The sequence below is a fragment of the Colias philodice genome, chromosome 21 (genome assembly GCF_061535455.1).
Source record: "Colias philodice isolate Cphi_HAF_F1 chromosome 21, ilColPhil1 Martin Lab GWU primary, whole genome shotgun sequence".
In the NCBI taxonomy this organism is placed as follows: Eukaryota; Metazoa; Arthropoda; class Insecta; order Lepidoptera; family Pieridae; genus Colias; species Colias philodice.
Genome location: NC_143106.1, coordinates 4,608,275 through 5,169,203, shown reverse-complemented (window position 1 = coordinate 5,169,203; position 560,929 = coordinate 4,608,275). Strand labels below are relative to the sequence as shown.

General features: G+C 32.8%; 29 protein-coding genes, 4 long non-coding RNA genes, 2 other non-coding genes and 4 pseudogenes across 44 annotated transcripts; 23 read left to right on the top strand and 16 right to left on the bottom strand.

The window, feature by feature from the left end:
• Positions 1 to 20,715: 20,715 nt before the first annotated feature.
• On the bottom strand, positions 20,716 to 70,315 carry LOC149478865 (uncharacterized). Of its 3 annotated transcripts, none has more exons than XM_089708516.1 (42): positions 70,070 to 70,315; positions 62,855 to 62,908; positions 53,003 to 53,172; positions 52,656 to 52,759; positions 51,423 to 51,625; positions 48,565 to 48,662; positions 45,962 to 46,187; positions 39,618 to 39,863; positions 39,057 to 39,220; positions 38,365 to 38,440; positions 38,044 to 38,157; positions 37,322 to 37,541; positions 36,795 to 37,014; positions 36,389 to 36,662; positions 36,059 to 36,157; positions 35,313 to 35,429; positions 35,031 to 35,153; positions 34,578 to 34,783; positions 34,093 to 34,272; positions 33,629 to 33,773; positions 33,160 to 33,262; positions 32,700 to 32,836; positions 32,113 to 32,290; positions 31,623 to 31,746; positions 30,381 to 30,538; positions 30,131 to 30,229; positions 29,621 to 29,736; positions 28,877 to 28,992; positions 28,611 to 28,738; positions 28,208 to 28,420; positions 27,545 to 27,690; positions 27,242 to 27,349; positions 26,452 to 26,533; positions 26,270 to 26,367; positions 25,570 to 25,793; positions 24,844 to 25,008; positions 24,338 to 24,493; positions 24,001 to 24,104; positions 23,356 to 23,506; positions 22,791 to 22,939; positions 22,300 to 22,419; positions 20,716 to 22,153 (listed from the first exon to the last, which is right to left on the bottom strand). In XM_089708516.1, exons 2-42 carry the CDS (start codon positions 62,876 to 62,878, stop codon positions 21,000 to 21,002), a joined length of 7,038 nt encoding a protein of 2,345 aa, XP_089564642.1. In that variant the 5' UTR covers positions 62,879 to 62,908; positions 70,070 to 70,315; the 3' UTR covers positions 20,716 to 20,999. The 3 variants fall into 3 exon arrangements, with proteins under 3 accessions (XP_089564642.1, XP_089564640.1, XP_089564643.1); XM_089708514.1 differs by having other exon boundaries at positions 70,074 to 70,315; XM_089708517.1 differs by having other exon boundaries at positions 28,208 to 28,417; positions 70,074 to 70,315.
• A 2,041-nt stretch (positions 70,316 to 72,356) lies between these two features.
• LOC149478864 (trichoplein keratin filament-binding protein-like) lies at positions 72,357 to 83,449 on the top strand. The gene is made up of 10 exons (XM_089709138.1): positions 72,357 to 72,658; positions 72,810 to 73,027; positions 73,602 to 73,712; positions 74,655 to 74,837; positions 75,259 to 75,403; positions 76,850 to 77,137; positions 81,060 to 81,221; positions 81,584 to 81,775; positions 82,079 to 82,294; positions 82,942 to 83,449. The coding sequence occupies exons 2-9, from the start codon at positions 72,813 to 72,815 to the stop codon at positions 82,268 to 82,270; spliced, it is 1,488 nt and encodes a 495-aa protein (XP_089565264.1). The 5' UTR covers positions 72,357 to 72,658; positions 72,810 to 72,812; the 3' UTR covers positions 82,271 to 82,294; positions 82,942 to 83,449.
• An 11,940-nt stretch (positions 83,450 to 95,389) lies between these two features.
• Positions 95,390 to 143,308, top strand: Lim1 (LIM homeobox 1). Of its 2 annotated transcripts, none has more exons than XM_089709140.1 (7): positions 95,390 to 95,635; positions 102,262 to 102,451; positions 107,537 to 107,745; positions 123,854 to 124,011; positions 124,656 to 124,874; positions 141,346 to 141,604; positions 141,928 to 143,308. In XM_089709140.1, exons 1-7 carry the CDS (start codon positions 95,620 to 95,622, stop codon positions 142,068 to 142,070), a joined length of 1,194 nt encoding a protein of 397 aa, XP_089565266.1. In that variant the 5' UTR covers positions 95,390 to 95,619; the 3' UTR covers positions 142,071 to 143,308. The 2 variants fall into 2 exon arrangements, with proteins under 2 accessions (XP_089565266.1, XP_089565265.1); XM_089709139.1 differs by having other exon boundaries at positions 141,916 to 143,308.
• A 23,094-nt stretch (positions 143,309 to 166,402) lies between these two features.
• TRNAF-GAA (transfer RNA phenylalanine (anticodon GAA)) lies at positions 166,403 to 166,475 on the bottom strand. The gene has a single exon. It is a non-coding gene; the product is annotated as a tRNA-Phe (tRNA).
• A 2,235-nt stretch (positions 166,476 to 168,710) lies between these two features.
• On the top strand, positions 168,711 to 168,783 carry TRNAF-GAA (transfer RNA phenylalanine (anticodon GAA)). The gene has a single exon. It is a non-coding gene; the product is annotated as a tRNA-Phe (tRNA).
• A 9,867-nt stretch (positions 168,784 to 178,650) lies between these two features.
• LOC149478860 (uncharacterized) lies at positions 178,651 to 180,358 on the bottom strand. Its single transcript, XM_089709063.1, has 3 exons — positions 179,588 to 180,358; positions 179,245 to 179,410; positions 178,651 to 178,967 (listed from the first exon to the last, which is right to left on the bottom strand). Exons 1-3 carry the CDS (start codon positions 180,356 to 180,358, stop codon positions 178,651 to 178,653), a joined length of 1,254 nt encoding a protein of 417 aa, XP_089565189.1.
• Positions 180,359 to 183,736: 3,378 nt separating this feature from the next.
• Positions 183,737 to 185,068, bottom strand: LOC149478859 (uncharacterized). The gene is made up of 3 exons (XM_089709061.1): positions 184,822 to 185,068; positions 184,358 to 184,525; positions 183,737 to 183,972 (listed from the first exon to the last, which is right to left on the bottom strand). The coding sequence occupies exons 1-3, from the start codon at positions 185,066 to 185,068 to the stop codon at positions 183,737 to 183,739; spliced, it is 651 nt and encodes a 216-aa protein (XP_089565187.1).
• Positions 185,069 to 205,177: 20,109 nt separating this feature from the next.
• LOC149478858 (uncharacterized) lies at positions 205,178 to 206,864 on the top strand (annotated as a pseudogene).
• A 17,106-nt stretch (positions 206,865 to 223,970) lies between these two features.
• Kdm2 (Lysine demethylase 2) lies at positions 223,971 to 246,604 on the bottom strand. Its single transcript, XM_089709137.1, has 21 exons — positions 246,445 to 246,604; positions 244,761 to 244,987; positions 236,755 to 236,866; positions 236,148 to 236,312; positions 235,611 to 235,746; positions 235,158 to 235,285; positions 234,739 to 234,888; positions 233,746 to 233,925; positions 232,653 to 232,812; positions 231,593 to 231,725; positions 231,289 to 231,412; positions 230,149 to 230,239; positions 229,764 to 229,918; positions 229,130 to 229,222; positions 228,726 to 228,816; positions 228,256 to 228,425; positions 227,757 to 227,924; positions 227,072 to 227,208; positions 226,421 to 226,709; positions 225,909 to 226,075; positions 223,971 to 225,214 (listed from the first exon to the last, which is right to left on the bottom strand). Exons 1-21 carry the CDS (start codon positions 246,490 to 246,492, stop codon positions 225,097 to 225,099), a joined length of 3,042 nt encoding a protein of 1,013 aa, XP_089565263.1. The 5' UTR covers positions 246,493 to 246,604; the 3' UTR covers positions 223,971 to 225,096.
• A 4,010-nt stretch (positions 246,605 to 250,614) lies between these two features.
• Positions 250,615 to 307,570, bottom strand: LOC149478851 (uncharacterized). The gene is made up of 3 exons (XR_016317389.1): positions 307,048 to 307,570; positions 306,355 to 306,925; positions 250,615 to 250,904 (listed from the first exon to the last, which is right to left on the bottom strand). It is a non-coding gene; the product is annotated as an uncharacterized LOC149478851 (long non-coding RNA).
• LOC149478854 (methyl-CpG-binding domain protein 4-like) lies at positions 250,903 to 291,772 on the bottom strand. Its single transcript, XM_089709143.1, has 2 exons — positions 291,627 to 291,772; positions 250,903 to 251,734 (listed from the first exon to the last, which is right to left on the bottom strand). Exons 1-2 carry the CDS (start codon positions 291,631 to 291,633, stop codon positions 251,007 to 251,009), a joined length of 735 nt encoding a protein of 244 aa, XP_089565269.1. The 5' UTR covers positions 291,634 to 291,772; the 3' UTR covers positions 250,903 to 251,006.
• On the top strand, positions 256,875 to 327,309 carry LOC149478850 (uncharacterized). 2 transcript variants are annotated; one of them, XM_089709141.1, is made up of 8 exons: positions 256,875 to 257,306; positions 292,802 to 292,881; positions 309,235 to 309,473; positions 312,040 to 312,229; positions 313,413 to 313,563; positions 313,975 to 314,238; positions 316,563 to 316,664; positions 326,179 to 327,309. In XM_089709141.1, the coding sequence occupies exons 2-8, from the start codon at positions 292,822 to 292,824 to the stop codon at positions 326,325 to 326,327; spliced, it is 1,155 nt and encodes a 384-aa protein (XP_089565267.1). In that variant the 5' UTR covers positions 256,875 to 257,306; positions 292,802 to 292,821; the 3' UTR covers positions 326,328 to 327,309. The 2 variants fall into 2 exon arrangements, with proteins under 2 accessions (XP_089565267.1, XP_089565268.1); XM_089709142.1 differs by lacking the exons at positions 256,875 to 257,306; positions 292,802 to 292,881 and adding an exon at positions 305,343 to 305,571.
• Positions 272,268 to 273,954, top strand: LOC149478856 (uncharacterized; annotated as a pseudogene).
• LOC149478855 (uncharacterized) lies at positions 278,039 to 279,725 on the top strand (annotated as a pseudogene).
• On the top strand, positions 297,005 to 298,110 carry LOC149478853 (uncharacterized). The gene is made up of 3 exons (XR_016317375.1): positions 297,005 to 297,588; positions 297,712 to 297,773; positions 297,848 to 298,110. It is a non-coding gene; the product is annotated as an uncharacterized LOC149478853 (long non-coding RNA).
• On the bottom strand, positions 302,819 to 304,145 carry LOC149478852 (uncharacterized). Its single transcript, XR_016317343.1, has 3 exons — positions 303,801 to 304,145; positions 303,613 to 303,674; positions 302,819 to 303,538 (listed from the first exon to the last, which is right to left on the bottom strand). It is a non-coding gene; the product is annotated as an uncharacterized LOC149478852 (long non-coding RNA).
• Positions 327,310 to 328,725: 1,416 nt separating the features above from the next.
• LOC149478849 (uncharacterized) lies at positions 328,726 to 329,291 on the top strand. The gene is made up of 2 exons (XR_016317388.1): positions 328,726 to 328,803; positions 329,107 to 329,291. It is a non-coding gene; the product is annotated as an uncharacterized LOC149478849 (long non-coding RNA).
• Positions 329,292 to 330,826: 1,535 nt separating this feature from the next.
• Positions 330,827 to 332,779, bottom strand: LOC149478848 (uncharacterized). Its single transcript, XM_089708595.1, has 3 exons — positions 332,309 to 332,779; positions 331,830 to 332,054; positions 330,827 to 331,494 (listed from the first exon to the last, which is right to left on the bottom strand). The coding sequence occupies exons 1-3, from the start codon at positions 332,599 to 332,601 to the stop codon at positions 331,335 to 331,337; spliced, it is 678 nt and encodes a 225-aa protein (XP_089564721.1). The 5' UTR covers positions 332,602 to 332,779; the 3' UTR covers positions 330,827 to 331,334.
• A 454-nt stretch (positions 332,780 to 333,233) lies between these two features.
• On the top strand, positions 333,234 to 349,339 carry Br140 (bromodomain-containing protein 140). Of its 2 annotated transcripts, none has more exons than XM_089709136.1 (23): positions 333,234 to 333,910; positions 334,122 to 334,361; positions 335,664 to 335,807; positions 336,094 to 336,187; positions 336,355 to 336,456; positions 336,740 to 336,878; positions 337,942 to 338,050; positions 338,131 to 338,217; positions 338,321 to 338,540; positions 339,519 to 339,615; positions 340,137 to 340,314; positions 340,854 to 341,017; positions 341,335 to 341,528; positions 342,155 to 342,237; positions 342,639 to 342,774; positions 343,994 to 344,122; positions 344,368 to 344,457; positions 344,954 to 345,068; positions 345,444 to 345,548; positions 345,970 to 346,077; positions 346,724 to 346,841; positions 347,241 to 347,338; positions 347,555 to 349,339. In XM_089709136.1, exons 1-23 carry the CDS (start codon positions 333,461 to 333,463, stop codon positions 347,883 to 347,885), a joined length of 3,531 nt encoding a protein of 1,176 aa, XP_089565262.1. In that variant the 5' UTR covers positions 333,234 to 333,460; the 3' UTR covers positions 347,886 to 349,339. The 2 variants fall into 2 exon arrangements, with proteins under 2 accessions (XP_089565262.1, XP_089565261.1); XM_089709135.1 differs by having other exon boundaries at positions 347,238 to 347,338.
• Positions 349,340 to 349,571: 232 nt separating this feature from the next.
• LOC149478846 (NADH dehydrogenase [ubiquinone] 1 alpha subcomplex subunit 7-like) lies at positions 349,572 to 351,099 on the bottom strand. Its single transcript, XM_089708586.1, has 4 exons — positions 350,937 to 351,099; positions 350,766 to 350,854; positions 349,979 to 350,077; positions 349,572 to 349,706 (listed from the first exon to the last, which is right to left on the bottom strand). The coding sequence occupies exons 1-4, from the start codon at positions 351,000 to 351,002 to the stop codon at positions 349,634 to 349,636; spliced, it is 327 nt and encodes a 108-aa protein (XP_089564712.1). The 5' UTR covers positions 351,003 to 351,099; the 3' UTR covers positions 349,572 to 349,633.
• Positions 351,100 to 354,517: 3,418 nt separating this feature from the next.
• LOC149478845 (luciferin 4-monooxygenase-like) lies at positions 354,518 to 364,086 on the top strand. The gene is made up of 11 exons (XM_089708604.1): positions 354,518 to 354,811; positions 358,720 to 358,927; positions 359,205 to 359,391; positions 359,472 to 359,615; positions 360,266 to 360,416; positions 360,900 to 361,034; positions 361,701 to 361,832; positions 362,281 to 362,361; positions 362,704 to 362,850; positions 363,113 to 363,278; positions 363,838 to 364,086. The coding sequence occupies exons 1-11, from the start codon at positions 354,725 to 354,727 to the stop codon at positions 363,963 to 363,965; spliced, it is 1,566 nt and encodes a 521-aa protein (XP_089564730.1). The 5' UTR covers positions 354,518 to 354,724; the 3' UTR covers positions 363,966 to 364,086.
• Positions 364,087 to 364,532: 446 nt separating this feature from the next.
• On the bottom strand, positions 364,533 to 369,855 carry LOC149478844 (luciferin 4-monooxygenase-like). Of its 2 annotated transcripts, XM_089708603.1 has the most exons (12): positions 369,378 to 369,855; positions 368,150 to 368,345; positions 367,663 to 367,870; positions 367,367 to 367,565; positions 367,054 to 367,176; positions 366,565 to 366,739; positions 366,251 to 366,391; positions 365,863 to 365,988; positions 365,610 to 365,693; positions 365,282 to 365,425; positions 364,954 to 365,119; positions 364,533 to 364,693 (listed from the first exon to the last, which is right to left on the bottom strand). In XM_089708603.1, exons 2-12 carry the CDS (start codon positions 368,300 to 368,302, stop codon positions 364,566 to 364,568), a joined length of 1,647 nt encoding a protein of 548 aa, XP_089564729.1. In that variant the 5' UTR covers positions 368,303 to 368,345; positions 369,378 to 369,855; the 3' UTR covers positions 364,533 to 364,565. The 2 variants fall into 2 exon arrangements, with proteins under 2 accessions (XP_089564729.1, XP_089564728.1); XM_089708602.1 differs by lacking the exon at positions 369,378 to 369,855 and having other exon boundaries at positions 368,150 to 368,992.
• Positions 369,856 to 370,260: 405 nt separating this feature from the next.
• Positions 370,261 to 382,525, bottom strand: LOC149478843 (luciferin 4-monooxygenase-like). 2 transcript variants are annotated; one of them, XM_089708600.1, is made up of 12 exons: positions 382,400 to 382,525; positions 378,869 to 379,037; positions 378,460 to 378,667; positions 375,870 to 376,068; positions 375,472 to 375,594; positions 374,653 to 374,827; positions 374,291 to 374,431; positions 373,930 to 374,055; positions 373,628 to 373,711; positions 371,449 to 371,595; positions 370,914 to 371,079; positions 370,261 to 370,563 (listed from the first exon to the last, which is right to left on the bottom strand). In XM_089708600.1, the coding sequence occupies exons 2-12, from the start codon at positions 379,022 to 379,024 to the stop codon at positions 370,436 to 370,438; spliced, it is 1,653 nt and encodes a 550-aa protein (XP_089564726.1). In that variant the 5' UTR covers positions 379,025 to 379,037; positions 382,400 to 382,525; the 3' UTR covers positions 370,261 to 370,435. The 2 variants fall into 2 exon arrangements, with proteins under 2 accessions (XP_089564726.1, XP_089564727.1); XM_089708601.1 differs by having other exon boundaries at positions 382,404 to 382,525.
• Positions 382,526 to 391,791: 9,266 nt separating this feature from the next.
• Positions 391,792 to 398,328, bottom strand: LOC149478842 (luciferin 4-monooxygenase-like). 2 transcript variants are annotated; one of them, XM_089708579.1, is made up of 12 exons: positions 398,254 to 398,328; positions 397,491 to 397,650; positions 396,408 to 396,615; positions 395,836 to 396,034; positions 395,531 to 395,653; positions 394,849 to 395,023; positions 394,235 to 394,375; positions 393,750 to 393,875; positions 393,314 to 393,397; positions 393,000 to 393,146; positions 392,359 to 392,521; positions 391,792 to 391,954 (listed from the first exon to the last, which is right to left on the bottom strand). In XM_089708579.1, exons 2-12 carry the CDS (start codon positions 397,644 to 397,646, stop codon positions 391,836 to 391,838), a joined length of 1,641 nt encoding a protein of 546 aa, XP_089564705.1. In that variant the 5' UTR covers positions 397,647 to 397,650; positions 398,254 to 398,328; the 3' UTR covers positions 391,792 to 391,835. The 2 variants fall into 2 exon arrangements, with proteins under 2 accessions (XP_089564705.1, XP_089564706.1); XM_089708580.1 differs by lacking the exon at positions 398,254 to 398,328 and adding an exon at positions 397,814 to 397,906.
• Positions 398,329 to 401,281: 2,953 nt separating this feature from the next.
• On the top strand, positions 401,282 to 409,126 carry LOC149478841 (fatty acid-binding protein-like). Its single transcript, XM_089709050.1, has 4 exons — positions 401,282 to 401,427; positions 404,761 to 404,930; positions 405,298 to 405,405; positions 408,989 to 409,126. The coding sequence occupies exons 1-4, from the start codon at positions 401,355 to 401,357 to the stop codon at positions 409,046 to 409,048; spliced, it is 411 nt and encodes a 136-aa protein (XP_089565176.1). The 5' UTR covers positions 401,282 to 401,354; the 3' UTR covers positions 409,049 to 409,126.
• A 6,050-nt stretch (positions 409,127 to 415,176) lies between these two features.
• On the top strand, positions 415,177 to 417,883 carry LOC149478840 (fatty acid-binding protein 2-like). Its single transcript, XM_089709052.1, has 4 exons — positions 415,177 to 416,016; positions 416,272 to 416,438; positions 416,995 to 417,102; positions 417,657 to 417,883. The coding sequence occupies exons 1-4, from the start codon at positions 415,947 to 415,949 to the stop codon at positions 417,708 to 417,710; spliced, it is 399 nt and encodes a 132-aa protein (XP_089565178.1). The 5' UTR covers positions 415,177 to 415,946; the 3' UTR covers positions 417,711 to 417,883.
• Positions 417,884 to 419,161: 1,278 nt separating this feature from the next.
• On the top strand, positions 419,162 to 428,074 carry LOC149478839 (fatty acid-binding protein 2-like). The gene is made up of 4 exons (XM_089709128.1): positions 419,162 to 419,282; positions 419,439 to 419,605; positions 419,917 to 420,024; positions 427,879 to 428,074. Exons 1-4 carry the CDS (start codon positions 419,213 to 419,215, stop codon positions 427,933 to 427,935), a joined length of 402 nt encoding a protein of 133 aa, XP_089565254.1. The 5' UTR covers positions 419,162 to 419,212; the 3' UTR covers positions 427,936 to 428,074.
• A 5,862-nt stretch (positions 428,075 to 433,936) lies between these two features.
• Positions 433,937 to 435,909, top strand: LOC149478838 (fatty acid-binding protein 2-like). The gene is made up of 4 exons (XM_089709051.1): positions 433,937 to 434,037; positions 434,203 to 434,369; positions 434,998 to 435,108; positions 435,853 to 435,909. The coding sequence occupies exons 1-4, from the start codon at positions 433,968 to 433,970 to the stop codon at positions 435,907 to 435,909; spliced, it is 405 nt and encodes a 134-aa protein (XP_089565177.1). The 5' UTR covers positions 433,937 to 433,967.
• A 1,024-nt stretch (positions 435,910 to 436,933) lies between these two features.
• LOC149478837 (fatty acid-binding protein 2-like) lies at positions 436,934 to 438,992 on the top strand. The gene is made up of 4 exons (XM_089709125.1): positions 436,934 to 437,147; positions 437,715 to 437,881; positions 438,315 to 438,425; positions 438,878 to 438,992. Exons 1-4 carry the CDS (start codon positions 437,078 to 437,080, stop codon positions 438,932 to 438,934), a joined length of 405 nt encoding a protein of 134 aa, XP_089565251.1. The 5' UTR covers positions 436,934 to 437,077; the 3' UTR covers positions 438,935 to 438,992.
• A 17,606-nt stretch (positions 438,993 to 456,598) lies between these two features.
• On the top strand, positions 456,599 to 459,521 carry LOC149478836 (fatty acid-binding protein 2-like). Its single transcript, XM_089708482.1, has 4 exons — positions 456,599 to 456,668; positions 457,779 to 457,945; positions 458,928 to 459,038; positions 459,408 to 459,521. The coding sequence occupies exons 1-4, from the start codon at positions 456,599 to 456,601 to the stop codon at positions 459,462 to 459,464; spliced, it is 405 nt and encodes a 134-aa protein (XP_089564608.1). The 3' UTR covers positions 459,465 to 459,521.
• A 6,552-nt stretch (positions 459,522 to 466,073) lies between these two features.
• Positions 466,074 to 468,240, top strand: LOC149478835 (fatty acid-binding protein 2-like). The gene is made up of 4 exons (XM_089708615.1): positions 466,074 to 466,208; positions 466,361 to 466,527; positions 467,352 to 467,462; positions 468,102 to 468,240. The coding sequence occupies exons 1-4, from the start codon at positions 466,139 to 466,141 to the stop codon at positions 468,156 to 468,158; spliced, it is 405 nt and encodes a 134-aa protein (XP_089564741.1). The 5' UTR covers positions 466,074 to 466,138; the 3' UTR covers positions 468,159 to 468,240.
• Positions 468,241 to 470,256: 2,016 nt separating this feature from the next.
• Positions 470,257 to 472,563, bottom strand: LOC149478834 (uncharacterized). The gene has a single exon (XM_089708612.1). It carries the CDS (start codon positions 472,368 to 472,370, stop codon positions 470,382 to 470,384), a length of 1,989 nt encoding a protein of 662 aa, XP_089564738.1. The 5' UTR covers positions 472,371 to 472,563; the 3' UTR covers positions 470,257 to 470,381.
• An 889-nt stretch (positions 472,564 to 473,452) lies between these two features.
• On the top strand, positions 473,453 to 488,827 carry kz (putative ATP-dependent RNA helicase kurz). The gene is made up of 19 exons (XM_089708967.1): positions 473,453 to 473,658; positions 474,083 to 474,265; positions 479,378 to 479,570; positions 479,816 to 480,307; positions 480,511 to 480,726; positions 481,161 to 481,402; positions 481,662 to 481,808; positions 482,015 to 482,161; positions 482,441 to 482,606; positions 482,942 to 483,161; positions 483,604 to 483,832; positions 484,204 to 484,329; positions 484,596 to 484,736; positions 485,022 to 485,177; positions 485,551 to 485,746; positions 486,215 to 486,439; positions 487,545 to 487,683; positions 488,061 to 488,263; positions 488,678 to 488,827. The coding sequence occupies exons 1-19, from the start codon at positions 473,584 to 473,586 to the stop codon at positions 488,752 to 488,754; spliced, it is 3,573 nt and encodes a 1,190-aa protein (XP_089565093.1). The 5' UTR covers positions 473,453 to 473,583; the 3' UTR covers positions 488,755 to 488,827.
• A 1,183-nt stretch (positions 488,828 to 490,010) lies between these two features.
• LOC149478832 (apyrase-like) lies at positions 490,011 to 506,723 on the top strand. Its single transcript, XM_089708472.1, has 11 exons — positions 490,011 to 490,184; positions 493,375 to 493,597; positions 493,959 to 494,156; positions 495,678 to 495,808; positions 497,253 to 497,403; positions 497,851 to 497,977; positions 498,440 to 498,597; positions 499,862 to 499,943; positions 500,360 to 500,518; positions 501,197 to 501,339; positions 506,543 to 506,723. Exons 1-11 carry the CDS (start codon positions 490,066 to 490,068, stop codon positions 506,666 to 506,668), a joined length of 1,617 nt encoding a protein of 538 aa, XP_089564598.1. The 5' UTR covers positions 490,011 to 490,065; the 3' UTR covers positions 506,669 to 506,723.
• A 3,391-nt stretch (positions 506,724 to 510,114) lies between these two features.
• Positions 510,115 to 517,710, top strand: LOC149478831 (apyrase-like; annotated as a pseudogene). The gene is made up of 11 exons (XR_016317353.1): positions 510,115 to 510,250; positions 511,543 to 511,765; positions 512,334 to 512,531; positions 512,807 to 512,937; positions 513,277 to 513,394; positions 513,797 to 513,923; positions 514,246 to 514,403; positions 514,838 to 514,919; positions 515,900 to 516,056; positions 517,036 to 517,196; positions 517,570 to 517,710. The product of XR_016317353.1 is annotated as an apyrase-like (transcript).
• Positions 517,711 to 521,165: 3,455 nt separating this feature from the next.
• On the top strand, positions 521,166 to 530,014 carry LOC149478830 (apyrase-like). The gene is made up of 11 exons (XM_089708463.1): positions 521,166 to 521,532; positions 524,191 to 524,413; positions 524,611 to 524,808; positions 525,059 to 525,189; positions 526,069 to 526,219; positions 526,501 to 526,627; positions 526,841 to 526,998; positions 528,361 to 528,442; positions 528,685 to 528,843; positions 529,147 to 529,292; positions 529,867 to 530,014. The coding sequence occupies exons 1-11, from the start codon at positions 521,411 to 521,413 to the stop codon at positions 529,990 to 529,992; spliced, it is 1,623 nt and encodes a 540-aa protein (XP_089564589.1). The 5' UTR covers positions 521,166 to 521,410; the 3' UTR covers positions 529,993 to 530,014.
• Positions 530,015 to 532,120: 2,106 nt separating this feature from the next.
• On the top strand, positions 532,121 to 543,603 carry LOC149478829 (potassium channel subfamily K member 18-like). Its single transcript, XM_089708906.1, has 3 exons — positions 532,121 to 532,485; positions 541,154 to 541,842; positions 542,029 to 543,603. Exons 2-3 carry the CDS (start codon positions 541,245 to 541,247, stop codon positions 542,820 to 542,822), a joined length of 1,392 nt encoding a protein of 463 aa, XP_089565032.1. The 5' UTR covers positions 532,121 to 532,485; positions 541,154 to 541,244; the 3' UTR covers positions 542,823 to 543,603.
• A 1,750-nt stretch (positions 543,604 to 545,353) lies between these two features.
• On the bottom strand, positions 545,354 to 551,287 carry LOC149478828 (uncharacterized). The gene is made up of 7 exons (XM_089708481.1): positions 551,066 to 551,287; positions 549,919 to 550,075; positions 548,334 to 548,451; positions 547,609 to 547,743; positions 546,946 to 547,159; positions 546,244 to 546,426; positions 545,354 to 545,930 (listed from the first exon to the last, which is right to left on the bottom strand). Exons 1-6 carry the CDS (start codon positions 551,226 to 551,228, stop codon positions 546,272 to 546,274), a joined length of 942 nt encoding a protein of 313 aa, XP_089564607.1. The 5' UTR covers positions 551,229 to 551,287; the 3' UTR covers positions 545,354 to 545,930; positions 546,244 to 546,271.
• Positions 551,288 to 555,381: 4,094 nt separating this feature from the next.
• On the bottom strand, positions 555,382 to 560,624 carry LOC149478827 (uncharacterized). Its single transcript, XM_089708963.1, has 6 exons — positions 560,462 to 560,624; positions 559,240 to 559,396; positions 558,037 to 558,151; positions 557,226 to 557,360; positions 555,775 to 555,988; positions 555,382 to 555,554 (listed from the first exon to the last, which is right to left on the bottom strand). Exons 1-6 carry the CDS (start codon positions 560,622 to 560,624, stop codon positions 555,400 to 555,402), a joined length of 939 nt encoding a protein of 312 aa, XP_089565089.1. The 3' UTR covers positions 555,382 to 555,399.
• Between the last annotated feature and the right edge of the window lie 305 nt (positions 560,625 to 560,929).

The window sequence follows — 560,929 nt, the reverse complement described above, 5'->3', positions numbered from 1 at the left end:
AGTTTCGAGCTTTATCAATCAAATTTCAAAAATCAAACATATGGTAGTAGGGAAAATTGTTAAGTACTATAAATACATGTTGTTCTGTAGTTATATGTATTTAAATTAACCTGTCCGTATAAAGAAAAATAAATTTTCTACCTACTTATCACAAAATCACAAATGAATATGCAAAATTGGTTTACCTACATAATAGTTTTTGGAGTTACAATAACAAACAAAAAAATAAAATCAAAGCTTTTAGGTAATTATTTCATCTAAATATAGTTTTCATCTTATATGGCATTCTACATACTAACTGTGTGAAACAATAAAAAGTGTTGCTGTTTGTTTTTATTGTTTCAGTTGTTTTTTACCTACATTCCAGTCAGAACTTGCTTGATTGCATATTTGTTTATAAAATAAGTCCAAATAACTAGTGGCGGAAATAAGAATTATAGTGCACGTGAAAAATGCGTGCAAGGTCGTTAGCAAATAGCAATACATTGTATACAAATGTATATAAATAAATATTATAGGACATTATTACACAAATCGACCTAGTCCCACAGTAAGCTCAATTAAGGCTTGTGTTATATAATAATATGATAGATATCACTATTATACATTAGGTACCTACTACACCTTAGTAATTCGCGCCTATGTTTGGACTTCAACTCCTTTCTCCCTAAGTATTATCTCCATTAGACTTTTATAAACATATTTTTTAAATATAAATACTATATCTTTTTCAGGCATTGTTGCAGGATATACAAATCTTATATGCCTTTTCAGATAGTTTGCTTTCAGATGACGCGGATGCGAGTCTCAAAGATGGAAATCGGTAAACTATAGACTTATAGAGCTAAATATAGAGATTTTGTGCAAAGATGTTTCGAAAAATAACCTAGATTTTGTGAATATGAGACGTCAAAAGTTAATTATACGTATAAGTTAGTTAATTATATAGATACCATCTAACATCTAAAAATGTAGGTTTAATACGATCTCATACAAAATACTTAAGAGAATCTATTATGTAGGTATGTACTATTATTTACTTTATTTAATAATAGATCAAACTGAACTTTTAAACTTAATATACTTAGGTACAAAAATGATATCCACGATTACTCATATTGACCACATATTATAATAATCATGTTCATATATTATAATTACACACTGTACGTCTTAAAACTGACACAGTGGTCTTAATTACACAAGTATGCGGTAATCTGTGACGTTTCCAATAAACTAGATCACTGAAACTGTAGCAAGGGCACTTGTCAGCGCGTATTTAAAATTATATGTGACATGTACAGCGAAGAATTTATATAAAATAGAAGAATATTAAATATTTTTATTAGCGATATTATTTTATAGGATTTATGAAATATTATTTAATATTATATGGTGAGGTAATCAGCCTTTTGTATGCTTCTGTGCTCTTACAAACCAAATTTTTTTTTTTGATACGAACTCTGGACCCTATGCTGCTAAGCTTAAACAAAAAAAAAAATCCAGCATTCTCCGTCTTTCACCATACAAACTACTTTTTCGACGTACTCAATGAGATTCACAAAGGAAGTCTCGCTAAATGTAAAAAATTGTTTAAGGTTCATAAAGAAATCGAGTCAATTAACGACTTAGTATTTTTTTATTTATTGACTCCTAATGGGCCTTTCTTTACTAGCTCTCAAAGTAACTGTTCCGCATCTATACACGCTCACAGAAGATCAAGTTCAGCTTTTGACGCAAGAGAGGAGATAGATTGTCAATTTTTTTTATTCATATCCCAATCATGTTTAGATCAGTGTACATTGTTATAAGTAACTTTTATAAAGTGAAATTTTGAGCGCCGTGAAGTCTAGAAAAAGGCTTCTTTTTTCTTATTAAATATAATAAGAAAAGCTACTGTCTGTGAAAAAAGGTCAAAATAAACTTAATTTTCAAGTGTATTATAGTTAAGTAGCAATAAATGTTAAGGACGTATCTCGTGTATGACATGTTATCTAAACATGTTAGACATGAAAAAGGCATGCGACGGTGTTAGAATTTATAAAACAAAATTGCTTCGCGCGAACAACACGATTACTTCATAGGTCAGCTATGTATCTAGAGCAATACAAATAAGTTAACATTATTGTATAGTGTACTTTTAGTTATGTTTGTGTGAAATTTATAAAAAAAATTGATAATAATTAAAGTAGAATTTTAATTAACCATATATGTATTTAGAGATATTTTGCCTTCTATTTGATTAAGATAGAGCTGTTAATTAAATTTTCTTATTTGTACCTAATGTGTCCATGCCACTGCTTGCCTTTTTCAAAAATCACAATATACAAACAAATACACAATATATTATGTACTTATAAGAAGATGTAACTACGTATATGAATATTTTACTAGGTATAGTTTTTTGTTGTTATTTTCTCGTCGTTAGTACTTATTTTTACAATTGAAAATAATATTATGTACCTATTTAATAAAATACCTCTGTGGTGGTATTCCAGCCCTGATTATATTTATTTTATTGTAGTTTTATGATAATAAAGTATTTTTTTAAGTGCGTTGAAAGGTATTTTTATGTTATCCAATAAACCTTAATAAGGCACTCAAGCGATGAAAATATTTCACTCAACTAATGCTATATGTCTATAAAAAGAATTTAACGTGTAGGCTTGTCATTTGGTATCCGTTGCATGGTGAATGATGTCTACCTTACAACGTGTGAAATACTGTGTTATAAAAGGGTTATGCACTTTATGGTTCCGTATGTCTAATAGAAAATTTTCTACCCAACGGCCAGCGTGCATAAAATTAAATGAATCTGTGTCCATATAAAATAAGAATACTCTACCTGATCATCATCATCATCATCATCAATACATATAATAAAATTCTAGAAAAGTGGTGTCTGTACAATGAAAATATGTAAAAAAAAATTAGCAGGGGTTATTACTAAATCGATCCCAAACCCAAAACTGTCGTTAAAAAAATTTTTGTCTGTTTGTCTGTTTGTCTGTTTGTCTGTATGTTTGAACACGCTAATCTCAGAAACGGCTTATCCGATTTGAATGCGGTTTTCACTAATATATTGTGGTAAGCTTCATTTAACATTTAGTGTTTATTTCATGTCAATCGGTTCATAAATAAAAAAGTTATGACCATTTAAGTAATCACAGCGAACATTTGCTAAGGCATTCTATACATGAATTACTTTATTACGTAAATTATACGCTAAAGTTATTCCTTGACATGTCCAGATATGATCATATCGAAAGTTCCCAAGCGTGGGGGGGGGGTGGTTATGCTGAGGGGGTAGTAGGGGGGGTCAAAGGAACTTTATTTAGATTTTTGCTCATAAGTCTAAAACCTGCACAAATAGCATTATGGTTACTTCTAGGTAAATTTTCTATATAAAAGGTCTTTGAAATTATGACGTAGGTATTATATTTTTAACCCCCGACGCAAAAAGAGGGGTGTTATGTCCGCTATGTGTGTATTGCGTGTCTGTCTGTGCCACCGTAGCTCGCTAACGGGTAATACGAATTAGATGCGTTTTTTTGTGGGAATGAAAAAAACGAATGTTAGTTGTTAATGTAGGTTGTAGGTTATACCCAAGTGATATATCAAATGAAAATAGACGACATGTCAGAAACAATTAGTCAAATTTTATCAAAATCGGTTCATCCATTTATTTGATATAGGGGTAAAAGTGGGAATAAATAAATGAATTTTATCAAATATACTCAAGTGACGTATCTAATGAAAGACATGACGTGTAAAGTACAATAAGACATAATATTTTATCAAAATTGGTTCATCCATTTACTGGATATTATAATATGTAGGTATAAAAGTGGGAATAAAAGTTGTCGAATATACCCAAGTGGCATATCAAATGAAAGGGCATGACCTGACGTGAGAAGAATAATGAGGCATATTTAATCAAAATCGGTTCATCCAATAATTATATGTAGGGCAAAAGTGGGAATGAGAAAAACGAATGCTGTCTGTTATACCCAAGTGATATATCAAATGAAAAAAGACGACCTGTCAGAAACAAATAAGTAGTCCAATGTTATCAAAATCGGTTCATCCATTTATTTGATATAGGGGTAAAAGTGGGAATAAATGAATAAATTTTATCAAATATACTCAAGTGACTTATCTAATGAAAGACATGACGTGTAAAGTACAATAAGACATATTTTATCAAAATTGGTTCATCCATTTATTGGATATAGGTATAAAAGTGGGAATAAAAGTTGTCAAATAATATACCCAAGTGGCATATCAAATGAAAGGGCATGACCTGACGTGAGAAATATGATGCATATTTAATCAAAATCGGTTCATCCATTTATTGATTTATAGCGGTAAAAGTGGGAATGAATAATCGAATGTGGTCAAATAATATAATCAAGCGGCATATCAAATGACGTGTGAATTACAATTAGTCATGTTTTATCAAAATTGGTTAATCTGTTTATTACATATAGGGCACCTTGGGGTGATAGTGGGGATACATAATCCAAATGGAGTACCAAACGAAAGGATATGACATGTACATAATATATAGGTATGATTAGACATGGTTTAGAATTTAGAACAAAATCGGTTCTGCCATTTACTAGGGGTGAAAGGGAAAAGTTGAAAGTCTGTGAAAGTAGAAGGAATATGGGAGCGGGAGAATAACCACATCCTGGAAATTTTGAACTCTTCTGTACCTAAGTTTTATAGCTCAGTTTAGTAATAAATTTTACTAACAGTTCTTTTGTGTTATTATTTATTTTATTTCTTAACTTTATAATAATGTGTAAGTATGTACTTATAATTTAGTTGTATATGATAGTACGTGTTTCAAGACGTGTTTACTCAATAATTGTGTGTTAAGTAGTAACTACTATGCAGTCACTATTCCACGCGGACGAAGTCGCGGGCACAGCTAGTTATTAATAATATCAGAACACTTCACAGTTTCTGTCATAGGTTCCAAGAACATCTAACAAAAGACAATCTTATTAATCCCGACATTCATGCAGGATATCAATAGGTACCTACTCATACTCGTTCTATAATAATCATTAATATTTAATACCATTCAAGTACTTTTTATCGACATGTGATTGAACCAAGTTTGCTTCGTGCTCTACAGCAGCAATATGATTTCTCAAAACCAGAAAATGGACGAATACGCAGAAATACGTTCTCTTCACGCCATTATTAGGCAATACCGGTCTACATTTTTATGTACAGGCATGTTATATAAACTATTTATTCGACGCATATTAATATTTTTAAAATGGAATAAAATAAAAGTCGAATTGTTAATTAAAGCACGGTTAAGCTGCGTGTCCTTAGGATACAAACCCGAGCTGGTTCCACCACTTTTTAGCAATCGATGACGCAATTTGATTAAAAATAATTATAAAGTAACAACTAGTTTAGACAAAAGCCAATATCGAGCGGTCCATGTACCTTCGGCCCAATAATTAATATACAGTTTAATAAGATTTATATATAGACGCAGATATTATTACTAGTTATTGTCATATCAATTAAGTAGGTAAGTATAAAAATGTAAGAGTATAATCAGCATACTTACAAGTATACTGTAACTGAATATCGTATGCATGAAAAGGTGATATCAATGTTATTATTCAAGTATTAATTAATATCTCTAGGCGGACGACAGTATTTCCTATTTATAAGAATTGCCATTCTCGGAGAAGCAAGGTTTGGATAATCTTTATTCATATATGGATGATATCAGTCAAGGGCTGTGCTATCTCCACGGATAAGGTAAGGACCGTTCGTCATTTTAATTAAAGGAGGTCTAATATTTTTTTAAAGAAGAGAGAATTCAAATATTCTTTTTAAGTTATTAATTAACTGTTTTAACTCAGACCGCTTCCTTCATAACATTGATTTACGAATGAGTGCTAAACCCCGAGACTCACTAATTTGTCTTTAGTAAGAATGTAAACTGCAATTTTCTTGTCATTTGTTTTGGTTTAACAAATTGAGATTAGATCCAAAGATAAAATATACATTAGGTCAATCCAATATAGAACAATGGTCGAAAGTGAGTATAGTTGTTAGTAATTAGAGTCCAAGGCTGTCGGGTCAGCAGTCAGCCGTCACCGCGACACGGGAAGCCATCAAGCCACGCGCGTATCAATGTCGACCTTTTAACTTATTCTATTCATTCATAAGTATAGATCAAGTACATAGGTATATCTCGATGGATCAAGTGCGGTTTTTATACTTTTTGCATGCGCTAAGATTTTTGCACATACCTACATGAATTTAGCGACAACTCTTATGATAGAAGTTATATTATCTACTGATATATGTGTGTTTCAAAATATGTATTTACTAGCTTTCCGCCCGCGGCTTCGCCCGCGTTTTCAAAGAAAAACCCGCATAGTTCCCGTTCCCGTGGGATTTCCGGGATAAAACCTATCCTATGTGTTAATCCAAGTTACCCTCTATATGTATGCTAAATTTCATTGTAATCGATTCAGTAGTATTTACGTGAAAAAGTAACAAACATCCATACATCCATACTTACAAACTTTCGCCTTTAAAATAGTAGTAGGATGACAGCTTTCACATTAAACACGACAAGATAGTTAAATATAAGAAACACAGAAAATTTCTAAGTTTATTTCGGCACATCGCACACAGTTATCTCGTAAAATCTTAGTTAAGCATAGGTTATTTATTAGACTTGTTAATTTGGCGACACACTGTATTTAAATGGAGACATTCCATTAGGTAATAGATCAAACCATCTCTGAGCTTGTATTTAGGTTTTCATCAAGATTGGTCCTGTACGACTAATCAATTTTCAAGACGTCGAATCCATACTAATATCCATACTAATATTATAAATGCGAAAGTAACTCTGTCTGTCTGTCTGTTACTCAATCACGCCTTAACTACTGAACCAATTTGCATGAAATTTGGTATAGAGATATTCTCATATCCGAGAAAGGACATAGGATAGGTTTTATCCCGGAAATCCTATGGGAACGGGTATTTCTTTGAAAACGCGGGCGAAGCCGCGGGCGGAAAGCTAGTATCCTATATAACAAATAGATATTTTTTATAAACAAGTAACTAAATTAAATATAATATAATTAAATCAGTTTTGTGACAACCCTAAATAAATCACGAATAATTATTAGGTATGTTGAAAAACGGCTTTTCCGGCTTATATGTCATTACGATTTTGTAAGTGAGGTGAATCAGGCAGGAAGAGAATGTTGGAATAAAACAAAAACGACAATTATTGTAATTTTGTCAATCAACGAGATATTACTTTTACTTTATAATTAATTAGTTGCATGTTGGTGATTGTGACTTGAACTTGGTCTCTGCGACCTGTGGAATGTAAATTGCCTTCTAAAGAATTGAGTGTGAGCGGTAATTCGAATTCGTAATAAATCAAATATATAACGTTCTTATAAGCGTTCAATGTAAATTGCATAAAGATTTTTACGTGAAAATTATTTTTAATTAAAGGAAGTAAGTTACCATATTTCCTGTTCACGACAGTGTCGACATTGGAGAAAATTTTTAAATCATTATTCATTTTTAACATGTACGTAACTGTATCTACTGCGTGAAGGGACCATTGGGGAATCGTATAGCGTATTTATTATTTATACCTACTAAGTACTAATAAATGAGAATGCAAACCTGAAGAGAGTTAATTTGAACGTACAAGATAATCTCAGGAACTACTGGACTGATTTCAAAAATTAATTCATTGTTGGATATTATGTGATTTCTGAGTGCTATAGGTTACGCTAATTATAAAAAAACTACCTACACTGTCTCTTGTTTTATAATATCCATAAAAGATGGTTCTTGGTTTATAAATTATAATTTAAATATGCAGGACGAGTTTAGGTATAAATTAACCTATTTTATTTACCAAAACAACATACCTAATAGGTACATTTTTATTGAAATTGTATAAAAAAGAGAACAATAATTTTTAAGCAAGTTTATTAAAAGCTTAAAGAGCAATAAATGTGTTTGCGAAACTCAATTACTATTGATACCTATAACTGTATAATTTAATTACGTATTTAACTTTAATGTTGCTGCAATATACCTAGGTACTTATGTAAAATAAGGGTTCATATTTTATTCGAGTAAGCTTTAGTCTTATATTTTATAGGTACTTATTAATATACCTATTACAATTAAATGTAAACAATAACAATGAAGAACAGGCAGTATATAGGGGATTTTTTTCAATTATGTAATTTAAAATTTAAAAAGTCATCTATAGAGTTTTCGTTGGATAAAATTATTCTATTTTATTATTTACTAGCTGTGCCCGCGACTTCGTCCGCGTGGAATATTGACTGCATAGTAGTTACTACTTAACACACAATTATTGAGTAAACACGTCTTGAAACACGTACTATCATATACAACTAAATTATAAGTACATACTTACACATTATTATAAAGTTAAGAAATAAAATAAATAATAACACAAAAGAACTGTTAGTAAAATTTATTACTAAACTGAGCTATAAAACTTAGGTACAGAAGAGTTCAAAATTTCCAGGATGTGGTTATTCTCCCGCTCCCATATTCCTTCTACTTTCACAGACTTTCAACTTTTCCCTTTCACCCCTAGTAAATGGCAGAACCGATTTTGTTCTAAATTCTAAACCATGTCTAATCATACCTATATATTATGTACATGTCATATCCTTTCGTTTGGTACTCCATTTGGATTATGTATCCCCACTATCACCCCAAGGTGCCCTATATGTAATAAACAGATTAACCAATTTTGATAAAACATGACTAATTGTAATTCACACGTCATTTGATATGCCGCTTGATTATATTATTTGACCACATTCGATTATTCATTCCCACTTTTACCGCTATAAATCAATAAATGGATGAACCGATTTTGATTAAATATGCATCATATTTCTCACGTCAGGTCATGCCCTTTCATTTGATATGCCACTTGGGTATATTATTTGACAACTTTTATTCCCACTTTTATACCTATATCCAATAAATGGATGAACCAATTTTGATAAAATATGTCTTATTGTACTTTACACGTCATGTCTTTCATTAGATAAGTCACTTGAGTATATTTGATAAAATTTATTCATTTATTCCCACTTTTACCCCTATATCAAATAAATGGATGAACCGATTTTGATAACATTGGACTACTTATTTGTTTCTGACAGGTCGTCTTTTTTCATTTGATATATCACTTGGGTATAACAGACAGCATTCGTTTTTCTCATTCCCACTTTTGCCCTACATATAATTATTGGATGAACCGATTTTGATTAAATATGCCTCATTATTCTTCTCACGTCAGGTCATGCCCTTTCATTTGATATGCCACTTGGGTATATTCGACAACTTTTATTCCCACTTTTATACCTACATATTATAATATCCAGTAAATGGATGAACCAATTTTGATAAAATATTATGTCTTATTGTACTTTACACGTCATGTCTTTCATTAGATACGTCACTTGAGTATATTTGATAAAATTCATTTATTTATTCCCACTTTTACCCCTATATCAAATAAATGGATGAACCGATTTTGATAAAATTTGACTAATTGTTTCTGACATGTCGTCTATTTTCATTTGATATATCACTTGGGTATAACCTACAACCTACATTAACAACTAACATTCGTTTTTTTCATTCCCACAAAAAAACGCATCTAATTCGTATTACCCGTTAGCGAGCTACGGTGGCACAGACAGACACGCAATACACACATAGCGGACATAACACCCCTCTTTTTGCGTCGGGGGTTAAAAATATAATACCTACGTCATAATTTCAAAGACCTTTTATATAGAAAATTTACCTAGAAGTAACCATAATGCTATTTGTGCAGGTTTTAGACTTATGAGCAAAAATCTAAATAAAGTTCCTTTGACCCCCCCTACTACCCCCTCAGCATAACCACCCCCCCCCCACGCTTGGGAACTTTCGATATGATCATATCTGGACATGTCAAGGAATAACTTTAGCGTATAATTTACGTAATAAAGTAATTCATGTATAGAATGCCTTAGCAAATGTTCGCTGTGATTACTTAAATGGTCATAACTTTTTTATTTATGAACCGATTGACATGAAATAAACACTAAATGTTAAATGAAGCTTACCACAATATATTAGTGAAAACCGCATTCAAATCGGATAAGCCGTTTCTGAGATTAGCGTGTTCAAACATACAGACAAACAGACAAACAGACAAACAGACAAAAATTTTTTTAACGACAGTTTTGGGTTTGGGATCGATTTAGTAATAACCCCTGCTAATTTTTTTTTACATATTTTCATTGTACAGACACCACTTTTCTAGAATTTTATTATATGTATTGATGATGATGATGATGATTAACCTTGGCTAGATGGTAATGATTAATGGCAGTACATATTACCAACTAAACTTTTCAATCTCAAGAAATAAGAAAAGGTTTTAAAAAACGCTCTGTGTGAAAGCGAAGAAACCTGAAACGTCTCATAAAAAGCCTAAGTTAGAATCTTTATATCCAAGTCCAGGTAGGTACATGAGGTATTTAGATGGACGTGTGTCATCACCATATTCATCTATGTTTTATATGTTTAAAAAAATATAAATAATCTAATATTAAATAAATATTTTAATAACAGCAATATTAGAGAACATTCAGAATGGAAAAATCGTGTGGCGCGTGGCGGAATGCACGCTGAATCGGACAGGGCAATTTGCTCATTAGAGGCCATGCATTCTATAACTCAATATACAACTTAATACGAAACATTAATATATCTTCTTATCTACGCAATTGTAGTATAATAAAAATGCTTCAGTAAGGTCAAACTTGATTTGGTAACCGTGCTCTGCCTATATATTGAATAATGACGTACTTTGTTCGATTGATTTTGACTAATATATCGCTTACTGTTGTTTAATAATAATCGATACATGTATGAAGAAAATTGTATATTGGCAATTATAATGATTTATAAATTATATGTTGAAATTATTCAATAAAAACGATAAGGCCTCCGTTATCCATTTGTGATTTATAGGTATAGTAGGTAGTGCGTAGAAAAAATGTAAGTAGATGGAGTGTCGTTTATATTATGTTCCATAATTGAATATTTAAAACATTACCTTATAGCTTAGATATTTTAGATTTTGCACAAGTAGTTAATAACTTTTGTACATTTTTTATCTATGATATATTTACAGAAGTGATAACATGAAATAAGTAATCTATACTAATATAAAGCTGAAGAGTTTGTTTGTTTGTTTGTTTGAACGCGCTAATCTCGGGAACTACTGGTCCGATTTGAAAAATTCTTTCGGTGTTAGATAGCCCATTTATCGAGGAAGGCTATAATAGGCTATATATCATCACGCTAAGACCAACAGGAGCGGAGCAATGCGGGTGAAACCGCGGGGAACAGCTAATAACCTATAATTACCAGCGCTCTACATATTACATATTAACATCTACAGTGATTTTAAAGGAATGTTTTATTTTTGAAATATGTTAATCAGTGCGGTTGTTTCATATTTCTTCCTTTTGTGTTTCTGTGTCCAAGGGATAGTTAAATACTATGTAAGCAGTATTTATAGAGACACAATAATTAATATAAAATTAATTTATTTACAAGAAAGTTTTCATTCACATTAATCATGCAATATGTATTTAGGTAGCTACATTATTTTTTTTAGGAAGAATAAACACTTACCAGTGTTTCAGTACCTATTAGTATTTCATCAAGAATCGATTAATATCATCCATTCGTTTTGTAGTGCGTTTTTGGCGTTTACGAACTGGATGGGACACTAGCAGTTGTTAATTTATGAAGATAAAATCAAAATCATCGTCAACCTTTTAGATATAACATCACACACACTTACACATCTATCTAATGTAGATAATATTATCTACAAAACGCTATTTTGTTGAAATTATTAAAATTTTATAAAAAAAACTATTGTAAGTAACTATTTCATAATATGTATGTGCATTAATAAATTTATAACATTTGTAATAGTTTTGTAAAGGCTTGATATGAGTAGTTAAAACCCTACGTATCAGGAACAATCAGCTGTATTGTACATGATAGGTAAGCAATGAAACCTACCACTTTCACGGTAACCGTGATATTTAAGGTCAACCATTTCACCATTGACCTTAACATATATTTTTACTTGTTTCCGATTTATTTTTGTAAAGCATTGGATTTAAACGAAAGAAATCGTGAGTATTAATTTCAAAAAAGTTTCTTACTTCTAGCTTGAAATTGAAAAGTTGAAATTATAAATTAAAGTAACAAGGTTATTGCACTTGAAATATTAAATTTGTGGAAAATTTTCACTAAAAAAAATGTTAACATTACATATTTTGTTAAATTAATTAATGCCTAAAGAACTTATAACACGTGAGGTGCCAGTGTGTGGGAAATATAATGAACTCAATTTGAACAAGCAAGGATACAAATGTACAGGTTTATTTTTTTCGAAATATCGTTACACATTTATAGAAGTCAAACCTATAATTTAACAAACAAATATTCGAAAGTAGTTCCGCACATGAAGGTGTGTGCGGCGCATTGACCTTCTAATATTCAAATAAATCAAGTTAGATAAATATATGTACTTTGAAATTATATGTTTAACAAAGTAGCGATTAAAATAGGCTCATCATGTCCGGATTGTTTATGATTCTGATCGTTTGGAATGATTTATGAGATTTGGTTATTTATTGAGCATCGCTCTAGGCATCGTGAATGGGAGCAAAATTTAAAATTATCTTCATAAATTTTAGGCTATTTGACATTTTCAATGAAGGTAAATACAAGTTTTTGAATGATTAAAATAATCAATTTAATTACATGTAGGTACTTAGTTATAAATTTTATTATTATTCAGCAATATCTCTAGACAATTTTTTGAATTATATATAGGTACATACGTATTATTTTTAAACTAATTAATATATTTCTGGACGTTTGCTTGAAAACTCACTTCGTAGCTATATTAACATTCTTGATAGCAAACGATTATTAAAGGATGATTATATAAACAACCTACAGACGTATGTTTTAAGTGCACTTGTTGACATTGTAAGTTCTGCGAGTACTTTTAGACCCACAATATTTCAATGTTAAAGCTATCTCAGATATACATAGTTATTACTTATTAATATCCATTCATTATACTATTATGTTTTCGGTGGCGAAATAGGTACTGTTAAAATAGTCTTAACTGGGGTACATGGTAACAACAAACAAGCGACAGGTCATAGTTTATTTATTATTACATTCTATTGTCTAGTATCTTAGATTTATGGGCTATATAGCAAACAAGTTATTTTTTTATATTTCCTGGTAACAATAGGGGTTTCGTTGCGGTTTAGTTGTTTATAATTTTAATAATACTTTACATACATGATACAGGTACTTAGTAAATTAGAATAAGCTAGGATTTAATAATAATTAAAAATGTATGGATATATGGATGTGTAAAAGCTTTTGTTTTACAGGTACTAGGTACATTTCCATCTCGCAAAATTCAGATTTCAACGAGTCCTGTTTGTAGAATGACGATAGTTCTTCTGTAGTTTCATCATATACAATATTTACGCATATAAAGAATAAAGAAATTATATTGTTATATGAATCTTTCTTTTTATACATACAATTCTGAACGAGGTTTAATGAGTATGAATTCTTCGCAATCAATAAAATAAATTGATGTGGTCATAAAAAGCTTTCGAAGCTTTTCATAATTAATTGGTCAAGAACACAGTTTACTTTGTTAATGTAGGTCATACATGAATACAATATACTTTTAAATATGATAAAAATTATTATGATCGTGTGCACTCTCCGAGACAATGCAATATTTGAGCTCACATTCAGAGATAAACAGGGTCACATGACACATCACACATGCTTTACTAAAAAATCTGACTTTAGATTTCCGCCTGATTGGTATAGTCGGCGTTGAATAAAGGTCTTAAACTTATGCCAATTCCTAAACATAATAATAAATGTACTCTGATTTCCGATAAAGAGTACAAAATAAAATAAAATAAATCTACCTACCTACAATTGTTTATACACATCCGGAATTATAGTTCATCCGGAATTATCTCAATTCCGAAGTGTCGATAAATTTTTTGATTACTGTTCGTGAAAAAGGTTTTTCCACTTTTAATTAACAATTATCTCTTTATTTATGGAACTTAGCCTTATAAATCTTTGTATATGATTATTCACATAAGACAATCACAATAGTTCTGAAATTGGTTTATGCAAACATGATTTACGTTGAGAATGTTATAATAATAATATAAAATAAATAAATAAATAAATAATAAAATTGCCATTAAAAGTGCGAATTCTTTGTTAGTTTATACCTAATTGGTCTATTGTCGTAGAATATTAAATTGACCTTGGTTACTTCACTTAATGCGGTAATTATATATGAGTACATAATTTCGATCGAAAGGCGAAAACCGTGCGAAGAAGTGTAGATATTATTATTAGACTTGCCACATTCTCTAATTATACCTAATCAAGCACTTTATTACAGATGATTGTAACACAAAATGGTTAAATTACTTAATTTGCCAATTTAATAATTTAAAAAGGCATTTTGTGAACGAATAAATCAATAAAATTGCTTTTAACAGCAGATGCATTTGACTGCGCTGTTAATAATTAATTTATCTTCTATTTTTGACGTATTTTTGATAATTCTGAAAAAAGAAACCACAACACCAAGTAGTAAATTCTGATAGAGTTCTGTCATAATATGTGACTTCATCTGCAACGACGACGATCACGATTGCAGTCACTAAGAATCGTTTATACCTATTATGTTATCAAAATTCCTATGTGAAGCTTAGTGCCCGGGGACATAGATGTTACAAACATAAATGATATTAAAAAAAACTGAAAGTAATCGGTGAAATTCATGTGAAATGTTCAATATCTATATGTCGTGGCCATATCGTAAATTTGCTCATTTCATGAAATGACTGATCATTTCGTGAAATGGTCGCATTTCATGATGTGGCCAATATCGTTTGACCATCGTTAAATCGTCAATGTTTCACGATTTGTCATCCACATTTGGCCAGATCGTATAAAATATAGGAATTCCATAAAATATTTAAAAATTAAGAATATTTTTAGAACTTGTTTATTGTCATTAAGATTGTCATTTACCTAAGTTAGGGCCGCGGCAGCGGTTGGCGAGTTCCAGAAGCGAAGCGAATCGAATCGAAAAAATAGATTAGGTACAAAGTGAGAGTGAGAGATAGTGTTGTTGGAGTAGGCTGTAGGAACGGCATGAAGAGATAAGAGGCAAGATCGCAACGAACGTACTTTATAAAGATATTTTAAAAGTAGATATAATATATACATAATATGTACCTATTTGTTAACTCGCGGTAAGAAAATTATTATTCTTTTATATAAGGTATCCTCGAGTTGTTTACGCCTGAAGTCCCGCGAACGAAGTCGCGACTCGCGGGCATCAGCTAGTCCGACATAATAAGGAGATTTTATATACCTATGTATAGTTTTTTGAACCATGTAAGTGTACTTAAATTTATTGATCCTTACGGAATCATACAAAATAAAAAGCTATATGAATAAATGATATTTAGTTTTATTTCCTCGAGACTAATATTTTTGTAGAGATAACCCACGCTTATCTTCTTATATATAAAAATGAATCGCAAAATGTGTTGGTAAGCGCATAACTCGAGAACGGGTGGACCGATTTCGATAATTCTTTTTTATTATATTCCTTGAAGTACGAGGATGGTTTTTATGTAAAGAAAACGTAAATATGTACCACGGGCGAAGCCGGGGCGGACTGCTAGTATTCAATATTATCGACTTATTTTTTCAAGCAAAGATCCATAAAAGTTCATAATACGATGTAGACGTCAATAAATAATAATAAAGTCAAAAGAAATGTTGATTGCAGATAATGTCGACTTATTCGCGCATTAATCACACGATAAAGATTTCAATGTAAATATAGCGACATAGTTGTGAGTGAGCCGACGCGCCGCACGCTTTTGGGTCACGACTTCATCTATGTGATGCAAAAAGGCAATGGGCTGAATTATGGTAACGGCTACCATACACTTTAATTGATTTATTAAGATAATTTCACGCGGTGATCGTTATCTCCTAAATGTAATCGGTTAGCTAAGGTCAGTTAATGTATGAACTGTGTAGAGAGGCTTTGAAATAATAATAATTATTGAATTCTGAATGATGACAACCGTAATAGTCCATTAGTGAAACAGAATTTAAACTTTAACAGACGTTGCATCCACCTAGGATACTCCTACACGTAGCAACGCACCTAGGAAGATTGAAGGATTGTTAGGGTGCTATTCAGTGGTCACGGATGAATTCTACACATACCCGTGGCCCCGTCGTTGATGCGGCTTGACGGAACACAGTGGGGTCGGTAGGAATCCGACATAACCCACGGCCTTCTTCCCCGGAGGCCGTGAGTATCTATGCAAGATTTCCCCATTAATAAAAAAAGGGTGCTATTCCACTGAATAGCACCCTAACAATCCTTCAATCTATTCTATTCAATCATTATTAGTGAATAATGTGGGAAAATTTGTACCTACTTAGCGAGAAATGTGTTTGTAAAGAACTAATCATGTCGCTTCATTTACTTTGAAGTTTGAAGCGTTTAACGTTTGAAGTACTATTGGTTATTTACAAGCACATCCCTCGCTACACATCCTCGGTAATTATTGGGGAAAAGCACCCTTATCTTTAAAGATAAAAAACGAAAGAATCGTCTGTAGAAAGGCTGTATCTTCTGTAATAACAAAACATATACGTACCTATACGAGAACGAGTTTTCAAATTGTAGAATTGTTTACAGATAAATAAAATTAATTAATTTTGTACAAAAATTTCCTTTTAGTACAATTACTAGGTAAGTACACCTAAATTGCACGTCGACGCTCAATAAAAATCATTATAATGAAATAGATTTATTTACTGGTGAATCAGGGGTTTTATTTTCAACACTCGGCCACGCATGCTTAGGTATCTGTAGAGGTATGCTCAACTGCAGATTCGATGTAGACTATTGGAACGAAGTCAAGGACACTTATGTAAACGCGACTTTATTAAATTTCTATTAAAGCGCGCGTACAGTGCGGTTTATTTGTAATTTGTTTTATTTTACATGTTCCGGCTATTAACACTGTTTTCACGGCTAAGAATTTCTTGTTAACTTAACCAATTACAATATCGTGATGAAACAATGTGTAAGCAAATTTCATAAAGGACAATTAAATTTGCATGCACTGTATCGCAATTTGTTTTAGTAACTAGTGAAGAATTTTAAGGTTAGTTGAACCATAGGTAGTAGGTACCTGATGCCTATTGATGCCCATTTAATGGTTTTTAGTGGGAAGGATGTTTCGAAATGATAAGCTTTGATTTCTGCATATTCATCATAGAAATCTAAATAACAAGACACTAGAAGTCGTAAGCGTGCGTGACCTTGTCGCCACTCAGGTGATTTGCACATCACCAGTGCATTCGTCACTGTTCAGTTGCTTTGGAGACGAATGAGTGTATACATGGTGTGTTTCAGCAATTCCCATTGCGGAAATTCTTCCACAAGTTGTAGTTATACTTATAAAGGAATAATATTTCATCGGAAAATATTTTTTTTTAGAAATAATGCCGTTTTTCCTTAAAATTATAGAATATTTACAAGTATTACGAGTGTCACCATAGTAATCGAAATAACAATGAATGACACAGTCGACCATTCTTATTATCACGTTTGTTCGTATTGGAGCAAAAAGTCTCATATACTTAGGGATGTTATTCTAAAATAAACCGTAAATTCGTGCGTTAGGATACATATTCAAAAGCTTAATTTAATAGATAAGTTAGTTTTCACTAAAATCAAGCTGTCCAATAAAAGGCATAGTTTACTTGTGTGTACTGTTTAGCTTTCGGTTTGAATGTGTTGATTTTGGCGACAGCGGTTTTCATACGAATTATGACATTATAGCCCTTCTATGTGTCTTGTTATTTAGATTTCTATGATATTCATCCTTATGAACGACCTTTCGTATTTCTACCTACTGCAATTAGTCTATAATAGAACTCTTTAATATGTTGTTGAAGTGAAACTTCTTTATCGGGGTTGGAAAAAAAATTTAGTGTAACATTTTTCCGTTACGCGCCATCTTGTTCTTATCTGTACCACGCGTGATTCAACGTATTTCTGTAAAGTTGCATGTAGTAAATTTTTTTTTTGAAAAATAAGGTCACAAAGAAGTGACCTTATTTTCGTGTGACCACTTCTTACGTGTGTACACTGTACCTACACGCAAACATTTTTTTTTTATTATCTTATCGCTGTATTTATAAAATTTTGTTAATTACATTAATTATGTAGGTATATTAATTTCTAATTTGATTTATAACGAAATAGTCATCAAAACATTGTTGTTTTGTTCGGTTCAATGATTTGAAAACAATCAAAAATATTTTCTGTTAGTTGTGGTAGCCGGTAGGTATGTTGGTATAAATACCGTTTACATTTCAATCGGAAGGTCGATTAAAAGCATGATAAGTTAAAAATGGAATGATTTTATTCATTATTTCATTGAGTCGCAATACAGACTAAGGTTTAGGTCTATTTACTTGACATATCTAGTTTTTGCCTCAATTTCTGAGTAAAGTATATCCGCATCTCATAGTTGAGTAATTGTCATTGCCAGTAGGCTTTGATTGGAAGGAGCATTTATGTATCAGAATAATTGTTGATCTTTAGATAAGAGATAACATTGCGCATTGCTATGAACGAGTTGCGGAAAAAATTTCACTTTATTATATATGGCTATTAGGGTAGGTACATAATATATTATAGTCCTTTTCAACTAGGATGATTCCTGTGACACTTCATCGTGTTCCGAATTACGTATTTTATGTTTAAAGCGCCAAAATAATTTTATCATATTTTATGGCGGCATTCTTACCAAAAATATAAAAATGAAACATCTTAAGCTTATAAATCAAAATATTGTTTAGTGGTATTGTTTAGTTTAATATAATGAAAAATAAAATAAAATAACACAAAAATATAATACTTACGCAATTCGTGTACATGAAATGGATCGTTGAAAAATCATAGAGTTGGAAAATCATATAATCGGCGCCTATCTTGTGATCGTTTGTCAATCGAGTCAATCGTCTGTACGAGTGCGTCAGCCTTGTATACAAGTTGCATTTTTATATTGATACTTTACGTAGTATTCTGTTATTGTTACTAATTGTTAATGTTGAATTTTTGTTGCTGTTGTTTGCTAAGTTTCCTTAGTTAATTGTTGGCGAAATGCCGAAAAAACTAATTTTGGTACTTTATTCAAATCGATTTCATTTCCATATAAAATATTATCGATTATCGAAAAAAATTGATATGATTTCAGTAAAGACATCTCTACACGTGTCAAAAATCGATGTGTCACAGAAATCATCTTAGGTGGAAAAGACTATAATTATTAAGTGTTCTCGAATTAAAGGTAAGTAGGTATATCAACCCTTTTCAATATAGTTAGTACCTTCACACTTTCACAGTATTACATAAAAGTGAATTGACATACCCTTTTGTGTGGTATGGGCCAGATGCATTATGTATGTAGATTGTAGATATTATATTTTACTGATCGATTTAAATTTTAAAATAACGGATAAGTGGTGATCCGCCTTTTTTCTCCAAAATCTAACCCAAGACCTTTCCCAAGACCCAAGAAATAAAATTGTTGAATATTCCGTAAATTTTTTTTCGGTGGATACAGAATTATTACCTAATGCAGTATGCTGACAACAACAACTACAAATAACAACAATGAGAGTTTGTATGTGAAATGTATGCGTAGGTCGCGGTCGCTTATAATAAAGGGCATGCAAATGAAAACTTGCAAACTAAAAACACACCTGTAAAATATTTAATTACTTTAAGGTACATATTATTATGTGTTCACTATTTCAATAAATTTGCATTTCGACCCCTAAAACAAATTGTAGATACACTGCTGAAAATTCATAATCTGCTATATTATCTTCGATCATAATAGAGCGTCATCTAGTGAGTGTATTAGGATATGTAATATAAGTAAATACGATATGAGCATGTCGTCACATGTCTTGTTGTAAATGTTACTTACTTAAGTTCAATTTATCACTCAATACCCTGTTAAGATTTCAAGCAACTTGTCAGTACAGAGTATTCATTAATTGCACCCTATATAGCTATAAATCATTGCAGAGATGTTAATTAAATTAATTAGGCAATGTTTTATATATTGGTTGTAGATAACTGAATAGCTTAATCAGTTTTTTGTTGTTGTTTTTATATTTTCTAGTTGATTACATTTATGGTATTAGTAACATTGAAATTCCTAGGTGCTATGTAAAGTCATGTTGACGAACGTATAAGCTAATTGTAGTTTATGTGAATGAACTTACATAGTAGGACCTTAGTGTTTTTTCTTTAGCTAGAAGGCAACAAGAAAAGATATGGGAACAATTGTTTTTGTACTGCTATACGATGTTGTCACTTGTCAACAGTATAGGTATGGGTAAGAAATAAATAAAAGAACAAAAGAAATATCAGAGCTGTTTATTAACTTATAAATATTTTTACAGACTTAATAATTAGACAAAATAATGGTAAGAAAGTGTTAAGAATAACACAAATACAAAAAATAAATAAACATTACTTGCGAATTGTGACACATTTACATGATAATTATTAAGAAGTTAAATATATTTTTACAGCAGCCTTAAATTTAAACAAGGACGGAATATCATAGCCAATACAACTAATAATATAATTTATTTTAAATCTAAAAATGACCTAAATCAGTTACATAATAGACACGTCCCAATCATTTATTCGGTGGAAAGTCAAGAGTAGTGTATGTAGGTCTTGTTCTTGGAACGGGAGGTCGTCGAACTCGCGGGTGAGTTTTTCCTCCTTCTGTGGGTTTGCTCATGCTGGTTTCACCTTCCTCGGGCAAGTATGGCGGCCGAGGGTTCAGAACCAGCGCTTTGTAAGAAGAATGCGAGTCGGCGATACTGCGGCCGTCACCTTCGTCTCTTCTGGAAAGCTCAGAGAAGGGCGACACTGAGCGCTTCTCTATCCCGCTGGGGCCCGGCGTCTCCTCTTTTGGTTTTAAATCGTACACATTTTCTTCTTTTCTCTTCGGTTCTGCATCCTTCTTAAACTTCGTCTGTCGTTCAATGATTTCAGCCGTAGTTAAATCGGAACCTTGCACGTCCGTCTCTAGCGGCGCGGCGGTCAGCCAAGGTCGAGCCGCGTTGTTGCTGCACCAGCGTTCCTCGTTCTCGCTCGCGTCGCCCAGCAGGCCTAACTTCTCGAGGTTCTGCAGTAACAAGTTCTCGCTGGAGCTGGCCGCTCGCATCTCCGTCTTGGTGTCTTCAGCCAGGAGCAGCTCGGCGAGCGGCGGCGCGAGGCCGAGGCCGATGTTCCGCTCGTGGTACACCTCGGAGATGGTGGGGGTGAGCTCGCCGCTCATGTGGCGCACTTGGGCCAGTGAGTCACGCGCCGCCGCCAGCTTGGGCCGCGCGCGCTTGGACGTGGAGGGCTGCGCGTCCGGCTTGTCGTCGTCCGTGCGGCGCGGCTGCGCGGACGCCAGCTCGTAGAACGCGTCCAGGTAGCGGCGGTCGGGCCGGCGGCGCAGCACCGTGTCGTGCCCGGACGACTCCCAGTCCGAGTCGTCGGACGGCGGGCGGCGCGTATACAGCGTGCGGATCTTGGTCTGGTGCGCGAGCGCGAGGGACACGTTCTGCGGGGCGGCGGGAGGGGAAGGTGTGAAGGCAGCGTCGCTCTCGCCGCGGTAGCGCGGATGCGGGTGCGGGTGGGGGTGCGGCGGGGCGGGTGCAGGGGCGGGGGGCGGTGCAGTGCGGCCGTCGGGCTCCCCGCGCCCCGCCTCGCCGGCGCCGCGCACGTACATGGTGAACGCACCTCCACAGGAACCGAGGGGTAGCGGCGGCGGCGGCACTGAGCTCATGTTCTCTTCTGTTGGATTAAATTTATATTAAGAAATACAATTTTTTATTCATAAGGATCTTTTTTATTGCAAATATTAATAAAATAAATCAAATAATAATATATCAAAATTGTTATTTGTTCTTACAACCGTGTACATTTCGAAATTTACTTACGTCTATGTTGCGTGGTCTCTCCATCTGAATGTGGTTCGAGGTCTCCGTCGTCGATAGATGCGAGCGACTCCACGCTGGAGCTGGATTCCAAACTTAGACTGCGAGGTGCTTCTTGAGTATCTAATAAATGATATATTTATTAATTTTTTATGTTTTCATTTCTCATTCCAACAAATTTACTATATCTAATTGACATGTTCTAAAAATGCATTACAACAAGTTGCAATAGCTTACTTCATCTATTATATCGAACAGTTCTGGAGCAATAAATAATTAAATAAGACATTAATCATAATTTTCTACAGTTCATTAAGTAATCATATGGGTGATTTTACTTTCATCTTATTTTACAATTTTAACAACTATAAAATACCTACTTTTGTCCCAGTCTGTAAAAGGAACATAACCCTTAATATAATTTCTTGCCTTCTTATTTCTATTATAAAATATAACAACGTCAACGTTATAAACATTCGAAAAAAAAAACTTACCAAATAATGCAAGTAATGCCTGTAGCACAAACTGAATGTGCCTTCTGTTGGTCGCTTTCCCGCGCAGAGTGACCTCGTCCTGTCCAACTTCGGCCAAGTCGAATCCAAGAGATGCGAGCAGTTCGTGGCATCCGTTGACCCGCCATAGCCTAAAAGTAATGAAATAAATGACGTTAGAAACTCGCATTTAAATAGAAAAAATGATTGTGAGTTTGTATATTATGTTTTAAATTCGTAGGAAAAATATAATATACCTTTCCCATTTCTTAAAAAGTCACACAGGAACTAAAATATTTTACGATCTGCAACATCTATGCACCTTATAACAGTTACATTCATCATGAATGTAAAGCTCTCATTTTTAACCAACTTCAAAAAAAGGAGGAGGTTCTCAATTCGGACGGTATTTTTTTTAAATAAGTTCTCGAATTGGATGCTTGTAAGTTTACAATATACATGTGCTAAACTGGTAGATAAATAAGTTTTAAAATGTGTGTTTGTAATGACACCTACAATAAATTGATCAACAAAAATTAACTGTTTTACTGAGCTTCTTAACACTTACCTAACATTAACAGCAACTTCGATAGTATCAGTTTCACAGTTCTTGACCGAGAACTGCGAGATGACGGAGCGAATAACGCCAATGATGTCGTCAGCGACGTCACCGTTCGATATTAGCTTCGATAGAGCTAGTAGTGTAGTTGAGCTTAGACCTGGATGAAGATTGCAATAAATTCCTTTGTAATTCACTCTACTTAACAGCTACATGGTAATTTATGAAGTAGTATATCTAGTACTTATCCACATCTATACTAATATTATAAAGCTGAAGAGTTTGTTTGTTTGAACGCGCTATTCTCGGGAACTACTGGTCCGATTTGAAAAATTCTTTCGGTGTTAGATAGCCCATTTATCGAGGAAGGTTATAGGCTATATATCATCACGCTACGACCAACAGGGGTGGAGCCACGGGGGTGAAACCGCGCGGAGCAGCTAGTGGTGAATAAAATTTGGTTGGTAAAGGAGCGATTACCAACATTATTTTAAGAAATAGAAATTGGAAAAGTTTGGCAATTCTGACTGTTGTAATGACTGAAGACTGATGTAAATGAATGTAAATTTTAAATGATCTCATTGAAAAATGTAGCACGAAATAAATAGTTTATCAATTTAATAATTTAATTTAAATTTTCTTCGGTATACATACCCAAAAGAGCTTGCAAACTGGCTGAACACTGTGTCAGTCTTTCTTCAGGGTCACTTTGTGGGAAGAACACGCTGGATGGAATTCCGTTAGCCGCTGGTTCGAACCTGGATAAGATTTATTTAATAATTAATATCTTACATTGTAAGTTTTGTAATTATTTTGCTCAGGGTATTGATATCTAAAAATATTTCTGTCAAGTTGAAAGTGATTAAATAGAGTTGTGAAAAAACACATGTAAGTTGGCGTAGCTACAATTTTTTATTTTTTGCATATCTTCATTATTTGCAAACCAGTTTCAGAATCTTCACCTATAACTAATTCAGAAACAAAAATTTACCTGAATCCAACACTCATGAGCAGTTCCCGCCAGCCCGTAGCAGGGCCGGCTTTGTTCTCGATACTCTTCTGTGTCGTGTACATCGCGTTCTTCTGTCCACGTACAATGCGCTGGAGCGATTTCTCCACTAGGTGAAGGCATACTCGTAACGCGTCTCTGTAATTAGGAAGTTTATTAGAAAATATTTTTTGGAACATCTCCCATATTATATTTCTTTAGGCTTTGGGCCTTTGAGAGTAAATTTGTTGGTTTTATGCTCTTAGGGTTTACCATGTAGTTGTTGTTTTGTGCATTGTTTTATGCAGAGTGACCTATAAGGGTATTCAATAAATATATACAATTACGATTCGTCGGGTGTAACTGGTTTTATTTTATGTGTTGTGTTGTGCTTTTGTTGCGTGTTTTGATGTGTGCTGTATGTACTGTTATGTGTGTAGTATAAGTGAACTGATGTGGTGTCATGTACTGTTTGCCTTATGTGCTATGTGGTAATTGATTGTGTGTACCGGCAGCGGTCGGGCGCGGCGAGCAGCTCGCAGAGCGCCTGGCCGAGCAGCGCCACCTTGTTGCTGAGCCGCACGTTGGCGCCGACGAGCGCGCAGCCGGCCCAGTGCGCGGGGTGCGCGAAGTGCTTCGTGTGACGCACTGTTTGCATGCCGTCGCCCAACGCTCTGAGTAACAATATCGTTGTTAAAGTATCAGTTGTTTGGTCCGAGTGAGCTGTTAGGAACGTCGAATTTGACTTTCGTGTTTGAAATAGAAATAAAAGTTTGTCAGTAAAATATCTCACTCATAAATAAGACGAAAGATTTTTTATTGTTTGTTGGAACGAAGTTCCTTATTGCGCGTTGCGAAAGGGCTAGACGGAAAAAAATTAAAACGAAAAGTTGTAACGACACTTTTTGCTATAGATGAGCGGCGTGCACGTGTTTCTCTGTCTCTCTCTCATAGAGAAGAGAATTTCGTTCCTTTCGGGTGTCTCTGTTTCTTTATGTGCGTCGAGTTCAGGCACAACTCATATATTTAGGTAGTCTAAACAAACAACAGACTATACTGACTCTAAAATTAAATTGTAATATTGACATGATTTTAAAAGAGCAACGATGGAGTTTTTTGCCGGTTCTTCTCCATTACTGCTTTCCGAATCGGTGGTAATTGTTAAAAATATGTAATAATATAGAATAAATAAATGTTTGAGTTTGAGTATATTTGTCTAGTGACGCGTGACTCACTTGGCCACGCGGCTGCCCTGCAGCAGCGCGGAGTAGAGCGCGCGGTACAGTATCTTGGCGGCGGTGTCCTGCGGCGGCGGCCACAGCGCGAGCAGCACGGCCTGCGCGCCCGCCGCCAGCAGCGCGCGGCACAGGCGCGACACGCCCGCCCCCGCCCCGCTCACCGCGCCGCTCTCCTCCGTGTCCTGCAGGACGGAGCTCGATGGCGCGCACGATATCACCACCTGGTTTATGGACATTTGTTTGACGCTGTTATTTGGCAATAAAGAAAGATAGACTTAAAAAACTGCGGAGATATTATTGGCTCGATAAGCTTAGCCTTGGGCGCACTATGAGTTGGTGATGTGATGACATAAGCAAGGTAAAAAATTGGCGGCAAGAAACGAACAATTGGGATTGAGGAGGCTATCGCTATCTATCTATCAGAAGTCTACCAGAAGACAGGTAAAGGTTCAAAAGAGAGTAAAAACTCAAATAATAATAGAATACAAAAAACGTACAATGACGAACGTAGGCACAATGGGCATCATATCAGTCTGTATTGGAAGGAAAGTTTTTGCAACATTGTTTACTTGCGGATGAAAACGTTTATTGGATTGTATAATATGTTAGGAAATTAGCGAATGAAATAAAATATTTTTATTAATTAAAAATAAAGAATATTCAAAAAATTTAGGTTACTTATAAAAAAAAATCTTACCAATCTTGCGGTCAGTTTTAAATTCATGATTTCTGATGCTGTTAATATAAATTCTGAAGCAGGCGGTAATTCTTCATTACTGGGTGGCAGCTCAGCATCTGCAGTAAAATTATTTTTTAATTCATATAAATTACCTACATAATTTTAATATGTTGAGTGTAATAATTTAAAACATGACTTACGTTCTTCCTCATTTTCTGTAGAAGTATCAGCGGCGTTGCTCCCGACACTGGTATTCAAGAGACGTTTGGCTTGTGAATCAACCTAAACAAAGTATCATTTGTTAAATAGTTTGATACTAAACTAAACACAATATAAGTAAATACCAATATCTTATAATAGTAGGGGAGGCCAAGAGGGGATTTTGGGATTTACTCGAGCGCGTCAGATTACTATAAGGGACGGTACCTTAGCTATTCATTAGTACCTCTAGGCAATATGAGCAGTTATGGTTGGTGGGTGCGCTCAGGGGCCCCGCTGGAAAATTTGAATAATCCATAATTCCCTAAGGTTGAGCTCGAATCGTCAGATTAGCGAAATGGGGACTTCTTATATTGTAATTAACCCCCCCATATATTAATCTGACGCGCTCGAATAATATTACTTTAATTTTTTACCCTTCTTCATAGCGATTAAATCGCCACTTAAATCGTCAGATTAACGTATACTTTTTTTCAGTGACGTCCTGGAGCATGCAAAATATCAATATCTAACGCGCTTGAGTATTTCCAAGCCAATTTTTTTCTTTTTTAAATTAAAAAAAATCAAAAAACCCTTCCCCACCGCTAAAAGTGAAAACATTATAGGAAATTTTTTTCTCGCTATGGTCTAATCTACCAATTCTAATAGGTTCCCGTGACGCTCGAGTAAATCCACATTTAGCATCCTGGGCTCCCCTACTATAATTATTTGAGGTGTATTTTAAAAGGGATATAAATTTTAGGGAAATAATCGAAATAATCTTAATCTTACCACTTCTCCAGGGCTGAGTACGATGCCAGGAGTCTTCCAGCACACGTGTGTAGCAAAGTGGATACATTCTGCTTGTGGAAGTTGAGCTAACACCGCTTCCTTTGACGCCTGTTTAAAAAAATAAAGTATTATGAAAATAATAATCAAGGAGAATATTTTTTGGGCATATTTATCAATTACGTGAAGCAGTAACAATTTTTGGATTTAATTGTGCACGAAGTCATTTTTCTTTATTTTGTCGATTGATTACTAATTTTACCAAAAATTTAGTAAAAAGTCACAATAATTGTTCATAAAATATACCTGATAATCAGTAAGCGGCGTGACTCTCAACATGTCGGCAACGAGTTCAGCTTCCTTTAGTAACGCAGGGTGAGCCGCCCAGCGAGTGCCACCAACACGCGGCCCTCCTACTACGAGGCAACGCATTCCAGACTCGTTGTTGGCACCTGTAGGAAAATGAATTAAAATATGTTTGTGAAAATCTCAAGTTTTATCATTATTACATCACGTCACATCTGTGTAGTAAATATTTAAAAAAAATTTGAAATTGTCCGCTGCAAAACTATGCTTTCGCGTGTATTAGGCAGACTTTTCTAATGGGTGATACAATTTTGAACATTACTTCCACGAAATAAGGTGCTAATTTCAATGAATATTCTTTAAAGGACTGGATATTTTTTTAACGATCTTTTGTAGGCGATTGTATCTCGCGGTGTTTTTTTATTATTTTTTATAGTACGTCAATTAATTCACCGTAATAAATCTGGACGTATAGACGATTCGGGGTATCATCAATATCTGGCCCTCCAGTGACAATATAGGCAACTCACCATACTAACCATGTTCATTGTGGGTCATGTATTATTTCCTGGTCTAGCGACAACAGAGATAACTCACACAACATACACGTTTACTATGGGTGCGTTAGTTCCTTGTCTCCTACACACACACACGCACACTCACTGTGGTCACCGCTGGGCCGCTGCGCCACGTGCGCGTGCCGCACATGCCGCAGGTGTCGCAGCGCGGGCGCGGCTCGCAGCGCGTACCGCTCGCACAGCGGCTCGCCGTCCGCACCGCGCAGCGCTCCCCACGGACACGCGAACAGCGCGCCCTCTACACACAGCGCCACCTCGCGCCGCCCGCCGCAACCGCGACCGCCTGAACCGGACCCTGCTGGTATTGGAAACTTATTAGTTACGAATACTAATTTTAACGACGGTCGTATACAGGGTGTCATCGATAAATGTGCACAGGCGATCATTCCAGAACTATAGTGACGAAATAATCGCCTGTGCACACTTAACGATTACACCCGGTAAACATAATATCGTATACTTTATTCATGATTTTATGTTACTCTTACCGTGATTATTATTACACGACGCTGGTAGAAGATCTTCAAAAGGTGCGAGCAGCATTTGATACAAAGTAGTGAGGCATGGCGGGCCCTGCCATGATGGTTGTTTCTTTCGTGGACAGTGTATACTTGATCTGGACAAAAATATTTTTATTTTAAATACACATTTTTAAACACATATTATTTTTTGTTCAGTTAGATTTTTCTGATTTCTAATAACTATTTATAACAGTGCTTGAAAGTACTGAAATAAAATTTAAATTTAAATATACCTGGTTGATCCTTGTAAACTGGCAACGGATCCGGCCACTGAGCCGCCGACGGATCCCACACTGAATAATGAACTCAAGGAGTAGTTCGACGAATTCAATAAATGGTTACGATTTACCTGCAATAAACAAAGATGCACATATTATATGGATCTAAATTATGGAAATGATATTAAAAACGAAAGGTAACAAGGATAGGGCAACACAAAACATAGAATATGTAAAATGAAAATAGAACGATAAATGATAAATTTATACTAACATTAAGGTAAGCTCACCAAAAAAAGGGCAATATATTATCAACTGACTGACTGTTGGCTTGGTTGGTATTATATTATTATGTTCATCACATTACCTGTCCTGCCTTCCAAGCCAGAGGTCATGGGTTCGATAATCGATTCCCGGGGCAAATATTTGTGTGATGAACATAGATGTTTGCTCTGTGTCTGGGTGTTAATCCATACTAATATTATAAATGCGAAAGTAACTCTGTCTGTCTGTCTGTTACTCAATCACGCCTAAACTACTGAACCAATTTGCATGAAATTTGGTATGTAGATATTTTGATACCCGAGAAAGGACATAGGCTACCTTTTATTGCGAAATATGTACCACGGGCGAAGCCGGGGCGGACCTCTTGTTATCTATATAAGTATTTATTTAAAGTTATATATGTATTTTTGTCAGCCATCTATCTGGTTTCCGTGTGTGAAAATTGTGCTGAAATATTTATTTATTTTAACTTACAATCCTAGCGAGCCCAGTGTTGGGTCGGTCGTCAGTCCTCTCATCATCTCCGCGCTCGGCCGCGCCGCGCACCCAGCGCGACCACTCGCTGATGCACCGCTCTAGCTTGCCGCTGTCTGTGAATATTGTACATATGTTCAAATGTACATTTTGCACGTTAGATGAACCAAATAAAACGATCAAGAACATATGATTTAGGATGCGGGATCGATAAGAAAATAAACTTGAGTGGTATCAAGGGATGGAACAAAAATACTAAAATAACTGTCTTGTTGTAAGAGAGAGAAAACGCGCACGCCGCGCAGCTTACAACTAATAGCAAAGAATGTTTTTACAACTTTTGGTCTTAATTCCGTCTTAAGCCCCCTTTCGCTCAAAAACTCGTTCAAAAATTACTAAGTTTTCACGTAAAAAAATTGAGATGGATTTGTTTTCTACGTCTTTTGTCATGAAATTATTTTGAAAGTGGTGTAATAGAATGGAAGATGACTGAAAACTGAAAGAACTTACTCATATTAGCCTGTAGATCATCTGGGCTGATGTCTGGTAAACTATTGTCGCCGTCTTCTGATTGTTCCATCAATGATACTTGGTGGAAGCGCACGATGCCTGGAATAAATCTTCTATCACACAAAGTTCGAAGCAAAGTATTATTTACAAATAACTTTAATAAAGTTTATACACAAGAATATAAACATTGTGTACCGTTTTTATCAAGCAAAGAATCGGTAGAAACAAGGACCTTATCTTATAATCTTACCTTTATGTGGTTGCAATAGCCAAGAATATAGTCTTCCAGCGGCCAAGCTGTAGTACAATATGGGTGCCTTCTGTTTGTTCACAACTTCAAGTATCTGGTCCACTGTGCTTGGGTTCCATTGATCTGGGACTTCTTTAGCTGATTCCTCTGCTACATTCCTATACAAAATATTAATTGTTAGTATTGCCTTATTTTTGCTCACCCACATCATATTTTATATTTCCTCTGATTGTTGGGTTGCCTGGTAGAGATCGCTACCTAGCGATAAGGCCGCCCTTTGCTGTTTCTGTAGTCTTGTGTTTGTTATATGTTTTTATGTATTTTATGAAAATACTTTATTGCATTGGCAATAATGTATTTTCATTCATTCATTTCATTCATTAATATTAAACAAAGGAGAATGGGCATTTTACTATGGAAGTTGGGCCTGAACCCTTGAGTTGGACCAATACACATAAGATATTGTTTTTATAATAGATCATAACACATACATAACGGGAAAAATATATATAAAAAAATAATCAACCGGGTTTTTGTACAGTCACATCAAGTTTTATTTCTTTGTGTATAATATTTTTTGCAATAAATAACTGTTATAAGACAATGACAATATCTTTATGTTACTCCAATTCACTTTCACTTACAAATACGTACTAATCTTAAGCCTTCTAATAAACGAAATACACTAATATTATGTTTTGTAACAGGTACCTATACCGTGTTTATTATAATTCAACGTAGTTAGACGTTTTTTGTGGTTAAACTCAGTCACTCCAGTGACATTTTGATTTATATTTACTTCACTCGAATTAAAAACACCGTTATTGTGCGCAAAATAATAGCCAAATAAATAAAACTTTTTGCCTTGACTGTACAAGAACCCGGTTGATTTATTTTTTTATTTTATTTTTTTCGTAAGGTATGTGTAATGATATATCACAAAAACAATATTTCGTGTGTATTGGTCCTAGCCCAAGTTTCAGGCCCAATTTGCCCATTCTCCTTTGAAAACGTTAGTATTACTATGTAACTCTTTACCGGTGCAAAATAATATTCAAAGTGATTATGATTTTGCTGGTATTAAAATTTTATTTATAATAATATAACTTGCTCTTGAATTCAGAATTACAAAATTTTTGTTTAGTTTGCAGTCTGTAATATGTACAGACTGCAAACTAAACAAAAATTTAGATTAGAATATTCTAATCTATGGAATTTTGAATTAAGTAAAGTTGAATATACCTCTGTTCATTATGCATATCCACGTTATTCTGATTGTGTGCTGATGAAGTTTTTTCAAGAGCATCGAATGAACGGCAACGACCACGCTCCGCTACAACTAGGGCTTCAGGATGACGACCCAGTTCTGAAAATTAATTTGTTATTTAATTACTTATCAATCGAGTCCATTTAAAATAATTTTTACACAAAAATGAAATTTCAATTTTGCCCTTACTGTTTCACTTCATGGTTTATTTAAAGATTTACACTTACGATTCATCTCTGTTAAATGATAATTATGTGAGTTATCCTAGTCCTCTATACTATCATTTATTTGAAATTTACATAAGAGAAGTTTAATTCTGTAACTGATTTAAGTGGCAGATACGTTAATTTTTTGAATATCATATCTAGTATTGTCACGGGCGAAGTATCGAAATAAAACTTCTTTTTATTAAAAAAAAAATCATTCTACATCATTCTCCTTATTTATACAAAAAAAAAAACTCACCAACTAATACTCTCTGCAGTGCGTGTTGCGTGGAAGTATACAGCGCGATCACTTTCCTATCTCTGTGTTTCTCGTTGCCATTCTCCAGTACAGTGAGAGCGGCTTGTAATTGTTCTTTCGCTTCTTCTAGTTCTCCAGAAGCCCATAGTGCAAAGCCTAGTCTATGACGGACCCGCGCCTGAATGGGAATTTTAATTATATCAAAGTTTGTCTTTTGATGGATCAAATTATTTATTCTTTTTAGGTTGTTGCTATGAGAAATATGGTGCATCAATATGAAGTAAGTACCTAAAGACCAATCCATGTAAATTCAAAAAAAACATTATAATATCTAAAAAATCTACCATAGTGTGTGTGTGAGACCATTAATACAAACGTTTATTAATAAACAGAGACATTTTTCGGTTCTTATGGCTTTAAGCAATTCGATAACATTTTATTTTTACTTTAAGTATTTTATGCTTCTATGGCAAATAATATCCCCAATTCACAACCAAAAAATGTATGAAAATTGTGAGAATAAGAAAATGTATAGCAAAAAATTCTAAATTAATATTAGCAAGTTTTAATCGACTATTACTACGCACCTCTTCATCAGCATCAGCCAGTCCCTCAGTAGCAGCGAGCGCCTGTCTCAAGTAGGATACAGCGCTACCACACGCGCCCATCGCAAGATGCGCTCGACCAAGATCTGCTAACGCGTGAGCTCTACCGCGGGTGTCACCTGGTATATGTAAAAGTTCTATTTTAAATAAGTGTTAAAGTTAAAACAAGAATACGTACATACACCAACAATGTTGTATTTTAAAACGGCTCATTGGACGGTATGGTGTTAGTTTGGTATTAGGAATTGTAGGCTCACAATGTGAAGTCGACGTGAAGTCTAAATTCTAATGTTATAATTTGGATGACGCAATAAAATGAATGCTTTGCTGCAAACTTTTTAGTTTTGGTTTTGACAGTTCATGTAAGTGATTACATGATCATACTGTTATTTTTATTTATATTAAAAACCTAAACAGTTATTTAATTTTTTTTAAATATTACCAGAAGCAGTAGCATGTCTTAGTCGCGATTCGTGCCATCGGGCAGCTTCCGCGTGCGCTCCCGTTGCAGCATGTGCTGCTCCTAGACCACCGCATGCACGAGCCTGAATAATAAACAAAAACCATAATATAAAACCATATACATAAATTAGTGATAAAAGTTAACATAGAAAAAACTTTTTGACTAATTCGAATAATAACAGCGGACCAAGCGTAGAACCTTGAGTGACGCTTACTCCTATCAAATACTAGGAGAAATTCCATAATAAGTAAGTTCCATAGTAAGTAAGTAATAATAAGTAACTACTAACTATCATTTATGTGCTTGCTTCATTAACAATCATTTAACCTACAGTTAAAAAATAAGCTTTTGATAGAATAACAATTAAGTCAAAAGCATGATAAAAATCACAACAATATTATTTCACGTAAAGTTTAATTATTTGTGTCTACATAATATGAAGTTTCACCTGTAAATGAGTAAGTCCCAATCTATGAGCAAGTTCGAGTTCAGTTCTGTGGTGTCTGATGGCAGCGGCATGTTCCCCGAGCGCCTGGTGCGCCACGCCCAGCGAGTGGCAAGCTTCTGCTTCCATTATTTGATTGTTTAACTCCCTGATGTGTAAAAATATAATAATTAGTGATATTATTGCTACAAGAAATTTACATTTTACAAATAGACCAATATTTTTAAATTCTTAGGTTTTTTTATTTGAGAATCAGATCGGATGTTTAAAAAAATAATCATTTATCATACCTACATTATTATTCTCCTGTTGCCATAGAAAGGAGATGTTTGAATTAATAATTAAAAAAACATGCAATTTTGTTCATTATTTGAGAGATTTTTAATTAATTAGGTATTTTAAATTCGTAGGGATCTTTTCCTAACCAAGTTTAGCATATTTTTTTGCTAAAATTAAATATAACGTACTTTGCAATGTTTTTCTGGTGTTCCAAGCATGATACGGCTTGCTCCAAGTTATTCAGTGCGATGTGTAAAGCGCCAAGTTCTCCGTACGCTTGGGCCTTTGCTTCTGGCATTCCCAGTTCGTGTGACACTACCAGTCGTTTCTCTAGACATACTAGTGCTTGTTGAAGGTTACCCACGGATCTACAATAAATATGAAAAATTTTATGTCGTTAGCAAAATATTAAAAACTATTTTATATAGCGATCGTATTCGTATTCTTGGATTGTAAACGGCTACATTCAATTAGTACTGAAAATGTCGCAGCAGATAAATTAAAGATAACTTTTCCGTCTTCTGCTACAAATATAATAAAAAAATGTATAAGGTAAACAATAAAAATTAATATCAATCCGAAGTTTTCTTTTAATTGCAACAATTTCCATATTTAATGACATTTAATAAATTAAACCACCAAATTCAATATCTCATTATCGACATTAACTTACTTGTGACTCAACCCAAGTCCTCTATATGCTCTCTCCTGTTCCCTTGCATTGTTCAGTTTAAGAGCAGCTGCAAGATGCTGCTCATGATACTTCACAGCTTCATCCGGGTCACCGAGAGCATCATAACAGTCTCCTAGTGAGCCAAGTGCTCGGGCCTTGTCTAATTGACATGTCGGTGTATTCACTCGCTCGAGGATTGCTAGTTGCTAGAAGGAAATTCTATTTTGAATACGTGTCTTACGTTTAAAAAGGGAATATAGGTATATTTATTAATAAGAGTTATGTATTATGAAAGTTATTGACTAATTCTCTCGCTGGATATAAAATGTTCAGTACCACATTTCATCCAAGGAACGAAACATTTGCAACAATCAATACAACAAGAGTAGTCAACTACGTATAATATCAGTGAACTAAAAAGTATTTTCAAGAATTAGATTTTTAAATTCTTACCTGTTCTAAGTAGCCAATGGCATCTTCATAGTGTCCCATGTTCAATTTAGCAATACCCAGATTGCCGTACGCCTGTGCTTCTAACGCGCAGTCTTGTAATTCTTGTGCTCTTTCTAGTTGCTCCTGTAATCATGTTTGAATATCAAAAATACTTTATACATATGATGACGCATATTATGATGCTATTAAGAAAAATGGTCTCAATTATACAAATTATGAAATAATATTTCATTTTAACGTTTAAAGTCATACAATTTAAAGTCGATGGGATTGGTTGCTTACCCTATAACATCGAGCTGCGTGTGAGTAATGTCCGAGAGCCATATGAACCGCTCCTAGGTGAGAATGAGCTCGGGCCTCTCCAGCTGCATCACCCGCTTCTTGGCGGAGAGTTAGTTCCTACAAACAACCAAATTATTGTTTTTTTTAACAAAGGGAATATTCATGTTTTTCTTTTTTGTCTTAAATTAATAGTTTACTATTTTATAACGTAGAAAAAAAATATAAATGGGCTTCAAAATACTCTAGATATTTTTAAAAATGAAATTTAAAACTGTTAAAAAATTTAAGCAGTTCAAACGCCGCCATATTGCGCGCGCTTTGCGTGACGTCACATGACACGTCCAGTGGGTGTTTATCAAAGTTTACTGTGGAGTGATGAATACAGTGTCCTGTCAGATGACGTCTCATTTAGTTCGTTGTGGCGCGTTTTGGAAGTTTGAATTTCGCTCCGTTATTTTGCACTTTTTGAATATTATTTTAGTGGTTTAAATAATAAGTAAATAAAAAAAAATCCTTTTCATTATAATATTACGATAATAAGTATTCGAGAAAAAAATATTTTAGGCCATTTCAAATTTTATGCATATTCCCTATTGTAGCTTAATGCATTGCAACTTTGCAAGGAGTTTCTTACATACTTATAATAAATGTTACCATTCTTTCATATTTCTAGAAGTTTTCAGTGGAACAAAAAAGTGTGATAACAATTATCAATATAAAAACAATTTTTTAACAAAAGTGGTTACCTGAGTATGATGTCCTAAAGCAGCGTCAAGTCTCCGCTGCAGTCTCCTGGCGAGTCCCAGAGCGCCACACGCTGCTGCTTCAAGAGAACGATCTCGTGCCTGCAAAATTAATTGGATATTCCATTAAAATAAAACTTATTAGTGGACTTATTTGGATAATTATTAAAGGTGGCATTTTTACTGAACACATGAGTGATGTACCTACACGAAGCTTTCTGATCTGATAAGTTCTAAAAATTAAAAGAGAATTTAATTAAGTAGTAACTAAAAGTTTTTAATAAAAATTTGATAAAAATCAGACCGTTGTAAGAGTAATCCAACATTATTCACCTGTCTTGCAAATCCAAGTTGCCGTTGGTACATTTTAACCGCTTCTTCAACATCTCCCATTTTTATCAGAACATCTCCAATATTGCCTAAAGCTCTGAACTTTCCTTGCAAATGTTGCGTCATATGGGCTATAGCTAGGAAGTATTTTTGACACTCGAGAGCTGTTTCTAAATTACCTAAGGCTAGATGTGCCAGCCCCAAGTTACAATAAGCCCTACCCATATTCATTTTATCTTGTAAATCTTTGGCAAGTGATAGGTCTTGATCGTAGTATCTGGGATAAAAACAAAAGAGACAATTAATAAAATAAGAACTATTAAGTACGTTAAAAGTAAAAATCATCACATAATTTGACATTAATGTAGTTCATATAATAGATTTAAATTGAATTGAATTAATATCTCACCTTACAGCCTCTCTATAATTCCCCAAACAGTAATGCGCATATCCCAAAAAATGGCAAGCCTTAGCTTCCGCAGTGACGTCACCAAGTTCCTGAGACAACATTAGATGCTGTTCGTAGTATGGAACCGCTTGAGCAAATTCTCCTCTTGATGATAAACAGTTGCCCAAGTTGAGGAGAGCACACGCTTCACCTGCTGCGTCTTTTAGTTCACGAGCTATGCCTGGAGGAAATGTTTGGAATGAGTATCGCTGTTAATCGACTGTATTTATTGGTAAATGTGAATAGGTCGGTTTAATTGGCATTCGCTTCTTTTATCACTTTGAACGTCTTCGGATGCGGACTATGTTTACTTCTAGATACGTATCTTTTTTTAATGAAAAGATTTTAAAATAAAGGTAACATGATGGCAACTAGAATATTGACTTTTAATAAATTGATCATCAACAGAAAAGTTTTGACAAAATAACATCTCTCAAGAATTTTATCAAGTATTTTAAATTCCTTCATAGTATCCTGCATAAACTTACCCAAATGAGCTCTATAATGAAACAGCGCCATATCATGAGCACCAAGTGCTTGATATGCAACCGCCAAGTTCCCATGGGTTGATGCTTCTGAACTTCTATCGTGCACCTCTTTAGATATCGTCAGTTCTTGTTTGTGGTACTTGATCGCTTGTTCGTAGAACCCCGCGGAGGAATATGCGTTACCAATGTTGCCGTATGCACGACCCATACCGGCTTTATCCTAGAAATTTAATTAATGAATAAAAATATATTTATTGACAACGATCATAGATATAGTTGAAAATACTGACTACCGAACAAGTTAAAAAATTATCAATTTGTTTATTTCAATAAGAAAACAAAAAAAGAGGAATGTACGTTGTTTGTATTATCTGGATATATAAAAATAATAATTAATGATTCTTATACTTACATAAACTTATTTGCATTCTAGTAGGTCGGTTGGTTGTAATGTAATAAGATAGTATTTTGTGATAATATTAATTAGGTATATTATTATGTTTTGTGATGAAATACAATTGTATAATAGGTATTAACTACAAACAACATCATCTAGAAATAAATTATACAACTGAAATGAGTTAATTGATAATCTCCAATTTCTAATTAGTCTATAACTGCCATTTGAATTGATTTTTTGTAAATAATTTGTGAAAAAACATTAATTTATGGAACCATTATAGTTTATTAGCATTTTATTGTAATTAATGCAAATAACAAACCTGTAACTGTCTGGCTATAGATAAATGAGCTTGATGCAATTTGAGCGCTGCGTCATGTTCCCCTAGCAACTGGTATACAATGCCTAGGTTTGAACAGGCACGGCCTTCGCCAACCTGTCGAATCAAATATGTAATTAATAATTAAGTTTTTTTGCTAATGATTTGCTATATATTCGAAAAAACGGCTCACCTTTATCTATACTAATATTATTATATAGTATCTAATAAATAAAATCTTAATAAAAATTCGGAAAATTTATCCGAGTAAAATAATGACATGAAAAGAAAAATTGATGGAAAAAAACTTAATTATTATAATACCTTGTCTCTTGCAGCGAGAGCTACATCCAATTGCCTTTCGTGCCATTTTTTCGCTTGTGCGTAGTCTCCTGCACATCTATAAAACAAGAAATTGAACAGATATTTTAAACGTTAAACATAAATAAATATACAATGCGAGACAACTTAATTGAATTCAGAATGAAGTGAAAGAACTATAACGATTCTAGTCTGGCACATTAATCTAGAACAATAATAAAATTAATTAAAATATAATATCATTATGTTTTATTTATCATCTTTAATAATAGCGCAGGAATTTCAATTTAATAATTCATTCCCACTGTTTTAATAACTTTCTCTTTTTCGCGCGTTTTTTATATTTTTTTATATCCAGCGCTCGTCTCTTTTCTTAGCGGCTAGCAACTTTTCCATACACTATTTTTTTCGACCTCTTTTGTCAAAAAAAGTTTTCATGCTATAATTAAACAATACTATTATAATATGTAAATACATATTTTTATAGATATATTTTCAAGTAGATATTCAATGCCATTAAAAATAAGTATATATTATTTATATATCTATAAAAAAATATAATTGTAAAAATATCATGTTCTCTGATGTTTAAAATTATTCAAATAATTCTAATAGTTTTTATTACTTTATAGTTTATATGCATTTCGTTCGGTACATTGAATGAACAGTTATCAAATGTACGAAATTTCCGTTACCTTGCAGCATGCCCAAGACCCGCGTACGCTCTTGCTTCGATAGCTCTATCTCCTAAATTCTGGGCTATCCTAAGCACGTTTTCGTGATAAGCGATAGCTTGCGAGAAGTTTCTCCTATAATGATACGAGGAACCTAGATTTGAATATGCTCGGGCTTCTTCAACCTGAAATACCATTAGTTAGATTAAGGTCATTTATAATGTATCTGTACAGCATTACTTATGTACAAGTTCAACGAACTGTACCTAATTTGAGACGATTCTAAGAATATGTGTTGCTTCTGTGCCAAGTTTCATATAGATAGGTACATCCATGATCTATTGGGTGAAAAGGGCGGTGACTCCTTAAGATGTTATTGCAAAAATAATTATTATTATTGCATAGCATTAGCCCATGATAGCTAATTCATATTTATTTCGCGTCATTGATAGTGAATAAAGTCCTCTATTTAGTATAAAGCCATGGATATAATATATTAAACACAAACAGACATTCAGTAAAAGCCAGTTACATAAATCTAAGGTGTTAACACATACCGCACTAGCAAAACAACCAGCCTACCTGATCGCCGAGCCGCCTCGCGAGCCGCAAGTGCTGCGTATGACAATCCACGGCTGAATCAAATTCCCCCATAGCCAAGTAAACAGCGCCGACATTCCCTATCTCCCTCGCCTCTTGTAATCTATCGCCCATTTGTTTAACTAGCTGTACGCATTGTTTGTGGCTCGCCAGCGCATTGGGATAGTCGCCGATAGCAGTGTAGACGTGCCCCAGGGAGGTCAGGGCTGCGGCCGCGGCCTGGGTGTCCTGCAAATGTTATTTATTTTTTGTCCCATTACATGGTAATTGACAGCTTTCCACATTGTTTATTTAACGCTAATAGGTAGATACTTAAAGGTTAAATGCTCGTTTAGCAGTCACAATTTATTAAAAATGACAGCGACCAGCGACATGCATTTTTCTGGCACAAGTAAAAGTTTGTTAATTTATAGACTGATTTTTTGAAGTGAAACTTCTTTATATTCTTCTTTAGTGGGGTTGTAATGTAAATATTGCAGAGCCTAATTATAGACAATGCTTTTATAATATCTGACGAGGATTTGAATTTAACAGAGTAGGTAGGCTGTAGATCCAGGTTATATGTATATCTTAATATGTAGGTATATTTAATTATAAATCTCGTGTCACAATGTTTGTCCTCAATGGACTCCTAAACCACTTAACCGATTACAATAAAATGTGCACACCATGTGCAGTTCGATCCAACTCGAGAGATAGGATAGTTTAAACATATAGGTACCACAGGCGAAGCCGGGGCGGACCACTAGTACTACAATAGAATGTTTACTACAAATACCCAATACAAAATTTTCAACGAGATGAAGATGAGTAATCGATGAAGATAATAAAGTTTGGAGAAACTTCAGTCTTGCAATTTATCAATTTCACTTTTAATTAACCAAAACAACTCTATTTAAGCTTTCAAATCACTTTCTCGATTTGCATTGTAAATATTTATTTATTCTATAGAAATGAACATTTTATTAAAATTTTCTACATAAAACTATATCTACTATTAAAATTTTCTAAACTAATGTATACCAGATCACCTTCCACATTGATTTAATATTCAATTTCAAAATGGATATAACAAAAACACATTCTATGTTGAATATTTCCAAAAATCACTTAAAATTCAATGCTCTGTCGACTGAGAGCAAACAAAAGGAATTAAAAACAAATAAAGGGCCGATTAGAATGCGGCGCATCCTTTTCACTAAGGAAATGGATGACAAAAGGAAAAAATATCTGACGACGGACCGCCAATAGGGACTTTGTCTCGATGAAATGAGTTAGTGATGTGAGATTTGTATCGATATATTTTTTGTTTAAATAAATTTATTCAAACGAGATAGGGATACGCTGTCAAGGTTGCTTGCATCGTAATCAACGTGAATAATTAGCATATAACGTTTATTAACGGTTCATCGCTAGTTTTGTATGACATTTATCAATAGCGTTATTTATTGCACTGTGCGTAATCCTTATATTTCCATGAAAGTTCCTGAAATTCAATTTTCCTATTATCAAAACTATTTCATGATGTATATCATGACACTCGACAACAGTCAGTGCTAAGCGATAAAATAATGCAATTCTACATCCGAAGCACATTGTAACATGCATTGCAATATAAAATAGTCTACAATTCGCACCGGGCATCTATAAATCGAAATCGTAAATGACATAACTTTGTCGTCTGAATAAGTTCGTAATCAATTCCTATTACGATTACTTTTTGTCAGCTTTAATTGCCGACGATGAATATAAGTCGATAAGCCGATATCGACATTAAAAGCCCGTCGGGACTATACTAGCAAGTCAGTCGGGTTGCAGCGATCTAACTAATTAAGTATGTGCAACATGATACGATAACGTGGTGATTTACATATTGACTCGATCTCTGTTGGACGTTTTCCAACTATAATAGTTTAGGCTCTCTTGAACTTAAGGTTCTGCCAGGTCACATTGCATTCCGCGCACTGCGAAGCCGTTTCTGCGCGTTCTTGGTGGCTACAATAAATAGAGGCAACTTGAATGAAGTTTGCGTTTATAAACCTTTATAATATTTCCTTTTGTGCACCTTGTTACGTCGGGTGTTATTTGTAGACAATGCGATATCGTGCGTTGTATAATAGAATACTGTTTGCATTTTGCAACTTTTTTTACAATTAATTGGCTTCACTCCTATCTATGTAAAATGTTATTATCTCAATGTACATAATAGCCAATTAGTAGTAAATAATATGGTCTAACTGTATACTAATATAAAATTGTTTATCATCATAACATCAGTGATAGGTCAATGATTGATAAAAGTATCCAATAATCCAATAAATTTAATTTTTCGGCTAAATTGTGGATATAATATGGTTTTGAATATTAAAATACAAATACAGTAGCACCTCTATAAGTCGAATATCAAGGGAGACGCCAAAAAATTCGAGTTATAGAGTTTTCAACTTATGGAGGATTTCGACTTAGGCGGATTTTGATTCGACATACAGAGTTTGAGGTTTATTCTTATAAATTTTGAGTTAGAGAGGTAAAGTACATTAAAATTCAACTTGCAGAGGTGACGAACATGTTTTTATTTATTATAAATCAACATTATTTCAAATCATTTTAAAATAAAAAATATGGCATTAAAAAAGTCAGTATTTTTTTTGCTTTAGATAATTTGGTTGTTCTCTAGCATTATCTAATCTATAAAGAACAGAAAATTCTTCTTCTTCAGAGATACTGGTTTGCTCTATAAAATTTCGTAAGGTATTCAATGCGGTTCTTGCCTCTTTGATGGAAACGCATGGAGCGCATGTACTATTCACGTCTTCTATGTCATCTTAATCATTAGTATCGGTTTTCTGAGCTACTGAATCGATAATTTCGTCATCAGATACCTACTTAATGCAAACACGTGTTTACGTGAGTCATAAATTTATTATCGTATACTCCTAAAATATTTTCTAAGAAACAATATAGTGTACTGCACTGTCGGCAAATTGTTAAAGTCCAAATGATCAAGTTATAAAGATTGTAAAATAAAATGTTGCCATGTTCGAGATACAGAGGTCAAATTTAATTTTTCGAGTTATAGAGTGAAAATATGTACCAAAATGGCTTGGAGGGACTCGGTGATTATTTCGACTAACAGAGGGCCGAGATTTCAAGTTACGGAGGTTTTCGGGTTTGAAGGGAAGGGAACAAGACATTTTTTCGAGATTTGGAGGTTTTTGACTTATCGAGGTTCGACTTAACGAGGTGCTACTGTAGCTAATAGCGTGGAATTCTCGATTTATGAATATTCATTTACGAGTAACTGGAATCTCGGAACGGTAAGTATCGATGTATTTATTGCTTTAGATTTTTGATGTATGTGTTCTATTTTGACTTTGATTTTAGTTATTGCAAATTGATAGTAAATTGGATTGAAAATGTTTGTAAATTTTATTCTGATTAATAGCGCACTTATTAATATTTTTTATAATGGAGAATATTAATAATTGTTAATATAAATATTTATTAATGAGAATTTTCTTCACAGACGCCTTGGAGTCGTATAAAGAAACATTTGATTAGTTCACTGAATCATCTAAAGCGACGCGACGGGAATCGCGGTCGTTTCAATAAACCTAACGCGCTTTCAATTGTGAAATCCTAGATAGCGAGTGTATTGAAGCTTTAATCATTCTGACTACAAAACTAATTATCGAGGCTAGACGAACATCGCCACAAATTCCCTTCTATAGCGTAATCCCTTTAATCTTTGACGGGCAATTCGAATCCCAGCTCAGATAGCACCTGCGCGACGGGTTGAATAGGCATCCGTTAATGAAGCTCAGTTACCTCACATGTTACTGTCAAATTATTCGCGGTTTCATCTAGTGACTAGTCGGCATCGCTTCGTATTCACAGATAATGTAAACTTTACATAATCAAACCTTTGTCGATGTGAGCATATTGTATACATGTAAACATGAATATTCTTTTTATTATTAGTGGTTAATCGCAAAATTTGTTTATGGGTGGTGTTCAAAAAACCATTAAACGAAATTTATTATAAAATTTATTACAAAATTTAGTAGAGTACTTAAATTCATCAGTCATCCATTTATGGCTTTTCTCCAAAATGGAATTCGCGCAGTTCACCTTATAAATATTTACTGGAGCATCCATAACGCGAGCATTGATTTCTTGCGTCGTAAAACAAAAAGGTGTCAAATATTAAGCGGTATAAAGTTGAATAAATCTGTAAATTGAACCCTTTCATATAGTTTTTTCGAAGTCAGTTTCGATTATAAAAATATCATGTTACTGACAAATCCTCACCTCCGCTACCATTTCTCGGTTACTTTTGAGTTTTTGTCGGTCGCCATTCGGTTGGAACGCGTAAAATATTTTTACGAGTATTTGTTCCACAGATTGTTCCATATGTGGATACTGTTCACATTGTACTTGGCAATAAAACTTGAGCTATTTATTTTACTTCACATAACTCGTTTGTTTTATGTGTCCTTAGTACAATTTCTATCCGCGTCTACTGGTTACTTATTTGTGGATTAATTTAATTTACCTAATATAAACAGACGATACCTGATTGTACGAAATTTCACCAAAATATCTAATTGCTATACATAATATGTACTTGTCACTCCTTTACGTCTTTCTTAAGATAGGACATCGTTGAATTTTTTTTTTAAATTGGTAGGTCGTAGGGGTCGTAGGGTATGCAATGCAGTCAGATTAAATCCATACTAGGTACCTAAATTATGAGATCGTTTAAAATTGCAGCATCATTTGAAAATTTTTCACTTTACCATGCATGTTTCCTAAGGTCTATTTAACGTCTATAAGCACCTATTCCATAGGTAATTGGAATCTGTGATTGCACCCATGCAGTACCATTTCATAATGCAGCTTTAGCGTTGCATAATCAGTTATCACTTTCACAACAGGGACTCTCATAGCTACGTTAACTGCAAATTAACATTACATACCCGCGGCGCTTGAAGGCTTTAATAAGAAGTGGTTTGACTATTAGAGGACGTGTAATACGGGCACCGGTTATAGCAAAACCAGATATGTAAAAGTGCTAAGTTTGAAGAAAACTATTCACACTATCGTAAACACTGAGCTTGGCAGATTTTTTAATGAATACGTTGTACTCGATTAACTCGTGCTGGACTACAAAATAGGAATACATAGCAGCTGGTGATTTATGTGATGGTATCTTTAAATAGAATACGATTTTTTACTCTTATTTTATATGTAGGTACAGCACAACATTCAACAAAACATCTAAAAAGGGAATCAAATTGAAGATGACCTAATTGAAGATGACTAATGAGGGTAGGATATTTTTTTAAAACATGCTTTACTAGACAACACTAAGCAAGCGTAACCAGAAATATTTCTAAAAAGCGTCGTTTGCTTTTTATTATATCTATCTGTTATATTTTATATCCAAAAAGGATTTCCAAAAATGTAAATTATAAAAATAGAAAATAACTTTCTTCCAATTATGTAATCCGTATAATGTTATACAGACTATAAATGTCTCCAATACATATTAAAGCACTTAAAAAGCCATAAAATCAAACATAGATACGGCCATCTATAAACATTAAAATATTCCTTGCTTTACTGCTCTCCCATGCTTATACATAGTGCATATCTAAATGCATGACATAAAACTACCAGAAAATAAAGATTTATTAACACCTTATCTCGTTTAATCTTTCCTTAAGACTGAATACAAAGTACACAAGATTACTTTACGAGTAAAACCACATCTTATAATTGGACGAAAGTTAAAAAACAACCACGAGGCAGGGTCACGGTCGGGGATTGAATTCCTATGCAAAATTAAATAAGCGAGTGCTGCGCCGCGTTTAATATTACAACTCTCTTGGGATTATATTTATATTATGATTATGATATTTCATTTGTTCGTACAAATCAAAGGCTTTGTTGTTTATGTTATGTAAATAAGTATCCTGCCTTTTGTTGGCTCTTGTTTGAGATATGTTCGTATGGGTGTGTCCGATTTTCGCTTCAAGGCATCTTGGCATTTCTTATTATTTGATACCAGTTATACTTTATAATATTATTTTAATTATTAGTTAAAAGGAGTGCGAACATCATTTGTAATGTTTGCAAGTTTACATTTTACCTCTCGTGATCGGTATATTTATTTAACTTCGGCTCATATTTAAGTAAATTCTTTCCTACTTCATGAAACTACTTACTTTTGAATTTAAATAAGTGTTTATACAAATAACATTAAGAATATAAAACGAAATCATACTTTCTGCAATCTCTCCAAAAAGACATGAATATCTTACCTTACACTTCATAGCCAACACGAGTTGGTATCTATGCGCAGTAAGGGCGTCCTTATACGACCCTTGGCTGAAGTACGCCGCGCCCAGGTTGCCGTGCGCCCTGCACTCGCCCGCCGTGTCCCCGAGCGACTTGGCCACGGCGAGATCCTGCTGCATGTAGTTGATGGCCGCGTCGAGTTTGCTCAACGCCCAGTGAGCTGATGATAATGCGCTGAACACTGAACCCCTGTGGACATGTTTTATGTTATTACGGCCAAGGATGGACAAGGCATGGATTTTGGAGTTGTTTTTAATGCTGTCTAAACTGTCGAATCTATAAGAATAGGATTTTTGAAACTTTTTGTTTTCAATGCCAATCTAAATAAATATCAACGAAACGTAAGGCAAATTGGCAAGCTTTGTGTAATTTAACTGAGTATCACGTATAGCTATAAAACACGATTGTTTCTAGAGCTAAGGTTAGTAAAACTGAATTCGAAATACGTTTCAACCGCAAGTGTTGATCGAATAATAAAACTTTTGAAATACGAAGATGAATTACTATATAGTTATTCTCGATTCAGCCTAACTGCATCTGAGATCATAAATTTTACTATTTTCGCTTAATAATGTAATAATTGCAGTGCAGACAATCTCCATAGTCATTATTCGTTGGTTGTTCTGTTGATGATAGTGGCTAATAAAACCTATTCCCTGAATTGATGTAACGACTAAGTAACTAGAGGATTAATGGAATTCGCTTGCTCGTGTCAGTTTGATGAGATTATATGAGATTTACGATGCCTATTTACTTATACGTGTAGCGTGTTGTTGTAACGTTATTAAAATATTAAGTGTTGCAAGATATTCGTTCCACTCTTATTTATATAGCTTTCAAAATTCATTTGGTATCGTGTTTCTGTACATTACATAGAATGGGATCAACAACATAACAAAGTAATATCACTACACACGTCACTGCTTTTATTATCCATTATAGATATTCTGTATTACGATACTTCCTTTATAGGCTATCATCAGTCACAAATAATCTCATATCGATAAGGATCAAAAATAAATGTCCGTATTTATACAGTTAAAGAGATTTCTCTCGCTCGAGTACAGAATAAGGTATCGATACGAATTCGATCCATCAAATTGAGATAAGATCATGAAGAGGTGTGGGTTTCGGCGCGATGCGCGAGTTTGACGTCGTCACTTGCCGACACTCGACAGGTAGGGGCCCAAACTACTTCAATTGGAGATGGTATTAAAGGCTTAAAAGGCACAGCATTAAAGATGTGTAGGTATATTTGTGTATGTATGTACATATCATGATTATATTCTTGTGGTAGGTAAACATATATCAATGTAAAAATATCATCATTCAACTATGACTAAAATTTCTCAGTTCTACAAGTTTATGCCAGTAAGTGCCTATTTTATTTATCGTAGTCGTAAATCAGAACATCTTGAATGCAGCGTACTGCTAGTTACAATGCGATAGACGTATTTATGCCCACTGATTATATCTATATTTTTCGGTAGTGAGGTAAACATTAGCTGATCGCAAACTATACCCTCAGTGCACTCGAATCGATATAATTGCATATTGCGTTCGTAAGAGCCATGATTACCCCGGTTAAGGAAATCAACAAAGCCACAGTAACTTTATTAGATCGAGTTTTTATTATTATGATTTTCAGGAATTTATCGGATATACTAGGTAATCATCCACGTATAAGATTCTACAAGGAAATTACCTAGTGTAACTCGCATTATAATGTAGTACCACAGGTCTTAGGCCACATATGAGAGAGATTATATTTATTACGTCGCGCTGGTATGTGTTGGCGGATATTGATTTCAAACTGTTTATAAAATACTGCAATTTCGGTATATAATAACGAATGTATCTTCTTCGTGTTTAAAAGCGGCTACATCCCATCGTGAAATTTCTTTAACCGCAATCGTCTGAGAAAGTATAAATCAAAATGTCGAAATTCCGCCACAGATAAGCATCCGCTAAGTACATATAAATTATTTCACTGTCATGTTGCAAGGGTTCGTTGATTAAAAATAATAATGTACCATTAATGAATGTTGTGTAAGAATCATTTGTCTTCCTCCTATTAGGGCTTCGAAAGGTAGAGTGGTAAGGTGTGAAATTGTTAAGATTAATCTGAAACAGGATATCTCACGGCGAGGGTTCGCTAAATTATAAATTAAATGGTTCTACATAGCGGTCAAGTGATGTGCGAAAGGATTAGGGCTGTGATTTTGATCGATGGCTGCGGTAAATGAAGCTTCGGGTTAATTGTTTTATGTATCGGTGACCACTTGCGGCTTCATAAAAACAAACAATAGGTGAGTATATCGATATTATTTGCTTTATTTTTTTAGCTATAAAGTGTTTTATTAAATTATAAATTTGTAATTGTATTAAACCAACGCCTAACAAATTAGATGACTAGGTACCTAAAGCTTACTATTTTCTGCAAAATACTCGAGATTTAGACAAGTTAAGAAATACCAGGAAATAGCTTAAACATTTTTAAATATTAACATTTCCAATAAACGCACTTTTTGATGTTGTTTTTATGAAAGTGGCAAATGTAACTAACCTTAGTTTTAATGAGCATGATCCGATTCTTAGAGCCGCTTCCAGCACTGTCACTGCTGCTTGATACTGTCCTGCAGCCAGTAATTCTTGACCCACGACCTAAATAAAAAAATATTTTAGTACTGTATTTAATTACCTTAAACAAATAAAAATTAATTGGCTTTATAAGAGATTTTTACAACATGTTTTATGGCATACCCAACGAAATCAAAAAATATTTTTACGTAAATCGGTGCAATAATTTAAGCCGATTAAAAGCTTACTGAAAATGCGTACTCGTTTATTTATAAAATCAATAAAATTTTATGTTTAGTTACCCCATCTTGGATACGCAATCTTGGATGTTTAAGAGTTTTCGTTATCTACAAAATTGCATATACGAGTATCGACGCAATTTATTATTATCCAGTCCACTGCGGGTAAGTACATAAAATATCTCTGAGACTAATATGTTATTAAATATCGCTGTGTCTTTGATCTTCTGTGCGGCGTCATCGTCCATTAGACTCGAAATAATAATGAGGTAACGTACATAAATGCGAATTTGAGTATCATTGTCCAAAGCAAAAAAGCGAGACGGATTTTTAAAGTCCCATTATTTTTTGTCGTATCGTTTCGGAAGCTGACATTTCTCATGAGGCAATAGTGGTTTGAATATTTAGTGAACACCCACGCTGTTTTACGATATATAGAGGAATCACAGCTTCATACTCGAAATCCTCCTCTCAAGAGCATTATACGACTACCGCATAATTGGATCTACGTATTAGCAAGCAGTTTTATGTCCTCCCGTGTAGGTAATTGCATTGAATCACCTGTGGGATGAACGTCTCAACTTTTGTTTTTTACTGGTAATTTTGCTGATATTATACAAAATTGAATTTTAACATAAAGTCACCGTGACCTTAGTGTCACGAACGGACGTGCAAAAAACTGCCGGATAAATAACAAAGGAATGTCGATGGAAAAACATAAAATCTAATATTTAAAACTGAACGATTGCAATAAGTACCTCTTTCAATTTATACACCGACTATATAGACGATAATAAGTAGTTATCTTCTCTATTTCGAAAGAGATAAAAAGTTTACCGCAAAAAGCAAATTAAGAGGCTTTTTTATCGGCGTTGTAGAACTTTGCGTATAAGGATAGTATAAAACAACTGCAAAGTTTACACAGACGTATCCATGTAAGAAATGCTTAGCATTTTATTTTCGTCTTACAATGTTCAGGTGCACGGCTAACCGGGGAAATATTTAGTGAATAGTGAACCATTTCGACCATTCACGTCCCCACAGATCAACTGTCGAGCAGATTGTATGTAAATGCGTGGGGTTCGTATTTATGGCGCTTTGATCACTCAGACCCCATTGTCCAGTCGTTAAATGCACCAAAAAATGTTAAGATGTCCGACAGGCGGTCTGGAATGTATGCAAATAAGTTTGCCGTTTCTTAGTTCTGCTTTATCTGATCTAGAATAGTGTATTGCTTGAAAATTAAACTGTGCATTAAAATAATTAGTACATTCAATTCTGTAGGCTATCTGCCTATCATTAACTCCCAGAGTCCGTTTCTTGACCTAATCTGTTAAGCTTGGCTTGGTCATTTCCGATCGTTTGGCACTATCTCCTCGCATGTATTTATATCTATTACCTCTTTAAGATAAAGGTGAGGCTAACAGGTTCCTTAATAGAAGTTAACATGGATGATATTTGCAAAATCATAGGTATTTATGTATTTTGTAAATAATGAACCGTGTTGAGATATAAATCTCTACGCGAGACTTGCTAATGCTTTTGTTTAGATAGGCTTGACGTGAATAATTATTTGCCTTCCATTGCATCACAGTAAGAAGATTTGCGGAATATATTTATCAGCGGAATAATTTATTGTTTCTAGAACTTTCCAAACTTTTATACAGGTAGGTACCTACTAAAGTCTAAGGCGTAAAATAATATTTTTATATAATGTATAGATAGGTATTATGAAAAATAATAAGTACTTTGAAATGTTTAATTTATTAAATATTAAGGATTTGAGGACACAATTTTAGGACCTTAAAGAAAAGCAATCATATAGAAGCACATGAAGATGCGGTATATTACAAGCGGTAACACAGAAATCAACCTTTTAACAACCACCTTATTTCCGGACGCAAGTAAACACTGACTAAAAAGAAAAACCCTCTCGAGCAAGTATCAGATGTCCTTTGCCCGGGAGACCGGTGACAGTTTAAATAAACTTAAATTCGACGCATCGACAGCGGTCGAGCCCCACGAATGACAATATTTTATACCCCTTTACCGCATACTTATGCCCCATTTTAACGAAAATAACGATGGCATTTCGGTTACTTCACTTTGAATAAAGTTAACATTGGACATGTCGTATGCTGATAATGCATAATATATAACTTGTTATCTTCGAATGTCTTAAATTACTCGATCTTATTCTTTTTGGATGTCGGATTTTTTAAATTAACAACAATGTAACAAGCATACAATTTGGTAAAAGTTTTAAGTGTTTAAAATGTAAGTAGGGATTTATAAGACGTCACCTTGTTTTGGGTAGGTTTGGTATGGTATGCTGTGAAGTAATCTCCCCTGAGTATATATTATTATGTTCTATGAAAGTAATGCGAATTTTTTACGTTATTAAAAATATCAAATAACATCCTAATGTCTATGGATAAAAAATATACTTATTTTTATGTGATCGTTAAAAGTGAATTACTTCTTTGACATCCGATCCCTTAATTATTTATACAATTTTATATGATACGCCCGGGAATTTTTCAAATGCTAAAACAAAAATTTTAACGAGCTTAACAATAGAAGCTTTTAAAAATTATACACCTACCGATATTAAAACAAACGGTGACTGATCCAACTTCATAGCTTCCAACTGCCTGAAGGTAGGTTCTAGTGTGGTCCGTAAAGGCGACTTGAGGGAGGCTTCAACCAGAGCCGCCAGCAGCTGCCGTGACGACGGTTCCACGCCGAGCCCTGAACTGAAGGCGGCCAGAGCTTCGCCATGCCTCCCCAGACATTGGAGAGCCACCCCTAAAGACAGTTTTTGTGTTGTTTCACATGATTGTGTTATTGATAATGATTTGTACTTATTGTATGCCTATGATTGCCATTGGCGCGATTTGCATTATAATTGAGACGGAGAAAATGCAATAATATGTATGTGCTATGGTTAGTTTAGATTGTAAAATAGAGTCGTATTTTTAAATAACATGCAAGGGACATTCATCTATTAATGCATTAAGGTTAGAATTATTCGAGGGCCAGCCGATGTAGTGAGATTCCCTATCATTAAAAATCTGTTCGTCACGATTAGATGGTAAAATATGTTATCATATTCATGTACGTATATTTCGACACAACTATCGGAATGCTGGTCATTATACTTATCTAGATAATGAATTGGAATGGTTTAAAATTTAATTTAAAAACCATTGGCGATACATAATAAATAGGAAGTATTTCAACACCCCGTGGCATTAACCTATCTTGAATCATTATTCGTTTGTGATATCGAATAGATGTTTTTCAATATTTTAGAAAGTTACTTACATCAATTTACTAGATAGGAACATCTTACATCTCTCTGGTTCAGTTTAATATAAGTTAATGTCAATATTCTAAGATCTGATAGTGGATAACACCTATAAATAGACCTGCATTTGTTTTAACTGTAACAGTAGGAAATATTGTGAAGACTAACAATCTCGTTAATCATTAAAAGCTATTTCTTAATTATTTATTTAACCACTTCAGTGTAATTGTAGTCTAATGCTTTACTTTAGTGGCTAGTGCATTTTAATGACGAAGCAGTTGTTTGATGACGAATTTTCTCGCGTAAACTCAGATATTATTGTTTATTTTAATGAATTTAATATGCGTTTGAAAATAAATTTAAAATTAAAATGTAATAAGTTCTAAACATAGCCTACGCAATGTTAATTTACACCATATACATACATTATATACCACAATAGTAAAATATCAATAGCATAACTGAACATTCTGTTGCTGAAATCAGTATTAGTGTCCAGAAATAACCAATGTATTGTTGAAAACTTACCCTGTCTATAATAGGCTTTCGGCCAATTGGGACAGAGTTCTCTCGCTCGAGTGGCATCTTGTAGAGCTGCTGCAAATTGACCCTGCTTTAGTCTTGCTGCTGACCTATGGAGAATAATTAAGGTTTTAATGCCTAATATATTATCGTCGTGTAAATCGGCGTGTAAACAGAATATAAGTGTAAGTTATACAAATAATGTATATGAATGTTTGGAGTTCTTACAATTTCATTTCTCCATTCATTTTGATTAAATCATTAATCAACTACCTACTAAAATAACATTTCATATCAATTTTCCGCACAAAGTTCAAAGTCTTATTAAAAATGCATTAGTAAAAATAATTTACCTATTACTGTACAATATATGATTAGCGGGATCCAAAGTCAAGGCGTCTGTGTACAAAGCAACTGCCGTAGAGAAGTCGCCAGCCTGACACGCTGCATTCGACGCTCTGACCTTTTCTACAAACAGCGCCCTGGATGCAGCACCCAGGGATGCGGAGCCTGTTGGCTCGACCTGCATACGAAATTAACATTTAAGTTTATTAGGGTAGAGATATTATTTCCTTGGACGTGTTTCGATGTGATGTTCGCGATTGTTTGTAGGTACTCCACTTTTTAATTCAAATTCGTATTAACCCATTGAGCCCCAAGCGGCCCGATCGGTCCCAGACACAATAGATTTTTTATTGTGTCTGTGGTTCCGGGGCCTGAGTTACTACAACGTTTTAAATTCTAAGATTTTTTAAAGAAAAATGTTTAGGAAAACTATCTACGCCAATGGGTCAGTCATACGCACAATAACTCCGTTTTATCGCGATAGAATAGGCATTTGGAAAGTAAATGAATGAGCGTGAAGCATTACATGTAAACACGACTTTCCTTTTATAATTGAATATTAATATCGATAATTGACATATTAGCATACGAATCGTACCAAGGTTTTATAAGTCGTTGTTTAATAAATAAATCAAATCCAAAATCAATGCGTCTTATTCATATCTTGTTCTTTAATTGGAAGGGACTTTAATAGTCTCGTTGATTTATTGTATTCCAGTTTGAGTCGGAACTCGGAATTGCCGACGAAAGTAACGTTATATTTATTATTTATGTTTTGTAAATATGTTTTATGCGATCAAGTATAATAGCGATTGAAGTTTGGTCGGGTCGCGTGAAGTCAGTGAAAACGTTGATGAAATATAGCTTTAGTTTCAAGACGACTAGATTCTCATGCTCTCAATGTTTAAAGGCTATTACATACTTGGTTCATCTAAGCTTGGTTTTTAATATCATTTTAGTAGTTGTGACTGATTATGGTTTGGAATTTTTCTCAGAGAATCTAGATTTTTTACAAATATATTTTATTTGATTATATCTCCATGACACGATACAAAACTAGTTTCGCGGAATACCTACGCATAATAAACAACCACAAATATCAATTCCTAATTCATAAGCACACGATCACGTAAAATAATAAAATATGAAATACAACATGTTACCAAGAAAGTTTATAGTATCGCATAACAAACACAATAAAATGATAAGTGTCTACGATAAGTGTGAAAGGGCTTCACGGGGTTTTTATTAATAAGGCAATAAAAACACAATGTCAACTCGCTACCGAATGCCAGCGTTCCTGAGCCGTCAAAGAATAAGACATTAAAATTAGTATTTTTTTTACGTTGGTTTGGAACAAGGTTTGGAAAAAGGGTTGGCATGTGAATCGTTTTTGAATAAGGAGAAGATAGTAAATTTAATATAAATAATGTTAATACTTAATAGAATTGCAGGAAACAAATTTTCGCGATTGATTTATCAATTTTAGCTCATCACACCTAAAACAATTATTTATTATGTCTTATATTTTTTTTAATGTAAGTAGCAAAACATAATGATATTATATTAACATGACGAAATGGACCATTTAACTCATAATTTTTTTTTAAATGATGCAGATGTTTTAGTTCTTTTCATGCTTAAATATAAGAACTGTTAGAAATTCAACATCAAGTGTTTGACTTGAACAAGTGTCGACAGGCTTATCAGCGTACAAAGGCCTTTGTTCAGTTTTTTGGTCTAGGAAACCCTTCTTTAGATATGCCTCGGAGGGGCTCACCACCTGTGCTATCTATCCGAGCGCATCGGAAGCTATATTTTTTTTCTCACGACCTGCATTCTCAAGCCTTTACCACAGACTATGTAATGGTTACTCGCTGACTGTGAAGTTATAAGCAAAGAGGTTATTGTTTCGTATGAATATTTGGTGTAAGGAAATATGATACATACAAGGTAATTAATATTAAGTAGTAGGTGTGCCTTCACACTTCACACGTCTTCGATGAATATGAAACGATATACAATTTCAAAAGTTAAGTATAAAATTATTAGAAAAGGTGTAACTTGTAAGTATTATACTTCTTATTCTTAACTGTTTTTTTTTTGTAAAACAAATTTTAGGTTTTTTTTTAATGTAACTTAAATGTAGTAAACATATAATATGTTTCTTTATTGTAAGTAAAAATAAAATCTTTTGATACCTTCATAATTGAGCCAACCATAAGTCACGCAGTCGAAAGGAACGCACGTCAAATCTTATAAAGTATTCAACATTTTCACATGAATTTATCGGCATGTGGTTAAAACGTAAGCCAATAATATATTAAGGTCCCGAGTTCATTACGAGAACGTTTATCAGTATCCCGTACCGTACAGCACAGAATCTTGTAATGACGTCAATTGTTTCGGCCATCTTGAAAAATGAGCGTTGTAATCGAGCCTTATTCGCTTTATTAAAATTTCGTTTAAGCAGGCGCCTGATAACCGAGACGGACGTATTGGGTAATTATTTTTTCTCAACGATCCTCCATTCATGTGAAATTTGAAGTCAGCCCGCCCTGCGATACTTATTAAATAATAAATTGGGAGTCAAACCTTCAACGTAGTATCATCTTATCGCGAATCTTTAATTGTTGCAAATAACACTTGTGTATTTTTTCGAAACGTCTGGGAAGAATTATCAAGTTTAAAAAAAGAAATGAATTGAAGCAACTTGAAAGTGTGTACCGATATTTTAATTAATTTTTAACCTTTTTGAAATGATCAATTAGTCTATTCCATAGAGTACCATAGAGTACCTACAAAATATGTTATTGTTTTGTTCCCTAAGATTTTGGTTTATATTATTTTACATCGTCGGTCGTATTATAAATCAATACAGTTAATAATTTAATTTTCGAAATCATCAAATCGTAATGAAATTGTTACATTGTTAACAACTTGGATATTGTATAAGACGATAACAATGTTAAATAAACGTACAAAAGCAGTTTTATCCCTAAACCACACCAAAACAAAACAAGATAAAAGCAATCACGTTGGCATCCAAATCTGGGCAGGTAAGGGCCGTGACTTAAAATAAAGAAAAAAATATCGTCGTCGGCCACCTTTGTCTATTTTTTTCCGCCTATTTTCTTATTGTACCTCGGGATAATTACTGTTCTATCTGTCGAGTATAAAACAATTAAGGTGGGTTTTGTATAAATTGTTTTGTTCTCTAAATTGCTATATTTGGCATTTGTTTCCCAAAGGGGCAACAAGTTGCTACAGATGATGTTGCATTTTTAACGCGACTTCCGCGCACATGCTTTTATCGCCTGAAGCCGGCCGTCCCATCACCGATCACGATTACAATTCTGGTAATAAGTTATCCGTCTAAATAAAGGATGTATTCCAGATAGTGGTTTTCATTTAAATTTAACCACATTTCACATTTCACCGGCTATTGTAACGAAGGAAGTCGCGCACGAATGTTGAGAATTCCAAACATTCTCTGACAATTACCGATTCGTGAGTGACCCCTTACCCCCCTAAAGCACTTGAATTAATGCCTTGGGGAAGCGACCTGTGACATGTGTTCCCAGATATTCAATATTGAATCATATAACTTACTGAATCATTAAAAACTTAGGTTTACATTATTATTTCGTTTTAATATTCAAACCACCGTCCTGTTAAACTCTTAATATTATTTAGTTCACCATTATACTATTTAGATAGAACTCAATAAATACAAAGACTTCCCCATTAAGTACAGGTTTAGTGCAATTTTCTTCCATTGTTCTCTATTTTAGGTAAATGAAATAGCTATCGAATAACACAAAGAATGGTACTGCAAATTATGGTTTCGCCATCTGCGTTAGTTCTATACGCATCAGCGTGATATCCAGGAGAAAATTACTTTCATATCATAGTTTTTGTTCCGGCACGCGTACGGCGCGAGTGGAATGCGCTCGTGACGATCGGTTTCGCGCGCAATCATCCTACGCCATGTTGTTTTTGCTGTCAAAATGACAGCCCTAAGGCCTATTGGTCAATGGCCGAAGAACTACCGCATTTTTCTATGTTGTTAAGATAATTTTGATCACGCCAATTTATACGAATGATAATGACATTTAATATTTTTAAATCAAGCATCATGCAATGTCGAAGAAGCTTATTAACTCACTACTTTAGCTAATAATTTTAAACATACCTACTCTTTTGCGAACCAACAGTTTGGGCGTGCCAGACATGTAGGAATTATATAGTAAGCCAGTGTTACATTGCAGCCATAGCTTAAATCCTTAAGAGAATAAATTGATGTCTATGGACCGCGAAGGTTCTTAATTTAATGGTCAAGCGGCCACGTCGTGCATGAATACGAAATAAAAGAATGCAAAGCGAAATTGCAAATTACATTATACCAATCGATTTAGAACGGATATTTATCGCGTAAATCATCAATTAAACTTGATACATGTTTTTAAGAAAAGATTAACACATACGTTCAATAATGTGATACTGCATCTATCCATACTAATATTATAAATGCGAAAGTAACTCTGTCTGTCTGTCTGTTACTCAATCACGCCTAAACTACTGAACCAATTTGCATGAAATTTGATATGGAAATATTTTGATACCCGAGAAAGGACATAGGCTACCTTTTATTGCGAAATATGTACCACGGGCGAAGCCGGGGCGGACCTCTAGTACTCTATAAGTCTAGAGGAATCGACTATCGAATATGAATATTATCGTGATATTATTTATGGGCAACCCAATTTTTGTACAATTTATAAAAATAGGTGCATTTTATCGATAATTATAATGTGAAAAATATTTTATTGAATTGTCTATCGACAGAAATCGAGCCTTCGCGCGCACGTTTAATGCTATGGAAAAGATAATAGAATTAAATCAAGACTAAACCTGTCTTAGCTATAGAAGAAAAGTTAATCATCTAGATAATAATGATACTTATGACATCCTCTCCACATACTCTATGCTTTAATTTTCTCTACATCAGATATCTAGTCGCTTCACGGGGAAGGAGGCGGGCTGGACCTTAATTACTTATTACACGCGAAAGAATGTGGTATAGCGCTACGGTACGCTTCTGGAGTAACATGAAGACCAAATTAAATGCATCTTGTTCCATTTCATACTATATAATCGATTACTCAAGCCATAAAACACCTTATTATCCCTAGATAAGACTCATTGTAAAACATCCTTTTTGAGAGTTCACATCTGTAGGCCGCGTAAGTCGTTTTAATTTTTTGATTGCAACATGTAATTTGCAATACTCACGTATACCAATTGCTTGAAATTACTCAAGTGTAATTTATAAGGCACCGTGAAAACATTCTTTGTTGTGGAATAAAGTATTTTCAATGAAATATATTTTCATGTTTGTACGTATAGTTAGCTACTTTGAAGGAATATGCCGAATAAATTATGCCGAGTATTTTATTCTGAGGATTGCACTTATTTCCATATTCAGTAGGTATACTTTTTTTCGATATATGAAAATATTAAATAATTTGTAAAAAAAATTAGATACATAAAATACAATGTTTCGCTATGAAGCGCACTGTTGACTCGATCATAAAATTACTAAGTAGCTCAGACAAAAACAATAAATTAAAATTTACCACGGCTCAATTTCAGAACAGGAATATCCGTCATATTTGTCACCTGAGTTACCTAAGTACCTAAACCTTGTAGCTTTATTGTGTGTAGACGACACACAAATTGAGTGTAAACTAACAATTTTATTGTTACCTGCAGTACCTTAACCTGTACAATACTTGATGATTGGTCGATAATTAATAATTATCGAGTTCTATCTGACTGTAGCTATCTCTGATTCCGAATCTGGTAATGATTTTCAAAAATACTCAGAAGTTAATAGATAAAAATATCATAGAGCCAATAAAATAATTGCATTCTTAATGTAAGGTACATTAAGAATATACGTTATTACATCCAAGATTCATCAGTATTCAATGCAAGTTGTTGCTATTTGCATTCAGCAGACAGACTTCAGCTTCTGCAGTTTTTGTTTAAATATATTCTATAGTATACCTACCTATTAGTATATTATGTAACTTACCCCCTTCAAAAACATTATACACCGTTCAGCATTATGATTCGGTCAATATCAACATCTCTCTTCGATTTAAATGTCTTTAATTCTAGCTTAAATATCAAAATCGTAATTTAAAAGGTTTTATAAACAGAGCTGGTCATGGATCGGGGGCTTTGTCGGCACGTACGCTTAGACCGCATTTACCACAGAAAGTATCGGAGGCGACGACCAGTAGGTCTACCATGAGTTTACGCACACGATACTCGCTAGCGATTGTAGTAAGCGGTTTGTATGAAATTTTGTACAGCGCCCCCTAGTGTGCCGTATTAGAACTAAAAAGCATACCATGAGGTGCATTATAGTATACTACAGTAGATAACGTATAGTAAACTATACTACACTCGCTGTAGTAACCATACAATTTTTGCACCATGAGTTCTAATTTTGACATATGTCATAGTTTATAACTATTCGATGATAGATACGTCATTCACGGAAAATAATCTCGTGAACTATTCACGTTTACTATTGTAGTTACGTCAGACGATTTAACTATGTCAACTCATGGTAGGGGTACAGACCTTGTTTTTAGTGCAATTCTTGCGGCTGCCGTAACATTAAAATATGGGCGCTCTTCCTGGGACGTTCGATTACAGTGAATTTAAAATGGTCTATTTAATACTTTTGTGTTATAACATCTGTACATATTTTAGGATGCAATAATGAAAGCTAAATGTAGCCATTTTTAAGACAATAATTGTCTGAGTAAATAATGAAAACCTCACTGTGATCTTTTAGCTATTTCTAATTAGACAGGTACCTATCATAAGGAATGGCAAAAAATACATTTAACCAACACCTGCAACATTGATTACAAATCAAGCAATTATGGAATTATTTAACATAAATATAATTGATAAATCCTCTATAATTAATTTACAGCTACTTCGATTTATAAAAGTCATATTCCCGAAGCAGTTACGCAAGCAAGTATGTAATTATGAGAAAATCCTGAACACATAGGTATTTAACACCGCTACTCGCAGACAGACCAATTTACAATGATTTCCACTTGGCCTGTTCCTTTATTAGATCTCTTATTTACCTGACAGTCAACATAATTCTAAGATAATTGTTGCATGTTGTACGTCTATGTATTATTTAGAAATTATCTTTTGCAACTGTTAAATGTTTCTAGAAAGATTAGTTCTAGCAATAATTGAAAAGGAGATACTTATATACTGGGTAGGTTAGGTAGGTACTTAATTACTGATATGCCTATATAGTATATACCCATTGCCTACACATGCCTTAAAAATAACTTCTAACTTTTGACCATTGTAAGAAGAGTTCAAAAGTAGTTTCAAATCAAATTTAATACTGCGAGGATGTTATATCCTAAACTACATACCAAATAAGTGTATACAATAAGTCGAATCACAGGTTTTACAAATAGTATTTCGCTATTTAAAGATTCTACAACATTCCTCGATGGAAATTTTAACTCGAATACGAAATCTTTTATTTAAGTGCAACTATATCGTCTGCGCTACACGTATGACGCACCCAACATACAGCAGCCGAGGAACTGGTTTCCCAACTGCTAATTTTTATCCAGACGTCTCGTCAACCTCTGAAATATGGCGTATTGTACGCTGTATGAGCTTAACAATCACTGTTGCAACTGCACACTTCAGCCCGACCATTACTATTCTCAGCCGAAGTATAAATAAATACTGAGGAGCTACGTATCCTTTCCGATTATATGGTAGGATTGTTTTACGTGACATAAAACTTAACTTAGGTTAGACTGTAAGTGCCTGCAGAATGTATTCTTCAACCTTTGCAACTAAGTTGATAATGATGACACTGGGACAGCAAAATTACAGAGCATTATTAGTTATATGTCCGAATCTGTTATTTCGTCTGGTTCAAAATCGTGAGTATAACAAACAATTATTGCACAATAGTTACACATTTTATTCTTCATGATGCTTTTTCGATTACGTTTACAAAATTAAAGTAAAATAAATATATTTAAATCGGTAATAGGTAAGAAATAGATTCAGTCCGATTGTAATCGGTAATACGTAACGGGCTCTAGGTACTCACTATTTACCTATGTATTCACTTTCTCCTATCTTCAGTTGTCATTTTCTCATGAATCGAATGAACTGATCTGTATACAATCGACGTGTTTACAATTATTACGTGTCTGCCATTGCCCCGTTTCAAACAGAAACAACAGCGCATTGATTGCGTGTGACTATTACCTAGTCACATGCATCCACGCTTGTCAGACATTCTTGCTTTCGACGGCCTTTATGTGGGCGAAATTTTATCGCTCACACTCATTTTAGTAATACAAAGAGTTGAAAAATATGCACGAGTCGTATCTTGTGTGGAATAGGGAGCATGCTTTGTGCTTTAGAAACGACTGCGCATATTTTCGTATTATTTATAGCTGCTATTTCCGTAGTGTTTGTGAAACAAATCTGCTTTAACGCTTTTGATATGTGCACTATTGAAGTCAATAAAAAAGATATGGATGTCTTTTATATCACTTTTAAATCGAATAGCATTAGGTACATATTTCAATGAACAACAAATATTGTTGGAAAGTTTTTGCTCCTCTTACGTAAACTAAGATGACTACAATATTCCGATATTGGTTTTTTCATATATTATGCCACTTGAAAATTAATCCTCAGAGTTTTGCCAGGATATGGCATCTCATAAGGCAGTTAATACTTGATGATTGCATTTTTATTGTTTGTCACTCTGGCAACGGCTATTCTTTAAGATCTTTACATGGAAACAAAGTTACAGAATATGTTAACAGCGGTCGAACAATGCATCTACAATCAACATGTGTTGCAGCCGCCTACTCCGACCCCCACATCTACACTTCAACACAATTTGAATTAGGTACATGACTTGGCCGTGTCATTGTGAAGTAAGAGTTTTAAGAGCTTTTATTTTCGACTTTATGTCTATAGCCATAAGGGTGCGAAATAGATAATTTACAGCAATCTTTTAAGCATTAAAATTTCGTACCCGAGCGTGGATATCAATAATATTATAAAGAAATTCAATAAATGGTTTCTCAGCAGCCTTTCAATTGCTTCAATATTGTCATTAAACTAAAAAATACTTGGCAATCTCAAGTGAGACTACATGAACCTAAGAATGTTGTAAGGTAGAAAGAGTAATTTATTTTAATGGTTTCTCTGAAGAAATTAAAATAGCGAAGAAAACATGCAAGTTATTGCAAAACATTAATCATGGCAGTAACATTATTGTCGCGTGCTTGGCGGTATATAAATGTGGTGTGCTATACTAAGAATGCCTTTTCAAGTCCACAGTGGCATGTAACATGGACCGTAGCTAATACGAACTAGTCAACACCATTAGTCTTAGAGTACAAAATACAAATATACTTAGTAACAATATCCTTTAGTGGAGCATAATAACGGTGAAGCCGTTCCACAGTTTACCTTATTTATGGGAAAGTAATTAGGCTTCTAATGGAGATTAGAGTATGAAACACGCTTTTACGCAGCTCATAGATTAAAATATCTGGTACTAGAGTCTAGAATGTTAAGTATAAAGCAAATACACAGGAGTTATGTATTTTTACTGAAATTTATTGATATCGTCTTAAAAAGCTTTTAAAATATTACTTCCGCCATCCAAGAACTTTTATCAATAAAAATTGATTTCTAATTATCTACTTACTTAGTTACATCTAATTTTATTTATGTGAATAATAATTTATAAGTACCTCTGAAAAGTCGCGCTGCGACATGTTTCTTCAGCTACATTATTTTCTTTGTATCTGAAAAAGAAAATTAATATTAGAGACAAAATTATAATTCACACAATTTTTAAACGGAAGCGATTGATAATATCAATTGTTCAATAGCCACTACGTGTTTCCACTTTCCATGGCATGGGTATTTAGCATTTGTTTCTATTTATCATGCAGGAATAAGTCAAACTTTGGTTTTTAGTTTCTACCTTCGCCATTAACTAATCAAAGGATGTTGCACGATGGCACCGGTTTATCGAAATATACTCAAATAATTTGGAAAATCCAAAAGTGCACGCCTCATAATTTTTTTTAAATAAATATTTATTAATTATTATTTTTGTTTATTTAATAACAATTAAACCACATCGAATCAGACCCTGAAAAATGAAAGGGTTCTATTCCTGAGCATACTCAAGCGTAAGAGAAAAAAAAAGACTCGATTAGTAAAGTATTTCGGTCGCTATCGTGTTAACAAGAAAAAGGATCCGCACATACAGACACACGGACGTCCAAGACAGAACTTTTTTAAACTGTTTTTTAACTAGTTTAAATAACAAAAATGACATCAAAAATATCATGAACGTTAAAAATAGTGTTTTTTCTTAATATGTGTGTGTATGTATTATCATACAAGTGCAATGTATGATACATAAAGACATTTTAAGTTTGAAAAATCAGATGTTTTGCGCGAAGTGACAGTAGTACCCACCTCAACGCTTCGCTTATGAGGCGTGCAATATGAAAACATAATCTATTAAGTGAAGCTGTTGGTATTATTACAAGATTGCGCGTCACACCTGACACAGGCCAAGCGTTTTGACCCGACGCGACGCATGTTTCATAGACTATTTTGCAAAACACGAACCTTATACTGGTAATATTGCGAAATTTGTATGTTTAGCATAGTGTTGCATGTAATGCAATAAACATAATTTTAGTGTTGGGAGCGTATGCCATAGGTATTTCAAATTCACAAAATACTACCTATCATAGTATAAAGTCTTCTCTGTTTACATTTAAATATTTATATACAATTTAATTAGACATGAAAATTTTATTATACATATATGTATGTCTCTTTTTAAATTTTATGTAATAAAATAAAAAGAGACAAAAATTTAAAGTTGTCTATTTTTTATAACAAAATAAAGGTTAGATATAATAATTATTATGATGCAAAATTGGTGAAACGTAAAAAAATACGTTCAATGTACGAGCCTTACGACTTACGAGCTTACATTTAGAAATATTAATGATGACCGTTTTGATTACGCAATTAGCTGATGATTTATTACTATCAAATTACTATGTGCACGTTCACAGACACACAGACAGACAAAAAGTCTTAATAAAAATCCCAGTAAGCAAAATAACTTGTTTGATAAAACGTTCATATTTCCTGCTCTGCTGATTACATCTCCCTGACGATGGCTTCCGTCAAACTTGGCAATTCTAATAAATTAACCGACGGTAACAGCTAAACACAGGATTTTTATAATCGAAGCCTAATCAATATATAATTTAAGTACTATTAGTTTTAGATTCGAATGAAGAATCAATGATCTATGAATAAATTACGACTTTTGACGTCAATGCTATAAAGTCCTACTGTGCTTAGGCCTATTTGAATTTTATAAATCTTACGAACAAGCTTTAAATGTCTTAATTAATTAGCTTCTAGTTGTTTTTTTTTAAATTCAAGTACATTTACATATTTGATACGATGATAATAGGTCAATTATAATTTCTATGAAATAAAAATACAGAAGTAGGTGTAAAAACATCATCCGGTGAATGGTTAGATTTGTCGGCATAATATGTCCGCACTCCGCAGTGATTTAACTACATTTCCTTTACTTATTTACTAAATCAATTAACATAGGAAATACATATGGCATATAATATACTTCGAGCTTGAGAGTGGTACCTATAAGTAATTATACATTAAAATATGAATGTCTATTGTAATATTATGTGCTTTGGAAAAATATTTATAAATCAGTAAACAATTTTCTGCGAATGAAAAGTAAGATATATATTAATGCAATATTTTAAATAATAATTTACAACTAAATTTTAATTTAATGTTCAGTTTGTACCTTTTACGTGATGTAATTTCGTCAGAAATAACTCCGAAGCCATAAAATATTATGTGCCATAAAAATATTAATAAACAGTGCTAAATTTAAAATAACACAAAACATAATTCTTGTCGTTAAACTGTCTTTATATTAATTATGGTAATATTTTCCACGTCTTATAATTGCTTGTAGAAACCATTTGTTCAAGACATGGTGAATATGTTTATTACGAGCTTTTTCGTTTCATACTGTTGCATATACCTAAGTATGTATATGTATATTAACTAAGTATGTATATGTATTAAATAGGTTAATATGCGAATAATAAATACCGCAATAGTATGCCTTTGAGGACCTTAATTTTATATATAACCTATGTTATAATGTAAGGTGTATCTACTTTAAATGTCTATTTAAAGTGTTATAATATATGACTATTTACTTACGTACATACAATTCCAAATGGCATTGTTTCTATATTTTAGTGTGAAATGTGAATCTCAAACTGTTACTACTAAGTTATACCCAACAACGAGCATATGTACCTAGGTAACAAATAATATTAGATCAGCGATGCACTCATTGCTAAGAGGTGCACAGATAAAAAAAATAATTAATCCGGTTTATGTGAGAAAGTGTATATTCACAACATAAATCATTACCGTCTCTGACTTCGAACGGTTCTTAGTAAGGAATTTATTACACATTCGAAGAACTATCATTCGCTTTGCGTTTGCGAATACCATGGGAATTTATAACATATGGGTAATTTTTATTAGGATCGAGGTATGTAGAGCTGTCAGTATAAAGTATTAAGATAATTAAATTTATTTCTATATGTGTTTTGGCTACAATCCACCACGGCCACGCTAGCTAATGTTAAGTTTCGCTATAATAAACGCTCCCATAGTATAAACTATAAATACGTACATCGTACGTTGTGTTGATATATTATATTTGATTTTTAGATTAACCATATACATATATATTATTTTCATATATTTAAGTAGCTATGTTTAACACTATTTTATGTATGTCTTAGTTAAGACAATCTGTAGGAACCTTATTATGTGTTAATATACTGAAAAATATTATAAGGAACGCAATCCACTACGAAAATACGGGAAGGGTTAATTTTACTCATTAGCTTACTTTGTTTTATACATTATTTTACACACCCAATCCAATCATGTCTAGTAAACATTAAAGTTGTTAATAAAGTTGTAAAAGAGTGGAATATCATAAACTCTCTGTTTATGATTATGAGTATATTCCTATATATAGGTAGGTATATGAGTTTAACATAGTAACTAACGAGCTGAAATTGATTAACTGATTCATCACCATAAAAGTGATGTACAAATCTCCCAATATACATAGATATATGTATGCAGAATGCAGATATATGAAAAAAAAATATATTCATTGACCTGCAAACTGATATAAAAACGATTTTGAACTTTTCAATATAAAGAGTAAATATTGTGCTTAATTGATTGTCATAAATTTAATGTAAACACCGATAATGAAAAATGCCTTTAGCTGTAGGTATATCTATTCGAAAATATAAAGTTGAACATTAAATACAATACCAAATATGTATAATGATAAATGCAGAACCGTTGGCTCTTTCTACATACGCCAATACAAAGAGCTTTAACTTCAAAACATATTTACAAAATCGATTATTCTACACTTGCTCAAATATTAGGCATTGTGAGCGCACGCGAACATTATAAGCCTGCTGAATTCTAAGTAGTTTGCAAATAAATTAACACAACAATAGAAAATTTAATTCAATATAATAAAAGTTAAAGACAGATTTGCTCATCAGTTGTATATTTACCAATTGTTAGTACTAAATATCAACTTCTCAAATTATTTTATTTATAAATATTATCTATATATTAGTCGAAGATACTTTTTTATGATATGTGAGCGGTAATGAAAACATATGACCCATCAAACAATGCCGTGATAATGATTGTTTATAAAACAAAATTATTAATAATTTTAATACTGTTTTGTGTGTCAGCTCTGAAAGAGTTACATGAGAGCTCTATTATAATCCAACTAAATTGATACATTTTGGTATAAACTATAAAGCCATGAAAAACTAAATCCAAGGTTCTTTTGTAACCCATGTATTACATATATAATATGACGCTGGCCTAAAGACAAATTATCATTTTTAACTCGAAAGTATAACGGCACAAAGCTCATACGAATGTCTATGTTAAACCTGACAGGAAACTTTTTATGCTCGTGTAATGTAGTGAAATTTGGTTTGTTAGCCTGAAGCTATTCCTCTTAACCAGTAGCCAGATGGGCAAGATTTGAAATTCTAAGTGCGTATGCTGCCATCATTAGGCGCACGTGATGTGGCGTGATTGTGAACAATCTGAATATTCTTTATTTTTTCCACCTTTGTTAGGCCTATTGTTCAGTACGTAATGTGGGTACGTATTACGCATATGAGGGTAATATTTTAATGATGCGTTCGTAAGTTGTTAGTCACATTTGTTGAGTAACTGACAATTGTTTAATCAAATTATAGAGATGATTTGCTGAAGTGGTGGTAAGGACCTTGTAGGTATAATAATAAATGTTCAATTTTTATTGTTGGAAAGCGATATTTTATGTTTAATGTCTGTACGTTCTGATTTTACGGCGATCTGTGTACCTAATTCAAGTGTTATATATATGCATTTCCTTATCAATATGTTTCCCTGTCGAACTGGTATTTAATGATTGACTTTAATAGGTTACATTAAGTAGATAATTAATTTATTTTTGGTATGAGAACAGATAAAAAATTCAACTGAAATTGAAATTAAACTAATATGTATTTTATTAATACTAAAGCTGTTAATAACCAGTCGGTACCTTTTATCTGTTGAAAGGAGCGTCGTTAAACCGTGGGTAAAACAAAAGAGTAAAGAAAACAATTATCCATAAGTTTTATGGAGTCCCACAGAGGTACTCGACCGTCACGCATATCATCTCCGTTCCGTAATTATTATGTTTGATTACCGCACGTTGGAAACAAAATAGTCGCCGGCGAGTTCTCATCACGTGTATTGTGCTGGTGGAATTCGGTGGAACTAATAGATACTGAATTAACGAACGACACGTCGCTGTAAAGCCGATTATCTACGCACGATACATGGAATCAATAAAGCTCTCGTAATGAAGGACTAATCAATCAATGGTATGACCTCTGTATTCCTTAGTCCTATGGCTTGCTTTACGAAGTTACAGATAAAGCTGATTTAAATCAATTTTATTACAAAGGGCAGTGTAAATTAATATGTATCTTGGTTCTGGTCTGTTTTATTTGCACGTTATTTTATTACAATTTTTCAAGTAGGTATAATAGTTTTGTTAATTTTACCATTATCCTCTTCATAATTAAATGTATCAGAGAGTATTTGTAGACTCCTTATAAGGGTAGGGAAATGAAGGAAACAAAAACAACAAACTTTCAAACAACTTGAAAATACATATTGACTTCGTAAAAAGAATAAATAAAAAATAAATTTCTTTCTACATAATTTATTTTATACTCTTTCAATATACGAAATAATGGAAATGGAATTTAACGCAATCTAGGAGTTTATTTCCCAAGTAATGAACGCTATTATTACACGTCAGAATGATCAAAGTGAGTACTTTTACGTGTATAATAAATATCCTTTAGAGGCATGCGCGTGCGCTGAGCCCGCGGCGAACCGCTTGATGCGATGATGGCTTATAAAATCACATTGCTACCTGTTACGATGGTCTAGAAATTAAAATTGTAATTTGTATTTCGTTTTATGTTTCCAAGGAGCGCTTTTTACAAGTCATTAGCAATTGTGAATGTGAACGTTTGTGGTTATGTTATGTATCTAAATTTAAAATGGCATAAAATTGTTTGCGCTATTAATGCTCTATGTACAGTACGTACACTGAAACGATACGTGTACTTATCAAAATATCACTTTTGATGAGTTTCAAAATTGATTAAAATAATCTATTGTCTTTCGTAAAGTCCAAAATCAGAATGATCACTTCAAGATTAATTACCTAGTAAAAAAATGCATGAATACAAATTTTTGTTTTCATATTAACTATAATCTTTGATTGAATCTGAAAAAAAAAATCGTGGTGTTTTTTTGAAATTTGAAAAAGTAATACAAAATAACACCATTGTCACATTAGGTTTTATTGTGACACAATAAAACCTAATTTAACATCTGAATTACGTAAAATTCTCAAGTATTTGTAAGATGATTGCCTCATTTAGAAACAATACGTTGTTAATTAAAATTTACCCAAACTCGACTCGTGAGCAAAGCTCTAGATAGCGACTGAACTTTGCGCGCGTTTAATTCGTTTTGTAACGTTTGTGGAACTTGGCTTCACTTGCAGTGCTTAAATAGGATATCCTACATAGCTACATTCTAGATATTTCTAGATCATTACAAGTTTTGTTTTTAAATAAGACAATATAATAACTATAGGTATCGATCGAACTTACGGATTTTCAAATCAACACATTTTTATTTTCATTTTTCTTCGTGATTGTAAATATTAGCAGCATTATTCAATTTGATTTACTTACTTGTAATTAAATTATAAACAGATGAGTGTTAATATCATGCAAAATATACAATTCTGTAAGTAGATATTATAACATTTTTAACAGTTTGATATCGTGAGTAGACGTCCTATACATATGTATAGTATATACATATAGTATACCTACATCGTATGGAAACTGCTTACATACAGACGGATCGTAAGGTACAATGATGGAACTATGCACACATTGATATAAAACAAGCCTTATCTACACGCGGTTTCACTCGCTTACTCTTATATCTTTATGAATGGTGTTTAGCGCTTTCATATAGAGTTTAATGAACTTCTACAACTGTCAAAGCTGTATGACTTCACGAACAACATAGATAGCGGCTATATCACGATATATCTTTAACTTTTATATATCCCAGTTATATAAACTAGTTATGTATAAGTACAATAATACCGCTTCACGTTTACATTATTCTATAACACACAAATTTATCTTAACACCTCAGTAATGTAGTTATAATGATACATACCATCCCAACCTTTGATTTAGACCAATTATAAACCCATTTCTTGGTTTGGAACTCGATTGTTACACTCGGACAAGTAGACCAAAAAAATGATACCAATCGTAGACACAAGTTCTATTTGATTAAACACTTTGAATAACGTTAAAACACTTGAAAACACAGTAGATATATTATAGTAACACGATCTATTTATTTGTAGTACATCTGAATATTTTAAAATGTTTGAATTTAGAAAGTTGTAACCGAATATGATTCAATTAATTCAATTCAATTTATTTTATAAATGAACCGAATATGTATAGCGATAAGCATGCGCAAGCGCAGCCAAGCGCAGCCTCCGTTGCACTGACTGCCGGCGCCCAGTGCTGCCAGTTTATACTTCGACACCGTAAAAGCCTACTTTGAAATGGTAGTTTTATTACTTATTTCTTAATTTGAAAAAGTCGTAAAGAGCCTAAACAGAACTTATTTTAAGGTATGTTGTATACGTAATAAATCTAATTAAATAAACTTCTTTAGATTGATGAAATGGTTCCATTAAATATATTTAATTATTTACCTATTGATTGTTTTTGTTATCGTGGCGTTGTATTTATAGTTGATTTGTTTAACAAACAAAATTTAAAACTATGTTAAAAAACATGTTAGTTATACCAAAATATTAATTAAATTCGATATGAGGTGGATTGTTTATTTAAATATTCTGCAATCGTACGTATACTTACTTAAATTCCTTCAACCTTCCATAAATAATATTTATAATGTGCATTGTATCCGATTTAACTAAATTCACTTAAATTTTCAGAACACAAAATGTCTTTATAAAGTCAAAAAGATAGTTTTAACGACCTTTTTTGAATAAATACTATCAGACGCAGATAAACCTAAAACTAAAAAAAAAATGTATGCGTGTACTAGAGTACACACGTAATAAGTGAAACTTCTTTATGACCTTAAAAATGTCACGAGTATGGCGTAACGCAAAAATGTCACGCGTACGGCGTAACGCAAAAATGTCACGCGTACGACGTAACGCAAAAATGTTACACTAAATTTACTAGTTTAAATTTACTATTCACTAGTTTCACTTCAAAAAAAAATGTGTGCGTGTTATGTACTAGTGTACACACGTAAGAAGTGAAACTTCTTTAAGACCTTATTTTTCAAAAAATAATTTACTATATGCAGCTTTACAGAAATACGTCAATCACGCGTGTAAGGGGTAAAAACAAGATGGCGCGTAACGAAAAAATGTTACACTAAATTTTTTTCCAACCCCGATAAAGAAGTTTCACTTCAAAATTTTTTTAGTAAATCTGAATATGTATTTGTATATTCGGATAATACCTACTTTACCTTTTATAAATATTTATAGATTGATAAATACCAAAAGAAAAAATATGTCCCGTAAAATAAACAATTTCTTCCAAAATGGTAAACAGATCCATAAAACGGGCAACATTAACTTTTCTTCTACTACAATGTACGAGTAGGATGTTTCTTGCTGTCTCACTCTTCGCGCCGGAATGTGACCCGCTATCACCTTGAAGGCCGTAAGCTTGCGGTCGCTTCACTCTTCAGTAGAAACAAGAGCTTTGAAAGCTTATTACATATTCGTTTCTTTATACCTTAGATCATTATGTATATTATATTACTACTTTAAATGTTGATTTATAAACAAAACATTTCTGTCTTTATAAGAACATTAAAGGGCCTATTTTTTAACACATTTCAAAATATTATTATGTAGTTCTACATAATAAAATACTAGTAGATGCCCGCGACTGCGTCCGAATTAAATCATCGTTTCTTGCCGGCATGCAAGACGTTCTACAAAAATCAATCACAGGTAGTTGTTTTTTGAAAATTTAAGTAGCTTACTCTTCATAGAAAGTATCTACATTGAAAGTACTGTTAAAATATTTGCCGTTTCGTAATATATTATAAATCCTTAGTTTACTTAAAAAGAATAGCGCCTGAAAAATTATTATGATAAAGTGCTATTGAACAATTGAATCTCACTTTAAGCCAGGCGAAATTATTTTGTAGTTCACGCATACTCATAAAATTCATAAAAAATATTGGTTATTTCAATTTATTATTCGTGTATTATGTATTCGTTATTGAAAAGAAAGGAGATTATTTTTTTCTATGTCACCACGTTTTTAATCTGTGTTTTTAATCGGTTCGATTCCGTTGCTTAGCAACACGATTAGCGCTTGACGTTTCTATGACAAAATAAACAACTTTGACAAGCGGAGACCGTTTTCTTCATAGATATTTGAACTGATTTTATGTAATGCTACATGTATCGTGATTGAAGATAGTTAACTAAAAACGGTTTGGTCAGGAAGTGAATTGAATGTAATTTAATCAACTGACTGACCTCATGCTCCAATTCCGACCGTTTTAGCGCCTACGCGATCACAACCGAATGCAAGGTTTTTGCAAGTAACCAACGACCAAGTATAGTCATAATTACTTGAGGTCTCATCGTGCACAGTCAACCGTGAAATATTATTGATCTCACGAATTAGTCACCGTATCCTTTGAAAAATATATTTATTATTTGGTCTACATAGTAACAGGTATGTTTCACAAAATAGTTTGTATTGGAATAAAAACTGTTAGTATTAGTAGTACTGTTAGTTTATTTTAAGTAGTTTGTTTATTTAATTAATGTGTAAAATATTCTCGCACTGATGCACTTAATTTACAATGTATATCTTATATTTTTAGATCATGTTTCGACCAAAACCACAGTGGCAGTTGCAAGCTATAGCAGCGCAAAAGCGGGACAATGAACTTCGTCGTGCAGAAGAATTGAAGAAGGTTGCCAACTATTTTGAGAAGAACACAAATAAATCAAGACACCATGAACAGTGGACAACTGAAGGATACTACGAAAAGGCTAAACGAGAAGCTGAACTGTTGAGCGAAAGAAAGATAAGAGCAGCGTAAGTAAAATAATGTAAATGTTCTTATAGTCATTGCCAGATTTTGTTGAATTATGATATTTGACTTTTATCATTCATAATCCTCACATTTTTTATTAGTTCATGAAATCTTTTTAAGTCAATAAATTAATCAGTGCTATACCTGTGTTCTGACCGCCTCCTTGATGCAGTGGTTGATGCGTGAGCGTAGAACCAAGGTTTGATTCCTGGGTTTGATTCCCAGTGGAGACGAAGAAAAAGAATGTCTCGATCTGGCAGCACACAGAAGGCTTATCACCTACTTGTCCCTAAAGAAAATCGATCCGAGAAACAGATTTATGAATAATCTGCCCCTTACCTCACTAGGGGACACGGGATTTCACTTATACCTGTGTTCTGCAGCATAAAGTTACAAATATATTGTATTAAAGCAAATAAATTTGTGTTCAGATGCTTGTGTTTTACTTATAAGGCAGGCAGCAGCATTTTAATTGTTGTTTAATAATTTTATATTTATGCTATATAAACTATTATAATCTTTGATTTATCTTTAAATATAAAAGGTGATTGATTTTCCAATGTTTTTTTACTTCAGGCAATTGGAAGAAAGGCGAAAGAAACTTGAATTAATGTTGTTTCAAGAAAATATGCAATATCAGCAGGAGTTGAAAGCTTTAGCTGCACAACCAAAGTTCTTTAAAAATGGGTTAGTAAATATATTTTAAATATCTTCTATTTGTATAAGTACTTACCAGTGCTGTTGCTAAAATTTATTGTTTCTAATTATTTTTGGATCTGTCTCAGTATTTTTTTCATCTGTTAAAACTGTGAAAACAATTTAGTTGATTCTTTTTAGGGTTGTAACGGAGGCCTACTTAGCGGAGGCGGAGGCGGATGCGGAGGTGAAGAGTTTCGCCTCCGCGGATGCGGAGGTTAACGGAGGCGGAGGCGGAGGTGAAATTTGTTGGGAAAATATAAATAAATTTATGATTTATAGAGTCAGCAACATTTATTTATATTATATATAATGTGTACAATTGTACATACATGTTCATGATTCATCTTAGTAATCAAAATTGACAAGAGACAAATTATATTTAATAATTTTTCCCGCAACTTTTGCATTTTGCATAATTATCGTCTACTTCTACAAAGTACTGCCAAATTTCACTAGTTTTCGGCTTCATCACGTTATTTAAATAACAAAATTACTTAAAACAATCACGGCTCAATTGCAACTACGCGGTACTGAACGGTTTGACAAGTTGATTCCTGTTATTCATATTTCATTCACTCACACTCCCACCACCCGCTTGGCCGTGTTCCCGCGGCTTAAGCAAACTTTCGAGTTTCGACCATTTCACTTGAAAACACGCAGCCGAGCGGCCGCGTCGCTCCTTGCGCGTTGTTTGTGATCGTAAATGAACTTCCGATATGACTCCGCATAAATTTTGCGGAGGCGGATGCGGAGGCGGAGGTTAAATTCTTTGCGGAAGTTCCGCAGTAACGGAGGCGGAGGCGGAGTTCCGTTACAACCCTAATTCTTTTACATAAAGTAGAATTAAACTTAAAAACAACATAAGTACTATGTATTATAATTTTCAAAATAATATTTGCATCTTTTTAAACAATTTTTATCTACTTTTAGTTCCTACCTCAACAAAGTACCAACATCAACTCTGCAAGAAATAAATCAAGGTATAATGGAAAAAGAAGAACAACTGAGGAAGCAAGAAGCAGAATTAAAATTGTATCATGCCTGGCGGTTGAGGCAACCAGAGTTGAGAGCCGCTTCATCTTATATGGCTAATGGAAAACTGAAGTCAGCTTGGTAATATTAAATATTTTCAATAATGTTATTTGTTAGTTTAGTACATTGGGATGTTTATTCATTTATTGGATTATTTTTCTAAAATCATTATTGGAAGAAATTTCTCAATGAAAATTAGCCTGTTGTCTAAGAGCTAGCGCGCACGAGCAACTTTGTCTCCGCAACTATTTTGTCTCTCCCATCAATTTGTATGGGGAGTTGCGTCGCTACGTGCGCGCACTTTCATACTAGACCATGGGTGGGAGAGACAAAATAGTTGCGGAGCCAAAAAAGTTGCGGAGACAAAGTTGCTCGTGCGCGCACTGTCTAAGAAACAGATTGTCATGTTACAGAGAAACAAAATGAAAAAATCCATATATAATTTTAAGATGTGTATTTGAAATGTTGTTTTGTCTGTCTAACTATTTTCTATTACTTTCAGGCTTGAACAAATAGTGGAAAAAGAGGTACAAAAGAAAAAGGATGATGAGGAAACCCGCAAGATACTGCAAGAGAGAGATGAGGCTTTGCAGAAGCAAATACAGCTAGAAGAGCAAAGACTTAGAGAGAAAGAGCTGCAAATGAGGGTATTGTATCTTTTACTAATGTACAACATATAGTCTGTTAATAATTAATATTGACCCATGTCTTTGTGTGACATGTTTTCCTTTCTCTATTCATTACATTTAACTATAATAATTATTGTCTTGTGTTTTTTTATAAGTGAAAAATGCCTAAGAATTGTACAATAATAAAATCAGAAAGATTTATCATTAACTAGCTACTCTGGCAGACATTGTTCTCTTAAAATAAAATTAGCCAAATTGTTAGAGCGGTTCTCGAGTTTTGCCCTACACATTTTCTACAATTTTATTATGTGCATAGACATGGACGTATAAAAAAAGACGGATGGAGTATCGCCTAAACATTGAGTGAAGCCTAGTAATGGCGGCGACACATCCATGTGTGTGTGTGTGTGCCAGGTTGATTGCCAGATGCAATAAAATGACCCCACACTTAAGTATTTTTATTTTTCAATTTGTTATACTTTTTTATGTGTACTCTAACTATTAGAACCTATGCATACATATAATTACTATTTAGCTTTGACGAATCAACCACTGGACGCGAAACCAAAGGAAAATGTAATAAAACTTGTTCAACCAATATTGGGGGATGGAGAGGTAATGTCTCCTTAATTATTATTAAAATAAATAAAATAAAATGTCAGTTTATAACCAAACAAATAGGAACATGCTTCATACGATTTCAGTATACATACACTTGAAGTTTTCAAATTAACTGTCTTATAACAGATGTCGTAGACAGTATTAATTGGCTGTGATATTTTTTTTAAATATGGTTGTTATATAAGGGTTAGCATAGTATACATGTTTTTGTGAGAAGAAAATGCAAAAACAAATTCGCTTTTTGTATGAAATTATTTTATCATAATTTTAAAATTAATTAACTTTACATCAACTCCCCGACTTTTGGGAGAATGAAATTTTGAAATAATGGCAACACTACGGCAAGAGCTGTCCTGATGACAATGGCGGCTGTATTTTTTTCTACAAATTTTGCCGTAATAATTTTGTTATTAAAACATAAAAGAAATAACTTGCTTCCCTGTGGAATGTAATCCCCTGTGTTTTGTTATTTAAAATTGTACTGTTGCGACACCATTTAACCACGCAAGACGGCATTTTAAATATTTTTTATGAAACAGTCAGTCGGTAGTTCACGACGTAATGGCGGCCGACTAGCTTACTATGATGAGAGTGTGTGCTATGTAGCTTACTACGGTGGCTTCACGTTGTTTGTTCGTAAAACGGCGTCCGTCTTTTTTTATACGTCCATGTGCATAGATATAATTTTTATTTATAAATTGTTATGTAAAGGTTTAGTTTATAATTTGTATGACTTTTTTTCTGTTATAAAAATGCCAATAAAATACTATTCTAATTTCTAATTCACTGCCACGACTATGGCTTCAATGAAATTGTGAATAATCAATTTTCCTGAATTCACAGGAGCTTAGAAGTGGTCTTGAAGAACAAATAGCAGAATTAAGTGAGAAAGAGACAGCTGTAAAGAAATTGCGAACATTTGAAGAGAAAGAAAGAATGATTCTCGATGAACTGCAGTTTATATCGAATGAAAGAGAAAGAGAACATTTAAAGCTTGTGGCAGAAAGAGACACAAGTATTATCAACATGGGTCTACATAAATTTAAGCTTAAGAAAAAAGTGTTATCCGTTTTGAACGAAATAAGCTTGGATTTAAAAATGTTAGAGAGAATCAGGAGAGCTATAATTAAGGTAATGTTATTCTGTAATTACTATAAAATTTAAATGGTGATTTTGTTAACTTTTGTGTTAAGAATTATGTCATGTTTTAGGAACTATTTTGGACAAATATTATTCATTAATGTAAATCGTCAACGGAACGTGAGGCTTGCCTCAGTCAGGCTCGGGATAGAAATAGAGCTGAGAGAGAGAGAGAGAATCTTCAGTAGAGCGTGAGATTCTCCGCAGCTGGGATCGAGATAGGCATACGGTTCAAAGGGACAGAGAATCGTCAGTAGAGCGTGAGGCTCGCCTCAGTCAGCTTCAAGATAGATATAGAGCTGAGAGAGAGAGAGAATCTTCAGTAGAGCGTGAGGTTCACCGCAGCCGAGATAGGGAAAGACATCAAATACAGAGAGCCAGAGAATCATCAGCACGAGTTACTAATTCATGGGTGAATAAAGAAAATTCTGCCATGAATTACGATCCTTCGATTTCTTACAAGGATGATCGTATAGTATCAATAGGTACTATGTCAGTAGTGTGTGAACATTGCTTGGCATTGAAATTCAAGGACGAATCGAAAGGCATGTGTTGCTTACAAGGAATAGTTAAATTAGAAGAAGTTCTCCCTCCACCTGAACCACTGCACTCTCTTCTTACACCCGTAAGAATCCGTAAGATCATCAGAAATCCAAGCAATTCATGCGCAATATACGCCGTTATAATAATGCATTTCAAATGACCTCTTTAAGAGTAAGCAAGTCGTTGAGCGTGGGGTGGTCAGAGTAACACAGATCTTATGACAGCTTACAATATCCTTTGATGCTTTGTCGTGGAGAAAATGGTTATGCCATTAATATTTCTCAAGTTGACCCAATCGGTGGTACACCTCTGCGTAAAACAGTGTCATGTATGAACTACTATTGCTACCGTATAGTGACAAGACGTAACAATTTCATACTTTGCTTAGATATGGAATGTTAACAAACCAATACTTGGTAGATCAATATGCGAAAATTGAATCTGAGAGATTGGCCTACATCCGTAATAATCAAACTAAATTGAGAGCTGAAAATTACGTTCATCTTCAGGATGCTTTACAGGTGAATGAACACCACAACGGCATTGGGCAGTTGGTTATACTACCTTCATCATTCACAGGTGGACCTCGATATTTACATGAAAAACCGCAAGACGTCAAATTACGGCAAACCTGATTTATTTCTAACTGCAACATGTAACCCAAATTGGCCGGAAGTCAAAGAAAATATTAACACCAATTTAACTTCACAAGACAGATACGACATAGTTAACAGAGTCTTCCATTTAAAAGTACAGAAACTCCTGCACCTCATTAACAAGTCTCATATATTCGGTCCGCCGCGCTGTCATATGTACACAATAGAATGGCAGAAACGTGGCTTGCCACATGTACACGGTACACCTGTTGGTGTGGTTAGTGAACAAAATTAGACCAAACCAAATTGACAGGGTTATTTCAGCTGAATTACCGGATAAAGATGGAGATCCTATCCTGTACGAAATCGTAAAGAAACATGTGGTACACGGCCCTTGCGGGACTTTAAACCCAAATTCTCCATGCGAGATTATAAATGCAGCAAAACATTTCCGAAGTCGTTCCAAACTCAAACAAGTACTAGCGATGACGGATATTCCAAATATCGTCGACGATCGCCAGAACAGGGTGGGCAAAATGCTACCGTCCGAAACCATGATATTGATAACCGATGGATCGTTCCCTATAATCCGCTCCTTTTGAAAATTTTTGATGCCCACATCAACGTAGAGTTGTGCAATTCAATAAAGTCAATTCAATATGTTACTAAGTACATTAATAAAGGCAGTGATCAAGCCAATTTCAGCATACAATCACCAAATGAAGTGTAAAAATATCAGTCTGGACGTTACATCTGCAGCTCTGAAGCTGTATGGAGGATTTTATCATTTGAAGTGCACGACCGGGCTCCCACAATTGTCCACCTTGCAGTTCATTTAGAAAATGGACAAAGAGTATATTTCACAGAGAACAATATACAAGAAGTTGTTAATAACCCGCGTGATACAACATTGACAGCATTCTTCAAGTTATGTGCACAAGATGATTTCGCGAAAACATTGACATATGACAGAGTTCCAGGTTACTATACATGGAACCAGAGTTCTAAAACTTTTCAACGGCGAAAACATAACGTAACATAACAAACATCATACGATCAAACGAGACTTTTACAAAATATAGCTCAAGATGAGCCACGATTAAACATCGATCAGAAAAAAGTATTCACTGCTTTACTATCAACAATTGATAACAATGAAGGGAAATTGTTTTTCCTTGATGCCCCAGGAGGTACAGGAAAAACATTTTTAATCAATCTGCTTTTAAAAAAGTGAGATCTATCGGAAAAATTGCGTTAGCTGTTGCGTCATCTCGCATTGCCGCTACGCTTTTGGAAGGAGGCCGAACCGCACACTCCACATTCAAACTCCCGCTGAAAATCGCCACCGATGCATGATAATAACAGCGTCTGTAGTATTTCTATACAGAGCAATACAGGAAAATTGTGGAAGCACTGGATAGGACAATGCGCGATTTGCGCAACAAAAATTCACCTATGGGTGGATGTACAATTCTGTTCTGTTCTCCTGAGATTTCCGTCAAATCCTACCAGTTGTGACTCGAGGAACACGTGCTGACGAAATAAATGCTGGCCTTAAAAGATCAAACCTTTGGCAATAAATTAGAGCTTAAAACTAATATGAGGGTTTCGTCATCTTCGCGTGAGAACAGGCTATTCCCAGAGATGCTGCTAAAAGTTGGCAATGGAGAGTTAACACAAAGCGAGGTAAGGATTGACCTAGAAAACCTTTGCGTTTTGATAGACAACATCCAAAAGTTGGTCAACAATGTCTATCCTGACATTGATAACATAAGTTATAAGACAATATACTGGTTTAAAGAAAGAGCGATTCTGTCACCAACTAACGAACAAGTAGATAAAGTAAATAACTTGATTCTTTCAAAGATTGATGCGCCGACGAAAATATATTCGATACTGTTCTCGATTTGGAAGAAGCTGTTCATTTTCCTCACACAATGGTGTTGAAAGTAGGTTGTCCTGTTATTTTATTAAGAAACCTGAATCCACCTAAACTTTGCAATGGCACGCGTTTGCTGGTAAAATCATTGAAAACTTTCATAATAGAGTGCACAATACTCACAGGATATGGTACCGGAGAAGATGTATTGATTCCCCGAATCCCTCTGATACCATCGGATTTACCCTTCCAATTTAAACGTGTACACTGTACAGTTTGCGGTAAAGGTCATCTTTTGCAATGACCATTAATAAATCGCAGGGTCAAACCTTCAACGTTGCAGGCTTAGATTTGGGCGTTGTCTGTTTTTCACATGGACAACTGTATGTCGCTCTTTCAAGAGTGACCTCCAGAGAAAACATGTTTGTATTGTCTAATGACAAGAAAGCTGTGAACGTTGTTTATAAAGACATTCTGTAATGTGTTGTAAAAATAAATTAAATAGTTAAAAACGTAAAAAGTAAATAAGTAAAAATGTAGTGTATGAATGTAGATATTCCAAAGATAGCAGGAAATCTTCATGGTAAAGGGAAAGGGGGATTGATTTAATCCAAATTTAACGCGTGCGGGCCACGGGCAGTAATGAATAAATGAAAACTACTGGATCGATTTTAATCACATAGGTTATATATTTTATACCCGTTCGAAGCCGGAGCGGGCCGCTATGTTTTTATATAGTACAACGTTCATAGTTTTTCTGTAGTGTATTTAGTGTCAGCATTGCACCCGTGCGAAGCCGGGGCGGGTCGCTAGTTTAGTATATAAAGGGAATTAAGGAAATAGAAATCTGAGGGATTGTAGTTTACAAAATCATACAAGTTTCTATATTTTACAGGATATGGAATCAGACAAGGAGAAATCGATAAATCACAAGCGCGTCTTAGATGCTGCTTTACATGAGTTAGAAGAGCACAGAGAGAGAGAGCGACAAAGACAGAAGAACATTGAAACCATGTATGACGGAGAAGCAAGGCAACTTAACGAAAAACAAGATAAGGTATAGAATTATTAATCTACTTTATTTATTTATTTATTTAAATTAAATACACACAACCGATCACGATCTTGTTAGGTCTATGGGCGCTCCATTATTTTCGGGAACAGATCGCAACCCAACAAAATGTGTACAATTGTTATAACATATAACATATATAGCAATTAGGTACTACGATTAATTCCGCATTAAAGTAAATTTCACAAATTGTCTATTTAAGGGGAGGGCATTAATATAATAATTATTTAAATTTTGATATATTATATGGTTCAATGTTAATAGAGTACACTAAAGGAGAGGAATCATATTTCATAGTGTTTTAATTTTGAATTAAAAACATTTGGTTTTTGTTTTGGTCTTTTCAGTTATGGGCCAAAGAACGCGAAGCTCGAAGTAAACTAATGCAGGAAGTGATTGCGACTTTAAAACGGCAAATAGAAGAGAAGATAGAATATAATATACAGCAACAGAGAGAAAATGTATTGGAACGGGAGCAGATATTAGATCAAATGGACAATTTCCACCAGGAAGTGCGTGCGAGAGAGAGGGAAACACAGGTCTGTTATTTTAAGAACATTAACTTGGTTACAACAAAAAATACTGTTTTATAATAATTGAAGATAGCTCGTATGTGTATCAAATACCAATATTATTATAGGATTGAAATATATAGGATTATTAAAGCATATTTTATTTAGATATACATATTTGGATCAAATAAATATTTTTTTTCGCTTTTCATTTTAAAAAGTAACACATAGGTATTCAAAGTCGAATTAAAAAAAAGAAACCCAGGGCATATTATAACAATTATTTATTAATTATTTCCTTTCTCAATTTGTTTTCTTATAATTTTACAGTTAAAGAACACATCATATTCCACAATAACGACGCTCCAGTCGCAACTAAACAGTCTCAAGCTACAAAAAGAGCAAATGGACGCCGTAGCGAGTAGAGAAAAAGAATTGAGAGAAGCGGCACTTAACGAGAGGAGAATTAGAGCGGAAATCGCTAGGACACAACGCGAAGGAAATACTCAAGCTTGGGCATGAATGCCTAAACTAAGGGGGCTTTCCATAGAAATCTAAATAACAAGACACTAGAAGTCGTAAGCGCGCGTGACCTTGTCGCCACTCAGGTGACTTTCACATCACCAGCTGTGCCACCAGTGTGTTCGCCACAGTTCAGTTGCTCTGGAGACGTATGTGTGTAAACATGGTGTGTTTCAGCATTTCCCATTGCGGAAATTCTTCCACAAGTTGTAATTATACTAATAAAGGAATAATATTTCATCGGTAAATATTTTTTTTTAGAAATAATGCCGTTTTTCCTTAAAATTATAGAATATTTACAAGTATTACGAGTGTCACCATAGTAATCGAAATAACAATGAATGACACAGTCGAGCATTCTTATTATCACGTTTAACACAAATTTCAACCTTATTGGAGCAAAAAGAAACAAAACGTCTCATATACTTAGGGATGTTATTCTAAAATAAACCGTAAATTCGTGCGTTAGGATACATATTAAAAAGCTTAATTTAATATTTAAGTTAGTTTTCACTAAAATCAAGCTGTCCAATAAAAGGCATAGTTTACTTGTGTGTACTGTTTAGCTATCGGTTTAAATGTGTTGATTTTGGCGACAGCGGTTTTCATACGAATTATGACATTATAGCACTTCTATGTGTCTTGTTATTTAGATTTCTATGGGGCTTTCCCACCAATAATGTGCGAGGAATGTGTTTGTAAAAAACAGTCATATTGCTTCATTTAGTTTAAAGTTTGAAGCGTTCAGTGTTTGAAGCGATGCTATTGGCTATTTACAAACACATTCCTCGCATATTATTATGTTATTGAATAAGTACCTCAATATTATGGTTCGTTCATAATGGGCAGCGTTGGCCCAACAAATGGTCATCGATGTTTGCCGCCATCACGGCGATTTTGAATAAATATCTACAATGATGGTCGATCATTGACATTTACGTCCTCTACACAATCCTATCGTCATTGCCTCTACTCGCCCAACGCTGGCCATTAATGTGAAGAGCGTCAATTAAAGTGTGTGGTTTGACAGTTTTATCCTTGCATTTATGACCAGCTGCCCTAACTGACGTTGTTCTGCCCCTTTTCGTGTTTTCTCTCTATAAGAATTTTCACTATGTTACTTGTGTTAAATTTTTGTTATAGATTACAGGCCCATATTGAAAAATTTATGGGTCATTTGAACCACCACGTGACCTATCTAGAACGATATAAGAGCATAAAATAATAAGATTCAGCACTATGCCGTCACTTGTAAGCTGGCCAACTGAGTGCAGATGAGAATTCGAAAGTACAGGTAGAGATTTTTCCCCCTGTCTTCATGATTTTTGTACGGCGTTGCGGAATAATGGATTACCTGTACTTTAGAATTCTCATCTGCACTCAGTTGGACAGCTTACAAGTGACGTCATAGTGCTGAATCTTATTATTTTATGCTCTTATATCGTTATAGATAGGTCACCTGGTGGTTCAAATGACCCATAAATTTTTCAACATGGGCCTCTAGTCTATTATTATTTTTTTGCAATATACACGATAAAGCAAAACGTGTTCACCCTATAGCTACTCTCATATTTTACCCCAACCACCTACACCCTACTTAAAATTGTATTATTGGTGCTCCCTTACATATTTACGGATAAGATCTATTATTATTTTATGTAACTTTTTCTTAAATATTAAATGATTTAAAAACATTTAAAGACTCGGTTCCTGATGGTATTCATATCATGTCAGTATTGAAATTTGCATTGCATTGTTACTAGCTTAAATGGAATAAATAATTTATTTTTACATACCTACGTGTCTGCTAACATGTATGATGTTTATCTTATTTGTGAGGCTGTATTTTTTGGTATTATTAAGAAAAAAAATATATTTATTTTAAATTTTAATGAATGAATTATTTTTTGTGATTTTGAACGTGTATTTTTGATGTAGGCTATAAATATAAAAAAGTCAATGATGAATAAAGTTGATTATTTTTCCGACCCAAATATCGACCAATAGAATTGCACCATTCGACGTCACGTGGTACAACCTACATGGTATTATACTGATAATTTTTTGAAAATTTTCTCTGGTCGTTGACGTCAAACTGACAGGTTGAATTCAATTGTGAAATTATTGGCCGACATTTGGGACGGAAAAATAATCCCCCGAATACCACACGAGCTTCAAAATTATCTGGCATTTCCCTCAAGGTTCCCTGCAAACAAATAAAGTCGTCAAGTTTTTCAGGAAAAATCACTCGCGCTTCGTGCTCGTGATTTTTTAACCTTGACTAAAAACTTGACTCCTTCATTTGTTTGCAACGAACCTATAGGAAAATACCCGATAATTTTGAAGCTCTACTTGTGGTATTATAAGTGAATATTTATACGCAAATAGTAAGAATACCTATAAAAATGTATATTTTTTAAGACTGGGCTTAAGCATTTTTGTATGCTAATGTGTAAGTGTGACGAGTGATAAATAAATTTTTCGTAAAATATTATCTTTTTTTACATACACCTTATACAGGGTGTAATCGTTAAGTGTGCACAGGCGATTTTTCCGTAAGTATTACAGATAACAAAAAACTTTAAACTGATATCGAAAGTACTTAACCTAATGAGTAAAATGGCCGTAATAAATTTTTAAAAATAAATCGAGAAATATCAAAAAAATTATCTTTAAACCCGCCCATACATTAAGTATGAAATATGAATATCCCATATACATTTAATATGAAAGATTTTAGCTTTCTTTTTCTTTTTTGGTTTTCTGCTTTAATTACTTCGCAAATTTGAAGTGACATTTTCCACGCTTTTTCCGGACATTTTCACGCATTTTCCGGATATTTTCCGGGGATTTTCCGAGCATTTTCCGGGCATTTTCCAGGCATTTTCCACGCTTTTTCCGGACATTTCCACGCATTTTTCGGATATTTTCAGACATTTTCCAGACATTTCCCTGGCATTTTCCGGGATTTTCCAGACATTTTCCGGGAATTTCCCAGGCATTTTCCGGCGATTTTCCGAGCATTTCCCGGGGATTTTCCGGATGTTTCCCAGACATTTTCCGGACATTTTCCGGGGATTTTCCACGCATTTCCCAGACATTTTCCGGACATTTCTCAGGCATTTTCCGGGGATTTTCCAGGCATTTTCCGGATATTTTTCGGACATTTTCACGCATGTTCCGGACATTTTCACGCATTTACCGGATATTTTCCGGACATTTTCACGCATTTTCCGGATATTTTCCAGGCATTTTCCAGGGATTTTCCACGGTTTTTCCGGAAATTTCCACGCATTTTCCGAGCATTTCCCAGGCATTTTCCGGGAATTTCCGAGACTTTTTCCAGGGATTTTCCGAGCATTTCCCGGGGATTTTCCGGATGTTTTCCAGACATTTTCCGGACATTTCCCTGGCATATTCCGGGGATTTTCCAGACATTTTCCGGGGATTTTCCGAGCATTTCCCGGGGATTTTCCATACATTTACAGGCTATGTCAGGGAAATGTCCGGAAAATGCCTGGAAAATTCCCGGAAAATATCCGGAAAATGCGTGAAAATGTCCGGAAAAACGTGGAAAATGTCACTTCAAATTTGCGAAGTTATTAAAGCAGAAAACCAAAAAAAGAAAAAGAAAGCTAAAATCTTTCATATTAAATGTATATGGGATATTCATATTTCATACTTAATGTATGGGAGGGTTTAAAGATAATTTTTTTGATATTTCTCGATTTATTTTTAAAAATTTATTACCGCCATTTTACTCATTAGGTTAAGTACTTTCGATATCAGTTTAAAGTTTTTTGTTATCTGTAATACTTACGGAAAAATCGCCTGTGCACACTTAACGATTACACCCTGTATATAAACTTCATAGTATAATATTATAAATCATCCATATTCTTATTTTTTATTGAATGCAAGAGTATTTCTATCTGTCTATCACAACACCGCGACCGCGACAGGTTTGAAAGAATTTTTGAAATGGAAATAATATTATCTATATATATTTTTCACTAATAACTCGTAAGGGGCTAAAATATGTGGCAGCATTTATCCTTCTTTTAAAAACGCGAGGTAAAGCTAGTTTTCTTATGAATAATATAGGTCATTGTGAATACTGCCATCTGTTAGTTTACTTGGCAATTAACTTGTTACATTCATTCTTGTACTTTGAAGATGCGATGGTAGTACATACTTATGTAACTAGATGGCGTTGTAAAATAAATCGTTTCAGAAAGCTTCGTAAAAGTTGTATACGTAGTACTTGTATACGTAGTATATTATTATTAGTCTGTGGTAGTACATATATTATTATTAGTCTGTGGTAAAAGCTCTCAAAGCATTAATTTTCTTGGTAATCGAACTTAGGAAAACGATTTACAAATATATTTTGTAAAAAAATATGTTTGTAATTTTGTTGTAATGTGATAAAAAAGTACATATTATCATGGACGAATATAATATAAAGATATTAACTATATAAAAATCAATAAAGACAGATAAATGATACTTAATTAAAACTCAGGATTTCAATTAATTAATTTGTAAAATCATCTACATAATATTAATATAATTTAAGATTTAGAATAATGTAAAAAGTTATTTGCAACCATACTATTTTAGTCAGTCTCACTAGATGGACCACTGGCCACTGCCCGATCAAGGATCTACGACTCTCCCCGTCCCCCAGAAATATTGTTATTTAAAGATATTTTTTGTTTTTTTTTTAGATATAGAATGTAGAATAAGCAATAAAGGTAGAAAGTAGTTAAATATTTTTAACACTAGGTATTTTATACGTGTACATGGTAAGATATATACCTACTTAGGTTTGACGTTTGATTCAAACGGCGGCCTAAGTTCCTATAACACCAAGACACATAGGTACGTACCTACCACCGACCTCGCATGATTTAAATATCTACCAGTTGCAATTCGCAGGCTATGCGAATTTTTAAAAGAAAATAATTTATTCTTATTCTATAATATAATATTATATCCTACTTCAAAGAAAAACCCGCATAGTTCCCGTTCCTGTGATTTCCGGGATAAACAGTTAACAGTTATAGCATACCTAATATGTATGTCTTATTCTGGATCTTCAGCTACCTACATGCCAAATTTCATTGTAATCCGTTCAGTAATATTTGCTTGAAAGAGTACCTACCTATCTTTAACATAATCTGTATCGATGTGAAGAATGAAAAAAACATTTTTTTTTAATTTTTAGTACCTAATTAGATTCCCGGTCTTTAGAATTTTCGAAAATCTTTGAATGCAGTTCTATTTCTGTTTAAAAATAACGGAATGTTTCCTTATACCAAAATTTGCTATCTCCAGTATTTCAAGTAGGTAGGTACTTTCCCTCCAGAGCCCATCGAAAATTTCGAAAACACTTTATAGTAGGTATGTAGATTGTAGGTAACTACTGTGTTTAAATCCATATGCGTTTAATAAAAAGCCATTTTTTAATATTTTAAACAGACACTCCAATTTTATTATTGGTAAAAGTACCTAGATAATAAATAAAACATCATATTTCATTTTAAAGATGTTTATTAAATCAATCTATATCTAACTACTTAATTTATTTACAGAAAGATCTTTTTTTCTCTGCATCCCATTGACTTTTAAGTTATAAAACATTGAAAATAATATTTCTTAATTAAAATTGTGCTAGCACGTAAAGTTGCGGTTCCGCGCCAGTTCTCTCCTTGTTGCTCTATGTGATAGAATAGGTACCTATAGTGCACCTGCGCTTGCGCATACACCCACTTTGCTTTATAATATACTAGCTGTGCTCCGCGGTTTTACCCGCAGAGCTCCGCTCCTGTTGGTCTTAGCGAGATTCGCGCCTTCTTCGATTCAAATCAGACCAGTAGTTCTCGAGATTAGGGCGTTCAAACAAACAAACTCTGCAGCTTTATAATATTATAAGTAACTATAGATATAACTCGTGTAGTTTGCTAGTTTAAATGGAGATTGACCGAAGAGTAGGTACAGCAGTTGGTTTTATGAAGTTTTATGATCGTAAGAATCTCTTCTGTCGTTATAATACCTAGGTACCTACCTAATATTATTAATTTTCAATTCATAAAAAAATCCAGCGATAATTAATTATATGTACCTAGTTCAATAATATCTAAGGTAGGTAAGTAGGTAGGCTACAGAAACATGAATAATGGAAATGGAAAATGTTAAATGGGCAAGGAAATTTAATTATTTTCTACAATTATAATTTTAAAACCAAACTCCTTCCAAATGACCGATTTTTATAATTTTTTATGATGTTGATGATATTTAGGACCGCCATGTACCTACCTACCTAATCAAATGTTGTGCAGCGTTTTCCGAGCTGCCTAGCAAGATTTTGGCCTTAAAAGGTGCAGAAGGTCGATATTAGGTATATAGAGTAGTAACTAGTAGTAGGTACCTATTAGTAGGTAGTTGAGAATATAGTAGGGATGGGCCGAAGTTCGTTTCACATTCGGTTTAACCGAAATTCGGCACATTAAGGCTTATACATGCGCTAATAACCTTGAGCATACTTGACGGATCTCAAACCTCTCCCGCTGCACCTTCTTTTTTCCTCGCATTTTGTATTTAAAAAGATACTAATCAGTGAAACAAAATATCCTCGTCACTCGTCACTCGTCACTCGTCACTCGTCGTCGTCGCTGTTGTGTAACTGATAATTTATTAAACATAAAATTTTCTCTAAGTCAGCAGGTTACGAAGTTTATAGAGTATTTGCGGAAAAATCGATGACCACGGCACATTTTTTTTCTAGAAATCTATTAACTTTGGAAAAAAGTCCTCGCGAGCAATTAAAGATCAAAGACCATCCTATTTTATATATTTTTTTCGGTATTGTGCTTTATGTTGTACCAGACTTTATAGAGGTTGAACATAGTCGAAATTGCCGGGTAACGCCTTAAACCGAATTTCGTCATTCGGCCGAAATTCGGTTCATAATACCGAACTTCGGCCGAAATTCGTTACATCATCGTCATAGTAGTAGGTGGACCATCATACATACATATCACGCCGATATCCCTTGCGAGAGAGAATGAACATCGATAATAATTATGTTCAATTAAAATAATTTATTTAATTAGGTATAGGTTTAGTTAGGTGAAATGTATTATGAAGCCACAAACTTTATTATTTCTTGAGTATTCAAAGTCAATGGAATTATATTATTTTAATGAAATAAAACGCAAAATTAGGTATGAAAAGGAAATAATTATTTATTTTTAATCATACATAATGTTATGTAATCATCATGAATGACTCATTGAATAAAAGGCGGGAAGATCTGCCGAACTTCGGCCGAAGTTCGAATTCGGCGTTGTCATGTACCGAATGTTCGGCCGAAGTTCGAATTCGGTTCAATCCACATTCGGCCCATCACTAGAATATAGATATAGGTACAACTGTTAAAAAACAGATAAATTAGGTAGGTACTATCTTGTATATTAAGGCTGCAGTCTAGCAAAATTGCGTTTTCAACAAGTTATTTGACAATTTTTTCCCGGCTAATGAAATGATAAACTGAATTTTTTTTTCTTGTTTATCAATTAGTGTTATATAAGAAATGCGCGTGAATTTTTTCATATTTATAAAGTTACTTTATGTTACCTTAATCAGGCCTTCAAGATAAGTCTATTTCCCCCAAAGACATTTCGAGCTAAGTTTGTGCACTCACTACGTTGCAACCGATTACAATTTACACAATCTGATCAGCGCATTATTATCCTTATATAGTCGTTATTAAAAACTGCTGAATACAATTGCCGAAAAACTTATGATTTTCCTAATTAGAACGTTATAAATTCATTAAATTTCCCATTTTTTGCCTTACAAAATCTATTGATAAATACTGCTAAAAGTTATTTTTTCCATTAATTTATTCGAGTTGGTTGAAGACCAATGAGTATTAATCCTTTAAAAAAAATTTTTTTTGAATTTTGATAATTCTTTAAATATTAAAAAAATATTTAAAATAATTAGGAAAAATCCTAGCGAATTTCTTTAGTCGCGCTCCTTGGGCCGGAGCGTTCTGACGTGTGCTCTACGCTCGATTTTCCTTCATACCGAAGTGAAAGTTGCTCTACTTCATTAAATTTAATATTTTTGTTAATTGATTATTTTTATCTTAGTTTTGTCCAATATTCGTATTTTTAAACATTTGATTTCGATATGGAAAATAAACGAAAAAAATACGCGTGTAACTACTAGAAAAAAAATTATCTTCGAACATAAAGTTAATGAAACCAAATAGATTGCAAAGGTGATTGGCAACAATTTCTTTATTTTACGGAGTGTCAATAAAGGGATGTATATTTCTTTAAAACTAAAGTAAGCTCATAAATTTTCTTATAATATAATTTTTAAAGTGAAACTTTTATTACATCGTCTCAAACTTTTTGGTCTGTGTAACGCATGTCGCGTGTATCGCGGCTGCCGAGTAGGTAGGTATACCTACTCGGCAGCCGACCGACACGCGACATGCGCTACACAAAGCAGTGTTCGGAACCGTTCGAACAGTTTCACTTTTACCGTGGTTTCATAAAACCACACAACATTTTTTCTTGAAGTTCCAAAAATGTTTATTTTTCGTTTGAGAAATACGAAATATAATATAAACTTGTATTGAGAACTTGAACTTCCCAAGTTCATCCGGGGAAATCCCCAAGGAAAATGATTTGTTTACTCCAAAATTATATGCCGAGGTGTTTTAATTTTTTCTTCTAGTCATTTTCAACGTAGCGGCATGTTGTTTGATTATTAATTTTGTAACTTAAATACAGGATGTTGGTTTTATATTCTGATCTTACAGACGCGCTGACAAATTTAGTCCGCCATTTCTAGTTTAGTAAACCAACTTTAAGTACCAATATTAAAACGAATGGATTATCATCACATCATCAAAACTCAGATGTAATGGAAGATCACAATAACATAGAAAATTCAGTGGGTGTTGAGAACTAAACAAACACAAGTAACAGAGACGCGAAGAATAAAAAAAGAGGACGAAAACGATAATTCGTTGATGCTTTCCCTTTTCGACGTATTGTTAGGGTACATCACCAATCTGCAAAAAACAAAACTGATGATTCCCAATATACAAACAATAACAAATAATCGACAACAGTGGTGAAAATTTGCTGATCACAATGAAACATCCTTCAGTGGTAGCAGATTTACTCATTTAAAATGTATCGGTGAACAGCGTAAAGGAGAGGAGGACAGGAAAACATTATGAATGTGGATGGTGGATTGTATACAGGGTGTAATCGATAAGTATGTGCAGGCGATTATGACGTTATTATTGCAGGTATCAAAAAACTTAAAACTGATATCGAAATTACTTTACCTAATGAGCAAAATGACAATAATAACTTTTTAAAAGTATAACGAGAAATATCTAAAAAAATTACTTTATACACTCCCGTATCAAAAAGGGAAAATGGGACTAGTAGAAGTTAAATGTCTAATTCCGGCAAAAGACATGAATGCGGTAGATGCAGTTAAAAATAAAAAATTTAATATTTGAAATACAATGCAAAAAATAACACTTTTTTCATAGATAAGAATCATGACTATTTTTTCCAAATTCAGGGACAACTAAACGTTGCAGAAGCAGAAGTCTGCTTATTTGCTGTTTGGACTGGAGTGAATCATTCGTTAAAAATAGAATATATAAAAAAGTATGTAACGTTTAGGCAAAATAAAATGATGGACCATTATCAAGATTTTACATAAATTGCCTACTGTCAGAATTGATTGATTCGAGACTTCAGCATTCGATGCCCATCAAGGACCCATCCTATATCATTCAAGCGATTGAAAAAAAAAGAGATAAATCCAGTGCAACCGATAAAGCATCAGAATGCTAGCAAAAGATTTATTAGGTTTATCAATATAAATCTATATATTATTATACATAATATAATAAATCTGTAGAAGACGCGAAGACCGACATCCGCGCGGACGGAGTCGCGGGCGGAAGCTAGTCAGAAATAAATATCTTTTGTTTTCATTTGCGTATTTTTCTATTTTATAATTTTTTAACACAAACATTATATTTTTTTTATTATATACAAAATTTGTTTATCCGTTTTATTAGTTAAACTGAACAACTTTCACTAAGAAACTTAGGTCGAAAAAAATGTATAGAGCTATGCATTTTGTATGGAAAGCTTATTTTTTTTTATATTTCGTCCAAATTTCTTTGTAAAAGTTGATCAGTTATATAAACATGAAGTTGAAGATATCAATAGAAAGTATTCGCAAATTTTGTGTACTGATAAAAAAAAAATCACCCGGTGTAATTTTCACGAAAATTGTTTCAAATTGTCATTTTTGGTACTTATTACGAATATTAAATTATGCATTCGTATGATTTAATTTTTAAAAATTAAGTGGAGCAACTTTCCCTTAGTACATTTGTATTATTTACATATAAGATGACAGGATGCATTTGTTTGCACTACTAGACCAAGCCCTTAACGGTAACGTATTTATTGATATGATGATAGATATATTATATCAGTTAGAAAAATCAAAAAATGTTTATTTCATACATAAGTGCTAAAAAGTAGGATATCTCTTACCTACCTAGGTATGCAATTGTAGGTGAAGTTCGTATATTTAGCAAGTACCTGCGTCTCAAGAGTGGTTTTGACGCCAGTTTATTAAATGGTAAATTTAAAATACCTACACTAGACAAATAACTTCCTCAGATGCAGCGATGAACTTTCGAAAGCCCAAATCTGCGAAAACAAAAATGAATTTATTAGCTGCACTACTTAGGTTAGGTAGGTACTTAGGTACTTATTATTCAAACTCAAACATTTATTTATTCAATTAGGCTTCTAGAAGAACTTGTTCGTGAACAAACGTGTGGACGTAGCCACAAAAAAATGTAGGTAGGTACCTACTCCTAGAGATATATTCCTAGTTCCTACCTAATTTTATTTTAAATTGATTTTATAATAAAAATTTCCGAATCGCTGAAAAAATGTGAAAAGTGCGTTGCGAACTTTTATCTTGACACTTTTCTTTGTAGACGAGGAATTTTCTAGCTTTGTTTACCTATAATGGTGTTCCGAAATTAGCACCTATTTTCAACCTTATGGGAATTTTTGCAACTTTGAATTCCTATTTTTCGTCTATAACTTAGTGAAATAAATTATTTATTAATGAATGGAATCCTGTGATAGTCAGGGCCATTAGCCACTGTGATCTTATGAATAATATATCTACTTTATATTGAGTAGTCAGTAAGGTACTACATTATGTGATAAAAACACTAAAAACTACCTCTCTACAACATTTACAGGGGCAAGTAGGCTCTACACGCGGTAGGTATAGGTACAATACACACTGATAAATAAACAGACAGGGTTGCATCCATGATAAATTGTTTCTGGTAAAACAAAATATTAATAAATCACCACAAATAAAAGACTGTAGTAGGAATTAGGATTCGAAGTACGAAGCCGGGGCGGACCGCTAGTAGCTATATAGATTAGTAGATAACCTACCCCCTTAATAATTGTTTAAACATTTAACTTAGATCGTGCCTTTTTGCACTGGTTGTCTGGAAGAGATCACTGTTAAGTGAAGAGATCTTCTTAATAAACTATACACATTTTTGTTAAATTATTTTAAGGGTTGTATATAAAAAGTAGAGAGAAAAATAAACTGAGAATAATTTTGCTGTAGGTAATGATTATTAGAACTAGATCGACAAAAATATTAGAGTGTTTGTGGGCAGGTAGGTATATTTAGGTACTCCCGAAGTTTGAAGTGAGACAGGTTAATAAAGTAGGTAGTCATCTACAGACAAAAAATATTTGTTGATAATTATGTCAATTCCAAAGTAAACCAGTAGGTTACTTATTTAATAAATAGTTAGGTATATGATTTTTACCTTTTAAAATAAAAATAAAAATTGAACCAGAATAAAGGATGTAGGTTTATACAGTGCAACGAATATGGCACATCTTGTATGAAAATATATACAGAAATGGTTCGTATATAACTTATAGATCTCAATTTTTCCAGTATACGGAATAAGCTTTATTTTGAAGAACAAGGATAAATTGGTGTGGGAAAAAGATTTATAACGACGTCCAAAAGAAAAATGGTAAACGTTCATGTAAAAGTATCGGTGTAATTTTGAATCTTTCACTGGTCTCATGTAGTAGTAGGTAAGTGGGAAATATAAGGCTAGCTATACACTTGTTGTTAGGAATAGGAATCTTAATGAAGGTTGAAATGGACTAGTTACATTTGAGTGAAATGAGTGTAACTAATTACATTTTGATGTAGAGCTCTATGTAAAGATGTGAAGAATACCTATTTCATGTCTCTTTTCTGATTTTTTCAGTAAATATTGTGTTTTATGAACTAAAATCTATGATCCCAAATTATTAGGTAGGTAAGTACCTATAATTATTTAAGAAATTGGAATTGAGATTTCGTTTTAAAAAATTGCAGTTCCTCATTAATTGAAAGTCCACATTTCTGTGTAGACACATATACGCACATACTTATCAAAATATTTAACTAGATAAATAATATTTAAATTCGTATAAAAAGCTCTACATTTCGTTCTACAGATGTTGTAGAGCAAGAACGCATTTGAATCATGAAAATAATAGATTACAGAGATCATGGAACGATCGGGAAGGCGGGCAACACTCCATATAAACATCTCTCACACGCCCCCAGTCAAAACATCCTCACAGAACCAGAATCATAAAATAAGACGAGCCTAGAAGAGAGGCAACCGAAAAACCCAAGCTCTATAATTACAGCCGGCTACCCGATCTACCGGCAAGGCAATTTAAATTTACTGCGAACGCCGCACGTGTCCCACAAAATGAAATCCCACTACCGCACAGAAACACGCACGAAAAAAAACTAGAAGAACGTACGCGGCGCCACCCCTTCGCCGCTAGTGGCCGCTCACCGGAACCACGCCCTGTCGCCGGCGCTGTTCGCCTCTCCCTCTGGCGCGCAGGCCGCCCAAGTAGCCGTCTCGCTCCGGGTCGAGCTAGGGCGACCAAGCTGCGGCTCTCCGATCAGTACGCGTTTGGTGTTGGCGCGTGTTGGAGTGTCGTTGGGAGCTCCGCGCGGTTCGCGGTGTGTCAAGTGCAGTGACGTGTAGAGGGTGCCGAAGTGGCGGGCTTCCTAGCCGCAGGTCGGGGGGCTCATGCCCCCTTCCACCAGCACCACATTGGTAAAAGTCAGTGTCCTGTGTTCCTAGAGTTATCAGACTAGATTTTTTGAAGTTTTCTATTCGCGAACTTTGAATGTGACATATAGCATCAGTGATGCCGACTTACGGAGGTTGTTTAGTTTGTTATTTTTCTTTTACTTTTACCAATTTTTATTTTCTATAATTATTTATCATTTTATGTACATATTTTGTGTTTATTTATTGGAATGTTATTAGTTTATTTCATGACAACAAAAATATGAGTCAAAAGCTTTTGAAAACATTGCGTTGAATTATAATTGATAAGATAGAGCAAGCTTTCATGAATGACTCTACAAGTCAGATTTTAAGTTAAGGCGTGTATAAAATCACTTAAAGCCTATTTCACCTACCTTGTAATGTATTATTATGGCTTCTGTATTCATAGTGGTTTAACTTGACTTCAAATTAAGTGAATAGTAATGAACAATTTTCTTTTGATGCACACATGCATGAAATATTATTGTAAAAGACGAACGTTTAGGCCTAATTAGCGCGCTAAATAGGTAACACTGTATTATCACAATATACCTAGGTACTTGAATAAATATATGAGTGGTAAAAAATTATTTTAGTCTGTTATACTTTCTTTGATTTAATCCATATATACCTAATCACTTATCTAGTTCTTAATTAGATACCTATAGGTAACTGTTAAAGAACCAAAACAAAATAACTATATTTTATTGGGATTATTATACCTAAGGTATAGAAATAGTATCATACAAAACAAACAAAATATATTTGACCTAGGTAATATGGCTATCATGTTGAAATTTAAAGATATTGGTAGGTAGATATAGGTACATGCCTAACTGCCTGCCTTATAAAATATTTTTTAACACAAACACTTCAAGTGTCCCCATAATCAGTTATCAGATCAATAAGATAAGTTTCAATTAGCGTAGATTACAATAAAAATTATAAAATATTGATAGAGTAACAATTAAAATCTTCAATAGGTACCTACTTTTGATTTTATATACCTAGTTTCATAGATATATAAACATTTTATAGAATTTAAATTGATGAAAAGTAATTATACCTAGAAAAAATAAAAGTTGCATATAAATACAGACTCTACATAAAATTTATTTCATACTTACTAGGTACAATGTTACCTACCTACCTATATATTATCCTGACTTATTATTTTCTTGGGTTTTAACTATTTATGCTTTTATATTGACTTGAAAAGTACCTATAATAAGAGCATAAAATAACTTCAAAAACATTAATCAAATAAATTCGCGGAAAGCCTACGAGTTTTCATTTAAAAAAAGGTCATTAACTTACCTATTTATGTATCTGTATTTATACAAGGTAGGTAGGTAAATTATCGTAGGTAATAATTAAATTATCAATAAATAATCCTAATTATTTTAAAATGGATATTTATTAAGATTTCTTGGTATCGGAGGATAAATAATCGATAATTTAATGTACTTATTAAATAAGAATAAAAGAGAATTTATTGATTGTATCTCAGTACAACAACAAACTGCTAAAGTTGTCAATAAGAGAAGTTAAAAATTCTCTTTGATGTTTCCTGAATAAATCTGTCATGCCATTTCGTTATTTCAAATTTGTTTTAAGTTATAATAGATATCTATTACTAGTTTGTGCTACAGCTTGTGCCCTCGCAAGAAAGGGCCTTACAAGGCATTTGAATGAAAAAAGTTATTTCCATTATCCTGACAAAATTTATCGTATATAATTGGATAATAGTAAAACTTTTTTCATAAGGAAATGTGAAACTGATTCAAAATCAATGTCATCATTTCGTTAAAAACATGCAACCGGATATCTAATAGGTACTACCTAGGGCTTAAAACCTGTTTCTATTTGTTTAGTGAATTGTCAATTTATTTGCCATACGAAGAGAGCAAAGAGTGTTTGAGATTTTGAAAATTGTATGTAGGTAATATACCTAAGTAGGTACGGATATCTAATCCTACCTAATATGTATAAAATATATAAATAAATATAAATATCATAGAGTTCCATTTATACCTACAATTGTAGTAGGTACTTACCTACTACCCCCTGCTCGATATAATTTACTCAAACTTATTGTTGATTACCTACTTATAAACAAAACATGAGTGTAGTTAAATATAAAACACATCAACTTATAGTTATTTTTGTTACAAACCATTGTTATCTCACTAAAATTCATGTTTCAATAAAAACTCTTGAAAATTGAACAAAAAACGTTATGACAATGCTAACTAAGCTTTTGTTAAAATAGTTATGGATAGGTTTTTTACGTATTTTTTGTACTTTTAATTCACAATCCGTATACAGATTAAAAATTAAAAAGCTGCTGACAGATTAACGGAAAAAACGTTACGTGATTATCTTAATACGGATTACAAGGCATAAGTATATAATCTTAACACGCCTTTGTCTACATAGATTTAACAATAGAAGTGAGATGTCTTTTCGACCAGAATTAATTTTTTGGAAGCGTGCCAAAGTTTCTCATAATACAAATCGATGCTGTTTATAAAAATGGAGTTGGCCTCTATTTCGGTCTCAAGTGAATATTTTCCTTAAATACAACAATAATGATCAAGTTTTTTCAAGTCACTTTGACGAAGTTATACCTAAATTAGAAAACGATAATGACTACAGCTTCAAAAATATCTATAGTAGGTATATACCTAATTAAAATGCGATATATTTTAGACTTTAGTCTTTAGCACAAAGCCCAAAGGAAATACTAACGATCAAGGGTTTGTCTCGAAAAATTAATTGTGTATAAGTAGGTAATTATAAAAATACCGACGCAGAATTGCAAAACTTATTTTATTTTTCCCTTTATTTTTTACTTGCACCTATATCTATAAATAGGTACACAATTTAAATATCCTTATTTGAAAATGCTCTTAAAATAATATTACTGAAATATAGAAGGAATCTTCATTTTCCGTTTCTTTGTTTTGCTAAAAGTGGTGCAATTCTGCGGGTTTTTAATTTATTTTCCATGTTCGATTTAGGTTTTTTGGTTTTGTGTTAATTAAAATACATGACACCATATTGTGGTTTTGTACTTAGTGCATTAGGTATTTGAGTATTTCATTATTTAGCCCGTATCCTTGGCAAGTTCTAAACAAATGTCAAGTAAGTGGCTATGGTGCACTTGTAGGTTCAGAGAGAGAATCTTTATTTTTTAACATTGTCGTTCATCAGTGGTTGTTTTATAGTAATTTTTGATAGTTAGTCAGAGAAATATAATATGTAGGTATCTAACAGGCAACTACGTAGGTAGGTAAGTACCTAGTTTAAAATTTAAAAAACAAGATTGTTTGCATTCGGATGAATAAACACTTTCTTACCTATAAATATCTAAGATATTTAGATATTCGCACACTAATTAATAATGGTAGGTTTTTAAGTATTAATTATACGGTAGGTATTAAATATTAATCATGAATAAATATTTTATTTTTAAATGATTAATTTTAAAATACGATTACCGACTTATATTAGGGACAGTTATGTTAAGTAACTTTAATAACCATAAAACTAACTAAAACAGTAATAAATAATATTATCTGTATTAAACTAAGGGATTACGATATGTGTAACTTTGTATGAGTGTATTGATACAAGATTTAGGTAAGCTGCTTTAAATTTAAGAACCTATTTTGCTTACAGTTAGGTTTCTATGAAATTTTGCTTGCGGTTAAAATCCTACTAATATTATAAATGCGAAAGTTTGTGAGGATGTGTGTGTGTGTTTGTTACTCTTTCACGCAAATACTACTGAACCGATTACAATGAAATTTAGCACACATATAGAGGGTAACTTGGATTAGCACACAGGATAGGTTTTATCCCGGAAACCTCAAGGGAACGGGAACTATGCGAGTTTTTCTTTAAAAACGCGGGCGAAGCCGCGGGCGGAAATCTAGTCTTTTTTATATCGGTTAAAATTTCTTAAGTCTACAAATATAATATTTTTAAAGGTATAAATATCGTTAAGGGTCACATGTTCTCAGTTAAAATATGAGCAAAGAGGTGATACGCTGATTTTTGAATACATTTGAAATGGTGCGTAACCAATCGAGCAGTTTCGGAGGAATAACGACGCGACCTTCATAAATTTAACTAATAAATGTCAGATGTTTAAAAAATTAAAAAGAATAACATAACATAACGTTCCTTGGGTTAGGATTTACTGTGCGAACAGTTGTGATACCGCGCGTAAATATAAAAGTGAAGAGTAATTTTTTGAATCAAAGTTTTTGCAATCTATGAATACTAAAAACAATGTTTATAATGTGATGTAAATTATTTTGTGCACTCGTTAATTTATTTAATTTTTATGGCATATATTAAGAGGGTAGGTATATTGTGTAATATGTCTTTAGACAATACTAGCTTTCCGCCCGCGGCTTCGCCCGCGTTTTCAAATAAAAACTAAATTTCATTGTAGGTAATCGGTTCAGTAGTATTTGCGTGAAAGGGTAATAAACACACACAATACACATCCTCACAAACTTTCGCATTTTTAATATTATAGTATGATAGGATAAGAAGGTTTAAATAATATAAAATTATATATCTACAAAAAAGGTTTGATAATTTTTTTGTTATGTCATGCATAATATTATTAGGTACACTTTGCAATAGATTGTTTGAATAATCTACCGACTAGATCACAACCAATCAACTTTTGACGACAAGATTTTCAAACTAGGTAATATTTATATCCACTTTTTTGCACTGAGTCAAGCTACTGCTATCGATAATACAATAAAACATTGATTAAATTATTGAATGGATGATATATCGACTTGAATGGATTAAAAGCTATAAGTGAATACATCGCAGTATACCCATACCATATTTCCTACATACATGCGTAGTAACCAGTAATAGCTTACGTTAATAAAACTTTATTCAACTATGCTTTATCGATCGTAAAACTCAATCCTATTACGTTCAGCCATTCTGCTACCAACTTTACGATTGTTAGCTTTACTTTACGTAAAATAGTTAGACATTGAATGTTTCGTTATTTAATACTTAGACCTTTATCAACCCTAGACCCGTTCTTTGGGTAATCGGTAAAATATACCATTTATATATGCATACGCAAATCTATGTTACTGAATTGTTTAGGACTCTGGACTTAGTCAATCATTTTGATATTTGGTGATCTATCAAGTATCTTTCTCGATAAAAAATAACCGAGAATTCTCTTTAGATCTCTTGCTTATAAACAAAGTCCGTTAATTTTATACATTTATTAAATTTTAAACAACAATTTGTTGACTGTCTTATAAAATGTTGACGACTCTATAATGAATATAGCAATGGGAAAATAAGAAAAAAGTTAATACTTTTCAAATATCTTCATTTATTTGGGAAATATACTAGATATTATAAACATACATCCATATTAACATTATAAATGCGAAAGTAACTCTGTCTGTCTGTCTGTTACTCAATCACGCCTTAACTACTGAACCAATTTGCATGAAATGGAGATATTTTGATACCCAAGAAAGGACATAGGCTACCTTTTATTGCGAAATATGTACCACGGGCGAAGCCGGGGCGGACCTCTCGTATAGAATAAAGGAAGAAAATAGAATTAAGACTATAAACTCTACCTAATATAGGTAGGTAAATTACAGATTCATGCTGTCTGCTAGTCCTGCTAGTCGTTTTTAATTAAAGTATTATTATAGTTCCTAAATTATGTGTAGGTTATAGGATAATATTTCTACCTGTAGTCTTGATGGTAATTAAAATTAGTTATTACAAATTTAGTAAGCTTCTGATAAAATTAGAATTATACAAACATAATATAGGTAGTGTAGTGGATATAAATTGAACTTAGTTTAGTCATGCTAGCATCGTAATAAACTCTTGGTAATTTATACAAAATTTCGCGTGTCATTACGTAATAATTCAATTGACACCTGCATTGTGTCATTCCTTAGTATTAGTTACTTGTTAAAATTATTAAATAGGACCTTAACGTGCCCTTGCAATTTTAACCTTACAAGATATATTTTATCCGGTGTTTTTTTACATTTTTATGCGATACGTTATCACAGGATATTAATTGGAAATTTATTCGATCGCTTTCTATATGTATATTTAATTGGCAAGTAATTAAAAGTTTTTAATTTATTTGTTAAATGTTAGTTGTGGGTCGTGAATTTGTTCGCCTTTTTATTAATACTTAAAAAAGTTTTCGTTACTTTTTTCGCTTAAAGTGTAGCTAATATTATAAATACTATGAATTTTTTATTCGAATTGAACTTCTTGAATTTAAAATCGCATTTAACCGAAGGCTTTTATTGTTATACAAATATAATGATGAATATTGCCTCTATCTTTAATGAAGCTATCATGTCTGAACCTGAATTTATACTGTTAAATATATCAAGTAGGTGAAATAGGTGACGTTCAAAAAAAATTTTCAATAATTCGCTGATTAGTAGGTACAAATATATGTACCTACCTAGAGTGTACATTATTATCACATGTAGAGTGAGAGAGATGGTAATGTAGAGCTTTATCATTTTGCTCGAAATTGCACAGCTTTTCTTATAAAAGTCGTTTACATATACATAATGTTGCAATAATAAAATAAAGTATGCGCACAATTTTTTTCATCAAGCCCTATAAATTATCTCAACAGTTTTCAAATCCATTGTAGTCTATAGGTATAATAACTATATTCCTTCCACAGGAAGAGGCGAAGCAGGCGGCGCGATGGCGTGCGCCGGCTGCGAGAAGCCGATCCTGGACAAGTTCCTCCTCCACGTGCTGGAGCGCGCGTGGCACGCTGCGTGCGTGCGCTGCGCGGACTGCCGCGCGCCGCTCGCGGATAAGTGCTACTCTAGGGATAATAAACTGTTCTGTAGGAATGATTTTTTCAGGTGAGTCTAGTGAGTAGTCTATGGTTTTAGTGCGTCTATGGTTTTTTTTCTTTTTTTGGCATGAACTAGGTATTTGAATTAAAAAATTGGAGCTTACTCATTAATCAATGATATTACTCTCTCATCATATATAAATATGGGGAATATGGGCTCAAATCTCAGATTATCTGTTATCTGTATTCAGAATGTTGATCTAATACCTACCTATTATCAAATAATAATTATATAAACCTGAGTAGAAAAGTACTTAAATAAAACAGTTTATCGCGAGAATCAAATATTGGTAGCTATACATGATAGCTTGGTTGAATATAACTAGTGAATTAAACAAACATTTATATTATGATACGTTTAACGGACACAATTATAGCTTCCAGGGATATCAGAAATTAGTACTTGCAAGACATTATAATAATAGTCTTACTTTACAAGAAATAGCATGTAATTATAAAACTGCTAAGTTGCCAACACGCATCCACCAAGATCATCGTTGCATATCGATATAATCGCGATAATATGACAGAAATTCGCAATAGTTTCATATAAAAACTGAGTCGGAAGTTATTTGTTATTTTAATTTAGCTTTATGTTATAGATCGCTTGTAAATGATAAATGATGTTTAGCCGACATTATCGTTAGGCGCATTCTCACATTGATGAACAAACCATAAAAACCTTATGTTGCCGAGATATTACTGTTTCTTATTGTTTTCGTTATTAATGCGAATTAGTTAGCCCACTTGCGATGTACTTAAACTGTGTGATGGTTAAGATATACAGTGTGTACATTTATTACTAAATATAAATAGATACCTAAAATACAAGTTATTAGTTATAACTAGTTTACCGTATTGCATACACAATAATGTACCAAACAAGTAAGAAATAAGTGGGGTAAATGTAGAGCTCTCTCTACCTTTACCAATTTTTTCATCAAATAGTTAAAACAATTAATAATTTAGAAGCTCCTTCTTTCCAGTAAAAACATAATATCAGTTAATGATTCAAAGATTGTAGTTTGTTTTAGTAAACTCAATACAAATATTTCCATCGTAAATCTTGAAGTACATATTTCTAAAAAAAGTAGCCAACCGTTTGCAGGTGTAAACAAACTCTCATTTTTCTTATAACTCCAAAGCTTTTTCTGTAAAATTATTTGATTGTTTATTTAATCATATGGCGCCCAATTGTCAAAAATTGCCCGTATTTACCGGCGCAGCGGAAAGCGCTTCACTTACGACTTCCGCTGTCTTGATGGATTCATTTATTTTTTAGTGTTTTTACGTTGACAACAATTTTAAAGTGAAATAAAATCACGACGGTTTCAAAACAAAGTAATCAATGTAGTAATTTATTTGTTTACAGGACAGAAATGTAATTTTTGGAAAATAATTATTAACCTGAATGATTTTGCATATGTGTACACTATTTATTTTGTTGGTAGGATTATAGCGTGAGAATCCAATTTATTTAAACCTGCCTCTTGTAAATTCATACAAAAAGATGAGTTTATTATAAGGCTGCTAACTTAGGCATTTCAAATTACTTCTAAAAGTATTATAATTCCAGTTATTTATTAAATTTTATACCTTACAAGTACCAAACGTACTGACATTTAATTTATATGGAGTTACAATCCGCACCTTGGCCAATTTGTTACGTGATGAGTTCATTCAGTGACATTTCAACTTCCTAAACCTAAGTGACGTCATTTCCGCTCCTTGACACTCCGCCATTATTGTGTTAGTTTAAATTGTTTGGCCGAGTTACATTTAACTTTTATAAATGCACAGGTGCAACTTTTTTATAATGAGAATAAAATATTAGGCAGTTTATAGACAACTTTTTATGTAGACTCGACTCACTCTAAAACACTTGAATTTTATTATAGATGTATATCGTTTATAAAAAAAAAAAAAAACATTAAATCATTCTTGAGAAGTTAAATATAAAATAAAGAATCTTCCATGTTAAAAAGCAGTTATAAATAAAAAAAAGAGAAATTAATTCCCATAAAAAATAACTATAAAAAGCAGTAAAAAATCATAAACTGCCATAACGGTTTATAGTATAAAAAATATAATAGATTTTTGTCCATAAAATACCATTAATTATGAAGACAATAAAAACATTTTTTTTGTAGAAACAAAAGAAAATTCCAAAGTCGAAATCAAATTAAATTCGAACATTTTTCAAAATTGGCAGCAACGTGTGGATAACATGGCGGACTGCCAACGTACCACAGAGTTTATGTTTTATTCATGCGACCTCCATCGTTTATGCAAATTGCCTGGTAATAATTCAAAGTGATGATAAAATAATAAAAACAGTGAATTTCAGACTTGTCCGATGTTGTATTGTCTCTAATTTACATAGCTTTAGATCTACATTACTAATTATGACTTCGTAATTTGTTTTACAACCCGTTAATGCACACATAGTTTATAATTCGTTATTTACCACAGTAAAACAAAACCATATACATCACTTCGAAATTTAAATTCGAGAAATTCTCTTATTGCTAAATAAAATTATCTTAGTGGATAAAGTAGTTAAGTACCTATAATAATTGTAGTTCGCTAGTGTAAAATGATTTATTTACAACAATTTTGTGTTCATAGAGCCATGGAATTCAAGAAGTAAACAAACAATTTTATAGTCACTATTTTTATAAATTGTATAACAATTAACAATGATCTGTTACTATCCTAATATTTTTAAGCTATTGCATAGCTTTTATCTCAGACTTTGAGCGTGGCGACCGAATGTAAAAATTCCGTAACGAAAAAACCTAACACCCCCCACTCCAACCGGCACAGCGATGCGATGCTATGCAATAGTTCTAACGCAGCAGTCCTCGAGTGCTTTTTTTATTTCTTACTATGACAACCAAGTATTATAAAAATAAATGCTGTCCAGGAAGTACCTATATCAATATGGTTAATGGTAACAATTTTTCATAGCTTTCTATTCGCGAACGCTTACAAGAAATAGCACTCCAACTTGTTTAATTAACACTCTATTACAGTAAATGTTGTCTAAATATAAATCGCGTGCTATACGATACGTGTCCGTCAACAATTTGTGATACATTGGCGGAATAGTTTCTTTGATATTGACCTAAAATCAGCCATCGCACGATCGACCACCGTTATCACATAATTTCATATTTTATAGCCAAAAGTTATTTATTGTATCGACATTCATCTGGCTACTTTATTACTTCCGGGTTTCAGCTTAGTGCGCGTTTTAAAAGAGATTGTGTAGAACCAATTTTATGTGGAGCGTGTTGGAGAAAATTTAGGTAGCTGTATTAAATTAAATATTGAAATTATATAAAATTTGCAATAAACTTTTTAGGTGATACATGGTAGAGTTCTAAAAGTTGTTTGAAAGAGTATTGCCATTGTATAGGTATAGGTACCCACCAAATCAAATGATAGTTCAAAATTTCAAATATATATAAATAATTCATGTTGGTCCTATAAATCATATTAAATACATAGTAAGGTCATATTCAAGTGTTTTCTAGTTCTTATTGAACATGTTCATCATAAGGAAATAAATTATTTTAATTACCTGCAAAATTTCTTAATAATAGGCATAATTTATAGTACCTACCTGGCAATCATGTTATTCGTCAATTAAATTATAATAAAGTAGAATCATAAACGCTGCCGATTAACGACATTGCATGAATCTATATTATTTTATCTTACTAAAGTCTTAGACCGTAAAATACATAGAACTAATACTAAGCATCGGAATTTTCGCAACTATGAAAGCATGCAATAGCGTACAGCGAAGACAACGGTTAACTGTACTAAATAACATGCAGTTTTACAACTTTTATGGTTCTTCCGACATAGATTTATAGAGTAAGGACATATTAAACTGGTAACCGTAGCTCTGGTTATAACTTTGATAAGTAATAAAGAAATAAAAGCCTACACGAGCGGTATACACACGGTCCGCGGCGACACAACGGCCCTGACTCAGTTTGCACTCAGCCTTACATTCAAATTTGATACAAACTTGGATTTTAAATTATCATCGGTCATTACAAGCTAACGATTTTGAATATCGATTTATTGATATTCTAAATATCGATGTCGAAGTATCTGGGAAGCGATGTCTAAATTATGTTTATGACTCATATTTTATTCGGCGGACGTCGTGTTCGGCAATTTATGCTATTTTTAATCCAGATATTGTTATTTATGATTGGATATGAGAAATCAACAGGTCGTCAGTGATACTGCGGTTTTTACAGATCTAAGTTTAGTTTATGATTTCGAAATTCAACCCAAATACAACTTTTTTGTATTTTTACCTATAGACGTATATTCCATTTCTTTTCTGAAATTGATGATGTGCTGAATTATTAAATAGATTCAGTTAGTAGTAGTTATTTTTGTAATTCTTGCTCTATATTATTACTGAATATATAATTGATTATATAATTCATATAATTTCCATAGAAATGTCAATGCCATAAGTAGGCACTTACCTACTGTTTTGTGAAAGAATTTGCATATTAATTACTTCTTAATCTTTTACGTTTGTAAAATAACAATTAAAGTTTGTAAGTAATTAATTTTGTATTTAAAATCTTCGTACTTTAAAAACCTATCTACCGAAATAAATAATTCACCACGATAGTTATATACATATTTGTTATTGTTGTAATATGTTGTATAATAATTATTATCTTCATTACCTCTCTTAAATTCCTACACCAATAGATAAGTTCCTGCTATAAAATTATAAATTCCAACGAATTGTGGCATACCTAATGAAGAGATCAAACTTCATAAATATCTAACCTGAAAAGTATTTGCGTGTAAATAAATAAATCACTATAAAAATACAGATGGCAGAAGTCAATGTAGGTATGTGATCAGTATATATCATCATATAAAAAATACATATTTTCAAACAGTAGATACTTTGCATATACATATGTAATATACTCGATTTTGTTAAGATTATTACCTACTTATACCTCGTATTATCTATATTACGTGTACCTCTTAATATCAATATAAAAACATTATTAAACGAAACTTTCAATCTTGTTCCCAGGCGATACGGTACAAAATGCAGCGGCTGCGGCCACGGGATCTCCCCATCAGACCTGGTCAGGAAAGCGCGGGAAAAAGTCTTCCACCTCAACTGTTTTACCTGCCTTGTCTGCAGAAAGCAGCTGTCAACTGGTGAAGAACTATACGTCTTGGATGACAACAAATTCATATGTAAAGAGGATTACCTCGCTGGAAAGGCGCCGACACATTGTAAGTACTGTTTTTACTATTCCTACACATTTCGCGAAGTAATCTTGGTATATTTTATATGTTTTGGACGTAATAAGTATTCGCCAAACCAATTGAGAAAAGACACGTCGTTGCCAACGAGTTGTAAGTAGTTCCTAATTGATTTTTCTTCTGTGGTGCCGCGCTGCGAATCAGTTAAGAAGTAATCAAGTGAATTTAGTATTTAGTTGGTGTACAATGCACATAGATTTGACCATTTTATTATAAGCATACCTAGCGGCAGTTTGGAGTTGACGTTCATAGATGTGGTAATTGTATTATGGACATACATAGAGTAGTTATAGCTAAAGCTACAAAAGCTGGCTATGGTTGTTGTTATGACCTTTTACGAGTAATGGTGGTAATTAGTAAAGTTGTTTTGGGACAATTTATGTCTTGCTTTTTTAGTCAAATTAAATGACTTTAACGTAATTATAATGTGATAACAAAATTGCTTCGAATTGTACAGTCAATATTTGCAGCGAATATGATTAAAAGCTCGTTCCAAGACCAAACATTACGCCGCAGTAGCACGTACGCAATTGGACGTTGTCACATAAAAAATTAAATAAATGAGGTCCGCTATTGTCCCATTAAGGTATTCGCTGCTAGCCAATCGATGCTGAATAATTACTTTTCTATCATCGTCATCGATTTTTAAACGTGATACGTGACATGTGATTGCGTTCACCGATCGAAAAACATTTATTGTTAAGAACGTATCACGACAGCAATAAAAACGGGGGACCCACTTTGAAATCGAATTTTTCGATCAATACGAACCGTAACTGAAGTGAAGAAAAAAGACTGTAAAAAGTCGAAGGCGATGGACAAAAAGCCAACCGCATTACACATTAGCCACGTCTCTACGCGGTAGTGGTAGAGACAACTTTTTACTTTTTTATTTTACCGCTTTCTTGACGTGAGATGGAAAAAACCATAGACAAGGGTTACAGATGTAAAAGAAAATTGAAATATGCATATGAGACGTATAAATATTGTGATGTCTTCATAGAGAATAGGTTTATGAATCCGTCTAACATTTTTATTGCTCTGGAATATTTAATTGAGATTGTAATTTGAACATGGTATCCATTTATATCAATACACTGAATCCGGATCAACTGGTTTTAGAAGGTTGATTAGTATACGTAGGTATATCTGCTACGGCTGTATTAATGAATTCAGTTTGTGCTACTGTATCATCTTTGAATTATATCTAATGTTTCAAGTTTGATGTAGAGGGTTTATTTCGCTTATCAATTATTAAATCTTCATTGAATCTTATTTATCCTGGTAGGAAGACGCTTTATTACAGAAATGATTTAAAATATACTGAAATGTTTTTAATATTGCACGAAAAGATTTTATTGCAACTTGAATTGCAGCCTTTCACTCTCGACAAAATTCACAAAAACGCATTTCTTATAATTAAATTTATTTTGACGTCTGGAACGATTGCTTTTATTTTAGCGTCTAAATAGATTTTGGAATCGGTTTGTTCAGTGAATCCGCAACATGTGTACGCCTGCGGCGTCGCTTGTTTGTTCGATGTAATTATGTTTAGATATTGTTAGCTAGACATGGATATATATAAACAGGGGGAAATGCTGTTTATGTAAAGTTTTTTTTCATAACTCTATCATTTCTTTAATATACTTTGAATTTGACATTCACCATAGAAGGTAATGAAAATATGAAGTCTATAGAGACGTCGAATAAAATCGTAAGTATAATAAATAATTGATTGAATTGAACATGAAATTTCTTCCATTAGGTTTATCTTTTCTATGAGAATGTCAAGAGGGCTGTGGGCCAGGATAGATAATATCCCCCTCTTCTGAGCTTATACAGATAATATATGATAGCAAATACAAAATCGTTTCCACTGGTCTGGGCCTCATGAGATTAGGGAACCCTAACGTGAGGGTTAAGAGGCTTATGTAGAAATTATGGTAGGTTTTTAAGGATATAAATTTGAAAGCAACACTCACTATTATTTTGCGAATTTAAAATTAGTCAAGGATGGGGTAGACATGATACTTACTTAATTAATTGGTTCTGTAGCTGTTGTTGTTTTGTATTTTTACCTGCTTACAGTGATATTATGTAGCTACAAATTTTTGGTTAAAAATATTATTACAAAATCGAGATATTTTCAAGATAGAGCTTTTTAAATTTACTACTGTGTTGGTAAATAAATGGAATATAAAAAAATCATAATTCATAGGCGGTAGAAAAGTACCAGGCTAACATGACCAAGAAGCGTTAGAGCGTGCCCATTTCAAACAAAAACACATCCGCTCCCTCGTATCGGTTGCAGTACAAATAGCCGGGAGCCTGGAGATTGTTTGTGAAGGGGGTTCGACCCCATTGAGGGATAAGAATGAAAACGTAAGCAGTTATGATATTAATGTTGCGTTATGCTAATTTCTTCTATTATTTTCATGGTTATTTAAAAAAAATATCGTTCGGTTCGGTTCGGTATGTGATTAGTACCAGCTACTGCTTATAATTTCAGGATTAAGAAGAGAAGCATATCTAGGTATTGCGTAAATCAGAAATCTCCTGGTATCTAAATATCTATATAAAAAAATATTGTGATAGGACAGGCCTTTTTTCAAAACGAGGATTTCGATAATTTTGTTTTATCATTACATGTTCCAATATTCCAATTACCATCTTAGAATTTCCACTGCCTCAACCATTAAAAAAAATGTGCAAAAATGGCGGTTCATTTCCCGCGCGTGCATGTGACGTATCGACGTTATCGTGCGCGGCCGGACAGACTCCCTTGCTGTAGAGTGTAGCTGGTACAGATTGTGGCCTTAGCGTGTGCAGACCAGAGAAAATGTAATACAACATCAAGTACACGCTTCTCGTTTATTGGACATGATTAAGTTGCTTGGATGATTTGCGTTTTAGAATGTAGGATATGTAGAGTAGACGACACAAATTAAACTGTCGAAGTTTACAATGCCATCATTGTAAAATGTTCCTGATGGAACTGTTTATTACAGATGATTCGTTATGATAGATATTAAAGTATTATAACTTGACAAGACAAAAACAATATAAGTAAAAGTATTCACGAACTAACACAAATGTCAACCGTAAAGTATAAAAAACAAAATACCGACGTAAACAAAACCATTCAACCGCAAAATTCGTGGTTGTCGTATTACGATTCTTAGTCCCTTGTGTTAAAATCTATATACGGTTGTTGTATACTTGGTTATGTAGGATCACGTTGGGAGCAAACGGCGTGGAATGGAGGAATCCGATAGAATCCTATTTGGGATGTACCTCCATTGGAGGAGGGCTGGAGAGACGTACTGCACAGACTGATCGAGTTAATAAGACTGCGACTATATTTTAGCGAATATGAGTAGGTTATTGGCAAGTTTGTAGAATGAGAAAGTTTTTCAAACTGTGCTCTATAAAGCTCTATGATCACTTCTGCCTGTAAAACAAAATTGATAATATTTCTTGTTTTATTAAACTATAATCTTCTATAAACATTATTGAAAACGAGCATCCGTAATGAAGGATAGTTAACCGCAATATTCTTGCATCAACATATTATTATTTATTGGAAATAAACTAACAGCTTAGATCATCTATTACAAACTAGAAATGAGTTGGTACAATACAGTTGCCGTGATGCATGATCCGAGGCTTGTGTCAGTCACGTCAGACGATAATCATTGTAGAGATTTACGGAACATAAAGGCAAGAATCACATTTTAAGATATATTTCAGGATGGAGTTCTCAGCGCGCTACGATCGAGCGCTATGTTCAACCATTAATTTTTATTTATCGACAAAACGATCGATAGGTAGCGTGCTCGTAAAATCGCCGCAGTAAACGTTTATGTTTGAAGTTTATGATGTTTTAATGTAGCGTTTTTGAAAGCTCGCTAGACCCAAGTTTCTATTTTATACGTACTCGTGGAATAGAATTATAGGTAGTAAAACGTGTGCCTCGATGCGCCGTAACGGTACTCCGGACTTATCCGTTTATACGATGTTCAGGCTTCGCAAAATTCTATATGACACAGAGTAATAAAACATTATTTTAAAATTTATGGCGTTTTTAGGATATTACAAGAACAATAACTACGGTTAATGGAATCGTGGGTCTCGAGATGAGTGTGAAACCAATACCCATTACTCGTTTATATGTTTGCAATTAGTTTTCGTGTTAAGGTAGAAATATATAATTGTTAATTATAGATGTAACAGTGTACATAATATATTGTTATTACGCAGTGTATTTTATTTACGGAAAAACTTATAAGTAATACCTAGCACTCTAGTACCACAGCGTGAAAACATGTTGCACTTATTTTATCTATGATTGCCTTACAATCACTTTCATTCGCAATCAAACAGCGATAACGGATATAATATTGACAGACAGTATTGGAAAGCGTCCGTATAGATGCAAACAAAACATCAATAAAAAACTAATGGTTGGACAATTTACAGCGTCAGGAGCGTACCCTGAAGGTAAATTATCGATAATCGACTGACTAACCAAATAGCCGGTGTCGATACAAGTTATCGACAATAATCGTTATAATCGCTAGTGCTGGCCGATTGTTACCGCTCGCCATTAGGAGACGTGCCCAGCGTATTAAATCAAGACCACCGTTTTTGACCCATTATCGTCCTCAAAAGCTACTGCTCTCCGAACAATTTTATGACCGACCAGGATTCTATCTAAACTGGCGACGGCATGACTTTTTGTGCACGCTTATTATTAAAATTATTATTTATTAACTGTAATTGTCGGCGACGATTCGAGGGTTAACTCCAACGTTTAGCGTAATTTGGCCGATGTGAGCTTTTCGAGGGTTTATTAGTAATTATTAGTTGTCATGCTCGGAGTCGAGTTCAGTAATCGCAGCCATAAATGGATAATTTTGATTGAGCATAGGTATGATTTTTTCCATAACTATACCATCGGAATAAGTCATAATTTTTTATATTTCGAATTCTTATTTCTCTGGGGCTTGTTAAATTTTCGAATGGCAACATTAAGTTATATCTCGCGCGTTCCTGGCAGTAAAGAATCGAGTTCACTTTTTAATTTTTTCGCATATTTTTTTTCTTTTTTCCGCGCCAGTATTGTGCGCAGGTAAATGGCGTGAAATTGGCGGTCAGTGAGTATTTGTTGACTGTTTTTGATTCACATACCATCTGTCAGTTAAAACTTAGGTTAAAAATGTTTGATATGATATTAAATTTCGGTTATAAAAAACTTAAGGTTCCTTCACAACTATTGTTACAATTTCTGTTGTAGGTATAAGTGTGTAAATACATGAAATAATAATTGTACGACCTGGCATATACATATCAAGTTTTGTAGATAAGAAGATATAAAGTTACATCTAATATTTAACATAGAGCACAAGAGATTTCATAGAGCCGTCTATGTAGTTTCTGATTTCGTTTTTAATTTCAGTGGTTATTTTAGGCAGACTTTTCTTTGCAATTACATTGATTTGTGGGTGAAAACAGTGTAGTGTAAAAGTTACGATAAAACGACATGACATAAATCAACTACGCAAAAATTAATTTCCGCTAAAACTGAAATCTAAGATCGAATCTACGTTCTGAATCAATCGTAAATGATATATGTAGAGATATGTTAAAGGGAAAAGAGGGAGTAAAGAAAGGAAATATTATTTCCTTATCTACCCCCGGTAAGGCCCCTACTGTAGTAAGGGTTCAAACTTCAGAGGTCTTTTCTGAACGATTGTTAGATGACAGTTTTATAAATGATTCATCTTAAAGAACATACTGAATGTATGCTTGCGAGTAATGTATTATATTACATTATGCACTTGTTTATTTCTTACACACGTTAAAATCTATATAATATAATATGATTCTAAATACACAATTTTATTTACGTACCGCCCTAAACTTGGCAGAAGGATTTTACGCATAATTATGTTATATTACAGTACATCACTTCATTCAAGGTGGTATACGACTAACAAATTATCTAACAGTTCAACGACCCCACACATTCCGAGAATCGCATAATTCATACCAACATAAACATAATGACATCCGACACTCAATTCAACTGCTGTTCAGTCAAAATGGCCCATTCATACTCAAAACATATGCTAACTAACCGACCGTAGCATTATTCAAGCTAACCTTAACACTTTAATAGCCTGGATCGGGAATCGAACCCGAAACGCCTCATTTCAATCCACTTCCTCACTTAACCACAACCTAAAATAAACCTTAACCTCAGTATATTCGAGCCATTACAATGGAGAATGTTCACTAATTTTGATTATTAGCACTCCATATTCTCTGTCAAAAATAAAAAATACTAGTGAAAAAATTACTTCGATACGTCAATTAGTTTCCGATTTAGAAGTAAAACAAGTTGTAAACGCCCGGTGATGGTGTGACGTCACACCACAACACGCTCAATCTGGCTCACTCAGTCCGCTAGCGTTCGCGCGCCCATGCCGTCGAAATTATAATTAAATACTTTTAAAAATGTCCAATCCAAATACCAGAAAATCATATGTTGTTCCTAAATGTAAAAATACAACTACCAATTCGCCGGATAAGTTGTTTTTTATAGTTGCAAAGGACGTAAAAAAAAAATGGTCAGAGGTGAGAAAACCTTTGGTGTCAGAATTTTCCGTGTTCTTACATAGTACTACATATTATAATAACATATTACAAATCTGCGTAGGAGAAATAGCCTGTTCAGAACTTCTTAGCTTAATAAATTATCGCATCCCATCCAGATCGACACGCTCAAAAGACTTATTTCATATACCAACCGCCAGAACCAATATGGGTCTTCGTGTGCCTCTTCACAGAATGTCTAGTTTTTATAATACCTATATGAATGATCTTGATATATTTTCTTGTTCCTCTTCGTCTTACAAAATGAATGTAAAAAAATTGCTATTGAACATGTAAGAATGTTAATATGTAAAGATTTTGCAAATACGTAGACCTATTTACCTCCGTCTTTATGTACGCATGAAAATATTAATCAACGATTGTCTTTTGTGGTTTTTTCCTTGTCTTTCCTACTGCTGGGTGTTGGCAAAAATAATATTATATGTTCACAGTGAAACCACTATAAGGAGGCATTTTCATGTATTTTTAGTTAATAAGATTTTTTTTTTGTTTTATATATCTCTGTCTTTGTCTCTGTATGTTTTCCAATAAAGAAAATAAAATAAAATAAAATAAAAAATATTTTGAGAACATTGCAGCTGTTTTGAGTTATCCTTTGTTTTCTATACAAGTTTTAATATATACTAGACTGTGCTGCTGCTCTGCTCGTATGGGCTAGTATAGGTAGATGGCTAGTAAGATTTTTTCTTGTTTTAAGTTGAGAATGATATGGAGAACTATACTAAAATATAAGTTGGTCGGGGGAAGAATTAAACAAAAACAGGGTATTCCACACAAATAAAACAGGGTGTTCCACACAAATTCAAATGTCAGCAGGAAAATGAAGATAAACCTCAGAGATCAGCAGTGCAAAAACGCCATCATATAGAATATTTTGAGAAACTTTTAAATAAAGATGAAACTTTGGCATGACTGTTATTTTATTAAACGAATAATAATATTAATTACTATTATTGGACTATTATGGAAATTCGCGGACGAAAACCCATCAAAATACTGCGCAAGCTATAACACCTACTACAGCGCTGCCGACTTGATACTAAGCGCGGGGGCGCGGCCGCGCGGCGCGTTGTGACGTGACGTCACAAGCGGTCACGTGACTTTAGCGGGACTCGATATTTTTCGAAACTTTGAATGCGTATAAAATCAAAACTACTTGGTATTTTTGAATACGACAAAAACTAGTGTATTTGTATACATACAGGCTTTACTGAGACACAATTTCAAGGGATTTGGCATACCTAGTAACATTCTTCATTGAAAAGTTTTTAAAAGGATTAATTGGTTAGCATAAGACGTAACGTCGTAAGAAATAGTGGCAACAAGGTAAAACATACCCAATTAACATAATGTAAGGTTTCTTTTCAATAAATTTCAAGTGAAGAAAAGTTTATGAATTGCAGAGCAATCTGTAATATTATTCAAGAGTGAAATGAAACACAATTCATTGCATTATAATCAGGTCACATTTTTTTTCAAAGACAAAACAATGAAACGGATATTATAGCAATATCTTTACTGATACTAAGTACTGGTAGATTTCCAGCTTTTGTCAATTCTGCTATGATTTGAATTTCTGGAACAAAAAATAAAAACTTCAGAAGAATACTTATAAGAAATAGAAAATAGAAATACATAATACATCTTAGAATTATAAATATGTTTATTTATATCGAAACATTCATCCGTTTGAAGTTCTCAGGCTACCGATTCGGACCTCCACCATTATATTGTTTTCAATATTTTACGACCAACTCTAAATCATAAGTGTCTGCGAAAAGATGACATTTATGTTTCAAACTGCTGCTCTACCTTAGAAATCTCTATATTTCGTTTTTTATTTACAATAGACATTTCACTTGAAATCCATTATGTAAATAGCTATTAAAAAGCCGCGTTGATCAGTGATTCAAAAAAGAACAAGTCAAAATCGAACGCTGCAGACAATACGAATCTATAGACAATAATGGAGGGAACAAAGAAGTAAAAAAGCGGGAAGAAACCTGTCGACGCCATGTTGTGTGGCACTCGGCCTTCACGCCTCGGCCGCCGAAGATTATCTTCGGAAAAAGAACTGAACAGGAGGCGCTGTATCTGACAACCAAGGACGTAACCGCGCGTTCGCTTCATGCATTTATTGCTTCATTATGCTACTGAATAAGGGTGGTAATCGAATGCAGCCATGCGGACTTACTACGTTTCGTTGAAAGGTCGTGAGTCAAAAGAAAGAGCCTAGTCACCGTGCGCCTGCGTTGATGACCTGTCAATTCCATCGCTGTTCGTCGGGTGGAAAAAAAGCGACATTAGACTTGGCCGTCTATTATTTTGACTTTAAGTGGGGAGATGGAGTCGAGATTGATCGAGTTTGGCTCAACCCTTTTAATTACATCGCATTCAGGTTTTGTGTATTGTGTTCTACCGTTTGGTAGACGTGCCTTCAACAAGGGTTGTATGATGGAAGTAATAATTAATGTCTATTATTAGTCTTCTTCTGGCGCTTCTCGTAAGATAGTGTTGTCCACTGGTAAAGTCGCGGGTAGGAGCGATTCAATTAAGTATTATGAATTAGTATGGTTTTATATTATTGTGAGTAATAAATTATATCTCATTATTCGTCTTATTTCAAAATAAGTGAGGCAGAATGTCTGATTTGTTCGAAGTTAAACTTTAGGTCACACTTTCATTCGAATAAACTGCAGTAACTCGTTCAAATGCATCGAGGCTGCAAAAAGTTGGCTGTTAAGTGAAATTGGCATACAACTTTTATCCTTTGCCGATTCGTCACAGTGAGTTTCGCGCGTACGCTGCTCATTGAGCGATTTCGTATGCTCACCACCTTACCAGTCATTAGTGTCAAACATGCCATTACGTGACAACTTGTTCCCAGCTGTTTTATTTATTTTGCGATTATCCTCATTTGATGGGAACTTTTTGTATTCATTATCATTATTGTCTTATGAGTAGGTTTGATGGATCAGTTTTTGCGCGCATACTTCGGAAATGTATTATGATGAATATTCGAATATTTTGATGTCTACAAATTTTGTGGTACACATAATATGTACGCTGATAAGATCGGTGGTCAAGGTATAATAAAAGGAGCTACATAAATGCTATGAATGATAATAAAGATAGTACTCCTATTAACGATGTTTTATTGCAGAATGAATAAAATATTTACGATAGATATAATCTGAGATAATGTTGAAAAGTAATCTTCAGTACATCACATTATTTGAGCGATAAATTTGGAGAATTTGCTTATTGATGTAGGTATGTTGAGTTGGACTCTTATCCAACTATACATCCTATTGGTTAAGCTTTACTCATTATTACCACAGCAATAATTATTGTCTGCTCATTTCAGTCAACAATATATATATCACGAAACTGTTGTACGGGTAAATCAAATAAAATAAAGCCACTGCACACGCACGTCGCAATCTCAGGAGATCACGATTTGTGGTCACGGCTCGCCCACTCCCATACCTCGCTATAAGCATTATAGTTACAGTAATACAGTCGGGGATAATATCGTAGTGTAATTTTAGGTTACAATTGAAGTCATTTTTAAAAATGACCAGTTGCTTGATTACTCGGTTAGGCTTTCCTAGTGCTCAAGAAAAAGGGTCGAGAGATGAACGCTCAATCGTAATTTCTCTAAGCGTCACCATTTTAGAATCTACTGCTATCTATGCTACTTTCTTATAGGAAGCCTTAAGCCTTAAGGGAAATGAAAATCCATACAACTATTAGACATGTCAGTTCTTAATGTGCCGAGCGTATATAAACTTGTTTAAAAAGATGAGCATAATGTTTGGACCAGCTGCAATCTATATTTATTCGTGACTCCGTTATGCAATACAGTAATTTATTGTGCAGATGTAAAAACCTTTGCTTTATGATAGGTAATGAGTTGTGAAGTGTTCGTACAGTCTCAGTGATTGATAGATGAAGTGACATAAATTCTAGTTTTCATCACTAAATAATAACTTAGTGTGTACAATGTGCAGTTTCAATATGAGCTAGAGATAGACCACCATTAGGGCTGAAGTTTGTGTATATTCTTTCTGATTTATTTTTGTGTTCTTCGCTGATAGGTAAAGGCTATTTAAAAGATCATTGCAACTAGCATTATGCAACTAAACCGAGAATAGAATGCAAGACAGTCCATAAAACGCCGTACATTATACAATTCAAATAGAAATATAATTTCTGTGTAGTAAAAGCTTTAGCGATCTGTAAGTAATTATTCGTAATAATCCGTGCTTAGACTAGATTGAAATACATTTTTATTCCTTCTACAAGTCATTTGCCGTTATTCAAATTTCTCAATTGCATCTAATGCTTATCAATTGTAACCAAATCTTCCACTTCAGTAAGCCACTACCATTAATCTCAGCTCCTTGCAATAATAGAAACTTTTTGTAGCAATTTAAAACGTTAACCAAACAGATAGGTTCAAGCTCGTTACGAGGTCATAGAATTCGCTGCGGCGCATAAAAAAATAATTTAACACCAATTTTTCACAGCCATTTGATGAATTAGCTACCAATTTTTCTAACGCGTACGCAGCGTTGGATAGTCTGTGGACGCTGACATATTGCTCTGCCCGCTCTACCGTTAGACTTTTTTCTTTGTTTATCCGACGAAGGTTTACGACACCCAGGTCGTGTGATGTGACCTTAGGTCGTATATCATTTTTTAAATTATTGAATTCTTTTTTTTCGTTCATTGGACTTTTAATGAACATCGTGGATAGCTGAATTAAGCGCATTGTTGTTTTATGTTCGACATGATTGTTGATTTATGTATTGATAATAATCAAGAGTTATATAATCTTAGGCTCTGTGCTCGTAAATGGATAATATCGCGTCATATGTTTATGAACTTCATTTTAATTCAAGTTTATCGTCATAAAAAGTCCTGTAGCTAGGATACTATAATGATTCATCATTTTATTACAGTTGTATTGATTGGATCATATGTTGAACTTGTGTGTATAATGTACATTTTACGTACCTAGTCAAATATTGATTAGGTAGTTGGACTTGCTTCTTACTATAATTATATAATATCTATTCAAGGTTGTTATCCTAAAATTTAATCTATTGGTCTCTACCTAAAATCACCAAGTAAAAAAGAAATCTCAAGGGGTATTTACGGCTAAACTGGTACACAATAACGACTGTTTATAACAACTCAAAAGTTGTATAACAGAAAAAAATGCAACTCATCACGGCGGTGTAGGCGCCGCGAATCAAACGAGTGGAAAGAGTGGAGTCATTCTTCAACACAATTGTACTCCCTCCTGCTACCTGGGAAAGTCAGGGTCACGACTAGATTTGACTGTTATTAACGTTACGAGCCATCTAGATTATTAATGTAGAGACGTGTAGAGCCAGAGACGTAGTTAAACGCTAACGTAGTTGTACTAAAGTCTGACTCAGTTATGGAGGAGCACCAAAACTTTAATCATTATGATATGATACTATCCCACGTCTACAAAGAACTTGGAATATACCTACCCTTTTGGGAAGATAGTATCAATCACAGACAATATAATTGATAACAGTCCTACATAACACGATCGTTACTAAGAGCCATCACTAACAAGACCTTCAGTTAGTTCACCTTGTTATTCAAGAAAAATACTCAACAATTTTGATATACGTGAACCGAGCGCAAATTGAAAAATTCGAAGCGGCGAAATTTGATTTCGACAATAAAAAGTACCATTGAAAAACAACAAAGAGCTTTCCCACAGACGTCGGATGGAAATGACATTTTAAAAACGGCCCTCGGCCTCAAAGCTGACTATAGACGATCTTACGTACATATAGCGGTGTTTCGCACGCACGCTTACGGCGCAACGTCGATAAAAGTGGGCGTGGCGTCGCTCCACCATTCACCAATCACACTTCACAATTCCGAGTGTGTGTATAGGGCTCGTGTATGTGTGCCGGCTCAGTGCGCGAGTGTGCGTGGACCGCGTCCCGTATATGGGCGGCGTACATAAGTACATGCCGGCTACCGGCACCACAAAGAATTCCCATATCTTTTATATTCTTAGATTCTTATCGCGGTTTCTTATTTTACATTTAAGATGGTGGTCTCGAATTAACGGTCGGTCCCATAAACACGCTATAACAAACTTTAATATGCCTGTAATACGAAATAATCTGTGATTTTTATAGCTTTCGCTCCGCTAATAGGTTGTTATAGATTTCAAGATAGTGTTCATTATAATTTTTGGGGAAATTATTCATGAATCATGTTGATTGAATTCTTAATAGCTACTAATTGTTGAACGACTTAGAGATGAAGGCGATAGAGTTGTTGCATTGTTGGCATGTTATGCATTATCTTGTGTGGCTATTGTATGCATTATCCCATAAATTAAAAATTCACATTAAAGTTATCTTTGAATGCTACTTGTTACTTACTAATTACTTTTAAATATTTCTCAAAGTTCATACATACACATGTGTAGGTAACTCAAGCAAACTTTTCAGTCTTGTAGGTATGTAAATATTTAACTCACAATTTATACGAAAAACGAGGAAATCTTATAAAATTATTGACAATAGTCAGCTGTATTCCCGCCAAAATTCGATTTGAGAATGAAGAGGGTCAAAGAACCATTTATTTGGGGGCGAAATAAATTGTTTTCAGGATTGCCTTACCGCCCTTCTCAATTCAATGTAGGTAGGTAGTTGGTGCGCATATTAAACAACTTAAATTTATATTATTCTGATTTAAAACATATAATATTAATAATTGTCGTGTAGAAAACATATTTTAAACGGCGAAACTTTTCAGTTATTTCATGACTGTAAACAAAAAAGATATATTTCTAATTCTTGTTGTTTAGCTTCTGAAATTATATTTATCTGTAAGTTTTAAGAATGGAAATTACCAAAATTACGACGTAGGTAGGTATATGTACTTATATTCAGATTTCCGATATCTATAGGTAATTACCTATCTACTACAATAGTAGGTACCTATATACAACACTTCTCAAACTAATTTACCACCAAAAACTTATAATAGAAGCAATGAGTTGGCTAAGGGACTTGACTTCTATTAATCTTGTAACTTTTTTCCCTGTCTGACTTGCGGTTCCTTAGGAAAATGCAAGTCATTGTTAGGGAAACGAATTAACGGGACTTTCTTGTGATATGTGAAGTTTTTTCTAACAGTCAAAATAGTACCTAATCTTATACCTACTTACGTTCATTTTTATAAGTTACAGCTTATTCTGCCAGAATTCTATATTGTTATGACTCATAACTTATGAGACTCTTCTAACTTCTTTTAAATAACGTTCTATAAGTGTATCTAATCATGCAATTTTTAAGACTAAATCATTTTGGAAAGTTAAAGTAATTTCCATAAATTTATTTGCAAAAATATTTTGAAATAATGTTGGAAAGACAATAATATGTAGGTATAGGTACCAAATATGTAATTATCTTAAACAGTAGAACCTACTTATTGTACTTTAACTTGCATTATTTTTTTATCTATCTAAGTACAAACAGAAGGCCACATCACGAAGCCAATTAAACAATAACATTTTCATTTACAAAAGCTCTACGAAAAGCTCGCTGTCATTGTTATAACTAACCTGTTGATAAAAATAGTTCTTTCAAACTTTAATATTCAAAAGCATCAATCTACATTCGTGTGAAGACTATAGTAGATTAATTTCCAATTGTTCCCAGTTCAATAGCAAATACTTGAGCGCAAAACGTCCGGACACTGAGAGCCCTTAGCTCCCATGTTTTATATGTTCGGTAAACACTTGGCTAGTACGCGTAGAAGTGCTTTGAAGAGATAATGTTGGTAAACGCAAGCAAATATTTACCGAGTTTCATTTGAAGTTTTATATAGCTTAAGTGCACTTTAGATTGAGTTTTTTTGTGAGTACGTTGTTTTAGTACCTACCTATAGATACTACGCGTTGAAGTACCTATTTGTGAAATATAGAGTTTTTTTAGGCATGTAGATAAGTTTAAAATTGAACGATGATAACATATAGGTAAAAAATAACACAATACGGTTTTTTAAACTAAATTACGTAAAAATTTTATTCACAACTTTAACAAATAAAGTTTTGAACTCAAAAGCCAAAGTTTGTGAGACTGTGATAGAAGCAGTGACTTAATTAGAAGTTCACTAGAAAAAAGAAGAACAACAGAATGGCTATCTACAGTTTAAAAAATAATAACTTTATCGTCCTTTTCGAAATACGACATTAACCATTAACTTGCTACATTAATATTTATAGAAAAGCTATAAAAAAATGTATACCTAAATTAATAGCACTAGTTATAGTTAGCGGCATTGTGTAGTTTCGCCAGATGTTCAAATATTTGTACGCAAGACATTTTTGCCTCCGGCTTAAATTTATTATAAGCTTGGAATATTTTGCAATTATAAATGTAATGAGATTGAGATATACACACCTACACTAGGAAACCTGTTTGATATGTATCCTATCAGTTATTAGTTAACACGATAATTATTGTTTCATTAAGATGAGACGATGAATGAAGATAGCTAGAGACTTAGAGAGATGCAAGACGCATTTCCGAACTGTTTCGGTGATAAATTTGGTTTCAGGCAAGTTTTCTACGCCTAAAACAGTCTTCTTTGATAATTAACAACAGTTTTCTGAAATCATATAATTTAGGAGACAAATTATAATGCCGAATTATTAAAAGATAAAGCATCATCGATTGTTTAAATGAAAGGATTCTTCTTTGCATTCTTATCCTTATAAAAACAATATTAAGATCTATGACACCTAAATATTGAACTTAAATATACAAACAAACATCTCGGTATATTGCTTCGTATTTAAGATAGCAAGACATTTCATAACATTTCATAGAAGGGTCTCAGTAATTGTTTTTGTGGCTAATTCTCTTCCCGCTTCTCTAGGGGAGTCTCCAAATTACATTTTTATAGAGTTAGAGGGTCGAGCGATTGCTTTTTGATAAGTCAATTTTAACCATCACCGCTATAGGTGCATTTATATGTTAATACTTACAAATTGTTCAATTATCGAATATGAAAATGTGTGATCATAAGCGTCAAATATCTTAAATGTTGTAATATTAAGATATATATAAGATATAAGAGTAGAATTTTGTGATCACAAATTAAAGCATCAATTATTGCCTATCATTATTAAAGTAAAAATAAATATGGTTACTATAAAAACTAGAAACACTAAAATTTTTGAATGTGTTAAACACGTAGATTTCAATTCCTTTTTTCTAATTTTTACTTATTTCATACTTGTATAGAAACATTATTATCTATTTTACTTATTTTTTTCTAATATTGAACTTACCTTTCCAATATTTACCGTTTGTGTTGCCACCAGCGGACTCCCTTCTTGGCTCCGGGTCTGATGAAGAAGAGGAGGAGGAATCAAGAACAGCGAACAACTCAAGTAGTCCAGCTCATGCGACGCATCCAGCGTTACATTCCGACCTTTCGCATAATGGGGACACGAAGCCACATGAGGATTCGGAAGACCAGGTTGGTATTATTGCATAATAGGTTTCGGTAAGAGGATGGTTGGTGGTTATGACAATGGATAGGATGGAGTTACGATGTAGTGTTATAAGAAGCGTGGAAAAGATATTGTTAAAAAATTGAAATGATTAATTTATCCTGCACTAAATCATTTTAACTATCTAATATTTACGATGGAATACCTTAACTATCTTGTTAATTTATTCTATCATAAATATTATATTATTATTTAGAATATCTTAATTATATATTTAGAATATCTTATGAAAAGGTTTGCATAAATATGAAATGTGGTAGAGCCTACTCACTAAACATATTTCTGCCTTTGCTTAGATTATTCTTTGCTACTAATGTAGCACGATATGCCAATATAGAGCGTTGAAAAGAATTCTCTTTAATTATAAATTTAAAAAAATATTTGTAATAAATATTTCAAATTATTGATCTTTATTTCAAATGTCTATCTAAACTGAACTTTAAAATCAACTTATAGGAGCTTTAGCCAAAATATACCTACTGATAGCATTGCATACTCATAAACTTCTATTACAACACTGCCTCAGAACTTTACCAGTAAAATGACAATCCCATATAACATGCATGGGAGCTGACCACATAGTCGCATACAGTTGTTCCTCTACTCCCAGGGTTCCCTGGACGGCGACCCGGAGACGCGGGACTCACAAGCGGAGAACAAATCCCCAGATGACGGGAATGGCGGCTCCAAGAGACGAGGTCCTCGAACAACGATAAAAGCGAAGCAGCTAGAAATACTGAAGTCTGCGTTCTCACAGACACCTAAACCCACGAGGCATATACGAGAACAGCTGGCGAAAGAGACTGGACTGCCGATGCGGGTTATACAGGTTAGTGATCATAGTTCTAAATACATTGAGCATTACAGTTTCATATGTATGTTTTAATGAACTGTGTTTTATACCATACAATTTTCAATTTATCTACGTTTCATCGTATCTATACTGTCTTGGAGAGGTTTGTAATTCTAATAATTAAGACACATTTTAACACACATGTGTTTTTTCGATATCACCATATTCACATGTTGTACCTAGTTGCAAGATTTTACGATTGGGTTTTTGTTGATAAAAAAAAAACTTTCATATTGAATCATCCTTCATTATGTATTTCAAAGATGTGTATCATATAATCTTAGGTTGACTTCTGCAGAACGTAGACCGAAATTGTAAATATATTACAGTTTTTTTTAGGTATTTACAGACTAAATAGCTAAAAACTCGTTACGGATTATAAGTTTTCATTATTCATGATAATATTGACCCAGAATCCTTGTTTTCTAAACTCAATGTTTAATCGTTTTTACAAGTTACACCTTCCAAGTTCCAACAATACAAAGATCACCTTAATAACGTTTCGTACACGCTGTTACACAATTTCGAAATTTTTCGTTACGTCCAAAAAAAACCTTCTCTCTTCGTGATCTATTATTCGTTATAATTGTATTTCCACGTCACAATAACGGCGTATAACGACAACGACAACGCCGTTGGCCAACATTTAACGAATTTCACTTTTACTCCGAATCGTTACCGTGAATATTTGACAATGAGAATTGACTGAAAGTTTTTTGTTAATATCGATAGAGTGGTCTTGAGACACAAATATTGGAGGTTTTTTGTAGGTAATATTAGTACGTTACATAAATACATAATTTATTTCTTTCTTTCTGTTTAGCTATTTCTTTCAAATTCCTCAGATATTTATTCAAAAATACCTATTTCATTGCATCCTTTCTATTGTAAATCGAACATTCAAATATAACAATAGAAGTTAGGGAGCCAGGTGCAAATTTGGTTAACTATTTCCTCTCAAGAGATAATTCGTCAGACGCATGAGAGTATAGTATTATAAAGCCTCGTGAACGTCAGCTGGCGCTCGGTTGGGGGGGTGAGCGGTTGTAGCCTCCCACGCACATAGGAAAAAAAATACATTCATTCATTCATTTCCTCTCAGCTAAAAATTTGTCAAATTGTAGCTAACCCAATATCTCAACGAAAAAAATAGTCAGCTTGTAACAACATGGTGTATTATACGTCAGCTGGTGTCTCGAACATGAAAGTTAAATTTAAAGAAAAATTTATTTTCCGTTATTTCCTCTCAAACAAAAATTTACCTGATGATAGCTTATATTATGTAACTGTGGATAAATATATATGTCAGATGGCTGTATCTTGGTGGAAAAACCGTCAGCTGATACGGGAGGCTACAACCGCTCTTCCCCCCAACCGAGCTCCAGCTGACGTTCACGAGGCTTCATAATACTATACTTTGATGCATTTTACTAATTACCGCTTGAGAGGAACTTGGTCATAAAATCTGCTGCTGGCTCCCGGACCATATATTCGAACAGCTTGTATTGCAAAATAGTTTAGACAAAACATAACTCATTAATTTGAAATCCTACGTTCGGTATCCCATCACAAATGGCCGATACTCAATCATGACAGCAACGTTCCAATGTTCGTAAATTGAATTTCGCGCACATCCGTTCAGAAACAGCTCTGACGTGACAAATATCCTTATTAACAAAGCACAGACTATAAAGAATGTTGCCATCAGCAATTTTTGGATTTATGTTCGTATTCCACGGCTGTTTTAGCGATTATGACAGAAAATCGGCGTCGTTTCAGTAATATGGACCGTTAAATTGTAACACGGTGACTGATCAGTTTCTGAAAAATTCTAATCCAATCTAACACATGGATCTGCGCAATTCTCCACACCGCCTCACGACAGATGTCGGCTGGAGTCGTTCGTCTGTCCGTCACGCTTTTTGCACTGTTTCCTCTTTGTGGCTTTTTGTCGGGTGAAAAACTTCTTTAGCTTTACTGACTTGTGTAAAATGAACAAAAACATGTAAATATACAAAATAATTAGAATATTTTCGAAGAATTTGACTTTATGTAAAAAAGATGCTTTATTTGCTTATGCATTTAAAAGAATCGACAAGGTCATCGTCCATTATTTAATTTTTTCTTAAAATCTGAATTTAGTAGAAATGGTTATAAAATACAAGCGTTGAGCTACAAGCACATTATAGTCTATAGACCAAGAGCTATCATAAAAAGTATTGATCATTATGCATTGTAGGCGGACCGAGCGCAAATATTTGTACAAGCAACTGTGATGTATAACAATATTCGTTTAACAACAATGTCAAGTATGTTAAGTGGGTTCATAAACAAGAATTTTTTGTCGCCATCCGTCAGGAGGCAGATCGCGCGTGTCAAATGTTTGTACCACATGTGGCGTAGACATAACGGTATTGGGCGTTTTTGTTCAAATATTCCGGATTTAACTAGTTAACACCGGTCCGTGTGAACCAATAAACCTTTGAAGATGCCGATGATCACTTTGTAAGCTATACGACTGTTAATTTATATGCTAATACTAATTGGGAGACCTTTCGTTCGAAGTTAACTTGATTGCGCCGTTTATTAAGTTGTTACTTTTTAAAATAAAACCACTTCTAATAATGACTGCACTTTTTACGATATTGGAAAAATAGTTAAATTGTAGAGAATTTATTCGTGAGTACCATAAACCCATTTAGAAGATTATAGCTAAATTATTTTGCTTGTTTTTTGGTGCAGAGATTCGGTGTATTTTTATTATCTACACATTCTAAAACTGAATTTTCGGATGCATCTTAATAATATGTACATTCATCACAAAAAGTGACAGGAACCTAATGAAAAACTATAATTTGGGAGACTAAAAATAAACAGACAAGCGTGTTACCCATCGTCATTCCACTGCAACATGATGTCAGTCGACCGCAAAACGAGAAAAATAGTCGTAGGATATTTTAATAAGTTCATACATCGTAATTTCTTCAGCGTGACGGGCCTGTCATCGTGTGTCGCGCCCTTATTGACTCATATTTTATTTTGACACATGATGCGGTTAACATTCCATATAATATAGAAGGTTTTCTGCGTTTTAATGTACCCTTACATTATACGGTAATTTTATCGAATAGAGAAAACAAAATGTAATTGCTATCTACAAAGTACGTCCTCTCGGTTAATTTTTCATTGGTAATTTGAAAGTGAAGATTTATTTACTTAATTTTTATGCAAATAAAGTGTTTAATAACCAGTGAGTAAGTTTAAAGTGTACAAACTTTTATGCTAGCGCCATTGAATTAAGTTTTCACACCTCATGTCAATGTTTCATTTGTCATTTGTTTCGCGCCAAAATATTGTAGTGATGACAGTTCAACATGTTAATTACACGTTTATTGCTTTTTGAATATGATTTCCCGTTATGTATGAGCATTTTGTAAATATTAGCGTTTTAATATGCGAACATTTTTGCTTCATGAATAAAATAACACAAACGACATACTAAAATCTATTTCATCTTTAAAATCGATTGTAAAAGATGCTTGTTTTTGGTAAAATTTATTCACAAATAGGTAGGTATTTATAACAGCGCCAGGCATTGTCATCGAAGTACAAGTTACAAATTAACTTATTACTCAAAGCGTATTCACCGTCGGTCTAGAAATAGCATTCACAATTCCGAGTGTGATCATTAATCATTATTAATTAGTCGCTAAACAATATTCCGTCACGATTACTTGAACTCTAATGGTAGTTTTGAGTTGTAGTAATTATATGTCATTTGCGGGTTTTGGGTAATTAATTTAATTTGGAGATTTTATTGTTCGTTTTTCGTGTAAAATGCGTATGAAGAGAAAGCTATTTCTCACACGGAAGCCAGTGTCGACGTTTGATTGATAGCAGTAGATAAAAACGTTTGTCGGTACTCGGTGTAGTCGCGAACATGTTATTATGTCACTGACATGACGCGGACTGATTAATGTCGTGTGTGGCTACCTTAATGTGTGCTCTTGTTTATGGGCCATGGCTATTAGTTGTCTGTGGTCAAGATGGAGGATTGCTTGGTGCTTATTTTACCGTTACAACATAAGGATTCTTTATGTTTAATGAGTATGAGACATAATATATATTTTATTGTATACTGAATTTTCTTTATTAAAGTCCTTTCTGTGGTTTTATTTTTATGCTATATAATAATAATTGTTTTAATGTCGTAGTTATGGCTTGAAGAAATGTTATCTCCTCCATCTTGAACATCACTTAAATAAACTGAAAGTTTTGATTTTTAACCGATTTACATATATTTTATTTCACTTTACGGAGGGTCAGTCAATCAAGGTTCGATGTAAGGAAACGTCAAGATCAACAATATTACTGAATGAGTTGAGGTCGGTCGCTCAACCATATCTCTTCTTTTAATGTCCGTCGGCGGCTTTGAGTTGGCCCGAATACTATAACTTTCACAAGTTACGAGATAAACCGGCAGAGCCTTTGACCATATACCTTGCTGGTCAAAGTGTTCGATCGCTTAGCGTTTACGACAAATTGTTTCATATTCTTGCTTTATTTTGTGTTTTCTTGATTATTTTGTCGTTCGAAGGTTTAATTGCGGTAGAGCGTTTATAAAATAAAAGATAGTAAACATTGAGTATTGATAATTAAGTCTTCATTATAAGCATGGGACAATTATTAAAATAGAAGTTTATATAGGTACCTATCTATTCTTAAATAAGTAGTAGTATGTATACTGTAAATATAGCGTTACGTATATTTTCTTCCCAGCAAGCTAAACTTATGAATTTATATCTAAATGGGATATAAGAAATTATTTTTTATAGCTGTTTGGATAAACATGGCGTAATACACGTTAAATCTCTATAAAACGTAGATTAAGAAACACATTTGTGATGTGTAGTAAAATCTGGACGGGCAACTCACTCCGAAAAATGTCATTTATTTCAACATAACGTCACATAAAAACCATAAGATATGTACACTTACAACCAAAAACATCGGAGCACCTTATAAAAACCGTTTAAGCGCGATTATTTTTTGATGGTCGTTACAGGCGATGCGATGTCATCGTACGTGAAATGTTGTCGATAACGATTATCGGCCGCCGGACGGACGCTTACCGTCCCGTCGATACCACACTTCTAAAAGCGCCGTGTTATGATAATAAATTTGTAATTTTAATCGTTATGGTTAAAACAACGGGATACGCGAATGAACAGTAAAATAGATGTTTTACAGCGCCCATATTGGCAGCTCTCGTAAAATCGTCCGATGTATTGTGAGTGCCGGATTTGCATCAAAATGCGACGTTTATGCGAGTATTGTACGCTCGCCGTGTTTGACACTTGACACGAATTGAGCTTACAATTTCAGAGCGGTTCGTTTATGACGTAATAACTTAACTATAATCAAAGGCTTTGGAAATGTTTAATTATGCCTTAACTCTATAATTCATAGGTAAGCGTAAACTTAGTAATTTATGACAACCATTATTTAAAAATGATTATGATACCTAACTAGATAAATATTTATTGATGCTTGTAATGATAATAAATTGAAATACGTTGAGTAATCTTCGACATAATTACAGATTTTCTATCAGTTTCAAAGTTAAACTTTACGCAAACTGAAGAATCACGGTAGAAGATGCAAAAATGCGTTATGATTTATTAAGCACAAGACAGAAGCACCTTGCGTTGTCTGCGCAGGTGCGGTGCCACAAAGGCTTGACGAAAGCAATAAATTATTAATTATGATGAAAAGCCGCGTCATACAAAACTCGTGTATTGCAAAAAATTCAAGTGCGGCGCCTAGCTTTTGTCTAAGGGCGTCCCGCGGGTAGGTACAGCGGAGCGGACAAAGCTGGATCCGAAGCGGCGAACGGGACAAAAGGCTCCCCGCGTGGACACAAAAAAATGACATCATTTATTTTATTGCCGTGGGTGAGAATGTGCTACATTAATATTGTAGACCTTAATGTTCGATCGCCCTAGGCTCACCATTCGTCAGCGTCGCCGTTCCCTGTAAATTTCATCTGTCGTTCGAATTATGAAATTTATGATTTTGCGGACTGAAAATTGTTTATGGTCGTTGTTTTGTTGTACTGTATTGTTTATTCGATTTATTTATGTTAAAAAATTATCATTATGATTAAATAAATTAACAAAGAATTAACATATTTTGTAAATATTTTATGAGCTTTTAAAAAATTAAAATTAGAATTTATATAATAGGTACACAACAAATAAAATGTAATGTCTGGTCACTGATGGTAACAAATTCACACCATTGTTCAAGAATGACATCAATGTTAAATGATTATAAATAATTAATTCCTTATCGATTATATACCAATTCATGACACTGCAATTCGTCAAACACAATTAGCATATTTCCAGATCTACGTATCAAGGAAGCGCATTACTAACATGACATGTCAGAGATGCATCAGTAATTACTGTGGGAATTAAAATCACCTCTAAATACATAATGCTATCGTAAAACAAGAAGTCATTATCACAGTAGCTATATATAAGTACGCAAACACGACGCGAGCTGGCATCCATCATGCCTGCCCACATCTTGCTACATTGATTTATTATGCCATCGATTACAGTGGCCCGCGTTATAGTAAATTAATTATCGGTATCTGGACAACTTGTATAAGTGTCAATATATTGTAACCTGCAGCTAAATTCGTATATATTTCATAGCACCAATAATTGCGACGTTACTTTACAGTGAATGCAAACCAGATTTTGTCACCGCCTCGGAAATTCTTTGCATTTTCACGGATCAGTCGCGGAACCGATTGTAAAGAAATTGATATGGAATTTAATAAAGTTTAAAAAGAAATACTTTACGGTTTACTGGTAATGTTAAACACCTATTGTGTATTGGTCGTGTTTACTTACTTTTTTAATGTATTTGAGAATACATAGGTAATCTTCATCAAAGATCAGGAGCATATTGAAATACGACTGGTTTTCTAGGACGTTATGAGCGGAGATGATCACTTTCAGGTCACTAGCATGCTATAAAAACGTCTGCAAAATTTGGAAGGTAGAATGCGTGACAAGTCTTAATTTTGCAATAGTTTTTAGATTTTGCGATGTTGCCTAAAAACCTCGAAAAATGAGAAAAAGTAAACTTAATTGCTGATGATTTCTGTCATAAGCTATTTGTTTTATTTAGAAAAAAAATGGTTCGTTGACCGATTTCAAGAGTTTTATCGTTTCGCAGCTGCAGAGATAGGCACGTAACAGAGTTCACGCTTCACGCCGCTAGTGACGTGACTATATCGATATCGATGGACCGTTTTATTGTCGATTATTGATTTTTGTGGTTTTTCACCATTGTGTACAGCCGAAGTTGGTTTATGGTTTCGAGACGTGCCTATTTTTCTCTTTTTATGGGTATTTGGAGAAATAACATCAGTTTCGGTAAATTTTTACGGTCAAATGTACAAGGGCAAAGGTGAAAGCTTAATAGTTTTGTTTGTGCTTTGAATATTTATTTGTGTTCATAAATTTTCATTAAGACTTTGTTTTTTTTGTTGTTGGTATATTTCTTTTTAAATTCATTATTTAAAAAAAATCTTCTTTACCAAGGAACGATCGAAAGATCATCCTTAAAAAAGCAGTACCTAGCTAGCTTATAGGTACCTATAGCTAGTATTGACTTCATCGTTAAAACTGCAGACATGTGCGAAAGCGTCCAAAAGTTAAGAATTACAAATGAACATTGTGACTCTACTACTAAATACATACCTATTTGTGTAATGTGTATAGTGTATACTATATATTATATACCTACTTAAAAGACATGCAAATTCATAATATAAATCTAGGCATTTAATAGGAAACTAAATTATCGTAAATTCCATCACTAAACAGCGGTCACGGTCGATATGCGAGGCCACGTCTACTCAACTTGAACGTTTCCTACATTGCCCTTCCGTAAGGGATGACTCTAGACTATTTACAGATATAGGTACTAAATGATACATGTAGGAATAAGTTCTGAATGTTGTAAGTACAAAATGTGCACATGATTTGCCAATATGTCGTTATGGAGCCATTTTTTAAACGAAACATTGATGAGTGTATGTATAATGTACCTATTGCTACTATTTTTATGTATTTTTCAAAACAGTGATATATGATAGTGGTACATGAAATTATAAGTTTATTCTTATTTTATTTATCATTTAGGTACGTACTGTTTTAAGAAGTATTTACCTAGCAACGGTTGAAGGTAGTTTAATTTACATTTACAAAGTATATTATGTACGTTAAAACAAAGGTATTCTGATAACATATCTTAAACCATTAAAAAGTGAATAAAACCTGCAGTAAAATAAATTCAAACAAACGACAGCCATATTGAAAACCGTGACCAATAGTTGTGTCGCGTGTTATCAGCGTGTTACTGATAAGAATTCGATTTATGAATCCTGCTTTTTGATTGGCTGAGAGTTGCGTAATGCCGTTATCAGGGTTAAGAAAAGCTTGTTAGAGTTTTAAATGGATCATGAATTATGGTTGTTTTATATAATAATAGGTATTCCAAAATGAAAAAAAAAGTAAAACATTCCTTACGAACTTCCTACTGAATAATAATAAACTTAAAATTAAGGCAATTTTTTGAAAAAAATATATCTAAGTACCAACTAAACTGTGACAAACTAAGAATATCAAAAGTAAAAATCATGATTAGAGCCTACTCTTATCAATATAAAAGGAATTTTTACATTCGAACATTAAATGGTCAATAAATTGAATATGTATAGTTTATAATTTACTACTTGAAATTTTTAGGTGTCGTCATAACATTTTTACAGCTCCTTACTCAATTCATCACTTTCTAAAATTTATCTTGTCTTGAAATAACTTCAATGTTCCCAATTTTCAGTTTATTTATAAATGTTGACACATCGTTTTATAATTGCGTTTTTTAGTTGCTATTTGAGTAAAAGTAATTATTTTTATGAAAACAGATGAGATACAAGAATAACGCACAACACTCGAGCGGGAACGTCTAATTAACTAAAATAAGGCACAAGTCAGTGAACACGGTAAATTTAGCAGAATAAACATTGAGGACGCGTGTTTTACATTTATAATAAGTAGTAATTTTCTCGCCTTATGCAGAACAGTTTTTTATAGATCAAAAAAGCTCTTAGGTTCTGAACTAATTTTTACTCAAAAGTTTGCGCAAGATGGATAGATAAAACAATGAGGAAATTAATAAAATTTAAATAACTTTTGACGCTTGTTTAATATTGTTTTAATTAATAGCACCTAAATTAATCTCCATTAACTTACATTTAGTCGGTATTAAATTTCGCACATAGGTAAGTTTTTTTTTTCAATTAGGTACCAGTCTTCAAAATCTGGTCAGGTGATTTTACATTGAATTTTGTTGATTTAAAATTGAATGACTATAAGTATTACGAATGAAAATGCAAAGCATACAAAATGTTCAAATGCATATTTTAGTAGGTATTCTACGTTGTAAGCAGTTCAAATAGCGCTATAATAATTTACTTTTACCTTTCGATACGCCAATTGATTGTAGATGGCGCATGCGGAGCGCGCAGTGTGGTCGCTTCAGCGACGCCATGTTGCCTTTTGTTTCTTTTTTCAATGTATTTTCAAACATTTGTTCTCAATGAACAGTTTGAAATTGAAATTAAGGCATTTGGAAGTTTTTGTTATGGAGATCAGTATTAATCGTTTCATGAGAGTTCCAATTTGAACAGGCACAGCGTAATGCTATAGGTATGATAATGACATAATTTTTCTTAATTTTTAATGTAATGAACCCCAGTCCCCACCAAACTCCACAATGTATGAATTTTTATAAAATTGCTCCAATTAAGTAAAATATCAAATACAAAATATTATAAATTAGGTAATAAGAATAAATATTTAAAAAAGGTAAAAATTAGGTATAAGAGTTCCAACAGAACGTAAACACGTAAACATATGGCATTTCATTCAAAAAATAATATGGACAACTTATTCGTACCTTTATAAACGTCGTGTAATTCAAACGGAAACCGCGTGCAAAGCAATTTTCCATAAAATTAAAGTGATAATCCAATTTTTGGGCATACCGGTCGAAACTCGGCAAGGGATCAAAATTTAGCGTGCATCTCGCATATGGCGCATGACATAATAAAGTTTATGGCGGAACGAGAACGAAACAAAAAGGTTTTGTACAACTGTTCAGTGTTTAAGTATCGGCAGTATCGGTAAGGTTAGGTATATTGTGTCGCGCGCGGCGGGGGGCCGGCCGCCCGCTGGGCCCTCTCAACTCAGCGCCCAAATTACTAGTTCACCTCACTCACCTTACGGACTTGTCCATTTTAGCATACTTATGGATAGATAATTTGGTACATTTTGACTATATGTATTATCAAAGTAACAGCGTGTTTTTGTTTCCATTCGAATAAAACGATAACACAAGCTCTATCAAAAACTAATTCTTTACGAAATACCTTTATGACAAAACTTTGTGATATTACTTGTTCAAGAAAATTTAAAACTTATCGATATCAGCGAATATTTACTGCCAACTGCTACTGTCAGATTTTATAAAGCAGCATAGGTACTTACTCTTTATCATAATTTTTATGTAGAGAAAGTTTTATTTAAAAATTTTGCATAACTATTTTACAATTTCAATATTTAGCACATTAGAAATAATACTAAGCATGATTGGTATATGACCAATAAAATTCAACTAAGTATACTATAACTTGTATACGTAGTATATTATTATTATAGTCTGTGCCATGTACCCATTTATCAGTCTATAATAACGAAAAACGTAGTATTTTTCAAACAAATCAACTCATTAGCACAAGGGGGCGCCTCAGGTAAACTCGGATATTTATACTGAGCCTGAGAACAATATACAACAAACTTATTAATCATCTTCAACCCGGTGAATGTACGATAATAGACAATGATTTGTTTTTATAACAGAGTGGCCTTTGTGTTTTCCGCCTTTTTTCGTACTTGCTTGAAACGTATTTAAGTTTGATAGGTACTTGTAAGGTTTTAAATTTGCACCATTTTTTTTGTGTCTAAGTGTTGTAGAAGTTGGTTTAATGAAAATTAATCGTTAATTTTAATCCCCTTTGTATATTTAAATTTAAATATAAATAATCAAAAGCTCACTCTTTATTGAAATAGGTTTCTTAAAACCTAGCTATAAGTATTTATAAACAATTGTTTTATTATCAAAGTATTGAACCTAAAATTGAATATCAAAGTATTAACGGGTATGTAATATAAATCTTGATTTATAATTATTATCTACTTCGGGAGTATTGAATACTTACTTTAAACATAACCTACTTTGCTACAATGTATGTTAGTCTTACTATAAAATCTTACATGAAGTACATTCGAGATTTATGATAGAGATGATTATCTAGGTCTTAATCCTTATATAATAGAAAATTTAATTATTTTCAATTACATTTAATCCATATTGATTATTAGCTAGAGTCAATAAAGAATAGTGTTAGTTAAAAGTTTAGGTTTGGGAAAATAAATATTCTATTAGTTTGGATTTTCCCCTAAAGTGTTAAAATCGTCATTAATACTAATTTATGACACTGTTAAACTATTTAAGGCGTATTTAGCATACATTAATAATAAGCTTATTTATTTAAGAATCAAGAATGCAAATTAGGAACTCTCCTTTTATAACATTTATTTTTATAAAATTGAAAATAGTTATATTAGAACCGAGTTTTTAGTCGAGTTTGAGATTTAGAAGTTTCTCTCGTGTACTTTTCAATATTATTAACAAACGTGTTTACAAAATTAAATAAATTTAATACCTAGAAGGCTATTGAGCTTTACGCACTTCAAAATAATCCTATTTTAAAATTATTGTTTTGATCACTAGTTCCGATAACCGGAGTCAAATATCTAAAACGGCTAGTATCCACTTCAAGATATTAGAAGGTTCAAAGCACTCAAAAGGTGACGATACGGTAAAGGCGCGCGGCCTGCGCCCCGGGATACCGCCCGTACAAGCAGACTGGTGTTAAAACCTATATTTCATGCAACCACTGCTGCGAACATTCGTTAAATGCATCTCGGACGCTTTATAATGATCGTAAAACCTTAACATTAAACACAATTAAGGTATGGAGACACGATCGGGTTTAGAGCCCATGTGACTTAGCTTCACCTCTGTGGATAATAAATGACCCTAAATATGGCCTGATTTTGTGCATTTACAAACAGTATAATTTTTGGGACATCGAATAATAATATAAGCATTATTTCTCCTTTTCTCAGAATGAAAACGAATAGATTCTGTGAAGCCAATTATGCGACAAAGTTCACATAAATTATATTTTATTGTATCGAATTAAGTTTATACCACAGTTTATATGAAAAACCATCACATGTAAAAAAGTTGATATTCAATGCTGGTACACCGTCAGGTCTTGTCAAAACAGTAATCATTATAATCAAGTGATTATATTTAATAGTTTAAATTTTTTGTCCAAATTTGATATCGTCTACGAGCGATTAAGTAATAAACATAATTGTTTCGGACATAACGGGACTGCTTTAAAATGATCTGGGAATATACGGTTAAAAATATTGTTTAAAGTAACTCATGATAAATTACTATCAAAGTAGAGTCAAAACTACGGGTTCAAATTTTTATCGAAATTATAAACTTTATCTAAATTTGTATCATTTTTTATTATTACATATTTGTTTGGTACTCAATACAGTCAATATGAAAGAACATAAAATATTTTCTTTTATGAAAATATCTGATCAGCGACGCTTTAGTAGGTTAGTTAATTTAGCCCGCGTTTTTCAAGGTTGCAGCTGGTATAAAAAGGAGCCTAGGTAGATATTTAAATCTTATGCCCTGTCGCTCTTATCTATTCTTTATTCATTCTTCATTTCAAATATATCGTTATTATATGCTTACGTCACTTTAGTTTTATCAAAGGTTGTTGTTATTTGCGATATATAGATATAACAGAACGCGTGGGTGTTATCATATATATTTTACTGAAGTACTATTATTTGCTCTACAATGTAACTTTGTTTCCATACAGCTTACTTATGAACAATAACGGCAAACTTTCACTCGAGTTGAATTCTTGTTTTTATCCAATTTATTTAACAGTATAAGTTGTTTCTTCGCAATTATCTCTCCTCTATATTCATTGAAAGATTTTTAATACGATATAAATCATCCTGTAAATAGAGATAAAGTGTGTCTATAAAATAAACAGTTTAGTAAGTTTATACAGTTTTAAGTATAAGACTAGATAGAGTCATCAAAATAACGTAGAGTGCAAAATGAAAAAAAAATATGCCCTACAACATGCTGCAGGCATTAGATATTATGTATCATTTTCGCAAGTGGAAAGTTACTTATTCAAAAAAAGTAACACCATGCTTCTATTATAATGACACGTCAGACATGCCAAACAAATCAGCCGTTGCAAATGCAAATAAATACGGTCAATATAAATAGATGGGAAAATTGTGTTTTAATCGCGTGTGAAATAGACAATATATTTGAATTATTTACGTTAACTTGTATACAATCCGTTTGATACAGTGTAAATAAATTTGTTAAAGATTACACAATGCGACGCCGTGAAAGGAGGATGTTCTAAAAACCTTGGGCTTTTGTCATTTGTTAAAATAACAAAAAATTCTTGATAAGAATTGCCAAATTTGCATACAATTATAGATTAGCAATGGTATCATTTTGATGATGTTTTTTTTACTTGGCTATCGTATTTTTAATGCATATATAAATTATGGTACAAGGACTTAAATAATCCATTCTAATATTATAAATGCGAAAGTAACTCTGTCTGTCTGTCTGTCTGTTACTCAATCACGCCTTAACTACTGAACCAATTTGCATGAAATTTGGTATAGAGATATTTTGATACCCGAGAAAGGACATAGGATAGGTTTTATCCCGGAAATCCTACGGGAACGGGTTTTTCTTTGAAGACGCGGGCGAAGCCGCGGGCGGAAAGCTAGTAAAATATATATATGTAGATCTTATATATAAAAATGAATCGCAAAATGTGTTGGTAAGCGCATAACTCGAGAACGGCTGAACCGATTTCGATAATTCTTTTTTTATTATATTCCTTGAAGTACGAGGATGGTTCTTATGTAGAGAAAACGTAATTATGTACCACGGGCGAAGCCGGGGCGGATCGCTAGTAATATATAAAAATGAATCGCAAAATGTGTTGGTAAGCGCATAACTCGAGAACGGCTGAACCGATTTCGATAATTCTTTTTTTATTATATTCCTTGAAGTACGAGAATGGTTCTTATGTAGAGAAAACGTAAACATGTACCACGGGCGAAGCCGGGGCGGACCGCTAGTGTAATATATAAAAATGAATCGCAAAATGTGTTGGTAAGCGCATAACTCGAGAACGGCTGAACCGATTTCGATAATTCTTTTTTTATTATATTCCTTGAAGTACGAGGATGGTTCTTATGTAGAGAAAACGTAAATATTATGAACCACGGGCGAAGCCGGGGCGGACCGCTAGTATGTAATATAAATATATGGTATCTAGAAAACATTAAAGTAATATCTCAACTTTTCGCTTTTCATTTGTCAGCTATTGTCATTGACAGTTAAATAACAACACGATACCACAGAATACATAATAGTAGCTAAACGCTACAGAACGGACACTCTCCGCCTCCCGCCAAAATTAAACACTTACCTCACCCCGCACGATCAGTCTAAAAATGGTCCATATTTTTCTACAGGGACGATACGCAACGAATATTGACAACATTAATCAAATTGACTTAAAGTATAATTTTATTATTTTGGATTTGTGATTATCGTTTTTCGTAGAAAATGGTTAGATATTGTGATGTTTACGGATGTATTTCATCAGAAAAACGCGATTTTTTTTTTACGCTAGTCAAAAATGTGCCAATCATAAAGCGTTAACACACACATTTGCAGTCTCTACAGTGTGACTGTCAAAACGATAATTTTGTATGGAGTGTCCGGGGTGTGCCGATACCTAAGTAATAAAATATTTCATAGGAATATGAATTCCTAAGAAATTTATGAGAATTGATCTGAAAGAAGATCTAAATGAGGTACTGTATTAAAAAGTATTATGAAATGCGCGTCTAATACTTCAGATTACCAAAGCTCCAAGCAACAGTTACGAAGCTATGATTGACACGCATGCACCCGCTACGTGCTAACATAACGTTACAACTGCAGTATTTCCCACCTGTACCATGACCTACAAAGCATCGGGTATGCAAAACGGCGTGAATGTCATTGTCAAGTGTTGGTGCATGTCTCACACGATCCTAACAGGCGAGACCAAATATAATGGCTCTCACACACGAGAGTGCGAAGTCGTTAGAGATTAGTCGCGCGCGCGCACGCGACGCGTGTGAATAACGCGGCGTAACGCACAACGATCGTCTGGTCATGATTTTATAATTCTTACACAGATTTAGAGATACGTTTCATTTAATTACCGTTGCAGTGTATTTGGATTGGTTGAGCAAGGACATGGCAGAATGCGATGGAAGTATCAACTCGGTAGATTTTCGTTTCAGAACAGTGGTAACTTCTCTAAATTGTAAAAAGATATTTCATACGTATACTATGAAAGAATATTCATATATGTATTTCGGTATAAAATAGAAATATCTTTTACATGATGCATACTTAACCGACAACAGTTGTTTGTACCTGTTACATAGATAGTAACTAATTGAAAAACTCTTTTCCCAAAGCTTGCGCGCAACATACGCTTACAAAGTGCAACACACTCCTAATGATATTAACAACAAAGAACACGGTTTCATAAACTGGCTGCGGTTTTTACATTACACAATGTACTTACGCGTGAAATAAACCAATGTACGAACAAACATTTTGCGACCACAATCTCACGCGGCCTCGTAAATATATAAAAATGTTTTGTAACACACCGACAAAGTGATATGTTTTCACTTTTATTGCTTATTAAGCTTACAAAGTTCGTTTACGCGATTTTGTATTGACGCGGTTTCGTGTAATTTAAGAAATAAATAGGTTAGTTTAAAAATGCTGGGTGTTTTGTGGTATCGAGATAGACAATGTGTTGCAACTTGTAATAGCTCTTGTAATTGAAATTGTAAAATCGAGTATATTTGAAGCTTATATAATTAAAACTTGAAAGTTGCGTATTGAAAGTGTATCTATCTTTGATCTTTAACCTGCTGCTGATATTTATGTATCATACTCTAATGTTCACCATATTTTCTGAAAGGAAAAATAACTTATCTTTGAGAACTTACCTAATCTTAGACAATATTACGTTATATTTAGTGTACAAATATATAATTACCTATATTCTTCTTGTCAACAGGTGTGGTTTCAAAATAAGCGTTCAAAAGAGAGACGTTTAAAGCAACTAACATCAATGGGGAGAGGTCCTTTCTTCGGCTCGTCACGCAAGATGCGAGGGTTCCCCATGAACCTCTCGCCGGGAGGGCTGGAGGAAGGGCCTCCGGGGTTCCCATACTTCGCGACAGCAGATGGCAAGTTCGAGTTTGGCTATGGTCCGCCGTTCCACCATGATGCGCCGTTCTTCCATCCGCCTCCTTCCATGCCGTTTAATCAGCCAGGTTGGTAGACTTCGAAATAAAGCTTGTTATGTGTTCAAATGCTAATTGTTATAAGCAGAATGAATATCATTCCAGTATATTGCGTATAGGCTACACATATTTGCTTGGTAAAGTCATATCTGAAATTAAATTCCTTTCAAAACATCTGAAAAATTCAGATACATTTTTAGTAACGATTTTTTATATTAGTCGCATATCATATCGATAATACAGTAAATTTTTTGAAAGCATAGATTACCTATATCGTTACATTTTTGAAACTGCAATTATTTACCAACGTGCATAATGTGCCAGGAGTTTAACGGGAGCAGGTCGTTTCGCAGGCGGAATGGAGTCGCTGCCGGGCGGCGAGTTCCCCGAGCAGTTCCCGCCGCCCGACCACCTGGTGCTGCCGCGGCCCTCGTCCCCCGAGTTCACGTTCGGCGACGCACCGCCGCCCCTCCACCCCGAGGGCCTGGTGTGGTAGCTGAAGCCGGAGCCGCGTGACTACCACGACTGATGCGGCTCGATTGGCTATACTGTGGACTGAATAACGTTACGAACCGATAACGAAAACGATACCGGTATTCTTGTGTTATCTGTGAACGTTTCCCCCGGTTTATGTTCTGTGCATTTTTACGTTTACGCGCCTTTGTGATTCGTGAATGGACACTTTCAAGGGTACGATTTGTGGTTGTTTCTATGCAATTTTGTAAATTAAATATCATTAGCATTATATGCACGTAACGTTTTGTGATTAAATTGTGAATAGTGTACAGAAATAAAGTTTTATAATATATCCTAAGATAAAGCAAATACATAATTTATTTAGTAGGTATTAGAACGTGGTCGTTATACAAAATCATTTTGGTTCCTATTTTAAGATAGTTTATACGCATTATCTTTTGTGTATTTATTAATTATTTTTTATTAGCCAATTAGGTAAATTGAAATAGTAAGAGTAATAGTACATACTACAAGACCTAATTCAAAATAATGACTTGTTAAAAGAATTGAGTGTAAATATTATATACTTATTCGTAAATGAGCATAATATCAAGTGTTTTAAATAAGTAAATCACATCTTTGAAATTATTTTTATCATTTTAATTACTTTTGAATATTTGTCTTAATTATCATTTATTGTTTTTAAACTGCATTGCTTTTTTTAAAGTAACGATCGTCGATTTTTTTAATCATTGTTAGTTTGACTGTAAAAATGTAAGATATTTATTATTATAGAGGTATTTTCATTGCAATTCCATAAGTAAGGGATCATTGTATTTAATTAAAATAAGTACGTTTTCCAGTGTACTGAACCAAAAAATAAGAAAAATGCTTTATGCAATTTAACCTATGTATATCTTAAAGTGCAAGTATAAGTTTTTTTCAAAGCGGGTACCAGCTAACCTTACAAAGTATTCTGCTAATACTGGTATGTGGATATTTGTATATAACGTTACATACATTTTAGATATTTTTTTTTAATAATTTAGATATTCATTTTAAAATGGCATCCTTTCTAGTATCTACTTTTATTTATAAGAATGACTTTTGGTTCAGTACACAGAAAAATGTGTATAAAACAGGATCGCATAGTTGTATGTATGTTTGTACTTTACTATAAGTGTTAATATCGAGTACTTACATACTGTTGTCTATCTGTATTTAGTAAATTAATAAAATATAATGGAATTGTCTGTAAGATTAAAATCTATTCGATAACTGGGTTTATTTTATTTTATATCGATATCCTTCACCTGTTTTTTGACAGAAACATTCTGTTTTAAATGTCGCTTTTACACTATTTTATTAAACACTGTTTTTATGGCAATAAATGAAAACTCTATTTAATAAAAAAACACGAAAAAGGAAAAAATCAACATAAACAATAGATGTTTATAATTTCACACGCAGCTATTCAAAAATCCAACAATATTTTTTTTTTAAATAGGTTAATGCTAACTGCTACTTCTTTATACGTACCTGAGAGATATTCAAAAAGTGAATAGGTGCTTATTCGATGTATTTCATTATTAAAAGATGATTTATGGATTAAGCTACTGAATATATTTAAATGATCAGAGAGTAATTTGATTTATATGATGTTTCGCTTCGGTATAGTTACATTGAAATAGAGTACTAAACACCAACATAGAAACTCAAAACCAGATCGACCTAATTCACTTCAACGGGATTACTTACTTAATTAAAGTAGTTACTCCGCAAGTGCAGGATAAAGTATCACGTCTGTGTTTTCTGTTAGCGCTGTAGCTAGAGCTACGTAGAGCCTAAAGTTCCAATGGCATCATTTGATAGATGTTTTCACTTTAATTTCCTTCAAAAAATGATATTTACTTCACCGGAACAATAGGCATGACGACAGTATCCATAAATGATCGTATTAGTGTTTTTAAGGGAAAATGTATAATAAATAAATTAAATATAGTGACTAAGAAATCTTAAAAACGTTAAGATTAATGAGATTATCAATAAAATAAAACATTGAAATTCTGCAGTTGGCCATTTTGACTAAAACACGCGTGACGTCACGCTTAAGTAAACAACTCAAATCAGGTGGGTTTTGTTGTTATGAATAAATAAATAAATAAATATAAATAAATAAATATAAATAAATAAATATTATAGGACATTATTACACAAATCGACCTAGTCCCACAGTAAGCTCAATTAAGGCTTGTGTTGTGGGTACTAGGCGACGATAAATATAATATTTAATAAATACATATATAGATAATAACACCCAGACCCAAGAACAAATAATTGAGTTCATCACACAAATATTTGCCCTGACCGGGAATCGAACCCGGGACCGTCGGCTCAGTAGGTAGTTGCTTTACCACTGCGCCAACTGCGTCGTCGTCATGAATATGTTTAGAATACGCATTTTTATTTATTTTCTATTGTTTCACGTACGCTTTATCGATTCAGAACAGAAATATAATTGCGAATTCACGAACACATGGTTCGGGTTTCTCCGCGCCAACTTTATACAATCATTTCTTATTATTTTCTCGCTTGAAATAATTACTAACACATTTTTGAGCATTATTTTTATGTGGATTCACACTGCAATACTGCACACCACTTATAAACTTTGAAATTCGTTTCTATAACTTAATAATTATAAAAAATTAAATAAATAATTTTTTCATTTTCTTCGCAACGCGTACAAATAATTACGTATTTACTAAAGAGTGACGTCACAACTACGCCATGACACCTGCGAGCTGTTTTGGCACAGTTAATAAATATTTTTTGAAAAATAGCTTTTATCTTCGTTAAATTTGAGTATATTACCGAAATATAGGGTTTTTCTTGTATAGTAAACGTATACACACATTATGGAAGAGGATTTCAAAATCTTTCGTCATGCCTATTGCTATTATCATTTATGTTATGCATTTAGGTGATTACGATCTGATGCCCAGAGCTACCGATCTACGCGCTCTACTCCAGAATGTTACTGTATACTGTGATGTTATTCTGCTATGATGAGCTTCACTTGTTTGTCGGCTTCTTTTCCCATAGTGGTCAATCTTACCTTCTGAATGATTAGAGCGAGCGCGCACGAGCAACTTTGTCTCCGCAACTATTTTGTCTCCGCAACTATTTTGTCTCTCCACCCATGGGCTAGTAATTAGTATGAAAGTGCGCGCACGTAGCGACGCAACTCCCCATACAAATTGATGGGAGAGACAAAATAGTTGCGGAGACAAAGTTGCTCGTGCGCGCTGGCTCTTAACCATTTCATCAAAAACGTTTCAATGTAATTCAACCTTCGTAATTCAAAACTATTGCTTTTTTTGCTGTCAGCAGTTACCTAAAACAGTAAGTAAATCGGAGACAATATTTTAAATCTACATAACTGATAATATTCTAAAGAGAAAAGATTTTCTTTTTATTACGATGTAACTCAAGAACTACATGACCCATTTTGAAAATTATTTTTTATATTGAAGAACTTAAAAAGCAGATATTAGTTAAAGTGCATAAAGTTGTTGCTTGGCCATGGTATATTCTACATCTTGCATTCTATTATTAGGTAATTGTTGTATGATAAACCTTCTTCAAGTTAGTAATAAAAGTAAAGTGACTGTTATTTTTGATAATAAATAGTATAGTATACAAAAGATAACTAACCCGTAAAACCAGTTCTAAGTTCGTAGTTTTCATTACTTCGTTTGAAGTGAAATATAAAATTTACATATTAGTTCTACACTTTGTTGAAGATAAAAAATAATTATAAATAAGAATTATAAATCAAGCAAAGACTGGCTTTGACTCTACAAAGTCTAACAGTCGATTACACCAATGATTTTAATCAACGATTTTAAAACGTTTAAACGTAATTTAACAATTGCGATTGTACTTCATCAAAGTAAACTCAGTTTGATGAAAACCAAGTTCACATCCAGAACTTATTTCAACAAATTTGAACAATTAGTGTAAAGAGCTGTTAGAAATATTTAATATCAACAACTAATCGATTATTAAGGTTAATTTTAATTTTTGACGTAAGTTGTGATGAATGTCGTTTCTTGTTTGATAGATATTTTGTAAATTATTTTAGGTATGAATAATGTAGGTACGTGTGAACTCAGTTTTAATGGTGAATCGGTCTTTCTTTTGTCGAGTTTAAAAATTAAGACTGAAATGATAATTAAATATTTACACACAATTCATAAAAAATAGTTACATACCTACCGAGCTACAATATTTACATTAAAACTTTTTATTTAATTAGTTGAATGTTGAATGGCATTAAGTATGAACAGAATGTTGCATTAAATAAAATTACAAAACAAAATACCTATATGTGTTACCATTATTTAAATGTTTTTTGATTAGCATCACAAACACTACTTAATCATATTACGAACACATTATTAATGGTTAAATTAAATAATAATTAATCGTTTCTGCAATGACTTCAGTTTTCTATACACAACATGCCCAAAGACACTGCTCAAACTGAAATATGTACATTAAAAATTAAGTTCATAAAATTTTCCAAAACAGTAATAAGAACAGGTGATAAATACTATGTATTTCGATTTGCCAACAGTTTATTCTAGCAACCGCAACCCTCGTGCCTCGACGTCGTAAAGGAAAATTGTAATTTGTGAGGGCTCATACACATGGTGATTCGCACGCTCGAATCAACTATTCCCGTGGTTGCTTGTAATTGGAACTGCTACGGTCGTTATGGCTATGTGCTGTTTGTTGATCGTCTATGTATTCTGTGTGCTATGTATTGAACTGTGTGCCTTCTATGTGGATGTCTATGCAAGTTACGTAACAAGATCGATATGGAATCAGCTAGTGAAGGGTCCTTTTTCTATTTTGATATTTATATAAAAATCTTAGAGCATTAAATAAAAATTTATAAAAACAGGATGTTACATATAGAATGTAGACACAGGAAGGCTACGTCACATCAACGTCATAATTTACTGGAAGCTAAATTGTATAAGAAAGCATTGGCGAAGTCCCTCCTTATCGGGTGGAGCCATTAATTATTAAGAGAAGACGAAGTATATTATGAGAAAGTATATGAAAAGTGTGTGTATTACCTACTGCTAGTAATATGCAATTGCTAAAATATGAGCGTGTTAAAAATAAATAATGTAAAACTGAAATACTCTACCAAGTTTCCAATACAGTAGTTTCTCTACTAACAGCCCAGCACATTAAACATCAGATAGCTTATATTATCTGTAGCAAGTAACAAGGTGGAAGGAGATTTTCAATCAATCAGCATTTGTTACGGCCATCGAGAGGTCTGACATGATGCCATTAGTGGAAGCCCGATGTGGCTTGCTGTAGGCCTTAAGCCTGCAATTATAAAATTGTTACCGTAGAAACCTAAAAAATAAATAAATCGTAATCATTAATGAACCGATTTTAATTAACAGTATATGCTGAAAAGAAAGAGTATGTTAGAATATTAAGGTACATACATAACAAGGATAAATAAAGACATTATCACATAAAATTCAATAAGTAATGTTCTGTTTTTTTCAAGGGCATACTACCTAAAATACATTAGTTTACACTGTAATAGTAAAAATATATTTGAAAAAATCGCTAATGAAACATAAATCACGATTAATGGCATGAGGTTGATATTTGAAATCAGAACACCTAAACGTAGGTAGATAATTTTGCCATATAACAAGAAAAAGATAAATTTGTAACGTTGAAAAAGTTAATAACAATCAACAGTCGAGTGTATGGAAACTTTGATAGTAACTTAGACTAATAATTTTGGATATTAAAGTACTTATTAAAGGATTACACACATATCCTACAGTTTCCATTGTACCTAATATGTACCTTAATTTTCGGGATATAAAAATTACAAACACCTAAAAACAACGAAAGCATATCAAAAACTTACCGTTGCACAGATACGTTACAAATTTGTCTTTTGAGTACGTGGTTAAATTATATGTGTAGATATCTTTATTTTAAACACAACATAATGAATTTAAAAATAATTTCATAACATCACAGGTTTTCAGCGGCATCAGTATGTTCTATCAATAAAGCAAATGTTGGTAGTTAGATTTGAATTTAGAAATAACTACCGTCTACCGACCCGAAAAGAAAAAAAGTGATTGTCTATGGCCTGTGCTTATGGTAATTGCAAAATAAATTAAACAAAAATCGAACAATTAAATTAAAGAAAAAAGTTACATTTACATTTTACATATATCTCGATATTAATTTAATTTTTTATTTTCAATAAATAGGTATTCAGTTCTCAATTGGAGCAAAAAAAAACAAAATTTCCTCAAAACAGAACTTTTTTCTACCTGCATACTTATTATTTTACTCTGTGGTCTTGACGATGTTTCTGAAAAAAAGAATATTATGTATCTGTTGTTTTTACTTTTTCATACCATTCAACATTTAAAAAGTATTTGTATTCTCTTTGATTTAAAAGCGAGATTAAAACGTGCTTTTTTAAAATATTGTATAATGATTAACTTTTTGTCAAGAATTCAAAATTTTCATAGAGTTTATTTGGAGTTTATCTTGTTCTATGTTAAATGTGAACATTACGCGGTAAGTGTTGGAATTTCTATTACATACCTATGTACTTGTATTTTATATCCGGCTTTGTTTCATTTTTATAGATGTTTTTTCATTTCAATTTTGTAGATGAAAAACTTCGTTGATAATAATTGTTTCATAAGTTTTAACTGTATGACTCTTGCTTTGAGGTGCCGAATCGATAAAGGGACTTTTGACTTCACTTGATGAAATTGGAAATTTGTAGTAGAAACTGCTGCTATTATCAAAACCATATTCAAATTTCTACATCTAGGTACTGAAGTAGAAGCGAAAATTGTGTTATATCTATTATTTTTTTAAATGACGTGTTGAGTTCCATTCAAAGTTCAAAATAAATACTTGTTCCATTCAAAATAATAAATACTGGCATATGGAATTTTTAATGTAACAATGATGAATAGATTTTATCTGGCTCTTGAAAGAAAATATAAAACTAAGCAAGTATACTAAACACACCAATATTTGAACATTTCATCAAATCATTAAATAAGCAGTGAACGGCAAATAAACGTGAAAATTCCCTCAAGTGTCCATTAATTAGAGCAATTGTTATTGTGTAGGGGCGACTGCTGACACCTACGAAACTAGGAATATTTATATGGAGCTGTTAATACCTTTAATGGTTGATGCGTGTAATATTATAATAATTAATATATAATAATTTATAATATTATATTAATAATTAATTTAACCATAGCAGTAGATGATGATAGTAATACAGTAGAAATATGATATTGCGATTTATTATTAATCTATACTAATATTATAATTTTATAAAGCTGAAAAGTTTGTTTGTTTGTTTGAACGCGCTAATCTCAGTAACTATCCTATTAGAAAAAATATTTCGGTGTTAATAGCCCATTTATCGAGGAAGGCTATAGGCTATATTATATCATCACGCTAAGAAAAACAGGAGCGGAGCCACGCGGGTGAAACCGCGGAGCGCGGCTAGTAGCTGATAACAGCTGCAGCGAGTTGCTGAAAAGTGTCAATGTATGAATTTCAACACGCACTAGTACAAAACATTTCCTATTTAATTTTCTTATATTTTTGAAGTTTAGATTTAAACGTATTAAGTTTACATTTTTTGTTTTTGTTGCGTAGGTCTATATCACTAAATTTTGTTCCAAAAATTAACAGCTCCATAGAGATCCGTGAATAGCACGTGTTATATTTGACATTTGCGTGCGCGCACCCCATTGGTCAATCGTGTGATCTTTGCCGAAACACGCGTGGTCGGAAAATTACCCACATTATTTATTTGTCGTATTTGGAAAGGTTACGCATTAAAATTACATACGATTTGACTCATCAATGAATAACTGTTTCCAAATATTATGTTATTTTTAGAGAAAGGTAGGGAACCGGCTTTCTATGTCATATATAAAAATAACTACTTTAAAAACAACCGACTTCAAAAACGGAAAAGTAAAAAATAAAAAAGATTTGATATTATTAATAACTTCATATTATTTAGATGTGCTATTTACTAAAAAGGTTTGATGTCGGTGCACGGGCTTTATACCTACTCAGTACTTTATAGTAGTGCTTAAAGGCTTAGGCTCAACGTATTTTAATTCTATTTTTTTTCATAATCAAGTAGATGAAAGATATTATCTACTAACATCTAACGTACAATAGGTATGTAATTAATAAATCACCATTGAAATTTTAACAGTAGCAATGCAATAAATTCTCAACCTAAAAATCAAACACGAGAAAATTCTACCTACCATTAAACCATTAACTTAAGAATAATTAGCTCGTATCGTTCAGCAATCAGCATACAAACACGAACTGGTAAAAAAATTTTAAATTTTAAATAGTTTTCATCCAATCGTTCTTAAGTTCGTAAGCGAACAGTGACATTCATAGTAAATTTTTCAACAGCACATTCCCAAAACATTTCACAGCCATTAAAATTAAGACGCCACATGCCGAAAACTAACATTAATAATCGTTGCAATATATTTTATCTTGCACCTAGGTTCACCTGTCCGAAAAGCTTAAAAAACGTCCGCCCCACGAAAGGCCATAGACTAAAATTAATTATTGTTTTTTTAACTGCCCTTCGGGAATGTTATAGCAGAAATTATTTGGTGTTTAGCCGCCGAGGGGCGGAGCGCGATGTGATTAATATATTTCTATGAAAAAACCTAAATGAGCTTGCCCGCCACCGATTCTTGTTTTCGGCTGGACCATTACCTTGCGTAAAATAAGAGAATAATATTGAGATGGTTTTTAAATCGAGTGTAGTACGATATTGTATACTCTTGAACACCGAGTTAGATTGTAGAACTGGGTTTAGGGCCAAGTAGTAAGTAGGTACCTACCCCATTGGTAGTATGTTAGTGTTACTCTTGATTAAATAAGCTTTTCTCAATTTTCTTATGGGCATGTTAATTAAAGATTCAGGGGTATCTATAATGGAAAGTAAGCACATTATATTTGCTCTAAGAAAATCGTAACAAGTTTCGTTCGTTAGACGTTTTCATTATATTAATCTTTATAAACACTGTTCAAGAAATAGGTATCATAAACTCTAGAACAATGAATATAAAAAGATTTTCTCGATTCATACTAAATCTTCGTATAAAAATACATTAAAATGCACCATTATTTTTAAAACAATAAAATGTTTATAGCCGAATAACGAATTTAGTTCCCAAGGCATCATCTTTTTGCGGACCTCGTCGGGAGATGAGCCACGCCTACAATCTCCGGGAATTTGCATTTAATCTCATTTGTCATTGTCTGCGGAATAAAGTCTAGGGTTTTGAGCCCACAAATAATCTTACATTCGTTTTATGACCATATAATGAACAAATTGCCTTTTAATAGATTAAAAATCCTCCTTTCGATTTCTCAGTAACATCGAACAAGAGGAAAGAGTTTTAAACAAGTTTTATTCTACTTTTGCGAAAAATATTTATTTCTATGTATAATGTACAGTCGCGGAATCCACAGATACTAACTAATGATTAGTTGTTTGTGAGATATTCCAGTTTAAGAAGATAGATAGTATTTTGTGTGTAATTTGTTTTTTGTTGAACGATCAGTCTTAAGATATTAATAGCTATTTATAAAATGTTAGATGCATGCAATATTTTAACTGAACATAACAAGACATTGACAAGTTAAAAGCAAATTTTTTACATTGATATTTTCTAGAATTTAGAGGGTTAATTTCCATTATTTAGTTGGTTGAAAATTGAACAAAGATAATTTTAAACTATTACCTACTCGTAAAATAATGCTCCAAAAAATTCATTAACGCTACCACAATAAATATTAAAAAAGAATTGTGTAAAACAAAAAAAATTTGAAAACGGAGCGAATTCCTCCCTAGGCGCTTTTGACGCAGGCTGGGATGTTTACCGAAATTAAAAAGTAATTTTTCCCGGGTCCAGAAGGCGTAAACGTGAAATGCCCATGGGGAATCTCGAGCTGGTATTATAAGGAAGTCGCGACCGCCCATCACCTCTAGCCATGGCTACTTGGCCGATTCTAATCATAGTTAATACTTTGGGATTCGGGAGATATAACGTTTCATTTGGATAAACTGTGTAATTTAAATAAAATAAGGCATTTAAGATCTCCATATAGTATTTCATTTTTATCTGTGTCCACACTAAGAAATAGATTTTTGAATCAAGTATTCCTGAGTGAGTTAAAATGAGATTGCTATAAATTATAATTTGGTATATTTTATTAAATGATCTTAAGTAATATGAAAATCCATTACGCATGAATTTTTTCATTTTCATTGGGAAAATAACTTATGAAAGACTTTGTACGCTTTTGGTAATTTATTTAAATGAGCAGCACGTAATAGGTATTTATGTATATTGTATTTCACCAAAACAATGTTTTCTTACGTACTTACGTTGTAAGGGTAAGAAAAACGATAAATTTCAGTATAAGATGATTAATCTTTAGAGACGTTAACGCCGAAAACGGTTAAGTATATCGAGAATACCAAATTGACGTTTCAACATCTCTGTACGTCTACCCGATTACGGATAATTTTCAGTTACGTCTGAAGGGAAGTGAACAAAATCAGAGCAATCCCAATATGTCCTAAAGGCAAACCCGCATTAACATATCTTGTTTACGGCCGGTCGCTTCGTATATGTTAATGACATTCAGATAAATATATTCACCGGTACAAACGCCTCACTGCGTTCCTTTGTATTGTTTATCACTATAACTATTTTATCAAAACCCCCAAATACTACCATGCCAAATAGTGTGTAAAGATCATCCTAAATTGGACGGGATTTTGCTTCTTTTTACATTATAAATTCAAGCTGTTTTGTTTTTATTTTGTTATAATTTCGCGAAGACGCCGCAGGCAAAGCGGCAATATGAATATTAAGAAATTTTTTGTCCGGAGCATCATGCGTGTTTCCATTGTTTTATCTTATCAAAGTTTAATTTTTTATGGTTTCTAGAACTGGGCGTGTTGATTTCAGGAAAAAGAAATATTTATTATATTTTATAATGTTTTTGTGTAATTTATAAAATATAGTAATTACAATAAGAAGATGGTTGCTTCTTTAATAATTTAAACCAAAGAGTCAATGATTATATTTTCTTTTAACATATTCAGGCTCCAGTACACATAGCTTCATTTGTAAGCATTCAATAATTCAAATTTTATAATAATTGAAACTATTTTTTTATTATTTCCAAATAGGTACATATCTTCTAAGTTTTTGTTGTAAGATTTACTTAGTGCAATTTTAAGCCTTTTCCCATGTATTTATGGTATTATTGAAAGTGGTAAAAAATGTAAAAATATACATTAATGTAAAAATCATGCACAAAATCGTGTCGTGTAGACAAATGCAATGGAGACGCGGTCTAACGGTCACTACTCTCATCTGACTGATGGGTGACTAAAATTTATGGCCAACGAACGAATTAATAGTAATTGTACGACGAATAATAGGACAAGTTAGATGAACCAGAAACATCTTTTTTTGCGAGCGTTTTGCGGTGATTTTAGCGCTATTCCTAAATGTTCCGAGAACATTTTAGTGCTTAGGATTTTATAACGGCTCCTTATTTATTTTTTCTTGTTCGTTTGTGAAATTTCCACTAAAATTACTTCACGGAAATGTAATAATTTAGGCCAACACAACAATATGACAACAAATAGTTTGTATGTGACTTTATGCAATTTATGCAATAATTTAATTGGATAACTTTGAGGTTTAGTAAAAAGTATGCTAAAAACTGCAGAAAAAACACATACACAATATTGACCTTCTTTTCTAATTTCGATAGTTTTTTCTATGACCAATGAAAATGACAAATTTACATGTAAATGACCCATGAAATTTGCATTCGAAAACTTGACCATAGACTAAATTGAAAACGAATGTTTTGAACTCGGTTTTCATATTTTGTAAGCTCACTTTTCAGCTAAGCTCACTTTTCTTCCAACCCTCTTTACTTATTACGTGCCTAGCAGAAGTTACAAACACCTTTATTAATTTTAAACATAGTCCGTTTGAAGTTATTGACTGCGTTGAAAACATAAACGTTTGCCCAGAGCGCGGGCGTGAGCGCTACTTGATAAGTGCAGCTCACGCACGCCGCGGGCACTGGGGCCACAGTCCACACCCTTATATGAAATTATTTTTGTATCATAAATATTTAGCCAACTACGATACTGTAGTATGTACTACCTACGTAATACGTGATACATGTAGGTGTTAATTTATTGGCTTGCTTTATTTATTGATTATTGGGTGTTATTGCGCAGTTTAAGTTGCATTGATGGTTGAGATTTCTTGGGTAATCTTCACACGTACACACAAAAAGCACAACAAATATAATAATATACTAGTAAAAAGCAACGATTAAAATATCAAATCAATAACGAACGATTTGAAGGAATTTCCTTAGAGAAGAGATATACCTACAGGAATGTTTTAAAATTATATAGTTAGTTAGTTAGTTGAGATTTTTTAGTGGTCTAGACGTAAGAAGGGTAGTGGTAAACAAGGATAAAATCAAAGTTTTGTGTAGTATGCAGGGTTAGAGTAGAAGGACTGTACTGACCCTTAAAACCAATTTCCAAATCTAGTAACACAAGTGATGTATTTGCCTCATACCCAACCAAAAAAGACGAGACTTTATAAGTTCCTAAAAAGTAAACACCGGCATTTAGTTTAGTTCTTATAATTTTACAATTAGAAATAGCAATCGTCTGTACACAGTAAATGTAAGTAATATGTATTAGCAAATACCAAAGTTGCTTTGATTGACTTTTATCAAAGTAATTGGTCAAGCCTGTAATCATAAAGTAATCTATCTACATAGCGACTGATAAAAGGCCAGAATCAATTTATGTTCCGGCAAATGGAATCAGACTTTCTACAAAAAGTCGACAGAATCAAAATACATAGCTACCATTCGATCTCCTTGCGCCCAACCTACATGGACTCGTTTTTTTTTTTATCTGTACCTTTCCCACAACTCGCCATGTCCCCGCCCAATAAGAAATGCTTGGTCATTGCAACCTTTCAATTTTTTATTTGAAATAAATTTAATCGTAGTTTAATCTACTGTTTCAATAGGTTAGTTTTTGTGTCATGGTGCTATTGGTTAGTTTAGACTATGTGACTTCTGTTGTGTTTAATTTTTTCAGTTACGTTTGAGTATTTTTCTTTGGTAATAAGTTACATTGTGCAAAAATAGCGTAGCGGAGGTCTTTGCGTATTCGTTGGAGTTGATTCTTATATTAATTAACATTTATTTGCTTCGTGCGTACTCTTGTGAAATGAAATAATGATTACATTTGCTTATGTTGTATCTTTCAGAAATTAAATGACCAAGATAAGATTACTTTTAACCCATTGAGCCCCAAGTGGCCCGATCGGTCCACAATAGATTTTCTATTGTGTCTATGGTTCCGGGGCCTGAGTTATTAATAGTATTTAATTCAAACTATTTAGCTAAAGACACTTTACTCACTACGTAGGATATGCCAAATGTAGGTAAAACAGCAGGATTCTAATCAGGCAAGCTTCTGAAAATTCCATGAAGTTTTAGCATTTCCAATCTACGTACATCAATAACTTCTAGCAAATTTATACGGTGGGTAGATACACCTCGAAATAACAAATCAATCAAAAACATCGGTGGCCATGAGAACGTCTATTCAAAATTACAGAGAAAAGCCAGCAGAAATATTAAAATAACCTGTTCGAAAAGCATCGGCGGGAGATTTTACAGATAATGCTGTAGTACATAGCTGTACTGAGATTATCAATACTTAGGCTACATGCATCATGTTCTTTGTATATGTCGTGGCCATATCGTAGATTTGCTCATTTCATGATATGATCGATCATTTCACGAAATGGTCGCATTTCATGAAATGGCCAACATAGTTTGATCAGATCGTTAAATCGTCAACGTTTCACGATTTGGCCATCCACATTTGGCCAGATCGTATAAAATATAAAGAGTCCATAAAATATTAAAAAAATTCAGAATATTCTAAAAACTTGTTTAATGTCATTTAAGTTAGTGCCGCGGCAGCGGGCGGCGCATTCCAGAAGCGAATCGTTTTTGCAATAAAAAACAGTTAGGTTAGGTTAGGTTAGACTTTGATAAACAACGCACGAGCCGAGCGAGCAAAGCGAGCGTGCCGCGGCAGCGGCCGGCGAGTGCCAGAAGCGGATCGCTTTTTAAAAAACAAACAATTATAATACTATAGTAGGATATATAAAATATATATTATATCCTAAAAGAAAAAATGCGAGACGCATTTTTTCTTCAATACATATAAGATATCCACATTTTCCATAGTACTCGAACCGTCGTAAATTCTTTGCTATGACTTTCTTCATATTGTTATTAAACGAATTATGTAGTTTTTAACTGCGAATAATTAAATTTTCGCCAGCGGCCGCCATCTTATCACATAAACACAGAGCTTGCAGCGCCTCTACCAATGATTAATGTAACTATTTTACGATATGATCAAATAATTTTGATCATTTCATGAAAAAACCGCGCGTTTAGTTGGCCATATCGTGAAACGATTTCTTATCATTGATCTGCTCAAGCCACATCATGATGTGGCCAAACTAAATTGGCCATTTCACGAAATGCGACCATTTCGTGAAATGGCCAATCATATCATGAAATGAGCAAATTTACGATATGGCCACGACATATACATACATGATTTTTGTTACAGAAAGACAAATGAGTCTACAAAGATGACCTATGTGCCGAATCGCTGCTACGGAGTTTCGTGTAAATGGAGTGTGGAATGGTGTAGTGTAGTTGAAAATGGATCAAATTTATTTACTTACGAAAAAAAAAGAAGAAATAGGGCTCGAACAAATTATCTTACAATTAATTGAGAAAAAGGATAGAAATGATATTCTATTTCTTCTTTATTCTTTTGGAATACTAACGAGGTATTTTTCTGTAAGTATGATCTTTTCGACTTTCGACGTTTATAACGGAGTATTTTAATTTATTGAATATGATAAGTCATAGAAGCACTATTTAGTTTTAATGTTCATGATCTCTATACGAAAAATTTTACGTTCATTCTTACCCCATGAACAAAATACCTATTGTAAGAATACGGATATTTATAAGAGGAAAGTAAGGTGGTGCTTTTGTTTTATAAATATTAATATTATGTGCAAAGCCTTATGTAGTTAGCTTTAATATCCGACCATAGACTACGGAGAGGCAAGAAGCCGCGCATGCGCGCTACCCCGTAATTAAGGCTGCTGTGCGCGCGCCGCCCACAAGACTTCCATAGACATTCTTTTATTTTTTAAATTTACAACTTTTATATAGTCACACGATGACTTTGAAATAAATAAATTTACGACGTTCATAATATCGATTACTAAAGTTTTTGCGGTGTTATAGGTACCTTTGAATAACAAAACCCAATTAATTTATATTTATGTCCAACCACCAAATGACCTTAACCCGTTGACCACCGAGCGGCCCGATCGGGCCGAGACACAATAGATTTTCTATTGTGTCTGTGATTCCAGGACTGACGGATTAATAGTTTTCATTACAATAAAGTGAGTTAGAACATTTTTTTAATAAAGCCTAGTCTAGTACTTTTCTATAGAGAAGGACATAGTTACCTATATGTACATAGTTTTGATAGGAAAAACACAAGAAATGGCATAAAGAATTAAACGGTCATCCATTTCCCACAATTAAGATTAAATCACCCGAAATGTAGCCTCAGGCCTCAATAGTAACAGAGTCTTTTACCAATAACCCTTTACACCGGAATAACAATTAAAACAATAAAAAAGGTCCATGAATGGAGTCGAGATAGCTTCTCATGTATATTAAAAGATCCCAGATCCCGTCCAGTTGATTTATGTGCCAGGGAACAGACCGCCTCATTCATTTATTTTTTTAATCTGTTTGTCGATTTTCCGATAGACTTGATTAGTTTTAACCACGAATTAACAGTTCCTTTATTTTTATTCTCGTTAGCTGGATTATGATTTGTGTCAATGCTATTGTTGTCTATTTATTTAGGTTTATTCGAACTAGATATGTGGAGATTTTTATCATTAGCTCAATTATATTATGATCGTGATTTTGAATGTTGTTTATTTTTGGTCAAGTCATGAGCTTGATACTTTGAACTTTTGCTGCAATTAGTATCTAAATAGAACGACGAAAAGTAATCTTGAACGTATCTTTCAATGACACTAAGAATGTTTGTTTTTCTAAGGGTTTGTATATCTTTATTTCCGCAATCTCTTTACAATCATTACGTATATTGAAATTATCTTATCAACAGCATTAATCTTTCTCTCCTTTAAACACTTATAAATTACGGTTCTTGACTACTCCAAAGCTTTTAAGGTTTGAAAACATTGTCACCAAATCCCGACATATTGAGATGCATTAAGTTGCGGTGTGGACGTCACTCGAATGTTTTATCGACGTATTGGATCTCATAATATTTGCGTCGGTGTGCTCAAAGTCGATGGTGTCTGCGGTCTGTGACCACAGCCGTCGAATTTATATTCTTACAAATATTATGTGTAACAAAAACTGAACGAATATTCTTATGAATGCAACGTTATGTTTATTATTGTGATTTTATGTGAGCGTTTGGAAATTATATTTGTACCATAGAAATCTAAATAACAAGACACATAGAAGTGCTATAATGTCATAATTCGTATGAAAACCGCTGTCGCCAAAATCAACACATTCAAACCGAAAGCTAAACAGTACACACAAGTAAACTATGCCTTTTATTGGACAGCTTTTTTTTTTTTTTTTTTTTTTTTTTACTCTAGATAGGGAAGCGCTTGACCACAATCTCGCCTGATGGAAAGCTAGATGCGGTCTAAGATGGTACGCGCTTCCCTAGTAGGTACCGGTTCACTCTTCGCTTGAAGACCCCCATATTGTACTCGTCGGGGAACACAGATTCAGGAAGCGCGTTCCAGTCCCTCGCGGTTCGGATGAAGAATGTGGAATCGAACCGCTTAGTCCGGGTACATGGAACGTCCACCATATGGCGATGCCTAGAATCTGTGCGCCTCGACGATCGATGGAAGAATGGGGATGGCGGAACAAGTTCGTGTAGTTCCGCAGCGCACTCACCAAAGTGTATCCGGTAAAAAACCGATAAGCTGGCCACTCTGCGACGGTGAGCGAGGCTCTGGAGTTTTTTGCCTACTAGCTCATCGTCGTTTATAAGCCTCTTGGCACGCCTCTCTATCGCCTCAAGCGCCTCTAGCTGGTACTTGGCGGAACCGTCCCAGAGGTGAGAGCAGTATTCCATGCACGATCGGACTTGTGCTTGATAAAGGTTGAGCAACTGTCCCGGGCTGAAATACTGTCTCACCTTCGCCAGAATTCCAAGCTTTTTGGAGGCTACTTGGGCTTTGGATTCTATATAGGAACCAAAGTTCAGAGTAGGCGTCAAGGTGATGCCAAGAAGCTCGAGGTGGTTGGTTATCGGTACGGATACACCCTGGAAAGTCGGAGTCAGATGGAATGGACTCCGTTTAGCGGAGACTAGACACGCCTGGGTCTTAGTAGCATTGAACTTGACCAGATTGGCATCGCCCCAGTCAGAGACCGCCTGTAAGGACAAGTTCATGCGATCAACCATCGCCTCCCGTAGAGACTGGATTTGTGCCATACTGGCTCGCGCGCTGGATACATATCTCTCCACAACAGTGCTATCGTCTGCGTACCCATAGATACCGGGTTTCAGCAGATCGTTGATGTGTAGCAAAAAGAGTGTTGCGGAGAGAACTGATCCCTGAGGGACCCCGGCATTGATAGCCATTTGGTCGGACGAGCAGCCATCAACGACTACTCGAATTGACCGGTCTCTCAGAAAATCTGAGATCCAGGCGCAGAAACCGGTAGGCAGACCGTAGGATGGAAGCTTGCCAATTAGGCTATCATGCCAGACCCTATCGAAGGCCTTCGAGATATCAAGGGAGACAGCAAGTGCCTCACCATGATTCTCATTTTTCAGCTTGATTTTAGTGAAAACTAACTTAACTATTAAATTAAGCTTTTGAATATGTATCCTAACGCACGAATTTACGGTTTATTTTAGAATAACATCCCTAAGTATATGAGACTTTTTGCTCCAATACGAACAAACGTGATATAAGAATGGTCGACTGTGTCATTCATTGTTATTTCGATTACTATGGTGACACTCGTAATACTTGTAAATATTCTATAATTTTAAGGAAAAACGGCATTATTTCTAAAAAAAAATATTTTGCGATGAAATATTATTCCTTCATAAGTATAATTACAACTTGTGGAAGAATTTCCGCAATGGGAATTGCTGAAACACACCATGTATACACTCATACGTCTCCAGAGCAACTGAACAGTGACGAATGCACTGGTGATGTGAAAATCACCTGAGTGGCGACAAGGTCACGCACGCTTACGACTTCTAGTGTCTTGTTATTTAGATTTCTATGATTTGTACCTATCAGGAAAAATATTTAAGCTTCATTTTCAGACATATGAGATGATGCTAATTTTTCACCTTCGATTAGGTTAGAACGAGCTACATTCGTTATATAGGTATTTATGTAGGCTCTGGAATTATTTGTTTATTATTGAGCCTTTATAATTTATAGACCCTACTGATCTACTGACCTTAAGAAAGAAATTTCATAAAATATGTTACTTCTAAAAGAGACCTCAGTAGGACCATACTAAAATGTTTTCACAATCAAACTATTCATTCATAATTCAGTTAAAGATATCTAAATAAGAGAAGACATTACAGCTGTAGGTAGGTAATTATGCGCCTAGGCGCCGCTTAGACGTTATAATATTTCAATTTTCGAATTTTGATAAAACCTAGAGAATTATAGATGATTCCTTAAAAACAAAACTATACTTTAAATTCTCGTAAATTCGGTCGTAAATTTGTCTTAACAATTTTACATTCAAATCCAATACAAAAGTGATGTAATGATTCTAAATATTTATACGAATATGATTCATATAGGAGTGGTATTAAGATCTGAAATAAAATAATTGGAGAATCTATTGTTTCGGTCGATCGACCATAATGATATAATGGGTCGCGGGTTCGATCCCGCGCAATTACGTGGCACACGATCGATTATTGTGATCAATACAGGGGTTAGACGGCCGGCGGTTTGCTGCCAATTTTATATCGTTTTTATAATTTTGTTACAAATAATGCGGTTGATGCGTTTCATCGATAAACACCTGACATGTCTAGGATACATCGATAATATTTTATTGATTTTTGTTTAACTTATTTTGTTTGGTTAATTTCTATACGAGTTAAACACATTTTATCGTTAAGTAAAAGGATACTATACGTAAGACCTAGTATTTTATCAGGCTAAACTAAGATTGTCTATAGGAAGTCCATGTTTAAACTTACCTACTATTTCACATATTATGACTTGGTGAAAATTTATCAAATAGAAAAAGTTTTATTTCAGTCATTGATTGAGTTCTTAATTGCATTGAGCAATTTACCAAATGACAGAGAAGGACTAAATAATTTTTCAGGAAGGTTCTATAATCTATTATTTTAGAACCCGGTTTGAATTTTGAAATACCATTTCCTTTTCGAGCAATTAAATTGGCTTGTCAATATGTACCTACCTATACCGACATTTAATATAGTTTATACATAACATTCAATATAGATGTGTCCAAAACTTTCCTATCATCTATATCGACATCGATACATCGCATCACTATTGTATCGATCTGATCGGTCGACATGGATCGACAATTTTGTAAATTGTGCGCCGATTAGCGGCCGATTACGACTATTACGGGAAGACGGACACCCGGACCGGCTCTATTAAAATAATCGGTAAGCGATAAAACCCGTGCTAGTTCTTTTATAAACGGTTAGGACCGTGCGACTAACCTAATTTTGTTTAAACTATTATAACTATTAATGAATAATTTAAGCAAAGGTCTGATATTGCAATAAAAATATGTTAGCGAAAGGAGAGTTAGCAATGATGCAATAAATACATAATTTAAGTTAGATTTGCAATTTATTACTGAGTTGTAAACAAATGAATAAATAAATATAAACCGATTGTACGTAAGTTTTTGTATTCAAGAGTCTAGAAGTTTTAATTGCATAAAAAGTGTATTAATCAAGGCATAACATAACAACAACTCTACATAGTTTTTTATGCAAGAAATTTGATAAAAATCTAACCAACCATTTAGTTTGTATTTTCATTTAATACGTCAAACATAAACCCGTACATGGAAATTAAAATTACTGTAAGGATCTTTATATTTATTGAAGAATAGAATAGTTATATTTAGCTACCTTGTTTAACCGACTCCAAAAAAAAGGAGGAGGTTATCAATTCGGCCGGTATGTTTTATACGATAATACGAAATGCAATCCCGTCTTCCAGGGTCTAGATTTTTAAACAAATCAGCTAGGAAATAGGAAATCTAAGAATTAGGAATAGAGGTTACAATCAAATATGCAGTTTCGTACCATAATTTGTAACATCCAATGAACCGAACTACCTCCAAACAATAATTATAATACTTATCTATTAATTATTATCATTTTGATATAAAATTGAAAACCCACTTGTCACATTGTTTGCGACAAATTGACGGTGTGTTGTGTACACGTTACAGGACAGGCACTAAGGTCTGTCCCAATTTGGAAAGGCTTTAGCGGTAGACTCCTTGTGATGAGATGGGTCTTCACTGTTAGCGATTAACGTAGTACACACGTAGTTTATGAACTGTAGAAGCTTTTCTTGACTAAATTTAGTTGATTTAATTGAAATATATTTAAAATATAATGTATAATGCATATTGTGTTAAAATTACATTTAATTTTAGAGATATCGTTATAGTATTAATAACATAGTCGTAGATAATAACTTTTTTAAATATGAAAGCAAAACCACTAGAACAAGAAACGATCAGTATTCATTAAACAAAAAGCCGTTGTAGAAAAACATTACCATCTTATTGATGGTTTTTAAAATACGTACAAACTACAAACGGTATAATAGCCGGTGTCGATGCGTATGTACATACAAGGCATCAGCAATTTGTTAGTCTATCAACAAGTTGATCAATGTTTATAAAATTATGCAAAAAAACTCAAGAGCCGCTCACCGCTGCAAATTCATCCACAACTTGCTGCGATCTCATTTCAGGGTCGAGTGAGCACCCAAACCACCCTATTTTACATCCTACTATGGGTTTTCGATCGAATATCTCACTGCAATGTGACTTATGTTTTATAGCTTCGCTATAGACATTCTACGCTTACTCAATCTAACTTTGATACCAAGATTTTTTAAGTTACTACATGGGCATGTAGTGCTAATTTATAAAACGCAATCATTTGCAGATAATACATGTTATTTACATAATATCCTTAACTCAGTATCACCTCTTTTCGACGTCCAAATTGGCATAAAACTTGGTAACACAATAAGAAGACTTTGACACGTATTCAAATACACAGTTGTCTTCATTCCATCATCAAACTCTAAACAAAAACAATACGTATTACTTAAAAATATCGCCAAAAGCACGATCGAGAACCGCAAGTACACTCAACGTCAGTCTCACCAGACTTGGGAATAATCTGCAATGTAGTACAAACGTTGCGGTGAGCTGTGGACTGTGGTCGGACTTTTTCCGAGCCGATATGAACCATGCGTAATATAAGAAAAACACTGGTTTAACCGCAAAATTGCTATGTTACATCGCTATTGGATATTGCTAGTGTTTGCGCAATGTTTCTGAATTTGCGACGTGAGTTACAGATTAGATAATTAAGGGCCGATTTTTCAATGCTTGGATAAAATTTATTCGTCGAATAATGTATAAAACTACCATTTTAAACACGTATTCTAATTGCCCGTATTTGACAGTTTACGTGACATTTTAATATAATCGTGTAATACTTTATTGGACGGATAAGTTTTATCCAAGCATTGAAAAATCGGCCCTTAGTATAGGAAAATATTATGTAAACATTGTTGAATAAATAACAAAAAAAAAATTAGCCTAAGTTGTCACTGTGTTATATTTACCATCGTTTATTATAAACTAGTATTCTGTAGACTTTACTATATTAGACTTAAACACACATGTAAAATCTTCAAAATATTTCATTTTTTAGCTATGAAGGAATTTACTATATTTTATAGGATTGCGAAAACTACAGGTAGACTAAAATGATACCTAGTTGAAAAAGAAAAAATAAAACTGTTATCTCTGCTGTTTTTTCAACTTTCCTGGTACCTACTGCAGGCATCTAACCCTACCTTTGAAATTCGGTGACGTCACAATACAACATATTGTGTAGCCCGTTGTTTTACACACACTCTATCATCTCTAAGCACCCTAAACGTTTTCGACGTCATGTTCAAACTTCAATTTTGCTACAAATTTCGCAACTTTTAAAACCACGGGATACAATTACTAAGATACAACCGGTGCAAATGTTTGAATCCAATTGTAAATTCAGTTACGGAAATATCGTCTTTATCCCCTCGCGTAATGTTGCAAGTTTGCTTGTGATGATTTGTACAATGGTTACGGATGAAGGTAGATTTGTTCGAGGGTTGGTGGCGCCCTGCGGTGACTCTGACGTGCGCATATGGCAGACCCATTCGTGTTTGAAAACGAAATTTTAATCGCTCTACGATTACTAGGGCCCTTTGTTGTTTTTCCTAATCTCATTTCTGTATAAGGACTGTCAAAGACATTTTAAGAGGATATTGCAAAATTGAAGTGCACTCCTTGAACGAGGTATTCAGTGAATCAATAATGTTGAGTATGTTCATATTTCATTATAAATATTATAATTGGCTTCGAACATGTTTAATCAATATCGTAGATAATGATACCGACATGTTTATCATTATACTATGTATGTACTTTAATACTTCATAAATAGAGCGATTTAAAGTCAGTAGGTATATATTTACTTTGTTATTTACATTATTGTATGACTAGGTATTTTCGTTAACAATTTTATTAAATACCCATAGGCCATAGTTTTTGCAAAATTATTAAACAATCTTATTTTCAACCAATATAAAAGTACAGAAATAGTAAACTACAGAAGTGTTCTAAAAACCGTATAGCTATTATCAAAAAAAATCGGATACCACAGTTACCAAATGATTATATTCAACGTAGTGGCAGACAGTTAATCGAATAATCGAGACAAAAAATCGACTTAACCGCAGGCTCTATAATAACATAATACGAGTAATTTAAACGATTATATCGGGCGGAAGTTATTCGCAGGAAGCGTTGTGGGCGGCGCGCGCGCATCCGATCGTGTATTGAAAGTAGCGGTGTATGACATTATTGTTTTTTGTGTTCGTATGTTTGTATTTCATAAGGTCAAGAACGAAAGGTGAGAGAATATATGTAAGATTGTAAATAGAAAGTAATGTAGTTAATTATACATGTTGTTATTTAGTATTTTCAAGTTAAATGTACGGTGTATTTACGACGTTTTTGTTTTTATTTTTTTTATTTTTCTAGTTTATAATTATAAAAGTGTTATAGCGAATCGTGATCAGTCCAACAAACAAAAATTTGTTCAATGAATTATGGTGTAAGTAACATTATCTTTTACAAAGGTACGTAAGTATTTTATTAGATAGCTAGGTAGAAGAACAACAAGTTTTTTTTGATGTCGTACGTAATAATTGTCAATGTTGCGAATAACATGCATGTAATAAGTACATTATATCGCACGTGTCCCGACAATTATGTACGCAAGTGTACTTTAGACATGCCTAATGATATGTTTCAATGATTTTTACGTCATGCAAGTCAAGTGTAAGTTATCTTATTACCCGACTGTGCAAAGGGAGGGTTATGGATTTCAACTTTAGATTGCGTCGTGAATCGTGATATATAATAAAATGTGTACTGTAAACTTCTTTATTTTGCAACACTGGATACATCATAATTATAAAAAAAATTGATTTTGGCTTCAAATCATATTATTATAATATCATTATAACTATGACTTAAACATGCAGTAGGTACCTAAGTAGGTAATTTAAATATTTTTTTAAAATTTAAAATTAAAATGTGTTTTCAAAAACTTAAAAAGATTTGTGTTCTCAACATTATTCTTTCAAAAATTAAAGACTCAAGTTGTAAAAGAAATGCCGAAACCCGGGATTGAACCGGGGACCTTTAGATCTTCAGTCTAACGCTCTCCCAACTGAGCTATTTCGGCGATGATAAAGTTTTTAAATTATTAATGAACTATCTCTTATCAAGAAAGTCAGCACATGCAAATACCTATATCATTATCAATCAGTTAACCTGTGACCATGAACTTTATTACAAGTGGAGACGCAAATACAATTTTTAATGCGATATGGAAACATGGATCATGAAACACAAACTTCACAATGGATAAGATGTTTTACAATATTACTTTCCATAAACTTTCATTTGTGAATGTTAGAGCAACCAAAAAACATGTAAATTAAACATAATTAGATCCATATTATTAAAACCACTTTTATTAGTTTTATCTCATTTATTTCGTGTACCGTTGGTTGTTTTTTCATGGTTAATCACCAAGAGCTGGAGTTAATACTTTTGTCATGGAAAATTCGTCTTAACCTTTATGATAGTCTAGGTATTCAAGTAATTCCTAAATCGCGAATCTAATATTTGAAGTCATTGACTTTTCAATGGTAGAATGAGAATTTTATATCATTGCATAATATTGTATAAGTATTAATATAAAAAAATACGTACCTATACATATTTTGTTAGGCATTTCAAATGAGTTTCTCCTAAGACAGAAGTTCTCAAAGTTTATTACTATAATCTATAACCTGGCTAATTATATAGCCAACTAGCAAACCGGGCGAACGTTTCGCCACCAGAGACACCTTTTCTTTGCTATAAACTTCACGGAGCCCGAGATCTTTCCAACGAATGCAAAACCGTCGAAATCGGTTCGTGCGTTCAGAGTTATAGCGTCAGGAAGGAAAGCCCGACTTATTTTTATATAGTAGAAGAAGATAGATCTTACCCATTAAGAAGTATAAGAACCAAAAATAAAGGCTTTTTTATTCATTCGTATATCCAACTACATTCATAAGCTATACTGGCTAATTATTTTATCAAAATTTTTAATCAAGCTACCGCAGCGGCCAATATTACCTATCTCAAATTATAGTGCTGTTGGTTTACTTTGAACTTTACTTTTTACGTGAGATTTGTATTTTACGTACGTGAATACTCACTAAAACAACGAAGAGCTTTTGCCTTTTATGTATCTGTTACGGCTAAAGGTAGGTGAGAACATAAACTTAAGATTAGCCGGCTAAACTTAGGTTTATTTTCGACGAGGTGTTAATGTTAGTTTGTTCTATCTTTAGCCGGCTAAACTTAAGTGTAACCGCAGGCCCGTGGCTAAAAATGTCGGGGTGGGTAGATTTGGTTACTATAATACATGTAAGGAACAGGGCGAGTGTTTTCTGGCACTTCGCCGGCTGCTGCCGCAGCACGCTCGCTGCGCTCGCTCGGCTCGTGCGGGTCTTAAGAGTTCTAACCTAACCTAACCTAGCCACCAGCTTTCTGCCCTGAGTCGGGGTGGGTAGATTTGGTTACTATAATACATGTAAGGAACAGGGCGAGTGTTTTCTGGCACTGTGCGGGCCCCTCAAGCCCTCCACCGGCCCGGCGCTAACCAAATCTACCCACCCCGACATTTTTAGCCACGGGCCTGCGGTTACACTTAAGTTTAGCCGGCTAAAGATAGAACAAACTAACATTAACACCTCGTCGAAAATAAACCTAAGTTTAGCCGGCTAATCTTAAGTTTATGTTCTCACCTACCTTTAGCCGTGACATATCTACTATATAGCTGCAATCACTACATTATGTAATTTAATATATATTTGTCCTGGCTGCGCCTGATTAACCCGGGATAAAAGTAACAATGGCACATTGTAGTTGTTACTCGGTAAAGATAAAGCTTTCTTATATTTTTTTAAGAATAAATTATTTTTTAAAATCAATCGGGTACTTAACAAACACCAAACTTTTCCTGTTTATATTAAGTAATCGTGTATTTAAAAAAATACTTTAAATAAGCATAAGTTTTAAAATTATCAATTAATGGAATGTGAAAATTTATTTATCTCGTTTATTCGGCACATATAAATTAAAAATGATTTTCACCATTTATTCTTGTATCTTCTTTGAGCCAATTAATTAAAATAATACTAATCTATCTACTAAGTAATAATATAATAATAATGTTTTTACCTACTCTTTGCTATTAAATCTAGTGCACACCGTAGTCAAATTCTGTAAATACAAATAATGGAAATAAATCATTATGCGTATATTAAGTATCATGTTTTGTAGGTACTGAAAATATCTCACACATTTCCCAGAAGTTCTCGACAAAAATGTTGTTTTATAATAATTGAAAAGAATTATCATCGCCGAAATAGCTCAGTTGGGAGAGCGTTAGACTGAAGATCTAAAGGTCCCCGGTTCAATCCCGGGTTTCGGCAATATATTTATTGCATTTTTTTGCGACTACGTAAATAATTTAGGTACACGTAATATTTAATTATTTATCAAAATCTTGTTCTCTTATATTTGTTTACATTTTACTTAATTAGAAAATATCTGCAAAAAGTATAATATGTAGATAATATTATACTTTTTGCAGATATTACTATTATACTTTTTGTAATCTACGTACGAACAAAAAACATTAACCACGTGTTCCATGATAACGCTACGTCTCATTGCATTGATTGTCCAAATCGAAACAGAGAAATACCAGCAACTATGGTACAATGCGTAACTTTATGAAAAGGCGTAAACAATTGCATTATTTTTTTATCATATAGGTACTGCACAGCACACTGCACAGTAGTAGTATTTTTTTAAATTAACTTAATGTTTAGAAGGTTTACCAGTCTTTCAGAACGTGTATGGCATTACAGTTTTTGTAACCTATCTAGTTGCTAACTTGCTAGTAGTTACCTATTGTATTCTCTATACGTTAATAGATATTATATTTTAATCTATTAGAATAATCATCTATTTTCAAGTTACAAAATTATTAATTAAGATAATCAAAGTATTTTATAATTTTCCTGGGAAAGTTAAAATATCTGGTTTTTGCAATTATTATTTTAGCTAAAAAATAATAGAAGAAATCATTCCACGATCTAGTATGGCGGTACTAAACATGTGTTTTAATGTTTGTCCCGCCGATTATATTCATAAAACTCGTTGGTGTTGATTTTCTCACATTAGGAGCGATTAATCAGAATGGGTTTGCGTCTACCCCTGCTTGTTAGCCGTTACGTACCTATCAGGAAATCATAATCTGTCGTGACGTCATTCGGCAACAGTACTAAAGTTCTTTGTTGTCAAAGACTAATATTTAATCTATCTAATCTAATATAGGAAGTACACAAAATTTTGGTAGCAAAATAAAACAAATTACTAGTTAAATATAAAATGTAATAAAAATTTAAAATGTTATGTCAAATTTATGTAGTATAAGTAAATTTTATAACAGCCTTTATACATTTTTTCGGTAAAGATATGTTTAATATCTATCAATATAAATTAGAAGGGCAATTTTACCAGATATTGGCATAACATTCTATTAAATTATCAAAACAGTAGCATTTCCATTTATAGTATGAAAATCATTCTCAGCATATATGGCATATCTACGATTACTATTCTATGGCTATATCCGATCGATTCAGTGTGACGGGGCGCGAGAAAGCGCCTGCGCATGTCACGTGACGCGCGCGTGGCTTTCGTTAAAGGACGCCTCTGTGTGATTAATCTATGTCTAAGTGCAATATAATGCGCTTATTACAACTTATGCATTTTTTATTTTGTGATCAGATTAATATGTTATTTGAGTATAAGCAATAAATCTGTTGGTAACTATTTAATCCACTCATATAATAAACTAAGCCGTATTATTTGCCTCGTAATTAATATGTACATATTTTAAAACTCCATCTTAATAAAACCTTCAAATTATCTCCTTTCTACCGTTTTTTACTCGTGATATCCATTTTATATTTATTTAATAGGTAAGAAAATAAATATACATGCAACTTCAGATAACATAATATTGTATTGTATACAGAAAATATATGTACTTACAAAATTTTTTAGTATTTTTTGCAATTTCGCATCAAATACCTTTAGATTTTAATAACTACGTTATTTACTTTAAAAATAGATTACAGAGGAAACTTCGATAATTCACCTAATATTCTGTAATTACTTTAAATAATCATTATAAGCTTTAAAAGTGTCATAGAAACCACAATAATTAACCTTCATAGAACCCTTCACCTAATTAAGTAGTGTAGAGAAGAATAAGCAAACCAAAACAAGGGCTTATACCCTTGCTAACATTAAGTTGTACTGGTTCAATGCATAAAGTTATTGCAACCCGTGACCAAGGGATGGGAGAGCGCGATTTTAGCAAGGACAACTAGAGTAGTGTACATACACTACATGTTCTATGAAGAAAATGAAATGCTACGCTTTGAAACCCTCCATCGTTTAAAAATATTATATACAGCATTGTGTAGCCTCCCGTGCAAGATTACCTAGTGAAAAATGTACCTATAGGGGGGTAATGATATAAATTATAAATTATTCAAGTTCCGGTTGTGAAAAGATTTTAAAATGCAGGAACCACAGAGTAATTTATTTTTATACAGCCAAAGCTACAATTTCTGCAATATTTTTTTCATTCCTATTTTTTTATATTGTTTGATATGAATAATATGCATAAAACACGTAGGATTCATAAATAGAGTACCTATAACAAACCGATTCCGTTTAAAACATTTCAAAATCGCGGTTTTCTTATACATTGCGCCACACTATAGGTGTCCATGAGTATAGTTGCGTGAAATTTAAATTTTTGCTATTCATTGCGGCTCAGAGCCGTTTTCCTGACACTCGCGCCTTCTACGTGGGGTCCGGCCCTTTGGGGTGACGAGTACAGTCGTGTGATAAAGCTAGTATTTCTTTTTCATTAGAATGATCTATCATTTAAATGTAAGTATAGTAAAACATATGAAAACTTTGGAAGTTACGTGTATAACAATGTTTAGAATGGAGGTGCTGAATCTTAAAAATTTAAAAGACAAATTATAAAACAATCAAAAAAGCAACTTAAAAAGCTGCTTTCACTTACTGTCTAATATCTTATAGATGAACGATAAATGTACCTAGAGCTAACCAGCGTCTACACAAAATTAATCGCTGAAAATAAGACTTTGATAGAAACAGCTATATTAATTATTTATTGAAAGACAATTTTTTGTATGATTGTACATCGCTAGTCGCCTGCAAGCAATGCACATGTCTTACATTCTCTGCGAGTTTTAACAAATTGAGTTCAGGAGATGTAAAAACAAACGCCTGAGGGCAGACCGACCCTCTGTCGTAACGTATTTTGTATTTCGGGAATATTTTTGATGGACATCGACGAGTTAGAAATTTTCGCATATTTTTATAAATAGATCTATGTAGATTATTTAGTATGTATAACATATTATATATAAAAAGTAGATTTACTTAGAATAATAATATCTACCTTAATACTTTATACCTTTATTATATACTTACTTATTTAAATGTTGCAAGAACTTTTTATTTATACTTATACTTTACATCTAACATTCGTTCATAAAAACGAAGAGATTTTTCACACAACTACGAAATTAATAAAAATCATAATTTTTCATTTTATTAAAATCAGGCGAAGCTTCCGTGAATATTTCTAGGCCCTAATGATACAATATTTAAATAATACTAATATTGCATATTAATTTAAAATTAGATGTATCACATCACAGCATTGCTTCCCACAAAAATTGGCACGCGCCGTCTTTAGTTACGCCAATATTGCAAATCAAAACCGCATCAATAAATTATTTCAACGTAATTTATGCCCTAGAACCATGTAGATTGAGGGGATTATTGTATCAACTATTTATGCAAGGGAGCCAATATTAAAAGCATGAATTATATAAATAAGATTGTCTACGGGTTTGATTGTTTATACATATATTTGTGGGGCGGGTTGTACGCGTGTCTCTTATTAGTAATTTTTTCCCGTGAACAAGGATGTGAGGGCCAACGGTTTGGTCCTTTTCCTTTTTGGAATTTGTCATATAAAATTCATCTACGTATAAATTCATAGGAACATCAGGCCAGGCCTTTGAACATCTTCAATTAGTACCTATAAATAATTTACCCAATTGTAGAGCTTAGAAAATGTAGCAAAGCTTTTAATTTTTTTATGCATTTCATTATAGAACATCACAAAATTAAATTCTAAAATAAAAACTTGATGAAACCTACATACTAACCCAATATTACCTATATACATATTATATACTATACTAGTAGTAATACTACGTATCTAATATTCACTGCATAAAAATAAAGACGCACCTTTACTAGTAAATGACGCTTCAATACAAAAACGACGAAAAAACACAAAACCTTCAAAATTAGTTCCCGATGACAGATCAAAAAATTTATTATATCTGATGCGCCGACTGTTCTACCGCCGTGGCTTTTTGTGGATTAAAAAGCTATAAAAAGTTTTACTTTCATAAATAGACAAATATGACCATTAGTCGTGTTTCTTTTGTTTTATGGCAACATTGAATTCTAACGTTTCATAGCTTGCTTTAATTATCATTATATTAAAAATTGAAAAAAAAAAAACTGAAACTGTTGCAAGTGTTACAACCATACCTAAGTAATGACGTAAGCATTGCAGTTGAAAATTAATTCGTATGTAATTTACAAAACACAACACACCAGTTCCATACACGATACAAGCGTAATACTTTGTTTACTAAATCGGTCAACATAATTCAAATCTAAAAAACATAGCGCCACGCAACCGCGGGTTCTTTTGTCACAGCGGGGCTCTACAACTTTCGATACTAAATTCCCACATGGCATATTTATTCATTTGGGTCCTCGCTCAGATTATTTTCTACTAGAATTTTATGATAATCGTGGCTGTATAACGGCTAATGAATTACCCGTAGCTGTCTTTAAAGTGACAATTGTGGCCGCTCTAACAGGTCGCTTGAATGGTGACAGGTTTTTTCATGTTAAAGCATCATTTTGTATTCGATGTGTTGTTAAGATAAGCATCAATTTCTGCACCCTGTATTTCATGTCGAACGTTAATAGTTTTTCATTAGGTAAATAGTATGATAAGGGCTGTTTATTAACATTTTTTCGTTTTATCATTACATCGTGTGCGCGTTAGGAGAATTTATTGGTCGATTATTAAGATGTCGCGTTTACTATTACAACGATGTTTATAGTTGACACACACGTTAGTGGGTACTGCATTAAATAATTATGATAATGTGATAATTTCCAATACGGGCTTACCAAACAGGTTATTTTAGAATTTAGCTTTTTTTATAATATGACTAGTATTTCTCATGGTTATAGACAAAATGTCGTCAAGTATACGTGGAAGTACTTACCAGTCACCTACAACTAGATCAGAGTTTTATGCAGACTGTTAATTAAACTCTCAGGTGCTGCGATTGCTGGTTGCTGTTCTTCCTATCCAATCGTCTCTGATTTCACCTAGATAGTATGTTGCTTTAATATTGACAGTTATAATTATCACTAAAGTGTTATTAATTTAATAAAGTATCAATTAAAGTACGCATAGAGTTTTAACATTAATCGAAATTAGGTATAAGCCTGTTTTCATATATTTATCTAGCATATAAAAAAGTAAGACTCACTAATACATAAAGATAAGTGAACTATTTTTTATCATACCTATAAAAGTGCAGTAACTAAGGATTATTTAAAAATTATTGTATTAATTGTAGTATTATAATTTGTGGTCCATAGCTCATAACGTTAATAAGATACATAGGGATTACAGTCTCAGGTGAACAATAATTTTAATAAAAAGTTATCCTAGCTTTTTAATAAGTACAGACGTATGGAAAGAAAATACACAAACAAAATAGGCACTATTTCCACAATGAAACGATGCAATTCCAAGAAAGCTAGGTAAAAGAAATAGCATTTTAAAATGACCTCCTCCCTCACTCAATTCATCCCCGTCTACGCCTACTTGAATCCCAGATACTTGATCTTTTATAAACATTGTGTTAATGAATGTAGTTCACCATTGATGTTAGGTGGAGGTCAAACGACATGCTGCTATCGTTAATCATCCACGCACGTCATGCTTACAAGATGGATGGACGCCCAGGGTTCGGACCCGAACTAAAATGATAATTATTGAACTCTTTGTTATACCCTCCAATCAGCTGGTAATGTGTTTCTTATTAATAGAATTGGTGGAAATTATCAGGATTATACGTCAGCGCTTTTGGTTGCGTGTGGGAACGGGGACTTTTGGAGGCAGGTTGGACCCGTTTGTCTTTTTTGTTTCAGCTATTATTAAAGTAACAAAATTAAAATAATTTTTATCAAATTTTCAGAGATAGATAATAAAAATTGTACGGTTGTTTGTGAACAAGGTTAAAGCAAATTTTGTGTTTTGTAAAATTGTAAGACACATTTCTTTATACATATATTTAACCCAAAATTGCGGTCGTGCTTCAAACAATTATTGACTTGATTTTTAGTATCTTTAAAATGCACTAAAAGTTCAAGAATATGACACCATTGTTTTCAGACCAGAACGATATTTCGTGAATCGTAAACTTGGCGAAAAAAATTGAAACGTCTCGCGAATGGTCAGCAAATGAAGAAATACGTTTTGAATGCACACAAATGATCACTAATTACCCATAGAAATGTAAAACTCCGCGGGAAAAATCATGCACTTTCACACCACACGTTTGGCCTCAGACCCGTACCAATGGTGAGTATACAAATATATTTTATCTGCTATTAAAATATATCGATTTACCGAAATAATTCTATCGCACATTGGACGCAGCATTGAAGGCTATAACAAAACGCTATACAAATATATATGAATTAACTTGTTTGGTTTGGTGGTGAATTGGTGTATTTATAAGTAATTAAATGATAATCAAAACAAATACATATATAAGCAATATTTGTTGGACTAAAAAAAATGGAATACCTATACAGTAACAGAGCTTTTTCGCATTTAGTCCAAGCTATTAAAATTTAAACTGATCACAGGTACTAAAATTCAATCGAGAAAACATAGTACGAGTCGTCGGGCAAGTAAAGGTTGCCATCACAAAAAAATATCTCATAAATTATATAATTTATACGTCGAGAAGACGGGTTAACGCGTATAGCATGTTATAACCGTGTGCCTGCTTTACCGAGAGCCGCTTCCTCACTATTAAACAGTCTGGATAGTAAAACGTCGGTGTAAACTAAGCTGAATGACCCCATTTTAAATGCTTAATAGCTTTCCTAAAGCACAATACAGAAATCCTTTATGTTAAACTTGCAGGATTTTACCTTTTACGACTGGTTGTATTGAAATTTTGCTATGCGACGTTTTACTGTATTAAGTATTATCGTTTTTATCTCCAACAACATCAATATAATAGTATTGTCGACGTTTGTATTAACTGCTTTATAATTTATTATGAATAGTCATCTTTATTTTAAATGTACTTGACTCTATTATGGTGGTTATAAAAGTTTCGTTGAGAAATTTACTGCAAGGATATATATAATAATAAAAAACATTTTATATCTATAAAAATAGGGATACATGTAAATAGTTATTAGTAGCTTACTTTATTAGGCAAAAGTAGCAATGATAGATTTAACAATCAAAAAGTTTTAATTCAAATTTACTATCATCGAATCGAGGTCCCTTACAAATACGGTTAAAAAGCAACCAAATCAGTATTCACCTGAAGTACTAAAATCTAACCTTATGAAAGTACATACATAATTAACTGAACGGTAAGTGTGGCCGGAGCACTTGGAACAATACCATTAAATATTTATACAGCTAATAGACGCCCATTTATACTAATTACTTAAATAAATTTCCATCGAAAAGGAAAACCGCCGAGATATTATGTTACGTTTAACAAAGGTGAGGTTGAATTGAAGGTCCCTTTTTTCATAGAGTATTTCAATATTTAATTATACATATAAGGTAAAATAACCGAAGTCATTTATATCATTGTGAGATATTTGATTAGTACATTCACATACTAATAATACGCAAGAATTGTAGACTTTTCCAAAATATAATTTACGAAAAATACATTCAGAATGTAGAGTCAGATTTAAGTTAAGAAGTAATCGAAATTCAAAAATCAGAAATTAAAAGTCTTTAGTTATGTAGTTCTTGTCTTCAGTATTACGGTAAAGCAGGAATAAATAAAAAAATCAAAGCTCGTAATACTTATTCTATAATTAATTATTACATACTCGTAAGTCGTGACCAAATCGTTACCAAGTTCAAAAAGCGTTCCCATATTCACTCTTTGTTATTTAAAAACGTGTCCAACATGGTATCATCCGCTTCTGGTATGGGCATCCACTCATGCCCTTGGTACAGGTATGATTTGCCCCCACGACCCTTATAGCCTATTGTCGCAGCTACGTCTTGAATATCTTTCTTCCTTGGCACGTCCTTATATCTCGCGAACGCGTACGCCGCATTACTCTAAAATTTTTTTTATTTGAGGAACTGATAATACCCACTATTCATCTTGTACATAATATACTTCGAGATTTATAGTTCATATTTGTAAAGAAATTTCTCGATATTTTATACAACTGTGTTTATTATTTGTCTCGCCAGGCGTTGTCAATCGTAATTTGTACGTGTTACATTATTGAATATAACACTTTCTGATTTTGCTATGAGCATTGAAAATAATAATTAATGTATTTTTACTTACATCACAAACCATGAAGCCAATATAGCGTCCATTATTAACTTGCTTAAGTCTAAGTTCATGTGGTTCAGCTACATCAGTCGGTTTAAAATCTATAAAATAAATAGCATTAAGTTTAAGTTACTCTATAGAATAATATTAACTAAATAGTAAATATACCAAAAGAAATATATTATTTCAACCATATTCACATTCCTTATTACCCAATCCTTACATATTACACTTGTAATACCTTCCGAATTCAACAAATAGATCTTAAGAAGTTTTTAATACCTATCTGTTTTTGAAAACGCCGCGTGGACTGACGTGAAATAATTAAACTATTGTAAATGCTTACCTTTATACGGGGTGTAAGACAAATACACTCCTCTGTCCCCTTGTTCCACCAGTAGATGCGTATAGTTGCTTCGTTCATGCATCAATAATAATGTAGCTGTCCAATTTATTGGTTGTAATACATGGCCCTCGAAAATGTACTTCAAATATGCGATTTCCTGGAATAAAAATATGTTCACACTTTTTGCTTCTCTTTTCATAAATAATGTTATCAAAAAATTGTAACAAAATGTTTAGTTTTCAACATGTTTTCAATTACACACTTAGTTATATTACGAAGTCAATTACATTGAGTCACAGTATTTCATTTGAAAATTTTCCATGCAATCGCAAAATTAAAAAGTTGTACCAAATGCAAATGTGACCTCGTATTTCCAAAATTCCAAATTGCACGAAGTTAGTCACAATTTATAAAGTTAACATTAAACTTTTTGTCAACCTTTTTGTGACAACGATTTAAATATGTAATATTAGTAGGTAAGTCTAAATGATCATGTCCACCATATATACCTAATATCTACAAAATTTAATATAGTAAAAATACCTTTGGTGTCGGTAAACAAAACTTGAAATGAAGCGTAGGTTGCGTAGGACCCCAGTAATAGAAAGACATCCACCAATCATTTAATATTGAGTGTGGATTGAATCTTGCATATTTACCAAACTCTTCACAAGTAGTTCTATTATCCTCATGCAGTACAGGCCCTATTGCTGATGTAAATGACGATATATCCAAGCACAAAATTAATAACACTGCAGAATAATATGGTAGTAACATACTATCAATCAAAAGAAAACACCTAGAGGTAGGTATATTTGAATCAATATAATGTCTAAAATAATAATGTGTTTACGAAAACAAAATACGAATGCACACACGTTATTTTCTTCCTGTATGAAAACTGCTACAAATCAAATATATAATTACTGAAAATATGACTGCCTTATTCACTTTCAACGAAATGTCTTCCACGGTTTTATAATTGTACATTCGGATGTTTAAGTGTTTGTTGTTTCGCTTGTTTTGCTTAACAACAGGAAATTTACTTCATTAAGAAGTTCATAACATACAATAAGAACGCTTATAAACAACTATTTGTTTATAAGAGTTTATAAGATATTCGTTATAGTGGCTAACGTTAAATGTACTAGATTACCGCATTAAAACCTAGTTATTAAAGAATCTGGATCAAAGCGCTGCATTTCAACCCTAATCATTTTGTCTTGGTTTTCTTCTTGTGCCTTTCTATCTCTCAATGATTTCTTAATGACTTCAGCGGCTACATCTCTGAAAACAGGTTTTCCTGAGCCCCTATATTTAAGAATTGCAGCCGCATCCATTCTATCTTCTGCTGTCTCAGGTTCTTCTCCCAAAATAGACATTAAAACTGTGTATAGTTCTTCACAATACATCATTGCCAAATATGAATCTACGATTTTCAACCGTAGTTTCACAGTGGGCATAGTTGCGTTGGACTCTAGAAAAGGTAAATGCGTAATTTAATTCAAAATTAAAATGTCTAGTGTTAAACGTTAAGATTAATCTAAATATAAATTAAAAAGATTGCTATAATTTTGGATTTTTAAATAAATATTTAACTTCAAAACTAGGCAATTTTACTCTTATGACGATCACGTTAATGTCATCTCGTGTTTTTATAAACCCTCAGGTAAAATAAAATATTCCATATAAACTAGGATTTGAAAAATGTATATTATTGCATCATGAATTAAATTCAAATAACTTGAATTTACCTTTTACTGAATCAGGGATTTCGTTTCTGGGAATACCATAAAAAAGTCCTTTTCTATCTCTAGCTATTAGAAGCATTTCCATGTCACTTGTCATTAAAAGTTTTGGTTGATTCCATCCAATATTACGAACATGTGAACTATAATTCGCTCTATATTGCTGCACTAACTAAAATTTGTATTAAAATTTTCATTTCAAGAAAATGTAATTAATTTAAAATCGTAATCGAAAAAATAAATAAATGATTATATATTAATGTTAAAGAACCTTGTTTCAAAAGTTACTTATACTTTTTTTTTAAATAGTAGCAATAGTTCAAATGACTAAATAAAGTAATTTATGTACCTTCTTAGTAGGGTAAGTAAAGGTGTGTACAATCGCAGCACTAGGGCCTGATACAGACCACATATAAAATGGGATCCAATTAATATTAACAATGTCGTCAGGATGAAAAGACGCCTTCACTCCAAATTCTTCACAAGTTGTCCAATTCGTTAGTACCGGGATCATTGATTTTAAGAAGAAACTATTATCTTCGAATTGTTCTACGTTGTATGATTTTGGTGCATCAGAATCTTGCGTACTCAATCGCCTATTATCCGGATGCATAGGATGTTGTAGACGATTAGGCCAAGCTTTAGCCAAATTTCGTTCTAATATTGCTTCAAAATCAAAGTACATTCTACTGGTATTATGGCTTCTATAATTAATATTTTCTTGCTCTTCTTGATGCGCAGCATTGACATTTTGTTGATATACATTTTTGTAAAACACTTCATCACGTGGACTGAGAAATCCAATAGGTTTATCTCTTTCCTGGCCTTCTGTTTTAGTGTAAATAGCTCTCTTTCTTCTTAGTTTTGTTGTTTTATTTATATCATTCATTTCATTCGTATCTACACTATTAACTTTAGAGATCACCATATTATTTGGTTTAAGGCTGCGACTAGGTGGAAAAAAATTGTGATGTTTAACATTTTTTAATTTATTTGCACCAATATTCAACGAAGGATTCAGCTTAGAACAATTCACATTTCGTTCTTTCTCAAATAAAAAATTTGCATCTCTTCTTGTGGCCTCAATGGTAATGAACAGAAAAAATGTTAAAGCAAACATTTTCCTGATTACCGATACTGATTGGTTACTCTTCCTATTTAAACTGAAGTTCAAAGAAAAGCAGGGGCTATAAACTTTCATAACGATTTTTTTTCTTATAAACTAAAAGAGAGAACTCTTTCAGATATGAAGTTTTGATATATTTACTAAAAAAAACAATTATTTCTAAAATATACGACCTTGATGTTTCAAATATTATACTTACGCGTAGTTTTCCAATTAATTATTATTTAACCATTATATTACATGACTTGAATGATGAGTCCGTCTTTTCAGAGCATACCTATAAGATATAGTTTAATTTTTGTAAACCTTCATATCTTGACATTATTAAATTTTTATTTTCAAGTTTATTGTATCAGCATAGTTTTCTACATCTGCCTTACACATTGTTATGTCAACAATTTCCACATTGATGTTATGGACACTGCTTGAATCGTAAGTTGAAAACAGTTATATGTTTGTGCATTTGTATTCTTGTTACATGGCCGATGGTAAAGATATTTTAGAGCATTATGATTTCACATATAATTGTTTATAATAATTATGTATAGTTCATCTAGTAAGTCTAATTTGTTAAAAAAAAGTAGGTATATTTATTCATGCATTTTACGAAAACATTGAATTTTTTTATTATTTTGAAATTAATAAAATCCTTATTTATTGCGTGTATTTTGTCGTTTCGACTTTGTTTATGTGTTCGTACCGATGTTTTTCTACAACGTCGGTAATATTACCTTATTACAATCTGTATCGTCGCTAAATCAATAAATAATATTAAAATAACAATTTTTTATTTCTAATTTGCTAATCTTCACCATCTTCATCATAAAGTTCTTCCGGGTCTCTTTCAATATCGTCGTCGTCAAATATTGAGAGGTCCGGTGTCATCTGCTCCTCCAGCAAGTAGGATCGGTTGAAGTCACCTTTAAATCCGAGCCTTTGGGCTTCTTCGTGAATCTGTAAGAACCAGGTTTTAATAATCCAATCAAATTCAGCACAGCGTTATGCCTAATTGTGCGTTTGTCTTTATAATAAAGAAGCTATAGTGAAATCGCGAAAGGTAAATATTTTTAGATCTAACTACTTACATTTTTTTCAGTAGGCATTTTGTCGACAGGTGCCAAAGCATAACAGAACCTAAATTTGCAATTCAGTATTCCTAAATACCCTGGATAAACGAGTTTCAGCCCAAATTCAGCGAGAGGTATATCTTTATCTGAAATTTTGTTTTATGTAAAATTATTTTGTGGTTGGTAGTATTTTTATTTAGAGCTAAACTTGGAGGTTAAAACACAATAAACTATTTGCATGTTAGTACATATTACATAAGGTACAGCGTATATTCTATCTCCAATGTTTGGTTTCATACTAAATTTAGTTACTTAAAGACGTGTCAAGTAACGTTTACAGTTTATACTTTACTCGAGACAAATGTTTAACACGACAATGACGAACATTGTTTAGGATTTTCGCATTTTACCACATTTTTGCATTACACTGTTCGCCGGCTAGCAATACAAATGTTAAAGAATACTTCTTATGCAGCAATGTAAACAGCTATCCACTTTGAATTCCCCATTTCTTATTATGGTTTAAGATGAATGACGACAAAGGGTTTAGACAATTGACAATTGTTTATTTTCTAGGTACATTTACGATTTTTGCTACTAACAAACAGTTTGAGCAAAAAAGTGAAAGAACTCGTATAGACCGTAGGTACCTACATACTCCGAGTTAAATTCGTTTTATTCACAATTTAAAGTATAAATTTGATTTCGATTGAAATTTTACGCTTATATCGACCATATTATTGTATTATATCGTTTCTTTCTAATAGAATTATTAGTTTAATAGTAAATTGGTTATCCATATTATCAAACAAGTATAGGAAGACCTTCTCTAAAATTCCAATAGGTAATAGTTATCTATAATGTACAATAGTTTCCTGCCTATAATACATACAAAATTTTCATTCAAAACAATTCGTATTTCAATTGAAACAAACCAAAGAATTTATGGAACCAAAATCATGAAACTTACAGTGGAATGCCAAGTTCGGTACAATCTTAAACTTTCCGGGTGTCTCCGTAAGGATAAATAAAGCGCTGAAATCTATTGACGTCTCCATAAAAAGTACTGAGTCGTTCCAATTTACAGAAGGGTATACGTCGTGTAGTTCGGTTCGAAAACGATCAATCAACTGCAATAAACACAGAATAGAAGGAAAATTTACTAAATAATATGTCAAAGTGTTATTAAAATATAGTACTAGCAAATTATTGATTTTTGAAAAACTTCATATTATTATTAATTTAGTACCGACATTATAGATGATATCTAATAATTATAAAGATACCGCGCCCTCTTCCAATTGCTCGCAAATCCCTACTAAAGTTAAAAGTTGGTATATTGTGCGGTAATTTTTGACGTTTGTCGTTCAAAAAGTTTGCAAGGAGCTAATTAATTTTTTACTTAGGTATATCGTTGACTATTTATTTCAATGACCATCTACAGGATTAAATAAAAATACTTAAAAAAAATCGTATACATACTACAGGATATGGAATGCTGAATCTCAATATGTACGACTCATCAGTTTCAAAATGCCAGAAATAAAATATCTTCCAGTCGATATCAATAACAGTTTCCGGATCAAAGGTTGTATTGGCCAGAAATTCTTCACAGCTTGTCCAGTTTTCTATACCTAAACTATTGTAGTTCATTGGCACTTCTTTTAATGTATTTTTTGAATTACTTATAACATTATTCACTATTACGGAGAGAAAAAGTATTTTAATTAATTGTTCCATAATTATAACCACACAATGTGGAGACACTGTGATGATTTAAACTCATTAATAACTTCTGTTGCTTCAATGTTGTTGTTCATTTATAAATATTTACTATTCATTATAACAATAACATAATACGTGACATAAGACGTTTACAATCAATAGCTTTACAAGTAGCTGTATTTATTACCTAGGTACTGGAATTTCTGTAATATTTGACAACAAAAACAAATTTGTGGTATCAAAATATACCAAAGTATCTTGATATTTAGGTACCTATGTACATATTTGGTTATACATATTACATAATTTTTGAAGTGAAAACTTCTTTAGCGGCGTTGAGCACTTTTTCTGTAATGGGTATAAAATCTTAAACTCGCGCCAGGACACGTGACCTGATCGAAAAAGCGTAAGACGGATACCATTCCAAAATATCAAACATGCTCAACGTTAATAATCAAGTTTTCACTTCTGCCGGCACTCCCGGAGTGCAACCCGTCTTTTTTTTGTAAAATCTGGCAATAGTGTATATAGAGCAACCTTTTAATCATTAAAAAATAAAACCACGTAATATTTCAAAACTTTATTCTGCAATCTGTTCATCATTATTCTTTTCATCAGTACACGCGGGGAAGCCATCACCAATATCGAGGCCAGCTACAGCAGCAGCTATCTCAGATCTGTATGGTGCGGTATCCGGCCTGGCTGCTAGAGACGCTCCTCCGACGTGACAGTCCATGAGGAGCAGGAACTTGCCGCCGCGGAGTAACTTCAGGTGGAACTTGAGGAGCGGCACCGCTTGACGTATTGGCACCAAATCTGTATTTCAGGAGTTTGGTATTGTATTGAGTTACGCGATCATATTGTAATAATACGTTTCGTTTGAGATTTTATTATTAATGTGTATAAAGAACGAGTGTTTGTTAATCGAAAAATATTAAAAAAATGTGATTGCGTAGCATTGCTGAAATTTTAAAAAAATAGGTACCTTACTTGCTTTGCATGAATTTTAATAATTCAGATGTGTTATTTCCATCATTTAGCCTTTTTATTTTTACTTACTTAGAAAACTATTGAATTCGAAAATTAAAAACATTTTTCATTTCCCATTACCTACATAGATGTTAAAATGTGTTTTATAAAATTTTATTTTGACTCTACCAGCAAATTCCTATCTTCAAAAATAACATCGACTCGTACTAACTTCCTTCACGTATTACATTGGGAACCGCGACGAAGCTGCCAGCGGGCCCCTGGTCAGCAAAGAGCAGCAGCTCATGCTTAGCTGATCCCATGGTCACGCTCAAGGTAGCTGCTTCCCACGCCGGCTGCTGTTCTAGATATTCGTTCATGTCGTTCCAGACTCGATTGACTATCTGTAATATTAGGTAAGGATTTTTATGTCTCACAATACTATTATAAATAGGTATGTATTGGGATACAATATTCATTTTGTCTAGATTTCAGTTGGCAGAATAATCACAATTATGTTTTAAAAAATCTAATTTATAATTTTTATTCCTAAATTTTACTTTTCTTTCAAATTAAAAACCAATATTGTATATGTTTAGGTATTTGTAGATAGCTTGGAAGTAGTTCTTATCTGTCTTTAGAATATTATGGTACATAGATAATATTCTAAAACTAGTAATTTTAAACGTTTTTTACTTACTTCTACCGTAGCATTCCTAAAGACCATTTCCAAACATTTTGTATCCAATTTCAGATTCCACGTATAATATATTCTCCAGGGTTTACCTACAACTATATCTATATCAAAATACGGTTGTTTGGCTAATTTCAAACACATTTGATGATTTTTCTCAAAAAATTGTGGTTTCACACTTAATGCATTTATTACAAGAGCCTTTAAAAGGCAAGGCAGTACTATGTGATGTAGGTTATGAAACCTCATTTTAAAACTCTTTAATCGGCCAGTTAGTGATGCTTTATATAGGCAATTGATGGGAACATTCGATGTTTGATTTCAATGTTTTGGTTTGATCTTGGCTCCTGTAAACGTATCGTATAGTGGGGAAAACAATGCGACTGTGTCGCTGTAACTGTCGTGGTCGTTAAAATTTAATTTTAATCACTCTTACAAAATTCACATACGACACTGTCTCGTAATTTTAAGTTCGATAAAAATGTCAGTATTTTTACTTTATCTACTCTTCCTATAATATTATTAAAAATACAAGTTCGGCTCCCAAAAATTTTAAAGATGGAGACTGGTTGTTAAATTAAAAAAAGTGATGTTATTGTGCTTATTTTCTTAAGATACGTGTTAATGTGATAATTCCTTGAGACAATCATGGTCTGATCTTTCATGAGCGTTTATAAATTGTCATGGAACGAGTCATACAATCACGTATTAGGCAGTATCCAATCAAGGAAATTCCTGATCCTGATAAATAATTAGTTAACTGATAAACAAAATATTCTGACACAACGAAATTTTATGATGACGAGGGTGTGCCCCCTAAAAATGATAGTGATAACAAAGTAGGCGTTTCATCTCATTAACAAAGAGTTTGAAGCAGGTGCACTGCACTACACTGGTACTCTAATTAAATATATCAAAACAATTTTTCATAAACACCATTTCCAACCGTAAAATAGCAGTCGTGTGATCAAAAAAAGCTGTTCATTTGTTTTTTATGTAGGCGTGTTCGGACCACCGATGCGTATCTTGGGAATAAGTAAAATCGGTGGGCGGAATATTATTACCAACGTTATATCAATGACATTGCTTGGTTAATGACCAGACCAGTGGCGGTATATTAAGCGGGGGACTAAGAAAAATAATGCATATATACATTAATGTGTGGCTTTTGTTTTTATTTATTTGTGTTGTTTCTTTTTTCAGAAGCAGAACGAGACAATGGAAATTAAGGTGTGTTTGAAACAAGTTTGAAACGATGCTGATGGAAATGTGTGACAGTTTAGGATGTATTGAAGTCATCAAGGGCTCTAGAGGTATTTGTTAAATCCATACTAATATTATAAATGCGAAAGTAACTCTGTCTGTCTGTCTGTTACTCAATCACGCCTTAACTACTGAACCAATTTGCATGAAATTTGGTATAGAGATATTTTGATACCCGAGAAAGGACATAGGATAGGTTTTTTTCCGGAAATCCTACGGGAACGGGTTTTTCTTTGAAAACGCGGGCGAAGCCGCGGGCGGAAAGCTAGTATGCTATATTTCTACAACTATGCGTATCTTATATTGAATTGAAGGCAGCCTATTAATAATGTTTGTTTCCCCATACGCCTCCTAGGCTTTAGGTTTCCACCACGCTGAACATGCAAGTTGGGCGTTGACAGAGATACCTTAAACTACTAGTTTTCTCACCACATTTCCCTTCGCTCAAAGGAGTAATTATTGTATAGTAGTGATATAATTTTATTTTGGTACCTATTCATAAAGTAAATATGTAGTACCTACATGTTGTAATAGATGGATTTTACGTTGAGCAAGGATTTTTGAAAAAACAACTCTTACCATACATAATATTATATACGTTTAGGTACCAGCTTTGTTTTTCGTGTAAATGAGAAGAAAAATATATGTAAGGTTAAAATATATAAAAAAAGTTTCAGAAGGTACCTTTACCATCACCAAGTTGCGCCAAACAAATGGCTACTTCCTTTTACCAGGTGATGATATCTAATCTTTGAATATTATAAAAATTCACACAAATCACACGGGCATTAGTCCGTTAATAAAATCCAATTTTCATTGGAAATGGAAAGTCATATTTATAGTAGTTATCGTACATATTATTTATGGAGGTTGATGCTAGAAGGCGGAACCTACAGTCAAGGGGCGGCTGCAATGATTTATAGGACGTGTGCAAAGCCTGTTCTCTCATGCTAAAACACGTATTGAATATACAATCTTAAAGATCAGTGGCTTGAAAATATAGAAAGAACGAATTTGAATTGACCGTTGATGGAACAAATCCTTTTAAAAGTCTTAAAATAAATGCAAGACACAAAAATTCAACCAAAATCGAAAAAAAATACTGTGAAATGCAACCTTTTGTCTTTGTGAGAGTACGCTGCAGAGCATTAAAACAAAACATTAAGTTTAACAAGATATGAAAAAATATCAAAGCGAATAATTTGTAATACCGACCTATGAATAGAGTAATGAAGAATTATCAATATAGAGAATAAATCTACTTATGTAGATACCTTAAGCTTTATTTCTTTACAATAAAATTTTCCCATCTGTTACATTTAAATAAACTTTACACACATAGTCGTATATGTATGTTGTGATGTACTCCTAACTATGTTCTACTGTATCAATTTATTAGCACAAGTGGTAATAAATAAGGGAGCCACGCTGTAACAGCCTTTACGTCACCTAGGAAGGATGCTCTGGTAAGGAGAACATTGGTATAATTACTCGTCTTATAAAATAGAGCGTCAAGTCGCTCAGCAATTACTTTACTCTCCTGTGAAAATATTTCTCTTTGGACTGGTACTTGTTAAGTGAATTTTTAATAGAAGATGTTATAAAATAAGACCGCTCTTTGGTAAATTGATAAATGCGTCAGCGAAGAATCGAGTGTGCTAACGATTCCCGGTATTAATGAAAAATACTAGGTACGTGTCCGTAAAGAAAATCGAACAGTGAAACATATAATATTATATAACGTATCTTCCCGTATCACAAGAAGACACAGGACTTCAGTTTTGCACGCCTCATAAGCGAAGCGTTGAGGTGGGTACTACTGTCACTTCGCGCAAAACATCTGATTTTTCAAACTTAAAATGTCTTTATGTATCATACATTGCACTTGTAAGATAATACATACACACACATATTAAGAAAAAACACTATTTTTAACGTTCATGATATTTTTGATGTCATTTTTGTTATTTAAACTAGTTAAAAAACAGTTTAAAAAAGTTCTGTCTTGGACGTCCGTGTGTCTGTATGTGCGGATCCTTTTTCTTGTTAACACGATAGCGACCGAAATACTTTACTAATCGAGTCTTTTTTTTTCTCTTACGCTTGAGTATGCTCAGGAATAGAACCCTTTCATTTTTCAGGGTCTGATTCGATGTGGTTTAATTGTTATTAAATAAACAAAAATAATAATTAATAAATATTTATTAAAAAAAAATTATGAGGCGTGCACTTTTGGATTTTCCAAATTATTTTTTAATCTGAACGAAATTTCTGTAATTCCTCACCTGCTTTAAATTGTTAAGAAGTTCCAAACTTCATATTCAAATTAAACATTTAACTTAGTTTAAATTAACGGGATATTGTCTCTTGTTAAAATGAAAGAAGATATATTTCATTATTATTGTGTTGATAACGAATATTTAATGATTAATATATCAATATTATTTTTCTTTTGACGGATGATTATGACAATAAAATATGTATACAAACATGAAAAATATCTGTACCATGACTATAATACGTTGCACTATTAAATTAATAGAATAAATTAAATTAATGTTATTTTAGATGTTTATAAACCTACCTATTTTACCTAAGTTTATCGGCTTATATAAAGGATTAACCCATAGAACACAGAGATTATGGAACATTCTATTAATCAGAGCCGTTTTGAATTTTGGTCAATAATTTCCGAAATCCTATAAAGTATAATCTATCTCTGTATACCTCAATTAATACGACACAATAAAAGACCAAGATTAACATATATCTATATAATATACGTAAAATAAATTTTAATCAGGTTATATTATAACGATAGCCGTTAGGAACTATTTAAGATTTCACAAAGATAAAAACCTTATAAACAATTCCTTATATTCACAAATTGTATACGTAAGCTATAATTAAGTATGTAAATATTTTATCATGTAGAAATAGTCCAGAAAATAATTCTCTGGCATCTTCGACTGAAATATTTTTTCCATGTCGATTGACATTATTCATTCGTTATTGCAAAAACATTGACTGAATAATTATAGTCGTAGTGAATTTATTTAATACATTGACTTCATAATATGTTGTATGAAGAAGGCGCTTAATAGTTAATATACAACAATAGTCGGGTTTGCAATATTGTTTATGAAATGGCTAATGGACGAAAGTAGAAGTAAGCACGTATCGAAGTGACGTCACGTAGGTAGTTGGATGGAGACTAAGATAATAGTAACTGACCACTTATCCGTCTATCCATAACCATGATTCTGTAGACTATGGTCTAGATAATCATCGTGGTATCCTACGATTCCTACGTATACTAACTACCATTACATTTCTGAGTTTTGTAAAAACTACACGTATTTTATTTTATAATCAAATTAATCAACGCTCTTAGAAAATCTATACATAATGTACTAATATTATAAAGCTGAAGAGTTTGTTTTTTTGTTTGTTTGAACGCGCTAATCTCAGGAACTACTGGTCCGATTTGAAAAATTCCTTCGGTATTGGATAACCCATGTATCGAGGAAGGCTATAGGCTATATATCATCTCGCTAAGACCAACAGGAGCGGAGCTCTGCGGGTAAAACCGCGGAGCACAGCTAGTATAATAATAGTAATCATTTACTTCGTGCCTATTCATTGTCTCTGTGACAATATAATAAAGATATAGCAGTAAACTATTAGGTATAACGGTTCAGATTCGAGTTAATACTTTAACAATCGTGTACCAAACTAAACCCCTTAATCTAATATAATCGGTACAAGTCTAACTAGTTAATAAACTACGCCGACCTCACTAAACTGATGCCACTTTCGCCACTTTTGCTTTCACAAAGTTTCGAAAACATTTTCGCCTACGTAGTACACTACCCTCGTATAATCTTCTACCTGCAAAGATATACCATGCTTACCCCGCACAGCCACTATCATCTATACCTACAACCCCTTTCTAACTTGCGTCATTCTAAGCAAACTCCTTTGACGCGCCAAAATAGGACTTGAAACTAGAGATGTAAGATGCATAATATTTTGACAACTCCTGAAAATAGGTCCTTTCTCCGCGATGTACGAATTTCCCCACCAAGCGCCGCTCGCGCCCTGCCTCATGCATTTAAATTGCTTCATTATCAGAATCTAGGGTTGTCGAGTTAAAAAATAGAGTTTACTCGCTTAAGTAAAAGTTTTGTTTAAATAACGAGTAAACAGCATCTCTTGAGATTGCAGATAATCAAATTTTATATGCAGTGAAGTTCTTTTTTTTAATTCTAAGACATTATTTTTATTTAGAAAATTGTATGTATACCTACGTATACAGTTTTGTAACATAGGTACAAACGTTTAAAATTGCCACTAATGTCAACTTTTTTTTTCTCTACAATCCTTATGGAATGTAATTGTGTTGACGTACAAATTATTATCATCACATTTTAACAAATTATTAAGTTAATACAATCCCAATCAAATAATATAATTCAATTTCAGTTTATGCGATGTGTCATGTATGCACTATGCGTATTTTATTTATATTAATTATAGGCTAAGCTCATCTTTATCTTTATCCTTTCATGTATTTTTTTTTGGATTTACAATTAAACAAACAAAATAATTATGATGATAGGTATTTTACAATCAAGAACACAACCTTGTCGAAATATGTATATCAGAATGAAAAATAAACAGACACATTTTCCTGTAAATATTGAAGAAAACTTATTCATCGAATTGCCAGGAACAAGTATGATATCTATTAGGTGCCAACCCTATCCCGAGATGAAAGGGAGGCTGCTATCTGCCCGATCATTAGTCCCAGGCTGGCAAAATTTTGCATGCTACCAGCAGCGACTCTTGCTGACCAATACCTAATGACTTTTATGCTGTTGCCATAGCTTCGCTTCATGAATTTACGGTTAGCGTAACTGAAATGCTGCTTCAGCAAGACGTCTGATTCTTTTTATTGCAAAACTAACTTGACTCTAGTGGATTTTAGGGTTAGGCTTTTTTAAAGGTATGTAGAAGCGCGTAAAAACACATTAATGTGTTTTATTAAAATTTTGAAATATAAAAGTATGAAAGTATTCATTTTTTGTAACATGTCTAGTGTGTATCTAGTGAAAAGGTACTATGTAGGTACTTATAGTTCCATGTTTTAAAGTCGATTTTAAATGACCACTATTAATGTTTTTTACTTATGTTCTTGTAAATCAAAAGAACAACTGGTTTTTTTCTTTTTTCGTAGAACCTTCCTCTTGCTAGCTACTAGTTATTACTGTGCTCTTGCATACTTTTTAATGAGGAACGTAGGTAATTAATTTTTTAAGGTTTCATAAAGTTAACACATCATTTCAGCTCATATACTTACAGGGGCTGTTTGACGTAGGCTTTAATCATTTATTTCGTGATTTTCTTCTTAATTACAGCCATATTACATACAGCTAATAAAATCGTTCCTTCGCTGAAAATGAAAACTCAATTTACTGGTATTTAAAAATATACCCGAAAATCAATTTACAAACAGAATCTCATTATCCTGGGTAGAATAACCTGATATACTTTTGCATCAACACGAGTGGAAATTAAAGAAACTATAAATAGAAATCGTTTATTCTATTCTATTCTATGTTTATGATATAAAATAATTTATGATTATTTATTGTTTAATCATACAGTCTGTATTAAATTTTGTCAATTATAATATCAATTGTAATTATTGTTTCATTTAGTATGTACCTAGGTATGTAATGCATTGTGGGTACCTGGCTGTAGGTACATTGGCTGTATGTTTTCATATTGTATATATTATGTATATTTAATACATACTGCAAATTAGAAAATCTAACATATCACATAATACCATTACAATATCAGGAAAATGATTGGACAAATGATTACAAAAAATATATCCGATTCATGCTTCTGAAATATTGAAGTAATCCCATCAATTCATCCATACATCCGAATCCCGACCATATCCCAAAACCAATTAACAATAAACGAGCGAATTATACAAAAACACGCCTCTTTTACGCAGATGTGTCCATTTAATACCCCGAAACGTCAACAATTTGCGTCTTTTGCCGCCATAACTACGTCAGTGTTGCTACAATACAAAATTCACGTATCAATGACATCCATCCAATCAGTAAAGGTGTCACATTACTGCTGCTATTGTGGGTATCTTAGATATGTTTACAAACAAAATAGGGGCTTGTCATAATCTGTTTTTGGATGCATCTCTCTACTTTTCGCTCTGGCAACTTTGGCGCGATTGTTTTTTTTAGCGACTTAGCAAAGGTATGGATTTCGACGCCTCTTTGTTGCTTTATCCGTGAATTGAATAAAGGTGTTCTTAACAGGAAGGGATGGTAAGCCTATACATAAGTTGATCTACGAATAATTCGTTTGTGTGGTCCTGGGATTGACGGTTGACATTTTTGGAAATTTCAATGAGCTTCTATAAAATTTTACTTTCAACAGAACAATTCTTTGTAAATAATTGTATTTTAAGCCGTTCTCTTTTTCTTTCCGCGTTCAAAGCGACCGCAAGTCTGAGAAAGTGAATTCAATATTGTGGTTTTTATTTACGATATTTGTAAAAAGTACCTAACTAATAGTATAATAAAAATGTTGACAATATTACTTTTTATTATACCATTATTTTAAACCATAAATTTAAAAGTTACATGATATAAAAATTCATAAAAACTTTTTAAGCAATACCTAACCAAGAAAACATAAATCATGATTACATTTACGATAATAAACCATAAAACAGTGGCTTCGTTCTCATAGAGCAATTTTATTCAAATCTTGGCATTAATTTCAAAACGCATTTAAAATTTTGAACACGATAAAAAATAAACAAACAACACCTTTATCAAGCGCATACAACAATTACACTACGCGAAACCTCAAGCATAAAATACTGAACTAACTTTTGCAATGTTGTTCATGCGCATGCAAACTTTATCCAAGTTCTTATTTCTTTGGATTAGAGTTTAAAATGGTTTGCGATGTGTGTAATGAGAGGTACATGTCACACTGTCAGCTGAGCCGTAAGCGGTGAAGCATGAACGCTTGCGCGGGACACAAGGGGTCCGTTGGTTTATTTTTTCCTTAATCCAAACCGGGATTAGGTTAAAGCCCTTTTGATTGGCAGCCGACGTCAGGAGCACGTCTGGTGAGATTTCTGTGCTTAGGGTTTGCGAGGTCTTGCCATGTTAATAGATATTGTTATAGAGGTAATTTATAAAAAAAATCTTAATTTAGGTAGGTATCAAAGCTATCTGTTAGCCTTAAAGACTGATTAATTGATATAGGCAGCTCGGTCTGATTTAGTAAAGGTCTCTTGTATTCCATTTTCGGACCTAACATGACTGTTGTTACCACATCGCGATCGTTATTTTATTGTTAGTTCATATATTTTGTATCATTTAAACTTTGTTCATGGTTCGTGGTTGACGTGGGTCAAAACACATTATACCTATTAATTAATTGTTGAGATAATTAGAAGATATATTTCCGTTACGTTTAGCACAAAATTATTGATTGCACACAAAATTACAACACAAGCAATAATTTTTAATACAATTAAAGATTGTAATGTTTTATTATTTATGTAACCTATATTAAAACATTACAATCTTTAGTATTAATTTTTTACCGTCAAAGTAAGTTATATGATATACACTTTTAACGGTAATAAAATTCATACATCCAGTAGGTTTAAATTTATTAAGATTAACATTGATATTCTATCACAATAATTTCAATGTTTAAAATATGAGATGTTTTTGACTGAAGAAAGAGTTAAAAAATACGTACTGAATATATATTTATGATTTTGATAGGTGCATTAGCACTTTTCATTTTAAATAATATAGAGTAACGACTCTTGATAGTAGCTGAAACAGTCTCTTATTAGAACGGGGTCTCATTTAAGACTCGAAATTACTAGATTTCTTTGCAATAATCATTCTTTGTATTCAATATGCAATATTCATACAGCACATAGGTACTGTATTTACATCATATCTCATGTACTTCTTCGAAATAAGACGTGGAAAATGCCTGTCAGAGACGTTCTCACACGCTACCCGTCTTACTAGAACTGACGTGGATTAAGGCATAGGGTTGCCACTTGATAAGTAAACTTAAAAAAAGAAAGAGTTCGTAAGGAAATTATCGAGGATCTTATGCCGATATGTTAAGATATGTTAAACAGCAGAAAAAATATTTTAAGGCTTTAGTGTTAAAGAAGTCGGTTAATAGCATTAAACAGTTACCATCTTAATCATAAAACAAAATAAAATCGGTTCAGTAACAGCAAGATATTACAACCTTCGACAATCAAAAGTGGATTTCCATGGAGCGCAGTAGTATAGTGGTATGAAAATATAATACCTATGTCATTGCTGATTGCATTTGACGGCCAAATGCAATAGATTTAGAAATTCTGGCCTATATTAAAATTATTTATGTAAACAATTAATGAACATGAATAAGATTGCCTATAAGACTCTAGAGAGTTCAAAAAGAAGACCTAATTTCAGGATTTGCAATGATATAAACACAGAAATTTTAAATTAAAATCATAATATGCAGAAACACGCTGTAAAACGCTCCTACTCTCAAATCCGTATGTCAAATAATTAGCACAATTTATTAAGCAAAAAATCTTTAAATGTTAGGTGCAAGGGAGCTGTCCAAACGAATATCTCACGCTATTCACGATTCCGTCGCGGATTCTTATCAGAAATTTGATAAAAATATATTTTAGCACGATCGTTTTGCTTCAAGTAAATAAACAATTCTGAAATAACAAAGAAATATGGATCACACATCCTGATTAAAATATCTATCTTTTAATTTTTTTTTTTATAATTGCCTTCACAAGTATTGTCAACCCTTAATAACTTAAACAATAGTTTTATCGATAAGCTCGTAACCCACTATACCTATCAAAAAAAAGCCAAGGTTGTATCAGTCATTATTCAAAAAATTCTTATAAGAGTGATAAACGCAAATTAACAAGAATCAGTAATCTCATAGAAAGCTTACATGAGACTTGAGAAAGAAACTCTATGAAGACTAATAAGAATCTTAAAAAATCGTTTCCAACCTACTCCATAAAGTATTGATGAAATTTAAGTAAGGATTTCCATTATATACTTGCAATTTTTTCACACAAAATTATATGGAATATGAATATGATTAATGTAACAATCAAATATATCGATAATAAGCACTTACGAAATAATATAATATTACCTATCTAAGATTTCTAACGCCTTCAAATATCATCAGATTTTTACAAAGAATCAATATAGCAATAGAACTAACTTGTAATCAATTTAAAAAGTACAAGTACTTATGTAAAATATTTCAAAGAGCTTAAAACTAAGTATTAGCCTGTCGTGCTATGCGAAAGATCCTTGTCCTGGCACCCACACGGATCAGTCACTAAGCTAAAAGGATTTACCTAATTCAATGTGACGGGCTTGACGAGAAAAAAACATCATAAAAAACCTTAAATTGACAGCGCTGCGCCTTACGACATCGTTAAATCCCGTCCGCTTGATAAAGATCTGTGACACCTTCGCTTTTAAAAAGTATAAAAATTAAAAAAAAACAACTGTCAGATTCCACCTGGGCTACTGTATTCAAATGAATTTTTTCTCGAAACCCCGCGGTTTTTCGGGAAAACACCCTTAAATGTGTGAGGTCGTAGAAGAGGATTTTAGTTTTTATCGATGTTCAGGGTGAATGACATTGTTGTTTTTGTAAACACAAATAGGTACTTATTATGATAAAATCAATACTGGACGATTCTTGAATTTTTTCTAGTAAGTTTTTTAGTGTTAAATTTAGCATATATCCTTTTAAAGCTTTTTTGTTCTCTACTAACCTCCTTTGAATTCAAATAAGAATGTACTCAACAAAAATAAAAAGACTATCAATAATTATTGTTAAATACTTACCCAAATAAATTGCATAATCTTACCTATCAACCTTATTATAAAAGCAATGATTGAATTAAGCTTTAAATATGTATTACTTAGGTAGTACATATTAGAATATTATATTATCTGTGGTATTAGTTACTTCATAAAACCACGAAACAGGACATAAAAATAAATATAAATATGATATATAAACAGGATATAAACAGGATACATCGATACAATCATTTTATAAAAAGATAAGTATCAAAACAAAGCCCGGCCCACCAATACAGACTTGTGCCAAAACTTCCGATTTCTTAAACAAAATGTCCAGTGTAAGAAAATTCCTTATTTCCATCATAATACGCGTCTCGCCCATCCCATTATTGTCGCAGGATCGATCTCGGTAGCGACATTGTATTCAAATCGTATGAATTTAAATACAAAAACGCGATTATATGAAGAAGGCTTCATAAGCCATTGCGTCCGGACACGAGATACAAATCGACATGTTTACACACTGTGCGAGTCAACGTGGCAATACAATATTGCGATGACGTATAACATGTTTGCTTATTGGTATTCATTCCTATTAGAACTAGGATATTTTTTTTGCAGACATAAATGATGATTTAGTAGTACGTATAACTATACTAACCCATCAATTCTATTTTTGTAGTAGATGTGGGTACCTAATTTTATGACGCTTATGATGTTACCTTTTTAACAAAACATTACAAAAAAATAAAATAGAAAATAAATAATAAAAGAAAATCAAAAAACGCACTCAATTTCAGAAACTATATTGTGTAAATTCATTCATAACTATACCTATATAATAAGTACACGTATTAAAATAATTTCTGAAGTTGCGGCTTTCTGCTCAGTGCGTAAGCGAGATGATTGATGTGATTATTTTGTTCAAAGTAATATTTTAAGACGTAAGTCGCCACTCTTATGATGTGCCATTGTCCACACTTCCGGAGTAACGAGATTCGAAAGATTGCTTATGTCTAGCGGTAAACCACAGCTACATACTATACCTAATATGTAACTTGGATATACTGTGGTATGTAATTTGCGATTGAATCCTGAAGGTGACAAATATACCTAATGATATACATATTAGTAATATACTTACCAAAAGTTTGCATGTGTATGTGCTCTAATGTAATTTTCAGTAAATTCATTTCGGTACGACTTTTTTTTTTCAATTTGGACACAAACTTCTTTTTCGTTCCCCTTTTCCTTAAGAGGGTGCTTTTGTAGATAACACTGTCTTCGTGGAGTTGTACGATGTCTCAAACAAATTATTTAACATACATTTTCAAAGAGCACTATATACAGAGCATATAGAAGTGGAATATAGTGGCACAGTATAGAAAATTACTTATCTATCTAATTTTAGAAAAAAAAACTAAGATTTTAGATACCCTTTAGTTTCAACCAGTCTACCCATAAGCTAGCATGACTTATTCACACATAATTGAACTCATAAGAAAACATTACACGGTTACGTACAAAAAGATAGAAGCAAACATTTGATTTATAGTACCTACTATTCATAGTGAAATTTGAACATTTGTCAGTGTAAACAAGCAATTAAACATTCAAGCCGAGTGCACCCTAACAAGTGTCGTATCACAAAGGAACCATTTAATTCTGACCCTTTCAATGTGACAAATTGTATCATCGGAAAAAATCGATTTGGAAACCATTTAAAACCCTTAAACGCTTCAAATTGAATGTTTACAAATACAGGTTATTCTAATTATTTAGAAGTGTGCGGTTAGATACCAGTATACATATACACGTAATAAATGTACATAAGGCTATTTTGGTGCCTATCTATCATACAAGATCTCCTTTAAGACTAACATACATGTATATAAATATAAAAGATGTTCTTATAATATGCAATATTCACGCGCTTAAATTAATAAAGGCGTATGAATTACCTCTTAGGAACATTTTGGCGAGTATTTTTTAACCGTGCAACGAATGTCATATTTTTTGCTACAAATTACTTACAACGTATCTAGTCCAGTCCAGTCAGGTATTTAATATTGCCAAACACTATGCATTTGTCATTCCATTGTAATGTGCCCTCTAATCTCGGCAAATCTAATCATACATCATCGTTGGCGCATCTGTGTTGCTATCAAACGAACATTTATAAAGTCGGTGTTGTCGACCAACAAAGCGCCAGTTGGTGCACGCTGCCCCTACTTAATATTTATCACGCAAAAACTCGAAACAATTTTGTGCACGGACACGTGATTCTGGTTTTGGTTATACTGCTAAATTTATATGTAGGTATATTATGTTATTTTTTTAGCTTGTTAACTTAAAAGTAAACTTTCTATAAGACATAGTTACTTTTATTCAAAGGTAGAAAAGTAAGATTAAAATATTTTTATGTAGAGCAAAATACTCTATCAAACTAGAAACTTCAACATGTCTTCCATAAAATTAGTAATAAAGGTAGTTAGTCATATTTGTCATCATATCTATAAAATTATACTTTTTTTGAAAGGTTTTTTTTATGAAAGGTACTTTTTATGATAGGCTTTTTATGAAAATGTTTTAAATAAATATTATAATATTGTATCAACTCAAAACAGAAGCAATAACCGTGTGTTTACAAAAGTACTTGACAAGGAGGGATTTGAGACAATTATAACTCGTATTCATTTGGCCATATAATAAATAGCTCATAAAATGTACACATTTATTTTAAGATCGTCTGGAAATAAAATCTACGAAAATGTAATTTACAAAATTATGTAAATTAATCTCATATCGTCTCTCGTTTTACTCTATGCGAATACATTGCTAAAAACCCCTATGAAGTGTATTCATCTAATGAAAGTGTACTTCATATATTTAAATTGATAAATTGACCAATATCTGACCAGTATTTTTGTGAAAGCTTCAGAAAAATAAATAAGAATTGAGCTTTTAAAACAAACTCTTTTTTGAAGATCACTGCTTATCACCGTAGTTACCAGTTGACGGTACGAAATCGTTATTTAGTTTTAAATCAATGTATCCAAACTCAATTTACGAATTCCGTTTTTTAAAATGATATATATTAGGGTCCGCTAACCCTCCATTGAAAGGGGCAAAAAAGACTCGTCCCATCAAAATAGTCGGTGTTAAAAAGACACCTATTGTGTGACAATGTATGGCTTCTTAACCCTTAACTAAATGGGAACAATTTGAAAGCCAAAATTATATTCGTAATGGTGTTGTGTTGTGTGCTTTTGTTCGCGCAAATAGAGTACGAGATTGAAAAATTGCGTGTTATTTTTTGGCTGATTCGTTCTTATTGTTATCGGTTAGAACATTTTTATATATTGAATTTGTTACTTTTCCTCAATTTAAAATCATGGTGGGAGTTGCTGGAAGTATATTACACCTTTCGAAACACAAAAAAACACACGGCAGTTGTGGTATGTTTGAGTATCATTTAACGCATACCTACCTATACTTACTTTTACACTTATTTTTACAGATTGATCTAAGTCACATTATAATGTTACATACTTACTGCCGTTTCAGAATCTATACCTACTTACTAACGAATAGATTTCTATGCAAATACGCTGTAAACAGCATTATTCGTTTTCTTAACAGAGTTTTTTTAGTCCAGAAGTTCTGAAGCCGAATACCGCTTGATTAACAACCTCTACAGCCATTAAACCACAGTCCGGATAACTTTATGATATACCCGAGTGGCTGGTCCCATTCAACACTGATCCGCAATATAAAACATATCAATATCGTAACAGTTGTTCGCAATGTTCGCGCTATACCCTCCAGGGTGTGCTCACACGTAAAATGTGGCCAGTTGCTTTGCTTCTGAGGGAGAAGCATTGTAATGTACAATTAATTTTGGATATATTGTCCCTAATTTTACCAGGACACTCTTTTTAATTCCTAACATATGATGGAGAGCTTGTGAGCTACGGTTAGATAAAAATGTTGAAGTATCTCGCGGATTAAAGCGCTTATGGGTATAAATGACCGCATGGTGGGCAAAAAAGTGTTATGCATGCTTGATATTTTATAGTTTATTAATATTCTTTAGAAAATTTACTTAAATAATTTTATATAATATCATCTTATATTATATAGGATAACATTTTACCAAATATGACCTGGAAGGTGCAACTTGAAGTTGTGCGTAAGAAGTTGTTTGGCGCTGCAGGATCGATACGCAGGCTGCGCAATTTCCTGCCCATACCCACTAGGATTTCGCTTGCAGAGACCTTACTCTTTCCCATCCTTGACTACGCCGACTCCTGTTACCCCGATTTAACCGAGTTACAACTCGATTCTCTAGACCGCCTTCAAAATCTTTGCATTCGGTTCGTATTTGGTCTCCGGAAATACGACCATGTTTCCGAATTCCGCAAAAAACTTGAATGGCTTCCTATACGTTTTCGCCGGTATGCTCATATGTTGCATTCGTTATACGGTATTTTGTTTGATCCTAAGACCCCTTCCTATCTTAAAGACAATTTCAAATTCCTCAACGAGCATTCCCTCACTCTCCGTTCCTCCAACCTTTTAACCTTAAGTATTCCTTCTCACCGTTCCAACTTCTTCCATTCCTCCTACACTGTCACCGTTATTAACCTATGGAATTCTTTACCTGAAGAAATAAAACGAGCTCAATCGATTTTTATTTTCAAAAAGAAAGTTAAAAACTATTATTTAACTCTGTCACATGCTAGGTATTAACTCTGACGATTTATTTATAATATGTGCTTATAAAATATGTATGTATGTATATAATATGTATGTATGTGTGTATGCTTGTATATATTTAAGTATGTAAGTATTCTTATATATTATCTAATATGTGTATATATATAATATTATTATTTGTGTATGTATATGATAATGTAAGATGCATATAATATGTAGGTATAGTATATATATAATAAAATATTATTCTGGCACTTTTATTTATTTTGCACCACCATGTTATTGACTCATCTATTTTCCTCGTCTTTTCGATCTATTACCGATTCATCCGCAAAACTCATCCGAATTATTTTAGTTCCCGATTCATCCGAAAAAATATTCCCGATTCATCCGAAATCCAAATTATAATTATATAATTACCAATTCATCCGAAAAAATATTCCCTTTTCATCCGGCATGAAAATATCCTTAAATAAGACAAGAAAAAGTATAGATAGCAGAAAAAATATTTTAAAATATATTAACTCATATTTTTAATATACTGTATTAGGTATTACAAATTATATGTATGTATAAATACAAGTACTCACTTTTTTACAATATTTTTTCACTTTTTAACTGACTTCCCAAAAAGGAGGAGGGTCTCAACTGCCGAGTTGTGTTTTTTTGTGTGTTTGTACATCGATAGCGCCCAAACGCGTTGACCGATTGATGTGATTCTTTTTACATTCGACCCGAAATATATTCCGAGTGGGCCCATTTCAAGAATATTTGAAATCGATCCAGTAGTTTCCAGGCGGAGACAATCGGTCGATTTCTCGAACTTGCGAGACGATGTACACTAACTTCTACTGCACGTATCGTGTTGTAACTTTGCATACGAATGTAGATAGAGACTAACCGACTTTTAAAAGAAGAAGAAGTACCTACATACGTAACGAATTCTCGCTTGAAATTTCGTGTTGTACCCTTCTTACAACACTAAAAAGTGAATTGAATATACCTGTCCGACTTCTAAGTACGTGTTAGAAGTCGGGAAGGTTTATTATTTTTACCTTTTGGAAGTCGGTTTTTTTTAAATTTATTTTTATAAGATAAACTGTACGAATCTATTCCTACATTATCTAAAATGCCCAAAAAAAAACTAAAAAGAAAAACATTACCTACTTACTACAAAAATAATATCTTCTAATATTCAAAATCTTTTATTTGTCGTCGGTCAGGTGACACGACCAACCTGTAAAAAAAATATATATATATATATATATATATATATATATATATATATATATATATATATATATATATATATATATATATATATTTATCCCTCAAACAAACAGCCGTCCTCTGAAGACAAAAATGCATTTAAACTGGCGTCCACCTGCTTTTGGCGTCCGAATACTGGACGCCACTTTGATAGCCAGTGGCATTTACGTCCTATTGGTCCTAACAAACCGTAGGACAAATATCGATAGATGCCAAAATATCGCTTAAATGGCTGCAATAATATATTAAAAAGTTCCAGAAAAAATCTTAGCGCAGATGAGGCGCTGCTGTCGCGCGTATATTTACAGTCGTATAACTTGGAGATTTCCTGACTCCGACTCCGCGTATTTGGCGTCCACAACTGCGACGTTGCCAGCTCGTTCGCAACAATAGATCACAAATTCACAATCATAATATTTACCACTGACTGCAATTATAACAATATATTCGCCGTAGGAGGTGTACGCGTTGCGTATCATTAGGAGCCCGAGTTTATTTAAAAACTTTTAAAAAGTCAGTGAAAGTTTCAAAAAAAAATACGTGCAGTTACTGGATTTTTTTTAAAAGAATACTTGAGGCGTGATCTACAATCGATATAGAAGCCAAAAATATAGTTTTTAGAATTTTTGTCTGTTTGTCTGTATGTACGTCCGGGATAAACTCATGCATGGATTTACTTGAAATTATGCATGAATATTACTAAGAGGTCGGGTCAGGCTATAGGCTACATATTATCAAGCTATCACCTACGGGGCAGAAGAGTTCGTTTGTTTGGTTGAACGCGCTAATCTCAGGAACTACTAGTACGATTTGATTGATTTTATTCTTTCAGTGTGATAGCTCATTTATTGAGGAAGTCTATAAGCTATATAATATCACGCTAAAGCTAATAGGAGTGGAGCAGTTATGAAAAATGTTACCAAATTGGAGGAAATTTAAGCGACGGTAGCGGAACAGTAGTGTTTATCGTGGGTGAAATTCTTTATAAGCCATAAGATTTAAAGCGAAAAGACCACGATCGTAACTTTCAGTTAAAATAACAACATCCATACTATATTATTAATATTATAAATGCAAAGGTAACTCTGTCTGTCTGTCTGTTACTCAATCACGCCTAAACTACTGAACCAATTTTCATGAAATTTGGTATGGAGATATTTTGATACCCGAGAAAGGACATAGGCTACTTTTTATCCCGGGAAAATGACGAAATCCCGTAAATCCCACGGGAACGGGAACTATGCGGGTTTTTCTTTGACTGCGCGGGCGAAGCCGCGGGCGGAAACCTAGTAGTAAATATGTTTATATTGAACGGACGTACAATAGCTTTATACGGACGTCCAATTGCTATATACGAATGTTCAATTCAAATCTAGTGGGATATTCTCAAAATCTCTCTTCTTCTCTCTAAAAATATATCTTCCTACTAAATGCCAATAATTCCCATTGATCCCGGGAAAATCTGTGGGGACAAATGAGAATAATCCAATATGGTGCAAGTGATGCAACACGATTGGTAACAGTATTTCCATCATACAGTAGCTTGTAGCCAAACAGTACTGCCTTAAATAGTAAATTATCCCTCAATCGTAGTTCGAAGCGTGTCGAGGGGTTTCATCCTTTCATTGTGGATATCCCTAACATTCGAACTCGTCGCTTCGAGTCTTCTTTCATAATTAAAACAGCCAAACAATGGAATTCACTCCCTACCACTATTTTTCCTGAGCAATACAACCTGGACCTCTTCAAAGCTAGGGTGAATAGGCTTCTCCTAGGCAGACGTGTACCCAAGTAGACCACATCGTCGCTTTTACTCAGGTGGGATTGTGGTCAAACGATGGCCTATCGATTATAAAAAAAAATGTGTGCGTGTACTAGTGTACACACGTAAGAAGTGAAACTTCTTTATGACCTTATTTTTCAAAAAATAATTTACTATATGCAACTTTACAGAAATACGTCGATTCACGCGTGGTAGGCATAAGAAGATGGCGCGTAACGAAAAAATGTTACACTAAATTTTTTTCCCACCCCGATAAAGAAGTTTCACTTCAAAAAAAATAGTGCCACATTTTTACAATTAAAGTAGCCAGGTTATTTAACGTCCGTATATAGCTATTAGGCGTCCGTATATAGATATTGGACGTCCGTATATAATATTTGACGTCCATATATAATATTGGTTCACAAATAAAGTTATTACCTACCTAATTGTCTTATAAAAAAATAGACTAGATAAACATGTACATAATTATATGCTTGTTATTTTAGCAACTACCTGCGATTTTTCATGTAAAAATTACAGACATGAGCTTAATTTTCATTCTCTTATTATAAACTATTTGTGTACTAAACTTTATCAAAATCCATTGTTACTTAGTTGTGTAGATAGATAATAATAAATGATATAAAAATAATGTGCATCCGTATATGTATAGATCTTACGAAATTAGTATAAATGAAAAGACAAGCGTTAATAAAAGAAACCGAAATCTGGCAACGTCGCACTCACAAAATATGCCGTTCATGCTATGAGGACGCTAGATAGTCGATGCGATAGATAAATCACGATCAATATATCCAGGACGCCTATAATTAATGAGCATGGTTCGGGGTTCAAAAATGTTGCGGCACGAACGCAAGAAGAATATCGCGAAAAATTAAATTATTCGAAAATGACGTACCCCACGGAGCTGGCTATCGAAAAACTAAGCAATATTCATTAACACATTTTAAAAAAAGCAAGGGGAACTGGGGGACGTCGTAATGATGCACGACGTGCATGACGCCAAAAAGATTTTATGATGTAAATATATATATATATATATATATATAGGTAGATACCATATTTTTATAATACCTTTTCCCTTCTTCCATTATATATTAACAAAAAAATGTTAATAAGTGTGCCTAACCAATTGTTCTTATTACGAGAATTTTGCAGTCGGCAACCGAACAAAAGGGCTACAGAGCGTCAGGTAGGTATTTAAAAATACGAGCTCTATATTGCATAAAAGGGGTTTTATGATGGGATAGATAACACTGGTGAGAGTTTTCGGAATGGATTAGTATTTGTTAAAATATTGTTATTTAAATGTAATTGTTAATTTTAAAAAGACAATGTAAAAAGTTTTTAACTTTGCTTTTGTTTTAGTTGACTTTTCGCTCGCGATCAGGAAACATCTCTACTATCACTTACTGTAATCACTTTCTGAACATTTGACCCTTGCTCGTGATCGGATTTGTTGTTTTGCCTACGATTTGGATTAGTTTATCATGGATTCTACTTGTGAACCTAGTAGTTCCAGTCAGACTCAATTAGTTTTTGAGCAATCAGAACGAGGAGGACTTCTTTTATTGCGTGGTGGCTATCAGCATAACAAAAAACGCGAAAACAAAAACGGTACAACTGTTTGGTGTTGTGTGAAGTGGCAAACTCGGAAATGTCGTGGACGTGTAGTCACAAAAAACAATCTAGTTGTGAGTGATGATCCTCATACATGCCAACCAAATTTTGCTGCCAACATAATAAAGAAACAACTGAACCAATGCCGAAAATTAGCTGCAACGAAATCAGACCCAATACCAACGTTATTCAACAATGAGATGTCTTCGCTCGCTGATTTTGGCCTCGACCTAGTAGCAACAATACCGAAGTTTACATCAATAAAGAACAGTTTATACCATTCCAGAAATAAAGCACTGGGAGTGAAAAGAACCACATTTCAAACTGCTTCTGCCGTTGAAATCCCAGATGCATATAAAGACAAAATATTGCTGGCTGACTATACAGACCAAAGGAACAGAATCATAGTATTTGGAACACATAATGCGAAGCACTTACTAGCAACAGTTGAACATATTTTTGCAGATGGTACGTTTAAAATATGTCCTAAGCCCTTCTACCAACTTTACACAATCCATGGAGATTTGGGTAGTTCCGAAGAAACATCTAACGTTGTCCCGCTGGTATACGCGTTATTATTAAATAAGAAACAGGCTACTTATGAAATCCTTTTTCAAATAATAAAGTCGCAAGTGCCGGATTGGAATCCAAAAAAGTTTCAATCTGATTACGAGGCAGCAGCTATGAACGCAATGCAAAAAATAATGCCTAATTGTAAAATTGTAGGTTGTTATTTTCATTTTAAAAGTGCTCTAAGAAAAAAAGCAAAAGAATTAAAATTAAATAAAAATCCCGTACATAAAGCTCACGTTGCAATCTGTGGCGCTTTATCACTTCTGCCACAACACTTAATCAGTGATGGTTATTTATATATAATGGAAGATTGTTCCAATAACGGGCAAATATTAGCTTTTAATGACTACTTTGTGAACGCCTGGATTGAATCTAGTTTTTTCGGAAAATGGTCATTCTACGGTGAAAGATTCAGGACCACAAATCATTTAGAAGGGTGGCATTCAAAGTTAAATAAAGGAATATCGAATGCAAAACCGTCATTTATTAAATTTTTAGATCTCCTATTGAAAAATATAAAAGAATTTGATCTCAAAATAAAACAATTTGAACAGGGTATTCCAATTTCATATACTTAGAAACAAAAATGTCATAGATTTTGATAAACGTCTCGCTCATATAATTACGCAGCATCAAAACTGTGAAATTACCTTGGGTCATTGCTTAGAAAAAATTTGCAACTTAACGTAGTTATTAATATTAAAGTCTGAAATTTATACATCATAGGCTTTCGATTTATATGTATCAAACCTATACAGGAAGAATAATAGATAAGTCCTAAAGTTGATTTTTGTGTGTATTACTTAAAAAATATTATTATCCAAATCTGTATGTATCAAACCTATACAAAAAGGGTAATAGGCATTAAAGTTGATTTTGTAACACTTTATCCCATCAAAAACATCCTGTAAAAAACCCAAGTCTCGCAGCTCAGTCTTTCTACCGTCAAAAGTTGTGAGATCCATGTAATACCAAGTCGGTTAATCTATTTAGTGTCTACTTGAAGGACCTTCTGTCTTAAGTTATTACATAAGTTATTATCATGCCAATATTAAAAATATTTAACGTTTTAAACAAATAGATCGACTTGGACATCGCTTGATTTGATTATTAGTATGTATCACACTACACAGCACGACGGGCCAGCGACCAACAGGAACGAGAGTTTCAATCGCGTGAGGCGCGAGAGACTAAAGAATCTAATATAATATTGTAATATTCATTTTGTTTTCATGCGATGTCCAAGTCGATCTATTTGTTTAAAACGTTAAATATTTTTAATATTGGCATGATAATAACTTATGTAATAACTTAAGACAGAAGGTCCTTCAAGTAGACACTAAATAGATTAACCGACTTGGTATTACATGGATCTCACAACTTTTGACGGTAGAAAGACTGAGCTGCGAGACTTGGGTTTTTTACAGGATGTTTTTGATGGGATCTCACTTCTTTTTGTAGAGCCTTTCTTTTTGATACCATCTACTTCTAACGAATTTTGTTAAAGGTCTTATGATATTTTTTTTATTTTTATATGTAGTCTTCCTCCGACCGACACTATTAAGTAATTATATTTGAAGTCTAAGGTATTTATGTAAGTTCCTTAAAATTAACCAAACAACATCCCAATCGTAAGCAAATAATATCAGTAAACTAATGAGCAAGCCTTTTAGTCGTAAATGTAATTTATCAATCGAAATTATAAATGAAAATCGCAAACTTATAGGTTAGGTTTCGAGGCACATCCGAATCGCACGTATGCGTGCGGCTGCCGCTCGCTCGAAGGCATTCACATTTCATTGTTCTGTCATTTTGGCGTATATTTTGCTTGTCAGTCATAGAGTAAAATAGAGGCCAGTCTGTCTGTAAGGAGGCTAGTCGCGCCAACAATTTATATATAACAGATTTAAATTACATATAATATATTGTTTTATTAGATTTTCGTACTTCAAGACATGTCCAATCATGTGTTTTTCATTACGTCGACCATTTTACAAGTAATAATGTTGTTCAGTTTCATGGGCTAAACACACCCTTACCCACCCTATACCCCCTCCCTTGCCTCATATGGTAGGTACCTATCTACACCTATTAAATTTATAACCACCACCAACCACCAACTGCATAAATAACTTTGTAATCCCATATATTTATATGGGATTACAAAGTTATTGATGCAGTTGGTGTATTTGGAAAACTGGACCGAAATTACAAAATATTTAAGTTTTCCCATGATTAAGACACTAAACTCTATATGTATTCCAAATATGAAGCTTCTAAGGCTGCTAGAAGTGCCTTGGACTTTTGATGATCGGTGAGTCAGTGAGTGACAAAATTTAGAAACTTTAACAAGTTGTCATTCTTAAACTACTGGTTCAAATTGACTGAAATTTTAAATATTCCGTGTTTATACAATGCCGGATTAGTTACTGAAGATTCAGGTTTCTTGCTTTATCCACAACCGAATTATAGGGGGTCGAAAAAGGCCCGAATTGCTTCGAGAAAAGGATGGTACGGCCGTGCCGCTTTTTTTTTGCTCGACTTGGCGGGGGCACTGCCGTGCCCCCAGATTACTAATGTAGTAATTTAAATATTGTATTTGTTACTGTTTACAGCTTAAAAAAGAATTAACAAATAGTTGTATATCCAGATTTATATGTATCAAACCTATGCAGGAAGAATAATAGATAAGTCCTAAAGTTGATTTTTGAGTGTATTAGTTAAAAAATATTATTATCCAAATCTGTATGTATCAAACCTATACTTACAAAAAGGGCAATAGGCATTAAAGTTGATTTTGTAACACTTTATTACTAATGTAGTAATTTAAATATTGTATTTGTTACTGTTTACAGCTTAAAAAAGAATTAACAAATAGTTGTATATCCAGATTTATATGTATCAAACCTATACAGGAAGAATAATAGATAAGTCCTAAAGTTGATTTTTATGGTACTGTATTACTGGTGTTATATTATATGTTACATCTTACTATTTAAAGTTTTACAAAGAAATAATATATATTTACATAATTAAAATATTTGTTTTATTTGTCAACCCTCCATCACTTTTTTTATTAATAACTATCTTTAAAACTCTCGGATGAATCGGACATACCATTTACTCTTCGGATGAATGGGGAAAATATCATAGGTATTTCAATATTTAATCAAATTTATCCGGATGAATCGGGAATAGATCGTCTTTTCTGGGTTGCCTGGTAGAGATCGCTGCCAGCGATAAGGCCGCCTACTGTACATTGCTATATTATATTTTTATAAGTTTGTAAAATGTATTCTATAAGGTGTACAATAAAGTATTTTTCATTCATTTCATTTTTTCATTCATTTTCGATACTATGTTAGGTAAACCAATGACAATTAATTTAAGTACTTATATTCCCGAAAATAAGTATAAAATGTATTTATATTTATTTTAACTTGAAAATTATGAAACTTACAATATTCAAAAGTGACAATAGTAAATAAAGCTTGCTTTTATCTTTACAGAAACCATTCAACACTAAATTCGAATAAGCAGATGAGTAAACATTCCGAGTAGGTTGATATCAAAAATTATGAGGTTCTAAATTTGAACGTTCAATCGTCCCCCTGTGATTGGTTGGGAGATAAGGCGGGGGGAGGGGGTGTTATTGTTACCGAATCTGCCAGTATCGCGATAACGTCTGAAGGGTGCGGACGCCTGCAACATTCATAGATAAGCAGTAGGTAAGCTGTAATGCGACGCTTCGTAGGGGAATTTTTAAATGGAATTGACTTTATAACGAATTTAATCGTCAGGAGAGGATTTGAATATTCGCTTTGTTCACTGTTCTTTTTCGTGTTTTTTCCAGTTCATTTGTATTGTAACATCTATTTAATGTGTTATGGTCTTTATGCAAACCAATAAATATCTATTATCGTTATTTTAGACTAGAATTAGAGAATATTATTATCTACATCTGCTTTTAAACGCAGGACCAGACACCAGTATCACTGCCATTTATGTAAATCCAGTTTCAAAAGCATAAGATAGATACAATAAAAAGGCGAAGTTATTAAAAACCTTAACCGAATATACCCATAAATAATTTAAATACTCTTAATTCTTATTGTGAATCCTTTTCACAACACTAATGCCTTGTTTGAATCTAAATACATATGTACATAAATTATTAACCTAGTTGTTATCCAATAGTAATATGATGTAGTAACTAGTAAATTTGCTAAGAAACATTATGATATGAGCATTTTATACAAGTGCAAGTGGGATGTATTTCAAAACTATTCCTACACTTCATTTCCCAAGCACTGTCTAAACGTCAATCATGTATCCTCACACAAAAACAATCGCTTATTGATTGATGATAGCTCCAATAGTTCATTCACTGCTTCTGACACTACTCCTTATAACTATTATGTATGTATGTACGTATAGTAAACATTGCTTAGAAATAGTTTTCGAAATCAAAGGTACAAAAATCGAATATAAATGTTCTAATTTTTCACGTAGGTAGAGCGTGTCTCTATTTCACTTTTATAAAACTCACATATAAATTGAATTCAAATCAATATAAATAACATAAAAATTAAAACTAATATAACACAAATTAATTATTAATTTATGTATTATGTACATAAAAGTGTGTTAGAATTCTCAAGCTGGTGTTCAAATTCAAACTTCAAAGTTCAAAAAAAGAACTTGTTTTAAAACTACCGTTTTTTCCTCTTTAGAATAATATTCGTAATGACTAATTATGACAAAAATATATGATTTTTCTACTGAATACTCATTAAAAATTACACCAAACTACTTAAGTAGTAGATAATTGCTTTCATTCATAAGACATGATTATCTTTTGACGACGTCCTTTAGCGACTAAGAACCCTCTATTACAAATATTATAATATTATACCTATTCGTAGCCTTAATTTCACCATTAACAACATTAAAACTAAGTCGGGGGCGAGCGACCCTATACAATAAATCGTAAGCATTAAAACACCACCCATTAGGCAAAGGAATTGGCCTAAAATGCCTCAAACATGTGTCCAACAGCGACCTGTCATCGGGGTTGCCAATACAATGCGGTACAATAGTTAGAATTATATTTTTTCTGTAGGCAACACAGCGACAGACGCGCTCAGCGGGGCGCTACCACGCCTCCCCCTCTTGCCGATTTGTTTTGTACCCGATTCATATATAGATTATGAATAATATAGATGCGGCTTTTAGTTTTGATGCCCTATAAAGAAGGTATATCTACTTTTCACTTTTGTATTTAAAAATTATGAAAGGTTTAAAAAACAAATAGGCACACATCATCGTCACTTATTCTTATAACATAGCTATTATATTTCATTAGATTATTTATAGCGCAACCTCTTTTATTCATTTGATGAGTACGAGTAAAAATTACCGTACACGATATAACTGTCTTTATGTTACATTTATTCTCTACATTTCATACCTACCTAGGTTTTAGGACCGCCTCCTTGGTACAGTGGTTGACGCGTGAGCGTAGCACCGAGGGGTAATGGGTTCAATTCCCGGTGGAGACGAAGAAAAAAAAATATCTCGGTCTGGTAGGACACAGAAGGCTGATCACCTACTTGTCCCTAAAGAAAATCGATCAGTGAAACAGATGTATGAATAATGCATCTGCCCCTTACCCCACTTGGGGACACGGGACTTCACTTTTTAGGTTTAATAGTATGCATCAAGTTCATCATTTTCATGTTCAATATGGTCATATTCAAAGTGTCTGTCTACATCGATTTAATTCAATATTAAAAGTTGACAAGTAATCTACAGTTCCTAACCATTAGTTTGAAAACTTTACCAAATACTTATTCTTTGATAAATTTAACAAGGCGTAGAAAGCACACCGCACGAACACAGGGGCGCTGGCAAGAGGACCATGTTTTGTTCAATAATTAGCCCTCTTTACACTAATAGTAGCTTGTAGTGTTATCTTTAATTATGGTAATCATGTGGCGAGAGATCTACGCTATATGTGTAGGTACTCTGTTGTGCTCTGTAATTATTTTATTAACGTTTTCGTGATTTTTTCACATCTACTTATTTAATCACAAAATTGTTGAAAAATTTAGACCTATTTGGATAGTTTTTATATAAAAATTAACCGACTCAATCTCAGCAATCAAACGCTACACCTACTGTAGGTACCTGAAAATAGGATAAAGTTTGAATGAAACTTGATGCAACTGCATTTTAAAATTAAGAATTTACTCCACACTAAAATTATGACCGGTTTCTATCATCATGTCGACATTTCCATTTTATTTTATTTGATTATTAAATTATCTACTATGAAAATAAAAATAATAAAGTTTTTCATTAAATCTAAGGTATCATATTATGCTTCATAATAAAAATTCTGCACACGTATTACTCTACCGCCTACAAAATGAAAATAGACAAAGAAAACTTTAACAGCTACATATGTACGCTAAATACATAATTAAAGAGGGTTGTAAGAACTCTTGTCACAATGAAATTATTTCATAATCACTCTTGAAACACTTGTAGGATGCATTCGGCGACAGCTGAGCCTATCACACCATACTGTGTTGCCATACGTCGGATAGACACTCATACTGTTATCAAATTGTTTGCAACACTGGCCAAATTAAAAGGAATTTGTAATGAACAAAGTAAGTATTTTGAAATATGAAATCTGTTTTCTGGATTTCAAAATGTAGGTAGGTACCATGACTATTACCTTCAATTCATATAGGTATAGTTTTAACTTTTAAGCTGTTTCATACAACCTTAATTTAATTTATTAAAATAATTAATATTTCCAAAAAGCAATCAAATAATAACATCATGTTTTTCTAGACCAAAAATATCTGGCTTAAATGGTTAATTTTATTTTTTGGTCCTAAAAACATTGTTCTTACTTTCAAATTTTTAAGTGAAGTCTAAAACTTAAAAGTAAACACTAACATACATTTTTATCAAAATAAAATTATATTGTTAAAATGTCCATTTGTAATGAATTTATAACGTTATAAAAATAAAGCATGCCATATTTACTAAGTAGGTGCTTGATTATCATATAAAAATAAACGCTTCAGGCTAAAATATTGTTAAGAGCTTAGCTCTCAACTTAAAGTTATTTAGTTCAATGCCTTTATGATTCGATGATGGCTATTGAGTATTGAATATACATTATTTTAGTAATTATTATGTTTCTACACGGGTACCACCAGAAGGAAGATACCCGGTCCTTTGGAAGGCTTACGTGGGGACACAGGTCCAACACGCAGAGGCCCTTTAGAGAATTTAATCGTGTTGTGGGACACCAGCCGCAGCCTGCCCATGACTGCACTATAGAGATACAGCCCTGGGCAGTCCGCGGCCAATGTAGGACTATTCGCTGACAATATAATCTATACTAATATTATAAAGCTGAAGAGTTTATTTGTATGTTTGTTTATTTGTTTGTTTGTTTGAACGCGCTAATCTCGGGAACTACTGGGCCGATTTGAAAAATTATTTCGGTGTTAGATAGCCCATTTATCGAGGAAGGCTATATATCATCACGCTACGACCAACAGGGGTGGAGCCACGGGGGTGAAACCGCGCGGAGCAGCTAGTATGTAATACGTTTATTATTTGACGCGGTGTAGAGTCAAGAGGTTAATAAAACCCATAACAAACTTGACCACACAATAAAATGATAATTTCAATTATTAAAAAATGTATCACAAGCTGTTTTTCTACGCCTCCATCGCCAATAACAGCATCCAATCCCTGAATTACGAATATTGAATGGGTATTTTCAGATTAAGTATCAATCGTTCGCGTAAATATTTCAGCATTTGCCGTTCAAGCTTCGAGCAAACATTGTCACGCGATGTGATTTAAGTGAATTGATTACTTGAACCCATCACATGTCGCTATTTTGAATATTTTTTATGTGACAATGATTCGTTTAATCTGTGGGGCTGCTGATCGTAAGAGTAGGTACCTAATATTGTTCGTACTATTTTTCCAATGCTTCGCACGCAATTGTTAAAGAATTTATAGCTATGAATGATAGTTAGTCAAACGATTTATAATAATTGCATAGTTTCATAATTACTTACATTAACAGGTTAAATATAATAAAACAACTCTATATTTGCTTGCTTAAACGCATTTATATATTTAATTTGTTGGATTTTCATGAGCTTCAGCTTAAAATTATACACTTTATTAATCTATCCAATACCTATTTCTATAACGTTATTTTATTTTACAAGTTAACAATAAAATGTTAATATTAAATCAATTAAACCTTAAGTAGGTACTCCTTTTACCATTTAGCATTTACATTAAATAAAAGTTTACTTTCTTCCAACTTTCTTCCAATGTGTTTTACTTATAAACTTTTTAAAAAGTTTGGTGTTGACTGTAAGAAACATTTTCCCTCTGTTTGTTGCAGCGCCGACGTCGCTTTTTATGAATACGTAATGAACGATCAACCCCGACGTCTCATTTGTATGCAAGGGTCAAACTGCTTAACATCGATGCTCTAGTCTCTAGAATTATACCCGTACAAATGTTGAAAGGAGTTTTGCAACTAAATGTTAATAAGGTGTAATTTAAAGACTTATAGGTACCTATCACATGTTTAGAATGTACAAATATATAATTGCATATCATCATTGTGTTAGAGCTTTTCCCTCAAATTGCGGTAACTAAATACGATTAATCCACAAAAGTTGCAAATCTGCTACAAAAAATCCTTTTATAACCAAAATTAGCTCCGCCTCCGCTGTAGCGTTTGTATAGCCAATAATTACAATGAAAGACCGATTTTGACAGATTTTGCCAAAAACTACCATTACAAAGGAAACATGAGTCTGACGTCATAAAAATCACTATAATTTCCTATCCATCCACACCGCCCCTACCAGAAAACTTTATCAGGATGTCGGGGCTTAGATTTCTGTTTCCGATACGATATACCTACTATAGCGTTTGAACACAGATTATCCAATCAGTTAAGATAAAGGTTACGCTTTTTTATTATCTGCATTTGATATCGGTTTAAGCGCCAAAATTTGACAATTCGAATAGAACACGTATGCTGCAAGTATAAGGCCATGTTTTGGATGGCCTTATGGATGGCGGAATGATTTGGCAAGTTCATTTATAAAGCTGATTCTACATTAGATGTCGTGTGCAGGAGACGAGCGCGTGGCAGACACGTGATCGAGATTAGACGGTGCATTCATGTCGCGCGCATAAAGAGTGGGGTTCGCGGGCGAAACGTCAATTGTGTGCGGCTTGGGGGTTGAAATTCGCTAAGCTAGGTCGGATTTGAATTATAAATGCGAAATACTAGTGCTTCTATTTGCATATCCCACGGGTATGTCACGCGAGTTCGGTCTTGTGTAACACCTTGATAAGGATTGATCATAAAATTGTTTTATGATTTTTCTTGTATGGATTCTTTTGTAGATTATTTTCTTAGTATTTTAGAATCCAGTTTTCCTTTTTAGGACGATGACGGATGTTAGAAAAGCAAATCTATTTTTAGGAGTTGTTAGTTTAAACGAAATATCCACATAAATATCTAATTCAGACGCAATCTAAATAAAATCTTTGTTTAATTTGTTTATTAGCACAATAAAATGAAAATCACTACTCAATCAATGCTGGCAGCGTGTCCAAAAAAAAACAAAGAATCCGTTCCAAATTCAAAACGTTCCATAAAACTACATTTATAACCGGCCATTAGCAAACACGGCGTAAAAAATAAATGAACAGTAAACAATAGCGATAGCTGGTAAACACACTTGTGCCCATCGCACCGTGCGCGGGGACAAATAAATCAGGACTTGATCGCAGAGCGCGGGGCGAAGTCTCTGGAGGCGCTCGCGTGGAGCAACGAAACTGGTATGGATGCGGTAATTGAAATTTCAATTTGGAAAAAGTTTTGATAGAGTTCTTTTCATTCTGTGATATTACAAATACTTATGAGCATTTATTTTAGAATTTTTGATACCAAATAAAATATGAAAGAGCTAAAGCAGGTTCTAAAGGTTTGTTTGAAAGGTTTCTGGAGCTTTTTTCAGCTCGAAAGCTACATTTTTCCTCGGTGGGAGAGGCTTAGATAAACCCTTTTTTATTTTCATCGCGGTGATAACATTAAACAAAAAATATTTAATATAAATATACATTTAAATTTGACAAAATATTACCACATTCAACTTATCCAAAATCCTCACACATAGTGTTGAACGACAGCGCCTCCAGGGACGGCGGACGCATATTGCACTCATTTCATTATGTACATACGATTACGAAGATCGGGGACAATTTATATGTACAGATGTCCCCAGATTCGTGTTTGATTGTGTGCTGATACTTACACCCCTTTGTGACTAATAAAATGTTGGTCGACGGAAGTTTGGAAACCCATAACATATTTATAAAAATTATGAATAAAACATTTTTCAATCTGTGGATTACATTGATTGCAGAAAATATGCAGATAGGTAATAAGTTTACTATCTAAAGAAATAATGAATGCTTATAAAATAAGTCTAGTTACAGGAATTGTAGGTATATATATGTATCTCTCTTTCTCTACCTAACCTGTCTATTATGTGACTCTACACTAATATCTATTCTAAATAATAAAATTGTATGCAACTTTTAATTGTTATTAATTTAAACTCAAAATAAATGTTTATTTTTAGTCTAAACATTTAAATAAATGTTTAAAACGATATTTTTTTTTTCAAACTAAACGGTACAATATACAAATTAAACACAATACGAACGTATTTTACAGACAATACCTAATTAGATACAAATTTGAGAAATATTTTTCCAAACAAAAATGGTGTTAAAGAAACTAAATATTTCTAGGAGTAATGAGAGGAATGCTTGTAATATCGCGATATATTATTAACAGTGGGCCCAGCTTCGTTACCCGGTTCACTGGGCCATAATAACTTCAGGGAATACTCGACGCGTAGCTACTGACACCCGCTTGCAGTGCGCTCGACCGATTGTGATGAAACTTTTTGAATATGATAGTTTTGTAGAATAAGTTAAAAATAATTGTTAAATAGTCTTTTTATAAACAGTTACTACTTACTTATTATTTTTTCCAAAGCAAAAGTATCTTATGTAGATATGCATTATTTATAATACGTTTACGTACTATCAATTATAAATATGTATGAAATATTTATTATATTTGAGTAACATTTAGTTTTTTCTTACAGGTAGACAACAAAATCCTGAAAAGCAACTCCGCCGAAAAGTTGTTTAGCAAAACAATATTAATAATGCTCTGCAACATTCATAAGGTCAAACTAGAGTTTCCTACAAATAATTACTTGTGCTTTTATTATAAGCTCTTTGTAATCATAGTTTGATAAAGAATATTCAATAAATACTTATTTCTTTTATTTTTCATGTACATGTCCTATTTATTTCTGCGCACTTATTTTCGTCGCATGGTTGTAGGCAACTGTGGCTCAATCTATCATGTTTAGAGACACATGTGGCGATTACTTTGCGCTGCTTACCTTCAGGGTGTTCATAATATATCATTTTCACCCACTAAAATAATCAAAAATGATTTTTAGAAACACTTTTCTTAGTATAAAGTTTATGTTATGGCAAACAACCTTGAAGTGTCGTAAACTCGTAACCCTATTCAACATGGAAAAAATTTCAGTTCTAGGTACTCATTTTACTAATTCTACGAAATGTGATAGCCTATGATGTGTTAATAGGTTGGTAGGTACTGTTTAATACATGCTTAATTTCAAAGTACAGAAATTTGTAATTGATTTAACTTACCTCTATAGTCTATACAAATGCAATGAAATGGAAATTGTATTTTTTAAATTTTTACCAATAAATTCAGTTTTTTTTACACAAATAAGCAACAAATACAGTTTTTCCTACAATTACTATTTACACCTTTATGCCTGTAACTCTCATGTAATTTTGTTTTTCTGTAAACACGAAACACATAAAATCACAGCGCTGTAGCATTAGACGATGCACGTTAGAGCGCGGCGTCGCGTGCCTGCCACTCAATCTAACCGAAACCTTAGAATACAGTCTACTGGGAAAGCTATTTGGAAACCTGTAGTAATATCAAAGAACTGAAAAATATCTTTAACTTGTAAACTAAAGAAAATGTATTTGAATCTTGCACGTTTATCAAAAAGGGCAAAGGCTAAGCTAAGCAATTCAGCATCACGGTACTATAGAGACGATTTTAATGAACTTTGACAAAGATTACAATTTAGGTGACCTTTCCCTACCTTTCCTATGCTTTTATTTAACTAGTAATTATTATAACGTTTGTTTTCCGTACTAGTAATTATTGTAACCGATGTCAAAAAACTCTTTCACCAGCAGAAATGTACCTGCATTTTCCCTGAGTCACATCAGCTATTTCTTCTTTAGATTTTACCCCAGGTCAGGCGACGAAGCCGAGAAGGGCGGATAATTTTGAAATAATGGTATATAATAATAATCACGTTTTACTACTAGTGTAGTATTATATTATCTGTGGTTTCACCACACGAGTGTACCTGACGCACGTCACTTGTAGGACGCGAGAACAGTGGTTAGCGGTGAGCTCGCGTGCGGTACCGGCTTCGAGTCCGATCGATATCGCACTAACCTCACTAACCCGCTATTATCCTGTCAACTTGCCTACAATGCTAGAATTACTGTCATATTGAAAAAACTTTCATGTTTGTTTTGCGAAGTTTACTGAATGTGAAATAGATGAGTGCATGGTTTTTGCGTGTTTTTTATTGCTAGAAAATACGATATCGCTAAGTTATATATTTACCCGATTATAAATGGTACCCGGGAGTGCATTAGGTACTTACCTTAACACAGATCTTTCTTTTTCCTTCTAATAATTATATTTATTGTTTATAAAAATCCATTGAGAAATTAAAAAATTATAAGTGAAGACGAGACAACCTCAAGCGTGTTTAAAATAAAATCTAAGTATTTCATAATATTATTCCTGAATAAATGGACTTAACATCATAATTTTTTGTACGTTTGTGTTGTGTAGTAATAAAATGTATGTAGAATAATAATACCGATAATTAATAGCAATTACTAATAAGAGTTTCCAACTTGAATTGAATAACTTGTTTCGGTAATTAATTATTGTTCTTGAGATACCGACTTTCATTGTAAATAGGTAGATAACTGTATATATGTAGGTACCTATTTACTTTCGGTCCAAGGTAACCGTGCACGGTACACAGTGCACTAAGCAGGATTTTTGTACTTAATAATTAAGTAGGCAGCCTTGCTATATAGAGTACCTATCTGTATACCATACCCACTAACCTAAGTCGATCTTTTAAAGTATAATTTTTACTTTAACTGTGCCATCCCACTCGGAATTTTATTTAAATAAAATTTAAAGAATAAGAAAAAGCTCACTTTATTTTCACATTCATGCAATTCAATTACTATATAAAGTACTGCATTATTTATCTTCCCAAGAATGAAGATCATGTAAAAAAGAATAAACGGCATTATTGACTCATTTGAAGAATCCCTCAAGGCGGGCGTGTGAAATGTGAACCCTCGACAGAACATAACCCTCGTGCCATCCCTTTCACACTCCCATTTCCACGTTTTCCTTTTCGTTTTTCTAAGACTCCCGCCATTTTTTCTAGCGACGCTCGTCGCTCCTCCCGTATCGACACGTTTATTTTTCATTTCTTCAGGGGCGAAGGAAATAATTTTCTTTGAGCTTTGAACCTGCACTGGGGAAAAATGAGAAATTTCGAAAACGTAATTGGATTCTCGATTAATCTCGACGCCTCTCATTTCTTATGAGTACCTACGTGTTGAAGTAGAAATTCTTTAGCCTGACCTTTAGGGGTCGGTTTTTGTTGTTTTAAGTGTCTATATTTTATTCAATGAGTACATAATGTACTGATAGCTTATAGGTATTTTTCTAAGTCTTTTATTGACATTGTCGATATAGGAAGGTGTTATTCCTCTATCGAAAATGGGATGTTCTCCAAGAGGTCTACAACACTGGTCAGTATAATGAATATTATAGGTAGTATGTTTCACTTCAAACAAATCAATTGCGCAAATCAGCTATGTCATTACGAGAACCATATCTATTGAATTATTACATAAGCATATTGAATATTTATATTCCGTTATAATTAATTCGCTAATTGAATTTCTCCATTCAAATTTATTAATAACGCAGAATACCTACAACCGGTATAGCAATAGAGCATAATAATATTATTATACATCCTACTCCTATATTATCTACCCCTATCTTATAGCGACGAGCCAATGCATGAGTAAGAACTAAGAGCAAGGTATTTTAGCATTCCTCGATATATTGACGTACAGGCACACAAATAATTTTTCAATTAGAATCTTTTCTGTTAACGTTAAAATAAACTACATATTTAGCAATATTATTAGATTAAAATAAGTTAGTAATTGGAGCTGGTTTATTTTAGGTACATAAGACTATGATATATAGGAAGTCAATAACCGAATTTACCTAGCTATGCAGTGTCCCGCCGTCGCGGTCGGTTACGCTCAATAAGTTTTGCATTTATATTTGATTTTTTTTCTTACTCTCGTTTTAAAATCGTCTCAAAATAGGAGTATTTACAGAAACTAAATATTGTTAAGGAAAATTATGAATAGGCTAGAATGTTAGGCGGGATATGTTATAAGAGAAAATTTGAAATTGAAAGCAATTTGAATTATAAGTACTGAATGAAAAAACGATAACCCAACTGCGTACAATAGGTACTGAATTTTTTATCCTTTCATTTTAATAAATGTTCTCGAATATCAGCAAGTCATTGCAAGCAAATGCTCTATGGAAAAATCTAGTTAGGTTTTCACAAAATATAATAAAAAATATTACTTCTAGTGCAATCAAATTTGGGTATGGTACTAATCATAGAAATAAAACACACAGATCTCAATGTAAATATTTATTTCAAATACTATACGTGCTTATGGTAACCAATGATACAATAAGACTCTTTAACGTCAATTTCACATAACATCTATATCTTATTATATTTAGCTATAATATCACCATCTCTTGCCAACCAGTTGCCAGCATGCGAGCTTAGCCAAGTCTTTCAAAATTCTCATTCTTATCCTAAATTATCTACATAAAGAAATACACAATTTTGTGTCGTAAATGACAAGTTAATACCTAACCAACTATACACAGAGGCACACAATGCTTATGTACTATAGATACAGCTAGATATTGAATATGATATTATATATATTTATGTACAGACAACAAAAACATACACGTGACAAAATTTTCGAATCATTCAACGTCAACTATTTTATTTTTTAGTGCAATAAATTTATTACTATTGATAAATAATAATATTTAATTTATTGTGTAAAAGCCTTTTTCAATCAACTTCCAAAAATGGAGGTTCGCAATTTGCATGTTTTTAATCATCCTGATTTAAAGGTTTATCGAAAATACAATAAAATCTAGTATCTGATATACGATGACTTACAAGTTTAGCGGATTAACATTAACTCTTATACACTAGACACTGATATTTTCTATAGCCATAAACTCAACTTATGCTACAAAATTTATAACTTCTCAACCAAAACCTTGAAAACAGGATGATTGTGATGTGAACAAGGCTTTTCTTAAACATTTAGGGTACGCGCAGACATAGAGCGTTCTGCGTTCCGCGTTCTACGTTCTGCGTTCTGCGTTCTTTGTAATGTGAAGGATCTATAGCGCCGGCGCACACAGAACGCAGTTAGACCGCGGCGGTCATTCGGAACGCTTGCGTTCTCGCGTTCTCTGTACAGAATTACAAAGAACTCGCGTTCTCGCTATGGCTGGTCCGTCTTCTCCAATTGGTATCTTGTTTTTCTATTTCAGATTTTACATAGTCATGTAACTCATTGAAGCTATTTATTGACATTCGAAAATAAATATAAAATCTCTCTTCATCTTGAAGCAGCTCAGGGATAAGAATACTAAATTATCCCATATCATCTCGTTTCGTGTTGATAGAGTGTACCCAACATTTTCTACTTTTTTTTGACTCCTCTAGACTCCACAAAAGCAAGGCTTCATCTTCGGAAGATGAACTTTCGAGAGACATGTTTCACGTGCGGAGAGTCGCGAAATAGAACGCAAATGTCTTGAACGTGCTCCTGTGTGCGCTAGAACGCAGAACGCAGAACTGACGAACGCAGAACGCAGAACGCGGAACGCAGAACGCTCTCTGTCTGCGCGTACCCTTAGTGTAATAAAATTTTGACAAGTATACATTTTTGTACCTTAATACTTTGATACCGATGATTTCCTAGGCTAATACTATAGGCGGCCATCCGACCTCGCATACTGTGACCAGAGTCGGTACTTATATACTATTTATTTACAATTTTTCCAAATATTTATGTTCCGCTTTTACATGTTACAACAATTAGCTTTCCTCACGGCTGAATGCTGACATAACTTCTGAGACAAATTTCAAACTCCAACAAGATTGGAAAGCAAATTGTTTTACATGATAAAAACGGAACACATGTGAACTGAAATTACTAAAAAAATGCCATTTTTACATTTGATTATTAAATACTTGAAAAATAATCTAAGAGATGTGCCAAGCCAGAGTATTAGCTGCTCATAAAAATTACAATGTCAAGTGATTAGTATGTCAAAAGATAACATAAAAGACCTAATTATACATAACCTAGGTTTTTCCAGTATTTGTATTCATAATTGAGTTAATTTTCTACACACAACTAATAGAAACCTTAAGGCGTAAAATACTAAATTCAATTTAAAGTGAATGCAAAATTGGTTCCAACACGCTTTAGATTTTTTTTAACTATTTAGCCTCAACAATTGAGAAAAATTTCGGTCACAATAATTATTGTATAAGATACTTATATCTAAGAAGCGACTAGAACTAAAAATACAACAAAACCAATCCTGAATTGTCATAAAACTAAAATGTATTCTTCCAAGTAAATATAATACAGTAACTTATTGCTTTGAAAATCATAAAATTTCACGTAGGCCATACAAGAAAAGTCAATTATTGCTCAGTCACAAAATAAAAAAACAATGTAATATAAAGAATACACAAATTGATTAACCTATGAGCAAACATACTTTGATCTTTATATTCTACATAATTTTCATACATCCAGAAATACCAAGTAAGTATAATTTTAACTACAGTTTAAATAATGCCAAATAAAAATAAAATGAGTTTATCTGTCTTAATTAATTTAATCTTAAAAAGGAACTTATATGAAGATATTTATAAGAATCGTGAAATTGATTATCAGAACGCCCAGGTTTTATTGACATCGAAAAGTAACAAAGAAACAAATAAAATATATATCAATGCAACAGCATGCAATAAAATTGATATCTTTAACTATTTGATAATAAATAATTTTGTGCATATACAAAATGTGCTTCCAATGTTGGCACAAAATAATATATCACAATATTTGATTCAAACATTACAATTTATTTAATAGTGGTCATAAATTCAATATTTTGAATAGGCCCTGAAGGAAACGTACTTGAATTAGTGGATATAACTAAATTTACAAAAATGAAACATTAGTTAATTTATAAAAGAAAAAGTCATATTTATTATATCAAAATTTTAGAAAAATTACTTGCGATGTCCTTTTCATCAAAAATTCAGAAAAATTTTCTATATCTACTATAGTTCAAGAAGTTTTACTCCAGAGTCCATTCAAAATTTCCACCCTGTATATGATTTGTCAATATTTATATTCACTCTTAAGTATGAGAGTTAAATCATAATTAAATATCGTAATTTGCTTATTATTTTACCCATATTCAGAAATTTAGCATCTTAATGCAATACAATTACAGACAAATAATGCTTAAGAGATGCCACAAATATTTTTTATATCTCCATATATTACCCTTAAGCATAAAAATGTCTGAAATCTAATCACAATAACATGCTAAACAATTGGTTCTTTTAACCATATCAGGGTGATAATAAAATTGATATAACCACATATTTAGATACATATTATTGTTTTATAAATCCATAATCCAATGTATATTTTTCTGCAATTAATGTGTGAATTTTTATTTATTATTATATTAGTATTAAGTAGGAAATAAGAAATATCACTTAAGAACAAGTGAAAATTTTGTTTTTTACCAACATAAAAGTGATTTATTTAATATGAGAGAGTAAAACAATTAGTAAAACAATTAAAATATGAGAGAGTACAACAATTTACATACATTGAAAGTATCTCTGTGTACAGATACTTTACAATGAGGAAAAATGTAAGTATTCTGATATGTTACACACTGCATATTGTCTACTTGATGAAGTTGAATTAAATACAATGGTGTGCTTAAGTAATAATAATAATTCATACACAAAGTCCTCAATGTTAGCCAAAATTAAAATATAAAAAGTTGCCTTTATATTCCTATAGTCACACGTATAATTCGAAAATCTATCACTGGAGTAAGAAAAGATTGCCAAGTTCACACTCTCCAATTATATGAACTAAATGCTTAAATAGCAATGTTTCTCACTCCAGCAAAGGACTTTTCTTACCTACAGAAAGGGAAAACTACAGGAATATAAAGGTTGATATATATTTGTTATTTGATAGAATAAATCTGTCAGATGTTAAAACAATATTGTGAGAGGACTCTGTAAAGGAATTAAAATTCTATCTAACGTAAATTAAACTTACAGTACAATTAATTTGGTTTCACATTCATATTCACAGCACACAAACACATTGTCTTTACCACACTGTTATAACACTACAATGTGGATTTATTCCGTTTCCATTGCTGGTTCAGGCGTGGTGTCTTTGTCAGCTTTGTCAGCGGTGACGTCAGCTTTATCAGCGGTGACGTCAGCTTTCTCAGCGGTGACGTCAGCTTTCTCAGCGGTGACGTCTTTCTCAGCGTCGTTAGGTTTGTCAGCGTCAGCGGTGGAAGCGGCGTTGGTGACGTCAGGCGTGGGCGTGGACGTGGACGTGGACTCAGCCACGTCGGCCTCGGATCAGGTGGCCCGTAGCTCGACCAACTTGACATCCTTGACGTGCAAGTTGTGTTTGGACTTGGCCGCGAACTTGATGACGGCCTGCGTTGACACGAGTGGCACGTGTCGGAGATCGAGTCTGCAATTTGAAGATTTTTTTTTCAAAATTAGTATGTTAGTAATTTTTTACTGTTTATGACGACGCAAATGCGCTGCTACTTGTTGAACAAACGTTTCAATAAGGATATTTGAAATATATACAAAAAAAAAACAGCTATTACATACAGTGTTTCCTTTGTTAAAGTATCTGTAAGCATAGATATAACTAATGTACACAGGCATCTATTTGCACGAAAACCATTTGTAGCAAAATTGAGCGCGATCATATTGTTTTTTTGAAGTGAAAACTTCTTTAGCGGCGTTGGGTATAAAATCTTAAACTCGCGTCAGGACACGTGACCTGATCGAAAAAGCGTAAGACGGATGGATATCAAACATGCTCAACGTTAATAATCAATTTTTCACTTCTGCCGGCACTCCCGGAGTGCAACCCGTCTTTTTTTTATTGAAGTGAAAGCTTCTTTAGCGGCGTTGGGTATAAAATCTTAAACTCGCGTCAGGACACGTGGCCTGATCGAAAAAGCGTAAGACGGATGTTTTTTTTTAGCCCTTATATTCCATGCGTAAGACGGATACCATTCCAAAATATCAAACATGCTCAACGTTAATAATCAAGTTTTCACTTCTGCCGGCACTCCCGGAGTGCAACCCGTCTTTTTTTTTGTTCGGTATACTGTACACCGAGTTGCTCCTAATCTCATGACGTATCTCACCTTACGAGATTGGGGCAGCGCGCCAGGTGGTCGAGCGCGGCCTCGGTGAGCAGCCGGCAGCCGGCCAGCGACAGCCGCTGCAGCCCGTGGTGCGCGAGCTGCGCCGCGCCCGCGTCCGTCAGCCGCGCGCAAGAAGATGCGTCCAGCTCTACTAGCTTCGGCAATGCCTAGGGAATACGCAAACAAGAATAAAATATACAATATTTAAGATTGCATTAAAAAATATAGGTAGGTTCCTAACACAACATTTTGATCTTCAACAACGGCCCACTAACCCACTCAGGATGAGGCGTAGACGTAGATGCAAAGTAAGATAGCATGATTGAAATATCATTAGCGAAAAGAATACGACTGAAGGCTGGCTTATTAGCCATATTCCAGAGGGCAAATAACCTATCTACACATTTTTACTAATAATATCGTAATTATTTCAGTTTATTTTTGTGCAATACTTCGATAATCTCAAAAATCAACAATACAATAATCCAAACATTTCTATGTCACCAACTAACCTGTACAACATAACGCATGGCAACATCAGTGATATCCGTGCCGGGCAGCCTCAGTACCGCGAGCGCGGCCAAGCGGGACGGTTCCGTCCCGGAGCGCGCTCCACCGCCGGGTCTCGAGTTCTCCGGCGGCGCGAGGATCCCACGCAACTTGGCGTCGTCAAGGCAACGCGCGAAGGATAGGTCTAGTGACGTCAGAGGTGGGCATGCGCTGGATCGCAGAGCTAGAGCTGCTTCTGCTGGTGAACCGGCGAGGGACAGCGAGCGGAGCGCTGGCAAGCGGGCTAGTAACCTGGAATTAGAAAATGAGTATCAATGAATTTAGTATTACATTATTGAAATAAAAAAGAAGCTAGATAATCATAATATTAATACTGACTGCATATTAATGCTGACCATTGACATATTATGCATTTTAAACAAAAATAAAATAATTCTGAATCCGATTATCAATACCTCATTTTAACTTTTTAACTTATTAAAATCTAGCTATAAAGATTTGCTAAAAAATTTGATTCACATTATGAATCATAAAGTTCAAAAGATAGATAGATATAGATACCAAATCTAATCAATTCATAACTTTTAATTTAATATTTAGCATTTAGAATTACATCTTCAAGCGGAGATTGATACTATCAAAACAAAACTAACCAAGCCAACTGGCGCCTCGCTAGATGGCACCACTCGAGGCCGAGCGTGAGCGGCTGGCGACGCGCGATGCCCGCCAGCTGCGCCGCGGACACGCGCACTTGCACAAACGACATGCTGCGCCACAGTGATGGATCCATCTGAGAGATAACAATTAAATTACAATTTAATAGGTAAAAACGGAATAGTTAATGAAATTCAGAAGATTGAACACACATTAAAATATATTTTTGTTTCGATCTGCCAAAGCAGATAGCTAGCTTGTCAGTTATTTAAAAAGCTATCAGTGCAACAAAGATCACGGGACTTCAATAACATAATTGGAATTGGTCACATACATTTAATATTGTATTAGTTTTACACATGGTTATGTATGGACTAAAAGGTACTATTCTATGTTATGTATTCAAGACAAAATCTATTAACAAAAACCTCACTAAGGGCCGATTTTTCAATGCTTGGATAAAACTTATCCGTCCAATAAAGTATTACAATTTAGGGCTGATTTTTCAATGCTTGGATAGAACTTATCCGTCCAATAAAGTATTACACGATAATGTTAAAATGTCACGTAAACTGTCAAATACGGGCAATGAGAACACGTTTTTAAAATGGTAGTTTTATACATTATTCGACGAATAAGTTTTAACCAAGGATTGAAAAATCATCTCTTAAAGAACAAACTGACCGAGTACTCGGCCCACGCCTTGCAGACGAGCGCGCACGTGGCCAGCTCGTGCGGGGTCAGCTTCGCGAACACGCTGAGCATCGCGTCGCGGTCCAGCCACGGCGCGCCCACGAAGTTCGACACTGGCACCGGAGCGGGACGCACAGGGTACAGCGGTTTCTTTAGCGGCTAGAATATTATGTTTCATTTAAAAAAAATATAAAATGAGCTTAGAAATTATCAAGTTAAAAAAATGCGAACAACATATTGTGTGCCCTATCACTGATCAATATCTTGTATGCATAACTCTTAAATTAAACATTATGAAGTATTTCTAAGAGCAAGTTATTACGATTTAAATCGCCATTTATAAAGGACCTTAATTCATGACTACCGGACTTTATTATTTTTCCGATAACACTCTCTCCACAATCTCTACCCCTATTTCACGCCTAGCTTACCGGAGACTTATGTCAGATGGCAAGTTTATCTTTGAGTAGTTTTACCATTAAAGTAGTACCTTAGCCGAGTGATGAGTGAGAAGCAGAGCCAGATGAGCCCTCTGCGCCTGTTTCTTCGGCGCTTCATCTTCATCACTGGCACGACGACGTTTGTTCGCCGGCTCCCAGTCTTCACCACGCTCACCGCTTTCGCCAGCTATTTCGTTACCTTCTTCGTCGCGTTTTATCTCTGTAAAATGCAATTTAAATGTTTTTTTTTTTTTTTGAAGGAATAAATAAACAATTTACAATTGATCCTGTGTTTTATTTTTAATCAGACTTTTCATACACTTTCTACTACAAACTAACTGAAGTTCATAAGTTGCTAATTATTTTACAACACCATAAACATATTTTAAATAACACACTCCTCATGCAAAAAATATTTCACAGGAACGTTATTTCAAATAATCCATTAGTCTAACCGTGCAAGTATTACTGATGTAAGTAACTTTTTAATAAAATTATAATTCAAATAAGAAATACGAACCATCCTCAGTTTTAATGTGCACGTCTGTCTTGTTCTCGCCATCAGAGCCCGCCTCCGTCTTCACCGTCACGGGTGGAACCGGTAATTTGTTCTGAAAAAACAATTTATGAGTCCTGTTAAAATACACATTGCAGTTACTAAAATAAAATTATCCATTATAGAGTAACCGTAATGGATAATGGATTTATATATAAAATGGATGAAATTGAACCCTATAGCCTGGTTTCGTGACGGTCACAGGTCACAGGCAAATTAACATACATAACTGTATATCTTTGCCGTGTTTATAGTTTTATAAACTGTTAAGAAAGAAAGAATTTTATTAAATAACTTAAAACATAATTTTCAACACAGAGATACGAACGCTTGAAAAGAAGCTTGATTTGATTTTTTTTTAAACTCACTTGCGCATGATTCTGGCTCAGTTGACTCGCATCCGAGCTGACACTCATGCGACGCAAGTCTGATGATTTCTGTCGAGCGCGGAAGTGACGAGGCTGTAACAAACAAAATAAATTTATTTAAATGCATATTTTCTTTTGGATTTATTCGCAATAGGTCAATATATTATGTGTACAGCCGTATGGTAGTGCAAGTTTCGCGCACGATGCTATAACACACCAAGCATTGGCGCAATAGGCCACTTTATGAAATACTAGCGGTCCGCCCCGGCTTTGCCCGTGGTACATATTTCGCAATAAAAAGTACCCTATGTCCTTTCTCTGGTATCAAAATATCTCCATACCAAATTTCATGCAAATTGGTTCAGTAGTTTAGGCGTGATTGAGTAACAGACAGACAGACAGAGTTACTTTCGCATTTATAATATTAGTATGGATTAGTATGGATAATACAATAAACTCGACACCAACCTTATAATCGTGGTGCAGGCCCATAGTGGTGCAAGTTGGGCACTCCCACGAGTTGGGCAGATCTTCGTTCAATTGCCCGCCGGCCGGCACACATGTTTCATGCACAATACTATATCACACCAAGCATTTGCCATTATTATTCTTTACCAATAAACTCGATACCAACCTTATAATCGTGGTGCAGTCCCATAGTGGTGCAAGTGGGGCACTCCCACGAGTTGGGCAGATCTTCGTTCAATTGCCCGCCGGCCGGCACGCATGTTTCATGCACGATACTGTAGCATACTGAGCATTCGCGCAATAGGGAGGGACCGTTGCGACCTAAAAATAATGAGGAATAGCTATAGTATTAAATACTTTATTAAATCTTTACATTTGATAGTCTCAGAAAATGTTAAAGAAAAAAAGGCTAAAGTTATGGTTCTACCCACAGTCAAATTGATGTATATTAGTTTATATTACAAAGAAGATGTTTATTCTCCTTTATATTCTAGAATAGTTACATTTTTTTCAAAAATTATTTAAAGATAAGAGTGAAAATTAATAAATACCGGAGTTTCCTTTAGCCTGCGGAGCAACAGGTGTTTGCATCCATCCGTCCAAATGGCAAACGGCACACGAAGCTGTCACTGGCAGCATTGGCTGAAAAAAGAAATTTAGTTCAATTAAATATTAATATAATAGGCATGACGAAAGATTTTGAAATCCTCTTCCATAATGTGTGTATACGTTTACAATACAAGAAAAACCCTATATTTCGGTAATATACTTAAATTTAACGAAGATAAAAGCCATTTTCCAAAAAATATTTATTAACTGTGCCAAAACAGCTCGCAGGTGTCATGGCGTAGGCGTGACGTCACACTTTGGTAAATACGTAATTATTTGTACGCATTGCGAAGAAAATTAAAAAAATATTTATTTGATATGTGTTATAGAAACGAATTTCAAAGTTTATAAGTGGTGTGCAGTATTGCAGTGTGAATCCACATAAAAATAATGCTCAAAAATGTGTTAGTAATTATTTTATGCGAGAAAATAATAAGAAATGATTGTATAAAGTTGGCGCGGAGAACCCCGAACCATGTATTCGTGAATTCGCAATTATATTTCTGTTCTGAGTCGATAAAGCATACGTGAAACAATAGAAAATAAATAAAAATGCGTATTCTCAACATATTCATAACAACAAAAAACATCTGACGTGAGTTGTTTACTTAAGCGTGACGTCACGCGTGTTTTAGTCAAAATGGCCAACTGCAGTATTTCAATGTTTTATTTTATTGATAATCTCATTAATCTTAATGTTTTTAAGATTTCTAAGTCACTATATGTAATTTATCTATTATACATTTTCCCTTAAAAACACTAATACGATCATTTATGGATACTGTCGTCATGCCTATTGTCTTGATAAAAAAACCCTCGGAGCCTAGACCAGTCTAATCTGATTTTGCTAATAAAATATGTTTTTCAAAAGCATTTGGTCATTTGGTCATCATCATTTTGTTTCTGGTGCAAATAAAGTATTTATTCATTCATTCATTCATTCATCTGTTGCTTAAATTTTGGCAATTAATTTAATGGCCATCAAAATTTTTCAATAGTACATATTATCAAAACTATTGGAATCTCAACATATGTTCAGTAAAACAATGAAATCTAACAATTAATGTTGTGATCAAACTAACCTGCAAGCACTGGCGCATAACGCAAGTCTGTTTGGCTCGCCCCAGACCTCCGAACTTGACCATGTCGTGGCAGAACACGCATTCGCCGCAATCTGTACGCTGGCAAGCTTCGCATTTCTTGCATCTGAAAATAATCAATATTATAAAAATAACTAAATTAAAAACAACCGACTTCAAAAACAGAAAAGTAAAAAATAAAACAGATTTGATATTGTTAATTACTACATATTATTTAGATGTGCTATTTACTAAAAAGGTTTGATGACGGTGCACGGGCTTAATACTAAGTGCTTAGTTTTTTCACCTTGTGCGTCGTCGCCTTGGTGCGTTGTTGGCGTGTTCAGGGCGCGGTCTGGCGGCCCCGCCCCGGTGCCCGCCCCGACCACCGCGTCCGCTCCACTGCCGTATACGCTCACCGCTTGATGCTTCGTCTGGTCCTGGATAATATTGAAGTGAAAACTTCTTTAGCGGCGTTGGGTATAAAATCTTAAACTCGCGTCAGGACCCGGCCTGATCGAAAAAGCGTAAGACGGATACCATTCCAAAATATCAAACATGCTGAACGTTATAATCAAGTTTTCACTTCTGCCGGCACTCCCGGAGTGCAACCCGTATTTTTTTTTCAATTTAATAAAGATTCGTCTGGTCCTAGATAATATGTAAAAATAAAAAAAAACATTTACACTTGGAAAGGCGAAAAATCAAGGGAAATTCGAATAAAGTATAAATAAAATTACTATCGTCAGTGCAGTCGTGCAGTTAGACCATACACAGCGCTTTTTTCTTAGAGGTAAATTCTTTTGACCGTCTCCTAGCCTAGCTATCAAGTAACATTAAATAGCATCATTAAATAGCGAGATTGTAGAGTATTTATTAAGGAAATTGCGACTTTGTTGATACTAAACATAAAGTTTTTGCTTTTATGACTTTTAAGAATTGGAAATACTTCAAATAAAGCGCCAATACATTACAAGTTAAGAAATAGCACAGATACCTATTTCTTAATGCGTCAGTCCTCGGATCACAGACACAATAGAAAATCTATTGTGTCTCGGCCCGATCGGGCCGCTCGGTGGTCAATGGGTTAATCAACATTATCGCTTCATTTTACCTATTCACTGAAGCCAAAAAGCTTTAAAAAAAAATTGGTTGTCTGTAAAGTCGGTTTACTGACGATAGTTGAACGTGACAACGTCCGATTGTGCTTCTTTGTCGCTCGTTCCGCGCTCTCGCTTGCACTTCAATCCTAACGGAACGCCTCAGAGCGAGGTAACGCCGCATGAGTCATGTTTTTTCATGCGTGCAGCCGGCTATCGAATTATAAGACGTTGTCACGTCAATAATTAATATATAAAATGAATTACCTTTCAACACAGGTTGCCCAGTGACAGCCAAGTTCTGTTTATCATGACGATGCTGTTCGACCAACGTGCGCACATCACGAACAAGCGCTATCGGGTCCGTTAATAGTTCTGGCACGGATTTGCGCGCCGCTGGTAGCTGGTGTAAATACACCACTATGGCCTGGAAAGTGTTTTGTTCAGGTTATAATTTTGAAATCGCAATTATTTTTAATATAATCATATTAGCAGCTAACTCAAAAATATGACTGGGATTTCAGAAATCAATTCGATGTTTTTTTATTGTCTTTGATATATTTTAAGGTCGAAAGGCAATTAACGAATTTAAGCAACATTACACAAAAGGCATTCATTTTCGTGTGTAGCTGCAATAACAGCGAACAGCTTTGAATAAAATGAACCAATCGCGGGAAGTAAACCGCAACTAAAAAACCACCTGTGTAAATAAAAAACATAGAAAAAACCCACACGATGATTTACACTCCCACAAGACTTACTTCCCGCGCTACGATGCGTGATGCGATCTCATTATACCATCATCCTATACATTTCCCTACATCATGTAAAGGTCATCGTAGAACTTGTAACATTCCACAAATGCCTTATATTTGTGACCTTTATTTCCCATATCCATACTTAATATTATAAATGCGGAAGTAACTCTGTCTGTCTGTCTGTTACTCAATCACGCCTAAACTACTGAACCAATTTTCATGAAATTTGGTATGGAGATATTTTGAAACCCGAGAAAGGACATAGGCTACTTTCTATCCCGGGAAAATGACGCAATCCCGGTAATCCCACGGGAACGGGAACTATGCGGGTTTTTCTTTGACTGCGCTGGCGAAGCCTCGGGCGGAAACCTAGTTTCCCATATATAATACTAGCTTTCCGCCCGCGGCTTCGCCCGCGTTTTCAAAGAAAAACCTGTTCCCGTAGGATTTCCGGGATAAACCTATCCTATGTCCTTTCTCGGGTATAAAAATATATCTATACCAAATTTCATGCAAATTGGTTCAGTAGTTAAGGCGTGATTGAGTAACAGACAGACAGACAGAGTTACTTTCGCATTTATAATATTATAGTATGGATATACCTTGAGTCCGTGCAGCTCGTTCTGCGTGAGGTGCACGTGTTCCTTGGGCGCGGCGGGCGCGGTGGCGGCGCTCTGCCCCTCGGGCGCGAGGTGCGAGCGGCCCAGCAGCGCGCCCACGTACCGGTCCAGCACGTACCACAGCATCTCCGTGAAGAACGGGTAGCGGAACTTTTGCGGCACCTGTTGAGTGTACTGTGTTAGGACGCGTCATGTGACGAATGCATACAATCTACATGATAGGCGTATTTCGCATATTTGTGACAGATTATTCGTTTTATTTATTAACGTGATAACGTTTTTAAAATCGTTTTAGTCGGGTGACATGTTCAGAAACTTGTGTCACACCAAAACCTCACGAGCGCGATCGCAGGTATAACGAGAGAGAGACGGACCGATCTCCCGTCTCATCTCGAGCGCTGCCACCAATAAGACGTTATCACGTAAACATCTCGATCGTAAATCTACTTTACAAACAACCAATTTTTTTAAGTTTTAATATAACTCAGGCCCTGGAACCACAGACACAATAGCTATTGTGTCTGGGACCGATCGGGCCGCTTGGGGCTCAATGGGATAAAACTTAAAAGCATTTCTAAACAAAGTCCGAATGAATGCATAAATATTAAATACACATTTGAGTTGGACTTTGTTATGTTGACGCTACTTCACACAACAAAATGTCTCAGTTTTCTTTCAACTAGTATTTCAAGAGATTTCCACTCCATGTGGCTGACGCGACGTTGCCACTCCGTGCGACTTACAAGTCACGAAAGTGTGCGCATAACGTGCATATTACGTGGACAATAGGCCTTTGTTTTACGACCATAAGTTTAACGAAGTCGCACAAATCGAGATGTTTGTTGTCATCTCACTGCTGTTTAAAAGGTAAAATATTTTATACATATTAAAAGTAAGATTAAGTAAGTCCCTATATTCAATATTGCTTTTGCGTGTATAAGCGTAATATAAAAAGCTTTTAATAAAATCAAATACCTTGGTAACATCCTCAACTTGCGCGATTTTCAGCTGCTTCTCAATACCAAACTGATGCAGGAAGTTTCCACCAAACACGAGTGAGTCGCTTGGAGTGTACACCGCGTGAATCCAACCAGTCGGGATGAAGAATGTGTGACCGGCTTGCAACTGAAATGATTTAATATAGGAGTATTACTTATAAGTTTGTTTTTTTCCTCTTTAACAGTTCTATTTTAGTTTCTCTCACCGGCTTCTACTGATGGGAATGAATTATCTCAGATATTTTTATATTGTTTCCTTTTGAAACACCACTTATATCAGTTTAAGTGATTTGCTAAGAATGGTCAGGACATAGTATTAAGGAAATTTAAGTAAACAAGCTCTTTAATTATTTTATTAGAGACACACAATTTTAATTGTGATAAAAAGATACATACATGGACTCTAATACATTTCTCGACAGTGTCACCAAAGAACACATCAGACTGCTTGCCAGATAGAACCCACTTTTCATATAGCTGCAAATTCCGCTCTGTTGGTGGTATGAGCCAGAATACCTTAGCTCCTGAAAATTTTCAATGCAAATTGAATATTATATGATACACACTTTATTGTACACCAATTTAAGAACAAAATAGGCCTATACAAACATTATTTATGTATAACAATGGTGTATGGAAGGCAGCCTTATTGCTGGCACCAAGATCTTCCAGGCAAAGGTGTTTTATTATATTGTTTATATTTATATTGTTATATAATATTTTATAACTTAATATTAGCTACTTATTAAATCTAAATTTAGAATTAAATATCAAAATAAGTTCGCTTTTCAAATACTTTATACAGAGAGTAATAAAATAGTTGAAAAACATAATATGTATATTATTTACCTCGCAAGATATGGTACCAAACGGAAGTGCCACCAAAGTCAATGTGAAAATCTGTGTAACATCCCTTCACTGACATCAGACAGTACTTTTGCACTTTTGGATACATCATGTCATCTAGCGCATTTGTCGACTCGGTCTGAAATTCAAACAGGTAAGTGTTATTTAATTTTATTATTTATTTCTCAAGAGTTTGATATTCTCAGTAAGTATTTCGAATGTATATAATATATGTTCTAGAAAATGTAGTCGATAAAGTCAGAAAATGATTTCAAAATTTCATTTTCATCATGTAGAGATACATGAGCCAAAAATTGTTATATTATCTTAAGACAAGGAGATACAATGATCTTCCACTACATGTTATTAATATGGAGTATTCTCATATATGATAAAATAGATTTTAGAATTTGCAATCAGCACTAGTATTCGGCAATTATAAGTTACATGAACCATTAGCTTATAGACAAAAAGCCAAAACTTATACCAAAATTATAAGTCTTACCCTAAATTTATAAAGAAAATCTATTAAATATATACCTGTTGGTCCTTCAAGTGCCTCGGCCACACGGTCTCGACCCAGTCAATCATGCGCACGATGCGCGGAGCCTGCACGTAGTTCTCTAGCCTTGTGTGCGAGAACTCTAGCGAAATGACGTTCAGAAGTCTCTCCTTGTTCGCATCGTCGTAGTAACGCTGCCAATCCTGGAATAATAAGGAAAGGATTTGAAAAAGTGGTCGGCTTTTGAGTGTTTGATGGTATTTTTATTAATTTATTAATTATTTGTATATTGCATAAGCTGATTTCAAATGTAATATATCTTTAAGAATCATATAGGTAGTCTTTAAGAAATTTTAGTAAGAAACGATAGAAACTCCTATTAAATTGCGTTGTGGCATTCAAATTAATGGAATTTAGAGAGAGAATTGCCCTAGAACCTTTAAAGAGCATGCGCAAAGATAGCATAACTTCTCCCGGAAGTCAAAAATTGGCGCCCAAAGCATCTTGCCAACATACGAACGCGACTGTTCGAAAGCCGCGCGAGTATACAGCAAATATTTTCAAATCAATTCCACATCCAACTTTTTATCAACCGTAAAACGTTTTATTTATCCTTTTCCTGTTAAATAACACGTTGAAGCTTACCTTCATAGTCATTTCGATATTCTTCTGCGTGTTTACATCCATGACGTCGAGAACCCGCCTAGAGCCGACGCACATGCGCACATCGTTCACTGTAAAGTTGCTGGTCGGCACTCTGCGGAGAGATATGAATGTGAGACCACGTCGCTGTTGGAGCGAAAAACTTCATTGTTTGCACCGCGCCATGAAATTAAGTACATCACGAATGAACGGTTATTAAAACAATCTTTGTCTTTCGCGTTTAATGTATTCAAAATAGATTGCTTGAATCGATATAGATGGGTTGGCTTTTGAATGTAATGAATTAATTAATTTATATTTTAAAAGTTCGTATTTTTACATTCACGACATAATTTTTTGCTTGTACATATTATGAAGGCAACACCCATGAACGCAATATTACGTAATTCAAACAGACAAATTTTCCGTAGGTTTCAAGAAAAGGGTAAAAATAGTCCCAACAAGGTCCCAACATTTTGTTATACATAAAAAGCGTTTTAATCAGTGATCACAAAGACGACGCGAGGAAAAATCTTTACATGTCCTTATACGCCAAGAAAATAATGGCTTACTTTCCTGTAAGACATTTTAACAAAGCTTCCATAAATTGGTTATTCCTTTGACGCAATACATACAACGTACCTATAAATGACTTATAATTTTTAATGACTTGTTTACTTAGATACATTTCAATAAAAGCAGAAAGAGTTATGACGTAATGGTAAATATTCTACAGGTGCGCGGTTGCACACACCGCTACATAGTACGTAGGTACATATCGATCGCATTGACGAATTGAGAGCTAGACATATATGACTAGTTGCATACTACCTGACCGTGATATTGTCACTCCTAGCTTTTGCTGGGCGTGACGCGCTAAGAGCGAAAAAATCTATTAGAAACTTCGCGTTAATAATAATTATCAAATGTGCATGGGCGGTGGTAGCGCTTACCATCAGGCGACCCAAAAGCTTCTTTAAATAATATAATGTTTTAGTTATAGCTCAAATGTATGATATGAAATATTTTTACAAGGACATTCTAATATTACAGTTATCTCAGAAATGGAAACTAAGTCGCAGTCGTAAAGTTCCGTGTATTATTTCCATAGAGACAGCTCGATTTCAACGTACCTTGGCTTTGTTACGCCACACAAAAAGGAGATATTCTATCCTATAGTTACAGATCGCATAGTTTCTAAAGAAACTCAAGTCAGAGCCGATCAATCCTTTTAATGAAGCTATTATAAGTACATACTGAGTAGTTTCTTCAGTCATAAATAAAAACGCAATTAAAATACAGATTATGTAAAGTTCCACATATTGTTTGCAACTAAGTAATGCTGCTGAATATTACGTATATCTTTCAAATTTCAATTTTTAAACATTTGTGCTATTGCTAACTTGCATTTTAATTTTACGAAGATAAGAAATTTAAACAGGTTTTATCTTGAATTCTCGTAAACTATCGATTATTTCAACTACTAGATAGGAAGACTCAATTAGCGAGCAAAATAGACTTTAATCGGTATAGACCCCGCCCTCAGTTCCTTATTTCTCGGAATAAAAATACAGTCATGAAATGCGAGATAATAATGTACGTCTTCGTCGGGAGTCTTCAAACTAACAAAACTAAAAACTAAACAAAAGATCTATTATTTTTTATACTTTTAGTTTTTTTAATTATTTTGCTTCAAAAAATATTATATTAAACAGGACTCGAGTGACGATTTGTAAAAGAGACAATAATTTAAGTATCTACTAACTAAACTTAAAGAGTTTTCCTAACAAAAACTGAGCTTTTAAAATTATTAATTATCTTCACGACATTTTCGTTGAATGCTACACTGAAAACGAGGATAATAATATACATATATTCTGAAAATCCCTTTACGTTAAATAAATTCAACCTACAACAAACAAAAATCACAGCTGACAGTGCATTTGGGTGTGCATCAACATTTTATTATCTGTGACGAATTGTCGGATATTATTTCAGATGTCAGAGTTCAGAGCGTTGGCCGTGGATGTTCTGTGGGCGGGCGGGAGGCTGCTGTTCCAGCTACCATACACCCGCTTCTACCCACATTTGATTGGATAATTGCATCACGATTCTGGGAAGAGTGGAAAGCTCACAAATAAACTCGTGCATATATTACTCGGAAATGTAAAGCTGAATTTAATCAATACAGCTTTATTATGCTACTTTATTTTATTTCTAACTTTATTTTCATTCATTATTTTCATTCATTCATTCATTCATTTATTTTATATTGAATATTTAATTTACAATGTTTATCACAATATATGACGTGACAAAAGCAAACAATGCTTTGAATCATAATCGTAGTTCAAACTCGGATTTAGTGGAACCTACATATTATAAAACAAGATTAGTGCGTGCTACTAAATTTTTGAAAGGCGCGAGAAAATACACCGTCTGCGTCGACGTGAGAAAACGCGATCTCTAGCTATAAATTATATTGAACTTTAAGAAATTACTACGATATAATCTTGATACAATCAACCACCAAGCTCCAAATTATTAATCCGAGCTAACAGAAATATTTAAAACCAGTCGAGAAATTATTATACACTATTTATTTTACATGTAAACAAAAACGATTGGTCTCGAACCGCCAGTGAAGGGAAGCGATAAAAACATCCATTTTACAGTCGACCTACCAAGTGTACAATAAGCAACGTGGGTTTATAGCGCTCGCTCTTTATCGATAAGCCGCTTATCAAATCAAATAATTTTATAAATCGAAATGTTCCTACACGATTGATGAAATTATACTTCAAATTCAATTGTAGAACGATAACCGCGTTCTGTGATAGAGCAGATAATTTCAACTCTACTACAGACTTATTAGTTGTAACCACTACCTATTCGTGGTTTTAAACGGAAAATTGTGTATAATGCTTTATTTATTATCTAATTTGGTTAACAACAATTCGAATGTATCCTTAACAGTAAAGTATACTTCTTCGGCATTAATTAACACATGTATGCAATGTATCAAAAGTTGATCAAATTGCGCGAATCGTAAACCTTCATCCATAAACATATTATCTTTTATGATTTATCCTTACAATTGAAATTCTTAAAGATTTGTGAGCGATAAGGCACGATTCCCGCTACAATTTCTACACTGCTTCGTCAATGACAAGAGTTGCTTTCAAATCATCGCAAAATATCGCAACAAGTTAAATTGTTCTGAACTTCGTTTATCTCAGTGCTGTAATTTAATTATTATGTGTTGAATTTGTATAGAAATTGTTAAACAAAGTTCAGATTAATATAGAGTTTCAAATCAAAAGAACATAATATCAATTTTGGGATACCATCCCTTTTTTTTTTTAATAATCAAGAATCAAGATGCGTGTTGCAACCCTACTTAAATTTTGAGAAACATCTTTCAAAGGTCAAAAAGTGGTAATGAAATAAAGAATTGAATTATTTCGCTGAGGGTCCCATTTGCAAGTATTGCAATGCTTACCTATTTATGTTATTCGCTTTTAAAATATGTTTATTCGATTCTGTTAACTGCTAAAAAGTTACATAATCGTATCCGAGCCACGTCACATGAAATGTATTATGTCAACCACACGTGTCTACGATGCCCTACGAGTTTCCAAAATTAGTACGCACTATATAAAATCACGTGATTTCAACAAACGTTTTTCAGTCAGAAAAAACACCTCCATTGCTTAAAGAATTCATTATTTGTACTTAATTATACATATACTTCCACCTTTTAAAAGGACCTGTATTGCTGTAAAAGGAAACAATTATTGACTGAAAGTCCCTCTTATACTTTTACATAGCTTTAGTCTTTACTATTTTTGATTCTAGTTTTAGATTCAGTTATCGACTCCTAAATTAATGAGAATAAATACATTGTTTATCGATTAAAATAAATCGATTGACTTGAAGATGAAGTTTCAAGAATGATTTGCTGACAAACAGTAGAGTTCATTAATAAACATAAAAATCCTTCAAGCTGTGGTACAAATTGCGTTTAGGTTAAACATATAAAACTCTTTTATCTCTTTTAACCAATATACTACAATATACTACAGTATATTGAATTTTGTACTAGCACCCATTCCCGACCCTTGTAAATTAGAATACAGGAAATGGGGGGTGGGGGCTGGTTACCTACTTACCAGTGAACTCTAGGTCTTTTAGGTTATCTATTCCTAGGTAATTGTTTGTTTTACATTATTTTTACTCATCACCTCAATAATATCTACTATTATAAATAAAGTGCAGCAATGTGAACCCATTATTTTTATAAAATTGTTATAGGTAAAGAGATTTGAGTGCAACAGTTCATTTCATTTTTTTTTTCAAATTATACACTTAAATTTTCATTATATAAAGCATAGCAAGACAAAACACATGGTGGACCAATAAACATCTATACTAATATTATAAAGATGAAGATTTTGTTTGTTTGAACGCGCTAATCTCAGGAACTAATGGTCCGATTTGAAAAAAACTTTCAGTATTCGATAGCCCATTTATCGTGGCATCATCACGCTAAGACCAACTGCAGGAGCGGAGCACTGGGAACAGCTAGTTTATGGATAAGTGTCAGTTTGGCAGCACGAAATACGATACGAGTGTGGTAGCCAAGGTGGTAGGTAGCTTTTAAATATGTCACATGTCACACAAAGCAAGAAAGTTTTATTTACTTGACCTAATTTATTTTTCATGTTGCATACGTACCTAATTCAAAATTTTATTTGTATTATTGAGGTTAAAATGAGAAACAAATGTATACCAAACAAGACTCGCGAGTAATAATATCGGGCAATAGTAGGCTTAATATAATCCCTCCCTTATTTACTCTACGTACATCGTACGTGACTACAAATTAATAAGGTGATTACAAAAAATACTTCCTCTGTAGCATTCAAATAAGGATGACTATGAATACAAAACCAGCTTGTCAACTTTCTACTTTAATTGTTCCTAAATAAATATCTAATCTAAACATTATTACAATACATATAGTAACTCCTAGTCCTATACATACAAACTATACACAACTATGTATTGAAGTGCAAAAGTAACTATCAGCTCTTGTTTTCAAAATTATAAGAAATTTTTTTAGGAATAAGAGATAGCGAGAGAAATAATAGATGCACATTTTTGGAGTTATTACTGTATAAAAATTAAATAAGAAACAGTACATGGATAGTTGAGAGAGGTGGTTTTGACTTAAGTACAAACATTTTCAAATAAATGACTTTTCAAATGAGTTATGTAATCTGCATTGTGCGAGAGGATATATTTTAGTTTTGATATAATCTTATTTGATATATGACTTTTAATAGAAAGTTTAAGCCAAAAGCTGTACTTAGTTAATTAAAATCTTAAGACGATAATATTATAAAAATAATAAGTATAAAATGTTAAGATATATATGAGTTAGAAACAATATAATTAATAAAAACAGGAAACAAATTTCAACATAGGCTAATAATTTACGTAGTTACCTACACGTTTAATTTTCTTTTTTCATACACGAATAAAAAGAAAACGTCATTTAAAAATATCATTATTTTAAGGTTAAATTGGGAAAAATATTTGAATATTATAAAAATTCCACTCGAAAGAGAGAAGAAAAATATTAGAAATTACAAATAAAGGACCTATAACGGTTCAATTGATCAATTCATGGCACAGTACAGTTTTATTACAAGTGTTCAAACTCCAACTTTCTTAGTGTTAAATAGAACGTAACAAGAAGCTTAACGTTTTGGTAAACTTTAAACTGTAGTTATAGTTTTAAAAATAAACAGTGGATACATTCGTCGACACGAAATAACGTGCAACAGAAATTTAATATTAAAAGAATTAATAGCCAGAAGGCTAATTATCCTATTTGATTGAATCATTTCTGAAGTATTTATAATCGTTGCAACCAGTTAATAGATTTAGTAAATTAAGTATGCAATCAGTCATGCATATGTATCCATGCCTACTAAGGGAATGTGTCAGGTTGTTTTAAATCAATACTAATGTTTTAACTTTTAGAGTGGCTTGTTTATGGTAACTGGTAAGTTATCACTTAAACATATTTTTTTTTGTTTATATCGAATGTTTGAGTAGTAGGTTGGAAATTAAGGAACGATATAACTATATAAGTATAGCTATAATAATATATTACTATTTCCGTCGTACGTGGGAGGAATTAGAGGGCCTATAATAGGTTAGATTTCAATAATATAATAGGTACTAGGTATTAGGTAGGTATGCAAAAAATAATATGTTCTCTTCTTATACCTTTTTGAATTCAGCTTGACTTAGTAACATGGCATCTATATGACAAGGTAAAACGTGTATTTTATTTTACCACATAGAGTGATGACTATGCAATATGCACAAAGCGAAAAGTAAACCGGTTTATTTATGCAAAATACAAAAGGGGAAAAAAATATCACTATATTTTTTTTCTTCTGGATACTAGGTACATTTGAAGAACCTAGCTAATATAGCATAAACTAAAAACTTTTTTTCATCTTCAACTTCGCAAGAATTTTAACAATTATTTTATAATTATATTTGTGATTAGTAAATTGCGATTTGCGACGAATTAATAATGGTGGGAACTGGGAACCATTGTCGTCTATAGTTACCTACTATAGACGACAATGGTTCCCTAAAATATTAAATCTTTTGTTACTTTCACTCAAATATCACCGAGATGTAATTGAGTCAAAGCTACGGATTTAAAACGAAAGGGTAGAGATACCTTACAAATAAGTTTGTTCGTTCGTTGTTGATGGGTCGGTTGTGTAATTACAAAATTCTCTTAAATTAATTAATGTTTTAATTTACATAAGGGCAATGATCAAGAGATAATAACATAAGCTTGACACACCTATTCATTAAATTGAAAAGTTAATAATAAAAATCAAAGCTACCAAATACTATTAAACATAATGTTAATTAAAGTTGCATCTAATGCCACTTCAATGTTATTCGCGCACAGATTGACGCCTTTATATGAATAACTTCGAGACTTAATACCTGAAGCTTCTGAACTTCATTTGAAGCTCAGCATAATAATACTTAATACATATTTAATAATGGTTCTACTCTGATGTAATTTCTAAGCTCACTGTTACCTACAGTAACGTTTTAATTGCGTGCTTTATTTATAAAATCTAAACTATGAATGTTGTTGTAATGTATGAAGTTTAAATTGGAGAATTAAGTTTATTCTTGAGTAGACGGCAGGTTAAGGAATAAGCTTAAAAATTAAAATAATAGTATTTGCGTGGTAATTTTACTGACTGAACCTCTGTTATCGGCTTAATTTGGCAGATTAACAAGAACCGGTGTCATTTCTTTTTACGTGATGACACTGACAGTTCGTACTATGACACACTTCAGACGGATGTTGTCAATTGTCATTACACTCATAACATTTGCGTCAGCGCAAAATATCAAATCCAAAAGGTTTATCATGTAAGCAATATGTAATAGCAAAGAGTCAGCATTAAGTCTGCGCTAACTTCAAACAGTCAGTTGTTGAAATTAATACATACCATTGTGCAACAACATTAATAAATAACAGTAGCTTAAAATGTATTATTAAATAGTGAATACATTCTGCAATCCATCTAAAATAGTTATAATAGTACATAATATGAAATTTGTTTAATGAAATGATTTTATTTCTTTATTATTACATTCTGTGTAGAGTTTTTATTGATTATATAAAGTAGTTAATAATTATTACAATAGGGAAGGACTGTACAAATATACAACAAATATACAATTGCAACAAAACAACATAATCCATTCAACGTAAATTCATAAAAAAATAATTTTAAATTGTAAATGTAGTTGTTGTATCAAGCATTGACACTAACGGCAAATGCTTAAACATATTGATCAAATTATTTATTACAAATACAGTCATAGTTTTATATAAGTATTAGAAGATTTCAGTAATAATCAAAGTACTTGTATAATCAAGCACTTACCTCAATCCCAAGCCAGCTTTGTCTTTGAAGAGAAGAGGCGTTACAAATCCATTCTTCTGTAGGTATGATATAGTGAGATCAGTCCCTTGCATATCCAATACAGCCCCGGAATGCTCAAACCTCGCGCTCTCCAGCTTGTCAGCGAGGGAGAAACCTCTTCCACCTTCAGCTTCATCGTCTCCCAGCGCCCACTCATCGGAATAGAGCTTACGCTGCTTGCGTTCCCGCTAATTAGAAAATTATAAAGGTTATAATAGCATTATTTCTGTTAGCAAAGTTCCCTAAAATACCGCTTCTCAATTTGTACTGTTATAAATTATGGAAAAATATATGGCTGTCTTATGAATATCCATAAAATTACTTTTTCACTATCCTTACTTCTAATATCTCAATATATCATATAGTATTATCCATTTTATATCTTACATAAGAATAAATTATATGTTTAATCATTTTGTATACTAATTTTACTATTTCATTGTAGCCTTGTAAGGTTGCGAGTGATTGATTTATCATCGCTCACTATTTTTTAAGAACTCTACATTTTTCTCTTTGACATAGAACCAAATATAAGTGTTACAGATTATTAGTTATAACAACAACAACAAACACAATTTTCGAAATTCAGGAGTGAATACCTACCCCTAATCACAGCAAACCAAGAGCAAGCTGGTATTTGGGAAAGTACTATTGAAGTACATATTAAGTAAGTATATATTTTTTTTATAACTGGGAATTTTGAATTGAATAAGAACAATTTAAATTTATTAATTAAATCCAAGTTCCGTTTTTGTTTTTTATTTTCCAGAAAGAATAAGAATATAGGTATGCCATTTAAAATCATTTATTATTCTCTTATAACAGAAATATTTGAGTTACATTGTAAAACTGGATTATTGTAGAGACAATCATGTAGGTAACATTTTTAAAGGCAACCCAAGGCCAATTGTTCAAGTGTAAATGCATATAATGCTTCTTGATAGAGGATCGTGTAGCAATATAAACTTTCATTCCAAAGGCACTGCGCCTTAGTAAATAACAAAGAGTTTATTCATGCGGTAAACACGTACTATAAAATTGTGATCCGTCAATCCGTCATCGCCATATAATTGGTACAATGTTTTCGTTAATTGTCTTGCGACCGATATATAATTGTTCCGAAGAGGATTATTTATATTTAACTTTTAAGTAATAAACTAGATTTCGAGCGGAATCATAGTTAAGAGTTCGGACTCGACGTGTGGTCGCACGGCGCACGCCCCAGGCCGCCTGCCCTCCGCTAAAAGCGGGAGGGAAACGCCTTCGTCCCTACCAGATGCCTGCTAGGTATGCTTCGACGACGACGTCTCTGCCGCTCGCCGCATATCGCTCCTTGTCATAGTCGCAGTACTGCGATCTCCGAAACTATTATAGATTTTGACACCTCTTCGCATGCGCGAATACATACGGCCGCCGCGTTTTAAACTTGCGGCGTGATCTCAAAAAACTCCGAACGATGACACAAGCAAAATATTTAGAATTTTGTGTAATCTCTAAATATAACAACATCTAACTTATTCCTATGACTTACATAAATCGATACACGATGCAGCGATGCACCATTTCATGTTTACGTGATCCCAGATAAAGCCACCATGGCGTCACCCGGGACTAAATACGTAAAAATTTAACAATAAACACTCACCAGCTGCCTTTGAACTTGTTTCTTATTATTCGGCAGTGTTTCCGACATGTTTCTGTAAGTCAGAAACACTGCACCACAAAATGAACACTATTTTACGTAAATATTTTACACGGAGCACGAGAAAAAGTAACGCAATCCACCATTTGCCACACACGACACTACTGCCAACAATACAAAAAGCAATCACTCCGTATACGTTTTGAAGGTTGGTACCGCTTTCAACGCCTCATTGGTTTATTTATGAAACACAAGAGCGGGAAGTTCAAATATTTGGTTCATATTCGAATGTCTATCCTGCCCAAGTATGAATTACTTTTTGTTCAGATACAAAGTATATTGAGTATGTACAGGAATTCTATTATGAATGTCGATAAAACAGCATTTATTATGCGGATATAAGTACATATTGCAATAAATATTAAATATCTTATTTACCTTATTTATCACATTATGTGTTGCCCTCTTAAATGACTATTAACATTACAGGTGGACAATTTGAATTTGTTTTATTTTGTTAATGAATTATATAATTAAAATAGAGAAAATTTTATTATACATAGGTGTAAATTTAAACGTACATTATGTAATAGTACCTACACCTAACCAAGTATGTAGTACCATACACCTCTGCGGGTGAATAAATTTGCAATAGCCCAATATACAATGATTTCTAATAAAGAAATGTGTGCGTGTACTAGTGTACACAGGTAGTTAAGAAGTGAAACTTCTTTATGACCTTATTTTTCAAAAATAAATTTATTTCGTGTTGTGTCAAATGACCCCCTGAAGTGGGTAAAGAGAGGGGAATGCAACTCGATTTTTTCCCCTTGTCCCCATGATTTTTGTACGGCGTTGCGGAATAATGGATTAAAAGCAGTACATATTGAAATAGTATGTATGACACAGATGCCGTACATGGTCAAATGACCAAATTTACCGCGGTAACTCTCGGAAATTAAATAAAAATTCCGACTTTGTGGACCACCATTTTAGTACGGCACTGAGCGTTTTCTTATTATTTTTAATGGATCTATCGGTGGTTAAGAATGCCGTACAAAAATATATGACCAAAATTTACGGAGTCTACCTGTACTTTCGAATTCTCATCTGCACTCAGTTGGACAGCTTACAAGTGACGGCATAATGCTGAATCTTATTATTTTATGCTCTTCTATCGTTCTAGATAGGTCACCTGCAGGTGGTATAAATGACCCATATTTTTTTCCTATACCGGCTTGTAGTCTATAAGTTCTAAAAGAACATTTTATTTTTGTAATTGATCATATTAATATATAGGTACTTATTAGTTATTTGTTGAGAAGATATTAAGCTTTATAATCCCGAACTATAACATTTTTAATAAGCCAAATATTACTGTAGGAGTATTTGCGTATTGCATATAAAAAGGCATACCTAATATTATCTGACTGATCTTCAGGCCAAAAATGGGTCGTCCATGATTCATGAATATACCTACCTACTAAAACTTTTTTGAAGGATATAACCATGATATAACATTTTTCACGTACAATGGCTGCATATCCATGAATGGTTATTACATTGATGTGGTCACTATACAGTATAGGTACTACTATAATTTTAAAGTACTAGGTCATTATTAAGTAGGTATTGTATGTTATGAAAACCCAGTATTTTATCATAGGTAAGTAGTTATAGTTATAAATTTATATTTTTATTAAATATATTGAAAATATTTTATAGGAAACTAGCTTTCCGCCCGTGGCTTCGCCCGCGTTTTCAAAGAAAAACCCGTTCCCGTAGGATTTCCGGGATAAAACCTATCCTATGTCCTTTCTCGGGTATCTAAATATCTCTATACCAAATTTCATGCAAATTGGTTCAGTAGTTAAGGCTTGATTGAGTAACAGATAGACAGACAGAGTTACTTTCGCATTTATAATATTAGTATGGATTAGCGTATTTTAGTTGTCATTTTAATCTATACATTATTTCTTAGCTAGGTAATTTTTTATTTAGGTAAGTATTTAAAGTTCATTAGAAATCCAAAATATAAAATTAAAAAATAGTGCACAATGCTTAACAACGGATATTGTAATTATAATATCGTATACCTTATCTACAAACTAGGTACTTTACTTTATATATTAATAAAATATATTTCGATAGGCTAGGGTAGGTTAGGTTAGTACCAAAAGCACCTACTATGTACCTAAAGGTCATAGTTAAGTACATACTTATGTTAAGTATATATCTACTTAATTTAAATTTCCAATGAATTTTTAAAAGATATTAAAAAAAATCATCAATCGAGTATGTTTTTCATTTATTTAAGTAACTACTTAAGTTTATTTAATGTTTTAATGAGATCCCTCAATTTTTAAAATATACCTCTATTAAAGTGAGGTTATGACTGAGTTACCTAAGTTTATTTAAAATATTTGCTTTAGATATTCTTATACTAAATTATTTAGATATAACCTAAGGTAAATAATAATAATATTAAACGTTAATATTTCTTTTCATAAATTTATGTATTGGGTTTGACCTTTAGTGTAAACTGTTAACAGTCCACTTGAGAGAGTTGAAAAAATTCTTGCCTTTCAATATAATATTTAAGATTTATCTTGATCATTCAAAGATTATTTTTATTGGTATTTAAATTAAATACATTCATAATAACCTTATGATAAGTGATAACGTATTCTTTTACCGTTAGATGCCTAAAACTTAGAACTTGTAATACCTAGGTAGGTATCTACTAATTCCCTATTGTGCTAATCTAATATTACTACAAGTCATGATATCACTTAAGTACTGAAAAACGATTTACTTAAGTACTATAATTTATCTGTATTTTTTTTTTCAAAATAAATATTCCTTGTCCGTAGGCAATTTACATTTAGTTTAAATCTGTACACTAACTATTCCTTATACTTACGTTCAAAATCTAAAGCCTGTAAGTTTATTAAGCAAATATTGTTGGCTGTACTTTTGCTAAGCATATCCATACATAATTTTCCTCTTTCTAATAATAAGTTTGTACACAGAGGCTTAGAGTATATATTATAAGTTATAACAGTAGTATAAATAGTCTAAGTATAAAGGACTAAAAAGGACCCAAAAGCTTGCTTGTTAAATGCTGTTCGCTGTTCGATATGTTAACTGATCTATCATTGCGCAAAATTATTTAAGAGTTGATGAACCATTTTTGTACGATGGAGTTAAAAGTAGCATAGTATAAATCTCTTTAAACTAAGCAAATATTCATGATATAGAATCTTTAATGCTTTAAACCGAATTCTAATTACTTTATGAATTTTTAATAATATAGAGCAAGTTGTGTAATTATAATAGCCAATAATTAAAAGTTATGTGCCTATAAATTAAATTCATGAAATATTGTATTGATTTTATAATCACAAATCTATAAGTATTCTTTTGCTGCTTTTAAATTCGAATATTATTGAAAATAATTTAAAAAGTTACATGTAGTTAGTTATGTAGGTATTTAAAATTATTTTGAATTGAGGCATTCCAATATTGCAAGCCCCATAAATACTAATTATTTCACAAGGATACTGCATGAATTTTACTCAAATATATTAATGATAATTTTTGGGAGAATTTATTTACCTATACATTGTCAACGACCTTTTGGCCTTAAAAATTAGAACAGAGAAGCTTTTATCGTTTTCAATTTGTATTTATTCAAAAGAACCTATTATTTTTTTTGTGAAATTGCTTATTATTGATGTTGGTTGTTTTTTCGTTATAAGTAGTAGACTTAGGTAAGTATACTGAATTTCTTTTAGGTACCGTATGTAAATAAAAATGAAACAAATAATAATTAATAGTTATAAATATGTTTAATTAAATACATTCACATAATTTAATAAAATCCTTAACAGTTTTATATTGTATAAGTAACTAGCTTTCCGCCCGCGGCTTAGCCCGCGTTTGCAAAGAAAAACCCGTTCCCGTAGGATTTCCGGGATAAAACCTATCCTATGTCCTTTCTCGGGTATCAAAATATCTCTATACTAAATTTCATGCAAATTGGTTCAGTAGTTAAGGCGTGATTGAGTAACAGACAGACAGACAGAGTTACTTTCGCATTTATAATATTAGTATGGATAGTAATATAGTAATAGTATCAAGTATGGATTAAACCAGACATAAGGTAGGTAATTTTAATTATTCAAAGTCGTTCCTTTTTTATTAGCAGTGCACGAGCGCTATAAATTACTTTCCTATGATTTTTATAGATTTTTATTTACAAATGTTTAACATTTAAATATAAAATAGTTTAATTTAAATTACACATAGAAATATCATACATACTATAAATGAATAAATATTATCACATAATAAATCGTATAGTCAGTATATCTTCTCGGTTTCTACCTTCATATCTAGGTAAGTATAGAGACCAAGGACCAGGTTTATCACTTTGTTCAAATCGATGTTGAGCAGTGACACTGTTGTAAATTGCGATCAAGTTTTTCACTATAACACAAAGAGTCGGTTTTAGAGATTAGGTACACAATAACACTATATTCTAACACTTCAGGCAGTTAAAATTAAACAAAGTTCCTCAAGGTTATTCTATAGTATTTCGCAACGGGATCGTCTATTATATATTCACTGTCTACAATTCCGTTGTCTTCCATAAACTGTGTATGCCGTTGCAACCAATCAATATACAACCTTAAATATCTGTCGTCAGGGTCTATATTCGTGTGCCCCAAACACAACATCCTGTACGCATCCTCACCGTACTTCCCTATACCACATAAGTCGCTCGCCCGCCGCCATTTCGACGAAACAAATTGATAACTCAACTTCCATATCATTTGACCACGTTTCCTTAAACCCAACTTTTCAAAGAATCTCTCTAAAGAACTGGGACAATCGCTCAATACGTGATACGGCGTTGGATATTCTTCAAAGAAGCTTTTGATCATGGACCTAGCAGTTTTACCGGATGTTTTTGTCAAAAAGATAGTTGCGACTAGCATCGCCCAAGGATTTTGAGAGAATTCTTCTTCAATAATGTAGTGCGGAGATTCGGGCATCGCTCGGGGAGTGATGTTAAAGAATGGCTGTATATTCAAAGGATCCGGTTCGTGTATTGTTAACTGCGATAAGCTGAGACCATCTGTCTCCGAGCCTATTGAGAGTTGGCTTAAATCTTGAGAATCATCTAAAGTTCTCGATGAAGGTATTGACATTTTATCCGTACTTGTTGAATTGAGACTGTTTTCGTCGAAAAATCTACTGACACAATCTGGCTCTTCTGGCATTTGATCTGTAACAGAAATTGTTGGTTTCATAAAATAGTTTGATTTTTTCGTCGCAAAAATTCAATTTAAATTTTTGACGATTTGCGTACAGTATATTTATTTTCGCATCTTATCATATAAATCTAGCCTGAGAATATAAAGAATATATAACGGCTTACATTATACCTATTATATGTTATACTTTTACCCATAATTAAAAAATCAACCGTATATATATTTGAAAGAGAAAAATAATTATTGTGAAAAAGTTAATGCAAAGGAGAAATGCATCAAAATATCATTCAGCGAAACACATGAGTCTAAGTAGAGCCAAAGAGGTTTATATTTTCTTAGTGAAGATAAACAGTATTAGCATAAAATACGCATATGTTATTCATGCATTTGTTATTCCAGTAATTGCAAATATTTATTAGTTTCACATTTCCTACTTCACAACAACAAGGCTGTTTAGATGTCCGGAAACTCGTGATGGACAATATTAAATGCATTAAGTATCCGGCGGACGAATCAACTTAAAATATTTAATAACTATTAACTAAGTACTTAATTATTCATCATAATGACTATTTTTTGATGATAAACAGTGTCACAACCGGTTGTTCAAATCTATATTGTAGCTCAATCATACAGAATTTTGATTCGTCTAAAGGAAAATATATCATGGGTTCGAAAATATAGAGTAAAAGGGAGACATAGGGAGTATGTACTCCCTATGTCTCCCTTTTACTCTAGATATATGATATCCCTTTTACCTAGAGATATGTATCTCTATATATATCTGCTATATATAATATATCAGCTATCTGTCAACTCTGGTCTCTGTGGCTATTGCAATGTTTAATTTAACCACATAATATAATAGTATACTACATAGTAATTATTTACTTTCGAATCAATCTGTGTGTTTGTGTGTGTGTGGAGAAATATCTATGGATATCTGATATTATGTTCCTCTGTTGCAAAGGTCAATCCTTGGAGAAGCAAAATATACCAATATCAGGTATCGATCTCAATTTTTTTCTTATTTACCTCCCTTCGTCAGACATTTATGTTTAATACAAGCAAATTGATGTTGCCATATACTTTAGCTTTTAAATTGTATTACAGTATAATACATTACCTATACTTGTAAAATATACTGTTTATTCTTAGAAATAATTTCATTCTAGATAATATAATAAATAAAGCGCCTCGAAAGAGGTCGTCCGTGACTTATAAAAAATAAGCTCATGTAAATGAGTATTAATCAGTTCTTTAAAGAAACGAATCTTCAATGGCGGCGCTTATCATTCCCTCTCGCTCACACACGGCCGTACGGTATGCAAAAAAAAAATGGAAAAATAAAATTACTAAAATGTATTTGATTTTCCCTATAATAGTTTTTATCATAAATTTACAATGACAATTATGCATTTGCGAAAGTAAATAATGTTTTATTGGAATTTGACAAAATATGTTCTTTGGGAAAAGTTGTTCAGTTTTATGGGCATATTACAAGTATTATGGGGATTTTATTACATTCTGTATACGTAAATATGATAATTGATATAAATACACAAATACAATAACAAAAAAGTTTTCCAACAAACAATTTGAAATAATTAATAAAATAATTATCAATTTACGTTATTTTTATTTTCTTTTTTGCTGATCCTACCATCTGTCAAAGTCAGCTTTGGCCGCCATTGAAGATTCGTTTCTTTATTGAACTGACTACTAGCTAGCCAGCTGCACCCATTCATTTAAAATATTTATCATTCCATTTAAAACTTAAAGGATCAATGTTTTAGCACACATATGAAACAATGTAAGCTTTTATCTAACGAGTAAGCTAAAAACGGACACTAGATTTCTGACTGAATAATTAACGAAACCAGTGATTCTATAGAAGCTTGAAATTTTGTTTGCATAATTCGAGCAATATCTTAAATTTAAAACATTTCATTAATTTTCAGAAAATTGCATAGCAATTAATGGTTCTAGAAGTAAATATTTTTAATTTTTTATTTGACCGTCTTCGTGTTCAAATATTAAACAATTCGTTATTTCGATACATTTTCAATATTAGAGATACACGGTACACCTATTTAGAATTGAAAAAATATGTATAAGTTGTATATTTAGGTATATATCTTTTTATTTATATTGTACAAATAGAAGAATCTATAAATATTTGTTTATCGATAATTTTAGAATCGATTCGTACATAAATAATATTATATTGTAGCTAAAATGAGTAATTCAGGTAATCTCTCTAAAATCAGCCTCGCCTACCTCTATTCGCCAACTATTTAATTAGGATACAAGATCTCTGATACCAGTCTCTAATTCGTCTTATTTCATAACTTACCAAGTAGGATATAATAATACAGAACGCAGGTATTGTAAATGTTTTTCGCGCAGATTCTACGAATTGCCTGTTTATACTACAGATACATAAACAAGCGAATCAATTCATTGAGATTCCACTTAGTTCTATAATTAAGTATGTACTTATGTTCTTTATTGCGTCACTTCAATGGCTTGAAAATTTAAATGAAATATGTTATGAGTTATCGTTTATTCTCCTAAAGTTCAACGGTCACACACTAATGCTTAGTTTTTTCTTGTGTTTGTTTTTATAATTTTAACCTCATAGCTATCTATTTACGTTATAAATTTAAATATGTAATATAATAAAATAGTTTAGAACACGTATTTGTTAAGGGCTGCTTCATGCCTGGAATAAACAAAGGGTCGATCAAACAGGGCTGGTTAAACTAGACGTCACCAGTTTTATTCCTACGACAGACTAAGTTATAGGTCCTAATCCCTTAGGGGAACTCAGATATCACCAAAGTGTGTATCCACGCGCCACATGCTTTGGGAATCGATAAAAATAATTGTTTACAAAAAAAAAATATTGTATTTTCATCGATGCTTGATATGTACGTACAAAGTTTTAATTAAATCTGAGTGAGTCAAAATCGAATCAAAAGGATTCGGTTACATACAAACATAAAGGTGAAGCATATAAAGCCTGTAAAAGCGAATAAAATAAAAAAAATAACCAATAGTAATCTACGTCTACTAAAGGCACGTGTTCATTTGTCTTTTCGGTATAACGTATAGGTATTACAAAACCTGTTTCAGTGCTATTTTAAGTAATGTAAGTAAAATGTTTTATCACATTAGCATGTGTGATTAGATAATTGAAAAGATAATCATTAAGTCATAGGTAATTCATACAAAATATATCATGGAAAATTATAAAGGCCAGTGGGCCATTTGCACGCTAACATTACGCTGTGTAAATTTCATAAAAACTAAAATTTTATTTACCGATGCTAATTGCCGTTGGAATCTAAATTCTAAATACATAATATTGTATTATACGAACTAAAATAAACATATTTTATAAGAAATACGAGATATGCCAGTGTGGCAGTGTATTAATTAGGTACCTATCTGTTTTATGAAATATTTATTACGTTAACTTAATATTAATATTAGCTAAGTAACTACCTATATATTTTTTACATACCTACTAATAATATTATGTAAGAATGTCTTTGAAGGAATTTAACGTATGTTTATTTAATTTAATGTTCTACTGAGCAAATAAGTACGTTATACATAATATGTTTGTATATTCAACTTTATATTTACCTTTATTTTATCTATACTAGCTGCGTCCCGCGGTTTCACCCGCGTAAATGAGTTTTCCTCTGAATCCTAATGTTCCTTATGCTTATGAAATATCAGAATAAAAGTAGCTTTTTTTTATTAATTACTCCTTATAACATCAGCTATTCGTTCCAGAGATTAGCCGGAACCTTGTGTACCTAATGTTTGTAAACAAAAAATTAAAAGTACTGCCAAGTTTCAAGTACGCAAATCAAACCGAAGAAAATCAAGACCGACATCGCGATATCGGCGTGACAAAACAACTGTTTTGGAACCTCATCGTAATTCAGGGCTTTTGTTTTATATTATGGTAGGTACTTAGAAATTGTAAGACTTGAGTCATACATATGTATGAAAAATTAACTAGTAATTACCCATCACTTAAAGGAATTTTAGTCAAGTCAAAAGCTCGTAACCACTCACATGAGAAATTTAAAATGTAATACAGTTAAATTAAATTTATTTTTAACCGTGAAGATCAATTTTATATGTATATTATTACAATAAAATATATTAAATATTTAAAACAACGCATTCTTTCAAGTGCAGTTGAATAATTATACCTAACATTTAATGTTGTGAATCAAAAAATTTGAGAGGATATTTTATGTTTATTCACGCAAAATCTACAAAATAAATTGATTTTATATCGGAAATTCGATATGCCGTTAAATAGCTTCATTTGCATTGAACTACTATTTAAAATAAACCAAGAAAAGAATCTTATCTTCTAAAAATAGCATCTTTTTAATAATTGGTTGATTAATTTAATTGGGATAATATTGTATTTTATATTATATATATTTAGTTGTTGCGATTATCAAATCCTTTAGTTTACTGCTTCATCTATTTACAACGATGCAATGGTGGTATCTAAACTTTAACAATATTCGTAGGTAGTTAGTTAGTTACATCCGTGATTAAAAAGTAAGGTTGTAAACTCATTCATGTCTACTTAATGATCTAAGTTCATGTCTCATGTGTCACTGTGTGATCACAAAATATAGCCAAATAGACGCCTACGTACGATTTCTATTCAATATCTTCGACTGTGAATTGTGAGACTTGAGAATAAAGACAATAACCAGATGTGAGATGACCATTTAGGTACCATCTATTTAAGTAATCTGTGATAATACTTATAGCGAAGTTTCTGGATAAATAATTACTTTTAAGGTTTTTAATGCCAAATTGACCTTAACAATAAAAATGTTAACAAACCTACCTAAGTAACATTCATATTGATCCATGATGTTGAATTTGTTTAAGAAAAGATGTTAAAAATAACAGACCATTTTACCGTTAAACATTAGCGTTAACTAGATACTTTGTGGTCTTTCATTCTGCAACTAATTAGTTAATAATGAAGAAGCGATCCACGTTAGTGCATCGCACGATAAAATGCAATTGCAAACAGAAAACTATTTAACAGGTGCGCTCGGGCCTCGGGCAGCTGGCAGACAATACAAAGCGTATGATTGATCCATTCATTGGACGAGTCTATTGTTAAGTTTTCCCATAGCAATTATTGCGCCAAGTCTAAAGAAAGGAATTAAAATCTGATGCTGCTTTCCTTCAGCCACCTAACGTCTTCATCGACATCGTGCGTTTATTCCGAGGTGGTGTATCGTCGTGGAAGCACGTGTAACGCGCGTTCATATCGCGAAATAAAATTCGTGAAAACAATAAAACCAGTCCGTTATGATCGATAGCGCGGCCGGCTCGAGTTACAAGTGAAAATAAACATTTTATCGGATATCGTGTATCGAGTTCATAGTTACCAATTGTTTTGTGTTTCGCGAAAAGTTCACTGGTTTTGTGATTTCTCTGGAAGGCTGTTTAATACTTTTTCATTTAGAACTGTGTTTTAATATGGATCTTTCTCCGTTCAGCCGACATGGATAATACATGGTGTGTATTCCTTTATATTCACCAACAATAATACATGCAGTAGTAGATAATATATACCTATTGTACAATTTATTAAACGTTGACATTTCAATCTAGGTTTTTATTCATTTACACACGAAATTACACAAGGTTTACAGTGTCAAATAAAACCAAGAAATAATAATTGATGCTTAGTGAAACAACAAGGTCAATTGTATAGTTGAAGGCGCACATATATTTACTTTGCTATTAAACACGTAGTACCTACTGGTACTTACAACAAACAATAACAAAATAAACAACACGAGAATACAGGAAAAAAAAAGTCACGACATACCTATGTATAAATTCAGTCAATTTACTCTAAAGTCTAAAGCGACGCGGAAAAGCTCGTATTTGTAAACAAAATTAATACAGATAAAATGTTAATGATTTATATCTTACACTATGAACACTGACATCACATTACGGACATAATATGACGAGAAGTATAAAAATATAAACTACCGTACGAGCGGTTACCAGCCGGTTTGACAAGGAAAGAACTTCCAACTTCTTCCTAATCTTATACTAACGAACCTAATTGTACCTAGTTTGTAAAAATATTTCTCGGAAACTATTAGATTTTCTGGATACAATCTAATCTGTTTTAAATCGTTAAACTATGCTAATATGTGTGTGTGTAATTTTGAATGCATTCAATTTTACAATGGTAATAGGGGCTATCAACATTGATGAGCATTTGTATAAAATGAATCATGAATAAAATTATAATAATAAATGCATAAATTATATTAATATTCCACTTCAAATGGTGGTGAGGTGACAATTTTTTGAAGTTAGAATTTTCGGAAAATGATATAGGTACAGTTTACTCAGGCACCTATTTTACAAAATATTGTATACTAGCTTTCCACCCGCAGCTTCGCCCGCGCAGTCAAAGAAAAACCCGCATAGGTCCCGTTCCCGTGGGATTTCCGGGATAAAACCTATTCTATTACCCGGGATAAAAAGTAGCCTATGTCCTTTCTCGGATATCAAAATATCTCTATACCAAATTTCATGCAAATTGGTTCAGTAGTTAAGGCGTGATTGAGTAACAGACAGACAGACAGAGTTACTTTCGCATTTATAATATTATAGTATGGATTAATATGCCATGCTATACATAATAATATTATGCTATGTTAATTAATAATTGCAACACATATATGCCGCAACTATAAATCAGTAAAAAAAAATGAACAATGAAATTTTAATAGATAAGACGCTAAAATAAAGGCTTATGACGTAACAGTATCTACCTATTCTCTGAATTCCAACAAAACCCAGAAGCGAAATAACATAACATGTTATTAGTTACACAGTTTATTCTGAGGAAGTCAAGTGCAATGTAATTATGTTGCTGTGAGGAATTTCAAATTATTTTCATTACCTCATATGATTGTGAGCAACAAAGCAAGCTAATTGTCATGTTACGATTTACGGGAATTCTTATAATTTACGGATATATTATGTATAAACCTACACCACAGATAATATAATCTTATATATAAAATTCTCGTGTCACAATGTTAGTCTGCATACTCCTCCGAAACGGGTGGACCGATTCTCATAAAATTTTCTGTGCATATCGGGTAAGTCTGAGAATCGGTCAACATCTATTTTTCATATGTACCACGGGCGAAGCCGGGGCGGACCGCTAGTCTTATATATAAAATTCTCGTGTCACAATGTTAGTCTGCATACTCCTCCGAAACGGGTGGACCGATTCTCATGAAATTTTCTGTGCATATCGGGTAAGTCTGAGAATCGGCCAACATCTATTTTTCATATGTACCACGGGCGAAGCCGGGGCGGACCGCTAGTACTCTATAATACTCCTTTGCTGAGAGTCAAATGATATTAAAAAAATGTAAAATTAAATGCATAATAAAATATTAGACCTTTATATAGGTAATATAAATAATCATGTGCAAATGAAAACTAGATTAATTACAAAAATACACGTGTAATTTAATTTACATAGCATAATTAAATAATATTTCGCAAATAAACAAAAAATGCACGTCTAATAAGAAATCTTATAAATATATTTAAACAATAGGTTAATGTAATCAGCACAATCAACTTGGAAGTAATTATTGTTAAAGCTTTGAAAAAATATAAAGAAAATGAATGGGCATGCTAATTGATAAGTACTGTATATTAAATACATATATTGCAAATTGTATTTCTTGTTTTTTTTTTGGGATTTAGGAATGACTCTGCGGAATATCCATCAATGGTGGCACCACCAACCAGAATGGACATTTTACCTATAATATTTTGGTACTAATTTGTTTATCTTTACTTCATAAAAATAAGTCATAATAATTAACATGCCCTTTAGAAGATATATATATTATATTTATAGATTTTGGAGAACGTGTTTTGCGTACTCTTATTTGTTTTTGAACTATTGTTATTTTCGGCACATGTATTTTTATTTTTTGTACTGTATAATCTATAACAAGAAGAATAACCAGAATTCTGAACTTTTACAAATTGCCTTCACCTTCATACATACGTATACATTAACAATTTGTGTTGTAGGTATAAAATATACCGGTATACATACCCCCTAAATAATAAAATGATCCGTAATAAAATTCAACTTGATCATAAACTTTTTTAATGCTAACATAATAAATCCATCTTCTACTGTCTGTTTTAATCAAACCTTAGTAGGTAATTATAGGACGATGAAGGGGTAATACAAATTTTGTTCTATAAGGACTCTTTATGTAGAAGTATAGGTACAGAGGTACAAAAACAAAAGCTTTGTTACAGAACATTCCGTTTGCAATCTCCACTTTATAATTAGCTTGACGTACGTGACTATAATAATTAAGCAAAAGAAACGTAATAATTCGAAATAATTTATAGCAATTTATAATTTCTCTATGCTAATTGTGCTAATAACTCTCGCGGTATGAAAATACCATGTTCTTTGCAGTTATTTAACAATACATGGACATTTGTTTTATCAGGGATCTGAGATCTCTAATTTTTATAGAGATGTCCAAACTGTTGTGGGCAGAACTTATGCAAATATTTGAACAATATTGTTGCTTTTGACCTAATTTTACATGTATGAATGAAACAATTTTATGAGTTTAAACTTATGATACGTAAGTTATTAACTTATTAATGAATAGGGTAAATTTCTAAAAATCTTTATTTTTTAACAATCTAACTCCTCGTTTCGGCTGCACCAGGCTAAAAAAAATCCAAATTTAAGTACATATACTTTGTCACTCAATAATCTAATTTTTTCAAAGTTTATGGAAAGTAGACGTACAAAACAAATTGAATTGTCCAAGAGCCAGCGCGCACGAGCAACTTTGTCTCCGCAACTATTTTAAAAGTATTCAAGTCATCAAATATTAGGTACAGGTATATTAAGAAGAGCTGGAACGTCAACACATTTACACATTGCACATGTTAGGCCGGGAGATACTGACACAAAATTTCGGGCCATTTGTAACAGGATGGCGGTCTAGAGGGGTCTTAGTACGCAATGACAAAAAGAAAAATGATGGTCAGAACGCTGGTACCGGTTGACTAGTCGCGTTTGCGTTAGTCACACTCGTCGGATAAATAGCGAAAGTCCAACGATTTGTAACACAAAAATTTTAGAATTTACCGATAGCCCTTAAAAAAATATGTAGGCGGTAGTGTCATGCCATACAGTTACCATGTGACTTACAGTCCGCCATACCGACGTGAATGCGTTGATTTAAAAAAAACAATTCAACCATTTGTACCGGGCTCACTTTTGCACAGGTAACCATCGTCGTGCAGCCATTTACTAAAATCGCCATGCCATACTTTTCGGACGATTCCAAATGGTCGCCATACCGCGGAAAAGTCAAACGATTTGTAAATCGTTTGACTTTCGCTATTTATCCGACGAGTTCGACTAACGCCCACGCGACTAGTCCGCCGGTACCAGCGTTCTGAGTTCTGACCATCATTTTTCTTTTAGTCATTGCGTAATAAGACCTCTGTAGAACCGCCATTCTGTTACAAATGACCCGAAATTTTGTGTCAGTATCTCCCGGCCTATGTATGTGTCATATTTTGCAATTGTTTATAAATACAGGGTGATGTAATTGGTGTAGTACGAATATCTAAAAATCTATGAAGAATTTTGTGATACAGTAAATGGAAGAATATTATAGACTATTTTACAGTATTTAATAAAATCATTTAATTTTTTGTTCATTTTCATTAGAAATGTCAATTTTTCTCACCAAGGTGGAAATTTGGATGATAAGGATCTTGTTAGAAAAATATACATTTTGACTAAAATCGGCATTTTTTTTTTTCAAAAATCAAATAACTAATTAATAATCAGAGTTATCACATTATTAAAAAAAATAAGCCAAACTATACACAATTTTTACCTACTTGATGCAATCCTCAAAGATCATGGACATAGTGTATTGCGCCTTCCACCATACCATCCAGAACTCAACCCAATAGAGTTACTATGGGGCATAATTAAAGGGAAAGTAGCATCACAAAATGTGAACTTTAACTTGAAAACTGTGTAAGAATTATTTAGAAAGGAAGCAAATGCTATTAGTCTGTATATGTTTAGTGACGTTTGGAGAAAGACGCGAGAACATGAGGAAAAATATATTCAATTAGAACCAAAAGTAGATAATTACACTGACTCATTTATAATAACATTAAGAAATTCCGACAACGAAACATCGAGTTCTTCGAGCGATGAAAGTTACAGTGAAGTAGAAGATTACGATTATGAATAAATAGATTCTTCTTCTTCTCTATATACTGCTTTCTGAATTGGTGGTAAATGTTAAAACTGTTAAACTGTTATGACGATTCAAAAGTGCTTCTAGAAGAAGTCTAATTGTATAAATGTTTGAGTTTGAGTTTAAAACCAATAGTGTGAAAATTATACAATAAACATGTAACACATATTTGTTAGCGCGTATTGGTAGGTATTACGTACTTAGGTACTACAAATATAATATTTCTTAGATATCTTTACTCGACCAAAGTCAGGAATTTAATTATTATTTGATAATTGAATTATTATTAATACTTTTATCCAATTGATTATTATTAGAATAAATAATTAACTTCATCAATTGATTTACTTTTAAATTATAATTTTACAGGTAAATTATGAGAGCTTTCATAAGTAATTATATTTGCATATACATATCTACAACGCACCCATTTTACAATTCAAGTCTAAAATGAAACTAGAGTCGCATTTATTTTTGAACATACTGTAAGTGAAATTGCATAAGTGTGAGTACTGTGAACATGCCAGCTTTCCCTAATTGACCGATAGTTCAAAATCCTTCAAAAATGTCACTCGCGTAGGCGGATGGTGTGATGTACGAATACAGTATTTAGTTGATAAGTAGTTGTTAAACGGATTGACGAGTGCCTAATCATAACTGGTCCATTGAAAAGTTACATTTGGGGTCGCATTTTTTAGAGGACGCAATTTTATTTTTTTGATGTGTAGGGGGGGTCAGTGTGAAGCTATCACCAAGTTTGTGGGGTCGCCACCCTTGTCCCACGGCCGCCATCTTGAAAATAGCGGTTGAAATGGTTTTTACGATATATCTCTTAAACTATTTTTCTGATAATAAAACAATGTTAACATTATTCGTTGCAAATTAAATTCTCTACAACTTAGGTTCAGTAACTTTTTGTCGTAGAACTATAAACAAAAAAGTTATAAGCGAAAATGTTCAGAAATTAGAGATGTTTATATTTTTCAATAAAACTTTTTTTTATAAGTTTACGAAGAAATTATATCAGACCATTTTTGTAGATTGTTTTTCGTAGAACAACTTTTATTTACAACATTTTTTCATTAAGTAAATAGCTAAGGTTTTACAGCCATCCGAAGTGAGTACTATTTTAAGTACTCTTTACTATACAGAATACGATATATTATGTGTGTACTAATAATAATTTGTCACCAGTAATTATTTTATTTTTGTTATATGTAATAATATTTTTAATAATTAATTTTACAATATTATTAATAATTAATTATTGAATCTTTTCCCCACAACCCAGGAGGTAGAGTCTGGAAGTGCGTTTTTTTTTACGTCGAAAAGCAGGGCTGAAATGTTCTGCAGTGTGCTTCCATTGTTGTGGAGTCTGGGAAAAGAGCCAATAGCCAATTTATTATGTATAGTTACTACTGAAAAATAGTACTCACTTCTGAGCGCTGTAAAACCTTAGCTATTGACGTAATGAAAAAATGTTGTATATAAAAGTTGTTCCTCGATAAACAATCTACAAAAATAGTCTTATATCATTTCTTCGTAAAATGATAAAAAAAAGTTTTATTGAAAAATATAAATAGCTCTAATTTCTGAACATTTTCGCTTATAACTTTTTTATTTATGGTTCTACGACAAAAAGTTACTGAATCAAAGTTGTAGAGAATTTAATTTGCAACAAATAATGTTAAAATTGTTTTATTATCAGATAAATAGTTTAAGAGATATATCGTTAAAACCATTTCAACCGCTATTTTCAAGATGGCGGCCATGGGACAAGGGTGGCGACCCCACAAACTTGGTTTTAGCTTCACACTGACCCCCCCTACACATCAAAAAAATAAAATTGCGTCCTCTAAAAAACTCAAGGTCAGGCCTAAAAAATGTAACATTTCAATGGATCAAACGTTTAATATTTTATGAGTGATAGTCTAGTTCTAGTGTAACAGACCTAAACCAATCCAAATTAATATAAAAACATAACCCAAAATTATAGCTTATTGCTTTGAAAGAAGTAAAAACATGTAAATTGGTAGAAATTTGAGGAAATTCGCTATCGTAACGTAGCTTCTGTAGCAAAATTTAACGGACGCTTCTTAATACTTCACATTATAAGGATAAGTAAGAATTTGTACTGTTAAGTAGTGTATTCAAGAAGATATTGGTTTATCCCACTTCCTAAATCTATGGCATATCCACATCACTATGTTTACAGTTTACACATCATTTAACACAATCTAACACGAGACGACAAATTTTACTCTTTATCTAGGGCACTTCCCATAAATCTCATTTTTATCAGTTTACTTACTGTTTAGCAATAGATAATCGAGGTACGTGACCTAAATAGAAATGAACTGGTTCCGAGAAATTAGAAAAGTAAAACGAAATATAAATGTCATTTCCCATTGTATCCATTTCATATAATAATATAAAAAATGGAAGAAGGTACCTAAAAATTAAATAAATTCTAAAACCGTAAAAAAAAAAGCAAAATAAAAATTTTAGGTTTGTGTATAGGTATATTAAGAAGAGCTGGAACGTCAACACATTTACACATTGCACATGTTAGGCCGGGAGATACTGACACAAAATTTCGGGTCTTTTGTAACAGGATGGCGGTCTAGAGGGGTCTTAGTACGCAATGACAAAAAGAAAAATGATGGTCAGAACGCTGGTACCGGCGTACTAGTCGCGTGGGCGTTAGTCACACTCGTCGGATAAATAGCGAAAGTCCAACTATTTGTAACACAAAAATTTTAGAATTTACCGATAGCCCTTAAAAAAGATGTACCAGCGTTCTGACCATCATTTTTCTTTTAGTCATTGCGTAATAAGACCTCTGTACTCTGTAGAACCGCCATTCTGTTACAAATGACCCGAAATTTTGTGTCAGTATCTCCCGGCCTATGTATGTGTCATATTTTGCAATTGTTTATAAATACAGGGTGATGTAATTGGTGTAGTACGAATATCTAAAAATCTATGAAGAATTTTGTGATACAGTAAATGGAAGAATTATAGACTATTTTACAGTATTTAATAAAATCATTTAATTTTTTGTTCATTTTCATTAGAAATGTCAATTTTTCTCACCAAGGTGGAAATTTGGATGATAAGGATCTTGTTAGAAAAATATAAATTTTGACTAAAATCGGCATTTTTTTTTTTCAAAAATCAAATTACTAATTAATAATCAGAGTTATCACATTATTAAAAAAATAAGCCAAACTATACACCATTTTTACCTACTTGATGCAATCCTCAAAGATCATGGACATAGTGTATTGCGCCTTCCACCATACCATCCAGAACTCAACCCAATAGAGTTACTATGGGGCATAATTATTAAAGGGAAAGTAGCATCACAAAATGTGAACTTTAACTTGAAAACTGTGGAAGAATTATTTAGAAAGGAAGCAAATGCTATTAGTCTGGATATGTTTAGTGACGTTTGGAGAAAGACGCGAGAACATGAGGAAAAATATATTCAATTAGAACCAAAAGTAGATAATTACACTGACTCATTTATAATAACATTAAGAAATTCCGACGGCGAGTACTTCGAGCGATGAAAGTTTCAGTGAAGTAGAAGATTACGATTATGATTAAATAGATTATTCTTCTTCTCTATAGATACTGCTTTCTGAATTGGTGGTAAATGTTAAAACTGTTATGACGATTCAAAAGTGCTTCTAGAAGAAGTCTAATTGTATAAAGGTTTGAGTTTGAGTTTAAAACCAATAGTGTGAAAATTATACAATAAACATGTAACACATATTTGTTAGCGCGTATTGGTAGGTATTACGTACTTACTACAAATATAATATTTCTTAGATATCTTTACTCGACCAAAGTCAGGACAAGACTGCTCAGCAACTGCAGAAGACGTCCGTTATTTAAATCATTATCAAAACAACCATCCGTGTGTTAGACCGGGGTCGATAATTTTTGAAACAAAAAAAAAATAGTAGTAGGATGAAACCTATTAGAAAAGGAGGGGAATGTGATAAAAATTAAAGGAAAAATAAATTACAGACAATCCGATTATCACACTGTTTGTATGCATTTTCTGAGTAAATTTACTATGGTAATGTATATTATATTTTAGACCATTAGAAAGTGAGCGCACGTATTATTTGTATTGTTTTTATGACCTGAAATTTAATTATTATTTGATAATTGAATAATTATTAATACTTTTATCCAATTGATTATTATTAGAATAAATAATTAACTTCATCAATTGATTTACTTTTAAATTATAATTTTACAGGTAAATTATGAGAGCTTTCATAATTATATTTGCATATATTTATCTACAACGCACCCATTTTACAATTCAAGTCTAAAATGAAACTAGAGTCGCATTTATTTTTGAACATACTGTAAGTGAAATTGCATAAGTGTGAGTACTGTGAACATGCCAGCTTTCCTTAATTGACCGATATACATATATTCTATCGTCGCGGTCGTGAAAATAATGTAGTTTTTGTATAGAACATTTAATTCAAATTTTAATTCACGAATGTAAAATAGTATAATTTCCTTACCAATCGTTTTAATCAACAAACGCGACGCTAATCCGTAATCGATGTTAGCGGTTGGTACTTGCTAAAATTAAAAATATATACGTCAATCTGTAAATTTATACATCAAATTTTTAAGACTTAGCTATTTTTAAATTAATATGGGTTATAGATATTAATTATCGATATCGTTTTAACGTACTTAGTTATTTTTATTGTACATATAATATTTTAATTCTTCTGTTAAATATGTCTTATATCTATCTATGTATAATTACAGTTTCTTGTTACATATGTATGTATTTATGCACTATCTACCTTTTTACTGATTTATTTTTCCTATATCCCAAGGTTGCCTGGAAGTAATCGCTTTTAAGCGATAAGGCCGCCAAATTGTACATTTATTTTAAGTTACCTATCGTTTCTGTTAATGTTGTTTTTGTGTGCATTGTACAATAAAGTGTTTTCTATTATAATCTATTCTAATACTTATATTATAAGAAACATAATTTCATTTTAAAGAGTTGTTTTTTTATATGACTATTAATAAACGTCCAAAAGTTTTACATGTACCATCAGGAACTTTATCAGCAACAGCTGGTGGAACCGGCCCTTAGTTGACATTTTAACTACATATAACAAATAAGAAAAGCTTTAATAAAAAATGTTAAATCAGGTTAATGACGTTAAGTAATTGTGCGTCATAAAATGTTGTCCCTCTGTCTGTATAAGACAACGCTATAATAAAATAGTATACTATAAAGTATAAACTATTTGTTCTATATTATATCCGGTCTGTGAGCGGTGAAGGGTCCTCTATCGATTACACCACTGACCAATGCGCAATATGAACTATCGATGATATAATCTTAAATGGCTTCCAATTCAATAACGGATACTAGAACATCAAACAACAATACGATCAATTGCTTTCAAGTACCTTCCTAATCAATATTCGAGAAGAAAACGCAATATCTGCGAGTGTTTACAGGCGAGCTAAAATGACGCTGATACTGTAAAATGAGCTTAAAATGTTACAAACCGAAAAATATATGATTTTTTATATAGTATCCGTTATTATACATTAATGAACACTCAAACAACAATACGATCAATTGCTTTCAAGTACCTTCCTAATCAATATTCGAGAAGAAAACGCAATATCTGCGAGTGTTTACAGGCGAGCTAAAATGACGCTGATACTGTAAAATGAGCTTAAAATGTTACAAACCGAAAAATATATGATTTTTTATATTATGGAAGTCTACTCTGTAATATATGGTGAAAATAATGAAAAATTCAATTAAATTGAATGAAAATTATGGAATAAAAATTATTTGCTTTTTGGAATACAATATAAATTGTATTTTATTATTACATTTAATAGAACCGTAGAACGTAATATGTACTAACTACGTGTATTGTACTAACCATACAGAAACATACCGCGAAGCAGTCGTCGATACATGATACATCGAATGTGATGTTTTTCAAACATGATCTATTACCGATTCATCCGCAAAACTCATCCGAATTATTTTAGTTCCCGATTCATCCGAAAAAATATTCCCGATTCATCCGAAATCCAAATTATAATTATATAATTACCAATTCATCCGAAAAAATATTCCCTTTTCATCCGGCATGAAAATATCCTTAAATAAGACAAGAAAAAGTATAGATAGCAGAAAAAATATTTTAAAATATATTAACTCATATTTTTAATATACTGTATTAGGTATTACAAATTATATGTATGTATAAATACAAGTACTCACTTTTTTACAATATTTTTTCACTTTTTAACTGACTTCCCAAAAAGGAGGAGGGTCTCAACTGCCGAGTTGTGTTTTTTTGTGTGTTTGTACATCGATAGCGCCCAAACGCGTTGACCGATTGATGTGATTCTTTTTACATTCGACCCGAAATATATTCCGAGTGGGCCCATTTCAAGAATATTTGAAATCGATCCAGTAGTTTCCAGGCGGAGACAATCGGTCGATTTCTCGAACTTGCGAGACGATGTACACTAACTTCTACTGCACGTATCGTGTTGTAACTTTGCATACGAATGTAGATAGAGACTAACCGACTTTTAAAAGAAGAAGAAGTACCTACATACGTAACGAATTCTCGCTTGAAATTTCGTGTTGTACCCTTCTTACAACACTAAAAAGTGAATTGAATATACCTGTCCGACTTCTAAGTACGTGTTAGAAGTCGGGAAGGTTTATTATTTTTACCTTTTGGAAGTCGGTTTTTTTTAAATTTATTTTTATAAGATAAACTGTACGAATCTATTCCTACATTATCTAAAATGCCCAAAAAAAAACTAAAAAGAAAAACATTACCTACTTACTACAAAAATAATATCTTCTAATATTCAAAATCTTTTATTTGTCGTCGGTCAGGTGACACGACCAACCTGTAAAAAAAAAATATATATATATATATATATATATATATATATATATATATATATATATATATATATATATATATATATATATATATATTTATCCCTCAAACAAACAGCCGTCCTCTGAAGACAAAAATGCATTTAAACTGGCGTCCACCTGCTTTTGGCGTCCGAATACTGGACGCCACTTTGATAGCCAGTGGCATTTACGTCCTATTGGTCCTAACAAACCGTAGGACAAATATCGATAGATGCCAAAATATCGCTTAAATGGCTGCAATAATATATTAAAAAGTTCCAGAAAAAATCTTAGCGCAGATGAGGCGCTGCTGTCGCGCGTATATTTACAGTCGTATAACTTGGAGATTTCCTGACTCCGACTCCGCGTATTTGGCGTCCACAACTGCGACGTTGCCAGCTCGTTCGCAACAATAGATCACAAATTCACAATCATAATATTTACCACTGACTGCAATTATAACAATATATTCGCCGTAGGAGGTGTACGCGTTGCGTATCATTAGGAGCCCGAGTTTATTTAAAAACTTTTAAAAAGTCAGTGAAAGTTTCAAAAAAAAATACGTGCAGTTACTGGATTTTTTTTAAAAGAATACTTGAGGCGTGATCTACAATCGATATAGAAGCCAAAAATATAGTTTTTAGAATTTTTGTCTGTTTGTCTGTATGTACGTCCGGGATAAACTCATGCATGGATTTACTTGAAATTATGCATGAATATTACTAAGAGGTCGGGTCAGGCTATAGGCTACATATTATCAAGCTATCACCTACGGGGCAGAAGAGTTCGTTTGTTTGGTTGAACGCGCTAATCTCAGGAACTACTAGTACGATTTGATTGATTTTATTCTTTCAGTGTGATAGCTCATTTATTGAGGAAGTCTATAAGCTATATAATATCACGCTAAAGCTAATAGGAGTGGAGCAGTTATGAAAAATGTTACCAAATTGGAGGAAATTTAAGCGACGGTAGCGGAACAGTAGTGTTTATCGTGGGTGAAATTCTTTATAAGCCATAAGATTTAAAGCGAAAAGACCACGATCGTAACTTTCAGTTAAAATAACAACATCCATACTATATTATTAATATTATAAATGCAAAGGTAACTCTGTCTGTCTGTCTGTTACTCAATCACGCCTAAACTACTGAACCAATTTTCATGAAATTTGGTATGGAGATATTTTGATACCCGAGAAAGGACATAGGCTACTTTTTATCCCGGGAAAATGACGAAATCCCGTAAATCCCACGGGAACGGGAACTATGCGGGTTTTTCTTTGACTGCGCGGGCGAAGCCGCGGGCGGAAACCTAGTAGTAAATATGTTTATATTGAACGGACGTACAATAGCTTTATACGGACGTCCAATTGCTATATACGAATGTTCAATTCAAATCTAGTGGGATATTCTCAAAATCTCTCTTCTTCTCTCTAAAAATATATCTTCCTACTAAATGCCAATAATTCCCATTGATCCCGGGAAAATCTGTGGGGACAAATGAGAATAATCCAATATGGTGCAAGTGATGCAACACGATTGGTAACAGTATTTCCATCATACAGTAGCTTGTAGCCAAACAGTACTGCCTTAAATAGTAAATTATCCCTCAATCGTAGTTCGAAGCGTGTCGAGGGGTTTCATCCTTTCATTGTGGATATCCCTAACATTCGAACTCGTCGCTTCGAGTCTTCTTTCATAATTAAAACAGCCAAACAATGGAATTCACTCCCTACCACTATTTTTCCTGAGCAATACAACCTGGACCTCTTCAAAGCTAGGGTGAATAGGCTTCTCCTAGGCAGACGTGTACCCAAGTAGACCACATCGTCGCTTTTACTCAGGTGGGATTGTGGTCAAACGATGGCCTATCGATTATAAAAAAAAATGTGTGCGTGTACTAGTGTACACACGTAAGAAGTGAAACTTCTTTATGACCTTATTTTTCAAAAAATAATTTACTATATGCAACTTTACAGAAATACGTCGATTCACGCGTGGTAGGCATAAGAAGATGGCGCGTAACGAAAAAATGTTACACTAAATTTTTTTCCCACCCCGATAAAGAAGTTTCACTTCAAAAAAAATAGTGCCACATTTTTACAATTAAAGTAGCCAGGTTATTTAACGTCCGTATATAGCTATTAGGCGTCCGTATATAGATATTGGACGTCCGTATATAATATTTGACGTCCATATATAATATTGGTTCACAAATAAAGTTATTACCTACCTAATTGTCTTATAAAAAAATAGACTAGATAAACATGTACATAATTATATGCTTGTTATTTTAGCAACTACCTGCGATTTTTCATGTAAAAATTACAGACATGAGCTTAATTTTCATTCTCTTATTATAAACTATTTGTGTACTAAACTTTATCAAAATCCATTGTTACTTAGTTGTGTAGATAGATAATAATAAATGATATAAAAATAATGTGCATCCGTATATGTATAGATCTTACGAAATTAGTATAAATGAAAAGACAAGCGTTAATAAAAGAAACCGAAATCTGGCAACGTCGCACTCACAAAATATGCCGTTCATGCTATGAGGACGCTAGATAGTCGATGCGATAGATAAATCACGATCAATATATCCAGGACGCCTATAATTAATGAGCATGGTTCGGGGTTCAAAAATGTTGCGGCACGAACGCAAGAAGAATATCGCGAAAAATTAAATTATTCGAAAATGACGTACCCCACGGAGCTGGCTATCGAAAAACTAAGCAATATTCATTAACACATTTTAAAAAAAGCAAGGGGAACTGGGGGACGTCGTAATGATGCACGACGTGCATGACGCCAAAAAGATTTTATGATGTAAATATATATATATATATATATATATAGGTAGATACCATATTTTTATAATACCTTTTCCCTTCTTCCATTATATATTAACAAAAAAATGTTAATAAGTGTGCCTAACCAATTGTTCTTATTACGAGAATTTTGCAGTCGGCAACCGAACAAAAGGGCTACAGAGCGTCAGGTAGGTATTTAAAAATACGAGCTCTATATTGCATAAAAGGGGTTTTATGATGGGATAGATAACACTGGTGAGAGTTTTCGGAATGGATTAGTATTTGTTAAAATATTGTTATTTAAATGTAATTGTTAATTTTAAAAAGACAATGTAAAAAGTTTTTAACTTTGCTTTTGTTTTAGTTGACTTTTCGCTCGCGATCAGGAAACATCTCTACTATCACTTACTGTAATCACTTTCTGAACATTTGACCCTTGCTCGTGATCGGATTTGTTGTTTTGCCTACGATTTGGATTAGTTTATCATGGATTCTACTTGTGAACCTAGTAGTTCCAGTCAGACTCAATTAGTTTTTGAGCAATCAGAACGAGGAGGACTTCTTTTATTGCGTGGTGGCTATCAGCATAACAAAAAACGCGAAAACAAAAACGGTACAACTGTTTGGTGTTGTGTGAAGTGGCAAACTCGGAAATGTCGTGGACGTGTAGTCACAAAAAACAATCTAGTTGTGAGTGATGATCCTCATACATGCCAACCAAATTTTGCTGCCAACATAATAAAGAAACAACTGAACCAATGCCGAAAATTAGCTGCAACGAAATCAGACCCAATACCAACGTTATTCAACAATGAGATGTCTTCGCTCGCTGATTTTGGCCTCGACCTAGTAGCAACAATACCGAAGTTTACATCAATAAAGAACAGTTTATACCATTCCAGAAATAAAGCACTGGGAGTGAAAAGAACCACATTTCAAACTGCTTCTGCCGTTGAAATCCCAGATGCATATAAAGACAAAATATTGCTGGCTGACTATACAGACCAAAGGAACAGAATCATAGTATTTGGAACACATAATGCGAAGCACTTACTAGCAACAGTTGAACATATTTTTGCAGATGGTACGTTTAAAATATGTCCTAAGCCCTTCTACCAACTTTACACAATCCATGGAGATTTGGGTAGTTCCGAAGAAACATCTAACGTTGTCCCGCTGGTATACGCGTTATTATTAAATAAGAAACAGGCTACTTATGAAATCCTTTTTCAAATAATAAAGTCGCAAGTGCCGGATTGGAATCCAAAAAAGTTTCAATCTGATTACGAGGCAGCAGCTATGAACGCAATGCAAAAAATAATGCCTAATTGTAAAATTGTAGGTTGTTATTTTCATTTTAAAAGTGCTCTAAGAAAAAAAGCAAAAGAATTAAAATTAAATAAAAATCCCGTACATAAAGCTCACGTTGCAATCTGTGGCGCTTTATCACTTCTGCCACAACACTTAATCAGTGATGGTTATTTATATATAATGGAAGATTGTTCCAATAACGGGCAAATATTAGCTTTTAATGACTACTTTGTGAACGCCTGGATTGAATCTAGTTTTTTCGGAAAATGGTCATTCTACGGTGAAAGATTCAGGACCACAAATCATTTAGAAGGGTGGCATTCAAAGTTAAATAAAGGAATATCGAATGCAAAACCGTCATTTATTAAATTTTTAGATCTCCTATTGAAAAATATAAAAGAATTTGATCTCAAAATAAAACAATTTGAACAGGGTATTCCAATTTCATATACTTAGAAACAAAAATGTCATAGATTTTGATAAACGTCTCGCTCATATAATTACGCAGCATCAAAACTGTGAAATTACCTTGGGTCATTGCTTAGAAAAAATTTGCAACTTAACGTAGTTATTAATATTAAAGTCTGAAATTTATACATCATAGGCTTTCGATTTATATGTATCAAACCTATACAGGAAGAATAATAGATAAGTCCTAAAGTTGATTTTTGTGTGTATTACTTAAAAAATATTATTATCCAAATCTGTATGTATCAAACCTATACAAAAAGGGTAATAGGCATTAAAGTTGATTTTGTAACACTTTATCCCATCAAAAACATCCTGTAAAAAACCCAAGTCTCGCAGCTCAGTCTTTCTACCGTCAAAAGTTGTGAGATCCATGTAATACCAAGTCGGTTAATCTATTTAGTGTCTACTTGAAGGACCTTCTGTCTTAAGTTATTACATAAGTTATTATCATGCCAATATTAAAAATATTTAACGTTTTAAACAAATAGATCGACTTGGACATCGCTTGATTTGATTATTAGTATGTATCACACTACACAGCACGACGGGCCAGCGACCAACAGGAACGAGAGTTTCAATCGCGTGAGGCGCGAGAGACTAAAGAATCTAATATAATATTGTAATATTCATTTTGTTTTCATGCGATGTCCAAGTCGATCTATTTGTTTAAAACGTTAAATATTTTTAATATTGGCATGATAATAACTTATGTAATAACTTAAGACAGAAGGTCCTTCAAGTAGACACTAAATAGATTAACCGACTTGGTATTACATGGATCTCACAACTTTTGACGGTAGAAAGACTGAGCTGCGAGACTTGGGTTTTTTACAGGATGTTTTTGATGGGATCTCACTTCTTTTTGTAGAGCCTTTCTTTTTGATACCATCTACTTCTAACGAATTTTGTTAAAGGTCTTATGATATTTTTTTTATTTTTATATGTAGTCTTCCTCCGACCGACACTATTAAGTAATTATATTTGAAGTCTAAGGTATTTATGTAAGTTCCTTAAAATTAACCAAACAACATCCCAATCGTAAGCAAATAATATCAGTAAACTAATGAGCAAGCCTTTTAGTCGTAAATGTAATTTATCAATCGAAATTATAAATGAAAATCGCAAACTTATAGGTTAGGTTTCGAGGCACATCCGAATCGCACGTATGCGTGCGGCTGCCGCTCGCTCGAAGGCATTCACATTTCATTGTTCTGTCATTTTGGCGTATATTTTGCTTGTCAGTCATAGAGTAAAATAGAGGCCAGTCTGTCTGTAAGGAGGCTAGTCGCGCCAACAATTTATATATAACAGATTTAAATTACATATAATATATTGTTTTATTAGATTTTCGTACTTCAAGACATGTCCAATCATGTGTTTTTCATTACGTCGACCATTTTACAAGTAATAATGTTGTTCAGTTTCATGGGCTAAACACACCCTTACCCACCCTATACCCCCTCCCTTGCCTCATATGGTAGGTACCTATCTACACCTATTAAATTTATAACCACCACCAACCACCAACTGCATAAATAACTTTGTAATCCCATATATTTATATGGGATTACAAAGTTATTGATGCAGTTGGTGTATTTGGAAAACTGGACCGAAATTACAAAATATTTAAGTTTTCCCATGATTAAGACACTAAACTCTATATGTATTCCAAATATGAAGCTTCTAAGGCTGCTAGAAGTGCCTTGGACTTTTGATGATCGGTGAGTCAGTGAGTGACAAAATTTAGAAACTTTAACAAGTTGTCATTCTTAAACTACTGGTTCAAATTGACTGAAATTTTAAATATTCCGTGTTTATACAATGCCGGATTAGTTACTGAAGATTCAGGTTTCTTGCTTTATCCACAACCGAATTATAGGGGGTCGAAAAAGGCCCGAATTGCTTCGAGAAAAGGATGGTACGGCCGTGCCGCTTTTTTTTTGCTCGACTTGGCGGGGGCACTGCCGTGCCCCCAGATTACTAATGTAGTAATTTAAATATTGTATTTGTTACTGTTTACAGCTTAAAAAAGAATTAACAAATAGTTGTATATCCAGATTTATATGTATCAAACCTATGCAGGAAGAATAATAGATAAGTCCTAAAGTTGATTTTTGAGTGTATTAGTTAAAAAATATTATTATCCAAATCTGTATGTATCAAACCTATACTTACAAAAAGGGCAATAGGCATTAAAGTTGATTTTGTAACACTTTATTACTAATGTAGTAATTTAAATATTGTATTTGTTACTGTTTACAGCTTAAAAAAGAATTAACAAATAGTTGTATATCCAGATTTATATGTATCAAACCTATACAGGAAGAATAATAGATAAGTCCTAAAGTTGATTTTTATGGTACTGTATTACTGGTGTTATATTATATGTTACATCTTACTATTTAAAGTTTTACAAAGAAATAATATATATTTACATAATTAAAATATTTGTTTTATTTGTCAACCCTCCATCACTTTTTTTATTAATAACTATCTTTAAAACTCTCGGATGAATCGGACATACCATTTACTCTTCGGATGAATGGGGAAAATATCATAGGTATTTCAATATTTAATCAAATTTATCCGGATGAATCGGGAATAGATCAAAAATATATCTTCCTACTAAATGCCAATAATTCCCATTGATCCCGGGAAAATCTGTGGGGACAAATGAGAATAATCCAATATGGTGCAAGTGATGCAACACGATTGGTAACAGTATTTCCATCATACAGTAGCTTGTAGCCAAACAGTACTGCCTTAAATAGTAAATTATCCCTCAATCGTAGTTCGAAGCGTGTCGAGGGGTTTCATCCTTTCATTGTGGATATCCCTAACATTCGAACTCGTCGCTTCGAGTCTTCTTTCATAATTAAAACAGCCAAACAATGGAATTCACTCCCTACCACTATTTTTCCTGAGCAATACAACCTGGACCTCTTCAAAGCTAGGGTGAATAGGCTTCTCCTAGGCAGACGTGTACCCAAGTAGACCACATCGTCGCTTTTACTCAGGTGGGATTGTGGTCAAACGATGGCCTATCGATTATAAAAAAAAATGTGTGCGTGTACTAGTGTACACACGTAAGAAGTGAAACTTCTTTATGACCTTATTTTTCAAAAAATAATTTACTATATGCAACTTTACAGAAATACGTCGATTCACGCGTGGTAGGCATAAGAAGATGGCGCGTAACGAAAAAATGTTACACTAAATTTTTTTCCCACCCCGATAAAGAAGTTTCACTTCAAAAAAAATAGTGCCACATTTTTACAATTAAAGTAGCCAGGTTATTTAACGTCCGTATATAGCTATTAGGCGTCCGTATATAGATATTGGACGTCCGTATATAATATTTGACGTCCATATATAATATTGGTTCACAAATAAAGTTATTACCTACCTAATTGTCTTATAAAAAAATAGACTAGATAAACATGTACATAATTATATGCTTGTTATTTTAGCAACTACCTGCGATTTTTCATGTAAAAATTACAGACATGAGCTTAATTTTCATTCTCTTATTATAAACTATTTGTGTACTAAACTTTATCAAAATCCATTGTTACTTAGTTGTGTAGATAGATAATAATAAATGATATAAAAATAATGTGCATCCGTATATGTATAGATCTTACGAAATTAGTATAAATGAAAAGACAAGCGTTAATAAAAGAAACCGAAATCTGGCAACGTCGCACTCACAAAATATGCCGTTCATGCTATGAGGACGCTAGATAGTCGATGCGATAGATAAATCACGATCAATATATCCAGGACGCCTATAATTAATGAGCATGGTTCGGGGTTCAAAAATGTTGCGGCACGAACGCAAGAAGAATATCGCGAAAAATTAAATTATTCGAAAATGACGTACCCCACGGAGCTGGCTATCGAAAAACTAAGCAATATTCATTAACACATTTTAAAAAAAGCAAGGGGAACTGGGGGACGTCGTAATGATGCACGACGTGCATGACGCCAAAAAGATTTTATGATGTAAATATATATATATATATATATATATAGGTAGATACCATATTTTTATAATACCTTTTCCCTTCTTCCATTATATATTAACAAAAAAATGTTAATAAGTGTGCCTAACCAATTGTTCTTATTACGAGAATTTTGCAGTCGGCAACCGAACAAAAGGGCTACAGAGCGTCAGGTAGGTATTTAAAAATACGAGCTCTATATTGCATAAAAGGGGTTTTATGATGGGATAGATAACACTGGTGAGAGTTTTCGGAATGGATTAGTATTTGTTAAAATATTGTTATTTAAATGTAATTGTTAATTTTAAAAAGACAATGTAAAAAGTTTTTAACTTTGCTTTTGTTTTAGTTGACTTTTCGCTCGCGATCAGGAAACATCTCTACTATCACTTACTGTAATCACTTTCTGAACATTTGACCCTTGCTCGTGATCGGATTTGTTGTTTTGCCTACGATTTGGATTAGTTTATCATGGATTCTACTTGTGAACCTAGTAGTTCCAGTCAGACTCAATTAGTTTTTGAGCAATCAGAACGAGGAGGACTTCTTTTATTGCGTGGTGGCTATCAGCATAACAAAAAACGCGAAAACAAAAACGGTACAACTGTTTGGTGTTGTGTGAAGTGGCAAACTCGGAAATGTCGTGGACGTGTAGTCACAAAAAACAATCTAGTTGTGAGTGATGATCCTCATACATGCCAACCAAATTTTGCTGCCAACATAATAAAGAAACAACTGAACCAATGCCGAAAATTAGCTGCAACGAAATCAGACCCAATACCAACGTTATTCAACAATGAGATGTCTTCGCTCGCTGATTTTGGCCTCGACCTAGTAGCAACAATACCGAAGTTTACATCAATAAAGAACAGTTTATACCATTCCAGAAATAAAGCACTGGGAGTGAAAAGAACCACATTTCAAACTGCTTCTGCCGTTGAAATCCCAGATGCATATAAAGACAAAATATTGCTGGCTGACTATACAGACCAAAGGAACAGAATCATAGTATTTGGAACACATAATGCGAAGCACTTACTAGCAACAGTTGAACATATTTTTGCAGATGGTACGTTTAAAATATGTCCTAAGCCCTTCTACCAACTTTACACAATCCATGGAGATTTGGGTAGTTCCGAAGAAACATCTAACGTTGTCCCGCTGGTATACGCGTTATTATTAAATAAGAAACAGGCTACTTATGAAATCCTTTTTCAAATAATAAAGTCGCAAGTGCCGGATTGGAATCCAAAAAAGTTTCAATCTGATTACGAGGCAGCAGCTATGAACGCAATGCAAAAAATAATGCCTAATTGTAAAATTGTAGGTTGTTATTTTCATTTTAAAAGTGCTCTAAGAAAAAAAGCAAAAGAATTAAAATTAAATAAAAATCCCGTACATAAAGCTCACGTTGCAATCTGTGGCGCTTTATCACTTCTGCCACAACACTTAATCAGTGATGGTTATTTATATATAATGGAAGATTGTTCCAATAACGGGCAAATATTAGCTTTTAATGACTACTTTGTGAACGCCTGGATTGAATCTAGTTTTTTCGGAAAATGGTCATTCTACGGTGAAAGATTCAGGACCACAAATCATTTAGAAGGGTGGCATTCAAAGTTAAATAAAGGAATATCGAATGCAAAACCGTCATTTATTAAATTTTTAGATCTCCTATTGAAAAATATAAAAGAATTTGATCTCAAAATAAAACAATTTGAACAGGGTATTCCAATTTCATATACTTAGAAACAAAAATGTCATAGATTTTGATAAACGTCTCGCTCATATAATTACGCAGCATCAAAACTGTGAAATTACCTTGGGTCATTGCTTAGAAAAAATTTGCAACTTAACGTAGTTATTAATATTAAAGTCTGAAATTTATACATCATAGGCTTTCGATTTATATGTATCAAACCTATACAGGAAGAATAATAGATAAGTCCTAAAGTTGATTTTTGTGTGTATTACTTAAAAAATATTATTATCCAAATCTGTATGTATCAAACCTATACAAAAAGGGTAATAGGCATTAAAGTTGATTTTGTAACACTTTATCCCATCAAAAACATCCTGTAAAAAACCCAAGTCTCGCAGCTCAGTCTTTCTACCGTCAAAAGTTGTGAGATCCATGTAATACCAAGTCGGTTAATCTATTTAGTGTCTACTTGAAGGACCTTCTGTCTTAAGTTATTACATAAGTTATTATCATGCCAATATTAAAAATATTTAACGTTTTAAACAAATAGATCGACTTGGACATCGCTTGATTTGATTATTAGTATGTATCACACTACACAGCACGACGGGCCAGCGACCAACAGGAACGAGAGTTTCAATCGCGTGAGGCGCGAGAGACTAAAGAATCTAATATAATATTGTAATATTCATTTTGTTTTCATGCGATGTCCAAGTCGATCTATTTGTTTAAAACGTTAAATATTTTTAATATTGGCATGATAATAACTTATGTAATAACTTAAGACAGAAGGTCCTTCAAGTAGACACTAAATAGATTAACCGACTTGGTATTACATGGATCTCACAACTTTTGACGGTAGAAAGACTGAGCTGCGAGACTTGGGTTTTTTACAGGATGTTTTTGATGGGATCTCACTTCTTTTTGTAGAGCCTTTCTTTTTGATACCATCTACTTCTAACGAATTTTGTTAAAGGTCTTATGATATTTTTTTTATTTTTATATGTAGTCTTCCTCCGACCGACACTATTAAGTAATTATATTTGAAGTCTAAGGTATTTATGTAAGTTCCTTAAAATTAACCAAACAACATCCCAATCGTAAGCAAATAATATCAGTAAACTAATGAGCAAGCCTTTTAGTCGTAAATGTAATTTATCAATCGAAATTATAAATGAAAATCGCAAACTTATAGGTTAGGTTTCGAGGCACATCCGAATCGCACGTATGCGTGCGGCTGCCGCTCGCTCGAAGGCATTCACATTTCATTGTTCTGTCATTTTGGCGTATATTTTGCTTGTCAGTCATAGAGTAAAATAGAGGCCAGTCTGTCTGTAAGGAGGCTAGTCGCGCCAACAATTTATATATAACAGATTTAAATTACATATAATATATTGTTTTATTAGATTTTCGTACTTCAAGACATGTCCAATCATGTGTTTTTCATTACGTCGACCATTTTACAAGTAATAATGTTGTTCAGTTTCATGGGCTAAACACACCCTTACCCACCCTATACCCCCTCCCTTGCCTCATATGGTAGGTACCTATCTACACCTATTAAATTTATAACCACCACCAACCACCAACTGCATAAATAACTTTGTAATCCCATATATTTATATGGGATTACAAAGTTATTGATGCAGTTGGTGTATTTGGAAAACTGGACCGAAATTACAAAATATTTAAGTTTTCCCATGATTAAGACACTAAACTCTATATGTATTCCAAATATGAAGCTTCTAAGGCTGCTAGAAGTGCCTTGGACTTTTGATGATCGGTGAGTCAGTGAGTGACAAAATTTAGAAACTTTAACAAGTTGTCATTCTTAAACTACTGGTTCAAATTGACTGAAATTTTAAATATTCCGTGTTTATACAATGCCGGATTAGTTACTGAAGATTCAGGTTTCTTGCTTTATCCACAACCGAATTATAGGGGGTCGAAAAAGGCCCGAATTGCTTCGAGAAAAGGATGGTACGGCCGTGCCGCTTTTTTTTTGCTCGACTTGGCGGGGGCACTGCCGTGCCCCCAGATTACTAATGTAGTAATTTAAATATTGTATTTGTTACTGTTTACAGCTTAAAAAAGAATTAACAAATAGTTGTATATCCAGATTTATATGTATCAAACCTATGCAGGAAGAATAATAGATAAGTCCTAAAGTTGATTTTTGAGTGTATTAGTTAAAAAATATTATTATCCAAATCTGTATGTATCAAACCTATACTTACAAAAAGGGCAATAGGCATTAAAGTTGATTTTGTAACACTTTATTACTAATGTAGTAATTTAAATATTGTATTTGTTACTGTTTACAGCTTAAAAAAGAATTAACAAATAGTTGTATATCCAGATTTATATGTATCAAACCTATACAGGAAGAATAATAGATAAGTCCTAAAGTTGATTTTTATGGTACTGTATTACTGGTGTTATATTATATGTTACATCTTACTATTTAAAGTTTTACAAAGAAATAATATATATTTACATAATTAAAATATTTGTTTTATTTGTCAACCCTCCATCACTTTTTTTATTAATAACTATCTTTAAAACTCTCGGATGAATCGGACATACCATTTACTCTTCGGATGAATGGGGAAAATATCATAGGTATTTCAATATTTAATCAAATTTATCCGGATGAATCGGGAATAGATCATCATTCATGTTAAGAAAAATAAAACAACACATCTACGAATTTTCCAAAAGCATTATTAGCGCCAATATGTTTATTCCCTAGAATTTAACTCATCAAGTATTTATTTTATTGACTCATCCAAATTCAAATTTGTTAATTATGAATTGTAAATGTTGGCTTTTGTAAATACCACGCATTTTGTAATTTACCTGGAATTCTTGTTTGATTAATGTTATTATGGTTTTGTGTATGTAGGTAGACTGGTGAAGTACATAATAAACAAATTATGTATGTACATACTTGATACTTTGAACGTTAATAGAAGACTAGAAATTAAAGAAAAAAAAACAGTTATTTTTTGGTTATTATGGAAGACAAACATATTTCATATTTATTTTGTAATCCTGAGGTATTACGGGATCTTCGTAAGAGCATGCATTGCAAAAAATGTGTGTTTATGTATTTTATCAAATTACCATTTCACAGTGAAACAGATGTGTCTATCAATTAATTATTAAAACACCTGTGTACCAAGTGAAAAAGAATGCAAATACATTATATGTATATTTGTAGAGCAACAATTAGCTGTAGGTACCTAATTATTTAATTAAAATGGAAAATTTCATAAGTAAAAACCTTACTCATGTGATAGGTACGAATAACTTTTACGACTAGAAAGTAATAAAATCAATATTAAAAAATAATGATAAACCTTACTGTAATTATTTTATTATCTATTGGCATAATAATACTCGCTTTAAGGCTTTTACATGCGCTAATAACCTTGACCATACTTGACGGATCTCAAACCTCTCCCGCTGCACCTTCTTTTTTCTTCGCATTTTGTATTTAAAAAGATACTAATCAGTGAAACAAAATATCCTCGTCAGGGACTGTTGTGTAACTGATAATTTATTAAACATAAAATTTTCAGAGCTCTAAGTCAGCAGGTTACGAAGTTTATAGAGTATTTGCGGAAAAATCGATGACCACGGCACATTTTTTTTCTAGAAATCTATTAACTTTGGAAAAAATTCCTCGCGAGCAATTAAAGATCAAAGACCATCCTATTTTATATATTTTTTTCGGTATTGTGCTGTATGTTGTACCAGACTTTATAGAGGTTGAACATAGTCGAAATTGCCGGGTAACGCCTTAATAATTACAAAAGCACAAATTTTAATACGCTCATAAATTACCCACGGTAATAAATAAATACTTATTTCACAGAATTATTACATACTTATGCATCAGCTATTTCAAAGTGGTACATACGTATGTATTTTTCGATAAGACTGTAGTTAGTGTAAAATGTTTAGTAGTGAGGCGCAAATACCAAGGCATTATAAGGCTATTGTGATTGGATTTTTTGTAAACAAAATGTTGGATCATCATGTACATGAATGTAATGTTATTTTTTATTCGAAACCAAACACTTTTTGTTACTCGGTTGAGATCCGCAATAAGAGAAATAACACCTATTTGTTGAATTACTTTATTCAAGTTTCTTTAAAAGTTATAAGATAAGAAAAATACGTTTAGAAATACATAATATAATAAGCAACCCGCCTTAATACTAAGAATTTACCGGAAAGTTCTTTTGTATATGAAAACTCTCGACTGAAGTAGGTAGGAATTAATATTCTTACTTATTCTTTGGATGTAAGGTATCTTTAACTTTTGTATGCGGATATCTCCACATTTAAATATAACTGGCAGCCTTTTGGTAGCACATAGATTCGTCTCACAATTCACAAATAGGTACGTCAGAAACAAAAATCTTCAGGCACTTGAGCAACACCTTGCGATACCCAAATATTCAGCAGTAATTATAGTCATATATAATATATATATATATCCGGGGGCACGGCAGTGCCCCCGCCAAGTCGAGCAAAAAAAAGCGGCACGGCCGTACCATCCTTTTCTCGAAGCAATTCGGGCCTTTTTCGACCCCCTATAATTCGGTTGTGGATAAAGCAAGAAACCTGAATCTTCAGTAACTAATCCGGCATTGTATAAACACGGAATATTTAAAATTTCAATCAATTTGAACCAGTAGTTTAAGAATGACAACTTGTTAAAGTTTCTAAATTTTGTCACTCACTGACTCACCGATCATCAAAAGTCCAAGGCACTTCTAGCAGACTTAGAAGCTTCATATTTGGAATACATATAGAGTTTAGTGTCTTAATCATGGGAAAACTTAAATATTTTATAATTTCGGTCCAGTTTTCCAAATACACCAACTGCATCAATAACTTTGTAAACCCATATAAATATATGGGATTACAAAGTTATTTATGCAGTTGGTGGTTGGTGGTGGTTATAAATTTAATAGGTGTAGATAGGTACCTACCATATGACGCAAGGGAGGGGGTATAGGGTGGGTAAGGGTGTGTTTAGCCCATGAAACTGAACAACATTATTACTTGTAAAATGGTCGACGTAATGAAAAACACATGATTGGACATGTCTTGAAGTACGAAAATCTAATAAAACAATATATTATAATTTTAATTTATTATATTATAAAGAGGAAAAGTTTGTAAGTATGTATGTATGTATGTATGTATGTATGTATGGTTTTCACGCATAAACTACTGGACCGATTTAAAAAATTCTTTCACCATTAGAAAGCTGCATCTTTACTGAGCAACATAGGCTATATTGCATTTTCAAAAAAATTAGAGATCCTTACCAAAAATGCAATAATGTAACCCAAGGTGTAAAAAAATCCTCAATAAAAATTCTGTCATCGCCTGCGCTGCGGAATCTATTGAAGATAGAACAAAAAAATGTTCTACGGTATTATAGAATGGATCAATATCTACAAGAAAGTCCGCGATACCATATGTCCATCTTCAGTAGTTATGTTACTACAACAACTTTTTTACGTTTTCAAAGTAAATAGAAGTGCCGACAGTAATCAAACCATGTTATCCATACACATATATTAATCCTTATCCCATTAAATGATGTTTTATTATAGACTGTTTCAATACCAGCAAAATACTTTTTAAATGAAAAGAATTGGATATTCCATTCAAAAGATATAACGAATTTTTAAAAGTGTCAATCTACAGAAAATAGTAGGTATACTGTTCGAGCAGGCCGTAGTGCGGGGGTCACGGAGGAATTCTACCAATATGCGTCTTGACGGAACACAGTGGGGTTTTGGTCGGTAGGAAACCGACATAACCCACGGCCCCTCCCCCGGAGGCCGTGGGTATCTATGAAAGATTTCCCCACTTAAACAAAAAAAAAAAAGGCTGTAGTGCGGGACGGGGTAAAGGTGATTTTCATGTGAATAAAAATTAAACCTATAGTCCGACCTATAGTAGACTTTTCACTGTAACGATATCGCTATTCGCTATCTATGCGGGTGAAACCGCAGGGCATTGCTAGTATATTATAATTTAAATCTGTTATATATAAATTGTTGGCGCGACTAGCCTCCTTACAGACAGACTGGCCTCTATTTTACTCTATGACTGACAAGCAAAATATACGCCAAAATGACAGAACAATGAAATGTGAATGCCTTCGAGCGAGCGGCAGCCGCACGCATACGTGCGAGCGCCCTCATGCTGTTCGGATGTGCCTCGAAACCTAACCTATAAGTTTGCGATTTTCATTTATAATTTCGATTGATAAATTACATTTACGACTAAAAGGCTTGCTCATTAGTTTACTGATATTATTTGCTTACGATTGGGATGTTGTTTGGTTAATTTTAAGGAACTTACATAAATACCTTAGTCTTCAAATATAATTACTTAATAGTGTCGGTCGGAGGAAGACTACATATAAAAATAAGAAAATATCATAAGACCTTTAACAAAATTCGTTAGAAGTAGATGGTATCAAAAAGAAAGGCTCTACAAAAAGAAGTGAGATCCCATCAAAAACATCCTGTAAAAAACCCAAGTCTCGCAGCTCAGTCTTTCTACCGTCAAAAGTTGTGAGATCCATGTAATACCAAGTCGGTTAATCTATTTAGTGTCTACTTGAAGGACCTTCTGTCTTAAGTTATTACATAAGTTATTATCATGCCAATATTAAAAATATTTAACGTTTTAAACAAATAGATCGACTTGGACATCGCATGAAAACAAAATGAATATTACAATATTATATTAGATTCTTTAGTCTCTCGCGCCTCACGCGATTGAAACTCTCGTTCCTGTTGGTCGCTGGCCCGTCGTGCTGTGTAGTGTGATACATACTAATAATCAAATCAAGCGATGTCCAAGTCGATCTATTTGTTTAAAACGTTAAATATTTTTAATATTGGCATGATAATAACTTATGTAATAACTTAAGACAGAAGGTCCTTCAAGTAGACACTAAATAGATTAACCGACTTGGTATTACATGGATCTCACAACTTTTGACGGTAGAAAGACTGAGCTGCGAGACTTGGGTTTTTTACAGGATGTTTTTGATGGGATATATATATATATATATGTTTCTAGAAACTTTTCTTGCTACTATTAACCCTATTTCCATTTGCTGAAGGTTCACTTTTATTGCAACAGTGATTCGGCATTTTTCAAACAGATTGTGACGTCAAGTCATTGGGTAATTTTGATTCTTCTATAATAGCTCTAACATCCTTAGAACTGAGCTCTTTGTTGGCACTCAAAAAACTTAACAAAGACTATGTTCGCTTACGACTTATGCGCCTATAAGTTAACCAGCAAAAAAACAGTTATGATGTTGTAAAAAATGATGAATACCTCATCACGATGGAGGAGTTATTCCTCGTGTCATTGAACTGATTGGGGCATAGGCAAGAAGAAGTGTAAGAAGTTGCTACTGTTTTTCTTTAAGCTTTTCAGTTTTTCATTCTAATGCACGTCTATCAGGTGGTCCTGTTTCTTTAATACTGAAGCTAATGAAAAAAATCCGACGAATTGAGAACCTCCTGTCTTTTTGTTACGGTTTACGGGTGAGACTATGCCTCATTTATACACACAGATATCTGAACAGCCTTGTAAAATTAATTTTAAAGTTTGATCCATTTTAACCATGCTCTACCTTTTCATATTCTTAATTATCCTATTAGAATAATTTTGAATTGAAATACATGATATGCCTTCATATAAATTTCCTATTTATTTGATCTGACATAGATACATATTTTTACTTTTATTTTAATATCTGCACGACTTTGATTGTATTCTAAGTACATCATAATGCACTTGTAATGAAGACAATTATTTATGTTACAATATAAATCAAATATTTTTTCAAAAGCCAAGGCTAAAAAAACAATCCATCAAAGCTTCTCTTGAAGGTTCCCTTGAAGTTTTCAAATGGATAATTTGTAATTAATATTATTTGTAGCCCTATATTTATGTACCTATGAGTATGTATCTATGAGTTAATTTCATGTAAGCTTTAAAGCTTCTTTATTTCTAAATACTAAAATTGTTCATATATCATAATATGTACCGAGTACCGACTATAATGAGTGTTTACTCAGTGGATTGATAATAATAAGATATGATGTTATCCTCGTGATTTTCATAATTATTCAGGTACTAGGGTAATTCCAACGTGATCTACTCAGAAAGATCAAACTGATACTAATCATTAATTATATATTCTATATTATTATGTACTTAATGGCTATTAAATGCTAACAAGACAGCAATTACAGAAATATGAAGTGCCGTCTGAATTGAGATTGTAAAATGTATAAAACATTGTTCTGTAATAAACGATAAAATAAATTGTACTGTCTATGGAAGTGAGAATCTGACCTTTTAATTATTAGAAATAAATAAATAAATATGAACTGCTTTGTTAGATATCCTGCACTGTGCACATCATTTATTAAATGACACATTAGGGAGGATATTTACTAAGGGATGGAATTACGACCTCAGGACGATCTATTGCACGCCTCATAAGCGAAGCGTTGAGGTGGGTACTACTGTCACTTCGCGCAAAACATCTGATTTTTCAAACTTAAAATGTCTTTATGTATCATACATTGCACTTGTAAGATAATACATACACACACATATTAAGAAAAAACACTATTTTTAACGTTCATGATATTTTTGATGTCATTTTTGTTATTTAAACTAGTTAAAAAACAGTTTAAAAAAGTTCTGTCTTGGACGTCCGTGTGTCTGTATGTGCGGATCCTTTTTCTTGTTAACACGATAGCGACCGAAATACTTTACTAATCGAGTCTTTTTTTTTCTCTTACGCTTGAGTATGCTCAGGAATAGAACCCTTTCATTTTTCAGGGTCTGATTCGATGTGGTTTAATTGTTATTAAATAAACAAAAATAATACATAATTAATAAATATTTATTAAAAAAAATTAAGAGGCGTGCACTTTTGGATTTTCCAAATTATTTATTATTTAATTAGAACATGCCTATTTTGATAAAAATAATGTAAAAGATATGAAAAGCCTAAGCAGCGATATCAAAAGCAGGATTACCAAGATACATCATACATTATACAACACATAGTCATAGAAAGTCTAATCAGTCATGACTTCTATTAAAAAAAAGTGAAAATTTTTCTTTTCAAAATATGCAATATACCTATATCTCCCCGTGTTCATCAGTTATCATCAATGAACAATAATGAAATACTTAATTACGCAATTTGCTATTATTTGTCTAACTAGACGTAGACACATACCGATAAAGAATTATGTCGGCAAGACGGATCACGGAGCCATTTTTAATTAGCATCCATTAAAGACGCTATGTCGCTAAAAACTGTTATGAAAATACAAAAAGATATAATGCAACTAATTGTTTTCGTGATCGAGAGAATCAATAAGCTTTTAATGAACTCGTGAACACTAGTCATGGAATAAAAACTTGGACAGTAGTGGCCTTCATGTTAGATATTATTATTTAAGTAAGTATATAAACTTTGTAAGTATATGTTAATATCATAACACAGCACGCAATTATTGAAATACTTTGTCGACTCTCTCCAAATTTTACGCACTATAAAAGTGAGACAAAGGAAATGATGCATTTAATTATAGCAACCGTTTAGTAAAGGCCGCTAATATTATTAAAATAATGAACGCTGTGTGTGTTTATGTCGCTTCAGAGTACCTATATCCGGTATAAAAGTACTCAACCTAGAATTAAGCTTCGATTCGCCATATTGCAAATAGTTTTGCAGGACGGGACGCAAAAAACGTGTATACTCTCCCCGTCGAAGGGTCGGGAAGTGCCGTATCTCTTGCATACTTCTAACTTCGCCTACCAACACATTCATAATATTTTACCTATGTAAGTACATATATTGTATGTTGCGATTTGCGCTATTTTAAACGAAGTAGAGCGCATGTGCAAAAATCGGCGGCAGAATTATAGTGTCGTCATGTTGGTAGTGAATTTAAAACTCTCCTCCTAAAGTACACAACTACATTTTTTGTTTTCACCTCTCCGTTTACTGTTTAGAAATTTAACAAAACACTACACACTACATTAAACTTCTTTGACATTTCTAGAGATCGGTCATCGGAGATTCGATACGGAAGTTGCAACTTGCATCGCATTAACAGTCTCTACTCTCTAGTTTACTAGGTGACTGGAGAAAGCGAAGGGCCACTTTCGATGGTTTTTTAAATTGCACTTTATTAACGCGTGTAATGAGACTATATTGCCGTGTAGAACAATCACGGAAGCTCGTGTGTGACGCTATTTAGAAAAAACACAATTAACACCACATACAGGTTCCATTACTTATTCAATTGATATTGACTAGGCTTTTGAAAGTCACAATCGATCTCCTTTTTCGTGAGCCAAGGAAAAGTAGTAGTGTGTTAAGTTACATTTTAAGTTCTTCACACATAAGAAATCACTCCCTGGATTATAATATATTGTGACTATATACGAAAAAAAAATTAAAGAAATTCAGTAAGAATTATTCTTAATTTTTAATATAATAATAACCTTTGATATGTTTTCAAAAATAACCAAGGTTCTAATCTCTCTACCAAATTTTATACAGGTCAAATCAGCTGTTTTTATGTTATTGAGTAACCAACATCTATATTCTGAAGTCAGGGTGGGTAATTGTGAATAGGGGTGATTTTAAACTATAAACAAGATTTTTTTTTATAAACTATTATCTAAATTAAATGTTATTTACAGTTGTAAAAGTAGTTATTTAGAATTGTTATTAAAAGTATAAGTGGAGTTGTTTTTGACCCTGTACAAAATTACCCACATTGACCCCATCCATGGAAAATTATGCATATCTTTTAGTATAAGGCAGTTCAATAAAGAAACGAATCTTCAATGGCGGCGCTTATCATTCCCTCTCGCTTACACACGGCCGTACGGCATGCAAAAAAAAATGGAAAAATAAAATCACTAAAATGTATTTGATTTTCCCTATAATAGTTTTTATCATACAATGACAATTGTGCATTTGCGAAAGTAAATAATGTTTTATTGGAATTTGACAAAATATGTTCTTTGGGAAAAGTTGTTCAGTTTTATGGGCTCATTACAAATATTATGGGGATTTTGTTACATTCTGTATACGTAAATATGATAATTCATATAAATACACAAATACCATAAGAAAAAAGTTTGTCAACAAACAATTTGAAATAATTAATAAAATAATTATCCATTCACGTTATTTTTATTTTCTTTTTTGCTGACCCTACCATACGACAGTGTCAGCTTTGGCCGCCATTGAAGATTCGTTTCTTTATTGAACTGCGTAATAGTACATAAATTGAATTAAGCTATAAAATATGTGGTGTGTTAATGTTTAAGAAAAAACAGTCATAAAAAAGTTATTTGTTTGACTCACTGTCTTATCAACAAATTACTGTAAATTGACTACACTTTATACCTCATAGAGCATGATGATGTACATGTAAGTACATGACTACGAATAGAAAAAAATAACCTGTTGTATTTAAAATTTTAAATTAAGTTTATAAATTATCTGATGTGACCGTTTGTAATGAATGATAATCAAGATTCTTTTATTATCAAGTAATTTATTAAGCATAATATTCTGGCCAACCATGAACCATCCCATATTTATTCTGTTGGATGTGAATGGTCTGGGAACATCTGAAATATCTGATCAATGAAACCATAACTTTGAAAAGAGTCCCGCATTCAATGTTCAGAAAGTTGGCCAGCTTAATCGAAGAACTTGAAATAATGTAAGTTACTTATTTTATAATTCATATCCAAATTTGGGTGTTGTTAGAGAGTATATGGCGTAATTGAATAACTAAGTTATTTCTTATTCATATATTAACACCAGTAGTTCCTGAGATTAGCGAGTTCAAACAAACAAACATACAAACTCTTAAGCTTTATAATATTAGTAAGTATAGATTACCAAATACGATTCATAAAACTAAAATGAGAGGTATAACTACGTACCTACATATTATTATAAATATGTTGACTCTCTTAGAATATACATTAATTACTTTTAATAATTAAGTATATTGGTTTTATCACTATATTATAATGTAAAAATACGTTCTGTATGTCTGACGAAATAAAGTTCAATAAGTTAAGTCGGCATGTCGCATTTTTTTAGTAATTATGAGAAATTACTTACATTCCATTTGGAAGTGTACTGGAGCTTGCAAAGCAGAAAGTATTTAAATTTTCATGACACGATGAAATTGAAAACTTGAAAAAAGCGATGAACAAACTTCCAAATTCCATGAAAATTTGTGAAATGTAAATAAACAAACGTCAACTCATGACAGCCTAAAACCACAGGCACAGATAATAACTAAGGATTATAACGACAATTTGACAGAACACTAATAGCTGTGACCAAGCTGTGACTAATAGCCAGACTCCTATGCCCAAGAAGCTTATATCTAATCTATGGACTATGCCAGACACAGACTGACAGTAGACATTTTTTTTAATTAAAGATAAACTACAAAAAATACATATTTTTATGTATTTTTATATACATAACTACATAATGATAATGTTCCGGCTGTTCCTTTGTTGTTGTGTTGTGTTCTTAATACATATTCAAAATATATTTTGATGTTACTGATTCCCATTCAGGTGTAGAGACTGCGATTCAAACCATTACGATTTACGTCTCAAAGAATAATATAGTATTCTTGCATATTTTATAGTTTCACGATCACCTGGTATCACCATATATGGTGGCGCCACCGTTGTGTATGACGGCTAAAAATAAACTTGTACTAGAATTAATTCCACAGGTAGCATAAAACTTGTTTCCATCTTTTCTAAAGAGAGGGCGTTGAACTCAACTATACGAAATTAATTAAATGTCGGTTTTAACAATTTGAAGGGTGATTAAATATTTCAACATGATTCACGTTACACCGTGCTAATGCCGAGCCATGCCGGAGATGGGAAACAAATGAAACATTTTAAAGCCGTGTCCCCCGTGCCAGTCCGGTCCCCGGTCCCCCGTCCCCGGCAGAGCCGCAATCACAAGCATCATTAATTTAATTTACGTAATTAAAATACAACAATAAAAATTTATCGTTTTTATAAATTCTCTAATGCTACAGGCGAACAGGAGAAATAATGGATTTTTGGTCTTTAACTGTCTCATAAATTATTATTTATTTTAAAACCGTTATAGTTACTTAGTTATTTAACTTTATGTTTTTATTGAGTAAGTATTGGTGTGTGATAATTGTGGCAAAATATTATGGATACATATAATATCTATAAGTAGAATAGCATAAATAATTTATCGAATGGTCAAATACATTATAGACTTTTTTTCAGACCCCGTTTCTAACTTGGCGATGTACCTGATACATTTAAGGGCAAAAATGTTGGAAATACCTGAATTTGTATGCGACAATGTGAGTATTTTTTTACTATTTTTATTCTAGAACGCTACAGAAAATGCTTAAGTAACTATGTAACTATAATATCGTTCTGTACGTCCTTTCTTCATGGCTTAACCTCAAAAGGGCAAAGTCATGCTTAAATAATAACTTTTAGAAGATAACACTACATATTTTCCTTTATGACAAATCCTTTTAAACAAAGAAGACTAATTTACATTTATTTAATTATTAAATCCCTACTCACATTGCAAACAGTTTACATTAGGTACATTTCACTGCCTCTATGAGACATATATATAACAATTATAAGCGACAAGCATAATATTATAGTGAAGGTTCTTTATTGTAATGTACTATGTCGTAAATTTTCTCTACAACTTTGAGTAAATTCACAATAATGTGTGGATAATTTTGTAGCCCTGAAAATGTAACAATAACACTTTAAGGGCCCTGAAAAGAGCAATAGAAATTAGAAGAAATAATATCTAATATATTGAATCGTGTTGCTAGTGTTTGAGGTTAAATTTAATTTTTAATTTTAATGAATTACTTATAAGTACGATTAACATGAAATAATTGTGCTATTCGAACTTATATTGCAAGTGCCATGCAGATGCCATGCAAGTACCATGCAGATACCATAGATGCTTTTGGTTGCCGGCGGCAGTTTGTTAACGGTTTCGATACGGAGTGATAGTTTTGTCGTATTCATATATTATTATATACAATATATATAAACATAATTTAATAATATAAGTAAATAACGAAATGACAGAATTTAATTGGGATGATAGTGCAGTACAGTAGGCGGCACGGACGGCGGCACGGCCGGGCCGCATATTTCATGACTTATCCGCTGTTTACTTTGCCGGTTCGATGTTATGGCCATAAAACAACGAGACATGATCTATGAACAAAAATGTATCTTATGCTCTTGCTATCTAGCGCTGAGGCCCATCGCTCCCTTCACTCTACCTTAGAACTGGCGATTGGCACTATTAGAAAAAAAAGTCTTTCAATGAAGTATTTAATTATGTATAACGGAAGATTGATATTCAAGAAGTCCTTTATTGGCTATTATGGAGTCAGGACAATAATTAGCTCCAGTTGGTTCAAATTGTTATACAGAAAAAGCAAGAATTTTTAAATAAATCGTATAGGTTTTATGCGCAACACTTTCCTATACGAAGCTATATCTTAAACTAAACATTAGCAGATAATATGGTGTTATCATTAGAGGTACTAATTTTACTTACACATGAAGATTTCCGCAGGGTTATCTGTTTCGCATTTCTTTAAATAAGGGCTACTTATCTGATTCAATTTTTTTTGTTAGAAATTACATTAAAACGATTGCAGTTCATTGAGTTACTATGTACTACGTACGTAGAGAGGACATCGCTACTACACTCTTTGTAACACGAGTTAGAGGCAAACGTCACAAACTCATTTAGTCTGTGCCGAACTGTGCCCCCCGTTTGCCGCGTCAACACGTGTTATTGCTCTGTTCAAAATGCCTTCGTGTGTGCTGAGATATTGTTTTAACAGTTTCTTACAAACAAAGCCCGAGGAGTGACTTTTCACCAGTAAGTTCACCCACCACAGTCCACAACGCGACCGGCGCGCGGCCGTGCGCAATGTTTTTGTTTGGAATAGCCACTCTAGTACGTAGTACATAGTAACTCAATGTTGCAGTTCATAGTTGCAGTTATGCTTTTTATGTTATTACTATTCTCGTAATTATATGACTAGAGTCATATATTTTATGCAATATGATTATAATTTATATCACGGAAAGGCAAGACGTTACCTACCAAATAAAATATCTACATTCTACATTTCTACATACATATTCCTGTTCTTTTTGGGTGCTTATAAGCTAGGTATTGATTTAATTTAAAAAATATTAATATCACAAATTCAAGTAAAAATTCTAAGAACTTGTGATTTTAGATTCACATACCTACAAGTTAACTTCGGAAACATGAGTTGTATAATCTGTAAAAGATTAAGTTCTTGTAAACTGTGTTGGAGAAACCCTTGTATACAATTAGTAAAGTAGTAAGTACACAGTAGTACAGTGTTTTAAACAACAATAGCAACCCGTAACTAATCATTGATTTTCCTGTGGGTAATTGATGACTTCGTAGTAAAGTGATTTTATTTTTTCCCTTATTAAAACTAGCCAGTCTTCCTTGCTGTTATCACAAGATAAAGGGACAAATTGCGTTTTCTCTATTTTTTTTAAAGTTACAAAAATGAGAAAGCAATTAGTTAAGTGAAGTAAACATAGATATTCTTTAGTAGTTCACTGTGGTAGTTCAGTATTATACCTAGGCATAGGAAGTAATTATACATGTACTTGGAACAAACTAAAAATGGCGTTTTCATTGTCTAGCAGCCCTAGTATTAAATACATATAGAGAAGAGATGTAGGTCAGTGAGTTTTTATTAAACAAACTAGCCATTTGTTGAATACTAATCTCGAACTTAACAGGCAGTTTTAAAACTTACAAGTGTGAATAAAGTAGTGCTATTTGAAAAAATAATTAATATTTTGAAAAACCTTTTGATAAGAACTTATTAGTAAGACCAAGGTAAGACACATTTAAATTATTTGTTATATAATAAAGTTGCTGTCGTAAAACAAAATTCTCCGAAACTGTTTTGTAGTTTCTTTTGTAAACATGTATTATTTGCACGAAGATAAACAAAATGTATGTTTATATGTCACGAGCTGTTAGATATCTACATCTAATTATATCAATACAAAATATTTTCCACCAGTTTTGTTTTTGATGGTAACATGTATTCATTAGCTAATAAAAAAAACTAATCCTACTCTACGAAACCACATTGAATGTTCATCATTCATATAATTTTGGCACATTTGATGCAAACTATAAGTACTTACAGTTTACAGTTATTATAATTCTAAAATTATCGATTATTATTAATTATTAATTGTTTAATTTAAGTGCCATTAATGACCACGTGAAGAGTTTCCTCAAACAGTTTTCCCGTAAGTAAAATGTCCGGAAAATAATTTAATGATACTTGAATTAAAGTTAATTCAAGTATAGACAAAGCAAGGGCTTTATCAGGTAAAATATATTCGTAATTGTTATTGCAATTTTAATCTTTTGTAATTAATATTGTTTTCTTTTAAATTCTCGAATCTAATTAATAATTTGGTAAAATATAATGAAATTAAAATAAATGTCGCGTTAAATAATTTTATATTTATTACTAGATTTCCGCCCGCGGCTTCGCCCGCGTTTTCAAAGGAAAACCAGTTACCACCTTAGTTCCCGTTCCCGTGGGATTTCCGGGATAAAACCTATCCTATGTGTTAATCCAAGTTACCCTCTATATGTGTGCTAAATTTCATTGTAATCGGTTCAGTAGTTTTTACGTGAAAGAGTAACAAACATCCATACAAACTTTCGCCTTTATAATAGTATTAAGATATTAAGATAAGATTAAGATTTTCTTAATTATTTATCCATCAAAGAGTACATATTATTATAGGTAAGTAGGTACATAACATAAAAATAATATGATATTTTTGTACAAAGATTTATTATAAAAATCCAAGTTATGTAAGTTATAAATTATTCAGAATTATAAATTCTATAGCATAGTATACGTACTTACTATGTAATAAATTCACGTTTTGTATTGTTTGCTTTATTTCCTTGTATGTTGGAAAAGGGATTTTTTATTATGGATAGTTAGAATGTTTAAAATTCTAATCATATCCCAGTGAATTCCCAAAGATATAGAAGGTGGTAAACTCAACTAAGTTAAATAATGGTTTACCTGTTGAAAAATGTCCGATTTAAACATCGAGATATACATATGTACTACGTACGATTTAAACGATAAATTTTTATAATAATGGGACACAGGTTGGGCTGATTTCTCCTGGTATCATGGGTTCATGGGCATAGAAAATATCATTTTAAACTATCCGCTTACCGGTATCTAACAACTTGTATAAATAAAATTTTATACAAGTTCTTCAAGGCGGCCACCATGAGCCCTTACAAGAACTCTACATTTTTTAATAAATTATTGCTTGAAGCTGCTTGTACGTCAGTATGTCCCATTAAAGGGTGTAAGTAGGTACTTAATTTTAAGGTGATGAATTAATTTTTCTAACATTTACGGCCCTTTTCAAACCTTCGTAATTTTTATATTATTAAAGTTGTCGTGATGAAAATTCTTGACAAGAAAGTTCAATAGTAACACAATACGTCTACCGTTTTAGAAACATGATTCCATGATATTTTCTCGATAGAAAAAAAATACAAAGTTCTCATTGTTATTTTTTTATAATCTCTGGCATCTTCAAAATAACAAACGTAAAGTTACGACTTTTTGGATATTAACTATAAAATATACAACCTATACGTCTACCGATTTAGAATTTTGAAATATGCGATGGTTTTGAAATAAACAAGAAATACTTGAAATTAGCGCGCGACCAGCCAATATAGCGAGAGCCGCCCTGTACCTTCCTACCCCGATCGCTGCACGAGTCATTCCCGCTACGGCCGTCACACGGGGAACTTGTGTCGCTCGCGCAATCGTAAAAAAGGGTGACAACACGATAAGACAAAATGAGACAAATGGGGACAATAAAGAAAATAAGAAGAAGAAACATAAAGGTTGGAGAAAAAAGAATGCTTACAATTGGAACAAATTAATGAAGAAGTTGGTTTTATTTTAAATTTGATGATAATTGTATTATAGACGATGTTTGATATGTACCCCTGTTTTAAGTACATAACGAATGTGTAAGATTTTTTTCATTTATAGCATAGATAATCTTTTCAGAAATCCGGAATCCAGAAGGAAAATAAACCCACTGATTGTTCACAATGTGAACCCACTCCTTCGTAAGTACCTTTATTCAGTCAAAAATGTATGTTATCAACGTTCTACTGGTTTTATCGCATGATTCCATTTTTAGCAAAAAGCAACAAAGTGCAAAGAAATAAAAAATCATGGTGAACTTAGTGGAAGTATGGCGGACGTGATATGGAACAGGAGCTCATTGGAGTAGTATTATATTTAAAAAAAATACGAAAAAATTTCAAGAATTACATTTCTTAGTAGGTGGTAGATAAGTATGTTGTATAAAGAATTTGATGTTGATATTTATTTCATTTATACTTACTACACCTGTGCGGGAAATTGCTTAGTACTAAAACAGGTTTATATTCATATTTACATAGTAATGTGAGTTTTAATTTCGAAAAATTTTGTGTAAGTATATTAAATTGAGTTCCTGGGTGATCTGGAAACACAATTGGGCCCGGAAGATGGCGCTGCAGTCACTCCTCCTAATCACATGAACCGATTTGGGTGAATATTTGTGTGCACATTTCATTGTTGTGGGATGATTGGTTGATTCGTTTTCACATTAGCTAATATTATGTATTTTTGTTGTAAACTTAATTTAATGTTTATAATACATTATTATTGGTATAAATAAGCCAGTGTTCGTCTCACATTGCTGTACCTGCCTACCTACCCTACCAGGGCCTAACTTTGTTCTGGCTATTTTATTTTGATTATTTGTAATGAATAATTACAATTATAATAGAGTGCAAAAAATAAATACATGCGTCAATATATTTTGTGTTTTTTTTAAAACAATTTTTCTATTTAAAAAAATATCATTCCGACCGCGGCTTTACCCGCTTGGAATTAGGTTATATCGTGAATCCTGTTTTATCCCACAGAAGTGTTCAGTTCGGATAAAAAGTATCCTATGTGTAAATCCAGGCAATTAGCTATATTTTATCAAAATTGGTAATGTAGTCTTGACGTGATTAAGTAACAACTAACAAAAAAATATACAAATTAACATCCAAAGTTTCGCATCAGTTTTACTGTATTAGTGATATCTTCCACTCTTGACTTTGACTGAGAAGAATTAGGGTTTATAACTTCTTTCAGAAATAGTACCTTTAATTTCTGGGCATGATGTAATATCTACGTCAGCATCAAATTCTATCTAAATCAATTCAGTAGTCCGCGTTATTGAGTACCATTTCATTTTTTCAGAGTAACAATATTTTTTGTTATTTTAAAGATTATTTATAACCTGTATTATTTTGTAATAAAGTAAACATTACGAAATGATAATAATTATTATTAATAATGTCTAAGTAGTTGTTAAAAAGAAGATTATTTGTTTATAAGCAAGAAAATAAAACCAATAAATCAACAATTAAATAAATGTATGACAATATTATAACTGTATGACGACTCCATACATGTTTGTCCCGAGTCGGCCAGCGGCAGCGCGGCGAGTTTGCAAGAATGACTTCGCGCACACCCGCGTTCGCGATAGCGAGCTATTAGACTCCGCCCGCCAAGCAGTGGATTTTTTTTGTGTATCGTCTTAAAGAAATTTTCGAAGAATGTCGAATATCTCGAAACCTGAGGGGATTTTAATATAAACAATATGCGTTTTCTGGAACCGCCACGACCGCGACGTCCTCTATCTCCAGTTAGGTAGGTACCAGATTATTCATTCACTAGCGGTCCGCCCCGGCTTCGCCCGTGGTACATATTTACGTTTTCTCTACATAAGAACCATCCTCGTACTTCAATGAATATAATAGAAAAGAATTATCGAAATCGGTTCAGCCGTTCACACGTGATGCCGTGACAACGCGAAACGGGTGCAGACCCGCCGCCTTTTTATAGCTCCCGCCGCGAAGCGCGTCGAACGCGGCAACTGATACACAAAAATAATCCTTATGGCCTGATTCTGTATTCTCGCGCGATGACATAATATAGCGTATTTCATGTATAACTTTGGTGTTTCTACGCCGATTTACATGATTCTTTTACTTTAACCTGCCCAGGAGTATGAAGAATAATTGTGCCAAATTTGGTTAAAATCCGTCGTGTAGTTTTTGTTTCTATAACGAATATACAGACAGACAGACAGACAGACAAAAATTTTACTGATTGCATTTTTGGCATCAGTAGCGATCCCTTATCACCCCTTCATAGTTTTTTTTTAAATATATTTCATGTACAGAATTGGCCTCTCTACAGATTTATTATAAGTATAGATTACGCCATCACTCGCCACACCCTGTATCATAAGTATTTTGCTTATATTTTTTAATTGAATAATATGTACTTTTTATAGTTTTCTACGTGTGTAAAATCCTTCGAAGTTCATAATAATAAAGCAATAAAACAATATTATTGTCCCAACATACGTAGATAATAACTTATAAGTTTTACAATTTTGTGGTATTTTCTTTCTTGTGATTTGCGGTTTTATTGTTAAAATACAATATGTAAGTATTATTGACATGAAATGAACTAAAATAAATAAAATAAATAACCTACATAAAATAAAATAAACGAATTTTATCATCGGCACATTAATATATCAAAAAGCCAAGGGACACCAAAATACATATTGTGTATTCAAAATTGTACGTAGCTAAGATGTTTATTTTTTCTTAATCTATGCGTTTTTGTATTTTATATAAAAATTTGTTAGTAATCAAACATATTTAATTAACTAGCTTCCGTCCGCGACTCCGTCCGCGCGGATGTCGGTCTTCGCGTGGATGGTTTATTTCTCCATTTTGAGTAACTCTGACAATGACATCTTATAAATATCTATTGGACCCAAATACGGCTAGGCCTATAATAATTAAATTAAGGTGATCCCTCTATTGAGCTTCTGCTGTTGAGCTCGCGTTCTGTAGTAAGTATTTTTTTCATCGTAATTCCGACCTTGATAAGTAGCATGTACAGTGCTACACAAAAGAGATGAAAATAAATGAGGGCGCCACCGTCGCTCATATAGCAACACTGATACTGCGACGCAAGCGATCTTGATACTATAGAATAAAAATCCAAAAATGTATATAATATAATCTAAAATAAATACCGCGATTTAAACCGTTATAATTGTTTCAGTGTAGCAATAGTGTAATTTAAGACAAAAATACATTAGTATTTTAATTGACCTACCTAGGTCAAATTTTACTTAAATGTATTTGGAATTAGTTATTTTATAAAAATCGGTCAAGTGTTTAGACTGCAGAGGCGCACATAGAATCAAACATACAAACAAACAAGCATACATGCAGCTCAAACACATTACCCTCTTTCTGGGTCCGTCGGGTAGAAAAAAACAAGGCGATTTGAAAACCACATATTTTTATTTTTTTTGTAGATAAATTTTGTACATTAATATAATTCATCAAAATCTAAATATTCTACTCCTTCAAAGGACTGATCATCACTCTGTTTCGAAGTACTGGCAAGAGGGTACGGGGCATCTTCAGTATCTGTAAATATGATACAGTAAATATGATTTTTTTCTTATGGTTTGATTGATTAATAGATAGATAGCTGTATGAAAACAGTTATCACTATACTATGTAGTAAAATCTAAACTAGGTACTTTATTTGAGGCTGGTTGGATTGGATATAACTTCTTGACTCAAATTGTGCTGGTCGCACTATAAAAACTAGTTTTTGTTTACATACAAATAACCTCAAATTAATTTGCGAAAACGTAATAATCGCCATACATACATACATTAAACACTCGTTACTAATGGTATATTCTATTTTACGTAGTACTGAGCAAAAATAAATGGAATCTCACCGGTATATTCTGCTGTACGTTTGTAAACGTTTTCCAAATCAGTCAATAAATTTCCAGCTTGAAATTCGGACAAACACCGAATAAAAACTTTATACACCACATCACGGACACCGCTACGTTTAACCTTTTTCATGATGTCTCCTTTTTAATTTAAATTTCTTGTTCTAAATAACAATTTTATCTCAATAATTCTCCACTTCACGAAAAAAACAACAAATTTTTATTCAACTTGACAGCTACATTGCCAATTCAGGGTTGCCAGGTAATGAAAAACGAATTAGTTCCAAAATAATTAATTTCATCTCTTTTATGTCGTACTATAGCAGTAAATTACAGACACTAGACAGTGACGAAAAGTTTGCAAAAATAAAAAAGTAATCGTGACAATGCGACAGAAAGTTAATAATTGAGATCTTCAGCATACACAACATGGTTACTGAGCTCGTCTGGATATGAACATAAAGATTTTTTGGGACACGGAAAAGAGCTACGTAAAACTAAAGTTGCCCGTGTGAAAAACAACTATTATGAGTTTAATAGTTTGGAAAATCCAAAAGTGCACGCCTCATAATTTTTTTTTAATAATTATTTATTAATTATTATTTTTGTTTATTTAATAAAAATTAAACCACATCGAATCAGACCCTGAAAAATGAAAGGGTTCTATTCCTGAGCATACTCAAGCGTAAGAGAAAAAAAAAAGACTCGATTAGTAAAGTATTTCGGTCGCTATCGTGTTAAGACGATACACAAAAAAAAATCCACTGCTTGGCGGGCGGAGTCTAATAGCTCGCTATCGCGAACGCGGGTGTGCGCGAAGTCATTCTTGCAAACTCGCCGCGCTGCCGCTGGCCGACTCGGGACAAACATGTATGGAGTCGTCATACAGTTATAATATTGTAACTTTTTAACAACTACTTAGACATTATTAATATTTATTATTATTTCGTAATGTTTACTTTATTACAAAATAATACAGGTTATAAATAATCTTTAAAATAACAAAAAATATTGTTACTCTGAAAAAATGAAATGGTACTCAATAACGCGGACTACTGAATTGATTTAGATAGAATTTGATGCTGACGTAGATACCTATTACATCATGTCCAGAAATGAAAGGTACTATTTCTGAAAGAAGTTATAAATTACCAATTTTGATAAAATATAGCTAATTGCCTGGATTTACACATAGGATACTTTTTATCCGAACTGAACAGTACTGTGGGATAAAACAGGATTCACGATATAACCTAATTCCACGCGGGCAAAGCCGCGGTCGGAATGATATTTTTTTAAATAAAAAAATTGTTTAAAAAAAACACAAAATATATTGACGCATGTATTTATTTTTTGCACTCTATTATAATTGTAATTATTCATTACAAATAATCAAAATAAAATAGCCAGAACAAAGTTAGGCCCTGGTAGGGTAGGTAGGCAGGTACAGCAATGTGAGACGAACACTGGCTTATTTATACCAATAATAATGTATTATAAACATTAAATTAAGTTTACAACAAAAATACATAATATTAGCTAATGTGAAAACGAATCAACCAATCATCCCACAACAATGAAATGTGCACACAAATATTCATCCAAATCGGTTCATGTGATTAGGAGGAGTGACTGCAGCGCCATCTTCCGGGCCCAATTGTGTTTCCAGATCACCCAGGAACTCAATTTAATATATGTATGTACTTACACAAAATTTTTCGAAATGAAAACTCACATTACTATGTAAATATTAATATAAACCTGTTTTAGTACCAAGCAATTTCCCGCACAGGTGTAGTAAGTATAAATGAAATAAATATCAAAATCAATTTCTTTATACAACATACTTATCTACCACCCACTAAGAAATGTAATTCTTGAAATTTTTTCGTATTTTTTTTAAATATAATACTACTCCAATGAGCTCCTGTTCCATATTTAGTCCACCATACTTCCACTAAGTTCACCATGATTTTTTATTTCTTTGCACTTTGTTGCTTTTTGCTAAAAATGGAATCATGCGATAAAACCAGTAGAGCGTTGATAACATACATTTTTGACTGAATAAAGGTACTTACGAAGGAGTGGGTTCACATTGTGAACAATCAGTGGGTTTATTTTCCTTCTGGATTCCGGATTTCTGAAAAGATTATCTATGCTATAAATGAAAAAACCTTACACATTCGTTATGTACTTAAAACAGGGGTACATATCAAACATCGTCTATAATACCATTATCATCAAATTTAAAATAAAACCAACTTACTTCATTAATTTGTTCCAATTGTAAGCATTCTTTTTCCTCCAACCTTTATGTTTCTTCTTCTTATTTTCTTTATTGTCCCCATTTGTCTCATTTTGTCTTATCGTGTTGTCACCCTTTTTTACGATTGCGCGAGCGACACAAGTTCCCCGTGTGACGGCCGTAGCGGGAATGACTCGTGCAGCGATCGGGGTAGGAAGGTACAGGGCGGCTCTCGCTATATTGGCTGGTCGCGCGCTAATTTCAAGTATTTCTTGTTTATTTCAAAACCATCGCATATTTCAAAATTCTAAATCGGTAGACGTATAGGTTGTATATTTTATAGTTAATATCCAAAAAGTCGTAACTTTACGTTTGTTATTTTGAAGATGCCAGAGATTAAAAAAAAATAACAATGAGAACTTTGTATTTTTTTTCTATCGAGAAAATATCATGGAATCATGTTTCTAAAACGGTAGACGTATTGTGTTACTATTGAACTTTCTTGTCAAGAATTTTCATCACGACAACTTTAATAATATAAACATTACGAAGGTTTAAAAAGGGCCGTAAATGTTAGAAAAATTAATTCATCACCTTAACAAGAAAATCCTCCGCACATACAGACACACGGACGTCCAAGACAGAACTTTTTTAAACTGTTTTTTAACTAGTTTAAATAACAAAAATGACATCAAAAATATCATGAATGTTAAAAATAGTGTTTTTTCTTAATATGTGTGTGTATGTATTGTCTTACAAGTGCAATGTATGATACATAAAGACATTTTAAGTTTGAAAAATCAGATGTTTTGCGCGAAGTGACAGTAGTACCCACCTCAACGCTTCGCTTATGAGGCGTGCAATAACTAACCTACTTTACCTTATAACCTAATTACCTATGTTTCCAAATATAAACCAAAAGAAAATAAAATACCAACCTAAATAAACCAATTTACGATGAAAACTTAAACTACGTAGGTACATACGTACTATAATATATTTACAAAAGTATTTACAACGCTACAGGTTACGGCGCTGAATCCACTGCGGGTAGCGCAACGTGTGTTCGCGGTTCTACAGAACAAGTCTATGGATAAAACTGAAAAATTAAGATTTTTTTCTATGTATTTTTCCAGGATAAAAATTAAAAAGTATCCCATTTTATGCCCAGGATAATAAGGTATAATTATACAAAGTTTCATCGAAATCGAACCGTTAGTTTTCACGTGATGCCTGCACAGTGCACATACAGACAGACAAAAATTTTTTTATTCGCATATTTGGGTCTGGTATCGATCCAGTAACACCCCCAGCTATTTATTTTTTCAATATTTTCAATGTACAGAATTGACCCTTCTACAGATTTATTATATGTATGTATAGAATATAGATGTAGGTATCTATGTATAGATACCTAATTTATAGCACGTGTAAAGTTGTTGACTTCTTCCCAACTTGAGACAGTTCTGTAGACATTAAAAACAGATAAACAGAGTAAACAAATCACAATATGATTTTCTGTGATGTGTTTTGTAGATGTCATCATCACAAGTTGCGGTAAATACATGTTAAACGTGGAGAGTCTCACTAGTATTCTTTTTCCGTTTGTGGTGGAAACACGGAAACTAGTCTCGAAATGCCAATTTTCCCGCCCGTGGCAAAATTCGTATGTTTAAATTTAGAACGTCCGTGCTTTTTGTTTTCGTTTTTATTGTGTGACAGTGTTTTTGATGAAAAATAAAAAGGTTTTACATATATATACACAATGGATCTCAAAAATAAAATTACACAGGTAATGAAAACGCCAAATTATCATTTAACTAGTACCTAGATAATATTATTTAGTTTAATTATTTATTAGTTTTATCCAGTTAAAGCTTTAATGAATGAATGATATCAAACCATATTATAGTAGTTTTCAATCTTCAATAGATATTCAGTTATTCTAATTACTTATTCCAACTTTCCAAGCTAATATAAAGATGTACCTTACGTGCCAATTTCGCTAGCGTGAATTTATTTACAGGAAATCATTAAAGATACAAAACATTTAATATGCATATTAAAATTATCTTACAAAATAATTAAACCCCACATGCATTAATTAATACACGCTTTGATATACATAATTATAACATAACATGGATAGATGTAGTAGGTATATGTACCTACCTACTCATTAGTATACGCTTTTATGATTCCATATCTTTCATTGTATTCCGTGAAAAATTAGTGCACTTAGATGAGAACACGTATAATTTGAGGTACATGAAGTAAACGCAACATAGTCTTTTAATTTTTAATGAATGCCATAGACAACGATTATGAAGTGGCGCTAATTGCTATGTGACAAGTTCGAATTAAGATGTACGGACATTGCAAATGTGATTTAATATAACGTGAGAATAGCTGAGTAAATCAATACCTAAGGTCTTCTTTGAAACGTTATTGAGAACAAAGATCTTTTAATTGCTTCTATGATATTACATGGATGCGACTTTTATTTTATGGTTTGCTCTACCCATAGACCCTTTAGTTTCTGTGATCTGTGGGCTCTACCTATACGATTATAAACACAGACATGTATCAAGATAGACTAAGCGAGTGTATGTACTTCCCGTGTCCAAACTAAGATTATGAAACTTACTTGACGCTGGCCTACACTCAGTCCGCGCTTGCAGTTCGCCAAGGAAAGACGTGAAGCTGAATAAAGTAAAATGCCGAATTACGCCGTTATAAACTGTAGAAACTCCACAGCTGTGAGTGGCCGAGTTAGCAGAGATGTTTCCTTCCCCCGGTAAGTAATTTTCTAATCAGAATATGCACTATTTATTTTAAAATCAAATAAAGAATATCTGTGGAAAACGATCGTGACAAACACGGATACCAAATCATACGAAATGATTCGGAATACATTGCGGCTTTTACTTGGCACGGTAAAGATCGAGTCGTATGATAACAAGCAATGAATAGCGTCTTCTCATTTTTCTGTTCTCATTTTTCTGTCCAATTTTGTGGTTAGTGATGTTCATTTGATGCAACAGTTCTCGATTCTAATCGATTTTATAATCGAACAGAAAAATGATAATTTGAAGGAGCAATTTTTCAGAAAAAAAGGCATAGATTTTTTTTGTCATTTAATACGACTTGACCTAGAACTTTTAAGTATTTTAATACAAAGGTACTAAAAATAAATATTATGACATGGACGTCATTAGTTAAAGTGTCATCTTGGGAGTTTTTTAAGAAAACTCCTTATTGCTTAGACTATGTTTGTTTTTTCAGTTTTCCAAGTAACCCGAACATAAAAGAAAAATGGATTGATGCAACGGGACATAAAGATTGATTGATTGACAGTTTCATTACTTTCTTTCGATGGCCTCTCTAGTACGTAGTACACGGTAACTCAATGGGCATATGTAAGAAAAAGCTAAAACACATTAGTTTACTTGTTAGAATATTAAAAGGTTTATAAATTTATTTTATCATTCCTCTGTCTATGGTAATTATCATTTTTCTGTCTTGAATCGATTTAGTAATCGATTACGATTCATTTATTTAATTACCTCTTAGACATAGATCTAGTTTGATCTGATTTCTTTCGATTTACTTCGATAGGATAGGACGATACTAGAATCGCCGCGCGAGTGGCGTCCTAATCGATTTAGCGTAAAATGAAATTACCATCACTAAAAAGCGCTCGTGACGTCATAACGCGTCAAGGTCAGTACAAAAAATATGACACGCTTGGTTTTCATACAGATCGCGGTACTTGCGTAGTCTATCTATGTCTGTGATTATAAATAACAAACTTTGCGCGATGCGGTTTTCTAGTAAATAACTTTAATTAATAAGTCAATTAGTAATAAAGTTTTATCTTAATTTAATAGTATATACTGTAATTTTAGCTAATGTCGTTACAGTCAATCGCCTCTGCATTAGATAAAAATATATTTGATAATAATATTATCTATCAATTATTATAGCCAAATTAATAATTGATAGACATACCACATTGATATTTATTCATAAATTAAAGTTTAATTCGGAATCATACCCATGCGGTAGTCGATCAAATTAATTGATTTTTAATTAAGTAGGATGATTGATTTTGATTTTTAATTAAATTGATTTTTAATTAGTATATTACCTATTAAGTAATCACTAATCATTCTTATCGTACCTACACAAGATTCCTTTTTAATTAGGTACATCTGGAAGGAAATTAATTTACATATTAAGTAACTATAATATTATAACATTACTTTTCATTTAGGTATTGAGTGCAAAGATATAAATAAAAAGTATTTAATCATTCATGTTCTTTCAAAAATAAAATAGTTCAGTGTTATTTTTTGTACAGTAAACTAGGTATGTGACAAAAACAACACCTTGTTAAAAACGTTTATATGACCCTTCATAACCATGGACGTATAAAAAAAGACGGACGCCGTATTACGAACAAACAACGTGAAGCCACCATAGTAAGCTAGCGATCGTGTAAAGACAATAAACACGCACACACTCTCACCATAGTAAGCTAGCCGGCCGCCATTACGTCGTGAACTACCGACTGATTAACTGCGTCACTGTTTCACAAAAAATATTTAAAATGCCGTCTTGCGTGGTTAAATGGTGTCGCAACAGTACAATTTTAAATAACAAAACACAAGGGATTACATTCCACAGGGAAGCAAGTTATTTCTTTTTTGTTTTAATGACAAAATTATTACGGCAAAATTTATAGAAAAAAATACAGCCGCCATTGTCATCAGGACAGCTGTTGCCATGGCAACATGGCACACACACATGGATGTTTCGCCGCCATTACTAGGCTTCACTCAATGTTTAGGCGATATACCGTCCGTCTTTTTTTATACGTCCATGTTCATAACATTAAATTGAACACAAACGTACTTTGATTCTCAAACGTCGGAATAACAATTCACAGCACGCCATGGTCCATGATTAATCTTAAATAATCATTCAGGGCGCACAATTGCGATGACAAAGTAAAATTAACATTCAAAAGCCAACGAGCTGTGACTCGGAACGATGAGCATGGAAGACAGTTATTTGGCTAATAGGTCCTGAACGTCGCTTTACCAGCGATTAGAGCCAATGACATCGAGGCTGTGACTTGCGAATATTGCTTCGTAAAATTAAGCTATTACAGGTGTTTTGATTTATAAGACGTTGCAGGATTATGCCGAATTTGCTTTGATTTATATGGGTTAGCCGGTAGCCCGCGTTATCAAAGAAAATTCCGACAAAAACTTTACAATTCATGAAATACCTTTCTCTAGATTCTAGAGAAGACTTCTAGAGTCTAGAAGCACGATATCTATTGGTGAAAACAGAATAAAAACAGACAGACATAATAATAAATAGATGGGTTGAAGAATTTTACATATTTCACATTCCCTTCTCGTTTCATCTTTAATTATATTTTCAGATATCCGAAGCGAGTTTCGTCACAACAGTAGAAGAAGCGAGCCGAATAGACCAGTGCACACAGACGCCACCTTGCGGGAAAGTCAAGGCGCGCCTGCAAAGGTTTCACACCAGCGATCACCTTTACGAGCGTCACAAACCGTATAGAACGAAGGACTATCGACCAAAGAGTCTGGGATTATGTGAATCGTACCCGTGCTTCGGAAAACCACCGAGCTATGACAGCGGGAGTCAGGTTAAGTGAGTATATAATATGTTGGACTATATCTGTTCGAAATGTTTTTTCTGAATGTGTTTGTAAATGAAAGCTCAATAGGTAGGTTAATACCTTACAAATTATTACTAAATATTTCGCTTTTTTGCCGCTTGGTTGCCTGGCAGAGATCACTGCTTAGTGATAAGGCCGCCAATTGTACTACATACCTTAAATGTATTTTCTCTTTATATATTAAATAACAAGAAAGTAATAAATAAATAAATACCTTTTAAACTCTACTCTACTCTTCTAACTCGACTCTTATAACAACATCTTTGTCTAAAATCAAAAATAAAAAAAAACTTTAATTTTTTTGTAAAATAAAAACACTGTCTCATATATAAATAAATGTTTGTTAATAAATTGTTATAAAACAGACACTAACTAACAGGTATTTATCGCCATCTCAAAATCAAGGTTCAAATTCCAAATAAACAATTCCATAATAAATCATTATGACGCAAAATCCCTTTATTCAAGAAGTTTACGATTATCCGAGATCATACAAACGTGACACAAATATAAATGTATTATATTCATAGTTCATACGTCATATTGTATTTCATCTCAGTTTTTACTACGGATCCGCAAGAATTTCCTGTGTATACTAAAATATGAATAAATATGTGTGATTCATTCACTTCGCTCTCATTCAATAGTAAACATCAATTAAGAAATTAGTTAATATATGTATTATTCAAGGCACGTTGAACATAATATTAGTTACGTCACTTTTGTACAGAACAAGCCCTTTTGTAATTCTCAATTTACTTTGTTTTAGGAGAATGTAATTCATAGTTGTGTAAAAAATAAGGGTTGGCTTTAGTTAACTGCCGCACGAATTTGTTGGAAATATTTATATTTTTAGTTAGCTAGGTAATGTAAGATTGTAATTCCAAAATATTATCGTTAGGAAACTTGTAGTTTTTTAGTTATAAATTTTTAAAGTTAATAATTTTTTGTGCGAAAAAAGTGCATTTATCCGTTTTGTTGTGCAAAAAAAGCGGACCAAGATGTTCCATTTCACTGTACTGTGACTTTACGCTGCGGCCGGCGAGTGCCAAAAGCGACTTTAGGGCGATTCCTACTTGAACAAAAAAAAAATCTACATAGGTAGGTTAAAAAACTATTAAACTTTTATTTTTAATATCCAAATAGGTAGCGAGGAGCGAAGCGACGAGCGTGTTAGGTTAACTCTTGAACTGCCGCACGAGCCGAGCGAGCGAAGCGAGCGTGCCGCGGCAGCGGCCGGCGAGTGCCAGAAGCGACTTTAGGGCGATTCCCACTCAAACAAAAAAGACGTGTGGCACTCGGGGACTGCCGCGGCAAAGCTATTGCATAGCATGCCTTCAAGCCACACCTCCGTGCCCGTCGGAGTGGGGAGCGTGAGGTTTTTCGTTACGCAATTTCTGGATTCGGTCCCCGCGCTCAAGGCCCGCGATAGAAGCTATGCAATAGCTTAAAAAAAATTACGTAGGTTAAAAAACTATTAAACTTTTACTTTTAGTATTCAAATAGGTAGCGAGGAGCGAAGCGACGAGCGTATTAGGTTAACATTTGAACTGCCGCACGAGCCGAGCGAGCGAAGCGAGCGTGCCGCGGCAACGGCCGGCGAGTGCCAGAAGCGACTTTAGGGCGATTTCCACTCAAATAAAAAAAACTACGTAGGTTTTCACAACTTGTTTGTATTTTATTTATGTATCGTAAAATTTTTGTTACACCAATTCCCTTCCAATTCCATACATTTTGAGGTTAGAATAGGAAAATTGATTTTTCTCCAAAACTATTGGTTTCCTAACTTTCCCCTTTTGGTGGGAGGGTCCCCCCCTCCTCCCCCCCATACCCCCCCCACAAAAAACCTATAATACGTGCGGCAGTTCTCTAAAGAAACCCCAAAAATAACAATGATTTGTTTTGTTTGAATCGTTGGTTTGAATGGATGCAAAAAACCACAGGATATTATTTCTTTTTATTAGACTTATCTATGGTGCATCATCAGGAAACCCCGATCTATGACGGCGTTAGTAATAAAAGTAGGTAATCATTATTTTTTAAATTTATTTTTGTTTTGACTATCCATAGAAAATCAAACACATATTAAAGGACTAACTATGTAGAATAAGACGTAGTACGTTAGAGTATCAAATATGAATTATGTAAGTACATTTAGAAACAATTCTTTACAATACAAGATATCTGAATCACCTTCGCACTTTGTCAGACTTTGTTTAATTTATAAAGAAAATAACATTGTCTAACAATACTCGCATAACCACTAATTAACGAACTTAAGCTAGTATATTATGTATCGTAATATAGTTGAATCACCACTGAAAAAATACGTATACAGGGTGTTAAATTTATATATCGGATGGTAAAAAATAGCTCTCGGTTCGAGAAACGAACCCGAACGTTTTGATAAATAAAATTTTCATGACAATATTTAGGAATCGATTCTGTACATTTGACTTTTAATAGTAGGTACTAGGTACCTCTTACAGAATATATTGCCTAAAATACCTTTTTTAACCAAAATGCTTGTTTCACCAGGTTCAAGGCAGCCACAGACAGTCCCACAATATCAGTAACAGCACCACACAGTCTGGAGTACGACTGTGGGAAGGGCGCCAGCACGCCCAACGGTAGCATCACTCCAAACATGTTATCTGGGAAGTCTACAGCCACCGTCCTATTGAGTCCTGGGTACATGCAGCATTGCCAGTGCAACCAGAGTATTAGGGTAAGCAGAATATCAATTTATTTAGTGAAATCATTGAGTTGTGTATATTATTATTTATTATGGTAGATTTTTTTGTTTCTGTTTATCCCATTGACCACCGAGCGCCCCGATCGGGGCGCGACACAATAGATTATCTATTGTGTCTGTGATTCCGGGGACTGATGGATTAAATTAATTATGCTATAGACTATTAGGACTGTCCAGTTTGCCATGGAATTTAAATTCTATTAAATTGATATTCTGTATTATTCGAGTAAGAGCAATAAATATTACACGAAGACTTGTGGTAAGAGATGCATATTCCTTGGAGGATATTGATGGATTCATTTGTATGGTGGATAAAGCTACGATGTATAGACAAGACCTGTCCCAAAGGTATATTAATACAAAACAAACGATACGCATTGAGTATTATAATTTTCACTTAGTTAACTTGTTCAATGTTATTATGGTGACGAATTTGGTGACGATATTATATCACCATCTACTTAAATTTTTTTAAGCAATTGAGGAAGTATACCTTAAAACCTTGAACACTTGAAGCCCGAAATCAAGATAAATAACATATTGATACCACTTACTTTTTACATACCTAATTTAAACCCATAAGTCACCCATTACTATACACAGAAAAAATATAATTTTGCTTTGTTGATTGTTAAAGACATCATAATTGTCACCAATAGCAATAAACGTGATATATTTTTAAGTTAAACTGACTTAATTATATCTCTTCACATTACAGCCAACAAAAATTGGAAATATATGACTATTTACGAATTAGTCATCAATAAGTAACTTCCTACTAGATCTAACGTCTAATTAACAGACTGTTATCAGCTACAGAGTACATGTCACAGTCAGGTTTTGTTACAAGCCTTGATTCATCACTGAAGCAAGTAAATAAAATACCTCAAGTGACGTTGTACGTTACTGTAGGTACCTTTGAGGTTTATTTCAATGTGAATCTAGACAATAGGACTATTATTATATGTCTATGTGTATTCTAAAACCCGTAATATTATATTTATAGCTCGTTCAATCGACAGTTGTGTTAATGTTTCCATTCGATTTTCTTCTTTTATGTAAGCACAAACTAGAGGATACGCGGCTAATGAAATTAAAAGAGAGCTCATAATAGGTGTGTAGATCTCAATTATAAACGCTGTGTAAAAACTTTCAGAGTGTAAGTGAAGTGGCTCTAGCGATGCCAGTAAACAATTGGAGCGAAGAACCTCCAGCGCCAGGATCACCGGATGGTCTTTCATGGCGAAGGTTACACATGTCGAGGGCCAAACTGAAAGCCACTGCCACTACCTCGGAATTATTGTCAGGTAAGTTTGTAAGTAAGTTTTGGTGAACTTAAAGGAATGTTAAAAAAGATCGAGTAAATTATATTTCAAGTTCAAAACTATAATTGTTGCATATTGTCCGCTTTAAAACTGTAAAAACACGCACTAAAAATCTCACATTCATATTCGACTAAACAATGGGCGCTATCACATTGATAAATTAGACACTGTAGACTGTACTGTATGAGTTAATAAGAATAATTGGTGATTGTAAGTACGTAGTTTCAAGTCCACTCGTTTATCAACATAAAGTATACAACTTACATTTTCTAAACTACACCCTATTTATGACAAATTTGAATTCTATAAAATTGAATATCATATACAATATTTAATAAGTAAATAACCTTTTTTTCTAAAAAAATTTTAAAATAAATTATTGTACGTTTTCAGGTTTCGCAATGGTAGCAATGGTGGAGCTGCAGATTAACGAGCCTACAAACGTACCAGAGTGGCTCTTTGTAATGTTTGCTGTGTGTACCACAGTACTAGTGGCTGTGCATATATTTGCGTTAATGATTTCCACATATTTACTGCCAAATATTGATGCTGTTAGCAAAATGGAACCCGGTTACCCGTCTAGGGCGCTAAGGGAGTCGCCTCATGAAAGGATGAGAGGGTTTATAGAACTGGCGTGGGCGTTTAGTACTGTTTTAGGTGAGTCATTGTTTCTTTGTTTTGTTATTTTTTGTACCCAAGGTGTAATAGATGTGGCGTACTATAAAGGAAACGTAAAGCTTTTTATTCACAAAAAATCCTTACGAAATCCCCACGTATTTTTCTGCTATAAATTCTTAAAATTCTATGTATTTACTAACGTCTAACACCCGACTTTTGCCATCCACACGTGCGCTTACATTTTCATGGACACAATCACATTAGCGCCGCGGTATATGCGGGTTACGCGTTAGGAATGTAAACATAAATCAATCAATTTTTTAAAGTCGTGGAGTTGGTTTTTACGTAATCAGCGTATCTGAAAAACTATAATTTTCATTCATCATTGATTTGTAATGAATTTTTATTGACACCAAAATGTGGAACACCATGTAAGTATTAAAACAGATTTAAAAAATATTTAGTGTGTCGCGTGCGTTATGGTTTCATTAGTAATTTGTTTTAGTTACGATAGCGATATTCAAATATAATTCGATTTTCTAAAATATAACAATACAACTTTATCTTTGGTAGAAACTATATTTGATTCAATTATTGCCTCAAAATAATTTTTATTTAAGTAAGATTTTTGATAAATTAACACAAGGATATTTTAATTATTTCTCAACCAAAGTTACAGAATTCATCTAGGGGTCTAAGTAAATATTTAAGATGAACCTACCTACCTAATATTTGCTGTATGTAGGTATAGATAGCGGCACATTCACTTAATTATTATAATATGTATTAATATTATTAACTACTAAATACTTTGTTAAAAGTAAAATGAGTTATAAATTTATTTATCTACATTTAAAAATAAATTTTGCACGTTAATGTCCATGTTGAATTTATAAATTCTGTTGAGTCTTTTAGGTATTCAATTACATTTTATTACGTTACCTACGTAATAAACTTATTCAAATGAATTACCTACGTAATAAGTTAAAAGGTTTTTGACTAAGGTTTTTGAAGATAAATAAAATCTCTTTTGATATTGTGAAAGCAGCTGCAGGTAAGTGTGAAGAGTGAAAATTTATTTCGTCACTCAACAGTCAACACTATGACTACATAACCAGTAATTAACGACCAAAATTAGAATGCTGCTAATGTTTGTTTGTTAACTCTGATTCAGTTGCTTAATTTTTGTAATGAATAGATAAGTTTTAGAATTAATGCATGTCAAGTCTAGACCTAAAACATAGGTAGGTAATAAAACAAATCATGCGCTAAATGGCCAATACTTCAATTTTGATGAAACCACGACGAAACAAATTACAAGTACATATTGTGCCTTGTATCACAAGGCTAATAAAGATGTGATATTGATTATTATGATGCGTTTTATAACACCTACGCGACGTAATGACAATGCGGCTCGTTGTACCTAATTGTAGCATCTAGTCTAATCTACCTATTAATTATTATTATAGTACCGACCCAGATTTGAAAAATAAAATATTTGAAGCTACTTAGAACAGCAGGGATCTATAATATTATCTATAGGCATAGAAAAAACGCATATTTTTTATTGTTTATTTATATGTTATGGTTTATTTCATTAATTTCATTAATTTTCTATGCTAAATATTTTATATGGAAATCCATCAAATAAAAAAAGGAACCTAGAATGCCGTCGAGATCAATTATCTCCATTTTAAACGAAAATATGTCATAAATATTTTATTACAATACATGATATGCTGAGTTGTGATGAAATTCTACCCATGCGTACAGTAACATCAGTCATATGATAGGTATTATCAGGTGATTTATATTTTTATAACGTGTTTATTCTACTGAATCTACATAGCCATTTACGGTTCATCTAACCAAGTCGCCATTTAAATGCAGTGCTTGCACAAAGAAGATCAAAGCCGGTAATAATGACATGTTTTCCTATTCAAACAGTTGTTATCATTGAATTGAGTTGGTATTGTCTACTGGGTAATATTATAGAACAATACTCATAAAATATTTTCGCGTAGTTATTTAAAAAAAATTACCATTTCAGTATCTTTGTTCACTACTAGGTACTTACATATATGATTTAAAAAGTTACAACTGAAAATCACAGCCCAAAAAAACTCGACTTTATAAAAAAGTAGCGCATTAGAGCCCAATTTTTAGAGCCGTTAACATTTGCGCGTACAAACAATTGAAACATAACTAACTCTCTTTGTGCAATTTAAAAATAAATATTTCGAATATATTCAATGGAGCGTTGCAACATGAATGATTTTCAATCTTGATGAAAGCATAAACCTAAAACCGCGAATCGCAGCTAATCATAGATTTATTCAGTTTTAAAAAAATTGTTTCAGGTTTATTCCTCTTCCTGGTGGAGATAGCTATACTATGCTGGGTTAAATTTTGGGACTATTCTTTTGCGGCGGCCACGGCAGCTACAGTTATCGTCATTCCAGGTAAAATATTTTATTTCTACGCAATAGAGCATGTGAATTATCCGTCGTACCTACACTACGAATATAAAATGCGTAAATTGTAAAGATGTTTTAATTAGAATAGCAATAGCATTTGCAATCCTATTTTTTTGAAATTTATAATAATTAATTTCTTTTAGATTTCACATAAATAGTTATTTATGTGAAATATAGGCCAAGCGCGGATCCAGGGGGGGGGTCACGGGGTCATGACCCCCCCCTGGGCTAGGTCCACGACCTAACTGGACCACTAATTTAATATTAACTTTTTTAAATTAACAAATTAATACTGTTCAATATGATGTTTTTATTGAATTTTGAGACATAAAAGTAATATAGAACAATGAAATCAATTACAAACGGTAACGGAAGAGACTATAACAAACATTATAGAAAAAGTTTATTAGGGTCGACCTGTGGTCGTAATTTAAGGACAAATAACAGGTTTTTCGATTTAAAAAAAAAACTATAACTGCGGAATAAAGTGTAATGGTAAAGTTGTATGTATTTAATTTTTTTTCTACAACTTTTGCTGTTACACTTTTCACACAAAACCTCAAATATCGAAATATCCCAGTTCGTGGATAAGACATAAAATAGCAATTTTTTTTTTCAAATGAACACTATAAAATACAGTCAAATTACAACAAAAAATCGGCCAAGTGCGACTCGGACTCGCGCACCGAGGACTCCGAGCAAACATATTTTTTCATTATGTTGTATCTTACAATTTTGTTTAAAGGATTTTTTTCTTTATCTGTGCTTGTAAGTGCTTAAGTCGTTGCTTTTAACCAAATTTCAAGACTGTGTTCACGGGAAGTACCTTGTAGGTTTTGATTGATAATCATCAAGTAGCAATCATCCCTTGCAAGTAGTTGCGAATTACAGAATATGCGGCTCTAATTGCTTTTTCTTCAGATTGCGTTGACATAGAATTTGAATTAAATAACAGATTTAAGTTATTATAGACCTGAGTTCTGATGTGAATATCAATTAAATACATGTAGACGTTCATGAGTAAAGGGATTGTAAGTTTAAAATTATTTAAAAAATATATATTTTTATTTAATTTAATTAAATAATTAGGGTTTTCGCAGTTATTACTACATCTGTACTATAACACGATACTTTTTACTCAATTTCAAGACTGTGTTTACGGGACAGGGTGCTCCCTGCAGGTATTGATTCCCTTGCTAATGTCGAAATCCTAAGGTCTAGGTCCCTTGATGCTGTGAAAAATTCAAACGTTTTAGCCAACGCGAACGCAATCAAAAGATGCAGCTGTAATTGCTGAAATTTTTCGACACTCCCTAAGAAATCAAAACCTACAAGGTAGTTCCCGAGTACACAGAGTCATGAAATTTAGTACAATCAAACGTCTTATAACGCAGACTAGCTTACCGCCCGCGGCTTCGCCCGCTTTCTCTAAAACCTTATAAATTATATACTTTTCCTCTTGAATCACTCTATCTTTAAAAAAACTGCATCGAAATTCGTTGCGTAGTTTTAAAGATTTAATCATACATAGGGACATAGGCACAGAGACAGCGACTTTGTTTACTAATTGCGAAAAGCATGAATTTTTCCTTAGATTATAATATAAAAAAATATTAAAAAAAAAAATTAACTTACAACCCATGAACGCTGACATATATTAACTTGATATTCATACCAAAAACTCAAGTCTAAAATACCTTTACGCTATAATAAAATCAAACTTCTATGTCAACGAAGCAGTAGATACAGCCGTAAATGCCGAAAAATTTCGCAAATTTCGACATTCGCAAGGGAATCAAAACTCAAAACCTACAGGGTAAGTACTTTCCGTAAACTCAGAATCTTGAAATTCAGTACAAAGCAACATCTTATAGTACAGATACAGGAATAATTGCAAAAAATATATATTTTTCAAGTTTGTCTGCCTGTGAAGACCCTTTTTCTCAGGAACGCGTGGAGATATCAATCTGAAATTCATACCGAATACTCAAATCTACGGTTCCTTATAGCTGTGAAAAAATCAAACTTATAAGCCAATGCAATCAAAAGATACAGCCATTTATGCCGTAAATTATCGCAAATTTCGACATTATCGCAAGGGAATCAAAATCTATAGGTATTGTACTACCTGTGAACACAGAGTTCTGAAATTTGGTTAAAAGCAATGTCAGCACAGATGGAGGAAATATTGCTAAAACATACATTTCATGCTTATCAACATTCGCAAGTGTTGCCAGGAATCAAAACCTACAGGGTATTTCCCGTGAACACAGAATCTTGATATTTAATCTTTATTTAATAGAAACTTACGTCTTATAGCACAGATAAAGGAAAAATCGCAAAAAACATAAATTAAACACTTGACCGTAATTTGAAGCTTACTTATTGAGAAGGTACCTAGCTTTTTCCGCCTATTTTCCCTCTCTTTCTCGTTGTATATATGCTATCTCTCTCGCACACGGCACACCTCCCACCAGGTGGCGCGGCCGGCGCACGATAATGTGCAGGCGCTTGATCTTCTTCATTGGCGTCTAGCTTCCGCCGCGAGAAGGTTGTCTACAAGACTACAACCTTGGTGCTATTAAGTATTAAGTATTGCTTAAAGCAAGTGCTAAAAGTGTTAAAAAGTGTATCCCGTCGGATCGGTACAGTGAGTTATTTTTACATCTATTCTAATAATATTTTACTTAAAAATGAGTAAAAATCTTTAAAGTCAACGGTATAATCGTTGGACTTTATTTAAAATGCTGAGGTTTTTAATGAATCCTTCAGCAATAGTTTATTTTTCAATATGCTTAAATACTTAATAGCATGAATAAAGATATTTAAAATTAACGATACAACCGTTACATTTTACTTGAAATAGTAACTTTTCTTTTGAAATATTTCATTATGCAATATGTACTAATTAATATTTGAATTTTTAATACTGTGAGTAAAGCTATTTTAACGGTGTTACCGTTCGGCTTTACTCGAATCGTTAATATTACTTTTGTGATTATTTGATATGATATATCAAATACCCTCTCTTGTATATAGATATTTTTAATATTTTATTTCATTTTTAATAATGTGTTTTTATTACAAGGGTACAAGTGAATTTTTCGTGGAAAAATTACAATTAATACTTAGTATGGATATGAGCCAACTCAAAGCTTTACAGGCATACAATCCATTGCTACGACTTTATTACATTGTCGTTATCGCTAGGAACGGTTCGGAATTCCTATCATAGTTTATTACTAAAAATTATCGAACGAGATGAGTCAGCTCCAAGAAGTCACGACATGTCAGAACATGTTGTGATATTATTTTATAAATCGTACGGGAGTTACCGCTCAACTGAATAATGATGGAATTCGCTCATGTATAGTAGGGTAGACTGGGTACGGTTGAAACAATTTCACTTATAACGACCATAACTTTGCTTTTTATAACCCGAGCGATGATAAATATATCTTATATAAAAGAGCATGTATCTGTCTACTAATAGGCACTGTGGTTTTAGTTCCAGGTGTATTATTTTAAATAGAAGATCAAATTAAAAAAATAAATCCGATTTGTTTCAACCGTCCCCATACCAGGGGCGGTTGAAACAGTGATTGGGGTCAGTTGAAAAACATGCGAATAATACAAAATATGGTATTAAAATACGTTTTATTGATTGTTTATTTTAAATTTAACAATAATTAAGTAACTCTTTTACAATAAGGTCTGCTCTCTAAATATGGTGACATACAAACAAGACAGAAGTACCTACTCCTCATCTTCTGATGATATCTTCTCTTGTACATTTTCTTTTTGCTTTTATGGTGTTTCTTTTACATTTTCCTCCATCAAACTTCTTCCTTTTTCCTCTATCCAATCGATTCTTCACTTGATTAGCTCTTGTTCATTTTAATATTAATTCTGGCTCTCTTCCTTATCTGTTGTGTCTGTGTAAATAGTAGACTTCTTGATTTTTCGCCCTCTATTATTATACCTTCTATTGTTATATCCTCTATTATAGCCCATTTTTTATTTTTCTTGCTCGCCAGAGTCATCTTGCATTCGAATTTACCTTAGAAGCGAATAATCGTGCTTCTCTGCCGCTTTTCGCAATGATTCTCCAGTTTTCACCTCCTCATTTGCGTCTTTGTACTTCGACAAGTATATTTGTCTTCCCAAAATCTCTCTTACACGTGCTATCGGCTTCTAAAAAATAAAAAAATAATTAAAACAATGTTTCAACCGTACCCAAAAAAAATGTTTCAACCGTCCCCAACTCCTACTTTAGGTAAAATACAGTTATAGTAATTGTAACAACAATGATACAATGATACTAGTCACAATTTCATATTCCACAAGATTCACTTCAAACAATAACGCACACTTAATACTGTCACTTCAATAGAAACGCCATTATTTGGAAAATTCTCCAAGCCAAAATACTTACTTTTGGTCATAAAAACACAATAGGGTCTTATAAAATCAGCTGAAGCGCACGGAGATCGACGCAACATTGTGGTTCGTGTTTAGAACAGTTGTGCGCTTCATTTTCCCCTTGGACCCCTAACCCCCCCACCAACGGTTTGCGAGATATTCGTGTTGTTTCAACCGTCCTTTGTTTCAATCGTACCCAGTCTACCCTAGATACGTACCATGAATGTTCCACACATTCAAAACTATCCGTAGTCTATACGTGTCCTTTTATGAGTATTATTCTGATCCGTTTTTATGTGAAAATAGACATATTACACACGGCTAATTTGATTGAAAATTACGTTTCCTATGTTCAAATGATGCAACTTTTTTGTTAAAACGAGTAAGTACCAAAATTTTACAATTAAATTTGGTTTACTGAACTTGTGCTGAAAGGGTTATCGTATAATAATTATCGAGATATCTTAATATAAATTAGATTTAGATACACTTATTTCAAAGGATTTACAATTCACTTCTAACGTTTTAGAATAATATTATAAACTTGTACACCTTGACAAAAAGTAAAAAATTGCGGGTGAGTGGAGATTATTTTGTGCAATTAAATATAACGTCCTACGACGGTATGGTTGCGTTCGTAAGGAATGTTAACGGATATAAAGCAACTAAATGTTACATCGATTGCATGAACAAAAATAAATATGAATCGAAGTTCATTTTAAAATTAGTGAATTGATTTGAATTAAATGTCGCTAACATTGGAAAATAAGTTAAAGGACCTTGTTAATTGCTATATTATTTAAATGATTATTTACTGCTATTTTTATATTAGCACTAAGGTGTATTCTTGCTCGAAGCAGAATACATAAATGTGGCCACTACTCCTCGCAGGGGTTAGCCAGGTCAAATTCACCCTCGCAGGGTGTCTCTTAAGCATTTTTTGGCAGGCCCTACTTATTTCTAGTTACAAACATCCCTCGCGCAGCTGTCGCTCGCAGGGAAATGGTGCAAATATATATCGGCCCTCGCGGGGCTTTGATTACAATCGTCCCTCACGGAAAAGATGGTGCGAATATATATCAGCCCTCGCGGGGCTTTGATTACAACCGTCCCTCATGGAGAAATGGTGCAAATATATATCAGCCCTCGCGGGGCTTTGATTACAACAGTACCTCACGGAGACATGGTGCAAATATATATCAGCCTTCGCGGGGCTTTGATAACAACCGTCCCCACGGGGAAATGGTGCAAATATATATCAGCCCTCGCGGGGCTTTAATGGCGATTGGTGCAAATATACAAAGGATTGATCATTAAAATGATCATAGATATTTGCTTTTGTCAACGAGGACCCACGAAAGAAGTTTTGGATATGACCGTATCGGATCTTCACTCTTCTAAGGTAGGTAGAAAAAGGTTTTGAAATCTACTTCACAGTGGGCAGTATAGTAAATGACCTAATAAAATACAATAAAGGTTAGATACGTCAAATAATGGGCGCATGAAATTGATACTTCGTATCCTAAAAGTTTACGCTTCAGGAATCAGGAAACCACCATTGGTTTACCAATTATGGAAATTGGAATTGAACAAATTGTATTTACCAATGCAAAGCCTAATCACAACAAAGGAAGGCGAGTCGGATCAAATATCATCTCGCAGATGATTTGTGGCGGTGGTTTCGAGGATTGTCACCAAGCCTTGTGTCAACGGTATGTTTGGTATCGTAATTAAATGGCACTAGCCGACCAATTTTCATATACAAACATCGGAAGAGATTTTTTAATCGCAAAGCGATTGAATGTAACAAATGACGATTGATTACGTATAGTTGACCTCTCATAGGCCTATTTTAGTTGCCCGGTCTTGTAGGCAATTTATTTGACTCGTTTTTCAACCCATTTGACCTCATTATTGCACCCATGAGATTTTTCTTCGGGGCTCAAACAATAAATCGCTGAGGGATTAGGATAATCGTTTGTTAGACAAGTTTTTTGTCATCCCACCAGGATTATTATATTGTATAATAAAGTTATATACAACTATTAACGTAAAACGTTTAAGTACTCAACGAATGCTGAGAATACTGACTGTTGAGTTACATAGGATAGAGGATAAATAACGGAAAGTCAATCTTTCCAAACAAAAGCCTCTTATTATTAGATATTACTTGGAACCCCTACCCTTAACGAGAAAGCTCTGCCAAATGACTTCTCATTTCTTTGCTTTGAGGGGGGGGGGGGGGCAATAAATGAAATGTACAGGCTATACGGCTTTTAAAATATAAGTCTGGTAATCGAACTAAACTTTGCTGGTTTAGTTCTTGCTATATCGCTATCCGTGCCTGCTTCTCGTGTTTACGGGTGAATTAAGTTTATCAATAGTCATAAATGCAATGCTATTCAGAGGATATACTGCATTTAAAACATGACAAAGTCTGGTAAGCGAACTAAACTTTGCTAGTTTAGTTCTTGCTATATCGCTGTCCGTGGCTGCCTCGCGTGTTTACGGATGAATAAAGTAATGTCCTGTCTTCGCATCCACAGCTAACTGTCCTATACTGTCATAATCTTAACACAGATTCATTCGACATAGCTCCCCACGAGCTCAGTTCTTCATTTTTGCACTCGCACAACTGTGGACAACACAAGAGCAATGCCTCCATTGGTAGCAGTCACAATCAAGGGATAACTAACCTTAGGCTAGCCATATTACGGATGTTGGAACAACCGACTATATTCAGGGCAATTTTCTTTGTTCAGTGTAACGTTTAGACTGTCGTAGCATTCCTACGGAACAAAGATGGGATCAGATCTGCATCCTTAATGCAGTTAATCGAAAGGAGATACTTTCAGACGACGATAGTATTCAAAACCCACCATATTCCTTAACATAATAATGCATAGTTAAGCTTATAATCTCTCTTGCCATTATGTCAGTTAGAGACCTGAACGACGCGATAGAGTACCGCTATTTCAGTAGTAGTAACACCTAGAAGGGTGAAGGTATTCTGGAAAGCGGAACTGAAGGCCCGGTCAGCAGCATCAGCCACCTAATAGACAGTGTTCAGTGCTGCACCACTATAATCTGCAAAATGACTCTGACGGTATGAAAATGTGGAGTACATTTTCAAAATATCAAATGATATAGTTGGAATAAAAATCCTATTTGCCTCCGTCTATCCAAAAGACATACGGAGTAGCTAGTAGCAGTTGGTTGAATTAGAATAAAGTAACTATAGTTAAAATCCTTTGTTACTGATTGGATAAATTTGGCTCTTTTCCTATCTGACGTTCATATAGCTGTTGACTGCCTAGTGTTGTGCACAAACACTATTATTATAAACTAGCGGTCCGCCCCGGCTTCGCTCGTGGTACTTACGTTTTCTCTACATAAAAACCATCCTCGTACTTCAAGGAATATAAAAAGAATTATCGAAATCGGTTCAGCCGTTCTCGAGTTATGCGCTTACCAACACATTTTGCGATTCATTTTTATATAAGTATAAGAATAAGAAGATAAGTCACGTTATGTAGTCCCGAGGCTTTCGGTATATAAGTTCTGATGTAAATCATAATTATATCTTAAAACCGAATTGATTAAAAGTAACGTACTTGGCTGTAGTAATTGCAGTTTTGGGACACAGATAAGCTCCTTATCATTTTAGTCTCTTAAGTTCAGTATATTTGTTTCCAGTACAGAGTTTATGACCTATCAGTTTTAAATAAATAATTCATGCATTGTACTGAAAGTACTAGCCATGTTTAGATTATGATTGGTGGCGTTGGCTCTAAACATTAATAGATACCGCACGGTTTGGTTGGATGTTAAAAATCTGTATTATAATTAAAACCGTTTACCTGTTTTGATATTTTATTGCCTTATTCAAGGGGTGACCTTTTAAATTTATTTCTGACCCCAAAAGTAAGGACCAAGTTCTCTTCTTGTCCGCTTGTAGCAGGTTGGGTTAAAACTGTGTGAGTTGAGACAGGTGGTAATTCTATGTTAAGATGATTCAATTGTGCTTCTACAGAGTTCTAATTGAATAAATAAAGGTTTGAGTTTGAGGTATTTTTGCCTCGTCGGGATCAGCTGTTGCTTCATTTTGTAAGTAACATCTAAATGCGTAATTGAAAGTCGTTACTGGCGCTTTCGCAGATTTACGCTAAAGATAGTGAAAATTGTAGTAACTTTAACTTTTCAAGCCCAAAAGGTTAACTAAGGTACGCTTAAACCAATCTCATAAGTTCTAATACTTTTAATCATTATGATTAACTTTTTGGTTCTTATTTGATTAACTTTTCATCTGGGATTGTTAATATAAATAATATAAAAATTTGTGTGATTTATTGGTATACTATCTGCACACCTTACTCTTTCAAATAAAGAAATAAGTAATTACTTATGTACCTATTCAAATTCACATTGGCGTCCATATATTGTACACCAGGTGGGTAACAAACAGGTCTCAATAAGTAAGCTTCAAATTACGGTCAAGTGTTTAATAGCTGTGTTTTACCTGAAAATAAAACACATATTAAATACTTACCTATATTTGAAGCTTACACTTAACGTCCACCTGTTGAGGATTTCGACTCAATGAAGAAGATCAAGCGCCTGCACATTATCGTGCGCCGGCCGCGCCACCTGGTGGGAGGTGTGCCGTGTGCGAGAGAGATAGCATATATACAACGAGAAAGAGAGGGAAAATAGGCGGAAAAAGCTAGGTACCTTCTCAATAAGTAAGCTTCAAATATAGGTAAGTATTTAATATGTGTTTTATTTTCAGGTAAAACACAGCTATTTAATATTAAAACATATAAAAATGTTTGTACGGAACTCTTGGTTCGCCAATCCGACTCGCACTTGACCATTTTTTTAAATCTACGTATCAATTAAATTACCAAAATATAGCTTTTGAAAATTGACCACGACTATGTGACCCCCCCTGGCACTAAAGCTGGATCCGCCCTTGATATAGGCATGGGTATAAATATAGGTAGTTACCTATACTTGTATACGTAGTATATTATTATTAGTCTGTGCCTATACTTACTTTTTTTTTCTTACATTTCAGTGCTTATTGTTTTCGTCGCGTTCGCAATCCATTTCTACCACTCCCTTGTGGTGCAAAAATGCGAGACTTCAGTACAAGATATAAAACAACTTGAAAACATGAAACGGGACTTGGACACTGCAACTGTTAAAGTCAACATGTACCCATGAAACGGCTGTGCAAAATTAGATAAAACTTTTACCACTTGGAATTGGGATATGACTCGAAATATAGGGTAAATACGAAGCGTTTGTGACGAATAATGTTCGATGGTTAAATAACGATGATTTCGTTCTGTAATTTTATTATTAATTTATTCGAAAAATTGTAACGATACGAACATCGAAAATATAGAACAACGACATTTAAATCGATGTGCAATAAAGTATTTAAGATAAATGATCTTATTAATACACTTTAATGAATAATCTCGATAACGAATCTTAGACAGTGTTTTAGACTAAATAATTTAAGATATTTTATATATATAAGTTTTATAATTAATATGTACCTATTATACATATGTATACAAAAATTATCTGAAAATATCGATATTCCACTTAATTGTTATATAATTCAAATATTATTTATGTTATACTGTAACAGTATATTATATTCCTAAATAGTAAATATGAAACTCGAGCCGAGCGTAGACAGAATTAGCTAAAATGAATGAAGTAGATATTTCTAGAAATTTTGTATAGAAAAATTTGTTAGGTAGAGCCTATTTATTATTCATATACTACTTTTTTATCAAAGATGGAAAAACTGTTACTTAAAATTTTTAGTGCCTTGGTATACGACATCTCATTTACTTTGTTATTAGTAGGTACATACTTTCATATTGTATGCAATCTATAATCAATATTTAGATATTTAAATCTAGATTAGATATAATTTGCGTTCCTTAGAACCTATACGTAATTATAAGCATTAGACAAGTATTTAATTAATTAATTGTTACAATTAAAAATATAATATTAGAATTTAGACATTTGAAGACTGTCAAAATATAGGTGCTGTTGAAAACTATCTGCGGACCAATGATATCAGTATTGATTTATTGATAAGAACTACTTTGATGCTAAATGTTTTGATATTATATTGTTATTTCCAATATGTTAAGAAATAAATGAATCTTTAAAAATATAATTATATACATGATTTTTATTTCATACTAGCCAACTTGGTGAACTTTGTATATCCTTTTTTATCCTATTATAGTTTTTCTGTGTTTAAAACTTCCCTGGATACAATAAACATATCAAAATCATCTAAATAGGCCCAGCCTTTCCCAAGGTTTAGCAAGACTAACAAACAGCAATTATGAAATAAATAGAATCTATTGAAAAATAAGAAAACCTTATATCATTTACATTACTTTATTCTCAGTCCACATAATATTCAAAATGACATATTCATTTGACTATCCTTACACACAAATTATAAAAATTAAAAAAAAAATATTTACACTTATACAAAAAGGTACAATTTTGTAAAATTGAAAGTTTCCAGAAAAATACGCAAACACAAAAAGCAACATTATTTGAATTGTTACATCTCTATTCTCTATTGACAGCTACAATAACTAGTAATTTAAAATCTGAGACAACAAGAAAATAATGAAAATTTAATTATTTATTATCTAGTCTAGTTTTTAATTAGACTGTAAGATATTCTATCAATGATCATTTAGTTACTACGTATGTAGTATTACATTTAGTTTTTTTCAATATTTTTAGTTAAGTTCAATGTTTTTAGAGATACACCATGTACGCTTTGGTCAGTTTTTAATAATTTTACATATTTTATTTCCCTTATTTTCTTGTTGAAGACTTAATGCTTAAACTGCTTAGACATCTATTAATGTTTAACATTGATAAGGTAGTTAGATTTTAGTGATAGCAACTGCTTATTCTATAAAATCCTTTCGCAATTTGCTTTTATCGTATAGGAGCTACAAACGTTGACAAGAGAGAATTTAAGTATAGTTGGTTCTTTGATATACTGTTTCTCTTCCTATTTCGGTTAGAGTCCGGGCTGTCTGGCTGGCCGCAGTGGTTGCGTTTATTAGTGCGCATCTTATCTGCACAGGAAAATATCCGTAATTTAAAGTCATTTATTAACGCGTAATTTTTAATCTTTTGCCTTTAAATAGATCCATCAGACATAAATTTTTTATTGCAAGACGTTTTTTTCATTGTTAAATAGGTGCCAGACGCAATTTTTTATTTCAAAATCATTAAAATGTCATCGAAATAAGTGAAATTCCATCAACATGAGTCCCCGTGAAGGATATACTATGTATAATATTCATTTTACTATTTACAATTTTTTAGCAACAATCTACCATGGTGCCTCCTTTTCCCAACGAACCTCAAATAGGACGTTAATATAAACTTGATAAAAACCACAGAACAGTAAAGTAGATAGAAGTGTGATGTGGGCGTGGCCCACGTGTCAATGATAAGTTTAGATCACCTAACTTGCTCTCAGTTGTGCGCAGAAAAATATTCGAGTCGGTTGTCAGCTGTCAAACCTTTTTTCCATATTTATTCATTAATTAGTACGTGTTGTTCGGTATAAAGAGTGCAAAAATGATAGCAGACGAAATAATATCAGCAATGAAGGCATTTCATACCGTCGGTAAGTCTTATTTTAATTTATTTTAATTATATTTTATGTTATAACTTCGCTTGTCGTAATTTGTCAAAATTGTATACAAATATGTAGTCAAAATGAACCTTAATCCATAAGAAATTAGTACTATTTTAGATTGAACAGCAAACAAGACTTTCTGGAATATTATTGCAATAAACAAACGAATTTCGCTTTAGTGATGCTTGTGGTGCATATCGACAGTATCGATACTTTAGAAAAGACAAACATTATAAATATTAAATTTTATTTTATTTTTCCTTAGCTTTCATTTGTCTAATTTATTTATAGATTTCCCAAAGAGGCTAATTTAAAAGAGAAATGGATAAATGCAACGTGACGAGTTAACTGGATGCCGAACAGTACTAAGCGGTCTAACAAAGGCCACCGATACATCAAACCTACAGCAGTTCCAAGATTTAAAATAATGCATATTTTCTGTTTGTATTTTGTAAATATAGATTTATACTATTCTATTCCGTTTTTTATTTAATAATAATAATATAAAAAGACGTACTTAGTAGTAATAAACATACTCCAAAATGTGACGCATTATACTATACTCATATAAAAGAAAGAAAAAAAAATACACAAAAAATATTTATTTGTGAATTATCGATAACAAGGCTGACATCCCTCAGAGCATAGCATCAGATAAATATCAAGTTAATGTCATTAATGTTGAGTGACACAAATTTCAACCTTATCTCTATGTGTTGCGTTTCAAATTTATATCTATCGAAAACTAACGCCCTCTGTTGTGGAGTAGCTGAATGTTTTCGAATTTGGAATTTCTGTGCAATGAGAAACAAAACAGCTAATATACCTAGGGATGTTATACTAAAATAAATAGTAACATGGTGCGTTAGGGTACATATTGAAATGCTGAATTTATAACCTAAGTCAGTTTTTACTCAAATTAAGCTGTCCAATCAAAGGCATAGTTTACTTGTAGTGTACTGTATAACTATCGGTTTAAATGTGTGGGTTTGGCGACACTGGTTTTCATACTAATTAGACATTACAGCACTTCTATATGTTTTTACTGTTCTGTGATAAAAACCAAATATCATCAAATTCATATTAATACCCAAAAGTGTAATAAATATGAAACCATCTATTAAAAATATTAGTTTACTAATTATTCAATATAAGTACAGTAAAAGTTCCTTATTCGCGGGCAAGGTTCCGTAAATGTGCCGCGAATAGAGAAACCGTGAATAAGGAATGGTAATTTGTATGGGGTTATAGGGAATACGTTCTTAGGTGACGAAATAAAAAAGCAAATACATAAAGAAACCAGTTTAATTTAAGTTTTTGACCAAACATATTTATTAATTACCATTTAATTAGGTATTATCTTCAGGTTTAGGCAATGGCTTGTCACTTTTTACTCGTTTTTCATTTTTTTTAGTCGACATTATAAATTCGTAGTTGTAGTTCAAGCGTTTACTAAGGATAACGAATGGTTTTTATTTAGGTAAATACATATATGTATGTACCGATTCGATCCGCGAATAACGAATTTTAGGCCGCGAATACAGGATTTAAGTCGCATTTTTTCCATCCGCGAATAGTGAAACCGCGAATGAAGGAAGCGCGAATAAGGAACTTTTACTGTATTAAAAAAGGATAATATAATATAAGTAATAAAGTTATTACTTACCTTTTAAGCGGACTCATGTTGATGTAATTTCACTTATTTCGATGACATTTTAATTATTTTGAAATAAAAAATTGCGTATGGCACCTATTTAACAACGAAAAAAACGTCTTGCAATAAAAAAATTATGTCTGATGGATCTATCTAAAGGCAAAAGATAAAAAATTACGCGTTAATAAATGACTTTAAATTACGGATATTTTCCTGTGCGCACTAATAAACGCAACCACTACCGCCAGCCAGACAGCCCGGACTCTAACCGAAATAGCAAGAGAAACAGTATATCAAAAACCCAACTATATTAAAATGACTTTTTTTAAAACGTTAATAGCTCCCGTACCATTAAAATGTATAGATATAACTTATAATGACATGTACTTGTAGTTTTTTTTAGATTTGTGGCAATTTTAAAACAATTCTAATATTTGAGATAGTTTAAGAAATGTAATGATTAGATTATTCACAATGAAGCAATAGCACCACAAATATAATATATTTGCTTAATACAAAGAGAACACAATCTTTGTGAGTTACAATGAAACTATGATGAATGAATGAACTTTGTCAAGTTACAATGAATTAAAGCCAAAAATAAGAAGGTACATGCCATTTGATATTATAAAATTTAATCTAACCTAAAAAGGAGACAAAATCATAGAAAAGTGTTTCAGAAAAAATTTGTTATTATGAAATCATACTCAAATGTTACAAAATATTGAGTACACAATACACATATTTTGAACCTAATCTCAAAATTAAGTAACCTTTGAGTCTAAGAAGATAGATCAGTGCTTAAACTTACCCACTTTACACATAATATTGAAGACATTATTTCTTATATATTATAGACATAAAATTACATTTCTATGTCCATCCCAGAGTTTTCCGGTGGAACGAGAACACCATTCCGTTTCTTTGTTCCATCTTCATCATTTGATTTCTCATCCTCTGGTTTGACTTTAATAATTTCCTCACGAGGTTTCCAGACTACTAGTGACATTTGTGGTTTCTGAATTCTGTAAAAGAAAAATCAATTTTAATTAAGAAGCTTTATAGAATACATAATGCGTGTTTGAATAAGATGTCATGGGCCTTTCACAAGGCAGGGGTAGACAGAGGCTATCACAATCTTTATTACAGTAATAGTAGTTCATACTTTTCAACAAAAATTTGTGTACATGGATATGTGTGGTCACTGGTCAGAGAGTCATGTTATCAAACATGATAACATGGGCTACTTTGTTTCAAAAGATCATGTCACTATGGGCAGAATACTGTTTGCCCATGTAGAAAAAATTAAAGGAATCAATATTTTTAATCACATCTCATACAGCATGACATCTATACTCACCGTTCTATAAGTGAAGCGGGGAGTAATGGTTCCTCCGTTAACTTTTTAACATCCTCTGAAAGCACTATTGTATGACCTTTCAACCGTTCACTGATCAATGTTGGATCCACCGATAATTCCATTACATCTTCAGAGGCTAGCGAGTGCTGTGTATAGTCTTTTGATATGTGGAGGCTGTTGAAATGCGCAGCCATTTTCTCCTCTGTGATCAACTGTTTTGCGGGACTGTAATAAGACGATTAATTTGAGTCGTATGCACCATATAGTATTATTATCTTAAATACAATTTGATTTATCATTTGATACACATAATTTGTATGCATATTCTTCTTCCATTTGAATTTATTACACATTCCAACAGTAGTCCTTGTCCTACATTCTTAACCAAGACATTGCTGCATAATAATTGTGTTAACAATAACATAAAATGAAGACTGAAGAAGAATGACGAAGAGAATTGGTTTTCGCAGTATACTTACATAGATGGTTCCAAATCTGTGCTCTTCCTCTTGCAATGTATAATTGGTTTGCTGTCTACTTGTGTTTGAGCTGTGAATTGAACGAGATTCGGAGGAGATTGCAAGCTCCATGTTAGCCCCTGGATGTTCCACCGCGCTCCTGTAGGAGGTGGCATTGCAGCACACTCGTTTATAGCCCGATTAGAAGTACTGGGATATTGCATCGTGGAAGCCAATGCCTGATGTGCATACATCTGCTTTGCCAATTCGTCAGACTGATTATACTGATACATGGGATACCCATACACATCCATTTGTGATAGAGTTGACGATTGTAGTTTGTACGCAGATTTAAAATCGTAGATATGCTTCTGTATCCTCAAATATTTTCTGATAATCTCCAAAACAATAAACACTTCGATGCTTGACAACAAGAAAATCACAAGAAAATGATTGACATTCAACCACAGAACACAGAACTAGAACTGACATGAGTGACAACAATCGACAGGTCAGGGAGAGGGATTGAGAAAGTAGGTATGAGAAATTTCTGGAAATATGTTTGGGAAAATTTATTATTTTTAGAGTATTAAATAATACGTTAGATCGAATTATCGATTAAAATGATATAAAGTTAATTTAGCGTTTTATTATTAATATACAAAGCAAATGACGTTAAATTATGTCCATTTTGTTTCACATAAAATTATGTCTTCCCACACAAGATTATCGCGTTAGTTATGTGAATTATTATGTTTACTAATTCACTAAATATAATATGTACCATTTACATCACCCGTATTGTTGATTTTATTGCTTGTTTTATATTCAAAGGTTTATTAATATTTATGCATCCTATAAATAAAGAGATTAGGTTTTTAAATGGCAACATTCTACATAATATATTGTTTTTATTACCGAAACGTCAAATTATTCTTGTTTTCGTACTTCGAAGTTCGACACTGTTCGACACTTCGGTGAAATTATTTTCTCACGCTTGTGGCGTAAAAATTATACGGTTACACCTTTCACTTTACCAAAAAAACATGTATTTCTAGTGTAAAACGAGTAAAGGACCGTTGCTTTCCTTGATCCTCTATTCATATGGAATATCTTCGTCAATTTTAATTCACCTAATTTGAATGTTATGACGCTGTAATTGTGTTCGTAAAAATGGGTTTGGATTTCGATGTGCTAGAGTTTTGCAAAAAGTTGCGACAAAATAGACCGCCGCCTTATCAATGTCCGCTAGAGAAATGCGATAAAGTGTATAAAAGTTTGTGTGGTTTACAATATCATCTGGTAAATTACGACCATGATAATCCAACACCGGCGACTCCTACAGTTACTAATAACAGAAAAAAAGGGAGATCAAGAGCAGCAGTACCAACTGGGGACATCGCCTTACAAAGTCCACCAAAGGAAGCATTGACGTTTGCTGAGGCACAAAAAGTAGTACAATTTGAAATTGATGGAAAAATAAGTAGATTGCCGATCGATCAGCCTGTACCTGTTATTTCATTGGAGGAATGGGAAAAGCGGAATGCCGAGTTAGAAAAGCCTTTACCATTTGTGGAACCACCACAAGAACCACATGTTAAGTTGCCAGAAGCAAGCTTCAGGGTAATATGTTTTGCATGTATTTGTAATAGTAATGGTTTATCATTTAATACATTTTAATATTACACTATTTTTATCAACACCTGAATATACAAATGATACATTATTGCTTTAATGAAGTTTATTTGGATGCAACATTGTAGTCAGACTTCTGTTTCTTTACCTTATATAACTTACCCATAAAAAGTAAACATTAGATGATATCCACTTGCAGCTGATCGAAGATTACAATGAGCGAGTTTGTGACGCACCTGCTAGACCAAACGCATATATCCGTTTCATTGAGAAATCTGCTGAAGAACTAGATGGAGAGGTTGAATATGATGTTGATGAGGAGGATACAGCCTGGCTCTCAATTATCAACAAGAATCGAGCCAAGCAGGGCTTACCGCCTGTGTCTGTTGATACCTTGGAACTACTCATGGATCGCTTAGAGAAGGAATCTTACTTTCAAGTGAGTATTCCCGAATTTATCTTTTGGGTTGAGTGTATGTTCAAGTACTAATAAATTGTATCTTCACTACATAGTATAAAACAAAGTCGCTTTCCCTGTCCCTATGTCCCTATGTCCCTTTGTACGCTTAAATCTTTGAAACTACGCAACGGATTTTGATGCGGTTTTTTTTAATAGATAGAGTGTTTCAAGAGGAAGGTTTATATGTATAATAACATCCATTAAATAGTGGAGAAGTACTGTTATTTTTGAGCTTTCTAATGTGATGGCGTAAAAAATTACATTTTTTCCGCTTACATTGCAAACGCAGGCTGAACCCTACGAGTTTTATCAAAATAATGTACTAAGTATTATACACATTGAAAAGGTCTGCAGAAAAGTCCGCGATGGTATATGTCTATCTCTTATGGATAACCCATAATAACTTTTTTTTGTCATTTACTTTTTACGACAAATAATGGCTAATTTTCGATGCGATTTTAACCAATACAGCATTAATTCTTAACCAATTAAATACCTTCAATACATTGTTCATTTAATATAGATCTATATGGCACTTTACACCGTATGATTTAAGTGAATATTTTCGAAGATATTACAGATTTAAAAATTGCGGGACGCAGAGTTTTCGGCGGTACCGGCCAGCCGCCCGCGGGCTATCTATTTTATACCCGTGCGAAGCCGGAGCGGGCTGCTATGTTTTTATATACAACGTTCACAGTTTTTCTGTAGTGTATTTAGTATCAGCATTGCACCCGTGCGAAGCCGGGGCGGGTCGCTAGTTAGTTTAATGTAATGTTGTATAATGAGACTTTTATATATTTTTTTACATTAAGAAAGTATATAGGAAACTTCAGAAACTACTAAATCATGTTTTGTAAAGAAAAAGGCCATTTTAAAAAGTTTTAATGTTCAAAGAGCGAGCATTCTGAGGTAAGAACTTTAATAAAGTACACTGTGTCACAAATAACATAAAAAAACCCTGCACATTAATTCTGTTAGTTCAATCCCATTATAAAAGCTGGTCAAGGTATGTGGAGTGTCATAAATAAATGAATTGGTAAAAAGGATAAATAAAAAATTTCATTGGTGTTAAAAAGGTGACCTATGTTAAAATTAGACCACTTTGTTTTTGTTAGGATTGTAGGAAATATGAATAAATTACAACTGCATAAGCTCATTACACCCTTTCACCAATTAGCATTTTATTCTGAGATTGTTCTTTAGGCACTTAAAGTATATAAAGAACATAATTAATAATTATATATATAATTTTTTAATAATTCATATTTCTATTTACAGGCATCCCAAAATGGTCAGCAAACGGCAGCAACAGTGGATGAAGACGCAGTATGTTGCATATGCATGGATGGAGAGTGTCAAAACACTAATGTCATTCTATTCTGTGACATGTGCAATTTGGCTGTCCACCAGGATTGCTATGGAGTATGTATATTTGTATTATTTGTCTGAATCTTACTTCAGGTTTTAAATATGCATATTATATTGATTAACTTAGATCTTAGATCAAAAGTATTATACATTTAGAAATTAAAGAATTTTAGGAGTGTTTAAATGCAACTTATTCATTATACATATTATTGAACCTAACATTTAAAGCTTTGATGTTGCAATATGTGCAGAGTCTATCATATTTTTTAAGTAGGTTCACATAGTTCAAAAGTTAAGTACACTAAAAAGTAAACTAGAAATATTTGTATGCTTTTTGTAGGTGCCATACATACCAGAGGGCCAGTGGCTCTGCAGAAGATGCTTACAATCACCATCTAGACTTGTTAACTGTGTTCTATGTCCAAACACTGGAGGTAAATATAATCAAAAAGTTCTAATTCACGTAACAATCAATGTACATTAGTAAAATTACTATTTATTAATTAATCTTATCATTCAAATCATTAAAAAAAATAATGAACAATTTTTTGTTGAATTTGTTTAGTCACATGAATCCATGAATAAAAAAATATTTTTTTAGGTGCATTCAAACAAACAGACCAAGGGACATGGGCACACGTAGTGTGCGCGCTTTGGATTCCTGAAGTTCGATTCGCGAATACCGTCTTTTTGGAGCCTATTGGTAAGCGATAAACACTATCCTAACTACCCTCAAATAGAAAAAATATTTTTTACCACTTTGTTTTACATGTGAACAGTTTCTAACTAAAAATTTAAGTTGACATGCATGGTTAATACCTTAATTGTTTTTATTGAGAAAATAATGTAGCTCTGGCGAAAGTATAATTTTATATAAAATATTAATATTCAACATTTCATATTTACCCTTTCAGTATGTATTTTTAATTCATTTAATATATTTTGATTTGTGATTCAAAAACTAACGTATATCACAAATGTTCCAGATTCAATAGAAACGATACCGCCTGCGCGTTGGAAGCTACAGTGCATGGTGTGCAAGCAGAGAGGCGTTGGGGCGTGCATACAGTGCCATAGAAGCAACTGTTATTCTGCGTTCCATGTTACTTGTGCGCAACAGGCTGGGTAAGAAATTTAGGAATGGGTCGTCGACGCATTTTTCATCGACGAGACTAGTCCGTTAAATGTCGTTCATCAACTAGTCGATCAACTAGTTAAAATCTTCGACTAGTCGATGTGTAAACTGAAACGAATTGACACGGTGGACCGACGCGCGACGGTATTGGTAATCGAACGTTCGTTACCTTGAACAGGTCTACACTCTACATGTAAAATTCCACATTCTTACCACGAAGTTATTACGAATTATAGATTTTCAAAGAATTCAATGTCAGGGTTGTCTCTAGTAAAGAAGAAGTCAAAGCTGTTTTTTAACAATTATATATATCACCTATCTATTACCAAGTTTTTGTTTATGTTTTAACTTGTCGTTTTAAGTCGTTAGTTATAGTCGATATTTTAACATTATTCAATATATTATTATAGGTAGGTAATCCTTATGATATGTAATAAATTAACTGAATAAAAAAAAATATCTTAGATTTTTAAGACAATTCAATAATATCAAATTAATACAAATTAATCTCCTTTTTTTTCAATATTTCGAGCATTTATCATAGTAATCTCATTAAAAGTCAAAGGGAATTAACGGTAAAATTATTGAACTATCAACGGTAGTTGATACAAACGTGTCGACTGACGAGCCGTCTACGACGAGTCGTTTAGCCGTCTACGGTGGACTATTATACGGCCACGTCGAAGAGTTAACCGTCGCGGACGCGTTGACGAGCGTTTCGACTCTTTTGTTTAGTCGTTGAATTCAACTAGTCCGTTGATGAACGATGGACTAGTCGAATCGTTGAGTGTATATAGACGGTTAATTTAACTAGTCCGTTGATTCAACGCCCATGCCAGGTAAGAATCTTTAAAAGTGAAGTATAGAGAATGGTTGATTATATGCATTCCAATGTGTTGGTGGGGATGTGAGTGATATTAAAATGATGCTTTAAAATAGTATAAATTTATAGATAATATATTCTTCTACTGGCGATATTACTCCCACAAATATGCAAATACCAATATTTGCTATTCGTTCATAGTATAAATAATGTATTGAATCATATATCAGGTTATACATGAAGATGGAAGCAGCTGGCACCGGGCGGGACCCGAGCCAGCCGGTGCAAGTTGCTAAAATGGCGTACTGCGATGCGCACACTCCTGCGCATATATTGCAGGTATATTGTGTGAACAGAAAACATCTTATATAATTGTATGAAGGATGTGTTATTATTTTAATTTTACTATGTATACATAGGAGCGAAAAGCAGCCGAATCTGAAGGTGACACAAAGTCTGGTGATTTGTCAGCAATCAGACAGAAGGGCAGGGATAAAATTAAACAAGTGAGTATTTTATTAGCTATAATTAAATAAAAATATTAACAATTATAAAACTTTTACAAAGCATGGGTAGAATTTGTATTTATTAAATATTATTTTGTGATAGGCTCGTCGAGTACTAGCACTAAAGCGGACATGGGCACCCGTAGTGTTAGTGCCTACACTACCAGCTGAGAGAGTGGCTGAGATAGCGCAACTGGCCCACGGGCCGCCCAGCGCACGTGCACAGCTGATGAAGAGACTACTAGCGTATTGGACGCTCAAACGGCATAGTAGGAACGGAGTGCCGCTGTTGAGAAGATTGCAGAGCTTGACTAGTCATCATGGTGAGTTTTCTTATTACGTTAGAGCTAGCGCGCACCACGACTTTCTGCAGCGTGATTATTTTATCGCAGAAATACAACGTATGAGTTACTATGACAATGCGCGCACATGCGATTAAATAATCACAGCGATTTTAAAATTGTGATTTGTCACATTTTGCTGCGACTGCTCGCGACGCGATTGTCGCGAAAATCAAATGCAGAATATGAAATTGTATGGTACCGCGCGCACTGCGATAATAAAATCGCACACTCGGGCCCGGCCGGCACTTCACTTGTGTTTCGTCTGTCCAACAGTAAACATCGTAGTTATATAGGTAGGTACTGTTTGGTAAACATGAACTCAGTAATCTGTCAAAAGTTTGAATTTATTTATTTAACACTTTATTGTGCAAGAAACAAAATATAGGTACATAAAGGTTACAATAATAAAAAAAAAATAAAAAAGCGCAATGGGCGGCCTTTTGGCGGAATTTTCATTCTATAATAGCCAAAGAATTTTTTGGGATACATCCGAAGTTCATTGTATTTCTGATAAAAGAAACCATTGACAATTCTATCTGCTGTAAAAGGATGAGTCCAATATTGACGAATTTTCTTTTTTTTTCTTATCCTCCGAAGTAGTAAATAAAGACAAGCAACTTGTACGAAATCAATGATGAAGTGAGTAATGATCACTATTAAATTATCGCTGTGCGCGCACCGTACTCTCTGCGATTTTCTACAGCGCGATTTTTAAATCGTGTCGCAAAAATTAAAATCGTGGTGCGCGCTTGGCCTTAGAAGATTGTGGATAGATACAACTACTCGCTCAACACAAATCACAAAAACCTATAACAGAGCATCATAAAATGTCCGAACAGAGTTGTGTGAAACATTCATTGAAATTTACACCTTATTTCATGGTAGAAAAGCTTAAAATGTGTGAGTGATACTCATTAGGTATTTTTGTAAAATGTATCTTTAATGATTTGTTTACAGGTAGCCGAGGTATCCAGGATGGTACAGTGAATGTTCGAGAACTTTGCAATCAACTCAAATATTGGCAGAGAATTAGACAAGATCTGGAAAGAGCGAGGTATGTTTTTTATTTGTATGTTTCAAAGGAAATTTCTTATTTGATTTTGTTGTATTTTTTGTGGCCAAAAAAAAATTTTTTTTGAAATGAAACTTTTTAGGCGCGTTGATAGTAAAATTTCAAGGTCACTTCATGTCAATTACGTCACGTTATGGAGTAAGGTCACGATTTTGGGGTCTTTGAATCTTGCCAAACAAATTTCACTTCTAACACGTGTGTTCGGCACACACGCTCTTTTTGTATTTGTATGTTTCATTGGAAATTTTTGATATTATGATTTAATTGTAATTTCTGTTGCCAAAAAACGTTTTTTTTGAAGTGAAAACTTCTTTAGCGGCGTTGAGCACTTTTTCTGTAATGGGTATAAAATCTTAAACTCGCGTCAGGAACACGTGACCTGATCGAAAAAGCGTAAGACGGATACCATTCCAAAATATCAAACATACTCAACGTTAATAATCAAGTTTTCACTTCTGCCGGCACTCCCGGAGTGCAACCCGTCTATTTTTTTTTGTTTTCAGGTTGTTATGCGAGCTGGTACGCAAACGGGAGCGTCTGAAGGCGGAGTACACGCGCGTGTGGGAGCGCTGCGTGCTGCACTCGCTGCGGCCCGACCGCGCCGCGCTGCACAAGCTGCTGCGCCAGCTGCGACAGCGCGACGCGAGCGACATATTCACCGAGCCGGTGGATCTCAACGAGGTGAGTGGGGGGAGTGTGGGGGGTGTCGCTGTATGCAAGCGAGTGGCTGAAGGCGGAGTACACGCGCGTGTGGGAGCGCTGCGTGCTGTACAATTATTAGATAATATTTTACTAGCTGTGCCCCGCGGTTTTATCCTCATTGTTCCGCTCCTGATGGCCTTAGCGTGATGATACATAGCCTATAACCTTCCTCGATAAATGGGCTATGTAACACTGAAAGAATTTTTCAACTCGGAGCAATATTTCGTGAGATTAGCGCGTTCAAACAAACAAACACATCAGCTTTATAATATTTTGATGAGAACCTCGAGGTTTTATCAGCATTAATCCGCTCCTGTTAGTCTTAGCGTGATGATATATAGCCTATGGCCTTCCTCGATAAATGGGCTATCTAATCTAATAATTAAATCTAAATAATTAATTTTTTTTTCATATCAGACCAGTAGTTCGTGAGATAAGTGCGTTCAAAGAAACAAACTCTTCAGCTTTATAATATTAAGAATAGATTATTCAACTGTTATGCATTATGTTTTTCCCAGGTACCTGATTATAGTACAATCGTGAAACACCCGATGGATCTCAGCACGATGGGCAAGAAATTGGACAAGGGCCTCTACAAGACCATAGATGATGTGGAAGCTGATTTCCAACTCATGATCGAAAATTGTCTCACATACAATAATAAGGATACTGTTTTCTACAAGTAAGTTAGCTACGAAACCTAACTTAGTGCAAATGAAAATTTTATCGTTCTAGCTTACTTTTATTTTTTTGAAGTGAAACTTCTTTATCGGGGTTGGAAAAAAATTTTGTGTAACATTTTTTCGTTACGCGTGACATTTTTCCGTTACGCGCCATCTTTTTCTTATACCTACCACGGAGCTACCACGCGTGATTCGACGTATTTTTGTAAAGTTGCATATAGTAAATTATTTTTTTTAAAATAAGGTCATAAAGTAGTTTCACTTCTTACGTGTGTACACTAGGACATGCAAACTTTTTTTTTTCATTTAATTACAGAGCGGGTGTTAAAATGCGCGACCAATGCAAGCCTGTATTCAGGCAGGCACGGCGTGACGTACGTGAGGCTGGTATGAGTGCGCTTGCGGGTGACGGTGACGCGGGCGAGTCGCCCGAGCGGGGCAGCCCGCGGCGCAGGCGCAGCTGCGACTCGCGAGCCCGCCGGAGCAGCAGCGACAGCGAGCGGACTGCTGGTGAGTGCCCACTATCTATTCAAATTCAAATTCAAAAATTCAAATTCAAATTTCTTTATTTCTATATGTAGTAACTCAGGCCCCGGAACCACAGACACAATAGAATATCTAATGTGTCTGGGACCGATCGGGCCGCTTGGGGCTCAATGGGTTAATACTAGCTGCGCTTCGTGGTTTCACCTGCGTTGGTCCGCTCATGTCTGTCTGCTCTGGTCTTAGCGTAATGATATATAGCCTTCCTTGATGAATGGGCTATCTAACACCGAAAGAATTTTTTAAATCGGACCAGTAGTTCCTGAGATTAGCGCGTTCAAACAAACAAACTCTTCAGCTTTATAATATTAGTATATATGAATGCGGCGTGACATGCGTGAGGCTGGCAGAGCAGAAGTAATAGCACGTGGACCACTCGTGGACAGACTAATATTCGCGAGCAGCTACGAGCCAGTGCTTTGTGTAGTTTTTTACTTTTGTAACGCCAGAAGTAATTTAATTATATACTCATGTAATTAAAGAGATAGTATGTAAAAATAATGTGAGTATGTAAAAAGCTTAGAAAAAATATTTAAAATAAAATAAGTGTAATATTTATATTTGATTGAATTAGAAAATTATTATTTTCATAGATACCCGCAGTGAACGTGGTGTGTCAGTAGCGCGAAGTGAAAAACGGGCTCCTAGTGCACAGCGAGCATCTGAGGATGATACGGTATGAAGTTTTTTTTATAACTTTCACAATAAAAAAAAATATTTCATATGTAGTTGTCCTAAATAGACAAATATTACATAAAATTGACTATAAATAAATGCCTTATTGTACAAAACTTCACCCAAAAAAGCTGCTCTTAATGCTGTAATAGCGATTTCTGCTCATCACTACATAGTATAAAACAAAGTCGCTTTCTCTGTCCCTATGTCCCTTTGTATGCTTAAATCTTTAAAACTACGCAACGGATTTTGATGCGGTTTTTTTAATAGATAGAGTGATTCAAGAGGAAGGTTTTAGTATATAATTTTGATTTTTTTTAGGTTTTAGACAAAGCGGGCGAAGCCGCGGGCAGCTAGTAATTATTAAAATTATTTGAGATATTATGTTTTGTTTTTTTGCAGCGCGACACATCCCCAGCAGTGAAGAACAAAGTGAACCGCAACTGGTGGCGTGGGAGGGGGAGGGGGAGGGGCCGCCGCGGGAGGAGGGGGAGAGGACGACCTGCGTTGTCTGTGGCGAGGCACTTGCAGGATAATGGTATGTTGATACCAACCATAGACTAGACTATGGTGCAATGTGTTGTCTATGGTATTTTTATAGCAATGATAAAGTTCGATTCAAACTTAATGGCGGTTTGGAAGTTAGCTGCGAATGCACGAGCGCGCAGGTACCTGAATTTTTAAAGAATAGGCGATCGTGATCGAATTTTTTCTATTCCTTAACCCGTGACACGTTCTACGCACAATATTTGTGTCGTAACGCAAATTGTACTGTAGCGTCGTGCGCACAAACTCTGTGCCTAACGCGGCCCGTGACATTGAAGGCCATCTGTAGTGAATTACAAGTGAATGTTTCCAGTATAAAAAATATTTCTCTATGCCTTAAACATTTATAATTCGAATCGACACGACTCCGAGACAGGCAATAGAGACCAAAACCACAAAATAAAAAAAAAAAGTGAATCATTGATTGAGTTGCGTCATCGGCCATAGTTTGTGACATTTGTCTTGTTCAACGAATATTTGGATTGTGAATTATGCCGAGAGGAATAATTAGATGAGTGATAATTGAGACGTATATTACTGGAAATTTTACGTAGAATACGTTTATGATATTGGTTTTAGGGATATTTGAAGAATACTCAGTGAAAAAGTGTCTCAACTTTTCAGTGCGGAAGACGCAAAATGGCGCTTTTTTTCTTGTTTGTGAATAATGGAGATTTGTTATTATTCATAGTGAAATACGTTGTGTTAAATGTGTGAAAATATAAGTGAATGTATTTGGCAATCGTGTAGTGATATGAAAACGTGAATATGATCATTTGATGACTCAGCATTATCATGTAAGTGTTAGTATGTAAGCAATTAAAATTAAAACAAAAGAAAATCATTTTTTTATAATTTTATAGAAAAAATATATCGTCATGATTACATTTTTATGCTATAACTAGTTTCTTCCTCTTTCCAAAAATATATAATACATGGCATATAATTATAGAACAATAGGGTAAATAAAATTTTCAAACTCGGTAGTCATAAAAAAGCTAGATTTCGTGAACTCCCTTGACACTATCGGGATCGGTGCCGGCTGTGCGCCAGACGCGTGATAGGTTAAAAATGTCGCATTTATAAAGCATTTAAATGCTATAAAACTGAATATTAAATTCTGTTATTTAAGATTTTTATTTTGAAATAAGACGACGTTTTATGAAATTTCTTCTAATTATAAGTTAATATTAATATTATTATCAATTCAGAAACGGCCACATCAGACTCAGAAACACCGATAACCAACAAGAAGACACAAAAAGTGGAGCGGACACAAAAATTGGTGACGCCTGATAAGTCACCCACTAAAGTGCCAGAGACAACAACAACCAGTCCAGGTATTTGTTTTCAATATATTAAAATAGTGGGATATATATTTTTCTTTTTTTTAACTATATAAAATTATTTTTTCTAATGAGAAAAGTGCATAAAATCTGAATTATAAAAAATCACGTTTTGTGAGTAATCATTTAAATATTTCTTCTTTATTTTATAGTTGTAAATTAAAAGTTTGTCATAGGTTCTTAGTTATTTATAACAAAAGTAATTACTTTCATTCATTTAATTCGAATTAAATTCATAGGACTTGGCCTTTTGGGAGGACTTAGAAAACCAACCTTGCTGGTCCCGCCCTCTACAATCACTACACCGCCTAAGAGCTTTGGTTCTGATGGTAAGGAAAATAGATAAATAAGAACAAGGATATATATTTTGATGGTTGCATATGCTTATGCAGTATATATGAATGACCATAGATGATAGAGTTTAGCGAATAGAAACATTAATTCATATTTACATCTATACAGTTAATAGTATCTTTTACGGCCGATTTTTCAATCCTTGGTTAAAACTTATTCGTCGAATAATGTATAAAACTACCATTTGAAGAAACGTATTCTAATTGCCTGTATTTGACAGTTTACGTGACATTTTAATATAATCGTGTAATATTTTATTGTTCGGATAAGTTTTATCCAAGCATTTAAAAATCGGCCCTTATTAATACACCAAATTCTCAAGCTTAAACACAGCTTATAAAAACATAAAAACCACAAAGCTAAGGTAACCAGGTGGAGTGGGTACATTAATGTAATAAAAATCTTAGAAAATGGGTCTATATGTTAAAAAGCAGTGAATTATACTTTATTTGATATGTACACGTGTTATAGCAACGTTGCCCACATTATCAGCCAGCTTGGGACGTGCCCCGGAACCGAGGAAAAAGGGCCGCGGACGGCCCCGGAAACAGGACAAAGAGAAACCGTCATCTCCTGATCTATTTAGGTATGTAATTATGCTCAATTTGATACAACTATCTTTTTTGAATTTCTATGTATATGCTGTTGTGCTCTTTTATTAACTAATGTATTGTGTCCTTATTTGTACTTTTCTCTGTGGTGCACAATAAAGTATTTTTGTTTGTTTATATGGGTTCCTTGGAAGAAATCGCTTATAAGGTCTTTAATTGGTAGGAATTGCTTGTTATGTGTTTTATTACAATGTTATGACCTTATTTAGTACTTTTATTTACCTCGGAAGATTTTGAACTGTAATATGCCCTCGAGGCAGAGTCCATTCACTATTGGCTTTGCTCTATCAAAAGAAAAAAATGTCGTGAAAATCTTTAACTTTTATAAGAGACGACGTTTTTATTTTCAGATCATCTTTACCTTCAGATAGTAAAGCGCCAGTGTCGGCGTCTTTCCTTCAATACCGCGGTCCACCCGGCGAAGTGGGTTCGGATAGTGATTTAGCTTTATCCAGGTAAGATTGTTTTTTAAATAATATTAATATTTATAGTATTTACTTTTCTTCATATTTTTTATGAGATAGTAACTCTGTCTAAAATCTTAGTAAAAAATCATGTTCTTATTGATAATAATTCTTAAATTAAATTAAATTATGAACAAGTGCCCCCCTTCTATATTCGCCTAATAAGAAATCGACAAAAATATCTGAGCAACATTGTATAAAATATTTAAACGCTTATTGGAAAACTCGACCAATAGACATGTAGGCAGTTTTGCCTCGGACAAATTTTGAGCTTTGTCGAAAGTTAAGGTTTTTTATTGCATGTGAATGTTTGTGAAGAGGTAGAATCGCACTTCTATCGATATGTATGTAAACATTAACTGACTTCAAAAAAAGGGAGGAGGTTATCAATTTAATTTTTTTTTGTCCGCAGGTCGTCAAGCAGCAGTTCCGTGTGGTCGCAATCATGTTCCTCGTGCACACATTACGACGAGAACGGATCCGATAGATCGTGTTCACTCTCCTCTAGTGATAATGAAGGGTGAATAGCATTATAATTATTATCATTTGTTTAATTCAATTCAAAATCAAAATGATGTCAAAGTCAAATTCAATTCAAAATCAAAATGATGTCAATTTGTAAATTCTTTACATATTTAACGGTATAAAATGTAATGTATGTTTCCGAAATAAAAATTATAGGACCTCTTCTACAATGGGAACAGTATGTAAACAGTAGTAAAATAATTACTAATTATTGAAAAATGTTGTGCCTAGTTACAAAGTAGAACAGCAATATTTGTATGTAAAGTGCATTATTCCACACGTTGGTACGTACTCAAATTTATTTTAATTATTTGTCAAAAAATATCGATTGATTGATTCATTGATTGATGTAATATTCCATACTTTTACCATTATTATAACCGACGACGCGGTTGGCGCAGTGGTAAAGTAACTGCCTACTGAGCCGACGGTCCCGGGTTCGATCCCCGGTCAGGGCAAATATTTGTGTGATGAACTCAATTATTTGTTCTTGGGTCTGGGTGTTATCTATATATGTATTTATTAAATATTATATTTATCGTCGCCTAGTACCCAGAACACAAGCCTTAATTGAGCTTACTGTGGGACTAGGTCGATTTGTGTAATAATGTCCTATAATATTTATTTATTTATTTATACAGGTCAAGCAACAACGAGGCTGTAGAAGCAAACGTGGACGGTGCGACGGACAGACGCCGGCGACCGAGACGAGCGCAAACAGCTGATGTTGAAAAGGAACCTCCCACTACACCGCAAAAGGTTAGTTTTGTAGAAAAGTGTATAATATGTTTAGTTGAGAGAAGTTGATATATCAAAATATATATATAAATATATACACTAAATATATATATTGCTCAATTAGTTTAGATTAATATTTATTTAGACTTATGCTACTTCATAAATTGACGGATAGTACATGGTATTATTGCTAATGCTAGGTATCCGCAAACTATATATATTCCGTAAACTATATATGTATTTATTTTATCGTTAGTTTCACTTCAAAATAATCCACTTGTTCGTGTATTTTGTGTTTATATTCTGTAAGCAAACGCAATAAGTGTTGTACCTTTGTTTTTATTTCATTTAGTGTAGTAATATAGAGTCAACAATTGTTCGCTTTTGAAATAAATGAATAAATAATGTGACTTGCAGCAGGGTCGCGGCACACGGTCGACGACATCTAAAACGCCCGTGAAAAGTTCAGGCACAGATGTCCATCTGGAGCCTTTGCAGTTAGTATGGGCCAAATGCAGGTAATTACATAATATACAGGTTTCATCTATTTTTTTTAATATAAAGAAAAATGTTGCTTGTACTACACTGACATTTTTAATCGACTTAGAAAAAAAGAGGAGGTTCTTAATTAGACAATATTGTTTTTGGCTAAAAGAAAATAATTATTTAAATAACTTATTGTCACTATAACACACATAAATTACAATACATAATTCAAATTTCTTCAATTTCAGAGGTTACCCATGGTACCCAGCACTTATAATAGACCCGAAAATGCCAAAAGGTTTCGTCTATAACGGCGTACCTCTCCCCGTACCACCGCAAGACGTATTAAATCTCAAGAAGAACTACTCCCATGAACCAATCCTATACCTTGTTTTATTCTTCGACGTGAAGCGTACTTGGCAATGGCTGCCACCGAATAAATTGGAACAATTAGGCATAGACAAAGCAGTAGATCAAGCAAAGTTAGTAGAATCTAGGAAACCAACAGATAGAAAGGCGGTGAAGAAAGCTTTTGGGGACGCGATGCAGTTCAGGAAACAAGTTGATGGGGAGAAATGACAAAGGTTCAGAAGGCAGAGGCCGCAACGACACCGCACGTTCAGTTTTGGCATGTTCTCCAATATGAAGATCAAAACGCCGGAGTCGAGTGATAGCAGCGATTAAACAGTTATATGAGGGTAGATGGAGAAATGTATGAATAAGAGATGGGATTGAATGCGTATTGCGTAACTTTTGCGACATTTTTTGCATCAGGATTAATCTTTTAAATTGTATGTGAAAAACTTATGATTAGATAACAAGATACTTATAGAATGTAGAGAACTGAAGTAGCGCTGTGATTTTAAATTACAGTGAAAGCTGAGATTATCTTGATGGGGACTATTATTTAGTTGTGAAGTTACAGGTTACACATTGCTATTCCTATTATGTTTTTGTGTTACTATAAAATAAATTTGAGAATTGAGTTCGCTCTTATTTCTTAATCGCAATACTTTTCAATTTAAACTTATTCATATTTCGTATTCATATCAATTCGTAATAAAATTAAGCTGTAGAATTTTCAACGTTTATATATTATTAACATTACTGGTGATTATTAATAATTATTGTATAAGCGGTTTTTCCATCTACCCTCCAAACATTACAAACTTACATATTATAATATTGAGTGTGTATTTCAGTATGATTGTATTTAATAATGTGTGTACATGTAAATAATCAAAGCTTAGCTTGGGATACTGATAATGTGAGCCAGCAACAAAATCAGTCAGCAACAAATAAAATGTACTTTAGTTCTCTTTTGAATAGGTACTATCTTCGATTTTGATGTATGCATCAAGTATGCTAAATATTCAGAGTTATTCCTCTTTTTGATTTTTTTACTTTTCATGTATTGTTTTACCACGGTAAAAATCAAACCAATAATTTTGTTAAAAATATTCAAAATGATGTCAGTATCGTACTCTCGACATCCTATATAATTTTGCTATTGTTGGCTCTATGTGTGTTTTATAAATAACTCATGTACTTTATATACAATAGTGTAGCTATTTATGAAATAGTCTTAGAAATTGTTGATTATTTGTTTTTTAATAGTAGCAGCTCTTCAATGATATTTTATTCTGACTCCTAACACTGATTTGCTCTTGAGTTTTTTTAACTTTAAGCATCATGCTATTGAGTGTTTATCTTGTGTGTGTTTTTTCCATTAAATGTTTACATTCTGTTCTTTTCTTTTGCCATAATATACTGTTTAAATGGATCTGATTGTGGGCAGAAATATAGCTTACACCCAAAGGAAGTAAATAGATTTTTAAAACATTTTATAATGAAATATCTTGAGCAGGCTCTTTGATTAGATTTAAGTATTTCATAAATGTACAAAATGTTTAACTTTTAATCTCTTTTATATAAAAATATCAAAGCATGTGTGAAATGAATTGTAGTCGTATAATATACAGACAAAAATGATATGTATGGGACAATAACGGAATTAAAGATGTTGAATATTATATTCATGGTTTCATTTTGTTGATTTTATTGGTACCTTGAACTGTTAGAACTTGGATTTTATAAAATGGGCTTCTAAAACAAATTTTAGATTAACAATTCTTATAAAATTTTACCTCCTTAATTTAGATGTTTGAATAAAAGCTTTACTTCATATTCAATACGGCTCAACTCAGGGTCATCAGTACTTAAAAATATGTTGTTTGTGGAAATTGAGGAAAGAAAACTTACATAATCTGCAGAACCTATTTATTTAAATAAAAATTTACAATTTGATCTATCAGCACAATCATAATTTAGTTGTAATGCTTGTCCCAGTGGTATATTTGACCAGGTGTGGGTCGCACATTTACAGGTGTTTTTGCTTCTCTGTAAAGACATTAAAATCACATTAATTCACTTCTTAGCATGTTGTAGTATTGTTTAAAAGAGTAATCTTATTTCCATGATAGAAGCAAGAATTTGATGGTAGTGTTAAAGATTCCTAATTAATTTGTAAATACATATTTTAATATACTCTGCACTTTCCCTGATTTAATGAATGAGCAAAAAACATCCATTTTGGGGACACATTTTTAACTCAATTCAAAAGGAGATGAAACATCTATCAAATTAAAAATTATAGTTTTTACTTAGCTTACCCCTTTTCAGTTCCATCAGTAAGAACCTTTGTAGAAATTACTAGAGGCGGTGTCACTTCCCTGCGAGCATCCCTTGTGTGGTAGTAGTTATGAGCATGTCTGGAACAATATTATTAAGCATTTCTTATATTATAATTTATAACATATTGAAGTAACTGCAGCATTAATAGTTTTGGTAATTAAACATTAACTATAATTCCATTATACAAATATCAGACATATTTAAAATTTAAATGAATAAAAACAAGGATTTATTCATTTATTTATTAGAAGGTATAGTAAGAAGCCCAGAATATAATCCAAAACATTTACATAAACTTACAAAGATAACTAATGTTATCCCAATTATAAATGTAACATTTCAATAAATTTAATAAAAAGTGAATACCTACTTACTTTATTCAAATGTTAAATACCTATATTTTGAAAATTTTAGTATTCCGAACACTCAAAAAAGTATCTATTACATTAAACAATAATAAACTTGAAAATGTTATTCTCATGACTATCTATATTCTATACTGATATTATAAAGCTGAAGAGTTTGTTTGTTTGTTTGAACGCACTAATCTCGGGAACTACTGGTCCGATTTGAAAAATTCTTTCGGTGTTAGATAGCTCATTTATCGAGGAAGGCTATATATCATCACGCTACGACCTACAAGAGTGGAGCCACGGGGGTGAAACCGCGCGGAGCAGCTAGTTACTTATAAAACACAGTTTAAAGATAAGAAGTATATGGTTAGCTCTATGAAGCAGATATAGTTTTCTGGTTGCTATTTCTTACTTGTGGGTCGGTCCGTCAGGAATCTCTGGTGGCGGCTGAGTCCTGGGCGCTATGAACGTTGGCCACCTCAAGGCATTCCTCATATTCCTCTATCGAAAGCAAATTAATAGTTACATACCATCAAAATATATTGCAAAGGTTACATAATATTTTGTTAAAATTATTGTTTACCCCGATGAGATAGTCTCTGAATACACGCAAAAATGGTGACACATCACGAGGCTGAACCTTGGGCATTTTGCTTGTTTGGTTTAAGCTGGTAAATTATATGAGTGGCTGAGGCTATTTCGCAGATTTAAGAAAACAATGTCTGACTGCTGACAATGTCAAATGCAATCAAATGTCACAACAACATCTGACATGCATCTGACTCTAGTCGGCTCACCAAACCTGGCCCCCGCAATTTTTTTTTTAGTTTTAAATTTTTATCATGCCATATCGTTAGTTCATGGTTTGTTCTTAATTGTTTGCTATTATGTAAATAATTTTTTGTTCGTTAATAATTGTTGTTTATTAACAATAAATAAAATAAAAATATACTGTTTGATATTTCTAGTCACCACTAGATGTCGCTGATATATAATAAAAGATATTGGATATATTAATGTAGACTATGGCACAACTAGTTTTAATTATTTAAATAATTAACGCTTTTTCGCTAAAGAAACATTTTAATTAATATAATAAAATGAATAGTGCATTTTTTATTTAATATCACTGATTTTTGCCATCCATATTGTAATGTTAACATTTTATTTATTAAATTCAGTAATTATGAAATTGAAAACAGCGCCATCTATTACAATCTGGCAGTAACTCGTGTGCAATTAGTTATTTCTAGTCACCGCTAGATGTCACAGTAATAAAATATAATTAATCTGAAATTAATATAGATGGCGCTAGTAGTTTGTATATTATTGTGATATTATAAGTTTGCTGTTATATCAATATTTAAATAGCCACCAAAAAATTTAACTATACACATATTTTTCTTAGTGCTTTAAAGTGTTAGTATTATATTTTATGAATCGTATAATATTGAAATTAAATACAGCGCCATCTATTAGAAGAAGGCTGTTATTATTAATTTCGATTCCTCTATTCACCACTAGATGTCTCTGATACAAAGTATGTTTTAAGTAAAACCACAGACTAATAATAATATACTACGTAGGACAGCATAGTGCAAAAAGAAATACTACAAAAAAAAATACTACTAGAAATCATCTATGAGGCTCACCAAACCTGGACCCCGGCAATTTTTTTTTATGCCTTATTAGACTAGAGTAGATAATTTTTGAAACAAAAAAAAAATCGCAGTCGGATGAAACTCATTAGAAAAGGAGGAGAATATGATGAAAATAAAAGGAAAAATAAATTACGGTCAATCCGAGTTCGTGAAGTGGGAGGGGGGAGCTTTTAAGAGAAAAAAATGGTTTCTCTCGATTTCCGACAAAACTACCTACAAGCCCTTCGGAAAAAAGTTCAATGGCAAAGTTGTAGCACAGACTAATAATAATATACTACGTAAAGATCTACAACTTTTGTTTTTACAATTTTTTCACATAACCTCAAAATTTAGGTGAAAAATTCAAAAAACTAAGTTTTTGGTTTTTTATTTTTACCTACTTGAAAATTTATTTTTTTACTACGAAATTTGGTGGAAACTTACTTTATTATGTCCCAAATACACTGTAATTTATTTGATTGAAAATATTTATTTTTTCGCCTTATTTTGAATTAATACCAAAAAACAACCTAATTTTCAATCGAAAAGTCACCCGTCAAAATATCAGCTTTTTTCAAAAACTTGGGGAGCCTTTTATTCATTGAAATCTCTACTTTCATATTTTTATGGTGTTAAAAAAAATAAACATTAGGTACCATAGTAAATGTTCTCAGGAAATGCATACAAACAGTGTGAAAATGAGCTTTTACTAAATCAGGCACACTTCTCAAACTACCTGAAATGTTTTTATCGACATCATTTTGCTTTTGAATATGCTGTAAAATATTATACTTAGAACAGATAATTTTTTTTCATTTGAAATATTACCGAAAAGCCGATACAAGAGAAGATATCGAGTTACTAATAATTATTAACCTTTAGATTCAATAATAGTACCTACTACCACAGACTAATAATAATATACTACGTATACAACTACTAGGTACCTAATCGAGATAAAATAAGTCAAACAACTTTTATTTTTTTTATCTTTAATCATTGTTCTGGAAAATACAATTGATATATAGTATTCATGACTAATTCTACAAGATTGTAAAAAAATATCTTTGTTATAATTATTACTTTATTACTTTTTTATTATATTTTCATACAACATATCAAGAAATAAAACTCATAATATAGTAGTATGAAACAAAATTGTAAAGGAGTTACAGCATAATCTAAATAATACAGTACGAATGAAGGTAAATGGAAGGTCATCACTGCTCAACCCATCAACAGAACTGAAGCTGACAGTCACCACCTTCCATAAACATTGTACCTACTAATTAGGTATAACTTTTATATAAAATTCAGGCATAAAACTCGTCGTTCTTTTATTATAAAGTTATAATGTTATCATTATTTTCCGCTAAAACCTTCCTCGAGAAGCACGCTATCCATTGGTGAAAACTGAATGAAAATGGTTACAGTAGTTTTTGATTTTGACGTGAACAGACAGGCAGAAAGGTGTGATGATAGACTTTGTTTTATAATATCTATCTATTGATAGTATGTAATAGGTACTTATTAATTATTAAATAAAATATTTGTAAGTATATTATTATTCTTTCTTAGGTATGTACCTACCGATGTTATTAAATGAATACTTACTTAGATGATATAACAAATTAATTACTTCTGCTTTATTTCTGCATTCAAATGAATGTCACTTAGTCTTATGAGGGTAAAATAATAATCATTAAACTAAATATTTTATTTTAAATTGTCTATTTTTTCGTCATTTTTTTTAAACTCTTACGTAGGTATCTCCACATAATAAGACTAGTGGTCCGCCCCGGCTTCGCCCGTGGTACCTACATGTTTAAACTATCCTATCTCTTAAGTTGGATCGAACTGCACATGGTGTGCGAATTTTATTATAATCGGTTAAGTGGTTTAGGAGTCCATTGAGGACAAACATTGTGACACGAGATTTATATATATATTATATGCATATTAAGATTATCTATTTTAGAAGGATTTTCCAATATGTTTCCTTTCCTTGCTTTGCTTGATCCTGAATGTATTCCATCGAATATAATCGTCCTTCTCAATCATGGTGTTTAAGTTTTGAATGATACAATGAAAATGGTTAATGTGACCTGACATAAGACGGATCAAAATTGCATATTCGGATCTTTAACATTCTTCATCCAAGGTGCGGTTGAATTCTGAACTAAGTCCATGACTGCGCCACTGAATAAGGCACGTCGAGACCACAGCTGTGTTGGAACACAGTGGAGTTTAGTCGATATTCCACTGCTTTCTGGGCAATTATAAGCATCCGGACATGTCAAATCAGGCACATTTACTCCGGAGGCTTTAGATTGTATCCTGGGTAGGTACCTATTCGTAAACATTCTTTACTCTCTTTATAGATGATCTTAACTATACAAGCTCAATGTCAGTGTTCAGTGATATTAGAGGAAGTGGCCAACAAAATACAGTATCAACAAACTTTACTAGTTGGTAAGATGTGTTAACACATGCTGCAGCCGATATAAAATTTCCAAACCACGTGTCAATGATCTTACGCTCATCTTGTCATACGAATATTGTTTCAGGTCTCCTAAATGAGACCTTAAGATAAACAGCATTAAGTTTAAAATACCATAGCCTGTGGACATAAATATCAAGATATCCCAGTATAAAGCTTTATCCAAGAGCACGGCGATTTATTTAGAAGCAGTTGGTCGTGGTAAGTGGTGCAGTTAACACGAATATAAAAATGTGTGATTTAAAAATGAGACCGGATTTCCACATTGGTCATGTTATGATGCAATCAATGCGTGAGAATTCACAATTGGTGTGTCAGGTCAGTTCTTAAATTTTTATCTCTCACCTACATTTTTTAAAGTTCATCGCTTGTATACCTGAGGTCAATTTGTATTTTTTAATAAAGGTCGTGTTTGTTTTGTTTTTTCGATTATTTATATGAATCGGCGAAAATCTTCACTTTTAATATCTGTAACAATGTTTTATAATTGATAACTAAAAGTAAACAAATCCACTAATATCAGATAATTTTGACATAAAAGTAGGTAAACAGATTTCTTGGTTTTTTGCAAATATTTTCAGCCTTTTATAAACTTCAATAATCACATTAATGTCTATTTCGTTACCTTTGTCTGGACACCAGTTTATTTCACAAACGAAACGAATTTATTTGGCTTAGACCGGAAGAAGTTATTGGGAATTTTTCATAGTTCTTTCCTATTCGTTATTGTGAGTTTCTTTTTTTTATTCCATGGTTTTAGTCCGTTTTCTTATGGGAAAAGGTATACATTTTTGAGTAAAGCAATGAAATTTGGTTCGAATGTTGTACTCGTCCACCTAAGCCTAAATCGCCTGGTAGCCAGTGTCTACTCCCCGGCAGAAGGGAGGGAGGGGGGGTTATAGAACAGAGCGCCCGGCGCTCGGAAAAAAAATTCTGGCGGATTCATTTGGCCCTTTGAGTCGAGTTTGGTGTCGTTATCAGGTAACTAAATGATGCCCGATTCATTTCCCATACCAGTTTTTTAAGGTTCCGTAGCAAAATATGTCACAATCTTTAAAATAATAAACTTTTGGCAGTGGCAAAATCCAAACAAACCAGTATATTTTTATATTTTTGTATCAAACTTGGTTTATAAAAAAATACTGTCTGAAAGGCCATTTCATGCAGATTATAAAAACATTAACATGTTACATATATCTTACCATTTTCAGTGTGAAATAAATTATAGAAAGTACAGGAACGTTCGTCAGCGCAGCGTAGGGGACGGCTAATAGACCCGAAAAATAAGCAATAACATAAAACAAAAACCAGTCAAGTGCGAGTCTGACTCGCCCATCGAGTGTTTCGTACTTATTTGTCCTATACCATGTTATCTTGTCTGGTAGGACCTGGTTAACTGATACACACACACTTTCGTCTTTATAATATTAGTGTGATTTTTAATCATCTTTTAATTATAAATGAAGTCAGGTAACATTGTTAAAAATAAAGATATATAATAATAGAACGTTTTTGGATTAATGATAATTACAACCACCTCCATAATTACATAATTCGGTACATTTGAGCTGGCGTATAAAACACTTCAATCTGGAATTGCAAGATTTCACGCACCGACATCTTATCAATTCAAAGCTTCTCTTTTCTTTTTATTTCAGATGGGCAAGGCATATTTTGATTTTTTTTAGGTCCCTAAATATATTATACAGCCTGTAAAACTGCCCTTAAGGTGTGTTGTTTAAGGGCAGCTTCTGTGGGAGGCAAATTTTCGATTTGCCTGTCCGTTTTTGTTAAAAATTTGTTTGCGACCCTCATTTACTGTCACAGCGGGGTACAATGTGAAAAACAAACATGCACTTCTAATAATTATAAAAAAATATAAGTTCTGGATAAGAGTATCCTTAAAATATCGTGACCGCCCTTACCTATCATGCATTGTACCTAATCACAAACTTTTCAATTTCACTGTCTGCATATTTGCCACTGTAAAGTGCTTCAAATCCTCGTGTGACATTCGGATATGCCTTCCATACCTCAAATGCAGGTGTACCTATAGTTCTTTTAGACCTTGCGGTGCGGTTGGTGCGTGAAATCTTGCAATTCCAGATTGAAGTGTTTTATACGCCAGCTCAAATGTACCGAATTATGTAATTATGGAGGTGGTTGTAATTATCATTAATCCAAAAACGTTCTATTATTATATATCTTTATTTTTAACAATGTTACCTGACTTCATTTATAATTTAAAGATGATTAAAAATCACACTAATATTATAAAGACGAAAGTGTGTGTGTATCAGTTAACCAGGTCCTACCAGACAAGATAACATGGTATAGGACAAATAAGTACGAAACACTCGATGGGCGAGTCAGACTCGCACTTGACTGGTTTTTGTTTTATGTTATTGCTTATTTTTCGGGTCTATTAGCCGTCCCCTACGCTGCGCTGACGAACGTTCCTGTACTTTCTATAATTTATTTCACACTGAAAATGGTAAGATATATGTAACATGTTAATGTTTTTATAATCTGCATGAAATGGCCTTTCAGACAGTATTTTTTTATAAACCAAGTTTGATACAAAAATATAAAAATATACTGGTTTGTTTGGATTTTGCCATTGCCAAAAGTTTATTATTTTAAAGATTGTGACATATTTTGCTACGGAACCTTAAAAAACTGGTATGGAAAATGAATCGGGCATCATCTAGTTACCTGATAACGACACCAAACTCGACTCAAAGGGCCAAATGAATCCGCCAGAATTTTTTTTCCGAGCGCCGTGCGCTCTGTTCTATATCCCCCCCTCCCTCCCTTCTGCAGGGGAGTAGACACTGGCTACCAGGCGATTTGGGCTTAGGTGGACGAGTACAACATTCGAACCAAATTTCATTGCTTTACTCAAAAATGTATACCTTTCCATACAAGCATGCCCATAAGAAACCGGACTATTTATGGTATTTCGATGGCTATGTCCAATTTTCGCGCCAATAAAAATATTATGTACAACTACATATTATAATAATAATCCATTAATAGTGATAAGATCGATGCTCATTTGTTGTTTCATTATAGAATCCTTACTTATCGGTCACTTCTGGTTCTTTACTTAATTAGTTTCTTAGTGGTCTTGGTGTCCTTTCAATGCTATGGTCTATTATATATATAATATGAGTCACAAAGAGTCCTATATGCTTGATTTTTATTATTCTTAACGTTTCACGATATTTTTCTTTATTTGACCTTTCACAAATTTGTTAAATTAACATAGGTAGTTACTTTTTCAAAACGAGGAAAATATTAAATGAATCACGTACCTAACTATAGCATAATTTTAAAAGTCATCATGATATGAACAGTTCAACCATAATATGAAGATCAAAGTATACAATTACGGGTTTTGCTTGGAAAATTATACCATAATATATACTTATGATATTACTTGTATCACGTAATGTATTAAGAAATATTATGTTATCTTTGATTTGTTATAATAAATATATATATCACAAAAAAATCAGCATTAAATAAAATTTTATTTAATGTATTGAAAATAATATGTAGGTATACGTATGTATGGATATTGTATATTGTGTACTTTAATGTAATAAATAAGATTGATTTACCTAATCAATAGGTACTTAAAGACAATACAAGTGTTTATTACGCACCTGGTAAAGGTCTATTTATACATACTATTGTACCATATAGGTACAATAGTATGTATAAATAGACCTATTGTTATGCATATAACGAGAAGAGAATAGTAAGGGAAAATAAAGATATCACTTATGACTTATCATAATATGAAGAACCTTTAAAAAACTACTTTCACTCAACTGTAGAAAGTGTGACACACATCGCCCTTCCTTTAAATACAGAAGTCAATAAGTCTACATCTCGTTGATTTAGACTTGCTTCGTGCTAAAAATTTATTGAATAAACAATAAAATTTCTCAAAGGATAATGATAATTTGATTGATACGAGTCTACATTATGTAAATGCGGATGTATGTGAATGTTGCATAAAAGTCCAAAGAACAGTTCAAAAATTATGTTTACATACGGGTAAACTAAAAGGTAAGGAGATTATCTTATAAAAACATATAAACGTTGAATGGACTATACTACGTCAAGTTACTGAATCAATGCAACCTATTTCCGATCGGAAATTCGTTTTTGAAGTGAGTAGGTACCCATATTATGATAATATTTTCTTCTTTCAGGTAGATGTAGTAACAGGCCAGCAAGAAACAATTGGATCAGTATTACGACGTTCTATTCAGCTAGCGAAGCATCTGCGCAGCATTGGTTTGAAGCCCGGCGATGTTCTGGCTATAAGTGGTAATAACCACTTAGATTTGTACATACCCTTCTATAGTGCTCTATTTAATGGGCTGCCTATTGTTGGAGTTGATCCAAACTATAAATATGGTAATTATTCTTAAATTTAACAATTTTTTAGAAACATATTTCAAATGATTGAAAAAAGTAGGAAATATGAAGCTTAGGATTAGCCGATTAGGTATTTCACAAGCTTCAAATCAACGCATAAGCAAGGCTTATGTTTTAATCTCTGGTTTTAATTAATAGTCCTTAAATTTCCCAGAAGTCCTAATTACCAAATAAAAATGTCAGTCAGAAGTGCATGCACTTGGAACAGTTAATTACTTTTATTAATAATAAGTAATAACTATTTCTTTGATTACAGATGAGATTAAAAAGCTGTTTAAAATTACGTCGCCAAAGGTAGCTTTTTGCGATAAATCAGCATACGAAACATATGTGAATGTCACAAAGGATTTAGGATTGGACGTTAAACTTATTGTATTTGGAAATGAGAATTTTCCCAAATTCGTCGAGTCAAATAATGTTTCTCACATAGATGATAATTTTATGTAAGATAGTGTTTATTTAATATTGTATCTGCACTTTTTGGAATATGCAAATTATTTTTTGTACCAAATGTATGTTTTAGGGTAGCTGAATTCGATATTGACAAAATATATGTATTTTTGATGTGTACAAGTGGGACAACGGGAAAAATAAAGGCAGCTGCTTTCAAACATGAAGCTATTGGGGGCAAAATGTTACATCATTCTTTATTGCCTAGGGAAAAATAGTAAGTGCCTACAATAAAGTTATATCACGCGTACAAAGTTATAAAAATAATAATATCTGACCTTTATGACATAGCATTTGCGTACGGACTCATTATTAAATAAATAAATAAATAAGTGGACTCATTATTATTGTGCTAATATTATAATCGTAGTAGCTAGTAAAATATAAATTAATGTGTCCAAATAAAACATTACGACTAGCAACAAAATGAAGCCTAACGCACAATGAGAGGTCATTTGTACCCTTCTACAAGACCTATTGCTGAGAAATAAATGGTAATTTTAATTATCAAGTGTTTTGAGACAAAGATGTAATAAATAAATTTTATATGGCAGCTTACAATGTATATTGCAGTTGCGGCAATAACATATTTTAAAACACCTGGTTGCAACATGTTAAACTGTATTACTTATCTATTTATCTCACCCATCTCCATGAAATATAATATCTCATCACGCAACACATAATATTATTAATATTGTAATACTGTGATATTATGGTACTCTGGAAGATATCGCTACCTAGCAGATAGCGATATCTTCCAGAGGATATAAGGCCGCCATTTGTGTATGTTCTTTTTCTTATATAATGTTCTTTCTGTATTTATTTTACTTGCAATACAGTATTTATAAATAAATATTTTTACAGCAACAATACAAGTACAATATGTCTATCACCCATCAACTGGATATCTGCGTATTTTGTTGCAATTGGTTCTGTCTTTACTGGTCAAAAACGTGTACAATCATCTATTCCGGACGATTTAGAATATACTATCAAAATAATCAACGAATATAAGGTACGCAATTACCAATAATTATATTTTTAATGATAAAATAATGCTTGTCAATTGTAAGTTGTAACAGTAACTGCACAAATTTCAAAATTATCATCAATTAATTACTAAACGACCGACCTAAAGAAGCAAATGTTAATTCATTAAATACTGTACGAGTACGAGTAGGTAATAGTTAACTTATAATTACTGATATCACAAAGTCGAAAGATTAGTTATTTTTGCACTTTGTTAAAATTTAAACAAAAACTACACGATCGATTTTAAGAATTCTACCATTAAAAATCTACACCTAGATATACCGAGAAACTAAGGCTTCTTTTTTAAACCAACTATAGTGTTATGTCTGAGATACATAGGGGTTAAGATATAAATTCGATTAAGTACCTACCTAATTATAGTGTAATACTAAATGAAATTCCCCCTAAATTCTTAGGTTCACTTATTTTGGATCAAGTTTATAGAAAATATTTCTTACCATTCCAGCCTGTAACAGCATTAATTAGTCCTTCTTTAATGGCTGCCCTGCTGAAACGAAAAAACGATGTTGATCTAACATGCTTTGATGTTCTTGTGGTCACCGGTTCTAAGGTTTATCTGGATGTACTAGATGAGTTTCAGGTAAATTTTAATAAATTATTCACAGTCAGGTTTTTTTATATTTATAATAGATACAAAATTAAAATTTTATCTTTCCCATTTACGATAATCCATGTTTTACAGTTTAAAATAAATTGTATATTCCTGAATTGTATTAGCCACCTATAAATAAACCCACTATATACAGGGTGTCCCACTGTTGGTACATTAAGCTTTTAAAGGAGGTTATAGTTTTGCATACGCTGAGTACGTAAAAAACTTATAAAATTCCAGACGCAGTTTTTTTCAAATAGATGAATTCTTAAAACCGTACCCGCCCAACTGTAAATACCAGCACGTGATCTATTAAAATTATATTTTCATAGACAAAATGCTTACTTTAGCGAAGCGGTATATGCCGGCTGCGCGAAGCTAGAGAAGAACATGGGTTTTCAGGAAAAAATTAGTAAAATGTTTTTGATGTTATTTTCTTGTTTAACGTGATCAGTGTGTGCAAAACTACAAGTCCCTTCGCGCTTAGTATACCAATACTGGGACACCCTGTATATTGCCTACCTACGCCTTCAAGGTTCATTTAAAATTTATTTATCTTCGTTTTTTAATTTATTTATATCGTATAACAATCGTTATTGCTTTTTGATGCGCAATGTACTACATATAAGTATTGTAAGTATTATTGTATTTTAGAAATGTCTGAAAAAAGGAGCAATCGCATTTGAAAGTTATGGTCAAACTAAATTAATTGGGCCTTGTTTACAATTTGTCCCTGGAACTCCCCGTGGTAGTAGTGGTAAACCTCACATGTTATATTCTATTAAGGTACGTAAAATAAGCTTTATTCTGACTTAAGTTTTTACTATACTAACATTATAAATGCTATGGATGGGTGGATGGATGCTTGTTACTCTTTCACACAAATGACAAATACTACTGAACTGCTTACAATGAAGTTTGGTATGTAGGTAGCTCAAAACCCACTATATACATATATTGCTATGTCTTATAACAATATATGTATAGGCTAATTTTTATCCTGGAACGAGAACTATGCGGAATTTTCTTTGAAAATGCGGGCGAACCCGCGGGCGGAAATCTAGGGTTATAAATGGGAAAATAACTCTGACAAGCATTAGCTTTTAAGTTTAATGGATAATTATTATTATACACCTAAGATAATGTCGATGGTTAACAACTTGGCACACGGAAGCCAGTTGCAATAATTAACAGAATGCGAAGAATGTTTCTACCTTTAAACAACTTTTTACAGTTAGTCGATCCTGAGACTGGAAACGAGATCACGGAACCGAACGTGCCCGGAGAAATGTGGGCCAAGGGACCATGCTTTACGGTATTTAATGATTTATTATATATATTTGAAAGCAATTTTATTTCGTCGGTGATAATTACAACTTAATTTCGTATTTCCTCGAAAATTGCAGTGTCTTAAATGGAGAGGTGATTCCGATACTCTCAAATGAATTCAAAATGTTCCCAGAGAAAAAAATAAAGGGTTTATTTTTTCACATTTCAATTCAATTCACAGAAAAAAATCATGAACGTCGTGATATTTTCTTTAACTTTAACATAGATTGGTTGTTGTGACCACGTGATTGTAAGTCACGGTCAGAAATGGATAACTTAACAACCATTTAAAAGAATTAGTAATAAGTATTGTGTGTATTTTTTGCAGGAATATTATAATGATCCAGAGGAAACTGCTAATGTATTTTCTGAAGATGGTTATTGCAAGACAGGCGATCTTTTATATAGAGATGAAAACGATTTTTATTACTTTGTGGATCGAATTAAAACGCTTATTAAGTATAGAAATTTCCATGTAAGTTCTTAATTGGTTTATATCAAATCAAAAAAATTAAATTTTTGAAAGGAGTTTAAATTTCTAACGAAAGATAGATGCAAGACATACATATAGGTATACACTAGCAGGCAGGCATGAGGCAAAATACAATATACTATTAATGGTAAAGATAAAGAGTTAATATAGACTTATATGCAGCAATCTATTCCTTTCTGATTATGTTGATAGTTCACATCTGGCAGGCGTTCCGTGACGGCTCACATTTTTCCTATATTTTAAGGTAACACCAGCAGAACTAGAGGAAGTTATACACAGTCATAAAGGAGTCGGTGAAGTATGTGTTATTGGTATTGATGATCCCGAAGATGGACAGCGACCGGTCGCCTGTGTTGTACGGCGGAACGGACATAACGTCACTGCTGAAGAAATTAAGAACTTAGTACTGAGTGAGTATAATTAGTAGAACTTTTGTAGAATTGAGTTAAAAGTAATTGAATACTGCGATAGTTTTATTTATTAGTTCTTAAGTAGTGGCAGTTTCCTGAGATTTTATGGCTTCTCTGTACAAAAAATCAATTACATATTAATCTATTTTTGTAACCGATCCAGTTGTCGGTGTATTTGTATATAAACATAAAAATAAATATAATATATTTCAGGACATTTTGCACACACGGCACGATATGATCCCATAAGAAGCTTTTCGCTTGTGATAAGGAATCCAAGTGGCTGATATACATACATCTATAATTTTAAATATCTACTTATATAGATAATTGACACCCAGATACAGAGCAAACATCGATGTTCATCACAAAAATATTTGCCCTGGGTGGGAATCGAACCCACGATCTCTGGCTTCTAAGGCAGGGTCAGTGCCAACTAAGCCAACCGGTCGGTCAATATGGTCATATAAGAAAATATTAATTTATTTATTTCTTTAAAAATAAAGTTCTATAATATGGGACTGCATGGTACGTTATAATATGAATTTTAATTTTTCAGGTAAATTATCAAAAAGCAAGGAATTACGAGGAGGTGTGCTGTTCCTTAAAGAGCTACCTGCCACATCGACTGGGAAAATAGCTCGAGGGAAACTGTTAGATATAGTATTTAATTCTCCAAGAGAATAAAATAATTTTAGTATAATATAATTAAATTAATAGAAATAAAGAATTGTTAATTATTGTTAAATGGACTGTAATATGTTTTCCTTTTAATATAAATGAATATATAACAAATATTTAAATGATATTACAGTATTTTTCTTTATCTACACTTAATGATACCTAATTATTGACGTGCATTTAAAACAATATAAATATTTACTATTAACTACTACAATACAAGATAAGATACATTTGAAATGCAATAAACAATCATAAACAGAAGCATTAATGATTCATTTTGAAAACAATGATTGATTAAATGTAAAGGTTGATAACGCTCTAGTTTAGCTAAATATTAAAATTTATGAGATCTTTAAAGGAACTAGCTCCTAGCTGTGTTCTACATGTTCCAATAGTCCAATACGTATTTAATGGCTCGTTATTTTCAATATTATTGACGGCACATATTTTATATCAATAAATAACAGCTCATAGACCTTTCGCCGATTCGAAATCTTTTCGTTATTCTCATGCACACTTAATATAATATTCGAGTGTTCTAAGCAAGTATTCTTAATAAACAATGGTACATAATAAGAAATTTGAGATGAAGAATATATTTCATCAGTATCTTTCCGCAACCATCACGATTTCCTTCAGTTTTCTTCTATGGACTTTCGTCGAGGCAGTCATGGGTATTTCATCTAGAAATACTACACCACCTCTTAGCTGTTTTGCATCAGACAATGTTCCTGAAAATGTTTAAATACAGCGAACCTTAGTTTTATATTTAGAAAACTAGCTTTGTCTCGCGGTTCACCCGTGGGAAAAAGCAAGTATTTTATAGTTCATGAGATTTTCGATTATTATATCCGTTCAGTTGTTTAGGGAGACAAACAAAGAAAAAAACATCTATTCTCACAAACTTTAGCATTTATAATATTGATGTCTATTTAATGGTCAAAAATAATAATTACATACAAAAGGATAGGATTAAAAAATACATCAATACCTTGCACTAACTCCTTTATATCATCCGCGCTGACATCATATCCGGCTCGAAGGACCACACATGCTACGGGCAGATCCCCACATTCCGGATCGGGTATGCCTGTAACTGCTACGTCTAGAACCCCTGGATGTTGTCGTATGACGCTTTCTACTTCCACTGGTGATATCTTTTAGATAAAAAAATACAAAAAGTTATTTATTTTAGCATACGTAAGCATTTTAGAAACCGAAAGACAAGGTTATTAATTTAAAATCTCTAAGAGCGCAGTGAGTCACTCAAAAAGGATTTATAATATCTAAATTAATAGTAGGACAGTCTGTTTATGTACCTGATAGCTTTTATATTTTAAAAGTAACTTTATCCTTTCACAAAAGAAGAAATTATAATTTTCATCTCGGTAAAACATGTCGCCAGTTTTGAACCAACCATCTACAAACGTCTCTGCAGTCGCTTCTTCATTTTTATAATAACCCTAAAATAAAATTATTAAACACATATTATCCTTATCTTTCTCATTTTATTTGTTTAATTTTTTGTAATTTTGTAGATTCATGAACAGCACATATGCGATGTATTTACAAGGGTTACCCTTTAAACGTGAGGAAATAATATTCACGAGGATTTTCGATATTCATGTTGAATCTTGTAGGATTTACCTTGAAAATTGCTGGACCTTTAAGCCAAAGCTCGCCTGGTATATTTGGTTCTTCGATATTTTCTTGTATATCAATGTCTACAATCTGAAAATCAAATTGCGAAGTTGTCTTCGATATAGCTTCTAATTTCTATTTCAATTTTTAGGTATAATTTCTGTCTACCTTGAATTCTTGATTTGAAACTTAATACAATAGATAATATTCAGTATCCCTCGCAAAAGATAAATAAAAATATATGTAACTATTTAGATACCCGATATTGAAAACAGCCCATAGGTTTTCCTGAAGATCCAGGCGGGGGATAGTCGCTATGGAAAGCTAAACCTGTAAGTTCACTCATTCCATAAGCATTGAAAACTTCGGTACTTGGTGAAACGTCCTGTAAATAAATAGAAAGAATAACTGTCAATGTTAATACAGAAACAGCTCTACCGTTTACTATAGGAAATAATTTGTTTCTTCCCGGCCTATATCAATTTTTTCATACTTTCCACTTTCCAGTATTTATATTTTATTTCAAAAGAACGGAAAGTTATGCATAGCCACTTACGTGAATTAAAAGTTCGCAATTATTCAGTGAAGCTAAAAGTTACGACTACAAATTCTGAATAAAAAACATATCCCTTTAAATCTCGACTTACTTTAATAGTTTCAATAAGTTCTGGTGGTACAGCACTGCCACCCAACATAATGAGATCAAAACATGTGAAATCACATTCATCACGTTTGTCGGGACTCATAAGTGTTGTCATAAATGTTGGACTCATTACTGTGAAAGAGGGCTGAAAAAAAAGACAATTTGGTAACATAAATTAATATGAATACCATGTTTGGTGTACATATTAATTTATGTTACAAACAAATAAACTCTTCGGTTTTATAATAGGTAATACTATAAATTCATAATACGTTCAATCCATAATCTTTGCATATCAAAAGAACAAAGGTACGGTACCTTGTAAGTGTTTATAAGATAATACGCGTGTTCCTGTGTTAAAGGCAAAGATGATTGCAGTCTAGTGTACTTCAAAATAGGAGAAGCAAGGAAGTTCATCACAGCTGTCAACCATTGAATTGGGGAACCTATCAAAGCCATTCGAGTAGGACCTGGGAACATATTTGATCTGGACCTGTTAATAGAAAAAAATTAAATATAAATAGAAATTTGTGTGAGATTTTAATTGATCATCAAATATAGTAAGGATACAATGATATCAATATGTAATAAAAATGAGAAGATGTGTTCGGAATATTCGCCATATACATGCATAGCGTAAGTACTTTTATGGGAAGGAAGTTTTCCCATAACGCCATTTAATCTCAAACCTAAGCAAGGCTATTTAGAAACTTAAATGCTAGCACAATGTTTATCGGATCGTTAAACAAAATAAAAAGAGAGAATTAATATATTTTTTTGTATAAATATAATAATTTTTCATTTTACCAAAGATATGGGATGCTAGTAGCGAAGTTTTTGTGAGTAGCCTCAGCTGCTTTCGGTACTCCAGTGGTGCCGCTTGTTGCTAGCAGTAAAGCTCCTGTGTCTTCTGCATCGAAGTCTGTAGCCCTATAATGATTACTTTAATGAAGTATCGATGCTCATAAGGGACTTGGGATATTTTGTATGTTTGGATTTTGTTTTAGCGAAAAATAGCATGACAAAATAAAATTATCATTGAATGTGTTCAATTTATTGTGGGTACAATTGTATAACAGATTTTGCAGTTATACTATGAAAATGTAAGATTTGGCATTACTTAAAACTTTCGAACGGTGTATCATCTCCATATTTCTCAAGGAACTCCTCAAAGTTGCACAAATAGTCGCCATTGTCGAATGTCACAATGTGAGCATTTGAATCTATTTCATTGAGTGCCAGTTGGACCTCAGTTGCTTTCTCACTGAGGCAGAATACTATTTTCGGTTCAGATACTGCGAATGTTGCTTTCAACTCTCCTGTAAAACATAATGATTTGTGCGATTCATAGCAAGCTATTTGAAGTTTTATGGAAGTTCACAATGTAATGACTGTAATATGAAGGGAATCACTTACTAACACTCAATGTTCTGTCCACGGGTGCTACAGTGACTCCAATAAATAATGCAGCATAGAATGGTATAGCCAGGTCTAAATCACTTGGGGCCATAAGAACAATGACATCACCGATTTCTAAGCCAAAATTTCGCAAGCAGATCGCACATAGGATAGTTCTGTTTAAAACTGAACCGTTTTTCTCTGAATCTCCAGTTGCTCCATTAATCTTTAGAGGATAGTGATTATTATTTTATTGAGTGTAAAATAGTTTTGATTTTACCACTACGATTATAGATACGTGTAATGAAAGCATTATTATTGGAATATTTAACATTTTGGTCGAACAATGATTACGTGTAGACTTCGTCCTTTCTTTCCCCCTTGGCCTCAGTTCCCATATAAATATTCTGTATATCTTGTTTAGTTTCTCTATATTTTCTAGTTGCATATGAGCAAATTATGTATCACATAATTTTATAACTGTTTTTACCCAAAAATATCTTACCTGCATAATAGCATCTGGGTAGTCTTTTAAACTCTGCAATATAATTTTTCCAAGATGGTAGCGGTCACTAGGAATACCCGATTCGGCTACAATTCGGGAAGTCAAATCGTTCATGAACCAAAGCACCGAGTCATTTGAAAGTTTTGATACCATTTTGTAAACTATGAGGTTTATTCACACAATTATCTTCGTAAACCTAAACTTAAATATAAGATTATTTTTATAAATTTTAACTAAAATACCGATGTTTCGAATTTCACTTTTAACGGGATTAAAAATTAAATTTTCGATTCATGTAATTTGTCCCAAGGTTCAAACTATTCTGAGTTAATATGTGGTTGTAGCGAATAACGATCGTTCCGCATTTATAAGTACGAGTGTAATTTTATAAACTACGGTTAGGATTTATTTAGAATAATATCGAAGGTGGAATTTAAGCATCACACATAAGCAAATTTTCTATGAAAAAAGGATGTGCTTCCAAAATTATAGTTTAAACCGATGAATGAAGGCGACGGCCATCTACAATTGTTTAACATGTACTTTATGCACCAATTACACTTCACGCAAATACATACATAAAATTTTAATAAACTCAATAACTCGGGCTTTATAGAATAAAGAGGAGATTATTATGTTTGTATAAGTCACTCAAATTTTGTAAGTACTTGAATGAGAAATTACTAGCACTGTAATTTATTTCATTAATATTATTTTATACCTCTTTCATGTACTTAGACACGGGTTGTATTGCAATAAACGACGGAGTTTAATAACTGCATACATATACACGAGTACAATGGAAATATGCATCGGATATGAAAAAATTGTTCTGAGCGTCATAATATTATTTATATGTATTTCCTTTTGCATGACTTGATTTATAAATTGAATACTTCTCCATAAAATAAAATTGATATGGCTATGAAGACTCTGATCTGATGCTGCGTATGGTACGGGAAAAATAAAATATCATACATACATACCATAAATTTCCGTAAACATTGGAATCTAGTGGTTCACTGAACTTTTATCATCAAACAATTAAAATATATTTAAATAAGATTATTAATTGTATATTAATCATGTATTTATTGTGTATTTGTCTACAAGATTTACCGTAATAAGGTATTTATTTCGGTAAATCATAATATTTATTCGCCACATATTGGTACTTAATTTTGAACTAGATATCTAATTAAGAACGATTTCCTGGGCAGCTTTTCACCTGCTCCTGCGCCGGCGTGGTAGTTAAAGGAAATTCTCATGGGATTATATTTAGCATCCTAACTGCCTCACAACACAAAAACCATAATAGTATATCACTACTACTGAATCACTAAGACTTGAGAGAAAGACAAGTAAACAAACACACTTTCGCTTTTATATTACAAAAACATATCTAATCCTTTAAATTTATCATTATAAACTCAACCTTAGTTGATGGACAAGAGACTCTTTACCTTCAATGTCACATTTATTATTAAAGCAAAATAGACAGGGGCGAGCTTTGTTCTTGAAAATTTTATTATAGGGCAATTTCAAGTGTCTTTCGTCAAAGTGTCTTTGAGTAGCAATTTTGAAACATAACAGATAATATGACTCAAGGATCCTTTGAATTATTTAGATAGATAATAGCATGTATCAGGGAAAGACGTCATTACAATAGGTAGATTATGTTTAACAAAGTGGGGTTAGTTTTCCACCATAATTAGCCCAAACCAGTGAACGGATCGGGCTGAAATTGGGCATGCAGATAGATGTTAAGACGTAGGCATCCGCTAAGAAATGATTTTGATCAATTCTACCCCAAAGGGGATAAAATAGGGGAAAAAAGTTTGTATGAAACTTTGTCATATTGGAAAACCAAATAAAGAGACGGTTCGATCACTCTAGATCTATATAGGTGGTGGGGAATAAAATAACGTATTGAAAGAACTTGCCTGACTTTACAAGAGTTCACTACCACCAAAAATTGACTTACATTGACCTTGCCAATATGACTGATGGTACTAGTTATAATAATTTGGTTGTTTCATATATTGTTATTGTAAGATGAAGAGAGGACATTTAGGTAAAATGTTGCAAAATGAAAAATAAAACTGCACTCATAAAAAAAAAACTATTTTAATAATTTTTACGATATGAAATACCAATTTCACCACTTACAGTCACTGATAGCCTTACAGTTTTTAACGTTTATTTCTATACATTATTTGTCTTTTTTAACTGGCAGATAACTTTAACACAAGATATCCAGAAATTATAATATATTTTTGTTCCTCTTTATTCTCTTACTGATTCTTTTGCGAGTTTTTCCAGTTTAGGTCTGTCTATTTTTGATGTTGACGTCATTGGTAGCTTTTTAACGAATATAACTCCCCCTCTTAGTTGCTTTGAGTCTGTTAAATTGTCTGAAAAGAAAGACTTGATGATCAAAACATATTAATTTCTAGTCAATAAGCCATTTAAATTATATATCACAGACGACGGATAATAATCAAATTCGTTAAATAATAAATAAATGTAATGTTCTACAGTACTTCCACTATTTTCGATAATTAAAAATACGGGCTCGAGTTTTTTATTTTCAACGTTTCAGAAATAGAAAACATCATGGAAAAAGACCCATATCCAAGAACCAAAAGATCGATTACGAATACAACCTAAGAATACAACTGACAACCTGCGTTTGGCCAGTATAATATGGCATTATAGCCTCTGCAATGGGTTTAAGCTATTATAAGAAACATTTAGTACATACTCTTAACTATATCCTTAATTTCTTGAGCAGTAATATTGTAGCCGTCGTGAGGCACCACGCATGCAACGGGCAGATCTCCTTCATCTGTATTACGTATTCCTGTTACAGCGACTTCAAAGACGCCTGGGTGTTTGCTAATTACGGTTTCTATTTCTACAGGAGAAATCTATAATAAAACAGAATATTTATAATGAATATGCGATATGTCCTCGCAATCATCATAAGAAACAATATTTGTGGAAAAATATTCAATGCATAAAAGTATTAGTGTTACATAATATATATAATAAGTGTCCTGGTTTAGAATAAGGCTGAGAAAGGAGTCTAGGACATTAAACGTAGGTATATATCATCTTCTGCTTCTACGAAGTGAAACATGATCCCAATTCTTTTTTTAATATTTTGATTTTCATCTATTAAAATCTTAGAGCATTAAAGTTGGTATAATGCTCTAAGAATAATTAAAATAGGTAGTAGAGCACGATAAATGTGTACACATTTAAATTAAAATAAAGATTAATAATTAAGAATTTACCTGATGATTTTTATATTTAAGTAACAGTTTGAGTCGATCCACAAAATAGAAGTACCATTTTTCATCTCTGTACATTGTGTCTCCAGTTCGAAGCCAACCGTCCTCGGTAAGAGTTTGTGACGTCACTTCTGGATTATTATAATAGCCCTTGAACAGAAGTTAGATTTTAAATATGTATAAGTGCATTCAAATTTTAAGCATTACGAACAAAACTGAGTTCAGTTAAATTTATCAGATAATTGAAGTGAAACTTCTTTATCGGGGGTGGACAAAAATTTTGTGAGACATTTTTTGCGTTACGCCGCGCGCGTTACATTTTTTGCGTTACGCCGCGCGCGTTACATTTTTGCGTTACGCCGTACTCGTGACATTTTTTTTCTTATCCCTACCACGCGTGATTCGACGTATACTTTCTCCAGCGGAGTAGGGATATCGTATCGTTTTAACGTACGTCCGTACGTACGTAAAGTGGTAACTTTACTTGACCGTTTTTCTATTGCACTCGTATTTATTTCCAACGCTCTATGGTGACGTGATAATATTATATTAAAGTGATCAGCACAAAGTGTTTATTTTAATTATTCTAATTCCAGTGAATTTAAAAAAAAAGTAAGTAATTACATATCTTTTTCTAATACTTAGGTGTAATTATGGTATTTATTTTTCTAAGTTATTTAAAATTAACCTCACTTTTTGATTGTATTTTTCAATTTTTTCAATTTTATTATAATATGTATAGATAATATGTATAGATACACTAGCACGTGGGTGGAATTATGTATAAATTTTTTCTAATACTTGAATGTTATTGTGGTAAGTACATATTTATTTTTCTAATTCTAAAATATTTACAGTTATTCTCAGTTTATGATTGAATTTTTTAAAACACCAACACGTGGGCGTGATCATGTTATTTATTTTTCAAGTTATTTAAGCTTAACCTCTGTCTTAATATGTATATATTATGTACTATGTGCGTCATTAATTTCTGACTGTTTCGAGATTTGATGCAAAATAAAACAGTGTGTAAATAAAATTAAACAAATGAGTAAAAGTATAATTTCATAGATAACACGTTGAGAAGTTCCCTGTATAAATATATATACATATCTTGTATAAATACATACATAATATGCCTATAGATCTTTACTCAATTGTTTTATTTTATTGATTTTTTACAAATTTTATTTAAGTACACACTATTTTATTTTGCACCAAATTTCGAAACAGTCAGAAATTAATGACGCACATATTATATATACGTTTTAATATAGAATATTTTTTATTTTACAACCTTTACAACTTGATCATTAGGAATTTATTACCTCTATTGTTCGAACAAAAATAAGTTACCGACTTTAAGAACGTGCCGACAATGTAAGTAGGTACACTATTGTTTCTTAGAAAACATTTTAGGAGTATACGATAATAAATCTATGACTCACGTAAACACGTGTTTGCTTGATTGGTGTCAGATATGTAGCGAGGAGCGAAGCGACGAGCATCTGAGGTTAACTATTGAACTACCGCACGAGCCGAGCGAGCGAAGCGAGCGAGTTGCAGCAGCGGCCGGTGTAAATATTTAAATAGGTAGCGAGGAGCGAAGCGACGAGCATCTTAGGTTAACTTTTGAACTACCGCACGAGCCAAGCGAGCGAAGCGAGCTAGTCGCGGCAGTGGCCGGCGTAAATATTCAAATAGGTAGCGAGGAGCGAAGCGACGAGCATCTTAGGTTAACTTTTGAACTACCGCACGAGCCGAGCGAGTTGCAGCAGCAGCCGGTGTAAATATGTAAATAGGTAGCGAGGAGCGAAGCGACGAGCATCTTAGGTTAACTTTTGAACTACCGCACGAGCCGAGCGAGCGAAGCGAGCGAGTTGCAGCAGCGGCCGGTGTAAATATTTAAGTAGGTAGCGACGAGCGTATGACTAACGTATTTCTTTAATATTGTATATAGTAAATTATTTTTTGAAAAATAAGGACATAAAGAAGTTTCACTTCTTACGTGTGTACTCTAGTACACGCACACATTTTTTTTATATTTATCAGAGTATCAGTTAAACCAAAATCCACAAATTTACCACAGCTTACCAATTAAATAAACTCTAACAAAAATATGAAGTAGAATCAATTTTTCCTGCTATTTATATAAATATAAAATGGTAACAATAATAATTACCTTGAATATACTTGGTCCCTTAACCCAAAGTTCACCTGTCACGTGGGGTTTTGTAATCTCCTCAAGCGTTTCGGGGTTTACTAACTGAAAAAAAACCTTTAATGAATTTTATATTCTATCCATACTAGATGATATAAATTATAAAGGGAGAACAAGGTTATTACTGCATTTAAAAATATAAAACATTTAAAAATATAATTCTTTATCACATTTGGAGAAAAGCCCCCAATTTTTTTATGACGAACAAACATTTGCAAAAATGCTCCTAAAAACTTAACTCAGATTGCTGTCGTGTAGTTTACCTTATGAGTAAGACTTGGGATCGGTCTTCCCAAAGAATGCGGGATGGTCTCATCATACACCATTGCCAAACCAGATATTTCGCTCATGCCGTATACATTCAGTATCAAAGTGTTGGGTGTTGCTTTCTGTGAATTGAAGAAACGAGACAATTATTTAAAAAGGAGTTGTAATACTTAAAGAAAAATCTTTTAAGTAGATAATACATATTTTCATTCGCTCAAAGAAATATTTAAAATATTTAACTAACTTTTATTAATCATTAACTTTTATAACCATCCCCAACGTATTTGTTTTTATTTTTGTTTTGATACCTTCAAAAATTAAAAGTTTAAAAAATTATTATGATGTACCAATAAGTACCTTGATTTCTTTTCTCAATCCTTCTTGTAAAGGACTGCCACCAGCTATAAGTACATCAAAGCAAGTAAGGTCACATTTTTCACGATCACCGGGCTTGAAAAGTATTACCCAATAATTTGGACTTGACATAGCATACGACGGCTGAAATAAAACAACATTCGTAAAAATTAATTTTAATTCACTCAGGACACTCTTGAATTCAAAAAAAATCTCTTGAAAAATATATAAGGAGGGGAATAAAAGGAAGAGAAAGTAACATATTATGTTAAAGTTCATATTTTATATGGATTCTTTGGTTAAGAGTTTTAGGATAGTTTGGTTTTGGAAGTGGTTTGGTTTAAAGATGTTTACGTATATCTTACCTTATATTTATTAATAAGATGATATGCATGTTCTTGAGTCATCGGCAATGAGGATTGAAGGCGAGTTTGTCTCAGAATTGGGGTTGAAATATACTTAAATATGGCAGAATACCATTGTATTGGAGATAATACTGCTACGAGACGAGTCGGCGCTGGGAAAGTGGTAAAGTTTGCCCTGTAAAACATATAAATTTTATCAATTTTAAATTGTAGATTTAAAATTGATTTACCGTATTGTAAATTATAATATTAAGGGTTAAGAAGATAGTGGAAAATCTCTTTATTTTATGAAGTAACAAAGGTCAAAAAGATAACAGTACCTACTAAAGATAGTAAGTAGATCATTATGATTTGATATCAAAATATATGTGAATATGGTCTCCGTCTAAATCATCGAGAAATTAATTCGAGAAATTTATATAAATAAATTCTAAACTGACCCCGTTAATCCATACTAATATTATAAATGCGAAAGTAACTCTGTCTGTCTGTCTGTTACTCAATCACGCCTAAACTACTGAACCAATTTGCATGAAATTTGGTATGGAGATATTTTGATACCCGAGAAAGGACATAGGCTACCTTTTATTACGAAATATGTACTACGGGCGAAGCCGGGGCGGACCTCTAGTTGGGAATAAATCCCAAAGCGTTATAAAATGACTCTACAATATCATTATATATATGTATCTACAAATTTGAAGCCGGAAAGGTCGCCTTTCAATTATTAAAGTCAATCTTCTAACAACATTTAAATTATTGTTTGAATTTGCATATATCTATTATCTATTATCAACAATTATTACTCTAATTTCATACCACATATACTGAATTCCTATTAGAAGGTTTTTGTGAGTGACCACAGCGGATTTGGGCACGCCTGTAGTTCCGCTAGTTGCTATCAACATCAGTGGTGTTTCTGCTGGATCGAAATTGGAAGCTCTGCAAGCATTTCAAATGAAAACCAATATATTATTATACAGAAAGGATGGAAATAAAAATAAGCGAGCAATATCATGTATAACGCTAATAACTTATTTGTCATTAGATCTTTCTTAGGTAACTAGAGAAACAATGAATAGGTTTATGCTGCCATAAAGCATTCTAGTTTTAGTTATATACCTATAATACATCCACAAACACTTATTAATAAAATACTTTCGATCAAATGTTTCCGACAATATTACTACTTTTACAAAAATCTAAAAAACGCTTACTCAAATTCGTCGACGGATGTGCCTTTTCCATCTACCTCCAAGAATTCAGAAAGGCTCTTGAATTTGGATCCCGAATCAAAAGTAATAACATCACAGCCTAAATCAAGACCTGTTAAAGCCTCCTCTACATCATGGGCTCTTTCGCTTTGGCAGAATATTATTTTAGGTCTATTAATACTGAATGTATCTTTCAGTTCATCTGAAATAAGAAGTTAATAATGTGATTGCTGTACCTACCTACCTATGTATTAGTGAAGGAAGTATCTGCCAATCTGCATTAAGCCTGTGTGGTGGATTATGGCAGTAGGAGTAGTACATACTACATGTAGGGGCTGACGATGATGATTAACTATTTTATTATCATTAAATACTTTGCTAGTGCAAATGTTCAAGTTCAATTTGTTCAAGTTCAATTCTTCAATCAAAATACTCGAAGGTAAATTACAGTATATAGACCATTCGGGGAATTACGGATGTAGAGAAATTTCGGAAAATTATATGAAGATCTATCTTCACAGGTTTGTTAATAAAAAAATCATATTTTTATTAATCAATCATTCTAACTTATGTGCTAATTTCCCATTATTGGATTAACACCGTCATTCTTAATGCATCTTATATAATTACAAGACCTTGTAATATAGATATGCAATAGATTTGTTTTCTCAGTAAACAGGATGGTTATACATATGTAGGTAAACGTATCATTATTTAACAAAAAATTGATGCAATTGAACCAATTTCGTACTCTATCATAATAATGTAAGTGACGTGAAATTATGAGATAATTATGTTCATTATATTGTTAAACTAATTATGCCTCAAATTAGGTTGGTCCGTAAATATTTTTTTTTTTTTTTTTTTTTTTTATAGTGGGGAAATCTTCTTAGATACCCCCGGCTCCCGGGGATGGAGCCGTGGTTATGTCGGATTCCTACCGACTAAAACCCCACTCTGTTCCATCGCGCTGCTTTGGACGGAACTGCGGGAACGGTTACGACTCTACCGCGTGTCCCGCCCAGCAGATGCCCGTTTCCAGGCCCACCACTAGAACCCCCCTCGCTGGTGGCTGCTGGAACGAAGGCTTACGCCACCAACGCGCAGACAATGGATTTTTCCCCGCTCCATCATCCGCGTTTCCCCGAACCCCCAACCCCATCACCGTCCGGCCGGAGGGTGCACGCCGGAAGGTCTTCCGATGTGTGAAATACACGTCGGGGGACCCTCCGACGCACTTTTATAGAGATTACCTCGCAGCCCCCACCTCACCAGAGGTGGCGGCCCTCGGTCCGGCCCCACGGACCGGATTACGAGTTGGCAGACGGCCGTTTTACAGCGGCCGCCGCCCCACACCTCTCTGCAGGAGTCTCCGCGCGTCATCACAATGACGCGTCGGGATCCCGCCCTCCGCTGCACGGCGTGGCTTGCTAAACCAGCGAGCCCGCTGCGCCGCGACCACTGGCCACCATCCACCGCCGCATAAAAGCCGGCTCCTCTCTGGCCCACAAACAGGACCTCTGCCGTCGGGTCAGTCGAGGCTTTCCAACCCCAACTGCCGTTCAGCGCCACCTTTGCCTAGTGGACACGGGGTCCGCCAAGCCACGACCTCTGGCCGCCATCCCACGCCGCACACAGCGGCCGCTGGGCCACACCTAGCCCTGGCCGTCGGGCCGGCCGAATCTCCCCGACTCTAAACCAGCCGTTCAGCCCCTCGCTGGTCCAATTTCGCTTCACTCAGAGGGCCATAACTCTGAGCTACTGAGCCCCTCCGCCGCGACAAGGCCTGGACCGTTGGGGGGGAAATATTATAACCTTTGGATAATAAACAGAGACACGCATAGGAATTGCTTAGGTATTATTTTTTTGTTCACTGTTGAAGCATTTTTTTAGCAAATATACATTTTGCTCTTCATCATAGAAACGAATTAAAGATTTCCCCAATATAGATTAAACTATTGAGTTTATAAACTTGTTATTAACCAATAACCACTAACTACCACATCTTCTAAATTGTTAACTTCTATAGTTATATTGTCATTTATATCAATACTCAAATAAAATAAAATTAACGTAAATTACGAAAACATATTTATGGTTATAAGATATGATTCTATGACTATTTAAATGTTTGTAGGTATAATGAAAATGATTAAATATTTATCTTATTTATAGCACATTTATAGTATGCGATTTGCAACTTCATTCTTATATAAACAAATAATATTGAAGTAAACAGCTCTGTTGTATTTATCATAAACTATGAATACTTAAATAATTTTCCTATCGTTATGAATAGACCCCATCTGTCTATATAGGTAAGTAGAATAGTAATACCTTAGCTGGTAAGTATACCTCCACACTAATCAAAGGGGAAATAAAACTATAGCACAGAATAATAAATATATAAAAGAAAGTCGTGTTAGTTACACCACTTATAACTCAAGAACGGCTGAATCGATTTAGCTGAAAATTGGCAGGGAGGTAGTTTAGAGCCAGGAGAAGGACATAGGATACTAAATATGTAGGTACCACGGGCGAAGCCGGGGTGGACCACTAATAAAAGATAAAAAAAGCCAAGAAAAATACTCACTTGTGACCAAGTACATGTCAATACCAGCGACACCAGCACCCAGATAGAAAGCAGCATACATCGGGATAGTAACGTGAATATGATTTGGTCCCATTAATAAGACCACATCTTTATGCTTTACTCCCAATTTTCGCATGGCATTTGCGCATTTCACAGATCTTGTTAATACTGACCCGAAGGTTTCTGTCTCGCCTGTTGCTCCATCAATCTAGGGATCGTAAAATACAAGAAATTGTATTATTGTATTTTTGTTATGATACTAACAAGCTAGTATTTTTTATATATTTAAGACAGAATATAATAAAGAAGGCAGGTTATCTTAAATCTGACCAGTTTTTATACACCGGACTAAAAAGCTAAGTTTTTCATTCTATTTATATTTATTTTAATTATTATTCATAAGACTTACCTGAAGCACTTTATCAGGCACATCTTTGAGTGCGTCTAGAGTTAGTTTTCCAAGATGATATCGGTCGCTTGGAATACCGGACTTGGCTACTGTTTCGGCTTGGATTTTACTTATGTACCATTGTATTGCATCGCTTATTCCTCTGTATTTGTCCATTTTTGGAAGAACACTGTGAGAGGCAGACAAAGTTTAATAGAATTTTACAGTTAATTGTACATTTACACACAGATTACAGATTTTACAAAAATCAAAAATCCTGAACAGAAATCATTGCTTAGTACCAATATATTCAAATTATATATGTATTATAATACATTAAAATATCTACACCTACGTATAAAGTTTAAATCCCTAACTCCCTCGTAATAGTAAGTAGCGTAGGTATAATTTTTCATGCTTTTCATTTAGAGTTGTGTTTCCATCAGTGTCCATGAAAGGTTTTATTAAAAAAATATAAAATCTCCAATTTACAAATGTTTTATCGTACTGGAATTGTTTACATCTAGTCAAAACTTTTTCCTTATGCTAAATACAAAGGTTTATATCAATAGCCAATAGGTAATAAGATAAATAATAATTCTGAATGAACAATTTAGTTTATTTTTCAGTATCTAAAGTGCAATGAATTTATTATATTATCTGCAGTGTATTGACTTATTATAGTTGACAGTCTACACAATAGGAATGATAGGAATTAATATTATTAATGTATTTTCGAAATGAAATCAAAATGAATGCAACTATGACTTGTAATTGTTTATCTTAGTAATAATAAAGTAATATATATCATTCATAAAGTTTTTATCTGGCTTATCAAAATAAGCGAGCACGCTTATTTTGTTTGGGCTAGGCTGTTAATGATGAGATAATATTATGCTGCTGTATGATATGGGACAGATTTGAGGGGACAAAAAGTTTTTAATTAAAAAAAAATAGACATTATGAAACATTGTTATTTTCAACCAATTTCAAAAGAAAAGTGATTCTCAGTTTGAATGTTTGGGTTTGTTACGTCAGCACTTTGGACTGTGTGAACCGATTGTGATTATTATCTTTTTATTTGAAAGCTGGTGGTTTTTAATTTACAGTAGGTAGACAATAGACGTCAAGTAACATCGATTTTTATTATTGTGTTTTCATGTACGGAGGTCGTAGATACTAGGGTGAATGAAAAAGCCCTTAGAAGTGCATATATAAATATTGTAATTTTTTGGGTAATTTTTTACTCAATTAAAAGAGTGTCTTTAAAGACAAATATGAAAGAAAATTGAATAAATAATATAATATTTATATGTCGAATTTCACTAGATTTCATTTTATCGTTCTCAAGTTATTAATTACTTATCGCAAAGAGTCGACATAATTTTCGCAATTGGAAAAAAATTAAGTTGCATGCTGTGATAAACTGCCTTTGCCTAAACTTTTAGCGCTAGAGTTTTTGTGGATACTCAACAAACATGAGGGGGTAATGCTTTACCTTATTCAATGGTTGCTTACTTGGTTGCTGTATTTAAAAGGGGTAGATCGAGCTGTAAAAACAATCATCGCTCCGGGCGGCCGGCCTTCAACCTCCGTTAAAGAAGAAAATGTTTCTAAAGTCAAGAATTTGGATTTGCAAGACAGAAAAATAAGAATTACGTATGTAGCCGAGATTCTAAAGATTTCATTTGGTAGCATTCAATTCATTTTAACAGATTCAGGGTTCAAAATTGTGTTTGCAAGAAGGGTACCTCGAATGTTGCCGGACGAATTTTAAGGTGTCGTTTTATGTTTCAAAGCGCATTCTCGAAATGTTACAGCATGATCCAGTTTATTTTTATCATCGTAGCTATGATAAATTAATAATGAGTTTTCCATATCAATCCCGAAACTGAAAGATAAAGCATGTTTTGGATACGGCCGTCTTCCCGCAAATAAAGAAATCTTAGGTTTCTCCTTGGGTTTCTCCTACCGCTTGACAAGTTGTGGCCTCTATATTTTGGAATAGTGAAGCAAACATATTTATTTATTAGGTACATGTCGAGAGCACAGATGATCGCTAGATCATATAATGCTGTTATTATCCCAAAAGTGCGTGATGCGGTTAAAATAAACCTCGTGGAAATCTGTCACTGAGCGTGCAGTTACTTCATTACAACGCTCCTGTTCATCGTTCGGAAGTTGCAGCAATCCGCAGTGCTGGGTTCGATTTCCGTGTCAACCCACCAAATTCACCGGAAATCTTCAATCTTAATCCCTTGTGTTTTTCGCTTATTCCCAAAATTATAGTAGAATATCCGTGGAACTTAATTTGACTAATATGACGCGGCCATGCATGCCGTGGATGAGATTTTTGATAGTTCAGAAAAATATTTATTTCAAAGGGAATAACAAATTTTGGAAAATGGATTTTTAAATGTAATGAGCAATAAGGAAATGATGTAGTAAAATAAAATGTTTTTTGTTAAATTTTCATACATTTTTATAGTGATTCCAAAAACTTTTTGATTCACCCTCGTATTTATACGTTTGCAGAAATGGCTTAATTAAAGTCACTTTTATTAATTTTATTTAACCCATTGAGTCCCAAGTTGCCCGATCGGTCCACGACACAATAGATTTTCTATTGTGTCTGAGGTTCCGGGGCCTGAGTTATTAAACTCTTATAATGTTATCTACAATGTCATTATTATTTTCTCTCTTTAAAAATACTACATACACACTAAAATATTAGGTTACTGTTTCTGATTTAATGTAAAAACTAATAATATATCTTGCTCTAATATTTAACATTCCCAAATAATCGGATAAAATTAATTGATTATTGATTAATTAATTTATATACGTATTATCTACAAGTAAACAAGAGATATACTTTGATTGATTAAAAATACGTAGGTAATGCATTATTATGAAGATTAATTTTATAGATTTTCATTGCATTGTGGTATTAAATGGTTATAAATTTTTAATGAACATTAAGTTATTTTTTTTTAAACAAATTGTTGGTTGATAGTTATTCTTCTCTGTAAGTAATCAATTTATTCTAAGTTATTCTAGTAATGTCTATGTTTGTAATGTGAATATAATTATAATTAAATTAATTGCAACCGTGCATTTCCTAAGATAAATACATGTGAGGTCGATAGCAATAAAATATAGGTATCTAGATACATATTATTTTAAAGAAGCAAACTGTTAAAATGAATCGATCTTCTTAAAATTATTTATTGATTGTGATTTATGAAGTACTTAGTGGAAATAATTTTAATTTAGTTTTTATTTTAATTATATACAGTATTAAATATGCACAATTAATCTTTGAAACTGTCTATTTGGCGTATTGTATATAAATATTATTTGAATTTTTTAAAACATCTAATATTTAGAAAATATAATTGCTTGCATTTTTAACCTAATGAAAAAAGCAAAACAATACACTCGATCAGGATAATTTACCTACATCATACATGAACCACATCCCTTAAAATAAAAATAATAGGTAACAATTATTTAGTACTTAGTTAGTACGTTCAAATATAAATTACATACCTACCACAGTAACAAACCACTATAAATACGCGGAAATATTATGATTACAAACAACTAAGACACGATGTATGTACATGCACTTTAGATCATGAATGAGCGCCTGGATCTGTGGTACTGCCGCGTCTTTGAATTTCTTGTTTATTTATAAGTATTATTATAAAGATATAACAGTACAGACAACAATTTAACATAAACAACAGCTATGAACTAACTTAGCTGCATTGTTTATTTTTGATAACGTTGTACCTAGTTAATAAATCATTATGTTTTTGTTTTTGTTTTAGAGGTTATTAAATATGCATAGTGACATATTGAAAATCATTGATGAGGTACTTGAATATGTAGAGTAAAAACAGATGACGAAGCTTGTGTTCAATTTGAGAACTTAGGACAGCTGTATATAATAGGAAATATAGGAACTACACTGTCTTGTATAAATATAATGAATATTATATGTAATATTATGTACCTACTAGGAATATTCTACAATGGAAATGTTTTTCAAACGTTGTTTTACTCGTATATATTATTGTTTAATGATGTCAGGTCAATAAAGTGTTTAATTAAATAAATAGCTTGTATTTTTTCACTTTTTCCCTCTACTAGAAGTATGGCAAATATAATAATGGTCACATTTCATCAAATACTCTCCAAAAATCCAAATGCAATACTGGTACAAAAAGTTTGGCGAAATAAAAAAATTTTGTAGATTTTCGGCGGTATGGCGACCATTTGGATTCGTTTGAAAAGTATGGCATGGCGATTTTCGTAAATGGCTGCACGACGATGGTTACCTGTGCAAAAGTTAGCCTGGTACAAATGGTTGAATAATTGTTTTATTTAAATCAACACATTCGCGTCCGCGTCGGTATGGCGGGCTGAAAGTCACACCGGAAAAGTATGGCATGACACTACCGCCTACTTCTTTTTTATGGGCTATCGGTAAATCCTAAAATTTTTGTGTTACAAATCGTTTGACTTTCGCTATTTTTCCGACGAGTTCGACTAACGCCCACGCGACTAAGCCGCCGGTACCAGCGTTCACACCATCATTTTTCTTTTTGTCATTGCGTACTAAGAACCCTGTAGAACCGCTATCCTGTTACAAATGACTCGAAATTTTGTGTCAATATCTCCCGGTATTATATACTAAATATATTATATACTGCGTCTCCTTGTCCACCAGGTTGTCTGGAAAAATCGGTGTTTGAGCGATAAGATTGCCTGTATTGTGCTCTTTTAGTTATTGACTAATTATTTATTCATATTAATTGTTATTTTCTCTTTGTTATTTTCTCAAAAAATAACAACAAAAATTCTTTAGTGTACACCACGTAAACTAAAGAATTTTTGTTGTTATTTTTTTGGAAATCGTGCAAAAGTCGTTTCTATGATCTTACCTTTTTTCCAGGTCTATGGATCAGTGAGGACTTTTTAGGTGTGAGCTGTGTGCGAATTATTGTAACCTCGGATGTTTAAATTTAGCTACTCTCACTAATCGTGAAATAAAAGAATACATAATAAAATGACCATATAAATTCGCCAAGGACCAATAATACTCATATCACGCTTAGTAACCGAGGTTTTGACAAAATGTCTCTATAAAACTACGCGTGTAAGCGATTAGATCTAGGTTAAGCAAAATGACATAATCTTAAAAATAAAGTTTTATTTACTAAATTACTGCTCGTTTGTAACATAATTTATTGCACGACAGATTTACTCAAAAAAATCCATAAAAGTAGTACTTACTTCCGTCTCCATGGTTTCATAAACATATTTTATTCAGGTAAGGTTTACTTACTTTTTAAAAAAAAATAGCAATCTTAAAAAAATATTGTATTTCATGCCGCAAAGTATGTACATTGTACAATGAAAAGAGAATTTAGTGGAACCTAAATTGTAAACTTTTATTCAGTTTTTCTTGTATTTCGTTTCGTCTCTCTATTCTTAGCTACCTCTAGGATAATTTGCCAAAACCAATACTCATAGTTTGTAAAAACCAATAACGCTTGAAAGATATGTGTTTGTTTATTTATTAAATAATATTTAAAATCCAATTTTAATAGTAGGTAACTTAGTGTAATTTACACTTAGGTTTTACAAATCAAAAATCCGAAAAAAAACCTGAATAATTTGTATTTCGCTGCAAAAATCCCTAGATACATGTTTGAACAATGATAAAAAATAACAAACAGTTGTCATAGATGCTAGATATCGCCCGCGCAATCAAAGAAAAACCCGCATAGTTCCCGAGGGATTTCCGGGATAAAACCTATCCTATGTCCTTTCTCGGGTATAAAAATATCTCCATACCAAATTTCATGCAAATTGGTTCAATAGTTTAGGCATGATTGAGTAAAAGACAGACAGACAGAGTTACTTTCGCATTTATAATATTAGTATGGATTATCATAATATAATGTACACCGTGTATGTGACTAAGATATCTAGATAGAATATAGCTATCGGGGATTTAGTCCATTGTCCGGTGGGATGAGGCGGCGTGAGACGTGTTCCGCTCACGCCGCTCCATGAGGGTAGAGCTGGCAGGCTCTTAGCCTGTTTGGGCCCGGCGACGGGCTGCCGCTGATGGGGTCACGGATGAATTCTACACATACCCGTGGCCCTGTCGCTGATGCGGCTTGACGGAACACAGTGGGGTTTTGGTCGGTAGGAATCCGACATAACCCACGGCCTCTTCCCCGGAAGCCGTGGGTATCTATGCAAGATTTCCCCACTAAAAAAAAAAAAAAAAAGGATACAATATAATGTGTCTATTTGTTAGATATCAATTACTCTACTAGCGTTTGCTACATACCTATTAATTAATATTGGCAAAGGCCCTACATACTTTCTAAAAGAACATAACAAGCCTGCAATTTAGAATGTATTCACTAAATGTAATAAATGTAATATTCACTAAATGTAATATTCACTAAATGTAATTCATAAAATCATACTTAAAAAAGTACGAAAGTATTACATTCAATTAAGCACGAACTATTATTAATATTGCTGCCCTCTTGTGAACCTTACCCGAACTCATTAAGTGACAATAATTATAGATCCAGTAATTAATAATTATGGCCAATAAATGCACTAACTGTGGTAAATTCTACTCGTTGGCAACAGATGGCGCCAAGTGTACCAAGTGTAGCAACTTATTTCACAAACAATGCAATAACATTAGCCCCAAGTCCCTTTCGAATGGGAAATGGGTATGCAAAATATGCAGAAATAAAATTCAAAAAACGGCTGAAAACTTACACTCACAGGAAGAGAGTAATGCCGATAGTTTTGAGGATGCTCCGGACAATATGTCATGCCTTGCACAGGAGATCAAATTACTTCGTTCTGAACTATCTAGTTTTCGGCAAGAGATGTCCAAAATAAGTACGGTTATGGCGGAATATGATAAAAGGCTCGACTGTTTTGAGGAGCGGCTAGATCGTATAGAATGTACCTTGTCTGAATCGCAGTCTCAAACACAGGAGCCTAGCGATGTAACTAAAAAGATAGATTCTTTAAAATCACGTCTTAATGACTCCGAGCAATACAATCTACTAAACGACATTGAAATAGCGGGCGTCCCCGAAACAAAAGGTGAAAACCTCCTGCACCTAACTATAACACTGGCCCAAAAAATAGGTTTATCACTAGATGAACGGGATATCGTTAATGTCTACCGTACAGGCACTCGTAAAAATTTTGAGGAGCTAAATACCAGTAGTGATCGCATAGCGGCCGCACGTCCGCGGCCTATCGTCGTGCGGCTAACCCGCCACCACCTACGCAACGAGTTGCTACGCGCGGCGCGCGTGCGGCGCGGGGCGGACACGGCCGGCCTGGTCGCCGGCGAGCCCCGCCGCTTCTACGTCAACGAGCACCTGACGCGCACCAACCGCTGGTTGTTCCACCTGGCGCGCGAGCAACAGCGCGCTAAACACTGGAGCTATGTGTGGACGCGTGGCGGCCGTACTTACGTCAGACGCGATCAACACTCAAAGTATTTTATTGTTTCTTCCGAAGATGATATAAATAAGATTTTTGGCTAATGTTTAGTTTGTGCCTAAGAACAAATGCAAGATACTCTATTGACAGGTGTTATGTTTTTTATGGTATAACGCAGTATTATCCGTATCATTTTAATATATTAATGTGTAATAAAATAATAGCTTGCAGAGTTTTAAAAATAAACTCTTTATACGGTATATATATGAATATGCATAAATATTGTGAAAAATGTTCAATTTGTCATATAAAAAGTAGTCTAAATTTAGTTGTTTTGTATCACGGGCTTCTAATTCTATATTCTAGTATAATAAACCTTTTAAGACTTTGTTATGATATTATGTTGTATTTAATTATAGAACGTTATTTTAAGAAAGAAATTGTAATAAATTTTATGTATTTTAAACGTACCTACCTATTAACTTTGTATATAATAGTATCCATTATCATATTATTATTATACTTCTTTTGTTTACGCTTTAATTGTGTAACAGTCATGCTACTTTATAAATTAAGTGAAAAATTAAAAAAAAATGATATTACATTTCATCCTTTAATCGATAAAATCATAAATTGTCATATCGTCTTTCTTTGTCTACCTACCGTTATTGTTGTTTGTTTTATTGTGTTTTATGTAACTTGTGCCTCAATGTTTTTGTTTAGTGTAATATATTTTTATGTCTATGTTCTCATAATGTACGGTAGGGATGTCCAATGCTTAATAATTATGATATATACAATATTAGTGCAAGTATCGTTTTTAAACTATTTTCATAGCATATTTTCAAACCTATTTTACACTACTACTAGTTTAAGTATATTATATCATATTAATTCTCATCATAATATAATTCATAATGACTTCTAAAGGATCAAAATTATGTGTTGGGCTTTTAAATCCCGGTTCACTATGTACAAAACACGACGAGTTCCTTATGGCGATGGAGCGTCATAACGTAGACATCATGGCTATAAACGAAACCTGGTTACGAGCGGGTGAAGATGGGCGTGCGCCTGCCGTACCTGGATACAGACTGCGTCACATACCGCGACCGACTAGTGTCCGTACCCGTGGCGGGGGTGTTGGATTCTATATTAGGGAAGGTATATCGGTTCGGATAATGTCTCACCCCGTCGTTGACACTGTCGAACAGATGTGGCTGCATTTGTCCCTTAATGGTCAGGTAACTATCGTTGGTACAGCATATCGGCCGCCTTGGTTGGACATCAACACGTTTTTAGATGCTTTGATAGATTCAATTAGTTCTTTTAAATGGTACGATAATCTTGTAGTTTTGGGTGATTTTAATGTTAACCTATTAAATAGGGATAATGTTAACAGTAAAAGAGTTGCAAGTTTTCTTCAAACTTTTAATCTTATACAACATGTTTCTCAGCCTACGCATTTTACGGATTCTAGCGAAACTTTACTTGATATAATATGTACTAATATGCCTGTTCAAAATATTGTGATTGATTATATTGAGGAACTTAGCCATCATGCATTCTTATCGTGTGCACTTAATATATCTAAACAAAAAGTTTTGCATAAATATATCACCTTTAGACCGATTCAAAATATTAATAATGATGAATTTAACAAATCTTTGCAAATAATCAACTGGTCTTCGTTGCTTGCACTTGATAACGTGGATGAACTAGTGAACAAATTCACGTCGTACATTAAATCGCTCTTTGACGTTCATGCGCCCTCCAAGAAAATACGTGTGAAAAACAAGCAACCGCCGTGGATAACATTTAATATTAAAAAGATGTTTCGACTACGCGACGAAGCTCGAAATAAAGCACGTCTAACGAAAACAGACTCACATAAAAAATTCTATATTGATTTAAAAAAATATGCAAGTATGGCATTGGAGCGTGAAAAAAAGGCGTACTTTGATTTATTTATCAATGCAAATCTGAGAAAGCCTAAAATTATGTGGAAACACATTAAGGACAACACGGGTATAAACACAAAAAAACAGCCTTTACTTACTAGTCATCTTGGAAATCCTGATGTCCTAAACAATCATTTCCTTGATGTCCCTGGAAATAACTTACAGCTATCCACGCTAACTTACTATGAGTTCCATCGCCACGGTGACACTTCTTTCTCCTTTAAACCTGTAAATGAGTCGACTGTGCTACGTACCATTCAGGAACTCAAATCGCAAGCTGTTGGAGTCGATGATATCTCATTAGATATGCTCAAGCTTACACTCCCAGCATCTCTGTCAACTATAACCTACATCATAAATCTATCTTTTGCATCTGGTGCCTTCCCAAGTCTGTGGCGAAACGCGCTTGTACATCCCATTCCTAAAATTGATAATCCGCTGGATTTGAAGGATCTCCGACCAATCAGCATATTACCATGCCTATCGAAGATTCTGGAAAAAATAGCACACAAACAGTTAATGGATTATTTAGAAAAAGAAAATATCTTACCTGATCGTCAGTCTGGTTTCAGGAAACGAAAAGGTACAACTACAGCTGTGACTGATGTGATGGATGATATTCTTTGCGCACAAGATGAAGGGAAAGGTACAGTGCTTGTGCTGTTGGACTACTCAAGAGCTTTTGATACTATAAATACTTCACTTCTGTTATCCAAACTGACATATTATGGTTTAAGTCCACCTACTATAAATTGGTTTAATAGCTATTTGAGTGGTCGAACACAAAGAGTATCAGTTGCAATGGAGGATGGTAGTATCAGGTTGTCAGAATGCAAAACAGTAACAAAAGGGGTTCCTCAAGGCTCTATTTTAGGACCCCTTTTGTTCATATTATATAGTGCCGATATTGTAAAGCAAATAAAATCATGCAAATATCACATATATGCTGACGATGTTCAGCTTTTTACCTCCTTTTACCCTGATGAAACATGTTCCGCAATAAACAATTTAAACTTGGACTTAGCTTCAATATTCGCATGGTCAAGCCGAAATTCACTTGTGCTAAATCCTAATAAGTCGAAGTTCATGGTTTTAGGCACACCTAAAGTAGTTAGCTCCATCCAAAATCGTCTTATTCCCGTAACTATTAATAACGAAGTCATAAAACGTGTTGCGGAAGCCCGAAACTTGGGGATTATTTTTGACGAAAATCTACGATTTGAAAAATATATTAATGTTACAGTAGCTAACTGTTTCTATCGTTTAAAGATTCTGTACCGAATTAGAAAATATCTCAATACGGAACTTCGCGTAAGACTTTGTGACAGCCTTGTCCTATCTAAATTTAATTACATGGATGTGGTATATGGTAGGCGGATTTTGAAGCGAACGAAACGAGCAATACAGCGCGTTCAAAACGCATGTGCCCGGTTCTGTTGGAACATTCCTCCACGGGAGCACATTACGCCATTTTTAAACAAAGCCTGTGTGTTAAATATGGAAAATCGACGACGACTCCATTTCGCCTCGTTCCTTTTCGATATTATTAAGTTTGAATCTCCTCTATACCTCTTTCAAAAGTTGGTTTGGATGGGAGATCATCAGGCAGTGTACAAAACGAGACAAGCAGCGACTAAACTGATGATTCCTAAACACCACTCTGCCAGTTTTCGGGGAAGCTTCAAATACAGTGCCACTAAGTGTTGGAACAATTTACCACCGCCGCTTCCTAGCCTTCGCGCGGTTGAGAACTTTAAAAAAAAATACACAGTTATATTACTAGAGAAACAGATCCAACCTTAGTGGCTACTGATGATGATTATCTCTATTTAATATATATGTATATCTATCAAATGTAAAAAATATTGAATATACGTTAATTATACTTTCTTTTATATATTTCTTACTACTTATATCATATTTATTCTATTTATTTTTGTTTATCTCTGCACATAGACGTATTATTATTAGTAAGTATATTTATTATTTATTGATTATTTATTTTAATATTTTCTTACTGTAATGGAGGTCACTCTGATTATTGCGACAACATTTAGGGGCCACTGAAAACCAGCGCTGTGCGTGCATTTCTGTCGTACAGTATTTAGCTGAGTTGGTCACCCTTTTTCGAGGACATCCTACCGTGCAAATTTCGTTTTATTTTTTATTTTTTTTCTCTTTATAATTTTACTTTTTTTACTGTTTTGTTTGTCATGTTTTTAAGACTTTGTTTGATTATGTCCTTGAAATAAATGTTTTTTCTTTCTTTCTTTCTTTCTTTCTTTAAATGTTGTTATAAAATCATTGTAAATAGGTAGGTACTTAGGTAACGTTACAATTAGGGATGTAACGATACATGATTTTGCCGATACGATACAGATACCGATATTTGTAGTAATGTATCGGCGATACCGATACCGATACCGATATCGATGGCTTGGTAGAAAAATAAATAGTGAATTATGCATAAAAAGTTACCAACATTTAACAGAGACTCAACTGTTAATCGTATTCTTTTAAATAAAAATGCCAAATCAAAAAACAACAAAACCATTTATTTTAGTATTATTATTTTACAAAGTCAGTTAAACTAAGTAATACACATACAATCAGTACCTAATAAAAGTTTCCTATTGGTAGAGTTTTTTCAGAAAACAAAGTGCGCACGCGCGGGCGGCCTCCCGCATCGTTCATTGGGCGCGGTTTTTTGAATTGTTTGATATCGGTATCGGTTGTTTTACTATCGGCGATACCGATATATCGGCTTGCCGATTATATCGGCCGATATATCGGTATCGGTATCGGTATCGTTACATCACTAGTTACAATTGTACAGTTGTGTGGTATAATTGACCATTCTTTTTATTTCTTGCATTTTAGCCATTCCCCATAAGTGTACTTCATATTCTTCATCTTTTTAAAGCATTAATTTAGATATTAGAAGAAGTAGACGTTTTCATTGTGTATTAAAATTTTAAAGAAACGCGAAAAGCTTTTGTTATTATCTTCATAATAAACTCGTCATAATATTTTATTATTTTATCATCATATTATCTTCAAGGAAGTTATATTTTGGTGGAAAAATTATAAAACTACACAGTACACACATCTCATAAGCAAAGTGTTTAGTCATAACTATATCCTAATTATTTTTAAAGCATTGATGTTATCGTAATATGTATATATTTAGCAAATTATCTTATAGCTGAAAGTACACACTATAATATTTTTAACTCTTGTTACGTGTGCTCGCCACACAAACAAGAGCGTGTGTGGCCGCCGCACGGCCGCCGTGGCGAGCTGTGTCAGCAGAACTGAAACTTCTTTGGCAAGATGAACGTGACGCTATTACCATGAGGCGACCTTGAAATTTTACTCTCAACGCGCCTCAAGAGGTTTCACTTCAAAAAGTGTAAAAAGCGATTTCTTTTGATGAGTAGAGGGCAAGTCGCCTGGGTATTAAATAAAACACATTACTATAAAGTAAAAATACTTTTCGTATACTCTATATTGAATTAATTTTAACTACTATTAACCATTGCCTTAAGTCTTGGCCTGTCAACTTTTCCCGTAGATGTTGTAGGCAATTCTTTCATAAATATGACACCTCCTCGCAATTGTTTCGAGTCGCTTAGTGACGCTAAAAATAAAAATAAATATTCATTAAAATAATTAACTTAAAAACATATCTCTATCAGATTTAAGTACTTATTTGTAGTAGGAATATTCAAATCAAATTTTGAAATCACATTAAAACTGTATTAATAAAAAGTTTTAATTTAATGTATAGTAATCAAAACTTTTTATGAAAACAGTTTAGTATTGTATTTAAGTATTTAACCCGCAGGTTAATTTTTATTGTGGATGTTTCTAAAAACTTAGAAACCTTCAATTCGAATGTTTTTTTTGTTTTATCACTCGATGACTTCGTGACTTGAACTCAACCTAAATTAAACTAATTGAAAAAATTATGGCAAGACTATTTCTCAGACTATTATATCTTTCACAATAAAAGCAAAAAATCGGATGCGGCATTAAACTCACCTTTGACCAAATCTTTTATTTCATCCTCTGTTACATTGGAATCTTTTGTTATCACACAGGCAACTGGCAGGTCACCGCATTCGAGGTCCCGAATGCCAGTCACAGCCACATCCAATACACTAGGATGCTTTCGAATTACATTCTCCAGTTCCGCTGGCGAAACCTAGAAAATTATATCTGGGTATTAAATGAGTATTAAAAATACAATTATAATTACAATGCTAAAATAAGCTCTCAATTTTCTACTGTGAAAGCTGTATGATAAAGCTTTATTAAATTTATTGAAGACATTATTTAATAGAGTATAATTATTATATTATGGACAAATTAGATAGCTCGCCAGTTTAGAATGTACAAAAATATGGAATCCCGGCTTCATCTAGGTTGATGTCGACTATCAGCGGGATAAACAATGTAGACTCCACATTACATTACAAATACACTGTAGAGTGTAGACTTAGAAAATATTGTGCAGTTTACAATGACGATTGTAATGTATTTTAATAATTTGTTGGAGTAGTTTTTTTTAATTATCAGCAAACGAACAGTCAAATTTGTCCTCTTTATTATATCTATTAGAAGATGTAATTAGATAATATAATATATTACGAGCACATTATACCAAACTATAAATGTTGTACCTGATGATTCCTATACTTCAATAATAGCTTCATGCGATCTACAAAATAGAAGTTCCAACTCTCATCTCTATACATTATGTCCCCTGTTCTAAGCCAACCGTCTTCTGTCAAAGCTTGCATTGTGTCATTTGGTCTATTCCAATATCCCTGTAATCATTCAAACCAAAAATTAGAATACTGTTTCATTCATGTCAATAGTTTTCAATCAAATTAAGAAAATTAAGGAAAATTTAAGTTTTACTTTTGTTCCCCTAATTTTACCAATGTGTGTACTATTTTAAAGATATTACAGTTTATTTTAAAATAATAGTTACCTTAAATACAGCTGGTCCTTTAATCCACAATTCTCCACTAACATTGGCGTCTTCAATGATCTTTTGTGTGTCAATATCCACGATCTAATAAAGCATAAGATAGTTGTTTTAAAGAATATTATTTAATATGTAATTCCCTGACATGTAGGTACAACTTTATAGAGCTACTTGTAACAAATTTTTGTAAGAATTAGGTTTAGGTAAATATGTACAGATGTAGGTATGTCTTATAAATAACAAAAATTTTACATTTCAATTAACAGAAATAGAGGATTTTTAATTTTAACCCAAGCATTACACATATTTAAAAACCCTCTTTTCCGACTGACTATAAAATGACGCTATCAAACCGAAAAATAAAGAACAATAATTTTCATTTACAAATTACGAACGCCTGCTGAAAAACTTAGCAATGGCTTTTAGTTTTCTCACTCACTCTATACTGATATTGTCCGACAGGTGTTCCACAGGAGCCGCGAACAGCTTGAACGTAATTAAAACACAATCCTGAACATTCACTTAGCCCGTATCCAACAAAGACTTGTGCATTTGGCTGAACAATCTGGAAGTCAAATTAGAATATTATAACAAATCATTAAGCGCGCATTAGGGGATAATGACTCTAATTCCTTAATAGGCACTTTATAGTTATTTTATTTTATTTTGAGACTTTATTTGTAATTTTTACTGGCAGATATATAAAATAGGTGTCAGGAAACTGAAAATGATCGGGAATTGAATAATCATAAAGAGAAATGTAGGAGCTGATGATAATTATTAGTTAAGTGATATATGAAATCTGCCTGTTTTGATAAGTCTGTCTAGATTTAATTCCTCTAGGGTCCAATTCCTTAATGGCGAAGGTAAGATTATATGAACAAATGGTTCGCTTCAATACCTTGTTAATTTTCATCAACCAACCTTCAATTCATTGACAACTTCCTGAGAAACAACGCTTCCACCAAGATAAATATGCTCCATGGAACTGAAATCGCATTGATCGCGATCGCCTGGTCTCAGCAGAGTTGTCATAAATGTGGGACTCGAAATTAAGTACGTTGGCTGAAATGGATAACGAAAATATTAAATTATGATGTTTTTATTTTAGCTCTTTTTATACAATTTACAAATACATATTTGAAAAAAGTCAACGTAATATCGTCTGTACCTTTTATAACAATAAATCAATTAATGAACTTTTTCCACTTTTATAACTTTTGACACTCATTTTTCACTTGGTTTCAATTTACAGGTTCTATTTTATATCACTTAGGTACTATCTCTTTCTTTCTCTTACTGAGTCTTACTTTTCTAGCTTTTAACCCATTGAGCCCCGAACGGCCAGATCCGACCGCGACACAATACCTAGATTTTCTATTGTGTCTGTGATTCCGGGGCCTGATGGATTAATTAATTTTATAAAAGTTTTTATGAAGTAAGAATTGTCTCAATCACACTACTATTAAACTCGGGAGTGTAATCAATTACAACGAAACGTCTCGAACTCATCATCATTAGTCGGTCAAAATACTTACCCTATATTTATTAATCATTTCATAAACGTGTTGCTGTGTTATCGGTAAAGAACTCTGTAACCGGGTGTATTTCAATATAGGACTCATGACGAAATGTACTAGAGCAGACAGCCATTGCACGGGGGAAATTATAAGGGCTAGACGTGTCGGTGTTGGGTATTTTCTGAAGTTAACCCTGGAAAGTTTTCGAGAAGAATTATATAGTTAATAATAATTAATTGATATAGTTCTCAATTTTTTGTCTCATAGTTGCATGCACCGATTATTCAATGATTGCTTGTGGTACTGAATGACCAACATTGAATTTTTTGAACCGTTTCTTTATAGAATAGGTATTTTCATTTAAAAGTAATGCATTTAAGTTTGAATTAGATAAAAGAGAAGGACAAAATTACGTTGCATATGAAACGAAAGAATGAGAAGAACTACTACTTCAAAAACTTCTACAATTACTACTTGTGAAACATTATTTGAACTCATTGGATTACGGATGTCTGCTGATAACGGATTTAGTATAATAAAATTATTATCTTTACGTTTTATGATACTTGTGCAATCAAATAAACTATCAATCGTCAATATGTATTACAAAATAAGAGGGGAAAGTGTCGTTGACTCAATTTCATAATTCTTTAATAAGTAAACTTAAGAGATATTTAATACATAGGAACAACATTATTACCATAAGTTAGGTAGTCCATGTATTAAATTACTATGGGATGAAGCTGCCGTTTTTGGGAACCCTGTAGAACCACTAGTCGAAACTAAAAGCCCTATAGTGTCTTTAGGGTCAAAATCTTCGGGCCTGAAAGCAAAGGAATGTTTATTAGTTTTCATATTTAGTATCTGGAAAAGTAACTATATGCATACTAAAAATACCACGACAGTTTAGTTTTTATAGCAGATTTATCATAAAATTAAAGCCACATTTATATTATGATTTTTTTTTGTACGCATACCTGTGAATGTTCTGAAGTAAGTACTTACTGAAAATCTTGCACACTTCCATTATCTGAGAATTTTTCAAGAAATTCCGGGAATGTATTGAATGATGCCTCTTTCCCATATGTAGCAATTTCAGCATCAATCCCTAATTGATTAAGAGCCTCTTGAACAGCGTGAGCTTTGGAGCCGAGACAGAAAACGAATTTTGGCTTCGCGTCATTAAATGCGTTGAGTAATTCCTCTGAAATTTTCCAAATTAGTTTTTTATTATCCATATATCACACACAATGTCCATTTTTATCTATTTTCAACCCATTTCAAAAAGAAAAGGAGGAGGTACTAAATTCTACTGCATTTGTGGGTTTGTTACTTCAGAAGTTTCGACTGGCTGAACTGATTCATTTTTTATTTGAAAGCTAGTGGCCTAGTGCCTTAATTTTGTCTTAATTCTGACAATTTGAAGGCAGTTTAGTTTTTCCTAAAAAAAAAATATTTAATATTTATTTTTTTAACAAAAACACTAAACTGCCGCTGCAAAGGACTTGAATTGATATATAGAAAAATAGTCAATATAGACGATTGGCCAATGCAATATGGGTAAAAAAAGAACAAACCTTTTTGTAAGGTCATATCAATGCAAGCTGCAGTGACTCCAAGATAGAAGCACGCATACATCGGAGCTGTCAGGTCCAAGGAAGTGCTGGCCATAAGCACGATGACGTCACCCTGCTTTATACCCAGGTTTCTGAATGCTTCTGCGCATCGAATTGACTTTTCCAACATCGATCCAAATGTGTCCCTTTCGTTTGTAGCTCCATCGATCTGAACATCAGGAATTCCGATTAAAAAGTGTCAATTCATATAAAATGCACGGTGTACGATAGCAATAATAAATCACACAACTGTAATAAAGCGCATTATTTTGCATCAATATGCTACCAGTTTATCATTTATCAAGGCGCATTGCCATGTGATTTAATATTATCCCTAATATATATTGCTAATTCCCGACTTCAGTTAAAAAGGCTAGACGTGCATATAGCAAATTTAATTATCACCAAAAATAATTTTGTTGATGGTTTCCCATCATCAAGAAAACATAGTGATAACTGATAGTGTTGGATGTTATGGATGTGAAAAATGACATAGTTCGACATGTCAACACGCACTTGCCACTTAGCCATGTTGATTGAAGCTTGAACCCTTCTAAAGACCTCTCTTCAGAGAAAATAAATGAAAAAAAAGCAAAAGTTAAAAAGCTTAAAGCTTATGCCGATTACGAAGTGAAAGTTCATTTTTTACATAAACAATTTAACCTTGTGGGATTTTTTTTAAGAGTGTTTAGCAACCTTTATCAATATAATATTTATATACGTATCGATAAGTTTTTCCATAAAATATATTATAATTTATTGTACTTCATAAAACACCATTTTCCTTGATTAAATCAACCATACATATATAATACTTATATTTTACCTAGCTTATCTTTTGACTTCCTTCTTATAGTACAACTATTTAGACTACCGAGATATTTTACTAAGTAATTTAAAATGTATTTGGTTTGAATGCGCTTAATTCGGCAAAGAGTTTCCATTGGTTGATAATTTATTTTAATTATCGGTATTATATAATCACCATAAAGTGATGATAAGTTTTATATAGACATGTAATAAACTCAGAAAAATTTAAATTACCTGTAACAAAAATTCTGGATCTTCGCGGAAACATTTCAGAATAATTTTTCCCAAGTGATATCTATCACTTACTATACCAGTTTCTGCAACTATTTTGAACCCTATATCATCAATATACCTAAAAACTGCATCGCTCCAAGTATTTAACGCCGTCATTATTCTGAAATAGAACAATGTATTTAGATAATCAATTAAATATAAATTAAGACAATTAATAATATTAAACAATACAAAAACTATTAACAAATCGGTTACTAACGGATCAATTTGGAACAATAATTAATTGATATAATTATATTTTTAAATGTAGTAAGGTAACGCACTGAAAGATCTTTCTAGATGCGGATAAAGTCAATGCGTCTGAATTATAATTATTATCTCAGAAAAAAAAGGGGAATTGCCTTTTTATTTTACTAATGGTAATAACTTTTTATTTGTTTAAACATATTTATGATTTAATTAATCACTAGAATAAAATCTAATTACGTATCTATAGTTTAAATTAGAAATAATATAAACTATTCGTTTAGATAAATTCCACGTTTTTATGAAGTAGTAAATGTTGTATGTATTTATACATAAATCATAAATGTCATCAATAAACGTTTGCAATGCGTTAAACTCAATTATTATTCACTTAAGATGGTTAAAAGTAACAATTATTTAAACCACATTAGTAGCAATATTTTTTTTATACTTTATTTGCACTGTCATGAACACATATTATACTAAAAAAATACTGAAATAATAAACAAAGGAATACCAGTATACGTTCGTATTCCGAACAACTTCTATTATTAATGAGACTTGAGAGTATAACCTAGTGTTATTATCTAATAATCACAATATTATAAGACGTTCAATAATACATGGATCTCTTTTATATTCATAATATATGAAAGGGACGAAGTGATTTCAATTTGTAAAAACAGATTACGTTATCTGTTTATTAAAACAGACAAATGTATGTAGGTACATGAGTATACATTTTGTATAAATTCATTCATTTTATGATTGCGGTTCTGTTGAATGAGCTTTAAATATTAGATTTCGATAAATCTAAAAAAATAATTTCGGTTATTGGATTTTTCCAATGTATAACCCAAGAGCCCACGATGGCCAGACATAAGGAATGTCTGGCCGTCGTGGGCTCTCCATCTAGTAGTAAAGCTCAGATTTATATGTAAAATTATGCCAATTAAGGGTTCAGTTTACACAGGACACGCGCAGGGTAAACACGAATCTCCAAATTTCTGGAATTGATTTCAATGGCAGTGGGAACTGGGAAGGTTAAAGAACAATACATAATTATTATAGAACTTTTATACTGGAGCTATTATGTGATCTGTTGACGCAGGACCGAGTTGATAATATTGATAATATGGAAATATCGACACTAATCTATAATTCTGTAATTACTTATACTTATACAGGGTGTAATCGTTAAGTGTGCACAAGCCATTTTTCCGTAACTATGGCAAATATCAAAAAACTTTAAACTGATATCGAAAGTACTTAACCTAATGAGTAAAATGGCCGTAATAAATTTTTAAAAATAAAACGAGAAATATCCAAAAATGTTACATTAAACGCTCCCATACAATTTATTTCCCATACATTTTGTATTCATAGCAGATTATCGAAGTGATGTCCTCATTGTGCAATACAATGAGGAGCTCTATTTACAGTTTCTAAATTAACCTCCCTTCAAATTTGCGAAGTAATTAAAGCAGAAACCCAAAAAGAAACCCAAAAAAAAAAAAGCTAAAACTTTCATATTCAATGTACATGGGATATTCATATCTCATACTAAATGTATGGGAGGGTTTAAAGTTATTTTTTTTGTTATTTCTCGTTTTATTTTTAAAAATGTATTATGGCCATTTTACTCATTAGGTTAAGTACTTTCGATATCAGTTTAAAGTTTTTTGATATTTGCAATAATTACGGAATAATCGCCTGTGCACACTTAACGATTACACCCTGTATAATAATAACTAAACAGCATTCTTGATTGTTGTCTTGTGTGTAAGTTGTGGTCATGTATAACTGGTTGTGCATATATTAATGTATGCGTTATATTACAACCTTTGGTGATCCTTAAAAATAAAAATAAAATAACATAAGCTGAATATTTTTGTGTCTGTTTGTTTCAGCGCGTTAATTAGAAAAAAACAGAATGGCAGCAGGAGCTACTAGGCCGATTTCAAAAAAATAAAAAGGTTTGTATACCTGGCTATAAAATAAGCGTGGATATACTACAGGCGAAGCCTGGGCGGATCACTAGTATTTAATAAGATTTATAGGTGTTATATTGATAAAATTTAGTAAGCCTGTACACTAACCGAGGTAAATTAATATAAATGTACATACAAGTGCTCGTAAGGATTCCCTTATATGAAGAAAATTGTAAAGACATTAATTATATTAAGAACACGTTTCTGGTCATTTTATTATTTACTTATCAAACGTACAAATGACCGCCTCCTCGGTACACTGGTTGACGCGTGAGCGTAGAACCGAGGGGTCCTGGGTTCGATTCCCGGTGGAGACGAAGAAAAAAAAATGTCTCGGTCTGGCAGGACACAGAAGGCTGATCACCTACTTGTCCCTAAAGAAAATCGATCAGTGAAACAGATGTATAGTGCATCTGCCCCTTACCCCACTTGGGGACATGGGACTTCACTAAAACGTACAAATAATAAAATTGATATAATATCAGAAATAGTTATCAAATTATCTGAATAAATGAATCCTATCAAAATTTTCATATAAAATGATGTGGCCAACTTTTTTGCACTCTGAAAAAGTACTCGGATCTCATGACGTAGAGCCAAGCGTCGAACTCTACACGTCTTAACTCTAAAAGCCCTAATTTAAACTCTGTACCTTAGTAAAATAAGTGACTTTGGCGTTTCATTATTTCAAGAACTACATATTCTAATAATTGAATAAAATTTTCACCTTGCGCTGCTTGCCAAGTTCGGAATACGACCAATTCACTTATCTACGGTAGAGTTTAAGTTACGGCTCGTAGAGTTAAGATATGTAGAGTTCCATATAAAATGAATATTAGACTTCTAAATGAATATTATAAGAAAACTTGAATGAATATTATACACATATTATCTTGTCATAATAATATAATATGATACATAAGAAAATTCATGGCGCCTGCCTTGAATATATATGCAATAACAAGAGTAGGCGAAAATACTTAAGTATTATCCAGTAACTAGTTGATGATTTAATCGTTATAGATAGTAAATATTTTATTTTTATGAAAATATTTTATAATATTTCTTATTTGAACTTTTTTGAAAATAGTTACATTAAGCTTCAGTGCCTGTGTTCAGTGCCTTCATTATACAGTACCACTACAGTACGTACGGTTTATGAAAACTAGTTAATATATGGCAATACACATTATTTTATATTACTATGTTTTTCACTGAATTTTCTAGCTAGCACTATTGCCCTATTTCATAGTGTAGTGGTGTAACCTGTGGGTGTAACTATTTATATTAGTCATAAAATAAACGCACGATTAAAAAATCCAATCCCAATGACAGTTTGTGTTATTCTTCCACCAAAAAGGTGAAATATTAAAAATAATATTTTTTTCTACTAATGTCATTTATAATTTTATTATTCATTACAAAACTTGTTACAAAATAATATCATCAAGAAATAAAATCCATTTATACAAAAAAAAAGTAATAAATATCGATGCAAAAAATATTGACCATGTTAATATAAGTTTTCAACTTAGACGTGCGTTCATAATACATACTATATTATTGTACTTTTACAAACCGTTTGACTCCGTTGTATCGCAGACGTGTTTATTAAAAATAAAGAAATATGGAACAATTCTTAGGAAAGAAATATAAACTGAAAACATCTGATAACTTTGAGGATTATTTAAAATACATTGGTGAGTTTTATTTTGACGCATTAGTTTCTCAATTTATTATAATTTATCTAGCAATAATCATACTAATTAATCTCAGTACTCCGAACGTCTAGTCTGTGGTCTGGTTGTCTGAGAGAAATCGCAATATAGTGATAAGACCGCTATTTGTTTTAATTTATAATTAAATCAAGTTAAATTATTTAGTTATAGAGCAGTAAAATATAAATAAATACAAAGAATAATACTGTATTTTAGCATTTAATGTACTAACATGCAGGTGCATTGTAGATATTTGCAATTAACAGTAATTTTAATTTATACTGCATGGTCAAGATAATGATTTCTTGGCATCATACGATCTTGTTATATTAGGTATACATAGTTATCTACAGCTATTATCTTTTAAAATACATAACTCAAAGAACAAATTCTGATTTAAGAGAAATCTACCCAGAATTACCAAAAACTGCTATAATTTTACGTTCTACGTTCGGGGAATATCCATCATAATATTTCACACATTTAAGATAAGAATCGCCGCGGCCGCCTATGTATTTAAACTATTTTGTAATCTCTGCTCAAAATTTCACGATAAATTGTATAATTTTTATTCTTAAGTAAGTGGCGAGTCTCGTAGTAACACTATTTTTATATGCGAGTTATAAAGAAATACTTGTTCTATGTGTTTATTGTAAATTAATGTTATTATGAAAAAAAATAAACGGTTCTTATATTATCCGTTGATGATTAGTTATTACCAAACCATTTAAACTTTTGCGGTAAAGCGGTGTTCATAGAATTTTAATAATATAAGTACAGTGAGTCAGCAGTTTCTATGAAATTAGGCGATGACTCGTATAATATGGATTTTTTTGAAGTGAAACTTCCTGGAGCGTTGAGAGTAGATAAAATTTCAAGGTCACGTCATGCCAATACCGTCACGTCATGTAGTAAGGCGACGATTTTGGTATTCTTGAATCTTGCCAAAGAAGTTTCACTTCTGACGCGTGTGCTCTTTTTTTAATTTGCCAAATTTACAGTGGAACGTGGTGGAAGTTGGAACACTCGTAAAACATGAAAATATAATATTTAATGTTTCTGATATTTTTTCTCTAATCTTTTCAAAGATAAAGTTTGGTGTTTCAAGATTTGATTTATACAAGATTTATTTGTTTTTATCTCATATTTTCAATACTGTTATGATTTACCTACAGTTATTGTCTGCTGGATATTATCAAAGATGTATTTCGTATACATCACATAATAAAACTACTTATAATATCACATAATAAATTATATTATAATAATTAATTTTAAATCAATTTTATTGCAATGAAATTAAAAATTTGTAATAATTTATAAGTGTACAATAGATTGTAACACCCAGTCAAAACGGGGACAAGATCTAGTTTATTATTTTCTTGCTTAAATGTACCTAAATATTAAACAGTCATGCTAGGTTAGAGGTCATAAATCATAATGTAAGACATTACGTCGGTTGTTTGTAGCTACGCACATGACGTAAGTAATATTATAAAAACTCTGAACAAAAAATACATTGCGTTACATAAATAATTGTCGTACAGTTGAAACACGAATAGTCGAAAACATGTGTGAAAGGATCCTTTGCAGATACTTAATTGAAGTCAATGTTAAAAAACAAAGGGATTTTCGCGTTTTTTCAGCCAAATCTTAATCGTTAAAATCATCCTACTCATTATTGACTATAAAGCATACGGATAATGAGTATTGATGTTGCTGTTTTTCAGTAATTCTATTGCATATATTAGTTTCAATCGGACGAAGTCCAAGTAGTCAAAGACCGAATCGACGGCCAATTAAATTAATGAAATACAATAAAACTAGTACCGAGTTCGGAGTACGTAATTAGCACGTTTGTTTATTTCCACTTTATTTCATACTAGAATCTACTTCTAAGATAATGGATACGAGTATTATGTAAACAATGCACTAATGCTATAATAATTATTGTTTTTGTAACGTTGGTTATAAGCTTAGATCATTAAGTAAGTTATAAGCAATTGTTTTATGCGAGGAAATAATATTAAATAATTAAAAGGAATATAATTGATATTTTATATTGTTTCGGTTTTATATTGCAATGTATGTAAAATTTACTAATTAGTAATTACGGTGTTAAGAAATCCATCGTCTATTATTGGATAAAGGAGTCTGAGGACTATGATAACCTTTTTAACCTTTTTCTATATATTATACATTTATTTCTTTTAAAAGTAAATACTATAAATATAAACCAAATGCCATAAAAAGGCTAGTGGAAGTTTTCCTTCACTTAAAATGGATGGTTAATGTTGCTGGCGTGTTTTCCGTGTGCAGGTAACACAATAATTAATTACTATAAAGATAAATGATTACACTATACATATTCTAGGTTCGTTATAATAATAACTAAACAGTTTATATTACATACTAGCTTTCCGCCCGCGGCTTTGCCCGCTTTGTCTATAGATAATAAATTATTTACTAAAACATTCTTCTTCAATCACTCTATCTATTAAAAAACCGCATCATAATCCGTTGCGTAGTTTTAAAGATTTAAGCATACATATAGGGACATAGGGACAGAGAAAGCGAGTTTTTTTATACTATGAAGTGATTTTTATAATATAAAATCCTCGTGTCACATTGTAGCCAAAGTCCTCTAAAACGTATTGACGGTTATTATGGGTTAATGATATTTTGTGTAGGTATATGCTATGCGACCGTCATAATTTTTTTACTTCGACATCATGAGTTGATATGTAAATATTTATATTGTATTTCCAGTATACACAAAAAAATTATCACTGTGTTTCCTTATATTATACCTATTTGCTTTTATACGAAACTATACATTTGAAATGACATCTCAACCTCTTCTTAATGTTTATTACATCAATATAAAGTATAAACCTCATATACATACTGTGATCGAGAACTTTCCTTCACTGAAGATATTCTGTAGGTTGATTATTATTTGATATGAAAATTGAAAAAGCTTAATTTAAATAGTTATATTTTATTCTAGGTATATCACATCAATACAACTACCGAAATCGATAGTTTTATTGATTCACGTATATTGAATGTTCAGTTCACATTGCAAAAGACAAGGCAAAACACTACTGAAATAAAGGGCCCAATGAGGGCCTCCTCCAGCGTCGAGATGTATATTATGATCAAATAGTTCTTTACTGGTTCAATTCATATACATACAAAAGTATAGGTTGTTTATATCGACTTGTTATAGAAAAGATCTCAATCCGTATTTTTAGTTTACCCGCTTTTCCGAAGAACCTCGAAGCAAATTCATCATTTTATATTTATTTTCAGGAGTGGGCCTTATATCCAGAAAGTTAGTCACATCCCTATACCCAGTATGTGTTTTGTCTCAAAATGAAGATGGATCATATACACTTACAATGACTACGCCAGTTAGGAAAGTTATTACCACGTTTAAATTAGATGAAGAATTTGATGAAGACAGGCCAGATGGAGTCAAGGTGAGAATATCAAATTAATATTTAATTGATGGATTTCCGTTTCAATTATTATTCTCTAATTATAAACATGGGTCAAATTTTTACCATTATATATATAAGAGTTGAATATATAGAAAACTTGGGTCCTTTTTGGTTACTGAAACTCAAACAGTAATTATTATTTGAACATGACCCAAATTTCATGATATTAGGAAAAAGTTGTGTAAAACTTAATTTATTTTTAAGCCAAAAATCCCAACAGTTTCGTAAGCAGAACTGTTGCAATTTCCGAATTGAAATTATACTAATTAACTAAATAATATTATAACATTGTTATTTTAGTTCTAACTGTAGTAAAGTAGCGCTTGTAACAATTGATATTTTTCAGGTGAAATCTCGTATCACATTAGAAGGCAATAAACTAATACAAACACAAGAAGACAAGGGAACACGATCGAAACATGTTCGAGAATTCACAGATACCAAGTTAACAGTAGTAAGTAAAATATTTATTTTATTACCTTTCATTCCTTGTATTTAAATATATTTTTAATGGGTTTTTAATAGGAAATCCGGAATGACTTGAGATTCATAATCAAAACAGGTCCTGTACGAAAATTATAGATTTCGCTCTGATTTATTTTTTATTGTAATACTAGCCTTCCGCCCGCGGCTTCGCCCGCTTTGTCTAAAACATAATAAATTATATACTAAAACTTTCCTCTTGAATCACTCTATCTATTAAAAAAACCGCATCAAAATCCGTTGCGTAGTTTTAAAGATTTAAGCATACATAGGGACATAGGGACAGAGAAAGCGACTTTGTTTTATACATTATAGTGAATAGTGATAGTGATAGTGAAGTAGAATATCTACTTTCATTTTTATTGTTTATAATAAGTTAAAAACTAGAATGGTGACTATTAGATTAAAATTTTCGTCATAAAAATAAATTCTTCAAGCTTCGTCTCGTTTCTTTGCGAATTTTATATTTATTTTACACTAGCTGTGCCCGCGACTTCGTCCGCGTGGAATAGTGACTGCATAGTAGTTACTACTTAACACACAATTATTGAGTAAACACGTCTTGAAACACGTACTATCATATACAACTAAATTATAAGTACTTACACATTATTATAAAGTTAAGAAATAAAATAAATAATAACACAAAAGAACTGTTAGTAAAATTTATTACTAAACTGAGCTATAAAACTTAGGTACAGAAGAGTTCAAAATTTCCAGGATGTGGTTATTCTCCCGCTCCCATATTCCTTCTACTTTCACAGACTTTCAACTTTTCCCTTTCACCCCTAGTAAATGGCAGAACCGATTTTGATCTAAACCATGTCTAATCATACCTATATATTATGTACATATCCTTTCGTTTGGTACTCCATTTGGATTATTTATCCCCACTATCACCCCTAAGGTGCCCTATATGTAATAAACAGATTAACCAATTTTGATAAAACATGACTAATTGTAATTCACACGTCATTTGATATGCCGCTTGATTATATTATTTGACCACATTCGATTATTCATTCCCACTTTTACCGCTATAAATCAATAAATGGATGAACCGATTTTGATTAAATATGCCTCATCATACTTCTCACGTCAGGTCATGCCCTTTCATTTGATATGCCACTTGGGTATATTATTTGACAACTTTTATTCCCACTTTTATACCTATATCTAGGGATGTAACGATACATGATTTTGCCGATACGATACCGATACCGATATTTGTAGTAATGTATCGGCGATACCGATACCGATACCGATATCGATGGCTTGGTAGAAAAATAAATAGTGAATTATGCATAAAAAGTTACCAACATTTAACAGAGACAACTGTTAATCGTATTCTTTTAAATAAAAATGCCAAATCAAAAAACAACAAAACCATTAATTTATTTTAGTACTATTACTTTACGAAGTCAGCACGTCATACAATCAGTACCTAATAAAAGTTTACTATTGGTAGAGTTTTTTCAGAAAACAAAGTGCGCACGCGCGGGCGGCCTCCCGCATCGTTCATTGGGCGCGGGTTTTTGAATTATTTGATATCAAAAAAATTGGTTGTTTGTAAAGTAGGTTTACGATCGAGATGTTTACGTGATAACATAATGCAGTGGCAGCGCTCGAGATGAAACGGGAGATCGGTCCGTCTCTCTCTCATTATACCTGCGATCGCGCTCGTGAGGTTTTGGTGTGACACAAGTTTATGAACATGTCACCCGACTAAAACGATTTTAAAAACGTTATCACGTTAAAAATTAAAAAAATTCAAAATTATTCATTTCTTTCCTTTACATAAACAAATTTGTGATTGGAACACTCCTAGTAAGCAAACAAAATGCTTGTGTCAGGAGGTTCCGCTCTTCCTTAACACTATTACAGAAACAGAAATAAAACAATATGAATGAATACAATGCAAAAACATAAAAGAAAAGAAAGAATTTAATAAAAAATATCGGTATCGGTTGATTTATTATCGGCGATACCGATATATCGGCTTGCCGATATATCGGCCGATATATCGGTATCGGTATCGGTATCGTTACATCCCTACCTATATCCAATAAATGGATGAACCAATTTTGATAAAATATGTCTTATTGTACTTTACACGTCATGTCTTTCATTAGATAAGTCACTTGAGTATATTTGATAAAATTTATTTATTTACTCCCACTTTTACCCCTATATCAAATAAATGGATGAAACGATTTTGATAACATTGGACTACTTAATTGTTTCTGACAGGTCGTCTTTTTTCATTTGATATATCACTTGGGTATAACAGACAGCATTCGTTTTTCTCATTCCCACTTTTGCCCTACATATAATTATTGGATGAACCGATTTTGATTAAATACCTATGCCTCATTATACTTCTCACGTCAGGTCATGCCCTTTCATTTGATATGCCACTTAGGTATATTTGACAACTTTTATTGCCACTTTTATCCAATAAATGGATGAACCAATTTTGATAAAATATGTCTTATTGTACTTTACACGTCATGTCTTTCATTAGATACGTCACTTGAGTATATTTGATAAAATTCATTTATTTATTCCCACTTTTACCCCTATATCAAATAAATGGATGAACCGATTTTGATAAAATTTGACTAATTGTTTCTGACATGTCGTCTATTTTCATTTGATATATCACTTGGGTATAACCTACATTAACAACTAACATGCGTTTTTTTCACCCCTATATAATATAATAAACAACTAATGTAACAAAAAAACGCATCTAATTCGTATTACCCGTTAGCGAGCTACGGTGGCACAGACAGACACGCAATACACACATAGCGGTCATAACACCCCTCTTTTTGCGTCGGGGGTTAAAAATATAATACCTACGACATAATTTCAAAGACCTTTTATATAGAAAATTTACCTAGAAGTAACCATAATGCTATTTGTGCAGGTTTTAGACTTATGAGCAAAAATCTAAATAAAGGTCCTTTGACCCCCCCTACTACCCCCTCAGCATAACCACTCCCCCCCACGCTTGGGGACTTTCGATATGATCATCTGGACATGTCAAGGAATAACTTTAGCGTATAATTTACCTAATAAAATAATTCATGTGTAGAATGCCTTAGCAAATGTTCGCTGTGATTACTTAAATGGTCATAACTTTTTTATTTATGAACCGATTGACATGAAATAAACACTAAATGTTAAATGAAGCTTACCACAATATATTAGTGAAAACTGCATCTAAATCGGATAAGCCGTTTCTGAGATTAGCGTGTTCAAACATACAGACAAACAGACAAACCGACAAACAGACAAACAGACAAAAATTTTTTTAACAACAGTTTTGGGTTTGGGATCGATTTAGTAATAACCCCTGCTAATTTTTTTTTACATATTTTCATTGTACAGACACCACTTTTCTAGAATTTTATTATATGTATTGATTTACTGAACTGTAAACAATAGCTTCATTTTGTTTTTAAATATGTTGTAAATAATTTCGAAGAAACTCGAGCTTTATAGGGGAAAATGAAGATATTTATTAAATAAATTAAATATTTTTTCAGATAACCACCGCAGAAGGCTGGGATGGTACATGTATAAGAGTCTACGAACGACTAGAATAATTTATTATTATTAGGTACCTAAAATAACTTTATATTACTGTGATCTTGGTTAGAATATACAATATATAATATAATGGAGTAATGATTTTTTATTTCAGTTTATATTTAAACTAGGGATGTAACGATACACGATTTTGCCGATACGATACCGATACCGATATTTGCAATCAAATATCGGCGATACCGATACCGATACCGATATCGATGGCTTGGTAGAAAAATAAATATTGAATAATGCATAAAAGATACCAACATTTAACAGAGACTCAACTGTAAATCGTATTCTTTTAAATAACAATGCCAAATCAAAAAACAAGAAAACCATTTATTTTAGTATTATTATTTTGCAAAGTCAGTTAAACTTTAAGTTATACACATACAATCAGTTCCTAATAAAAGTTTACTATTGGTAGAGTTTTTTCAAAAAACAAAGTGCGCACGCGCGGGCGGCCTCCCGCATCGTTCATTGGGCGCGGTTTTTTGAATTGTTTGATATCGGTATCGGTCAGTGGCGGTACGTTCATACAAGCCGAAAAGCCCGGCTTGCCTTAGAAATTCGCTACGAGATAGGAAAATAACCAAATTCACGTTTGAATATTCGCGCGCAATGAGCAGTTCATTAATTTGCTCCGAAATTCAATGAAAACTCACCTACAATATAATATATAATACGCCTAGCATAAAACAATGGCGAATTCGAGTAAACTTTTAATTTCATCCTTCTTCCTATCAGAATAAGGTCGTACCTTTTATTTTGACGTTACAATCTAAATTGGATGGATTATAACATGTAGTTGTCTCGCTTGCACGCGTGGGCTTTTACCGGGCTTTGCGCTCATCTCTTCTAACGTATGAAATTTCGTCTAAGTAGCTACATACCTAGACATAGAATTCTATAGCAATCTGTATGGAAAATAAAGCCACGATAAAGCCCGGCTTTAACAATGTGAAGATAGTTACGATTGCGCGAACGAACGTCATGAATATTATTGTTATTAGGTATAGTTTGTTTGAGCGGGTGATTATATCGGTGTAATTTAGGTTATGTTTTTCGAATTTTGTGATAAAATGAGTGTCGCGACAGCAGATTGTGTTGTAAATTGTGATGGTTTGCTTTGTGCTCAGCGGGGGAAAGGTAAAATCATTAAACTTTACTGAAAAACATCAATTAATTTCTTCATAAAAACCAACTCCCGATTTGTGCATTACCCAAACAGCTAGTAAGTCACATAAACGAAATTTTAATTAAAATATGTTTACGAATTAATCGATTTCATGAATAAGAATTGCTTAGAAGCCCCAGCTGTTGAAACTTGCACATTTGGTACTTGGTAGTTATGATTTCTGCTAGTAGGTATAAGGTAGTTCTTCCACGGAGCGTGCTTTCTCATCGTTAAATCGAATTCATAGGTACGTATTTAAGAAATACACAAGGCCAAGAACGCCTTATTGAATTATCAATAATTGAAAGTTGTTAGGTAATTGAATTCTAAAACAATCACCTACTTTCTTCCGATTCCGATTCCGATGTTATAAAATCTTTCCTTCAGAAGATCGCCGTTTTGAATTATTAGAATATAATTAATGATCTGTTCAATTTTATTAATAATATAATGTCATACAGTTTAATAATTATAATTTATCGATTTTAATGATAAACGTTTGACTCAACTGTTAGCGGGCGTGCGTGAAAATTTAGAAGATTTGATTCGGTAATTACACAGTATAGGTACCTTAGGAAGGTTTCTAATTCAAGAAAAGGGTACCCAGCAAAAACTTTGAAAACTTTGGGCTTGCCCAGTCCTTACACCCTAGGCACGCCACTGGTATCGGTTGTTTTATAATCGGCGATACCGATATATCGGCTTGCCGATTATATCGGCCGATATATCGGTATCGGTATCGGTATCGTTACATCCCTAATTTAAACGTAACCTAGATACAAATCACTTTAATTTATTAATAGTTTTACTCATCACGTAAAAAGCTAGACGGATCTAGATGAAATTTGACAAAGCGATAGATTCTAGTCGTGAATAGTAGGTACGTTTTGCTTATTAACATCATCACGCAAGCGAAGTTGTACTATAATTATTACATAATGTACAAAAAACGTACCAGAATATGAACTTTACGCATAATTGACCTTAGTGTACGTGTAGTACCTATACACATATATTATGTAAAGTAAATGATTGTGTCAATGGGATAAAGTCGTAGATAGTAAGATAAAATGGAAAACGTGATGCGATGTAGCCTAGATTTATGTTAAGATATGTACACTAAGTGAATGTCACAGCTGTTCGTCAGGATATCACATATAAATGTGCGATCCTTGAAAAAAACTTGTTTTGCCTTCTTTAATATTATAAAACAACATTACAAATATTGTCAATTTATTTATGAACTTTATTTATTAACATTCTGAGAAAAAGGTATGCTTTTAAATTCAAGAATTAAACACTCTTATTTTGGCATTGGCGACATAAACATTCAGGAAGTTCAGATTATTTTTAATGCAAAATATATTTCGTTAATGCGATATTTTTGCATATTATATTTGAATGAATTTTTACGAAAGAAATATACCTATTAGGTCAATGATTGAAATGAAGTGGCTGGCTTTCAACGCGAACATTAATAGAATGTTTTATATTTAAATTAACAAGAATATATTATCGGAATAATTTTAATGGGCTGTGTACACAATGTAGAAAAACCAGAAAAATGGTTGAATGAATAGTACAATAATAATGTCGGCCAGTTTTATTTATGTGTAGTTATAGAAGTAAAAATAAAACAATAATATGTTCAACTTAAGCAAAATATACGTAGTAAGTAAATATTTATTTTAAATTACTTAAATTACCTGTTATAAAGAAATGTACAGCTATTACAAAATCCTGAATAAAAATTCGAAGCAAATATCAATTTTGTATATTTGCAAGTTCAAAGGCGCATTGAAATGTTTAATTTGAAAGAGTTTTTCATTTTCATTTAGATCTTCCTTTATAAGATTTTTTCACACAAATGATGACAATGAACAAGTTTTAAAAAGTGAACTCCTATTCTACTTACGTTAGGTATATCATTTTGTAAATAGTCTTGATTAGTTGTTTTTTTTACATAATGAAAAACAAGTAGGTACCTATTTAAGAAAATATAGCTAACTAGCTTGCCGTCCGTGGATTCGCCCGCTTTGCCTAAAACTTAACGAGTTATATACTAGAACCTCGAGAAACACTTCTCTATTCTCTATTCCGTCGTTTAAAATATTAAAGCATACATAAGAACGTCCGGACAGTAACATCGGCATTGTTTTATACCTCGTGGTGATTAATTATTATCAGTAAACTTTCAGGAATAAGTTTCTTTCCTGAACGTATAGGTAGTTAATATTTTTGTAGTGAAGTCCCGTGTCCCCGTAGTGGGGTAAGGGGCAGATGCATTATTCATACATCTGTTTCACTGATCGATTTTCTTTAGGGACAAGTAGGTGATCAGCCTTCTGTGTCCTGCCAGACCGAGACATTTTTTTTTCTTCGTCTCCACCGGGAATCGAACCCAGGACCCCTCGGTTCTACGCTCACGCGTCAACCACTGTACCAAGGAGGCGGATATTTTTGTAGTACCTATTCAATATGACGTAACATTCGTATGACTCTTTCTATAAAGTTCTGTTATAAAACTACGATATATATTATCTTTCGCTTGATAACAATTGTATAATTGCAATCGGTTAAAGATAATCGTGGTTGTGATATGTAACTTTGGAGATTTGAAGTCTACCATTCTTGATTCTTGATCCATAAATGTTTTTTTTTTTGTCATCGAAACTTGGACAACATATGGCATTTTAATTTTCAGACAGACAACAGATTAATCTAATGAAAATGATGTTAGGATTAGATATAATATTATGTATAATATCATTTCATTTCATTTATTTCATTTATTACTAAGATCCATGTTCCTCAAAATTTATGTCCTCTTCTTTAAATCTAGACTTAGATATAAACCTTCTATGATCTATCTTAGGAGAAAAATTGGGGGAAACTATATAAAACGACTTATTAAGGGAAGCCTTCTTAAGAGAATTAAGCATCTAATTAGCCTTATTTATGATCGTCTTTTGATAAGTTGCTATTGCTAAAAAACTAAAAGTAAATAATATTGTACGGAATCTCATTTTGGCTTAAATTGATAAAGATAACATATGTTTACTACCATTAAACTTTAATCCCATTATCCGTCAGGGTCAAAAAAGGCATTAGTTACCAAAAATTACGAACATTTATCCAAATAATCATACGCTAATTAGATTAGGAAATATTGTGCTCTATGAAAACAATATTTAGAAATTAACTAAAGAAGGAGGATCAGCCAAGTAGAAACAATAAATTGATTTTAAAATTTCAATTTAAAACGAAATCCGCAATCTTTCTTTAATTATCTGTATCTAAATATGTTTGATATAAAAAAATAAACTAATCTAATCCAAATAAAAACTAATCGAAAAGTAAAATATCATAAATGAGGTCGTTGATAAAACTCTAGTTTTGATTATGGGTGGGGAAGCTACTGTTGATACCACGTTGATACCGATTAGAGCCATCCCAAAAAATTTTTTTTTTTCGAATAAAATATACTTAGCCTTTATGTTGAACCTAATATTGGTTTTTGACTATATACAATGAGTTTACAAATCAGGCCTGTATAGTTTTTACGTGATTGACGCACATACAAACAGACAAACAGAAAAAATTGTAACTGTTTTATCATAATATAGATTCTCTACATAAGAGCTGTTTTTAAACGATCACATTTTATGAAATACTCATTAGTAATAATATTAATAAACTGTTAATAATGATCCTATACGTTTTTAAAGAATGATATTCAAAACTTGCAATGGAAAGAAAGTTATGAAATTCCTAATACTTTCAAAACATATAAAATAATATTGTTGAGCATAGCATGACGTGGTAATTTTTTGATTAAAATTGCATGATTGATATCATTTGATAAGACGCCACCTCATCAACTAATGATTAAAGTTTAACGAGTCACGTTATTTTTATCAATGTTGCATATACCTTCAAATTAAAAAAAAAAAAATAAATGAAGTAAAGTACCTACTATTTTTTTAAAGTTAGTTCATGCAGTTTTCTTTGTAAGCTACTACTACTTTTATAATTATTTATAAATCACATAATTAGTAGTACTTTATCAATACCGATAAGAAATCATTATCGTACAAACAATGTACATAAGATACACCAGACTAAATACACATGTATGAAAATCGTTTTTACATTCCAATTTCTTCATAAGTAACATGTTATTAATCTACACTAATATTATAAAGAGGAAAACTTTGTTTGTTTGTTTGTTTGATTGTAATGAATAGACTAACTACTGGGCCGATTTTGATGAAATTTGGCACAGATAATCTTTAGACCCTGAGAAAGATCATATTCTACCTTTTATTGCGAAATATGTGCCACGGGCGAAGCCGGGGTGGCCGCTAGTGGTCTATATTATCAGCAATATTAATTTATAAACACGCTTTTATTAACTTCACCTGTATGTTTGAATTTACCGTCTCGCTTAGATTCAATTTTAACCCTTTTTAAACGGACAGATTTAATTCAAACTTTGTAAACTTGTCAAGGATTGCTGACAATATAATCATTTCATAAGTTTATCTCAAGCATGTCGTTTAGTTTTTGAACTATATTTATTTATGTTAATATCATAATACTTCTTCATTATACTACGAGTAATTACCCTTACTCTTACCAATGTTGAAAAAACGTGGAAGTTTGTGGGAATGTGGATATGCATACCTAAGATGCATACGCTATTATAACAGTGGCTTCTTAACCCGAGTATAATAGAGTATAATATAACTAGCTTTCCGCCCGCGGCTTCGCCCGCTTTGTCTAAAACATAATAAATTATATACTAAAACCTTCCTCTATCTATTAAAAAAAAAAACACATGAAAATCCGTTGCGTAGTTTTAAAGATTTAAGCATACATAGGGACATAGGGACAGAGAAAGTGACTTTGTTTTATACTATGTAGTGATTTGTAATAACGGTATTACATATAATATATTTCTACAAACATTGGGCAAGCAGACTTGCAATACCTGTGTACAATTTAGTATGTCAGCTGTCCTTTTATTATACATGTAGAGTACTTGCACAATTGAATGTAATAAACCAAATATCCTGTTGTTATTTATCTATCCTAAGGGTGCGTTTAAATTTGATTTTTTTAACAATTCGTTTTTTATAAAAGTTACCTAATAAAAAAGTTTTAATTATTAAGCTTATTTGTAATAGGAACGTCCCATCCAGTTGCTATGGATATTTTTTAGGTTGTCTATCTTTTAACTGACCAAATAATGATTTTGTGACATTAATAAAGGCTGATATTCGTTATTTTTTACTTCAATCGAGAAATTAATTATGTAGGTGAGATTAGAAGGGAAATGAAAGGATAAAGGTTTAATAAGTAGGGTGAGATAATTTCATTAATAAACATCGATGTTTAAATACAATGTTTTTTATGGATTTTCGAAGTGTAAACAGAAAATTTTGGGAATTTTGCTAACATTTTTTCCCATCAGCAGCTTAAGTGTAAGATTTCTTAGAAACTGGATATAAATACCCAAAAAAATGATTAATAATTAATTACTAGATAGTAATTTGAAAAGAACATTCCACCAATTATTTTTGTCTTGATGCCGATAAGGATATTGAACTTCAAACATACCTTTATCAGAAAATGTTCGATGGACTAGCTAATATAAGAACGTGCAGTTATCGTATTGTCCAGTAATATCCATTCGTACCTTTACGATCTATTCTTTGCTTCTATAAATCAAAATGGCGTTCTACGGAAAGCTCTACACTTTGGAAAAAAATGAAAACTTCGACGGCTTTATGAAAAGCTTGAGTAAGTATTGGTTCAAATGAAAGCTATTTTTTATTTTGTTATCATTTTCGTTTTGCTGTTGATCAAAATCGTAAAAATGTATCAAACATTTGGTAGAAAATTTGAGTAGTGCCATAAATGATGTGCGAGTAATTGGACTTAATAATTTTTACAGAAATATTATATAACTTGTAATGTTATCATTTCTATGTATGCTAATAATACTAACTAATACTATGCATATACATATATATACTAATAATATTTTTTTTCTAGACCTCCCTCAAGAGCAAACAGATGCCTATATCAACTCAAAGCCTTCCCAAAAGATTGAAAAGGATGGTGACTATTACGTCATTACGACCAACTCTATAAGGGGAACTAGTGAAATCAAGTTCAAGGATGGTGTTGAATTTGACGAAGTGTTTTCTCCTGAAATTACTGTGAGTACACATGATTTAAATAATTGCTTAATTCTTAATATGTAATAGTTTTCTATCTTATATATAAAAATGAATCGCAAAATGTGTTGGTAAGCGCATAACTCGAGAACGGCTGAACCGATTTCGATAATTCTTTTTTTATTATATTCCTTGAAGTACGAGGATGGTTCTTATGTAGAGAAAACGTTAACATGTACCACGGGCGAAGCCGGGGCGGACCGCTAGTGTGTAATAATAGTCTTAATTCCAATCTATGTGTGACTGGATTCAGCTTTGTATTGAAGAATGTATGGGTTTGCAGATACGTCATTAGAGTCAGTACTAAAATAACATTTAATATTAAAATAATCACACTCAAAAGTAATTTCTTACTTATTGAAGTTATTATGTCCAGTATTCCTCTCATTTTAAACTACCTAGAATCTAGATACAATGCATTCTAATTTTTAGTTGAAACAGAGTTTTTCAAATCTTAATAATCTATTTCAATCTAACTTAATTAACTAACTGGACTTTATTTTAATAGTTACTAATAACAAAATAATAATTATTACAGACCAAGAACACAATAACTGTAGATGGCAACAAATTCACACAAGTCCAGTCCCTTGGTGACAAATCTGTTACATACGTCAGAGAATACTCGCCTGAACAACTAGTAGTCGTAAGTATTTATTTAAATAATATATTTAATAAATAAGCCATACTTTGTGAAGCGACTTTTCTCGTGAGTATAAAAAGAAAAACGCTCTCTTTAAGTTTCAACATAAACTTGGATGCATGATAGCGTTTTTAAAAAGATGATATTTTTATAGGTAGTAAGTTAACTTTACACAATTTAAGGATAGTTTAGGATAGTTGGAACAAAAGGTTCGTATAAAGTTTGTTGTTTGAAATTTTCTGAACGTACAGCGCTACATAAAAAGTACTGAGACAAATTCAATCATTTTTTTTCCATTGCAGCATATACATATTATTAATTGTTGGTTACAACCAAAACCTACTGAACTGATTCTATGGATAGATTTTAATTACAATATGCGGGATAGGAAAATGCTCGTAAAGTATTCGTTATTGTAAATGTTATAAACTCTAGCATTATCTATTGTGCATTTTGCAATTTATGCAGAAGTTTCAAATCTTAAACTAATGCTTTAACAGTTTTATAGGACAATAAATTCAAAAGCACTAAACTATTCTTCATTTGTTTCTTTACAGACTGTCACATCTAACTTCTGGGACGGTACAGCGAAAAGGTACTACGTCGCCTAGTAAAAGTAATTAATTTTCTTTATTAAGGTTACTGATAAGATTAAATGTTGTACATCGTATAATCAGGATTAGATCTCAATCAAGAACGAGAGAAATACAAATTATTTATTTAGGATAGAAATTAATACACATTAATTTCTACATACATTTTCGAAATAAAATTATTTTGAATACTTGAGGTTTTATTTTATCTTCCATCTATGTACATACATAATAAATATATAAATACATATTTAAGAATTTATAATATGGTAGATTTCCGTGTGTGGTTGCAAAAGTGCCCTGGCTACAAGATAAATATCAAAATTGACGTTACAGTGCTTTAGCATGGAATAAATTGTAGAGAAAACTCGAAATCCAATTAATTATTTGAAGAGAAAGGCTCATCTTTTGATATATTACTTTCTCAATGTATGAATTTTTTGAGCCTTTAGTGGAAATCAATAAAAAACGTGGCAATTTTCTGATTACAATAATTGCATGATTGTTATAACGACGACAGCTCAACTCTTTTGTCAACCTTAATTTTAGCTTAAATAATAATTTTAAAAAAAATATTTTTAAAAGTTGTAGATCTTTTGATTACATCCAACTGTACTGCTCACCTTTTTTTCAAAGGATTTGTAGTTTTTACAGAAATCAAGATACCCCTTAAGTTTTTACCTTTCAACTTCCCAAACTCAAATCACCCTTAATTCATTTTTCCTTTCTTTTTTGCTGTACCTCTTCCTATTATAAAAGGTTTCACACGATTATTTTGTGTTACAATCAATGTCAAGAAAATTATTAGGTTAATGAAAAAAAAATTGTTGATCAATGTCATTGACCAATTATTTATGTAATTGTATTTATGTCTCTTATCTTTTAAGCTTATTTAAAAGTTATTTATATGACATATAATAACATCTAACATTCATAACATTCAAATTTTGAGTTGATTCCTTATTATGATTTAATTAGGGCTTTAAAAAGACATATGAAAGTAAGTATAGTGCTGATTCTCTAAAATATAATTTTATATTAAATGACTAAGGAATAAGAATTAAGATTTGCAGTATGGTGATGCAGTTTGACCAATAGCACAAATTCCAATATATGATAACATATTGTAATGTACATACATTTCCATGTGTGGTGCCTGTTTATTGTTAATGTACTGATAATACGCATGAATGCAAAACATACAATGCTTTGGAAAAAGGATTGGGGCAAAACAATAAGTCAATAAATGTTGACAAAAACTGTATTTAAACTCAGCAGTTTAGAAGTGATTTTCTAGTATCAAAACCTATGTTGTGTTTAACACATAACATAATTATTATTATTTGAAGAAACCTCCCAATGCACTTGACTTTTAGTCGATAAGGGTTATGATCCTCAAAGACGCCTTTATCAGTAAATGATCGATAATAGGGTTGTAGCTAATATAAGAGCGTGTTGATATCTTATTGTTCAGTAATATTCATTCGTACCTTTCAATTCTTTGCTTCTAAAACATCAAAATGGCGTTCTACGGAAAGCTCTACTCTTTTGATAAGAACGAAAACTTCGATAGCTTTGTTGGTAGCTTGCGTAAGTATGACTTCAATTTTTCAACGTAAAAAAGAATATAAACATATTTACGTAGTGATTAAAATTATTTTGAATAACTCTTTGTTATTTTTGTATTGTAAATTAATTTGCTAGAGCTTTATTTATTTACTAATTCAAATAATTTGTTTCCTTTAGACCTACCTCAAGAGAAAGCAGATGCCTTCATCAACGCCAAACCTTCCCAAAAAATTGAAAAAGACGGAGACTTTTATATTATCACGACCTATAATGCAAACGGAACTACTGAAATGAAATTCAAAAATGGTGTTGAATTTGATGAAACTTTGCCACAGGAAGTGACCGTGAGTACACAAAGAAACATTTAAATTGTATTAATTAAAAAAACTGAAAGTAAGCAATTGCTAATTCGTAATTAGACTACATTTCATATTTTTTTGTGTTATTAAAAATAATGAAAGAAATATTATTATCCTCTTATTCTAAGAACCTACCTACATACTATGAACTTTTAATATCAACGTATTTAGAAAAAATATAAAGCTTTAGTTTCATTTGTATATTTTAATTCGTCTGTCAAATAATCTATTTGCGAATTTCGTACAAGGATTAACTGAATTAACGTACTTAATATTTTACATAATGATTGTTCCAGACCAAGAACATAATTACTGTAGATGGTAATAAATTCACCCAAGTCCAAAAGATTGGTGACAATACCATTACGATCGTCAGGGAATACACGCCTGAACAACTTGTAGTTGTAAGTATTTATAAAAAAAATATGTAATAATGTAACTGGGTATAAATATATGTAATAATGTAACTTTTCTGCTGTAAAATGGGTCAATGGATCAATTTTCATTTTATATAACAGTTATTACACAAACTTAAGGTGATTGCAACGATCTGTTCCCAGCCAATATCCCGCTAGATGGCGCTGAATTCTACATTTCTAGTTTATTTGAGTTTTTGCGTAATTGGAATAGTCATCAAACCTAGGAATAGTCATGGCGGTTACTGAATATTATATTTTATTGAAATATGTTATATCATTGCCTTAAAATCCACCCAATTCGGTAAAATTATGCGTTTTAACATCTGTCATTGCATACAGGGTCGTTTACACACACAGACGTATACAAAAATGATAAAGATTTAACTCTAGATGGCGTGAATGTAAAGCGCGTCACACACGGTGAAGATACTACCTATAATATTTTATCTAATCTAGTAATATTTTATATTACAGTATCTTAAGGTATCCGGTATCAGCGTTCTGACCATCATTTTTCTTTTTTCGCTGTAGAACCGCCATCCTGTTACAAATGACCCACAAAGGAGAATGACCACGGGTGGTATCGGTAAAATTTTAGTTGTGCCACGTATTCGTTATATTGTTAATTCCTATTTGTATTTATAATGATCATATGTATCAATATTAAGTCTTAATTAAACCGGATAAATTGAAATAATAGTAAAAGTAAAAGTTTTTCTTTTGAAACATGTATGAACTTTCGCATTAGTAGGAAGTAGGATTGTTATAAAAATAAAAGTTATATTTGTTGGCGTAAACTATTTTATTGTAATTTTGGGAAATAAATAATGTCAAAATTGATTACCTACAATAAAACGCAGTTTTATTTTATTACCTACATTACACTATTGTTTTTTTTTAATCAAAACATGTATTTGAAGTAGCAAATATGATATTATGCTGATCCAAGCATTTTCACTCAAAACTAATATCAGTAATGATTTGTAAAAGTAAATTATTTCAAAATACATTTCATAACCAACAAGTAAGAATAATTATTCATACAACAACAAATCAAAAACACTATTTACTATGGAAAAAAAACCAGGAAGGTGAAAAACATATTTACGATTTCGATGCACTCGACTTTTAGTAAAATAATAGGTAAAAATATTATTATGGTTTTGATCACAGACATATCTGTGGTTTTGATTTTAGCTACTAGTATCAGAAAGCTGCGTGTTCAATGCACGTCGGGGTCCCACAACTGTGGAGGAAGGAAGGTAGAATACCTCCATCGAATAAGTGAAGTTTCTCGACATACTCGATTTGCCGGCCGGCCTCAATGAAGATTGTCCGAAAGTTGTATATGTGCTCTGTAACGAAAAAATTTCGCTAGCGCGATTCAGAGTGAGGTGTCGTACAATATACCTAATGAAGTTTTTCATCTTTTTATTTTACTGCAAATACAAAATAAAAATTAAACAATGGTAATGTAAATTCTAAACAAACTACTACCAAAATACAATTAGAACAAAAATCATTTGACTTGTTTATTTCACCCAGAGGCCAGAGGCGGCTCGTGACAAAATTGTATACCTAGGTGTTCACTTGAAATAAAACAACGAAAATACAATAGCGTTCGGGATGATTTATTACAAAAAAATGAGCACCACATTTTATAAATGTCTATAACACTAAAAATTACAAAGTACAGGCTATTTCAAAACGAATTCAATGACTAGGTATCAATAATTAGTAAATCACCGAATTTGCATTCGCGAGCGTAGGTATCCATAGTGTTTGTCACTGACGGTCACTGACCTCTATAACTTATAGTTATAGAGGTCAGTGGTGTTTGTTGTGTAAACATGTATGTATTTGAGTAGTTAGTAGCATATTATATTCTGAATTTCTGATCCATGCCTATTCACTCAAAACTAATAACACTAATGATTTGTAACAGTAAATTATTTCAATAGGTAGGTATTTGAACATTTCCCAACAAGACGTAAGAATAATTATTCGTAGGTATACAAGATACAATAACAAATCTAATACACTATTTATTATTTTATTATTTACTAGCGGTCCGCCCCGGCTTCGCCCGTGGTACATGTTTACGTTTTCTCTCCATAAGAAGTAATAGCTAGAGAGCTAGCGCAAAGCTACCTGTATGTATTTGACCAGACCTGGATTTTTGTGTGTTGATTCCCCTATACCTACTATACATGAGATGAGGAGTCACTAAGCCCAGAGTGGTGGACGGGGCGCGCGCTTAGGTAAGACAGGTGGAAATTTTTGGCGAACTTTGAAACCATTTGACCACGTCTGCCATTTTGATATTTGAAAATAGATTATTATTACTATCGGAAAATAACAATGGCAGACCATTATCACGCGGATAACATTCTGGCAGACACTTATGAAAGTGCTGAAAAAAATACAATTTTGAAAGTATTTGACCAGATCTGCCATTATATATACATATATTTTATTTATTAGGGTCTTAAAAACTTATTTTCGAAACGGCAGACATTTTCATTGCGTACAGACTTCAGCAGACAACAAAACTTTACAGACTTCAGCAGTCAACAAGACTTAGCTTCTACATGGTCAGATGTATATATGTATTACGTTCCCTGACCTTACATCAATGATTTACTTTATTAATGTTTTTATGGTCATTTACATTTAATTTTGAAAACTATGGAATAAAATTTATAAATTTGATGATACAAAACTAAATATACATTTGTAAAGAATCTCAAATATAAAGTTGTGTTGCAAATAACAAATCATCATTTAAATATTTAGTTTATTTCTTTATTTAAGAAACAATTAACAATTACAAAACAACATAAAAAAACACGCATGCATTTATTGAAATGTTCATTCATCATCACTATCGTATGGCGTTGTGTGACTCGTCTTCATAATCCATTGAATCGGATTCTGTAAAAGTAAAACGTAAATTATATAATAAAAGAAATGAGTCATTATAAACTTACCTAGTAAGGCAATGCCTTTGATGTCGCACGATGCCGCCGCGCCGCCAGTGTAGGTACTTCTGCTGCTACATGAAGATATGCTAGGGTTGCAACAAATGGGAAATAAAACAATTGTAATTATTACTATTATGATGTAATCATTTATTCATATTATGTACATTCAAAACAATTGCTATTATTAAATCTGATGTAATTATTTTTTCATAAATATATAATTATTATTAATTATATAATATATTGCACTGTGAAATATTTACGTATCACTTTATTTTTGATGTTCTTAATTGTCTTTTATAAAATTTAAGTGACGCATTCGCATTGGGATCAACAATCCGATAAGAAAAGAATGGAGACAACATATACATAGCTTTGATTTCAATTCTACAGATACAAAATATACAATCTATCTAAAATGATACAACGGATGTTTCCTGCGTTTTCTCGTCAAAATACCGAAACAACGTAATTATTGTATAGTAGTTGGGCGTGAAAGTAAAAAAACAAATGAAAAGTGTTTTCCATATGATTATTTATTAAATTTACGCGATTAAGAATAATTTCAACGATACAATTTAGTAACCGAGAATTCAGAGGATTAAAGAAAATACCTGCCTGATCATTTTATCAAACTCTAAAAGAATTATGGTTATTTCGCATCACTCGGTTTATTAGTTTGGTAATAATTATTAAAGGTAGTTACAACCCTAGCCATTGAGTCGAACGGTAGGCAACACAATATCGACTTTGTGCGGGTACATATGGTACATTTCTTCTTGCTGTGAAGCGTAATTATTATTATTAAGATTTTTTAGGCTATTTTGAATCAGCTGTTCTAATTTAATTCTAGAAATTTATTAAAACGTGATTTTTTTAAAAGTATATTATGAGTTTATAAATACCTCAACCAATAGTTATTGTGTCCTATCCTCATTTCTTTATATCTTGGTAGTTAACTAAAGTGTTAAATTTACATAACCTCAACAACAACATTTACACTGCCACTGCACTAAAACTAAACTAACTAGCTCTCTAGCTATAAGAACCATCCTCGTACTTCAAGGGATATAATAAAAAAAGAATTATCGAAATCGGTTCAGCCGTTCTCGAGTTATGCGCTTACCAACACATTTTGCGATTCATTTTTATATATAAGAAGACTAGCGGTCCGCCCCGGCTTCGCCCGTGGTACATGTTTACGTTTTCTCTACATAAGAACCATCCTCGTACTTCAAGGAATATAATAAAAAAAGAATTATCGAAATCGGTTCAGCCGTTCTCGAGTTATGCGCTTACCAACACATTTTGCGATTCATTTATATATATATATACTAGCGGTCCGCCCCGGCTTCGCCCGTGGTACATAATATTTACGTTTTCTCTACATAAAAACCATCCTCGTACTTCAAGGAATATAATAAAAAAAGAATGATCGAAATCGGTTCAGCCGTTCTCGAGTTATGCGCTTACCAACACATTTTGCGATTCATTTTTATATATAAGATAAGATTATGTGAAAATAACCAGGAAGGTGAAAAACATATTTACGAAAACATAGTAACATAATATGGCTGTCGCTACAACAATTATATTTCAATTTTATCTTTTTATACCTAGTAGAACTGGCCGACGAATAAAAAAAATCGTATTAGAATAAATACAATAAATTACGGAACAAAAAAAGGATTGTAACTGAATTAGGTATGTTTGTTTCTGGGCGCACCGTTTTCGACGACGCGACGCGCGACGTAAGCGTATAGGTATAGGTACCTACTTTGCTAAAACAAACTAATAAAATTGTGTGTCTGTCTGAAAATTCGGAAAAGCATATTTTGCAAGTTTGTAATTACTTTGATAGTTTACCGATTTATAATAATTGTAATTGTAATTGTATAATATATAATTTGCAATGTGGTGAAATTTCATAAAAATCACGGGCCAATTTTTTGTTTTGAATCCCACCGAAAATATAATTGCGTTATTAGAATAATTAATTACTATACCTACCCACGATCAATTATTACAATATAGTCTCAAATGCATACTAGAGAAATATTGCAATTTGATTCAATTAAAATGCATAGCATACAAAAATAAATTCACAACACAAGAAATTCCGCGCGCAAATCATAGCGCGTGTCAATGAAATCAAGAATGTTTTATATCAAGCCGACGCGGACGACGACGCGACGCCGAACAAAAGTACCTACGACGGACGACCACGCTTCGAGTTGCCAAACAACATTCAGAGTAATAAATTGTTTACAAAAAAAACAAGTTTTCCATTTTTCTGTATGAGTAGACAGAACTTCAAAACGCCACCTGCTACGGTTTATATTATGAACGATTGTTATAAAAATAAAAGTTATATTTGTTGGTGTAAACTATTTTATTGATCAATAATTTTGGAATTTAAAATTGTCAACATTGATTACAATAAAACGCAGTTTTATTTTATTACACTATTGTTTTTTTTATCAAAACATGTATTTGAAGTACCATATAATATTATGCTGATCCAAGCATTTTCACTCAAAACTTATATCACTAATGATTTGTAAAAGTAAATTATTTCAATATACATTTCATAACCAACATGTAAGAATAATTATTATTATTCCTACCTACAACAACAAACCTAAAACACTATTTACTATGGGAAAATAACCAGGAAGGTGAAAAACATATTATTATTTACGATTTCGACGCACTCGACTTTTAGTAAAATATAGTAGGGAAACATAATATTATGGTTTTGATTTTTGCTACTAGTATAAGAAAACTGCGTGTTCAAACTACTTGTTTGTCTGTCTGAAAATTCGGAAGTACTTTGGTAGTTTACCGATTTATAATAATATTGTATACCTATATCGTTGTTTAAAAAATATTCAAACACAATAAAATATGATATATGTACTGATTTATCACTGGTTTCAGTGATGAACTGATGAGTCAATTATAGCCACTATACTTTCGTCATACGTGTGTATGATTGATGTGATTTGCAACGTGGTGATATTTCAGAAAAATCACGGGTCAAATTGTCCCACCGAAAATATAACTGCGTTATAAGAATAACTATACCTACGATAAATTATACATAATACAATATAGTCTCAAATGCATACTAGTGAAATATTTTATTTGAATCAATAAAATAAAAAAATAAATAAAAAATAATAATAATACAAAAATAAATTCACAACACAAGAAAATCCGCGCGCAAATCATAGCGCGTGACAATGAAATCAAGAACTTTCGAGCCGACGCGGACGACGAAGGAGCCTAACAAAAGTACCTACAATCATAGGCGGCTCGTGACAAAATTGTATGGCCGTGTTCACTTGAAATAAAACAACGAAAATAGGTACCTACAATAGCGTTAGCAGTACAAAAAAAATGAGCACCACATTATAAATGTCTATTTATACACTAAAAATTATAGAGTATTTCAAAACGAATTCAATTATTATTTAGCAATAATTAGAAAATCCCCGAATTTGCATTAGTGATCGTATTCATAGTGTTTGTCTACACTAATATTATAAAGAGGAAAACTTTGTTTGTTTGTTTGATTGTAAATTGTAATGAATAGGCTCATAAACTACTGGACATTTTACCAATGTTTGCAAGTTTGTGATTACTTTGATAGTTTACCGATTTATAATAATTGTATACTTATATCATTGTTTAAAAATATTCAAACACAATATGATATAGGTACTGATTTATCACTGGTTTCAGTGATGAACTGATGAGTCAATGTTAGCCACAATACTAATCACTTTCGTCATACATGTGTATGAACTATGATTGATGTGATTTGCAATGTGGTGACATTTCATAAAAATCACGGGCCAATTTTTTGTTTTGAATCCCACCGAAAATACATATATTACTAATTGCGTTATTAGAATAATTAATTACTATACCCACGATCAATTATTACAATTTACAATATAGTCTCAAATGCATACTAGAGAAACATTGCAATTTGAATCAATTAAAATGCATAGCATACAAAAATAAATTCACAACACAAGAAATTCCGCGCGCAAATCATAGCGCGTGTCAATGAAATCAAGAATGTAATTTTATATCAAGCCGACGAGCGACGACGCCGAACTAAAGTACCTACAGTACCATTTACCTTCAGTGTACAATACAGTTTACAGACCTACGACGGACGAACAATAATGAGTAATAAATAAAAAAAAACATAGTTTCTAAGGTCATTAGTTTTATTTTATTTTATTGTTATTTTCTTTGAACGATTGGAAATGAAATTACTCAATTTTTACACAGAACTTTGATTTATTAGAATTATGCTCATTATGCATAAGATAACGAACGCGAATGCACGACATCTAGCGCGTCAATGTCTAAACATCGCCTTTCGTTTAGACATTGACGCGCTAGATCTGTAATAAGTATATAGTCTATGCGCTAGATGTCGTGCTTTATGTCGTGTTTCGCTTGGCAAAAGTCACGCACACTACTGTAGAAGTGTCAAATTTTTCCGGTATTTTACTGTTGTTTTTCTAAGTAAATATTGTAAATTATTGATTAAAAAGGTCGAACGCGCACACATTTCATTATAGAGAAGTGATAAAATGATTAGTTTTAAAGAAATAGTGTCTGTGTTAAGTGTTTAGAGGTAATCAAAAATGTATGGAGGGACGGTCGGAACATCAACCTTAAAGAAAAATTCTCACCAAGCAGCAGCTAAATAAATTCTTTTTTATGTTTGTATTCTAAACTAGGACTCGTGGTTTGCATTGTATGAATTTACTGCACAACATTTTTACAGAAAAACATCATTTAAAAATTAATGCTCTTCTCGTTTTTACAGACAATAACTTCCAGTTTCTGGGATGGAGTCGCTAAGAGGTTTTACGTCGCCAAGTAAAATACATTTATTAAATTAATTGATTAATATTAAGATTTATTGAATTTTGTACATCGTGTTATTTGGATCCAATCTCAAAGAAGGACAAAACAAACTAAATTAATAGGTATTTATTTACTAAACAAATTTGTAAACATGTTTCCAAAATAAAACTTTTTTGATAATAATTGAGTTTTACTATTCATCTACTACTTATTCATTTTGCAAATTATAATATATTTAATAGGTATATAATATCTCAAAAAGAAATTGTGTAAAAATAGATATAACTTCCAGTTTTTAGCATCCAAGTCGTCGTCGACGGAGCATGCTCTGAATCTATGCCTATTAGCGCTGGTGTCCCACAAGGCTGTGTGTTGTCGCCTACGTTGTTCCTTCTGCATTTCAATGATATGTTGCGAATACGTAGCATTCATTGTTATGCGGACGACAGCACTGGTGACACGCATTATGCCGGCCAAGCAAAAACCTCTCTGGAACTAACAAACCAGCATCGAAACGAGCTTGTATCGAACATTGAGCATACACTCGAGGAAATTTCTGCGTGGGGCCAATCCAACCTTGTCGAGTTCAACCCAGGGAAGACACAGGTCTGTGCATTTACAACAAAGAAAAGTCCCTTTGTCGTACCACTTACCTTCCAGAACAGTCCCCTGACTATCAAACCAAGCATCAGCATTCTCGGCGTTGAGATTACGTCTGACGTGCAGTTCCGTGGATTCTTGGAGGACAAAGCCAAGATTGCTTCGAAGAAGTTAGGGGTGCTCGCCAGAGCGAGACGGTACTTCACACCCGCCCACCTATTGCAACTTTATAAAGCTCAAGTCCGGCCCCATATGGAGTACTGCTCGCACCTCTGGGCCGGAGCACCCCAATACCAGCTCCTACCACTAGACCGCGTTCAGCGTCGAGCAATCCGCATCATTGACGACACCGAGATTGCCAAATCGCTTGATGCTTTGTCGCTGCGGAGAGACGTCTCCTCTCTCTGTGTGTTTTACAAAATTTATAATGGGGAATGTTCTGAGGAACTCTTCGACTTGATTCCAGCCGCCGATTTCCACAACCGCACATCGCGTCACAAGCTAAAGTATCATCCTCACCATCTGGATGCATGGCGCTCTACCACAGTGCGATTCTCCCGTAATTTTTTGCCTAGAACAACATCGTTGTGGAACGAATTACCATCTGAGGTGTTTCCAAGCGTCTTTGACAAAGAAACCTTCAAAAAAAGGGCATACAAATTTCTTAAAGGCCGGCAACACATTCGCGGTGCCCCTGACAACGCGAATGCTTATGGGCGGCGGGCATCACTTTCCATCAGGTGACCCGCCTGCTCGCTTGCCCGCTTAAGTATAAAAAAAAAAAAAAAAAAAGTTTTGATTATTATGGATACGCCATGTAAAAACATAAAATGGTGCGACGCGTTTTATGAACGGGCACCTTTCTTAATCATCTAAGCCTATATAATACGATAAAAATATTAACGAAATAATATCATATCATATCGATATCTTAACAACCTATAAATATACAAGAAATTGACGATCCTGTAGGTGTGCCGAGTAATTATTTTCAATGCATTTTTCCTTAAAGAATGATAAAAAACCTTATCAAAAACCTCATAAAACTGCACTAAAGTTAGGTAGATAATACGAATATAACACCTCACTTTTTCTTATCAAAATTTAATTTATTGTTGTCAAAATTTAATATTGTATTACTTGATAATGTACTTACATAATTATGGAATTATTTTTGTTTACTATTAATATCTTTCTTATATATAAAATTCTCGTGTCACAATGTTAGTCTGCATACTCCTCCGAAACGGGTGGACCGATTCTCATGAAATTTTCTGTGCATATCGGGTAAGTCTGAGAATCGGCCAACATCTATTTTTCATATGTACCACGGGCGAAGCCGGGGCGGACCGCTAGTCTTATATATAAAATTCTCGTGTCACAATGTTAGTCTGCATACTCCTCCGAAACGGGTGGACCGATTCTCATGAAATTTTCTGTGCATATCGGGTAAGTCTGAGAATCGGCCAACATCTATTTTTCATATGTACCACGGGCGAAGCCGGGGCGGACCGCTAGTTAATATATATTATCGGATAACAATGTGATTTGATAAAAACAAAAGAGAATAAACAAGAAAACGAAAGATAAAAAAAATGCAATTTTCTCTATCAAAAATTGAGTAACTCAGCGTTTGCTATAACATACTCAGTACTGATCACAGACAGAATACACAGTAGCCTTAGCCTAGCGAGCCTAGCAATAAATATTAAGGAATCAATACGTCTATCAAAATCATACATATACGAGAACATATTACTTATATTATATGTCTAGACTAGATTTCCGCCCGCGGCTTCGCCCGCGTTTGCAAAGGAAAACCCGCATAGGTCCCGTTCCCGTGGGATTTCTGGGATAAAAACTATCCTATGTGTTAATCCAAGTTACGCTCTATATGTGTGCTAAATTTCATTGTGATCGGTTCAGTAGTTTTTACGTGAAAGAGTAACAAACATCCATACATCCATACATCCTTACAAACTTTCGCCTTTATAATATATATTAGATATTAGATATTACAAATAATTGAGTATAACATGCCTATAGGAATCTCTCGGAAGGAAAACTCTCAACGACCCCTCTTTACAAATAAAATTCAACTATGACATAAAAATTAATGAAATTGTGCATTCCTTGTGAACTTCTATTACTTTCCTACACAACTACTTATTTATTGGATGTAAATATTTTCCTTTCAACGTGAACAAAGTACAACATAAGAAATATTTGTCTGTTTTCTAATATGTAATTATAAGTTTCTCAACCTTATCAAATTTTAATCTTGTTACTTTGGAATTAATATAATATTATGAGTGATTAAATTAATACCATACAAAAGGCAATTTTTCCAGTAGTAATTTAATTTGTGACTCATTGTGCAATTTAGATAAGACATAGTGTAGTGTTCTTTTTTAAGATTTCTGTTCTGGGAAAAAAGATAGTCGTGTTTTATTTTTTTATATGTTCGTTTCTGTTAATAGACTAACATGAATCATATAAAATGAAAATAAGTTTAGGTGTTTAGTTGTACATTTTCTAGGTTAGTAAAACCCCTACATAGGTAGGTATACAATATACATAGTAATATATCTTTAATAGGTAATTAATGAAGTATGAGATTATGAGATTGAGATTTGTATGTTTTTTGTGATAGTCTGATAGATAACGTTCCAAGTCAACAAAGCTTCAGAAGAACTAAGAAATTGTATTTTGCTGCTGTTATATTGATATGTAATATCTGTTAGGTATTTATTGATAAAGTTTATGGGCATCATTTATTACAAAGATTGCAGTATCATGAAAGGCATGGTATCGATAAATTACATTGACTTCTTAATATAATAATAGCACAGATAATATAATACTATACTAGTAATAATAGTAAGCCAAGTGTTGTTGATATGAATAATATTGCCTAATGAATCTATAATTGAGAGAAGACTTCTTTTTATCTTCTTACTAGATGCTCCGCGCGGTTTCACCCCCGTGGCTCCACCCCCGTTGGTCGTAGCGTAATTATATATAGCCTATAATAGCCTTTCTCGATAAATGATTTATCTAATACTTACTGAAATAATTTTTCAAATCGGACCAGTAGTTCCCGAGATTAGCGCGTTCAAACAAACAAACTCTTCAGCTTTATAATATTAGTATAGATTTAAATGCATGGGGATGTTCACATTATCATATCGCGTCATTGTTAGAAATTTGAAGCGTTTAGCGTTCGAAGCGACACTATTAGTGACATATCACACTAGCGGATTGCGAGCGGTTTCAAAGCGGAGCGGGTGCGCAACGAATACGTTGCGGTTGCGCAGCGAATTCGTTGCGGACGCGTGGCAGATGCGCAACGTTTACGTCGCAGTCATGTACACTCATTAACAAAATGGAATCCGTGCTGGTTGTTACTTATAACTTGTGATAGTATAATAATTATGAGATCATTATTTTTTACGAGTTTCATAACATGTTAATGTTTAGGGTATTGTTTTATCTATTAAATCTTGGTCGAAATGCAATCAGATAACTTAATTGCTCATTAAGAAAGTTCATTAGTGAAATAAATGTTAAAGCTCCTTAACTAAAACAGGGCTATCTTATTATTAGATAAATAGCAGTGAATAGAAAATTTTATCAAGCAACCAGCAACTCACTATCACTTTGCTCATAATTAGGTTCACAAAATCTCTTTATAACATACGTTGCTATGGGAGAGATTATACTGGTCAGTCGTTACATACTTTTGGAATGTATGGTACATTCTAAAAGTCCTAGTAATTCAATTTTATAGCACCTTTTTTTAACAACTCCAGTTGTTATTACATCTTTAGTTAACTGTTAAGTAAGTGCATTTCCACAGTACGGTTAAAAAATTGAGTGCTACAGAAACGATGGAAATATTGAATGGAAGTTAGGCAAGGCGGAAGAGCTGGCTTTTGTGCGAGAGTATACAAAATGACGCGTCCGCAACGAATTCGCTGCGCAACCGCGGCGTGTTCGTTGCGCGCCCGCAACGTATTCGTTGCGCACCCGCTCCGCTTTGAAACCGCTCGCAATCCGCTAGTGTGATATGTCACTTAGTTCTTTACAAACACATTCCTCGCTACACATCCTCACACATTATTTATTTATTTATTTATTTATTTACATTTTTAATTAAAATATATTTTTAAGGTTACAAAGCAAATTTGATCCCACAGAAAATGCAATAAATTGTATAAAAATGAAAATATGCAAAAGCACCATTAAGTAATTTTTTTTAACATTGGAATATACATGTAATGCTAAGATTTTAAATGTTTATCACAATATTGGTGGAAAAGCACTCTTACTTGCGTCCATAACTATAACTCAATCGTCCCAACCTGAGGTAGCTGACCGAAGGTAAATGCCTACTAAGCAAAAACTATGACACATTGAAAATACGTAGAAATAAGAAAAGAATCAACAGAATTCAAAGTACATTTCCTAACTTGTCTTGTATGTCGTACAGAATATTGAAGGACGTTATTATTCAGGTCATTTCTGAGTTGATCCCATAATATGGTATCCGTTATGGAGATATTGAATTTTATAGATATTTCATAAAAATCTTTTTTCTTTTGGTTTTTCTATCATTTTTTTTCGATTGGAGCTACTAGGGCCCTTCAATATTCTGTACGACTTTCCCAGTAACCCTGTATAAATGAGTTCTTATCTATAAGTTTTATTTATGAACAATTTCAAATAATTTTGCATTTTCAGCATTATTGCACGCCTCATAAGCGAAGCGTTGAGGTGGGTACTACTGTCACTTCGCGCAAAACATCTGATTTGTCAAACTTAAAATGTCTTTATGTATCATACATTGCACTTGTAAGATAATACATACACACACATATTAAGAAAAAACACTATTTTTAACGTTCATGATATTTTTGATGTCATTTTTGTTATTTAAACTAGTTAAAAAACAGTTTAAAAAAGTTCTGTCTTGGACGTCCGTGTGTCTGTATGTGCGGATCCTTTTTCTTGTTAACACGATAGCGACCGAAATACTTTACTAATCGAGTCTTTTTTTTTCTCTTACGCTTGAGTATGCTCAGGAATAGAACCCTTTCATTTTTCAGGGTCTGATTCGATGTGGTTTAATTGTTATTAAATAAACAAAAATAATAATTAATAAATATTTATTAAAAAAAAATTATGAGGCGTGCACTTTTGGATTTTCCAAATTATTTGCAAATATAGCTTCTGTAAGGTGTGGTTCTATAATTGAAATACTGATAATTTTTACGGCCCTTAATTCTTATCTAACTTGTCTTCTTTAAAGAATTACTCCTAATTTAATTTATCTTCAATGATTAAAAAGAATGCGAGTCATCTTTTTCAATATAAGCCGAAGAATTTGCTTAAATTCTCAATTTATGTTTAGATTTATCAGTGAAATCCATTCTACTATCCTACAAAATGGCTTTCCTGGGCAAAGTGTACACGTTGGACAGAAATGAAAACTTGGAGGAATACATTAAGGCTCTGAGTAAGTATGATAATTCGATATGTCGTCAATTTACCTTATCCTTTTTTGTTTTTTTTGGCCCGTTGCGCAGGCTCGTGTCCCAGCAGTGGTTACAGTGGATTATACCTATATGTAACACATATTCTTCCGTTATAATCGCCGTCTAAATTTTCATAATATTTTCAGAATTACCAGAAGACAAAGCACAAAGCTTCTTAAACAGGAAGGATTCACAAAAACTGGACAAAGTTGGAGATGAATACGTTCTCACGCTAATCTACTCCAGTGGTCCTGTTGAAATTAAATTCAAGAGCGGTGTCGAGTTCGACGAACAAATCAGACCAACAATTACTGTGAGAGTTATTTAAATATTATAAAGATAATTGTAATTTGCAGCGGCTCACTCGCGTGGTACTCTGAAATGAAGCCTGTTTAAATTTTATACAGGTCCTATCGGCTGCTTTTGTATGAAATAGAACAACAACAGGTACAGATACTTATAGATTACTAGCGGTCCGCCCCGGCTTCGCCCGTGGTACATATGAAAAATAGATGTTGGCCGATTCTCAGACTTACCCGATATGCACAGAAAATTTCATGAGAATCGGTCCACCCGTTTCGGAGGAGTATGCAGACTAACATTGTGACACGAGAATTTTATATATAAGATAAGATAAGATATTCTGGATTAGTACATAGGCTTCTTTTACTCGCGTACCACGGGTTCCAGCTAGTTAATTATAATAAAAATAAATATTTTTTTTAATTAGTTTGGAAATGTACAAAATAGACGCCATGGTTACAATATCTTGGCATTGCTTTTCTGTGACAATGTGTACAATTTAGATACCTACCTACCTAACACTTGTAAAGATAGCTGTAATCGTTCATCGAATCACTGACCCACACTGACTATAATAAGAAACAAATACAACCAAAACCAAAAATTCAAACAAACAAACAATTATTTCTTTCTTTTAGGCCAGAAGCACATTCACGGTAGAAGGTAACACGGTTACTCACGTTCAAAAATTCGCCGATGGGAACATCATCACCTATGTAAGAGAATTCACACCGGAACAATTTGTTATGGTAAGTTATACAATAATAATATATAGATCGTCAAAGCTCCTACGGAATTCAATACCACGGATATTTTTACCGGTTATTCTCCATAGTAGATACTGCTTTCTGAATCGGTGGTAAATGTTAAAATATGTACTTAATGACGTTTCAAAAGTGCTTCTAGAAGAAGTCTAATTGAATAAATAAATGTTTGAGTTTGAGTTTGAGTTTGAGTAAGTTTTTCCAAATCGTTGGTAAATGGTAAAACTATGTTATGACGATTCAAAAGTAATAGTCCTGAAGAAGTCTAGAAGAGTTTGAGAATAGCCGGGTTCAGACAGACGCTATAGCTTCGCAAAGCAACTGCTGTGCGAAGCAATTACTCTAATTGAAATGAGTAAACAGAATACATACCAACATAATATTGAAACTAAAAGTTATGAATGACCTGGTTAAAACCATACATCGATAGGAAAATTATTTTCTTACATTCAATAGTTCCGCGGGGCTAGTTTGTTACCATTTTGACACCGCTTATAGACAACGACTACAATTAAAAAATTGAAAATTTTCTTATGCCTCCGTATCTTTTATAAACCCAAGATAAATAATAATTAATTACACGATACCTCTGAATGACTTAGCAAAATTGTAACTGAATAAGTAAATACGGATATGTCATCACGCGTGAATCATCTATTCTATAAGTATTATTAATAATAGATTCTGATTATGACTAATATTTTTATAGTTTTTTTTTATTCTTTACAGACTATCACAACAAACTTCTGGTCCGGTAGCTGTAAACAGATCTACGTCGCCCAATAAATACTTAGTTTTTTACAACAAACAAATTTATTTGTTGCTTTTAATAAAATATTTTTTTAAAAGCTTTTGTGTTTTATGTCATACTAGCGGTCCGCCCCGGCTTCGCCCGTGGTACATGTTTACGTTTTCTCTACATAAGAACCATCCTCGTACTTCAAGGAATATAATAAAAAAAGAATTATCGAAATCGGTTCAGCCGTTCTCGAGTTATGCGCTTACCAACACATTTTGCGATTCATTTTTATATATAAGATAATATATTCTCTAATTCTTCCCTTAAAACCATTAACTCATTTTGATACACTTAAAAATATGTATCTATGTGGGTTTTGGTATTGTTAGAACATATGAAATATTTTTCAAAAACATGAAATTAGGTTCGATTTTAATTGATACAAAATACCATCCCAATTATAATCTGTTAAAACAATAATTATTAGTGGAGCAATTGTATTAGTTCCCTTCAAATAATATATTTTCATTTAATTTCAATTTGCTTTTCAAAAACAGATTTCTGGACTGCAATTTTATCTTCCTTAGGTACTAGCTATTTCGACACTTAAAACTGAGAAATCCTTCAATAATAAATAAAATATACCGGAAATTTACTAAAACAAGAGTAAAGCACTCTTATTTGGGAAGTGAAATTTTGATAGTTATCGCTAAAACATATTAACAGCGTTTAGGGTGCTTTTCCACCAATAATGTGCGAGACAAATGTGTCGTGCGAGGATGTCTAGCTGTGCTGTGAAAATGTGTGGGGGTTTTTACGTGCGAGGAAAATGTGCGGTGCGAGAATGAGTTGAAATGTCTTCCATTACTCAAAATAATTATAGACCTAATAAACATACCTCGCACGCATTCCTCTCACACTTTCCTCGCACACATTCTTCGCACGAACACATTCCTCGCTACACATCATCGCACATTATTGGTGGAATAGCACCCTTACAATCGTATCATTGCAGATACTACCTATGATTTTGGATCTGTTTGTCATTATACTTCGATTACGGAAGTTATCTTGAGTCTAAAAGCGATAAAACAACAGATTACGATAACAGTTTTAAATATATACACAATTAGTTACTGAATGTGCATTTATAATAGTTTATGAGAGTGGAGTTAGACATTTTAGTTTCTAGTAAAATCTACTGATTAAACAACAATGGCGTTCGTTGGCAAATCCTATGTATTGGACAGAACGGAAAACTTTGATGAGTTCGTCAAAAGTCTGAGTAAGTATTTGTCTGCTTGTCTGTATGTTAACCACAAATACAAAGTATTATTTAATAGACATTTGTATTTGAAAGCTTTTCTAAATAATTCTATGGTGTTCCTGATTGAATTTAAGCCACGGTGGTCAATCTTGATTTTAGTTAGTGGGTTTATTTGAATACTGTTAACTCAATATTTTCTGGAACATTGCTCTATTTATTCCACCAGCACAGACTAATATCTATAATTATTCTATAAGTCTCTCAGAATCAGTGCTTTACTATATAATATTATTCTATAAGATACAGTTAAGCACTCATTGCATAATAATTATCCTCTTAATTTAATATTTAGAAGTTAGTTTATGTATCTTACCACCTATTATTTTATATTTAGTGCAAAATAGGCACGTAGGTGGTAATTTTTTTAAGTATTCTGCAACTTTTAGATGAGTGCAGTTTCTGTTTAAATAAAGTTCAATATAGGTACATTCTCAATCTATTTAAAAAGGGCCATTGTTGAACTGGATATGTTAGTAGCCTTAGTAATCATTTGTATTTTTATATTTACCTACTTATGTTTTTCAGAAATCCCAGATGACTTATCCGACTTGATTATTAAGGCCAAGACGAAACAAACATTAGAAAAAAACGGTGACGAGTACGTTCTTACTTCAGTTTATAATCAAAGGACTATGGTCTCTAAATTTAAAAATGGCGTCGAATTTGACGAAACAGTTGGGCCAAGGGGAAAGGTGCGTGAAATAGATATATAATACATCGATTATTTAAATATGTGAAGAGCAGATCAAATAAAAAATCGGCTGTTAAATTTATCTAAAATAGTAATAAAAATCAATTAGAGAAGGCATTAAATGATAACGTTTATGAAATCAAATACATAGTAACTGTGAGTCAGCTGTAGAAGAAAGATATATTATGTTGTTACAGTATTTTATAGGCTTTTTATGCTGTATAATTTCGTACTATGTAAATTACTTTTATGTATCTCATAGGTGGCTTTAGCCAACTTTCGCAATGTAAGTTGTTGTATTGAGCAATTAAGTGTAATTAAAATTGCCATTTTATGATCTTAATTCAAGATTTATGCAAACATGTAACGCTTAAGTGAAAAGATCTTTACCTTTTAACACACTTTTGTTCTGATTTGACGATGATTTTTTTCAGGCTAAAACAACTTTTACTGTAGAAGGTGACAAGGTCACACAAGTGCAAAAGTTTCCAGATGGTAACACCATTACATTAGTAAGAGAATATTATCCTGATAAAATTGAAGCGGTAAGTTTTAACAATTTTTATAAAAGGAGGGCTTTTAAATGCTTTTTTCTCAAATTTCAGTGACAGCGTAGTGGGCACTTGAAAATAATTGATGAAGTTGGTTCCTTTTTATTACTAAAGATATTCACCGTTAAAACTCTCCATAATATGATTTATCAGTCATTTCAATTATTAACTTTATTAATATTTTTGCTATGGATAAAGTATAGGACAAAATATAATATATTTTTTAGAAAAAATATAATATTGTATCTTTATATTATGTACATATCATCTGCATTTCTAAAGGCCCTCATTTTCAGACTATTTTTTGAATACCTACACAGACATACTGTTTTGACTTTACGTTAAAATAACATTTATTTTCACACATTTAGTATTTTTTTTTAATTAGTTAAATTGATAAATAAGTATTATGCCATGGATATTAATCAACCATTTTTATTTTACAGACAATCACCACCAACTTCTGGCCCGGCACCGCCAAGAGATTTTACGTCGCCGAATAAATTAATTTCACAACATACTCAAATTTTAAACTTTGAGTTAGTATATATTACTTAATAATTAAAATTTTATATACAAAAGCTTATTTTCTGTGTTTTATTTTGTTGTATCTATAATAATCAATAAAGGGCCTAAGATCGTACCTTGTGGAACACCAAAGTAGAAATTGAAAGATAAGTATTTCACGTTAAACTTGCCTACTAGCAGAGTTTCTATTCATTTTGAAGTTTCACATCTTTGTATCTTTCAAAACAAATTTTGTTTGAAAGATAAAAAAATTGCATAGATTTTACTTTTTGCCTCAATTTAAATTATTAGCCAATATTTTTTTTTTACACCAAAACTGTTATTGTTAATTACAAACATATTCCTCGCTACACATCCTCGCACATTATCTATACATACGTTTTTATTAGACAACAAGCTGCCATGCAGTAGGTACTCCAGCTACGATATTACACACCGATGAAAACAATTTCGGGGTTGTTGAAGCCCTGAAAACTTCTACCGTACATTTAAAAACTAATATCGAAAGTGTGGTATAGAATGCTCTTGATTAAAAACGTGTACCTATTATTGATGATAAAATAATTTCTGATAATGTCTGTCACTTTATTGTAAATAATCAAAATAAAAAAATAATAATTGCAAATGGGACATTTCACGCCAGGACTGCGATTTCGGTTATATTTTAGTAAAAAAATCGCATCAAAATCCGTTGCGTTGTTTTAATTCGAAATTCGAAATATGACGATAAAAAGGTTATTTAATTTAGTGTAATTACTAATTAGTAATTACATATTCATTCATCAAATTATTTAAAAATGACTGTTCTTGCCAAGTTCTTGCATACCTCGCGTTTACAGAAAACTACAAAAACCCGTATTTTGAAAACTTGGCTTCAGGGTGCTTTTCCACCAATCATGTGCGAGGGAAATTTGTCGTGCGAATGCCTAGTTGTGCTGTCAAAATGTGTAGGGGTTACCATTAAAGTTGTGCTAGGATTGGTGGTGCGAGGTTGCGCTGCGAAGCTGTGAAATGTATTCTATTGTTCAAAATTATGGAACTAATAAACATACCTCGCACGCATTCCTGGCACACATTCCTCGTATGCGCAAAAACCTAGAGATTTGAACGAGGCGAGGAAAATGAAGCGATACTATTGGTTCTTTAAAAACAAATCCTTCGCTACACATCCTCGTAAATTATTGAATAAAAATAATTATAAATAATAAAATAATTGACCATCAATATTTTACAGACAATGACTGCCGGTTTTCCGGTACCGCCAAAAGACATTTCATCGCAGAATAAATAAATTAAACATTTCTGTTATTATAGATTAAATTATTAAGTATATAAAATCTTATTTTTGTTTTATTCTAAAAATCTTTATCATCCTCAACTTGTCCTCAACCTTTAAATTAAGTCTGTTATCTTAATAGAGCACTATCCAACAGAGCATGTAAAAAATATAATTATTGTAGTTTCTTTATCACGCTTAAAAGACAGTTCTATAGTTCCTGAATCCTGATTAATTATTATTATAAGAAAGCGGCCAATTGAGTCCAAAATATTAATTGAAATCTGTAAGTCATGTAACTATGTAGGTATGAATGTAAATTTTTCCTCGTTTCGGAGTTTAGGTTTTATTTTGGTCCCATTTCTTATCAACGTGGTAATGACTAATTATATCATAAGTTATATCACTGAAACATATCACTGATAATGACAGTGACATTACTACAAATAATAAAAAAAAGCAAATACACTGATTGGAAAATAAATTTATTTTTTTTTACTAATAAGGGATAAAAATAACCCATGTGACTCTTTAATATTGTAGCTTTGAAACAATTTTCACGACCTAACTTTTTGTTTGTTCGTCATTATAGGGACAAACAAACATACAAAATACTTAGAAACTTAACTATTGTAAATCAGGTAATCATTATATTTTTATAAATTACCCGATACGACTTGTATATTCGTGTGGGTTATCATATAATTAAGCTGTATCTATATCATATATGTGAAAATATGTATCAGGCTCTACGTCGGGCTCTACATGGAAAGGAAACACTAAAATTTTAGTTATAGTCTATGGGCTATTCGTACGGATCCAACGTTGAAAAAATTATTTCTAATTGAAGTCATGAAAATAACTCTGCACTCGTTAAAGTATAAATCAAAATTTATTTAACATTAATTGTTACTTTATTATCCAAGTAGGTACACTATGATGACAGAATACAGGTGTAATCTCGCCACAGACATATTGTAGGGAGGCGAAAAATTAGGTATTCAACCGATACCCATGATAAAGAATGGAGTTTTGCGTTTTTAATTTGCCATATAAAGATGTGAACGTTTAAAATGGTTTTAATGGAGTTTTATTCAGGTCGGTCTTGAAGTTTCTAATTAGGTACTGTTTAACAGGTGAAATGTGGTTGTTGTAACACTTAAAACCTAATCACTCAGCTTTGACTTCATAGGTGATTCCGGAATCATGCACTACCTCAATAAAGAGCCGTTAAAAACCGACTCCTTATCAAGAAAATAATCGAGTATTGGTAAATAAGATAACCAATTCCTCATAAAATTAATTTTAAATGCGACCTAATTTTTTCAGTACACATTTTAACCGCCTGGATATATTATTTTTTTTATATTAAAATACCTTTTTTATAACTGAAGGAAATGTTAATGTATTGATCGTGTACTTTGATCACTTTTCTTATCAACGTACTTATGACTAATTGATAATAATCTGTGATAACGTTTCTGGAAATCTTACAGAAATGTTACAGATAATAAAAATAAAAATATTTTGCTTGGGAAATTAAATTTGTTTTTTATTTATCCATCCCTCCTAAATGATAGCTTTTTTATATAATATACTTTACGATATTTTTCTAGGTTCGTGGAAGATCTATTTAGCATCAAAGAAATAACAATTTCTTGAAAAATAATGCATTTTATGTAGGTACTCAAAATAAAAAAAGGCTTATGTAATTGATAATGATTTTACTTGAATGGGTGACATAATAATTACTACTTTAATAATTTTAGTAGGTGCCGTTCCCGTAAACATTTTTTGTAAATAGTATTTTCTTTTGTTTGATTATACACGAGTATCATGCCTACATTGTGAAATTAAAAATTTTTACGGATTATAAGTGCAGTAAAACCAAGAAAAACGAAAAATTATAAAATTTCCAGCCGTATGCGTAAACATTAAACTATAATTTAACATATTCAGATGTAAGTCCTAAACAAGGTTCTAAATAATTTCAATATCACGGCTTTGGAAAAAAATTATCTACAAGTTGTATTGCACTGAATATTACAAATTTTTAAAAGCTTGGATGCGTAGAATTTTTGCAAAATGCAAGATATAAAGATTCAGTACGTACTTAGTAAGTAGTTATGTAAAAGGATTTAAATTAATTTAAGTATTATTTTTGAGAGAGGGATTTTAAAGAAATAATACATAAATCGCGTTTATCAATGTGTAGATAATACTCGCATGATATCAAACACAAGAAAATATTGATCGGCATTATCATCAAGGCTCATGCATTGAGTTAACAAATAATAGCGTCGTCCAAACGTTGAAGTATCGTTAGTCGTAGTCACCATTTCATTAAACAAGAAAAAAAGAACCTAGGCTATTCATGAAAGGTCTGGTTTTATGAATTAGCTGCGACATGTACATAATTATGTAGATTTAATCATGTGTTTAATTTCGTACAAATATTGAATTATCTACTGTATATTTTTAGAGCCATAAAGAATTAAAATTAATAAAAATTACAAATTATCTACCTACATCGTAAATAAGCGGGTCCCCACAGAGCGATCAACTTTCCAAAGCAAATAGTTTTTTCCTTTTCGAAATCTTTTTTCTTCGGCTGAACCATGTCCACACTGACCGAGCTGCTTCGCGCAGCAATTACCTACTGTGTACTTCCCGAATCCCGATGCTGTTCGCTCTGTCTGTACCCGCCTGCCTGTTGCCTAATACCGATATAGGAGAAGTAGCAATCAGCATCTATACTGTACTTGAAACCATGCAACATACTCGTCTCCATGAGTTTCCAATAAAATATTAAGTATGGTTCTAATTAAATAATATTGAATAAAAGTTCCAGTCGTCAAATATCAATAACGACGAATTAACTAGCTTAGAAATAATATTAAATATTACGTATATTTTTTTATTATGACACTTTACCAAAAGCAAAATGAAAATACTATGTAGTCAGTGTTAATTATAATATGCTATCAGAATTAGATATATAGATAATAAAGTTTGATTTCAGTGTAAATATAAAAGATAAAATTATACATAAACCATCAAAAATAAAGAGATTAAAAATGTATTATTTAGTTAGTTAAATTTACTTTAGTTTAGAAGTGATAAACAACAGATTACGATACATATTGGATTTTATTATATTAACCCCCTTATAAGTTATTAATTGCAAAAAGCAATAGAGAGCGGCAATACAGCTTTTAATTTCTCTCAATTAAAATCTGCTGATTAAATATAGCAATGGCGTACATTGGCAACACCTATATTGGAAAAGATCTGAAAATATGGAGGAATTCATTCAATGTTTAAGTAAGTATTTATTAAAAAGTTTTTTTGAAGTTAAATTATATTTACTTGAATGTTTTAATTTTTGTTCAAGTAAAAAATATGTCTTTTGTAAGCTTCACCGAATAACATCACATATTGCACGCCTCATAAGCGAAGCGTAGTACCCACCTCGGGTACTACTGTCACTTTGCGCAAAACATCTGATTTTTCAAACTTAAAATGTCTTTATGTATCATACATTGCACTTGTAAGATAATACATACACACACATATTAAGAAAAAACACTATTTTTAACATTCATGATATTTTTGATGTCATTTTTGTTATTTAAACTAGTTAAAAAAATGTATGCGTGTACTAGAGTACACACGTAAGAAGTGAAACTTCTTTATAACCTTAAAAATGTCACGAGTATGGCGTAACGCAAAAATGTCACGCGTACGGCGTAACGCAAAAATGTCACGCGTACGGCGTAACGCAAAAATGTCACGCGTACGGCGTAACGCAAAAATGTTACACTAAATTTTTGTCCAACCCCGATAAAGAAGTTTCACTTCAAAAACAGTTTAAAAAAGTTCTGTCTTGGACGTCCGTGTGTCTGTATGTGCGGAGGATTTTCTTGTTAACACGATAGCGACCGAAATACTTTACTAATCGAGTCTTTTTTTTTTCTCTTACGCTTGAGTATGCTCAGGAATAGAACCCTTTCATTTTTCAGGGTCTGATTCGATGTGGTTTAATTGTTATTAAATAAACAAAAATAATAATTAATAAATAATTATTAAAAAAAATTATGAGGCGTGCACTTTTGGATTTTCCAAATTATTGAAGTGAAACTTCTTTATCGGGGGTGGACAAAAATTTTGTGAGACATTTTTTGCGTTACGCCGCGCGCGTGACATTTTTGCGTTACGCCGTACTCGTGACATTTTTACGCGCCAACTTTTTCTTATCCCTACCACGCGTGATTCGACGTATACTTTCTTCAGCGGAGTAGGGATAGCGTATCGTTTTAACGTACGTCCTACCACTTTACTTGACCGTTTTTCTATTGCACTCGTATTTATTTCCAACGCTCTATAGTGACGTGATAATATTATATTAAAGTGATCAGCACAATCAAAGTGTTTATTTTAATTCTAATTCCAGTGAATTTAAAAAAAAAGTAAGTAATTACATATCTTTTTCTAATACTTAGGTGTAATTATGGTATTTATTTATCTAAGTTATTTAAAATTAACCTCACTTTTTGATTGTATTTTTCAATTTTTTCAATTTTATTATAATATGTAGGTATAGATATACTAACACGTGGGTGGAATTATGTATAAATTTTTTCTAATACTTGAATGTTATTGTGGTACATATTTATTTTTCTAATTCTAAAATATTTACAGTTATTCTCAGTTTTTGATTGAATTTTTTAAAACACCAACACGTGGGCGTGATCATGTTATTTATTTTTCAAGTTATTTAAGCTTAACCTCTGTCTTAATATGTATATATTATGTACTATGTGCGTCATTAATTTCTGACTGTTTCGAGATTTGGTGCAAAATAAAACAGTGTGTAAATAAAATTAAACAATTGAGTAAAAGTATAATTTCATAGATAACACGTTGAGAAGTTCCCTGTATAAATATATATACATATCTTGTATAAATACATACATAATATGCCTATAGATCTTTACTCAATTGTTTTATTTTATTGATTTTTTACAAATTTTATTTACACACTATTTTATTTTGCACCAAATTTCGAAACAGTCAGAAATTAATGACGCACATATTATATATACGTTTTAATATAGAATATTTTTTTATTTTACAACCTTTACAACTTGATCATTAGGAATTTATTACCTCTATTGTTCGAACAAAAATAAGTTACCGACTTTAAGAACGTGCCGACAATGTAAGTACACTATTGTTTCTTAGAAAACATTTTAGGAGTATACGATAATAAATCTATGACTCACGTAAACACGTGTTTGCTTGATTGGTGTCAGGTGTTCAATTATAATTTTATGAATTCAAAATTTATAAGAATAAACCTCAAACTCTCTGTCCAATCAAAATCCGCCTAAGTCGAAATCCTTTATAAGCTGAAAACGGCAGTGGCCGGCGTAAATATTCAAATAGGTAGCGAGGAGCGAAGCGACGAGCATCTTAGGTTAACTTTTGAACTACCGCACGAGCCGAGCGAGCGAAGCGAGCGAGTTGCAGCAGCGGCCGGTGTAAATATTTAAATAGGTAGCGAGGAGCGAAGCGACGAGCATCTTAGGTTAACTTTTGAACTACCGCACGAGCCAAGCGAGCGAAGCGAGCGAGTCGCGGCAGTGGCCGGCGTAAATATTCAAATAGGTAGCGAGGAGCGAAGCGATGAGCATCTTAGGTTAACTTTTGAACTACCGCACGAGCCGAGCGAGCGAGTTGCAGCAGCAGCCGGTGTAAATATGTAAATATGGGATTTACGCTAAAGATAGTGGAAATTGTAGTAACTTTAACCTTTCAAGCCCAAAAGGTAGATACGCTTGAACCAACTGTACTTGTACGCTGAAGTTCTAATACTTTTAATCATTATGATTAACTTTTTGGTTCTTATTTTGATTAACTTTTCATCTGGGATTGTTAATATAGGTATATAATATAAAAAATAGTGTGATTTATGGGTACCTATCCTATCTGCACACCTTACTCTTACAAATAAAGAAATAAGTAATTACTTTTGTATTCAAGTTCACATTGGCGTCCATATTTCCACAAGGTGGGTAACAAACCTGATCTCAATAAGTAAGCTTCAAATTACGGTCAAGTGTTTAATAGCTGTGTTTTACCTGAAAATAAAACACATATTAAATACTTACCTATATTTCAAGCTTACGCTTTACGTCCACCTGTTGAGGATTTCGACTCAAAGAACTACATCTAGCGCCTACACATTATCGTGCGCCGCGCCACCTGGTGGGAAAGATGTGCGAGAGACATAGCATACATACAACGGAAAGAGAGGGAAAATAGGTGGAAAAAGCTAGGCACCTTCTCAATTAAGTAAGCTTCAAATATAGGTAAGTATTTAATATGTATTTTATTTTCAGGTAAAACACAGATATTATTTCCTTAAAAATACAATATAGGAATCTTATTTAATTGTGATTTATACGCTTTTCCAAAATTCAAAATTTCCCTCTCTAGTTTTATATTCCTCCCATTATCAGGTGTCGGAGCACAATAATGTTCTGACTTAAATTCGCAGTCCTCACCCATGACACACCTTTTTTATGTTGGTGCTCACTAGTTAAACATAAAGTTTATTCAAGACTTCAAATTGCATGATCAAATAAATCCCCCACAACTAGATATTCGTCAGTAAATACTTTTTTCCTATTATTTTGCGAGCCTACATTTTAGTAAAAGATTTCCTGCCGATTTGTCATCATAGAGTAAGAGCTCTTAGTACAGTCACAGCTTACTAAATATACTAAATAATTGATTACTAATTACTACGCCCATTCTCATCCGACCGTCCTTATCTATGACAAAATGGAAAATATCAAAATAGTGTTTCTACGTATATTGAATGCCCTGTGTAATGTGTTGATAAGCCGACCAATTCGTAGAACACCAGTGACCAGACAAAAATTAAGATTGAAGCGTAGTTCCAAAAAGTAAATCATGAGTAACAGATAATAATATAATAATCTCTGATTATGATTCGTTGGTCACAGATAACCATGAATAGGAAGCTAGGTTTTGCCCGTGGTTTTTTCTGTGTATAGCCCAGTCATATTAGGGGTTTCACCTCGGAATGAAAGATAATAAGCTGGAAATTGGTAAAAACCTTTGTTTTGGTACCCTAAATATTGTCTCAAAAGTCACAAATGCTATCGTGTCCGCGTCTTAAGATATTGAAGGTCAAAGGTCACAAAAAACGATTTTTCGCGAATATCTCGGTTCCTATTGCTTAAATGATATTTTCACCTTTTATAAAAGTTGTAGAGTATAAAATTCTCTACAACTTTTGTCTAAACTTTTTTTTTATGCGATCAACCGTTATTGAAGTAGAGCGCTAAGAGTGCGCAGCGTACAGTCATATATGAGCTAATGCAGGGTCAAGCGTGAGTTACGGTTATCAGTACGTTGTATAAAGTCAATTATTGACAAAAAAATTATAATTATTAAGCAATTATTCAATTATAGTATATTATTAATTCTGGATTATCTATTTTAGTTATATTTTAAAATAAAACGACATTATATATGTTTCCTTTAAAACGTGTAAATTTTTAAATACTTATATAACTGGAAATACTTGTCCCTACCCTATGATCATTTCTATTTATAGCCGATTTAAAAAAAGAAAAAAAAGTGTTACTAGAGCATTGGAGAAAATTACCAATTTGGATAAACTGGTGGAAGTATTTCAACAAGAAAACTGCCCCGTACAAACTTTATTTTAAAATGGAGTGCGCATCTTTTTGGCATTATATAATGCTCCAGAATCTGAGGACAACCTTGATTATTTCCGCTACACGCAATTCATCAAATTAACAAAACTAAATAAACCTGTACAATTGTCAACACTTCCACCAACAAGTGTAGCAGCCCGTCAACATATCAATCTCATAATATTATAAATGCGAAAGTAACTCTGTCTGTCTGTCTGTTACTCAATCACGCCTAAACTACTGAACCAATTTACATGAAATTTGGTATGGAGATATTTTGATACCCGAGAAAGGACATAGGCTACTTTTTATTGCGAAATATGTACCACGGGCGAAGCCGGGGCGGCCCGCTAGTGAAAAATAAAGATATATCTAAAATATATTTCCTTACTGTCTTTTTATTTTAAAATATAACTAAAATAGATAATCCAGAATTAATAATATACTATAGTTGAATAATTAAATATAATAATTAAGAATAAGTACAGAAATAATGGGCATTGCTTAATAATTATAATTTTTTTAATTATAACCGTAACTCACGCTTGACCCTGCATTAGCTCATATATGACTGTACGCTGCGCACTCTTCGCGCTCTACCGCAAAAACGGTTAATCGTATAAAAAAAAAGTTTAGACAAAAGTTGTAGAGAATTTTATACTCTCCAACTTTTATAAAAGGTGAAAATATCATTTAAGCAATAGGAACCGAGATATTCGCGAAAAATCATTTTTTGTGACCTTTGACCTTCAATATCTTAAGACGCGGACACGATAGCATTTGTGACTTTTGAGACAATATTTAGGGTAACAAAACAAAGGTTTTTACCAATTTCCAGCTTATTATCTTTCATTCCGAGGTTGACCCCTTTTTTTACCTAATTTCACTGGGCTAGTAGTCGCGCGTAGCTTTCGTGAAATTGTATGACTTCTTATGACAATATATAAAACTTAAACGCCTTAAAAACATATTTTAATAGAACCTGATATAAACAAATACGGTCTAATGTTGCGAAAGAATAAATCAAAAAGATGATCCGAATAACATACCTACTCTAGAGTCTAGGTAGGTAACTGAATAACATAGTTTTATTTCATAAACGATGGGTAAATAACTTAATTAGTATAAAAAAATATTATACCTACATACAGAAAAAATCGTTTCGGTTAATCTATTCTATACATATAATAAAATCGTAGGAAAGTCAAAACTGTACATTGAATATTTTTTTAAAAGAATACATAATCCATGATCTATAATCGATATAGAAGCCAAAAACATAGTTTTTAGAATTTTTGTCTGTTTGTCTGTTTGTCTGTTTGTCTGTATGTTTGTCCAGGCTAATCTCGAAAAGTACTGCATAGATTGACTTCAAATTTTGCATGAATATTACTAACAGGTCGAGTGAGGCTTTTTTAAACATATTATCATGCTATCACCTCCGGGGGAGGAGCTGTGAACCTTTTTTTTTCTTACGTATTCCGTATATTACGACAGCGTACAATCTAAAGACTCATGTTTAAATGTTGGTTTCGGGTAAGCCATGCTATTATCTAGCTTTACACAATAAAAACTATGTCATTTACGTAATTTGGGCAGAGAATCAGTTTAATGAATTTATTAGTATACAAATTTGAAACAGCGCCATCTATGAGATTTCGTAAAAATCAAATCAATTTACATGTTAACACTACTGGACACAATGTTAAAAATTAATAATTTAAATATAATTATGTTATTTATTTTATTTAACTCTTTAACCCATATCTTCCCTTCCCTATAAGGTGCGCTTATAATTCGTGTGAACTGTGAATATACTACATTTTTAAAAGTGAGGGTAGATGTTTATTATTTTAAGTCAAACTAGACACCATTACAGTTAATCTAATATTGATTGTGTTCATTGGTTACATTTTTAAAAATCTTCGTATTTTAAAAATTCGATAACGAGGCGGGACTCGAACCAGCATTCTTTAGTGGTCGAATTTTTTCTATTCTTTATAAATTTATTGTTTATGAATTTATATTTATAAACAATAATACAAAAAGGTTAGTTTGTTGATAATTATTATTCCTTCATCATTTACATGTTGTAAGTAAAAATATACTTTGACTGTTAATACTTTTGTTCAGTATTTACCTGTATGATTATTGCTTGGTAATTAATATATTTTCATGTCGTATACCTAATTAAAAACATAAGTTTGATGTGAAACTAGCTGGATTTATTTTTACACACTCACAGTCTTATATTTTGTGTTAATGTTAAAATAGTATTAATAGTGTACAAATCATAATATTTTTTCACAATTAAAAATATTTCCTTTTTTTTGATGGTGTTGGCATCGAATTAAACCGCGCTGTCGTTTCGTTCACGTAAAATGAAGTTATGAGGATGTAGCCGCCTCAACTTACGGAAACGAGAGTAACCTGAGTTGTCTGTTAGTTATTGTATAGTCGAATTTAACGTTACATGGAAATTGGAATCCAATTATATGTATACTTATATACTTATATTAAATCTGTAGAGGTCAATTCTGTACATGAAATATATTTCCTAAATAACTATCACGAGATGATTAGGGATCGACACTGACGCCAAAAATTTTTCCGTCTGTCTGTCTGTATAACCGTTATAGAACCAAAAACTACTCGACGGATTTAAACGAAACTTGGTACAATTATTTTTCATATTCGTGAGCAGAGCAGTAACTCCATTTTTAAGCTTTCGTCGCGTGTGCAACCTACGGGTTAAAGCTACACAGAAATCAAGTATGAAAGAAATGTTCTCCATATTATATAAAAAATATCTCCCGACATCATAAATGTCTATCTTTTATGGTTGAGCTTAGGAGTTCAGAGCTTTCTGATTATATTTGTCTACTAGCTGTGCCCGCGACTTCGTCCGCGTGGAATAGTGACTATGGGACCTATGACCATGGGCTCAGGGTGGGGCAAGAATAATTGTTTTTATTTTCATGCTTCCACTCCCACGCCCACTCCCAGGCCCACGCCAACGCCCACGCCCACTCTTCCTACACTTCACAATTGGTACCTACCAGATCAAAGCCAGGGTAAGCGCCCCACCCAGCCCCACCGTGGCTACGCCCATGCTGAATTACTACTTAACATACAATTATTGAGTAAATACGTACTACCATAAATAATTAAAAGAATTGTTATTAAAGTTTCTTACTAAACTGAGCTAAAAAACTTACGTACCAACTTATTAAAGAAAATCAAGAAATGAAATGCCTAACCTATACCAAATAGTTACTACATAATATTGTAATTAAAAATTATGATTAGTATATAATATCGAAAATCAAAAAAGAAATGCCTAACTAATTCTACGTAAAATTTATTTTAAATTATGTCATATTATTTTTTAGGAACCAGGGGGGGAGAGGAGCAAATTCTATTTCCTTCCTTTCTTAAATGGATGTTTTTAATAATGTATGGTGTAGCCACTGATCAGCTTAATCGATACTCAATTTTTATCAAATCCAGCAACAAATCCAAATTAGATGTTTCCTGTCTCACGCACGTAACTAAAGGCTGAAGAGAGAGAGAGGGAGCACGTAACTAAACCGTTTAATCGAAGAAAAGTGTATAGAAAAAGGAATAAATAATTTCATAAACTTCCCGACGATCTTTAAAAATAAATTATTATATCATTTTTTTCATTCCCACTTTTACCCCTATGTAGGTATAATAAGTGGATGAACCGATTTTGATACAATTTATCTAAGAACCAGCGTCTGAAAATATGCTGCCTAACAAAAAAAAAGCCGCATCTAATTCGGTTTACCTGTTAGCCAGCTACGGTGCCATAGACAGACACACACACACGCACACACAGAAATACATAGCAGTCAAACACATAACACCCGTCTTTTTGCGTCGGGGGTTAAAAATATAATACGACATAATTTAAAGGACATTTTATGTGGAAAATTTACCTATTAGAAGTAACCATAATGTTAATTTGACCCCGCCCCCCCCCCTACTACCTCAGCTTACCCCCAAACCCTTGGGGAATTTTGATATGATCATCTGGACATGTAAAGGAATAACTGTAGCGTATAACAGATAAATTACGTTTTATCGTACACTGTACAGTGTACAATAGAATGCCTTAGCAAATGTTCGCCGTGATTACTTATAAATTGTCATAACTTTTTTATTTATGAACCGATTGACATGAATTAAACACTAAATGTTAAATGAAGATTACCACAATACATTAGTGAAAACCGCATCTAAATCGGATAAGCCGTTTCTGAGATTAGCGTGCACAAACATACATACAAACAGACAAAAAAAAATTTAACTAAAGTTTTGGGTTCAAGATCGATTTAATAATAACACCTGCTAATTTTTTTCTACATATTTTCATTGTACAGACATCGCTTTTCCACAATTTTATTATATGTATTGATGATGATGATGATTGATGATTATAACACTCTCAGTCCGTTTCAACTTAATTTTTATTCACTCGCATCAGTGCCACCTAAAAAATCTTTATATCGAAATTCGAGCAAAGATAAGAAAATGAGAAATAAGAGTTCTCAAGGATCGTTAGAGGTAAGAGGCTTACTATTGACCGAAAACAACATGTGTTATGCCGAGAACCTGAAACCGCTTCACAACGAGAATTGCGGCTCACAACTGACCGCGAACGGCATGTACTATCCTGTGAGACCGAAACCTTCACTGAGAGGGTATAACGTCTCACAGCTGACCGCAAATGACATATTTTATCTCGATAATCTGAAATTTTTACTCAATATGAAGACCGTTTGACAAATGATAGGGTGCACCAGAATATTATTCGATCTCTTGAAGATGAACATGAGCATAAGCAATGACTAGAGTAGGGACGCGAATATTACCATTATTTGAGACAAGTACGATTAATAAGTTTGTTTAATGAAAGATTAAGAATTGAAACTATTTGGTCTCTTGAAACGGACGAATAGCGAGAGGCCCGTCTTACTGTAGACAGATTTCGAGTCTTAATGACTTAGAGGTAAACATAGAAGATCAATCTACGAATTCGGTGGTGTGGTCCGACAAATATAAAAGTGGGTTTGCTTATAACCTCACAATTGATTACAGATCATCTTCTGTATAGGCGATATTAACGTAGTATGTTCTTTTTGTAATGCTTTAAAGAGGAGTAAGGAGTCGGCTTTCGTTTGAAGATACACCAGAACCTTTGAAATCACTACTTTTAGAGGAACATGTGCAATCTAAACAGTTCTTAGACAATATTCGCTCTTATAGTAGTGCGTTTTAAATGATCCTTTGGTGCTCAACAATTATCAGAGGATCCTTTCATGCTTACTTTTAAGATACAAGGTCAAGTTTATCATTTGATAGGATCCCTTTTGCCTGAAGGCCAACCTAAGTTTCTTCAAATATATTTTGTATTCGACTACAACGAATAGTCGAATACAAGAAATCAATATTTCTCGAATTTAAAATATTACAATTTTTCCTACGGTAGGGCGACGAATGTATTTTCGCATAGTAACGGAGGGGAACTCACGGGGGGTCGAGTGACGCGGGCCACGTACCACAAACATCTACAAACATGCTTAGTTTGTTGTACCGAGCGCGAAAGAAAGTCATCGTGTTTTTAGTAAAATTACTATGTAAACTAACGTAATTTAATACTTAGGTACATATTATATAATGATGCGCTCAAACTGTTAATCTACATTTAATTTAGATTATTATTTGAATTACTAAGTAATGTAGAATTTAAATCAAATTCACTCATGTTTTCCTCAGATTTTCGATGTCCTCCGATTTTAAGATTTTCTTATCAGAGTATTCAATTTTAATGTAGTTAATTTTTATAAGAGACAATTAAGAACATTCAAAAATAAAGTGTCACGTATTTTTTTTAAACGACGAATGACGAAAAACGACGTAATCGCGGACGAAGTCGCGGGCAACAGCTAGTATGTAATATAATCAGTGGCGGATTTATAGATTTGCCGCCCGTAGGCTATTCAATTTTTGCCGCCTCTAAATTTTTATATCTTAGTCCACAATCATATCAATTTTCTATCAATAAAATTTCAACTTTATAATTTGTGCTCCATCATCCTCGTTACATCAACTTTTCCCATATAGTTATTATTATTGAGAACTATGGTACCGTGTTAGATCCTTGATTATTTTTACAGCAAAGAATTATCAAAAAACATTATTTTATAAATTTATACAGAATAGAAAAAATATATATAAAGTTATAAAATATATATAAATTTATATTTATAAAGCATTTGAATGCCATAAAACCAAAAAAATATAAATTCAACATTATTTTAAGGAAAAAATATCTCAATCGTATACCACATGCATGCCTTAAGTGCGAAGCGCGTAGTAGGTATGCTCTACTCTTGCCTAAAAAATTAAAAATCGAAATCCGATGTTTTCTAACAAATATGATGTACATTAATATTATTTAAAAAGCAACTTATCGGAAAGAAAAATGATCGCTGAGCTTATAAAAATTATTTTTTCGGTTATGATTATTACACGATAAGTAACTTTCGAAAAAATAATTTTTTCACTTCAATTTTTTTTAATATATGTACTTGTTTAACTGGAGAGAAGCCGTTGAATAAAAAATTGCAGCTGAGTATTGTTTCATCTTAAAGGCTTATTAGACCACCCAATTTTTAGGGACCCTAACCCTAACTAAGAGTGGTGTAATAAGACTTAGGGAGTTAGTGTCCCGATTTAGGGCGATCGGGTCTGCCCGATCTGCCTAGCTCCCTAAGCGCCCTGCAGATTGGGTGATGTAATAACGTTTAGGGCGGTTAGGGAGCTCAGTTGCCGCGCGACTGTTGCGTGGAGTGGCTGCTTTTGTATGTAAGGTGTCACCAAACTTCCCTACTACAGGTTTATATAACTTAAAAGGGAAGTTCCAAATGTTTGTGATCACACCGCCATGTTAACAAATAAATAAATTGTTTAAATCAATTGTTTATTTAATTGTTTTAAAACTCAACAAGTGTTCAAATTGTTCTGCACCTACTCTAATTAATTCATTAAAACTCCCGGTTAAAGCACGCTTAGTATTTGCATATTTGAAAGCTTTTCACGTAACCGCAAATACTCTTTCATCCAGATCTTTCTCTTCTTTTTTTAATATTTGTTATTGCGTCAACGGTTGCCACTGCTACAGTAACTTTTTGAAGTTTCGATACTGACGGCGGCATAATGTAAAATGCAACAATACGTTTATCTCTCTAGACATTCGCGTATAAACTGAGTTAGGGCCCACCGCCCAATTCGCAGAGAAGTGTAATAAGTGCCACACTAACTAGGGAACACGCCCACCCTAGATGCAGGGCCCTTCATATCGGGTAGTGTAATAAGCCTTTTATTATAATTAATTCATTCCGATTGGCATTTTCTGAAAAAGTTGGCTTTGCGAAAAAGTTATCTGTTATCAAATCTACTGATGTAAACATTTAATTTAAATAATTCGTGTACGACATGAGCGCTTAAGGCCTGCTCATTTGTATTTTCCAAACTTTTTCTTACTGCAAATAAAATAATTAACTTTTAAAATGTATCAATTTTCTAATGAGCAAACTGTCTCACTTCATATTTTGTGGAGGGAATTTTTTTATTGTCAAGTCACAGTCGTTCAACTACCAGTTATTTGATTAATATGATCTCTATAAGATATTGAACTAGTTTTTTATTTAATAAAAATTAGTCAATTTTGGTCAGTATTTTTATTAGACCATCGATATTATATCGATTGAATTGGGTAAGCAGATCTCATAATTATTAGGTACACGGAGAAAAAATTATAGCAGGTATCACTTATCAGTGAAGAATATATATGTAAAAACTAGATTTCCGCCCGCGGCTTCGCCCGCGTTTGCAAAGGAAAACCCGCATAGTTCCCGTTCCCGTGGGATTTCCGGGATAAAAACTATCCTATGTGTTAATCCAAGTTACCGTCTATATGTGTGCTAAATTTCATTGTAATCGGTTCAGTAGTTTTTACGTGAAAGAGTAACAAACATCCATACATCCATACATCCTTACAAACTTTCGCCTTTATAATATATATTAGATAGATATTAGATATATTAGAATATATTAGATATATTAGATTAAAAATTTCGATTATAATATCGAATCGCGATATTCTAAAAGTTCATAATCATTAATGTATAATTAGTAAAGCGTTTAGGAATTGTTCATCATGCAGATGTTGAAATATTTATTAATTAGCACTGTATATGAGAATATTTCGATTTTTGTTAAATATTTTAATTTCTCTCCAATTTTCGAAATTCGTATTAATTTTTTTTTTTAAATTTGTAAACCGAAATAATAAATTTATGAACTAAATTTGCCGCCCCTTAAAATTTGCCGCCCTAGGCTCCAGCCTACTCAGCCTGCTGGTAAATCCGCCACTGAATATAATTATATATTATATCGATTAATGATGAGCATTGATATGAACATAGATTATCGGACTCATCACTAATATAAGTCACCCACACATTGCATTTTATTATCACTTTGTCGAAGTTCTTTTACAAAGCAATTACAAAATCACCATGTCTTTCTTTGGGAAAATGTACAAATTGGACCGCTCCGAAAACTTCGACGCTTTCGCAGAAAGTTTTAGTAAGTAAAATATTAAGAATCATTTTTCATGTAAATTTACCTTTTTTTATTCTTAACTAGCTTTCCGCCCGCGGCTTCGCCCGCTTTGTCTAAAACCTAATAAGTTATATAGTAAAACCTTCCTCTTGAATCACTCTATCTATTAAAAAAACAGCATCAAAATCCGTTGGGTAGTTTTAAAAATTTAAGCATACAAAGGGACAGAGAAGGTGACTTTGTTTTATAGTATGTAGTGATTTACTTGTATAATATTATCAGTTGGGATTGATTACTTTGATTGTTTACTTATATCTACATACTAGCTGCTCCGCGCGGTTTCACCCCCGTGGCTCCACCCCTATTGGTCGTAGCACTCGTAGCGTGATGATATATAGCCTATAACCTTCCTCGATAAATGGGCTATCTAACACCGAAATAATTTTTCAAATCGGACCAGTAGTTCCCGAGATTAGCACGTTCAAACAAACAAACAAACAAACAAACAAACTCTTCAGCTTTATAATATTATTATAGTATAGAAGATACAGGGTGCAATCGTTAAGTGTGCACAGGCGATTATTCCGTAACTATTGCAGATATCAAAAAACTTTAAACTGATATCGAAAGCCCTTTACCTAATGAGTAAAATGACAATAAAAACTTTTTAAAAATAAAACGGGAAACATCCAAAAATTTTACATCAAATGTAATATGAAAGGTTTTGGTTCTTTTTTTGGCTTTGTGCTTATATTACTTCGCTAATTTTAATGACAATTCATTTATAAACTGTTAATAGAGCTCGATGTGGAATATAATGGTATTCCAAAACGAGGATGTCACTTTGAACATTTGCTTTGAATATAAAATGTATGGGAAATTAAATGTATGGGCGTGTTTGATGTATTTTTTTTGGATATTTCCCGGTTTATTTATAAAAAAGTTATTATTGTCATTTTACTCATTAGATAGAGAGCTTTCGATATCAGTTTAAAGTTTTTTGATATATGCAACAGTTACGGAATAATCGCCTGTGCACACTTAACGATTACACCCTGTATATAGTTATTTATTACACATATGGAGATTTTACAGTTATAGGTACACAAATTAATAAACGATATTTTTTTCTAGAACTCTCACCTCAAGAAACTCAAGCAATAATCAATAGCAAATTGTCACAAAAATTGGATAAAGATGGAGACGAATATATTATTACAACAGTCTACGAAGGAAAAACCTTTGAAAACAAATTCAAGAGCGGCGTCGAGTTTGACGAAATCTTAACACCAGAAATTATTGTGAGTATCTTTAAATAACAATAAAAAAACACTTTTTGATAAGCAAGTGATCATAGGAATATTTGTTTATGAATTAGGTATATTTTATAAAAAATACGTCTCAGCAGTCATCTTGATATCAAATCGGTGAAGGCTAATCCCTCACGGTCTCGACTCTACTATAAGAGAAGCTTTTTTAAGTAACTGGGTTCTAATACCTAGTGAAGCATAATTTTACAAAATATAAGGTGGTCATGAATATTATAAAATGTTGTCAAAAGATACATTAAAAAAGCTACCATCTTTGTAGATATATAATAATTAATTTTATTTTAACAATAATTAATATAATTATGGGCTGGTTCCTACCTCCTTAAAACAATATTTAAGGAGGTTGGATTTACCGGTGAAGCCCATGACAGTGGGGATACAGCGGGCAGTCCTTTTTTTTTTTTAAGTGGGGAAATCTTGCATAGATACCCACGGCCTCCGGGGAAAGGGCCGTGGGCTATGTCGGATTCCTACCGACCAAAACCCCACTGTATTCCGTCAAGCCGCATCAACGACGGGGCCACGGGTAGGTATAGGTAGAATTCGTCCGTGACCCCATCAGCAGCTGCCCGTCTCCAGGCCAACATAAACTAAGAGCCCGCGCTGGACAACGCTCGGATAGTCCGTAGGTTCCTCACTCAGTCGCCCTAGGCTCCGGCCGTCTGGCCACTCAGCCGGAGTTGTTCACAACACCGCCGCGAGGCGAGATATTTGCCCCCCCATAATATAATAAATAAACTACCTGCGTCAGCTTAGACTGACTTAAGCCGGTATTTTCAAAAGTTACATTGTAAGGTAATACATACTGTGGTAATACAGGTTATACCTAGGTACCTATAGGTAAAATAATTGCATATTGTTATGAAATATCGGCGTGGTGGGTACATTCATACCATCGAGTATTTCAATCATAATAATTAATAATTACAATTACCTATTCAATTCATTTCAGCCCAAGAGTGTTATAACTGTAGACGGCAACAAACTTACACACGTACAAACATTCAAAGATGGCAACAGCATCACGAATGTAAGGGAATACTCTCCCCAAGAACTAGTGGTGGTAAGAAAAACGCTATAAATTATTTCACACGTACCTAATATCAATTATTAATATTATGTTGTTTACTACTATAATACATTTAATAAACCTTTAAAAGTCAAAGTTCTAAGTTATAACAAATCATAATCATTTTAATTGTTTTATATAATAAATAATTAATAAATAAAGTTCTCGTACATGATGCAAATAAATGCAATCAATCTCGTTAGATTCAAGGCTGTATACTGTCAAAAGTTTGTGATCCGTTTCATTTTCTTGCAATTTATTGCATTATATTTCATAACTATAATGCGAACAGATAAATCTTGTAATTGTTTATTATAATGCCTTAATTTCAAATGGTTAACTCACTCAAATAATATTTTACAGACCATCACCTCTAACTTCTGGTCCGGCACTGCCAAGAGATTCTTCGTCGCTGAATAAATACGAACCATGAATGTTTCGAGAATTAAATTTTAAGTTCTTATTTATGAAATATAATCTAACTTTTTACCCAGTGTTTTATTTTTTAATGCAATAAGTTGGTATATCTAAACCCTTTAAGTAACGATATTGAACCAAAGACACACCTACTAAATCATCATCATATAATATTATCTACGTTCCCACTGCTGGGGCCTGGGAGCTGGGACTGATCACTGATCAGACCGTAATCCACCACGCTAGTCAAGTGCGGGTTGGAAGATGTCACAGCCGTCACAGGTCGTCAAACTTTTTTTATTCTTTAACATGTCGGTTTCCTCACGATGTTTTCCTTCACCGTTTCGATGACTAAATAGTTGGACGTAACCAGGAAATAATCAATAAGCATATCCGTTATCCATTCCACGTCATAATTCCCAAAATCTCATTACTGCGACAACGCAGCATATAGTCCGTTTTCTTATGGGAAAAGGTATACATTTTTGAGTAAAGCAATGAAATTTGGTTCGAATGTTGTACTCGTCCACCTAAGCCAAAATCGCCTGGTAGCCAGTGTCTACTCCCCGGCAGAAGGGAGGGAGGGGGGGTTATAGAACAGAGCGCCCGGCGCTCGGAAAAAAAATTCTGGCGGATTCATTTGGCCCTTTGAGTCGAGTTTGGTGTCGTTATCAGGTAACTAGATGATGCCCGATTCATTCCCCATACCAGTTTTTTAGGGTTCCGTAGCAAAATATGTCACAATCTTTAAAATAATAAACTTTTGGCAGTGGCAAAATCCAAACAAACCAGTATATCTTTATATTTTTGTATCAAACTTGGTTTATAAAAAAATACTGTCTGAAAGGCCATTTCATGCAGATTATAAAAACATTAACATGTAACATATATCTTACCATTTTCAATGTGAAATAAATTATAGAAAGTTCAGGAACGTTCGTGAGCGCAGCGTAGGGGACGGCTAATAGACCCGAAAAATAAGCAATAACATAAAAAAAAAACCAGTCAAGTGCGAGTCTGACTCGCCCATGAGTGTTTCGTACTTATTTGTCCTATACCATGTTCTCTTGTCTGGTAGGACCTGGCTAACTGATACACACACACTTTCGTCTTTATAATATTAGTGTGATTTTTAATCATCTTTAAATTATAAATGAAGTCAGGTAACATTGTTAAAAATAAAGATATATATAATAATAGAACGTTTTTGTATTAATAATAATGACAACCACCTCCACAATTACATAATTCGGTACATTTGAACTGGCGTATAAAACACTTCAATCTGGAATTGCAAGATTTCACGCACCGACATCTTGTCAATTCAAAGCTTCTCTTTTCTTTTTATTTCAGATGGGCAAGGAATATTTTGATTTTTTTAGGTCCCTAAATATATACAGCCTGTAAAACTGCCCTTAAGGTGTGTTGTTTAAGGGCAGCTTCTGTGGGAGGCAAATTTTCGATTTGCCTGTCCGTTTTTGTGAAAAATTTGTTTGCGACCCTCATTTACTGTCACAGCGGGGTACAATGTGAAAAACAAACATGTACTTATAATAATTATAAAAAATTGCAATTGTAATCACAAACTGTTGAATTTCACTGTCTGCATATTTGCCACTTTAAATTAGTGCTTCAAATCCTCGTGTGACATTCGGATATGCCTTCCATACCCCAAATGCATGTGTACCTATAGTTCTTTTAGACCTTCTAGCTTTGGAACACACGATATAGTAGTAGTAGCCAAAATAATGTTAAGAACAGTCGACAGATATGGCTAGTACAGAATATCATGTATTCCAAGCTAGAAGGTCTAAAAGAACTATCTAACTATTTTTAAAACTAAATTAAAGACATACTTAACTAATTTCGATAGCTGATTGTGTTATACTAACTGCAAAATTGTTATTTCTCATATTTGTAAAAGATCATATTGTATTGTTCTTGTTTATGAGATAAATAAAGTTCTTTAAACCGAATGCATGATAGGTAAGGACGGTCACGATATTTTAAGGATACTCTTATCCAGAACTTATATATTTTTATAATTATTATAAGTACATGTTTGTTTTTCACATTGTACCCCGCTGTGACAGTAAATGAGGGTCGCAAACAAATTTTTCACAAAAACGGACAGGCAAATCGAAAATTTGCCTCCCACAGAAGCTGCCCTTAAACAACACACCTTAAGGGCAGTTTTACAGGCTGTATATATTTAGGGACCTAAAAAAATCAAAATATTCCTTGCCCATCTGAAATAAAAAGAAAAGAGAAGCTTTGAATTGACAAGATGTCGGTGCGTGAAATCTTGCAATTCCAGATTGAAGTGTTTTATACGCCAGTTCAAATGTACCGAATTATGTAATTGTGGAGGTGGTTGTCATTATTATTAATACAAAAACGTTCTATTATTATATATATCTTTATTTTTAACAATGTTACCTGACTTCATTTATAATTTAAAGATGATTAAAAATCACACTAATATTATAAAGACGAAAGTGTGTGTGTATCAGTTAGCCAGGTCCTACCAGACAAGAGAACATGGTATAGGACAAATAAGTACGAAACACTCATGGGCGAGTCAGACTCGCACTTGACTGGTTTTTTTTTTATGTTATTGCTTATTTTTCGGGTCTATTAGCCGTCCCCTACGCTGCGCTCACGAACGTTCCTGAACTTTCTATAATTTATTTCACATTGAAAATGGTAAGATATATGTTACATGTTAATGTTTTTATAATCTGCATGAAATGGCCTTTCAGACAATATTTTTTTATAAACCAAGTTTGATACAAAAATATAAAGATATACTGGTTTGTTTGGATTTTACCACTGCCAAAAGTTTATTATTTTAAAGATTGTGACATATTTTGCTACGGAACCCTAAAAAACTGGTATGGGGAATGAGTCGGGCATCATCTAGTTACCTGATAACGACACCAAACTCGACTCAAAGGGCCAAATGAATCCGCTAGAATTTTTTTTCCGAGCGCCGGGCGCTCTGTTCTATAACCCCCCCTCCCTCCCTTCTGCCGGGGAGTAGACACTGGCTACCAGGCGATTTTGGCTTAGGTGGACGAGTACAACATTCGAACCAAATTTCATTGCTTTACTCAAAAATGTATACCTTTCCATACAAGCATGCCCATAAGAAAACGGACTAATAAGCACAAGTAGTAACGTAGCACAAGCTCATCTTTGATATGTTATTAAATTTACTTTCGTAGTACAAACATTTTACGATAATAATCGCCCCACCTTTAATCTGTATCAGTCCTTACGCTTATCAAGAACTTTCATAAAAATATGTTATAATATAACGGTGCATTTAAATCAAACGAACAAAGAGCTAGAGCAAGAGCATTCTTTCGTTATCTTTTAGTGTAAACGAAAACTCGTATTCAGTGATGTTCAGTATTAGAATATCTATGCAATATTCTAATACTGCACATCTTTTCGAACGCACTAGGAACAATTACTAAAGAATGCTCTACGCTATGCTCTACGCCGGTTTAGGCGCGGGTCAAACACAAGCGGTGCGGGCGCGGGCGTGCCATAAGCGCGCCTCTTCAATCTGTTTTGCACCACATCCTTCTTATACATTTTGTATGAAAGAATTTTGGACAGGCGTCGAGGCGGCACGCCACCGTTGCGCCGCGGGCGTACCGCAGGCGTACCGCAGGCGCGCTTCCCCAAATAGAGGTCAATTCACGGTCATACACAATCAAAAACAAATCGGGTGGTAGTAGACCGGGAGATACTGACACAAAATTTCGAGTCATTTGTCTGTTACAATTGTTACAAAAAAAAAATTTGCAGATTTTCGGCGGTATGGCGACCATTTGGAATCGTCCGAAAAGTATGGCATGGCGATTTTCGTAAATGGCTGCACGACGATGGTTACCTGTGCAAAAGTTAGCCTGGTACAAATGGTTGAATTGTTTTTTTTAAATCAACACATTCGCGTCTATGTATGGCGGGCTGTAAGTCACACCGGAAAAGTATGGCATGACACTACCGCCTACTTCTTTTTTTTTTGGGCTATCGGTAAATTCTAAAATTTTTGTGTTACAAATCGTTTGACTTCGCTATTTTTCCGACGAGTTCGACTAACGCCCACGCGACTAAGCCGCCGGTACCAGCGTTCACACCATCGTTTTTCTTTTTGTCATTGCGTACTAAGACCCCTGTAGAACCGCCATCCTGTTACAAATGACTCGAAATTTTGTGTCAGTATCTCCCGGTCTATAGGAGACGGTAGCCTGTCAGTCAAAAATGTGTTCTCTCTGTGTGGAATTATATAGAGCTGCTATTAAATACCCTTCTTCGTTTTGTTTTTAAAGGTGAATTGAATTAATCGATGAAATGATTTACACAGGTGATGGCAGTAGGGAAAGTGAAAATGAAGAAGAGCATAATGAAAGTTCCCATGTATTTACAATGTCAGAAATAAAGATAATCCTGATTTTGATTGTGTTTTTTATTTATTTGTAATTGTAATAATATTGTGGAATGATCAGTACTGTAAATACTTTTGAACTGAGATTTTAATGATAAGATTTATATGGTTTAAATGTAAACCTGTGTTTGAAAACCATATTTTATCTATACTAATATTATAAAGAGGAAAGGTTTGTATGTATGTATGTATGTATGTATGTATGGTTTTCACGCATAAACTAGGTACTGGACCGATTTTGATGAAATTTGACACAGATAATCTTTAGACCCTGAGAAAGAACATAGGCTACCTTTTATTGCGAAATATGTACCACGGGCGAAGCCGGGGCGGACCGCTAGTACAATATAAATTTTGTGTTATTTTAACCTTCTTTTCTTCCATCATTACACCAGTACTACTTTAAAATTACTTTAAAGGTACTATAAAATTTTCCAAGTAAATTCCAACATTTCCAACAAAGATATATTTGCAATCGTGGGGTTATCCTCGCTATTTACTTACAAGGAATTATCAAAACAAAATCGTTACTTTCAAATTAACGTTACTTTCAAATCTCTTTTAGCACAAAAAACATAATTTTACTAAATTATGCATGAAGAAAATGCATTTAACCACTCTATATAAATATCATTTTCGGACGCCAACAGCGCGCCCGAGGCGCGCCGGCAGCGCGCCCGAGGCGCGCCGGCTGGCGCGCCCGCGGCGCGCCGGCTGGCGCGCCCGCGGTGCGCCCGATGCGCGCCGCGCCGCTTGTATATGTCCCGCGCCTTACACTAAAACAATTTGACATAGTGGGGTTAGAATGAGCATTCGCTCGTTTGATGTACAATATTATATTATTATCATAAATAAGGGGAACTCCTTAATTCCTAGATCAATCAATTTGATCAAATTTTTCTATACTTACTATGGTTTATACTAATATTATAAAGCTTGAGATTGTCTGTTTGATTGCACGCGCTCATCTTAGGAACAATTTTTTTGCATTGATTTCAACATTATATTTTATCATTCGAATTTATTTTTGTACTGCGGCATGCAATGTCAATTCACTGTATTTCATTATAACAAAAACACGCTACGAATAATAATATATATTTTACTAGATTTCCGCCCGCGGCTTCGCCCGCGTTTTCAAAGGAAAACCCGCATAGTTCCCGTTCCCGTGGGATTTCCGGGATAAAACCTATCCTATGTGTTAATCCAAGTTACCCTCTATATGTGTGCTAAATTTCATTGTAATCGGTTCAGTAGTTTTTACGTGAAAGAGTAACAAACATCCATACATCCATACATCCATACATCCATACATCTATACATCCTTACAAACTTTCGCCTTTATAATAGTATTAAGATAAGATAAGATGTCAATCACGTAGGTACCACGACGAAACAGCCCACGAAACGTACCTACATAAGTAATGTAAAAAAAAAATAAAAATAAGCATGACATATGAAAAAATTTAAAGAATTAAAAATAAGATAAAATTTGTACGACACTAGTGTCTATTAAAGCCGAAAATTCTTCTAATTTCTGCACGCCTGTATATTAAAAAACGAACATTGATGCTTTATTTTTTTTCTAAACTGATAGGAGTAAAAAAATTATGTACCTAAATATTAAACATGTATTATAGAAAAAACCATGATAAAAAACGAATTCGTGGCGAACTTATTATAAATAAAAAATAAACAATAATTCATAGTTAGTTATGACTTATGGTTCGCGAAATCGAATCTCACCTAAAAACAGAATGCGCTAAATACCTAAAAGTGTAAAGTTAATTTCCATCAAACTACTAGTCCTAATTTAATAAAGAAACCATTCCATAGGACTCCTATAGAATGGTTTCTTTATGTAGGTATATAATATAATCAATGATATAGGCCAAGGTTAATCGGGTATTAAATACCTACCAAATACTAAAAGAATAAATGAAAAGTGAAAACGATGATCCATACAAATAAAATTACTTTCTATCTTACGATGAGTACTATCTTTAGTTATCAATTCTATAGTAAATAATAAACGTACGAAAAACTCGTGGCGGTTAAATTATATTGATATATTTTGATATCGATTAATGATGGGCTCTAGCTTCTGATATGAACATTGATTAGCGGGTTCACCACGAATATAAGTAACCGGTACATTACATTTTTTTATCACTTTGCTGAGTTCCTGTCGAGACAGTTATAATTCTATTTCTCAATCATGGCTTACTTTGGAAAGATGTTCAAATTGGAACGCACTGAAAACTTCGAAGATTTCGTCAATAGCCTAAGTAAGTGATCTTTTAAAAATTTTCACAGGAAATTTAAGATATTTTTTTTATACAATATGCTTAGTCAAAGTATATTCAGTATTCTTACTACCAAAATATATATACGGTAAAATATCGTCATATAAATATTAACCCACTTATTCGTTTTCAAGAACTTCCACCTGCAGAAACTCAAGCATACATTAATAGCAGATCGACACAAAAATTGGACCAAAATGGTGACGAATATGTTATCACAACAGTCTATGAAGGAAAATCCTTTGAAATGAAATTCAAGAGCGGCGTCGAATTTGACGAAGTTTTAGCCCCAGGAGTTGTTGTGAGTATCTTTAAATAAGTAAAGATATAATTAATGAAGAATACCTATAATTACATTAAACAGGCAGTACCTAGGTAGTAATAAATATAAAATACGTTACATTTTGTCTGTTGCTATGTCGGTCTACAATGACGCACCTACCTATTAGTTAGTTCTTTAAAGAAACGAATCTTCAATGGCGGCGCTTATCATTCCCTCTCGCTCACACACGGCCGTACGGTATGCAAAAAAAAATGGAAAAATAAAATCACTAAAATGAATTTGATTTTCCCTATAATAGTTTTTATCATAAATTTACAATGACAATTATGCATTTGCGAAAGTAAATAATGTTTTATTGGAATTTGACAAAATATGTTCTTTGTGAAAAGTTGTTCAGTTTTATGGGCTTATTACGTAAGTATTATGGGGATTTTATTACATTCTGTATACGTAAATATGATAATTCATATAAATACACAAATACAATAACAAAAAAGTTTGTCAACAAACAATTTGAAATAATTAATAAAATAATTATCAATTTACGTTATTTTTATTTTCTTTTTTGATGATCCTACCATCTGTCAAAGTCAGCTTTGGCCGCCATTGAAGATTCGTTTCTTTATTGAACTGACTAATACCAACACTTTCAGACCTTACCACTTACTTTTCTGACCTTTTCACTTACTTGTAGGTATATCAGCTTAAAACGAAATAAATATTCCATAACTTTTTAAGATTACCTACCTACCGGTGCGTTACCTCCGAAATTCTAAAAAATTTAAATTTTAACCATATCTGTCTTTACTAATTGCTAAATATATTGATTGTTTTCATTTTAGCCTAAGAATATAATCACTGTAGAAGGCAACAAGCTTACACAAGTACAAACATTCGACGATGGCAACAGCATCACATACGTAAGGGAATATTCTCCGGAGGAACTAGTAGTGGTAAGTTGTATGTTATTATATCTTATATATAAAATTCTCGTGTCACAATGTTAGTCTGCATACTCCTCCGAAACGGGTGGACCGATTCTCATGAAATTTTCTGTGCATATCGGGTAAGTCTGAGAATCGGCCAACATCTATTTTTCATATGTACCACGGGCGAAGCCGGGGCGGACCGCTAGTTGTTTTATATAAAATTCTCGTGTCACAATGTTAGTCTGCATACTCCTCCGAAACGGGTGGACCGATTCTCATGAAATTTTCTGTGCATATCGGGTAAGTCTGAGAATCGGCCAACATCTATTTTTCATATGTACCACGGGCGAAGCCGGGGCGGGCCGCTAGTTGTTTTATAAATCAAGTACAGTAGATGCGAAATTATACTTAGGTTCAACGTCAGAGCTTTTCCTTCTGCGTATATGATGATAAGCTTTGTAACGATTTACAACCTGCGGTATTACCGAACAACTACAACATTGGGGCCTTCAAGAGCGTGTTAATATTTAATAAAGCACCTGTGTTACTAGTGTTTATGGGCGGTGGTGACCACATAACATTAGGTGGCCCACCTGCCTACTTGCTTGCTCTTTATTTATAACATTTTGATTCAGTTTTGTGTACCTATCAATTATTTTGCAGACAATCACCTCCAACTTCTGGTCCGGCACTGCTAAGAGATTCTACGTCGCTCAATAGTCATCAGTGGATCAGAAAAATATTTTAATGTAAAGAGAATAATGTTTAAGTTCTTGTTTATGAAATACAATCTCACTTTTTACGTAGTGTTTTATTTTTAAATGGCATATAGTAAAAATATTGAACCAGGGAATAAACACCATTCTTTATCATCCCAAGTTATTTATTAATTCTAATCTTTGCAAATTTGCTCACTTTCGTAGTACAAGCATTTTGCGATAATAATCGCCCTAAATGTGTAGTGTGTACCTATCAGTCCTCACGCTTATCAGGATTATTTATGGAAGTGTAAACTGTTAGTCCTGTCTTGCACTTAATGTTCGTTTGTCGCACATTTTTATCAATTGGCTTGATCATAAATTAGGAAAATTCCCCAAGTGCCGGGTATCTTATCTATCTGTGCTGTAATTTTTCAATATCCTAAGATTAATTAAATCTCAATGTGAGTGACGAATGAGAATTTATCTTAACGACAATAAATGTTCAGCTAGAGTTTATATTTACTTTATAGTCCAGTATTTTTAGCCATTTTAAACCCCACTACGGTGTTGTTCTGAAGTTGAAAGAATTGACATTTGATTCACATTAATTATATGGAGCCGTTTAAAAAGTTATAAAGATAAAATATTTGAGCTTTGATAGTGTATTAGTTTATCAAAGCTCTTATTAGGATCTAAACGTATGGACGTAGGTACCTAATTATAAACTAGTTACCCGACGGCTGACTAGGAACATAAATTGACCTGGAACATCGAACAATGCGATTTGCTAGTTAAAAAGTGCTACAACCAATTCCAAATTTATTCATCATCCGATGATCTACTACAATTTTTTGTAAATATGCAGAGTTTGTTATCTAAGAGCTTATGAATTCCGAGCCTTTGGTAACAGATTGCGTAGCATTTGCGAAAGCCTTTGCCTTTATATTTTCAAGGTATCTTATTTAAAATGTCCTTACATTATTGAACTACGACTTAGTGATAGATAACAGTATGAAATATTACCAAATTATTATCTATTGGCTATACTTTGAGAAAAGCTTTTCTGCAGTCTAGGTTACGGCTAAGGAAAGTCCTAAGGACGATAACTCGATAGATTATAATAATATATATTAACTATCTCAGTTGGCAATGAATACTACTTATCACAATTTTTTTTTTACGAAATATCAGTCATCACTCACGCTCAATTAAACATTCGATTTTGGATAAGTATCTATCTTGCATGTAATTATTGCAACATATTAACAATTGTTGTTAAATTATTGCGGACTAAATAAATAAGTATTATTATCTTTTATCTTTTCAACCAACTGTTCCAATTTTTCTTGCTCCTTTTACGTAAAGTAGGGAGAGCTGAATGCTCTTACCGTGTAGATTCTATCTCATATTGATAAGATATTTTTCCTGTGTACAATACGTATTTACCATCTTTAATTTTTTGTGTTTAGTTGTAACTGGGTGCTTTTAATTATTTAGGTAGGTATATGTCTATTTTTTTGTTGTTATGCATTTTGAGAAACAACTCATATCAAATCATAGCGACCACTCATCTAAAGCAGTACATACTCGAATATAATTAGTGTGTTAATGTTAAACTTATTGAAGGATTATTGAGTGCAACAAGAAAGTGTCTGATATTCACCGATAAAGAAGAAGACTTCCATTTGTTATAAATATGCCAAAAAATGTGTATCGAGTAAGGAAGTCTTATTTATCAACTCGAAATATTAGAAATATGGTATAAAATTTTTAAAACAGAAATATTCGAACCCACGACTTTCGTCTTGCCGCAGCGACGTCTCTCGGCCACTCGGCCCCCCGTGATCCCGCCGCAGCTGCAGCCGGCATTCGGCAATCGAATTTCTACTCTTGTCTCTTTCAGTTTATGAGCTGAAGGTTGGTTGAAGGCCACCCAAAACATTATTAAACAATTCATTATTTCAATGATTATAATAATATTGTAACAATTGTAACGATTGAATGTGACCTATACATACTTTAAGGATAGAATAATAACTAGTAGTGGTACTACTAAACTAAATAATATTAAACTTGAAATATTGGTGACCCCTACGCAAACTTCAATCTATGACCTGAGTCACATCTTTAAAAAAAATATGAGTAAAATATTTCTTCATTTTATTTAAACGAATTTATTAACGTTAAAAAGTTTGTTTTGAAAACATTTCAAAAACAATATTGAATATACCTATTTCAATGTTCAATAAATTAAATGAAAACAATCAAGATGGGCATCACAAAAGACACATTTAGGCTCAAATGGATAAAGGTCCATCCGTGCAGTTACATTACAACGCATACACACTAAATATTCCATATCATCAATTATTGGTGTTAATGTTAATACACAAAACATATTTGTATGTCCACTTTTACAAGAGAACCCTTCTATATCATCATCACAGAATTGACAAACATATTTATTTGTATTCAACTTAGATTTCTCTATATGTATGTCTATTTGTTGAAAATCTATATTGGGTACACAATCACTCAATGATAATTTATATTTTTTACTATAATGCTCAAAAAAATTTCTGCAGCCAGATAAACATTCAGATTCTAATGTACTAAGCGCATGGTCATTATTCAACATCTCATATATTTCAGTAATACGAGTAGAAGCATATGCAGCTAATATTTTATCCTGTATCACAGCAACTGATGTTTCAGGCAACATTCCTTTTGATTTGTTCTTTAAAATACTTTCAAGACTATTATATAACTGTAGTAGAACTAAATAGACTTTCATTTTGTAAACATCTGTCTCTGCTTCTTTGAAGAAAGATTCATAATCAATTTTTGGCAATTGCTTAGTTTTCATACATTTATATCTTATTAACTCGATACAATCCCACATTGGAGCCAATTCATTTGATGGGTTCTTAAATATTAAACTATCTGCTTCGTTCTCTCCGTCAAAATGTAGTGATACTACATACATTTTTAATTGTTCTTTTCTAAACTTTATATTTCTATCAATAAGAGCTATATTACATATTGCATCATTTTCAGTAAAGCAGAGACCATACAATTCATGGTTTGTATAGGTGTCTTTCAGCTGAATTTGTTCAAAACTCAAATCTAATGTATTACCGTTAATTATAATATTAGCTTTATATATGTTCATGTTTATTGTCGCCACATACAACCCCTCTTTTGCTTTTGTTATTGTTGTTATTCTTTCATCGTTAACAATTTTAAAAACTTCCGATACTAAATTAAAATTCTCATCATACATTTGTGCAATAACATGTCTGTGTTTATCAAATACTAGAATTATCTGATTGTCCTTAAGTATATATTTGATATACTTTGGTATTGATCTATCCTTATACTTCCATATAGAAATGGTTGATATTTCTTGTAACTTATCTTCATGTATTTGGCAAACATTTGCAGTTACTTCTCCTAACATATTAGAATATACAAATAAAAAATTATCATTTCCACAGGGTATCCATTCCATAGACATGATGTCTACATCATTTGTTTGTATTTTACCAACATTTTTCACGCTTAAATCAGAATCATGAAACAGGAGACACCAAAAATATATACACCCACTTTTCTGAGCAGTAGCAAGGTAACATGATTTATCCCTATTGGTTAGAGGACACCAACAAAATGTGGTGATACTAATGGAATAAACAATTCCTTTCAATTTGTTAAAGTTTATGTGTTTGTTCACCGTAGCTGGGATTAGCGCCTCAGAAGCTAGATATTGCTTAATGATTGATGAAAAATCAAAAAGGCACGTCCATACTTTTCGTTGCTTTCCGAAGAAATTTAAATTACCAACACTATTCAATGTTGCCAGGACACTTTGATTATTAAATATCACATTAGACGGTGACCATTTGAAGGATGTGATATTTGTCAATTCCCTGTTTAAATGATCGCTGTATGGCCATAAGCATGGGTTTGTTATCATTTCTACGAGCTCGATATTTTTTAATCCATCTTTTGAACAGTTCGTCAGGTACTCCACACATGCACTGTTTTTTGGACAGGGTATTGATGATTCCACTAAATTTATTTTCTTGTCAAAGCACTGCAAGTTGTAGGATAATTCCAGAATATGTAAGTGTTTATCTCCGCGTAACGTTATTGCAGAGTTGTGATAATTCATCATTGTTTCTTCATGTTTACTGATATTAATGCATCTGCGAGATATTTCGTTCAACATTCTTATAACTGATAAGAACTGGACGTTTTAATAGATTATAAATTATAAATATATTGTTATGCGAAAAAGGAAGGAATAACTGCCTCATAAATCCTATTTATTTTATTTCAATTAAATTAAAATTTCTCAATTCTCATGTTGCTTTGTTATGACATTACCGAATTCCGATGTTTCCGAATTCCGATGTTACCATTTTGTTCTAGGTTATATACCACAGAGATACATTTGCAGTATGCCACAGATTATGTAACGCAAAGAGCGCCTTAGTAATCGTGCTAGTCGGTGCTAGTGTGGTGCTCTGAGCATTAAATGCTCAAGGTGCTAGTCACAGGTGCTAGTGTCGTGCTACGTCTAAGTGCTACGTTTATGAGATTATTATCGCTGTGGTTTATCGTGTATAATCACGTATAAATATTATTATGGTGTACAGACTGACACCAGGCGCAAGGTCATTGCAAACATGATAAAATAAACGGAGTTTGTGCTTAGTCGCACCGCTAAATTACGTTTCTTGGTATATATTTAAAACAAAGACGATAGATAATGATTTAAAATGAGCTTTCTTTAAAATGAATGAGTGAAATTTCTATATGCGCATTGAGATTGAAAGTAAATTGCTATGTCGCGTCATTTCAATACCATCACGTCATGGAGTAAGTCGACGATTTTGGTAGGTATCTTATTGCCATAAGTTACACTTCTGACACTTGTGCTTGGCACACCCGTTCTTTTTGATTTTATTTATTTATTTATTTAGGTATATTATTTATTTTAATTATTTAGGTACTATAATCCATACTAATATTATAAATGCGAAAGTAACTCTGTCTGTCTGTCTGTTACTCAATCACGCCTAAACTACTGAACCAATTTGCATGAAATTTGGTATGGAGATATTTTGATACCTGAGAAAGGACATAGGCTACTTTTTATTGCGAAATATGTACCACGGGCGAAGCCGGGGCGGACCGCTAGTCACCTATAATTCCGAACGTAAAATTGATAGTTGACAGTTGACACGTGACACTCACAATCTCACAAGCTCCTCACAAGTCACAATTGACATACATTATTAATTATAAAAAAAAAATTAAAAAATGTCATAACAATAATTGCACGTGTTGTTAAATTAAAGCTTTCGAGTTTCGATAAAAACAAATATATTATAATTAATAAACTGCCAGATATTTATATGTAATGTAAAAATATCGCAATGGGTAAGAAAAGATATAACGCTAAAGCGCGGCAAGTGGTAAAAACAAACGTTGATAATTCTCAAACCAACGAGGTATGTATTATTTACTTTTTTTTTAAGTGGGGAAATCTTTCAAAGATACCCACGGCCCCGGGGAAGGAGCCGTGGGTTATGTCGGATTCTTACCGACTAAAACACCACTGTGTTCCGTCGAGACGCTTTAATTATGGGGCCGCGGGTATTGTATGGAATTCTTTGATCTTTCGCAACCCCATCGGCGGCAGCCCGTCTCCAGTGTATAGGTAAATAATGGATTGATCTCCTGGACGGGGGGGCAAAGATTATGTATTATTTACCAAACTCTTACACATTCTACTGATTTATTATGTGTTTACTGTGTTTGTAGTCCTGTTTAATTAAATTTAAGTTCTTAGGAGATTATTTGTTGCTAGTTTCGGTGCAACATACCTAATTATTTATGAGTACGATTATCTTAATGCATTTTGTGTAATTTCAGATCAAGTTAGAGTTTGCTACAAATAACTATGGATCGGAGGATCCCAGTAATTTATTGGCTCTGCCATCACAAAAGAGAAAAACTAAAATTGTTGCAGAGAAGAAAGAAAAAACAAGATTTTTGTCCAAGGCACAGAGGAAGAGATTGGAAAAAATAATAGACAAAAAGAAAAAGAAAGAAAATGTATGTACTTATTGTTGTATGAATTAATTCAATGAACCTTTATTCTCACAAATTATCCATGAACATTTGAGAATGGTGTGTTCTTCTTTTTTTTCCAAAGAGCTATTTTATGTAATAAAACAAATATACCATGCATTTTGATTGTATTTTAAACCAATACTAGTTATATGAAAATGTTTAAATCATCAAACATTACTTGTTCAAAGTTAATTATCTTTGAACAAGTAATGTTTGATGATTATAGAATATAATATATTATGAACAATCGTTCATAATCTAATATCTATACATATAATAAAATCGTAGGAAAGTCAAAACTGTACATTGAATATTTTTTTAAAAGAATACATAATCCATGATCTATAATCGATATAGAAGCCAAAAATATAGTTTTTAGAATTTTTGTCTGTTTGTCTGTTTGTCTGTTTGTCTGTTTGTCTGTATGTTTGACCGAGCTAATCTCGAAAAGTACTGCATAGATTTACTTCAAATTTTGCATGAATATTCCTAAGAGGTCGGGTGAGGATAGTTTAAACATATTATCATGATATCACCTTCGGGAGAGGAGCTGTGAACCTTTATTTTTCTTACATATTCCGTGTACTACGACAGCGTACAATCTAAAGACTCATGTTTAAATGTTGGTTTCGAGTAAGCCATGCTATTATCTAGCTTTACAAAATAAAAACTATGTCATTTACGTAATTTGGGCAGAGAAACAGTTTAATGAATTTAGTAGTATAAAGACAAATCTGAAACAGCGCCATCTATGAGATTTCGTAAAAATCAAATCAATTTACACGTTAACACTACTGAAAATACTGTTGAAAATTAATAATTTAAATATAATCATGTTATTTATTTAACTCTTTAACCCATATCTTCCCTTCCCTATAAGGTGCGCTTATATTTCGTGTGAATATACTACATTTTTAAAAGTGAGGGTAGATGTTTATTATTTTAAGTCAAACTAGACACCATTACAATCTCAGAGCAATATTACAATTAATCTAATAGGTATTGATTGTGTTCATTGGTTACATTTTTAAAATCTTCGTGTTTTATAAATTTATAAAGAATAGAAAAAATTCGATCACGAGGCGGGACTCGAACCCACATAATTTCGTGATCGAATGTTTCTATTCTTTATAAATTTATTATTTATAAATTTATATTTATAAAGCATTTGAATGTCATAAAACCAAAAATATCAAATTCAATCTTTGTGTTTTGTGAATTTTCACCATGCGTTCCCACAAAAGGTAAGTTGTTACTTTTATAGGTATTTATTATTTATAATGATAGCAATTCATGTTTTTTAAAGTGAAACTTTTATTACATCGTCTCAAACTTTTTGGTCTGTGTAGCGCATGTCGCGTGACGGTCGAATCGTACAATAATTATCGTACAAATACGATAATTTTGTGCCTAAGTTTCACTTTTACCGTGGTTTCATAAAACCACACAACATTTTTATGGGTTTTATAAAGGTTTTATATTACACTTTTAGAATGAAATAATAAAATGATGAATTCTTTTTGACTTTTACAAGATTTTGAGGTGCGTACACCGAACAACCGAACAGTAGTTTGTTGATAAAATTTTATTTGTAAGTAGCTTTTTTTATAGATTTACAGTTAACTTTTGATTTTTTATTTACAGATTCAATGTTCATAAAATTATATCGCCTTTGGAAGACGATTTCTGCTGACAATTTTACAACACCACTTGAAAATTGATGATTTGATGATGAAGATAGTGGCAGCGAGGATTAAGTGGAAATTAGTAATCATCCGCTTCGTCAATTTTTTGACTGAAGTTAATGTCCAACGTATGGTTCAATCATTGGAAGTATCTCGGGTAATTTTGGAGGATATTTTTAGGAGGGAGAGAAGGGGCAGCCAACCACATATCAAAGTACTACGTTTTAGTACCGAAAAAAATGTTATTGCCAAATGAAACGTAAATTTTGCACTCACAACTGTACAAGTTATGATTTTTATTCTGACTTTGCTGTTATCTGATTATAATATTTATCGTTATGGCTATCGACCGTACTGGGATGAGAGTACATGATATACTCATCATCCAGGATTGCATAGAGCATTTTCACACTGAAAAAGATGTTTTCTTTGAATCGTAGTTGCTTCATTTATTTATTTTTAATCATTTTACATAATATGTTTTATATTTGCCCATTTTCATTATATTTTATAAATAAAATGGAACCAACATAACTTTGTTGTGTATCATTTCTCTATTAATAACCCGTAGGCATATTTTCCAAGCGCCCCATTTAAGGTGCGGTCCTGAAATTTTAATGTATACTTTTGCCTAATATAAGCTCAAGCTCATTTTTAGATGAAAATAACAAAGAGAACTTATTTATTAAAATTTAGTAGATAAAAGAAATTATGTTACGATTTTATAAGAAAACACAGTATATTTATTAGGCGGCGGTGATTTTCCAGGCAAAAGATATTCATCAGCTCAATAAAATTGAATAGTATGTTGTTAGTTATTCTTTAAATTCACAGATTGTAATGAGCATTTCCGCATGCAAGTTGTATCGTAGTTTAGATATATCATAGTTTTTACACATTAAAGTTCCAACAAAACCCTCAAATTTTTGAGCAGAGTTGAGCAAGATAATTTAAAAAATGTGCTGTGTTAAGTATTATAGAAAAGGTTAGTTCGTTGATAATTATTATTTCTTCATCATTTACATGTTGTTAAATGTTAGTAAAAATAAACTTTGACTGTTAATACTTTTGTTCAGTATTTACCTGTATGATTATTGCTTGGTAATTAATATGTATATTTTCATGTCGTATAGCTAATTATAAACATAAGTGTGATGTGAAACTAGCTGGATTTATTTTTACACACTCACAGCCATATATTTTATATTAAAATAGTGTTAATAGTGTAAATCATAATATTTTTTCACAATTAAAAATATTTCCTTTTTTCTGATGGTATTGGCATCGACTTAAACCGCGCTGTCGTTTCGTTCACTAAAAGTGACGTTATGAGGACCGAATATGTAGCCGCCTCAACTTACGGAAACGAGAGTAACCTGCGTTGTCTGTTAGTTATTGTATAGTCGAATTTAACGTTACATGGAAATTGGAATCTAAATATGTATATTATGTATACTTATATTAAATCTGTACATGAAATATATTTCCTAAATAACTATCACGGGGTGATTAGGGATCGACACTGATGCCAACGAAGCAAACAGTAAAATTTTTGTCCGTCTGTCTGTCCGTATAACCGTTATAGAAACAAAAACTACTCGACGGATTTAAACGAAACTTGGTACAATTATTTTACATATTCCTGAGCAGAGCAGTAAAAGTAGAGTTAAAGCTACACAGAAATCATATTGTATGAAAGAAATGTTCTCCTTATTATATAAAAAATATCTCCCGACATCATAAATGTATATCTATTATGGTTGACTCACAATAACACGTGTAACTTCCGATAGCTTAGGAGTTCGAAGCTTTCTGATTATATTTGTCTATAACACTCTCAGTCCGTTTCAACTCAATTTTTATTTTCATGCATCAGTGCCACCTAAAAAATCTTTATCTCGAAAATCGAGCAAAGCTAAGAAAATGAGAAATAAGAGTTCTCAAGAATCGTTAGAGGTAAGAGGCTTACTATAGGCCGAAAACAACATGTGTTATGCCGAGAACCTGAAACCGCTTCACAACGAGAATTGCGGCTCACAGCTGACCGCGAACGGCATGTACTATCCCGTGAGACCGAAACCTTCACTGAGAGGGTATAATGTCTCACAGCTGATCACGGCCGTCATATTTTATCTCGAGAATCTGAAACTTTTACTCAATATGAAGACCGTTTGACAAATGATAGGGTGCACCATAATATTATTCGATCTCTTGAAGATGAACATGAGCATAAGCAATGACTAGAGTAAGGACGCGAATATTACAATTAATTGAGACAAAAACGATTAATAAGTTTGTTTAATGAAAGATTAAGAATTGAAACTATTCGGTCTCTGGAAACGGACGAATAGCGAGAGGCCCCTCTTACTGCAGACAGATTTCGACATAGTCTTAATGACTTAGATTAGAGGTAAACATAGAAGATCAATCTACGAATTCGGTGGTGGGGTCCGACAAATATAAAAGTGGGTTTGCTTATAACCTCACAATTGATTACAGATCATCTTCTGTATAGGCGATATTAACGTAGTATGTTATTTTTGTAATGCTTTAAAGTGGAGTAAGGACAATTTTAGAACATGTTTCATCAGGTTAATTCGTATGTATGCAGTTTTAAATCGACATTAGAAGCTTTTCCTCAAGATGGTGAATGGTGATATTAATATAAAATTGTTATAAATGCCGATAGACGGACGTCTATCGGCACTCAGGAACTTCCTGGGCGTGTTATAACGCCCAGGCCACAGTATTACAATTTTTTCTACAGCAGGGCGACGAATGTATTTTCGCATAGCAACGGAGGGGAACTCGCGGGGGGTCAAGTGACGCGGGCCACGTACCATTAACATGCTTAGTTTGTGGTACCGAGCGCGAAAGAAAGTCATCGTGTTTTTGTTTTGTTACTATGTAAACTAACGTAATTTAATATGTACTTAGGTACAATATATTCTATAACGGTGCGCTCAAACTGTTAATCTACATTTAATTTAGATTATTATTTGAAATACTAAGTAATGTAGAATTTAAATCACATTCATTCATGTTTTCCTCAGATTTTCGATTTCCTCCGATTTTAAGATTTTCTTATCAGTGTTCAATTTTAATTTAGTTAAATTTTATAAGAGACAATTAAGAACATTCAAAAATAAAGTGTCACGTATTTTTTTAAACGACGAATGACGAAAAACGACGTAATCGCGGACGAAGTCGCGGGCAACAGCTAGTAATATATAAATCTCGTGTCACAATGTTTGTCCTCAATGGACTCCTAAACCACTTAACCGATTATAATAAAATTCGCACACAATGTGCAGTTCGATCCAACTTGAGAGATAGGATAGTTTGAACATGTAGGTACCACGGGCGAAGCCGGGGCGGACCGCTAGTATATTATATGCTTAAATTTCAGCGGGCATCATTATTAGAATCTCTAAGTCAAGTGCAAGCTTCTAAAGAAGAAGTGGAGCAACTCACTACAATCTCTGCTTTCCAAACCCTTGGTCTAAGAAAACTTAATGAATATGATGTAGAAACTGCAAATTTGAAACTTAAGAAACCAGATGAAGATCAGGAAGAGCCAAAGAAATTCAGCAGTATAGCAGGTAATACGTTTTCATTTTTACTTTGGTTGTTGGAACAATGGAAAAAAAATATTTTTGGGAGAATTTAGCACTAAAATTATTGACATTATAGATTTGAAGGTAGTTCTCAGATTTGACTACCTATGTTTAAAAAAAAAATAGCAAATTTGAACAGTAAACATTTGTAGTGAAAATATAACTGGAGTAATATATTATGTAAGTATAAGAATACTAAAAACTAAAATTATAATTGAATTCCTTTTCAGGAGCAAAAAAACGTTTACGTCTCCTCAGACTGGAAAATGCTAATAAAGTAAAAAAGACGAAGTATGACCCAAATGTAGTGGGATTAGAAGAATCTTCAGATGATATTACAGAATCTGAATCTGATGACGATGCTGTAGAAAATGGTGACCAAGAATGTATCATAGAGGAAAGTAATATAAAAGACATTCCTGATACTGTAGAAATTAAAGAAGAAGACAGCACAATTGTTATAAATGACGACGTTAAAAGTATAAAAATAGATAATACAGAAATAGACACAGAAAAGAAAAATAAAAAGAACAACAAAAAAGCTGATAGTAAGGTTAAAGAAGTGAAAAAACCACTGTTGTCACATGAAACAATACATATCAATGTTAAAAGAGACCCTAAAATACAGGTAGCAAGGTTGAAATTGCCTATACTGGGTGAGGAACAAAAAATAATGGAGCTGATTAATGAAAATGAGTTCCTCATTGTTGCTGGAGAAACAGGTGATCATTTATTTATTTTAATAAGAAAATACAAGGGATTGATGTACGTTAAAAAAATTAGATTTTATTAGGTACTGTCTCTATACTTGCTTACTACGACTTTGGTTTAAGAATACTTTGATGAATATTGCTAAGATTGAAAATTGATTTATTTGCAGAATTCTACATTCTATTTCTTTGAAATTATAAAAGTTCTTTTTCAGGTAGTGGTAAAACAACACAAATACCACAGTTTCTATATGAAGCTGGTTATGCTGAAAAGCAAATGATTGCTGTGACTGAACCGAGGCGAGTGGCCACTGTAGCTATGTCTGCGAGAGTCGCTCATGAGTTGGGCTTGAGTAGTAAGGAAGTATCTTACTTGATGCGGTTTGAAGGAAATGTTACAAGAGACACGAAGATTAAGTTTATGACAGATGGTTAGTGTTACAGTGTTACAGATGCTCAATTGAATTATGACACATAAAGTAAAATAAGAACTGTTATGCTTATTAGAAATTAAAGATTTTAAAGAATAGTACTAGTGTAAAATCCAATACAAAAAAGTACTATTATGCCTATTGTCAATGTTTTACCATGCTTTCGTCAATTGATGATTGCAAGGAAAATGCTTGCATCTTGTGTATAATTAATCAAATTGTATTCACAGAGCAATAACGTGCCAATCGCTTGTCGTGCGTTCATTACAAAGTTTTGATTGTTGCTTTGTAATATGCAAACATTCACCTGACAATTCGTTGTACGATTTTGTTCTATGTCAATTAATGAACGCATATGCATCACATGCATATTCCATCACACCTCAATATACAATCCAAAATATAAAATTTTTGCTTGTTGTTTCAAATTACAGGTGTGCTCTTAAAAGAGATTCAGTCAGATTTCCTCCTCAGCAAGTATTCAGTAGTAATTATAGATGAAGCCCACGAAAGAAGTGTGTATACAGATATTCTGCTAGGTTTATTATCTAGAATAGTACCCTTACGGAGAAAACGAGGTTCCCCCTTGCGGCTTATTATAATGTCAGCTACATTGAGAGTGGAAGACTTTACTGAAAACACAAGGTTGTTCAAGGAACCTCCGCCTTTGATTACGGTAAGATAACTATGGTACAGTACGGTATTTCTTTGATATCTGTTTGTTGTATGCATTGTATTTCTGAAAGCTTTTATGCGACTACAGTTAAAACATCTCTGTTGAATTCACTTTAATATTACAATTATAAAAAAAGTATCTCAACGGAGTATTGTAGACATATTATAATATTATATTTCACATTTTTTATTTGATGTGTGAAATTACAAAGAGATTTTTTTCGTAAATATAATTTGCTTAAAGTTATCTTCTCTTTTAGATTGATTCCAGACAGTTTCCTGTGACAATACATTTCAATAAAAATACATATAGTGATTATTTAAAAGAAGCTTATAAAAAGTCGGTAAAAATACACACAAGATTGCCAGAAGGCGGCATACTTATATTTGTAACTGGTCAACAAGAAGTAAGTATTTGTTAATTGTTTATGAATAAGCCTTTTTGTCTTATTTGTGTAAAATATATAATTTTATCTGTAAGAATTTAACCTATGATTTTGCTCATAATTTGTTTTTAATAAATAATTGTTTAATATATTATTTTAATTTTATTAAGTAAGTAATATCTGAAAATGTAAGAAACTAAAATTATTTAATTGAAATTAACTTTCAGGTCAATTACCTTGTGCGTAAATTGAAAGCGTCGTTTCCATATCGCAAAGATATAGATTATTCGAAAATAATCACCAAAAAATCTACAACAGAAGTAGATCCAGCACTTGATTCTGAACCAGAAGACATTGAATCTGATGATGATGAGGTAAGTAATTATATAATAATAAAAAAAGTCTCCATAATACAACAGCAAATGGAACGATGAATGATAACTGCTTTTGAAATAGATATTCTGTTGTTCATACCTTACAAATTTATACTTTGTGAACATATTTAAGGCAACATTTGAATTGTGTTATAAATGTGCATATTTCACTACAAAAAAATGTTATTCATGCTTATTATAAAAGCATATAAAAAAAAACTCAAAATATTTTATTTTTGTTTGAAATACACTTTAAAATATTATATTCATATCTTTTAGGTAGAAAAAGAGATGAAACGTGCGAGAAAAGCAAGGAAGAAGGCTAAACAAAAATCAAAAGCATTACCAAAGATCAATTTGGATGATTATGACATGCCTGAAGACGATGGGCAAGCTGATTTAATTGGAAACGATGATGATAGTGAAGGACATTTGAGTGATTCAGGTATTTATAACTCTTTAATACAAGTAGAAACCTTTTAATTATTGTTATTGTATTAAATGTGACAGATATTTAAGTTTTGAATTAATATTGCCGTGTTAACTTTAGAGTAACTCTTAAGCTAGGTGAGATTTTAACTTTAAGGGAAATATAATTATAATTACTAGTATTAAATCATTACGCATTGTATGCATTCGTATAGAGCCGAATATTAGAGTGGGTAGCCGTTAATAAAAATACATCAAACATATAGGTGAATAAGTTTATTTATATCATTATCACATTGCATTTTATTAAGTATCATATCTTATTTAAATTTTTTATTTTTCTCCATTCAGATTTCGAAGACGACAGTCTAACACCAGAAATCAAATCCTGCCGACAGCCTCTATGGGTTCTGCCTCTATTCTCTATGCTTAGTTCTGCGAAACAGGCTCGAGTGTTTGAAACTCCGCCCGTCGGAGCAAGACTATGTGTAGTTAGTACTGATGTGGCTGAAACATCGTTGACTATCCCAGCTATTAAGTATGTTGTTGATACTGGAAAGAAGAAGATGAAGTAAGTGTCTTTGTTGTATACTAGTTGTAAACAATACATATTAACAATGATCATGATAGATAGTAAGGCATAGAATCATAAGAAAAAAAAGACGTGTGGCACTCGGGGACTGCCGCGGTAAAGCTATTGCATGCTATGGCTTCAAGCCACACCTCTGTGCCCGTCGGAGTAGGGACTGGGGAGCGTAAGGTTTTTTTGTTACGGAATTTCTGGATTCGGTCCCCGCGCTCAAGGCCCGCGATAGAAGCTATGCAATAGCTTAATAAATAATATTATAAATGCCAAAGTGTGTCTTTTCACGTCGCAACGGAGCAATTTTATGATATGATTTTTCAGTCTGAACTTAGTTATAAGGCCATAGAATACATTTTACTGCGGCAAAACATTGTATAATCAGGTGCTCGTATTGGCGAGTGAAGAGCTAAATTACATATATTTTTAGAGTATACGACCACCGCACTGGCGCTAGTGCCTGGCGCATCGTGTGGACGTCGCAAGCCAGTGCGTCTCAACGGGCCGGTCGAGCGGGTCGTACTGGCGCTGGACACGCATACAGACTGTATAGTAGCGCAGTGTTCCAACATGATTGTGCACCACACTATGAACCGGATTTGTGTCGAAGACCTGTGGATGAGTTGCTGTTGCAGATGCGCTGTATGGGCATAGACAAGGTGAGTGTGACGTCACAGCTTTGTTTGTCTAGCAAAGCATTCCAACACGACTGGGTTGCATTTTTTATGCTATCAGTGACGTCACGCGGTGCACCTGCCGCTTATACAGCAGCAGTTATATTTCAACACTGGTAGAAAATCAATACTTATATTTCTACTCTGTCAATAAGCATAAATTCCATGTTGAATGAAGTTTAATCCATCATTTTTATATGTTTAATATACTAGTCAGTTTAAAGCCATTAAAAAGAGATGAAAGGCAATAAAAACGTTTTATGAAGGGGTTTTTCTTGTTCCTGTCCTTTAATATTGAAACACATGAATTGGAATGAATATTATTTATTCTATTGATAACAAATTATTTTGTTTAGGTGGTGAATTTCCCGTTCCCAACTGCTCCAGATAGAATGCAACTGCGATTGGCGGAGAAACGTCTAGAAATTTTAGGTATACTAGAGAAATATGAAACAAACAAAAAAAGACGAGGAGACGAAGACGTAAGTAATTTTATGTAAATAATAAAAATTTAGCAAAAGAATGTTCTTCATTCTAGTTAAAGGTATTTTGGTCATAGACAAACATCTTATTGGAGAAGTATTTTTAAAGAAGACGAATTATTATAAATAAAAAAATTTATAGTAATATCTAAACATCGACCCGTATTAAGAAAATATTACCCTTTAAATTATGTATACCTAACTATTTCTAATATATCAATTACTTATACATTATGAGGTAAAAACATAATATTTGTATGTTTTAGGTGCTAAAAGTGACACCACTAGGTAAAGCAGTTTCAGCCTTTCCCCTATTACCGCGCTACGGTAAAATGTTAGCTCTCAGCCATCAACAAAACCTACTGCCTTATACTATTGCACTAGTTGCTGCTCTCACCGTGCCTGAGGTAATTATTTTTTATATGATTTGAAACCTGGTTTGAAATATTTGTAATATTTAATTGATTATTTTTACACAAACAGAAAAATTCACTGTCTTTCTATTTTTAGAAAATTATATTCTCGAGCGTGTTTTTTTAGTTTATCTTTCTCAATTTTGCTACTTATAATTTGTAAATCAAAAATACAGATGTAGTGTTCTACATGTTAAGTGACCGTTCTCGTGTTAAATTTAAACAGTAATTATTTTTTAAGAGTTATATAAAACAAAAATACAAATATTTTTTTACTAGATTATGAGCGGAAAGCCAGATTCTTGGCCAGCAACTGGCAATAGTCTTTTACTGGGCGATCCGGGTGTACTATTAAGAGCTGTGGGAGCTGCGGAATATGCGCATACGAAAGGAGAAGAAGAACTGTTTTGTGCTAAATATGGACTTAGGGAAAAGGTAAATAAGAACCATTTTTCTTAAGAAAAAATAATATTTGGATTCACTATTAAGATTAAGTTTGAAAATGAAAAAATAGACTATTAAATTAAAATACTTGTATGTATGTAATCTTGTACAAATTTGTTCACTCCATCACATTTCTGCGTTATAATGTTTAGTCTGCTCCATTGAGAACAGTTTTATCTTAGTTATTGTAGCAAAAATAAAATTTTGAAGCATAACTGCCTACTAGTAGCCAGAGATTTGCGACGTTGAACGTTATTGTTTCGAAATTTGTAAATTCGAATGAATGTTTTAATATTATCTACACAACGATAATGATCTAGTGGTTCATAGTACCTGAATATTTACATTGTAAAATGAATTTCAGGCGCTCAAAGAAATCCGCAAGATACGAAAGCAGCTAACTTCCGAGATAAACTTAAGCGTCTCTGGAGTGAATGTAGCAGTGGACCCAGAGATGAAACCACCAGATGAAAACCAAGCAAGGTTGTTACGGCAACTACTGCTAAGTGGTTTGGGAGACCAGGTCGGGAGGAAGATTGCTATGCACGAAGTTAAAGAGGGTAAATATTTGAAACTTGATTTATTTTACGAACAATTCAAATCATACTTCCAAAGTTCGAAATAAATGCAACAGTGAATGATATTGAAATTGTATTCATGCTTGTTATTTCATGTTTATTTGTATCCTCCGGTAGACTGTATGTGACTGAATGTGTATTTATTAAAATAACTAAAATTTTTAGTGGAAACTTTGATATATGTTTGGTTTTTTATCTCTTATTTATAAGATATATTGTTTTGTTTGTTTCCTGAAGATAAATAAAATAAAACTGTATGTGTATATTTGATCGAAGTAATGATCTGTGTGTGGGAGATCCCCCACACAGTATCGGGACACAAATCGGACCAGTAGTTCCTGAGATTAGCGCGTTCAAACAAAGAAACAAACTCCTCAGCTTTATAATATTGGTATAGAAGTATAGATTTAATTTTGTAATCTCGGTAACTTATTTACTTTTACTTCCCAGGTGAAGACAAACGCAAGTACAAATACGCGTACCACTGCGGCGATCTAGAAGAACCTGTACATCTGCACTCGGAATCCATACTTCGGAAGGCGATACCTGAATGGGTGGTGTACCAGGAGCTTTACGAGACTGGCGGTGATGAGAGACGCAAGATGGTGATGAGGAATGTAGCGGCTATTGAACCGGAGTGGCTGCCGGTGTATGTCCCGCAATTGTGCCATCTTGGTACGTGATGAATCCTACTACTATTATAAAGGCGAAAGTTTGTAAGTATGGATGTTTGTTACTCTTTCACGTAAAAACTACTGAACCGATTACAATGAAATTTAGCACAAATATAGAGGGTAACTTGGATAAACACATAGGATAGGTTTTATCCCGAAAGTCCCACGGGAACGGGAACTACGCGGGTGAAGCCGCGGGCGGAAAGCTAGTTGTTACAATACTTATATTAAAATAGCTGTGCTCTGCGGTTTCACCCGCGTGGCTCCGATTCTGTTGGTCGTACCGTGATGATATAGCATATAGCCTTCCTCGATAAATGGGCTATCCAACACCGTAAGAATTTTTAAAATCGGACCAGTAGTTCTTGAGATTAGCGCGTTCAAACAAACAAACTCTTCAGCTTTATAATATTGGTATAGATTATGCAATTTATGTGGAATGAAATAATTGTATGTAAGTTTGATATCAAAAATATTGAAGTGATTTGATTTTTTTTCGACTTTCATTCATGTTCTTAACGTGAAATGAAATTTAAGGGAGAAGGTTACGGAAATTAATAGATTAATTTTTGTCTACATATACATTTTTGTTAAGAAATGAGAATGGTACTTGCTTTAATTTATGGGTGCGAGCGATTAGTAGTGCCTTCATTTATTTAGTGCCTTTATAATTAGTAGTGCCTTTATGATTTATAGTATTTAGTGCCTTTATAATAGTGCGAGGAAGGAGTCACGGTATAGTGCTATAATAAAATTCGGTGTTCTTAAATTTTAACGTTATAGCTGTGATTGCTCTATATATATTCTTTCAAATAAATATAATTTTACTTAAGTTATCAGTGTTTCACGTTAGATACAATATCATTATGAACTACATATAATTAAATTTTCTATTTTTGACGTGACGTCTTATAATTCGATATAGCCGGCTGCACGCACGAAAAAACATGACTCATGCGGCGTTACCTCGCTCTGAGGCGTTCCATGTAAGACTTGAAGTGCAAGCGAGAGCGCGGAACGAGCGACAAAGAAGCACAATTGGACGTTGTCACGTTCAACTATCGTCAGTAAACCGACTTTACAGACAACCAATTTTTTTTATTCAGAATCACTATCGGATCCAGAGCCAAGATATGACGAGAAAAGTGGTCGCGTGAAGGGTCATTACAAGGGAACGTTCGGAAAAGCCGGTTGGGAATTGCCAATTATGGAAATAGATTTTCCCGATAAAATTGAACGATATAGGTAACTATGATACATGCTAAAACATGCTATGTTATTAGAAGATGGTTTCGATTCTATTTTTATCAATATTAATTTTGTTGATAAGAGTGTTTAAACTTTAAATTAACAAAAAACTAATTTGAAATTAACAAATGTGGTTGTCTCTTATATTATGTCGATAGGTTTTTTTGTATCATATATGACGAATTGTAAAATTTAGCAACACGCAACTTATTTTCAAAAGACTTTTTGTGTTTTTATTGTTTGTATTATTCAATACTTTATTTATCTATAAGTATATTTATACAATGTTAAAATTGATAATATTTACAACCAAAAAATAAATAATTCTACCTATTAATTAAATACAGCTAGATAATCTAAGCCATCTCTTGCAGATGGTTCGCGCGATTCCTTCTAGAAGGTTCCGTGTTTCCAAAACTCAAGAAATACGCGACGTCACTACTATCACCTCCTTCTACTATGATCAAGAGTTGGGCTAAATTGCAACCAAGAACCGAGATTCTGTTAAAAGCACTAATTTCTAGACGTTGTGGTACGAAGGCTGAGTTACAAAGGGCTTGGGAGGAGGAAGCGAGTTGTAAGTAAATTTAGTTAAAACATTTATGAACATAAAAAGTTCTTTATGAATATAATTTTTTAACTTTTTTTTGAATGTGCAGTCGTAAAGGAATGGTGAATTTTTAGTTGAGTGGTGTCGATTTGTATTAACCCATTGAGCCCCGAACGGCCCGATCGGGCCACGACAAAATAAATTTTATATTGTGTCTGCGTTTCCGGGGCCTGAGTTATTAAATGTGATATAGACAATATTTATAAAAAAAAAATGTGCCGCATTTTAGGCGCCAATTTTTTCTCGAAAACAGCTCTTTGTTTTTTCCATGAGTAGGTATGTCTCTTGTATATTTGTTAATTTATTATCGACCAATAGTAGTATATAAAATGAATAACATCTGTGTGTTAAGATTCTTTAAGCAATACATTTTTGTTTCAGATTTACAAGAGGAGTATTTAAAATGGTTGCCAGAGTCCGCCCATAATGAAGTAACCTTATATTGGCCTCCACTATAAAAAGTATATATTGTATATAATTATTGTAAATAAAACGTATTGTTTTATAAATAATTGTTTTCTTCCTACGGCCAAATATATAACTTCTGAACTCGGTAAAATTTTTTATCAATACGATTTCTACTTTCGTAAGAAAAAAATATTTGTATTCAAATTTGAAGACAGAATGATTCCCCATTTTAGTATCGCGTAAAAACACAAATATCACTGTATCTACTAATTTTTTTTCTCCAAGTAGGTACTTAACAATATGATTTATGAATGTTATCAGTACCCTGTATCTACAATTATATTTTTCTCCAAATACGTAACAGTTAACACTATGGTTAAATTTATGAATGTTATCACGCAGGATATTTACCTAGTTTTATTTAAACAGCCTTAATCGCAATGTGACTTAAATGCTTAATTGTTAACTTATCGGTCATTTAAACTCTAATGGTGCTAAAGATTATATGTATATTATGTTGTGACAAATTACTTCGAACAAATGATATATGTTGTTTGAAAATAATTTAGACAATACCTACTTATCTAGTTTTCTGCGGATTTGTTCTTTTGCCCTTGTTTAAGTTTTATTTTCGCAATAAATAATCTCTGTCGAATTTCAAAACGAATCTATCTCATCAAAATCGGTTCAGCCGTTTTCATGCTTGATACTTATCCCTACACTTTCACCCTCCAGAATGTAAGTAATATAGTACTCCAAAGCTGGTATAGTTAATAGAGACCGTATATAAATTATTTTGCCGGCATTAATTTTATCAGAACTATTGAAAGAAATGATAAAGTGATAAAATATCTCATGCATGAATTTAATGTTAAGTGCTTAAGTGTTATGTCATCATCTAAGAAAGGTATAAAGTTATTTCAGACGATATTTATGAACCATTTTTTAAAATTAAATTAACAATTAAAAATGTAGAGTCTACTCATTATACGCAAAATAGCGTATATACCATAAGAAACTTAAAAATATATATTCACTAATTGCTATTGTTTTTCCCGGCGTTGAGGAAAACACTTGTGAATACCATATTTTTCTTTAGTGTATTCAATACTGCAAACGATTGAACAATCGTACAACGTTTAAACTCTTAAACGTGTACAAACTAAATTGACTCATTTGCATATATTATTATTAAGAAACCGCGACGCTCGTTCGCCTATTGTTCTGAAGACCCTCTTATTTCGTCTACAATAGATAATTCAGATCATTCAATGTGATTCAATTTGATTGTTAGAGTAACGTCAAATTGACAGTATCTGTGAATACGCCGCGCTGTGAACATGTCATAGTGTATCGTGAAAATGAACGTTTTATACAGTTTTATTTTTATTCTCTCGGTCAATTATTGCTATGGATTTGCGCTGCCCTTCGAAGGGTTGTATGAATTGAAAATAATTCATTACAACGACTTCCATGCACGGTAAGTGTTTTTTTATTAGCTTGTAATATAATGCGGGAATAGAGATTAATTATTGCTTATAAATTATTTAATATGGTATTGTTAATTTTATGTTTAAATAACTACTTAATTATATATCCATACTAATATTATAAATGCGAAAGTAACTGTCTGTCTGTCTGTTACTCAATCACGCCTAAACGACTGAACCAATTTGCATGAAATTTGGTATGGAGATATTTTGATACCCGAGAAAGGACATAGGCTACCTTTTATTGCGAAATATGTACCACGAGCGAAGCCGGGGCGGACCTCTAGTAATTTATATTTTATTTATTTCGACTTACGGATATACTGCTTAGTTTTTTTGACTGGCTTTTCAATGATTGTACAATAATTTATTACTTATGTACATTACTGGGTATCGAGTTAAGGATCTTTTTAATTGTTTTAAAATATTATTGCGCATTGAACGCCCTTGAATTAAGAGGCAAATTAACTTCACATAAACAATTTACTTCAAAGAAATATCCTTAATTATTTTCGTTTATAAATTTGTATTGATGCATTTAATTGAAGTACTTCATTTAACATATTTAATGCCAAAGCTATTACCGTTAGGGCCGATTTTTCAATGCCCAGATAAACAGCTAGATAGACTTTATTCTTCAGTTAACAAAATATTCAATTTTTCAATAGACGAATAGGACTTATCTATCGAATAACTACGTTATTTGAGGAATAAATCTATTTGCCGCTCCAACGGCCAGATAGCGCGCTATTCGACGGTTAGGCGTTTGAGTTGACAACTGACGCGTCAAATTTGGGATATTTTCGTATGTCATAACATAGAGCGTAGAATTATTAACAATGAAACCTCTTTCTATATAATTATTATCAATTAAAATCATATTGAAATTGATGTTTTTGATAGTACTGATGACCATGCCATTGAAAATTTGCTGAACGCTGCCTTTAAGTATGTCGTTTCTATCGTAAAATATATAAATTGAAACACAAATTTAACCAAACTCTTTACTCGAATCAAAACAACAATCAACAATCATAGAAGAGCAATAGACAAACTAAAATGTACTCCTGACGTGAGTCATAATGACGGTTGTTGACAAATTGCAAGAGTTGACTCTATCCCGCTCTAACCTGACTAATTTAATATTTTTGTTTCGCCACTCCGAGAGCAGAGCTGCCAATATGGAAATATTTGGTCAGATAGTTATTCATCAAATAAATCACGATTGAAAAATAGGCGAGCCGTTATGAGTTAGATAAATAATTGAATAAATCTATTCGAGGGGTAGTTATTAGACTATTTATCTCGCGATTGAAAAATCGGCCCTTAATATTGCAATTGCGGACGTGATATTTGATAGGTCAAGACCATTTGAGGTGAAGTGTCGTATTGGTCAGTGATCCGTATTTTTGAAAGTAATTATTGAACATCTCGCTGTAACATTTTAGTATAATATTTGCTTAGTAAATGCTAAATGTAAATAAAAATTTACTATGTAGTTTCAAGAGTGCTTTCCAGTTCACTTTTCAATTTTCCCGCCAAAGTATACAGTGTGTCCGGACATGACATACCGATATTTCAAGGGGCTTTCTCCAGGTATTTTTTATCGACAATTAAACCCCTCTACAGTCCCCTACCTCACCCCCCTCAAAATGGAACCTATCAATTCGGATAGTGAATTTATGAAAATTGTAATAACTTCGAAAGTGAGTGTCACAAAATACTAAATTTGGTTTTATTTGAACAATAACAAGTTATTCTAGGGACCACTAAACAAATTTAATTGATAAGAGTGATGAAACATACTTTAAAAAATTCGAAAACCATTTTGAGGGGGGTGAGGTAGGGGACTGTAGAGGGGTTGAATTGTCGATAAAAATACCTGGAGAATAGCCCCTTCAAATATCGGTATGTCATGTCCGGACACACTGTAGGTATACTTTGGCGGGAAAATTGAAAAAATATTAACGGGTATTAAAAAGGAATGCAATATTGGAAGGTAACGGGTATTAAATAGATCCACATATGTGGATCTAAATTACAGACGCATTCGAAAAGTCTTCACCTTTACTAAGGATGTTGTTTGAACATCAACATGTTTTTAAAAATTTATATATATATGTATTTGGAAAAAAATACCTTCAGACATGCGTGTGCCAAGTTTCATCGAAATCGATGTACAATCGATAATAATATAATGAGTATAATAATATGCCTCAGATAGATATGAATTATAAATCAGAGCACTGACCTTCCAATATTGCATTTCATTACAATTTTATTTTATTCGTAGTTGCAAGTAAGGCGACTTTCGATTGCGTTGTTTATAAAATACAAATGACTCACTTTAGGATTGAAATACGGCTCATTTTTAAATGCTATATGAAGGACAATGAGGAAATTTCCTCCGAATGCTGAACATTCGTTTTATACTTATCTACTTATTGGTTTTTTTATAGACTCTAGGTATACAATTTTCGGAATATATTAACCTTTAGCTTATGTTTTTGTAACTTGGAAGTCATCATTTTTTACGTACTTATTTATATTTTCGCGTAAGTATTTAATTATTAATATAATTTTCAGAAGATGAATCTTATCCTATGGGATATTTTTTCATGCGTAAAGTTAGCGCGAACCCTTTTTGGTCACACGTGTGGTCACACGAGTCCTTTTAAAAACAGGGCTTTTAAAAACATAAGCAATTATTGAAATGATCAACAGCAATCGAAAGTAAAACGGCTAAAAATTGCAAAGCGCAATGGTTCCTATGTACATATTATGTATTTTTTTAATCTGGTGCCTACCTATTCAAATTTTATATATTACTAGCGGTCCGCCCCGGCTTCGCCCGTGGTACATATTTCGCAATAAAAGGTAGCCTATGTTCTTTCTCAAGGTCTAAAGATTATCTGTGCCAAATTTCATCAAAATCGGTTTAGTAGTTTATGCGTGAAAACCATATATACATACTTACATACATACATACAAACCTTTCCTCTTTATAATATTATTATAGATATTATAGACAAGAAAACTTCTGTCTCTATATCTAACATTTGCCAAAGCACATTTCCATTCATACTTTCGAGTAGACGTGACCTATGCAGTTTGCACACGATAAAAAAGTTCGTTCGTCGTTGAAAATTGCTTCCTTAGAATACATTTATCATAACCCAGGTTCGAAGAAACATCGGTCGAAACTCCAACATGCCGCTTCAACAACGGGTCCTGCCTGGGCGGCTTTCCCAGGCTTTACAAGAATATAATCTATTTAAAACAGGAGAAGCCAGATGCACTAGTGTTAAATGCTGGTGACAGCTTCCAAGGAACTTATTGGTATACTTTGCTTAAGTGGAAGATCATACTGGAATTTATGAACCTTCTGCCTCATGATGCTCATGTTAGTATAGTTTATTTATAGCTTTTTCTAGTAGGTATCATGATATTAAGAGACGGAGTGCTTACTAAACTTAAGGTTTTTATTATTGCCCTGTTTAGATTTTTGACTTTATCTGTCTACCCTTAACGTACCAAAGTCAGTAGATAGCTATTAAAAGTCTACATTCTTTTTTATATTTATGTATTTTTATACCAAGTAGGTATAGCAATTTGCCTAGCACAACGATCGAGAGCCATTTACGTTTTAATAACAATCCAATCAATGCATGACCCAAGAGGATATGTGCCTTTGTCTGAATGTATCAATTACGATTCGATTATAAAATTATTATTCCTTTTTAATACCCGTTAATATTTTTAAGGCAATAGGCAACCATGAATTCGACGACGGTCCTGCAGGGCTCGCACCATATCTATCAGGGCTCAAAGCGCCTGTGGTCGCTGCGAACATGGATACGAGCAAGGAACCGAGCTTACAAGGACTGTACCAGCCCTACATAGTTGTGGAACGGCATGGCAGGAAGATCGGTATTATTGGACTGATCACACCTACTACTAAGGTGCGTAATAAAGTTAATCAGGTTCTATTGCCCGTTTCATATACATATGTAGCTTAACAAAAGTGACAAAACGAAGCTCAAATAGAACGGCATTGACCATCTAATACGGAAGATTTGTTTAGAAAGAGAATAAATCACTTCGGCTTATCACAAATACACTTATTGCCATTATTTTATAATTTTACGTGTATCGTATAATGTAGAATAGTGAAAAATATAAAAAAAGACGTGTGGCACTCGGGGACTGCCGCGGTAAAGCCTTCAAGCCACACCGTCGGAGTGGGGAGCGTGAGGTTTCCGCGCTCAAGGCCCGCAATAGAAGCTATGCAATAGCTTAAAAAATATAAATTAGGTAGTTAACTACCTTGGCAATGGCATTTATTTTCTAAATAATATTCCTAGCTTAAATTCAAAATTTGACGCCTACAAAGTTGAACTTTGATAGGGAAATTAACAAATATTATTTTCGACTTTTATAACGACAGTAGGTATTCATTGATTGAGATAGTTCGCAAATATTTGCAAACATTAGATAACGAAATATTTTCTGATATGTAAATAGAGGTGAGTGCTAGATAGGTCATTGTTAATGATTATTCATAATTACATACACTGATATCGAGAGATACGTAATATTTTCGCGACGCGACCTTGAAATTTTACTCTGAACGCGTCTTAATTTCACTTCAATTTTTTTTTAATTAAATACGTAAACGAACGAGTACGAAACGAGTTTCGAGTAAAACAAAGTATGGTCGAAAAATAATAGGGTCTCTTTTTACCTTTTCGATACGGAACCCTAAAAAGACTAATTATCATAAAACTTAATTCAGCCTGTATTCGAGATGATCGCTTTAATTAAAAAAAAAATACTTATACGGCAAATGGCAATATCAATCGGCCTTTGCATTTTCACATTGATCTCAATGATCTTAAGCTATAAATAAATGTGATAAGATCTACATACAATTAATTACATGTGTGAAATATTCTACATACTCTAAATACTCTACATACAAAAAATGTGTGCGTGTACCAGTGACTAGTACACGCACACATTTTTCGTGTGTAACACACGTAAAAAGTGAAACTTCTTTATGACCTTATTTTTCAAAAAATAATTTACTATATGCAACTTTATAGAAATATGTACGTCGAATCACGCGTGGTAGGGATAAGAAAAAAGATGGCGCGTAACGGAAAAATGTTACACTAAATTTTTTTCCAACCCCGATAAAGAAGTTTCACTTCAATTAAATGAATTCAAAAAAAGTGAAATAATTATTGTATACGATGTTATAATGCATAATAATATGCTTGCTTTTTGGAAAAATACATAAAAATGGTTACATATGTCCATTGTCCACACCTTGATTACATAATCAACTTGTTTAATTAATTTTTGGCCTCTTGGACATTTTGTTAGCGAATATCTCGTTTTCTTATATGTTTTCATATAAAAAAATTATTACTTTTCTACCTCTATAAGCAGAAAGAATGATTGTATTTTTCATATTTCAGATTTTGTCCTCAGCTGGTGAGGTTGAATTTACAGATCCCAAAGTGGCAACTTTACGTGAATCTAAGAAATTAAATGAAATGGGAGTGGATATAATTATCCTTTTATCACATTGTGGATTGGATGTGGATAAGTATGACTTTTTTATTTTAATAATTTACGGGAAAAAAGAGCGTGTGTGCCGAGCACACGTGTCAGAAGTGAAATTTCTTTGGCAAGATTCAAAGATACCAAAATCGTCGCGTTATGGAGATAACGTGACGGTATTGCCATGACGCGACCTTGAAATTTTACTCTCAATGCGCCTAAAGAAGTTTCACTTCCATATACAGGGTGGAAATTTTCTATGGGCCCTGGACGAAAAGTACCTACCTAATACTGGATTTTGCAAATTTTGCTTAAGAGAAACATTCCTTTATTTTTGATTGAAATAGAACTGCATTAAAAGATTTTTCTAAATTCACTAAGCATACCCGGGAATCGAATCGAAATTGGTGAATTGCGGCCTAATAAGTCATAGGAAACTTGTGTCTATAAATATATATTGGGATAAAAATGTGTTGACGATGATGAAAATAGTATTTTACACATCAATATAGGTAGGTAATATTTCAATTATTCATTGTGAATTGTGATTAGTCAACTGCTGCATCTGGTTAATATAAGTACTCCCTTATCAAACCATAGTTGTTCCATGTTTTTCAAACACTATTCATAAGTGTGTGTTAATGTACTTGTTTCTATTTGCGTTTGGATTTTAATGGGGAAATCGTTGCCTCTGGTTTTATTTTCTAATTAATTATTGGCAATTAGTTAATGTTTTATGATCGTGTTACATTACGATGTTAGTTTAACTTTTTTACATGCTTTTGACATTCATCCACTATACTAAGTATACCTTATACGTTGACGTATGATAATAATAAGTGTATGATAATAAGACCATAAAAGGCGTGAGATACTTCGAATTAGTTTGAAGCAGGATGCAGTTGTTGTACTCACAATGGGCTAATCTTGCAATTGTGATGTTGTTCGAATGTCTGTATGGAAACTTGTTACTTGTTTATTTTTCTTGTTTCCTTTTACGATGTGATAATTTTTTGATAATTTCCCTACAATTAATATAACTTGTGAATAATAGTATATTTTCAACATGGTAAAGTAAGATAAATTGTAATCGCTTTAAAAAGTAGGAATTTTATAGTATAAGGATAAAAATGTTATTTTAAGATACCTGAATTATTAAATACTCCTTTAGATTCCAAATCAAAACTAGGTTAATGCGTCATACTTATTGGTAACAAATATAATATGTACATACAAAAAGTGGTAGGTAACTAACAGGTAACGCGAACTAAATAAAACAATAAATATGTATGTATAATGTATATCCAATTAATGTAATTAAAGACGCTTATTATAGTAATAGGTCTGATATTTCAATTAAACGTTGAAAGTTATCTTACACACATAACTTGAATTTGCGCACACATCCTACTCTATTTATTTTTTCAAATATTGACTTATTCAGAATACACGTACTATAAATATATTTTTTAATTCTACCTATTTTTTAGAGAAATAGCACGTGATTACGGTCAATACGTAGATATAATAGTGGGAGGGCACACACACTCCTTACTATGGAACGGACCATCGCCAAGCGGAGAACGAGTCGCAGATACCTACCCTGTGATTGTAGAAACTGCTCCTGAAATGAAACATAAGGTTTGTTTAAAAAAGGATAAAGTAAAATATTCTGAAATAAGTTATGGAGAGCAGTATAATCTAAATTAGAACGTCTTTTACATAAGGATATAGGCTTGCATGTATAAAATATGTAATATGAAAAATGACAAGGCTTATGGACTTATTCATAATCATAATGAGTTTAGACCATAGCATGAGGATATTGTAATCATTTTTTTTAAATTATATTTTTTATTAAATAAATTTCAAAACATATTTATGTAATTTCTACTCGTTATTGTATACTATAATTTTGCTCTGTTGAGATTTATTAACGTTTAGAAAATGTAAATAATAATATTATTTAATGATTAATTTATATAACTTGTTTTGTAGGTTTTACATAATATTATGGCAACATATCTTAGATTAATAATCTAAGCAACATATAGATTAAATACAATTATGTACTTTATTATCTTTCAGGTGCTGATAGTACAAGCGTCAGCCTTTACAAAATATATGGGAAGTTTTTCTGTATTTTTTGACTTCCGCGGCGACTACGTAAAATGGGAGGGTGGACCAATATTCATGAACAGATCTCTTCCAGAAGGTATGTTATAGTAATTTAATCTTTATAAAAACTGTGGAGACAGGGAAGTGCTTTAATTTGTAATATAAATTTTGTCTTATAATTTCTTGCAATGACATAATAGTTAGTTATCATGATTCATGAGGAGAATCTGGAATCCGCGTTATATTATATTATCAAAGACGTAAAAATGAAAGTATTTTCATCCTTGTACTTAAATTTTTTTGCTTGATTTATATTTATACATCTAATATATAAAATAAGTATACCTATTGTAAAATCTTTAATTAATCCTTATGGAATTACTTAAAATAGACTTTTTTTTTCAAATCTACAACTCATATTAATTTTATAATAAAACTAATTCATAAAGTCAACATATCCAATACTTATCCATTGATTCTGAGTTATCCTTCCCGGACACATTGTTTAACAAGAACGTTAAAAAGCCTCGTAATAACCTTACTATATTTTAATCTACAGACGAAGAAATAAAGAAGAAACTGCAGCCATACGCTGAAATGGTGCATAAAGCAGAACAGGCGGTGGTCGGGGAAAGTGTGAACACGCTTTATTTTGAGGACTGCGTGTTTGGAGAATGTGCAATTGGGGATATGCTTGTTGATGCTATGAGGGAATATGTTAGTATATATAGTACTAGCTTTCCGCCCGCGGCTTCGCCCGCGTTTTCAAAGGAAAACCCGTTCCCGTAGGATTTCCGGGATAAAACCTATCCTATGTCCTTTCTCGGGTATCAAAATAACTCTATACCAAATTTCATGCAAATTGGTTCAGTAGTTAAGGTGTGATTGAGTAACAGACAGACAGACAGAGCATTTATAATATTATAAAGTATATAAAGTATGGATTTTTAGACGTAACTTTTGATTTAATATTTTTTTGATGAATAGCTGTCACTATTTCCTGTCAGAACATGCTTAGCTGTCGAATGCTATAAAATGCCGCTTTCCTTTGAATCGTGGCGCATTCGTACGAATCGTGCCTAAGGGCTCAGACGTTATTTATACGTCGATGGACCCAACTACCCTCACTTTGTTAGTAGTCTTGCTGAGATTTGTTATCAACTGTTTACATTAATTAGGCAGTTGTGTAGAATTGCAATACATTTTTATTACTTACATTCAAGAGTTAACAATTTATTGAGCCAAAAGGTACACTTTTTACAATAAAACTAATAGTCGCCCAACTACTACATCCTTAAACAAATATTGTGTGTAATGATTTCAATTGATCAAATGTACCTTTATCCATTACTAGTTGTGCCCTGCGGTTTTACCCGCAGTGCTCCACTCCTGTTGGTCTTAGCGTGATGATAGGCCTTTAGCCTTCCTCGATAAATGGGCCATCTAACACCGAAATTATGTTTCAAATCGGACCAGAAATTCCTGAGAATAGCGCGTTCAAACAAAACAAACAAACTCTTTAGCTTTATAATATTAGTATAGATGGTATAGATGTATGATAAAAATAAATATTAGCACAGCGACTGCCTGGATTGGACCAGGATAAAAATAACGTATGTTACTCGATAAAACGGTAGCTTTTAATGGGAGCAAACAAAGTAGTTATAGTAATTATTAATAGTCAATATTGGTTTACCTTTACGGCATTCAAAGAATTAGGTGCAATTGAATAATATGAAGTTTAACCGGTAATTGACCGGTATTTATTGTCGTTATGCAATTAGTTTATTTGGTTTGAAAGTATTTAAATGTCATTATGATGCGTCATCATAGTTCATTCACCATAGAACATATTGTATCATGTATTTTTTTATTTTAAAGGTTGCCTGGCAGTGATCGCTACCTTGCTATAAGGCCGCCTTCTGCTAAATAATTGACTTGTTGTATGCATTTTTATGGATTTTTATGTGTTTTATTGCAGGCTATGGAGTCTTATAATTCGTCATACAGTTTTGTATCGTTCATTCAGCGGGGAAATATAAAATCGTCTATACCAAGTGGACGTAAGTTATTCAGCTATTGTATAGCTTCTATCGCGAGCCTTGAGCGTGGAGACTGAATCCAGAAATTCCATAACGAAAACAACTCCGACCGGCCGCGGCACAGCGGTGATGCTTTTTAATTTCGCCATCTATCGATGCAATAAAAAAATATTGAGTTAAATAATTCGTTGTTGTCGACATAATTTGTCATGAATTTTTGTATAATATTTTGATATTTGCCATTATTTCATTTAAGTGAAAGTAATGCTACAAAGATTAAAGTTCATTTTTCCAAGTTAGGCTTACAAAATCACCTTCACTACCATAAATGTACTTAATTCTTCGGCAATGTTAATTTATCTCCATCTAAGATATTTCCATGCTTGTCTTTTTCTTGGATAGACATACGTAAATTTACTATACTAAATTTATTTCAGAAATCACAAAAGGGGTTATCTTCGAACTCCTACCATTCAACGATAGGATACAAACATTTGAATTACAGGGAAAGTACATTTTAAAGGCGCTTGAGAGAAGTGTCATTGAAGCTTGGGCTCTAAACCCGTTCAAGGGACCGTATGTTTTACAAGTATCAGGTAAATATTGTTTTTTTTTATTAATTGTGTGTAATTTCTTGCAAATAATGTTTAGGATTAAGATACTGAAATAATGTTTATAATGTGTTTTTGTAGGATTATAAGGTAGGGACGGATAATAATCAGTGTAATTTTTAACGATATAGGTAATTTATTTTGCGCAATTGCCATTGTTAAAAAACAATGAATAAAAGAGGGTAATGATAGTAAATATCTTTATTATTTAATCAGAAATAATGTATTCTTAGTTACTAAATACAGTGGATTACTTTATTTAGGATTGATTATTCATTTATCACAACTTATTAATAGATTCATGAATTCACAGACCACATCATATTTCATGTGTAACATTTCTGATCTATGAAACTCAGACATTTGTTCATCCAACTAGACTTCAGAACTTTTAAATCTTTATTTAATACGCTCCGCGGTTTCACCCGCGTTGCTCCGCTCCTGTTGGTCTTAGCGTGATGATATAGCCTTCCTCGATGAATGGGCTATCTAAAACCGAAAGAATTTTTCAAATCGGACCAGTAGTTCCTGAGATTAGCGCGTTCAAACAAACAAACTCTTCAGCCTTATAGTATAGATTTTATAATATAATTTCCATTTCAGTGTCAAAGATAAGCACGTTTAAATATTTATTTAAAACATTTTATAATACCATTTTTCAAGGTCTCAAAGTGACATACGATATTAAGCAACCAGAGGGCGGTAGAGTGACGTCATCACTGATCGGTGACAAGGCGATAGAGCCAGAGGAGTTCTACCAAGTCGTAGCTCCCGCGTATTTGGCTGATGGAGGCGATGGTTTCTCGGTAAGTTGAGAGTTAAATTTCAAGGTCGCGTCATGACAATACCGTCACGTCATCGAGTAAGGCGACGATTCGGGTATCTTTAAATTTTGCCAAAGAAGTTTCACTTCTGACACGTGTGTTCGGCATACACGCTATTTTTTTTCTTATAATATATGAAAAAAAGATGTAATTTAATGCTATGGAAAGCACAAACCCTGCTGCTTTGAAAAGATCCGTAGTAAGACCAGAGCCTGTTTTGGTAAGCAAAAGCCCAAAATCGAATTCATTGAAAAAAAATACTCAGGCTCTTAGTTTCCCGAGTAGTTTATTGTACCTTATTAACATGTAAAAGTGGTGAGAATGAAAAAATACCAAACCTATCTTTCGCCACTTTCTCGTGGTTGCCATCTTGAAAAAAGGGTTTACCGCGTTATACCATCAACTGTAAATAATATTATAGAAAATTTTACACAACATAATTATTTGGTAACAAATGGAACTGCAGAAACAACTCTATAATCTATTCCTATTATTATTGACCGAAAATTAAAAATTAACAGCCTTACTTATTTATTTATAAATTACTAGCTCTCCGCCCGCGGCTTCGCCCGCGTTTTCAAAGAAAAACCTGTTCCCGTAGGATTTCCGGGATAAAACCTATCCTATGTCCTTTCTCGGGTATCAAAATATCTCTATACCAAATTTCATGCAAATTGGTTCAGTAGTTAAGGCGTGATTGAGTAACAGACAGACAGACAGAGTTACTTTCGCATTTATAATATTAGTATGGATTTATCAGTACCGTTACAATTTTTCCGTGTCGATCGCTAAATATGAAAAATGATATTTAAATTTATAGCATTAAAAATGTAAATCTCAATGCATATATGTTAGCGCGTTTAATTTAAAGATAAAATTATATTTTAAAAGTAAATCAATTGATGAACTTAATTAATTATTTTAATAATAATCAAATGGATAAAAGTATTAATAATCATTTAATTATCAAATAATAATAATATTACAAGTTATATTCAAAATAACGATCAAAACAACACAAATAACACCTGCGCTGACTCACACAGTCACGCCACTCGAATAGTTGTTTTGATCGTCCTATAAATAACGGTCGTTTGCAGTTGCGAGTCATTCTTGTACCGACTTTGGTCGAGTCAAGATGTCTAAAAAGTATTATATCAGTATTTAATTACGTAATACAACAACGCTTTAACATCAGAAGTAGAAGATGAACCAGCCCTTACTCGGAATCCTGACAGGCTGGCACAAATTCTTCCATCATACTACGTGACAGTGTGCAACTGTCACTGTCACCATCATGACAGTATACGGTATACCACTGTGGACTTCAACCTTCGAAAAAAATTGGATTAAATTGACTTCAAGTAAACAAGGATGAAGGAACTCGCACAATGTGTGTTTTCTTGTGCGTTATGTGAAGTAAATGTTTGTGGTGTGGAATATTGTAACGGTAATGTAGTTCATCAATACTATAATGTGATGTGCAATCCGGGCGGTTGTCCAGGATATTTGAACCTTTAATTCTAGTAAGCGAACGACGTGTTTATGTTACAAATAATAAGTTTTTGATCCCAGGGCATTTGAATCCAATGTGGTGCCTTCGATGGCGCCCAGTGTAAGCTATTGTGGTGGTAAATTATTATTTTTCTGTATATTGACGATTGAAAAACGCTTCTAAGCGAAGTCCAGTTGAATGAATCAATATTTGAGTTTGAGTTCATCATGTGGATGTGATGGTGTTCTATAAGGTCAGTTTGGCCGAGCGGTTATGTTTGTGTTATAATACATTGTGTTTTGGCATCACGAGATAAATTACCGTACTCATTTCAAATGAACGTACGAGGACGTTATTGTGTTATTGTTTTACTATGACCAAGCCGGATATAACTTGTGTTTTAACTTTTAATTATGTTCCAGGACTTATGGTTATCACTTGAGAGTTGAGATACAGATGAGATACAGAAGTCGCTGTTCGCAGCTGGAAAAACTCGTTGAGCTATCGAATCCTATGTAAATCACAATAATACTCGACAATGATTGCTATGAAGCGAAAAGTACAAGCAATTGCTAGACTACTATTGTCCTATATACGAGTAAGACTATTCTTACACGTACGTTACACGTACATAGTACCAAAGCCAAATTTAGATGACCGTGTTAGCGGTAATGGAAACTAATTATGATAATCGACTGCCACTTGTCTGTACGGGTCTCCTGTGACTTAGTCTGACAACTGGGCAGATAATAATACAATCTAATGCCACTTGTCTGTACGGGTCTTCTGTGACTTAGTCTTACAACTGGGCAAATAATATAATCGGATGCCACTTGTCTGTTCGGGTCTTCTGTGACTTAGGCTGGCAACTGGGCAGATAATAATAGAATTGAATGCCACTTGTCTGTACGGGTTTTCTGTGACTTAGTCTTACAACTGGGCGGAAAATAATAATAACCTGATTGTCACTTGTCAGTATGGATCCAGACAGTGGTTTAGTCTGACAACTGGACAAAGAAACAAATAATTTGAATATTATGTACTTAAAACATTTTGAGTTTTGAATTACCGCTCAGAGCACGAGCTTTTTTCAGAATGGCCGTGTTAGCGCGTTTAATTTAAAGATAAAATTATATTTTAAAAGTAAATCAATTGATGAACTTAATTAATTATTTTAATAATAATCAAATGGATAAAAGTATTAATAATCATTTAATTATCAAATAATAATAATATTACATGTCATATTCAAAATAACGATCAAAACAACACAAATAACACCAGCGCTGACTCACACAGTCACGCCACTCGAATAGTTGTTTTGATCGTCCTATAAATAACGGTCGTTTGCAGTTGCGAGTCATTCTTGTACCGACTTTGGTCGAGTCAAGATGTCTAAAAAGTATTATGTCAGTATTTAATTACGTAATACAACCACGCTTTAACATATATATTTTAAGAATACGAAATGTCATTCACCTCGAATGAATAATATTAAACTTGTATAAAATTAATATATCCATGCAACTAATACGGTTGTTTTATTAATTAACCGCATGCATTATAATATTTTTTCGTAGATGTCTATGTCCGTATGTAAATTCGCCGGTTATAGCCAATATTGATATCCTCCTAAGTGTGTTTGATTGGTCCTCAGTTGAACCAATTAGTATTTGCACATAGGATTTTAATATACCTACTATAACGGTGCATTTAGACCAAACGAACATAGAGCTAGAGCAAGAAATTTCTTTCGTGATCTTTTAGTGTAAACGAAAACTCGTATTCAGTCTTGTACGGTATTAAAACATTGCATAGAATCTATTCGAACGCAATGTGAACAACGAAAGAATGCTACGCCTGTTAATACTAAAATAATTTAACATAGTGGTTTAGAATGAGCCCGTACGGTGCATGTAGATCAAACGAGCATTCGCTCGAATGGGAACGAAGAAATAAGCTAGAATTAGTGATACAATTTTAAGTTCCTGTCTTCGATTTTCTAAAGAAAGTCTAGATATACAGGGTGTCCCACTGTTGGTATACTAAGCTCAAAGAAGGTTATAGTTTTGCATACGCTGAATATGTAAAAAAATACTTATAAAATTCCAGACGCATTTTTTTTCAAAAAGATGAATTCTTAAAACTCTATGTGTACAGTGTACACCCATAACAAGCAACCCGCCCAACTTTACCACCAGCACGTGAGCTATCGTTTAAGATTATGTTTTCGTAGACAAAATGCACACATTAGAGAAGCGGTATATGCCGGCTGCGCGAAGCTAGAGAAGAAAACATGGATTTTCAGGAAAAATTCAGCAAAAAATTTTTGTCGTAATTTTGTAGTATTTTTTACGTGATCAGTATATACAAGACTACAAGTTCCTTCGCGCTTAGTATACCAATAGTGGGACACCCATAGATGGAATAAAATCACCTATACTAATGCTATTATGGAGTCTTATGTTCTAATTTCTAATAGGCAAAGACTTTTTTATTCGTTGTAGACAGATAAATTATTATATATATTCACTATCAGAACAATAATATGTGCCCACAGTATTACCATATTTCCTACAGTAGTGCGACGAATGTACTTGTGCAGAGAAACGGAGGGGAACTGGCGGGGGTCGGGCGACGCGGGCCGCGTAAAGCAAACACGCTTAGTTTGCTTTACCTAGCGCGAAAGGACGACGCAGTCGTATTTTTTGTGTAATAATTTTATTATACATAGGTACTTACATATTCTATTATGGCGCGCACAAACTGTTCCGTTTACGGATGTAAATCTACATTGAAATCCCAGAAGGAAACAATATTTCAGAAAGATTGTATTAATTGTATCTGTTGAATTAAAATCAAAGCTATGTATATGTTGTCCTCATTATTTTATAATCAGATTGTACATCCCAATGCGGATGTATTACTTAGTTACATGTTATAATATACAATTAAGAACATCCAAAAATAAAGTGTCCACGTAAATAATATTTAGCAGTGCAATATCTGTAATTATATATTAATGAACAAATAATTACATCAGATTTAATAATCGCAATTATTTTGAATGTACATATGAATAAATGATTTCATCATAATATTAATAATCACAATTATTGTTTTATTTCCCATTTGTTGCAACCCTAGCGTATTTTCGTGTGGCAGCGTAAGTACTTACGCTGGCGGCGGCATCGCGCGACATCAAAGGCGATTCCTTACTGTAGGAAATAATATTGTAATACTGTGTATGTGCCCTTTTATACTAAATTATTCCTTTTAATGTAACGTAAATAATTATGATAAACACTAAATATCTAAAATGTGGGTTATTCTCATATGTTGCGTAGAGTTAATTTCTGTAATTTGATATGAAAATTTTATGTAGGCAATTTCATTTAAGTACATAATCAAATAGTTAAGATAATTTTCCGTAGTTCAATGACATTACGGGTACTACGAATTATAGTGACATAATAATTCAAGGTTTATGAATCGAAGAATCGAAGGGAAATTTTGATAATTTTACATTACATTATGTTTTATTCTATATAGATCATATCATGTCTGAACATTTAAGCGCTTCAAATGACTACTTTTAAATCGAAAGTTTCAAAAACAACAGAGGAGCTCAAATCTTTGTGTTTTTTTTTAATATAATTGAATAATATTTATGTATTTTTCTCTTTTCAGATGTTTAAAGAAGGAAGAAGAAACGTAGAAGTAATAGGCAGAGACCAAAAAGTTCTAGAAACGTTCATAAAGAAGCATTCGCCCCTAAACATTACTACAGACGCAAGGATTGTTATAAATCAGTGAATGTTAGAATATTTTAGCTTTATTGTTATTTTGTTGTATTAAATTATTATATACAGGTGTCGTTTTTCATTTATCTCTTTAATAATATTTTTAATTTAATTTAATATTACTAGTATAATAATATTACTAGCTGTGCCCCGCGGACTTACCTGCGTTGCTCCGCCACTATTGGTCTTAGCGTGATGATATTACATAGCCTATATGTTGGACCGACCTGTTAGCAATATTCATGCGAAATTTTAAGTAATTTAACAAGGACATACATACAGACAAAGGGACAAAAATTCTTAAAACCATATTTCTTGCTTCAATATCAATTGTAGATCACGCCCCATGTAGTCTTTTTAAAAATATTCAATGTACATTGTACAATGTACAGTTTTGACTTTCTAACGATTTTATTATATGTATAGAATATAGATACACAGTTTTTCAAACATATTCTGTATGTATATACGATAAACGTTCAAAGAGTACCTAGATAAAAAGTAATTAGTACCTAAACAATTGGCTTACATATTACCTATTTTTCTCATTATCATATTTAAGCGAATTTTTATTTGTCGTAAGCCATAACTTTTACTATATGTACTATGTAATCAAAAAATATAATATTGTATTCTAACCTTAAAAAATCCCATCTTTGTTTGAGCCGAGTAAGCCCCAAGGCTTTCAAGCACCTTGAAAAACAAATCTTTTGGATTTGTTACATACGCATTTTCGACTGAATGTGCTTTCCCTGTTTTTTATTTAGGGTAATTCCGGGGTAGATGGCCATACTGGAGAGATGGCCAATCGAAATATTTCAGGGACTCGTTCACTAGATGTCACTATTTAGCGCTTAGTTAGCTGCGCGTCGTGTGTGAGGGCAAAGGTACGGCAAAATATTAAGCGAAAAACAAAGAAAAAGTAAGTAAATCTTTTGTTTTTTGATTCGAATAGCTTGAATATTTTTTAGATGTCAACTGTTTTTCACAACTGTGGTGTTAGTTTCTTAAAATAATGGTGATATTTGTATTTGTTGTAAAGTATACGAACAGTGCTACGTTATAACCTTAAAATTATTTGTTTCATTTCATTATTTGTTTTAGATATTGATGTGGCCATCTCTCGCGGAATATAAGGGCAGATGGCCAATTCTAGTCGGTATATGATGGCCATATTTACATACTATAAAAATTATGTTTTGTACAAATAATTGGTTTATCTTTATATTTGTTTTAGATGCCTTATAAATACAAGAGAAAGGTAGTGGCTGTGAGAGGTTGGAAGGATCGCTAAAAGCAACTATTAATGCAGTAATGATAGCTTATCGGTGCGCACGGCAGGGCTCCAGTACCAAATACCTATAAAAACATTAGAATGACGAATAAAAATAAAAAGAGTGTGTGTGCCGAGCATACGTGTCACAAGTGAAGCTTCTTTGCCAATATTCAAATATAACTATACGCGTTATTCAAAATCGTCGCCTTAGTCTATGACGTGACGGTATTGTCATGACGAGACTTTGAAATTTTACTCTCAACACGCTTAAAGAAGTATCACTTCAAAAATAATATCAAGAAAGGACCAATGGGACCTCATTTGGAGAAGAAAACGAGAATAAATTTGTTACTTCAAAACAATGCAAGCTAAACAGTAAAGGCGCTTTAGCTTACGAATTAGCCGAACAGTTAAATTAGAAGTAAATGCATAATTTCAACTGCTTGAATGCGTCCTTATCTAAGACAATGAGATGTTATCTCATAACTGCGTATTTAATATGGATCAATCTGGACTACAGCTGTTTAGCTGTTTAGTCGTTCGGGACACGTGCTTGTTGAAAAAGCTTCTAAAGCGGTCTCCACAGTGACTTCAACTGAAAAGGGGGAGACACCAACCGAGAAAACGCGGCGAAGAAGATAAAGAAGACTTAAAACTATGAAATGGGACTAAATAGGAATCGTAAGCCTATAATTGAGTTATGGCCATCTTACCTCTAGTGCCATGGCCATCACGCCCGGACACCTCGGGGGAGATGGCCAATTGTGATTTTTAAAAAACTTAAATTAATAAGGTGATCTTATTGGAATTTATTACTTTTATGTTTAGAATATCATAGCTGAATCTTTAAAGTTTAATAAAAAATAAATACCATCACAAAAACTACAGTATTTCATTTTTGATAGAGCTTAGAAAAAACTATGGCCAACTACCCCGGACTTACCCTAGATTAAAAAATCTGAATCGATTAGTTTAAAAAATAAAAAAAATATTTTGAGGTAGTAATTAGTTAGATAGGTATTAAATTACAAGTTTTTTGTCGCTAGCCGGATATGTTAATATGAATGTAATTATGTATGAGGACAATTCTAGTTTTTTTTGATTTTCCAAAAAACGATGATTTTGTATAAAAGAAGTCATTTAGAGCAGCAAAGCAATTCAAAGACAAAAAATATATAAACACTAAACAGTTGAATTGGGATCATCTCCTTTTTGATGTCTGCTATAAAAGTTTGTCAGATACTTACAGAACGTAATCAAAAGTAAAGTATACGATTCAAATTGAAAACTGCTTGCTTTTATTTTTCTTTGTTACAACACTGCATTCACGGAACGGTAAGATCCATCTTTAGACTTGTTTTTCATATGGATTATTCTCTACATTTGAAACAAAAAAAAATTTTTACCTCGCCTCTGTATAAAAAAAAATATTCAAAAATTTTATCGCTCAAATTAATATGTAAGTGTTTGTTAATGTAAATTTAAAACCGTAAAACACGTTTTAAATGTTAAAGGTTGTCTGCAGGATGATATCTAACTGGTACAGTCGTTTGGAAAATATGGATTGTGCGTTTTTTGTTTTTTTTTTCTATTTTATGTTAAGTTTATTTATGTAACAAATAACGATATATTAATTTGTCTTTTTTTCTATATTCCAGACTCAATGTATTGTTGTTTTGGTGCATTGTAACTAATATATTTTTTCGTCATGTGGTCGTATCTCATAAACCAAAAATGTATTTTAATTATACGATCGTGACCACGAACACTAGACAATGTAATTTGTTTTTTCTCTACTAAGTACCCACTTAAAGCCGTTAATTTTATATATTACTTAAATGTTATTTATCTACAAGTACTGAAGAACTGAGAGAACCGTGATATTGGTTATTAAAATGAATAATTTTTACAAAATTAAGTGTATTTTCGAAAAATTATAATAAAACAAAGTTAATACAAGTTTTAATTTGTCTTTTAAAAATTCCGAATATAACTAGGCACTAAACAATAGTGCGGTTTTACAAAAGTACCTATTTACAAAACCGCAAACAATCTTGTTTCTCAAATTTTAATAGAAGTGATTATTTAATTATTTACCTTAATGTGACTGTCTTGCGTAACTGTACTAAATGTGATAGAAATTTATTTTGGTAAAATTTCTTATTGATTTTATAAGGATCGACATCACACGCATGTAATAATTATGAAGAAAATATATTTTTTGTTGTTTTTTGTTATGAATAGTGTTTGTAGTGTAGTGATAAGATGCAAGGGAACCCATTCTATACATCTTATACATTATAATGATTTCCATGCAAGGTGAGTGCAATATTTTATAGACAACAGATTTTAAATAAGTAGTTAATTTTTTAATATTTTTGGGATATGCACGGGGATTGTAAATTGTCCTTTGTTACCTAATTATAATTGTACAATGAAACAAACTTACCTGAAGTGAAGTTCTATGTTAATTTTACGACTGGTTTGTTCCAAGACATTCTTCTATATTTTTGCGGAACAAAATGCCCCCCGTATATTGTGGGACTACATAGGAATATAGTAGACTCAAGGAGTATAATTATAATTTATAGTAAAACCACAGATTACTAAATAGTTACAACGTATAAAACATTCCTGTTTATATTACATAATATTCTTTATATTTTTATTTCGCACACATAGTTCGAAATTAGGTGCAGCGTAGGTATCTCTTATTTCTATGTAGGTAATTGCAATGGCGTGTAACAAGTCCATGTAAGCTTTTAATCCCTGTATCTATACTAGATAATATACTACAAGTTGTAACGGTGTAACCGCCGATACTAGCTAGTGAATGGATATTTAAAAATTTTAAAGACAAGAAAAAAAATCGATCTTGAGCCTGAATCCCAAACCTGCGTTTTCCGCCGCGCCCGCGCCGTCCAGTTGGCCTACCATGATCCCAAAATTTGAACTTTAAATACGACCTAACATGTTCATACTCCGAATTCAAATATAGGATAATTTTATCACATTTTTCTTAACATTTTTCATCATGGATATTGGACATAATTGAATTAAATTAAATGTTGATTGTCAAAGGTTGTATGGAAGTAAAAGGCTTTTTTATTTTTACGTGTTGACCTGATTTCATTCATTCCTTAAATGAAAAGAAAGCTTTTAGGTAAGATTAATCTCTAAATAATTGTTCGTTGAACTAAATTTCTAAGGCCCAACATGAGATTTAGGAGGCAGATTATAGTTATATATATATAGGTTTAACGGTGATAATGGTACAAATCAAATATTTTAAATTTCGCTTCGCTGACATATAAGTAAGATCTTTGGTACAAATGAAGAAGTATTTGATGTCATCGTCCTCTGGCCTCTGGATACATGTGTCGCCTTGTGTTAAACTTTTACTTACCAAATAGGATATACCTACCTACTGTTTTATTCAAATTTTACTTACCTACTTATATTTTGATAATAATAACTAAAAGTAGTTATTATTGTGCACACACATAACAATAAAATCACATAAAAATCATACACAAACACAAAATTTATTTAGACGGCCTAAATAGGTAGGTCTTCTAAATACGTATCTTTTTTCAACATTATTCTTTTAGGTTTGAAGAAACATCAGACGACTCGTTAATTTGTAACCACGTGAACGAGACATGTTTTGGTGGGCTACCTCGAATGGTGTATGAGATCGAAGCGATCAGACGGCAGCATCCTGACGCATTACTGTTGGATGCTGGAGACGCTTTCCAAGGTACCTACTGGTATACTGCAATGAAATGGAACGTGACGCAGTACTTCATCAATCTGTTGAATCATGATGCTCATGTAAGAAAGGTTTTTCGTTAATCTTCTACGATGAAGTAATTGAAGTGGGTATTGTCGGTTGACAATACACACTATTGGTGGGTATAATTGAAGTTATATTTATATGGCTTGAATTATTCCTTCCTATAAATACTATTGTGAATATAATATAATATAATATTTATACATACTCTCATACATAGTTAGGTACCTATTTTATAATATATTCTTACTTATTATTTTTATGCTCTGCCCTATTCCTCTCCTCTAATTTCTTTCCGTACGACTGGTTGTCTGGAAGAAATCACTATTTAGTGATAAGACCGCCATTTGTTTTAATTTATAATTAGATTAAGTTCATAGTTAAGTTATCTCAGAGCAATAAAGTATGAATAAATAAATAAATAAGCAGTATTAATGACTACGTATTTGAAACTTATTACATTGTGAAAGGAATGCAAAAAAATACAGTAGAGAAATTTGGAATTAATATTTGTACATATTTTAAACATACTAAGGTTAATTGTTTTACGAAACAATGAAAATGTTACATAACGATCTAGGTAAGTAATTTGACTCATTTTCCTAGGCGATTGGAAACCACGAATTCGACGATGACATTGAAGGTCTGGTACCATATTTGACTCATCTAAAAGCACCTGCGTTAGCTGCTAACATGGATTGCTCAGAAGAACCCATACTGAAAGGATTATACAAGCCGTATGTGATTGTAGAGAGAAACGGCAGAAAGATTGGCATCATTGGCATTACTACAACAGCCACTAAGGTATTTTGTTTACCTAGAGTGTTTGATTGATATGTCCGCTGAAATAAAATCGTTAAGAAATAGATTAAAAAATGGTTCAAATCTACCAAAACATAAATAAATGAAACTCTAGTTTATTATAACAACGTGTAGAGATGGCAAAAATAAAACAATTGCATTATAAGAATGTAGGCTCAGCACTATTGCAAAAAATAAAACAATTGAAATTAATAATGTCATTAGCACTAACAATTTCTGATCATAATACAATTCTAAAGCTCTCATTTGTATTACAGGGATTAGCTCCAACGGGAAACGTGAAATTTACAGATCCAAGGGAAGCTGCTTTCCAAGTGTCAAAACATTTAAATGAGATGGGAGTCGATATCATTATACTGCTATCTCACTGTGGATATCCAATGGACATGTAAGTTAATGTTACAGTCTTTCTTCAGATGATCACTGTCACATACGTGAGAAATCAAGATAAGTACAGGTACCTCTTGAAATTCTGACAGGACTCATAATTTTTTTTTATATAAACACCGGTCCTGCATAATAAAAGATGTCATGTTATAGTTTCAGTAAGTGTTTTAGTAAGGACTGTGTGAAGGAAGTAAACTGGGAACTGTTAATAAATATATTTTAATTTTTATAGTTCCTACTAGTTATATTATCATCTTGATCGTGCTAAAAAATTAAGAATCTGACAGATTTTTTTTTGTTTGAGTCTGATTCGACTTCTTAATGCCATTTTATTCAACAGTGAAATAGCTAAAGACTACGGGCAGTACATTGATGTTATAGTAGGTGGTCACTCACACAGAGACAGGAGACAAATATTCCCTTACCTTACGGCTGTTAAGAGCTCTGATACACATGAGGTAAGTTTTTTAATTTTCTTCCCGATTCAGAGCTTTGAAAATAGCAATTTCAAAGAATTATGTGGTAGATAACAGGCAAAGGTTTCCTCTTTTAAGCTATTGCATAGCTTCTATCGCGGGCCTTAAGCGCGGGGACCGAATCCAGAAATTTAGTAACGAAAAACCTCACGCTCCCCACTCCGATGGGCGCGGAGGTGTGGCTTGAAGGCATAGCATGCAATAGCTTTACCGCGGCAGTCCCCGAGTGCCACACGTCTTTTTTCTTTCTGGAACATGTTTTATGAACATTGTTTTCGATTGCCAATTAATAAAAATAACAAAAAAATGCATGCTCAATGCTCATACTATCAGATATGCAGTGTAAATATTATATTTATTACGCTGAAATGGTTTTTCTTTCAGGTTTTAGTTCTACAAGCAGACGCATTCACGAAGTACCTTGGAAGTATATCAATGGACTTTGACTGTGAAGGCAATGTCATAAGATGGTCTGGGGGTCCGATAGAATTGGACAGTTCTATACCAGAGGGTCAGTTATGGACCTAATCAGGCATGCATTTTATAGACCTTACAAATAGCTCTCATATTTACTACGGCCTGAATTAAATATCTATTTTATTTGTGTCCAAATGACAAATATTGAAGGGATTATAATTGCTGTAGTTACCTATTACATATTATTTAATGAAATCATAAACTCATGTGCAATTCCATTTTAAAATGAATATCTTAAAAACCTATCTATGGGCATATCTATGGGTATTTATTTTATGAAAATGTATCCCCAATTAGCTTACGTGGTCATATCGATTTTGAATCTTACATTCAAGACATTAAGGTCCCTTTTCCAGATGAGAAAATGAAGGAAGAACTAGCACCATACGCAGATATAATACACAATGCTTCTAAAGAAGTTATTGGATATTTGGACAAAGCCATGCACCACACTGACTGTGTGCATGGCGAATGCTTGATGGGCAACTTCTTGACAGACGCTATTAAATATGTTGTGAGTTATTCAATGTAATAATTAATAATCAATGGATTATGTGTATAATATAAATAAGTATAAAGATATGGCTTATTACATTGTATGTGTATTTGCCTGGTTAAATCTGGCTGTAATATTTCAAATCTTTAATACTGCTTGAAACAAACATCAATCAAATTTTGTATGAACTTAATGTTATGAAGATAATAAAAACACTAAACATAAAAAAAACTACGCTAGAGAAATTAATTTATAGATAAATGCATTGTTGGGGACGCATAACCAATTGCTTTTTTTTTGGCTTTCTTCCTTTCAAAAAGGTCATTATAATATTCATGTTCAATAATTATTGAACTTCTCAGTAATACTTGATGCAGTTATGTAACATTTAACTATGGGGATGTGTACAGTTCATATTTTCTCCTTAGAACGTTTTCTTAATCAATTTATAGGCACAACATAGATTGAACAGTTCGAGACCATTTGTAGGCATCATACAAAGAAGTAATATGAGAGCAATCCTTCCGAAAGGAGGTAAGTATGCTTTTTTAATAGAACCATAAAATAATATACAGTAAGACGAAAGACGCGGGCTCGAATCCTGCTTTCGAATATTTATAAATTAGGGATGGTATAAAATAACAACTTAAATTTCACACAGTCATCTAATTCTATTCGTATCAGAGCTTCTACTATCTATGTAAATAATTAGACCAATGATGAACGTACTTATGCATTTTTACTAAAGACATATAGTATACAAACACAATTTTTAAATCCGCAAATTTAGATATTATTAGTTAAAAAATTTCTAGAAGATCTAAAACAAATTTGACGCAGTAGTGAATTTTCTGTAGAAAATCTCAAGTTCACTCAAGAAGAATTAGCCAAAGTCAAATTTGTGGCAATTTGTGGCAGGGATATGGCCCTAATCACGTGGATATAGACATGACATATAAAAACATTAACAAGTAAAAAGTACCATTCACTAAGTATCTAAATCCACTTTATCTTATAATTTACGCAAATATGCCATGAAGAGATCACGCAAGTAATGGAATTCAAAAGTGACTCACATGAGATTGTGTTCACGCAATGATAACAATCTCTTAAAACAATGGATATCTAGATGATTTGAATTATTGACAGCATCTACTGCTATTCGTTTGTGTATTCGTTCTATGATAATATATTATATTTTTTACATCGTATGAAAGAATATTCAGATTAATAGATAATAATAATTTGTCTCTTTATTCCGGTACATCTGAGGAGTTTTCAGGAAGTTTAAAAATATTATGCCGATATTGGAACTTGGTACATCTAATAATAGTCAAATATTCATTGATATAAAAACTATATATACCTAATGTTAAAATATTGTTTTAGCTTGTAGGGAGATAATTACGTTTATGACGAAAAAGGAAAGGATTCATCAAGAATATGTTATAAACTTATAACCAATATGTTTTAACCTCTATTTTATCTCTTTCATTTATATTATTATGTTTTAGATATAACACAAGGCTCTGTGGTCGAATTGTTTCCATACTTGGATTTTTTGGAAAGTTTCGAATTACACGGGAAATATATATGAAGCCCTGGAGCGGTCAGCGAGTGATTTAATGGAGGGAAAAACATTCACTGGACCCTGGCTTTTGCAGGTTTCTGGTATGTATTTCAATATGAAATTAATTAATTATATATTTTTATTTAATTGTTAATAATATGTTAATGTGGCTGATGTTTATTTGGGTTGGATTTTAATCAAATGAATCCGTGGAGGTTTATTTTCATGGAATATGATGTGATGAAGAAATTATATGTTATACATTGTTTTTGAGTACGAAAATAGGGGCAGCGTTTAGAATTTTACTCTTAATATAAATTATCTGGTAAAAGGGTATTTTTTATAAAAAAGGAATAAGTAGATAGAGCTTAAAACTTCAAACAAGAGATCATGCGTTACCGAGGAAAACAAATGTGAAATGTCATATAATGTAGGTGCTATAGTTTTTCGATCTTCTATACACAAACGAAAGTAACTACCTAGGTAGGTATTTAAAATATAATAAAATAAATCCTGTCTAATGAGCGTATGAAGGAGGTTGTAATAAATATATGTACATTCTAACCTACTAAAACTTGCCTTCACTATTGTTTCCTTATTACATTAATTATCATAATATTTATTTAAAACAGGTTTTTGTTTTTGATAAACTTGTTTTTTGTATGTTAGTGAAATTAGCTTCATGACTAACTTTTTTTTTTATCAATAAAAAATACATTTAACATAATTGGTCATGCCAAAAACCACAAACGTATAATGGGTGTAAGATGTAAAAGAAATAATTATGGACCACCAGAGTATTGTAGTTGGGATTGAAAATTGATTAATTTATATTACCTTTTGACTAATCAAGAACATATTATTATAAGATGTTATAATTATAATCTCATTTGATAAATAACGCATTTATATTTACGTAAAGTAAATATCCCCTATAAAAATACTTAAGTGGTTCTATCTATCTATTTGCCTTTGAATTAATTTGTATTTGTTTTTTATATTTAATGGAATATTTTATTCTCATTATGTAATAACTTAATAAGCGAGTTTTCCTATATTTTATTACAACTTATCTTTCAGGATTACAAGTAATATACAACGTAACTAAACCAGAAGGCCACAGAGTAGAAGCAGTCTTCGTGACGGATAGCTCTAATTCTACAAAAGTTCCTTTGGATCCTGATGAAGTTTATCAAGTTGTTTCACCTATTTATTTATCAAATGGTGGTGATGGTTATGAGGTATTTTATTGGTTTTGAGCTAAAAGTTTCTTTAATTAATTGTCATAGTATATTTATCTCCCTGTTTCCAATTATAATAAATATTTTAGGATAAAATATTCGTAAAGGTTATGTTATTGCTAAAAGTTTGTTAAAGGGTTTGGTTAAGCTATAATTTATTCATATATTTTGTAAAAAGAGATTACTAATAAAGAGTAAAATATTTTTGGTTAAAATGCTCCACAACAACACTGTTAATATTTATTTAATAGATAGAGGAAGGAAAATAAAGTATCTTTTTATACGGAATGAAAAAACCTACCATTTCCATACCGTAACTAAAATATTCAAATTGCCACAACATAAGGAATAAGGATTTATTTATGTTTTTCAGATGTTAAATGACAATAAGAAGAATCCCAAAGTAATCGGTTACGACCAACACGCACTACGAGAGTACATCCAAGCACACAAGTCATTTTATGTGAATATTGAAGGCAGAATAATTATAGTGAGATAATAAAACCAATGAAATTAAAAAAAAATATGTGTATTATTTTCCTCATCAGCGAGAAATCTAAATCGAAATATAAAAAGCTCAAAAACTTTTTTACTTACCTAAAACATTATTATTATTACTTAGTTACTTTGTACTCAATATATAAGTACATTCGAACTGGTTAATAAGTATAGTTCAAATAACACTGTCCTGTGGACGTGACCTCATACGAAGGTCATCAGAAAGTTGTGGTTTTAACAAGAAATAAAATAAATAAAAAATACTCTAGAGAGAGACATAGACGATAGAATTCTCAAGTCTCGACAAAAAGATGTTATAGTTATGCCAATCGATTATTTTGATCAATATCCATGATATAATTAATGTCAGTATTTATCATGTAAACTAAACGTAATAAGTATTGAACTTCGAATTATTTAATAAGATTTATAAGTCACACATACTTAAATTTCTCCACGTTAGGTTTTCATCTAAAATCTGTAAAAGTCTATTACTCTATTAACGTGTATATATTACGTGGAAGTGGAATGGATTTTTATGATAAAAATATTGATTTCAATTTCAATGGGTCGAATCTAGGATCTACAGATATTTATGAGGTCAATAGACATAATTTAAGCAATTTAATTTTTTATCTTTCTCAGATTTCTACTTCAAAAATATACACTCTTCACTTTAATAATGGTCTAATTCACGGAGGTTCCGTGTTCGAACGTCAATATTTTGAACTTATTTCTCGTACAATGTAAATTTGCTATAAAAACTTTGTCGCAATCTATTAACCTCAAGTTTGTTTTACGCCCACAAAATAGATGTTAAAAAGTACTCCACATTTTCACGAAAAATATACAGTTTTCGCGCGCAATGTGTCATTCACGGTTACTATTCCGAGTTAAAAATAAAAATGTCTTCGTAAATGGCACTGCGAAATGAGGCAGGGCAAGTAATGAGAATGACTGCGGAAAATCTTAAGTTTCTTTGGCCTTTTTTGTTGAGAAACACGCTATAGCTCCTCTTTATGTTTGTAATGCTTTTTATAATGTGTGCTCGTTGTTTCTTTTCGTTTTTCTTAAAGTAAATAATAACGATGATTAGGCTGGTGCTAAATACCGATGAATACGATTATACTTATTTCTTATAGTTAATGATAAAAGCTGTGGTGAGGAACTTGGTGGCGTGACAGTAAGTATTCTGCAACTTAAATATGGATTGTTTTTGATGATGAGGTAAGTTCCCTGGGTGATGATAAGCGCCTTACTCGATAAATGGACATCTAACACCGAAATAATTTTTAAAATCGGACCAGTAGTTCCTGAGATTAGCGCGTAAGTTGCTTCGCCGGTCGTAATCAGTTGCTTCTACAATTATACCTAGATGGATTCGTGTTTAACTTCCAATAATGAAATACATTTAAAGTGGTTTTAAGGTGACTTACACACTTTAAGAGATTTGTCACAAGATTTTTTTCCACCGTGTCAAATACACAATACAAAGTAAAGTAATTATAATGCTACAAGAACGCCGTCACGCAAGGAAAATATAATTGGTCACGTTAAATATGAGAGACATTGACCCAAGTCGTCGTATTTTGACATTCCTTGTATGTTTAATTTGATTGCGAAGTGTAGCAAATATGATACGTGCTCCCATAATACTCCCATTCTATTAACAGGATAGGATTGTTATAAAACTCAACAGATAATATTGGAATTAATACCATATAAGACTATAGGATGATTCTTGTGTTGAATTTTTGTGTAATTTAATGCTCTGTTATTATATTAAACTAAAGATAATCAACAACCTTAAAATACTTACTATATACATAATATGTATAATGTTATGTGGCATTATTATGATTGAAAATGTCAATATGAACTAGGTACCTTCCACTGCCTTTTATCGCATCCTCGGTACAGATGACTGCATCTGTACCAACCACTAAAACTACACTACTACAAACTACAACACTACAAAACCACTGGGTTTACTCGTGATCATAGAACCAGGGGTTTATGAGTTTCTTAGCTGATCAAGGAGACACAGGACATAAATCTTACTATGACTGGAAAACTTAATAATATGAAGTAACACATAAGGAAGGTATAATTTCAAGGAATAATTTCAAAGTCGATCCAGTTTAAAACGCAATAAACAGACGGACATGGAATAATGTAATTTTCCGGCGTGAGCACAGCGCAAAATTTTGCATGTTATGAATTGGTTTTGGAACAAAAAATCAATTTCATCAAGATAGACTTCAAAAGCCTAAGCCTTAACCTAAAATAAATAAATAATTTATTGGCTCTATATAATATACTAGCTTTCCGCCCGCGGCTTCGCCCGCGTTTTCAAAGAAAAACCCTTTCCCGTAGGATTTCCGGGATAAAACCTATCCTATGTCCTTTCTCGGGTATCAAAATATCTCTATACATTTCATGCAAATTGGTTCGGTAGTTAAGGCGTGATTGAGTAACAGACAGACAGACAGAGTTACTTTCGCATTTATAATATTATTATAGTATGGATTGTTGTGTGTAAAATGCAACCATAAACGTATATTTTCTCCATTCACAATTGAATTTTTAAGAATATACGATATAATAATGGGACGTGAGATACTCAATGTCATTTATAAATAATAGTTTTTGATTTTTCTTTAATTGAAAAATCAATTAGTACGTGACTTGATAGTATAATTACACTGATAAAAATAAATATTTTATGTGCAATGTTTTGTTTGTTGCATTTATTATGAGAGAATATTTCAAAAATTATTATGTTGTTTTCAGGAATAAATGAATAATCAGAAAAAATATTTAGACACGTAAGTTGTATTTTAAAATATAAAATTATGGTTTATTTGAATATAATATTTCTATTGTTTTTCTTTTTTTGTACATTTTATTATTGACTTTTGCTCTACACTCTTATTTTGCACCGTATTTTTTAAAATAATCACAAGGTACATAATATTATTATATATAAAATGATTTCCTATGAATTATGCAAAATAGTTTAGTTTCTAAGTCGCACATAATATTCTATTTCTCAGAATTATAGAGATCTAAGATAAAATGTAACCTAAATCAAAGTGTGCACATTTAAATATGTACTACCTATAGAGACTATATATTTGAAATTTAAACTTTATAACTTAATTATTATTGCAAAAAATTATTATGATTAATCTTCTTAGTTTTAAATAAGATACCCAAATGATGAGTAGGTGGCAGCTATAACTTTCTTTCACAAACCCAATATTTTTAATGAAGATATGACAATTCCTTACTCTATGTTTAAATTAACAAAAAAATTATAATTATGTAAATGACCCATTTAAAAAAGGACTGCTGATTATTTGTCTATTACTATTTGCACACAAAATTAATGACTGTCAGTCGTATCACGTTACAATATACATTGAAAATACAAAAGGAAAGTTGTATTAATTGCAGTTGTATCCTTGAGTTTAGCATTCATGTCCAATGCGCTCTGATTCAAACGTATCCTCAGTTTAATTCTAAACTCTATCGTTAAGATATTGAGTTCAAAACCGATTGCCGTTAGTTTAAAACGTGTTGTCAATATATTCTTTAAGATGAATGAACGAATCCGAATACTTAAATAATGGTTCAGTGTTACACAAGCTCGCCTTTTGACCTGACGCAGGCGCAGCTATCGAACATGTGTTGATCCCATCGCGATCGAAAAAATGGTCACTTTTGACCTAAATGTTTTTGTGCTGTCGGTTATTGTGTGCGTAACGAGTGGCAGTGTTTTGAACAGTGGCATCTATAAGCTTGATATTATTCATTATAATGATTTTCACGCCAGGTTAATATTTTTAATGTTTTTTTTTACATGTGAATATTTTGAATTTTCACTTAAAAAATATATATATATTTTTGATTGCCACACTTTCGCTCTTTCTCTTAGCGTAGCGTAGACTAAAAACTTGAGAATTTGTTTATAATTTATGAATGCCTTTTGAATATTTTGTATGAACAAAAACAATTGTAAGTATTTAGGTATCTACACGAACTTTTTTTTTCTTAATTTCATTTATCTTCAATGTACGTCACCAGAGGTACGTCAGTGATAAGTATTTGAACGCGACATTTTTTATACACGAAAACAAACAATACCTAGTTAAAACTAACACAGCAAAATTAACCCTCAGCTTATCTGCAGATTTCTTACATTATCACTGCTCATTGCACAAACTAAGGAAGGAAAACTTCTTGAAAAACCTTCAATTATTACAATGGAAAATAAATAATGTCAGTAGTAGTTGTTTTAAATAATTATAGACTACCGTATATATTTTATTTGCTTTACATTATTCGTTTAAATATACTTTTGATACTGAGATTAATTAGAAGAAGATTAATTACCTACATTATAATTTTCTTATATTAAAAAATCTCTGTCTTCCTATATAGGATGTAATGGATAGCTATGTATAGCTAATGAAGACATTTTATTGTACCTACCTACTTCCTTTTTCATCATTTACTGAATACTTGATATATAGGTAGCTGTTGTTATGATAATCGAACACTACTTTTTCAGCATAATTTCTAAAACTAAGCTACTAGGTCATGTTCGAGTCTATGGCCTAGTACTGGTTTAGTATACTTATTATTTATGAACCAATATCACAACTATACAATAGGTCAAATGATTATATTATAAAAATAATTTGGAAAATCCAAAAGTGCACGCCTCATATTTTTTTTTTAATAAATATTTATTAATTATTATTTTTGTTTATTTAATAACAATTAAACCACATCGAATCAGACCCTGAAAAATGAAAGGGTTCTATTCCTGAGCATACTCAAGCGTAAGAGAAAAAAAAAGACTCGATTAGTAAAGTATTTCGGTCGCTATCGTGTTAACAAGAAAAAGGATCCGCACATACAGACACACGGACGTCCAAGACAGAACTTTTTTAAACTGTTTTTTAACTAGTTTAAATAACAAAAATGACATCAAAAATATCATGAACGTTAAAAATAGTGTTTTTTCTTAATATGTGTGTGTATGTATTATCTTACAAGTGCAATGTATGATACATAAAGACATTTTAAGTTTGAAAAATCAGATGTTTTGCGCGAAGTGACAGTAGTACCCACCTCAACGCTTCGCTTATGAGGCGTGCAAAAAAAAAAAAACTATTAACTATATAGAACTCTCACTTTATCAAACTACCAACATTAATAAAATGGATATAGAGCCAAATATTTGTTGATCATTGTCACATAATAAGTACATAATACGTTTATTGTTTTTTGTTTAAATGGTTAAAAACTATTTATTAAACCATAAAAAATAACGGTGTAGTTATTATTACCTTCATGATTTTAATGTATCAATCGATTATATCATTTCCTAATAGGCATTCGATGTTTAGTAAGTATGGTTAAAAGTTAAAACCGTGACAATAACTGTGTTGGATTAAATATTATTTTTTTTATAGCTGAAAAATTAAATAAAAAAGAGCGTGTGTGCGAGCACAAGTGTCAGAAGTGAAACTTCTTTGCAAGACTCAAAGATACTAAAATCGTCGCCTTCATACATATATAATATGACGTGCGGTATTGCCATGACGCAATCTTGAAATTTTACTCTCAACGCGCCAAAAATTGAGTTCAAAAAGAAAAAACGATTCAGCCCTTGAGTCCCTCTTACAATATATAATACAATATATACTATTACAAACACGATTAATATAATCATCGACACCTATCTTTAACTCTTATCTTATGATATTATAAACAAGGAAAAAGTAGAGTTTTCGTATATTTTTTAAATTTATTTTCAACAAAACACACAACATTTTATTGTTTTAAGATACACTTTTGATGACGAATTTCAGGAAACTGATGAAGATATCAATAGATAAAAATAATATGACATTTCCTTGACTATCGATAAAGATAACTATAATTTGAAAGTTTGAAAAAACATAGTACCTACTACTGCGTGTAAGTAGCATGTCGATGGCGTGATATTTATTTTATTACTGAATTTCTCTTATGTTTAAAGACGGATAAATGCAGCGTACAATGTTATAATTTTGATACTATAAGCGTGACCTTTTTATCAGTAATATTTCTATAACATATCAAAATACGTCGTAGGTACTATCTGCGTTTTGTATAGGTTGATATATACATACATGAAATTCATATAGTGTTAAAATTTAGATACATATAACTAAGTAGAAACAAAATAAATATATTTATTTTTAATTACCAAAGTAAAAAGCAGTAGGGTATGTGATAGATAATTGGGATAAATATTAAATCGTATGGAAATTATTTTACACCTCTACAATCAAATTATATTTAAGAATCTCTGCATTCATTTAATAATAAGCCTTATTTAAGTAAATTCTTACCATTTCTTTACTACACAAGCATTTCTTAATTTATTTGAAAATCTTCACTTAACCAAAGTAACGCAACACGAATCTATTGTTTACAGATTCGAGGAAACTACAGTGCAATATCCAGTATGTGTGTCAAACGACAGCAATTGTTTAGGCGGATACGCGCGTCTGTATCATGAAATTACTGAGCTATTGAAAGAAAAACCAGGCGCTCTAGTATTGAACGCCGGCGATACGTTCCAAGGGACCTATTGGTATACGTTATTGAAGTGGAATATTACGCAGAAGTTCATCAATTTGCTGCCTAATGACGTTCATGTTAGTACCTGCGCACTTAGTGGACTTTGAACGAAATTAAATTGAATAAAATGTTCTTATAGTTGGCATTTCTATTTTAAATTAACGATCATAAAATGAGTGTAGTCACACTTGATTTAGTAAATTCTCAAAATTCGTAAATCATTATAGAACTAGCTTCAAACAATAAGACTATGAACACATTATTATAATTACAGACAATTGGTAATCATGAGTTTGACGATGGAATACCGGGCCTAGCACCTTACCTTGCGGCACTCAAAGCACCTGTAGTTGTCGCTAATATCGATACTAGTCAAGAACCAGCCTTGCAGGGACTGTATAAACCTCATATAGTCATTGAAAGAAAAGGTAGAAAAATCGGTATTATTGGTGTTATGACTACGGAGACACAGGTAAGTTACTTATAAAAGGCTACTTAATATTCAGTGGAATAGTCAAGAACATATTATTTAATCCAATACGCATGGTAAAATTGTGCATACAAGTTGTGGTAAAAGTATGCACAATTTTACCTGATCTATGTCCTTAAAAGAGGGATCTATCAGGTGATCCTGATAGATGTCTCTTTTAAGGACATAGATCTAAATAGCTACTACATATTCCTACTAATGCCTGTGTTTTAATACAAATGAATATTTCCAGACTTCATCTAACCCTGGTAAAGTATTATTCTTAGATCCAATTAAAGCTGCCAAAAAAGAGGCTCAATTACTTACTGACGAAGGAATCGATATAATCATCCTTTTGTCTCATTGTGGACTCGATATAGACAAGTAAGTTACGAATATTCAAAACGTTATAAATAAATGCACAATTCAGATAGTTCGTATGTTAGTAAAGTTGTTGAATGATAACGAAATTAAATGATAATTAGCGAGTTCTATTTACATTAACACAAATTACCTTTTTAGTATCACGCTATCTTGCGTAATGACTTAACTATTTAGTTACTAAGTTTATTATGATTCTTTAGAGTTTAGATACAAATTTACTTTCAACTAAATGTGAACCACAACCACCACTTTGTGAAACATTATTTCACATATTCTTATACAAAGTAGACTTGACTATAAAATATTGATCTTTAACAATGTTAAACTATCTGATAAAGAATGTAAAAGAAGTCACAATAAATTCCATTTAACTTCATACGTTTGACTTATCGGCGATTTAAATGCAAGGAAAGCAGCGTTCTACGATATTTTCCAATAAACCTGTCAAATTACTAACTCGACGCCGGCGGAGACTCTACAGAAGTATTCTTTAATAATTCAGTATTGAAAGGATAATATGAAAAGTAAACGGACGGATTTCGGAGTTGAGAAATAGAACTGAGCGCTGTTTGTATATTAAATTCACAATTTGCAATTGTCGTGGAAAGTCATTATATTCGTAGTGACCTTCATGGGTATTTTAATCCGTTTGATTCGCCTAGGATCAATTAAAAAACGTGTAGATTGGATTAAGTTTAGGTCTCCTTGGCTAAAATTAAAACCACAAATCAGTCAATTATCACATTCACCTCTACTTTTTTTGTTTACTATCTATGTAATGTTTTCAATTTGCTTACTATGTTTATAAAAACGACGTTTCACCAAACTGACATAGTTAGGTATTTTAAGTATTTAACTTTTTCATATTGCTCGTTTTAGACAAATTGCAAGAGAAGTTGGTGAAAACATTGATATTATTATTGGAGGCCACTCGCACAGTCTCTTATGGAATGGAGAATCACCGAGTCATGAGGAAATATCAGGACCATATCCTGTGATTATTGAAACAGCCTCGAGAACAGGACATAAAGTGAGTATTGAAAACCTTGTTAAAATGAGTTAATATTCAAATTGTGTCTGTTTACCTTACATTAACCTTAAGTGTGAAACCCTTAATAAAAATGGTCTAAATAGCATGTTTTTTATAGGACGGAGAAATATATTGTTTTTCATCCTATTCTTTATATTTTTTTGTAAACATAATATTTCATTTATAAAACTGAAACCAAATCTTTAATTAATTCCTACAATAAAAATTAGGTACATATTATTTCAATATGTATTAACAGGGATATAATTTCCCAATTCCAGGTACCTATAGTCACAGCATCTGCGTTTTCCAAGTATATTGGCAACTTGACAGTCTATTTCGACAAATATGGAGATTTGAAGTATTTCGAAGGAAAACCGGTGTTCTTAGACAGGTCCATTCCTGAAGGTACTAAAATCACACTATACAATTAAATTAAAAAAAAGAGCGTATGTGCCGAGCACACGTGTCAGAAGTGAAACTTCATTGGCAAGATTCAAAGATACAAAAACGACGTGTCATGTGACGGTATTACCATGACGCGACCTTGAATTTTTATTCTCAACGCGCCTTAAAGTTTCAGTCCTTTCTAAACTATAACACTATTTGTTTTCTTTACAGATCCGGAAATGAAAGCACTATTAAAACCTTATCAGGACAAGCTCCACGCAATCGTTAAGGAAGTGATAGCATTCACGAAGGAAGATCTCATAGCATCGCCGTGTGGTGCGCGGGAGTGTGCAATTGGCGATATATTCGCTGATGCGTTGTTGGATGCTGTAAGTACAGTAGGCGCTTGCTAATCCGGCACCGGCAATTTTTCCTCTATGCCGGATTGTCGGAAATGCCGGATTATCGAATTAGTATATTATTATTATATATCTAATCTAATATATATAAAAACTAGCGGCCCGCCCCGGCTTCACCCGTGGTACATATGAAAAATAGATGTTGGCCGATTCTCACACTTACCCGATATGCACAGAAAATTTCATGAGAATCGGTCCACCCGTTTCGGAGGAGTATGCAGACTAACATTGTGACACGAGAATTTTATATATAAGATGAATCGCAAAATGTGTTGGTAAGCGCATAACTCGAGAACGGCTGAACCGATTTCGATAATTCTTTTTTTATTATATTCCTTGAAGTACAAGGATGGTTTTTATGTAGAGAAAACGTAAATATTATGTACCACGGGCGAAGCCGGGGCGGACCGCTAGTACATATATATAAATCTCGTGTCACAATGTTTGTCCTCAATGGACTCCTAAACCACTTTACCGATTATATATAATAAAATTCGCACACCATGTGCAGTTCGATCCAACTTGAGAGATAGGATAGTTTAAACATGTAGGTACCACGGGCGAAGCCGGGGCGGACCGCTAGTAATTATATATTATTGTTTTTTGTCCGCCATTTTGTCAAAGCGACGCTGCGCTACGAGTAAAAAAAACACGTGGCTTCACTATTGAGGTTAGGCCCGGACTGCCGAGCGAAAGAAACTACTCGAAAGTCGAACACCGCCGGCCGCGCCGCTCAGTAGTCCGGCGTTCAGCTATGTAAAATGCCGGATTACAGAGCGGGCTGTCTGAGTCCCGAAGTGCCGGACTACTGAGCGTGCCGGATTGGCGAGCGCCGGATTATCGAGCGCCTACTGTAGTTCTGACGATCTATGATGATCATAACGTTTATAACATTATGTCAAAGAATGTGCTGAAAATAAGATTTACTTACACTAAGTAAGTGCTGAACATCTCTTAATGAACAATCTTAAATGAACATCTAAAAATTAGTACATTTCAATATTAACGGAAAAAAATCGATTATAAAAGAAAAGGAAATGGCATTACGCCTTCTTATTACATCATAGTTTATCGACTCATTCAGATCGGAGCTAGTCTTCAAGTTTGAATGTATGAACTAATTTTGAAGAAATTTCATAATATTATGAATGTAGCAAGTATATTTTTAATGAACTATAGCTAGAGGAAATGGGACGACTAGCTTTTTAAAGAATTTAAAACCTACCTATGAAATACAAATTCTGGCATATTTCCATTCCAATTCAATTGATTCGAGAGAGTAATTTTACGAATAATCTCGTTGGCGTATCTATATTAATATTTTTATTTCAGGGAAAAGAAAAGGAACCTTCCGATTTACCACATATAGCATTTCTTCTAAGAAATATGATTAGAGGATCAATTGAAGGAGGAGGTAAGGAGCAAAGACGATTAATAAAAAAATCATGAAATAAATATTAAAAATCTACCTTGAAAGTTATACAGTGTAACTACTTGAGAATTGGGTCTTGGAAATTCTTTCACAAAAAGGGATCAAAGAAACACATCAAAGAATCTGTCATAAAGATAGGACATTTTCAAGTCATTTTATTTTTTTACACCGTTATTTATATTAACATGAAAATAACTACTCGTAACATTACTATCGAATTTCAGAAATATCACGAGGTGAACTGATAAATACCTTGCCATTTGGAAACGAGGTAGTAACATTCATTGTTAAAGGAAAATATCTAATAGAGACGTTTAAAATTTGCACAACAAATGCATGGGTGAGAAAGCCCTTCCAGGGGCCGTGGATGCCGCAAATTGCTGGTATGTAATACTTACTACTAAAGATTTTTTTGTATTTCTGTAAAGTTTAAAATTAAATAATTTTAACTGTGAAACCATTAAATTTGATTGATTGGATTAGATTTTTTTTTTATTGGTAATAGGGAGAACAGATGCAATATTAACGACAATAAACCATTTTACGTATGTAAGTATTATGATACTGTTTAATATCTATATATTATGGTTATGACACAGGTCATGATGATAGTAAAGGTATAAGAACTACCAGAAAAGATAGGGTAGGTATATTTAAATTAACGATACACATAATATTATTTTCAGGTATACAACTAACCTTAGATATGAAGAACGAAACTAAAGTAGAAGTAAAAGTGAAGGAAGGAAGCGAATTTGTTGATATGGACCCAGAAAAAGAATATCAAGTTACAACCGTTTCATTTATCGTAAGAGGAGACAATCAATTTCAGGTAAATATTTTGTTTATTGAAATATAATTTTTATGATAGCAATTATTGGTTAGTAGTTATATTTTGTTGTTTATGATTCAGAATGACAGTTAAATTCTGCGGCATTGTTTAAGCTCTATCCAATTATTATAACTACGTAAAATTTTATCGGTTGTCGTAATTATCTAGTTTTTATTATCTGCAACTCAATATTATATAGGTAGAAGGTGCTAATAGCATTTTCTTTAAATTTAGGCTTGTGTGGGTACACACTTATATCCGTTCTGTTAAATTTTTGAAAATATCCACTACCGACTACCGTACTCTATGTAGAGATTATTTTCGGTTGGAACATTAAAAATAATAAATACGAGCTGAATAAAGATTTACATTATTTTTAAAGTGAAACTTCTTTAGACGCGTTGGGAGTAAAATTTCAAGGTCGTGTCATGGCAATACCGTCACGTCATGAAGTAAGGCGACGATTTTGGTATCTTTGGATCTTGCCAAAGAAGTTTTACTTCTGTGACGTGTGCTCGGCACACACAGGGTTTTTTAATCATAATAATATTTGTGTAAAAAATCTTATTTACAGACATTAAGGAAACACGGTCGAGACTTTAAAATTATTGGGAGTGATATCGATGTCGTGGAGAAATATCTTAATAAGATATCACCAATTACACCTACTTTGGATAATAGACTTATTGTTATTAATTAATTATATTAAATTTTTAAGTAATTATTGTGTTTTATTTTAAAAGTAAGGACAGAATTGACTAACTCATAAGATAATATAAGAGATTTAATTATAAGTCACTGGTGCAATAGATAGATAATATAATCTTTACCCATAATATGTAATAATATGTTTTCAAATTAATTATTACAAGTACCTACTGATTTAATCTCTGTGTTATTATTATTATCATGCTTAATGGGTGCATGCATTTTATACATACTGCAATTTGGTAATTTAGTGGTATTTACAAAACAGGTATCGAATTAATTTACGACTTACTGCAAAATAACGATTAATTAATTATTGTTTATAATTGCCTAGTTTATTTTTGATTTTCTATAATATAATAGATGAAGAGCCCACGACGCGAACGGCCAGACCTTCGTTATTTTATAAAACGACCAGCGACTATCAAGTTTTAGCTGTGGTTACTTGGGCAGGTAACATGTAGTAAAGGTGTGTAAAATAGTACCTAAGTTTCGTTATAGTATAAAAGCTAAATTGTATGCATTGTATAAAAAGATGTTACTTCAAGAGCCGGACACGGTTTTCATGCTTTTTACATCTTGCCAGACATAACATTGAAGAAATAACTCACATATCATCAAATTCACATTATTACTTAAAAGTGTAACAAATATGAAATAACGTACTAAAACATTAGTTTACTGTAATTATTAAAAATTAATGGTATAATATAAGTAGCAAGTAATAAAGTTATTATTTATCTTGTAACTTGTAAGGGGAATCATGTTGATGGAATTCCACGTATATAATAAAGTAACCATAACCCAAACTTGATAGTCGCTGGTCGTTCTTAACTTTTGAAACTTTTAACTTTTATAAAATAACGAAGGTCTGGCTGTCGTGGGCTCTTGGGTTATAATATCGTGTTAAAACAGTAGGTAACTACAGTATTCTTGCCAATGCAAACAAATTGACAATTAATTATTGACAAACAAAGCTTACACTAAGCTTATATTTTCAAATATCCAATATGGAATTACACCAAAATCTCCTCTTACTTTTAAATTGAACATGAAAAAGAACCAAACAAACAACTTTCCACGGACTTCACTCAAAGAATCAATAAAAGTGTCAAAAACTTCAATAACTAATTCCGAAAACAATTTTACCTGGATCAAACTTCTGCTACCAATTAGAATGAAACTCTCTGCGGTTGAATAATTAATTTTAATGTATTTTAATGATGACCATTTCTGGCTAAGGGATGGAAGACATCTGTTGAATTTTAAAAGTTCTCAGTTCTTTGTAAGGAATTGATACTGCTAATTATATTGGTCCACGAGCCAGGCGCAAGTTTCATAAGTCATTTTACTAGGCAAATTTAATTTGTACAAATAAAAAAAGATCAACTATAGAGTTTTAAAATTATTATTTTTCTCTATTTTGATGAATCGCGCTTCTTATTGAATAAGCAAATGTTATTTTAGTTATCTTCATCACATCCAAATTCATTTAAAACTGGAGATTTAAAGTCAAATAGAGGTCCTGTGAACAATGTGGTCCCGCATGTCCAGTGGTAAGAAACTATTTAACTGAAATAGTTAGTTTTAAGAACTATTTCAGATTTAGGTACAGAACCCGTATTCGGCGTATGGTTCAATTTTATTTAAAATTAATATACCTTTAGGTATGCAAATGCAACTGAGATTTTTAGTTATTTCATCAAAATAAATTACATATTATGTATTTGGTTTAGGTAGTTTTTGGTGGAACAAGAGAATACCTAAAGGAACACAACAGAAATTTTCAAGCTTAAAAATTATCTAAATTCATAAATAAACATTATTTTAATTGAATTCGCCACTAACGTTCACTGTACAATAATTGATATAAAGAAAAGAAGTAATTACATCTATATAGTACAAAAATTTTCAAAAGCGTGATAATATAAGTCTACTGTTTTTGTTTTAACAATAACTATTGATTGTTAATGATAGGATTGTATTATGTATTAAAATTAAGATTGTTATTTTACTGAAGCTAGTACAAAGAGGTTATTTTTTCTATTTACGCATCTAGAGCGCATGTGTAAACTCCTATACGATCTACGCATGCGCGTTTCAGAAAAAGATGGCGGCAAGACCCCAGCTCGATTCATTGTAGCGTGTTATTCGCTATTCAAATTAAAATTCTGGCAACAAATAAATATACAAACAGTAACCGAAGAAAATATTCGAAAAAGAAATCTGTGGAACATTCGTTTGGACTTTTTGAAGAAAATTAATTATTGTGTTGACAGATAAGTGGCAATTATCAAAGATGAGTGACTGCATGTTCTTACATGATTTAACACTGTTTTAATTATCCAGTTAACTATGAAGGGGATTATAATTAAAATGATCTAAGTGAACTTATCATGAAGGAGGATTTGAAAGGATTTGAAAATGGGATTTGAACCACTGTTTGTACCAAATAAAAAGGTTGGGCTCAAACATCAGTGACGAGGTAAGAGAAGTAAAGATAGAAAATAGAATGTAGATATTTCCAGTATTTCATTTTGTATCTGTAATGTTATGTGAAAATAATAATATGATAATTCGTATTTATGTTTTGCTATTTATTTACACGTGCGTATGTCATTTATATTGCCGGTACTACCTACGTCTTTAATTTTCTAGAGCTCATCCAATTGTAATAATCAATTTTCGTCAATAATTTATTTTCATTAACGGTTTTGTATCAATATTACAATACTTACCATGATAATCAATGTTTGTTTTGGTATGAAATTTCCATAAGCCCTTGGGTGGTTCCTTTCTATAGAATGAGTTGTATGGCACAATTATTATTTCACATTGTCATTCTGTTTGGTGTCAGAGCTTCATTGATCGTTCCCCAGATATTACCTGTAATTAAGTTATTTTACTATGATTCCTAGCTGCCAGGACCTCTCTCTTTGGCGTAGAAAGCTGCTAGGTATCGAATTCAAACAAAATGATATTTATACATCGGTCAAGTTACAAACACTATGCGAATTTAATGTTTTTTTTTTTAATGACACATATTATATTCAATCATGATAACACTAGCTGGAACCCAATTGTAATGCTTATTCAGATTATAATTCATCTCTGTAACTACTAAACTTAAATAGTATAATAGGTACAATCAGCTGTTTTAGCGTGATAGAGTAACAATATACCTACATTCGTACAAACTTTCGCGATTATAGGTATTCTAAGGAGAAAGTATACAATTCGTGCTTTCAACGTTCCGCTTCTATTGGGAGTAGGTATATTATCATCAATAAGTACAAGAATTGCAATCTGATAGGATATAAGATACGAGTCATAAAAACATGTATTGTTAATTCTTTAAATAAACTTGTATGTAGAAAAATTATAAAGTAAACAAATAAAATAATAATTATTGCGTATCTTATATCCGACGTAGAATAAATACGAAACATATGTATATAATATAAAACATACGTATGTATAATGAGTAATATGTACATATGTGCTTTAAACGGTGTAGGAAAATATCCCGAAGAAACCAACATGTCCAAAAATGAAAAGTTCGACGACATGTGACATCTGCCAAGTGCCAACCCACACTTGGACAGCGTAGTGGAATCTCATAGGAAGCTCGTGTCCCTGCAGTGGGAAAGTATATGTATAGAAATAGAAATGGACTGAATGTAGCTGCGTCTCAGCTGATGCTGTTATCAAGTAACAAACAGCACCATAACTTAAGAGATGTCAGCTCTTTAATTTTGTAAACGAAAATTAGTTATTTCAACAATTATGTTCTTATTTATTCGGTAGAAAATAATTCATTATAGTACATTTGTGTACTAATGTTGATTATTATCAGATAATAAAAATATGTCGGTTCAAATGCGTTTAGTCCGTAGAGCTAATAACATCAAGTACCTACTTATTATAAATAAAGATGTTTTTATAACCTTATTATTTTTACATCTGTAGGAAAATTATATAATAATGTAGTGTGAACTTTATATTATGTTAGATATATCCAACTTCTGAAGATACAAATAGCAAGATTACATTCGGTTTCAATAACAAAATAAACATTGCAATTTGCAGTCAAGCTTTTTAGTTTTCCTTTGAAGAAACTTTGGATAAAATGTTGTTATAAAACTTCGGTTTCTATATTATCTGTGGCAGAAACGTTTCAAACTTTGAACCGATATCAATTCTCATGTGAAAGTTCAGATAGCTCGTTATATTTGAACAAAAATTATTCCACAATTTATTGGAAATGTGTAGGATCTGTATGTAATTCTAATTTATTGTATTACTTTAATCATAACAGAATGAAAAGTAAAACAGACACAGAATGTAAAATATGATTTTCTTCTAAAATTATTTAAAATTATCATGCATTTTACTTCATTCTCTTACTCCTAAGTCTTACTCTGTACTGTTTGACAGTAAAAATTATAAACTACTAAATAGCTGTACAAAACAATCATCATCAACAAGAGTAACTGAACTTATTTTATTATAAAATAAAGTTACTGCCTAGATTATCCATAGATTTCTTTATAATGAGCATATTCCACATGTGCTATGTAAGTTGAACCATTTCAGAAACATTCAGTTTCTAACTCATAGTAAAAGTTATTTACTAGAACTTTGAACAATGTATTGCTATATATAAAATAGCACAATTTTATTGCTCCATAAAATGTCTTTGAATGTTGTCCCGTATATCTGCGATATAATTTATGGAATGATGAAAAATATGAGAGTACAACGGCGTTAGGCGTATGCAAGTATAACGAGTGAACAATAAAAGTGGACAGTCAAATGCTCTATTAACTCTGCGAATTGGTCATAAACCGGTCATAAAACTGCTTTGATTACTTTGTAACTGTGTAAAACTGGCGATTAGGGAATACTATCACTAAATATGGTACAATTGCTATGACATCGCTTTTCGATAGGGTTAGGCTGTTCGTGTCGCTGAACGATAGGGTTAACTTTTGAATTTGAAGACGTTCTTCTTCTTTATTTCTCAACGCAATAAAAGAGGAATTAAAAAAGGTTAAAGTTATTCGTTTTCGCTTTTCGAGAGCTACAAACCTAAAACATAATATTATGCTCTCGGATATTATGTTAGAACTTATAGATTAATTTTAAAGAAATGGGCCTAATCGTAGATATTATTCCAAACTCAAACTCAAACATTCATTTATTCAATTAGACTACTATTTAGTAGCACTTTCGAATCGTCATTACATGAGTATTTTTAACATTTACCACCGATTCGGAAAGCAGTATCTATGGAGAAGAATCGGCAAGAAACTCCATAGTTGCTCTTTTAAATTATGTCAATATTACATATTATGTAACTTATATCTAACTACATAATATATCATAATATTATGCCAAAGAACTGTCCTGTGGTTTTTACGTGATAACCCTCCATGGGTCTTTATCGTTCATATATTCCTGAATACTGTAGTACGCTCTCTGAACTAGTACATTTTTTATATAAGTTTTAAATTTAGAACTACTAAACTCTTTAATATTGTGAGGAATTCTATTATATAAGCGTATACCTTGACCCATATTATAATGTTATGTTTGATTTGTACGTTTTATGTAATGTCACTAATTCATTTTTAATATGTGTTTCAAAGGTATATTCGGTTTGCATTACAATCAACAAGATTAATTTGTGAAAACAGTAGCATCTTTTATGGCATAAGTTTAAAATTATGTCACGTATTTGCCTACACGTGTCACGCATGAACTGCCTTCTCATAAGATAGGTGTATCAATATTTAATATTTTGTTTAAGAATATGTAGCATAGTGAAAGTGTGCCTCAATTTTATTTAAATTACTTATTATTAGATCATTAGCTGCCCCGGCAGACATCGTTTTGCCCTATTGTCCCTTTTCCGTGATTTCTTACTACATAGTATAAAACAAAGTCGCTTTGTCCCTATGTATGCTTAAATCTTTAAAACTAAGCAACGGATGTTGATGCGGTTTTTTTAATAGATAGAGTGATTCAAGAGAAAGGTTTTAGTATATAGGTAATTTATTATGTTTTAGACAAAGCGGGCAAAGCCGAGGGCGGAAAGCTAGTGTTTAATATAAGATTTTGAAATTGTAGAATCAACTGTTTTTGTAATAGATGAAGAATTTACACGGAATTCCGTTTAAATTCATTTCATTCAGAAAGCGTATTTAATTGCTTTCCCGTTACTCAAATGGAGCGTAAAATAAATTTGGAAAATTCTTCGCTCAACACGCGAATCACATGTCAAATAAAGTGAGCGCGGGCAAGATTACCTTTCATCCAATTTCACTACAGTCGATTTCAAGGGTCTTTTCAATTAAAAGCGAAGTTGTTCTAGCAGGAGGCTTGTCAAAGTTAACAGGGTGCAGCGCTGTGTGCGTTTTGTTCATGATTTTATTCGTTGATTTAAAAGTTTTACAGATTGGTGAAAATCATGTCGTGGTTTTGCGATTTGTTCTAGTGAGTTTATATTTAATATTTTAGTATGAATCTGTGATTAAGATTATATTTAATCATAGGTACTTGTAGCATTACATTCAATAGTACAAACACTCTGAACTTGGACATCACCTATTTTACATCCTATATAAGTTATGACGTTGGAGATGGGTCTTATAAATAAACATATATATAGCACTTATAATTAAATAGGTCACTCGGAGAGAGAGAATAGGTACTCAAAAAAATATAACAAACACTATACGGAATTGTTTATCAGAAGAACAACTAGATAAGTATATATAATTAGTATATAGGCTTAGATCCATGTAACGATGTTCAATTTTAAATGGTAGATATGAGTATATAGACCAATAAAATAGGCTTGAAGTTTTTCAACCCAAATATGCCACACAGGCTGTCAATTAACGAATATTACGGAATTCTAAAGCCTCCCATCAATTCGTATTGCAATATTAAAAAAAAATAGCCTCCGGGCGAATTGACGTCTCATCTCTTGAAAGTTTAATAAAAGTTTTGATTTTAACTCAAGTCGATAAAGAACTATGTTAAGAATTGTTATGGGAATTGAACTGTCTTCTTTCTTAAAACTATAACTTTCCGTGATATTTCTTGGAAATTCTGTTGGGTACGTAGGTATATGTATTATGTGATCATTTATGAATGGTAATAACAGTACCCTGATTTGTTATACCCTGAAAGTGTTTCTATAACGATAACGTAAATAGTTTAACGTGTTTGTAATATCATCGTAAAGTGTAAACATTGATTGTTTATATAGTTATCATTGCATCTGCATACCTATGCATATTGAATAGTAATATGTACCTGAAAAATTGATCGCTATCAGGAAACCTAATGATCGTTTTCCACAGATATTCACAATAGACACAATGTCGTAATCACCTTTCTGATTGAAAAAAAAAACTTAAATCACTCGCGAACACATCTAATCCAAACGTAAACATAATAATTATTATAATCGTTGAAATAAATTACACAAATCCGACGTAATCCCTGGCTTCGCAATAAAAGGGACAGAATCTTTTCCCGTTCCACTCGCTTACCTGAACGCGAACCAACGTGACGATACCGAAATCCAATTCCAAGTGTCGCCACCGATAAAGATTTTGCATAAATCAGTGATATAATCCAATATTATCGCGTTTTAGCCTCCCCCCACGCCTAATGTTCCCATTGAAATCTCTATTCCAATTTAAATGACTTATTTCATTACTGCGTACGCCCGAATGGATTCTGAGCGAGATTCGTGGGCATAAATTTTCGAATTGATAATAAAATTTTAGTATGATATTACGTGGATTGTTATTTTCTATCGAGAATGTTGCGATGAGTCGATAATTTTCTAGGTTTTCGGTTCCTGGTTAATCGGTTTATTGTAATGGAATAGCTCCTTAATTATACAGGTTAATTATAAATCTTATACGCTATTCATTAAAATTGCCTTAAGGTTTTTGACACATTATATATTGTGTTATAAATGATTATATTTTTTACAAAGGGATTCTTTATTGCATTGCAAAATTGTTCATTGGATTTGGAGATTATCTACAAATATAATTTTAACTTTTTTATATCATGAGTAATTTTCCAGTCAGCATGGGCTTGTGTTTCCAGAATTCCTTAAATTTTTTGAGTCATTTCAATGGTGACTGTTTCTGATAATTTAAATCAGGCATAAAATTAACGTTCTTCCTAGCGTACACATTCTCAAATTTACCACATAATACTTCCACTTTCCTGCATAAAAACAACATTATTTTATTACCCTGTATTCTGCGATCGCAGATGCGAGAGAGATTTTCTCCTATTTTATTTTGTAGCATGAATCGGGTCAAGTGGGTTTTGTATGGGCTTTATTCTTGTGACTTGCACGATTAAGTGTTAGATGAATATGTTCATCAATGTGGCCTGGCAACTGGAGTACGGTCGAAAGTTCTAGAGACTTATTAATAGCACTTTTTTGATGATACAGGAACTTGAGAGATCTTGGTGTGCGACAAATTGCTAATTTATGATTTATCTTTTTTATGTTCAGAAAGTATGAAAGAAGGAGACAATGCTCAAAAGGATATTCTAGTCTTTTTCTATTTTCTTTTCAACGATTTTGATGAAATATAAGTATCTATATGTCAGCGATAGATGGTATATAATATTAGGGATAGATTTCCTCGAAAAGAGTAACCAAGCGTGGGGCATTTATTATCTTATTTCTTAAAATAGGAATGATCTATGCATCTCTCAGGTATATACCTATACGATATAATAAGGACGATCTTAATGTGCAAACTATATGAATATAATATTAATACGATTTAATATTATATTCATATAGTTTGCACATTAAGATTTTCATACAGCATGAAATAATTGGCCCATTTAAAGGTTATTTCTTTTGTTTGGAAATATTAAGGCTTCGTTAATATAAGAGAATAACGTTAAGGAATATGTATCTCAATTTTGTTATTTGGAATAGAAACATGAAACTTATTTACAAGGAGCTATATAAGAGATCAAAGGTAGCTACTAACGACTAACGAGGTACAATATGAGGAAAGAAAATTGTTTGATCTATATTTTGTTAGCATGATGAACGTCTAGGTTCTATATAAATAGAATTGACTTTGTATTGAGAATCTTTTAAAAAAATAGCTCAAATTATAATATATTCTACTCAAAGATAATAAGGTACTTTTCAATAAGGATGCAATTTAAACCAAACAATAATAATTATAAATATGTACTAAGTTGACATTTAAGCGCGTCACACACGGTGAAGATACTATAATATTTTATCTTAAGATACTGTAATATTTTATATTACTACTGTAATACTTCTTAAGGCGTTCAGTATCAGCGAAATTTTGTGGGTCATTTGTAACAGGATGGCGGTTCTACAGGGGTCTTAGTACGCAATGAAAAAAAGAAAAATGATGGTCAGAACGCTGATACTGAACGCCTTAAGATACTGTTATATAAAATATTACAGTATCTTAAGATAAAATATTATAGTATCTTCACCGTGTGTGACGCGCTTAATTCAAATCGATAAAGCAGACATATTATAAGATCAAATTAAATTATTTCGCAATAATTATAATAGATACTTATTTTTTGTAATACCTACCAAACTTGCAATTCCTTACACTCTAACAAGAAGTAGTAAGTACTTAATACGATAGTTAGCGCGGTCGCAATCTTGTTGGAGGAGTTTCTAGAATCTGTTGAACAAAAGTTAGCGATTAGTTGCATCGCAATCTAACGGGTAAAAACAGGCAAGTGTTGGCAAGTTTGTTTTCGGCGTTTATTACTTGGAAGTTACTGTAAGATATGTTACATACATATCCATATGACTGTTGTACAAATATATCTCTAGATGTGGCAGTTTTAGTTAAATAGAAACACATGGAGAGAAAAAGGGAGTTAAGAGAGATAATTGAGAGCAGAGTTTATTTGTTTATATCCATTCATTTTAATTTTTATTTGAATTCTTATGTAGTAAGATTTCGTCCTCTGGATATGTTATCCTACATCTGTAGAAGCGGTTCTTATAGCCATACCATTTCAACATGTTATTTTTTAATTATTATTAGAAACAATTCGTTGAAGGATGGACAGATAGAATACCATTAAACTTAGGTACTACTACTACTTTATTTCAAATGTGATTAGTGCTACTAAACGACGACGTCAGTGCAGTCTTCATTAATTATGTGAATATATAAATGTCTTAAGCATAGGTAGCCTATGATAATATAATATCAAAAGAAGACATTCAACACTTTCAATCTATTGTACTACGTATGTACAATCGATAGAGCAATTATCTATTTGTTGCTCTTGTCGGTTTATACACACTATCAAAACCAGTGCAAATTGAATACGAACCACAAGTGACAATCATTTAAATAAATTTCATTTAATCTGTACACGGGTTCACGAATGTTAATGGACCGGAAGGTTGGAATACAGATGTAATGTTAGCAGGAACAATCCAACCAAAACTTGCGCGTACTTACCACGGTTAACAATAAAGATATAATACTGCTTTATGTTTTGCAATTCGCTGGATGTGTTAAGTTTGTAGATGCAAGTACGATATGACTGCAGCAAACTTGTACTTGTGGTATTGCGAGTGTCTAATTTAATTTTAATGCGATTTATGGAATACCAGTAATCCTTATGTGCCAAAGCTAGGTTTAACAATGATATTGAGACTATACAATTACCTACGTTCTATATATTCAAGAATAAAAGGGTTTTTGTTCAAATCTTTTATTCCACTCCTAGCGTTATGTGAATTCATTTAACTTCAGTAATTTATAAATAAAGTTTCAGAGTCACATAAATGATCAAGACCTATAATGTTAAAATCTCCGACATCAAAGCGCTATTCACAATTCACAAACATTGGAGATACCTCCTTTGAATTTACGTATTCTTTTCCATTGAAACTCCAGACACGCCTTTTACGAGTCAAGCCGACTTATTTTCTTTTGCTGAATTTCTAATAGTATAAACTGCGAATGCCTTTTATGAAAGGGAAATTCGGAGCCTTTAGTGATTTTTAAATGATATACCTATATATATTGGTTTGCTGAAAATGTACCCATTAAACCGTTCTTTTGTTTCAGGTATACTCGAATATTAACTAACCAAGATTGTAAAATGCAATTTCTAGCAATAGACATGATCTAATTTAATATTACACCAAAGAAATGAGACATGGATAAAACTAAGAAAAAGAACCATTCTAATGGGAAATATAAGAAAAATTCGAAAAGTGATCATTCCGACGACGTTGTCACAACATGTTGCTTCTGTTTGAAAACGAAAAAGAGTAAGAAAAAGAGTCTGATTGCAGGATGTATAACAAATCTTGGAATATTTGCGATACTCTTAATATACACATTGGTAGGGGCTTTTATATTTCTGGCTATCGAAGGTAGCGCCGCCAAAATACATCAAAAAACACTGGCGACGACGTCTTATCAGGCTAATGAAAATAAAAAGCCGTTACCGATAGCTAAAGTTAATAATAGTATTGCACAAGTGACCGCTGAACTTAGATCTCAAACTGTTGAAAGTATATGGGAGATAACAGTGTCCCTAAACATATTGTACAAAGAAAATTGGACAAGACTCGCTGCTCAAGAAATAGCAAGGTTTCAAGATAAATTAGTTGCTCGAGTAACGGCTGATGTAACAGAACAGTACGGCGGAGCCAGGGTTTTGGAGTCCGCACCTGCGCTTGTCGCAGACGACTACGAGTGGAATTTTTCCAAGGCATTTTTGTATTCATTAACTGTCCTGACAACTATAGGTTAGCAATTTTTTTGTTTCTAATATAACTTTACTTATGATTTTTTTAAATGACTAGGGGATACAAATTTAACAAAAAAATATAGAACGATTATTTTTTCTGTATTTTAAATTAACTTCAATTTAGTTAAGATTGCAAAAATCAATAGTTACAAGATACAGGATAAAAATATTTAATTGGTTTCAGGTTATGGCAGTGTTGCACCAAAGACAGCATTGGGTAAAGTGGTGACAATTGGTTATGCTGTTATAGGTATACCATTAACACTTCTATATTTATCGGTTGTGGGCGCATTACTGTCTAGATTTGCCCGCAGTATATTTAGCAGGGCTTTATGTTGTTGTATATGTGTCAAATGTGGATATTGTTGTCTCGATGAAAGCACAATTACAAACAAAGACCGCAAGGAAAAAGTGCGGCGACCAGAAGATTTTCGGACACAAACATTGCATCTTCAAGAACCTTATTATGTTCGATCCCCTTCTGGCACGATCATTTCTGCGTCACAAGCTAATAGCCTGAGTACCACATCAATAAAAGATAAACCGGTCGGCTTAAACTTTCTCCGAGATTGTGATTCAATGAGTTGCACGGATACAGACTCGAAAATATCACTTCGAGGATTTTCTATTCTAGCTCCGATTTCATTGTGTCTCGCTGCAATATTTACTTATATATTTTTCGGGGCGCTGGTTTTGTATCAACTAGAAGGCTGGAGTCCAGTAGACGGTGTATACTTTTGTTTTATGAGTCTGAGTACTATTGGTTTTGGACACTTGGCGCCTGGAGTAACTCAAAGAAACGGTGCTTCTTCGGGAACTGTTTGGTTTTGTTCCATTTACATAATCACTGGACTTGCGCTGACTGCAATGTGCTTTAACGTCTTACATGATGAAATTGTTCATAGACTGAGACACCATGAAAAGATTATGAAGGCAACTCAAAAAGTTTTGACGCCGGAATTTCTGCAGCGTTCCTGACGGGATGAAAGTGGAAACTTGACTGATGAATCGATGCTTTCTTCAGAAGGGGATATGTTACCAGAAGTTTTACAACACGTTACTAGAACTAATTATAACGGTGGTGCAATTCGTCGGTCTGTGTATACTGTGAAAGAGGAGCCGGAATGAGAAACTTTTCAGTTAATCAAAGGTTTTGATAAACAATTTGATAGTTTGGTTTTTCTTAGTCGAATCGTTTTTGTAAATTACATTTTATCATTTAAAAGTAATGAGAAGGACTGACGTATAACTAACTATTATTATGACTTAAGCAGATAGTGCCAAACTATTAAATATTATTTATTTATATTACAGTATTATAATATGTATATTGTATACATTGAATATTAATCTTAAAATATGAGATTGAAGTCTACACGTAAGAAAACACTTATTAGAAATATTTGTTTATATAATAATTGTGTAAATGATTATGGAATTGAGTTATGTATGTTTTAGATACTATGAATATTATATTATTGTGTATTAAATAAATATTTATCTCATCGCGATATTATAAGAATATACCTACACTAAAATATTATCAGATTATTTGGCTATGTAATGAAGTTATTTTTGTTTCAATGAAATCTGAATTATTATAGGAATTGATTCAATGTTTTTTTATTATTTTTTAGTATAAAAGGGTTTAAATAGATGCGTTAGTTGAGAGCGAGTGTGGTTTTTATTAATTAATGACTAAAGTCATTTTGTGCAATTGAAAGACACGTAAAAATAATAAAACTTTTAAAAAGTGTAATGAGTTCTTTATTTAATTTTATCAATGTCATGTTACGTTTTCAGGATATAATATTGTGTATAGGTGGTATATATTTTTTTTACCTTGAGAAATTAATGCCATAGCACAGAATACATAATAGTAGCTAAACGCTACAGAACGGACACTCTCCGCCTCCCGCCGAAATTAAACTTACCTCACCCCCGCGCGATCAGACATAAAATGGGCCATATTTTTCTGCAAGGACGATACGCAACGAAGATTGACAACATTAATCAAATTGACTTAAAGTAATTTTATTATTTTGGATTTGTGATTATCGTTTTTCGTAGAAAATGGTTAGATATTGTGCTGTTTACGGATGTATTTCATCAGAAAAACGCGAATTTTTTTTTACGCTAGTCACAAATGTGCCAACCATAAAGCGTTAACACACACATTTGCAGTCTCTACAGTGTGACTGTCAAAACGATCATTTTGTATGGAGTGTCCGGGGTGTGGCCATAGTATAAAGTTTCCAAGCATTTGTCTCCTGGCAGGTGAAAAAAAAGCTAAACTCAAGTAAGTCAGATGTTTTTGTCACTATCAGAGTATACCTACTAAATCTTCATTATACATTTCAACAACGTCTTTTAATTTAAAAATATTTTATACTAGCTTTCCGCCCGCGGCTTCGCTCGCGTTTTCAAAGAAAAACCGGTTCCCGTAGAATTTCCGGGATAAAACCTATCCTATGTCCTTTCTCGGGTATTAAAATATCTCTATACCAAATTTCATGCAAATTGATTCAGTAGTTAAGGCGTGATTGAGTAACAGACAGACAGACAGAGTTACTTTCGCATTTATAATATTATAAATATGGATTTATAATTAGTTACTCTCTCAAATTATGTATGTACATACCGATGTAATAGCGTAAAAAAATGACGCAGAATACTTGATGATAACTATATTTATGGCAATAAAGTTAAAAAAATTCACATTCTACTTATTTCTTTAAAGATGCAAAAATACTTAGAGCACAGTAAGATAACGTAAATAGCTAGTAACATTCAAGCCATAATAGTTGTATGCTGCATTCACCTGTATGAAATGGCTTTCTAACTGTTGCTACTTTTGGTTATTGCTCACTTTCTTTAATGTTTTGATTTTGGTTCTTTAGTACAACACAAGTGGTCTTCAAAAACGATGACTCAGGAAATAAAGTCGATAACGAAGCAATCACAGGAGCAAATGAACAGGTAAGTTAAGAAACAGATGGGCAGGAATGTTATTTCTTTAGATAAAATATTAACAAATGCCGTTCTAAAAGCTGTTGTCATTATATTTTATTTGCGCTACGACCAACAGGATTGGAGCCACGGGGGTAATACCACGCGGAGCAGCTAGTAAAATATATTAGGTACGTATTTTATACATAAACACTAGCTGCGCTTCGCGGTTTCACCCGCGTGGCTCCGCGCCTGTCTTTGATAAATGGGCTATCTAACACCGAAATATTTTTTCAAATCGGACCAGTATTTCCTGAGATTAGCGCGTTATAACAAACAAACTCTTAAGCTTTATAATATTAGTATAGATTTATATTAAACAGATAAAATAAAACAACATAATATAACGTGTTTTAAATAAACATTCAGTTACTACATTATAACCGTAGTAATTGATATAAACGATCAATTTTGATCTGTGCACACATGACACTTGACATTGGCAGAATCCGTCCTCTATGGGATTGGGAAGGCCATAAACAAAGAAGAAGAAGAAGAAGAAATAAACATTTATATTAAACAGAACAAATAAGTTTCCGAATGCACCTTCAATAACATAAAAAGATCGCCCGTTCTATTTATCAAGCCTCTGAATATTTCTACTTGCATACAAAATAGTGGTTGCCGGGAACATTGCAAAAAGGCAACAGTCACTAGAATTTCTAATTAATATTAAAATCCACTTCAGTTTGCGTCTCGTTAAAGCGAGGAAAGTTTAATGTGGTTTGTAGGGATTAGTTCTCTACCTGATAATTGATAATTATGAAATTTGTGCTAAACAAAAAGTAGCTTCAAAAAAGTATAATTATTGGGACCAATTAGCTTATTAAAAAATTTAATAAGTTATATAAATCTGATAAATGATTAGATACAATTGTATTTGAAACAACAGAAATAGTTTCACGAATAACTTATTGAATTTATTGGAACACGAAAACAATACGATCAGACAGTGTCGTTAAATTGTACTTATAAGTTAAAAAAAAAATATTACAGTGTACGATATATTACATTTTTTCTTCTCCTTCATATATTCCTATTTTAATAACACCATACGATAGAAAGTACTTTGTAAACATTGAGATAATATTACTACGTATGGAGGAGACACCACGAACAAAATCTGTGCGCCATTTTTTTGCTCTAACTAAGTTTTAAAAATTATTATCTAGTTAGGTACTTAACGATGAAAGTTATTCCTTTGCACTTTTCCGTATTATTTGTATTATTTGTGCAATATCGTAACACACACGAAGGCATGTTTGATGCGTTTCACTTTAAAACCATTAAAAAATACCGCTCAACATACGTCACATGACGTATGTTGAGTGGAACATAAGTGATGTAGGCGGTGTCGTCTCCTATTAATATTATCTCAATGTTTGTAAACCACAATTTCATAATACACTAATATCTGATTAATCGACACTAAGTACTCTAAATGTGCCTGGCAATCCCGCGTATTCTTCACTAAATTTATTTGATGGCCGCTTGGATTCGTCCGTGGAAGCTGAATTCATTTCGCGAAGATATTGCCTGAATCCTTGATTTGATAATTCATCTACCCAATCATCTGGAACATATTTAAAAGATAATATCTTAAATTACAAAAATATTAAACTCTTTGTAATATATTATATATATCTTTGTATATATTAGAAATAATAGTAGAAACTATCTACTATTACATAACGGTATTGAGATTGAAAACTATCTTTTTAATACAAGGCTTAACGAGCAGAGGTTTACAAGCAAAAAGTTTGGAAAGCTTGCTCTCGCAGATATCAAGAAAATCAACCTATAAATACGTTTGGCCTGGAATAGATTGTGCCCTTCTCCATATAATATGAATACCATTAAACCATAAAAATGTGTTGGCTTGTTGATTCAGTATTCAATTCCGATAAAATTTATTTTAACCACTTTTGGGGTACAGTGTTTTTTACCATTTTAGTGTATCTTAATAGATACATATTTGACTCATCACAAACTAGATATCGTTATTAGTACCATTAGTAACATTTATTACACATTTTATTTAATATGCAATCAATAGCAATAAATATATTTTATAGAAATACTCTGTACTTACCATGTATTTCCTTAACAGATTTTTCATAACCCCCAAAATCATTTGGTATAACTTCTTTTCCCAGTACATCATGTAGTTCGTCCCAGGACTTGTGCAGTTTGATTCGATCCACGATTTTTGGTTTGAGTATTTGTTTCAATATAGCAACAAAGGTATCTATGAGCTTTGAAGTGCTGATAATATGAATGGCTATTATTTTCATGCCGTATGCTTCCTGAAATTATTGAATATTTTCTAATTAATCCCTCTCTCTCTCTGTAATAATGTGTACTACGAATGTTACTATGTCTGTCTGTCGCTTTTTCACGCCTAAACCAAACAAACTCAAACTCAAACTCAAACTCAAACATTCATTTATTCAATTAGACTACTATTTAGTAGCACTTTCGAATCGTCATTACATAGTATTTTTAACATTTACCACAAACATTTACCACTGAACTGATTTAGTTGAAATTTGGTACTTGTATAATTTAAAACCTGAGGTAGGTCGATATAGGATAATTTTTATCTCAGGATTCCTCCGGGTACGAGAAGTATGTGGGTTTGTGTTTGATTACAACGGCCGCGGCGAAGCCACAGGCGGAATGCTAGTGTTTTATAAAAACTTGTTTCACCAAATATTAATACGCACAGTTAATCATATAATTATATAATACATACCATATAAAGATTAAAACTTTGTCTGAATTCAATAACGCTTAATTTGTTTATCAGATCTAAAACATTAATGTTCAAAAAGTCAATAACTAGATGATATCCAAATGCAAAATCACATTGCTTGATGTACTCCGCTATCTGAAAATAAATAAGGCATTCATTTTAAGAAAATAATTAGGTTAGTAATAAGTAACTTAATATCCTACTATCCTACTGTGTGTGTTTGTTACTCTTTCACGAAAATAGTACAACCTAGTAGGCCTACACAACAACATTACAATGAAATTTAGCACACATATAGAGGGTAACTAGTAACGGAAAGCTAATCCATACTAATATTATAAATGCGAAAGTAACTCTGTCTGTCTGTCTGTTACTCAATCACGCCTTAACTACTGAACCAATTTGCATGAAATTTGGTATAGAGATATTTTGATACCCGAGAAAGGATATAGGATAGGTTTTATCCCGGAAATCCTACTGGAACGGGTTTTTCTTTGAAAACGCGGGCGAAGCCGCGGGCGGTAAGCTAGTTTACAATAATTATCAAACAATTTGTCTGTTCGAGCATTTTTCTATTTAAAATCACTCACCATAATATCGTATCCATGCTGTACGAACCGCCTTATTACGATTTAACTTCGCCTTAATTCATTGTAAGCATTTTATATGTAAATTTTATGCATCCATTCGACACTTTCGTTAATATAATATATTAAAATACTTACGATATAAGAATATTTAAAGTTGCTGGACATCTGAGATGCGTCTTTAATATTATCCCACGCTTTGTATAAGAAGACTCTATGATGATTTTTTGTTAATTTTGGCAGAATAACCTGAGAACTGAATGGAATAAAAAGTATTGTTGTTCACAGTTGTTCGAATAATAAATATATCATTATCACATTATCTAGTTAAATATTAGGGCCGATTTTTCAATGCTTGGATAAAACTTATTCGTCGAATCATCATCACTATCATCACTATCACTACATAGTATAAAACAAAGTCGCTTTCTCTGTCCCTATGTCCCTATGTCCCTTTGTACGCTTAAATCTTTGAAACTACGCAACGGATTTTGATGCGGTTTTTTTAATAGATAGAGTGATTCAAGAGGAAGGTTTATATGTATAATAACATCCATTAAATAGTGGAGAAGTACTGTTATTTTTGAGGTTTCTAATGTGATGTCGTAAATAATTACATTTTTTCCGCTTACATTGCAAACGCAGGCTGAACCCTACGAGTTTTATCAAAATAATGTACTAAGTATTGTACACATTGAAAAGGTCTACAGAAAAGTCCGCGATGGTATATGTCTATCTCATAAGGATAACCCACAATAACATTTTTTTTGTCATTTACTTTTTACGACAAATAATGGTTAATTTTCGAAGTGATTCTAACCAATACAGCATTAATCCTTAACGAATTAAATACCTTGAATACATTGTTCATTTAATATAGATCTATATGGCCCTTTACACCGTATGATTTAAGTGAATATTTTCGAAGATAATACAGATTTAAAAATTGCGGGACGTATCACGTAGCGTTTGCGGCGGTACCGGCCGGCCGCCATTGCACCCGTGCGAAGCCGGGGCGGGTCGCTAATAAAGTATAAAACTACAATTTTTTAAAACGTAGTCTAATTGCCCGTATTTGGCAGTTAACGTGACATTTTAATATTATAGTGTAATTATCTGTAATTATTTATTGGACGGATAAGTTTTATCCAAGCATTGAAAAATCGGCCCTAAAGATACTAAATGAAATGAAAAAAATATTGGCACAATTGCCGAACTAATAAGTTAATGGTTCGATTTGAAGATGTAAGTTATCAATAATTTAGATTCGATTTTATGCGTCTAATAATAATCTTACGTAAATGTGTTCAGCTTTCACAGCACAATTACATAACAGGTTTTGATGAATGTTAGCGAAAGAAGAAGCTGATAGTTTCTTAGATAGACAATAGATAATTCTCATTATTTGACATGATTAGCATTAACTTTGCAAAATCATGCCTTGCCTTGAAATAAGTGATCTTTTATCTATATATAAATATAAATACATAAATAAATAATATTTTTTTTTTATTTTGACAAAATATTATAACTTACAAAGCTATGTACACTGACTCTTAGACTAGAAGAGCTCTGTATCTTAAGAGATAAAGCTAAGAGGTCCAAATCCAATGCCAATTGTTACAAAAAATCGAATATATTGCTGTTAATTGTATTATATCACTCAATAATCTAATGTAGTATTAATATAATTTAATAGTAATAGTAATAGTGACATGCTTACACAGCTTCAAATGCGTGTTTGAAGTCTTTCCTAACGTCCCAGTCTTGGAAACTTTCCGGTAATAGAGTTCGGTATGTGCACATTTTGTCCAATTGTTTTTTTGCTCGTTCCGTTGACCCCTTCGAGGCGAGTATAGTCATCTTTATGTACGCATCACCTGAATTTATCGATCTTTTATATAAAGTTTGATAATAGAGATTTGAATAAGTTATATCTGTGCTCTATTAATAAATGAACAATGAAATTAAGGTAGATCTTGTAGACTCTTTTTGTAGACGGGTAATTAATGGTGGTGTGGATAATAAATATTAAGATTATTAATAAGTATTTACATCGTGAAGAAAAGCAGTTTGATGTAGGTATTTAAAAAGACATGGTGCTAGACAATATTTTTTTTATATCTCTATGTCAAGAAATTGAATCATTGTGATTATTATATTTATTTTGCTTCCTTTATAAATTTAACTACTACCTTCTTGGGTAATAATTACATTCTAATCAGATTCAATTATGCGAAGTGCAGGAAACAACAATGTAATAATTAAAATAATGAAAATACAATGTGCAATTTGCATTTTAGTAAATTATTCACAATTCCTCTTTTGCATAGTTATTATTAATGATATTCACGTGATAAATGTAATATTGAATTAGAATAAAAAGTTGTTTTTAATTTTCAGTGTCATCCATGTTTGAGTAATAATTTTTATTTGTATATAATTTTAATCTATATACTATGAATATAGAAAGAACTTATTTTGAACATAACTATAATATTATACATTTAATATAGTTCAAAATATTATAAAACATAAGGTATATAATATAAGGTTATTAATAAATACACAGCAACTAAATAGAATGTGAAATGAATATGGGATATATATATTTTATATATATATATATATATATATATATATATATATATATATATATATATATATATATATATATATATATATATATTACTAGGTAATAATATAAAAAAATATTATTAAAAACACTTTGATTAATGATTATCGTCACGAAGAAAGAAATAATACGCATATGCATCACCATCAATCACACTGTTACCGTTAAAAAACGGTACTGCAAGCAAAATGCAAATGCAACAGAATCTAAATTATTAAAGTTGTTTATCACTCACTGAAATCCTTTCTTCTAAAATGTGGCTGCTCTTGAATCCAATTCCTCAATAATTTCACCACTTGATCGATCTCCCCGGGTTTCGATAAGTTAACCCTTTCACACGCAACCTTCACAGAATCGGAATGTAGGAATAAAATTTGCTTTCTAGCCTCGTAATCCATGATCAAAGTTGTGGAGATGTGCGTTTCTAATGGCCAAATAAGATACACTGATTCATAACTTTGTAGCCGCTTGAGAACCAAAATAAACAAAAAAACTCGTTCCTCGACTCATGATTACATATAACAGTACATAATAACATAGATTTCGTTGCATGCAGTGTATCAAAAATGTTCTCAATAAACAGAATTGATACTGCTTTAAAAATTTGAAAACTTTAACGATGAATACTTATAAATAAATTAAAAAAATACTTTAATACTTGGTGTTTAAAAATAAGTAAAAATGTTAATGTACAATTGATAAAAATGTTAATATTGTTTTATTTTTAGCTTTTGTATAACGACTGACATTTAAACTGAAAGTGGAACTCAATAACTATATTTTGTATTTAAGTGTACTTACAAGTATTACTATTACAGTATTGATGTGGTTAGTTAAATGAACTAAGTGAGTACCTAGTAAACTAAATGATATAAAAAACTACCAGATGTTATTCTGCCCTATTGCCTTTTTCATGTTTTATCTCGAAAAACCTTCCGGGTGTAATATGATCATCATTTCTATCCCTTGTTGAAAATTATTCTACCTTTACTTTACTTCTCTACCTTTAACTTATAATTTTTTGCTCTTATATCGTTCTAGATAGGTCACCTGGTGGTTCAAATGACCCATTACCTTTTCAACATAGGCCTGTAGTCTATCGGCACACAAGCGCTCTTTTAGATATAATTCTTTAATTTATTAGGAAAAAAATGGTTGTATTTAAAGAAAATAAAGCTAAAATTTTTTTTAACTATAACATACTGGATTTGCGCCCCCGGCGTCGCCCGCGTTTTCAAAGAAAAACTCGCATAGTTCCTGCTCCTGTCGGATTTCCGGGATAAAAAATCTTATTCTGGTTCTTCAGCTACCTACATACCAAATTTCATAGTACATAGTATAGTAATTGGTTGTGGTTTAGTCAGTAGTACCTACTTGCGTGACAGAGAAACAATCATCCATCCATACTTACAAAATTTCGCATTTATAATATTAATAGGATTTTATTTTTATTCATCTTTATGGATACGTTAATATTATGTTAATCTAGGTTTATTTCTGATGTATTAAAATCTTTGTTTATGACCTGATTAGGTAAGTAGATCATAAAAACTATTTATTATGTATTTTATGACAATATTAAATCAAAACTTAATAGCTTTTTCTACCATATTACAATTAATTAGCAATAACGTCAATTTTCATCTTATATATTGTAATTTTATTTCAAAGTTCCCATAAATAGCTAAAAATGAAACCAATTTTATTCGTATACTTACTTATAGGTATCGCATTCATATAAATAGGGACTTAAAGTTAAAAAAAACATATAAAAATAATTGACTGGCCGAGTTTTTATTACTTACAATGAAAATGTTTAAAAATGTGTTGAAAAAATCAACATAGATTACAGATGAATCGAATATTATTATTATATTAATTATGATACTTGCGTTGTTCTATGATACTTTGAACAAAAAAAATATTATAAGAACTGTGAAAATTGAGACTTTTTATACATAGTACATACAAGCAATGGCTGTCGTATTTGTCCTTCATTGAGACCTCAAAGTCCGTTAATATTTTTTTACAATGTACCTTCATTAACATAATATTGTTTGGTTTGACGTATTTATTACTTAACTAGCTTCCGCCCACGACTTTGTACGTGCATCCCCGTTTTTCCCCGTTCCCGCAAGAATTTCGGGAAATCCTTTCTTAGCGGATGCCTACGTCCTAACATCAAACTGCATGCCAAATTTCAGCCCGATACGTCCAGTAGTTTGGGCTGTGCGTTGATAGATCACTATATCAGTCACCTTTGAGTTTTATATGTATGTATGTACTAATATTCAGACTCCGTTACAATAGAGTTCAATAGACGATTGATTTTCTTAACGAGTATGAAGCTTGTATTAAGTGTAACTTATTTATTTGGTACAAAAATTTTCCTATGAGTGATGTATATTATTCTATCATTTAACCATGTTTCAGATATTTTTTCCGATAAGTATAAATAATTGTTATTTTATATTACATATTTTCATCTATTTGTTTTCCTTCTAGCAGAGGACATACCTATTGTTATGAAAAATCTACGAATCTACGAATTTAACAGGAAATCATTTAACAGGAAATTAATATGTTTTTAAAGATAAATATAAATCAATTAATGTTTGTATAAAACTAGAGTGACCACTTACTACTTATAATTCAACTATGATATGATAAATAATACTTACACAACGTCAAACATTTTTTTTAAATCGTTTTTAACATCGTAGCATAGAAAATATTGTGGCATTAACGTTTTGTAAGCGTTCAATCGATCCCCTAGTTTGTACGATGGTCATTTCTAGATATCGTTTACCTAAAATGTAGACAAAAAAGTATGTAATTGCTCAGAATTTTCTTATTTTTGATTTTTGATGTGTTCAAACGTCGTGTGAAATAATCTTATGAATTAATAAATCACTTATAGATACATTAAAAAAAAATATTTCAATTTTAAACGTAAATTGCATATTATGTTTCTCTAATTAAAGGACATTGCACGAGTTTGTAATAAGCACAAGAACCAGTATCTTCATCTGCTGTTTATCCTCCTAGATTTCCGCCCGCAGCTTTGCCCGAGTTTTCAAATAAAAACCCAAAGTTCTCGTTCCTATGGGATTTCCGGGATAAAAATCATATATCATATAATTATGGGTCTTCAGCTATCTACATACCAAATTTAATTGTAATTGATTCAGTAGTTTTTATGTGATAGAATAACAAACCACCCACCCATCTATCCAGCCATCCATCCATCCATCCTAAAAACTTTCGCGTTCATAATATTAGTAGGATTAGGTACTAAACAAGATTACTCACTAAAGTCTTTCTTTTTGAAATGTGGTTGTTGTTGAATCCAATCTCGCAACATTTCTGATTTCAACTACATTATCCATTTTTCCAGGCTGCACCAAATTTATTCCTTGCTTCGCTACTTCTATAGAATCATGGCGGAGTTTTAACACCGAATTTTTTGGAACAAAATCCATAATATTATGCTATTTTCTACTAGTGTAATTAATATTGGGTAGGTAAATATTGTATGCGTATTAAACGTTATAATAACTAAACTAGAATAAACAAAATTTATCGTATTTATAAAGTAGACTGTACCTTGGAATCTTTAGTGGTTTATAATTTATATGAAGTACTTTCGCGTGGGGAAAAAATGATTTATAACCATAATATTTTCATAAACAAAACATGAACAAAACGATAAAAACAAATGTGGGAACGCATATATTTTAATAAACTTATTACGTAGGTATTAAGCTTGTGAATTGTGATTTATTGTCATGTATGGATAATTAAGTGATGACGTAGGTAAGTGGCAAAAAATTTTAAAATATAAAGTAATGGTGATTGATTTCTTTTAGGGTTTTAAGAGAAGCTCAAGACTTGTTAGGCAAAAAATTAAAGATCTTTAATTTATCTAAATCAAAATAAAGTGATAATATATCGTTTTCAATATTTCATACCATTTTTATTATAGGTACCACTCTTAATTTACTTTATTACTTTTGCAAAAATATTAATCATATTTTTTATGTAGAAATGCAAGAGAAATGCATATACGTAGGTAAATTATGAATAATATATATTTGATTGCAAAGTTTTCAAGCAGATTGGTTCAGATAGTTATCTAACAGTTAACACATAGATATTTTGTTGTACATAAATAAAACACAAAGTAATCAAATAGAGTATTGGTTTACAAATCATTATTATAATCATAAAAAATCACCCACATAAATTGGTAAGTCTTCTCCTTCTATCAAAAAATAATTTAACAATATCAAAGAAAATTTAACTAAATAGGTACATCGAGAATATTATGTTCAACTCATATGGCATATCTAAGACATCAACAAATACCTAGATAACTATTTAATAATATAAGTAGTATTTAGTAATTTTTGTACTATGTATAATAATATAGTACCTACTTTTAAGTATGAATTTTGAATATTATTTACCATGGTATAAACTATAAGTAAATCATTATTTATATTTCACTAAAACCTCTATTAAAATATACCTAAACTAATAAAACCAGTATAAATAATGTTTCTTAATTTAATCGACGGTTAAAAGTTTAAATGTGCCAGGCATTCCAGCATATTCCTCATTGAATTTGTAAGAGGGTCTGCAAGTCTCGTCCGTCCCGGTTGAATTTATATCCCGTAGATATTGCTGGAAATCTTCATTGGTTAACTCTTCTAGCCAATCATCTGTGTATAAAAAAAAAAAAAACAAATCATTTTTTATGTACAATTTAAGATGTAATCGATGTAAAATTTGTATAGATTCAGAAGCACTTTCTAGTGTAATATTTTATTTGTGTGGAAAAATAGAACGACATATGTATTCATCAATAGTTCATATTATTTATTAAGAAAGATACGTTTGTGAATTGAAAATTACCTTCCTTATTTAACTCAGAATACCTACCATGTAGTTCTTGCTCCGACCTCTCATTACCACCAAAATCAACAGGCAGAATGTCCTTATCAATGATATCATGTACTTCGTCCCAGGACTTCATGATTTTGATACGATCTATAAGTTTCGGCTTCATGACTTGTTTTAGCAGATTGATCAAGGTATCTACCAGTTTGGACGTCGTTATGAAATACATGCCCTTAAATCTTAACCCGTGTCCTTCCTAGAATAATATTGGTCAGTATAGAAAGTAGGTGATTGATTAGAAATTGTGATGGCTTAGTACTTAAGAATGTGATGTACATTTATAAGTCACTAGTAGCAGTATTTATAAAGAACAAACTTATGTATATGGTAAGTAGTGTTGCCGAACTATCGATAGTTTGACTATCGATAGTTGACCTTGAAAATAAGTCAGAATATCGATAGCACTATCGATAGTATCGATATTATCGATACTATCGATACTATCGATAGCGTTAATCATGGAATACTATTGATGAACTGCAATAGTATCGATAAAATCGATAGTATTGATTGCCAATAGTTGCTATACTATCGATACTGTCGATAGTATCGATACTATTGCTACTGAATATTGCAACTACAATCGATACTATCGATAGTACTGATACTATCGATAGTTTTGAGCTATCGATAGTAGTAAATTGTGCAATAGTATTGTTCACGATTTCTTGGTATAATGGGTCAGTCAATGGGTTTATTGGATTACGAATAAACGAACTAAAAAAATGGATTGTACAAAGCGCCAATAGATAACTTGAAAAGTATTATAACCAAACATCTAGTTCTCTGTCATCCACTATAATATTATTGATAAAGCAATACTATCGAGAAAAAGGTCACTATCGATGGGACGATATTATCGATAGTATCGACACTATCGATAGTATCGATAGTTCGTTCGATATTGAGCTTCGATAGTATCGACACTATCGATAGTATCGATAGTTCGTTCGATATTGAGCTTCGATAGTATCGATACTATCGATGGTATTGCTATGTGTCGATAGTATTTACGCTTATAGGACTATCGATACTATCGATAGTATCGACACTATCGATAGTATCGATAGTGCTATCGATACTATTGCTTTTCCCCAACTATCGATAGTTAATCGATAGACTATCGATAGTGGACTATCGAGCGGCAACACTAATGGTAAGTGATAAATGAACATGAAAGGAAAATTTTAAGAATTTTAAGATTTTTTTCTTCTTGAAATCTTCTTGAATCTATATAATTAAATATAGTAAAAAAAAGACTGCACTGGTACAGTGATACTTATAAATATGGCTAGGTATAGGTATTATATCAAGAAATATAACGTTAAGCGCGATTTCAAACTTACACTAGCGTTATCTTCTATTAAGTATTCTGTGCTAAAGTCTAAGTTCACAGTGTCATTATCTACCATATTAAAATGGCGAATACTCACAAAATATACCGTGAAAGCTTGTCTCAAATCCATAAGATTGAGTTTGGTTAATACATTCGTCATGTTGACATCAGTCAAATCCAGAATACAAATATATTCGCGAACAAAGTCGCATTGTCGCATGTAATCACCGAGCTGAAATAAAAAAAAAATAATAAACATATATTAAAATATTATATTAAAATGTTAATTAGCTTCACATGGCATATAAAAATATGGTCTTATGTAATATGCGCGATGTGTGATATTATGAAGAGTTTGTTTGAACGTGCTTATCTTGGGAACTACTGGTCCGATTTGATAAATTCGTTCGGTGCTCCGTGTTAGGTAGCCCATTTATCGAGGAAGGCTATATGTATAATATCATCACGCTTAGACCAACAGGAGTGGAGCAATGCGGGTAAAACCGCGGGGCACAGCTAGTTTAGGAATTTATATGCGATGAAGGTGTATTTTTCTAAGAAAATATCAAAACAACATATTTTTGTACTCATTGCTAATTAATATAGTTAAGACTGATTAATGTTCTTTAATTGCTAATAAGCTTTGTTTTTTATTTGGATACTAATTATATTACTTACTACAATTATTTTAATTGCTAAAATTAACTTTTTTGAAATTATGATTAGATACCTACACTAATCACTACATAATAATATTATATATGAAATAATATATTATGTATGCTTAAATCTTTAAACCTACGCAACTGATTTAAAGCAGTTTCAAGAGGAATGTACACAATTTGTTAAGTTTTCTACAAGGCAGGCGAAGCCGCGTGGAAAGCTAGTATGTATATTATAATACTCACCACAACTGAATATTTGAGTGCGTCAGAAATATGAGAAGATTCCATAGCCCCGTAAACTTTGACCGTTATCAATCTGCAGTGATCTTCCGTTAATTGCGGTAATATAAGTGGTTTCCTGAAAAAATACCATTTAATATAAGTGATAAAATGCCTTTGTACGTGTAAGATATAAGCGTTGATCATACCGAGGACATCTAATTTTGTTTTTTTGGTAAAACGTCTCAGTGCCCACGATACAGGCTTGCCTAGTGTGGGTACTATAGGTAATCCTTTTTTAATAAACCTAGATTAAGCCAATATGTGTAAAGTGTGCAACGTCAATCAAAGTGTATCTGTAAAAACATATGGTTTTTAAATAAATATATAAATAAAAATATATAAATATATATAAATTATAGGAAGACAAAGAAATCCAGTTCAAAACATTGTCAAAAGGACATTTTTCCTTTATTCCAAATTGAAGCATTATCTACTGATGAAAAAAAGAGCACACGTGTCAGAAGTGAAACTTGCACTTTGGCAAGATTCAAAGTTACTAAAATCGTCGCCTTACTCCATGACGTGACGGTATTGCCATGACGCAACACTGAAATTTTACTCTCAACGCGCCTAAAGAAGTTTCATCTTCTGAAGTGAAGTAATTTGTTGGTTGATTTTAATGTCAGTAGGAAATAAATTTGGTATGCATTTTACAACCGCTTCAGTTAGAATTTCTTTGAGAGCAAGGAGTGCTTTGTACCAGACCGACCATTTTATTCAGAAGTATTTCTCGGAAATAGAATATTATAGGATGTTATGCGGATGGTCATAACCATCCGCATAACATCCTATCCATAAAGATGGATATTTGGAAATGTCTCTTAGCTACCTATAATACCAAATTAATAGTATCGTCATCGTTAAATAAATAATATTAGTAAATTACTCCACATCAAAAAAATCATTATGTAGATGGTATAATATTATTTTACAGCTGCTCTTCAATAAAATTAAAAAAAAACCGCTAATGATTCCATTTCGTGCAGCCCTTAATAGCGTAAACAGACTTGCCAAGATACAAATCGTTCAATCCACGCGCATGTAGTCAGATAAAAATAAATTTAATACACATACACTTCAAAAATATGTACAAATCATTTAGTCCATACAGACGAAGTCGCAGCCAGAAAGCTAGCTTACAAAATATGAATTAAATACACATACATAATTTTAAACACGTGAGCAAAGTCTTCCTTCACGTTATTACAACGGAAACTCTCTGGAAGCAAGGAGCGTAGAGTGCACAACTTGTCAAGTTTCTGTTTCGCGTTCTCAACTGATCCTTTTGCGACGATAATTGAAGAACGCAGAAAGTTGTCAGCTGTAATCAAAGTTAAATAGATAGTGCAATGGTCATAGAAGAGTAAAGCTATGTACGTAGTAGAAACCTAAAACTAATAAATTGTTTATTTGCTCTAAAAGGCAGGTAGTAATTCTCCAAAGTATGTCCTACTAAAAGGCTTATTACACTACCCGATATGAAGTGCCCTGCATCTAGGGTGGGCGTGTTCCCTAGTTAGTGTGGCGCTTATTACACTTCTCTGCGAATTTGGCCCTAACTCAGTTTATACGCGAATGTCTAGAGAGATAAACGTATTGTTGCATTTTACATTATGCCGCCGTCAGTATTGAAACTTCAAAAAGTTGCTGTAGCAGTGGCAACCGTTGACGTAATAACAAATATTAAAAAAAGAAGAGAAAGATCTGGGTGAAAGAGTATTTGCGGTTACGTGAAAAGCTTTCAAATATGCAAATACTAAGCGTGCTTGAACCGGGAGTTTTAATGAATTAATTAGAGTAGGTGCAGAACAATATTTGAACACTTGTTGAGTTTTAAAACAATTAAATAAACAATTGATTTAAACAATTTATTTGTTAACATGGCGGTGTGATCACAAACATTTGGAACTTCCCTTTTAAGTTATATAAACCTGTAGTAGGGAAGTTTGGTGACACCTTACATACAAAAGCAGCCACTCCACGCACTAGTCACGCGGCAACTGAGCTCCCTAACCGCCCTAAACGTTATTACATTACCCAATCTGCAGGGCGCTTAGGGAGCTAGGCAGATCGGGCAGACCCGATCGCCCTAAATCGGGACACTAACTCCCTAAGTCTTATTACACCACTCTTAGTTAGGGTTAGGGTCCCTAAAAATTGGGTGGTCTAATAAGCCTTAACTAAGAAAAATACTTCGAAATAAAGAGGTTGAATACTGCGTGTGTAATGTGTATTCTGTGTCCGAAATAAATTTTCTATAAATAAAATGAATTAGTCAGTATAAGCTTTTTAGATTGGTGACCTAAGACAATGATATAGGATAAGCTTTATAACTAAGTTGTAAAAAATTTCCAGTAAAAGAAAATAAACAATAAACATAACTCACAAAAGTCTTTTCTCTTAAAATGGGGTTGCTTTTCGATCCAATCCCGTAACATTCTGATAGCATCTTCCATTTCACCTGGCTTGCTTAAATTAATACTCTTATAAACATAATCGACAGTATTTGGACGTAAGAGTACAATATTTTTCTTTGGTTTATACTCCATTTTGATTTTGATTGCCTTCTCTTATCGATGTTTGATATAATACTGAATAAGAATTTACTAAAAGTACATAATTATTATAAGCGGTCGCTTAAATGCAAAAGTTCCGCATTCATTTTTTACTTTATTACGAGTTTTGCTTAACATAATATAATCGTATGAAATGTGAGAAATAAATGGTTAAGAGCGTTCTTCGTCCTGCAAAAATGAAGGTTTCGTAATTTCTTAATTGTAATTTACGAAATTAGTATGTATTTAGTATTATAAAGAGTTTTTTACCTCATAATCACTATTATAATAAAAAAGCT

Bases quoted from the DNA above. Each gene is read 5' to 3' on its own strand.
- LOC149478865 (XM_089708516.1), bottom strand. From the start codon at position 62,878: ATGTCGCAGCGCGACTTTTCAGAG. The intron at 30,230-30,380 runs GTAAGATTATAA...GATTTATTCCAG, and splicing joins GCTATTGCAACCACATAAAG to GCATCGTGCGCTTCCACCAA. The intron at 25,794-26,269 runs GTAAGATTTTTT...TCCATAAACCAG, and splicing joins TAAAACTGACCGCAAGATTG to GTGGTGATATCGTGCGCGCC.
- LOC149478864 (XM_089709138.1), top strand. From the start codon at position 72,813: ATGTTTCGACCAAAACCACAGTGGCAGTTGCAAGCTATAGCAGCGCAA. The intron at 73,028-73,601 runs GTAAGTAAAATA...TTTTTACTTCAG, and splicing joins GAAAGAAAGATAAGAGCAGC to GCAATTGGAAGAAAGGCGAA. The intron at 74,838-75,258 runs GTAATATTAAAT...TATTACTTTCAG, and splicing joins GGAAAACTGAAGTCAGCTTG to GCTTGAACAAATAGTGGAAA.
- Lim1 (XM_089709139.1), top strand. The intron at 107,746-123,853 runs GTAAGTACTGTT...TGTTGCCACCAG, and splicing joins TGGAAAGGCGCCGACACATT to CGGACTCCCTTCTTGGCTCC. The intron at 124,875-141,345 runs GTTAGTGATCAT...TCTTGTCAACAG, and splicing joins TGCCGATGCGGGTTATACAG to GTGTGGTTTCAAAATAAGCG.
- LOC149478860 (XM_089709063.1), bottom strand. From the start codon at position 180,358: ATGTTTGCTTTAACATTTTTTCTGTTCATTACCATTGAGGCCACAAGA. The intron at 179,411-179,587 runs GTACATAAATTA...TACAAATTTTAG, and splicing joins TTACTTACCCTACTAAGAAG to TTAGTGCAGCAATATAGAGC. The intron at 178,968-179,244 runs GTAAATTCAAGT...TACCTTTTCTAG, and splicing joins AATCCCTGATTCAGTAAAAG to AGTCCAACGCAACTATGCCC.
- LOC149478859 (XM_089709061.1), bottom strand. From the start codon at position 185,068: ATGAGGTTTCATAACCTACATCACATAGTACTGCCTTGCCTTTTAAAG. The intron at 184,526-184,821 runs GTAAAAAACGTT...TATTACAGATAG, and splicing joins GAATGCTACGGTAGAAGTAA to TCAATCGAGTCTGGAACGAC. The intron at 183,973-184,357 runs GTTAGTACGAGT...CCTGAAATACAG, and splicing joins CAATGTAATACGTGAAGGAA to ATTTGGTGCCAATACGTCAA.
- Kdm2 (XM_089709137.1), bottom strand. From the start codon at position 246,492: ATGTCGGAAACACTGCCGAATAATAAGAAACAAGTTCAAAGGCAGCTG. The intron at 231,726-232,652 runs GTAATTCATTTT...AATATTATCCAG, and splicing joins TGGGCAACCTGTGTTGAAAG to GACCAGACGAAGCATCAAGC. The intron at 229,223-229,763 runs GTTGGTATCGAG...TGTTTGTTACAG, and splicing joins GACTGCACCACGATTATAAG to CCTCGTCACTTCCGCGCTCG.
- LOC149478850 (XM_089709141.1), top strand. From the start codon at position 292,822: ATGTACCTGATACATTTAAGGGCAAAAATGTTGGAAATACCTGAATTT. The intron at 309,474-312,039 runs GTGAGTATATAA...TTGTTTCACCAG, and splicing joins GACAGCGGGAGTCAGGTTAA to GTTCAAGGCAGCCACAGACA. The intron at 313,564-313,974 runs GTAAGTTTGTAA...GTACGTTTTCAG, and splicing joins TACCTCGGAATTATTGTCAG to GTTTCGCAATGGTAGCAATG.
- LOC149478848 (XM_089708595.1), bottom strand. From the start codon at position 332,601: ATGGATGTGTATGGGTATCCCATGTATCAGTATAATCAGTCTGACGAA. The intron at 332,055-332,308 runs GTAAGTATACTG...GTCTTATTACAG, and splicing joins ACAGATTTGGAACCATCTAT to TCCCGCAAAACAGTTGATCA. The intron at 331,495-331,829 runs GTGAGTATAGAT...TTTCTTTTACAG, and splicing joins CCCGCTTCACTTATAGAACG to AATTCAGAAACCACAAATGT.
- Br140 (XM_089709135.1), top strand. From the start codon at position 333,461: ATGGGTTTGGATTTCGATGTGCTAGAGTTTTGCAAAAAGTTGCGACAA. The intron at 344,123-344,367 runs GTATTTGTTTTC...TTAAATTCATAG, and splicing joins GACAACAACAACCAGTCCAG to GACTTGGCCTTTTGGGAGGA. The intron at 344,458-344,953 runs GTAAGGAAAATA...CACGTGTTATAG, and splicing joins TAAGAGCTTTGGTTCTGATG to CAACGTTGCCCACATTATCA.
- LOC149478846 (XM_089708586.1), bottom strand. From the start codon at position 351,002: ATGCCCAAGGTTCAGCCTCGTGATGTGTCACCATTTTTGCGTGTATTC. The intron at 350,078-350,765 runs GTAAGAAATAGC...ATATTGTTCCAG, and splicing joins CCTGACGGACCGACCCACAA to ACATGCTCATAACTACTACC. The intron at 349,707-349,978 runs GTAAGCTAAGTA...ATGTCTTTACAG, and splicing joins ACTGATGGAACTGAAAAGGG to AGAAGCAAAAACACCTGTAA.
- LOC149478845 (XM_089708604.1), top strand. From the start codon at position 354,725: ATGTGTGATTTAAAAATGAGACCGGATTTCCACATTGGTCATGTTATG. The intron at 358,928-359,204 runs GTAATTATTCTT...CTTTGATTACAG, and splicing joins TGATCCAAACTATAAATATG to ATGAGATTAAAAAGCTGTTT. The intron at 360,417-360,899 runs GTACGCAATTAC...TTACCATTCCAG, and splicing joins AAATAATCAACGAATATAAG to CCTGTAACAGCATTAATTAG.
- LOC149478844 (XM_089708603.1), bottom strand. From the start codon at position 368,302: ATGGTATCAAAACTTTCAAATGACTCGGTGCTTTGGTTCATGAACGAT. The intron at 367,871-368,149 runs GTAAGATATTTT...TATCCTCTAAAG, and splicing joins ACCCAGATGCTATTATGCAG to ATTAATGGAGCAACTGGAGA. The intron at 365,120-365,281 runs GTACATAAACAG...TTTATCTAAAAG, and splicing joins TAAAATATAAAAGCTATCAG to ATATCACCAGTGGAAGTAGA.
- LOC149478843 (XM_089708600.1), bottom strand. From the start codon at position 379,024: ATGGACAAATACAGAGGAATAAGCGATGCAATACAATGGTACATAAGT. The intron at 378,668-378,868 runs GTAAGTCTTATG...TACGATCCCTAG, and splicing joins TGCCTGATAAAGTGCTTCAG to ATTGATGGAGCAACAGGCGA. The intron at 374,432-374,652 runs GTAAGATATACG...GTTTTATTTCAG, and splicing joins ATCTTATTAATAAATATAAG to CCGTCGTATGCTATGTCAAG.
- LOC149478842 (XM_089708579.1), bottom strand. From the start codon at position 397,646: ATGACGGCGTTAAATACTTGGAGCGATGCAGTTTTTAGGTATATTGAT. The intron at 396,035-396,407 runs GTTTGTTCTTTT...GGAAAATTTCAG, and splicing joins TGATATGACCTTACAAAAAG to AGGAATTACTCAACGCATTT. The intron at 393,876-394,234 runs GTTGGTTGATGA...TTTGACTTCCAG, and splicing joins AAGTTGTCAATGAATTGAAG to ATTGTTCAGCCAAATGCACA.
- LOC149478841 (XM_089709050.1), top strand. From the start codon at position 401,355: ATGGAACAATTCTTAGGAAAGAAATATAAACTGAAAACATCTGATAAC. The intron at 401,428-404,760 runs GTGAGTTTTATT...ATTTATTTTCAG, and splicing joins GGATTATTTAAAATACATTG to GAGTGGGCCTTATATCCAGA. The intron at 404,931-405,297 runs GTGAGAATATCA...GATATTTTTCAG, and splicing joins ACAGGCCAGATGGAGTCAAG to GTGAAATCTCGTATCACATT.
- LOC149478840 (XM_089709052.1), top strand. From the start codon at position 415,947: ATGGCGTTCTACGGAAAGCTCTACACTTTGGAAAAAAATGAAAACTTC. The intron at 416,439-416,994 runs GTGAGTACACAT...TAATTATTACAG, and splicing joins TGTTTTCTCCTGAAATTACT to ACCAAGAACACAATAACTGT. The intron at 417,103-417,656 runs GTAAGTATTTAT...GTTTCTTTACAG, and splicing joins CGCCTGAACAACTAGTAGTC to ACTGTCACATCTAACTTCTG.
- LOC149478839 (XM_089709128.1), top strand. From the start codon at position 419,213: ATGGCGTTCTACGGAAAGCTCTACTCTTTTGATAAGAACGAAAACTTC. The intron at 419,606-419,916 runs GTGAGTACACAA...TGATTGTTCCAG, and splicing joins CTTTGCCACAGGAAGTGACC to ACCAAGAACATAATTACTGT. The intron at 420,025-427,878 runs GTAAGTATTTAT...TCGTTTTTACAG, and splicing joins CGCCTGAACAACTTGTAGTT to ACAATAACTTCCAGTTTCTG.
- LOC149478838 (XM_089709051.1), top strand. From the start codon at position 433,968: ATGGCTTTCCTGGGCAAAGTGTACACGTTGGACAGAAATGAAAACTTG. The intron at 434,038-434,202 runs GTAAGTATGATA...TAATATTTTCAG, and splicing joins GGAATACATTAAGGCTCTGA to AATTACCAGAAGACAAAGCA. The intron at 435,109-435,852 runs GTAAGTTATACA...TATTCTTTACAG, and splicing joins CACCGGAACAATTTGTTATG to ACTATCACAACAAACTTCTG.
- LOC149478837 (XM_089709125.1), top strand. From the start codon at position 437,078: ATGGCGTTCGTTGGCAAATCCTATGTATTGGACAGAACGGAAAACTTT. The intron at 437,148-437,714 runs GTAAGTATTTGT...TATGTTTTTCAG, and splicing joins TGAGTTCGTCAAAAGTCTGA to AAATCCCAGATGACTTATCC. The intron at 437,882-438,314 runs GTGCGTGAAATA...GATTTTTTTCAG, and splicing joins CAGTTGGGCCAAGGGGAAAG to GCTAAAACAACTTTTACTGT.
- LOC149478836 (XM_089708482.1), top strand. From the start codon at position 456,599: ATGTCTTTCTTTGGGAAAATGTACAAATTGGACCGCTCCGAAAACTTC. The intron at 456,669-457,778 runs GTAAGTAAAATA...ATTTTTTTCTAG, and splicing joins CGCTTTCGCAGAAAGTTTTA to AACTCTCACCTCAAGAAACT. The intron at 457,946-458,927 runs GTGAGTATCTTT...AATTCATTTCAG, and splicing joins TCTTAACACCAGAAATTATT to CCCAAGAGTGTTATAACTGT.
- LOC149478835 (XM_089708615.1), top strand. From the start codon at position 466,139: ATGGCTTACTTTGGAAAGATGTTCAAATTGGAACGCACTGAAAACTTC. The intron at 466,209-466,360 runs GTAAGTGATCTT...TTCGTTTTCAAG, and splicing joins AGATTTCGTCAATAGCCTAA to AACTTCCACCTGCAGAAACT. The intron at 467,463-468,101 runs GTAAGTTGTATG...ATTATTTTGCAG, and splicing joins CTCCGGAGGAACTAGTAGTG to ACAATCACCTCCAACTTCTG.
- LOC149478834 (XM_089708612.1), bottom strand. From the start codon at position 472,370: ATGTTGAACGAAATATCTCGCAGATGCATTAATATCAGTAAACATGAA.
- kz (XM_089708967.1), top strand. From the start codon at position 473,584: ATGGGTAAGAAAAGATATAACGCTAAAGCGCGGCAAGTGGTAAAAACA. The intron at 480,308-480,510 runs GTGATCATTTAT...GTTCTTTTTCAG, and splicing joins CATTGTTGCTGGAGAAACAG to GTAGTGGTAAAACAACACAA. The intron at 483,162-483,603 runs GTAAGTGTCTTT...ATATATTTTTAG, and splicing joins ACTGGAAAGAAGAAGATGAA to AGTATACGACCACCGCACTG.
- LOC149478832 (XM_089708472.1), top strand. From the start codon at position 490,066: ATGAACGTTTTATACAGTTTTATTTTTATTCTCTCGGTCAATTATTGC. The intron at 494,157-495,677 runs GTGCGTAATAAA...TTCATATTTCAG, and splicing joins TGATCACACCTACTACTAAG to ATTTTGTCCTCAGCTGGTGA. The intron at 497,978-498,439 runs GTATGTTATAGT...TTTAATCTACAG, and splicing joins GAACAGATCTCTTCCAGAAG to ACGAAGAAATAAAGAAGAAA.
- LOC149478830 (XM_089708463.1), top strand. From the start codon at position 521,411: ATGGTCACTTTTGACCTAAATGTTTTTGTGCTGTCGGTTATTGTGTGC. The intron at 525,190-526,068 runs GTAAGTTACGAA...TGCTCGTTTTAG, and splicing joins TGTGGACTCGATATAGACAA to ACAAATTGCAAGAGAAGTTG. The intron at 526,628-526,840 runs GTACTAAAATCA...TTTTCTTTACAG, and splicing joins AGACAGGTCCATTCCTGAAG to ATCCGGAAATGAAAGCACTA.
- LOC149478829 (XM_089708906.1), top strand. From the start codon at position 541,245: ATGGATAAAACTAAGAAAAAGAACCATTCTAATGGGAAATATAAGAAA. The intron at 541,843-542,028 runs GTTAGCAATTTT...AATTGGTTTCAG, and splicing joins AACTGTCCTGACAACTATAG to GTTATGGCAGTGTTGCACCA.
- LOC149478828 (XM_089708481.1), bottom strand. From the start codon at position 551,228: ATGGATTACGAGGCTAGAAAGCAAATTTTATTCCTACATTCCGATTCT. The intron at 547,160-547,608 runs GTATGTATTATA...CAATAATTTCAG, and splicing joins AAAGTTTTAATCTTTATATG to GAAGCATACGGCATGAAAAT. The intron at 546,427-546,945 runs GTAAGTACAGAG...AATATGTTCCAG, and splicing joins ATCTGTTAAGGAAATACATG to ATGATTGGGTAGATGAATTA.
- LOC149478827 (XM_089708963.1), bottom strand. From the start codon at position 560,624: ATGGAGTATAAACCAAAGAAAAATATTGTACTCTTACGTCCAAATACT. The intron at 559,397-560,461 runs GTGAGTTATGTT...CTTTGATTACAG, and splicing joins TTTTAAGAGAAAAGACTTTT to CTGACAACTTTCTGCGTTCT. The intron at 555,989-557,225 runs GTGAGTATTCGC...ATATTATTCTAG, and splicing joins AAGCTTTCACGGTATATTTT to GAAGGACACGGGTTAAGATT.